Source organism: Megalopta genalis, chromosome 6 (genome assembly GCF_051020955.1).
Source record: "Megalopta genalis isolate 19385.01 chromosome 6, iyMegGena1_principal, whole genome shotgun sequence".
NCBI lineage: Eukaryota > Metazoa > Arthropoda > Insecta > Hymenoptera > Halictidae > Megalopta > Megalopta genalis.
The window spans coordinates 4,571,078-5,070,380 of NC_135018.1; the positions used below are offsets into that span (position 1 = coordinate 4,571,078).

The 499,303-nt window shown below is 38.2% G+C and overlaps 9 protein-coding genes across 24 annotated transcripts; 4 read left to right on the top strand and 5 right to left on the bottom strand.

Moving 5' to 3' along the window:
* The first annotated feature begins 662 nt into the window (after window positions 1-662).
* Window positions 663-17,956, top strand: LOC117223774 (cysteine-rich protein 1). The gene is made up of 3 exons (XM_033476270.2): window positions 663-821; window positions 16,513-16,665; window positions 17,664-17,956. The coding sequence occupies exons 1-3, from the start codon at window positions 782-784 to the stop codon at window positions 17,705-17,707; spliced, it is 237 nt and encodes a 78-aa protein (XP_033332161.1). The 5' UTR covers window positions 663-781; the 3' UTR covers window positions 17,708-17,956.
* A 1,813-nt stretch (window positions 17,957-19,769) lies between these two features.
* Window positions 19,770-268,599, bottom strand: sv (paired box protein shaven). Of its 6 annotated transcripts, none has more exons than XM_033476260.2 (12): window positions 267,271-268,595; window positions 208,091-208,396; window positions 196,674-196,703; window positions 67,190-67,355; window positions 58,360-58,557; window positions 38,102-38,358; window positions 32,894-32,979; window positions 31,672-31,984; window positions 30,139-30,237; window positions 29,191-29,421; window positions 27,837-27,932; window positions 19,770-24,408 (listed from the first exon to the last, which is right to left on the bottom strand). In XM_033476260.2, exons 2-12 carry the CDS (start codon window positions 208,290-208,292, stop codon window positions 24,179-24,181), a joined length of 1,908 nt encoding a protein of 635 aa, XP_033332151.1. In that variant the 5' UTR covers window positions 208,293-208,396; window positions 267,271-268,595; the 3' UTR covers window positions 19,770-24,178. The 6 variants fall into 6 exon arrangements, with proteins under 6 accessions (XP_033332151.1, XP_033332152.1, XP_076378662.1 ...); XM_033476261.2 differs by having other exon boundaries at window positions 208,118-208,396; window positions 267,271-268,594; XM_076522548.1 differs by having other exon boundaries at window positions 24,272-24,408; window positions 27,826-27,932; window positions 267,271-268,596.
* A 42,526-nt stretch (window positions 268,600-311,125) lies between these two features.
* LOC117223773 (uncharacterized) lies at window positions 311,126-312,811 on the top strand. The gene is made up of 2 exons (XM_033476269.2): window positions 311,126-311,264; window positions 311,958-312,811. Exons 1-2 carry the CDS (start codon window positions 311,129-311,131, stop codon window positions 312,272-312,274), a joined length of 453 nt encoding a protein of 150 aa, XP_033332160.1. The 5' UTR covers window positions 311,126-311,128; the 3' UTR covers window positions 312,275-312,811.
* Window positions 312,812-344,524: 31,713 nt separating this feature from the next.
* LOC117223750 (maternal embryonic leucine zipper kinase) lies at window positions 344,525-349,840 on the bottom strand. Of its 2 annotated transcripts, none has more exons than XM_033476238.2 (13): window positions 349,350-349,840; window positions 349,126-349,276; window positions 348,858-348,967; window positions 348,638-348,791; window positions 348,461-348,567; window positions 348,184-348,351; window positions 346,952-347,146; window positions 346,764-346,887; window positions 346,573-346,650; window positions 346,016-346,088; window positions 345,793-345,943; window positions 345,602-345,705; window positions 344,525-345,366 (listed from the first exon to the last, which is right to left on the bottom strand). In XM_033476238.2, the coding sequence occupies exons 1-13, from the start codon at window positions 349,491-349,493 to the stop codon at window positions 345,096-345,098; spliced, it is 1,830 nt and encodes a 609-aa protein (XP_033332129.1). In that variant the 5' UTR covers window positions 349,494-349,840; the 3' UTR covers window positions 344,525-345,095. The 2 variants fall into 2 exon arrangements, with proteins under 2 accessions (XP_033332129.1, XP_033332130.1); XM_033476239.2 differs by having other exon boundaries at window positions 348,184-348,282; window positions 349,350-349,738.
* A 30-nt stretch (window positions 349,841-349,870) lies between these two features.
* Window positions 349,871-355,862, bottom strand: Moca-cyp (nuclear cyclophilin protein Moca-cyp). Of its 4 annotated transcripts, none has more exons than XM_033476241.2 (9): window positions 355,585-355,862; window positions 353,886-354,188; window positions 353,706-353,793; window positions 352,869-352,898; window positions 352,639-352,784; window positions 352,469-352,562; window positions 352,142-352,394; window positions 351,913-352,008; window positions 349,871-351,357 (listed from the first exon to the last, which is right to left on the bottom strand). In XM_033476241.2, exons 2-9 carry the CDS (start codon window positions 354,163-354,165, stop codon window positions 350,671-350,673), a joined length of 1,674 nt encoding a protein of 557 aa, XP_033332132.1. In that variant the 5' UTR covers window positions 354,166-354,188; window positions 355,585-355,862; the 3' UTR covers window positions 349,871-350,670. The 4 variants fall into 4 exon arrangements, with proteins under 4 accessions (XP_033332132.1, XP_033332131.1, XP_033332133.1 ...); XM_033476240.2 differs by lacking the exon at window positions 355,585-355,862 and adding an exon at window positions 354,419-354,721; XM_033476242.2 differs by lacking the exons at window positions 353,886-354,188; window positions 355,585-355,862 and having other exon boundaries at window positions 352,869-353,002; window positions 353,706-353,799.
* On the top strand, window positions 355,091-358,373 carry LOC117223752 (motile sperm domain-containing protein 1). 2 transcript variants are annotated; one of them, XM_076523240.1, is made up of 7 exons: window positions 355,091-355,189; window positions 356,031-356,085; window positions 356,336-356,512; window positions 356,622-356,785; window positions 356,878-357,037; window positions 357,597-357,740; window positions 357,800-358,373. In XM_076523240.1, exons 1-7 carry the CDS (start codon window positions 355,106-355,108, stop codon window positions 357,829-357,831), a joined length of 816 nt encoding a protein of 271 aa, XP_076379355.1. In that variant the 5' UTR covers window positions 355,091-355,105; the 3' UTR covers window positions 357,832-358,373. The 2 variants fall into 2 exon arrangements, with proteins under 2 accessions (XP_076379355.1, XP_076379356.1); XM_076523241.1 differs by lacking the exons at window positions 357,597-357,740; window positions 357,800-358,373 and adding an exon at window positions 357,155-357,284.
* A 99-nt stretch (window positions 358,374-358,472) lies between these two features.
* On the bottom strand, window positions 358,473-360,640 carry LOC117223738 (eukaryotic translation initiation factor 4E homologous protein). Of its 2 annotated transcripts, none has more exons than XM_033476204.2 (6): window positions 360,353-360,640; window positions 359,768-359,852; window positions 359,443-359,685; window positions 358,988-359,140; window positions 358,706-358,909; window positions 358,473-358,620 (listed from the first exon to the last, which is right to left on the bottom strand). In XM_033476204.2, exons 1-5 carry the CDS (start codon window positions 360,370-360,372, stop codon window positions 358,754-358,756), a joined length of 657 nt encoding a protein of 218 aa, XP_033332095.1. In that variant the 5' UTR covers window positions 360,373-360,640; the 3' UTR covers window positions 358,473-358,620; window positions 358,706-358,753. The 2 variants fall into 2 exon arrangements, with proteins under 2 accessions (XP_033332095.1, XP_033332096.1); XM_033476205.2 differs by having other exon boundaries at window positions 359,768-359,843; window positions 360,353-360,639.
* A 640-nt stretch (window positions 360,641-361,280) lies between these two features.
* Window positions 361,281-362,478, bottom strand: LOC117223748 (uncharacterized). Of its 3 annotated transcripts, none has more exons than XM_033476233.2 (4): window positions 362,401-362,478; window positions 361,973-362,256; window positions 361,699-361,892; window positions 361,281-361,608 (listed from the first exon to the last, which is right to left on the bottom strand). In XM_033476233.2, the coding sequence occupies exons 2-4, from the start codon at window positions 362,167-362,169 to the stop codon at window positions 361,424-361,426; spliced, it is 576 nt and encodes a 191-aa protein (XP_033332124.1). In that variant the 5' UTR covers window positions 362,170-362,256; window positions 362,401-362,478; the 3' UTR covers window positions 361,281-361,423. The 3 variants fall into 3 exon arrangements, with proteins under 3 accessions (XP_033332124.1, XP_033332123.1, XP_076379358.1); XM_033476232.2 differs by having other exon boundaries at window positions 362,318-362,477; XM_076523243.1 differs by having other exon boundaries at window positions 362,422-362,453.
* A 466-nt stretch (window positions 362,479-362,944) lies between these two features.
* On the top strand, window positions 362,945-368,414 carry YME1L (ATP-dependent zinc metalloprotease YME1L). Of its 3 annotated transcripts, none has more exons than XM_076523236.1 (12): window positions 362,945-363,451; window positions 363,741-363,869; window positions 364,550-364,969; window positions 365,058-365,283; window positions 365,820-365,902; window positions 365,988-366,231; window positions 366,361-366,493; window positions 366,666-366,903; window positions 366,982-367,224; window positions 367,294-367,440; window positions 367,927-368,091; window positions 368,169-368,414. In XM_076523236.1, exons 1-12 carry the CDS (start codon window positions 363,425-363,427, stop codon window positions 368,358-368,360), a joined length of 2,247 nt encoding a protein of 748 aa, XP_076379351.1. In that variant the 5' UTR covers window positions 362,945-363,424; the 3' UTR covers window positions 368,361-368,414. The 3 variants fall into 3 exon arrangements, with proteins under 3 accessions (XP_076379351.1, XP_076379350.1, XP_076379352.1); XM_076523235.1 differs by having other exon boundaries at window positions 362,946-363,451; window positions 365,808-365,902; XM_076523237.1 differs by having other exon boundaries at window positions 362,946-363,451; window positions 365,079-365,283; window positions 365,808-365,902.
* The last annotated feature ends 130,889 nt before the right edge of the window (window positions 368,415-499,303 follow it).

Consider the following 499,303-nt stretch of genomic DNA (forward strand, 5'->3'; position numbering starts at 1 on the left):
TCAGAATTTCTGAAGACATGTTTCTTCAATGAAAAGACTAATTCAATTCCGCTTCTTTAAATAGCAACTTGTCCTTGAATTGGGAAACGTTAGGAGTCTAGTAATCTAGACTCCCAAACGTCTGAAAAAGAATTCAAGTCTTTTGGTTGAATTAAAAAAGAATAATTTTTATCAATTAAAATTATTCTTAATCATTTTGGATACCACCTGAAACTTCAAAACCGTAATGTTTACATGTTATTGATTAACTTGGCGCTGATGATGTGCAAAATGAAACGAAAATGGTAAGGCGGGGTTCCACAAACCCATCCAAATCTATTATAAAAATCCGCAGCTTTATAATCAATATTAGATTACGCACTGTTTAAACTATTTACTATCAACATTGAGGCACAACTTACTGCCATACCTTGTCAAAAAGTTATAGTCTATTTAAAATCTTTGGGGTCCGTGACATCTCTCGCCTTACTCTCACCGGGTTCAATGCGAAAAAGCTATGACTTAAAGTTGGTGGATCATGCTCTCCCATCGATATTGACTTGAAGTTCAGGTGTGCTCATACACAGGTGACCGATTCGGTATACCAGTTCTCGTACTCGCGGGCGCACACACATGTCCAGCCGGGCTGAACACACGTCCGCATGCTCAATCAACTGGAGAATATCGCGTTACCTTGCAGAACTCGGGCCCAGTACGTGCCTGACCACGCAGCTGAGAGGATCTTCTTCGTAGCTTCGACAATAACCGTTCGAAGGAATCGTCCGTGAATTCCCACTCCAACATGCCCAACTGCCCGAAGTGTGATAAGCCCGTTTATTTCGGTAAGTGAGACTCCGTTTCCGGTCGGCTTATCAGAGAAAGATTCTGTGTGAGAGATTTCATGGTCAAGTATCGTTATTGCAGTATCGGGCCCAGTGGTTTTTTGGTCTTTTGGTTCTCAGAGAGGGTTTTCGCATTGTGCGCAGTGTGATAAACGCGAACGATTAGTAAATGATTGCTCTATGCTACCGGCATTATGTTTTACGGGTGATTCGCTTTTAAAAATTTGTGTTCCGATCTTGTCGCATAAAAGCGTCTTCAGAAAGTATGCGCTTCGTGTTTCGATTTTATGAATTACGTTTAAGAAGATTTCTAGAGTGCGACAATGTACTTTCATATACTGTAAGATAGAAGAACGCATTGATTTTTAATTAGGTTATCATATGACTTTATTGGTGTAATTGCTCATAGGGGTAACTAATGCGGAAAGTTTACCGTTCACAATGTTTCCTGTATTCCATTCGAAATGGCTAAGAATTCGTTTGACAACGCGGTTTTGACCTCTTCCATTTTTTCTAGCTACCTTCTTCATTGCTCGATATGTGTAAACAGCCACGTCATTCATGTATTCATACATTCACGGTGATTTTATGAATTCAACAAGGACTAAACACTTGAGAAACCTGTACAATTCAAGGGAAATGATAAATGAATTGTAAACGAATATATGTATGGATCGTTTACGAAAAAAACAAAAATTTCAAAATCTAGTTGTTGGGCTGTAAATGGTCATTTTTCCGTTTCGTTTCGTACAAATTGGGCAACAGACACAAAAATTCGTCATTGTAAATATTGACGTTTGTCATACTGTTTGTGGGTGAAAGGTATGCTATACACCAGAGTCCATACAATGTACTAGGTATATGCAATCATTCGAGCGAAGATGCAGTAGCATAGACGTTTTATCTTGGATTTAATACTGCTATCATAAGTCTGCGGTAGAAGAAATATTAATTACTCAGAAAAGTATAGAGCAACGCAAGATGACGTGTTAGACTTTCGATATAAAAATCAATAATATATGTTCCATAGCATTAGACTTATATGAAATACATATCTTAGATTTAAAAACATCCTTAATTTTTTGAGAACGACGACTTATATTTTTTTAGTTAAAATTCTACTTATACTATTTTTGCTCTGCTCCGAAAGATCCAGCAACGAAAATTTGAGTGAGCATAAACAGTTTAGTAATTAGATTTCTCAACAAATTTACAAATCGTTAAATTTAGCAACGATGCTTGATCGAGATAACGAATCTCATACTGGATTAAGATAAAAAAAAATGTACGAAGCTAGGCGTCATTTCCGTTTTGGTCTGGGTTAGCCCATCGACGATGATGCACAATTTCGCGTATTCTGTCACAGAAAATCGTGTCACGACAATACCCGTGTACTCTGTCACACTACCGGCGAGATCTCGAATGACGACACTAATGATGTCATTGCGCGTCCTCGTGGTCCACCTTGACAAACATTATATCAGGCTCGGCTCACTGTATACAAGAGGCGATGTGATATAAGTAGTGAGTAATACGAGTTACTAGGAAGGAAATTTTATACATCGCTGGCGTGCATCTGTATGCACACAGTGCACGTGATCTGCATATATTCTAATTGAGATCGTACAGCTACAATTCCGATACTACGGAATATTTGCCAAATCACTATTGACGGTCAAAAACTTGCCAGCTTTGTAAATTACTGGTACTGTTTTAGTATGCACAACAATACTGATTATAATAATAATCAGTCGCGATTGCTGTCACGGTCGAGTAAGTGATATGCAAGAGTCGGTAGAATCGGGACACGATATATGGTAAACTATGGACTATAAAGATTAGTAGACTCGGCGATTCCAATGGTGGACTGTTGAGACACATTTTTCATTATCATATGAATTGTCACAAATACGTTTGCGGTCTTGCTTTGGTCTGCCACGAAGAAGAAATTTTCGTTTTCTTGAAAGTAGGAAAAGCTTCTGGTTAAAGTAATTGGAATAGACTCAATGTAGAATTGAGTTCTTAAAAATCATAATGTGCCTTTTCTTCGTCATTTATCTTGCCTTCGATTTCTTGAATCCATAAAGATCCGCAGCCAATAATCTTAGCCATAATCTGTACGTACACTTGCTTTGCTATAAACTACGCTCACTGTCCACGTGCAAGAATATGTCCACAGAATTTTCTCTAATAGTAAGATATTCGATTATTCACGAATACATTCAGCTGTATGATTTTTTCGTGCTTCATGGTAGTCATAATTATGCAGATATGTACCTAATATGCGTTGTAGATTATCAACTCGAAAGAGAAACTTACAATGTTATTGCGCACCGGTCACTGAATAACACAACGCAAAAATGTAAAACAATGTTAAAACACTTATGAATATTATTATTACTAACTTCAGTCTTCACTATAAAGAAACCTTTAGTAATCTTGATTACCTTTTACGTAATCCGGTGTTACCATGCTGGAAAAGAGCCTCTTTATATTCCAACGTATTTTAACATGCATTTGATTCTACATTCCTTTCTCAAGCTATTCAGAGGTGCCGCGGACACACAAGTACTGTTATTAATCTGAATTACATGTGTGAAATTACATGTATAAAAATACTAGACTGTAAAGAATACCTCTGCAATTGAAGTCGTCAAATGATTTCTAGTGTTCGGTCCCTTTCAATTTCACGCTATTTAGCCTTCAAACTGAAACGATGGAAATTTCGAATTTAGTTAACAAATCCACGATGCGAGTAAGCAACGCAGACATAAACTATACATATAGCAAATTATTAAACTTTTATTATTAACTTTATGCTAATCTATGAAATTAGCAACTGCATGACGTAAGCTTGCGCGATGACGATGCAACTCGATAAACGCGATTTTCGAATTATGTATTAGTATGAGAGTGCTCCATAGACACTCATCGATCAATTATGAAAACTATCTCCGACCGGTAGACACCAATTATATTACTCCTCTTGATTCATGCGACACTATGCTGTGTCTTATAAATACCTCTAATTATGAGTTATGTCTAATCACCTGACTATCTTCGTGAACAAGACTCTTGAATCTGTTCTATTAGCGTTGCTCTTTTTGTCCATAAATTTCGTTAACAAAATAACGTTTAACCACGTTCCAATACATTTTATACAACTGTCGTGATTATGATTATGGTTTATCATAAAGCGAACAATTATTATATATCGTCAGGTTCTGTAAAGATTGTTCAATGAAGAAAGTATATGCAGTGAACATGAACATTTATGTGTATCCTAATAATGCCGATGGTCATGAACTCGAAGAATTTCATCATTTATATAAAAATCTATGAAAACATCTCTTACGATTGAATTTACACAAGTCTTTCGATTCTTCGTCCAAAATATCAGATAAGATTCAAGAAAAGTGCTGTAATTGCCGTGCTAATTAAATTCTTTATCAAGAAATGTTAATCTCGCAATTGATTTAAAACAGATCTTATCTAAAATACATGGCGATTCGTATCTTTCTGATCCTATACAAGAGATGTACTTTATTTGAATCGCCTATAATTTAACATTATTAATTGTTCATTACGTTCTTTCAAACGTCACGTTTCTAAACGGACGTTTTTAACACAGCGCATCGTTTCTGCGCATAAAAAGCGTACATTGCGTTAATGTGCTACTTCTGTGGAGGATATTACATTCAAAAACCGGGCGTAGAAATGTTCTTTCGGTCGGCTGCAGCTCCGCCAACAGTTTCAGTAAGCACGTCTATTCTAAAACAATAGAGTGTATTCCTACTCCTCCCTCTTATCGTCGCTCCGATCGTTTATCGCAGCTCCAACAAATAAACGTACCCTAACGCATGTCCCGCTGCCGGATTAAACGCGCCGCGCTTCCGTAGAGCCGTTTAGAGGTCAGTGACCTTTCTCTTTGAGACTTTTTTCCGCAATACAAGAAAAAGAGTGTCGTCCCTCTAATTCGCCACCCCCTTCCCCCCTTGCCTCCCACCACGACTCGGCATCCATTTCTCGCACGCCTACTTGCGCCGATCTGAAAGCTTCGTATACGCAAGTCGGCTAGTGTCAGCGTGACGAACGCGCGCGCGGGAAGAGCATGAGCATGAGCACGAGCACGAGCACGGGCACTGGCACGGGCATGGGCACGGGCATGGCAGCACATTCAGAAAAATCCGCTTTCAGCACTAATAGTGCTTTAACGGCCGTCTAAAAGGCTGCTCGAAAGAGGAAGCGCGCAATTAAAAGCGAACCTCTCTTAATACGAAGCTTCCACTCGTGCGCCGAAGGGAAACGCGGTATAGTCGATGCTCCCAGGCCTCGTTCATCCGTCTCTACTTTCGACGGGAACCAGCGATGCACAATTCGCAGCTAAGATTATTGCGACAGTTCGCTGGACATGTTCGGTTCGTGCAGTGTCTGCACTCCCAGCCAAAAAAGATGGAAATGTTGCACCAACATTCCACGAGCGATTATAAAGATTTCGTAATTTAACCCTCTATGGGCCCATGTAACTTTCAAGTCACAAGCTAATATATCCAGATTTTACCAAATAGTTTTAGTTTCTTTCACAAGATGATGTATACGTCTTAATTATATAATGCTTCTGAAAAAACCGATAACAATATTGATGACGGTTTGCTGCACCATCAATCTTGACCATCTTGTGCAATTGGGATTATTTGTGCTCTTGTCGGTGTTTACTAAATAAAAGAAAGCGTATATAATAGCTCTGAGTTCGTATATCAATATCAATTTATTTATTTGCTTTTCAATAATCATTTTGTTACTATTTGTATATGATACAGTTTTGTAACTTTCAGGTTACATTGGGATATTGGGATATTGGTAGATTCGAGTGTATTTAGGATAATAGTTGTGCTTTCTCCTATTTTCAAATTTATATATCAAATACCCAAAATATGGATACAAAATCGTATAAAAATAAAAGAGGAATTAGAATTGGACACATCAGCGGTAATAGATCCGAAGATTCTTTATTAGACTCTGAGTCCGATGAAGATTGTCCAGTAGCATTTACCAGACGACGCATAAATATTATTGACAGTGACGATGAATTTAGTACCGAATTATCATCGGATGAGGAAAATTCAAGACCACAAAAAACTATTTGGCAACCAGTTCCAAATGCAACGTACATCTATATTTAACGCCAAATTCAAACTGTTTTATGGAATTTCACGCTTAAGCATTTATGCACAGAAGTGGAAACATTGTAAGCCGTTGTTACTTAAAAGTTACAAATCGAATTAATTATAATAAAGTTATTTAAACTGTTAAATATATTTTTAATTAGCATACATAAGTTTATAATAATAGATTTTCCGTCGCATAAATTTTTTTATATTTAAGAAAAAAATTCGGCCCATAGAGGGTTAAGCGATAGAGAACAATTGACACGCGCGCGCGGAACCTGCTGAACCGATCAAAGTGATGAGTTTTATATTTATTACTTTAAAGTTGTTGAAATTGTAAAGACTCCTTTATTGAAAATACAGTAAATACTCCCCAATTGTCCTTCAGCTTGTAAATAAAAATTGACAATTTGGGAAGAGAAGATACGATTGTTCGAGCCTCGCGGCTCGTTATCTCCGCTTTCCAAATTGTCCATTTTTGTTTACAAGCTGAAGAACAATTGGCGAGAAATTACAGTAATCGAATAATAATAATAAAAATTATGGAACGTCTAAATAAATTCGTAACGCACAATAAATAACGCGCGTCAGTCACATTTAGGTCTCGGATGGTTTAGTGCTAAGATGATCTGTCCAGTGAATGAACGCTTAAGCTGCATGCTTGTTAAAATGATCATTTACAAATTTCCTGATTGATAATTTCCTGATTGATATTATCGTAAGCGAGCTAACTTAGCAAGCTAAATAGATCAATGAACAAATGTCAAACGATCAATGAAGGAACAAAAATTTTTAAGGAACAGACCGTAATATTTCAGTGAATGACATTGTACAAAAAAACATAGTTTCATTGTAAATATTAATTATAGATCTCTAGTAACATTTCTTGAATGTATCAGACATCTTTCAAACAACTGCTAATTAAGCAAGTGAAATTAGTAATAAATTATAAAAGAAAAGAAAATTTTATTTGCAGAGGTCATCTGTAGATGTATACTAAAGCTACTGTATACATTTTAATGTGAAAAGCGTTACTTTTCGTATAATACAGGAAATGTTTATTCACTAAAGGATGTTAATTATAGGGGGTGATCATCCAAGTGTTATTTTTCTCGATTTGAGTAGTGCTCCCTGTTATGCGTTGTAATCCGATTATCATTGAGAACAGGTGTACATGCTTGAACCTGTCTATGAGCATTTAATTTTGTTCACAAAAGTTAAGAAGGTAATGTCTAATAAATAGTTTTTCGTTTCTGCTAGAAAGCGTACTTTGCCGAGTTGTTTCAATTTTTGCTCCAAATGTATGATCTGTGCTATCTTTGATTTCTTTATGGCAGATGTGCAACTTTGTACGTCAAACAAATAAGACCGCAAGATTGCGAGCTCAGAATTTGTAGTCCACTAGAAAGGAGTTACAGTATATTCAGGTTTTATGTGGAATGGAGAGAAACTGTTGCATGCCAAGAGTGCAATGATAACACCCTTATGAATTAATATGTATATTATACATTTATTTAATATGTCATCAGCCGGTATAGCTAGCCGATGTATGAACAGCTTAATTTATTAGTTGGTTGGTTTTTAATTAAAAACTATTATAATTAAAAATAATTTAATTAATTAATCCAGTAATCGGTAAACGATTCTTCATTTTCCATTATTTGAATCATTTTGTAATACGTGGTATAGTTTTGTCAGTTTCTCTTGACTTTTTTATTTCATGCTCGTTTTCATGTTGCTTCCTACGTTTGTAAACCGCTTGATTTTTATTGGTTTCAATAGTTCTCGGTTAGATGAATACGCGACGAACCTGCGTGACGGCATAGGCGTAAACAGTACAGACTCATTTTCAGAGTTTTTCTAATATTCTCTTCCACAATTGTTACTAAAAAAATGTTCATAAATGTATCCTACCGAAGATCTGCAAAAAGTTAGCTGTCTCCAACTCTAACTTTTATTTCTTATCAATTATGTGTCAATGTTTAGCAGAGTTGGATTGTGGAAGATTTCGATGACGAAAATTGAATAAAAGAGTATAATATCGAGATAAGGTAACATAGTAATATCCTGGAATAGTATAAACGTATCGATTATTATAAAAATTACAAAGGTTGTTGTAATTCGCAGAAATACTTGCATAAAATTGTGCAAATGAATTATGACAAATCGAGATATGAATTTAGGTTACCAAACCTACTTCATTGCATACCGTACGTTACGTTACGTCGCGTCGCCACGAATGACGCTTGCAACCCACGCGAAATCGGCGAAGATAACGGAAACGTCGTCGTTGTTCGAGGTTCACGTGTCATTAATGCGATACGATTGGTGCTATTTCTGTACGTTACACGACTCGAGAGCATCGACTGCCTTAGAAACTTGCCTGACTTATTGATTCGTCTGGTGCAGACTTTTTCCTCATTTCTATGCAATTGCTGGTCAGCATAACAATCTCACGAAATCGAAGTGATTTATGCAATGAAGTAGAAATGATTAGATACATTCATCAACCTAATCCTGACCTATTTTACATTTTATAAAACCTTATGAAATTTGATTTCTTTTTGAAGTTTTAGAAACCTTGCACAAGATGGTATAGTTTTCGTGTTTTTTTCTCAAAAACTGTAACACTATCAAACACGTCCTGTATTTGAAGAAATGCATTTTGAGTAATTTCATTATTCAAATTCGATCAATTACAAGAATGCATTTTTGTAATTTGTGAAAATTACAAAATGATAACTGATTTTTCGATAGTCCCGTGAAAAAGATAGTTTACGGTGACCATTGACACTGTCTAGCCACTGCTCCATCTAGAAATAAAAGTTTTGTAAGATTTGGGTATAAAAGTGTTATCACAATTCTACGGAGAAGCATGTTTAAAATGTAACGTAAGACCAAACTTTGAATTACCAAACATACATCATATTCGACTTAGAATTAGAATTTTTATTTTGGAAATGGAGATTCATGTTATTTTGCCCGCTCACTGAAGTTATTTCACGGCTACGCGTGTATCTGACCGGGTTAATCAGAATTCTTTGGCCATCGACGCATGTAATTAATCGTCGACGCGAATCTTTGAGTTTGCCGAGGAACGCGCGGGCAAAGTACTTTTTGTACCTGCATCGGAGAGGACGGGATGCGTGAGTTGAGTCGAGAAAGCGTGTTCACGAAGAAGGAACCAGTTGCTTTCACCTAAGGTTTTCTTTGTTTCCGGCGGAGTACACCGCAGCAACGTGCGCCGCAAAAGCCGGGAGCTTTTTGAGCCGGTCGCAAGAGATCCGCGACCCTTTGAGAAATGAGAACCGAAAGCTTTGAAATAAGCCGCGTTTAAATGATTTCTTAGCATTTGCCGAAGCGAGTAGTAGCTCTAATGGTCATTTTTACGAATGCTTCGCGGAACCTGGCGAAAAGGAATTCTTTCGAGTGATATTCCTTTGATTGCTAATTACCTCGAGTATTAATCCAGATTTTTCTCAAACTTATTAGATTACTACTTAAGATCGATAAAAAAGAACATCGACTTCAAGATCGGTCAGTACAGGAAGATGAAAGATATTAAGCCACAATAATGCCATTAACACATATGAAATTGCACACTCTGAAAGCAGGGTCTTTTTAAAGGGAAAAAATATTTTCAGTTTTATTGCAGTGGCAGAGTTGACCACGGGATTCTCGTGGCTATTTCGCCAGAGGTTTCGTGGTCACAATAAATAGGATCGGAACTTGGTTGCTGAAGGTATGAACCATATGATGTGGTAATATAAATTTTCCGAGACTCTTCTGTTTTTAAGGGAATGTAATTTGCGGATCTGGGGATTACATAATAATGTCACAGTAAACGCGAGAGCTGCTTCTCAATAAGATCATAATGAAACTTAATCTCCCGTGCACCGATACCTGTACATTTTCCATTGAGGTTATCTCCGTAGAAAGCCTTCGTTTTCTAAGAAATAAATGTCATCGAGTTGCACATCGATACGATTTTGAACGAGCAACGAGTTGAATACGGTTCACTGTGCCAATGTTATCGTGTTCCGCCGTATCTACTGACTTATACCCCTCCGGGTTTCAAAGCGGCATTGTCTCAACGGCCATCTGAAAAAATCGTGACGAAAGGACCGAGGAAATTCTTCCGCGTAGGAAACACTGTGCCCCGATAGAAACCGTTTACGCGGTAAATCTGTCATTAATATTTTCCATCGGGCTCCTTCCGAAAGAAAAAAAAGCAGCATCGTAATAAGCTCGCGTAACCAGCTTGGTCCCGTCATCCCTCTGAATGCAGCGGGCTCGTTATGGTTCGTATGGTCGCCCGCGCGAAAAGGAAAATTAAAAAGGGAAGGTAGAGAGAAGGGTCGCCGAGACCGTACCGAGTCACGTTGCATCGAAAGGAACAACAATAAAGTGTCCAGCGTCGGGGGCAGCAACAACGAGCCTTGCGCGGTGGTTGGGTTGGAGCGGAAGATGGTATTAATAATAATAAGAACGGAGAGAGGAAACAGGTTTGCAGAAGAATAGCTGGATCGCGGTGGCGAACGAAGGCGAAGGGGAAGAATAAGGAGGCTCGATAAGAGAAGGAACGGCGAGGCGCATCGTCCGGCTCTCTACTTTCAACCCCTTGGCGTAGGATGCTGCCGGAAGAAAGCTACGATGAAGGGTTTTTTTTCAGAGACTCCGCGTAGCCGGAGGGGGGGGGGTCGGGGTTTGGGTCGGCAGTTTTGAAAGAAGGGAAGAAGAGTGGGCGGCTAGGGTGGAAAACGGTCTACCGATGAAATAAAGAAGAAGAAGAAAAAATACAGAGAAGAACACGGAAAGACCAGGGGATGATGTACCAAGCCTATGCAATCAGCAGCCGCCGATTGTTTGGCGCCCGAGTGCAACGATCCGTGCACAGCACTGTCTGCCTTTTTCGCGCTACCACTGCACAGCAGCAATGCTTGACGATTATGCACTCGCTTCTCTGCCGCCAGATAATTAGGAGTTAATTAACTAATGGCCCTTTATACGTACCCTTCTCTTGCTCCTGCCTGTCTCTTTCTCTCTTCCTCCGTCGGTTCCATTCTTCGAGTTTGTTCCCTCTCGCTTTTTCCACCGTTTCTTTCGCATTTCGTTCCTTTTCTATCCTGTGTCCACCCACACGCCCTCCTCCCCTCCCCTACCCCCGCGTCCCGTGCCGGCTTCTGTCGACCCCTTTAGACCCCTTCTGTCTCTCCGCTTCTCGTCATTTTCCAATTCCCCTCACTGGCACCAGCGTCCTTTGTGCTCCTTCTTAGACGCGGAGGAACGTTTGAATGCCAACCGCCAGCCCGCCACGGTCCGTGGCTTTTTTTGTCTTTCCCGCGAGGTTTGATATGCCGTAATGGCATGACGCACAGGCTACACACCGACGGAAGAAAAGGTACACACGCGCTCCTCTGATTCCGCGGTCTTTTGTAGACTTTCTGGTCGAGCGTGTGCGCCGCGGCGCGACATCCGCCGAATGGCAGAACAACACTCCGAGGAAAATCGGATGGATACACGGTCTTATCCCAGTCAGTGGTTAATCCTGTTACGTCTACGTAAAATCGCTCGTACATTTTCGAAACTACTGCGCTGGAGTCTGGAAAGCGACCTATCATGGCTGGAACTCAATGTGTCATCGGACCTTTCTAAAACATGCTAATTAAGCATTCGAAGCTCTTACGGGGTTTCTATACACACTAAATTCACTCTTTTTATAAATCAGATCCACCATGTTTAAATCTAATTCACCTTAAATCGTACATACGCGTAATTACTCTTTCTCCTCAGTCAAACATTGATGGATCTGAGCAGTCTTGACATCCTCGCATGATTCTTCAATGATGAACCCTATCGAAGAGGACACCTAGGATTAAAAAGTTTAGTTAATAAACTTTTTTCATGTAGCCTACTTTTCAGGTTCATGCCTACTTTGTAGATAGACGCTTAACATCATTTGGTAGACACATTTTCAATCACTCGAAAAATTAAAAAGATTTTATTAGTAACTTTATTCGATCCAGACTCCCATCTCGTTTTCGAAAGGAGAATCACCACTTACACTGTATTATAGAAAATGATTCTGATTATTGTTAACCCCTTGCACTACGATTTCTTTCACAGCTATATTGATTAGTACTTCTTCGTACTTAATAGTATTCCCAAATAGAACGAAACAATGTTTGTTTCTTGTATGTCTCCATTTACAGTAAATTCTCTCTACGTTTTTATAATTATTGACATTCGGTGACTATAAAAACGAGCCAAAATGCTCGATTAACACATTAAAGGCGGGGGATCTTGACGAAAGTATGCTAGGTAACGCGGCGACCGCCCCGCCTCGTTTTTCATCCTGGAGCGGGCGATATTTTGTGTAATCATAAAAAATTTAGACTTAAAAAAGTTTATTTAAACTCTTAAAACTAAAAGAAATATTAAAAAAGAACTAAACACTAATTACAAAAAATGTTTTAAAGTACATATTTATGAGAAGTCGAGATAAATCGTAGTACTACGACTCCCGCCTTTAATGTGTTAATCGTACCTCCTCTTCCCAAATTGTCCATTTTTGTTCCCAAGCTGAGCGTCAATTAGGGAGAATTTAAATCTTCATCACGAATCTGATTCGTTATGTGCAGTGCAAAGGATATAAGCCAGATCCGACATTGGTTTTCGCACTAATAATTATTTCACTGATTTAACACGTTGACTGCCGCGTCACCCGTATTCGGGTGACAGCAAAAGTTCTCATCAGGCCGCGTCACCCGTAATTCGGGTGACGCTGATTTGACTACTTACAAAGGATTTCCGAAAATATTTCGACAAATATTCTACAGGAGGTAATGAAACTATTGAATTCTTATAAAAATGGTTTATTAACAAAATTATTCGCAGTGTATAACATTAAAACATTCTCTGCAAAGTTGAGGTTGATCAGGACAGCTTGGACAAACAGTTGTTTGTTTTTTTCAGATATGCTCGTGCCTCTGATCGGTCCATTTCGTATCTTTTATTTGAACTGTAGCTTCCTCGGTATCATCAACATTTCTTTCTTCTTCCATGATCAATTCTCGTAAAATCTCGTCGATAGTATCTTCATAACATTCATTATCACTACGATTATATTTATCAGTATCCAAATCAGAATCTGACGATGTAATTTTATTTATGCTTCTCCTTCCGGGCAATCCGATCTCTTTTCATTATTGAAAAAAAATAAGGGCAGAGATTTTAAGTTATACCATTCGGTACTCGGCAAAGATTCCAACTGTTCATGCAGGAACAGAAACAGACATGAATTAACGGCGCACGCTTCCTATAGCGGCACGGGTGGCCTGTAGGAGATTTTGTTGTAAATACGCATGGCAGTCAACGTGTTAAATCGTATTCGTGCATAATCCTACGCTTGCATGACAAGTAGAAGCACTTCTAATATCTCTCAACTGTTCCAATAAACAAATTAAACAACGTTATAGCAAATTCTGAAATAAAACGGAGGAAACACTTTGGACCGTATCATTAGATAGTTAATTACTCAGCCGCGAAAATTCTCGTTGAATCGTCGCGCCTGTAGGGTGTTCCTCCTCTGCTAACAGAGATCGAAATGCTTTCGGTTAATCAAGCAAACCTGCGTTTCACTCGCGACCTCGAACAAAAGCGCGCGCGAGTTTCTTGTCTGGATCGCGCGCCACGTTTCCGTCCCTTGCCGCGATTATTCGCGGGCGATACTTTTTCCGTTCCTCGAGAATCCTTCGGCGCGATTCAGCCGCACGTGGGAATTCGTCGGGGCGTCGGGGACAATGCGGTTGCGTCGGAATACGGAATTTTGTAAAGCGGCGACAGTCGTTTTTTCGTGCCGCGTCGCTTCGACTCGCTGGCGAACAGTCCGGAGGGTGTTCCGTGTTCGCGCCTTGGCTGAATGAAATCACCGATCGGATCCTCCGAGGATAACCCATTGAATTCCATAATTACGAAATTGCTAATGGAGGAAACAACGAGGGAGACGTCTGCGACGACGCTGCGTCGAGCGAGTCCCGGATGAGGGATGTTTCTGCATTTTGATCAGTGCTGAGAGAATTTTTAAACGGAACCACCGAGCGTGCTGCATTGTCTGTCGCGATCGATTTGGTCTCGTCGATGATGTCGTCATCCTGAACCCTTTCATATCTGACAAGGGGCATTAGCCGTGTTAATTCGTCGTTAAACGCAGCAGTTTAGCGGACCCTACGGTAATTACTCGGGGCTGTGGCCATCTTGTTATTTTTTGGTGACCTTGAAATACGTCGTCAAGTTGCCGCACTGTGCGGCACTTATATGAGCATCCGAGACAAAAATCATCACTTCTAAGCTAACCAATTTTCGATCAGAATGCCTTAATAACTTGTCAAAGAAGATACAAGGATGCATCGATCTGCATAAAAAAATTAGATGATTTATTTTATTGAATAATTGGAATGGAATAAGAATCCCAGGATATTTTGAACCGTTTTTTTTCCTAAACCTTATTTAAAGCGTACGAAAATAAATCGAACTTAATTATTTTGTTTTAAATATTTTAAATTGCTATATATTAATTACAATTATATATATATATCTAACTCCTGGCCGTCATTTTCTGTAAAGATTACAACGTAAAATAACCTTCTGTTCGTAAGATAATGTAAACAAGCCGTTGACTGGTTATGGTTACATATTTTGTTAAATAACTTTGAAGACCGTAACTTTTCGCTAAAATTGTTTTTATTATATCAATCTGTACTATCTGACGAATATGTTGGAATAAGAATCCCAGGATATTTTGAACCGTTTTTTTTCTTCTAAACCTTATTTAAAGCGTACGAAAATAAATCGGACTTAATTATTTCGTTTTAAATATTTTAAATTGCTATATATTAATTACAATCATATATATATAACTCCTGGCCGTCATTTTCTATAAAGATTACAACGTAAAATGACCTTCTGTTCGTAAGGTAATGTAAACAAGCTGCGGTGTGAACTAACGTGTTATTTGATCCTCCTAAGATTCACTCGGCGAACTTACTTGAAATTAACGACCTGCTTAATTTTTTGAACATTCTGTTGCTAAATATGATCATTTAGATACTTCAACACATCATACACATAGATTTGAATAGATATGAAGCAGTGACTTTTTTGATTTTTGTCCATTAACGGCCGCACTGTGCGCCGTTGTGGACAACTTTTTCCTTTACTTATTGCCGCCACCGTTTAGTTTAGTTCCCGAGACGTTTGAAGAATGTAATGTAATATAAAATAATATAAAAAAAATTCTCTAATGATGCGCGGCGTCGACTGGTTGACTGTTAGTCCATACTTAATAAGACTAGAAGTAGATAGGAACTACCCTATTTTCACAGATATACTACTCGCGACGGAAATTATTTGGAGGGTAGCAATGACAAATATTCTTACAGTGCAATAGATAGATGTTTTGTCCGTACGTTTGGTTAGTCGCCTAACGTACATGCGCGACCGAACTAATGTACGCTCGATTCGCGCTTCCTACGGCAAATTAATGACGTGGAAGGGTCTCTAGTAGTATTAGAGAACTTTATTTTTTAGGTTGTACTCTCTCTGCGAGCGCTGGTGGAAGAATGCTCTTCCAACGCTGGAAATTCGTGGAAGAGCACCCGTGGATGGAGGTACATTGTTTGTTCTTGGTCAAGGCACGAATCACCCCTTGGAGGGGGGTCTCTGCCTTGACCCTTGTTGGGGCCTGAGAGGGTTTTTCCCCAATGGTGGGACCTTTTTATGGGTCTTTGTCTCTGGACGCAACAATAGATATGGGGAATAGATATTAGTAAGAAGATACTAAGGAAATAACAAGTATATACTCTTATTCCACCAGATATAAAGTGTTCTCCATTCATTTTCAAAGCAAAAAATATCTAACGACATTCCTAACTTCGTAAATGCACAAAATTTGCAGTCTAATGCACAAAATAGTATATTTTTAGCATAGAAATATTGTTTAGGTGGCAGTAACATTTTTCTTGATGATTTTTAAGAAATTACCCTTCGATGCTGTAAGTTCTTATACCACTATCAACAAGTAGACACGATTTATATGTTTATATAGCGGCAGCCTAATGAAAATTCTTTTGGGCTTCTTTATCGAGAGCGCGACTACGTAAGGCTTTGTTGAGGGTGAATTCAGGTCGCACGAACAGATCTTACTGAACGCGAGCACTCCAGTTTACACGATAGGTCGCTTCATCTTATTAGAGATATGAAACATTACCAAAGATTTGAAAGTCGTCTTATAATTATGATAATAAAATTTATTGAAAAAATTACTGACTTCATCGCAGCCGTTTATCGGGTAACTTATGAATATCGTCGCGATAGAAATAGTTTTTCGTCTTTTATTCGCATTTGCTTAATGTTTTTCAATTACGTGCTTTCAGTTTTTGAAGTTCGTGACGGATGATTTTCACATCATTACGTCTTTTGCGCTAGATTTATCGATTATCTGGAAATCTGTTCGTTTATTACAGCTGAAAGAAAAACTTCGTTGGGGAAGGACTGGCACGGTTCCTGTTTACGCTGCGAGAAGTGTAACAAAACCTTGACTCCAGGTAGCCATTCTGAACACGAAGGAAAACCTTACTGCAATCATCCGTGTTATTCCGCTCTGTTTGGACCAGGAGGTAAATAAGAAATAAATTTTAAAAACTGTGGAAAGATATTAACCCTTAGCGGACGACGACTTTTTCGGTCGAATCAGGTAGCAGGACAAGACGATTTTTGCAAATATGTCGAGTGTCTTATATGGTACAATAAAATGATCTTACATATAAATTATCTTACAAAAACGTTATGTTTCGTTAGTTTATCTATATTCGCACTTTTATGAATATAATTTTACAAAAATTATGATTTGTAGTTTCGTTCGGTGTGATAGTTTATAAAACATTGACCAAGATGCATTCTTGGTTTGTCTGGACATGTATCACAGAAACAGGTCGTCTCATGTCTTCCCCCTGGTTTATTTCGACTGGAACAAACTTTGCACTCTTTCTTTGTGACAGTAACAATTACATGCAGTTTCCCGTTTAGACGACTTTCGTCAGAGTTGGCCGTCCAACTTGAAGATCTATCTCGTGGTTGACGATAATCTCCTCTCAATTTGTTGATCAAAATTTTGCGAAAGTTCAAATGTGTAACTGGCTGTTCGTTTCTGTCTTTTTACATGTTTGTAGAGAATGTACGAATCGATTAAACAAATTTCCAGTCCACGGAAAAATAATTTGCGCCACCACTTCAGGGTCTTTCTCATAAAACAGTACGTTGAACAATGTTGGAGATAATGAAATCTAACATAAAGAATCTCCGAAATCTCCCGTGGCGACCGGGAGTCGCATCTCGTCCGCTAAGGGTTAAAGATCTATTCGTACCTGGAACTTAGAAAAAGGACACAAATTCTTAATTTTTAAATTATGTTAGTAATTATTTTAGCGATGAAGCGAATGTTTTTCATTACTACAATATTCTTACGCATATAAAAGCTATTCATGAGATTAGAAATAATTCTGGCGTATTTATTTATTTCGATTAAAACTATTAATACTACTGTGCAACTGATATTAAATCTAAAAATTGTATAGGTAGTAACACAATAATAACAAACCGTTTGTTCTCATTTCAGGATTCGGACGAGGAGGTGCAGAAAGCTATGTTTATAAAAAGTAAACAGCAAATAATATCAAATGACAAAATAAGTTATTGCTAAGTGGACCGCGTTACCTGTGCTATAGAATTTATTATTAAAGTAATTATAAACAGATCATCTAGGAACACATTTACGAAGAACAATCTCTTCGTAGACAATATGGAAAATATCCTATGACATGATGCACATATTCAATTTTTTATAAGATTAGATTTTATGTACAATGTTATTATATATTAACCATTGAATAAAAATTTGTAGCTACTTTAGCCTATTGATTGCTTATTACTTGGCAATAAACAAGGAAACAGTATTTTCTTCAGACGGTCGCTTACTTTTAACAGAAACTGAAAGTACCGATCATAGCTCGACTGAATTATTGGTAATATCATAGGAGTGGATCTAGCAACCAATATCTTATCGTCTGCGTTAGAATCCTCCAAACTTGACACAGAAAAGCTCATAAGATACATAGTCTGCATTACCGACACTGCAGAAAATGCTATACCGCAGACGAGGTACATCGTGACTGCCATACCGACGTAGAAATTCAAAACTGATTTCAGCGTCCTCTACACGTGTGTAAATGCGTAGTTATTATGGTACGCATCTGTGGTCCGCTGAGGCGAAGGGGAGCGAGATGCTGCGACGAGAGTGAGAAAGCTTAGCTCTCGTGGCATCGATGCTGCGTGCTGTCTTGTTCCGAGCCTTGGTGTACAATATAACAGTGTCTCTATCAGTATTGAACGATGTTATTACAAAATGAAAGATACATAAAAATAAATATTAAATTTAAAATGTTGTGCTCTGTTATTCGCCAAGGACTAAAAAAATGCTAGCACTGTAAAGCTTATGAATTTATTAACGTTGTAAATATACCCATCTCTCTCTCTCTCTCTCTCTCTCTCTCTCTCCCTCTCTCTCTCTCTCTCTCTCTCTCTCTTTCTCTCTCTGCAAGAAAATATGTCTGAAACTATTGCAATATATATATATATATATATATATATATATATATATATATATATATAGAGAGAGAGAGAGAGATGGGTATATTTACAACGTTAATAAATTCATAAGCTTTATATATATATATATATCACTAATTATATAATTAGTAGAAATGATTGTATCATAAAATGTTTCATAAATACTGTTTCCATCATTGAAATATTAGCGCCGTACACGCTTATTGCCTCCAAATAATATTCAGCAGTCATAGTAGAAATGAAATATGCAGGATATTCGCTGCTTGCTAACGTGCCTAATTCTGTGAACTATCGGTAACGTTGATCGCGACACGAAATGGTAAGGGGTCTCTAAAGTCCTCCAAATCTGAGACAGGAGAGCACATAGGATGCAATGTCTATACGGATCCTAAGTCTGTGAATGTATTTTCAAAAGCTTGCAATGGTGCAAATTTAGCCTCCTCAGATACTCACTTTTCTCTGTTGCAGTCAAATGTAGTTCGCTAGTTTACCGACCGATCTACGTAGGTAGAGTCTGCCATCGTACCACAGCATTTTCTACGGAGTCGGTAATTCAGACCGAAACACAAACGTGTCAGATCCCTGCAATTAATCCCCTCTGCTGTTGAAAAGCAATGAACGGACACGTCTGATCATAGTTTTTTACTGGATCTATTTCTTGTAAATTCTACTGTACGCGAATCTGGCAAATTCTCAAATTCAATTTATTCGAAAACGAAGCGTCGGTCGATAATATTTTACGAGTTCTTTCTACTTACCTATGCACAAATGAAAATCTTTTCTTATCCAATTAATTTTTTTCCTTATGTATATTTGTTTTCTTTACGTATTCGTGGTTTTATTATTAACAAGTTTAACTGAGTTGTGCATTTATTAAACAATATATTTACTGGTATAATATCATATTTAATTCTGCTTTCATAAAATACTTATTATGAATGATCGTACATCAGTTACAATATCAAATACATCAATTTCGGTATTTCATATATTTAGATAGTGACGTTTTATTTAATAACTAGTGTAAAGGCATTCAGAATATCTGTAAAAATGAGACTTCTCACTTGACCCAGGATAAATAATCGACAGCAGCGAGTTTCATATAAACCTCATATTTATTTAAAAAGGATGTACAGAGTTTTGTTTGCAAGTATCAACAGCGAGACTCGGCAAGAGCGGCGCACGGAACAAGAATATCACACGTGTATGAAGTGAAAGAGAAATAATAGGCAGAAACATGTTTGTTATTTCGATTAGAAACTTCGCGGGGCGCAGCATCCAAGCCGAAATCTCAATTTCATATGTGTTTTTGCACCCGTTTGCAGGCTGTGTGCGCATGAGTTTCTGTATGTATCTATGTGTGTGCGCGTGTGTGTGGAGAGGGGGGGGGGGGGTTCTAAAGGGAAGGCGAGTGTGGGAGTGATAAATATTCCCTTCGTTTGAATGCTGCGCGAAAAGTGTTTCAGTTCCATTTGTAGCGATGCATCGATTTCCATTTACGAACGAATTGACATTGCATCGTCGTGCTGTTCCTCATTACGCTTTGTTAAAAAAAAAAAAAAAAGAAAAGAAAAAATACCGCCTCCATCCTATGGAGGCTTGGAAACGTTTTACTGCGATATTGCTCTCTCAATGGATTTCTTTGGCAAAACTTATTACACATAGGTCGTCGTTACAATTAATAAATAATAAAGGCAATTAAATAATAATATAATAATAATAATGATGATAATAATAATAATAATAATAATAATAATATAATAATTAGAATAATAATCGTGTGATAATAATGAAAATAGCGATAATAGCAAATAGAATAATAATAATCATCGTTATGATAATAGGTAATAGAATAACAAAAAGTGAAGTACGCATTAGTCAAAATTACAATCCCGACAATCGTAAATCGCATTGAGAACGTCAGATCTTGTTCTGATTCTGTGGGTAACACCTTACGAACGAGGAGCGACGAAATTACTGTTTTTTCTCGTTGCAAGAAAATGTGCTGCGATTAACGATATATCGGATCTCGAGGGCTCGAAGATCTAACAGGATCGCAATTTTCCATCCATTCTCTATCACGCTCGTTCTCTCCTCCACTCTTCGCTGTACGTGCCATCGTCTTCCCGCTTACGTTTCTTCGCGATACACAACGCTCAAATACGACAACGTGTTTCGCGATTAGCAATTAATCGGTAGCAAGTGATCGCGGCTATCGATCTTTCGTCCTCGCGACAGAAGCGTAATGAACACCTGAAGATCGCAACTGTGAGAATAAAGAGCGAAATTATTATCCATGATCGTTGTGATGATTCCGAGAAATCGGCCGCGAGACAATGATTTCGCGTTGATTCGACGCGCGGATCGAAGAACGATCTGCGAAGTCGTTGCGAGGACGCTTCGGATCGACGCTGTTCGATGGTTGTTCCTTTCGAAATGAAGCGAACGGCGGAGTTGAAAGGATGAAGATTTCACAGCGAATGATCAGCGAATGTTCGAATAAATAATACGCGAATAAAAATAGATTAAAAACCATGATTAGGATAAGTATAACAACAGGGAATGTCGAGTGGCCTGTTATCGTTCACGCGCGGTGCGTTCGAATATAATTCGCTAATTATGAGATAACTGTGATGCGAGCTCGGAAACCCATTTTATGGTGAATTTCTCAAGCGAAACACGATCGACTGATAATCTCCTCGACGCAGGACAACGGTTACATCTAGTTGATTGCGCTGATTATGAAGATCGTTAATTAAAATCGCCGTCGTTCGACAAACTCATTGCACTACTTGCGTTAAGAACTTAAAAATCGGCCGAACCCGCTGACAAGCGAAGAATAAATTAACCCGAGTGTTATGTAATAAATAAATACATGTTTAAAAAAAAAAGAAAAGAAAAACAATATTTTCAGATTGCAAAAAGAGCGTCGCTGTTGCGTCCCCGTACGCGCGTTCATCCGCGAGAATTCGAACGGTCCGGTCGCCTGCGCATAAATTTCCTCATTAAGGTTACAAATTAACATTTCTGCCCGTTAATCATCGAGAAATTGCGAGCACGTAACTTCTCATTAAAGCGAGCCGTTGCCGGACGTTAATTACGGTCTCGCGGCCAGTTCTTTTTTTGCCGTTTTCGAGCGTTCCGCATAACATTAAGCCGGAAGCAATGCGGCTTCCGGAGTGTTCGCGCCGAGGTGTCGGACGAAACGCGAGAAGCGGCGCGATTAAGTCGTTGCTTAATTCTCTGTTAGACGTCGAATCGGTAATCAAAATCTCGTCGCGTGCCCGACGAATGCTCACGGATGATTCGCGATCGAACGCACGCCGGTGTCGGCCGGTGGAAGCCATCTTTTTACGTCCTCCTCGCGCCATTAATCTCTGCGCAAACCGATGGGCTCGGAAGTTATCCCGTTTCACCTTTCACGCTTTTCCGATTGCAAATTCAGATTCGCTGATTGTTCTCGACTCGTCGATCCAGCGCGTCGCTCGCGGAGCGTTTATATTTGGTTTTGAATACACAGGAGCATTTTGCGCGCCGCGCGTCGCGCGTTGCGTTTCCCGGATTACGTGCGCGTGAACTGATCCATAGATTCGCGTGTCGTTTTTAACCCCTTGACATACCGTCTTCTTCGCAGTTACTGTAATTACAAATTTTTCGATTGCGATCATTTCTTAGAAGGGACAGAAAATTGATGCTTATCGTGTGCCTAAATTTACTCGGATGCTCAAATATTGATGACAAGAGATCAGAATTTTATTCCAATTTCAAAGGACAGAATAACACATCTATACTCAATTAATTATTATCAGAAATTTTCATGACGAGTCGGACTCGCCAAAATACGGCAAGGGGTTAAGGTACGTAATGCTTATGTCAAGGTTATTTTAATTACGCGAGCGGAACGTGTGGTCAACACACGCAACGTGTAATCAGTAGCAGGTCATTAACGGAAATTTCGGTCGCATCTTTTGTTCTCTTCAATTTGCAGAACGATCGAACGCGCGGTCAATGAGACGATTCGACTGTCGCGTACCGGGATGCTCGTCGGGAGAAATGTCATGGGATCGAAAGGAAAGCACGTAGAACGTTTCGCACACGGCGTTTAAAATGCTGCACTGTATATCTCCGACCTGTACATTTGTAAACTTGTCGCTCGAAACCGCCGTTAAAAACTGTGCATCCGTCTAAGCTACGCAACGCACGCAACCATCATATCGGCAATCAGTGTCTGTGGTCTTTGGTTTCTACAAAAAATATATATAATATCCTTAACAGTTAATGATCGTTCCGTCGATTCTTGATTTAAAAATCTCAATAAACTTACCGATTAGGTCTACCATATACTCTATGTCGTTTTTGGAGGGGATTCGGGGTTTTAGGGGTTGGTAGGGTCGTGCTTATTTAGGAGAAAGAACGTGCCATCGTCTTCGGCAGTTGACTCTGTCTGTGTTTACGCGAGTATATGTATTATTATTTATATATATATATATATATATATATGTTTTTTTCAATTTTATATATATATATGTACACATTCTAAATACCGTCGACGACAAATGTGCCCAGCTGCATCTGCTTGCCACAATCACCGGTGTTCCGTCTATCAAGGTAAAACCGTCCGAATGCACGGGCATATTTGGAGGGGTGACCGACTCTTAGAATTATTCTAACTGAAGATCGTTAAATTAATCTACCTACGGTTACACGCACTCTACAGAGTACCGACACTGTTGGCGTAGGCCGCGGGGGAAGACGGCGGTCTCGTCCGCGCGGCTCGACACCCTTGTCCTCCTTCGAGCTGACTGGGGGGGCCAGACACTTGTCGATTTGTTGCCGTTCGTCTTCGAATTCTCTCCGTTAGTCATCGACGTTGAGACGGTGTTGTGCGAGTCTCGTGAATCAGACGCCACAGGCAGTTCCGACGATTACCGATTTACTCTCGACAATGTGTGCACGTCCTCGATGCTTTTGTTCCAATAATCTTCTATACACGATCGTTATCATCGTTATCATCGCCATCCTCATTCTCGTAATCATTGTCCTCGACTTTGTCGTCGTCGCCCACCGAGTGTTATTTACTTAGCTGCGTACCACAATCGTTGAATCGTCTAATACCCATTGTCAAGTGAAGCGTCTAAGTCTCTATCTCTCTCGGGATTGTCATGTTCGACAAAATTGAATGTATCGATCCGGCGATCGTGTGTAGTCCGCCGAGAATCGATCGTGTAAAGAGTGTCACACCGGTACGTGTCTGGCCATCGGCCGACTCAACTCAGTCCCCATGGTTTCCATTCGAGTCTACAGCGGTTCGTTTCACCGAGCCCGCTGTCCCGATCGTATTTCCCCAATATCGATGGGCGGTTAGAATCCGTTCCCGAGCCGTTCAAAATAAAGAGATCATTGCTTGTCGTCAGCGTGGTTCCTCGCAATATGGCGTCCATCGTCGCTGCTTGCTGTTTCCACTCCTGGAAAACATTCTGCCCGGAGCTGGTCTCCATCGATCAATCAGGCCAGATAGAGATCCGTCGGCGTGGAAGTGTGATCCGGTTTGGTGCATGCACTTCCGGTCGGCGAAGCTGCGCTCGCGCCGCTGCTCGCCCTGGTTGCTGCCAAAGGCGAGCGACTAGCCACGTCCGTGCTGTTGTCAGGCCCACCGTTGTTACATCCGCCGCCCTGCTGCGGATTGTTGTGGGAAGACGCCAGCGTGTCCCCGTTACAGTAATAGTACGTGGAGTCTGCAATAACACGGTGCGACACTCTTAATCTCCTGTTACAGCACCGCATGCCGGTTCGCGTTTTTAACTAGAAGTGTTCTAACATTGTCTCTAATCGACTCGGAGCATTAACACGTTCCGTGCCGAGCTTTTTTTACTCGAATCTTCACACTTTGATATTTTACTAAAACTTGATGTGTTACGTGCAATTATTAATTCTCGTACACATAACAACGTAACAAAAACTTATCAACGCCCATTCTTGCGGTGGAAATTGATTCTTCGGTTCTAAATTTCTTGTAAACAATTTGTTCAGTTCACTAAGTAAACATGCAAGCGTGTACCATCGATGGTACACGTGGCACGGAACGTGTTAAACGCGGATAATATCCTTCGCGGGGTTCGTTTTGTCCCGGTATGGGTTGAAACGGTTTCGAGAAAAGAACAGTTTTAAACGCTTATATGTATACTGTGCGTTCGGCTGTGTTCGCCGAACTGTGGTGGTTCGACGGTCGGTGGAGAGGGATTCTGCATGGAATATTAACCCTTAGCGGACGACGACTTTTTCGGTCGAGTCAGGTGGCAGGACGAGGCGATTTTTGCAAATATGTCGAGTGTCTTATATGATACAATAAAGTGATCTTACATATAAATTATCTTACAAAAACGTTATGTTTCGTTAGTTTATCTATATTCGCACTTTTATGAATATAATTTTACAAAAATTACGATTTGTAGTTTCGTTCGGTGCGATAGTTTATAAAACATTGACCAAGATGCATTCTTGGTTTGTCTGGACGTGTATCACAGAAACAGGTCGTCTCATGTCTTCCCCCTGGTTTGTTTCGACCGGAACAAGCTTTGCAATCTTTCTTTGTGCCAGTAACAATTACATGCGGCTTCCCGTTTAGACGAATTTCGTCAGAGTTGGACGTCGAACTTGAAGATCTATCACGTGGATGACGAAAATCTCCTCTCAATTTGTTGATCAAAATTTCGCGAAAGTTCAAATGTGTAACTGGCTGTTCGTTTCTTTGTCTTTTTACACGTTTATAGAGAATGTACGAATCGATTAAACAAATTTCCAGTCCCCGGAAAAATAATTTGCGCCACCACTTCAGGGACTTTCACATAAAACAGTAGGTCGGATAATGTTGGAGATAACGAAATCTAACATAAACACCGACTGTCGCCTCTCGCTCGCCATTCGTCCTGCCGCGTTAAACGCCGTGGCGACCGAGAGTCGCCTCTCGTCCGCTAAGGGTTAAGTCGAAAATATCAAATAAAACTTCTTCATCCGAGGCTTTTTGTATACGAGAAGCAGGAGTTTGAAGTTCGGCCCGGTTCACGTGGGCTGGCATTTATTTTAGAAGTAGAATCGGTAGGTTATAGACAGACGCGCCAATGGATAGAACGCGTGCTAGCCTTTTCGAACTCATCTTTTTTCGAGACAGAGAAGGCTAAATGAACAAATTGTGGTCTATATCTCCGACTTATTTATTCTATGTAGAATTTCGGTTTGTACTGCCGGTTCGAAAATATCCTGCATAAGGGTTCCGTTTAAAACAGTTACGAAGAACCTTTACTTTGAATAACTCTCAAGAAGAACCGAAATTCCCAACTCTAGTATCTGTTTTGGTTACAGTGTACATTTTAGTTTTCATGTCGACTCTATAATCGTTATTTCTCAGTTCTATGTCCGTTGCGAAGTGATTCTACAAAATAGTTGCACAAAAAAGGTTATATGTCAAGGTTATGCCTGTATTCAAATAATTCAAATCTCGCGCTGCTCGTTTAGATTGTACAAAAAAATTACATGAAAATATTTGACGAATTTTAATACATTTAGCTTTTTAATTTAGACATTTAAGTTTATTAAAGTAACTTTACAGCGTACTCGAATATGCTGCTTCATCTACATGAACGATTTTTTTTAGAAATTAATAAGTTGAACAAAGGTTTCTTGTTTTTCTCCTGCAGCGACATTGTAAAAAATGTGCACAAATTGGACAGTTTGGTTCTTTATAACGGTTATTTGCAGTCAAGGTTCGAAATAGATGTTACAACTGTTTTCAAGTTCAGATGTACGACAGAACACGCCAGCAACCAATGGGACCATTTATATATTGAGTTCGGAAAAGTGCAAAAAGATTACACATGTTCTGTTTCTAAGGATTCATTGCTATGCGTAATGGCTATCATTTCTTCTTTTTAATTAGATCAGATTTTTATGGATTTTGTACTGTTCCTCTTGCATGTTTTCTTACCCTAACAGCAGACTTTGATGCAACTCTTAAATTTGCATACTGTTTGCACACGATTGTCAGTCTTGAAGGACGATCTGCACTCTTTTCCGTTCCATACCCTCCAACATTTCTGAAGGAATTGTAAATAACTTTACCTACATTGCGAAGTGTTGCTATTGCACAATCGCTCAATCTTTTGCACAGAATCGTGAATACGTATGGTAAATAAATATTTACTCGTGTGAACGGTCCGTCGACTCGGCCCTAACTTGAAACGGAAAAGTTTGAAGATGTTCCGCTATTTTGACGCAGCACAGTAAGCAATGTCTCTATACTTTCAGCTTTACTTTACGAAAAAGAAGCATTTATCTCCGGTTCCAATTGATTACCGACACGAAAATAATATAATACAGTAGCGCTGTCTTTGTTCAACTACATTTGCCAAAGTCAGCAAACTAACAGTGTGCAATCTTTTCGTCACAGAGCATGATCCTGCTAGAAAAAAATGCCAATAATACAGACCGCATCTTTCCCTCGTTCCGCGCTTGGTTGCGATTTGCAGTTCTGTCTTTAATTACTACTTTCAACGTTTACTAACTATTTTTGAAACTATTTTGGAGTGGACGCGGCAACGTATTCGCGGAGTTGCGAAATCCCGCAGTAGAAAGGGGAAAAGTTGAACTCGCGCGGCTGCGAAACTTCGGTTCCACCGGTGTCGAGTGCAACGAGCGCCGTTACGTCACGCACTAGGAACGAGCAGGTAACGTATCGCGTGTCCGATAAAAAAATTGTTTATTATTCCGTTCATTCTTATGCGTCGAATACATTTCACCCGGAGGTATCGCGATCTATGGGAGTACCCGCAATCCTCCGTTATGAAAGACGAGATACATATTGTGGGACCGCATGTAAACCGGCCTGTCCGCGCGATTCCGCGATTTTTTTTTACAGCATCGATCTTATCCTGCTCGTCTCGAAACCTAATGAAATACCGGCGGGTTTCTTCAGTTTTAGAAAGTTCAGTTCGATTTTATCGGCAGTCTTGGTTATCTGACCAGCGCCGCGGCCGTGATCATTCCGAGAATATAATCGGCGCGGGCAGGTTTCGCGGGTTAGACCCGATCCGCGGCGTATCAATGAGTTAACACTTGACATTTCGCTTGACCCTAATCTAATCGGCACTCATACTCACTGTTTACTTACTGAGCAACCCGCTTGTCGCTGCTCCATAACCGTAGCCACTGTATGGCGCGCTCGAGTATTGAGAGTATGCTGCGCTGTACGCGTAGTCACCACCACCTAAACAAATATCGACAATGGACACGTTAGAATAGGATATATGGGACTAGTCGCGAAATTAGAAAGTGTGGTTTGATTCTATCGTACTTCTCTACCATGATATTCATTCAATTATTGTCTACTTTTCAAATTGACTTGCAACGATGTTGATCCTTTCGTAGGGTGTCGAAGGTTATAATGTTTGCAGACGTTTTGTTTATGGACATCGAATGTAACTTATTTAGCTTGTACGTGGACTTCTGACTGTGCTATTATCGACAGTAAAATAAAATGATACCGTATTGTACGAAGAAGTGGTTTGTAATGTAGAGGTTTTCTACGAGAATAGCAACTTGTACAACTTCCTCAAATTGTGAAACATTTTCAAATACTTTTTACCTAGGATGTATCCCTAAAAACATAAGTTAACGCTTTACGAGTAAATGTTCATTCGCATTTTCTTCTTTACTTTGAGAACGGCTCGTGTAGGGCCCTCTATATTACAAACAATTTTCCTGAAACAACAAGGGTCACTTCGCCACAAGTGTTCGTTAGACCTACCTAAGAATTTAGCTGTACTTCGATGGTGGCCATTTTTCCTTCCAAAGAGAAATAAACCCCTTTATCCGAATCGGTTTCCGTAGAAACGTAAATGCTTAATAATCACAAACGACCAAATTTTTATAGCAATTTGGACGTTTCGAAAACACTATTTACACGTGCATTTTGCACTAGCCAGAGGGAAGATATATATATTTATAAGATTTGTTTCAGAACTTTTCCCGTATCGTTCGGCTTTGAAACAATTTTCACACAGACTTATATAGGCCCAGAAATACGTTATAACTTTCATTTCAACTATTTGTTGATAAGTTTTGCCGTTGGCGATTTACAAACATTTACGTGGAAGAACCGGCTCAGATAAAAGACATCCAAATTCTTAGGTTGGTCCGACGAACGATGCGAATTTGTATAAAAATCGGCGTGTAACAGTCACCACCGGAGGTTCCCTGGTGACAGAAACTCGAGAGAAAAAAAGGGATTGTCTGGTCGGGGCAAGCAACAGCTTGCGTTTATCAATACACGGCTCTCGGCTAGCTGCGAAGCTGGTAAGTCAGTTGCCGTTGCGTAGGACTCTGACTTACCCTTTGCGTGAGAACACTGCTCTCGCAGAAGGTCACAAGCTACCGTTACCCCTGGCGAAGGGATGTCTTTGCTCGCAGATCAGAGATATACCGTATATCCCGAGCCTGCGGCAGTGTTTCCATATATTACTCACCGGTGGCGTAATGTCCGAAACTGGGAAGCATCGTGGAGTACGGCGGTATCGCAGATGCTACCTGGGGCTGCGAAACTGGCGGCTGCAAGACCGTCAGTCCGGGATCGCCTCCGGGGGTGTTTGGGGCCGCGGGGGTGGCGTTTGTCTCGTTCTGCAACGAAATCGGGGGACTTTGCTCGCCCCCACCGGCCCCCACCCCCACATACGACACTGCGACGGTACTGCTCTCAGCTATGGCCATGCACAACACAACACGACATTCGAGTCAAGCACTAGCTAACGATCAGCGCCTTACGTCTAAAGCTTAATTAAATTCTCGTCGGGATTAGGCGGGACGAGGACAGGAGAGACGATGATCCTATGGAATTTGTTTGTTGGTGAAACTCAACGACACGCGACGCGGACTTTTTCTTTGGAGAGTTGCTTCACCCGACCGTAATTACCTACATGCGATTCCTCGAACAAGGATAATGGGTGCAATTATACTGTACATTACGAATCTTGACTTTCTCGAACCGTTGCAAGAGGACACGAGGCTTTTCCTTTTGTTCGGGGATTAGTAACACTCTGCGGAACACTGTTCAGAGATGTACCAGTGGTAATTCGCCGCGTTGTATTTTGAAATTTTCATACTATCAGGGCAATGGATCAAGCTATGATATCGTTCGACGTTGACTTTTGTTGGACTCGCAGGGCCAGACCAGGAGTTTGATGGTTCGTCAGTTTGTGTACTTACTCTAGAAGTATTTCATGGGATACGGACACGGATGGGAAGATACCAAACACTTTATTAGTCGGAGGCACGTTCGGATCAATGGTGTACACCGATCAAAAATGATTTAACGAGTTTGGACACACGTTATATCCGAGGTATCGAGTCGCGTTGCTGGCAGCGCGCAGATGTGACCGGATGCTGCCGTAAGAAAACTAAAGAGGTGGCGAACTCACCGCTGGTGTGGTAAGGAGACATGTTAGCCCCGTCCAATGTTTGGCTCAATTTTAGTTCTTGCATCGTCAGTGGAGCGAGCGGCGTCAAAGTACCACCTGCTATTAAGGGATCCCCATTTTTCCGTTATTGCGATTCTGGTATCGTTGGCTGGCGGTCAAGGCGGAACGTTGACCAATTGATACTCGCGGGACTATATTATGTCGGGCTCTGTTTGTCTATTTTATTCGAACGAGTTTCTCCGGCCTGGAAACGCTCTATCGTCGAGTAGATCGCCAATAGAGGGAATACAGGTCGTCGTCGTTGCTGGGCCCTTTAGAGGCTGCCGCACGGGGCGAACAGTTTAGAGACTTCTCGCGAACTCGATCAAGAATCTCGGCATCGAAACGGCAAGCTCGTACGTATTAACGGGGAGCCAGCAAGCCGTGGAATCGACTTGGCCCGGGCCGCGCCGTCCTTCAAAAATTCTTCGATCTCGCCCGAAGATCCCCCGATTGAATTTCATGAGATGAAGCGGCCGTTACACGCCTCGCTTCGTCCATTCCGAGAAGCACCGAACGAAAAGAATTCGCGGAACGGCGCGGCGTGACCGAGTTGCTCGCAACACGTGCCCGCCGGAGAAAGTTTTCTACGTGTGTGTGTGTGTGCACGGTTGCGCGCGTGTGCTCATCGATGCCTATTTTCCGGTGTCTTTTCTCCACGTTCCGCCGTTGATCGTTCGCCATTAAACGACTCAAGGGTAGACGATAGAACGAACAGAGAAACAGAGAAAGAAAGGGATAGAGAGAGAGAGAGAGAGAGAGAGAGAGAGAGAAAGTGAAAGAGAGACAGAGAGGCAGAAAAAGAGAAAAAGAGAGAAAGAGAGACAGAGAGACAGAGAGAGAAAGAGTGAGATAGCGAGAATAGACGGAAATCCTAGATATTGGTAGAGGAAAGAGAAAAAGGCTAGAGAGAGATTAAAGTGAAAAAAAAGAACAAGGTAACAAGAGGATACCCTAACCACCAGACTACGCAAGGATTGCGGGTATCGTAAGCGAAAGTGGTCCGAGTGAGCCGAAAGACGGGCTGTACAGTGGGGATAGACGGTGAGGTAAGAGACGTACGTCCCCGTAGCTGAAAAGTCCGAGAGACCGCCACCGAATGGTGTGTTCCGCCACCTCTTCTGGCGCCGTTGCCGCTGCTCAGCACAGCTCATGCATTATTAAAGCCATGTATTTAGCCGATATGGGTATGCAAAGCCAGACGTAAGCCGCAATAATAAGCGTACAGGGAAGAGGGTCGGGCGAGAGAAGAGGTGGAGAAAACGGCGGAAGAGAGACGGAATTAGAGAATGGCGAGAAAGGGGAGGATGGTCGAGAGGTAGGGAGACGATGGTGGTTTGGTAGGACGACGCGAAAGGAGCTTGGTACACGGGGCATTATATACAAGAGGCTGTGGTGTGCACACACTGTCCGGGGGTTCTGTGCGAAGGAGGGGTTGACAGAAAGGAGGGTGCCGGAGGGTTGAAAAGAGAGAGAGAGAGACCAGCCGCTCACCTATGGTGCCCCCTATGGGCGGGGTGTAGAGATGGGGCGTTTGCGCCTGCGTCATCGTGCTGATGGTGCCCAGGGAGTCGTAGAGCTCGGCGGAGGTGGCAATCGCGTTCCCGGGGAATCCTCCGTGTTCGTAGTAACCTCCACCACCGCCGCCACCTCCGCCACCACCTCCGCCGCCACCGCCTCCACCTCCGCCGCCGCCACCTCCACCGGTTCCAGCGCCGTTCGTACCGCCGGTTGCACCGCCGCCTCCGCCGCCGAGCTCGCTCAAGAGTTTGTGTTCGTCCTTGATGCTCCATTTACTCGACCACAGCTGTAACAGAAGGTGGATGCTTCAGGCAAAGTTCGAGTGCCCGGAGAACAGGCTACTTGTTCACCAGGAGCAGCTTCGATTGACTTAGATGTCGAGCTCCCTTGCTTTTCCAATTTTTCTTTGACTATCCCTTTTCAGAGTGCTCGAGAATTATGCAAGATCCTACCGTTGTGCCACTTAAATAGGTCTTGTCTCAAGGTGCACTCTAACATATCGTACCAACAGAAAGGGCATATCTTCGGCTCGAACGAATGGGATATATAGTACATACAAATGTCAAAATGCAATGCTGTGTAACAGTTTTATGGAGAAGAATAATTATCATCGTTCGTTATAGACAGCGCTTGCTTCGTATCTACAGAACGCGGCAGAATGAGTGGTCAGGTTCGAGGACCCTGGTATATGCAAATGGTTAGGTTCGAGGACCCTAATATATGCAAGTAGAACTGGTAGGTCATGAACAGACGCGCCAGACGATAGTATCGTTCTGACAGTATTGACTATTTTTCTTTGGAAATGGCATTTTGCTGTAATTAATTTTGGAGATGAAATATGAAACGTACTGTCATCATGCAAAAATATAATAATCATGTAAAAATATCTATTCTCTAAATTCCATGATTTTCGGTATAAAATTGATCAACCTCTACAAAATGTGCTAAAATACTTTCGTTTCCGTAGTTTCTCAAGTATCATGAAATTAAATTATATTATAATGAATATATTTTATAAGTACGAAACAATGTAATCCTGGCGACAAATGTAATGCCAATTGGGAAAATGTTGGCGTACAATTGGTGCACAAGTTAACGTCGACATAGGACCAGGAAACGTTAATAGTATGTGCACAGATTTATGATCGTGAACGTTTGAACATCGAAACTATCGTCGACGCGATTAAATACTCACGTTTGAGTAAAGCTGGTCGCCATTGTAGGTGCTCCTTTGTCTTTTCAAGTCGTCCTCGGGGTGATCGTTCAGGTCTCGGTTGTCGTCTGCAATCACATGATTTATCACTGTGCGGTGCGGTCTTTGGTTACCGGCGAATAGGCGAATAGGCGAACGTGCGAACGCGCGGCCACTTATGCCTGGGGCCACATCGCCTAATCAAACCGAACACTCGGGTTCGCGAAATATCGCGTCAGAGAATAATCGTCGACACGGCGGCGGATGCAACGAAACCGAGCGCGGATACCGGGAGCATCTCCCCGCGCGATCTCTGTGTGCTATCTACGCCGGTGGAGCATACGTGGTCGTCTATGGCCGCGCGTTACCCACGAATCAAGACACAAATTAAACGTGGCCGGATGAAGCTAAATTGAATCTGTCGGACGGGTTGAACGCCGGTCCGCGGCGTAGACGGTGTGCATGGCATTGATAGATAGAGAAACAATTTCGATTCCATTATATGTCTTTATTATCTCTCAGCCATCCCAGCGGTTTAATATAGACACAAGCACGTGGGGCGAGTGACGGTATGTCGGACCGGAGAGAGGGCGGGATGCTCACCGCTATACCCTTTTAGTGGCTGTCGCGGGGGTGGCTGGACGGGGAAGGACGAAACTGACCAACGTTTCCAACCGAGAGAAGGGTGGCACGGTCGGCGGCGGCGGCGGGGAGGGATCGGATGAGTTTTCGGGGTGGGGGTAGATGGCCCAACGTTCGGGTATCTCGAATAATTAAATGACCATCCGAGGGTAGATGGGTGGAGTACCTAGCATAGGGCTCGTTAAACCTCCCTGTCCAGTTGTGATTGTCCAGCCGGCCGACGGTCCCGACCATTCGACCGGCAGGGTTTGTTCCTGGACCGCTATAAACCCCCTGTACCACCCTCCTCCGAGCCCCCCGTTTCAAACACGGTACACCGGTACCCGTTGGCTTCCATGAACTTGCTTGAATTTTACGATTCGATCGGCCGAGTTAATCGTGCTCTCTGGTAGCTAACCTCGCCGGGTGCTGGTTTTCGTGTAACGCGGCCGGCGCCGATTTCATTAGAGTTTAGGACACGTTCGGGAGTTCGTTTAATAGGTAAGAATTGGAATTGCAGCCCGAGAGAGGTAGAGTCGATTAATTCCGGCGACCTTATATACCGAAATATTTTACGTCGTTTACCGTGCCCGATTTTATACCCTTTCGAAGAAATATGCCCCGCTGGATCGCGTACAGGCGGCGAACTGTAATTAAAACGCGACAAAAACGAATCGATTCGGTTGGAAATATGGGCGCTGCTCGGAGATGCTATCCGATTCGGAAAAATCGATTATGAGGGAGAGAACTGGCCGAGTGGACGATAAATTCGGCGCGCGTTGACCGCGTTATGCTGTCTAATGCAAATTCTTGTAGTTTCTGCGATATTACAGTCACTGGTCCTTGACAGATTTGACAGAGGTTGAATTATGGCGGAAGGAAGGTCAGCGTTTCTCCCCCTCCGAAAAGAGCAGTAAATCGAATAATTCGATTGATGCCCGAGAGGGCAAAAGCGTACGCGCGCCGGCAGCCGAGCATCCGCGTTATTCGAAAGCAATTGAGTCAATGTTAAGCAATACAATACACGGGTAATAATGGACTCTGGGGTGAATCTGGTCCCGGTGTGTGTCCCCTACCGTCCGCGAATATAGGGTGGGACACGCCGGCCTTTTGGATTCCGCATGGGGCAAAAGCGCGCAGATGTAACGCGACAACAAACAGCCCCGATAGATTGCAATGCTTCCCTCGAGAGGTTGTCCGTAAATTCGTAATAAGCCCTGGGGATTCTTCGATCCCGGCTCGTCTTAGATCCTTTCCAGTAAATCACAAGAATGCTCATTGATTTTCAAGACTTTGCGATGAAATTCATTTCGAGTACGTCTACCTAGTACGTATGTGTAACACTTGGCAAGCAAGTGGAACCTTTTCTTTAGAGTAAGATTTCTTTTTTAATTTACCGTTTAAGGTCTCGTCAACTGTTTTACGTTATTAGAGACCACGTTGGAAGAGGCATGTAATTGAATAAAATTGTTAAGTCTGTGATTATATCAAATGGTGAAGTTCTGTATCTTTTAGAAAGGCTAACACTCTTTTACATGAATCTGCTGTTTATATTAGACACCTACATGTGTGATAATACCATTGCAATCTTTTTTATAGTACAGTCTCTTCCTGGTTTACATTCCTTCACAAATATGTTATCACGATGGTTTTTATAGATTTATTACTAAAATGAGTAGGCGCAATATATAAGGCAGTAGAGAACAATATAAATAAAACATTATAAGTAATACAAAACATTATTTTGTGAACTGACTGAAATTATTCAAGAAAGGAAACATTTTCTATCCGGTTTCTGGCCGATGCAAATGTCGATGATAATTTATATTTTGCATATAGGCCCGCAGTCTTATTGTTGCAGAACAACAAAAGCAAAATTAAGTGATAGATAATGTTGATGAGAGCTACTTCTAAAGCGTTACTATAAACCACTGCTATGAACATAAATATAGAATATAGCAGATTTCTTATAAACAAATCGAATTGTTCAAGTTGCTCATTAATGAATAAATCTGTGTAAACGATGTAAATCATTTCATGAGAAGAACTATGCATATTATGTAGTCTATGACGATTATAATATAACAAAATATGTACACACACTAACACTAATTAATAATATTTTTATTATATTTATACCACAGGAATTCTTTTAGTACGAACGATGTTATAGTTATCATAAAATTAAACATGAAAGTAAGAATTTCCCGAAAGCTATATACAACATGTTGTGGATATTTACTGTCCTAATGCGATTTGCACGAGACAAGAAGCGTCGGAAGTTGCTTTCGGCCGACAACGCAAGAATGCCGCTTAGTGTCGCGATTAAGCTCGGGAAGAAAATAAACGTCGAGCTTTGTACCTGAAGAATTTAGCGCGGTCCAGGTTCCCATGAGTTCGGCAAAAAACGAAGCGCAGCGGGATCGCTCCCTGGATCGTTCGCGTGTCCTCGATCAAAGAGTCCTATGGACGCGTTTCGTGTCGGGAGGTGTATCGATTCGTACGTGGTGAGTGGAGCGGTGCCGATGGTACACGAGTAATTCGATATAATCGGATTATGAGAGCGGCGATATGCGGTCGCAAAAGTGGTCGCGTTCGCGGCGAGAGCATTCAGTGTTTTGCGGCCGCGGAGGGTACGCGTATTAGATTATAAACTTCACAGACCACAGAGGCTTCTATCCCGACCCAACGACACATTAGTCTCCCTGTCCTCCTGGGAGATTATCGATGTATCCGCGAGCACCTTTTAACCGGCTGGAATTTCAACGAGCGAGCCGACGACTCTGTCCTGCGGTGGACGTGTAGTATATTGTACCCGAACAAAAATTCACAGGGAAAAGAACACCCCGTGACGAATCGGGGAGAACCACACGGCGCATACGCCCGATTGGTATTTCGTTCTTTTCCGAGGTAATACGCTTATACCACTGACCACTAATTCGAATCTTTCGCGCGCCGAGGAAAGTGGAATCGATTTGTTTGCGGTCGTTTTCGACTCTTTTGGAAATTGCGATTAAGGAAGATCGCGCACTATGGAACAAAATCGAACGAAGATAACTAAAATATATTTTCTATATACAATTGGACTGCGTACAAAAATGATCGAAACCAGATCATTTGATCTGACACAGCTATAGGCGTTTCTTATATATATAAATTGAAAATTGAATGCAAAATGAAGGAAATGTTTATAGAATCTTGAAATCATGAAACATATTTCTGGCCAGATCTCATCTGTTTTACATTAAAATACGTGTTTGTTTACGTAAACATTCGCTGTCTACCAAAAGTTTAAACACTAAATCGAGAATTCATCCGTATTGTCCGCATTTATATGCAAAAGTTTGGAGAGCACTGGTTAGCTACGGATTGGGGGCCCAGCGTCTAGGACAAAATTAAAGGGAGCGGAGAAATTCGTCTCGGTCGAATCGTGAAAGGAGCCCTTCGTTGCTGACCTATTCGCAAGTCGAAAAATTAATAGCCAATTGCCGCAGGTTCGATGTTGTCGACCTAGGACCGAAGTTTCTCTTCTGGCTTGGAGCAGTTCCAGTCACGTGTACGCGGCACGTGTCGGGAATATTTCGGGCCGCGTTATTCACGCAATGACAGCAGAATGAATCGCAGCACGTGCTGGCCGACATTTGACTGATAACCTTGCCGTGTATGTAGCTAATCTTGGTCGGATCGTGGCGAGAGGAGGACGAGGCGGCTCGATTGCTGGCAAATAAGATGATCTGCCAGATAGGTATCCTTTGAATCAGATTAGAAACTGTTTACCCTTGCGGTAATAGTTCGCGATAAGCTAACCACCGACTGAAATCGTACTCGAATAACACCATTGTTGGGAATTGATCGTCGGTTCTTTACTCGTCGGCAAAGATAATCGTCTGCCGTGCCCTCTTGCGTCGTGCGTTAAATAAGACGAAAATCGCGGAGCCGAGCACAATAAGATCTTAGAAATGCAGCGGGAACGACCGGCCGGAGCATCGTCGCCTCGGTTTCTCGCAAAACAGTTCAACTCCTCCATTGTTCCTGATCCTCTGCCGCCCGGCGAAACTCGTGCCGATTTACTCGGCTGTGACCGGCTCGATCCAACAAGTGATATCTTGTTTCTTGCCTCACTTTATATAACGCCGCTAACTATTGTAAGTGAAATGTAGTCGCGATGCACTGCGATCCGATCCGATCCGATCCGATCCGATTTTCGGCTTACATAAGTGCCGCGAAACAGCTCTTTCTTTTCTCTCCCTTACGTCCCAATCCGAAAATATAAACGAAACAAAGGAATAAAAAGATTTAATATATCTTATTAGATAAATACGAAGGCGCAGCAATTGGCCACCCTGCGGTAACCGGCTCCACCACCCTATGTGATCCCTAAAAATGTATCAGAGGCAGTAGATCGGAATCCTGCACAGGATTCTGCACTGTAGCGTTGCGACGCCGAAGAACCGCGACCATTTCCGCGTGACGAAATCGACCGATAATCCGTCGATCGCGAGAAAGTCATCGTCGGCGATCGGAGTAGCGGAAGAGTTCCGTATCGACGAGGGTCGAGGGATCGTCGACACGAAGTATTCAATGACTCACCGTCGTCGGTACGTTTTCTCTTGATGCTGTTGCCATTCGGATCCTGATGGTGAGCCGGGATTCCCAGGATGCCGCTGATGCTGTAAGCGTTGGGAGCGGTCGCAGCCGGATGACCCGCTGCCGTTGCAGGTGCATGGGCTATCACCGACACGGAACCACCTGATCCTGGCTGACCTTGTTGCTGACCTTGCTGCTGCTGCGCCTGCTGTTGCTGATGCGCGTGTTTCGCCTTCTCCGCCGCTTTGTTCCTCACGATTCTGCGGACAATAGATCCAATCCGGCGTGTACAGTTACCGGTCATTAAAAAACGACGCAGTTGCATCGCTAACAGACGAATGTTTTACGACTACGAAGCCCTTGCCTTACAATTTCATTTTCAGCTTCGTCCTACTTATACGTAACCGTGAAAACTGATTCGGTATCGTTTCAAAATGAATGTTAAATTTAGAGATTGCTATCCCATACGTCGGTCGTCGATGAGTCCAGTTTGATACTTGGAATTTACGAGGAGATATCGTTTTAAGGAAAGGCGTATCGTCGATACTCTGGACTTGATTAATACGAATATCAAAATTAAGCTTACGTACGCGAGTAATTGTGCAAACTTTTGGTATGCAATACGCCAAATAATATCGATGATTCGTTTATAAAAATTGAGAGAAGGTAAATCTTATTCGACTAACCTTAATCGTCTATTCGTATCGTATCGTTCTACGTCAAAGGATAAGAGATTCTTTCATCACGATTTACAGTTCGAAGAAAGGACATGTCCCTTGCAATAATCTGTACAAGAATGCAGCAAGCGTTGTCCACGCTTTTCGGTATCAGAGCCAATTCGGAACCTGTTCGATCGGGACTTTCCCGAGGATGACTAGGGATTGTCAGACGCCGATCCTCGAGCTAGGGGTTACGGGATGATTAATTACGATTACGCGGGTCAGTTCGCGCACAATCATTCCCCGTGGCCAATGCACTTACCGCGTTGGTACCACGGTGGTCGGGGCACGCACTCGAGTACGCATCAGCACTCTTCGGGAGTGTTCGCGTGTAGGTACAGTGTGCGGTGCACAGAGGAACGTGTGTCGTTCGCCATTGTTACGGACAGGCAGGTCGGTGCGCCTCCGCCTTCGATATAGAATAGCTACGTGACTTTGCGGAACGGTCGCGTATCATAATCACATCAAGAAGTCCGCGGACATCAAGCAGCTATAACGAAGTTCCGTGTCCATCTCCCCTCGTCCTTTAAGCCGCCATCCGGCCGTGCACCGACCGCTTATTATCCATGATATATTGTGCGTGTGGTTTCAATGGTCAGCCGGTCCGACGTCGGTATCAATTATCCTGGCGAATATTCACCGTGGCGTTGTTAATCTCGCCGCGTGCGAGTCGCTGCCTACCACACTACAAGGAAGTCCTACAAGATGCTGAGCTCCACCCTGGACCGGAAGTTCTCCAGTACCGCTATCGAGTATAGCCTCGGTAAACCGTCTGGTGAAGCCTTCGCGGTAGGGGCGATCGAGTTCATTATGTACCCATCCAGGTTAAATGCAATACGAAGATTTGTCGGCTGCAGACATTAACTGTTCGAATGCCGTCAAGATTGGGAGACGATTCATTTGCCTAGTTTTAAAAACTAATCTTTTTGATAACGTATTCAGTGTATCAAATTTGTTTGGGGTCTGCAACATGGAAACGACAGCATAAAACTGTGCATTAAATGTAAACGTTATTTGTCGAAGACGTTGTACATGTGCAGAAGTCCTATAAAAATACGATATCAGCCATATTAACACGTTGACTGCCACGCGTATTTACAACAAAATCTCCTACGGGCCACCCGTGCCGCTATAGGAAGCGTGCGCTGTTAATTCATATCTGTTTCTGTTCCTGCATGAACAGTTGGAATCTTTGCCGAGTACCGAATGGTATAACTTAAAATCTCTGCCCTTATTTTTTTGCAATGATGAAAAGAGATCGAATTGCCCGGAAGGAGAAGCATAAATAAAATTACATCGTCAGATTCTGATTTGGATACTGATAAATATAATCGTAGTGATAATGAATGTTATGAAGATACTATCGACGAGATTTTACGAGAATTGATCATGGAAGAAGAAAGAAATGTTGATGATACCGAGGAAGCTACAGTTCAAATAAAAGATACGAAATGGACCGATCAGAGGCACGAGCATATCTGAAAAAACCAACAACTTTTTGTCCAAGCTGTCCTGATCAACCTCAACTTTGCAGAGAATGTTTTAACGTTATACACTGCGAATAATTTTTTTAATAAACCATTTTTATAAGAATTCAATAGTTTCATTACCTCCTGTAGAATATTTGTCGAAATATTTTCGGAAATCCTTTGTAAGTAGTCAAATCAGCGTCACCCGAATTACGGGTGACGTGGCCTGATGAGAACTTTTGCTGTCACCCGAATACGGGTGACGCGGCAGTCAACGTGTTAATAGCAAGCAAATTGATTTATTATATTTTGTATAGAATTGTATTCCACGTGAGAAAGTAACATTATTTTTGGTAAACGAAAGTGTCGGTAGAACTGCAAACTACTGTTACGTTATTAAATTTTTCAGCACATCTGAATTACTTAACTGAGTAACTTTTTGATCTTTAGACAAACTCGATTAATAAATAAACAGCAAAGTGGCGTATAAATGAGAGTCGCAGTTGAAACCGATCGACAAATGCTACGTAGACTGATACATTCGTTTATCCCCGCTCGACAGGCTAATGAAAATCGGGGACCTGTTCGAAATATTTTAGCTGCAACGTATATTTGCCCGTTTTTCCGGATTTAGTGGTCCCAGTGGTAACTCCTCGATTTTGTGTAACCTACGTACAATGGCCGAGTGATTTCTCATCGGGACGAGCCGGCGCGTAACGGATCGACATTAAGTCCTTCGTTTCTGTCGTGGATGTGTTTGCGGGCTAGGTAATCGTGGGGGTGTGAGCTACGGCGATCAATCAGATGACACCTGTTGCCCAATCTCCCTGGTTCGTTCGCCACCTTCACCAATTCGCAACAATTAGCAACGATCCTTATCAGGATTAGGGCTCTAGGGTGGATGGATACCGGGGTTTCTAAATCGTTGTTCTGCCAAGGTATCTTGATAGTCCTATCTTTGGGGTTACGCTACTCCCAGAGCAAATAAAACGAATAATTCGACGTGTCCCTTTAATTAACCAACACTCGTCCCGGTTAGAAATACTTTTACAGATTCATACTGCATTTTATAATGTAATTCTTTATCAAAGCTGTTACTGTAGCAGAGTTATCCAAATTGTTTGCTTCTTCTTTTGAAATACTTCGGAGAACCTGCACAGCTTGAAAATAGGAAATTGTTGAACAAAATGGACACAATTCTTAGTTTGATAGTTGTTCATTTAAATGAAATCTTGTATAACTAATTATGCGAACCTTCTAAAAATTTACAAGAGACTTTTCATTTAACTCAATAAATATTACAAGTTCCAACAGATTCAGATTACTCTTCAATTATGTTTATCTACGAAGCTTTTTTTATCCGGATAAAACTAAAATTCCAATTATACTACTCATTTTCGCCTGTATTATCTATGATCTTAGTTTTACAATCGGAAAGCTGAATGTTTTTTCAAAGACAATAGATTCGATAAAATTTTCGTTATAAATTCTTGTGAATCCTATCAGTCGGTCAAGCATTCACTTACAACTGTTCCAAGTTCGAATTAAAAGATTTTTCAGCGAAGTGTGCAATGATCGTAGGTGAAAAATCGGGCTAAGTCCGTGAATGATGGAATTGAAACGCATGGCTTCCGTGAAACTCGGCAAAACGTAACGGGCTGAGTGGCGGCATAATGAACACGATCGCCGATCTAATAAGTGCAACGACGCCAGAGGATAGTGTCCGTACAACAGGTGCAGATTTTATCGGCGTACAGATGGTGCGAACCGTTGCCACACGGCGCGTTTCGAGAGCCGAACAAACGGGAGCATTTCGCTGAAGACCATCGGCCGAGCCGTGCTTCGTCTTCTAATTAGCATCGCATTGGATGTACTTGTTCGTTATCGATGCATTTATAAGTATTAACGACCGTTAGCCGATTCGGCGCAACACGTTGCATGATTTATGCAACCCCGCCGCCGAGAAATTTATACTGGACATACTCTATTTAATTTCTTCGGGCTCGAGCGGCCAGTTTTGCGAATATCTGTATCGTCCTTGTTGGCGGTACGATATAACCTTGATTATCCGTACCTTCGACATATCGATTCTTTTATTATTTATAATAAATATGTGAATCTAACGCTATCTATACACGGCATTGTTTATTGTACAAATCCGAAAAGATTTAATCTAGTGCTATAACACTATAACGTCTAATGATTGATAACTAACGAATAATGATTATCGTCATATGTTCAAACACAAGAAAATAGACAAGTAGGTATTTTAACATGTAGCAAATCTTCAACACATTATTCGAAACTATACAATCTGATGAACAATCTATCACTATCTATATTATATAACTAACGCTATCTATATATTTGATGAACAACTCGGAGGTTGGTTTTATCTCTTCAATATGCACGATTGCTCTGATAAAGATAGTATATTTCACATACTCTTCTGAGAAATTAGTACTTGCCTGTTTCTCCTGCGAATATTATTGCCAGTCTCGACCATCGAAATCATTCTTTAACATTATCGTTTATAAAATAATATTAAGAGCGTCATTTAAAGTTGTCACCTTGTAACCTTCTCCGCAATATTTTTGATCAAGATTTATGTGGTTTTCACAAGGAGAGTCACGAGACCGAAGCGACTGCAGATTCGATACGTTCATGACGGAAGTAATTAAATTAGAAAATACTGTTATTATCTACAACATGTTAAAACAACGAACGCAGAAGATTAGTATGCAAGTCTAGCAACGACTAATGCTGTAGCTGGTGCCTTAAAAATGTTCCGATTCAGTTTAGGAATTTTTCGGCAGACTGCGTTTTAAGTGTCTTACGTTCCTCGGTCGAATTCCGAGCAACGCTCCCAGACTTTATTGCGGCTTCACGGCTCCTCGTGAAACAGAAAGAGGGTGAAACTGTCGCTGCTGGAAAATCACATGGCGGTTTCCATTCACGAGGGGGATGGGAGGCCAGATCCTCGTCAATCCTTCGCGGGAAAGAAAGAGGAGGATCGTGGCCTCTCGCTCGTCGGGTTTCCACAGGGTTTCTCCGTCGCTCTGACGGTTACGCCTTGTAGAAACCAGAGGTGGCGCCCAGAGGATGGCGGAGCAGAGTTATGAGGGTAGAGCGTGTCGAGGGTGCCACGTGGGAAGAAGCTATGCCTCCCCTGGCGCCATCAGATCGTTCCCCAACGGCCACTCCTGAACTAAACTGCTCGGCTATCTACCTTGAAGTGCTACCAATCCACCCTGCGAAGTCAACTTTCCTTGGCCGTCGTTTCGAACGCGTAAATGTCGTTTGTGTACCACTTAAACCGCCGCCGAATAACAGGATAATTAAATAGCAAGCATAAATGCAACACCGTTGGATCCACTCTTTCTAAATGTATGTTATTCGATCTACGCTCTATAAATTCTCCGGTTTGCCCAGTCAGTCGGCTGCGTTGCAAAATTAATTACTTTGGAATGTAAGTTAAATATATACATATTCAACGATCAGTTTGTCATGCAGCTTTACGGTATGAGAGTGCAGCTTCCCGTGTGCACTGTAATTGTAACGCGGCCCGTGCTTTCATTATACGCTGAAAAACGTAGAATCCAGCGATTATTATGGTCCGAATTTCCATCCGTCATCGGTGTCGTACATCATCTATTCTGTAATTCGATTGAACATTCTCGACGGGAGGATTCTATCACTCGAATCGTAACAGAGTTTATAACGCACGATTTTAGTGTCATATGAAGCATAACGACCGTCTAACGTCTCAGGTCGATACTTTAAGACAGTCCTTCGTCTCGTTGCCGCTCTGGGCCAGCGTAAAGCAGTAGCTACGCAAAGACGTTGCCAGTGTAGGAGTAGAATAGTTGGTACGGCGGTGGCGGGGTGGGTTCAGCCGAGCCACGGCTCTGGAACCACAAACTTTAATGTTGGCATTACTTTTATGCGCGACTTTATGCCAAGTATCCCATCAAATATATGACCCGCGCTCCTGCACTCTTCCCGGGGGTGAGCACCTCCAGTCTCTCTCTTTCTCTCTCTCTCTCTCTCCTCCTTTCTCTCTCTTTCTCTCTCTTACATCCCGCTAACCTCCGTCCCAGCGCGAGGCTAAATTATTGCGAATAAAACTTTATACTCAAATTACCTCTACGCCAACTTTATCGCATTTCGCCGGTAGTCCCGCCACTTCTCCAGGCTTCGGCCACCCTCTGACAGTTCGCCCCCGTCGTCGGGGCATGGTGACTGGGCGAACTTAAATTTTCTCCCGTGGATCCAGGTTAATTTCCACGGATTAATCGGCTGTCTTGTCCCCCCTCCCCCGACTTTTTGCTACGTCTTTTCAGACATTATCCAGTGATCCATTCTGCGTTACGATTCTCATATTTTAGGGTCGGCGAGCATGGTGGCAGCAACTGATTATCAGGTTGCAATCTTACTGACACTGAAATCGAGTTAAAAGTATCGTGCCTACAGATTTAATTGATACGTGGCAACCCACTGTAACTGAAATCAATTTCACTCAAAAATTTGAAAATTTCTTCGAACTTGAAATATTTCCAACTGTGCATGTTATTCGCACGATACTTACGATTTTCGAGATTTATTAAATACAAAAAAAATTAGTTCACCATCGACGTGAAGACATACTTTTAATATAGAGAAATATTAGGCGCAAGAAAGCAGAACTTTGAGATGTCGATAATTTTATATTGAAATTATATCTATTAATAAATCTCTGATTAAATATCTCTTATTATCTCTATTAACAAATTTTGACACAAGCACTTAGTATACATTTCAATTCTATTGTCCATTAAGACGCTAGCAATACGCCCAAGTCCCATTTAGGTATTACTTCCTACAACTGTTTCTATAAATTAAAATTTAAATACAATCATTTGTAGAATAATATAACAAAGCGTCATATATTGCATTATTACGAGAGTACGAAATGAATTAATAAAGCCCATTAACAAATCCAGCCAATTAATAGTCGATTAATAAATTTCAATGGATTTTTAAAGACTTGTTCAATCTAGGTTATATATATACCCTTTATGACCCTTTACGATCGATGTGGAAAATTTGTATTTTCTGTTGGAATTCACAGTCTTGTAATAAGTAGCTTGTGTATATATAATATATATACACACAAGGGAAATCGTTTCCATTTTCAGGATAGAGTAGATGATAATGCTGTAACGTTATTTGCGATGTTTTTGACTATATTATTTGACTATATGTTTTGATTATATTTTACAGTTCGCCAGCTCATCACTCAACAAATGCACAAAATCCACAGTCTACCCACTACTATTTACAACACTTATCCACGATAATTCCAAACTGGATACCTTCGCTGCGTCTTGTATAAAAGTCCTTAAGCTCCAAAACTCCATACAAAGTATCGAAAGTCTTTTGAAAAGAGGAGGAAGTTTCTACAGGATTTTTAATCGACGATGGTCGAACTTCACCCTCAAGTAGCTCCCTATAGGGGCCGATTCCGGATCGGTACGACTCTGCTAGTGAACGTCGCACGCTTGATCGCGGTTCCAGAGTCGCGTTAATCCGGTTCATTCGCGGCGCTAACGCGGACTTTAAAGTTATTACGTCCCATTATATCCCCCGAAGAGGATTGCGGGGACATTTTAGGTGGCTTTCCAGGATTTACCATTCTCGGGGCAGATGCTTCGAGCGTGTACCCTCGACTCCCTTTTCTCTTTAACCCGAAGTCAAGAAAAGAGATGCGGATGGAAGTCAGGCTGCGAGCGCCGCGGAGGAGAGAAAGAGGGTGCGCGAGAGAGACTCGCAGAACTATTCTGTCGAGCTGTAGACACAATACGGGACTCGCTCCACGGCCATTGTACGCCCTTCAGAGCCATACAATGGCTGGAAAAGGTGTATCCTGATATTCCACCACCTCTCGAGAGAAGCTGTAATATACCCCGAGCGTGCTGTACTTGCCGCTTCTCGGTATAGCACGGTGTGATTCTTGAACAAAAGCTGCTCCCGAGGACACGGGCTTCGCCATTTCCATTGCCAGCGTTGTCTTTCGCGCCGGGATTAATTATTGTCGGCAGCTACCTCGCGACGATCCTCGTTCACAATTCGAGGCGACGATTGAAACGCTCTTAGCGACCTGATTCGGAAGAATATACATTTTTGCACGAATATTCTAATAGCAAATGGAACTAAACGGAGGAATGACAGTTTCGTTAGGTTCGTTCGTCGGGGAACAGAAGAGAATTGCGTAAAAGATTTTCCCCGACACGGAGGTTCTGCTTTATACACCGTAGGTAGTCAGGTAGAAGTTGGATTAAAGCAGAGCACCACGGTATAACACCCTAGGACCGCATCCTAGACATTTTGATGAAGTGTCCCCACTCTGCTCCCACTGCGCCGAGTACCAGAGACGAGTACATTATTATATCCGGGGACGTAGTTCGCATTGTCAAACAGCAGCTGCCTGCTTCGTACACACAACTATATTAACTGCGACACCGTACGACCACAACGACATCCTGTCGCTCGTGTGTACCGTCCGACGGCCGGCTACGTGTTTGTGTGTTTGTTTGCGATTCTCAGCGCACCCTACAACAAAAGATGCCTTCCCAACAATGATACCGACGAGTCAACAGTCACGAGGATCTTCTAAGCACAATGTAACGCGCGATTTATAATATATCGCCTTTTGCCGACACCTCTCACCCCTCGGATAGAGAGTCAAGAGGATCTAGTCTATCTGCAAACCATTATATGCGTTTCGAAGCGTCGAGATTTATGCGCGCACCGACCTCTATAGATCGATGTATCGCTCGATCCTTTGAATTTTCCCTGTGGCGTTTCGAGCCTATCATTTACGCCGACATGCGAATTTTCAGGATAGTATTACTTGTTTATTGATTCTAGGATCACCTATTATCGTTTACTGGAGATCTAATCGCAGCATTATTGTCAGGTTGCGGTAGCTTGTGCAAATACCGTTCATAGAAAGGTATCGGAGGGGTAAGATATTCCTTCGCGAATGACTAAGTTTTTAAAAAATGTTATATTTTGTTAATATATATATATAAGATTCAAGGCTGTACTAACACAGTAGTCATTAATCATTGTAATTAACTGGAAAATTTGATATTATGATAGTTAAAAATAATTCTGGATAGTTCTTAAAAAATCTGCATCTATTTCATGCCTCATTGAAAGACATTTTTTATTTGGGCTCCTCTTCCAGATCCAATAGCAACTGATTAGAAAAAATAAATTAATCATTCGTCCGAGGCTACAGATCACTGATTAGTGATTACAGATTATCAAATGCAATCGTGATTACTGATTTAAATTCTAGTGACGATTAATTGTTCAATGATTATGATTATCACGATTACTTTTTGAAATCAATTACGAAAGTAATCACAAAACAATCGGTTGCTGGCCAACTCCGTTTGCTGTGTACTTCTGGGGAGTATATATTTAAGAATATGCTGGTTCAAGATAACTTTGGTTTGGATTGTTGTAACCTATTTTCACTTATTCTTCCATCTTTCATTGAATATGTAGCGAAAGAACATTACCAATGATTTCGTATTTTGAAAATTCTGGCAATTCACGAATGAAAAATCTCACTAATTAATTTCCGCGCAATCAGAATTTACGCGTTTCTATTTCATAAGATCTCGGGGCTTTAGTTTAGCAGGTTTTGCAAAATGTAACGAGGCAGTTCGCGAACAGTAAAATATTTTGATCACTTCAGCCTGTACTAATTAAAATATTCGTCAGGTATTTTAATCATTGGCGGTGCAAGAGTTGGCTGGATTTTTGTGATTCGCGATTGCAACTGCTGCGAGATTATGTATGGCGTAATCTCGACAGCGCGGCGCGGCGGCGCGGCGTATGAGCCGTGGCCGCCGACGTCGCCATTTTGTGCCACGCTCGATTACTAGGCATATCACGTTAGCGATGCACTATACAATAATATTCGATTAAACTTCTCCGTGATTACTTTATTGCAGATCGTCGATTAATCTTCGAATATTCGTCGGTTCATTAACTGTCAATCATCCGGCGTCATCGAGCTATTAAACGCCCATTTCAGCGAGTCATTGCGCTACGCGTAGAAATTCCATCTTTCCCTCGTTAGCGATATCGTTAACTATCGCAGGATAGTTCTTCTTGTTAGTTCCTGGGGTTGTCCGTCGTATCGCGATAAAATCTATCGAGTCTCGTCGATGGGTATTAAATCATGTTTCAGTTGGTTGGTCGTTTTCGCGAAATTATTATGCTTTTATAAAGTTATCTATGAGATCACTTTTTGTTAAACGAAAGTTCGACATGTAACTCGATGTTTCGTGTTCTTAATGTAATTCGTGGATCTTTATGCAAGAAGAAGTTCAGTGCATCAGTTGGAAGAAACGGCAATTAAATAGAAAAATCCTTTAATCCCTACAGTGCTGACTAAAATGAAAAAGTATGGTAGAAGAAATATCTAGTTTTTATATTATTTTTATGACTTTCAATTACATTCGTATTATACGAATACCATATTCATATCATAAATTATATAAAGTATATCAAATTTGTCATCGACACCGTAAATTAAACAATATGGTTGTTGTACAAACCACGAACGGACTAAACACTGAAGGGATTAAAAATACAAATACAATTAAATTCTTTTAATTCTTTCCTTTATCTTAAATTCAACCTATTGATTCTTGTTATAAATCCGCAGTCGTGCATATATGTATAATGAGATATAAAGAAATCGCGCTGTAAGAGACGTTTGCTATTAATTCATTATCACATTATCTCCTTCACAGTTACGATTTGAACATTTTCGATTCTAATAATTTCTCAGAAGGAAAAGAAAATTGATATTTATTGTGTGCCTTCATTTACTTGAATGCTTAAATATTACTGCCAAGAGAATAGAATCTTTTTCCAACTTGAAGGAACGGAGTAACATTTATAGGTTATTGTAGTGCTGTGTCTTTGATTTCTTTTCGGGCATAATTAACTTTATATTTATCGATTAGGATATATTAAATTTTTTTATTCTTTTGTTCTGTTTACGTTTTTTTAAGTTAATTATACACGAAAACGAATCAAAGTCACAGCAATTGGTCACCTCAGAATAACCGGCTCCACTACCTTACATTCATTTATCTCATCACGAGTCGGACTAGTCAAAGTGCGGCAAAATGTAAATATTTTCGAGGCTTAACTTTACGTTCTGAAAATATGTAAAGCATTTTCCATAACAAAATAACTTAAAGTACACATAACCTTGGCCTTTGCAGTCTACCTTCGAAATCTGCTTCAGAGTAGTTCATCTAATCGAAGAAGCTATACAATGCTCGCGTCGACTGTAATCGACTAAGTATGCGAGACTCGTTCCTGTGTTCCAGTTTCTCACAAAAGATCCTTTCTAAATATTCGCGGACAAGAATCTCCGCTGACGGTTGCTCGGTGGGACAATTTTGACGGTATGTTGCCCGGAGTAACTTTGGTATTCTAGCTCTCAGCCAAGAACAAAAGGGAATAGAGTATTATAGGCTGGCAGAGTAGGCGGCCATCCGGTTTCATTGCGGTTCTGTCTGTCCTCTGACGTTTCCACGGCAACCTGGATTGCGTATCTCGGCCGGCGTGGTTGTTCTCATCGTTGTCTTTTCCGTCATTGTTGTGGTTGTCGTCGTCCTGCTTGTCGAATCGACGTTCAACCCCTGAATGTCTTCCCCCTTTCTTTCTCTCTCCCGCTTTCTATCTCTTTTTCTCTCGTTATATCTCTATCTTTCTCCATTTCTCTCACACCCTCTCTCTTTTCTCTCTTGCCTCTTCTGATATCATCCCCTCCGTTTGCCGGCGAACAGGGATACGGAGGACCCGTAATTGTAACTTCATTTGAGGCTAATTTCGGCCGAGGGGTATGATGAAACGCGGTAATAATTGTGTTATCCAGACAAAGGACGGTTATGGATACGCGCCGCCGCCACTGCCACCGCCACCACCAGCACCGTCGCTCCCAACGCGGAGCATCATCACCGGATCCTCCGCCCAACCCCGAGGGTGCTCTCGGATAAGGTAGGAGGGGTCTATCTGCTCTCTCGCTCGCCCGTTCTGCAAATATGGCTGCTTTAACGAAACTTCACCGGCACGGTGCACCATATTGTTTCCCTCCAACCGCGTGTGCACCTTTTAACCACCACTGAAACATCGACACACTTTATTCTCCCTTGCCTCGCGGTGTCCTTTCCTCGACAACTTCATCGCGATAATCCTTCTGAAATGCACTACACGCGGAGTATTCGATGTTCTTATACCTATGCCGATACCTTGATTGTTTACGCAAGTATTATATAGTTTAGATAACGAATCAATAGCAGACTCACTTTTGACACTTTATTTATCGACAGTCGTTTATAGTCAAAAGAGCAACAGTTGAGAAATTTGGAAAAATTTGATCGAAGGAGACAACTTCATCCGTGATCCAACAAATTACTTGAATTAATACAATGTAACAAGTTCTTCGGAAATTATTATTTCTATGAAAATTATGGAACTTCTTTTTCATACAAGTCTAGGTATTTAACACTTTGACTGCGAAAAGCATGTATATACGCTCAACGAATTTTGATCGGTACACAACGTTAACTCTGTTATTAACCCTTTATGCTCAATTTGTGGTATTTAACCCCTTGACCTACAATGACGGGCATAGCCCGCGTACGATGATCGGGCCAGAAGTAAATATTACGGGCATAGCCCGCGTACGGCGAAATATCTTTTAATTTCGGTAGAGTCTACAGGAAACCAAGTGTCGTCAATTTTTCGTGTTGTATGTGGATTTTCTCGTATTTGATTTGCATACTGATTCGTTTCGGTCACAATATTGTTCCAAAATATATCATCAAATATTAGATTAAATGTATCAAATTCTCCTCTACTTCCTCCTAATTGACATAAGGCTGCCTCTCTTATGCCAGGAGTCATCGTATAGTCCCAGATTTTTGGACTATTTCTTCTTTCTTTTCAAAGCCAGGACTCTGGTAGTTGATCGTCATCGAATGTATCATCAATAATTATTCGCCTATACTTTCTTCGAAAATTACATATTTCGTCACTACTGTCACTTTCATTAGCAAAATTGATAGCACAATTCTCACTATCTTCATCACAAAATCTTTTCCTAGAGAACATCTTGTGGGGTTGCTTTTCTAGAATTTATGAACGTAAATTTCGACGTGCGAATGCGAACAAGAACAACTAGAAACTGATCACGATACGAAGAGATAATAGAAATACATCACGAGCCTTTTCTGTGCTATCTACAAACCGCGACCACTCTACCACGGGCGATGCTCGTCATGTTTACAATTGCCCGGATTGGCGTGTTACACAAGTCGTGCGAACGTCCCGAACGCTGCGCGAGCTTGTATACAATTTCGGCCCAACATCTTCGAATCTAAATCGTAGGTTAAGGGGTTAAGAAAAGTTTGATCTACCGTAACGTTTATATAATCTATAACATGAATATAATGTAAGTACAAGTAATACAATCGGAATGTCATCGTATTACAAATATAATATAAAGTCATCAAAATCATGTAAAGAGTAGATACGTCTGCTACATTATCTCGTTTCAGTCGTTACGTAAATGATTGAACTAAAATACCTGTGCTTTAAATATCAAGAAACATTTTCATGTATTCTTGTTCTCGACAAAGCTATTCTTACTTCCGCTATAGCTACAATCTAATTGCGAATTACATCCACGATCGCCGTGCGAATATCTCAAAACTCAGGATAACACCGAATCAATCGAAGCCGTGTCTAAACTAGTCACATCGAGACACGTCTACTCACACTGCTAGAAGAGCTATTTCTACCGGTACATCGTTACTCATAAACCGTCTCCACCGTGAAAAGAGAAAGGGGACGGAGAAGATGGTCCTCCTCATCCCTCGTAGGAGCGACGCAACGAATACCGATTCGTCAGACACCGTGTAGGAGAGGAAGACAGGGTTCCTCCCGCGGAGTCGATGGAATGGTAAATAAGGCAGTCGGTAGGCAGGCGTTATTTATGGGGATGTAATTTAATAACCGAAAGATGAACAGGGAGAGATAGCAGTGACGCCGAGCGGAAAGCCGAAAGTGGCATGAAAGTAGCAGCCATCCTATTGGCTGGGCCCCCTTCTGCCCCGTCTCTGCCGCGCTGGAGAACAGCCGGCCATATGGCTTCGCTGGTCTCGCGCTGCTCGGAGGTTCCGGGGGTGCGAAATGATATGGAAGTAATGGAGAGCGAACCAGACCCCGTTGCGCCTCTACGAGAGATTGACCCGCGCGATACCAGAAGAGGAAAGCGAGCGAACCGTCCGGGTTACTACTGTTCACCGGACAGAGCGATGACAGATTGATACAATTCCAGCGAGAGTCGCTGCGACAGATTTCCTGCCAACTGTTGTTGCTTCGCCGATCATTACGTCGAATTAAATCGACGGGGTGGACGCGACGCGTAGAGTCCACCGATCTCGGATAATAGAGGCCCGTATAGGGCTAATAAGGATCCGCGCGAAGGCGATGGGAGAGTAATCAGAAATCCGTCTTTCGGGGCCGATCGCGGCAGGGCTCACGAGCGAAACGACGCGACGCAGGAACTTGAGGGAGTCTTCCCTTAGTCTATCGACTTTGAAGCCGCAACAAGGGCCGAAGGCTAGGCACACGCGAGACCGTTACGTCGCGTCGGTGGCTGCGTCGAGGAAACGAGAAGAAGGAAGGAGGCTGTGAACCCGGCGTAAAGCCCTCGGGCGAACCTCGCTCCTTATCGATCTGCCCCTGAGACTTGTGCTCGACCAAGAAGGCAAGCACGACGAGGAGAAACCCGCCGGGAGGGAACGAGATCCACGGAGCAGAGAGTAGAGCGAACCCCGAGTTTGTGTACGTGTAAGATAGACCTCGACTGAGAGCCGGCTACTCGAGCGTGACTCCGCAGCCCAAGTCGAGCCTATCAATATTTCCTCCCGAAATCCGCCGCGGTACCATCGGCGATTCCTCTTTTCTTATTTTCCACTTCTTTGGCCTCGTTGGCCTCCATCTTAACGCTCCTGACGAATGGCTGGAATAGTTCCCATTCCCGTTCGGCTTTGCTAATTGACCAATCTTCTACAGGGCAACCACGATTTGTACATTTCGGAAATCATCCCTTGGCGACGGTAGAGTGCAGATTTAGTGAAAATGGCCTGAATCGTATCCTCGATCATTTTTTACTGCGCCAATGGCATATCAGTGTAATAACTAGACTGCAAACTCTATACATTTGTGATAAAAAAGTGAGAAGATGCATTTAAAACACTCGAGAGAACAAAAGATTTTAATAGAGGTTTCCTAAGGATCTATTATGATATTTTATGAGCCATTTAGAAACATTAATGGATAAGTTTTGAACTATACTGTCAATTTGTTCCCACTATTATGATATGACATTGTTATATTTAGATGAATTCCAAATTTCTTTTCTACAATTGTTGAAATTGTACAGATGCCTTTGTGAATAATGACTGGATATACCTATTGATTCTTAAAAATCGTACAATATGGCCATAAATACGGTCATGTTATTTTTAAAAGGCAGTGAAAACTATAGAATAATACGTACACGCGTTCGAGAAGTAGACAATGTTCCTCCTGAGTAAGAACATAGTACATAATATGTAACAATATGTAACAGAATAAGTTCAATAATTACAGCTCGCACCTATTTAAACAAAATTATACGTTGCTTAAAAGTACACGCAATCCTTTGGTTTTATTAAAATTGGTATCGTAGCAAAGGTTTGGACTCTGCATTCGAATAGCGATCCTAAAAGGCGTTATAAGAAAATGCCTTAGCATAATTAGAAAAAACTTTAGTTAATATTTACTTGATTTAATGAAACGCATACAAAGATTTAATGTTATTGGTCTTCGAATGGAAGTTATTCATTAATCCCCGAATGTCAAACTTCGATCATTTTGATCTAAAATTATAAATGCCCCATCCATAATAGATTCTAATTTTATAGCAGCCTGTTCGAATAATTTTGTATTTGTATTGGGATTAATACGAAGATATTAACGTTGGCTTCAAATAAATAGATCCAAGAATATGTGAAAGAAAGTTTATGCGCAAGATAGAATTCGATCTAAGCATTAAAGAGAGGATTAATCAGAAGTCCATTTAGAATTATACAACTGGTTAATTTGTCAGTTCAATCAATAGGTACGTCCCAATAAAATTTCCTGCATATGACGAAACTAGTTATAAAGACTTTATTTAAATTAAGCTGTTTTCGCTGTTAAAATCACGCTGATTTTCAACAGTTAGCGTTAGTTCGAAATACATAGCGATCTCCGCAGGGTTAAGTGTAGTTTCAGGTACAGATTGCCGAGCGAATGAACCGCGACATGAATTTGACGCGTTCGTGTCCATTAGAGAACGGGAAAAAGCGAATGGAAGGGTTGCCTGGCCGACGATGCCCGAAAGCAGAAATAAGCCCCGGCCAGTTAGCGTCCAATCTTATCCCCGTTCTCCGGTTGTTTTTCCGCCATCCTCGATCCCGTCTCATCCTCAGGATATATAACTGTTATTTTTCGCGAAAGCCACTCCATTATTTCGCCCTCCTCGCCGGTCTTTTTTACCGGCACCGTTTCCTTTCTCCGCCGGCTTCTGTCTCTGGCTCGCGGACGGTCCCATTTCGGAGTGCCCCGGCGAAGCGAGACAATACATTATATTATCCGTATCATTATTTCTCCGCACGAAAGCCAGCCCGAACCTAGAAAAACCGAGACACGCTCATAATGGGAGAAATCCCGGCGTGGCCGCTGATATTCCCGGTTCCTGCCGCCGCCGCCGCAAGAGAGAAATCTTGCCCGATATCTCGACGTCGTTTCGCGTCAACCAGCCCGTCTCTTATGGACCAGAGACTTCAAATTGTCTTATTTTCACTCGCTTCTTCGCGAAACCCTCTGCGTTTCACGATTCGCTCGCAACCCGCCGCACCGGGCAGTTACCAGTGAGAGCACGAAAAAAAGGATACGTCTCGAGCGATTATGAAGATTTTGAACGGTGATTTGTTCGAGGATCGTAACCGTGTTATCGATCGACCGGGTCTCGCGATCAATCGGCGTGAACAATCACTTAAGGGGTGAGAGCACGTTTCCCGTGGAGCGCATTTCAGGCGGCGGAGCATCAGCCTTCTCTTCTATCCATTGCTCGCCGACCGGAAATACATTTACGTGCACACAGACGAGCCCAGAGAGGTTGCGGGCACGGTGTACGTGAGTGGGTGCAGCTAGGTTGGTTAGGTGAGCATGTAGATAGCGAGGTGGGTAGGTAAGTATCCGCGGGGTAAGTTTTTCCAGGCGATCTGTTCTCCGGATTCAGATCAATACCCGCCATCTGGGCCTTCGGTCGGGGGATACGGGCAAGGAGGAAAAGGAGAAGGTGGATGGAGAGAACGAGAGAAGACTGGCCTGGGGAAAGCGTGAGAGAATGAGAGAGAGAGAGAGAGAGAAAGAGAGAGACTGTTCGAAGGTGGAGGAGTCACTCGAGCAACAAGCCACCGCCGCACCCTCTACTGCAATCCTAGACACATCGAAAACCTCGGCCAGAAAGCAATTCCTGTAGCTACATACGCCCACGTTTCACGCTACCGTGGCTATGACGACACTGTTCGCGTCTTCGTCTATTCAGAACGCTCGAAATATGTGCTCGATGAATGCTTAAGTGGCCCCTAGTTTACGTTATGGTTATAATGCAATTTTTGGGAAGTTTTCGAAAGAATGGTATCGGGTGTTGTGATTCCAAATTTGGCACGCCTGTGAAATAACATTCTCAGCTCAAATTATTCTAAGTAATAATGATGACTTTCTTCGAAGTTACAGTAGTTAGATGGTTTGAGGAAATGTTATTGATGGTGAACGTGATCGTTGAGGCTGAACCGGGAAACAAGAAAACGCACGAAAATCAGGTCGGTCCGTTTTACAACTACCACAATCACGACTCAAACGTACGGACATGACGTGCGACAAATCTATAAACAAGGATCCTTCATTAATAAATTACAGCGTTAACAATACGGGTCCGTAAGACACGACTTCGCTGACAATTCCCCACTACTGCGATTAAGACGATTTCGGACACATCTATAAACCAATCGGAACATTCGTTAACCGTCGTTCAACTTCGTACATGACCAATCACCGCAAAACTTTTACTTGAAAAAAAGCGCAGAAACATTTTACACTGCAGATGTTTCGTCAACGAAGAATTCTTCTGTTCTCATAACTCTATTCCAATGGCCATTATTAATGTAGAAGATTATGAGTTGACACCTATCATTGTCACCTAATGATCGATGTATTCAAACAAAGATCCACAGGCAAACAATTATGAATTATTTCAGTTGTAAAACTGAAAGCTGATCACGCATGAACCTATGAACCTCTACAGACAAATCGGAAGAATCGCGGCTTCAATTAAGATGCAGCCAGGTGCCTTAAATCGTCGCGTGTAACACTTCCGGTCGTCGTGCTTGGGCCAAACTAATTTGCGTGCGTTTCCATTAACGCCCGTGGCCGACGGAAATCACGTTAGTGGATTTCACTTGCAGGCCAATTCGATCCGCATTACGCTCGATTACATTATCAGGCCTGCGGCCTGTAGGGAGGCTGAGATGGAGCGTTTGGGGAGGACCGGCGAAGTAGGTGCGTACAAGGGAACGTCGGATAAAATGGGAGATAAGGTCTTAAGTAGCGACTGATTAAATCTCGGGACATATGTGTGTCGATCAATGGTTCTCTGCTCTCTCTGTCCGCCTCTCTCTCTCTCTCTCTCTCTCTCTCTCTCTCTCTTTCTCCATCGGCTTCTCTCTGTCCCTCGTTCCTATCCTTTCGAATGCTCTTTCTCTCATCCCGTTGGCTTTTCTGTCGTTCGAAAGAGGGGTTGATCCACTCGTTCAGTTTGTGCGGTGCTGATACGCTGTAATGCCGTCTCATGGGATCGTGCTCCCTGTTTCGTAGAGCATCCCTTTACCGTGGATACTTGTGTTCTAGTCCTGTACTACCCCTCCCCCGCCGGCTCGATCTACCGGGCGACGTAAAAACACTTGAATTAATCGGCCCATTCCCGGAGGAACCTGCGAAAGGTCAATAGGATCGGGGTGTCGAGAGCCGGGTGTGCACTTATCTAGATGCAAACGCAGGGGTGCCGTCGCGTCTCGCGCCCCTCGGAGCCGGTGTTAGATAACTAATCGGTCCCATTGGCAATTGGTTGCAGCATATGCCGCGAGCACTTAATTTCTTCGGCGGTCCTCGACGATAGATCTCGCTGCTCGATTTCGCCGATCAGTGAAACGCGAACAGGCAATGATTGATCGGAATGACTACTTCCAGCATGACGAAGTTGGCTAGTCGAGCTCGTTTCAGACTTCGTGCGAGGACTTTCAATTGAATTTAATACGTAGAAACGTTTTTTAATTCATAATAAGGGAAATTCGATTTGCGAATGTTTCACTTTTACAGCGAATACACTGGTCGATGACTTCAAATTGCTACGTGAAATACTTGAAATGGAGTTACTTCAGGTTGATGTTATTAGGTAACACTCAGTATATTCTACATTGAAAGAAGCAAATGGTAATAATTTTAGAAAAACTATACACTAACATTTACATAATATCACTTTTAATTATTCGAACGTTGTTTTCTCGTTACTTGCACGATTAAACTCACGTTTGTCTTAAGGATAACGCATTAATTTGACAATATATAATATATTCTTTCTTTAAAATCCAACCAATTCCTCTATTTTACATTTTTTTGTTACATAACAATGTTCGCCAATCGTAATAATATTAGAACTGTACAACGTTCTGCTTTGGGCAAATGCAATGGACCAAGAAAATTGACCTATACTGTACAATATGAAACCAAGTAAGTTTTTGTAAGAAGACCTCGAACACTAAATTACTTTCAGGATGTCACATGAGTTGTTCCTTTTGAGACTGGAGTTGTATGTGTTCAACGTAATGGTTTGACTTACCGATTAATGGAGGAAACGGATGGCACGTTGTCTTGTGAACAAATGCCTTCGGCGAGCAGCCTGTCCCGAATCTCCCAAGCAAACATTGTCGGATTGTCCCTCTTGTAGTTCGCGATCGCCTCAACGACCGGTGGTGTTGCTACTTTCGGTTTGGAACCACCTATGACGCCAGCCTTGAAGCTGCCGGTTTCATAATACCTGCGGACAGGAAAGATCAAACTGATAGATCGTTGAAAAGATTCTGTCGCGATTAGGATCATGGAACTGGAGTTCCGCGGCTACGTTGCTGTCATCATTTATCACAACTTCATCTTCTTGCCACATTATCTAGCTAATTTTCGACACCTTAGCTTCTCTATGTTACAAATAATTCGATAATTTTTTCGTGAACACAGTCCAATCCCCTGGCTTATTTCGTCTTTTTATGAATTAATGTAATAAATTCCGACTTCTGTTTAAATTGGAAGTTGTCAGTCTATTTTAATTATGCATACATTTTCATATTAATTAGTAGTGATACCTAGCGGTAATTTTCAGTCGTACAAATATTCTGCTGCAATTTATGCTAAGGTCTAACGCATCTATAGCCAATTGCAAATCAAACAGTAAATCGGATGTTCACGATTCAGTGAGCGAGATCGATTTTGTGCTTTCCTCTAATGATGTCGATTATGATCGCTTTCTGTTTGTGCCATTCCCTGCCTACTAATTATACCTCCTTTTTGTCGATCAACCTGTCAAATTGACGATCCGTAACGAGAAATCTACTTTTACTTCATCAACCACTTGTCACACGAAATAACAGACTCCACTTGTTGGAACAATTTCTTTTACAGCAAGCTCGATGAGATTCGATACATTTCATATAAGTTTTGAATGTGTTAAAAAGAATTTCATATCTTTATCGCTTACAACTGATTATCGGAAATTAGGAATTTGTCACGTTTTACAATCAGTTATTGTGTAACACAGTCATGTTCCAATATATTGATTGAAATCATTTTTATTGAGCACAAGATGTGAAAAATTTAAGATTTGAAGAATATGTTACTAAAATGAGTATGCAAAATATCGAACAGTAGAACAATGAATATTGATACATTCTTTTCAACATATCGAATTTGTTAACGAAAGAACGATATTTTTGTTTCATTATTTTCATGGTCCGAGTATTAAAAAGTATTAAAATGCTTCATCGCGCTGTTGAAATCTTCTTAATATTTGTTTAAAGTAGGTATCAACAATTTACAATTTCCGATCGAATCAGGGAATCGCTTTCTATTATTTTCTCGCTACAAACATGACCAGATTTATTCAGATTCTGCGAAATTCTAATCAGAGATATGCCCAAAGAAACTCTTAGCCATTGTTTGAACGGATCCCTTAGTTCTACCACGACGAGATATTCCAACTGGGAACTGAGTTGACAATGTTGATCGACGAGCCGAAGGATCTAGCATTCCAGAGAACGATGGACGCGGCTTCACGGGTGTCGATCAAACGCGTGGACGTATCCGAAGGCCGGTGGCCACCTAAGTAAGATCAAACTCAAAGGAACGATACCCCCGATCCGTTTCGCTGGATCGTTTTGGGCAAGTGATTTAAAATCCGCTAGCAAAGCGGTCACGGCGTTGAGCGCGTACAAAATTGGCGAGATATCCAGAGCCGACGCCGGCGGCGGCGGCGGTGGCGGCGGACCCACATCCATCAAGGCGGCCCACAAGCGCGCCATTATTGCGGGCTTTCTACCGTAATTGAATTTAAGCACGAGCGAAGATATTATTTAACTAATTAGGTACAAAGGGTGCGTTCACGGCGGGCCAATCGCGATTGGCCATCGCGCGCATAGCACATAACCTGGCCTGGTGGGAGGCTGCCAGAGACGCCACACGTTCGTAGAGAGGCGGTAAGCGGGAGATGGAGAGAGAGAGAGAGAGAGAGAGAGAGAGAGAGAGAGAGAGAGAGAGAGAGAGGAAGAGCGAATGGTAGGGGGAGCGACAGCGGGGAGGCAGAGGCCGTTTGTTTTAAAACAGCCGGTCGTTGACGCGCCGCTGGACGGCGATTCGTTATTCCGACGTTGGCCGCCCACCGCGGGAAAAACGATCGCCCTCGTCTCTCTTACGCCCGTTCCCTTTGATTCCGTTCGACCGATTCACCAACATTCGCACAAGGAACGGTAGATCTCCTTTCGATATCATGTTTTGGTGCGAGTCGCGACCGAGCCCGGAAGCTGGCGTCTGAGAACGATACGCGGGAATCGTATTTCCTCTTGGTTGTATAACTACGACACTCGGTCCAGTCGATGTTTTCCGTCGATCAACATTAAGATTTATTGTTGGACAACACGTAAGAAACTAGGCAATCACGTATACTTAATACCTTGCACTATAACAAAGAGCGAGACTCGTGACGAAGATTTCATATTTATCTGCTAAACATGAATGTTATTAATTTCTTCTAAATTGAAGCAACATTTAATTCGTCGGCTAGCAAACTGTGGGTATGAAAGTAAACTTAGACACACGAATGGTAAAAATTGTATCGTTCTACTAGAGAAATTATTGAAGACGAAAATGTGTTATCACAGAATTGTATCTCAAGAAGTGTATCTCATTGATAAACTGATTTTTATGTAAGGTAAGCAGTTCCTACTTGAACTGCTACGAACTAGTCGTAATCAGTTTTTGGTGCACTTTCTTTTCTTCATTATTTGGAACATTCGTTAGTGATATAACAACAACAGTGTTAAATTTTTCAAGCAATAATCCAGTTAACAAGATCTAAACAGAAACTACGGATTTAGAACTTATTTAAACAATTTTCAGTTGTAAAGACCCCATAGTATTTGCAGAACTATTCATTGTTGTCATCCATGGATATTATATATGGAATTATTTTACTTTAACAAACGATAGAACTACAATAAAACTGATTAATTTGTATTGCCCCGTAGAACTAACAAGGCCGTATTCATTGAAACTGGTCACGATATTTGGTTTAATAGCCGTCCGAAATATTAAATCATTTTTACCGTAAAAGAATCTTCATGAATTTATAAACTGTGAAACAAAAAATTTAAAACCAGTCATTTTAACCGACGACTCAATTTCAGTGCTGAAATCCTCGATGCAATTTCGGGGCCACGGAAATATCTTTCGTAAATCGTCTGAAAACTGTACAGTCAGTTGTGTGTTAACAGAACACGTCATTAAATCATGTTACGACCCGCGAACAATATCACCCCGTGCAACGGTTAGAAAGAAAAAAAAACCGATTGAACCTGCCGCTAAAAGCAGAAGGGTTTCCTTAAACAGGCGTCGCTCGTGTCACCCCGCTCGAAATTATACGATTATATCTGCCGTAAAACCCTATTCCCGGTGCACATGTCAATGCTCACCCGTTGATATTCGGCCCTCATTGTTCCGCCCCCATGCTCCACCATGAAATGGCCATTAAGCCGTGCGATTTTTAAAATTTACCCAGCGCGGCGCTTGCCATCGTTCGCCCTCGGTGCGTTAATCTCGATTTTAAACGGGGTCGGCTAAAACAGAAATCGGCTCGTCAATGGCAAGTGGAATCCGCGCGAATCGTGTTATCCATAATATGGTTTCTGTTTATCATTTTTATTAGACGTAATAATCGTTGTTCATTTTCTGTTCACGAATTATAGTTTAGATTTTCATGAAAAATTGATTTTGATGTAGATGTTAGAGAGAGAGAGAGAGAGAGAGAGAGAGAGAGAGAGAGAGAGAGCTTCAAAATTCGATTTCCGATCAATTGTATCTAACATGCGTTTGTAAATGTTCTCTTTGAAAATACAACAGAGTTAAGATTAAACGCGATCAATAGACTATGAACGTGTGTAATATTTTTCTAAACGAGTGCAGAAATGATAAAACTTGATAATTTCGACAAATTACAGATATATTCACATTATGTTGAATTCTATTATAATTTTCTATTTGTACGATTACGTGCAAATTTGTTTAAATGTACAAACATTCATGATTCGCGTACAACTATAAAAAGTGTGAACTTAAATTTCTTAATTTTAGGTATAATATACAATACATTTCACTCGATAGTAGCTAAGAAAGAATTCAAATAGAGGAAACATTTGCCAAATCCTGTTCCGCTAAATTTGTTAACACACAAAAATACTTTCAATGGATGCACAAACACTGTACATTTAATACTGCATTAAAACCAACAATAAAAAACACAAGTGATATTCAAGATAATCAAATGCCGAAAGATTTAACTAATATAAACCTCAAACATTTACGCAAACATTTTTAAGTCTATTCTTTAAAGACTCGAGACCAAGGACGAAAGACAGAATCCATACGCGCAGAGATTCTGCGTGGAACAGAGGCTCGCACAAAGGGCTATTCTCTGACGTTTCCCCTAAACTCCTCTCAAAAAGGGCACTTTCCTCGGCCTCCGGCGAACGACCGAAAAAGGTTTTTCGTCCAAACGGGACGGTGCGGCGCAGCATGGCGTTCGAAGGGTCGCGGGAAGTTTTCAGCACCGTCTTTCACAAGTTTACGAACTCACTGGAATCGGTCGCATCCGTTGCGTTTAAGAGACCGCGTGTCGGAATCGTTGCAATTCCGCGAAGACGCCGACGCGCTCCGTCGCGACGTGTCAGCGACGCGTGACTGCGTAAAGCAGCGGGTCGGCGTTAACAGCGTCTCGTCGTGGAGGACTCGCACCGTTTTCGACACAGTTTTGCTTTTTCGGGCTGTAAAACTTAACGGTTGTAAAGCTCGAATAGGACAATGTACTCGTTTGTAGCGTTGTCTCGACGATCGAAGCAGTCATCGACTCGGACTACAGAATACGCGGAACTTTCGTCTGTTTAACGCTAACCGCATCGAGCGCTAAAAGTGACTTGTTGATGCGTTGCCTTATAAAAATTACAAGATTGGATTTACATGGATTTTTCGCAATTTTTATATCACTATGTGTCCGAATGAAGAAATTTATTGAATGATTTTCGATGAAAGTGTTTTCACAATTTCAATAATCGTGGAATCAAAATTGTCAAAACGGTAATTTGATATGGTTAATGTTAACCGCTTGTTGTACGATGTTCGTATGGTTTCAGGACAAAGAAACTTTGCAACGTGTAATACATACATAAATTATTTGTTTCCAAAATAATTTGGAACTATGTGTTTTAATGTTAATACTTTGTATGCCTTTATATACCTTATTTGCTGTGTTAATACTTTATTTAAACTAGAAAAAGTATCGTGACAAACTTGAGAATAAATGAAATAATGTGTAGGCAAATTTTAAACATTTTAGAATAAGAATACAATATATGAGAAACGGGCAATATTACTATGGGATACAATCAATAAAATATTTTTCTTTTCTTTGCCTTACAAAGTTCCGATTTCGACCGACATTTTAGCCAGATATGAGAGAAATACTAGGATCACGTAGAAAAAGAATCAGTCGCTCTATTCAGGTTAGTTGAATTTATTCATGCCGATGTTTTTGAATAAGCTATTAGGAAATCGATTGTGAAACTGTACGACCGCGTTTCTTTTTCCTTCGATTTGCACCTCAGTTGGCCGTGCCAATCGCGGAATATCGCGGTTCAGATTATCGATCTGACGCGGCGATAAATCCATTCGGAAATAAATGCGGCAGACATTAATATAACTGTTAATTTCTGTTCATAACACATTGCTGTTAATATCGTGTCGCGATAAATCGCTAGACCGTTGAATTTGAGTAAAACCCTTAAAGCTTCGCGTTTAATTACAGCCATGTGGCAATTTCCCTTTAAACAGAGTTGTTCGTAGATTACAATTTTCGAAACAAAATATCATGGAAATTCGAACTTCAAGTACATACGACAGGATCGAGTCTGGAACGTATAATGGCAACCAAGTCTTTAATTTTCCAAATCACTGTCTTCAAATTTTCCATCTCAATGATACTATTTACAATTACCGCTTTGTTTAATCAAACTAATATTTTAGAAGAAGGCGAACTATATTAAAAATATTATTTAATATCTTACAATACGAACAGAAGGGAGAGAATAACTACGTCAGGACTCAGATTATGACACTGTAAAGTAACTCGTGAGCACCTGCTCAAGAAAATACTGACAACCAAACATCTCCCATTTTGATGCAGGAAATACCAAAACAATAGAATGAAATATAAATTAAACGCCCCACTGGACTTAACTTCGCAAGAACAAATTAAAAACATCCAAGACTTTTTTAAGGGCCAACAAATTACTTAATGAAATACGACAACGACCTAAAGAGTAGCTAATAAGCACCAAGGAAAAAAGAAGAATATTTCATTCAACTCTGATCGAAATCGTTTCGATGCATACGTCCGATAGCTATTGATTTCAATGCTGTATTTCAAGGGTTCTCGCAAAACACACGAGTCGAAATCGTGATCTCACGTTGGACGCGAGGCGGGAAGATAATGGAGCCGGGTCTATTATAGTACATCGGGACCGTACGTGAAAGAGCGTAGTATATGACAATGATATTCGAGCGGCGGGGACGTATGACATTCGGGCCATCAAAACGGCACGAGGCCACCCGTTATGTAACGCGGGGCGGAGGGTGGAAAAAACATGGAAACCGCATATCGTCGCACCCGCTGGCACCCCCTGCCGGGGGAGGAAGAAGGGTGGTTCCTTCCTTCCGGCGTCGCAGTTTCGTCCCCGGGATTCGTTCGCCTCGTGGTCCTAACAGCGTCTTTAATTAAATCACTCCGGGGCCAGGAATAGTCGCCTTTTTTGCACCGAGGACCGGGCTCCTCTCTTTCTGTTTTTCCTCCGCCGTTGCTTTCTTTTCTTCTCTTCTCTTCTTTTCTTGCGACGCTGATCCGACCGGCCTCGACCACTTCGCCGCGCGGAAATTACGGTGTCACGTTTGGCAAGCCGAGCTTGATCTTCCAGTAAATCATTCGCGCTTCCGCGTCACGGATTTTCGTTTCGAATCGGTGATTTAGGTACCCGCCGGGTAGAATCTTTCTTCTTCCACGAATTTAGGGTGGTCGCGGATTGAACGAGGTCGACGTGGCACTGAACTTGGGAACTTCAAACTTGTGCTCGTGTAGAAGAACTATAAATGATCTTCACGTTCGGATCGAAACTTTTCATTGTTCGGTGTTTTCGCAAGATTGACTGTAGTCGTTCGTAGAGATCTGTATACCGATATATTATGTTTAGTAAATGCATTTTTACAAGTGCTCGGTATATTTTCTAACGCTCAAGGCATAAACACTGGAAATTATTTTTTCCGTACCTGGAGGATATGTTTTTGTCTAATTGTTATTATGTTAGGATTTTTATTTTGTAATATCGTCTGCATATGTTGATACAAGACAGAAATGATAGACGCGTTTCTAAGGCAGAAATCTCATTTTTGAAGATGTTTTAAATGTTTAAATATTTATGAACCATGGTGTAATGTAATAAAAAGATAGCTCTATATTCGAACGACTTAGTCGAACCAATAAGGAGCTTATAAAAAATGAAATACCGTTTCAAATCTGCTATATAATCACAGTCGACTAATATTCTGTTACTAAACTACTGTTACTAAACTAAACAGTAACTGTGTTACTAAACTTTTATACTAAATATAAAGCCTACACCTCCCATACTGTTCCAATAAATATAATTGAAATATCGAAGCTGTCTTTTATTTATGCTAAAGTAAAATAAAAATATTAAAAAGATTTAAGAAGAGATTGCATTTCTTTATAATCATTACTACAATGAAAACCGTATTTCAAAACATGGATGTTTTAACGATATAATGAATTGTATAGAGCTTAGACCATATTAGCTGAGAAACATTACATGGAACTTGGACTACTAGACACGGCACATGTATAGTGCGTGTATAGAAAAGTAAAGAGATGAGTGAAGCAAAGATGACTCACTGAAGATAGTTCATTGTGAGCGGAATAGAAAGATGATCATTCAAAATGGCTGGCATGGCATCCGGCTTCAAATTCAAATCTTAGATGCTATCTACTCATATTCACTAAAGACCATCGTGTTGCGTAAACGTAATTTTGAACATTTTTGAAAATAACGGCGCGTGCGTGTTGTTTCAAAGACTGCAAAGAGAATCAAAGTAGTAGTGGGAATACATCTTTCCCACATACGCCCCATGCACATTTCATATTTAATCCATTGTATTTGTTTTCCGAAAATTAAACATTTTCGCATATTCATCAATGTCGAATACTAAAACGTCGTGCGTCACACTCTTTCGAAATGGCAGATATATCATACCAGCACAGCTTATACATCGAGTTCACTGTGACGCCACGTAGATGATTCGTCTTTGCTTCAGGCAAACTATCTGCAGCCGTGTCCACAGATATCTACGGTCTAAGAGTCTGAACTACTACAAAAAACCACATTCCTTTTAATAAAATATCACACAAAATTGTCGCAGCAAGTAGAAAGCATATCTGTCGGGAGATCTTCAAGAAATTGCAACTAAACATTCGTTGCCAATAAGAACAATTTCGCTTTCTCCTGTAGAACACCATGGCATGAATCCGATATCGGAATCAGCATCGGAAGTCGGTCTTCCAGATGATCCTAATCCCGACCATCAACGAATCAATCCTTGGGAACCGGCGACGGGGTAACCTCCGCGGAAAGCGAACAAATCAATCGAGGAAATCGTTCGAGCGCCAAACGAGGAAAAAAGAAGAGGCAAGGCTGCTGCCGTCGGACCACGAGACACCACCGAGCGAGCTGCGGTTGTAACGGATACGGTGGAGACCTGGATGGCGCCGGAACGGTGTCGGTACTCACCTCGACAGTATCTTGGATACACAGCCGTGAGATACCCTGAGTTGTCTGGAAATGTCGCACGGTCGGACGCCACTGTGCGCTAGCTCGACGATCCTTTGCCTGACTACATCCGGTAGGGGCCTTCCGTTCACGAAGACGCCGCCGAGCTGGTTAACTCCACCGTGGCCTGGAAAATGGAAATCGATAGTGCATTAGCCGAGAGGCGAACCTTTCTGCAGACGACGGGGACCGAGCCCTGCAACCGAGCGACGATCTTCCGCCGTGAAATCGGGATTCGGTCGCGTGGATCCCGGACCCCGCGACTTGCACACAATTTTCGCGAAACAACTCCGGACGATTAAATGTACGAGCTCTCTTTCGGAAATTTCTTGATACAGTGCAACCCCGATTATTCGGGGCGACACGAATGTACGATTATAGAGCTGTTATTTCGTTACAGTGCCACAATGTATCTTTCTTAATTTTTACAGAAAATCGTTTGGCGATGTTGCAACTTCGGTTGCCTCGATCGGGCGATCTCTAATTACTCAATCCTTTGTAAACAAGGTTTTTTAAAATATTATAAATAGTTTTAGCAACAAATTGAATTATATGGAACTTAAATGCTGGAAGAAAAAAGAATATGTTCGAATAGTTTCAGATATATGTTTTCAACTTTAAAGGCTAGGTATGTGATGCATGTAGTCAATGCGGCGACGTTCGTTCTTCGATGTTTTTTTGCTAGAAAGTATTCGTCAAGTTAATTACGGTTATCGGGGTTCTAAGGACGAATTTGTAGGAAATTTCGTACGTTGTTGTCAAATGGATGCAATGATAAAATACTTCATACAATGTAGAGATTTAGTAAATTCATTTAGTGAAAATAAAGGATGAAACTTCGCGCGGTTAGATACACAAGCGTCTTCATTTTTTATAAATTATAAAATGATCTACAAGATACACGGCTTTTAAAAATGTTTCGTTATCAAACCGCGAACCGTTACATATTTATGGTATAAGACAAGTGCAAAATCGAAGAGAATAACAAATCTTTGAAATCGTGTTTCTTGCTAAAAGAAATTAACAAACCCGTACGAAGCCGCGGTTTTTCACTGGGAAATCGTAATTTACCAACGATAGTCATAGATAACACTAACAATAGTGTTATATTATAATCGTTAATTACACCGAATAAGTGCATAGGTAATAATAGAAGCGATGTGTTCCGCATCTTTCAATATCACCCTATTATTGCCTTAATTTCTCCAGCAGTTGCGGACCACTCGCAGCTTTATTTTCGCGCATTAAAGCCGCCTAACTCGATAAGTTCGATCTAATATCGTAATGGAGGGTTCTGGACCACGACATATGTCCTCGTGTACGTGCCAGTGCGCCGATGATTCGATGATCGACGCTGTTTCTAACCCCTAACAAAAACGTGGTACGGGGCCACCAGATTCTTCACCCTCGCGTCTGTTTCCTTTTGCCTAGTCAATCAACACCTTCGAACCGGATCGTCCTAATGCAGATCGGAGTGGCCGAGATGCTAGAGCCAGAGGAATAAGAAGTTGCCGATAATAGTGCTCGATTCAGTATGGTTTAGTAACGCAGTCGAGTATGACCGATTGGATGGATATCTCGTTTGTGTCTGGCGATTGGCGAGCCATTCTACTAGATAATGAAATCGTTTATGACTGCAACATACATCGGGATCACTTAATTGGTTTTCCTGCGAGGCATCATAGTTTTGCAAGTCTTTCCTGCGACTTATAATAGGAAGATTAATAAAGCGATAGCAACACGTTGCGTTACAAGTTTGCGTAAATTGTCGTATTTCTGGACAAGATTTGATAGAATCTAAAATAACTTGTCTTCCTTTCTTAAACAGTGGTTAAGCTATACGAGAAACATGAGTGGTATCGTTACTTTTTATGTGTCCGCGTTTGTTTAAAATGCTGCGAAGTCAGATTTATATAAGTCAATAATACAGCAAACATCTTTCCCTTTTAAGATAATTCATTAAAAAATCGGTTTAAATTCATCGATGCTTCTGCATGCTTGCCAAACGCAAAGTTTATGTCCGAAATGTGCAAAATCCGAAAATCAAACCGTATTGTATACATCGAATCCACGACGCGATCGTACAGAAGTCAATTGTAGTATCTAAAATATGTAAAAAAAAAATGGGCGATAATCCGAGAAGAATCGTTTAACGAGGACATATTGTGAAATGGATTGTATTTCGGTGGACAATGGCAGGAAAAGGAAGATTAGATGAAAATCACGATTCGCTCTAGACTCGCCACGCGAAACTTGCTGGGAGAGGAACGGCTCGACAATTCGTAGCACTAGTAGCTCTGGATTCGGAATCGGGGGTGGTCCAACCTGGATTCAGAGCTCTCGTACAGTTGTGGTCAGCATGCGTGACGGCGTGTGTGCGAGCAAGCTAGTCATGGTGCTTTTGCCGTGGCAGGGCCTCCATGATTCCAGCGAGTATCCCCCTGACTACCGGCCGCGCCACGGGGATGCGACCATAAACGCGAGACCGAATTGATTTGCGACCGGAAAGCGAGTATCGTTTCTAGTAATGATCGCGGATCCCTCATTGTCTTGCCGGGACCGACGGAGATCGCAATGCGATACGCAGCCATGTCGGAAGAAAAAAAGTCAGATCGGCGTTCACGCGTCACAGCGCAGCCGGCCATCGACAATGAGACTTCTGATCGGAATGGCCGGATCATTGCGTTAATTAGCCGCGATTGTTTCGATCGACGGGCCCGGGACATCATGAGAATCGTACGCCCGATCAAACTTGCTCGAAACCATTCTTATTTCGTGGTAGAAATTCGGTGTTCGAGCGAAAGTGCATCATTTCTTGCGGTGATTATCAGTCTGAAGATCTTAATGCATTTACGGAGAGAGAGAGAATGCGCGTATTTAAGATGCGAGAAAATGTGTGTTAAACATTTACGTCGATTTTACTGTATTTTTACTTGAAGCAATTTACCCGAGACATTTTTTTTGCATTCAAATTTTTACAAAATAAGATGTGAAAAGATGCACTCAATCTTTAAGATGTGTATAAAGATTAGAAATGAAAATATTTATTATTTATTTGTAGGATCGACAAAGTAACGTCATGGTCATGACACATCGCATTTGAATCAAATTCAAGCAAATAAATGTATGTAAATTAATAACTTATTAATAATTATTTTGTAGATAGTTTTAGTTTCCTTCTTATGAACGTAGCAAAAATATTGTATTTTTCTGTTGAACGAGCCTTACGAACGAGAACAATTTCAGTGTTTTCTTAAATGAGATAGTAACTGTTTATATCTGTGGTTCACAGAAGACTGAGAATGAAGCAGAAGCTCTTTTTAATTCATTCTCGCATTTGTCTGTTTACAAGTACTTCAATTAAGACTTCTCGCGAACTGAAGTATAACTATTAAATCTCACAAACTTTACACGACATAGAAATTCACTTTACGATAACAGGATTCTTTCCTAAATTGTAATGTATATTTTTAGTTATTTTATATAGTGTTTTAATATGAAATCCATAAGTTCAGCTGTTTTACAAATTCTTTTTACAAATTTACAAATTCATCTAAGAACTGAATATTCTTTGAGAAGTCAGACATCAAAAATTGAAAACAGGTACTGCAACAGCGTATACAAGTAGAGAATAATGTTTACACTTACAATACTCTTTGACTGCCGCCGGCCGCGTACCCATATATGGGTGATGGAATTATTTGCTCAGATTTGAAAATTAATTTTCACGTTAATCCATTATATTTTCCTAATTTTATTAGGATCCAGGAGGCAATTAACAGAGACAAAACATAAGACTATTGAAAAAGTAATCGATGTCATACAACTGAATTTTCCAATTTTAAAAAATTTTATTAAATAGAATACTTTAATTTTATGAAATTTTTAAGCTTGTTGGTGAGGCAGTCAATATATTAAAAAGATTATCTGCCTTTTAAGCGATGGAAAATCAAGAATGTTTTTAACGCAAATGTGAGATTTCTAAATTGTCACTTTCTAACAGGAAAACTGATAGATTTCTGCATTTTTCTGCATATTTTCTGCACAACAAGCGCCTCGTCAGAAGGCGCACTCCTTCCCACTCCTTCCCACGACGAATGCGTTCGCGATCTTCCACTGATTAGATCCGTAGTATCGATCTCGTCACTCCTGTTCCCGGATCGAACTCTTTATCGACGGTTCGGCACGGCTTCACGGCAGAGAAAGCCTTACGACACTTTCCTAATTCGTCGCGATTTCAGCCCCGACAAGAACAACGATGTTAAAATAAGGTGACCTGGCTGGCCGGCGGTCTGGCGCGAACTCACTTCCGGGATGCCACGGTTTTCATCGACGTTCGCTGTCGAACCAATATACATAAAAACCCCACGGAATCGAAGCAGCTCGTTCATCGAAACAAAAATTCGATGCGCTGCTTATTAGACTACGTATTTTTACGCGAATTGCTTTCCAAGATAGTTTTATAAAAACCTGAACTTTTTTTTGTTTGTCAGAAGACACTTTGCGACAAAAATAAAATGAAAGTACAGTAAACTCCTATGTAACGCGACAATCCGTTGTGCGTTGTACGAATCCGAAAATGGTGGCCGCAATACCTTTGTAGAAACACGTGTTCTACCTTGCTATTAATTTTTTATTAACTACAGGGTTGCCTATATTTTCCTAATTTATCTACGTGATTCATACGACGATGAACGGTGTAAGAATATACGTCGAAGTTCAACTGATTTCAACTTCATGGAGACGTGTGATAGCAAGAAGTTATTAGATGAAGAAATGAGTTCTTTCTTAACTACATTGTCTGGTATTGGAATCCCTAACACCACTTCATGAATAGATCACAGTATTTATGTATTTGTAAAAAGATACGCAGGTGTGTGGAATCTAAAAATGTCGGCACGTGAATTTATTGAAATTATTGAAGCAAGAAAACTTATGTCTACCTCATGTTTCTTGCAATGCGTGCGAAAACATTTGATCATGCACGAGACATTTTATCAGAGCTTCTTCAATTTCTTTGAGTCACAACAACATCATTTAACAGACATAAGCTTGAATCAGTCGATGATGTCCGAAAGCCATAGGTTAATCGCAACCTGTCACAAAGTTGACACGAAGCCGTAAATACATCTAAAACAACATCTAATAATAACCATTATGATGATCAATTTCTCGTAATTATTTTTCAATAAAATTTTGGTTGTGCATTCGAATCGGAAAGACTATTCATATACTTACTGCATTAGGTCGGAGCGCGAAATGACGTGGAGAATTTATGGTTGAAGACAGCGGCGATTCGCGGCAATTAGAAATCGTCGATTTGTTAATCGCGAGTCATTCAAGCGAAACGCCATAGCGAATGAATTCGACGACGTTCCAGTTTCCGCCGGAAGGGAACCTGCCTCCAGCAATCCCCACCCTCCATAAGAGACTCGCACGGTGTTCCTGATACGAAAAGGAAGGTTCACATACGACTATCAGTGTACGAGCGAACATCACCAGCCAAGAAGTTTGATATAGATTCCCCGAGCAGTCACTCGATATTTCTCCTGCAGCTTTGTTTCTGTATTACATTACGATCTGGCGTTACGTATTGCCGGCATGCCAGGCTTTATTACTTCGCTGGCTTGAAAAATGGAGGAAAAATGCGACTCTGTCCCGCTTGTTTCCACGTATTTGTTGCTACCGACTGTCGTCCGTTGCTAGACCGAGCGGCAGTTACGCTTTACCGGTGGGATTTTCGGGAATTTGAGAAAATTTAAGAGGATCGGTGTTGTTTGATTTCGTTGTTGGAATTTGTCCCAAGAATGGTAATTTTACAGTATACTGACGAATTTGCAACACCGACGGATTTACATCTTGATAGTGTTGCAAGGATTGGTGCAATCAGAAATGTTTCGAAGAATGAATCGGTTATATTTATGTAGTCTAGTTGACTTGTACGTTATATAGATGGTACAGATCTTGGATGGTTAGAGAACAGAAGACTCAATGAATCACTGTTCAGACGATAAATGAGCAGAAGCTTTTTTCTCATGTAGGTCACAGGTTCAATCGAGCGTTTGCACAGTTATCGAAGCGGTGATTCGTTCCATCTTCAAATTGATCAATACCTTTGTTCGTATAACATCTACACTAACCTCCTTGCTAAATTAGAAGACATTTTATTTGATATTGCGGAATGGAGAAAATATCTCCATGAAGCATATTTGAAGTGCGTAACGATGAAGGATTGGTTGGTTTTCGATTCAAGATATTTGTGGCAGAATCATGCAACTTAAGGTAGCGTTAACGTTTCATAGTACAATCAAGTTATAAGAAGATTGTTTCCAATTTAACTCACAAATTTAAATGTACCTAACTGTTTAGGTACATTTAAATTTTAAAACTGTACACCAGTTTGAACACTGTTCTGCAGACTCATACAATAATCAATGTTGTACAGAAAATAAGCGAAATAACGTCAATTATTCTGCTTCGTATTCTCCATTTCAATCAGCCAAAAGAATATAAAAATTCCTCCTATCGTTTTCAGCAATCAAATAACGAGAAAATCAGAGTAATATTGGAAACACAGACCCTCGGTCATAAATCGCGAATATATCCATTGAAAATGTTCGAGCGAGTCTGTACGCGTTCAATTGCGCCAATTTCGCTGGTAATTTCGAGCATTCTGGGAAAGGGATTGACGTACCGGTTGCAAAACGATTCAACTACGTTGCACCCGGTGACCGCGCCATTCTTGTTAATGTATCATAATTATTATCGTCCCATTAGTCCGAGCGGGACCGCGTCGGTGGCCGTAAACGAGCGTGTTGGACGCGTGGCGGTTTCGATCGTAGCTACTTTAAAACGTCAGATCCGCCTAATTAATACAGTCGGATTGCTAATTAGATGGAAAGCCCGTGTATCCAGGAAGCACGAGTTTTTGCCGCGAAATCGTTACCCCGTTACGAACGTTCAGTTTTAACTTTTCTGCATCCGAACTGAACGATCAGCAGTTACGCGCGCATAATCGGATTAGGCTTACGCGCGCAACTTTTACATCCGATCCGCACATTTACTTGAACATTTGCTTACATTTTTCCTCCCGCAGGATTTTAATCTGATTCGCAACTGCAGGAAATTTCACCGCGACAGGAAACTGATCGACGCTTTTTATTCGTCTCGGGGAAAAAAGAAAGTGGAAGAAACCGAAAGTGCGGAGGATACTGCGGCCGTTTTTTCACGGCATCGCGTGGAAAATTTTCGCTACGAGTTTCACTGTGAATTTAGGGGAAAAAGTAGGAGAAAGAGAGTGAGAGAGAGAGAGAGAGAGAGAAAGAGAGAGCTAATCTGTGAACGGTTCCTACGCGATCGAGGTCTGCGACCGTTGCGGTTTCAGTTTTTCCTCGCGTCACGGTACCGCTACCGGATCGAACTGCGAATGAAGGTCGTTGCGTTTCTTGTCGGCGCGGGCTAGTTTGTCGGACAATGCAGATTTGTCTCCGGACGATCAACTTTCCTATCTATTCAACGCTCCGGTTGATTGGCAGAAAAGTGTGAGAGAAATCGATCTTCACGGAGCCCGCTCTCACGATCGGGGAGAAATGAGGGAATTGTTTCGCTTCTCGTTCTTCATCAATGTCCAGTCTCCACTTTAAACCCCATTATCCGACTGTTCGATATCCCCTTTGTAAAAACAATTCTTACAATCGAAAAACTTCCGCGGATTGCCCGTCGGCGGTGAACGCCTCGAATCAACCCTTTCGCCGCGGTACAACCAATCTGAAATGTACGACATTGCTCGTTGTTAATTACGCCTTTTTAGGAAACAAATGTATCCTCGCCGCGGAAATTCAGAACGACAGCCGCGGAAAACCAGTTTCTTTCGGTATTAAGTCGCTAGCGACATTGTTCAACCCTCGCATTGTGTTCGCTTGAAGTAACATCCGAGAGATGAAGGAAAAAAATGACTTTAGAACGAACACAGTGCGAGGGTCAAACAGCGAAGAGATTAAACACGGAGAGATAAGAATATGAGACAACTATGGAAGGGACAAAATACAAAGCATGAAATAGTATGGAAAGAAGGGTTGATCGGCTTACAGGTGTAATATTCCATCATATTCTGATTGTATCTGTAGGCAGTGCTGAGGTCCATCGCGACAACTCCGTAGCCGACGGCCGTCGGCTGTGGGAATCCAGGTGGTTCCTCTCGCCGCGCAGATTGATATATAATATTTGTGATACACGGGAGAGACGGCCGGTCCTATTGACCACCGATAAAGTTCGTTTACACGCTTCCAGAAGTGGCCTAGGTCTCTTTTTAACGAGAGCGTGAAGGGCCAGTCTATGGCGAGGCGGCACAATGCCTGTCATCAGGAGCGTCTTTGTGCCGGACGACGGGTGGCTTCGGCGAGCACCCGGTCGACCGTCTCTTCATCTTCGTGAATCGGGATCTGGATCCGGAGGACTTTATCTATGGGACACCTAGAACCGTCGTCGTCGTCGTCGTCGTCGTCGTCGTCGTCGTCGTCCCTCTCTTTCTCTCTCTCTCTCACAGCACACGCGCCATCACTCGAGTACACATTCGCACGTTGTCCACAATAACCGAGCCGAGGCATCAAAAAGATTTCCAGGATTCTTCATGCTTCCTTTGGCTCCTCGAGTTCGACGATTCTCCACGGTAAAGAAGAAGACAACAAGGCCGCTAGAGTCTCGGATCCGGTGCGACCGAACGTCAGTTCCGAGGTACAGAAAGGATCATGACAACGATTTAATAGTCACTGTTCACTGTTATCACTTCACCGTATCCAAGAGGCAGTCGTGTCGTGTCACTGAACCACGAGAACTACGTTTAAATCCACAACGGGAACACTGTTCAGAATCGGTGCGCCGTTTCGACCGTTCGTATTTCACGTGAAAAAAGGTCCGAAGACGATTCGATACAGTTCACAGATGGAGGTAGGAAGGAACAATCGGTGGATCGTTACGGTGTGTTCGCCAGCGGACGGATACCGAACAGGGCAAAAAGGTAGCAGTCGGTCACGTCCAACTCTCGTTATCGTTATCAGCCGCGGTGACACGGTGGCTGGACCCCAAAAAGCGGCACGGCCGTGCGGGTAACAACGACGTGAAAGCACGAACGAGGCTTCTGACGACGGGCACACGTGACTTCGCGAAGCTTTTCGACCCCCGCCTCGTTCGCCGAGCTTTCATCCCCACGCGGTCCCGCAACCCCGCCTTTTGCATCCCTCGGTCAGCATCTAGCTGGCTGGATCCGCGCCCCCATTGGCCGGGTGCGGATCACGTGGAGCCGAGGTGGGGCGCTCTGCGACGTGGGGTTTCTACGGAAACGGCGGCAGCGTCGCGCGGGATAACGTCGTTATTGGCATCGGGTTTTGGAGGGACCGAGACCGGGACAGGGGAGAGAAAGAGGCGAAATCGGGATGGAAGAGGCAAAGGTTGCGAAATAAACGTTCGCCGGCTGGTCTACCGCCAACAGTCCCACGCGAAATCACGCGGCGCACACCCCCGTGAGCACTGCTTATTCATGAGCCTGTCCCTATCCGGGAGGTTCTACCTTGCTCCTTGGATACGATGTCTCGCCTTATCGATTTTATTTATTTAAGAGTTTCCCTTTGTCGCTCCACTTCGCCCGCTAGCTACTTCTTTTCCCATCGCCCGCTCGGCCACTTTGCCTGCCCCGGTTTTTTTATGCTCGATCCCGCGGTTATCCTCGATCGCTGACCGGGACCTCGGTCTGGATTAGGTGCTTGCTCTGTCCGAACAACCCTCCGAATTGTCTTCAGACCGGGTGCTATCACTCTGTAACCCGCGGCACTTGTTTCCACGAAAATTCGGACGATGATAGTGGAAAGTTGTAATGCCAAGTCGGTGGTAATATCGTCGCCGATGATAGTCGACAGATCCTACGAGTCTTCCAGCACGCAGAAACAGGTGGCCTATCAGGCTGAGACGCGACTAATTACGAGAATGATTACATCGGTGCGAACATCGTGGACACTGCCCACGGTGGAGGGACGGACAAGGTGGACGAGGAAGGAAAGGGCTAGTAATCCGCAAGTTATGCGTGTCACCTGGTGGGGAGGTCAGGAATGGTGGGGACGATATACTGGTTACAAACTGCGGCGCGGTCGGGGCGCTGGATACTTTTCCTTGGGAAACTTATCCCGGGGCATAACATTTACGGGTAATCCATGGATGCTCATTCGCCGGAAGAAACTTATCACTTTTATGCAGGCCACGACTCGAAAGTTAGGCAATGCGCGATGCATTCTAATTGCCCTTCAACGAGCCGGAATTACTCATCTCTACAGCTTTTCCAATTTCTGCGGTATATTCGTCCGGATTATGGCGATGCCGGGCCGGCAATAAAGTTTCGGAAGCTCGTACGACGATTTATGGAAAAGTTTCGCCGCGAACCGCGAGTCGCCGCTCAAAAAATCCCGCGTCGACAAGTTTCGCTCGTAAAACGGGTACTGTGTCAAAAAGATCGCTACTCGATTGCGACGCGTGTATCCTCCGCGTCGCGTGATATGTTGTGGAACTACCGATGCAGTCGGTTTTCCACGAGGAATCGAAGTCGATTTCAAAACGGCTATCGAAACAGAAGCTGCTGTACCGTGATAACCCGTGGCAGTTCCATGACCTGTCGGAGATTCAACAGCATCTCGTTTCAGTTAAATTAATATCAAAACAAGTGTAAAAGTGTTCGCTTATTTTCAAACGAATGAATGATTTCAAGGAAAGTTTCCATATTATTACGACTGGATACATTTGATTCAGGTTCCTTTTCATTCTTTCAAAAGGAGAGGTATGTAAATAAGATAAACTTTGTGAGAGGTATACAAGTAAGATAAACACCACGCGAATAACAATTTCTCTGTTTTAGTACACAGTGGTCTTAAAACTATCGATGCTTAACACGTAAGTAGACAGCGCGTCTTCATGTGCAAACCTCACATTTCTCGAATGAATTATAAGTAGCTAAAATTAGAACTAGCTAAAAGCAGACGACAAAACTTGCTCGTACCGTAAAGGGTTAACCAATTGTACTCGACCGGCAACACCGAGGTGCTAACAATAATTTTGACGGTATTCACAATCTGCTTATGTTTAAAAAATCGTATAAAAGTTCAGAGACCATGTTTTAGATTTCGAGTTAACATCGAAGGTATCGAGCCGTATAGCTGACTAATGCGTGATGCTTTACCAGAACGACAAGACCGAGTTTATTCAGACTTTTCAACATCTTTATTTGATTGGAAGCTTGAACAAAGGAACCTATTCAATCGTTTCTTAAAAAACTTGTTTCACAGTTTCGGGGATAGAGGGTTAAAATTTAGCAAAAAAGTGACGCGCCTTGGCACAAGCAAATGGTGCATGAAATAGATACAATTTGGCGAGGAGTGCGTAAAAGAAGAAGGTGTATTGAGATCCGTGGAAAAAAACGATGCCCCCCTGTAGGTGCGAGAAGTGAGACCACAGTGGGGCCCCCACCTGTCTAAATGTTGCACTGGGAAGGTATGGCTGACACGGCGCGGCGTTCGGAGCTACTTGGATCAGCCGGATTGCCCGGAAGGTGCGGTCAGCCATCGGCGTCGGTGGGACCGTCGCGCGTCGGTGGGACCGTCGCCGGGCCGCGAATCTCACAAGGGTCCGGTTTACATTCGAGTGCGTTCTTTCATGACTCCTTTTTTCGTTTCGTCCCTCTCCTTTTCTTCCGACTGTCCATGCCGGCTCCGGGGACGCGTTCCTCCTCCGCGCTTCGTCCGCCCGTCGCATCCCCCTACACCCCGGACACCGGCTGACATTAGATACATGAGATCGGGAAACAACGACGCGCGTCTTGTCGTCAAACGTAGGGCAGTCGTTGCGCAACCAAGATATACCTGACACTCGCCACCCGTGAGTAGGGGTCCTCGCATAATTTCCTAGCCGGCCGATTCTGTGTTTTCAATTGACGAGAGATCGATTTCCAGCGGACACCGCATCCTGTTACACCGCGGCTGCATTTTAGCCTTCGCAGTCAAGACATTGTGTTGCGACCAACGACGACCATCCTTTTCGATAGTCCACTGCACCGCGTTCTCTGGGAAAGAATTCCCCGATTTCTCGTTCTAGTACGCCGACTGCCGCGTCGCTAGTATTTTAACTATTTCCATGCAAAATTAACCCCTTGTCGTACTTCGATGAGTCTGACTCGTGATGGAAATTTCTGGTAATAATTAGTCCAGCATGAGTGTTATTCCATATTTTCAAGTCAGAATAAAATTCTGCATTCTTTTCATCAACGTATAATCGTTCGAGTAAATGTAGGCACACAATGAATATTAATTTTCTCTTTCTTCTAAGAGATGAGTATAATCTGATTAATCTGATTAATGGAGAAGATAATCTGATTAATGATTAACGATTATAACACGTTAATTATTGTAAGTAATTTATAATAATTTGGCAAAAAGTAATCCAATTAATGACTAACCATTACAACTCTGCTGTGAAATAATAATATAATTTCTTTAACAAATTTATGTGTTCTTCTAGGGGCATCAACAAATTATTCTGGACATCAATTTATAGCGTCAAAATGAAAAACGTGGAGAATCTTGAATAGTAAAGCTTTAAATTTTCGGACTTCTTTGGTTGCCAATAAAGGAGTAATATACCAAACTTTCAAGCAGGAATTCGAAACAGTTATGTTAGACACAGTTCATGAAACCGTGGCGCACCGCGCAGACGATATATCTGCTGAAAATTTGAACCCTATGTCCAGCAATGTTTCAAGACTCGGAACGAAGAGGACTATGTATGTTTAAAATGAAATCTAATCGGCAACCGGAAAACAGATATTTTGACAATCGTTAGACAGAGTAACCGCAGATCAAATTCCATTGAATGGTAAGCTGAAATATGTATAACACAAAGCTGGCGACAAAAGAGACCGGAATAAGAAGCGAACGGAAACTAGTCAAACTAGCAGAAAACTAGCGAATAATTTATCAGCTCCACGTCCTTAAATTTCAGTCAATCGATCAATCTTCCATCGAGTTCCATTAAAGCATTGACATTCGTTTTTTCCTCCCTATTATCGAATCTATCTTAATCTTAACACACGCCACTGAATTTTCCCAGTTCTCCGACATTCGTAGCAGAAAGCCGATAAATATCGTATAAAATCTTCGTTACGTTCGAAGTTAGAATTCACATTTTGTCGAGAAGCTATTATTCAGGAAACGGAACGAGGGTCTTCGTCGAGGTGGATTATATCGATCGATGGATGATTCTTCGCTGCAACCGAGTCAGTCCCTCCCCTAGAAAAGAGTCTTGGTTCACCTGACGCGTGATCCTCGTGAACAAAGACCGGGGCGCCAGATCCATTCGTCATTATCGCGTCGGACGACCTAATCTCTGGAGGATCTCCCAAGATTACACTTTGGCATATCATTTGCCTGAACGAACGACCAGCTCTGCCCGCGTTGACGGGCAATATGTCCTCTACATGACTGCACCGGCGCTAGACGCGAGACACATTTGCAGCCGAATGGGGACGCACTCTCGGGTCGTGGACGCGGTGTCCCGTGGCTTCTACTGGATGGAGGGTCGTGTTCGTGCTCGTGATCGTGCTCATGCTCGTGCTCATGCTCGTGCTCATGCTTGCACTCATGCTTCAGCTCGCTTCAGGAGACGTCTCTGTAGTGGTGGCAGAATCGGCGGGGGCAAATGCAGATGAGCCCGCTTCTCCGGGTGCATCGATCATTGGGCTAATGCGGCTGCATCGTGCTCTTGGCTCCCTAATCAGTAGCCTAGACGACCTCCTATCCTTCCTAATCCGTGGGGCAACCACTGCATTAATCTCGTTTATCGTGGGGTTGCTCGAGGAGCACCGAGCTCAAGCACTCCATTTTCAGAGAATTTCAATCTTTGCTAGGCCGCGTGAATCAAAGGAGCATTAGATTGTTCCATATGAAGCGTCCGATTTTTAACGGCCACATTAAACAAACTTTGTATTTGTTTAAGCTTAAGTTTGTTATTCGAAGCAGGCATCATCGTAATCGATACAGTTCTTCGCAAACTTCATTTATAAGAATGTTATCTCCACTTTCAAGCTTCTTCCATCACCGATGAATGATGGAAGAAGTTATACGAAACAAAGGGTTTAGTTATTGCGATATTATGTTTATATTCTCATGCAGTCAAGAACAGTAGTTGAGATACAGTCTACTTATCAGTTCAATTAGATATATAATACACTTCAGTTGTAAGAGTGTTTCTTGATGAAAATACTTTATAACCCTTTAAAAAATCGGGCATATTGTTTAACAGTCGAATATTTATGATTCGCTCCAAGCTACCTATTCTGAGAAATATATTCAATTTCTATAAATATGTCGTTTTTTGTTCGATGTGAAACAGAGGAATGGATAATTTGTTACATTTGATTCGGTAACGTTTGATTATCATTAAACTGCGAATCTTGATTTGAAACAGAAATTGAATCATCATATTTAAAAGCATAAAATATACAGTTTGTAAATTCTGCATATTGCATATCATTTCCACAGTGTAAATCAGTAAATTCAGAATAAATACAACAGGAATATAATAATTACAAAAGGAATTGTGAAAATAACTAAAAGTATAGGGAAATTGATTCGGTTTTCATTCTTGCGTTTCTTGTCAGTAATTATTCGACTACAAGTAGGTACGAGTATGAAAATTTCTCAATTTCTTAGATATTACCTTATTTCATGACAAAATAATACGATATTTTCTAGTTAAATTACCTTAAAATGAATGACAATTTTTGCACTATGGTCTTATGTTCTTATCCAGTCAATATTAGTTAAATCTTACAATTCTTAACGCTGTTATTACGCATCATAAAATCAGAAAAACTTGAGTAATATACAGGATGTACGAACCGTGCAATTTCGATGAATGCACGAAATATAGAAGTGTGTTAAGGTTTTTATTATTTTGTCCAGCACTGCCCGAATACAATAAACTTTAGCGTGATTAAAACGCTTTCGAAAACAGTTCCGATAAAAAAAGAAGAACAAATGTGCGCACTTCGCTACGGAATACCGACCCAGAAAATCACGTGAAATATCATCGGCCGCAATCCGGTATACCAAAAGAGTATTAATTAGCAGTTTCGCAAACAGGGCGGCCCATTTTTCACGGTGGCAAGAATTATTTTTCTGTTTGCTCTCGCGCGGTCGGGGATAATGGGTCTCTGATGAAAATCTCGTTCGCGGCAAAACACTCGCGGCGAGGAAAAAAACTCCGGACGAATTTATCCCTCCGTTGGCTGCCCCTCTCTGCAAGCACTGGGAACGCTCGCAAAAACCGCGGGTTTCCACGAGTGCCTCGATGGAATTCGGGAACTATTCCGCAAAAGATTACCCTCTAACCGTATTACCGGGAAACGAGTGGTGGGAGGTGAAGGGGTAGGAGCGACGATAACTTACAGGATTTGATATAAATAGCACACTTACTTATGCGCCAATGTCGCACGGCACAAGTTAAAAATACGGAGGCCAAGGTGAAGGATGCTGGGACCAGCAAGAAGCAAAAGAGAAAGAGAGAGAAGTATAACAAGAAGGTAGGAAGGGGTGGAGAAAGAAGGAGACAGAGAGGAAGTGACTTTTTTGCGTAATGAAAGCAATCAATTCAAGTCCCCGTCTCTAGCGTCCTTTGGTAAGGGAGAATCGCGCTCCAAGTTGCTCCTCTCTCTCCCTCTCTCTCTCTCTCTCTCTCTCTCTCACTCTTTCTACCGTCTCCTCCTCTTACCTTGATCCGGCTAAGGGCGGAAAAAACCGGGGTAGGGGTAGTAACTCACTCTCGCCTCGCCGTACCACCCTCTTTCTCGCCACCCTAACAGTGGCCGGACCACTTTTGTAGTCATCATAAAATGCCCTGCTTTCAAGTTCCGACGATTGCTACTCTTTTTTTCTCTTCTTTCTCCGGCTCTCTCCTCTTTCTCTCATTCTCTCTCTTTCCCTCTTTCTCTGTTTCTCTCTTTCTTTCTTTCTCGGGACTCCCACTCTCTGACCTTCCGGTCACCCTCCCATTCGAGGGTAGTGCGGCGGTAGGAAATAACGAAGTGGTGAGTTCAGGAGGAGCTAAGGGTGGGATCCGGGGCGAGAGTCTGCCGAAGGAAGGCAGCGAGAGGTGGAGCAGGTTGATCCTGAGTATTTTCTGCAGGGGGTGCAAGTATCCGAGCGAAAGTCCGGGGACTGAGATAGGGACGGACCTCTTTAAAACAGCACTAAAGTATCGTTAATCTTGGGAGGAGAGGCTCTTACTTTCGCCGGGACAAACTAGTTAGACACATCCACTTGATACAAAAATAAATTGCGAGGCCGCGTGATACATCTCGCCTCCCAGCGAGATGAGCACCCGCTGCCTCTTCGGCTGCCTTCCATTATCGAATGATCATCTGCCTCTGGGAAATACTCTATCGAGAAGTCTTGCAAACTTTCTTATCTTGAGACTTGTGTTATCTTGAGGCTTTTTTATAACATCATAAAAAATTTAATTTTTTTTATCTCGATTGCAACAAATACGTTCGAAATGGAAGTTTAGCTTTGTTGAAGTAGTATTTTGAAGTTGTTCTAATGCTTTGGCTATTTTGTGTTTCACCCACTTACGTTCGACACAAGTGCATAAAAGCAGCAGTTATTAACCATCATTCGATGGATATTGTATTGTTTCTGCGATTAGTTTGTTTCATATTTGTTTCTTTTCAACGAAACGAGCACATTTCGAACATTCCTAGATGTCGTATTGCTTTTAAAGTTTCTTCAAGTTTGAGCAGCTTTTGGTAAACATGAAACTAAAAATATATTAGGTAACTGACCTAGTGAGAATTGTTCAGAATGTCTCAAATTTTCATTTTGTATGAAGTCTTCTATGATAATATTTCAAGTCTCGAAACATGTAGAATTTTCGTTAAAACAAAATTCCGTGACCACATGCCGAAAAGTACATTTGAGATATGTATATGTATGTATGTTCGACAATATGGAACATATAATAGTTTATTCGTTAACAGAAAATAATATAATGACAGATATGCATTCATTTTTATTTCCCTAAGATGACAAATAAAGAGGCTCGTCTTTCTCCATTTTTGTAGTTAATTTGATGATTTAACCCTTAAATGCATGATTTTTTGTTTTCAATTTCTACTTATCAAACTTCATTTAAAAAATGAGTGTGTATTAAGGGAAAAAAGCGAAGAAAAAAATTATATCTTTAGGAAAATAGTTTTTTATTACAAAATTATCGTATATAGCCAATCGGCTACAAAACAAAATATTCTTCTGTATGTTGCCAAATGGCAACACGGTGCATTTAAGGGTTAAACAAGACGTCGCACTTTTCTATAAACTTGGGCACTACATAACCTGCCAACGCGTGCTAAACACGAACTTAAAGTACTTGAACTAAAACACCGTGTTCATCTGCACGATATTTGAGTACGTTTCCACGACGACTAGTGCACGAAGAGCTACGAACGTAGGCCAATTATCATTCCAATTACACAGCAACTTTATACTGCAGGAAATCGTAGCTTGAAAATGTCCCGTAAGACTCGGCTCTCTCTAACGTATCAGGTATATACGAGCAAGGAAATCGAATTGAACCAGCTTGCGGTACGAGTTCTCCTCGCCGGGAAAACGCGCCATATATCTGGCAAATGTTACAAGAGTGGGATCTCTTGATGATAGACGAAGTCGCGGGGAGCCCGCGGGAAATGTTAAATGTCAAGCGCACAGCCCTCCTCGATCCCCAAGAGAGCTAAAGGCCATGCCATCGTAATATGATTACGCTCTGTCCGTCATCCCCTTGTTTAGACGCGATTATTGTGCGTGCACGCTACAATTCGTCGACGAATTTACGAGATGGTAAACAGTTTGGTTTACCTCCCGTTCCATCAGCCACGCAGCTTAACGAGGATCGCCGGGCTCCGGGCTTAATTAAATCGAATGATCCGTCCGGCGATCGCGGTTTAATTAACCCGCGAAAATGTGGGAATCATCGATATCGTCGATATGATCGATATGATCGATATGATCGGGACACGTTTCAACATTCAGAAATTACAGGATAATAATGGCGGATTACACGTTCTGATAGCTTCGATGGGTTTCCATTAATTTCACTAAAGATTATTTAATTCAGAAATTAAAAAAAGGATGGACTTACTGTAAAATATCTGCGACGAGTCAATGCCCCGTGGCCTGCTTCCGCAATTCGAATAATAGTCATTACTCCACACGTCAATTACGTCCACAATCACAGACATGTCGTTACACGTTCAATAGTTCTTCACTATTATGAAATAAAACAATATTCGACCGTGTCGCCGTTCGACGGGACACGAAAAGCGTTCTTCGACGACCGATCTTCACGGCTGGCAAATGTCGATTGATCGTCCGCTGTTCTCAACGGTGATCACTATTCAATCCTTAATCAATGGATCTTGGCCTCAATGGTATTTACTATTTACGTTTTGCGTCTTTCGAGCGACCGGAATCGAACGCTGGCGTGAATTATATTATTCGCATTGAGTTTGAATCATTGATGAGAACCACTGGAAATGTCAAGGATGCTTCCGTGATTGTAGAAAACTTTTGTTTTACTATTATTTGTTTATTTATTAATTGTATCCGCCAGGGAAAAATATTGGACATCTGAATGGACACTGGAATTGGACACTGAATGAATATCTGAAATCGGTAAAACGAATCACATGAGTACTACGATTCAGAAATGTCGGTCCAAACTTTGCTTACTGTTCCAAATAGTAAATGAGAAATTGCGAATGTTCGTATAAAATACAAATTTGTTGCATTAATTGCAAGAAAAGGAAGTTACACTTCATTTCTTCTCTTGATAATTTAGTTATTCCAGAATAATATGAACATATCCTCACATTTTTCCGATGCTTTTACTGTTTTGTATTTCGTCTACTCATTATTGTCACAAATATCTGAAATTTGCTGTCTAGTGGATTAATTGACTAGTGGAGTAAGTTTCTGTTCGTACATTTGTGAAGAAATATGGAAGGTAACCTCATCGAATAAAATTTCTTTTTACAACAAAGTGAAACACTACGTACACAATTAAATGCAGTGGATGTTAACAGCTGTCACATCATATTAGTAAATGATTTCAACTTTATGATGAACGATTTTATTGTTACAGCATCTCATTCGAAGTTCCAACATGCATATTTTCTGTTTCGCCGAATATTCTAATGTTTGGCCGATATTTTCCGGGAAAGTTCGGGGTTTCCTGGAATTTCCATGAGCGGCGGATATTCCGGAGATCCGTTGTATTAAGCATGAATAGCGTCAGGATAATGGCTGGAAGAAGGGTTATGCCACATACGAAACGAGGGGGATCCACTCGAGTGGTTTGTCGTTTGTGGTGGGTGGAAAGCGCATGAAGTTCACCCTAAGTACAGAGGCACGTGGAGGTTGACTGGACAGATAGAGAGAAACAGAGATCGAGAGATAGAGATAGATAGATAGATAGAGAGAGAGAGAGAGAGAGAGAGAGAGAGAGAGAGAGAGAGAGAGAGGGCACGTGCTGTCGCGTGTCAGCGAGCCCTTGTGATCTATGTGCCGTCACTGTACCACCTCCATACGCACATATATATGCATGGAAATTATTGCTACATCGGCCAAATATATCCCTTCTAATGTACCATCGCGATATTCCAGTTTGGTATGAGGGCCGTCGTTTCGATTTGCCAAAACATTTTAAAAGCTATCGACCGCGGGTTCCCCTAATGGCGAGTCATTCAGCTTCAATACAATTTTGACATGTTATGCATCACTGCACGAGATTGTTTATTCTTTCTCTCTTCTACATTTTTTTCCTAAATTGCACACGATGGTAAGAAATTAACATGAACTAAATAAAAAAAAATATAAACATAAATTCGCACTCAGATTGCGCACTTGGGAGGAGGAGATTATTAATAGGGCAGTAATTTAAATCTTTAGCCAAGTATCCGAATGATATTCCCGTAAATCTCTACGTTTAAAAAATCGTAGCTGGACTGTGTGAGAGTTCTTTTAATTTGTTTTCGAATTAGTCAGCAAAATTGTAAATGTTTAAAAACTGTCGCGGTCTTACAATAGGAAACGTCGATTATTAATTTAGATAGTTGAGTACTGAATGTTCAAAGTCTACTAAATAGCAAAAAATATTAGAAGCATGATGAAGAAGCAAAACTGTGCAGTATCAGGAGACACACCACTATTACTCAATTTACAGTTCGATAAATATTAATTTCATGATAAATACAGCAGTCCCCAAACTGTTCGGTCTTTAAAATTACTATCGAATAGATGGAACTATCACCCAATAGGGGTTAATTATATTTGGGATATGACCGTCGTAAGATTGATATGCAAATTTGAGCAGGGGGATACAACGCAGATTATCTCTGGTAAGAAGACGCGAAGTGGATCTCTTTCGGCATCCAAAGGTGGTGATGCGGCGGTGAATAAGGGTGGGTGGTGTGCCTCAAGGGGGTTTAACCCGGGGGTTGGTGCATATTTCACGGTTGGTGGTCCCATCTCGCGGAGACAATCTGAACCAGCGCGGATACATCATCGCGTGACGCCACGTAATAACCTCCTAGACCACAGCGAGCGCCTTTCAAAACCCTCTTATTTATTCATCTCACCTCGTCCTTGCTCCTCCCTTTCCTTTCTCTATCCTTCCCGCTCGCTCCTTCATCCCCTACAGAAAATCTCGACGTTGCTTCCGTCTTTACGGGATTCAAAAAATTTCGAAAGCACGATGGAAGAGGTGATTAATAACTGAAGCCGCGGGGATATTGCTGAAGATGCAACATTTCTGTATCTCGCAGAGATTAAAAGTCTTTCTTCCAGCTGCACAATCTCGTGAAAGTTACAATCTTTCTCGACTTATCTTTTCAGCGATACGATACGATGTGCTTTTATCGAAATAGCATTGTGGAAATTGGCTTTCATGATTCATTGATAATTTTAATTTCTCTGTCATTAATAAATTCCTCTGAACGCAGAGAATAGTCATATTTGTATTACAGTTCAATCGTTACTATTGTCACATGATTTTGTACGTATGTACTCATGAAATTATCCCAATGTTTTAGGGTCGACCCTTACACATTCTTAAAAAATAGTTGCATAAAAGCACTTTTACCTTTTGTATTGTCACATCTTAAAGAAATACGTCTCCCACCACGAACAAGAAACGGTATCCAGAAAGAGATGGTAGATGAATTTTCATTTCGGGGAACATATGGAGATGAACCGAAGTCAACTAATTTTCGCACTTCGCGTTGCGTAAAGCTGTCTATTTTTCTGCTTCACGAAAATCTTCAGTTCAGTGGTAAACAGATGCACCGGTGACTTGTCCGTTGGCACGAATAATTACCAGCAGACCACTCGGAGAAGAAAGCATCGATCAAGCGGATGCCACGGTCGCCGTTCAGGCATTCCTCGAATAGCGTCTAATCCATCAGTGAATCCTCGTATCGCTTACCGCGTCGTTTTTTCTCTCGTGTGACTTTACCACCTCGCTCTGCTCTCTCGCCAGATGTTGTAAGTGCGCCGATGAAGGATCTCGCAGCGAAAACGAACAGCAGAAGAAGGATGAACCTACTTTTCACCCTTACCGTGGCGCGCCACCCTTGCGACGCGATTCTCCGAAGTCGGGCACGAGTTTAGACTTCGCTTATGATTTCTGTGAAATTACTATATAAATACTGGTTACCTATAAATCCTTTTGTAAACATGCAACTAATCAGCTACAGAAACGCAAGATTTTGTAATCATTGAGAGTGTTATCGTTAACAAGCGAACTAAATATCAATGTTTTCTAGTTCTTCTAGTTCTAGAAGAACTTCCGATTAAAATATGCTACCGCAAATATGAAAATGACGAATGACATGTCAGTTACAGCTTCCATATTATCGCAATGCGTCAGTTTTTCTAATTTGTTAGACAGCAACTTACGACAAATTGTTCCAGTTAATTTCTTGAATGATTATTTCCTTAACGAACCATCATCTAAAGAGGACGATGATGATCATCAACTAACAATATAATTCTCAGAGTAACTAATTATTAGAGTGGGTGACCGTTTTGTGCAAAATAAAAATTGTCCTCATTAAATGCAAGATGCAGGAACTGCATAAACATTTATTTCCTTTCTTAATAATGATAATCAGTTGACATTAAATAATAATACTTTCAAATTGTTTAAATGTTTTCACTATTTTGCATTTGTTCTACACGTTTTTCTCATAAACGTGACCAGTCAGCAGTCCACTAATTATGTATTCCGGAATCCTTAGAATTTGTAGTAAGACAGCGACGATTAATCCGATGAGTTTATTAACGACGCCATTCTAAAGTTCATTGGTCTCCGGGGCAAATAATTATGCATTCGTTAGCAGCCGCAGCATTATATTCTGTAAAAGACTTTTATTGAAAATTGTCCAAGTTCTGCAATTGTCTTTTGAATAGTTCCGCCCATGTTACATGGTCATTGTAGCAGGTTGAAGACTCAAGATCGACAGCGAGGTCGCGCATGCCTAGCGAGAATTAATGGGATAGGATGGAAGGTATTTCTGTTGCGGAGAAATATCGTCAGGCCGGGCCGGGCCGGGTCGGGCTCGGCCGTGGCCGTTAAGATAATAATAATCTTACGAGTGCGAATCCTTCCGTACGAGACGGGAGACACGCGTACGGGCGGCGCGCACTCGTGTCGACACACGTACTTGACTCTTCTCGTGTAACGCGGTCGGCAGAAAGGCTATTTGTCGGATGACAAACGAGCGTCGGGCTACGTGGGTGGCTTCGCCAGTCGCGGGAAATGGTGAGCAGCGCTCCGTGTCGCCGCACGCGCTTTCGTGTCGTTCGGTTTTCAGAATCAAGTTCGGATGCGGGCTGAATTCGAACGCGCGGATCTGGGACCCGGGCGTGCTCGCGCGCGCTCGCCACCCCCGCAAAATCGAACGAATGTTCCGCTGGATTGGAGAGGATGCTCGGCCCCGTCGTGGATTTATTTCACAATGTATCCTCGCGCCGAGCTTCCATCCAGGGCTCGAGGACACGCTGGAGGAATTTGGAGAACGGTGATTTGTGTGGTCGTGCTTGATAGCAAACAAGACCATCGATTGCGGTTATGATGATCAGGGGACGGTAGTCGAGCTAGACTGTCGTGAAACGCACTGGCAAATGCAGTTGCAAGATAATTTGTGACTAGGCAGAAAAAGTAAATTTGATCTCGAATGAAAAGATGTTACAGATTGCATACGAGTGAAATCGACGGAATGTATGTTGGGTTTTATTTGCCAGTTTCTTTTTTCGAATTGGATTATGTGGTATATAAATGTATAGTCTGTCGGGATCTAATTTGGTACATTCGTTCGTGAAATTCTAATGGAGCGATTCTAAATGCGAGAATTGTTAAGAGTACAACCTTTGAATGTTGTGAATAGAATCCATGATTTATGCATTTTTATTCTACTAGAGATGTATTATAAAACAAGATAAAAAATGAACAATCTTATTTACAGTAGTTTATGATGAGTTGTATTTACATTACAGTATGGTACACAGAATTTTCCTAAGTTGGTTCATAAGAGCATACATTCCAAGAAATTCTACCAGATCAAAGTAATTCAATCAATGAAATTGGAAAGTTAAGAATCATAGTGATCGCTGCTTTAACACTTTCGTGCCTCAAATATCCTAATAAAATTCAATAGTAAATTTCCAAACCTGGTCGTGAAATGGTGTCACCTACGAACGTCCGGTGTAGCAATGTATGTGATGTGGGATATTGTTCCTAAAGGGTAAGAGGGCTGTATTTGATCGTGCGTTATTAATAACCCTAATCTATTCAGGAATGACGTCCTTAACTTACTAGCCTAGTTAGTAACCTAGTTAGTAAGTTGGTTGCAGATTCTTGAAATTATCTTAAGATTATCTGTCAGTCAAAAATCCTGATAATAGAACAGTTACTTATACATACAGAGTGTTAGTGCAAATCTTTCCTGATTTTTACGATAAACAGCATTCCATACAGATTAATCCATTTGCATTCGCAAGCGAAATAATCCGCGTTCGATGATTGTCAACTGTCACCAACTGCGGAATTGTTCGAATGATGTGCATTAGTTCACGGTATCGCGTGGTAATATAGACCGAGTAGTCTAGTATCTATGTGACGATAGTTAACTAGTCTAGTAATTAACCTCAGAAATAGTTAACTAATTGATGTTAGCTGACAATCATGAAGCGTGGATTATTCCGCTTGGGGATGCAAATGGGTTAATTCGAGTCGTTAGCTGTTCCATTAACGGGAGTAGCAAAACTAACGCGTAAAAAAAGGAACAGCTTCGAACAGCTCGAATATACGTTCGCAAAATTGATCAATAAATTCGTGTCTGTCCCGCAAGCATCGTAAACCGTACAGTCGTCAAAAGCTCCACCATTCGAGGGTTAACATTCGTTTGGCGGGGCCCGGAAACAGACTCCGAGTTTAAATATTGTTATCTGACTATCTAGTTTATATCAATTAATTTCAATTGTCACATGTTTCAATAAGCTCTATAGAAAAGCTTACGTGTCCAGAATGGGTACCTTAACACATTGCGGACGGCTCACGAGATATCTCGTTTTTAGCAAATTGAACGTTGCGGACGGGTCACGAGATATCTCGTTTTCATGTTTTTTTTATTTAATCGGCAACAAGCAACCAGCCGCAAATATTTCTGTTACGTAACCATGGTAACGAAGCCTCCCGCATTCCTAAGTAATTTTAGCGAAACAAATGAATCATTCCAAGCATGTAGAAATGATCAGTCATTATAGCCACTCTAAATCAATATTCAAATTTGTATAATAAATAATAGTTAAAATGTAAAAAATCTTATATAATAAACAGATATATAAACTATGTATATATAGTATTATTTAAGAATACTAAATGCAAATTAGAAATGTGCGTATCCGCTTCCTGTTACTTGCCAAGCATGTTTTTGGAGCGTTCGAAAATGTGCGGTCTTTGAGGGCGTGTTGAACGCGCAGAGCCCCGTCCGCAATGTGTTAAAAAGTATATTGAAAACAATCGATAACTAAAGATACAAGTGATCCCACAAGCATACGCGGTTATATTTTTGTCAAACAAGTACCGATGGTCGAGTGTCGTTAGTTACCAAACCCGGCGAGATAATCAGAAGAAGATAAAGTCAGCACAGATCGTAGAATCTAAAGTAACTGCCGCCCCATCTCCGTGGAGAGCTGGACGCGGATAGCCGGACGCGGATAGCTCTTTGCCGAGCAGCAGATCAAAGAATACCGGTGAAGCAGCCGATCCAGCCGCCGTCAAAGACGGTAGCCGGTGCGAATTCGAATTTGTTGCAGCGCCGCGCCATAGCGGTCAGTACCGTAGATCAGCACTAGTATCATAGCTCAGACCCGGCGTACAGAGTGGATGCATTTCGGTGGCCGGGCACGGTAACGCTTCACGCACGCACACGCGCAAGCACGCAGGCACAGAGGCGCGCACACACGCGTCCCGCGGGGTAGGCGAGCGCGGGCGTAAGTGCGTGTATGTGTGGCTGGGAGGCACATAATGTCTAATGGGGGTGATTGTGCTCGCGCTCCGTGACGGATCAATCTGCCACCCCCTTCAACCCCCTTCTCTGTTACGAAGAGAGAGACCAAGAGGGAGCGAAGGGGGAAGGAGGGGGACCGCGACGCAACGGAGAGAAACAGCGACGGAGCGAGAGGCCAACCCTTGGTCTCACCAAGCCGAAACCGAAGCACGGACTCGCGTGGATAACGCGCCTATTCGTCATACCTCCCGAAGGGCTGGAATTAGACGCTGGAAACATTATTAATCGATGAGCGTCCAGGACCCGCGTGCCTCTCGCCACCGACGGATTTGTTTCGCTAGGACGAGACTCCAACGACCGTAGAAATCTTTTCAGAGAATGATCCTGCGGTAATTAACCCGCGCGTTCGGAATCCCTCGATCCACGATAAGCCGCGAGCTAAACGATATCGTCGTCGCTCCGATTCCCGATGCCGTCTTTCACCGGTAATTCGCGAAACCCACTCCCGCGACCGGCTTTTTCTCGAGATTGACGCAAGCGGCTGCGGAATTGCCCGATATCGTGTTACCTGCGCAACGTTTCTACGCGAGTCTCCGTAGATTCTGCGCAATGCATACTCGGCTGTGTACTTACCGGTGGGACTATAAATAGCATCTCTCTCTCTCTCTCTCTCTCTCTCTCTTTCTCTCTTACTCTCCTTCTCGTTATCAGCGTTTGAAATACGCACCGCCCGCGGGAAAAGCCATTTTAATTACCGGGCCAGACGCGATGGCGATCCGCCGTCGACTTTCCGCGACCGCCGATATCTCGGACACCCAACTAGTTAACCAGGAAAAGCAATATCTCAGAACGTACGCAGAAACATTTATAAGCGTGTATCCGGCTAACCTGTTTCCCCTGGACGGTTTTCAGGCCCTGTTCTGGAAGCGGGTGTATGGTATAAGGTAACGAGGCGATCTCTCATATCGCGCCGCCCACGTGCAAACACGTTGACACAAACACGCCCGTGTCCCGATCGCGATCGCTCTGGAAACAGCGGCCGCGATCGAGAAATGCCGAGCAATCGGGAAGGCTGCTGGATCCTTCGTGTGCTGGTGCTCGTTGGTACCGCGCACCTTTTGCCGCTACTTCGCGAATTGTCTTGCATCATAGCTACGATAAAATAATAATTACGCCAATGCTGCCATTCACGCCCAACGTGTAATCATGGAAGAGTTTAACGATTAACGAACGATTAACTCATAATTAACGAATTAAGAGTTAACGAACAGAGTTTAACGATTATTGAGTATCTGTTATACATATATGTATCAATCCTCTTCACGAGAGAAATAACAAGACTGCTGATAATTATAGTACTTTCCAGATTAGAGACTGTTGTTTCATGTAGTCTGTATCAACACAATGTTATGCCAAATTCTACTCGAATGCAGGAATTATTTTCAACGTTTATCATTTTATATTTAATTTGAAGCGTTAATGACAAAGGATTCATTTTTAATACAAATTTAATGCACGCACACACGCACGCACACTGGTACTCAATAAGTTTGGGACACTTGTTAAAACTTTTCCATAAAATATTGACTAAATAGTTGTTTCGTTCAAAACTTTCTAATGAAACAGTGCAGTTAGTGTTTGTTTTTTTAGTAACAGTCAACATTGGATAATATATCCAATATATTCATATTACACGAATATCATCTTACACGAATAGATGCTCCTATAAGTACAGTCACAGATGAAGATAGTGTTTTGAATGCAGAAGAATTATTTTTACGACTTTTAGAATTCCTTATATTTTAAATACGAACTGATCTAAAATAAGCATTTCTTTAACAGCGATGGCAGATTACGTCGGATTACGAAACAATAAAATAACAAAACAATAATAATGAAGCTCTTAATTAGATTCTTACAAGTGTTCAACTATTTATGGATGATAGTCTACACCCATAAAAAGAAAGTAAATACATTATAAACTATATGTTCAAACGTAAGCTTCATTAACCCGAGAAAGATAACCTACGTCGCAGAGGCGCCTGCGAAGACTGTTGATTTTTGTTAATTTTTCATAGAGGTCTAGTGATTTAAGTTTAAAATTACTTAAAATATAAAAAAATATAATATAAATGCATTTTATTTTTACAATAATGCCAAACCTTTAAAATGACTAGATTAACTTAAATAAATATCCATTGTTAGTATAAAATTGACGCCTTAGAAAAGCATGCGACTCTGAAGCGTATGGTTATCTTTTACGTACGTTGTCATATGGTTATCTTTCTAGGGTTAAAATGGTTATGAATTTCGCCAATAGCTATATTCAATTAAAAGTTATTGCAACAAAGAACGCATTTGTGGGACGCAATGAACATTCTAAAACGCATGAAAAAAACATTTTAATTAACTTCAAGATAAGGGAAGCTAACGTCGAAGCTACGTCCGCAAAAATGCAAAATTGAAAACGACGGAAGACGTTCAAGAATTTCACTGTCAAGTTTTGTTGTTCTGTTTCGAAGCACGTGATAGACCTCGTCCGTTGTGAAACGTTGGTAACTGCGCGCTAAGCCATAGAAAATATTCATAACAACTCACACCCTATATACATCAGTTCGAATTTCGTCACTGCTTCACCTTCGCCGGTGCTCGCCATTACCACAACCATAATGCTGCAGGTTTATCGAATCTCTGCTACAAGCACTGCATCCATGGTATATCTATATACATAATACCACATTCTTTCCCAGTTTACGCATAACTTTCTAAACGATCAGTGAAAGGACAAGATCGGTGCACCATTGAAATCTCGCCGAGTAGAAGGTTAAGCAGCGATTGATAAGTCGAGCACGATCGACGGTGTGTAATCGATCGCATCGCGGAAAGCTTCCTCGTCAATCTGTCGAGGAGGTGTAGCCCGGTTTAATTGGCATTATTAATGGGCGGGCGCGGGAACCGCGGACATCTCGATCCGTTTTTCTGCGTCGCCGCCTTTGAACTTCTCTAAACGAGCATCGTCGGTTATTAATCATCGAGCTTACTCGATGTCCGAGAATGATTTACACATCGATCCTGTATCCGGGAGCCGGTTCACCTTCCGGTACACCTTCGGGTCCCGTACTTACCCACCGAGGCTACCGGCGACGAAACTTGCGACTCTGTTCTCGCCATCGACCCATCGAGGCACAGATGGCAGCAGAAGGTTGTTGCTAAAGTTTTGCGCATACTAGTTCTTGCAAAGTATGTATAACAGCTACGTAGATGTATTTGCAACTTTTATTATTCGGCGTGCTGAATATGCATCTGTAATATTGTTCATGTCTCATGGGCAGTTCTCGAGAAAATTGATTTCTACGGAGACTGTTAATTTTCAACTTTCGAGATGTTTTATACTTGAACAGTAATTGTAATACAGTTTTAATTGGTATGCTGGTATTTTGCGAATTTTTCTGAATTTTTAATCCAATTTTCAACGATCCTTGACTTGTCGTATTCAGTTCGTACAAATCTATTCGAAAGGCTAATTCGAAGTCATAAATTGTAGAACAGTGTAACTGGACTGCGGTTCTTTATGCAATATTAACGTTAATTGTATGGAACAAGTTAAACGAGAAAATGTTACTTCTATTAATGACTGTAACAAGTCAAGATTATAATATCGTTCCACATATTTATGTAACGACAACAACAAAATGATAATGTAATTTAACTATCATAGCTATTACATTAATGTGCTTTAATAATAGCAAGTTGTATATTGATAATTAACTAAACGGTTTAAGCAAATCTGAATCGGAATCAAATAATTGCATTAAAAAAAACACAAGTTCATCGCAAATTTTCATTACAATAAAATGAACAATATTTATACTTTCTATCAAAAATCTTCAGAGATGAGAAATAATAAAAATCTTGTACAACAATAGTTGGTAGTCGCATGTTTTGTTTCAAGCTTTTAAAGAATAACAGATAGTCGTATGTTCTCTCTGAGATTAAATATAGTTCAATTATTCAAAAAATATTTGTTCTATTCTTATTTGAGAATGTAAGATGTTTTGTCATTATACAACTGCCACACGTGATCCCCCGTGTAATTAAAACAGTAAACCAGGTTTTCTCTTGAAAAAAAATGGACGTTTCTTTATTGGAAAGTTTTACAAGTTCTTTATAATCGGAAAAGGACTGCATGAATACTTTAATTAGGTCTCGAAAGTAAGGTGGATGCAAAGAAAACGCGAGGTACCTAGATTTGTTGCTCCATTTTCCATGGTGCACTTTATATAACCGTAGTGTTGATGCAGTAATAGTCGTTTTTGCGAGATTTCTTATCGGAAAATGAAGCTTGATTAGACTCTCCAGACCTCAATGTCTTATTTCGTACAAATGATGGTAGGTACACTAGCGAACGAGCTCGCCGGCCAATGAATTGAACTAATATTAAACGCATGCTCAGTAAATTGTTTCCTGCCCACTTCGGCATTTTTTATTGGCTGAGATTCAATGTACGCGTGCTGTTTCATGCGATGCGGCATGTGGTGTTGCATTACATAGAACCGGGGAATTAATAACGAAGATTAGTTACCAATTACTTGCAAGCTTAATTGATGTTATCTTTCATAGAATATCAATTTTTTACTTTGTAGTAATTTCAAATATTTTTCGTCAGGCATAAGTGTTTGAGAAGGACTCTATTAAGCAACAGGAAAAGTTTACAAGATAAGGATTTAGATGATCTCCCGTGTAACATGTTGAAAGAAAATGTAGGAATATCGAAGTAAACTCTGCTATTCCGTAATTGATCTACAGCGTGCGCGAAACTACCTGTTTTCACTCGCACCGTGCAAGGACAAATGGCGAGGACGAATCGAGAAAAATCGGGACGCAGTTTCATCGATTATCGCAAGGACTTCTTGACGGAAAATCGGCCAATTGTTTATTTTTACACCTTCGGAGATTGAGTTCATTACAGCCGATTCTCGGAAAGGCGGAGCGCACGTACTGATTATTGCCAGTGCTGATTATTCGACTTTTTGCCGTCTGCTCGAGTCATAATTGACCACCGTTTACTCCGACAGTGGCATTGCAATTACATGTATTAGAAACGTACAACCTTCTTGTGGTCGGTACCATTTGAATTTTCATTTGCTGGATGCAATATATAGAATCCAGAGGATTTTGAAAGAGCATGTAACCTGAATCGACTACGGTTTTATACCAATACCGATTTTTTTATTAAAGTTTGCAGCAATTGTCGTACGTCTACAGATGAAAATAATCCCATTTCCGATCTTAGGTATACTGTGAAATCCTTTAATTTTTTGCGACTATGTTGCAGCTATCGAAATATAATGAATCACTGAATTATTGGTCATTTTTAAACATTACTTATAAGAAAAATGTAAGTAATAAACGATTTGATAATTATTGGGAAATGAAATATAATATTGGGTTGGCAACTAAGTAATTGCCGATTTCAGTTATAGATGTCTCTCACTCCCATTTTTATCATATCCGTAAATGTTATATTATAAAATTATTATTATTGTTATGTTATTTTTTATTATCCGTGAATGTTAGCAACTGGACAAATTGAATGCAGCGGTCAAGGAAAAGCGACCAGAATTGGTCAATCGTAAAGGTGTCATTTTCCACCAGGACAATGCTAGGCCGCACACGTCTTTGTCCACTCGGCAAAAATTGATGGATATTGGTTGGGAATTGATGTTATACCCACCATATAGCGCCCTGATCTCGCGCCATCGGATTACCACTTATTTCGATTCCTGGACAACTCCCTTCGTGGTAAAACTTTTAACGATGATGATGCTGTAAAATCTCACTTAACTCAGTTTTTGGCCGAAAAGGATCAGACTTTCTACGAGCGTGGAATTTTCAAGTTGTCAGAGAGATGGCAAAAGGTCATCGAACAAAATGGAAAATACATTACAGATTAAACTTCATTCCAAGTAAACAAAAATTTGTTATTTCATTGAACAAATCGGCAATTACTTAGTTGCCAACCCAATACATCTACTCGAAAAATTTCTGTAAAGGAACACGATTAAATCAATTATCTTACGACATCCGAAAATTACGAACGAGCGAACAGCATTTCAAGAAATGATTAAGAGACTAACGCGTGGTACAAGAACTCTTTATTTTTGACAAAGAAGTCCGCGCTTTATGGGTGAATAAATCAAAAAACCAACATTGGTATATTCTTTTCCAGATATTCGACTCTTTTTCGAGATTCTTCCTTGTCACCCTCATATCTTTAAATGGAATTGACTAAACATAGATAACACTCACTAACCCTAAATTTACCGAGCACTGAAAAGGGCTGTTCTATGTTCGACACGGCTGATTTTATTTAGCCGTTTCGCTATGTTTATTGCAATGTATGGTCGAGCCAAGAATGTTCAACCATTGCTTACGAACGTGTCTTTACAACTGTAACAACTTTCGAACACAAAAGGTGAAGCCGACCAACTTCACCGGTACGGCAGGTTTAGCGTTCAAATTGAAATAAACATTTACTCTTTCGACATCGAAGTTTAGCCATCAGAGAAGAAGAGCAAAAATTTCACCCCGTTGCGGCTAGATTTTCGGACGAAATGGTTCGCCGTGAACCGCCGAGAAGTCAGACATGCACGACCTAGATCCAGTTTCTGCGATCGAGCGAAAGGAAAGAAAGAAAGGAAGAAAGAGAAGATCGGATGTGCTCGTGACGTCCGCAGAAATGCGGCGCGGCGTTGCGTCGGTACACGATACCGGCTCGTAATTACGGCTGGCTAATAGGGATTACAGCTGGGCGAGGAATCGAAGAACGAAGGGGTAGCCGGATGATGATCGATACCATTGGAATCATCGCGGAGTAATTATGGGCGAGGCAGCCGCCGTGGCGCGGCTCGGCTCTGTCGAACGCGGAGGGACGTAGAAGCGGCGCGGCGTGGCCCGGCGCGGCGTGTTGCGAGGGCCGAGAGTAAAGAGCAGAGTAAAGGGCTCCTGCGGTCGGAGGCGCGTTGTTGCGGTTAAAGCCATAACACGTCACGTCGAAGCTGCAGCCACTTCTTAACTACCCACTAGGCCGGGACGGATACCTGCTTGGTAGCCGCGCACGCATTTATAATGTACGCGCCGGGACCGAACGCCGGGGTCAATTATTCGCTGGACACGACCGCAGAACTCCCGACGCTTCCCGATACGCGACGCGTATTGGCATCGACCCGGTTCCAGGGCTCGGTGTCGGGAACTTTCAGTGCCCGGCAAAAAGCAGTGGCACCGCACTCAAGGATTTGGCGAGAACGATTTGACTTTTACGGCCTGGCAAAAAGTCCTCGTCTGGCCGGCCGCGATAGTAACGCACATGCACCGACGATCGAGACGACGGACCGCAGAACACTGCACCGATTTTAGACAATTTCGATGCCACCACCGTCTGGTGTTACCTTTTGATTGGTATCTAGTAGCGCGCTATGGTAAGTATGCACCCTCGAAATAAAAGAAGATAATTAGTTGAATGTTTAACACAATACGTGGTATCATTCTCTTTCTCATTTTTATTAATTATAAATATGGCTATACGACTTAAAAATAAGCAACCTCAAAATGAATGGAATATAAATTTATTATTTACAATGTGTCCCATTGCTCTCTGATGGGGAAAAAGTGTTCCATGGATGTATCTGAATTGTACGAAATTTCATTTTGATAGTATTAATTTTTGTTCATTTATATATAATTTGTTATGCATTTTCATATTCGTTCTTAAATAAAAATTTTACTTAAGCCATCTCTGAGAGTGTCGGAAATTATGTTCTTTCGAATATTCAACGTCGTAGAGACGTATAAATGGCTTGTAACCTACAGAACACTTTGTTCTAGATTAAACTATTTGTGTTATTAAACGAGTGTCAAGCTTAATCACACCTCGCGTAGCTAGCTTTGTTCTATTCATTTGTGAGGGAGAAACACATAAATCATCCAGATCGTCAGTTGCGTCATACCAGGTGTACTGTCTGTCTTACAGTAACATAAGGTACGCCGTGTTTTGCTCCACCGAACTTACCGCCCCATTACTATGCCACAAAGCAGCCGAAAAATCGTGTATACATATATTAAATAATACGATCATACTTGATCACATGTTTATCAAGCTCTTACAATTTAATTTCGAGATTTCAGATTCAAATATTCCATACTTAATATGTGATCTTGATTTTTCAAATTGGTCAAAGGTTTTACGTGTTTCAGATAAAAAAAACCGCACAGTATAAAATTAAAAAAATCGACCATTTCGCGCATTTTCTTTTGTTCCAATGTAATTTACAAACTAAAGTAACGTTAAAGACTATCATCATGATAATAACTCGAAGTTATCTTCCTTTAAAAACGATTACATTAATTTACACCATAAATGCTCTATCTCTACCATCAAACTCAAGCAGAAGAACAGACCAAAAAGATTTTAACATTACGCAATTATTGACACGCAGCAATGTCAAATAAAACCAAGTATGTAAATCCAAAACGTATCTAAAAGAGGAAGAATAAAACTTGTAAAATGTTACAAGACGCGCGTGCATAATAAAATTTTCCCTTCAAATTGAAATTGCGTTTAAAACATCAGCGACAGGACTTATGCATCATGCTGAAACGGCGAAACCCTCAATTTCCTCATGCCGCATAATTCGTATCTATCGATTGCAGTGTACGCGGAAGGAAGCGAAGAAGGGAGGAACGCGAAGCACAAGACGTCTGTAGGAAAAGACGGCAGCTGGCGGCACGGAGCGGTGCAGCGAGGTGCGGTGCGGTGAGGCGCACGTGCCGCATTTTCTTAAATCGAACAAAAAGCCACCTCTGGCATCGTCCGCGAAAGAAACGGTTTTCGCAAAGCGTCGCGTGCACGCGTCCGACGCTAGACGATTGCGCGACGCGTGCACTCGAGCGTGAGATGCGTTGTGCGTCGCTGCACCTATACAGCCGCGAGCTCGCGGATCCGCACGCGTGTGCACGGGACACGCGGATGCGGCCACGCACACGGCCGCGGCCGCGTAAACGCGAAGGCAGATAGATAGGGATACGGCAGGAAATGATTTGTGTTGTATCTCCTCGTCCGGCCGAACAATACCACCATGACTCATCCTCTGCGAGCCGATGCTACGAAATGGACTCGAAAATAAATCCACGCCTCCGGTGCGTGCGTGATTCACAACGGGAACAATGTTGTTTCGCGCGAAATTCCGCGCCGCTGCTTCCTAGAGCTGCTAAGAATTGCGGCGTACAGTGCTACGTTTTTCCAAAATGTTGGTCAAAATGCAATTTCCGAAGCATACATACATTGTATACATTTCGCAGCATCAATTTCAAATATCGTGCAAGGTCACTGAGGTAACATAATGTTAAAGATGGTAACACCCTACAAGCTAAAGAGACATGTAATATTTGTCCGTTTTACCATTAAAATATATCTTATAAAGATATATTATTATTATCTTATAAATATATCTTATAAAGACATATTTTGCGGAAGCAACGCAAGATATTTTTGAATTAAGCCTTGTGCTTTCCTCTTTAATAATGTCCTAAATCGGTGTCTTATTATAGTACGATAGAGAAAAAAAAAGGTTGTAATAGCCAAGGAAATTATTATTCTGTATAGCGATCAGAAAAATTTAAGAATCCTCCTGTATTTTTTTCAATTTACTACAATTATTAACGAAAGAAATATACTTTTTTTTTAAATTTATACTTAATTCAGTTCACTTAGCAATTTTCATTTTGCATAAAGATCCGCCCTCTATCGATTATCCAAATACATTGTATATAAAAATAAATTGATCTAAGACAATCTATATAAAGCATTATTTATTGCATATATCAATGAATATTTAATTTAGCCCTTCGGTAAATACCTATTCCGCGTTATCCGGACAAATAATCAAAGTTCTGCTTTGCTTTTCTGCACTAATAATTCTATCCCGTATATAGACATATCTGTGCATCTTCCGCAGTCAAAGGATTAAAAACTGGAATCACCGGTAGAACTTCGATCTATCATCGCCGCGTAGAGTATCTCATTTCCGCAGAAGCACACGGTATTGTCCAGTGGAGGCTGACGATTGAATGATAAGTAGAAGCAATTTTCGATTCAAGGTTCCGTACCGGCTCGTAGAAAACCAAAGCACGACTAAAACGATTCGTTTAAAGGCATTCTATTATACGAATACCGTTGCCGCGGCGAAATAAATCGTCGATCCTCGAACATTTCCAGCGTAATTTCTTCATCATCCCGTTGCATCGCTTAAGAACATCTCGGCGATGCGAGGCGCGCCACTCCGGCTAATAGATGCCGGCAATCTCTCGAACAGGCCTCGGTCTCGTCGTATAATATTTTCCGAGGGTCGGGTCGAATGTTCGCGCTTCTTCATACGCGATCGACGGACGGGTCCCGCGTATCGGAAGCTGGATCTGTCGGCGTTAATTTGTCGATCGGGCGGCGGCTTTAAACGGCCGCGGTTGGATTCTTGTTGCCGCTGATCCGAGAACAGAGACGCACCTGTGAGCGAGCGAGAAAGGGTTCGAGGGGGGAATAGGGGATCCTCTGATATATCTCGCGACCGCGGCCGTGTCTCGATTCTATTAATTCAATTATATTGAGGAAGCGATGGCGCGCGATAACGGGGCCCCAATAACGAATCGCTTCCTCCGTGGACGATCATCCTTTCGCGGACATTAATTACAAGGTGCGCGTACCTGTCCCCGGTATCGGCCAATTTGTTTGTCCGCAGGAATGCTCGTTTTCCATAACGGACACGCTACGTTTCGTCGGATCACCGGCGATTCTTCGGATTTTATTTTTCCACGGGCGGCTCCGCATTCCAGCGCGAGCCCGCGCGCGCGAGCAATGTATCCGCACCGCAATGATACGTTAAAAGCGTCGCTCGTTCGGTCGCGGAATATCGTCGCGGTCGAAGGAGACGCGGCACGCTTCATTGCTTCTCTTTATGAAGTTATAAAACGCTGCTCTTCCCCAGGCTCGTCGTTCCGAACGCGAACACGCTCGATCCGGCTTCTTGTTCGCTCCTCCTTCGAGATTCGGATCTCGAGCGCGGAGATTAAGCGAATTTATGAAGTCGCTGTTTCGGAATACTGTGAATTGTAACCGCTGGCCTGTGCGTTCCATCTGTTCCCAGTGGAACGTTCGACGATTCCCGGGCGTTCATGCAAATTGACTGAACTGAGCTGCTTCGAGCGAGGATCTTATGAAGGATCTGTTAACAGCGATCCACGACCGAATGGCAGCGGTGATAGAAGCGACGACGATCCTGCTGACAGTTATGCGAACTTGGATACCGAATCGCGCATCCATTTGCAGTAATGGTTTCTTATGGGACATTTATTTGCACGGCGAGGCTCTGGGAACTGTGCAATTCGGAGCATCGTCCGCTTATTAAATTTCATTTACCCGTTGCTTATAATGTTCCGCGTGCGGACGGACATCGGTGGAAGTTGAAGGTGAATGCGGTTCAGTACGGAGACCTTTACAGTCGATAGCGGGGAAATTGTTTCGTAATTTGGTTACTTTCATGTCTCGGTTTCATTTGTAAGGAAAACCGTAAATGTTCCTTTATCAATTCCTAGGGACTGTTCGTTCTTTTTGTTCGCGATCTCGTCGGTCGTTTCGCATATGACGGAGGGAATTTTATTCGAAAATGAGACTCGAGAATTCTCGACGCATTTTCCAGCGCCTAGTAACCTTAGGAATGTTGCCATAGCTTTGTAGGTTCTTTATATGGTAGAAGAGAATGATCTTCTCTTGTGCTGTATCAGTCGTTCAACATTTTCATTGATATTCTCTATTTCGAATGAGACAAAGTAATATCGTAGCAGTAAGAATATATACAGGGTGTCCCCTAAGTATGTTAACACATGGAAAGGGGTGATCCCTAAGGTTATTTGAAGTAACTTTTTCCTTAGCGAAAATGCGATCCGCGGCTTTGTTTACGAGTTATTAACGAAAAACCGTGACCAATAGGAGGCGAGATCAGCTGGCGCGAGGCAGCCGAGCCAATGAGCGGAACTGGGCTTCGACGAGTTGTTGTATGGATCGCTCTATCTGTATAGATTGGAACTTGATGACAATAAATATACGGAATGAGCCATTCCACCAGAATTTACTGGGAAACTGTTTATTGTATAAACAATATTTCAAGAAAAAAGTCATTTGGCACTAATCAGAGTAATGTAATAATTAGTTTCTTGATATTTCGAAATATCGAAAAACTAATTCACACACCAAACAACATTTGTATGAAGAGTCAAAAATAAAGATAAAAGCGACAACATTAAGAAAACATACACGGATGGTGTTGTTAGAAGATTCATCAGTAGTGAGAGTATGCGTCTTTATGCAGAATGACGAAACGCAAAGAAAGAAATAGGTATCAAGTGGATACGGAAACTAGTTGTTTCTTTGCTTAATGATTTTACTAAGTTGATACCGATGTAGCAATATTTTTGAAACTTTCCCATACTTTCCTGTTGCACATTTTTGTAAACAAATTCCTGCCCGCATGAAAATAAATGACTAGCAATTTACGTCACTGGTAAATCATTTTATTTAGAAAAAAGTTGCGCTCAAAGTTACTCAAACCAGTATATGTATGACCCGCTTATCTGCCAAATCGTTTAATTCTGTAGAATAAAAACTAGTGAAAAAAAAGTAATAGAATTATATACTTTTTAAAATTCCCTTTAATATTTGACGTCAAGTAAACGTTATGTAACATACTATTATAGGCGCAGCTTTAATTTAATTATACATATTACAACATACGTGTATAATAATAAATTGATTTTTTAATAACAAATTACCTATTATTCCATGGCTAAAAAATATTTGTTATCGAAGCTTGTTAAGCCCAATATTAAGGAAGTTTATTTCAAATATAAAAAGTTAATAGTTAATCGAGTGCAGTGATACTTCAAACAATGAAGTTAGTCAATTTGACCTCTGTAACTGGTAGAACGTATAACGATAAAAAGAGTAGAAAAAGGAACATTGTCATACTATTATAAATATAATCAAGCGTGACAATGAGTACGAAGTTAATTTTTATGTCTAGCAGTCGATGTAGGCAATTTTAACTTTTAAAGATCCGCAGTCTAACAATTAATCAATCATCATCCCTCAAAAATTCCAATGACTTACAAATAAGAAATTAGAACATCGCTTCGAAAAATCTATCGCGTCAGTTGGCACGAAGGGTTGATACATTGAGTGCCACGTCGTCCACATATAATCGACACTAACTTTCAACTAAGTTTCGAAATTTATTTAGATTGTGATATATTCGAACAAATTGAATATAACTAGAATTTTTAGAATACAAAGGAGTTAAACTAATACAGTTACCATGGTAAATTTTATTTATTTTTCGATCTCACCAATTAAATGACTTGTGGTAGCAATCGTTCCGCGAATCTTTGGTCCCCGTGGCGGAAGTAGCACCGCCCGAACCGAATATTTCCTTTGCAAATGCAGCTACAATCCTTTTGTCCCGCAACCACGGCATTCCCATAGGCTCTCCGCACCCTATTCCATATTCGCCGAGCTACGGTGGACAAGCTCACCAGGAAGGCTCTCGGAGAAGCGTCTCGTGGCGAGTCGGCGCTGGCGGGAAACATCGCCGGAGAATCACGGTGTCCCATATAAATAACTGCCGGTGGTGTCTGCATTGCGACCGCGTCCCTTCCCCTCGGCAGACAGCTCGGTGTAATGACATGATTGCATACCATCCACACACGCTCCCTCTATGTTTTCCTTAGCTTAGGTACGCGCCGTCCTTCTATACGTGTATGGGGCACAGGGTGGAGGAAAAGGAAGAGGAGGAGGTCGTTAGAGGACAACGGGAAGGAGCGAGGGGTATGGTAGGTGAGAGGGATGGGGAAGAAGGGGCCTTTCCCTAATAAGATACTGGCACGTACCGGCGGTTCTTTGTGGCAGCACACGCGAGCATACACGATCGTATTGCAGGAGGTACCGGTCGAGTAGGCATACCGATACAGAAAACTTTTTGCCGGGTATTACCGCGAATAAATCCTCTAATCTAATTGATACGACCGCCGGTATGCAGACTCGCGTAGCTACACGCTAAAACGGTCGTTGTTAAGTAGCCTCGGCCGCGGCGATAACGCTCGCGCTGCGCCGCGCCGGGAGAAAAAATGACTATGTCGAGGCGGTGCATTATAACGGAAGAAACCGTCTCCTGGTGGCACGGGATGAGGAATGTTTTCCTCGCGGCTCTGTCCGAGAGGGAAAGAGAGATCGGGAGGGAGAGAGCGAGAGAGGTGAAGCAAAGCGAGCGGCTGCGACGTCGCGGGACAAGGGGAGGATCGGTTTTTGAACAGCTTCCGGTGGGAGTGGCTCCGACGGCATCTGGATCGTTGATGGGCTCCATTAAATGTCTTCATCGCGGGATCACGCGTGGACGCGTCGAACGATAGAGCGAATTCGCGAACGTTTCCTTTTTCTCCTCGCCGAGCCTAGCCTGTTTCGAGAACGCGATGCGCGCAGGAGCGAGAAAATGCGGAAAACGTCGCAGCCGCACCATCGCCCGGCTTCCCTGGATTATTTAAGGATTCGTTCGGTGCGAGCGTCGCTTCATTTTCCCGGCTTACCGCCGCCGGTACGATAAATTGTACGATCACGGTGGATCGCGGAGGAATATTGAATAGCAGCGGCCGCGAAACCGGTTCGCCTCCCGTAAACGATCGCATTCTGTCCCAGCTGATATCGTTTCGAGCAAGCATCACCAGACGCAATATCTGTAACTGTTGCGTAACATCGCGCGTTATGTATGCAGGTACATACGTATGTACGCGCAAGCGGCAGGTTGTGCCTCATAACTCGCCACATAATGTAGGTATGTACGTACTTTCGTTGTTTCTCCGGATTCGGTGCGTTTTTAACATGTTCAGGTACATCAGTATTTTCGTAAATGGATCAAGTTTTTAAACCGAATACATGCTCGAGTAAAAAGCTACGACAATTTGGATATGTTCCAATCAAGAATGATCTGCTCTAAGAACGGAGTGTCGCCAAAATGTTTCCCTTGCTGTTGGAAGTAAAAGTCGTGCACATCAACGGTAAAATATATTTCAAATGGATCATTCGCGCAATTAAATTATTTAATTGTAATCTGCGATATATGGAAATAAAATATCAGCGGTGCTGAAAATCGTCGAACATGCATTACAAGATATATTGGAGAAGGAGGAATAATATTGTGTTATGCAAAAATAAATTTGAAATTACACGAGTAGACGAGCCATTGAATAGTTGTTGGCTGATGTGTCTGGTTATGGCTGGCCGATTCAATTCGCTGCGAGCACTAGTGCAGCGAGCCAATCGTACGTTCAAATTCGATTTTCCCGAAAATGAACCCCTTGATGACAACATTTTATTTTATATTCGTAATTTATTTCGTTATACTGATCCATCTACTTTCCACTTATACCTCGGATCACGCAAACGGCAAACGAATTAAGGTAAATGAATTTTAAACGTTGAATTTGCTCGGTCTTAGTTTCCCTTGACTATTTTTCATTGGAGGATTAAATTCGGTTTTGTAATTTATATCGATCGAAACAGATTAATTCTACTAGAAACACTGTAAATGGATAATTGTTTTAATTTTCTCTTCCAGCATGTAACTTCCCAAATCGTATTTTTCTACAGAAGCGCACGCACATACCCTCTCGCACACGTTCTGAATGCATTCAAAAATTGTAATATTTTCAACAGAAATGAACTACCTGACGTTCAATTACAATAACTCGATGTTAATCCATATTTGGTAAAAAAACATCTCAACAAGTACGGTCTCGATGTATATCAAGAATTACCTTACTTTTTCATATATTCTTGAACACTGCCATGCAGAGACTAATCCCCAAATTTTTGCACCGAGTAGACGTTGCGATCGAAACGGTTTCAAAAATCCGGCTAATTTATGATACCGTTATGGTTTAACTCCAGATCACGATACATAGTTACAGGTTTGTAGATAAGCTTACAGAATCAAAGAATAAATAAGATAATACCGCTTGTATTATATTAATAGTTCCAGTAGATTGAGGATAATATAATGCTGCATTAAATTCTATGAAATTCTACATTTTATTGATCTTTTTAGGTTTTTGTAGAGCATAAATGCGTGGAGATCCGCAATTTTATTGCGACTCTTTCACTATTTCTTGCCGATTCGTTGGATTATATTCAATATACTGAGTAACGTATTATCTTGTCCCACGGGTTCAGCACGATATTGAAGCTAAAAAACGGCTCTGTTACGAGGATGAAAACTTAGGAAATAATAAAACATGGTAGCGTTGCTCAACCACATTAAGCACACACATTAGAACAAGAACTTTCGGGACAAACTAATTATTTTTGCTCGGTCTCACGTCCTTCGACGAAGCCGTCGAAGAAAATCTCGTCCACGTATCAGAACTGGATCTCCCGGCTGGACGTAAACAGAGACTTTCAATCTTGTTTTCAGTCACTTTTACTGCGCACAAATATGCTCGGAATTTATTAGTAGGTATTACTACTGTTAAGTAACCGTGGTCAGGCTGATTCCTTTTCTTTGACATACATGGACTTCGCCGACGAATGGAATGGTCAGATCTAATGGCAGACCTAATGGAGCGATAGAGATGAAAATAGCGTGGATCGCGAGTAGTCGTCCGCTAATGATCTTCCTGGCCCTGGAGCCACAGCGCTCCATGTCGACCAACGAGATAGAACTGTTTTACGACCCTGTTCGACGTCGATCCGCCTGTCGAAATAGAGAAATCGTAGGGACGAAACCATACCCTTCGGAGTCAAACGAAATCATTCGAAGCTAGTCCAGCAAAATTTAGCAAATGATATCGCTGATCAGGTAGAAAGGGAGAGGAAGAGTGGATATCCTGCCAGAAATTTTTTAGAGAACATTTATGCCCGATGTGGTCGAGTAATTATCCCCGCCGCCGTCGCAAATGTTGCAGTACCTTCGAAAGGAATCCAGTGCGACCTTCGTACAGCATCAGCCCGAGCATCGCTGAACGATCTCCCGTGCAATTTGCAATTATCAAATAGAACTACTACAGCAACTTCCGACTGGCTAATTCATAGACGGCTGGTGCTCATCTTTTAGTCTCCAGGCAGAAAACTATGGTTCAGAGAAGTTCCTTTATTCAATAAGGGAACTGAGTTCTGCGATTTGGCGATGAATTTTCTTTTCAGTCTCAGCAATTTCTGGTCTGATAAAGTTAACTGTAACACGACTCTTGCTCGATACGTGGAAACAAGTTCGAGTCCTTTCCAAATCCATCCAGGTCACTTCATTAAGAGTTTATAAAGCTTTCCATTTTGCTAGGAAAAAGTGGTCATCTAAGTTAGGCAGCTAATAATCAAGTGCAGAGCTACAATTGGGGACCCTAGTTTTCTCACGTGACCTTTGATATGTGGCAGCTGGTAAAGAGATAAACAGAGTGACTGGAGGACCCATTAGAGACATCGCGCTGGTTCCTCCGCGGTTCAGCCGGCGTCCTCGCTATCGTAACCAAGAAAAGTCGCGACCAGGCCAGAAAAGGCGTAAGAGGGAGTAAAGTCTTAGCAACAGAGCTGGAGGAAAGTGGAAGTAAGGGCCCCCCACGAGCCACGAGCAGGCCCGGCTCTCCGTGTGGTCTCCGCTACGCCTCGCGGCGACCTCATCCCTTCTGCTCACCACGACCATCCTCTTTCTCCTCCTTCTCATAGTCTTCTTCTTCTCGCCGGCGCTCTCTCCTCTCCTCGGTGAACATAAATCTCGGTAGGTTGCATTTATACTTAATGTTGCCAATATCCCGCTTGACCCCCCCACTCAGCCCCCTTCTCCCTCTCTCTCTCTCTCTCTCTCTCTCTCTCTCTCTTTCTCTTTCCCTTTCGCTTTGCCTTCTTTATTAGCCGAAAGACCTACCACCCGGCGGAATCGAGGAGAGTACGACACGCTGCTCTTCAGGTTCACCCGGTCAACCCTGGCGAGGGTGAATTTATCGTCTCCTTGGTAATGGATAGCCACGATGCCGTACGTCATCGAAGTCTCATGTAAGATAGTTCAGCTGAGATCCTTTGAAGATCGAGATCCTGTAACTTGGACAGATTCCTCATCCTCCGCCGGTTAGAGCGCGCCGAACTTTAGCGGCGAACTGACCGCGGATCTCCTCGTCCAAGCTATTATGTCACTCGGAATGTAAACATGTTGCAGCAGAAAATTAGTCCTTCGAGTGGATAGAATGATGATGATCGTCAGAGAACATCGCTTCAGTGAGGTTCAACCGTTTGATCAAGCCGCCTCTTACCAACCCTTTCGGTAAACAAATCTTTGGAGGATATTTTTTATCGATATAATTAGCTAGATTTGTCACAGATTCATTGTTTTCATCACCGAATACTGCCGGGATAATTCACAATGACTAGAACAAGACTTTCCTTTCATTATAATTGGAATCTTTAAAATATTTATCAAAACGAACACGCATCATTTGACATTAATTTTTAATTAGGTTTTCATATTCATTTTGATTGCAATGTATTGAACAAACTGAGCGTTACCAGGATTTTTAGAAAACAAAAGTGTTAAACTAGTAGTTACTATGGTAAATTTTAACTTTCTACTTTTGGATTCGTTAAAATTAAATGTCTTAGATATTGTGGGAATTTTTGGGGGTTGATTTTGTGTCGATTTGTTATTGAGGTTACTCGAGAGGTTATTCCAGAGCTTTTTTTTTACCGGATGTCGAGGATTCGGTAGACCCATTTGCCAGAGAAAGAATAGATCGTCTCGATCTTCGGGGCGAGATCCCAGCTCTTAAATTACACGTTGAATCGGCGCAATGATTTAAACTCCGCGGTGGATTTATCGCGCGGTCAAGAGTGTAACGTTCATTCCGAGGTTATACGGTGATAATGCCGGCGCAGAATCCCGCCCGTGCAAGGATCCAGCCCTGAATCGCATTCTAGCCGCGCTGTTAGAGGATCAACCGTGGAGATCACCCAAAGTGGACGAGCACGATCCACATGAAGGATGAAACTACATCACTGCCAGGTCTCGGCACGAATTCTACACGGCACGTCGGCAGTCGGCATGTTCGGCATGTTCGGCTTGCCTGTGACCTTGAACGACCCTACTGCCACGAGGATTTACTTATCGAACTTCCTTGCAGCCGCTGCACGGTTCCTGGTCTAGAAATAGCTGTACACCTGTTCGCGGATCGGTCAATAATTCTGATTGACCCCCTCCAACACTGGACCACGATACTATTCTTGTCCGTATCTTCTTTCTTGCACGAAATGGCAAAATTAAATTTAATATTTATACTTTCATTAATAAATATGTATAGATGTGTTTAGTATATGTGCCGTAAGTGCTAACTCACAATAAGATTCCGAAACGGGAATTTTACATTTTTCTTTTAACCCTTTCAGTGTCGGCCGAAAATGTTCTACCTAAGCGAATAAATACTGAATTAGAAATAATAATTGAAACATAGTAATTAGAAACTTCAGGAAGAAACACAATAAGAAATAAAAGTTTTAGTAGTTAAAAATATGAAGCTATAAACTTTTTTCAAATGTAGCCAGCAACTATAAGGTTTAAAAGGGAATAGTGTTCAAAAACTTGTTGACGAAGAATTGAATGCGCTGTTGTTAAAAGGTCTGGGTTAAGTTCGTCTCTTTTCGAAGTAAACGTATAGAAAGTGAGGGCGATTATCATGAAGACAAGAATATTCTTTGACTGCTAACAAATAATAAAATCAGAGAAGCCAGCTAATACTTTGCGCACCTAATGCTTTTGGTTGTTAGGAATACAGTAATGTCATTTTAATTGACGCTCAGATTGTCCACAAGAATGGACAATTTAGGGAGAGGAGATACGACTATTCGATATTTATTATATATTTATAGTCATGAATTATCAACGACTATAAAAACGAGCTGCAAGCCTCGGAAAATTGTATCTCCTTTCCCCAAATTGTCCATTTTCGTGCACAATCTGAGCGTCAGTTAGGGAGACATTGCTGTATAACGTGCCGTAATTTTTAAATAGAAGAAATAGTTAGGGGGTGGTCGCAACGGGTTCTTCGAGGCTGGGCTGCCTAAAAGCTCGAGGGGTTGTTCTCACGTGTGCTCGGAGTACGGGAGGAAACCGGAACGGGGGTTTATCGTGTGCGCGCTCGCGCACTCGCTATCTACGAGCTCGCCAGAGCCGTTTTTCTGTCAATCTCCGCGTGATCCCTGTAATTTCCTGTCTAGAAAACCACGCCGTGGCTTTAATGCTCCATTGTCTCAGCCACGGCTCCCTCCCCGCTCCACTCTGACTGCGGACCGTACTACTCCCAGTTTACTCCCACTATTTTAACTATGGACAGCGGCTCTCATTCGTGTTCCCGTCAGGTGACTACCTAGGAAAAACGAAAACCGTCTCGCCGGCGCGGCTTTGCTCGACGGTACGCGCCGTTTCGCACCCTAATTGCTGTAGAATATCGACGCCAATTCCGCGGCGCGTTAACTGTCATGCCGCCGCCTGATACGTGTCGTTACGGGCTGAAATCAGCCGTTTCGTTTTGACTTTTTTGCGAACGCCGGCCTCGTTTCTCTGATGATCCTATCTTCATTTACTACGCAGTACGTTCCAGGAAACGCTTTACGACGCGGATACGTCAGTGCTAGATAATAGTTCCTAGGTTGTAAAGAGGGACACTGGGCTCTGGCATGGTCACCGCGGACCGATCTCGACCACTCTGCATCGCTGTTTTATGATTGCAGCTTCGTCAAAGCACGCGACCATCAGAAGTTCCATCGTATGATAAATAGAGACATGAATTCAGCTGATGCTGTACAGCTTGTTTCGTTGTTGGAGTATTTATTCGCATGCTTGCGTTGTTATCTGATCCTTTTATCCTATCATTTTCGATTGGTCTAGTCGTTCGGCGTATTTGTCGTAAAAGAGAATATATATAAAGTACGACATTTTTTAATGTAACGTTAAAAGTAACAGTGAAAGTAACATTAAGTTTTAAATAGAACTGAGAGAGTTTAACGATCGTTGAATAATTTACAGATGTGTTTGTATACGTGCGAGGACAGTTTATGTTCGAATAACTCTGTCAATTATTTAAGCGTTTGTCATCCATATTTCTATCTCAGTAATGGACAATTGCTTTATTTCATTGTAGCGTAAAACACAAGAATCTACATGTTATGTACGTAAATAAAATAAACGCTCAAGTCTCGGGTGGCTCAGCATTATTGCTTTTACATTTCGAATACGATGCATCTGATATGTATCTGATATCATGTGTGCCATTTTTATAGTACCCACACATCCATACTCAATAGGCTCCACGATACAATTCAATAACATTACTTTATAATTATTATCCAAGAGAGTAGAAATCCACAATGTTTCTATTTGTCATCGACGTCATACTAGAAAATTAGAAACGGACTGAAAGTAAGTACTTTTAGGTACCCGGGTATGAAATGCTCGCTAATCGAAGTGGATGTTTGTTTTGCAAAACCGTTCGATGAACACTCGGTTGCAGGTTCGGTTGGCAGAGAGACGATTTGTTCTACGCAGGATCGAAATCGAGCGATCACGTTCTCACTAGGCATCTCCGCAGAACCTCGAACAATGGTTAAGAAAATCGCGTGTAGATCGAAAATCAGCCGCATTGTCTCCGGCACACGGCAGCATCGAGCGTATGCAGGGTTGCGCTCGAACCGAAACGAAGTGGCGTATGCGCGGTGCGGTTAGGGGCCCGGTAGAGGGTCGGCCAAGGTGCTCGGAGAAGGGGGCACGAGGAATGGGGCAGAGTATTGTGATGTGCAGAGATCGGTCACACGATAGACCCGGTCAAGGACGTGCTCTGCGTCGGGTTCCCAAGCGAGCTGGCACGACCGTGTGTACGCGTGTAGTATCTGCACGCCCCCCCTTCTTTTTCACCCCGCTTTTCACGTCTGGCTTCTGCGTGTTCTGTTGTGTGCGCGTCGCAAGGAATCCTAGCGTCGTGGAAAAAGTAAATTAGTTCGTTAGGGTAATGAAAGGTGAGTCGGGTAATTGGAGGATTGTTTTAATAATCACTGGGTTTAGCGTTCACTCTCGTGACCCTGTTCCACTGATTACGCGCGCCGGTTGCTTTTCTTCCAGTAGCACAATGGCACTATTATCCAACGATTGCGCTCGGTTCGATTTTCGTTTCTGTGTACCCCAGAATCGCATTAGCAATCGGGGCTCGTTTCGTTCGGGTCGACTCGGTCTCGGAAAAGCAAGCTGCTCCATTCTATAGGGCAGTTTAAATTTTGCAGAAGATAGGTATTACCGGATGAGAGAGGGTGTTTCAACAGCGAAGAAAGTATATCGGACGCAGAAGAAGTCGCTGATGACGAAATACTCCCAGAAGACGCCCATTTTGTAATAAACGACAAATGGAACTGAGAACAGGTGACTATCCAACATCTTCTGACGCAATCATCTCACGAAATAGAAGAAAGTAGATTTTATTAGCCTGTGCCTATGGGCTCGATATATTAAATTAGTTCACCAATATTTAATCTCTGATTTGGAGTCTTCTGGCGTGGAGGATGCAATTCTGAAATGTCCCTAAAATTACTAAGATAAAAAACGAAAACTATTAAACAATCTTTGAACTGTATTATTTTGAAAAGTAAAACGTGATTTTGATCCCTTTCGAGTCCTTTTTTATGTCAGAAAAATACCCAATAATCTCTAGCCAACGGACATTCCATCGAATGTTTATGAAATTCTGTTGCCCAAATAATTGGAGGGAGCCAAACAGTTGAAGTATTTCGACTCTGCCAGATTAGGTAACAGTGTTGTACGCCGGTTTATTATTATCACCAGGCATTTTAGTCCTTTATTAGGCCAGCCAGCAGAGGCACGATATCGTGATCCGACAAGGTCTGAAAATGGCTCCAGTTTGGATCCAAAGCGGCGCACGGTTTGCGAAACCTGCGAGATCGTATCGACACCGAAGTCTAGTAAATCGGTGTCACTCGTATCGTGGCTGCCATTCGTGCTGGCTAATGCAATTAGATAGCTGGTGGTGGTAGCACGCGCTCCGCAGTTTACAGCGCGGTTAGGGCGGGCATGTTATGTACACTTTCGCTACACAACGCCGCAACCTCATCTGACCTCCCCCACTCGTCCTCGTGCCCCTCCATCCACTGGCCACCGATCCTGCTCTCGATTTGCCTTTGTATCTGACGCATTGCGCGAATCAGACTCGACGTTTATTAAAAGAGAATTGAAGTTCACATGTATACTTGTGTCTGCCTTTTAGCGAAATAATTAACGCGTCGACCGTTGCCCCTGTCTGTCCCTCGAAAAATAATTAGCGAATTTTCTAGTTTTAAATGACATGAAATTTGTTAATTTTCTTTGATTACCCCTTTGAGTACCCCTAATTGGGATATCGACTTATGAATCAAACACAATATCACCCAGATGTGAGTAATACGATATTAACGTGTTAAAGTGAATGTGCAAATGCATGTTGTGAAAACTACAAGCATACAGTGAAGTTGAAATATTTTAGCTTGATTCGTTTGTTAATAATGATTGTTATATGCTTCAAGATTTCGATTACATTTCTTCACACATTTATTCTATAATCCAAGTTTATGGAATGTATCATACATTGGTTTACAAGAAAGATTCAATGAACAACTAAATACAGATTTAAAAATTCAGTTTATATAGAGAATTCCAATAAATGAAAAAAGTGGATATCATCGTGATATCAATAATTGATATTCGATGCAAATATTCAAATACCTCAATAATTTAACAAATTTTCTTACTAATGGTTCTAAGAAGAATAACATCAGTTTAATATCTTCCACGGCATCATTCGGTAAATGGTAGCAGTGTAATTCGCGAATTGTACAACGCGAATTAAATCTGAAAGTAAATTTGGCTCTCACCTGTGGTCCGATATGCCGTCTAGGCTTAGAAGAAATTCTGGTTTGAGATACCAATGATAGACACAATGTTAGTTGACTATTCGAAGCACCATGTTTAAATCGATACTAAAATGTTTCAGCTTAAAATATATTTCATGCGTATAAATACGGACATTATATAAAAAAGAATGCATTCTTGTATACAAAAATAAACAAAATAAAAGAATAAAAAATTGAACACGAGTTATTCGATAAGTATAAAGTTACTCATGCCCGAAACAAACCAAAGGCACAGCAATTCGTCATCGCACAATAACCGGCACCACAGCCCTATTCTTCAGTGATTCGTTAGCTTGCTCATAGTTATTGCATACAATTCGTGCCTTGAATTTTGTCATATTGGTATCTTCTTCAGCAAATTCTAAAATCGAGGGAAGGAGACACTTCTCCAACCACAAAGGGTTAATATCGAGCGAATGAAGTCGTCCCACCCCCAGCAACTATATTCGAGGCGCGTGCAGCGTCTAAGCTCGTTAAAACCGGCGAACGATGTCGTTTGTCACAATTCCGAGTCGGATCGGGGGAACGGGTTGGCCGGACGCCGCTTCGCTCTGCCCCGTTCTGCTCTGCTCTGCTCCGCTCCGCTCCGCGCCGAGCCGAGCTGGCCAGAAAAATAGTCTGCTCACGAACTGCTCCCGGAAGTCTCGCGTTCTTCGACGGCGGACGAGGTCGAGCGGGACGGGTCGGTTGCAGGTGCACAGGTGCATCCTCCCTAGGAGCTGTACGTTCGGCCCGTTCCCCACGGCCTGCGCCGTACCGCCGCCGGGCCGATCTGACCTCTCGCTTCCTGCAATTTGGCGTTCTTGAAAATCAATGTGCGGCGGAGGGCTATCTCGCAGTTCCCATCGCGCCGGTGGCGGCTTCGGCTCGCTCTGGCCCCCTTGAGAAACGTTGTACACCGAGGGAGGGCCCCGAGGGAAGTCGCGGTATTCAAACTCATTTACGCCGCCTCTTATTTAGGAACTTTGTACTGCTGCTGGCCCCAATTTCTTCTCACCACGATCTCGTATTCTTTGCATCAAACTTCCCTCGACCTTGTTTCAGGCTGATATAATGCTGTAGCGGTTTCGTGGCTGCTTTCCTCACGTATTTCCGTAGTCCACAATAGAATTTGCGTGGAGGTTCTGTACAAGTTTGGACGTTGCCCGCAAGCACCAGACTCGTATAGCACGCCGCTTCTGAAAACCCTGGACAAGGGTTTGGACAACATGCTAAGGCAATTCATTGTTCTTTTGTACTAGTTGGCAGCATGATAAGGCAACTTCTTCGATCTTCAGCGAGAACGTAAAACGAAATACTGTTAAATGCCATTATGGTTTGTTGCTCCCTCGAATATTGCAAACTCGCATGTCGAAAGTTTAACGGAGTTAATCAGCATGCTTATTCTTGGGTGATGGAAAATATTCGTAGTCTAATGATATATATTAAACTCCATCTTTGTAAATTATATATAAGTATGATGAAACGAAAACATCTGTGCGAAAGTGACGAGCGAAAGGGATTCAATTCCAGTCATTGGCTGGTAATGAATTAGGCAGAACAGATAGGTATAATTATGCAACAAAAAGGAAGCAGTTGTAAAGTCTAAACTACATGTTCAGTTAGCACTGCTTCTGTCAAGACATAGTTATTGTAGTCATATTATATTATATAGTCATGTTATTGTAGAGTGAATACTCTTATGGAATAAATATACTTATCGAGTGTAAGACAAAGCAAATATGATTGACGTAACAAGTGTTTGTCAACACAATGTAATGTATACTATTTATTACTAGCATAAGACAAAAAAGCGAAAGAATTCTTGGTTAAGGAAGAGAAGAATTGAAAAATTGAAAAATCACTTAAAAGTGAGATAACAGTAAAAAATACCAGCTAAATTAATAATTGACTTGCGGGTTTTATGCATTTATGGCAAGAGTGGGTAGATGAAATTGAAGACAGTGGGAAGATTAAAGGAAACTACGAACGTTACGGTATCAATTTCGACTTAACGAAATTATTTAAAGAAAGAAAGAACACTACAGTTGACTTTTATGCCTTGCAATTGGTGCAGACAATCTTTATTTTGCATAAAGATCCGCAGTCTACTACTAACTAGATCCGAGAATGAATGATAGTGATCCCGGCATTAGAAAATCAAGCAGCATTCTTTAAATCGCGGCTATTTTCATCCGTTTCGTTGGTAGCGTTGTTGAATCATCACATCCTTTTTTCGAACGCGAACCGCAAAACAATTGCGAAAAGCAAGTGTGCAATCGCACCTCTCCTTGGGAACGCCTTGCGAAATCGATGTCGCGCGATAGCGCCCGCGATACACAAGCCGCGTATGATGATCATAATGGCGATTGCACGTGACCGGGTTTTCATTTCGAATACACGTGCGAGGGAAAATCGTATGAGAATCTCTTTGTATGCCGACCCGGGAATTCCTTGTTAATGACAGAGTGCCGCGCGGCACGGTGGCTACCCATTTAACCAAAACGCTCGCACGTAATCACGTGTGCTCGCACTCGCGCCAGCGCGCGTCGTTAGAGACTAGCGCGATGATCGCGCGCGTTCTCGCGAGCATAGCGTTTTCGATCGTAGGACCGATTGCACCAGATATTGATTTCCAGGGGCCATTGTCTCGACGTTGAGCAAGCCGCAGAAGATAAATCGAATCCGATGTTGCATCTCCCCCTGACCAATAAATCCATCTGGCCGGTGGTTGCGCAACAGGTGGATATCCTCTTTGCCGGCAGAATTTCCATTTCTTTCGACAGAGCTCCACCGCGTTGCACAACTAACGCATCGCTAATTAAAAGCCGCGAAATCGCTTTGTCGCTCGATTTAGAGACATTCAGTCTAGTTTACGAGCTGCCCGCAAAAACGTTTTCATAACCTACCGGGAATTAAAACTGACTGATACGGTTGCCTCTTATGACTATAACAAGATTAGATTTTACACAATTTTATTACATTATCATATTTTAAGTCTGCTCCAGCAGTTCTTCTTCTCTGATAAAATTGTGATAAAGGACACAGTGGTAATGTTTTCACTCGGAGATAATATTCACTAAGAAAGATCAAAATCGTCGGTACTTTGTCGGGTACTCTTTATAATCATAATAAACTTAATGAGAGTGCTGAAAATTGAAATCGTTGTAACTAGGCTGCGGATTCTATGCGTTTATAGCAACAATGAATGGCTGAAATATAAAATTGCGAAGATATAGGAAGAATTTAATAATACTGTTACACTCTCTATTTTCACCTTATCATAATGATTAAAAGAAAAATTTGTTATTCTCTAGTTACAAGCATTGCTCCATGTGTTTTAACTTATACGATTTGGCATTTCATAATGCGCTATGGACATAGAGTTTCTCTCAATTTCACGATGCTACCTTATAAACGTCATCTATGGCCAGAGAAATTTGTTTAAGTTTCGAAGCTTCGAAGAAGCAATTGACTTTACGGATATATTGGATTCTGAAGTTGCAGAATTGTATAGTGGCTAGATAGAAACCGCTTTGCAGGCGATCGTGTGTCGAGACGACGAGCGGACGATCCCGGTCGGCAGGCGAGGCGATTAAGCAGTTCCCCGAGAAAAATAAGACACTTTCGATGATCGCGGCGGCCCGCTGCAAGCAAAATGAGTCGACCGAGGGGGGAACAATGGGGGCCGCGGGAGCAAACGCAAGGACGATCCCACGTCGCCGTCATCCCGTGTTTTCCCGACGAGCGACGTCACGATGCCAGGCGAGCGCGTGTTACGTCCGATCTCGTTCCAGCATTTCTCCTCCCCCGACGGACCCGCACGACGATCGGTATCTTTCAGGCTCAATTGCGCACGAGGGAAAAGCGCTGATACCGCGGCCCGATTAGAGCGCGCGTGGAAAAATGCCGGCTGTAACCTGGCCACGATGCTCATTGTTCGATACAATGTTTTTGCGCATTTCTAGAAACCACGGTGACTAAGTGGGAACAGCTAACTGGCACGCGTTTGTGGAGCGTTATCTTTGTGTAATTGTCGCTGCCGCTGGGAAACCGTGTCCGTCGGTTTCAGAAGTGTAATAATTGCTGGCCAGATGCTACGAGCTGGACGGTGTGGAGTCTGGTGTACTTAATTCTGGAAAAGCTCCGAAAGATTCTCATATTTATCACGGCTCCAACGTTTAATTGGTTCCGATGTAACGGTTGTTCTTTGACTTTGAACTTTTCTGTCCTCACAAAACAATTATAAAACCACTGAAGCTATTATTCCACATAGTTACGTATGAACAGAAAATTTTTACTTTTTCGGAAATGGGAAAAAGTTCTAGTTGGACAGTAACAGTTATTTCGAATTGACAAAGTTTGAAATGCTTTCAAACAAAGTCATCGTTCAGTATTAAAAGTAGTCGAGCCACGTAAAGAGATGATTGAGATGTAAAGATACTAGAATATTGGATTGATCGATGATTTAAAAACCCGTTTACACGTCAACTAGTGGTGGTAGTTCACAATGATCTTAGGACTAATGCTAATGAAAATACTTTGGAAAATATGTTACTTCAGTGGAACGATTTTGCCGAATTTTCGAACAGATTAAAAGAATGAAAAAATGTCAATATATTATTTTTAATTTATAAAAATCATTACAAAAAGAAAGAACTTGTTATGTAGTTTCTATTTCTTCTAATCGAGGCAGAGAATTTTTATTTTGCATAAACATCCGCTGTCTAACCATTACAAGCGAACAGGTATCAAATTCAGTTGTTGTTGAAGTAGAATGTGGTCGGACTAAGTCCGACAACCGCAAGGATACACACTCGGTGCAGAAATTTATTAATCTTGCATGACGTTCTCATCCAAAAGTTTTCTAAATCGATACAAGATCAACCAACGAATTCATAAAACATTCTTTATTATCATAAAAAGAATTCAAATCTATCAATATTGTTTTACAGCAAGACAAGAATAAGTGCGTCCAGAGGCAGTTGTCTTCGCGTCTGAAAATCGGGATCTGGATATTCTCGGTTGCATTGGTATTGCCAATTAAATGTGTATCACAGGATACAGAGAGACCGAAGTATTCGTACACGTCGATGTCATTGCCGAGCCTTGAATGAACCCGGTCGAATCGGGTTGCCCTTTCTTCGGTCTGTTTGCACTTTGATCCCATAAACTATTTATGCTAATGGCAATGCTAATCGTGTGAAGTCAGCGCCCAAGACACCATCGTTGTCGGAGCCGGTGCACGACAAGATCTCACCGGGCTACGTTTCACGTAGCCACGCCAGAAAAAGTGACATTCAACGGCCAACCGCTATGCTAATGTTCCCCTCGGCTTTAAATGGCGTGAAATGTGGCTCGAAAAATGGCCCCGTACCTTATCGGCACGGTTTCTCTCGTGTAATGAAAGAAATTACACGATCGTTAGCGTGCCGTAATTCATTTTTCACTTACTGTCTAATCATTGTCTGCTAATCAATCTATTCCTCCCTTAACACGTTGACTGCCGCGTCACCCGTATTCGGGTGACAGCAAAAGTTCTCATCAGGCCACGTCACCAGTAATTCGGGTGACGCTGATTTGACTATTTACAAAGGATTTCCGAAAATATTTCGACAAATATTCTACAGGAGGTAATGAAACTATTGAATTCTTATAAAAATGGTTTATTAAAAAAATTATTCGCAGTGTATAACATTAAAACATTCTCTGCAAAGTTGAGGTTGATCAGGACAGCTTGGACAAAAAGTTGTTTGTTTTTTCAGATATGCTCGTGCCTCTGATCGGTCCATTTCGTATCTTTTATTTGAACTGTAGCTTCCTCAGTATCATCAACATTTCTTTCTTCTTCCATGACCAATTCTCGTAAAATCTCGTCAATAGTATCTTCATAACATTCATTATCACTAAGATTATATTTATCAGTATCCAAATCAGAATCTGACGATGTAATTTTATTTATGCTTCTCCTTCCGGGCAATCCGATCTCTTTTCATTATTGAAAACAAATAAGGGCAGAGATTTTAAGTTATACCATTCGGTACTCGGCAAAGATTCCAATTGTTCATGCGCGTGGCAGTCAACGTGTTAAGAAAGTGAATCGTACGAAGTCATCGAATAGTAATATGAACACTATTCCACCACTTATACAGCTTTATTTCCTGATAAACCGTTGCTATTATAAACGAAATTTCGAATTTTACATGGTTATGCTATCCATTTCTGTGATTTCAGTTTCTGCAAGTGAAACCACAATAATCGTGTGGATGTCTACAGTATCATGTTTGATTTTTCAGTTTATCATGTTCATAATTACCACTTATGCTACGTATATCAAGGTTATTTTAGTCCAGAGGACAAGACCATTTTACTGTGCGATAGAAATCTTAATACACGCCCAAATAATTCTGTTAACAATCGCATTTACGATTTCGATTGAATATTTTTGAACAGAAGTAACGCGCCAATAAGAAACGAATCATGAACGAGCGTCACGTTTTTGTGCGCGTTGCAGGGTGTTGCTGATGATCGACACTCGTGAATATAAATGTGCATCGATTTGCGGGAGCGGTATCATGCGATTAAACGTCTCGAATTTCGGCGGACAGGGGACGCGCGACGCATCGGCGCACGTCCATCCGAAAGCCTTGGGTGGACTGGAGACGATTCACGGCTCGCGAGCAGTAATTTCAGACCTTTTTTGTCGTTCGGCCGATACGATTGGTTGTTGTTTTGCTGCTCACTGAAAGCGGTATCCTTCATCATTAGTCATTCCCTGCACCGTGCCGGCGGATCGAACAAGCTAGTCGGATTCAGGTTCGCTTGGATCGGCCCGCGATCCCGCCCAATCGTCGGCAAAAACCAGATGAATTCACCGCGTAACAACGTAACGACAACGATCCCTACTAATGGCCGTGTCTGTGCTTCACGGGATCACTCGGCTACAGAGACAAGCGGGCGGACGTCATTAAACTTCTCCCACCCGTTTTCATGCGCTAATGACGGAACGGCAACGGTCTTACGCGTAATCAGCGGTTCAAGTGTCTCGGTTTCAGATTTCTTGCCGCTTCACGGCAACCGATTGAATATGTCCATTCTTTTTAATAATGCTGTTGTCACCGTCGCTTCTTTTTATGTGATCGAAAGATTGCTTGTTACGTAGGGCTACTTTCGATGCGGATTTTATTACTGCTTCCGTGTATATTGTCTCAATTCTTATATTTTGTAGATCAATTCTTCAACTTGCTTTCACTCGCTTGTCAACAGAAAATTGACGTTCGATTCTTTCGTGCCAGAAGTTCTTGTGCATTCATAGAAAATTGCAGATATACATAGTTTCGAATTTAATGAAGTTTCTACGGTTTAGAACGGTTTTTTGCTAATGGGCACGACTGTTAATGGATCAATAAACGATTTTAGTTAACGATTATGTATTTATGTTATAGTACTCACGATGCAAAATTTAACCGTCGTTATATGATTGCGTAAAGTGTGATATTTCATATATAATAACTGCAATTGCATTTTTATTCTTACAAGTAGCACAATCGTCTGTCGCGACAAGATATTTTTATTTCATTCGTTCTCACAAATTAGTTTATAAATATTAATACAACAGTTTATAATGCATATCTTCGAGGATATCTGCAAAGTGGTTATATACATATAATGCAGATGGTTTTATACATTTAATTAAATACCACCATATCATAAAATCGAGAAACTGAAATCGATTTAAGGAAATTAAATGTCATTAAATTCTCTTAAATCTAAACACTAACATTCCTGCCTAAAATATCTAAAATTGTTCACTTCGAAGAAACAATTTTTGGTAAACTCGGATCACCCTCTATATTAGCATGTCGAATTCGCAGAAAGTGTTCGCGTACACTTTCATCACCGACTGCACACCAATTAATTGTTCCCCTCGTTACGCTCTCGTCGTTTGCCGAGTGATCGATCGCGGTCGATTCATCTCGTCTCTCGCTCCCCGTTTCTTCCACGTATAATAAAATAATAATCTCGAGCTTGGTTTCCACGGAGCCCTATATATTACACCTTATCAAACTGCGGCCGCGCGAGAGAGCGGGACAGGGAATCGGCATCCAATTTGCCGGGGCCGTCGGCTGTAAATGTTCGGGTTGGCATAGGTGCAGGCTGACTGCCAATTTCAGATAAAGCCGTGACGCTTCCACGAAGAGGACTCGATCGAGCGGAGTCGAACTGCGGCCTTCCGTTTCGTTCGTCGACTAGATAAGCGTTCTCTTCTCATTCAAGAAGGAATCGGTCCACGTGTCGTGGCGGGCCTGCATCCTTGTCCCTCCTCGTCTCTCTCCTTGTCGCTCCACGCGTCTCGTTGCTGATCCGAGAAACGATTTCTCGGTCTGCGGAACCGAGCTGAGCGGAGCGGAGCGGAGAGGAGTGAAACTGAGCGGGCGCCGCGGCGCGCCGCGCCGACCAAGAAAGTCATACGGTCGCCGATCAGGCTGCACGACTTTGCGCCGCTCGCCTTGCATCCCATTCCGAATAAATTATCGTTCATAAGTTGACTGTCGGCGGTGCACGCTCGACCCGCGGACTTGTCGCTGGCGAAGTGCAACGCCGGCCCGCCCAATGAGACGGAAGCTGGCTTCCGTGACGATCGTGACCGGCGCGGCGGACACACGCCGGTGAAAACTTTCTTGCCAGCGATCCGCTTGCACTTGCGTAGCGATCGTTCGTGGGCCACGCGACTAGCAGATGCTGAAATTTACAAGCAAATACCGCGAACGATCGCGTGAAATTATGCTGTTCCAGAAGATACCGGAAACCTTCACGAAAATGCGGCACGAGTACGTTTGTCGAACCGGTCGACGAGGCAGTCGAGGGACAGCGCTGTTTGGGTAACTGTATTGTTCGGATAATAGGCGTCCAGTAACTCTCCTTTCCAATACCGTCTATTCGGTCGCATAATACGTAGGTGTTGGCCGTGTAACCGGATTTTTGTTTCCATTCGTTCTGACGTAAGTTGGAGTGACAACTTATCATCCTTAGTATTTTGATCGCTTTAATCGTACTGTAACAATTTGCTCGTACTCCGTGAAATAATTTTGCATTCTTTCGTTTCATTATACATAATATTCATTTTAATCGCCGATTTTATGCGTTTATGGCAAGAAAAGTAGGATCCATTTAACTCTTATATGGTGTGTGCATTAGGCTCGTACAACTTTTTTAATTACCACCTTATTAGGGACAAAATTATGGAATTGTGCTAATCAATTTATACTTTCTTTCGCGTGTTTTATATTAATCCTTAATACAAACATTCTATTATAGTGCAGTTTCCAAAAACAAGTACGGATCTGTGTGACACGAACGTCATTAGCGTAAATTTTTATGGGGATTAAAATAGCAGACAGATTAAAAGTGTTTAAGAATATCAATGCGTTAGTTTCAGCTTATGAAAATCAATAAGGCAAGAAACAAATGTTTATTTGGCTTCGGTGTTTTCCAATTGATGCAAAGAATTTGTATCCCGCATAAAAAGCACGTAGTCTACTAACAAACAAATTTTTGACGGAATTTTACGGAATATCTTATTTTATTATGTCTTTAAAAGTGTGTTTTACTCTTGTTTCCATGTTTCAAAAAGTTTTGATACATGGATCAAAAAGTGTTACCGGCTTCGGTCAAACTATTTGTTACAGATTGTAGATGTTCATGCAACTTGACAATTTTGGATATTTGTTTGTAAACATAAAAAATTGAGCTTAATTTTATTTCTGGATCTAACGGTTTCATCGTGCTGCATACGAATATGTGATGGGATAGCTGTCTTGAGCCTCGACATGCATGCATATCTTGATGTCAAATTCAGTTTGTTCTCAACTGCAACAATGACTGAAGATTTTCTTCTTTCCGTTGCATCCTGTTTTTTTCTTGGATTTTTACTTGTTCAAGTAGGAACGAACGGAAACAAGCAGAAGCAAATGGAAACAAAATAGGAATACTTGTTGCTGGCAACAAAAGAATCTTGGAGGAAAGCTAAGCCCTAATTGATTTAAGGAACACGATACATGAAAAAGTTGTTCGTTGCTGCTCAGTATGAATGCTAGCATAGCAACCTTCACTCAAGCCTGCCACTTGACAGAATGAAAATAGAATCCAGGCTCGGCTAAAATCCACCCCCTAGTATCATCCACGGAAAATTACGGTATATTACCGTGAAGGAATCGACGTTCACGGTCGTCATTACGTACACTCGCATAATCAGCTTAACAAAGTAGATGAATTTACGAGCCGGCAATTTGCCCTCGCATCGGGAACGATCGGTCGTCTAGCCTATAGGGATCTTGGGCGGAGAAGTATCGCGCGCAATCCTGCGAGCCGGTCAACATTGTTTCCTCGCTCGAATATCGTCTTTTGAGGAAGTTGCGGCGGAGGGAAGGTTGCAACGGAGCCTCGGCGAGATAAGAAGAGGAAGAAGTACAAAGACGAAGGTCCCGGGTCCTTAAGGACAACGGTTCTTAGAAGTGCAAGAGAACTGTAATCGTTCACCCGGCGGCCGTTGCAGTATACGAATCACTGTCGGCAGAAAAGTAGCAGCCCGCGGGCTCCGCAATTTCCGTAAATACACAGTGAAAACACCATCGCCGAGGTTCGCCGAGCTGATTTCTTGGTCCGCGCGCGGACAGCCGCAAGAAGAGGAAGAAGTAGGATCAGGAAGTGGTATCGATTCCTTCCCTTTCTCGAAGGACCTCGATTGTTCGGCTCAACTCTTAACGAGTTTTTGCCGGCTAATAGCGATCAGGTTGATAATGCTTAAGCTCCAGATTTTAGATGGACGCCAAACGGACAAAATTTTCAATTAGTTACGAAGGAACCGTCATTTTATGACCATCCCCTTTTCTATTGCTGGGTAACTGTTCTAAAATGCAGTGCATCGACTGAAACTTTTATCCCATATTTTTCTGTGAAAAACTTTCACTTCATTTTTATTTATAAACAGAAACATTTATTCTACTTTGTAAAAGTCACCACTCTTCGTCCGATTGTTAAAGTACAAGCTACGCCACCATTAGCAAATACGACAGGGCTCGGCCGACGCAACAGGTTCTAAAGTTCGAAATTTTCTTCAATATAGGATCTATGCTGAGATCCGATTTCACAGCGAAAGGCGAAAATTCGCGTTAGCTACCGGTCGCCGGATTAAGTCATAACTTAACCGGCGACAGCTCTCGGGCTCAAAACGGTCCCGTTGATGGCAGGCCTCGCACGGAACGTCGCGGAAACAGAAATAAAACGCGTCGCGTGGAGCACCATAAACGGGCAATCCTTAAATGGTCGGTCGGATATGGGTCGCGAGAAATACTGAATTGTCAACGCAGCTCGTTAGGCGAATCTCGGGGAGCGCGTTAAGTGGTCTGCCGTCCTTTCCTCCGATTTTCACTACGAAAACCAAGGCACGCCGACGCGGTATTTCACTGCTGCCAACCGGATTTTTCTCGGCGTCACATGAGGCCCGCTAATAACCGCTCGAACAGCTTATTTACATGATATATCGGACCGGCCACGATTTCCCATTTGAATGCTCGCTGCCGCGCTGCGTTCAACACGGTAGCTTGTCCCATGATATATTCGAAATGACTTATAACACGTCGGATTACGTGTTTCGACGCTGAGTGAAACGGAAAGAAGTCTCTTTCAGATTATTTCTTCGGCTGCCCATTCTCGGACGAGGAAGATCGAGATCGTTTTAGATAGAGCGCAGATTAGCGCAGAGCTTGTATTTTATAGTGCCACTTTGAAGAAGTTTTATTAGCATCGTTTCTCGCTTTATAAGGTTTTCGCACTCTGTTATACCCTTATCGCTACACTTATTTGATGAGAATGAATCGATCGCCAATGAAACGATCGCAGAACTGTGTCCAGTGTTTTGCACAATCGCGTTATATGAGAATAATGGAATTATTCGAAAGCCAAGAAATATTCTTAGAAGAAGAGAATCTTGCAAATACGGAAAAGGAAATCAGGATTTCTTATATACACGTCGATATTTACTCTAATTCGTATATGTCGATAGTAAAACAACGGAATTTGATTTCGATCCGTATTCGTACGTACGTATAATAAATAGGTCTTAACACAATGTATAACAGTAACGTTAATTCGATGAAACGTGAATGATACCCATCGCCCCTAACTGTCCACATAATCTAGTCCCCGGCCGTACGAGAAGCACAAATATTGTGCATGAAAGCAACATAAAACCAGATCACAACGCATTTAGATCATACCTTGTCCGGCACGGGTATCTTGGATGGCAGAGAAATTGTGGCAGAATGTTCGTCGCAGAAACTAATTAGAAATCGCAGGTAGTAGTGGTGCGACCCGAGTGGATCCCATAAATATTCAGCAAATGTGCGGAGCCCAATAAACATCGACGAGGGATACGCCCACGAGTGACCACGCGAGGATGTTTCATGTTTTCCGTGGTGTGCGTCGCGGGCCGTTCAGAGGATAGTAATTAGCGGTACTGTTAGAGATACCGACGCACTTATCGGGCGTTAGGCGAGTCCGTCACGGCGATTACGAGATAACGAGGTAAGAAGTCGGCATCGTGGAAGGTGGGACGCGGTTATGTATCGGGGCACACGGCATCGTGTAAGTGCAGTCGGGTCGCTTTAGCGTTTATCGAGCCGGGGCAGGGTTCCCCGATCGTCCCAAAGCCGATCGGAGATCCACGGACAAGTAAGATCAGGGATCAGTCGATGGAATTTCAGGTCTGCCGCGCGATAACGCTAGATTGCATATCTCGATCATAGTTCTGCAGCAACTGGACTCTTGAAACGGGAACGAGCCGCATCCGCTACATAAAGGCGCGGCACCGCGCGGAGCAGGCCTTAAAGCCCGGAAGAAGGTACGTCGGGCTTTATACCAGTCTAGGCACTATTCAATACCATCGATAATAAAATCATGCCGCGCCGCGATTCGTGTGCCTCATCGTACACGCGTAACGGAGATCGTAAACCGAGCTGTGCCCGATCTGTTCAACAGCTGCGCGCGTCATCGTCATTAGCCTCTTCGCTGTAATCGCCTGCGGCTAATGGCTGCGCTCGGACTACCAAACTACATTTTCAGATAAAAATATAACGCATTTTTTAACACGTTTAGTGCAGCGTCGTTCACATATCGGTGGCACTAACTTTTCACTAATTTCCAAATTCATTTTTATTGTAATATATTCGAAGAAGTTTAATTTGACTAGGCTGTTCAGAATGTTAACGGATTTAACCATCTACCGAGATCAATCTTAACTTTTTAGTTTTAGGATCATTGATCGAATTAGTTCGATTTTTTTTGGAATTTTTGTGGTTGACTTAGTTCGACACTTTTCGTTACGTTCGCTCGGCGCAGAAGTTCGTGCCCGATTTCACTATTTAATAGTTTTTGTAACGTATAAATATGATCGATCTGAGATTGATTTGAGACTATTTTACTGTTAATTAAGCATGACATCGTAATCTATCGCAGAAAATCGACTAACGGAGCATGGCTCGTAGTCTGGTTGAAAATCACCATGTCTAAAAACAAACCACTCTTTCACTGCACGCAGAGCTGTTGCACAGTCTTGGCAAATGTGCTGAGTGTTTCGTACAACGGCTCTCACCATTACACTTTCCTGTAATTCGTAGATAATAACGTGATAAAAGAGAATGTGTCACTTATTCTGTAGACTTTTGTTTACAATGTAAAAACTGTCAAAACACAGGAATATGTTGCTATGAAGTTTGTACTAGCAATAACAGATATCACTTCAGGATAAATAATTAACTGTTATCCATTGAAATAGAGTTTTTAAGTGATTAGATTGTAACACGTATATATGTGTGTATAAAACGTTGACATTAAGTTGTTTGACCGCAAAGGATATGATTAAAACTGATGCCAACGGTGCATGAATAAAGTATGTATCGATCAATTACTGTGGCAATTGTGCAATATATTATCCTAGAATTCTATAGGTAGAGATGCGATTAATGTTGAGCTCTATGTATAATCAAATACAATTTCATTTCGAAATAAAATTTCGTTATGCTTCCGATCTTTTTATGCTATTGTTTAGTATTAATTATTGTAAATATAACAGTGATGATTGTGAATAAATCGTAAAAATAAAAAAATACTACGGACTTGTGACACAACTCAATACATCATGAATTTATTTACATTTCCAGTCAATACAGATACCTTATACATATTCCAATAAAAATCTCAATATTGCAATCAGATTTTAATTAACTGCCGTTACTTTTTTATTCGAGTATAAATCATTGAAAGCTTCGATATTGGATAATATTGATGAATAAATAATGAAGCTACAAACCACTATTCCACGAACCAGCATGAAGAAGCATGAGTACGGTGTCGTGTAACGAGATGTTGTTGTCAACGTCGCTGCTTGTTCCGCGACACGTTTGTCTCCCAAGTTATAATGAAACACGCCGAGGTCCAGGGCGTTATTAGCCGACTAGTCAGCTATGTAATTTCAATAAATCAGCTCAAAATTCGATCGACATCATGCAAACCGCGGGACTCACTCATGCTAATTAGATCCGATTACGCAATTATCTACTTTCTCCATCGCGTGTCTTGGCAGCTAGACCCACCGGTATCGCAAACCTGCTGCTTTCTGGGAAGAACTTGACGAAGCAGCTCCGCACAAATTATAGCGGACCGAGTTCACCGAAATGAACTATTCTGCCTATCCGAGAGAAACCATGACCTGGGTTCATCGGTAGTATCTCCCGATTTTTTCCTAAGACATTTGTAATTCTGCTGCAAGTCCCGCAATTTTAAGATTCGCATGCTTCATCAACGATGAGAGAACTGGCAGACCTTTCAAAATAACGCTTTTCGAATTCTTCATTTTACAATTATTGTGATCCTGAAGACGCTTTTGTGAACAATTACTATATGTATATATCTATTTGTGCAGTTCGTGGGTTTTGTAATAAAAATTCTGCAATGTTTTGTTATCTTTTAAAAGAAGTACAAACTAGCCGTTTTTAGGGCTCAGTAGTCTAATGTTGAGCTTCAATGAAGAGATGCTGTTGTAATTAGAAATCGGACCGAGTATATTACAATTAGGTGCTAGTCCAGCTGGATAGCTTTGAATATTTCGTGAATATTTCGGAAAAGGAAAGCGATACTTTCGAATTGACTCGAATCCAAACGAGATAGGTTGGAACCCTTTTGTAAGTATTTTTTAGGAGCGTAAATGGTAGGTTCTAGCATCGAACTAATTTTCAAGTTCGTTTTCGAATCTACAAGTACTCATTAAACTAAATAAACTAAAGTTAAAGTACTCAATAAACTAAAGGCACAGTAATTGGTTATCCACCACCCTATTGACTCCACCGCCCTATGTCTATATCACATTATCTCTCGAACACACATTTCGTTTTAAAGATTCTGAAATTATCATCATCGAGAAATAATGAAATAAATACCCTAATATAAGCATAAATTACAATAAAAATAATGGAAGGTCTACATCGATTCAGGCATATGCAAGTCACATCACAGTTGCTTTCAGGGCTCGGTAAATTTAATGTCAACCATCTCTCATAACGTTAACACTTTATCGTCCGGTCGTGGTTGAGGCTGCCACTCAGTAAGGACTGGCTTAGTCGCGCGCGCATTTGCTCCCAGTACCGGCTAAATTTTCGCTATTCATTGTGTTGTGCTTATTCCTTTAAAAATAATAATAAATAATAATAATTATTATAATTATAATTCATAAGGATATGGGGAGGTCAGCATACAGGAGGTCAGCTACTAACAAAACAGTAAAGAAGCGAAAACCGTCGATAGCTAAAAGTCGATTAATAGGCTATCGGTCGATAAGCATTGGCAATCGAAAAGCCGATTAATAGGCTAGCGATCGATAAACATTGGCAATCGAAAAACCGATAAATAGGCTAGCGGTCGATAAAGTGTTAATAATGCATTTATAACGATTCTGAATCCGATATAACGACCCAATATGTTGCTTCAAAAGCCAACGGAAGTTATGTTCGTGGGGTGAAAGATTCGTTATCAGTTGACCCCTTGTTGTGTACCAGAAGCAGAAGTCTTGCCGTGGTTCTCGAGGACGTGGCCCGAGCGAGAAAGTAAAATCGGTCTCTTATCCCGGAAGGATGAGGATGGAACGAGCGTGTTTAAGAGGTCGTACCCTCGGGGTCCTTCGCGTGCCCGTCCCCTGGGGCAAGGACGCCCACAGTTCCCTCACCTCCAACATCTGCCCGCACGTAGCTGGCCTGGCACCGTGCTCCAGCAGCCGGCCGAACTACCTGAACCATCGCCGTCCAGCAGCCTGCTGCTTTCCAAAGAATTCGCGCATTCCGCTATTCGAGCGGCACTACCAGCAACAGGAGCAACCCGATCAACCGACTAATGCTACCTACGCGATCCTCTTGCCCCTCCCGGCACGTTCCCGCATCCTTCCCACCTGACTGAGCTTGCTATTCGTCGCGATACGAGCCTCGTACATGGGTCAATCAATAACTAACAAGTTACACCTAACCTGTTACACTGTGTTTTTAACCCTTTCTACGTGACCGACTATATTTACGTGCGCCGCAATAATTAAGTATTAAGTAGTAGAGAGACAAACGCATTCGGATAACTGATTTTTTGGATTTTGACTGAAGATAAAGCACCTTTTTAATACTACTGTGATCAAAAAGTAAGGTGAAATTGTCATTTAAAACTCCCGGACATTAGGAAGGCAGGCAATTGTTTTTTTCCTAGGTTGGTAGGACTGTCTATAACAATTGCCAAGCGTCTGTTTGTTAAAAGGTTTAATTATCTCCGAGTTACACGTGTTTTAGTAAACGACCAAAAGTGAATTTTTCGATTTTTACAATGGGTGATTTTGTTGTGCAAAGAACTTGCATCAAATTTTGTTTGCGGAACGGATATTCTTGTGCGGACACGTTGAAAATGTTGCGGAAGGCCTTTGGTGATCAAACTATGGCACAAAAAAACATTTATAAGTGGTACAACGAGTTCAAAGCGGGCCGAGAACGCGTTGAAGACGAACCGCGCTCTGGACGACCATCAACGTCTACCGACGAGGGCCACGTCCAAAAAAATCGAAGATTTGGTGCTTGAAAATCGTCGACTGACAATGAGAGACCTCGCTGATAGTGTTGGAATATCATTTGGCTCAGTCCAAACCATTTTGAAGGATGTTTTGTGTCTCAAACGCGTCAAGTCTCGATTGGTGCCATGTCATACTGCATTGGTTCTTCGCGACTTTTTTGCCAAAAACTCGACTCATATCGTTCCGCAACCACCGTATTCGTCTGATTTGGCTCCGTGCGACTTCTGGTTATTCAGCAAACTCAAAAAGCCAATGCGGGGACGCCGTTTTGACACGATTGAGGAGATAAAAACCGAATCGAAGAAGGTCTTGAAGGCTATACCGGAAAAAGACTATTCCGACTGTTTCGAGGACTGGAAAAATCGTCGGAAACAGTGCGTTTTATCGGACGGGGATTACTTTGAAGGGGATGAAATTGATTTGGAAGAATAAATAAAGAATTTACATCTTATAAACAAATTCACCTTACTTTTTGATCACAGTAGTATATTACGCATTTGTACATTATATTTAATATATGCAAAAGTTAACTTAATTTAAAGATAAAATTCTAGGTTAAATATTAAATTCTATATAATTTTAAGATAAACATTCGGGCCGTATTTATTTCTATTGTCCCTTTGGAGCGGAACAGTCGTCTGTATCGTTGTGTTTTTCATTAAGAATGGATAAAATAATTTCAGAATAATTCTTTTCCTTTTCATACTCGTGATTTCTGTAAATGTTATGTGTACTGGTATAACTGGCTAAGCAGGGTATATGAAGCAAGGAGAGACACGTTTCCTAAAATATAAACACTGTTACATAGTATCGCGCGCGCGCGATAGTGTTCCAATAATAATCGGTCTTTCGGATAACCGGTATTAGTACCGGCGAAGTAATAGGTACAACGTAGTAGTATAAAATGACGTAACGTTGTAGATAATTACTGTATGTAATTATTCACTTTATTGATTTACTTAACTTAATTATTATACAGAATTTGATATGAGGTTGTAATGATATGAATCTGTAACGACATGACATTTGAAAGGTTTGAGAATGCCCATACCGTTCTTCTGAACTTGTTCGAATTATTAATAAAAGAAATACATTTCTGTTTAACCTACATTTAATACCATTTACTTCGAAAATTTTTATTTTGCAGAAAAATCCCCAGGCTAATAGTCGCTAGCAGTTTTACTCTATGCTCTGTGAGGATACATCAGAGCAGTGTTCGCAGGAAATCTAGCTACGCAAGGAGTGGTGACTCATGCGGTGACAACGCATTCGTAGTTCTGCTGCGAACACTGCATCAGAGTTCAAGGCATTCACCGAATTAATAAACGTAATTTCAACATTACTATTTCATCGATTCAACCAAAACGAATTGAGTTACTGACAAAAAAAGTTGTTTACCTGTCAAACCTAACTCTAAATTTCTACCTATCCTGTATTTCACAACAACTTGATACACACCAGTTGTTATAGAATAATTGGAACGATAAAGTGGCAGTTATCACGGCGCCATTATAAACGATGACAAGTAGAAACTATGTGGAACCGATACATTAGGCAATCCATTGACAAATACCTGTTCTCAACAAGTTTTCCCGGAAACAGGACTTCTTGGAAAGTAATTATATTTTATCGCTTCAATTTGTGTTTACATCTCTGTTTACCCTCTAACATTCGTCGGTAGAATTGACAAAAACTCTGATTCTCTCCATCGTCGTACGATTCTACATCGAATGTTCAAGATCTGTTTTTTAATCTTCTACATGCCACAAATTACCCCATCCAGAAACAGATCATACGATGAATAAAACGAGCACTGCTTAGAAATTGGCATTGATAGAAGAAAAAGCAGAAGAAAGTTAGATGAAGATGCCAAACAAAAATCATGATCACAAAAGGTTGAAAAATATGAACTATCGTGTGAAAGATCAAACTTTATTTAAGATCTTCAACTTTCAGGTGGTTTCCACGATCTTCGGCGAATATGTATACCGTTTCTTTCATTGTTCCGATTTATCTCGAAAGAGACAAATTTGAATCTCCTATGCAATTCGCGACAGTCGTTTATGCACGTGGCAATTAAAAACCTGCCCTCGTTCCGCCGCGATTCGCGACGCGGCCGGATTAATTGCGCTCGTAAAACACGAATTACGCGTGAAACAATCGTCGTGTCTATCGCGCGTCGAACTATTTCCTTGACCTCTCCTTGTCTCGGGAGTGGATTTCGCTGCGCGTGCAGACCGGACACTCGAGAAATTACGAGTAACGCGATATATCCGCACTTCGCCACGGCTATTGGGAAATAAAGGAACGTGTTCCCTGGGTGCACTGACAAGGTCTTCGCAGCGCATTCATTCTGCGGCGCGCCGATGCCGTTGTGTTCGCATTTTATCCGCTGAAAATGTCAGCTTTGCGCTAGACAGGATAGGCTGGCCATTGGTAACAGACCGTCCGACCTCTCGATAATCGCTCGGTAATTGAATGGCTCTTGCGAGCCAACTATAATTCAAGAATCTGTTCGCACTTGCGTGTAGCTGCGTGTACCGCAGCCGAAGACTTCCCGTCAAGCTATGAATGGGACTGACAGCAGCATTCTGTAGTTACGTAGCGCGTTCAAAAAGTAGACTGCGGATCTTTAGGCAAAATAATATGCTTCCACGTCAACTGTAAGGAACAGTAACTAGATAAAAATGTATGTCTTCGTTTAACAATGTCAACACATCAAAAGTAACATAGCAGTGTATGTACTTATATTCTTGTGAAGTAATTACTGGTTACTGTTTCACCTATTCATCTTTGCCATAAATACATAAAATCTGCGGTCTAGTAATAACGCTAACTGTAGTGTTACTCAGACGTGCCTACTGCATATTCAGTGGGAACATTAAATCTGATTGCAACACTCGATTTGACAGCAAAATACGCGAGGGTGTGTAGTAGTAGCGCATATTGCGAAAAATGGTAGAAGAAATGATCGAACCAATCAAATTGTTTCTTTCGTAGCAACAAATGCGACGTCAGTTTGCCTCGAGTTTGTTTGGTAAGCCCGCGACGAGGATAACGCTATAAACAGTTTACATGGAAATTTGAGCGCGTCACAACTTTCCCACATACATCGAGCTATTTATGTTCTAATATTCTTAAGCTTCCAGCATCAAGACAATTTTCTGCAATTTCTAAGTTATTGCAGTCCGACACGATCGTACGAGGCGCATAAAAATCCAGAAATAAGTACAGACGTTTGAATTAAAGATCACGGTGTCTATTAACCAGACATCAGACAGACACTTTCCTCGCGCGCAATCCGCCAAGGACGGGGCAGAAACAATTAAGGAATTCTCACGGGAAGCAGGTTTCGAAAGCGGGCTCGCGAACAGAGGAACGCGTTCCGTGTGTGTCATGTAAAAATCTTCTCATCTGACTCGGAGCTGCGTAAAATATTATCCGGCGGGTCACGGTGCGAGTATTTCATTGTTCTTAACAATACCTTGCGCAATGGAAATTGAACCTCGGGAGACCTTTCGCCGCGTGTCGAGCCGACGGTCTCGATTTTTCGACGAAGAAGACTTTTGCCGAGTGGGGGACAAGAAAATTCGTTTTCTGAGCGGAACGGAAATCGTGTGTGCGCGCGACAAGAGGAGGCGTTACGAAACGCAGCCACCGTGTCACGGATTGACACGCTCGCCGCGAGATAAGCAGATCTCGCTTACTTATTCATGTATACGCGCGTATATCTGGCCGAACAGGGATTATACAATGTCGTGACATAAGATTTAGCCGGGTGACTCAATGGAGGCGTGTACGGGGTGTTGATTGAGCGGTAAGATCACTCGACCGCGAATCCATCGAGCCTTTCCAGCAGAAGGCAAACGGGGCATTACCGTGTGCCTCGCGAGCGGCCGCCTAAAATAAGCCGTTTATGCTAATACACGGACGCCGGATAAATCGTTTCCACCTTCGTCTTCACGGCCGATCTCGCGAATCGCGGATAATTCACGCGGGATGCAGGCTGTATAGCCGCGCGATCGAGCGTGACGATGCGTGTCAGTGGTCAACTTTGTTACACATGCCCCGCGTTTGCTCAGCCGATTTGTTCGACGACGTTCGTTCTGCGCCTAGTAAACTATTATTCGAGAAATAAATAGTCAACCTTATTCGAAAATCCTATGCGTGGGTATAAGATATCTTATTTATGGGAATAAGTTTTGAAAATAGTTTTTCAAAATAATATTCAATGTACGAGTTGGAATTTTAAATAATTTAACTTACAAGGGAATCCCAGTGACCGATGTACGTCGATTTTGATGAAACTCGGCAGAAGTGTTCATTAGATCTGTCCAAGAATTTAGCCACATTTCGTTCGTGCTCACTTTTTACTTTCAGGGAGATATATGAATCCTTTTTCAACCCCTTACAAATAATTCAAACAAAAGTTATCTATATAACTTTTGTTTGAATTATTTATGAGCTTTATATATAAATACTATTTATAGTATTATTAGAGCTTTATATTATAAATACTATTATTTATGAGCTTCTGAATCGATGAATATTTCTGGACAGCTTTTGTCGTTTGCGATTTATAAACCCTGATGTAGTAAGACAATGTTCGGATAAAAGGGTTGAACTTCTGCGACAAAGTGAAACATAAGCATGCGCGAAATGCGATTAAATACTTGGGTAGGTCTATTAAACACTTGTGCGAAGTTTCATAAAAATCGAAGTCATTAGTCACCGACATTTTCTCGTTAAACGAATTACTCCAAGTGCGTTCGATTATTTGCGAATAGCTCTAATTGAACCAAAAGTCACTTCATTGTTCCAAATTTTGTGGATTCTTGTACATCATGAGAAATATCGTAAGAAATATTTTCTTTAAATCTGCATTAGAACCCCATATATAAAAGAGTTTGCATTTAATCTCTGAAAGAAATTCAAATCGTTTGACATAATTTTCAAAATTACGGACAAACGGGACGAAAATTTCTGCAAAATAATTGACAAGAATGGTATCGCAATTTGTGCGATCATTCGGTGAGTTGAGAATGACTGGCACCGGGATTCTATAAATAATAATAGCTGGTGAGAACGGTCGTGGCGTTGTATTAATAGTGGATCGATCAGTCGAAGTGATATTTTCACGAGCAACCGTAGCCGAGGAAGTGAAAGCGCGATAATGGACGCAACAAGGCGTGAGTTAATTGAAAAATTAAAGCGGAGTGATTGCCGTTGTAATGATAATTGTCCGACTGCGAGGATCTTTGCAATCTGTTCTCTCCTTTGAGAAGTCTTTTCAATTATCAATATGCGTATATTACGATCGGTGTAAAACCGAAGGTATTTGCTTTTTATTAACTTTGTGACTACAGTGGCCTACTTTTGTCCACATTTCCATTATATTTTTTTCGTAGTTGCGTTTTCTTTTGTTTTGAGCATGTACATAGTCTTTAAAACGTCTTGATTGACTTTTATGATCGTTCAAGAATTGAGAGGACATCAATCGTCAGAATGTTATCAATTCTTTTAATATTTCTCTTCAAAAGCAATTCTAAGGACTTGAATGATCGTTCCACGATCATCTTGAGGATTTTGGTGATGCTTTGAGAATCTCGACGGTTCTCTAAAAATCCTACCGAGGATTTTGGACTTCGGATTATAACTACGGATTTTCTGCATTTATGAAAAAAACGGCTAGGTGAAACGATTTTGTTGAAATTACAAGAATTCAAGATTATTCCCACGGTCTTTGAAATTTATTAGAACTATTCAAAGAAGAAATATATTTTTACTTATCTCCTGTTTCGTAAAATTGGCTTAGGAGGTCAGTATTCTGTATAAAGATTCGTAGTGTAATGATCACCCAGGAAACCTTAGAAAACCTTTGAATGGTTCGCAGCGTTTTGAATTTTCTGGCGAATCTCTGAATGCTTTTCAGGTTCTTCAGAGGCTATTCAAAGATCTTAATGCTTTATTGTACAACATAGTCTACTCGAACGGGGCTCTTTGTAAATTTAAATCTCTTCTGAAATCTCACTTTAGATAGCACGACCATCTATTAACAGTTTTGTAAACTGCCATCATTGCGACTGATGGAAACGAATTACTATTCAGCGAACTTATTTGCAACAACATTAAGTTCTTTTGCTCCATTTGGACGACTAGCTGTTCCGGTTGGCACCAGTATTCCCAGATATCGTAATTAATGGATCCGAACAACACGTTCTCTGCTCGCAATTTCCACCTGCCCGGCTTTGCGTTTAGCATAAAAGTCTTCATTTACGGTGTCGTGATCGCAGCCAAGACAACCGCGACACGGTCCACCGTGGCCGGCGCAATAAATTAATCGCGAGAGGGCCGCGGGCGATCGATGGAGAACCTCCACCATCCCTCCTTTTAACTGTACACGCCAATTAATCGAAGTACCAGGAACTTGGTAATAGCGTATCGCTCGTTGCGTTCACCGCCTCGAAGATGGATCAACGAGACTTAACTATTCCTCGTCGCCTTCGACTCTTCTTCCCACTTTGCGTCGCCAGTTTCAGATCAATTCCCACAGTTTCGAATCGAGAGCTTCGAGGAAGTCCTTGCCCAGAACACTTTTTTGTCAGCGGTTCTTCTGTCACCGAGCTTCGCGTGATTCTAGTCCCATTCTAAGATTTTCTGTACTCATTCCTTTGCACTGATTTTCTTTTGATCCTCCATGCAAGCGTTATATTAATTAGTTAGCTGTTTTAGACGGAACACCTTGGAATCATTAACAATTATTTCACCGTCAATGTTATCATCGATACGATTTCAGCGACACGTTGAAATCACCGACGAATGTTTACATCGACTTTCGTATCGAAATACGTTCGTAAAGACAGAGAAAATTATTCAACCGTAACGTCCGAGTAATTCTCCTTTGAAACAGCAAGTGACAGCAAATGACGAGAAAATAAATCTGCTGAACCAAAAAATATTGGACTTAATTTTTCCGGCGAAGTGTTTAATACTTCGAATGGAAAACCTATCATTATCGTTATTAACACTAGATTTACGGAGCACAAAAAACAGCTGTTCCATATTAGTTTATGAAAGTAACAATAAGACATTTATTCTGATTTTGAACAAGTGTTATTGTAACATTTGCCGTAAGTAACATATAAATTGAATAAATAGCTCATAAATGTATCTTTACGATATGAATAATCGTAAATTAAATTCGTCGTATCGGCGGATCCCGTAAATCTAGTGTTAAAAAGGAATATGAATTTATAACAGTTCCTTCCGTTGATAAATCCATTTCTTAAATTTCTTAAATAAGTGTGTACGATACGACGTTCAAACGTATACTTGGTATACTGTCAAAAGTTCTAAGTGGTCGGTGAATTCTAATTTGTTGGTGAAACAGGAGTCGATGTAAACATTTGTTGGTGATTGCAACGTGTCGGTATATCAACAGTAAAATTCATAAACCGTTTTAGACAAGTACACTCGTCGCAACATAAGATATTGCCATCTCATCATAACGAGTATATTCGTCAAAGACAGCTGACTGCTTAAAAAGAATATACATATACTTCGACGTTCTTTATTAAATTATATATTTTATAAAAGTGCTGTATTTAAAAAGTACATGAAGAAAATCAAACATATAGAGTATAATTACAGTAACTTACATACTTTTCAGAGAGATTACAACAGCTAACTGATTAATTAATGGCCTGCGGATTTTATACATTTATGGCAGAAATTAATCGCTGCTAATTGATGCATCAATTTCAATTTATTAAAATTATTATTTACGGAAGAAAAAACATTGCATTGCATTGGCTCATACGTCTTGGAATTGAAGTAGACAATATTTATTTTGCACAAAGATCCGCAGTTTAGCGTGAATGCTTACAAGGTCTCGGAAAGTTTAAGGGTTTTTTTAAAGGGCTTAAAAAGACTACAGGCTAGATAGACAAAGAGCTTTTTACTTTCTGAGTGTTGTAAGATATTTGAATGTTTACTGTATTACACACTGTACTGTGTGCTTTTAATGAAAGTATATTTTTCTTTCTAAATACAACTTCCAGCGTGTACATGCATGGATGTTTCATTGCCCATTTACTTCGAGCTGAAATCATCGACAAATCCGAAATTACGGGGATATCGTAGGATATTCCTACCAGACTTGAAGACTTTATGGAGATTTCACATGCCGTATTTTGCAGAAAATGTACTACGGGCAACGACAGACCAAGTAATATCGAGTGCTTGTTCGACGAAAGTACTGCGGTTGGTTCGATGTTCATCGTGGCTAGCAGAGCTTCTACCGAGAGGGAAATTGACTAAGAACCGCGGGACGTTTTGAGATTCCGAGAAAGTGACAGTGCAAGACCCACCTACCGGTTCTCCAATTGCCGATCCGATTACGTGATCGCAACGGTTGCGTAACCTTCTGCACAGCTTTAAAGCCACCGAAATAGTTGGAACGTCGCGTTTATCGCTAATGGAATCTTCTAAACACCTCCGAGCTAACCGGGATCTCGGTTCCCGCGGATTTCCTCGCGTCTGCGTCTGCGTCTGCTCGTGCACGGTTTTCATCAATTTCGCGGATGTAATCCAGCGATCAGGCCATGCCGCCGGTTCGTATAATAATATAAATGCAGGCTCACCCGCGCGCTCGGCTCATAGAATTTGTAAGCGTAACAGTATCGCCTCTCGGCGTGGCGAGCGTGGATATGCCGTTGTTAAACATGAGATTGCATTGGATCGCGCTTGTAGCCGCTTTGCACAGTGCATCACATTGAAACGACTCTCGAGGCGGTGGCTGTATGCCTCCTCCGCAGCTTTTAGTCCTCGACACCGCGTCTTCAAGCTCGTCCCGTATGCTTCCGCATATCATTTTCGCGCTGGAGCACACGCGTGCTCCTCTTTCAGCTCTATAGAACGAGTTCATAACGATCTTCGGCTCGATCGTGCACAGCCTGTGATCTACCTTTTCTCTAGCTGCTTTTGTGGATTCCTTCTGCGAAGCTCTGGGGATTTTCCTGATTTTCTCGATATTGAGTGCATGCTTGAGTGAGTAGAACTAATTTGTTGATATTTAACCACTTACGCTGGAAGGACGTACCACGCATATCGAGATGACGCATCTGTCAATTCCTTGCCAGTGCAAGTGGTTTTTCTGTTTTTTTTCTAGCTTATTTCGTAAAGAAATTGAATGAATATAGATTGATGAAATAGAATAGAAATTCATTCTGGTAACTGAATCTTTATTTCGGTAGAAGTAGAAGAAATATAATATTAATTTTGGTTAATATGCAGCTTTTCTTATAGTTTATAAATTTGTATTTTCCGTAAATGCATGAAGATCCACAATCTAAGTATTTATAACATACGATATGCTCCTTCTATGATTGTCTAAAGAGTATACGTATGGAATAGTAATTGATTCAAGTAATATTTTCAATTTTCAAGACGCGATGGGTTAATTTCATTCGATCTAGACGATGTACGAGGTAAAAGATTCTAATTAGGAAAACACGTTTGAGATGTGATACTTTGCCAAATTTGATTTTTGGCCCTTCCAATCGCGGGAGTGTGCCGACTTAACCTTTTAGGTACGGCTGAATTCTGCGCGAGGCTATTTCTCTGGACGGCAGAGTCTGATACGTACTGTACAGAGTCTGACACTGTATATTCTGTCTGTATATACAGGGTGTCCCAAAAATGTCTCGCAATCCTAAAGTGGCGGGTTCCTCAGGCCATTTGAAGCAACTTTTTCCTTTACAAAAAATTTCTCCGAGGCACCGTTAACGAGTTATTAACGAAAAACAGTGACCAATGAGAGGCGAGATCAGCTGCCGCAAGGTGGCCGAGCCAGCTCAGCTGGTGTGAGTCGGCCGAGCCAACGGCGCCAGCGGTCGAGCGGTCGAATCCCAGCTCAGCTGGCGCGAGGCGGCCGGGCCAACGGCGCCAGCGGTCGAGGCGGTCGAATCCCAGCTCAGCTGGCGCGAGGCGGCCGGGCCAACGGCGCCAGCGGTCGAGGCGACCGAATCCAGGCTCAGTTGGCGCGAGGCGACCGAGCCAATGAGCGGAACTGGGCTTTGCGCGCTGGTTGACTGGGCCGCCTCGCGTCAGCCGTACTCAATTCTTATTGGTCACTGTTTTTCGTTAATAACTCGTTAACGGTGTCTCGGAGAAAATTTTTGGAAAGGAAGAAGTTGCTTCAAATGATCCGAGAAACCCGCCATTTCCGGATTGCGAGACATTTTTGGGACACCCTGCAGACTGTTGTAAATCGATGTGAAGACAAAAGAAGTGTGAAACAATGGATACTATAGTGGCGCGTCGTCCAGAGAGATGACATTCGCGAAAGCCACTATAGTGGCGTGTCGTTCTGAAAGATGATATCCGCGGAAGCCACTATAGTGGCGCGTCGGGCCTAAAAGTTTAAAGATCAATTCCATCTTTTGGTTAAAGTGGATCGTGTTAATATGACCAATATTGCAAACATGAGTTTGTATGCATTTGTAAGATTTATGACCTCGTAAACCTCGTGAATGGTATTAAGTATCGAAATTAGAAATTGCACAAAAACTCTCCGAATCCAACGCTACGACCTTACTTAAAATGGAAAATTTTGTACGTCATCGAGAAGAGCGACTGGTTTCGAAGTAATCTCGGAAGGGTCGCTATTCGTCCACGTTTCCGGCGCGGCTCGCCGAGGGTGATGGTTGATAAACACGGACAGCTCTCGACTTGTACCTACGTGTCGGCTACTCGGACGTGGTCACGCGAGGAGCTGTAACTTTTTTTTCCATCCCTCCTCTTCTTCGTCGAGTCGATCGGTCGTTGGTCTCTTCCGCGTGCCGATTTAGACATCTTCGGTTATCCGATTCCGGCCTGAACGCGATCGTCCCTAGGATGTATCCTTCAGTTTTCCGCACATCTCTCTCATCAACGTTGCATTCGTCGCTGATAGGCGGGGTTAAATGGTAATGATTAGTCTGCCAATTTTACGCATCTACAACGAGGGTGAGCGGGTGTAATATAAAAACATAGTTAAAAACACTTGTTAACACGTTCCGTGCCGAGCTTTTTTTACTCGAATCTTCACACTTTGATATTTTACTAAAACTTGATGTATTACGTGCAATTATTAATTCTCGTACACATAACAACGTAACAAAAACTTATCAACGCCCATTCTTGCGGTGGAAATTGATTCTTCGGTTCTAAATTTCTTGTAAACAATTTGTTCAGTTCACTAAGTAAACATGCAAGCGTGTACCATCGATGGTACACGTGGCACGGAACGTGTTAAATTTATCGAAGGATGAAAGAAATACTTGTTTGGTTCTCGTTCTTTGTAATTCATACAGAATATTGTTATTTTGCATGAAGACCCACAGTCCAGGTAAATAATTGTAAATCAGATAAGATCGTGTCAAGATATCGATAAAAGTTTGCGAATGTTAGAATTGTAGATAAAAATTAAAATATAGTTTCTATCGCAATAGATTGTTAATATATCAACGCATGGCTATGTCTATATATTAATCTCTTGCATACGTAAGATTTTATGAAATCCGTTTTCAATACATAGGGCGTTCCATAATTATGTTAACACCCGGAAAGGGGTGATTCCTGAGGTCATTTGAAGTAACTTTTTCCTTAGCAAAAATGCAATCCGCGGCTTTGTTTACAAGTTATTCACGGAAAACACTGACCAATCGAAAGCGAAGCCCAGTTCCGTTGATTGGCTCGGCCGCCTAACGCTAGGCGAGCTCGCCTCTCATTGGTCGGCGGTTTTCATTAATAACTCGTAAACAAAGCCGCGGATTGCATTTCTGCTAAGTAAAAAGTTACTTCAAATTACCTCAGAAATCACCCCTTTTCGGGTGTTAACATAATTATGGAACACCCTGCATATATGTATCTTTTGACATTATAACTTCGATTAATTCTGTGTTACTTTGATTTTACCTCTAATTTTCACCAATCTTCTTATAAACTACAAAGTCTCTCAGTCGTCTAATCACGATCGAAGACCACTTGCTGAGAAAATGTTCTCAAATAGATCACGTAAAGCTATATTAGTTCATGGAACACGTAACAGCCTGTCAACTGATAAATATTAATAAATTCGGTTGAGTTTGCTACGACATGTGACATTCTCGCGTTGTCGTGCACTTAAGAGAACTAGATCCTCGCAGTTATAAAAATGGCAATAACTTGCTAGCAAAAGAGGGTAAATATACCGATGATAAGAAAAAGCTTCCGTTTATACGATATCGTTACCACAATTTTAAATAATACTCTAAAACTTCAACCTCCATTTAACCCTCTATGGGCCGAAATTTTTTCTTAAATATAAACAAATTTATGCAACGGGAAATCTATTATTATAAACCTATGTATGCTAATTAAAAATATATTTAACAGTTTAAACAACTTTATTATAATTAATTCGATTTGTAACTTTGAAGTAACAACGGCTTACAATGTTTCCACTTCTGTGCATGAATGCTTAAGCGTGAAATTCCATAAAACAGTTTGAATTTGGGGTTAAACATAGATGTACGTTGCATTTGGAACTGGTTGTCAAATAGTTTTTTCTGGTCTTGAATTTCCCTCATCCGATGATAATTCGGTACTAAATTCATCGTCACTGTCAATAATATTTATGCGTCGTCTGGTAAATGCTACTGGACGATCTTCATCGGACTCAGAATCTAATAAAGAATCTTCGGATTTGTTACCGCTGATGTGTTTAATTCTAATTCCTCTTTTATTTTTATACGATTTTGTATCCATATTTTGGGTATTTGATATATAAATTTGAAAATAGAAGAAAGCACAACTATTATCCTAAATACACTCGAATCTACCACAATATCCCAATGTAACCTGAAAGTTACAAAACTGTATCATATACAAATAGTAACAACATGATTATTGAAATGCAAATAAATAAATTGTTATTGATATACGAACTCAGAGCTATTATATACGCTTTTTTTTATTTAGTAAACACCGACAAAAGCACAAATAATCTCAATTGCACAAGAGATGTTTCCTTTGGTTTCTATTTGCAGACAACTTGCAAGGTATTTACTTTGACATTTCAGGTTGATGGTGCAGCCAACCGTCATCAATATTGTCATCGGTTTTTTCAGAAGCATTATATAATTAAGACGTATACATCATCTTGTTTTTAAAACTATATCTATTTGGTAAAATGTGGATATATTAGCTTGTGACTTGTGAGTTACATGGGCCCATAGAGGGTTAAGCCTAAGAAAATCTGTGGTGCGAGAAACAATTTCTATTTTACTCTCTTCTTCATAGATCGAGAAAAAGTTTCCATGCTTATGGTATCATCACACGCGCGCGCACGCGCACACTAATTTTCAATTTTCAGTTAAATCAAACAAAATCTGCTGTGGGAGGATTAATTTCCATTTTACTCTTCTTCTCATAGACAAAAAAAAGACGAATTCGCATAAACGCCGGTTCAATGGTCGATTACCTCCGTAATATATTCTCAATCGCCTAATCACGGTCAGATATCGCAGAGAATGAATTTCGTAGAACCCGTGACGCGACAAAAACCCGTGGTACCCGTAATGCCTTGTTAATTTGTCGACGAACGAACTCGGTGATTCAGGCCGCGGACTTCTTCTGCTTGCTATAGATCGCTCGAAGGGTTTCAGGGGTTACAGTCTCGGCTCTCAGATTCTCCTCAAAAGGGGATTAAAGCCGGCGATGCCTGGCTAATAAACACGGAAATGATCCCATCGCCGGCGAGAAGTTCCCATGAGAAGCTCGAGCAGTTCCGGTGCTAGGCGCAATAACCAATAACAGTCGACTGTGACCGCAGAAGATGTCCATCTTAGGATTAAGGCAGAACGAAGATCCTCCGGGGCAAAATCCTCCCTTCCATCTTACTGGTTCTTCCACCGACCTTTCCTCTCCCCTCCCCCATTTCGCTTCTTTTCCGCAATTCCTCGATTTCCTAGGATCGATTCTCGCGGGGTCGGTGCAGCGTGAGATCTCTCGACGGTCGGCGTTGTCTGTACGCCGATAATGACCGAGATGATGCTGCCGCCAGATAGACAATGATTATTTCTCGAACAGCGATCGATCAGGACCCACTTGTCCGCGCGAGCCCTGACCCGCGATAATCGAACCTAATTTCCTTTCAAGCTGACACGAACGCAACGGCAGCGTCACTTGTTTGGCTGTCGCTTGTTAGCCTTATTTTTAATCTATTAAAATAATAGAAGAAAGATTGAACATACTATTTATATTTTATTTCTTGCAGTTGATGCAATCAACTTTTATTTTGTACAAAAATCCTTGTGTTCACTATACAAGCATTTTCTTACGATAATGTATTATTTTGTACTTTCTGAATTGCATTGAGAACAATAATTGAAAATAACCTTGACATCTTTAAAAATGCATCGATCATATTGTTGCGAATTATTGCACTTCTCTCGCGTCGCGGCATTTTATTTACAATAGAGTACATAAACTATAATACAACTCAATTCAATTATGTTAGAGATCTTTGAATTAGATGGTGTTGATCGCTCGACGGTCCGATCCCGACTCATCGATTGTCCGTTGATAAAACACCTCCGTGGCAACCCCTCTCTTCTATTTTTCTTTAAGGAGTTGCTCACAACAGGGCAGTTTCACATTACAGCGACTTGATTTGGACAAGTCGCCGTAACAATATTAATTCAGTTTCCCATATCTATTTCGAAGTTAACGTTTATAGGGAACAAAGAGGTTTCCTAATCAGTATTATTACATACGGTTTTCAAGATCTTATAGGCACAAGTGCAAAAATATTCCTAAAATATTCACAGACCTGAAATACTTTTAGGTTTAAATATTTTTCTCAGGTGTTGCTTTGAAAACAAGAAATTATTTTCACTTGTATTTATTTTCTCTTCTAAAATATATATAGATAGAAATATAATTATAGTGTAATGACAGGTGTAAGTTACGATCTAATTCTTAGATCCTAAACCTTGGATTCTAAAATACTAAGGACGGGTTGGTGCATAGATATGCCACGGTAGCTGAAAGCTGCGGATACATGTTTCATGAACAGAATCCGTTTGCGAAACAAATTTCAACCCATGATTTGCAATTAACACGTTGACTGCCACGCGTATTTACAACAAAATCTCCTACAGGCCACCCGTGCCGCTATAGGAAGCGTGCGCTGTTAATTCATGTCTGTTTCTGTTCCTGCACGAACAGTTGGAATCTTTGCCGAGTACCGAATGGTATAACTTAAAATCTCTGCCCTTATTTTTTTTCAATAATGAAAAGAGATCGGATTGCCCGGAAGGAGAAGCATAAATAAAATTACATCGTCAGATTCTGATTCGGATACTGATAAATACAATCGTAGTGATAATGAATGTTATGAAGATACTATTGACGAGATTTTACGAGAATTGGTCATGGAAGAAGAAAGAAATGTTGATGATACTGAGGAAGCTACAGTTCAAATAAAAGATACGAAATGGACCGATCAGAGGCACGAGCATATCTGAAAAAACCAACAACTTTTTGTCCAAGCTGCCCTGATCAACCTCAACTTTGCAGAGAACGTTTTAATGTTATACACTGCGAATAATCTTTTTAATGAACCATTTTTATAAGAATTCAATAGTTTCATTACCTCCTGTAGAATATTTGTCGAAATATTTTCGGAAATCCTTTATAAGTAGTCAAATCAACGTCACCCGAATTACGGGTGACGTGGCCTGATGAGAACTTTTGCTGTCACCCGAATACGGGTGACGCGGCAGTCAACGTGTTAAAGAATAAGCCCGCGATAAGGATGACGATGCTGGCAGTGTCAGTTGCATTAAAAGTAACTAGGGTGTGTTGCTTTATGTATTTAGACCCTCGTCATTTTTATTATAATATACATATTTGTATTAAGAAAGAATCATTTTCAATAGGAGACTCTTTATAATTTCAGCAACTTTAAAACCAAAAATGTGAAACCGGTCATTTTGACCGGTTCATGGAGACGGTAATTCGATCGTCACGGGGTGTAACTGGTATCGAATTTATTAAGCTAGAGCCAGATCACACACCGGATCACGGACGATTCGCGGAAGAAAATCTTTTCTACCTGTTGCGACGCGGAGAATTGTGTTGGCCGATAAATTGTCCACGAATATTTCCTTAGCGGAGGATAAAGCGCCTAGCGCGCGGTGTGGTGCTCAATAAAATAACATTGATATTTCCCTATACAGGCTGAGGCTTACCTACGACGCCTCGTTAGAACGATTGTTTATCGTCGTTCTTATTACGTACTACACGCATTATGCTCCGTACCGGCTGATTACATGCCTACCTACAGGTGGTTGCCAAATGATTGCCCGCTGCCGGGACAATCATGAAAAGATCCGACGCAAGCGATGGTTGGACGCACGCGTCGCATCGATTCGAAGATGCGAGATATTCTTAACGGAAGAAATATGGACGTCTGGTCATTTCATTCGGATCGTTATTCACTTATGTAATCAATAGCGACAACGTTAAATTAATACGATGATACGTACACGAATTATTGAGGGTGGCATGCCGCTGTGTCATAATTAGATACCGTACAACTGATACGATTGATTGCACGCCTGTGTCAATGTGTGACAGACTTTCGATTATTGTTTGCGATCGTAATTGTGGTTAGTTTTTTTTTAGTAATATTATGCGCACACAGCGAAGAAGAAGGAATAAATATCCTCAAGTTCGATCTTCTAATTAGTCGAAGAGAAATGAACTGTAGTTTCTCACTCATTACGGCCGATTTCAACAAATTCTTGTGAGATACCCCGATATCCAGTAGCGATTCAAGTTTCAACATCAGAAACCATCAAAGTAAAGTAAATAATTTTTTAGGATGCATGTAGTAGATAAAAATCGTTGCGATAAGTAAGCAATGAAAGTGCAACACCCTATCGGTTTACGCCTTCTCGGTGTCGCAACTTTTTCCATATCAGCGCAATACTCGGCACAACTGAAATTATCTTACGATCAGATAGCTCATCAATTTCGAAGCCACGGCACCAAACGCTCATCGCTATCATCGGCGTGTTAGGAAAATCAAGGATGATCATCGAGGACTACGAAGATGATTTCGCGCTCGTCGACTCGTTGTACGATATGAATTTCGCGATACCGGTCGTATCGACCCATCGATCTAGCGGACGCGATCGCAACCGACGTTTAGAAGCAGTTTCTGTTTATCTTTTTCTCAGTTCCGTTCTTTTATTTAGGTGGGCGAAGATCGAAGTGTGGGAAGCTGGTGGCGATTGAACGAGCACCTGCGCTACATCCTGTGGCAAGGATCAACCGCGATCGCCTGCTTCGGCGGAAGTCCTTGGTTGTCGACGCAGGTACTTTATCCTTCCACGATCTATCTTCTCCCGCTACATCGATTTTGTCGCGAGAACACAGTTTGATGATCGCCGCGGAAAGGTGACGTGCGATGCGTCGGGGCTTGTCGCCTTGTTTTATTGGACGATTCATTTGCCGAATGATCGAGTTAGACGTTACACGTATCAGATGGATCGCGCAAGATTCGATGGTTCGCAGTTGCAAACAGTATTAAATAAAGCATTCCAATGCTCCGTGGAACGTGTTAAATGCTTTTAAACCTAAATAATAGGTACACGGCTAACGCGAACACAGGAGTAAGTGCACCGCAGATATGCAAGACGTTATTGGTCTAACTGCATAAAATCTTACTTGTATACAATATGTGCAGATAATATAAACGTATAATTACAGTGCATATGAAAAGTATGTAATGCACGTAATATAATAAATTGTATTATAATTGTATGAACACAGACATATACAACTTTGTTAGTGTCAGACTCGTACTCTGTTCTACTCTCTTCCAGTATTACATTTAAATATGAACTCGAAAAATTCATACAATATCAAAGTCATTTAATTAATGAAACCGAAACCAGTGTTGCGTCCAGAGACAAGGGCCATAAAAAGGTCCCACCATTGGGGAAACCCTCTCAGGCCCCAACAAGGGTCAAGGCAGACATCCCTCTCCAAGGGGTGATTCGTGCCTTAACCAATAATAAACAGTCTACCTCCATCCACGGGTGCTCATCCACGACTTTCCAGCGTTGGAAGAGCATTCTTCCACCAGCGCTCGCAGAGAGTACAACACAAAAAATAAAGTTCTCTAAGACTACTAGAGACCCTTCCACGTCATTAATTTGCCGTAGGAAGCGCGAATCGAGCGTACAATAGTTCGGTCGCGCATGTACGTTAGGCGACTAACCGAACGTACGGACAAAACAACCAGAAAGTGAATATTTTCCATAAGAAATATTAGTTCAGCTATTTTGTATTCTACAAATCCTAGTAACATTCAATTTGTTCAATATATTACAATAAAAATGAATATCAAAGATTTAGTTAAAAATTAGTGTCACCCACACGTGACTCACGCGACACTGACCGTATTAAGTACATACTTTCTTACTATAAATTTACATTATATATATAATTGTGGTACATGTATGTATATTCACGTAGAGGGAAATAAACGAGAAAAACTACTTTCTTCAACGAGAATCGCGTTTGATACCACTGTGCGTCACGAACAAGAAGATCTTGGTCTCTCTGAACCACCGCGTTCCTAACAGGCTTAGCGCATCCCGGTAGATAATATTCCACGAAGGTTCACCGCGAAACCAATGTTCATTACCCGACGGCATTAAGCAGGCGTTAGCAGTGGTCTCGTTAATACTGATCTACGAATCGCGTAACTACGGAAGTCGACCTTTTCCCAGCAGTTTTCCACAGGATTCTGCGAGAGGCGGCTGAAATACGCTCACGCACGGAGTCGATTGCAGCCCGCGGCCGCGACGTTATTTACGGGAGTGACCGGGGATGTGGCCGGTAAGATCCTCGTAACTCTTCCGAAGCACGCGGCGGACATCGCTTCGATAATGTTCCCCGTTTACATGTCGTAAAGTCGATAACATCTGTCGCCGTAGACGTTTTCATTAATATCACGCGACCAGCCGATCTAAACCCGAATCTTCATTTTCCATCACGCGGCAACACGATTGTCAACGTTCCCAGTTGAATACCGATTCTCGGTTTTCTGGGTGTATTCCCGGGCATGAAGTTATTACGAGCAATGTATGTTTGCTTTAAAATACGGTTTGCGCCGCAGACTCGCTAGCAGCGGTCCCGCCACAGCGTCGCTTACCCCTTAATGAGCTATAAAGTCCGTGTGCTCGGCTGTTTAACCCTGCGTCGCCGGCGTTCGACACCGAAGACTTTCCCTACCCTTTAACGAAGGCCTTTTAATCAAGAGACTTGCCGCGAACTACCGATATTGCTTTCTTAGCGATCGAACCGCCCCTGGGGCAGTAACTTCCCGGGTTTTACTGCGACCACGGAACGCGTAGAAGTCGATTTTGTGACCTGAAATGAATTCGCGGAATGCCTTCGCGATTTATTCGATTTCAATTTGTGTTTAAGAGCGCTGGAAGACAACACAGCATTGCGAGGGTTCTGAGTACATGTACATAAATAATTTTACGTTGTCGTGGAATAATTTCTAATATCAGGCAGCATACTCATGACAGAAAATTGTACTGTTATTGATCAGCTTACATCGATTTTATCAGCTTACAGCCGATCGTATACAGTGTGACGATCAACTTCGACAAAATCAGCGTCACACTTTTAACGTTTTGCTGTCAGCGTTTGTCTCAATATCATCCTTCATAGTTATAACGTTTTATTGAGAGTGTAATCGATGTTTTCGTAAAACGTGAAAAATAAAATACATTCTTCAGATATACTAAATGTATGTTGCAATTAAAAGTCGACACGCTGTACAGTTTAATTCCATTTCAATTTCGTATAAATGTAAATACTGTTTTCGAACCACTGTTTTATTTGTAGTGCTTACAAGAATTATTTCTTTTACGTCTGCATTACTAAGGTCTGCATTTAATAAATTGCTAAAAATGTAGTTCGTTTACTGATTGTAACACCAGTTATTAACTAAAATTCCAACACCAGCAATTTGAAACAGCTTCCGAAACTTGAACGAAAACTAGTCAATTGCCAATAATATCGATGCAAAATCTTATTAAATGAAACTCGATTTAACGCTTGAATACCATGGATCGAATCAATCGAATCGTTTGCGATGGAAATGATTGCAAGCTGCACGAAGTTTCCGGGCTGCGCGTGTAAAAGGTTCCTAATTGAGGAATATCTCTCTGAAACGCGTTTACCTTCCTCGCATCGTCTCGAAACCGAACAGCTTTCATTGTAATCCGCGATTCACATATAACGAAGTCTGTGTTAGGCGTTCGAATATAACGAGCTTTCTAGTATATTATTACCGGGCGGTTATCACTAGCGTAATGAAGTTAACGCTCGTTAAGGGGATAAGAGACACGCGTGGCTGCTCGGAAAAAGTCGAAGACAAATAGTTGCCGCGTCGTGGATACCAGAACTAACATTACCGATTGTTAAAGAGCAGCGGAGAGCTAGCGCATGCAGTCTCTCGCTATGGCTCGTTGAGTCCACGCGAACGCCGCGCATTCACGGCTCCTTAACAGCCACCAACAATGGTCCACCGATCGTTATTATGGTCCCGCGTTATGATCTGCCGCTTTATGACGGCTTCTGCGACACCTGCGCTCGTGGGTAGCTGTCGGAGAATCGTGCGGCGAGGATTTATGATCCTACTTGGACGAATTCTGAACACCGTAGGCGGAGGGACGAGAGAAACGCGACATCGCTGCAGAAAACAGGAGTTACGGAGAAACGATTATTCTGACTGTCCTTGGAATGATGTACGACGAATTCTCGAACATGTCGCACGAATTAATTGGCTTTACGTAAGCATTTTTTTAATGTCAATAAGTTGTAATATTTTTTTTTTTGAACCTTGTTTTGAAAGAATTCTTACTGCGATTACAATTGGACGATCCTTGTGCAGTTATAGAATATAAAATCTTTAAAATTTTGACTTTGTTCTACATTTAGTGAAAACATCAGTGAAGCATTAACACTAAATTTACCACGGTCAAAAAAATGCTCGGTTTCTTTTCTATTTATAAATTCTACGAACTTTACACCCTTTCATGAAAAATGCTTGAATATATTACACCATTGGAAGCAAGTTTTATAATAAAAACTTCAAAATCTAAATGAATACGTTCTTCTCATTTTTATGAAATAGAGATATCAATCATTGTTACTGTTCGGTAGGTTCAGTGTTAAGGTTCATTTTCATTTCGATGTTGTATTATTTGTATTTCGTTCACTCCAATCCTAACTTTCAATATAAATAGTAGCTTAGATCTTTGTGTAACGTTTATCAAATATTTTGTAGGAATTATTTGCAGAAGAAATTAAAAAAAGAATTTAAATAGCGATTACAAGGATTACAGGATTTTTTTGAAAATGTCCGAAACGTGCACCATTGATCTTAATTTGTTCCAATTTCTAATTACTCAAGTTGCAAAAAGCTGGTGAACAAGTTCCGCGTGGAGGATGCCGAAACAAAGAGAATCGATCTCGATCGCCTTACTTCCAAAGGCCCCGTTCAGGGTCGCGGCAAAGAGCAAGTAACGACCGCAATAAAACACCGAATTGCCGTTTTAAGTATTCCCTCGAACACGGTGTGCGTATATCGATCCATCGACAAAAGGATCCCCCGCGCCCCCTCCGCACCATTAATTTCAGCCCTGAATCATCCCAATCTTCTCAAGGGTACGAAACCGACTCGTAAATCATCGGGACTCGCGCGTTCGCTTTTCGCAACAACGTTGCGCCAATTTTTATTGTCTCGTTCGTAATATCGAGCAATTCGGAGCGGAAAGAGCAATCGAGGGAGAGAGATGGAGAGAGAAAGAGAAAGAGAAGGAAAAAGAGAGAGAGAGAGGTATCTGCAGAGGTCGATGGAGAAGGAGAGAGAAAGGAAGATGGCGGGCAACACCTTGCGTCCGGCCATCCTTCGACTCTGTCGCCCTCTTTCCAGCGGTTATTGTCGCAGCGGCGGCTCGTAAACACAATTACGGCTGGTTTTTATTTTCACGAGGTTTTTTACGTCCGTGTGCGAGCCTCTCGGTGCGCTCCTGTTGTCTTTTACGAGAGCGGCTTGTTCGCCCTGCCAAGGTGCGGAATTATCGGGGAACAACGGCTTGCTCATCACTATTTCCGTGTTCCCCGGTGTTCCTTCTTTCGGAGGACGTGACATTTATGACAGCGAAAACATCACGTTGAAGGATTAACTTCCCTACTGCTGAGTAACTATGTATGTGGCTCGCTGGAACTGGCGCGATCTTCAACAAAAGATTCGTTTCAGAGAACTCGAATTTATTACTTTATAATCGCAGTTATGTTGAAGCAGTTTTTATGACACCACTTTGTGCTAGTTATGCAAAGTTTTTACTTGTTTGTTGCCTGTTGAGTTAACACTGTTTGTTGCTGAATTCTTTTATGACACTTTGATGTACTTCTCTGTTACCCAACAATTTTATACAGAGCATAGATTTTATATGAAGTAGAAAAGTTAAATTTTTCGAACTAAATTTGGTACCGGTACTCTTGGTAGCAGCTTCAATTTGAGGTTTAAATACATTTGACGAAGTGAAGGGAGTAAATTAAAAATGATACAGTGTCCTGATATTAAAGTTGTTCACTAGAATTCACTGAAATTGTTATGACAAATCATTTCGTAGAAATTGAACATAAAACGAAAGGAAAAATGATTTCATTCGATAATCAAGTAATGTGCAGCGAGCCAGCCAAAAACTATTTCAATGTAACAGAAAGCAAAGTGAAATGTGTTATTTAAATATTTTATTCAATGACCACGCATGGAATGTATCAAACAATCTATAACATAGCTTTTATAAATAATGACTGATAAGGAAAATATAGGCGCCATATAGCTTCCAAAGGTGTCACATATTCAGTGTTGTCAGAGGCTTTAGTATTCGATTCATGCTAAATTATAAGGCAAGTTTCAAATGACTCGATAGCTTCCTCGGATATTTTTTTTTTTAGACAGAAACGATGCTACTTGATTTCTAATGCTGCGCAACATCATTATTTCAAGCAGAATGATAATTGACCGATCACGGAGGCTTAACAAGCGCGGTCGGCAGCGACCAATTGTTTCGGGGCACGTGCCCAACGAGACCGTGACGAGCACCGTGACGTTGGTTCATTCACAGCGTGTTTTCTAAATCATTCGAATATGAATACATGCATCCATTCGTGTGCCGATCATTGTCGGGAAAGTGTTATCGCGCGGACATCGTTCCTCGCTGTTGTCAACGCTTACGGTAAAACTCAACAAAGCCAGCAGAATTTTATGATTCACGTTCAAAATAGCAAAATGGTAAATTGATACTATCACAAATTACTTTATAAACATTGGAAGTGTAAAGAAAATACTTTAGTGTATCTAAAGTTCAATTACATTGCAGTTTACACTGCGATAAAAGCTCGTAATGTAATAAGTGTGTCCACACATATAAAAGAGTTCGTTGAAAGTATCAAGTCAATATTAGCCCTTTTCGGTCGTATTAAGTTTATACACAGGCATCAAGATCGGTATGGGTCTTTTGATGTGATGACTGAGAGCAAACATACGGCTGGAACGGTAAAAAATCATTGGTGGCTGAGAGTAGACGTACGTCCACAAAGGGTTAAAATGGATTGCAACAAATTCGCGTCTTGTTAATTGCAAAGTAATATAATATTAAACATTTGCATTCTCTTTAATAATTCTTGTAATCCCTGTTATGATATATCTGGCCAAAAATCAAAACAATTATTGTGCTTTATCCATTTAACTTGCATCGAATTATTATTTATTCCTTACATTTATATGTTTGCATCTGTGTTAATAATAATCTGAGTTAGACCTGACTTTTAGATAGACTCAATTTACTATTATTCTTAAATTTATTTATTACACTTTAAATATATTAAAAGCGCACTTACTGATCAAAGTATAATTGTAATACAGAACATTGAAAAGCTAATAACATTATCGAATGCAGTCTTCTTTTTCGCTGCGATCTTGTTAAATCGAATACGCGAACGAATTATCGGGCTGCGATCGGTGTAAGCGAAAATCTCTCCCGACTTCCTGGGTGGAAGAAGAATGCAGCGGCTTCCACCGAAAATCATTTGCAACGCGGCGTGACAGCCTATCATCCTGAAACCGCAATCCCGGTTATTGTACACCCGCGTACCAGTACGGATGGGTCAGTGGACTCGACTCTGTGGCCACGCCAGCCATTATCCACGTCCGGTCAAGTGTTTCTAAACTACGATCACTAACCCCGTGTCCAATTGGCGCGGAACACCATGAACATTTAAATCTGATACCTTCGTAATTACTCGGCCAGGTTTTTTCGCGTGCCCGGGCACCCCGTGTTCGCCGAACACCATCCTCAATTATTCGAACGATTCGACTTTTGCGTCATTAAATTTTATTCTTCAACGTCGCCGCTACTTCTGCCGGTAAATATTTAATCAAAGTCATGAATATGATTGTCACGTTTTATGTGGGCTTTTCAAGTATCTTGCTTATTATCGATGTTGGAGAAATATGTCAGAAGCAAAACGGAAGAGATAAACGTTATAAGTGTTAATCTTTTCTGAAGCATGTATTTTTCGAGATTTCAAGGTCATCTTACTTTTTGTTTCAATGGGATCCTCATTGCTGCGTTACCTAATGCGTAAGGTCAAGTTGAACCCAATTGAATATTGTGACTTTATTGCGACTGATGTTTGCATATGCAGTGCTAATATTATTTTTACCCTCAAAATCGCATAAAGGTCAAGAGTGTCATCGTATCAAGAAAAACCTGGCCCGTTTCACGACGGGATAAAAAAGTTGTCGCGATGCAATTTCGCGCGAATCCCCGCTGGCAACCGTCGCTGCTTATCATAAAAGCCACGTTCCTTTACTAATTGTCGCGATAAATCGCGGCCAGCCTCCGTAAGGGGATTAATAATTAGGCGATTACCTACACGCGGCCGAGCTACGTGCCGGAAATCGATCGCTCGCCTCGATCATTTTTATCCAACTCGGCTTAACCGTGAATCTGCGCGCGAGACGTTAAATAATACCCGCAATTAGCCGTACACAAAGTGTAACGAGCTGCTCAAAATATTCCCGCCACAATTTCCTCGCGGTGATACTTAACTGACCGGAAAATAATGGCGCATAATAGAATCGTCGTGTGCTTAAGATTATTCATTCGGACATCAAAATTCTACTGCTTGGAATCCTACTAAATATTACAAAGTCGTCCACTCGAGATTGCGAAATTGCCATAGTAAAGAACAAACCGTTTCGGAATTCTTACGTATTTATTTATCATTTTTATGACCAACAATCCAAAGCAAACTATTTGAAAATGGCGCAATCTGTGAACGAGAAGTTCAGTGACCGACGAAACTGATTGCATTCGGTACATCAATCTCGAGCCGTCTAAACAGGTTTTGAATTTTTCTACCAAGTGGTATGACACGGATATATTGTTTTTGCAATATTTTCCGTGCAAGGAATATTAATGTTAACGATTTTCAGCAAGACATGTAATGCAAGATGGTCGTGAATTATTTGTTTGCATCGTTCTCAAATAATATTTATTCAATAATGTAATTTACTCCTGTATATATAATAATAATAATAATAATAATAATAATAATAATAATAATAATAATAATAATAATAATATAATATTAATTTCTGTCGTATAGTAATTTTTCGACGATCGTAAGCATGTCCCGATTCTTCGCTCGAGACAGCCGAATAGAAGACTGATTCGTAAACAACGATAGTTATGAGCACACAAAGCCACATAATGTAAAATACAATTTTATTACAATCTTTCCGATATTACATGTATTTCGTATGTTATAAGGTACTTTGAATGTATCGGTCTCCGCAATTTTCTTATAACGAATTAAGCGAATTATTAATTTCAATCATGATTTCCATTTGATTGCTTATCATGGATCTCGATATGTTCTGAACGCGTGATGTTGGCAGTTTGTCGGTAAAGTATGGCCGAGCGCCTGTAATGCGTCGGAAAGGATTTTTAATGCGTGCGGATTATCGTCGAAGCGATTAGGGAAAAGTATCGCGATAAACTGGCTCGCAGGATCGTCCGTCAGTGCCGTTTAGTTTTCAAGGGACCATAAAATGCCGGTCGCGTAAAAGGTTGTTTAAGAGAAGGAATATCGCAACGATCCCGGTGCAGCCGTAATTACGCGCTGTTTACATCATTCGTAATTTATCTGCGAGCCGATTAACAACGAATCTACATGGAAATTCATCGGGCTGCCCCTATTAACACACGGCCGATCGATAGATCGACCTGCTCGTCGGACTTTCTTCGTTAACGCGCATTAATTAGCCTACAGGCGGCATTAAAAACGAAAGTCGACCGCCGGATTAGAAAACGAGGCTGCACCGACACGTTGAAATGCAATCAAGCAGGAAAAATTTGCTGAAAAGAAACGAGGAGGAAAGCAAAAATATGTGCAACGTGTCACGCGAACACCTGATTGGCGGCCGTCGCATTAGTAACCTGTTCGTTGCCCGATAAGACGGCTATCGCGCAAAGATTTACTGGATTCATAGACCAGTCACAGAGTGGCCCGAGTATATGGCACTTAGTTGATCACAGGGATTTGCGATCTTCCGAGATTCTTCGATCCACCACGCCTTTGAACTAACGATTAGCTGAATAATGGAACCCTAATGAAAGCTCACTAAGAGGAAATGGAACCTGCTATGCAAAACGAAGAACAAAACCTCACGGAGATAGGTTTTAATCAACGCTGTATTAAACGTGGCTAGAACGGAAACATTCCGGAGAAGAATTCGTCAATATTTTCCTATATAGTTGCGGCTTCTAATTTAACATTATCAATATTTCACTCTCAATCATACTTTGCGTAATAAAGTCGTTCGTAATTGTAATGGAAGATGGAGTATTGGAAATTTGAATATTATTATACGTTCTCGCAGACAAAAATATTTTTACGATATCTCAGTATGGAACTAAATATTGCTTTACTATTACTCTTATTACTAATATAACTAGCATCGAACGTGAATTGCGAATCTATTCTACAAGTATATCATACGGGGTGTCATTTAACAGTACCACCTTTGGCGGAGACTTTGACGGATACATGAAAAGGCATGAGCGAAGAAGATAGTCGAATGTGAATTACTGGTTTTGTTCTATTGCTATTTGTGTTGAACGAGCAACGTTATTAGTTTATTAAATTTTTGCTGTTGTCGAATGAGGTGCTATTATTTTCTCTTATCATAAATCGAACGCGTGGGTCGGTACAGGAACTAACCGAAGAGAGCTCTAGTCCTAACTCGAACAGATCCTCGGAAAACTCCGAAGTAAAATCAGGGAACGACCTGACAATCTATTTCCTCTCGGTGCGTGTTCACACGATAAACAACTCGCCACGGTATTACGGATGTTTCGTACAGCCTGCGGCCGTGGCATCTGCGTACACGCATACCTGAGGCCTCGTTCACCCGGCTTAGTAACGCCGTCGTCCCTTTTCATATCCGCGTTAACCTCGGCGCCGTTCGGTTAATTGATCCGGAATACCACTCGAGCCTCTTAACCCTACCCTTTCTCTTTCCCCGTGAACGCCGGCCGTCCTATCGGCAAGAAGAAGCTCTCGTCGCGTCGGTTCGTCCTTTGACTTGAACGAACGGAATTCGCGATGGGCCCCAGGGCTCCCCGGTGATTCCCATAGTTGCTTCCACCAACGAAACGATTTATCGGCATTTCGATCGGCTGGAAACTGGAAAAAAACCGTTTCCAACCGGTCGCGACAGCCTAACCGGTCAAGATACCGCAGAGGGATGCTGGTTCTTCGCCTAGGGGATGATAATCGCGAAGACTGCCTCTTCCGCACTTTACAGCTTTGACGAATTGGCTGGAATGCGAGTCTGATTTGCGTTTAGAATTTCTTTTCTCGGCCATTGCCGAAACATTCAGCGAAATCGAAATAGTTTAGTTAGTGAAACTGAAACTGGAAAGTTCATAGTGATCGCTACTTCAAATCGTTTTGTATCTCATAAATCCTAGCTTCTGAATGTATCAGAATGAAAATTTATCTGGAAACTTGGTCAAACGATAATTACACTCGTTCGTGACTGACGTGGCAATCAATGTGTTAAGTGGTCTCCCTAGTCAGATTTAGTCTTTCCACTCTGGTTGATAAGACACTCTTTGGCAATCGTTTAAAAGACCGGTATTAAATGTTATACTTTTAATTTTGGTACACTTATACCAATTAACTTTTGTAGAATGTTGTCAAATTGTTGTAGACAATGGTAATAATTTCCTTCGAAGTTACTGCGGCAATTATGAGACCATTCGTAGCGTTTCAGCCGTCTGTTAGAAGAATTGCAAAACGTTTCGTTACGATACGGTTTTCTATAAACTTTTCACACACAGTCAGCAGGTTAAACATAGATTTTTTGGAATATTATTCTAACATATCGATTATTAATGTTATGTTCGGATGCACCTGTTCTGTCAAGAAACAACAGGAATTTATGACGACCTGGTGATAGTTGGCAACAATTTACACGACCCCTGTCAACATTGAAACACTTGCGTTTATTGTCGCTAGAGAACACAATACAATTGCAACGCAGCTACATAGAACTTCCTGCGATGAAAACTTATGATCTGCGCGAATCACATGTTTTTATTCCCAGCTAGCCACCTAACTTTCAGACTTTCCTCTACCTTTTTACGCCGAGGCACCGAATGATTTCGATTAATCTTTATACTGCAACACGCAGATGTTGAATCGTTTCAGGACACCGCAGCGACAGTCGATTAATAACATTGTGTGTGGATGTTGCGAAAAACTCCAACCGATCCCTTATCGATGATTTGCTTCACGGCTACCGTTACACCGAGTTGACAGACTGCGAAGAAGAACGGACGCAATCTTATTAATGAACGTGTGCAGACGCAGCCAGAGATTTGAATCTGCTGAATCATAGATGCCGGAAAACTCTGGCGGATCGAGTACGATCGAGACCAGACCGGTTGTTAGTCACTCTCGAAATCCAAAAACGAGACGAACGACGTGGGCGTGATTAATGCGAACTGTCGCGACGATCAACAGGATCATTGATGCTTTCGGAGCAGCTACCAGTGTTCGTTGCTCTGAAACTTGTAGTCCAAGTGTTCTTTTCTCTCTGGCTAGGAAACTTCGACCGTGATAGAGCTTCGCGCGAGGCATGAGAAAGCGGAAAGTAAAAATTTCAGTTTTTAAGTTTCATCATAATTTTATGTTACAAGAAACCGGAGCCATGGACGTCCTTCCTTTCTTTAATAGTTTCAACGGAAACAATACCTATAAGATTTTTGTAACGAATATGTTACAAAGAATGCTATTTTAACACATTAAAGGCGGGGGATCTTGACGAAAGTATGCTAGGTAACGCGGCGACCGCCCCGCCTCGTTTTTCGTCCTAGAGCGGGCGATATTTTGTGTAATCATAAAAAAATTTAGACTTAAAAAAGTTTATTTAAACTCTTAAAACTAAAAGAAATATTAAAAAAGAACTAAACACTAATTACAAAAAATGTTTTAAAGTACATGTTTATGAGAAGTCGAGATAAATCGTAGTACTACGACTCCCGCCTTTAATGTGTTAATAACAAGAAAAATTGTAGCGTAGGACTTGGCAAACACGTTAAACACAGCCAAACAATAATGTTTTTAATTACTGCAATAGATATACGATAACAAACATTATTGTATATTATCGTATAATTTCATTTATCGCGACAATAAAAACATGATTTCTACACATAATCTTTTGATAATTGTCTTTTTTAAAAATAAAATAAGCTACAGATGCTGCTTATTAGTGTTATGGACAGCACTGTAAATCTGTATACTCCTGGTTAGTCTGTGAAGATGAAAATGTATAGACTACCTATGTCTTTAAATCAATGAATTGTCAGTGATCTGTACAATCGGTGCATAGAATGCCCCCTTACATCATTTAGTCAATAACAAACGAAAAGAAATGAACCCGCAGAAGAATCCTGTAAGGGGATATCGGTCGGAACTGACGGTCATCATCGAGATTCAAACGGGCTGACAGGCTTCCGAACGATTTCGCCGTGGTCTCGCATTCCGTCACCCGGTACATATGTAACAGCGTTGTGCGCACACGGATGCATTTGCTAAGCGGATGTATTCACGGCGTTCTCCATACGTGGCCGGCTACCACTTGCCGCCTAGACCACCTATCACCTACCGGGCGAAACACAGTGGTCATTGTTTACGAGATTGTTTGTTAATACGACAGACCGAACGCGGATCTGTTGACCGTAAAACTCGGTGAGCGTTCGAGCTCCACGCTCGCGCACGCTCGTACACGCTCACGAATACGCTCGCGGGCGGCGCATCAAAGCGAGGCAAACCGAGGCAGACCGTTCCACCGAGAACGAAACTGACGATCCATACCGACGCTCATTTTTCCGACCCCGAGAACCAGTTCCGAACTCCGATGTGCACGCCTAACCGATATCGTAAACAACGAAATTAGCACGATGTAATCCGCGAATTATTCGACCCGGCTAATAACCGTACGCGCGAGACTCCGAGGCTATTTGTAACTGATTCGGTTTAATTAACCCGCCGCGTAATTACGTGTCCCGGCCATGCCACCGGTATACGTGCGGTACGAGTTCTTCGAGAAAATTGCGATTACTTTAATCAGACTTTTGCTGGTACTGTATGGGAACGGGCTGTATGGTACACTTTGCGAACTGTATAGCTTTGGTATACAGTAGATAGATATATGCATTCGGTTTATCACTGCACCTGTTAATTTGTCCAGTTTATTTTTGGTGATCAGACTGCATACCTTTAGACAAAAGAAAAATTATTGTGCGTACGTATACAGAAAAATTCGTCTGTCACCTTTTCTATTTCGAGTTTCATCTATTCATTACTGTTACTGATGCATGAAATCCGCAGTCTGTTTATAATCTATTAGCCTCTTAATTTCTTTAACGATTCTAAAGTGAAATTTAATTGACACTAATCTCTAATAATTGCTTAAGTAAAGCAAGAAACTCTTGACATTTATAAGTAAAAGTTATTTATCAAACTTTAAACCAGATCTTTTTTGTTCTACGTTAATTTCGCGCATTAAACCTGCACTATTGGGAACTGATTCACTCAGTATTCAAAATCCAACCGGACCTAGGTTGTATACTACACATATTATCCAATCATTAATGGAAACATTTCAGTTTTGTTACCTATTTTTATTTGATCGAGTAGACACGTGGGGTTTTATTGTTAAACATTGCATCTTTATCCTAAAACGTCCGCCATTTTGTATGGAAACAATATTTTGAAAAGTTCTTACGTAAATTTTATCCTAGCATTAATATTAGATAAACTAGTACAATAATCGAAAGATCATCCACAACTTCATAATTGATCCATATTCTTGATTAAAATAATAACAAGTATCTAAAGTATATTACTTTAACTACGAAAATATTTTGTTGATAAAGTGGTCCATGAGTAAAAATATTTTGAAAATTTGTTTTCTTCAGCCTACTAATCGAACACACTTTAATTCTTTGCACTCGGATACCGTCGATTCTTTTTCAAACACTGCAAGGTAGTAATAAAAACACAAAATCTTTTCTATGAAATTCTAATGAAAACAAAGTTCAAATTAAAATAAAAATGAAATTTGTACAAATCTCTAAAATTTCACAGCAGTATAATGATTTTTATTTCAATTCAACTTTGTATGGCAAAATTACAATTTTTGCAAAATTTGCTCCAAGTTGTTGGTTGTATGATCAAAAAAATCTCTTCCGAATGCTAAGGGTTAATTGCGTTAAGAAGAATTGCCGAGTTTCTAATTACGTGAGTTCAACATGTTGATCAGGATTGAAAATCTCGATTGCTGTGCTTTCAGTGAAACAGACAATTCCGATTCAATCGAACGAAGGTGGACACCTGGCGCAAGAAAGGAACGCGGGGAACTCGGGGGCGCGTGCTGACGCGTGTGCAGGTGACAATCTCGTTTGTGTTCACATGATAAACGCCGCTTCGCCGCTGTTACGAACGTCTGACTTGTTTTACGGCCGTTCACCAGAGATTGTTGCGAGCATACCTCAGACTTCGCTCTTTTTCTTCGAGCAATACATATTTGATTCAACGGTGGACTCGATATCTTGTTTCGCGTCTATGATTTATAATAATACTAAAAATAATATCGTTTTTATAAATGTTGTTTTATTTTTTCGATTGGCTAAGATTTCGCTTGTAAAATAATATTTATAGCCAAACGTTTGTGACTATAATGATCTTTGATTCTGCTGATGTTCTCCAAAAATACTTGAATCACTTACAATTACTGAAAATGTGTATTTTAAATCCTAGATGAATGTATAAATTTTTGGAAATTATATTTCGTGGTCCTAAATTATTCTTATGACAGTAGCCATATTTTTCTCGTCTCATAATTTTCACTATGGTCGATATCTCTTCGTATTGAAAGCCACCCTGATTAAACTGCGGATCTTTACACAAAATAAGAAATAGTAGAAAGTTGAATGAAGATATATTCCTTTCTTCAATAATTATAATGGATTCAAATTAATATAACAATATCTTTAAATTCGTCTAACGTCTTCATAGTGTTGTGTTTCGCACAATGATTTCTATCATAAATGCATAGAGGTGGCTATGGACAATTTATAAGATACGAACGTAACTATGAAATACTCCGTAATTGAATCACTGTTACAGAGATGCGCGTGTACCACGTTTGATCACTTTCCTCGAATAATTGCAAAACCAGAAATCTGAAATGGGTCATTTTGCCTCATCTGGTAGTTCCAGTGTCGACTCGAAGACAGAGAAAATCGAAGACGTTGGCACGGAGTGAATGAAACTGGTCTCTGTCGAATCGTTACGCGAAACAAACTCAGGAATAGCCACGAGCTCGTAGTATTGTGATATATACTTGGTGCATGGTCCCGCGAGCGCGGAAGCCGAGGATTACAAGTGGTCGTCTTTATCGGGCCAACTTATCATAGACTTTTGTAAGTCGGGGCGGTTATGCAAATAGACCTCTTTCTCTCTTTCTCTCTCTCTCTCTCTCTCCTTCTCTCGATGTCTCTCGCTTTCTCTCTCTTTCTCTCCCCTCGATGCCCTAGCTCATTCTCTTCCTCCATCCGCCGCGCCGGTTCGATTTTTTTATAGAGAAAACATTCATGGCGTGGCTGGACCTTACCGTAAGGCCCTTCTGGCGAACGCCTCTGCCAACCAGTCTCGTTTTAACATATGGCCGCGGTGCTCGAGCCTAGCGAAGTCGAATTAGACGGAACGATTGTGGGCATAGAATGTATATGCTCGCCTCCCAGTCGCTTATTTCCTGGATGTCTTAGCGACCCTTTTGTGCGGAAATGAAACAATGAAATCTCTTCAATTTTGCGCGGAAAAATTCAACTTTCCAGCAGCGAAATACTAGAAAGCCGCTGCATAGTCAATCATTGTTGAAGATTACAGGTGTTCAATCTATTTACATTTTTGTCCATATTCTAGAAGAATTTGGAATCTGCGCTTGCCCTAAATATGTCAATTTGGCTTAGCTTCTTCTTAGGTTTTTCTGAGAAGTTACATGTTCTGCGTAACAATTGAAGCTACCTAATATATTCGTTCCTAATTTTAATAAAGAATAATTTGAATACTATCGGAAACATATCAGAAGCAGGTAAATCGGATGTTTCGATTTTCTACATTTCAAGTAAATACGAACTCGCAATTATCAAAAATTCCTTGTAAAACATTATCCGTAATGAAATGAACGGTTCGACTTTTTAATACGTTTATTGTGTAACTGTACTTCCGCTAACAAGAGTATTACAGTTACCATCGCGAAATCAATTTTATTCTTGACCAACGTCTCCAGGGTAATTTCTTAACGGACTCGTGGAACTTTTCTGCAAAGAGACGCCCACAAGAAACTTCTATGCAGATGCACTTCATCGCTCCTGGCATTCGTTGAAATCAGCCGCATCATCCAAGACGAGATTATGATAATTTCCTGTATCTAAGTGAGATAAAGACAGACTTTTTTTCCATTTATATATCAACCCCGAGGAATATATCGGCCTGCTCTGCGAGATCTAGAGAGTTGATAAGACGTATTTATAGACGATGCTGTTCTACTTTCTACAGTTTGAAATTCCAGATTATGGTTATAAAAGATATTTACTGTTCCTAGCATCGTCGGTAGAGGGATAATAAAATTTTTGATTTCGAAATCTCCATTCGCATCGTTAATGTTAGTATTAGACTACTTGCAAACCAAGTCAGGATGGTACCAATTAACTGAGCCGAATCAATCATTATTATTAAAACCAATTGCGGGAGTGCAGTTCTCTCTTTGGTAATTTTAATTTTTCTACTTCCACCAACTTGTTTTTATTATAAGCGCATAAAACCCGCAGTCAAGTGACGATCAAATTATTGGGCTGTCGACTATAAAGAGCAATACCTTTGTTGACTTGAACTGAAACGTCAAATAAAATTTTTTTTAAAAATACGTTAACTGTACGCATCCCCTAAAACAGTACCTCATAGACACCAAAGACGATCGTCTTTTACGATATCCTCCTTCCTGTCTGCTTCCCTCGAACGACCTGAACAACGTTATTAACGACCTCGTAAAAACGTTGCAGAAACTTTCAAACGCCCCGAAACCCAATTAAATTCGATAAGTGACGACGAATCAAGATGCAACGAATAGACTGCGGAATCGCGGAATGCGCGTGCATATGAACCCGATGATTTTATAGGCGTGATAAAAGTAACCGACGCTCGATGATACATAACGTCGCTGGCGGATCATACGATTGGGTGGGTTGCAGTGACAACAATTAACCACGTATTAAACGGATCTTGTAATCGAGAGATTAAAATAATTAATTTCTTGCATTCTCTTAATGTTCACATTCCAGTTTGACATTGTCTCTCGTAGTTTAGAACACGCTCCCGCGCGCGCGCGTTTAAATGCTTTATTTCAACTTTCCATGAAACTTCGTTAAAAAAAACCGTTGTTGACGAATTAACACAGCGGTAAAATATGAATGTGATGGATAGGGCAATAATTATCTTTGTAAATTCTTTTCTTCAAGATGAGATGCGACAAATTTAAAATCGCATTTATTCGCGTGTTTTGCAACCAATAAATCGGTGCTCACAACGTATTTGTAATAAGTGAAAAATGAGGATAGCGGTTATGTTAAACTTTTTAACACGCGCCTCCAACTTATTTGCAAAGCGATGGCTGCTTCAACAAATTCGCCAACGAACAGTACACTCAACTTTCTTAATTTCACTAACAATTCCCCTGGAAGCAGGCGACGAATTCTAATACTCTTCCCTACACAGATCGATACTAGTAATAGTCCCGCGCACGAATTTATATTTATATTATATTATTGTCTCGATCTTTTGATACCGTGGCTTTAAAATATGCTGGCGAATATGCTTTCGCGTGAGCACACACTAACAAGGCAGCGTGCATCGGTGCGGCTACTCCCAATGTTCGCGAACTCCGAGGCACGACCGGCTATAGGATCCCATAAAATCTTTATCGTCCATTAACAGTGAGCTAATAACTGTAATTGAGGATATAACGTGCATATAAATGTCGCTACCTGCTTCGACCACGCGAAAAATCTTCCGACGTAAATCTTTCGCGAGCCACGGGCCGATCACCGGCCGATGAAGTCAAGAATTCATCTGTCGACTACGATCATCGTCTTTGTTAGATTTTTCGTTACGCTTCGGCACGCTCCACGTACGCGGTAGCGTTGTAAAGCGGACATTTTCAGGCCACAGCAACGAAAAGAAGGAAGAAAAAGGCAGGGAAAGAGAGACAATGTTCGCCTTCTTAACCGGGCGACTGCGCCGGATAAAGAGATCGTGCTCCTCTCTTATGGACGCATAATCTGAATATAAAACTCAAGCACGATACCGGTAGCGGCAACCATTACGCCTTCGAGGAATCCCGATTGGCTTGTTCCTTTCACGGAAATTTACGGACACGATTGCGAGCGCAATTAGCGAATTCGGCGGCCGTTTTATGCTCCATTGTCCTATCTCGCTATTTATGATTGGGTCGTAAGGAATATTTTTATGCCAGAATGATGCCGCGGATCTATTCGATGAGAATGTTACTGTAGGTACTGTACACACAACTAGCGCCTTTCTAGATTCTCGATGTTCTAATCCGTTAAGTTTCTGGTTAACCTGTTGGCTTTGCGATTGAGGCATTCAAACCAAAGGATTACCAGTGATGGCTCTCCAATATCGAGAAAATCTAAGTTCAAAATATCCTGGAAAAGTTTTATGTAAAGTCAAAATAATGTCACATTTTATATAGTTGACTCTTTATCTTTTAATAATGATATTAAATTTACATTGTTTTGGGATCGCAATGCATTTTACGAAAAGAACGGAAAAAAAATATGAAACAACATTTATTTTATAGACACACGCCCTAGTCAAAGTTCATCAATAAATTGCATTTAGAGACTGTTATTAAAACAAGCAGTAATTAGCGTTACGAACGTAAACAAAAACCAAATACATTGTTAGTTCTCATCGCTTATATCCTTAGTAGAAATTCATTAACCTTCGTGACCTGCTGGGATCATAAACGGGGTGGTATAACATTTTTTTTATCCGGGGCTCCGTTTTCGAGAAAATCGACTTGAAAGTTCCTTCATCTTTGTAAAAGATTTAGTTGTCGTCTATTCATCTACCGCAGTTACCTCCATCAGAGATAGAATTTACAAACATTAACAATGATGGTAACATTCCGTTTACTACTGGCCGTTGCTCAGAAGAAGTCACTTGTTTCGGCAGAGTGGCAAGGAGGGTATTCTGCTCGCTCCGCTTCACCTGCACACTCGTAGTTCCCACTTTTCTATGACCTCCTGAAACCTACTTCTATCGATAAACGAGAAGGCCCACAAGCTAATTGACGCGAGAAGCAAGGGTTATTGGTCGCTCGCGTGACTTAATCACGTCTCTTGTTGAATGCGTAACTTAGCCAATAATAGACAAAAGTCTGGAACCAAAACAAATTGGAAGACGTAGCCTTAAATTAAACGTAGCCTTAAGATATCATATGATACAACATAAACAACAAAAATATAATAACAATACAACTGCATAATTCAATGAAAAGTTAATCAAGATGCTAATTAATAATTAGTAATTGCAAATAATCGAAGATCATGCTTTAGGGATCGATTGTTCTACGCTTCCTGACTCTCGTCGCGCGTCTCGCTCGCTCGCGGTCGCATAAATAATACACACACACACACACAGACACATCCACAGAAAGCACACGCACACACGTCTGACGTGCTACTAACTGAAAATGGCGACCACGGGGTAGCGAGGCGTGACGGGAGTCAGGAGGCGTTGTTTGTTTTTAATCGGCCGGACTCGCATCCCTCGTTTCGTGGAAATTCAGTGTGTCGGCTAATTTGGAGCTAAGAGGAAGGGCTCATTTCTGCCAATAAGGGAAACGCGTTTACCCTACTTCTGCGAGGGCGTTAGCATGGATGAATTTTCTGAGTAACAGACAGTGCATAGTTCATAACAATTAATGTTTGTAAACATTATCTCGAACGGAGGCAACTGCGGTAGAAAAATAGACGACAACTAAATCCATTACAAAGATGAATAAACTTTAAAGTCGATTTTCTCGAAAACGGAGTGCCGGACAAAATAATATTATGCTAAATTTTTTTCTTCTTTTTTTCACGTGGAATCACCCCCTTCTCGGTTGTACTACGAATTCCGGCCCGCCCATAAAATAACTTTTCATCAACAATTCGTGCAAATGCACGCAAATTGAGATGCATATTTTCTCCAGAATTGAGTGTCGTCCGTAATCGAATTTAATTCTCGAACTACAAATGTCCAAATTTCCTGATCAGAGCGTAGATGTAGCAAACTCCTCTTACAAATTCTACGCGTTGAGGGTAGAAAATATAAAGAAAGGACAGCTTCTTAGCCAGATTAAGTGTCAAATACGTACTCGAACGAATTTATGAATTAGCATGACTGCGAACACACTGAGCACACGTATAAGCTTCTAGCTAGCAGGGGAACAAAAGGAACAGCAAAACAAAGCACGCAACGCACAAAACTGGTACAAAGACAGGGAGAGAGAGAGAGAGGGATAGATTCGGGCGATACGATCTTTAATTGTTCGCGCTGGTTGGCGAAAAATAGTGAACTAAATCAGGGGACCCCACACGAGGCCCGGTTACAGTTTTACGAGTCGATAGAGGGCTCGTGGTGCGCAAGGTGAAAGATCAACGGCGGAGCTACCACTCGTGGAACCGACGCGACGGGCGGGCTTGACTTTGTTTCGCAATAATCGGCGACCGGCTGCTGTAACAACGTTACTATGTTTCAGTTCGTATGCAAACGGGCCCGTGTGGGACCGCGGCTGTGTGCACGCGTAGGGACACGGGCCTGTGACGTTCGCGAGAAACGTGACTGCGGCGAACCGCGAGCCGTGAGCACGCACGGTTGTTACGGGTCTGTCGAACGCCACGATCGATCGATCGATCGCTTTGTCGATCTTTGAATGTCGATTGAAACGTTCTTTCTTGTTGCTGGTAAAAGTGGCGTGGCCTGGTAACGCCGGCTCGGGCCGGTTGCTGGGGACTTCAAGCCCGTTGGTCAAGTTTCGCGGACTTTGTATAAACTGTCTACTGAATTGTAGGGTATAAATAATGCTTTCGCTATAGGGTATAAATAATGTTTTGCTTTTTTGTTGTTGTATCCTTGGGCGAACCGGTCACCAGATGTCGGTAGAGTTACTATTTTGTATTGTAATAATTCCTAGTAAGTTGTGCTGACTCTTCGGATAGAAGGCCTTAAAGTTGAAGATCCGGTTTGCGAAAATATTAGATGATTAGGAAGTTGGTTCCGTTTTACTACTGAGTTAGGATGAGTTAGGAGCTAGCAAAACATGAACGAATGATTTCTTCAAGGTTTGATTTGTTGTATAGAATGTGGTATCGATTGTGGAACGGCATACTAAGGAAAATTAAATTAATGCGGATACTGGTAGAATCTGTTGTGGATACATCTGCTTCGAACAGGGAGAACTGGAATGATTTTCATGCAAATATGAATTGTGGAGACTTAATTTTTAAGAAATGAGGGAAGAAAGTGTTTCTTAAACCTATTAGGGGTTTCACCACATTTCAAAGAAGATGATAATCTTGTGATACTTTTTTTAAAGTATTTTCCTATGTTTAGTTTTAGATGATCGAAAATGCTATAAATGGATGAAATTAAATGAAAGGCATCATGTTCTATTTCATTCTTAATTTGATAAAATTCCTAACAGAAGACACAGGTTTCAATTTTTTCATTCCATTTGACATTATTTGAAATATTATTTGAAATAATGTTTAGATAATTATGAAATTCTTCCTGGAACTACTTTTACATGGTGATCTAATTATCAGTTTTCGTTTATACCGACACCCTCATAAGACATGTTACTTGAGGATGAACTTTCTGAAGGAGTTTTGCTCGAAGCGAAGTGCTGTAATTTCTTAAAACGAAATATGTTCTTTTGCATATTATTTTGAGGATTCTGAGTAATAATTGAAATAAAGATGTACCGAAATAATTAATGTTACTTTTAAATAACAACGTTGAAAATATCGTTTCGCAACGAATTATTCTGAATAGTTACTTCTTATTTTGAATGCAAATAAAATTCGCCTAGGTCTGACACGAAGTATACACTCACAGCACTGCGAGGCTTAAAAAAACTAAACTGAATTCGTATTGCCGGCATTAGTTGATAATGAAATATCAATAAAAAAAATAATCAAATTCCTCTACTTTCGAAATCAAACCTGTTTACCAGCGTTTAACGCTGGCCGCGCGAAAGGGAGATAGCGGGAGTCCTGCCAGCCACCGAACGAAAACAAAGCTAAAACACGGACCACGACATAACCGACTGTACAGTTATCCATCGAATAGGATGTACAGGTTCCCCCATAAGGATGTGCATCTAGGATTCCAGTTTGATGTCGCGGGGAGCTAGTCCAGTCGAATTCCGGGGGGAACTGTTCCGTCAAACTTATCTTCGTATCGTTCACCAATTACCGGCGAGTCCGAGCGGTTCAGGTGCAAAGTAACGTAATTGGGTTTCACCGGAAATTGCGAGGATAGTCAGACCAGACGTGGAAGCAGCGACCTACTTGGTCGCCGCGGGAGGCGCTGCCTCGGCCAAAAAAGAAGCAATACCGCAGAAATTGCGTGGGCTCGCGGAGCTTATCGCGTCCCCCTGATCGCCTCCTGGACAACTTAGAGAAGCCGGTCGGGGCCGACTCGGTTCGGTTCGGTTCGGTTCGGCCATTTGCCGAGGGAAATACCGAGCCGACTTTCTCCGTGCTCTAGCACGTAGAGTCAGCGAGTCGGAGCTATGCGCGGCCACGCTGGAAACCGAGTCCTTTCCGATCGTCCTCGTCGCGACCTCGTCCCGTGGGCGTGCTCGCACCTGCTGCACAATGATCGCGAACCGTGCCGATCTGTTCCACGGAATTCGCGAATACCGCTGCCATGCCGCGCCATTGGAATTCGCTTTTAGTTCGTTGCTGCTCGTACTTACGTGGCAACCGATTCCGCCGCGCCGCGGACCTTTCAAGAACAGATAAATGGAAGGTTGCGAAAACCGGGCAATCTGATGATAGAGGAACACACAAGACGACTGGCGATTCAATTTTTCGAGGGATTAATCACGGCCTACGTACGACTATGAGGTATTGTCGGGGAAATTGCGCGCTTCGAGCAGCTGCGATGAAAGTTTCGTTCCGTCTTCTGGGATCAGCTGTTGAGGAAATTCGACCTTAATTCCCGGCCAGCCATTTAGAATCCTTCGAGCGGTAGTTAGAATAGAGCAGCGTGGAGAATGAGTCATGGTTCGAGCATAGAAGAAATAATAAGGGGAAAATGTTGAGCAGCAGAAGCACCGAGGATGAACAAGTTATTCCGCGTTACAGATCCATTGTTGTGGCCCCGGTGCGATACTATCAACGTAACGCTCCGCCACCTGCAGCTACATTATAGGTACAATGTCTTTCGATAAATAGTATTGTTGCTGGGATGCTCGAGTTGCTGGGCCTTTATTTCTATGCATTTTGCATTGCCGGGATTCGAGTTTGAAACTTGCAGCCTATCGTAACGATGGATACATCGGAAAGTATGTTTTTCTCGATCGATTATCCGCTCGCGCAACTTTCGAGAGTATTTAATAAAATTACCGATTTAAATATTGAAAGGAAACACAAAGTTTCTACACATTTTATGGATATCGATCAATTTGTCGATTAACACTGAACAGTTTCCAGGGAAATGACGTCCCTTACAGTCTTTTTATCTCAAAGCATAAAACACGCAAAGTCGAAATATATTTTCATAATTGTGTTATTTCAGCTGATTGAAGTTATTATAAAGGGAAATACATGTCTTGTATAGCCTGTGCCTGGATCCTGCAATTGATGCAAAGAGTTTTGATTTTGCATAAAGATCTTCTTCAAAATAAAAAAACAATTGTGTACTATACAAGACCTAAATACCTGATCTTACGTTGCACTTTAACACGTTGAGTGCCGCGTCGGTTACATATGAATGACGCTAATTTTTAACGAAGTTCGGAAATCCATTTTTTATTGTAAATACATTCGAACGAACTGAATTTTTACTAGGACGTATAGAACGGAAAAGTGTTAAAATATCATCTACTGTGATAAATTTTAACTTTCTAGTTTCCGCATCGTTAACCCGAGAAAGATAACCTACGTCGCAGAGGCGCCTGCGAAGACTGTTGATTTTTGTTAATTTTTCATAGAGGTCTAGTGATTTAAGTCTAAAATTACTTAAAATATAAAAAAATATAATATAAATGCATTTTATTTTTACAATAATGCCAAACCTTTAAAATGACTAGATTAACTTAAATAAATATCCATTGTTAGTATAAAATTGACGCCTTAGAAAAGCATGCGCCTCTGAAGCGTATGGTTATCTTTTACGTACGTTGTCATATGGTTATCTTTCTAGGGTTAAGTAAATGATATCGTGGGTGAACTTTAGGGCTTGATTTTCAGCACTTAACGCGTGTCAAGAATTCTGACTTACACCCTTTCGTACTGAAGATCTACCGGCAGACCGCAACGATGTTGAGAACCTCGAAATATTGACAGTGCCATTGATCGTCCGAAGGCACCGAGAGGTTAGAATCCTCGTGACAAAAAGTGTACCGTTCTCGATCACCGGAAACGAGAACCCGTGGCGGTCGTCGAATAGGTCAGAGCTGAGGTCGTCCGGTGCGGCGGTAACAAATCAGCGACAGAATCAAAAGTACGTAGGTTGTCTCGCGGTCGAATTACGGTAAATTAGCGGTAGTAAAGAGGCAACGGTGAGCAGCAGGTACCTACATCGAAGAGGAGTCGGACGGATGAACGAACGAACGAACGAATGGACGGACGGACGGACGGACGGGCGGACGGATGGACGGACGAACGGACGGGCGGGGGCAAACATAAATTAAGATGGGGGACTGATTATGAGGCGAGGGCAGGCTATCATTACCCGAGCCATCGTGACCGGTCGACCCTGCAGCCGCGGCTGCTGAACACACCGCTTGCTCTCTCGGTGCATGATGTTCGCAATCCGCCTGCCTCGTGCCTCGATAATGCCGGGGTGGGAACTGCAAATTATTAATCTTTGTTCCTGCATTACATAGTTCAGCGAATATGAAACGAGTATTGTCAGAGTCGCGATACCATCATTCCCGAAGAAGCCAACTAGGCAGAAGGAGATCCGACCGATCTCGGGTTCAGTGACGATTGCTGCTGATTTCTCTTCCTGCTCGCGCGCGGTCTCCGATTATAATGACGTTTTGACACATACGATTGAAACACTGTGATTCATGCGGTCGACGTTGCAACTCCTGTGCCGCTATTGGTTCGCGTAAAGTTCGTTTGAGGGAAGATTGAATTAGATCGTTTGTCTGGACTGTACTCGTTTGAGAGCTACTGGGGGGAGGGGGGAGGGGGGATTATCGAGCATGAGGAGCTTATATGGTATTCATCGTATGCGAAGCAGGGACATTCATTCATGACCAGAACACGCATAAATTAAATGATTAACTCAAGTGGACAAAGTAATAAGTAATTGAAATTAGTGATGAGACCTAACAAAATTGCTAATAATTACGGTAATTTCAAAATCAACAATTTTTGTCTGATAGAGTCTGTATCAATGCATTTTGTTCATACAGTCTGTTTTCAAAATGTATTTTCATGTTATAGTTTCTTAAAAGCGTTACTTACTACTTCGAGAATAAATACGTTCGAATTAATGATAAGTGATCCGAGAAAGTTATCTAGGAGTAAAAACCTTTGATACGTGTAATTGACAAATGTCCCTTTCCACATTGTACCTGTTCGATCTGCAAAACAGATTTAAGCGTACAACAAGTCTAGCTAAGAATGTGAAATTGCACTTTCCCCAAATCATTTTACTATTATTATTCTATTTTACTTAAACCAAAATTCAACACCAATTGTAAAATTCTGTTTACATTAAATACGCTTGCAAGTAACCTACTCGCTCTATCAATATTCCTGTCGACATAGAACCATAAGGGATTAATTTATTTCTTGACCACAACGCGTCATTGGATAGAACAAATAATATTAAACAGAACTACCACTCATCCCACGACAATTGAAATGTAAAAAGCGGATAATATCATTTCGGGTAAACAAATCAATAAGCTGTTGCCTTCAAAAACACCAGCCCGTTGATTCACAAACAGCCTAACACGGTTGTTTGATCGTATTAACGAATTCGATCCGTATTAGTTGCTGAGCGAGTAGAGACCGCAGATTAATAGCTCTCGGTATCCGCCGTTGCGGATTGCGTTCGGATGATAGCTCAGAAATACGTGTAGTTTGTTAACCCAGGCGTGGTTAACTTCGCTGGAACTATTTGCTCGATCAGCTGGACAGTTGCGCGCAGTGAACAGGTTGGCAGGGTCGCCCCGTAAAATCTTAAGGACCTGGTCGATTCTATAGACGATGCTAATCCCACCACAATTCCTTGGGTGTTCGTGTTCATCCGGACTTGTGTTCGCCAGCCTGAATCGGCCGAACACGATATTCCCGTTTCCCACGCACCTGACGATCGAGCCGCTTTGCATACGATCGATTCTTCTTGCTTGATCAGTCGGATCGCTGAATGGCCCAGCACTAGAACTCGATTATGATGTTTGAGCCGCTTATCAGATCGTGCGATCCTCGTTTTACGCATCCCCAACGCATTCGCTAATGACTTCTGTCCGGCTCATAATTTACGCTTTCGTACGCGCGTAAAATAATAAACCCTCTTCCGGCAAGGCGACGATCGGATCAGCAGTCTCTTTGCTGCCCGCTTCATTTAACCGGGAGAAGCGGCGTGGAATCAGACTTGCAAATCTTTTCGTCAATTGATCTGGGAGATCTCAAGATTTCAGAAATCATCCGGTAGCACTTTAACGGTCCTATAAACGAAGAGCTCTTGCGGGAATTCGACTGATGACCGGATCGTCGTCGGTTACTTTTTGCCACGATAGCATCTTATGTTTCGGAACGCGTCGCGATCTCGCATTCTAGCTGCACTGTTAGGGTACTAACTCGTTAAATCTGCACGTTTCTTCGATTATGTTTTAAAAACGTGTTAGCGTTCGGTTCTTAGCGGCGAAGATCAACAGATACAAGGCGGTCGATGCACAGTGCTAAATTTTAATCCGGGATCAAATCAAAGATCTTTTCCACGTTAGCCAGTTTCATGACAAAATTAAATTAATCCTGTTTCCTGTGCAAGACCAAAATAGATCGACTTTCGTTCTTGACGAGCGAATGTCTGGAATCTCCTTCGAAATCGAAGGTAAACTGACAAACGTGTTCCACAAATCTGAAGCAGAATCGTTCAGGCTTTTCACTCGAAAATCTTTATGAAGTTCTTCACGTTTTCCACACCGGGTCTACACCGTTCTTTCATTGAACACACGATTTTAGATGATCTAATTGCTATTGTACGAACAATCTTGATCCTCGTGCAACGCGTCCGCTCGTGGCGGTCGTGTGCGTTAATCTGACAGCGGAACAACCGAACTGCGGAAGAAACGCGTCGGCCATTAATCGAACGGTTCGATGGCCAAGAACCAGTTCGCAATCAGTTCAACCGGAAAACCGGGACCGAGGGTGGGGCGGTGCGTTTCACGTGGCGCATACACGTGCATAGAACGTAAACGTAAACATTCCGCCTAGAAAATGTGGAAAACTGCAACGGACGCTCGCAACTCGTGCGAGTCCATTTCGCTGCCGATATAGCGGCCACAGTCTTCGCGTATTTGCAACAAAAAGTTTTTCGTTGTTCGCCCAACAGTTAAAGATTAGTCAATTTCTTAGTGCCTCGAGTGTACCAAAAGTTAGGGTATAAAGAAGTTAGCATTGGATTGTAGATGTTTATATAATCCACGTTCTTTTACATGAAAGTGAAAGTAATTTTAAATAAAACATTACTTCCTGCAATAATAGTTACACTGCATAATTTGAAAAGAAACTTCAGTGGATTGGGTATAGTAGAACTATTTTAGATTTTTATTAGTTGTAAGCCAAGATTTCTTAGTTGTTGTTTGATTAAAAAGACTAATTTGGATGCTACCTGGCAGTTAATATTTTCAAATATCTTAATATATATGAATGAATATATACATGTATCTTGCTGTAAATACATGTTGTTTGTTGTCAAATTTTTATTGAACTGGTCAACGTTGAAATGTGAATATTAGCTATATATAATGATAATAATACCATAACAGAAACCTTGTAATTCAACGTGGCTCAAATTTTATAATAATCAGATACTGCTCTTCATGAACTTCAATACATAAAACAAATTCGTAATTTTATTTAATTGCTGCAAGCGCGTATATGTCTGCCGATGACTCGCCTTTCTTTCGCTCTTCTATGTTGATATTTAGCAAATAATCGATGAAAATAGAAATTTGCAACAAAGTTTGCGGAATCATTAGACTCCGTTGTCGCGAGACAAAATAAGAATAATTGTCGGCTGTCGTAATGTCGGCACATAAATAAGTAAGCGAAAGGTTCACCTCCGATCAGGGCAAAATTGCGAGACATTGGCTGCGGGATGGAGGTCTAGGTCTAGGAGTCTATTGCGAACACAACTCGGGGCTGATATAGTCCAATGCTCGGGAGGGTGCAACGTGTAGCCTCGTTACGTTAATGGCGTCATGCTCCGGCGCCCCACAGACTACTCTACGGACCAGTCGGCCTGACAAGCAATGCCCGCTTCGAATGAGTCAATGGAACCCTTCAGATTGTGGTAATAGACACCACAAGGGATGAGCTTCCGAATTAAGGGACACTTTTTCGAATGGTATTATCAATTTTCCGGATCGTTCGTACCGAAAAGCTCTATACATTTAAAATACAGATTTTATACATGTGCAAAGTATACATTTATATCATTTATGTGACATAAACATCATGAATCCTTAATTTTTAACTCAGAAATAGATAATTTATATAGTTAAAATTTATTTAAATCTGCTTATAAAAGTTTAAATTATCCTTATATTTATTATTAAATATTAATAATATTATTTATTATTATATATTATCCAATGATCAAAATTCAGTGTACACTTTTATATATATATATATATATATATATATATATATATATATATATATATATATATATATATATATATGCCGCAACTAATATAACATTGCAATATAAATATAAACTGTACAATATAATTATGTTAACAATATAATTATAAAATGTAATTTATAATCTGATACTGGCGGTGTAATCAGACAATAGATAAGGTAAGAAATATGTACAAAACTCCGATTCGAAGGTAAATAAAAAGTAATTCAAAGTATCTGGGAACAGAAACATCTTCGCTGAAATTTACTTCTGTTTTCGTTCTACATCCAAGCACATAACTCACCGTAACATAATAAAGAAGAAGCCCATGAGCGGTTTTGCCCGATCACGTTGCGCGATCCAACTCTATTTTTTCCTATGCACAAGCACCACTGATACAAAAATCCCCGACCGCCCAGGACTGGCTATAAACAAATGATCAATCTATTGGAAATTGAGCAGTCTCTTATCCAGTTCATCGAAACATCTTCATCGCCGATACCCTTTCGTCAGATAATTAAAATAATCGCGGAACTGGCCGGCGACTAGACATCACCGGTTATCGGTCGGATAGCCCATCGTAAAGCCGTAGCGACGCGAGACATTAAATTATACCATAGAATTTTCAACGACATGAAAATGTCGGGCCACGAGCGTCGCCGGCTGAGCCGGACTCCCTGTACAAGGCTAAAGAAACCAAGGAGACATGAATTATTTCCATAGAGCAAACATAAAGTTCGATCCCTAATTGAGGCTTCCCATATCGGCACGGCGCGATCGATACGGGGACGTTCGTCGAGAGGCCCCGCTGATCCCTGGCCGATGATCGTGATCGCTAACGGATAATACGACGTCTTAGGTACTTGCCCCGGCCTAGAGACGACCACCTTCCAGACTCGTCGGCTACTTTCTCCGGCAGCCGGCTGAGATCTGTATTATTAACCAATTCGATATTCGCGATCGATCGACGCGAGCAGCCAGCTCATTGAAAATTCCGGCCGATTCTAACAAACAACGAAGATGCACTTTCGAACTGCAGCAATGTATCGCAACGTCGTCCTCCGATTACGAGGTAGGAATTCATCTTCGGACATTGACAGCCGGTCAAAAGGTGTACCGACTCGGAAAAGCCGTATCTCGTATTATAGCCATCCTCATCATCCGCAATGATGAGGATGGCTATTAATGCGGGAACTATCGATAATTAAGCTATCTCTATTAGAATTGCAAGAGTTCAGAATACAAGTAGGAGCGATAGATCGCCAGTCACTCCGATCAGTTAGAATGTTGCCACTGAAGCCTGTAGAAATTATGCAGATGCTGAGGTAGGTCGATCAGAATGTTGCAACGTTTGATGAAAATGATCCATCTACTATTTACGTACGAAAAAGATTCGTAAAGGTAAATTAAGTGATTAAATTTATTCTATTAGGTTTTAAGTTTAATACATAATATATCGTATAATGCAAATTTATAAAAGATATACACAAAAAATGATGTATGTAACACGACGAAATAAGAAATCAACTATGAAAAATAACTTATGTCGTATGGAACGCCAGAGTAAACGTTAAATGTCATTAAAAAAATAACATAGCCGGAATACATATGTTGCTCAGAACTATAGCATTCATTTTTTTCCCAATCGATAGTGCTGTCAACTAACTATAGAAGCGAGGTCTAGCTAAGCCGGTATTGCACGACTCACTTCTATTTCATAACAGATATTCGTCTTAACCCTTTGTGCTCGAATGGTGACTCGGAGGCATCACTAAAAATTGTCATATCACGTACCAAAATAATGTTCACATTGTCGTATGCTGCTTTACAAGAACGACAAGACTGAATATATTTAATCCTATAGCTATGGACGACGTGTATACACGTCATATTGAAACGGCAATTTCACATCATACAACAAAAATATTTCTCCTATAGGTTTAGATTAAAACGCATCTGAAACATATCCATAAATTTCGCAGATTTTAGAATGATTCTAGAACAACTTGCCGAAAGAAACTGCACCCAGTGCAGTCGATAAAAACGCATGCAAAATTGATCTTAAAAATAGATCGACGCAGCTAAGTGATTAAACTGTTTTTCTATTTTTATCACAATGTACATTTGATTTAATAAATTTGTTCAATTATTTTCTACGGAAGTGTCTCTATAACTTCAACAATTTTAAAATAAAATATGCGATATATACCGGTCATTTTAATGGCATGATAGGTTTAGTGTGAAAATGGCTTCGACCGCATGAGAATAAGGAAACTAATATCAGGATTCGAGAATAATTATAAAGGACGTACGTCCGTAGGTGCAAATCGCCCTTAACTTCTAACCACGCGGAAGCTTTCGGTAAGCCGTGCCGCCAAAGTTTCCGCCCCTCTATCAGTGTGGACGATCCGCAAGGTGCGCAAGAAAGGTGAAACGATCGGACGGTCAGCTTCCGTCGTGGACGTCGCTCGACTTCGGCCGCGAGCTTATTAATAATAATGTGTATCGCCTCGGCGAAAAGAAAAAGAGGGACAGCCGAGCGCGTATGTAATTAGACGTAACTTCGAGACGGGACTAATTGCTCGGCCGACGGTCGCGGTGGGCAACGACACCACCTCTGCCCGCGTGTCATCGATTTGCCTCGAGTTTCTCATATTACTCATACGAGCACGAGACGCGGCTTCTCATCAACGCACTCTCAGCCTTGTAACGGGACACACGATGCGAGTTTCTTCAAGGCGAGCCAGATCCTGCGAAACGATGCTCTCCGATTGAAAATTCACTCGCGCTGTTTTCTGTAATTAACGAGGCTAACGCGGCGTATCTTTGCCTCCAACATGACAGAACGAATCTCCTTTCAATTAAACCGCGATGGGAAACAAGGCGAATCGCCAGCGGTCGCGTCTGCTGCTTGGCCCGCTGCTGTCATTCGATCGATCGTTCTTTCATGGATTGACAATTTTGCCGTGTCGATGGATCCCACGGAATCTAGCGTGGCGAAGTGCGCTTGATTAATTTTATTTCGAGTTTAACGAACTTGAACAGCCCATTAAGTTTTCCGATTCACCGACGAGACTTTCGGTAGAAATTGGGAGCGGCGAATATTGGTTAGATCGTGAGATTCCTGGGTCAATATCCTTGACACTGCATCCCACATTTGTCTATCGCTGAATGTGCCGATGCTTCTTCAACGGAAAAGATTGTTTGAGAGGATTAGATCCAGGTTCAATTTACGTTCTCAAGGCAGATATGTGGGGGAGAAACTTAAAATATCGATACTTAATCCTTAGCGGACGAGAGGCGACTCTCGGTCGCCACGGCGTTTCGCGCGGCAGGACGAATGGCGAGCGAGAGGCGACAGTCGGTGTTTATGTTAAATTTCGTTATCTCGAACATTATCCAACGTACTGTTTTATGAGAATGTCCCTGAAGTGGTGGCGCAAATTATTTTTCCGGAGACTGGAAATTTGTTTAATCAATTCGTACATTCTCTACGAACATGTAAAAAGGCAGAGAAACGAACAGCCAGTTACACATTTGAACTTTCGCAAAATTTTGATCAACAAATTGAGAGGAGATTTTCGTCAACCACGAGATAGATCTTCAAGTTCGATGACCAACTCTGACGAAATTCGTCTAAACGGGAAACTGCATGTAATTGTTACTGACACAAAGAAAGACTGCAAAGTTTGTTCTAGTCGAAACAAACCAGGGGGAAGACATGAGACGACCTATTTCTGTGATACATGTCCAGATAAACCAAGAATGCATCTTGGTCAATGTTTTATAAACTATCACACCGAACGAAACTACAAATCATAATTTTTGTAAAATTATGTTCATAAAAGTGTGAATATAGATAAACTAACGAAATATAACGTTTTTGTAAGATAATTTATATGAAAGATCATTTTATTATATTATCATATAAGACACTTGACATATTTGCAAAAATCGCCTCGTCCTGCTACCTGACTCTGCCGAAAAAGTCGTCGTCCGCTAAGGGTTAAAATGTATCTGTCCATTTTGCTCGATCGTCGATTATTAAACCCGGGTTTGATAAGAATTTATTCGTATAGAAATTCATACGGGAAATAAACAATTCTAATAAAAATGTTATATATAGAATATAAAATTTTTTCATGGTTTATCAATTTGTTCCTTTCACATTACTTTCTACGATTAACTTATCTTTATTCGAACAATTTATTCGTATAAATAGATAGAAAAATGTATGACAAATAATGAATAATTGTTATTCGAACAAAACATTCGACTAAAAAAAATTCATTCGAATAATTCATTAGATAAATATTTATACGAAACAATTAAAATAATGCCCGACTCTGGTTCAAACCATCTTGCAGCAAGAATGAAAATTGGGCGAAAGGTCCTGAAGGAATAAAAATGTCCGCATGAAGCATTGCAAACCTCGTCGTGAACAATGTTGATACGACGTCTAGCTTAATCGTGAAAGAAATTATGGGCCGAAGATCGGTGCCGCCAATGGGTAGGTCAAGAATTGAAGTAACATTGCAGGCGATGCTCAGCAATCTGTAACACCGATCGATCCAGAACAATGACTATCCAGCGAATAAAGTTGCTGCTCGTAAATCCAAGGTTCCCTCGAAATCTAAGATTGCCTTCTACATGTTTGGCACGATCGTGAAACGAGTTCCACTTAATTCGAGGCCCGCGTTATAACAGAGTTCCGCGTTTAACCTGCGTTAGCACCGGGTGCGATCGCGAACGCGCTGGTGCTCGCGCGCGCGCACGGCTAACAAGCTCGGAGGTACCTGTATTTCTGCCAATGTAAACGTCGCCACGTAACGCTCGAATAGTACGCAGAGAGATACTTGCGCAAACAACAGTCAGAGGAAGTGCAGTTGCAGCAACGAGCTAGCCTGATCGCCAGTCTTGGTGCCTCTTGTAATGGCTCGAGCCCATTGCCAGAGTATCAACCTCGAGCATCGTCTGATTACTATTTTTCGAGGCTATTTTAGCAAGTCATTCAAACTTTCGATTTCCGATAATATGTGCAGATACGTGGGATTTAAGGAAAAGAAGAAAATGGTGGATATTTCTATCTATAGACCACAGATTTTATGCATTTGTTATGAAAATAAATCAGTGCGAAACACTTGAACTATCAGACCAGTTAAAATGACTGGCTTCTGGTTACTTTATTTACAATATCCGACGTTATAAAAATGTTTCTATTTAGATCAACTTCACTATTGAAACATTATAATTATAATAGAAATTGTACGAAGTTGAAATAAATCCAATCTTGTTGGATTATTTATAAAACAATCTACATTAATCGGGTTTAGGTAGTTCTAGTGTTAAAATAGTTTTAACCTCTTAAGTGATCCGCAAAATTCAAGAATCTAGACTATAATTGCTTATCTGTTTTTCTGTTATTGAACGGTTTGCTAAGTAACGTAAGAAAATGATCAACATTCCTTTACATGTAGGCCAGTTAATGAAAAGGTTATTAACGCACTTTCGGTAACTAAAGTGTTAAAATTTAAGGAATTTAAGAATATCAACAGGTTATTGTCAAATTTTTGATATTATAAAAGAAAAATTTTCATTCTACTTTGATTTCTGATTTTTTGCAACTTACGGAGAAAATGTTTATTCTACATAAAAGTCTTGAACCTATTTGAGACACTGATTAATACACGACGAAACTTTTTGTTTAATACGTTTCTAATATTCCTTTCTCTTTATTTCACTTTGCGTTATTTCTTATACTACTCTATGTTTATATATTATATTTGTTCTGAGTATTACGCTCTACCTTCTAGTTCACCCTCTTCTTTATTTCTTTACATTCCTCGTACATGATCTGGTATTATAAGTATTCTTTAAATTATATTCGTTGGGTTTCCATGGAAGTTATTTCAATGAAGCTAACAGCCTGCGCTAACGGAAACTTGGTTCATTTATATGTGCTTAGCTTTCAAGCTCGAGATAAAGAATAAAATAGATCGGATGGAGGTTGCCGTCGAATAGAAAACAAGATCTTATCTTATTAACAACAATTTTACTACGAGTAAATATATTTGTACGTGATCTAATAAAATTGCAGTCTAGTCATAGTTCTACAGACAACAACATACAGTGCCGGTAGCAGGAAATTGTACTTCGTAGTGAGCGCTTGTCAGTATACAATGAGCGTAGAAATTCATCACTTTAATCTTTCTGCATTGTTCGTTAAATTCTCCTGACAGTTCGAGGAAGAAGTTTCCCGTGAACAATTCTAGAACAAGGAAAAGGAAAGAGAGACATGCATGATTTAAAAAGGGAAAGAAGATTACGTCCTGTAGTACCGAAGAAAGATGATTAATGATGATCAAACAGTGTTTCAAGTTTAAAAGCTGTCGCGAATTGCGTAGTAAGTAATGAAAAATAATAAATGATGCTTATCTATACACTTGTGTGGAACATACAGAATTATCTTTCAGTAGATCGATGCCTGAATTTATGCAACAAATTCTACTAATTATGACATGATAAATTTTCTACTCAAGAGAAGCCCAAAATGAAAAAAAAAACTTCTTATAGCCAAAATCTAGAACATCAATTGATCAAATAGAACTTCCAAATATAAAACATGGACTGCCCTAATCGATACTGTTCATTATAAATTACATATTCTACGACCAAAAGCAGCGCTGTAGCAAAAAACGCTGTGCTTTTTAAGTTTCTAATAACTGAGCATCGACTTCCTGAAGCTGACAAAAATCTGTGAATCTAATTAACCGTAGCGCTGTACTCGAGGATCTATTGACCGATGACAACGCATAGCTCCGTATCAGCTAAAAATCCTCGTCTCCCGAAATCCTCGTAAAATTGTGTCTCGATGACCAGATATGCACCTACGATGATCCCGTTGCGAACCGCGAGCCACACCCTTGGCCGTACACACGGTCATCCATACACACGCGATGGAACCAGCGGCAGACACACGTGACCAGGTACACACACGGGCCGTTGTACCGATTGTATCTCGGCGTTGGTACTAGAACCGTGGAAAGGGTAAGAAGATCCTTATGGAATTCCGCGCCAATGCACCGGTTCCATCCGCAGAGGATCGAAGTCCGCCTCGGGCATTCGAATTTTCTGTAAGTATTCGTCGAACCACGGCGACTCCTGTCAACGACGTGTGGTATTGGCGGGTCAACGATGCCAAAGTCGAGTTCCGTCGCGGTAATTCGAGGAATCCGTCTGATTCGTCGCAAAAAGAAACTCGCATACGTCAGCGATAGGCCCGGCGTAAAACGATAATGGTCAGCGGCGGCTTGGTTGCCGAGCGTGTTCGATCGTGTCCGTGCGATTTGCATCGGCGAATAATTTACGTTTACGCTCGTGACAGTAGAAAATCGAGGCGAACGGCGTAACAGAAAATTACACGATTATCCCGTCGAAATTGGCACGGCTGCTGAGCCGACTGCTCTGCCTGTGTCGGTCGTGTCCCGGCGCGGGGACGCCTGAACGCGTTTCCAACGCGTCCCCCTACGCGGCCCCGCGTAGTGTCATTAAACCAGTATATCCTAGACAACCGCCGCTGATTATTTAGCAATACAAATCATTCCGCGCGCGGCCACTATCTCCGTGCTCGTCGCCCGTCGTTCCTTCTTTCTCCCTCGCGGCCGAACCGTTTCCAAGCGGGTTCTCTCGCGTGCGCGGGCGTGGTACGTACCACTTACGTGCGAGAGAAGCGAACCAACACGCTCGCGCACGCTCGATGCATAGGTACGCGTACAGACACGCGAGCGACACGCGTGCAGGTACACGACCGGCCATGGTGGTATGCATCAGATAGCCGACCGGGAGAAACAGTTTTGTTGATTAGCGAGCTCGTTGAACCGGCCGTATTACTTTGTCGAATCGCAGAAACGCTCCCTCGCGAGAGTTATGTCGGATCGGCGACTTAAATATTGTCGCCGCTTTATCGCGACGGGGCAGGCCGCGCGCGGCGCTTATATGCCCGAGACAAAAGAGACCGTTCGAGAGGACTACGCCGAGAATTTGTAGCCGGTTTCGCGAACTCCGTCTTACTTCCGACGCAGAAAACTGGAGTACCTATAGAAAAACATCGGCCTGTACACGCGGTGGCTAGTGATTTCCAGGATTTATGGGGTTGCGCGATGATTCACTGGCATGTAAAGTCTCACTTATCGTTGGTGCACGGCCGTGGATTTTTGGATGTTGCGGCGGTGATTGTTTCCCCATAGGGAGGAAGATTATCGCAATAAGAACGCGCTGCACAGCTAACAAAGACGAGCGGAAACCCACCAGAATCCACGAAAAGAATATTTTACAGAGCTTTTTTCAACGAATGCCAAACCACAACGTAACTACGACCGCGATATTTTGTGTACTCGCTGATTAATTAACGGTGCGGCGATGTTTTAGATAGTTTCGGATGCGATTAAGTTTGTCACTCTATCGGTAGAAAAAGACAACTGATTTGTAGAAATGTATCTTATAATGTGTGACGTATGCATGATGTCGTTTGACCGTGTTACAAGTGATCCGAACGGAACAACATTCACCCTTTCATTCTTCTAGATGTACTCTTTCCATTGTCCAATAAATGCTAATGAAATTCCGTTTGCTTAAATATACGGCGACGAAAATGAGTATGAACACCGAAACTACCAAAACAGTCAAAATGACTAGTGATCCGACTGATCTGAAAGATCTACTGATCTTTTCTTTTACGACTCCTGATGTCATGAGAATATTTCTACGAGAAATTTTGAGATAAACTTCTTTATTCAAGCATATACATATTATCGTAGAAATCGTAGGAAGTTTAAACAAATTTAATCTTACCATTGTTACAAGACAATATATTGGGTTGTCCGGAAAGTTCGTGCCGATTTTCGGTAGGTAGCGTGAGAGACCTGACTGAATACATCACAATTATTGAAAACAAATTCTATTCTAAAAGAGATAACTTCAGCCATATTTAGAAAAAAGTTTGGTTACGATTCGTTAATTTTTATCAGTTTTGTACGCCTTAGAATATGGTGGTAAATAAAGTGCATTATAGGCATTTAATGCTTTTCTTTTTCCGAAAGGGCAAAAATGCCACACAAGCGGCAAATAAGATATGCGCTGTTTAGGGCGAGGATGGTGTCGCCGAAAGAACTGTACGGAAGTGGTTTGCTCGGTTTAAAACTGGAAATTTCGACCTTGAAGATCAAGAACGACAAATTTTTTGCCGAAAAACCTGAGAGGAAGGACGGAATTCTCAAGCTGCATAAAAGATGGAGGAAAGGTTGTGGAACAGAATGGTACCTATATAATTTAACAAATGTATACCAATATTTAAATGAGCTGCGTTTTAATTTTCCTAAAAAATCGGCACGAACTTTCCGGACAACCCAATACATTAGTCCCGTTGAGGGCTCTGTAGTTCTAGCGTTAACACGTTCGCTGTCAGCGTCACACGTTGATATGTAAACTCAGAATACAGCAAATTCTCCCTAATCGATGCTCAGGCGTGCACAAAACTGAATAATTTGGGAAGAGGAGATACGATTGTTCAAAAATAATCTTGCGACTCGTTTATATAGTTGTTGACAATCGGTAACCATAAAAGTGAGCCGCAAGGCTCGAATAATCGTACCTCCTCTTCCCAAATTGTTCGTTTTTCCGTACAATCTGAGCGTCAATTATATATATAAAATTATTAATTATTTATATTATATTATTATATATTTTATTATATATAATTATATATTATTATATATAATTATATTATATTATATATAATTATATATAATTGATATATAATAAAATATATAATAATATAATATAAATATACATATATATATATATTTATATTATATTATTATTATATATATATTATAAAATTATTATATATCAATATATATATGATAATCAAGGAGTCCATAACTATTGTTCGCTAAGTTATAGTAATACAAAGAAGATATCAGCTGCATTTAATGAAATATTTGAATAACGAAGATGCGCGGCGATAAAGTGGCAACAGTGGCTGAAAAATCGAATCGTGGAAACCGAGGCATTCGAATTCCTTTGCGTTTGAAACTTGCTGGAATCCCCGGAGGAAACGTAGGAAAGTAAAAGCGCAGCGTTCTGCGTGTTTCGATCAAACCCCGTGCCCTTTCACCGGCGGCGTCGCGGTATCTCGAACGACCCGGTGCTTTTTGTTCGACGAACTCCGGAGGAACCATCGTCCGTTAAGGTTTATCGTTGGTCGTTAATACGAACGCGAATTACACACCGGGCTTATTTGCGTTGCTCGTCGTCGTTGTCGTCGGCGACGGTAGTGGCGGCGTGGTTATGCCAGGCCAGTCCTAATTATAGCGTAACACAAGCGTACTGTATGCCGCGCTTACGTAATCTCACGATAATGCGGCTTCGAGCTCCTGCATGCCTCGCCTGCCGATGCAGGCATTCGCGAGCCACATTATCTACTCGCCTAGGATAATGATATCGGCCACGACGATTCGCGCGCGGTCATAAAAATTGGCCGCTCGATACCACGAGATCCTGCCTCCGATTAGATCAGACCGGCCATGAACGCAGGAACAAGCCCGGAAAATCGATAAGGAAAACAGCGGGAGTCGATGAGACGTGATGCCTACGATCGAGAATTTTTATACATATTAGTCAAACATTCGCGATCTCCTATTACATTTTCCGTTAATTATTTCTCGCTCGGCGGTACGTCTGCATTCTAATATAATGATCACAAAGTTTTCATTGAGGATTATGAACCAATTCCAAATCGACAATCTTACATGTACGATTTAGTTCGCTGGAGGAAGTATTCTACAATGTTCCGCAATTTCATGATGCAGTACGGTTTGATAATATAAAAACTTCACGATTGGATAATGATTCCGATATATATTTACCATAAAAGTGACTAAATTACGTATGCGTCCATGTAACTCCTGCGACTTGTAATTCACGTAATTTTGATCTCACATAAAAATCTACAGTCTAGTCATCCGTAATAAATTCATTTTTTTTATTGACACAACGAGATATTCTCCCATGCGCGCTTAAGAGTGTACCATTTAACGGCTAAGATACACATTTGTATAGTCGTTTCCCACGACTATACTAATCCAGGAAAAACATTAATTGAATAATCCAGGAGGAAGTAGCCGCGCATAATAAACCGAGAGAAGCACACACCAACATCGACTCGTAAATGTGTCGAGCAGTATTTGCATGGAGCCCGAGGAAGACTATTTCCAGTGCACCGGCTCAACACAACAAATTATCCACTCCCTTGTCCTTTGAACCGCGCACAGCGGCAAACAAATAAATAAATGGATAAAATATGTTACGAACCCCGTAAACGGCATATCTGAGAAGATTATATCCAGCCGTAAACCTCGAAACGATCTTTCGGCTACAAAATTTCCGCGTGCATCGGAGACGCGCTCGAACATCACGATACACCCGGTGCTTGTTCGATGACTCATCGCGGCGGAGAGATCCACGGGATAAGGCGTTATCGCATGGGTCGTCGGTCAGATCGATGTTATCAAGGATGCTGCCGCTAATCAGCGTGAGCGAAAGAGAGAAACGGCTCTGGCCGACCTGGCTTCCGGAATCGTGCGGGGCGGTGGCACCGTCTAACAGATACGGTAGGCATCTAGCCTGCAGCTAACAAAATAGTTAATCCCAGTAAAATCAACCATGAATCTTTCCCCCCCCCCTTATTCCCTCTGTACCACACACTGTTTCTCTCACCGTTTCGCTCCCTCTTCCTGTATCTGGAGAAAGAAGAATAAGCATCATCCTCGGTTTTCGTAATTTTGTTGCTCGACCCGGAATGCATGTGAAATAATCGTCGATCATTAGTCTCCTCGCTCGATCATCATTTACCGAGACCGCTATCAGCGACCAACCAAGTCAATGTTTCATCTCCAACGTCTTCCTCGGATGAAGCGATATTTTCCTATCTTGGCACATTTGTATTTATTAGCGAATCGTTGAATAGCTCGTGCCGACTAATTTCGAGGCTTTGCTGGTGCCGTGGATTTACAGTTCGAAATAGGAGTGTAGAATGGGACTTCGATGGAGAACAAGTTGCAGGAAGTAGAATCTTGAACTTTTTCAGGTTCTCACTCGAAACCGATATGATTTTTAGAATTTAAACAAGGATTTAAAAAAAGAAAAAACAGAATTCATCTAGCATTTATTGAAACAAAATGAGAAAAATATAATTACCGAATGCCATACAAAATGTATACCGTGAAAAAAAATGTATTGCATTTAGTAGCCTTTTATAAACATTATTTGTGGTGATTCGAAATTCTTTAGTGTTACATTCGAAAATGGCTGTCTTATTTCCAGGATGAGCATTGCAATGATATATCTGTGGCTGCAAGCAAGGACACCGCAAATCACATGCTTTCACTTCCGAGATATTGTCGCTTAAAGTTCTTATCACTAGTGCTTCATATTTAGCAGTGCTCTAAACTGCACAATTTTTTGTTAAATACATGGAATTTGATTTCACGATGTTCTTTCTGACAAATACATAAATCCTATGTGTTACAATACAATGCATCGACTTAAATTTTTTAACATTGCGACTTGCGGCGTTTTTTCTTGTAGCCACAGATACAATAAACGAAGTATCAAACTTGCCATTGAATATAATGATCATCATGTTATCTACGTTTGTCATTATTATAATTCTGTATTCTTCAATCTAGACTCATTTAGATCCAACAATGGAGGAATTTTGATATCTCATCTGTCCAGTAAATTCTCCCCAATTGACGCTCAACTTGGAAACAAAAATGAACAATTTGGGGAGAGGAGGTACGATTATTGCAGCCTTGCGGTTCGTTTTTATAGTTACCGATTGTCAACAACTATAAAAACGAGCCGCAAGGCTCGAATAATTGTATCTCCTCTTCCCAAATCGTCCATTTTTTTGTACAAGCTGATTTACTGTACTTCCCTTAAAATCAACAGTGCAGTCACAAATAGTATCAAATACTATCAATAATAATAGGTGTAACGAATTTTGATCATGTTATGAACGGTCCTATCGCTCTCAGAAGATTTGTGTGACGGTGTCTCCAGTTAACTGTCACCATACAAGCTGCAGCGTAGAGCGATTGCAGAGCTGTTCAAATTCTCGCGAGTCTGAATTGTCTGGAGACTAAAAGAACCAGAGGCAGAGATAGGCAAGAGAGAAGCTCACGATCGGAGTTCCGCGGGGCTCGTCGATTCACGCTAACCAGACGTCTTCAATAAATTAATAACCGAGCGCGGATCTCGAGGATTACGTGAGACGGGGTTGGCGCGGCCGAGTGGCGAAAATCAAGATCTCGCGATTCTCGTTCCCGACGTACGGTTGATTAATACCCAGATGTAATTACTGGCCGTAAGGAAGGGTGGGCACGAGAGAGAGAGAGAGAGAGAGAGAGAGAGAGAGAGAGAGAGGAATGGGCAGCTCACGCCGCGACGAAGATCGGCGCGTCGTGTCGGGGGAGGATGGAGGAGGACAGACGTTGGGCTGCCGCGGGAAGGTGGAGGCGAAGAAGAAGAAGAAGGCGGAGAAGGTGGAGGCTGTTAAGCTGCCGAGGGAACGAAATCCTGACAGATTTCATCGTGGGCTGACGTAAACAATTTGCGAATGTAAATACCTGTTGAATATTGAGCGAGAGACCTCGAGGGGCCTCACACCTTACGACCGTTTACCCTTTAAACTTGTGATTACATCCACCACCTTCCACCTACCGCGGAGAACCACGTGTACACACACCGAGGCGTATCCTCTACGTCATTGGCATAAATTATGCGAACATTGTGCTGCCACGGTGGATCCCCGACGTGTATCGCAGACCTATCCGTCCAGCTCGCGCGATTCGCAACCACGCGGCCGATCGAGAGCCTCGATAAACTCGTGAGATCCTCCCTCCCTCACCCTACTACATTTAAAATGGCGATGGAACGGACTTGTTCGCCGATGTAATTCCCCCGCGTTGAGCCCGCAATACGCCGCGGTTTGCACGATCGTCCTCTTTTTTTCCTTTTCTCCTTTTCTTCACTTCTTTTTTTCTTTTGCTACGAGAAGGAGGGGCTGATTCTTTATTTTCAGACTTTGCTGGAATGCGATCGGGAAGCACGTTTACTGATTTCTGTTTCGTTGATATGGGGTAGTGTGGGCTTGACCAATTGCTTGGGGTGATCAATTCTTTTACCCTTTTATTTTGTTTATTTCTTAATAAAAAAAAGTTTACTTCGGAAAATATGTAGTTAATTATGCCTGAAAAGAAACCAATGACGCAGCAATTGGCGGTCACCCCACAGTAACCGTCTTCGCTACACTAGGTCGGCCATAGTGCGGTGTTCAATAAAACAATGTGGATATTAGTCGCGTTTAGATTCTGTAGTTTTAGTGCGAATAGAACAAGAGAAACTCTAGAGCGAACAATGGTCCTACTAAAGGGTTGATGTTGATATTCCTAGGACTTATCCGCTGAAACAGAACATCTCGGAAGATCACGATACTATCGCACCCCGTCGACACTGCCGTGTGTCGAGTCTCTCGATTAATTGTTCCACCGTCGAAAGGTAACTTTGTATCGATCTCGATCGGCGATACGTGCCGTGACAGATCCGCGAGAATATATGAACCTGACCGAGCAACAGCGTCGCGATTCTCGGCCACGCCGGAAAAAAGGACTGATCACCGTGACGACGATTAATAACGCCTGCGTTCTTCGAATCGGGGCGCAGCGATAATTTATCGAGACCGTGCCGGCGCGGCGCGGAAGCGATCTGAAAATAAAGTTCACTTGGATGTCGGGCCAATTAGATTGTCGCGGAAGCTCCGCGTCCTAACGCGCAAGCAGCGATAAGAACTGGTGTCGGGATAATTGGTTATTTCTCGCAATCGATCGCCGGCCAGATAAAGCAATCGACGCGTCTGATAAGCTTCTCGATTAGCACCGCGTTTAACTATAACGGGATCAAAGGTAACGGGATTCGCGTTAACGTCCGAAGTTATTCCATGATTTAGCGACGATGCAGCCGGATTTCGTTGAAGAGTATCGCTCAAGGTCACCTTACCCACCTGCGGTTACTATTTTGTTGTAAAGTAGCGCCGATTTCTTAGCTTCTGATGACGGTAACGAGCTTTGAAGTTTCTTTATCTCATTATCGTAGCGGTTCGACGCTAAAATTTTGATCACCGGTTAAATCAGTCCTAAACCTCACATTTCATGATTATTAAAATTATGAAACCTTTCTATGGGAAATGATTCTACAACTGTATTCAAGCAAAATCAAAATGAAATCAATCTTGTCATTTTCATAAGACAACATATGTCAGTGTCTTTTAATTAACAAGGTAGGTTTAATTCTAATGCCTTTTGTTGTTTAAGTTACCGTCTGTACTGTAAGCTCACCGTTACCCCGATTCATCTTTCTTAATTTTTATCATCATTAAGATAAAATCGTTGGCAATGTTTGTTAAGGCACAATTGCCTTAAGCTCGCGGTGAGCTCCATGTCACTAACTTCTAGAGACGTGTAACTGCACCAAAATTGGTGAATCTACTGTATACATGTAATCGTACTACGATAGCTCCACTTACCGTCCTGATTCATTCCGTGACCACCGTCATCTGCACAGAAAAGAGAAGACAAATTTTTAGACGAAAATTGTGACAGAACATCCAAAGTCTGTTCGTTTTAATAACCATATAGTCGCTGCTGTTTACAACGATATCTTGCGATTAATTGTGTATCTATGTTAAGTTCGATGAATTATTAGGGCCACAAAAGCATCAACACAATTCATTCGTGCGAACGAATATTATTTACAATTATTTACAGGAGATTGTAGCAAACATTACAGACGAACGAAGCAGTTCGTATTCGCGCAGGAACATTTTTGAAACGTTGTTCCAAATCATAATTAATACATCAAGTATCAAAATGATCAGATGTCTACATCGTATTTAAAACAAAAAAAAAACAAAATTTCTCACAAGATTTATTCTGCTGACTGCTATTCAGGTGAGGCTGAATAAGGGTAGTACAAAAGGACCTGAAAATACAGATCAGGCTGATCAGCTGAAAAGGAAGAAGAGTACAAATGCTTGATAACCATCTTGACCGAGGCGTCGTAAAACTGTCTGCGGTTGCTGGAGAGTCAAAGTCAGCAGCAATAACACGACGCAACATCTACTTAGTTCTGTCTGATGGGAGAATCGGTGGTGATCGGTATTCTACGATCGATCGAGCATCAATGTGTCTCCATTCGGCGAAGCGTCTCGCGGGTATTCGCGTCTAAGAGGAAAAAAGAGATGGGGCACTAATGTTGCACACGGCGGATCATGACAACTCGCGACTGGAAATGATATCAAGCTGGAACGGCTAGCTAGAACCTATCTGTACTGGTGGCTGGTATCGCTGGATCGCACTGTGTTCCTTTATTTAACCCTATAAATAACCCGCCGCTATCTCACCCCGAACGTTTTTCTGCTAAAGACGAGCACAGACGAGCGCAACGAAATATCATGTGCTGCCAGTCACTCTGGTACGGGGTTGCCGCAATCAGAATCCCCACGAGCCATCCGTGAGGGCATCCAACAGAAAGAATACTTTCGGAATACTCTTTTTTGGGTCTTAATCCCGTTGCACTCGAATGGCCACACTGAGGCGCCACTAAAAATTATCGCGCCGCCCAGTAGTCTGGGAATCCGATTTCTGTATCCGAAATTATATATATAACATTAAACCGTGAAATAACGTTAAAATATATAAACGTTTTATATATATATATAGGGTGTTCCACAATTATTTTAACAGCCGAAAATGAGGGGGAGCTGAGGTCATTTGAAGTAACTTTTTCCTTTGCGAAAATGCAATCTGCGGCTTTGTTTACGAGATAATAACGAAAAACACTAGCCAATGAGAGGTGACGGTGCGATATATATATATATATATATATATATAATATGATATAATATATATATCCTCTTTCCAAATTGTCCATGTTTGTGTGAAACTTGAGCGCGAATTAGGGAGAAATTACTACAGTTCGCAAAAATTAATATATGTAAACACTATCTCAGACGGAGACAACTGCGACAAAAGAATAAACGATAACTAAATCCTTTACAAAGGTGAAGAAACTTTAAAGTCGATTTTCTCGAAAACAGAGTCCCGGATAAAAATATGTTATACCGAACTTTTTTCTTATTTTTTTCACTTAGAATCATCCCCTGCTCGGTTGTACTACGAATTCCGGTCCACCTTGTATACATGCGGGCATCAGCTGATCCGTCATAAAGAAACATAAAAACATACAGGATAACTGTTCTTTGTTTGGGACTTAGTTTTCGAGAAAATCGAGTTTAGAAGTTCGCCGAGCGACGTAAGTGCGTATGTACAAAGCGAATTTTCAAACTCGATTTTCTCGTAAGCTAAGTCCTAAATAAAAACAAGTTATTCTATATTTCCTTCATGTTTTTTTTATGAGGAATTATCTGGTGCCCAGTTGTGCGTACGTTTCACTTACACCCTGAATTTGATAAATGAAGCATGTAAACGATCAAAAGATATTAAACAATTACATGTGCGATTACAACTAGAAATTTTCATGATTGGATGATTTCCTTGATGTGGCCACAGAAAGAAAAGAAACTGAAGAGAGGGTTGCGAACTAGAAAAAGTTGGGTGACTAATGTGTACGTAGATTAGACAGTTTAGGCTCTTTTCACAAAAGTTGCGAACGTGTTCCATGCTTCAAAGGAGGACGTTCTTTCCGATTTCCTTTGACGTATGTCCGCTCGCTAATTTTTCATTCGAGCCGACAAAGTGCGAGTACGTCTTAAGCACGAGTTGTGAAATGAACTTGTTAATTTCAGGGGACGGCGAGTTCCACGGGCAGGTTTTACAACGTTGCATTCATCGTCGCGTTCGTTCACACTAGCGGACAGTTTCGATGCATATGAAATTAATCCGCCAGGATAGGAGTCAATATCTTCTGCCTACCTATGTCAGATTTTCGTGGCGCGGCAGCGCGACGCCTTACGTGAAAAGAAAATCGATTTCATCTTGGATGTGTTATTAAAATCAAAATTTATTATTTAGTTCGCGGAAATTATTTGAAATGATTTTTGAGACGTGAGATCCTAAAGAAATGATCGTTTGAATGCATGTATAGTTATTTATTGTAACTTTATGTTCGATATACTCTTTCCAGAAGCAGTTCATCATTCGGGAAGATCCCTTAATTTCTTTTAGGTTTGCTATTTGCGGGAAAATAATCAGCTTCTTTTAGATATAGCACAGCCATTAAAAATCTATTAAAAATACTCTGTTTGAAAGGTATTGTCTACCAATGTGTACCGATTACATTGAAGAATATTTGATGATGTATAATATATCTACTGCAATATTTAGAAAAGTTAAATTATCGGAGCTACGATGCTTACTAATTCTTAACATACAGTTTATTCTCTACTATGTATAAAAAAGTTTATTTCATTACTATATTTCATCTTAAATAAACATTAATGATAGCTTATCAAATTCCCCATAAAGAATAAATGATATATATGACAATGAATACATACAGTATTACATTTAAAAAATCCTGAAGACCTTGTAATGTTCTCCACGTTATTCATCCTTGCAAACGTTATTTGAATCTTACTAATTTGTAATTAACATATTTATATTATGGCAGTAAAAAAGGATTAAAAGTTTTATTTAGCCCTTGTTTTTCGAACTCGTGTAGAGTTAGTTCACATAAAGAATCGCAACGTAATTATTACAAACAGCTGTACCAAATGAACAAAATTATCGTCCCATTTATCGAACATTATTGTAAAAGTTTCGCTGAACATTGAATATTTTATAGGTTGCAGTACAGTGACCGAGGAACGTTGATCGACCGATCGTGATTACAAAATCGCGGTGAAACCGAACGGCAGCTTCCATCAAGCGAAATGATAGTATCAGACCGTATGTAAAGCATATAATTCTCGATGGCATTACATGAACGGTCGGCGGCGGTCACCGCGTTCAACCAGGTATTAATTACAAATTAATGCAACTAGATAACCACGCGTCCATTAGAGATAATCGAGTCCCTATCGTCGGTCGCCGGTGCAACCGAGTTCGCGATTCGCAATTTAAGCATTGTCGCCGCTGCGCTAAGGCAGTGGTCGACGCGAGAAAATTGAAAGACCGTAAAATTGAACCCAATATGGCAACCTAATTTACCATCCGATCACTTTCATATGTTTCCTTTCCTACGTTCATACTAATTATAAATGTACAATGTACAAACTCTTTTTGCACTTTAGTCGAAACTCTAAATCATTTAAAAATGTTTTTCTAATCCAAGTCATACATAGCTTATTCAATTTTCGATAGCAATCGTTTTTATTAAGTACATGTTAATTTTGATCGTTTCATATTCATGTAAAATAACATAATTCGATAACTAATTAATAAACGTTGCGGATTTTTATGCAACAAATAGAAAATAAATGTCAGGTTAATTATTTCTTTAATCATTTTAATCGGTTAAAAATAATACATTGACATTTTTGAATTCTTCCATTGTTCCAAACTGTAACTACTGAATTTTGTCATAAATACATAGAATTGTTTCCTAACATGTAGACAAATTTTACATAGTCGAAGCATGTCCCGAAATTATTTCAATAATTCATTGCATTTATAAGATTTGTAAGCGGGTTAAATTATTTTTGTTACGATCTTGTAGATATATAACAAATAGACTGGCGCAGAAATAATTGATGTTTTTAATTGTCAATAAGCGGCTATTGTTTCCGCCGACGTATAATTTTGTAGATATTCAATGAAATCATTTTTAAAAGATTGGTTACACCATGGGCGTCTTCTCTGCGAAAAAGAATCGATCGGGGGAAACAACGAAATCGGTGGGTCGTCATCCGCCGATCGACAGTGAATTATGGACTTTGTTCCTCAGTATCGATTCGATCTTCCCTGGCACTCGTCATCGGCCGTAAAACTAACGTTATCGATCTCTGACGATCGAGATATAGGCACAATGCCCTGAGGTGGTCCTGCGCAATCAATTTAATTCGAATAGCCGGACGTCGCTCAGCGTGAGACGACAAATATTTAGAATTGCATTAACAAAGGCTTAGGTTTGATTAACGTTAAAGTCAGCAAATGCAATTACTAGTGACTGTGATACAATTTCCTGATATATTGTGCGGCTAACGGGAACGGAGCGTGGCGATCGGATTGTTATTAAATAAATGATCAATCGATCAACTTACATGGATCCGGGATGATAAAAACACCATAACTAACTAGCTTGAAGAGTCGTAATATGATAATTAATAGTACAGGACTGTACAATTTTACGAGAAGATGGATATTAGTTGCAAAAGGAATAAAGTTAAATTAGGATAAAAAATAAAGTTATAAGAGAGTTAAGAGTTAAAAGGAACAAGGGATAAAGTTATATTTGTTCTAATTTTCATCATCATCATTCCTCAGTTTCACATTTTAGCATAACGTAAAAAAAGAAAGTTACATTTTTCACATATTATTTGGTTGAAAAATGCCTAATTAAAAAGGTAATGGATTTGCAAGCGTTTACATATGTGGCAAATATGAATTAACAAAATACAATAAAATATACAATTTCATAAAATCTAATCCACACTACGAACTCAAAATTAATTTTTTGTAGATCACATTCATCTTTTTGCAAATAAAATTAACTCTCCCACAGATCAAAATTGATCGTTATTTATTATATTTTCAAATTTGTATACTTATATGAAAAACAATACAAATTTAGTTACTAATAATTAATCTTTGCAAATCTTCAATATTTATTTATATAATGTCATTCAATTATTAAATTTAAAATAAATATTATTGCAAAGAATTATAGATAAGCGAATTTTGTTTGCAGAAAGACGGATTTCATTTGGAAAAGATTCAATAAGACCTGCAAAAGTGTTAATTTTATTTGCAGAAAGGTGAATATGATGTACAAAAGTATTAATTTAGAGTTAACGAAAGAGAATATGATCTAGAAAAGGATTAATTTAGAATGCAAAACCTGTATGAGAAATAAACTTTTGTGTGACTAAGTTGCTATAAATTAACTTAATTGTGAATTATTTTAACAATAAATTTGATCAGTAAACAATACACACGTTAGTAAACAATAACAATGATTCTAACCTACTCAATTGGAGCAACGTGTCAATGTAATTAGAAGCATGTCGAGTGACACGCGTGTGGCCCTCAGACAGATTGCGGCTGTTTCTGTCAAATACTTGATATCATTAGATTTAACGACCCCTATTGGATCTTTTGCTCTTCCTCCGCCTTTGCCCCTTTTGCCCCGTTTACCTCGGCCGTGTTAGTGGCTGCTGCTATGGCGGCAGCCTTTCATCTTCCTTAACCAGCACTACTCTCTTCCATGGCTCGAACGACTATGTATATATACAGTGAGTCAAGAAAGTCCCCATACAGTCTTTGAAATAGAATCATTCTTTTTCAATTGAACCAAATGAATCGTTTTCTTAGAAGCGTAAAAACTTCAACTTTTAGAAAGTTACTATTGTCCGAAAATAACTATAAAGGCCGCTCTTCTAAACGAGCACATAATGAAAGTTTATGGAATGCGTTTCGCAGATTTGTATCGGTCATATTCCTCAAAAATAATCTATACAAAACAAAACTTATACCATAAAATTTGTTTACAGATAAAAAGATTGCCAAAAACGACTTCTGCACTATTTTGTTCACAATTTCGACGAATTGAAATTTTCCCAAACATTTTGATCACGTCATCTAGTAAATTAATCATTCAAACTTTTCAAAGAAATTCGAATAGTTTGATTCGATCTTAAAGAAACTATTTTAATATATCTAATGGATGTTAAGAGACTTGCTTGATCCATTTTACCTATATGTATAATACAGAGTGTGTGTTCGTAGAATTGACTTCAATAAGCGTATAAAGTAACGCTTAGACTACTTAGTCTACTTCATAAAATAACGTGTGGATACTTCTGTTCCATTTAATTGGATTTTATGCAATTATAGTATACATACTTTATAAACTTGAACACGTGCTGAAATAAACCGATGGTTACTCGATCTCTGTTTGTGCGCGCTAGTCTATAAAAATCAACGTTTGCTTAAGCTTCCGTAAATTAATTACTAATGCAATTTAATTAAGCACTATAGCACATATCGCATAGCTAATATTCAAGAGTGAGCGTAAAGAAGACGCTATAATTTTCTAATCGAAGATTAGATTTTAGCGGCTAATTTATCGTCTTTTCTAATGATAATAACTTATTCAAGCATATATATTTATGAGATTCTTCTGCATCCGTTGTTTCTTCGATGTTAATCACGACTGTTACCATAAAGTATTCTGCTACGGATGATAGAGAAGAGGAACGTGTTCGTTAGTCGACAGCACCGGTTGTCCATTTATTCAATGATTATGATTCTGGCGAATTTATTGAAGGATGATCATGATACATTCACGGATACATTCGATCAACATTCTGTGATGTTAACTGTAGAGTAATTTGAGGAGTAATGAAATTCGAATCGTAATTGGAATATTGGAATGAATGCTGGGATTATTATCGGACGATTAGATTGATAGTAATCCATGACACGTTAGAGGGATAATGTTTTCATTTCCAACATGTATCATGTATGTATGTTCATTTCCTATGTCTTGCGGATAGATTATCTCGGTATTGCTTTCGACTCATTCAGTTACTTGAAACATCAAGAAATATGTCGATCAGCTAATTAAGCAACGATATTTTTTGTTGACAATAAATTGGAAGATTCAGTCATTCTGTATAAAACACAGTTGCTCTTACTGAAACAAAGTCTTCGATAATGAGTGTACTCGTTTAACTGCTTTTCTTCTTTTAAAAAATGCGGAATATCTTTTCATTTCTGTGCAGTTGAAAATTTCCAAAATTTGAGTTTTATTTCAACCTTATCTTAATATACATAAAAAGTTTTCCGAACTTCCAGTTACTTACAGTTTCTTTATTTCTCAAAGTTCATTAAACTCTCAAAATTTCATCGTAAAACTGTTGATCAATCCTAAAACTAGTTGAGGTCTTATCGGTAGATTAAATCTGTTCAAAGTAGGTGAACTTTGGCAAACAAGAGCACTGTGTAGTTATGTCTATACGTATGCACGAAAAGATCGTCGACGAGAAACTCGGAGCAACTCCAGCTAACTCGATTGTTCCGTACGGAACAAGGCAGCCTTTCACGTGGCTCTCGTTCTGTCTTTGATGAAGGATCAGCACGTATCGCCTGTCTTGATGTCCCGTGAGGATAAGATTCAATTAAGTCGATATTGATGCGACGATAAGCACAGGTAGATAACAGGCTCCTCAATGCGCTGGCGTATCGTTACGGTTTACTGGTGAAATTTTATGTATGAAAATGTTCTTGTCACTGTTACATTATAGCAACTTTTCCATGCTTTCAAGTGAAGAAAATTCACTATTCCAGTCATTAAAAGTTAGTAATTACCGATAATTTAATAACAAAGTTTGCTGCTTTTCCTGTTTTCCTTTTAGCTTTATTAAAGATTACTTGTTCTAATTAATGTGAATACAAAATATGGATTTGCAGATACGTATTTATTTATTGTATATCTGTATTTTCCACCTAATGTACTGCTAAAAAATTTTGAATAGAAATTGGCCAACTTTGACTGACTATAATTCGACGAAAAATCATCGTAGAATGATGCTTTCTTTTAAATTAAAGTTTGAAACCTGTACTTTAAAATATTCTTTCTAGACTTTAAGTTTGATGCACCCTCGCCAACGTAATCCCTTAAATGTGAGGTCACGTTAGTCTTATTGAAAATAACCCTTGCTTAATTGCCGCTCTAATTTCATATCGCTTGGATTTACGCGCGTGTGTGTGACTTTATTACTGTTTATAGCCAGTTCTTTATGTTAATGCATACCGAATTCATGCAAAAAGTGCAAGGTTTACTTTAAAGTGCGATAACTTTGTAAAAAGAAGTTCATTATTACTTCAAATCATTACTTCAAATCATACTTGGCAATTTTCAATACGACAAACGATAAATCACATATAAAGTGTTACAGTAGTGAGGGTGCATCAAACTTAAAATTCGAAAACAATATCTTAAGATAGAGGACTCAAGCTTCAATTTAAGACAAAAATCATCATCCTACGATGATTTTTCGTGCAGTAATAATCAGTCAAAGTTAGCCAACTTTTATCCAAAATTTTTCTATGCTATAATTTTTGTGTGCAGTGTATATTTATGTTTCAAGGTTCTTCATTTTCGAAAGTTGAAAATTTCAAAAGAACTTAAATATGCATATGCTTCAGGAAATCTGTTGATTAGCAGAATACTTAACGTTAATTACGAAGTTACGAGAGAACAGGAAAATTTTTACTTGGGAAAGCCAAAATTCATTGATCTCTTCTGCGAAGCCTATTGGAACAACGAAATAATTGATTAGAAATAAACAATACCAGAGAAGAAGAGATTTCAGAAGAAATTGCGTACAGTGTCTCTATTATTGCGATAAAAGGTAAAATCCTCATAAATCATCTACGTCTAAGTGCCCTAACGGTAGGATATGCATAAGGAATGCGGAGTAAATTTTTTCCAGTGGTAATAAAGCCGCATGAAAAATCGCGCGATCTTTTCTTCCTCGATAAGTGTATCGATACTATCACCGCATCATACAAAATGCGAGTAAAAAGCGTAATAAACTATTTACATTCTTTACAGATAAGCCAGACAAATAGTTCGTTACTCGGAACCAATGCTTCGTTACCGAACGATGAAAGCTTAGAAAACATTAACATGTCTTCGTTTTCTTTTGCACCGACACTTTATCGTTCGTGCGCGAACCGATCATTTTTTCCAACACGTAAAACAAATGAGTTAATAGAGAACGGAGAGCGCGTCGTATAAACGGAAGATTGAAAAATAGAATATTAAGATCGGCTCCTCACGACCGTCGATAATTACTAGCAAGCATGAGAGGCACGGCCGATTTTTCGCTGTCCAGGGACTCGGTGACAGCTAATATCGCTGTCATATTTTTCATGCGATCCGAATAGGAATGTTGCACCTGCAAAAAGCTCGAGGCACGTGCTTCGCGCAAAGCCGCGATAAATCTTCGTCCGCGCTCGCCGATGCTTCCATTACGATCTCGCGCAATGACTGTGCATCATGTTCGCTGAGTCAACTCGGAATTCAGAAATACTTGAAGTCTCTGAGACTTGAAGTTCGATTTTCTCCTGTTGAATCGTTCTCATAGAAAACTACCGCCGGCGCGATCCATCTTCGCGAAGACGAATGAATAGGTCTTCAAACGCGATTTGCAAATTGGCCGGAGGGATTACTGTGATTCATGTCCAGTTGAATCTATGCACAACGACGAAAATCACCATTAAGTAGATCAAAAGTTATATCTCGAAATTAAAGACCGAGAAGACAGGAATGCAATTTTTTCACAGTTAATGCAATTTTTATTTAGTTTGTCGTCTTCATTAAAATTATAGTTTTAAAAATAGTTTCTCAACTACGTTTACACAACATTAACATGCACATATACATACCATTTCCAATCATATTTTATGCGTTACGTTACATTGAGCATTATACATTGCACAAATTTCCTATTAAATTATTCATTATGCATAAATCATCTTTCACTCTCAATGATCAATAAAATAACGATTATTTATTTATCAAAAGGTTTAACTAAAGGACTCTATTGTACATGGTTCAAGTTCTCGTTCCAAAATTCCGTTCTGCTGAATAATAATAAAAAGTCTATTTGTTATAGATAATTACCGGTATAAAATCGTACTTAGAATACATACGGTGCAAACAATATAAATTATTATACTTGTACTAACTATACTCTTGAAGTGAAGAAACAAGTGAGAGGAAATATGTAAATCAAGTTTATTTGGAGAGTAGAATTGGTCTCGAAATTGTATAAACATTATTATGGCACGCGAGTCGACTGCACATGGAAGTGTATTGATCAAACAGCCAAGATCGAACGGGAAGAAAGAAGCTGAAGAATTCGGGGAATGTCCAGAAGCGTGCTGATACACGGCAACCGACGAAGAACAAGTGTCGGCATCGTCAGTGGATCGTTTTTACCTGATGGACATCCGCTCGGTCACGCGGACAAGAAGAAGATCAATTACTGTGACAAAACATCGATAAATACCGAAAGCCGAAACTCGTTTGTTCCGGTAATTGGAATGGAGATACGCGGGCTTTTCGTTGCGTTCATCAATTTTTTATACAGATAACTCGTCCAACATTTGCTGTACTCGACGTACAGCAAATACTGAGTACTTGGATGGTTAGTAAATTGAAAAAATGCTATTACGCTGCTAAAGTATAAACCTCAACATACAATCGTTTACATTAAGTTGTCAGTGCAAATTAGAGTTAATTAAATTTAATCGTGCGCATTAAGCATCGATTGCGGCAGAATACAACAAATTTAATTGAATAGCAACTGTTCCGAACAAATTATGAATTAATTTGAAACTGATTCGATTGTTTCATTATTCCATGTACAGCAACATTATTAAATAAATCGAAGTTATCAATCTTGGAGATAATATAGGTACTTACGTTAAAAAAAAACTAGTAAATTAATTCACGCATGATAGGATAATCGTTACACCAAACTTCAGGCATACTTTCGTCATTTTTAGAAACAATTAGAAGTAAGTTTCGTTGATCACGCTTTAACCGACATTATGTAGAAATTATCGGAGAAATAAAGCTAAGTAAATCTAAAACCGCAGGAAAGTGTCTTCGTTTAAATATCTGAACTGAATTGTTCTATTGTTAGACTTGCATTTCGTCTCGATTTATTATGTAACGACTCTTCCCTGCGAGGATCTTATACTAAGGCGTATGGAGAACGTCAGAATGGATTCGTAAGAAGAAACATACGTTTTTTCTTGGAGTCCTCGTGCATACCTCCGGGAGTTGCAGCTCCGTGATTATGATGGTGGAGTGCCAGGGGGTCCTGAGGATGCGGATGAATGGCGGTCAGGGCACTTCCGGCTGGGTCACCTGGGTTGACCGCGACCCCGACCCCCAGGTGAAGAGCACCATGCTGCGTCGCGTGTGCCGGAAGCTCCATGCTGATCATAGCACGCCACCCTTCTTCCAACCCTCGTCTTCCGCCACCCTCCTCCGCTTCGGACAACACCCCGTCGATCTGGACGAGGCGTCTGCTCAACACCCCGTCTCCTTCTGCAATCAAAATAATTTAACGATCTATTACTGTATTGTATTAATGTAGTATTTACTACAGTACTACTAAATTTACTAATTATGTAGTAACTACTAATATGTGTAGTAATACATATGAGTAAGAAGAACCTCGTCATTGCGATGTGTTGACGCATCTACGTCATTTGTGGTTGATTTTGTTGTAAGTAGAATGTAGAACTTTGATATCTGTGTTCCTTATTACACAAACACGTCTCTTGTGTAAATTGAACAATCTAAGGCGACACACATACAACACTAAAGACTTAATCTACTATTCTAACTGAGTAACTGTTCCATTAGTTGAACGCTCACATTTGTATGAACAATTTGGATAGCCAAGGTTCTACTGTTTAATAAACGAATAAAATTATATTATTATTTTAGTCTTCTTATCATTGTTCATATATATATGGGAACAATATATAAGAACAATATATATAAACCTACAGTGGTTATATTAATTGTTCCTTTGCTATTGCTATGTGTAAATCGACAACTTTATTATCAACTAGCGACATTCATAAAAAGAAACCTGTACTCGAATTAATCTTATTCGATTCCTGGCGAAAATACAGCATACAACACTATTTACAGGATTTTCTTGGTTCAAAACCAGTCTCGTTTTTCCGAATTCGAAAATTGAGAAAAACGTTGTTCAAAACGAATTCAACTTTCGCGTACACCTAATGCAATGCTCCCTCAATCTCCCCGGTTAAACTCAAGATCAAAGATTCCGAATTTCCGGAGAAAACATCCGTGAAGAAAATCCCGATCATGATGTATAGTGTTTCCCTTCTCTCTGTTCGAATAGAAGCACGGCGGGTAGAGAGTTTTCTTCTCGAAAATATTAACTGAGTTTCGATCGGAGATGCTCCGGCGCAGTCGAATGGCGCAAGTATACACGCAGACAACGGTCCTCGGGCGTTTGGTAGCCGGTGACGAAAGCCGACGTATCGGCGTGCAGAGTGGCAGAAAAATAAGTCTCGGTAGTCTGGCCGCGATGGAATCGGCTTTGCCACGCTTTTTACGCCCCCGGTAGATGATTTCTTCGTTCCTTTCTACGTAATGGCCCGGCGGCCCGATCTTTTTTGCTTATTACGGCCGAGAGGAGTCCACCGCGCCGCGAAGAGGTCTCGCTAGCCACGAGCGATTCCCAGATGAATGAAAGGATGAATGGAGCGTCATTTCGGGCTACGATAGTCTGGTTTCTCGACCCAGATGCGAGGACCTGCTCCCCCCTCGGGTTTCGGAGGTTGTTTCTTTTCAACGGTGACGAGACCGGAGAGGAATTGATTCCCAGCGATGATTCGAACATCCGCTGAACCTAAATTGAATTCCTAACTCCTAGCTGTTTACTTCTGCTTGTTTATTTGCTCTTGCTAGCTGGGGGATGGATTCTGGACTACTAGATGCGCTATTGGACAGATTTTCCTGGCGAAACTAGTTCTAGACGTGTTTTATTGTTCTTTATGTAATCTCCATTTCGGGAAAAAATGATACTGAAATAGACGCAGAGATTGTTTTATATCTAGGCCACGGATCTTCGTGCAAGTTTCTATTTTAACCCTTTGCACTCGAAGCTATTTTAAGCGTAAATATAAAATCATTTTTCTAACTTATAGTATTTCTATTTTACACGACAAAATGCATTTTGTGCGTATGAAATTGATTCTTGGGACTCGCACAATAGTTACACTCTTAATAATTTTTTAAATCTAAACTTTATTAATATCAAAATTATCTTAAAAGGTGATATAACAAATTTTAGTGGTGCCTCAGAGTCGTCACTCGAGTGCAAAGGGTTAATAATTTTTTTGAATAGAGGATTCCCTATGGTAAATAAAATTAATACACTTTTGCGTATGGTATAAAAAAATGATGCTCTGTGTCTAATCGTAGCGAAAGAATATTGGCATTTTCTTTGAAATGGAATTTGGCATGCATATTAAAATAAAACACTTATACTAAAATCTCCTATGTGATTCTGTTTATACTATCATTCTAACTTCCTAACATTGTCTTCAAAGAAATTGTCCACCGTTGTTTTACATATTCCATAACGTTGTTTCCTTGAACATCCTTCATCATTTCCAAATCTTATCTTCAAATATTTTCACGATCAAACTCTTATAATTGCTGATTAGATACATTTGTGAGAGAAACGAGTAGATCACAAATATAAAACAGTGAAAATGTTTAAAGAATTTAAAAATACTGTTGAATTATTTTCCCCTTAATAAAATAATTTTAAAAAAAGTAACGACTGTCTACGTAGTTTATTAATGCAGTAAAATTTTAATGTACATAAGGATCTGCTGTATACATATAAGTGTATTTTGATAAGATTGTCATTATTGACATAATGTTAAAATGAATTAATTTCTACAAAAGTACAGTTATTCTTGGGTGATGTAAACGCCCGTCCGCATTATTCAATCTGGCAAGTGTTAATACTACGAGGATGAGAATCTTCTTATAATTAGGCAATGCTGGACATTCAAGGTAGTTGGCATCCATCTCTATCGAGTAAGAGGATTTCAAATTTCGACTTCGGGATTCTTCGCAAATTACCACGGGCGAACTAACGCCGTTGAAGCCGCGTTCACTTAAGTACTCGAATCTCCACGGGAACCCAACGGTTTACCATGTTGTACTAATAAAACTACGGCACAGTCAGGGTCCATAAGCGCCACAAAATCTTCCGTTCCCGCGGCCGGAATTGCGAAAGAGGAACAGCGTAATATCTTCCCGGGGGAGCATCGGCGGATGAGCCAATCGTCATCGGACGTTCGCCGGTCATCCGTGAAATTCGAAGTGGCTCCCGCGTTCCGCGGGAATTTCGCGAGCCTCTTGGCCTGCGTGAGTGAAATAACCGTTCAGAGCCATCTTCCCCGATACGGCTTCCGAGAAAAATGGACAGAGCCGACCACGGTGAAAAGTACTAATTTGATTGTGGACTGCGATTACGCAAAAACTGTTAAATCTGTGACAAAAACTTCGATACGGTAATCTTACATAGCTATGCAACATTTTCGAGTCACAACAGCTTTGCTTTGTGACAGGTGAGGACCATGTTACTAATGAAAAATGGAGATCAAATATATTGGGTTGGCAACTAAGTAATTGCCGATTTCAGTTATAGATGTTTCTCACTCCCATTTTTATGATATCCGTAAATGTTATATTATAAAATTATTATTATTATTATTATGTTATTTTTTATTATCCGTGAATGTTAGCAACTGGACAAATTGAATGCAGCGGTCAAGGAAAAGCGACTAGAATTGGTCGATCGTAAAGGTGTCATTTTCCAGCAGGACAATGCTAGGCCGCACACGTCTTTGTCCACTCGGCAAAAATTGATGGATATTGGTTGGGAATTGATGTTATACCCACCATATAGCGCCCTGATCTCGCGCCATCGGATTACTACTTATTTCGATCCCTGGACAACTCCCTTCGTGGTAAAACTTTTAACGATGATGATGCTGTAAAATCTCACTTAACTCAGTTTTTGGCCGAAAAGGATCAGACTTTCTACGAGCGTGGAATTTTCAAGTTGTCAGAGAGATGGCAAAAGGTCATTGAACAAAATGGAAAATACATTACAGATTAAACTTTGTTCCAAGTAAAAAAAAAATTTTTATTTCATTGAACAAATCGGCAATTACTTAGTTGCCAACCCAATAGTATGACGTAGAGTTAGTAGTCACGCTAGTTATTACACTCAATTGTGGCAGTAATTGAAGAAAAAGTACAGTATTCATAAGAATTAAATGTAAGTTATATCCTTCAAAAAATTACGCTGTTTTTAGTTGATGACAGGTTATTTAGTTTCACAATTATGACAATTGTGATCTCAAACATTATATCCTATACATTGCATTCATTTCTCATTTAGCTCGATGAAACTGTATAAATGGAAGTATGCCAGGCAATCATACTATTTATCTTCTTCATCGTTACATTTTTCATTTCTGTTCTTGCTCTCTCATTTTAACGATTTTCTCTTTTTAAATTACGTGCCTTCGTGTGCGTTCATTTTCCTGTTTCTCTAAAATTGTCGAAAAAAATTTAAGACAAGCAATTGAATCGTTGCAAACGTTCGTTCTTAAATACAGAATATACTTAGCATACAACTAGATCTTGTTGTTTTCAATATCATTTGATTCATGAGTTCACTGCAAAGCAAAGTAACCATATACATATAGACAGAGTAGAAAACGCCACGAAATAATTCGCCTACCTAATAAGCGAAGCGCAATGTTTCACACATGAGAATTGAATTTCGGATTGTAACCGAGTGCTCTATTATCCAAACATTTACGCGTCCTGATAGTTCGTATTGCCGAGGTTCAACTGTACTTGATCCATTCGAAAATCCGCGACCAAGAATCGAAGGAACTTCGCCAAATAACCGTGAATGCTCGAAGCGCAGAACACCAACGATCGTTTTCTATTTTCCCCCATCAGCCGAGAGGAAAAAAAACGCCGTGAGGGAACGACGAAACGACACGGAGAGGGAGCAAGAAAGAAAAGCGAAGCCGATCCCGGAGGTTTAGCAAAAAGCCGAGAACTTATCGGAAATGAGGACGAGGATGATTGTTTAGCTCGTAACCCCCCTCCAGCCCTTCTTCCTGAACTGGTAACCTTCTCTCCGTAGCGCCGTCTCTGTTCATTTCGAGATCGTACGAAGTACCCGGCGTAGTCGAAGGGGGGCTCGTGCTACCAACGCGGGGCCCTCCTAATGGACCCTGGAATGTAGCTAGAACGCCGAGTAAACGTCAGGTAAAAGCCGGACGATCGTTCGGCAGGGGGAGAAAGGAGGCGGCCGGTGCGGTGCAAGACTCGAACGGCCTTAAGTAAAGCAAAGTGGGTGAGTCGTCGACGGGCAAAGTACACGTAAAGACCAGGCTGGCCGGAGTCGTTCGGAAGAGACTCCGGCTACGTCTGTGAACCGTGGGAGTCGGGCCTGTACCCCAGTGGCGCACATTGTGTATACGCACTCGCTAAAACCATTGTTTATGGCAGCACTGAACGTTCGCGTACTTTACTAACTAGCCTCCGCCAGTACCCAATGCTGTTTAGAGACTAGCCGGAGCTAACTGTCAGTGCTGGATGAGGAAACAAGCCGAGACCCGGCACGGGAACACGGTGTTTGCGTAAGCGGCCGGAAGGATTCTCGCGTGTGGTCGGCATGATGGAGAACAAGGTCCGCCAGGTCTCGGGGAACTAGTTTTTCGCGAACGCGCGATTAGCTCTGTCTACAATCCAGGGATTCGAGGGCTTCCTTTATTTGCTTTAACACGTTCTTGGTCGGATTCTCCTATGTAGTATCAGTTTCCGCTGGTTGTTGCACGATTTTCTTTTTCACAGACTTCTTTCATCTGCAAGCGAAAATCCCCCCACTGGCTTTAATTGCTTCTGCAAGGGAAACCAAGAGGCAATTGAAGAACTAGCTTTTTTCTTAAAGGCGAATCTGCTACCTCTTCGATTTAATTGGTACAGGGTTCCCCGGAAAGAATCATCCGATTTCAAAAATGTATATTTTAAAAAATTACACACAGAAAATTATAATTCAAACACGAATATAACGGGAAAATGTGCGAGTTTTACTTTTTACCCCATTGGCACTTGGAGGTTCGGAATTTTCTTAACACGAAACTACCAAACCGTTAGATTGGTCGCAGTTCATCCGATAATATGGATCTACACAGTTGGCCTCCGAGATCACCCGACCTAACCCCATGCGACTTCTTCCTTTGAGGATTTGTGAAGGATCTTGTCTTTGTACCACCTTTACCTACAAGTGTAAATGAACTGAAAAAACGCATTTGCGATGCTGTACAAACAATTACCAGAGATACATTACACCGTGTTTGGCAAGAACTTTCATATCGCAATAATATCATACGTGTAACGAAAGGAAGTCATATTGAACACTTGTAAACAAAAAGTCACATATTTTCCCGTTATATTCGTGTTTGAATTATAATTTTCTGTGTGTAATTTTTTAAAATATAAATTTTTGAAATCGGATGATTCTTTCCGGGGAACCTTGTACTTCAATATACGCAATCCTCTTCTATGTATCGCTCTTCGAGTTGTGCAGAAAATTCCATGCTTATTTTTAAATATACAGAAACATATTACGATGCTTAGGTAAGGTAAAAAGACGTCGGTGACCATCAAATTTTGAAAGACGTGACCTAGAGAAAATGTCTTCTGTATCTTAACCCTCGCGGGACGGCCCAGTTCTTATGTCGACAAAAATTTGTTTCTGCGAGGTCTGTCCTCTGAGGATTAACGTTTACCCTATCCAAGTATATATTTTTGTAGAAAATTCCTTGTATCGTTAAAAACAACGTATATATTTTAGCTTTAAATGTTAGATTACTCACACCGCATATACAGTCAACCCTCTTATGACACGGTGCTTTGGGAGCATAGTCCCGATGCATGTAACACGGTGTGAAAATTGCGACAATCCTTTTACAGCACGGTATCACAGCTCATATTGGCAGAAGAAATGTTTCCATCGCGCCTCACGGTTTTTATTGACATAAGCAGGACGTTCACCTTGTACATGTAGCAATAGTAAACAAAGTCTTGGAAAAAGAAGTGGGAATCGTTCACGGAACACCAACCGACCTTTCGCATCGTAGCCGATCGAATTCCCACCCCCCCTCTAGGTTTCTTTTACAACGATTTCGATACAACACTGAATTAATTAACCGTGATGTAGGAGGGTGGACTAACACAAGTACCCTACATGCCGCAAACTGGCGCAGCCGCAGAAGGTGGTCTCGCGAAGGGGGTTGAGAGAAGTGAAGATTATCTACATATCCTAAGCTAACTCTAAGTGTTATATGAATATGTTGTTATTGTTTTGAAGTACTATCTCTAGTACTAGCTTGCACTAGTTTGCAGTATGTGTGATACTTCGTTATCCCCTCTACCACGAAAAGTACTGAAATCGCGGCAACACTGGATCAGACGAAATACTGGAAAAATGTTTACATTGTGTTTGGAAAATTAGGGGATATGAAATTGTACATCAACTATGTATAAACAATGACGATTGTTTGCAAGAAAGCCATTTTGAAGCCAATAAAAAATAATACTGTATAGTCCTTCATTCGTTCTAAACAATAATTTTTCTAAATTTTTTCTACATATTATCTTGTTGATTTTGATCTTTTGTTCGACTTTCAATAAATTTTATTAAATCAATAACGATTCGATACTTCTGAAACATTTAATATCAGTCTTATGCATAACTATGCATCGCATAAGACGTATGAATGAGAACGCGATGCAGAATTTTCTTATACAGTTTTTCTCCATCTTCAACAAGAACGAAGTTTTGTCCTGGTCCAGTTACTAGAATCAACTGGTACGTTCCCGATGATTCTCGAGAACGAAGAAGAATGATAATTCGTGAACAATTGAACATTTCTATCAATAAATTCCAGGGCTGGGTTTTACCTGATAAAGAATTCCAGAATAGCTCAATCGGCCTTCCCTGCCATGGAAATGGCGAAGACAGTGGCCAGTTTGTAGGATACTCCGATTTCTGCGGGAATGCAACGATCATCGTCCTCTTATGTAAACAGTAATAGTCCGAGGCGATGCTGGCAATTTAACTAGTCAGCCAGTCGGGCCAGAGTCGATGCGGTAGCGATTCGCCCGGTAGCTGGCAGAACGTGCGGCTACCTTGCTTCCTCGTCATCTTTCTCCGCCGCGTTGCATCGCGTTGCAGCTTGCAGCGCGTTGCAACGCGGCGCGGAGCGACGCCGATCCCCGGCCCGGCCCGGCCCGTCCCGTAATGGCGGTGCTCTCGGGGTTTAACAACGCGTGACAATATGCATCAAGAAATTGCTCGAGCGAGGAACAACTCTCGCCCGGCTCCTCGGTCCTCGTCGGTGTGCCCGCACACGTCTCGAAACGCTCGCCTCCACAATGGAATTGGTCCTTGCACGGACGAACCCCGAGGACTGGTGTTCGCGGCGATAACACTCGAAACCGCGTCGAGTCTCACGCGAAAAGCCCCGATACATTATGCAACCGGTCGGCCCATAAAGGAACGCGAGCGAGTTCGGTATTTTCTGATGGGATCCTGGAAAGGATTCGCTCCCCCGATTACCGTCTCCCGTGGGATTTCGATGCACCGAGGAATCCTGGCACCTTGACCGTGCTCCCCCTGTTTGGTCATGTTTATTAATTTATTCGAATCGGCCCGGCGGAATGCCAGGCATCCCGGTGATGATCAATATGGGGAGCGTTGCGAGGATTTTCCAGCTTCCGTGTTGCATTCTTTCTCACGTGGCTAGCTCGATCGTAAAGACGGAAACCGGGAATATGCTTGTTAATGGCGATCGTCGCTCGCGTACCTTTGCTTTTTCCTTTTAAACGTTACGAGCTGTCCTGCTCTTTTTACTCGCGGTCGGGGGATTTTAGCGGTGATACACCTATTGAAACGCGCCTTGACAAAAAGATTATTAGCCAACGGAGGCGTGAGATATTTCGACATATAGACTACACCGCGTATCTATATTTACGAGATAACGAGTAGAATATCTGAATGCACGGTGTTGTTGCTCGTCGCTAGTCCCCTGGACCTTTGGGAAGCTGCGAATCTATCTAGAACTGTGGAATCTTGTTTCTTCAATTGCACTTTAATTTCTTGAACACGTCTTCTGGCCCGCATTCAATAACACTTGCGATAAATAAATTCTAGTTTAAGCTATCTAATGTATTTAATAACCCGAAGATTCTGGAAAACTGAAGAAGCGTCGGTAATAACACCTTCTTCTGCACATTGGTACAATTTACTCTTTCCGCAACATTGTCAGACCTTTATCACAGCCCGAGACATCTAGCCGACTCTACCGTTACGTTAACGATCGTTCATCAACTCCCGGAGCACGGAACGTTGGTTTGGACGTGTCGGGGAGAAACGACCGTGGAGATAAATAATTCATAATAATCCGAAGATTCGCTGCCGGACAGGTCCAGTTTTTCCTGGCAATCGGCCGGCAATTATCGCGAGCGTATCTTACGGGTTTCGCGTGGCCCCGGCCCCGCTCTGCTCGCAAGCACGCGAGCGATTCGCCGAGCCGGCATGAATATTCAGCCGAACCGTAGCCTCTCCGCCTCGTCAACGCAATCGGCTGCCGAGGGATTAGCATCGGCGTCCGATCGAGCTTTCAGCGAACAAAAAGATCACTCCGCTGCTCATTAACCCCGTTACCCGTACTTGGCCACCGCGGGAGCGCACGTGGTACCGGTGCACGAGCAATTCACAAACGCATATATCTACATTAATACGAAACGCTCTGCAACGCGCTGCACCGGCTCAGAGATTTCAACGCGTGGTGGGCGCGTTGTTTCTTCTCTCGTCGGGTTCAGACGACGAACGGTGCGAGCGCAGAACAGTCGTAAACGCAAGACAGAGTCATTCGCGGTGCGTTTAAACGTCTTCAAGTATTTATTAGATACTTATCATATTTATTACGGGCGGGATAAATTAATCTGTTTATCAGTCGAAAGTGAATTATCCTGTTATTGGTGCATCAATAGGTACCATTCGATTGCCATTCGGAATCTTGTCGATCCCGGAATGCAGCCGCATATAAAAGTTCGGTTTTAATACACCAGTTATTAAATGCACATTTACAGAAGGTGAGCAGCGCAATCGGCAAGGTTATAGTCTCCGCTCCTGCATAAAGGAAACGATGCGCTCGAAGAATGTAAACGCACGTTTTTTACTATTCAGTTATGCATATATGCGTTTCGTGTGGATCAATACCAAGAATGTACCAATGTACCAATTTTCGGCGGTGATCGCTTCGGAATGAACCTCATCCAATTGTTTGTTTAAACATGTCACAGAATATAAATAAAGAATACTGAGACTGAGACGATGCAATTTTCTCCGATGGCACTCGTTGCCAGAAAAGCATTGCAATACTTGCAGTTCTTGCTGCGATCAGGACTCGTTGCTTTATTTTTGAAAATGGTTGGCTTCATAGCATTACTTTCAGCTTGTATCTTCAGTGAAAACGATGATGAGAATTTTTTTTGTATTACTACTATTACTACTATTACTTTTTATTTGTATTACTCGCACATATGTGTTGCAGATGTGAAATTTTTCAAACAACAATTTTTACTCTTAACATCCACGATGTTTCCGAATTTTATTTTTTGGAGAATAGATTATGAATAACAATATTATAATAATACTCACAGAAGATAAATTGTTTCGTTGCTCGCTCTACATCATCTGCATTTGTGCAAGATTATCATATGTTCCATTTACTTTTTCATTCTTCGATTCGATACTACGACACTTTATTTATTCGATATTTGATTCGATAATGTATCAAACAAATTAATAAGTGCAATGATCGAAAGAGTACAAAATAATTGTACAGGCAATATATGGAAATTTGGAAGATTGTAATAGATATTAGGAAGAGGAAGAAGGAAGAAACTGTGATTTGTACGAGGATAGATTCGAGAATTCTGGATATTTTACAAGGAATTGCAAATAAACCGATAGGAATATTAAGATAGGAAATGTAAGACAAATGTGGAGCGAAAGGCCGATAGAAGAATTATAGAGCGGCTGGAGATGCAAAAGAAAGGAAAGAAAATGAAGAGACTAGAAGACGAAAGATAATAGTAGGAATAAGTGGAACGGGTAGGAGAGTTAATTGGCAGGCAAAGAATCAAGTGGATGTAAAGAGGAAGGAAACGGAAAGAGTAAGTAACCTGAATGCGTGAGTAGGATAATTTTGTAAAATTAGGTTATTGCAAACCAATCCAAAAGTGTAATATAAGATTTTAGGAAAAATACATCGAACGACCAATGAATGAAGAAACAATTTTAACGAATGAACAATAATATTCCAATGAACGAGATTCGTCATAGTTTCATTGAACGCACCCTAAAAAATACAACTTACAGATTTCAAGTAGTGATACCTACCTTGAAAACAAATGAAACAAATGAAATGTGAAACAAAACGAGAAGCAAAATCAAAACGGCATCTTCAAGACATCCGTGTCTTATATATAACAGATCTACTGTATACATTTTTATGCGACAAGGATGTAGCAAACGTTACTTTTTCGTATAATACAGGATATGTTTATTCGCTGGAAGGTGCTCATTCATTGGACTGATCAGTATACTTCGCAAACAAATACGTTCGAGTTGTTGGTAGATAATCTGAGAAAATTCTCCGCGTACAAAGGGTTAATTCTCGAATCGCCGAAGTTACGAATCCTCCTGGCAATTGAATCGTCCCTACGAAACCCGTCCGGGCAAACCGACGAGCCTCGCTGCCAACGAAAAAGGGACGAGTAGAGTGATCGGGATAGTCTCGGAAGCGGTCGTAAATCACGGCATCCACTTTGCAGCTGGTTTTCCACGAGCGGGGGCCCAATTGACCCCGGCGCCGATATCGTTCGGCAATCTGCCACGTTCGCGGGTTTATCACGGATCGGCTCGTAAATCGTGGGCATCGTTATCGGTCGGTGTACGCGCGTGCACGCGGCTCACTGCTCGACAATCCGAGGCGGCTGCGGCGCGGTGTGTCTTGTTAATGAACAAAAATCCGCGAGCCTACTGGAGCATGGCGAGACCGGCGGCCCACGTACGAGACACGGGGCGCGTTCATGCTGATGACGGTATATCGTGGTGGTACAACGTGGCGGCGAGGATCGAACCGGGCCTGGGTCAAGTAATTCCAGTTCTGGAACCGGCGTGGCCCGAGACAACTTCCTATCGGCCAGCGGACCGAGCAAGTAAAAGCGAAAAGTCGCATCGCATCGCGCGGCGTCGCCCAGCGCCGCTTTGCGTCGGTTTCGCGGGCCGACCGCTTTCGATGAACCACCTGTGCCACGTGCCATTCACGGTCGTTCTTGCGCGACTGTGTCTCCCGACAATTCTATAGTCGCTTCGAGGTTAAACACGGTGTAGAAAGTCGAATAAGAAACGGTGAAAGGATACGCGAGAACGTGTGGGTGCCTCAGGATGTCCCGAGACACCTGATGCTGGCGGATGATTGACGGCGTTCGATTCAGTGCTTGTCACTTGGCTATCAGTAATTTTTGTGTTTGCGTCTTGTGGCTACATATGTCCAGCAGGTGAACGTTTTTATCATCCGTAGAACTGTACAATGGTAGCAGAGTTAAAATCAACTACCGGAGTGACTCGGGACGGTTCGAGGTAGATCGTACTTCGGTCATAGGCAACGCGATACGTATATTGTACAGCGAACGAATCCAAGAAAAATCCTTCGAAATCTGTATAATTTTATTTAACTAATGAATTAACTATAACGTGTTTAAAATCCTTCTTTTTTTTTAAGCGGCACACCATTCATTCAATAAAACGACCAGACAGATCGTATACCAAGTTTTAAGGGATTATTGTAAAGGGAAAACTTCGATGGTTAAATCTATGGTTTCTCAAACATTTCAATTTTTAACACTTTATATTTTTAAAAGTATTCATATTCACTTGAAAATAAGCAATGTAAATGTGAAGCTTGAGATAGTTGTATCATACATGCTACTTTACTCTTACACCGAAATAAACATTGACGCATGAAAGACATTAGAAATAAACCGTTCCCTAATTTTCCTTTCCCAAAATAACCTACAAGGAATTCGCAGAAAAATCAGCGCTCTAGCAATCGAGCACCGGCTTACGATGAGTAGAGTGAACAAATTCTTCGAAATCGGCCGATACTCCAGCATTTCCACGCGTCGGAAATGTCTAATTAAACGGAAAGCGATTAGTCGTTCAATCGGCGCTATGTCTGCGGAATAACACTATTACAGGGAACGGCGAGGGTTACGATCGTTAATTCAGGTTACAAAGTATTCGCCGTGCGAGAGCGATAACCAGGGATAGTTGCACGGGTTTGACGGGAATCCGTGCGATTAATCACCTCGGAATTATTTCACGGCCGAGCAGCGGACTTTGATGCATCCGTGCCGGTCGCTCGAGAAGTCGTTCCCGCGTCTGAAATGAAATCGCGGATGTTTTCGCGGACGCTACGCGTAATAAGCGGCACGCGGTTAGTTTATTACACACAACTGTATCCATCGGCAGGTAAAGGGGTAGGATTCTCCGCGAGTGGGGGAGGGGGCCGGAGCATTCGTCTTATTATTATGCGGAGGAAAACTGGTGTTCAGAGGGTCGATTTCTTTGACCAGCCAATCAACCGATTAACCGCTTCTCGAAGCAATGAGCGACCCCTTCGAGGAGTCGGTATTATTGCACGATGCTTCATTGTGTACCGTTACATCGTTATGTAATCGACAAACTGGCCTACGCGAGAGGAGTCCGATGCGGGGAAATGTACGCGTAAATTTCCTTCAGCCGGCCGGAACGCGTATCAAACTTTACACAGACGGACACGCGTGTCGCCGCTAACTCGAGGAATTTAATGCCGCGCCGCCGCTGTGGCCGCCATTTTCGCAGCGGAGAACACTTCCTACGTTCACCGTATTATCAATAAGCAGCTGTGATATCGTAACACGACCAGTAACCTGTCCCGGTCTCGCGGAGTTAAATATGATGTCGGGTTGCACGAACTGGTTCGCGCGTGGATTTTACCGGAAACATGCTTTGTCCGCGCGGACGCTCGTAGAAGTGCGCGGTCACTCGATTTGTACGTTCTTCCAGAGAAATTATTCAAGTTTAATGAGATCGGAATAGCGCTGCGAAATTCGATTTATCATGGTTTTGTCCCGTTCGAACGCGGTTGCAGGAATGAACCAGTATGAACCAGTGATCCTCAAACTTTGTCGACTTACAGAGTCCTTCATGTTGTCACTTTGACCATCGCATCAACCATATGTCCGGGTGTAACGAAATTATTTGTTCACATGTGAAAAAATAATTTGTACGTTAACGTATGTTATCTTTCTAATTTTATTAGGCTCCGCCTAACGTAAGAACGTTGGAAAAATAAATGATGTGATGAAATTTGACTTTTCAATTTTTAATTGACTATTTAAAATACTATAATTTTATGAAATTTTGCGAGATTTTGACATTACATTCAAAGCATCATCATTTTTGTGTGACATTTAATCAGAATCCAACGATCAGAAATGATTATATATTAACTCAACGAATTCCTATTCTGTCTCACTACATTCTAATTACTCAATCACAATTTTAATCCTCTACCCGAGCAAAGTGAGGTGTACGGAAATCAGCATCAACCCTCCTCACTGTCGAGAGTTTAGTCTCGACTCCAACACTGAATACTGGATCAGATACGTAACGGGCTGTAGAATGTTTCTTTTCTCTCTATTGTTTATTAACACTTTAACTTTCACGATTTTGTAACGTTCTGTTTAATCAAGTTTACGATCACTACTTAGCCGAGGTTGTACAACAAATATTTCAAATACTATTTTAACCCTAGAAAGATAACCATATGACAACGTACGTAAAAGATAACCATACGCTTCAGAGGCGCATGCTTTTCTAAGGCGTCAATTTTATACTAACAATGGATATTTATTTAAGTTAATCTAGTCATTTTAAAGGTTTGGCATTATTGTAAAAATAAAATGCATTTATATTATATTTTTTTATATTTTAAGTAATTTTAAACTTAAATCACTAGACCTCTATGAAAAATTAACAAAAATCAACAGTCTTCGGTTTATGGGAACAAATCCCGTAAAATATCACAAAAAATAGTGTTTTATCCTTACAAACTAGTAGACTATAATATAATCAGTGTAAAAAAACTATAATATTATAAAAAATTTCTTTAGAGACAGTCATGACAAACGTCTTTCTTGTGTTCACCACAAACTGTCTTTTTGCATTTGGCACAGGTCATCTTTGACATTCTTTTCTTTTTAGACGTGCAAAGACTGCAATAACGCCTTTTTTGGCTGAGGGTTCTTCTTCATCATCTGTGGAAGCCTGTACAGCAGATTTTGGAAGAATATTTTCAATGTTGCTTCGCACATGCCTTGGCAAAGTGGGTGCTTCCAGTCTTTGCGTCATCCACGGTGCAGTCAGTTGTTTATTTCGCAGGCGCCTCTGCGACGTAGGTTATCTTTCTCGGGTTAAATAATCGTTATTTTAGACTTTTCTGTGTTTGAAATGATCAAGATTTTAAAAATACTGTTACATTATTTTCAACTTACTAAATTTATTAACAGAGACATTTAGGGGGTATATGAGGTTAGATGAGAGTAGACGAAGTAGAGAATTTTTATTTTGCCTAAAGATCACCTTTATTATTTTTAACGCCAAAATAATAAATTAGTTAAAAAATTTTTAACTACTATGTTTCATTTTGCGAAATGTACTCAATCCTAGATCAGATAAGGGCTTTGCAGTTTCCATTCCTGCACGAAATCAAAAGGAACATCTTCTCTATCAGCTTGTATCCGATATAACTGGTGGCTTTCTAGATGGCGAGAATGGCGGCGAAAAATTTAACCGACCGCGTTCCGTGACCGACACTCGCGATTTCGACTTTAGGTGGTGAGCAAAAAGTCAATACTAATTTCCGGTAGCTCCAACGAATTTGTCATAGTTCCACCACCAGTCACGAACGCCTCGTAAACGTCTTCCCTCTGATCCCGTCCAATAGAAGAGTACCCGAACATCGGTCGAACTGCCTATTACCGAGCAAGATCATCGATTCCGATCGATAGTCGAGTTTGTAATTATCGTTGGGGTGCCGATTAAACCACCATAGTAATCATTCTTCACCTATAAACACGTTAGCTGCCACGTCGGCCATATATGGAGCGCGCAATTTCTGTTCTGCAGTTTGAGAAATTTTTTATTATTGGCGCCTCCAGTCGGTAAAGCAATATTTTATTTGTGCATTGTCTATATGCGTTCTTCTGTAATGAATATGTTTTTTTTATACCTTTATATGGATTCGTATACACTTTTTGTAACGAAGTTCCAAAAGACTTCGTTTAAGGATTCTAAATCGCAAGCTTTTCGGAGCTTGACACGATTTGAACGGGGAAACTGATGATCGAGGCTGCTTTCGTGATCGGCCGACCATCTCGCCGGCTTAATCGACCGTATGGATTGCGTTAATTATTGTTCCATTAGTGAAACTCGTTTCTGGTTATGTTAAGTGACATGCCGGGGCGACGTTGGTTTTACTAATTCGACTTTCCCTCGCACCCGCGTTACGTGCTTACGTAACAAGTTATTAATTCAGGTTAAATTCAGCGCCCTGTCCCGCTAACGTGTTCCTTGTCGAAATATCATCGAATATTTCGCTGTAATCTCGTCCCGAAAAATCTTGACGTCCAGTTTAGCGAAGGAAATAATTGGAAAGTTGAAATATGCCTTATTAACCTCTAGAGGACCAGCAAATTTCCTCATATAACTCAACAATTTTATTCTAAAAAGTATTGTATGTATACGTAAGGTATTTCTTTTACAAGTTTATTGCCATAACTCGAGCCAATATATTGGCTTTCCGGCTCTCTAAAGGTTAAACTTAATAATGCCAAATCAATTTGCTTCACACACTTTCAAGAAACCGTTCCCTCATATGATCAAATATATTTTATTCGAATTGATTACACAATGTTCTGCATGTTAAATATAATGCGGATACAGATTATCATGGATTAATTAACAGAAACTGGAATTAAGCATTTGTATAGGATTAAATCTAGTTTTAAACTTGTTACCACTGTCACGCGTCTTTTATAATCAAAATTTGTGTGTATGAATAGAAAATTCTATGCATCGTTCTATCCATCGAGTTACGATGTTGTAGAAATAGTTGGCGAGGATTAACAATTAAACGTCACATTAAACTCCATCAAGATTTTTAAACATTCAAATCTCAAATGGTACAATAAATGTAAAAATTGTGTGGTGTAATTACTGTGCAGTTCGATGAGAATGGCAATATCCTAAAAGAATTTGTGTTTTAATCTAAAATACTCTGCGACAACAAAACAGAGGAAGAGTGAAGTAATGGAACTTTGAAAGCCGTTCACGTAAATAGTATGTATATAAATAAGTATTTCAATTAATAATATGTTATCCCATAAAATCTCCTAAATAAGAAAATGGCACGTATAATGGAACGTTCAACTGTGGTGTTTCGAATGAATTTTTATTATTAGATTGTCTTTCGTTTCTGCGGAATCTTCAGTTACTCTTCTCAACATTAAATAAAGTGTTTGTAATTTTGTTAAAGTAACATCATATTCGATAACAGTACCATTGTGTGTACGTCCGCCTTTTTTGCATAAATCGTTAGAGAGAGCTTCGCGAGAAAGCTTTTGATAAAAGAAGTTATCACGTATCGCGATAATAGTGATCGATACTTAAGCGCAGTCTCTATATTTATCGAAGTTTCAAATCACTCATTTTCTTCGATTCGCACAATAAATACGAGTTCATTGCCGCATAAAAGTATCATCGTTCCAGCTGGCCAGTTAGCATAATTGAGGTTCTAGTGGTACCAGACAGAAAACTCTCGCAGGAATCTTAAGAGGTTCGAACAGATATCCAACATGCAAAATCCTGAACCAAAGGAATTCGAGTCTCGAATCACGGCCGTGAGATTCCAGACTCGCCAATAAATTCAACGACTCCATCAAAGCATCGTTCATCCCAGCATCGGCTACCGGAGTAGGCGAACGAAAAAGAGGATCGAACAGGTCCGACGAAGATAGAAACGTTCGGGGTCAAGGAATCGGCAGATGGACTAGCAGATAATCACGGAACCGGCATTTATATAGAATGTAGATGTAATCACCGACGAGGACCGAGGAAGACCGGGCCTGGCCTTAGCCAGATGCTGCGGCTGATCTTTGGTGGGATGCACCTTGGTACCTGTTACCTGCAACCGACCGTTGCATGATGGGGACTGGACCGAAGGGAGCAACTTGGGATTAGACCGAGTGTGGCGCGTGCCATGGGTTCCACAGGTGGCTCTTTAAAACTTACTTATCCGCCTCCTTCTTCGGCCGACTTCCTCGCTCGCGCGGTCCCTCCCTCTTTGTGTATGCGCTCTTCCTTTCTTCCTCTCTCTCTCTCTTTCTCTCTCTCTCTCTCTCTCTTTCCCTCTCTGTCCCTTTCACCGACAGAAAACCGGAATCGGAAGCAAGACCCCATCGAAGAACAGGCGGAGGGAATAATCGTCGATCCGTTGGACGATTTCTGGAAGGTCGGGGATCTGAACTGGACCGTGATTCACTTTTCACTTCGGCGGACTGACACGTTATTGTAGTCTCCGCATCACACTACCACTCGCTAGCTATGAAGTAATAGGACAGTAGAGTCGGTTACTGTGGGGTGATCAGTTACTGTGCCTTTGATTCGTTTTCGAGCGTAGTAAACTTTATATTTATCGAATAAGACATTAAATTCTTCTATTTTTTTTATTTTGTTCACTTCTTAACACGTTTCGTGCCGAGCTTTTTTTACTCGAATCTTCACACTTTGATATTTTACTAAAACTTGATGTATTACGTGCAATTATTAATTCTCGTACACATAACAACGTAACAAAAACTTATCAACGCCCATTCTTGCGGTGGAAATTGATTCTTCGGTTCTAAATTTCTTGTAAACAATTTGTTCAGTTCACTAAGTAAACATGCAAGCGTGTACCATCGATGGTACACGTGGCACGGAACGTGTTAATAACAAAAATTTGAGTAACAAACAAACCAAAGGCACAATTACAATTAAAGGCGCATCCCCACAACAACCATCTCCACTACCCTACTTATCACCACAACTGTGCCTCCAGATACCACTAGTGATCAGCTTTCCAATTATACGATTTCTTTCTCAGCTACGTTGATTAGCATCCCTTCGTTCTTAATAACTTCGTTAATAATAAAACATTTTCTTACATGTTTTCGAATACTTTCAGTCCTAGTATTTAATAACAAAAGAATCTCGATTTAGAAAAAATTAATAGATTTTCTATGAAATCTTCATTACAAGTCTGACTCGTAGTTATGATGCAAGAAGTGAAAAGCGCCTGTTTACAATGATCTATTGTTATCTAATCGCGTCTTAGTGATGCGATCAAGCACGTACTAGTTACAATCGACAACATATGAACATCGTTGAAACTTTTTGTAAGTACACATACGTAACTCTCATCGTCGGTAGGTGAACGATATTGATGATTGTTGATGGCATTGTTTACCTCTATTTAGGCTGTTTCTTATCAATTCGTTAAAGATATTTTTCACGACCTTTATTGCATCTAGCCAAACTACATTCAATTGAAATGAATCATCTGCAGCTGACTAACTATGACAAGATCAAGATTACGTGCATTTTTATTTTAAGATGAAAAGTTACTAAGAAAAATTCACATTACAGATAAGATCACCATTATTACAGTAATTATTAACGTAGGAATTTCAAAGAAGTATTATGATTTAGAGTGTCTACAAAATCAGTTGTTAATTTTTTTTAAATTATTATCTGAAAGAAAAGAAGGATTTTAATATAAGATAAGCTACAAAATAGAATTAGCAAAGCATTAATTTCATGTTCCACAAGAATTATAAAGACCAAGAAGACACAACGGAGATATCTTACTCTTTCCAATTCTGTTTAAAATTCGCCATTCAATAGAAGACAATGAGCCCGATCGTAGAATGATTTATGCACTTCGCGAGGCTGCCTTTATTCCGGCATCCTTTCATTCGTAAGAGGCTACCACTTGAGGTGAATTCTAGAGAGCAAAGAAGATTACAGATACCAGCAGTCTTTCTAGGGAGGAAAAAAGATGCAGTGGGATACAGTTACCCGGGAGTATAATCTGCGATTATCCACCTGATTCCGTACGATCGAGCATTGTATTCTCCCGATCGAAATCCTGGTGACTACAATGAATTTGTAGCAGAGTGTTACCGTTAATGTACGCGAAACCCAAAGAAATGTGACAAAAATCGGTGTCACGAAACCTAGATCACCGTGACCGAACACCGGACGGGCGCCATTTTGCGAGCGTTCCCTTTCTTGTCCAGGAGAAAAATGGTTCGCCGAGTTGCTGCATCATGAATCACTTTATTCCATTGTATTTCTTAATTTCACTTTGTTTAAATGTGAATATATCTGCACGCAACCTATGATGTCATACGGATACAACTGGGTTACTGCAGTGTTTGTAGTCATTGATGTATAAACGTTTTGAAGAAGTTTTTTACAGATTTTTTGCGATTGTGTATATAATCTACGTGTTCCTTGTAATATTGTTATATTGCTATGATAATAGTGAATTATGACCGTTTGTATTTGACTTGTTTAAAATTCCTATTATGAACTGAATAGATTATAGTTCACCATGAAAGTATAGTTTTTCAAAAATGAATTACTGATAAGCATTATAGGGGATGTAACGTAGATGAAAAAAAAAATAATTAAAATGAAAAATATGATGTATACATCAGAATGTTTGCAACGCTATTGCATAATTTTACATAATCAAATCATACAGGAATTAACGTTTTCAGCAGCGATGACGATCTTTGGATGGATAAATGAGCAAGAAATATTGATGCAAACTTCGACGAAGCCCCATTGAATTTCCAGACAGCCAACGACACCACGGATGCTAGGGAAATGATTACACAAACATAGTGAACGCATTTGCCGCGAGATATAAGTAAGGCAGAGCCGTTCGATAGAGATTGAAATATTCTAATGCGAGTGCCGCGTTTCTGCACGCAACAAATCGACCCGTTCCGAGACTCTCGACCAGCTTTACAACTTTTCTATCTTCACGCACGATCGTCGCATCTATCCCGTACTCTAGCTCGTAGAGTCGAACTACGTATCTAGCTCGAGAGAAATGAGAGGGCCGGGACTACGCGATTCGTTTCGATACCTGTCGCCCAACCACCTAGTTTTTCGTTCAATAGCAGTTTCTGTTGCAACCCTAACAAGCCTATTCTAGGAATAAATCTTTCTAAGTAAATTACTCGCAACGTGCCCAATCTAGTTTACACGATTTTTCTTGAATAATCATTTGAATGAAAATCCCTTTGGAGCGCGAGAATTCAGCGCTGTAATAAACTACAGAGAAATATAGAGCTGATGCTGGAAAGATGCGTGCAAACCTTTTCGGAAGTCCATTTATTTAATATTATTTTTTTTTTATTAATTTTAATGTTCTTGTATCGGTTCTTTGATTGGCTCTGCTTCGTTTCTCGAAGTGAAAATTCACCCACTTCCGTTTCTTAGAGAAAATGTAAAATGTTTGCTTTCTTCTTTCTTGTGTCGTGAAATGACTGAATTCGTTACAATTATCATTTAATCACAGATTCTCGAATTCAGATATTAAGTTGTAGGTTTTTCCATCTTTTTGTTATTGATATTGTACATTAATTTTAATTGTAGCTTTCTTATCTATTTAGAAATTATGATAGGCAATTTAGAAACTTTGGTACTATTATTTGTGTACGTGATTAGTTCACAGACCTTTCTCACAATCATTTTCCCTAATTCTTATGAAATGAAATTGTTCAATACTACCTACATCTTTGTGTTAATATTTTGGATTCGTGCAAAATCAGGTCACGGATAAAATATTGCGAATATTGCGTAATTGATCCTAAGAGATGCGTAGATAAATAACGATCTTCTGGAAACATGTCTTCATTCGTTCGATGTTGCTCCCCACTGTACATAAAAATCTGCGGTCTGATGATGATCGGTTCGAATTATGCTACAGTAACTTTTTTAAAGTACACTTACAAAGTATCGAGAAACGATTGTGTAGCTGCAAAATTGCACATCAAACACAGCTAAATCGAATAAAATCCGTCGCAATAAAAATTCGAACAAAAACAATGAACTAAAAAAATGCGCATGTATTTTTTACTCAGCCTATTGCGCGCTACGCATAATAGAACACTCCGTGCATTTCCCCCACGTCCGTCAATGTATCTTCCTCGAGAGCACGGTAATGAAGGCAGAGAGGAATCTCAGTTGAGCCTTATACGCAAATCTTTTCCTCCGGAGGTCGTGGATCAGCTGACGATCCTTGTGACAGAGATCTTGGGTCCCTCTTCCGACATTCGCGTTGCGTGGCGCCTGAAAGATCGGGCATCGGGCTGGTGCTGGAACGAGTCGCGGGACACCGTTGCAGCTTGCCAGTCCAGACCAGTTCAGTTCAGTTGCCTTCTACTTGCTAGTCCGCCCACCCTGCCGCGTGGCCGCTTGCACAGTCAGTGAAGGTCCAGGCCGCGTGCCACCTTGCATTTTTATCGATGCCAGCCCGATAACCAGCAGCGCCGGTGAATCTCGCCGCGCAGTTTCTTACACTTTCACGATCTTCGAACCGGGAAACCGGGGGACGGACACTGCGGTCCGCATACGAAACACTTTCGATCGAGACCTCCATCTTCCTGGATCTTGGACGTGCCATGAAATTCGCGGGATATAAATTCTCCTGCCGGCTGGGGGCCGTTCGATCAATGCCAGGGAAAACGGAAACTACTTCATTTCGAACCGTGGCCCAGATCGAACAATTTACCGATGTCTTGTCGAAAGTTAAGATTTCCAAATCGATATTTATTCGAGCTCTATTGCTTCGGTAGATCTGAGCTAATTGCAATTTGACTTAACTATCGTTAACCTTTCGGAGTCAATTTAACCATAGCGGTTTTAAAACGACAGCGTTTTGTTACAAAGTGCACTCGAGCAACATGTTTTCTGTTATTATTAATAAATTGTTTATTTTTAAAACGTCAATGTTTGTTTCGTTGAGGCTTGTCCTTATTACAAAAATGTCGAAATATCACTTTCACATGTATCTTTATTGATATTATATATTCGTAGATGGATAATGTTCAGAGTATAATTAATTCCACACAGATTTTATGCATTTATGACCAAAATGGGGTGCTGGTATTCGAAGTATTATCTATACTATGCATTCTTATAGAATTTTTTTCCTATTATCATAGACTATTCTATAAAAATCCTTGTAATGGAAAAGTTTCAGTTTCTTTATTTTTCTGATATTGAAAACATTGAAAACCTGAAATATTACCGATTAGAAAAATTTAGTCACAAAAACTTCAAAAATTACTTAAAATGTGCAGCTTGCTTGGAAGAGATTAAAAACAATGAATACACCGCAGATTGTATGCATTTATGACAAGAATGAATGGGAAAAAACGAAAAAACATTAGGAGAATAAATAATGGCTTGCAGTTAATATAGAAAATTTGTATTTTTTGTGAAGATCCCCTACCCTCGTCGAAGTTTTTCGTTTGTCGCGAAAATTTTTCGATTGGTTCCAAACAGCGTCGTTCCAACCGTAGAAGCCGAGTGGTGGGGGAAAGAAGAAGGAGACCGGCGTGTACAATTGATTGGTCCTGGCACATCCTGCCCCGCGTCCTCCACCCTGGCTTCATGGGAAAGTCGTCCACCGCAGACCTTTGTCGCTTTTTGTGCTCGTCCACCTCTCCTTTTTCGAAGGTGAGAAAACCTCCGGCCCGAAATACCCCCCTGATCGACAAAACTAATGTCGGCAGAGCGGATACCGTTTCTCCCATTCACGTGAAAATTAATCAATTAAGAACTAGAAAGAAGTCACTGTCCGTTGATAGACAAGAAGCTACTTCACTGCCAACAGGACAAGCATAGCAAACGATTGACGGGTGGCCTCCTTCTCGAAACGAATTCACGAACAACATTTGATTCCGTTTTTTCTTTCTAGGAGAATGTTCGAGCGGATTGTATGGAGCTGTAGCGAGGTGTGCAAACGAAAAGAGCAGAACAAAAGCAAAGTGGATCAGATAAATCACTATACGGAGATCGAAAATTCTTATTTGTTCGCGTGACGGTTCGAGCAAATTACGTTAAAGCGAGGCGAGACCTCTGTTTCGTGATGCCGTAGATTATCGAATGGAATGGAGCGAATTAGAAGGCACTGTGAAATCTAGACCCTAATGGTATCTTATTAGCTCGAATCCATGTGTGGTCCGAAAAATGCGGCTTTTTTCGTTTTCTTTGGGGATACGCCGAACTTGTGAAGCGATGTATCCAGTTAGGAATGTAGTTAGTATTAGGAATCAACTCCCAACAGCGCGATTTATAACTGATACTTACAGATTGATAATTACAATCGATTATTTAAACATCTTCATATTTCATATGAAAAGGCATTTCACACGAAATACATCAATTAATTACCTTAGAAACATCGTAGTATTTTGTATTCCGAACGTTAACCGTATTGTATCACAAGAATCCTAAAACAGCCATCTTGTAGAACATCATTATGATATTCTGAAAAAAAACTTTGCATAACTATATTTGAGCCGTTTATTTTGAAAGTGGCATAAGTCACTTTACCGTAATGAAAAGTGGTGATTTTTTAATGTTTATACGAAATTATTTACACTGAGAAAAATATCAGTATCCTGAGATAACAAATACAAGTAAATCTTCTCGAAAGTTAGCATCCATATTTTTAAACGTGTTAAAACGCAAACCCTTAAATATATCGACTTAAAAACAAAGTGTCTTGTGCCACTTTCAAAATAAACGGCTCATTTGTTAGCCAATTTCTTATTTTGCGTTTCAATAAAGATTTATTTAAATAATATTCCCTTACCTGGTTCAGTGAAGAGATTGCGCTCATATAATTTATATCATCGAACAAATTAAAAGAAGTAAAATATCTCAAATACAACTCCCAAGATTTTTAGTGTCCCCTAAATAGTATACTATTGAGTTGGCAACTAAGTAATTGCCGATTTCAGTTATAGATGTCTCTCACTCCCATTTTTATGATATCCGTAAATGTTATATTATAAAATTATTATTATTATTATTATTATGTTATTTTTTATTATCCGTGAACGTTAGCAACTGGACAAATTGAATGCAGCGGTCAAGGAAAAGCGACCGGAATTGGTCAATCGTAAAGGTGTCATTTTCCACCAGGACAATGCTAGGCCGCACACGTCTTTGTCCACTCGGCAAAAATTGATGGATATTGGTTGGGAATTGATGTTACACCCATCATATAGTCCTGATCTCGCGCCATCGGATTACCACTTATTTCGATCCCTGGACAACTCCCTTCGTGGTAAAACTTTTAACGATGATGACGCTGTAAAATCTCGCTTAACTCAGTTTTCGGCCGAAAAGGATCAGACTTTCTACGAGCGTGGAATTTTCAAGTTGTCAGAGAGATGGCGAAAGGTCATCGAACAAAATGGAAAATACATTACAGATTAAACTTCATTCCAAGTAAAAAAAAATTTTGTATTTCATTGAACAAATCGGCAATTACTTAGTTGCCAACCCAATATTTGAAATCCTCACAAATACATAACTGTTTACTTCTCGAAAGAATACTTTAACCGGATCTGCTTCCAAGTACAGCTTCTCCCGTCTTCGTGTATCAATTTCGCGAGAAATCGGACAAAGAACCAAGCGAGATAAACTCAGACGTCTCGTAAGACGTCTTATTCGCAAATCGGCGGACACCGTCGAGGCGATGCGACAATTACCCGGCTAGGTGTGTACAGGTGAAATCGTCGGACGTGCCTAAACGCAGGAAAGAGCGATATTGGCAGATCGGTTATGCCCGACGGAGACGAATCGATTGGTCGTCAGTGCCGAGCGAGAAGTAACTGGATTCGCCGGCGATGATGACCGACTTCGAGGGCAGCCGACACACCGCGATCGTTTCCTGCGGCACCAGGAAGGATATCGACTCCGTTCTATAGAGCGTTCATACTATTCTGGGATTTATTGGATCGCCGGATATTGCGCCATGGGAACGAGAATCGCGCGACACTCCTGCGTTCCTTCGCATTTTCATACGGTCAACGAGGTACGGTGATCGACCTCGTGAACAACATCCCTCGTTGGGATAGAAATATTGTTTGTACCAATGAGCTGTTGTTTATTCGTCTGTGAACATTTTCTTGAACTTCTTCTCATTTATTTCATTCTTATATCGAGGAAGAGAAAATGTTCAGATTTTCTGTCTTGTGAAAGGTGAAACATCTGGTAATTAGTCAAGGATTAAACTGAAATTTATCAAGGTGTACAAACGCGATTTAATTTAACGGTTTAAAAATGTTAGATCAACAAAAACCGCCGCGTATTCGTTATTTCTGTACACTGAACGCTGTATCGTATAAGAAATATGTAGTCAACACGCAGAGGAAAAGAATGGATGCGCCTAAAATATAATTTTTAATGTTATAGATTTTGAGTTTAGAATACATGTTTTGTTATTACAGTTCTATTATTACGAACTTTTCCAGAGATTCGATCAAACAAAACTTTCGTTAAGATATCGTATTAAACGAAGAAACGACAATAACTAATTGTAAGTCAATAATCTCGGTTATCACTCGTTAACAGCTCGTTAAATCTCATTAATCTCGGTTAACAGCTCGTTAAAACATTCAGAGATTTAGTTGCGAATCTATTTCTAGTGGTAAACAATGAGTAGACAGAAATAGAAAGGAATTCGATTCGCGTAACGATCGTAGAATTAAAAAAGGGAACTGGATCAGATATCACGTGTGATATAAAGCACCTATGTGGAACAATTGTCACCCGGGAGGAAACAGGCGACAGTGGCAGTTCGCCTCTCGCGTGATAAATTTACGCAGGTCGTATAATGGGCTAGAATGGGTTGTCTGGCTATACACGTACTCGGACGTCAAAGACTCCAGTCGTATTTGAAACTCGACACCTTTGTTACCAGATGCTTTATAAAGAGCGGCTGCGGTTCGCACGTTTCCACATCGCGATTATCAACACTCGCGTTACGCGATCTTACATCATTCGTAGTCCGTTTTTCATTTTTACATGAAAAATTGATTATTTGTTCCAGTGTTTTAATAGCCTCGCCGTACGATGTAGTACTTGAAGTTAAAAAGCATATTGAAAATACACCTAACAGACACAAGATTGGTTATATACTGAATCATTCAATGTTTCAAAATAACCACCACAAAGACCAGACTTAACCCGAGAAAGATAACCTACGTCGCAGAGGCGCCTGCGAAGACTGTTGATTTTTGTTAATTTTTCATAGAGGTCTAGTGATTTAAGTTTAAAATTACTTAAAATATAAAAAAATATAATATAAATGCATTTTATTTTTACAATAATGCCAAACCTTTAAAATGACTAGATTAACTTAAATAAATATCCATTGTTAGTATAAAATTGACGCCTTAGAAAAGCATGCGCCTCTGAAGCGTATGGTTATCTTTTACGTACGTTGTCATATGGTTATCTTTCTAGGATTAAACATAGTGATATGAACTTGCTTAAATCTTTAGTAAAGAGATTATCTTCAGGACCATATGAAGGTACAATGGAGAGATCAATGTTTCTGTTAGTACTTCAAACTACTGCAAAACCAACTTAGAAATGAAATATTCTCGGTAAAGTAACTGTAAAAAGCTTGAGACTATCGTTAGCGTTAATTCGATATTAAATCTTACGCACTTGTTACGGAGACATAGAAAAATGATACTAATATAGTTCATTATAAATTGAATTATCATTTTGTAGATAATATAATATATTTAAAGTACGACTTTACTCAAAAATTGGAAACTTGAGATTGTTGCATTCTAAGTTAAAACTCCGATGCCATTCGGAGAATACTCTATATGTAGAAAAGTATGTCCTGCGAATGCACAGGAATGTTGTCAAACGGACACGTTCCTGGATAGGAATATCGTACAAGACAAGACGCGGTCGATTGCGTTAAAGCATAAAAATAATGGATGTTTTGTGATCCGTCTGTCCGTTCACTTCGACGCACGAGAGCACACACCAGCTTCTCTGCTATCTCCACCTTCGCCAATTCTTTCCCTGGCGCTTTGTACTGTGTCTGACAGCTCTAAGCGCGAGTCATAAGTAAAATAAGTGTTTCTATCCGCTGCGAGGGCGTTCTGCCGGTAATTTCTCTCTTTGAGCTACTTTCCCGCGAGAATCCTATAACGAACGAGTTTTCACTGATAATTGACGTTTATAGAACAACTTTGAGGTTGAATCCAAAGATATACACAATGCCAGCATTGCTTTCAAAATTCAGATTTCTTCCCGAAACCGAAGCCTGCGGAAAAGGTTTCGACTGGTTTCGCGATCCAGTGTTTCGAGCATGCGTCATTCGAATGCGCTTTAAATAGTTCCGATTTTTGAAATTGCGTTATCATGAGTCAATTCCTGTTATCCGTAACACGTTTATCGCTGCATCATCGACCAATCACATTTCAATTTTGTGGCCTACAATCTCGGTCGCAATTGAAGGAGCTTCAATACCACTAAATTGACGAAGGTTCGATCATTGAACTCGTCAAGTGTCAATGACGAGTCGCGTCTACAAATATTTTCTGTGCCAAACTCGGATTTGACGGCCGACGTCAGCCGCATATTTAAATGTTTAAAAACCACGTGAATTTCTTCTAACTAATAAAAAACAATATTATTAAAATTACAATACAAATTCTCTTGCCTTTTTTCTACTTAAAATTCGATCATTATATTAAGCCTGCCGGAAAGTTCATTTGAAACGTATATGTACAAATTGCTATCACGCTGCCAAGGTAAAGTCATAGGTAAAGTTGGAAATTATATTCTACAATAAATATTATTAACTATATGAAAAGTTTATTATTTTCTTCCACTTCACAAACGGGCAGAATTTTTCTTTCGACCTGATAGTAATAATGAATTATTAGCAAATAAACAATATCAAAAAGGACTTTAAATAGTTCGTAAATTTTCTTCACAATAATTTCAATTGTATTCATAATTTTTTTCTTAATTTCATTCTAACTTAAAAAGGATATTTTTCAATTGTTATTTAATATTAGCATTACTTTATCGATTTGTTCTATTACAAATGAGATGCAACTACGGTTCTACACTAGTAACGGAACGCTGGAAAGTTACAGCATTCGAACATCTTCGTACCAACGTAGCGATCGCGAGCCTTCCTCGAGGAATCTACCAGGCAAAACGTTTAAAAAAATTACTAATCAACGACCACCGTGTTACGCTGTCGAGAATCAGCTTCACTCATCAATTCACCAATTACAAGGCTTGTTCTCTTCGACGGATATCTTAATTGGCCATCGCACTATCATAAAAGTTTCCGGGCAAACGTAAAAATTCCCATTTTAGCCGTCGATGAAAATTCCACAATCGACATATATATTCGCGGTGGTTCGAACGGTTGGTGAACATGTGTTACAACGCGTAAAAAGAAACCATCGAGAATCTCGATATTATTGTAGCTGATAGTGCTCGCTTTATTTATCAATTTACCAATTACGATGCACAGACAAGAGGCAGAGCCGGGCGCTCGATCGCACGCGCCGGTTATGCACGCGCTGAGAGAAACACGGATGCACAGGGATCGGTAACACACCCGTGTTCGAGTATGAGTCTCCGATCGGTTCACGTACGAATGCGTGAATGCACGTGCCCAGTGCTCAGTGTTCGCCGTCGGCGGTTAACGTCGCCACCAGGAAGTGGTCCTCCCATCGATAGACGAGATCTCGTCCCCGTCCTCTTGACAATACGCTCGCTCGCGATCCATGCGATTACCGTTCATCGGGACAGCAATTACTATTCGATTACACTCGTTGCTTCGTCGCGGCGCAACATGAAACGATGATATCGCGACCAAACCGCCACACGAGCGGCTGGATCGAGGAGCTTAGGAACGTTTTGCTGCAACGTTTGAACTGTAATGAGTAGACCGCGGATCTTTATGCGTTTATGGGAAGATGGGCATGCTAACACATTCGCATCAGATGATTTATGTTCGAAACTTTTTGAGTTTTCTTACTAGCACTCGTAAAACGCTATGTAAGTCTGTAGATTTGATACAGTCACCGTTGTGCTAATTCGATTACATCGTAATTGACATTTTAATGACATTCTATTAACTTGATCGCTTTCATGCTTCAGGAAGATTTCGGAAACATTGACAAAATTTCGCAAATATTGACGTTTTAGTAAACACTATAGTGTCTGAGCCACACACAAAATACTATGCGACGAGACCGCACGGAGAATTCGATGCTTGCATAAGCGATGTTGCCAGCGCGCGGACCTCATATTAATGCTAATAAAACACAAATATACTCGAGTTATTTACATTATTTTTAAAACATTTCTCTTGCACTGGAAATTAATTCGTACATAAATTCGTCACTTAACATTGTTTATACGTACATACGAACTTTACACAAATTGCATACGAAAAGTAACTACAGTCACGCTAAATCAGATGTATCTAGACAAGATCGATAATGTATTGAATATCTCTTTTATTAATCCCGTACGGCGGGAAAATGATAGATACGGAGAAGAAAAAAAGGATATGTGTAATGTGCAATATGATAATATATTTTTAATAACATTTTTATAATATATTTTACTATTTACAAAACAATCTCTGTATCAACATTTAAGGTGTACATATGTATAAGATACTTTAAAATATAAATAGTGAAAAATATCTGCCTTTGTAAACGGTAAAAGTTTATACAGCATCATATAGTTCAAAAGCTCCAAGAAACGCAGGTGTTCAAATACATGATACACGTTTGTGCCATAAGAATTTATCGATAGTTTCTTGCTCCCTTGCCAGCCCCGTTATTGCTAGAACATTTTGTTGTAGCTTTGATTTCAATCGTGGTAATTACTGATCGTATACTTTTCGATCTACGCAACGCAAGTGGCGTGACTCAGCCTGCAAGTATTTTCAACTGAAAAGTTACGTTTAGATATCGGAGCAGCTATCTAATAGAACTTCATTCAAGTTCGTACTAGAAACCGTTCTAGTGCGGGATTAGAAAACGGTTTGACAGAATGCGTTACTGTCGGTTTAAAGCGATACTCGAAGGAGTAGATTTCAGGCAGCCTTGGTCGGTTGATTAGCCCAGAAGATACGAGTATCTAACACGTAATAAGGCGACCTTGGTCGAAGGCGGGTGGCACAGGAAGTCGACAAGGTTTTTATCGTACCCGACAGTCATTGTTATACCGGCTAATAAGCGAACGATAAAATGGGCCGCCACGAATTCCTCGAGAGCTCTAAACATACCTTAAACTTTGCGCCTACAAAAATTACGTGATATTAACAAACTGTAATTTTGTCTAAATATATTATACTGTCCTCTATCGATTCCAGTACTTTGTAGCAAACGCAGCAAAACGACAACATTGGAGACCAAAGTTTGTCGTACTTCGCGTCTGAAACTTGGTCCTAATGACTCAAAATAACCTTAAACTTCCAACTGGGAATGACGATTGCTATCGACTTTCAGAAACTTTTCATTTTCATACGAATTCAATGAATTCTCGTTTCTCGTCATAATATGCAACTTGCTATATTGTATTTATGTTCACTGTGGTAAAATTTATGTTATTCCAATTTTACCTGTCTTTCGTTATGTCTTAGTAAATTGCTATATTGTACTTATGTTCACTGTGGTAAAATTTATGTTATTCCAATTTTACCTGTCTTTCGTTATGTCTTAGTAAATTCTTAAACGAAAAGTCATGCAGCTGAAAGGTTAGTCAGAGAAGAATCTCTTGATCCATAGGTAGAAATCCAATAATGGACGAAAAACAAAAGTTGAATCGCTGGGTTTAGAGGTCGCGGATCCGATGCAGTTTGACCAAAGCGGCCGAGTACTCGATTTTCTCGGAACCATTTCGTGCAAATCGGTTCTACATTGTCGAACCCTCGTCCTGCCTTTCCTTTTCACTCTCGAGCCCGGTTGCGTCAACGGGTTCCCCGTGCCGGATGCGCCGAACGGACGTCAAACTCCTCTTCTTTTTTTTCCACTCGACTTGCATCCGCCCGGCATTCGGGGGCGTAATTGAGGGAAATTCAGGTCGCTTTGACGTTTTTCGTCGGCGTCACGCCGCTGTCCGCTTCGGCCATTGTCGCGGACGAAAGATGATAGACGTCGCGATACGAACGAAGGTCGAGGATAAACGCGACCTTCCTATGGGTATCAGGTTTTATCAGGTTTTCGCAGTGTGGTCAGCAAATGATTAACATTCTTTAAAATAACATCGAAATTTAAATTACTCGGGAACATACACGTTTGCTTTATATTTTACTTGTGAGATTTTTATTCGATATACATTTTTCGTTACTTCTAGAGTCTGATGAGTTTACAACTCCTTAAGTGTCCCATTTAATTTTGAAAGTTTGCTGCCACATGCTAAATTAAAAATTATAAATTACAAATAATAAAGCATATTTGTCGTGAAATTATAACGAGTCCGTTTTGAAGAATTTAACACTAACCGTACCAGCCACTAAAGGTGACTCGTGTTATCTTATACAAATTACAAGATTGAATTTCCTTAGATTTTTTGCAAATTTTTATATTTCCGGTGGAAGCGTCCTCATAATTTCAATGATTGTAGATTAAAAATTGTCGAACCGGTTATTTGGCCGGCGCGATGATGGTACGATTAGTGTTAAACGATTGTGTTTACAAAAGAAAAGTTGAAAATTAAGAGCTTCATTTGTTTTAGGGAATAATATTCAGTTTCGTTCCCATTATTTCTTAATTGTCGCGTTTTGTTCATTAGCACTTACGTTCATTACAGTTTCATAAAAGAACACCAAGCTGTACGTAGATAAAAATGTAACAGTTAAAATCACACGACAGAAGCTAGTAAATTGTACGTATCAATAGTGTGAGGAAAGCTACACCTACTATACAATATAATAATAAAAGATCATTAGTACAATAGCGTCAAATGATGCTTAAATGTGTCAACAATGTTTCGCAATATCTGTGTCAAACAATGTTTTTAGCATTTCGTTTCATTCTACGATTACAAGATGGGGTTTAAAACAGTAGAAACGTTATAGAAGTTTAGGACTATCGATATTGGACCCTGAGCTTATATTAAAAACATTGCAAAAGGAAAGATTTATCTAGTTGCTGTAATTGTTGCAGACAACTTTTCGCATAAAAATTGTAACAATTAATCAGCTGGTCCTTATTACTGATTTCAAGTTCCGAATAGTTTCGTATAAGAATTTCTAGTGGACAGCACAGCCCACGAAAAATATCGTGTTGAAAAGTTCGTTGGCTGGTGGTTTATGTGTTCCGATCTCTCGGACCCATAGCTGTCGTCCGCGAGGAGGAGTCGGAGGGAAGAACACAATACGGTCGAATCGAGCCGCAAAGAGATTCGATCTGATCTGGCCGCGATACCGTCGGATACCTACGGGCTCTCGCAAATAATGATTGTTAAACAAGCGGTGCGTTCTATACGCGGCCGTTTGGCGCAATGGTGCGTGCCACAAGTGCTAAAGTTCCGTCGAACGGGCACCTCGTTAAGACCGCTACAGAATTTCCAGCGAAGATATACAACCCTCGAGAAAGAGGTGGAGGCATCGTCGTTGGCGCTCCCCACTCGCATTACGCTTCCTTGGCAACCGTGTGCAAAATTGTGGAACACTTTTGCCTACTCTTTTACGAGACTGATTGAATAATTGGAGACTCTTTGCAGGGAACACTGCGAGTGCCAAAATTAAACGGGATTTTTAAATCTGTAAACGTTCTACGTGTCAGTCGCGATACCGTAGTATAGAAATTTAATGCCATTTTCTTTCGTATATAATCAACAATAATGGCTCTTTCAAAACAGTTTCTGCAGAAAACAATGTATAAGAATACACATGAGTACATGAACACTAATAAGTATGATTAATTTTATAGTAATCACAAATCACACAAAATTTAAATGTTTACAGAAAGTAACTTGAATCATTGTCGCATAAGCTTCTTGATTCTCGCGGAAAAAATGTTATCATTTATTAATAATAAATGATAAATGAAGCGGGAGAATGAATCATTATTAATAAATAAATCATTACATTTTGCCTTACCTTAATAAATGAATCATTATATTTTGTTCTCGAAAACAAGAATTGTTTGTAAAAGGAATCAATCAGTCACTAGAAGATATAATCGTTAATTGATAGCAAGCTCTAGGAAACCAACTGAATGAATAATTTTGTGTAGCATATACCTGTTCATTATCATTATACAAACTCCTTAAACAGCTAGGATATTTTTCTTCCATGACCGTGAAACACTACAAGTTTTCCAAGCTGCCATGTTTGCTCATTGAATTTCAATGATGCGAACAGATTGGAACTCGAATCAAACGAATACGACGGTTAACCGAACTGCACAAAACTGAGAAACGAAATATTTCAATATATATTTTAATATCATATGCTTCGCTACCACGGCGGATCATATTCTTCGACCTTCGTTTGTTCAAAGTATTGTCGTGTTAGGAAACGATATATAATATTTACGTCGAAAATTTACAGAACACGCAATATCAAGATAAATTGCTGCTTTAATTTTATTCATATAACCTTTGATTAAAGACGCGTGATTAATCTACGCTGTTCATAGATAATCAGTGAGATCGAGTTCGTGCGCGGCATACTGAAATATTGAAATTAACCAATCCCGCTTTATATTTCTATCCTCGTTCAAGCCGCAAGATACTGGGCGAAGGAAATGAAATATTTGATTGCTCATCAATCCAAGCCTAAAGAAATATTCAAGCGACGAGATAGTTAGATGATAAAGTCTATACCTGGATACGTTTTGAGCACAGAAAAAAAAATGAGAACGGAACGGCAGGTTGCAAAACGAGTTATGTTCTAATGATGGCAGTCATGAGGCAGCGTCGGAGGATTCGACGCTGATCGGGACTCGGTACGACATAGTTTGCATGTGCGAGCGTCCCCGTGTGGTGCACTAAATTTTCCTCTCGACCTTGTTAAGAGTATACCTCGTTAAGACTGCTACAAGAAAATCCACCCGGAATACATAATCTTCGAAGGAAACGCTTATCGCCTTCGTCGAGCAAGATCACCCACGCGTGCCTGGAATTGCAAGAATATTAATAAAGCACTAATGAATGCGTACGTCAACGTTCAACGGAATTCCAGCGACAATTTACAGTTAGCAAAAATAATTGATTTCTTTCAGAAAATTTTATTTCGCTATTTCAATCATACTATTTATATGTTAATGTTCCAAAACAAGTTTTAAATGGGGAAATCTATATTTTACATATTTAATAGTCAGAATGTATACGAGAATTTATACTTCCTCTATTAAAGATTTTGATCTAAAAGAGAACTGGGCGATTCTACGTGAAAAAAATTTTTAAAAAAATTCGGCATAACATTATTTATCCGGGTCTCCGTTTTCGAAAAAATCGACTTTAAAGTTTGTTCATCTTTCTAAAGGATTTAGTTGTCGTCTATTCTTTTATCGCAATTGCCTCCGCCCGAGATAGTGTTTACGAACATTAATTGTTGCGATCTACGTACTGTCAATTGCTCAGAAGTCCGCTGAGAAAAATGTAGGACTGATTTCCACCAACCCAGCCATGTTAACGCCCTCGCAAAAGCAGGATAAACGTGTTTCCCCTCTACTGGCAGAAATGATCCCTTCCTATCAGCCCCAAATTATCCGTCATACTGAATTTCCACGAAACGAGGGGCTCGAGTTCGGCCGAATAAGAACAAACAACACCTCCTGACTCCCGTCACGTCTCGTCCCCCCGTGGTTGCTATTGACTTCAGACTCTTCTGATGAACACATAATTATTTGTAATTATTGATTATTAATTAGCATCTTGATTGACTTTTCATTGAATTATACAGCAAACCTACCGTATACTATACATATATTTCTTATATTTATGTTGTATCATATGATCTTACGCCTACGTTAACGTATAACGTTAAGAACCTGAAGGTAATATCGGGAAACAAAAAACTGAAACACTACGCATAAACTAAATGACGCAAGGGACAAGGGGAATCGCTTCACCTAGCCTTTTCCAATTTTCAGACTTTTGAGTATTATTGGCTAAGTTACACGCTGAGCAAGAGAAGTGATTGGGTGGAGCGGACATCCAATCCCCCTTGCTTTTCGCGTCGATTAGCTTGTGGGTCTTCTCGTTTACCAATAGTAGTGGGTTTCGGCAGGTCATAGAAAAGTGGGGACTACGGTTGTGCAGGTGAAGCGGAGCGAGCAGAGTACTCCCCTTGCCCCACCCCCAAAACAACTGACTTCTTCTGAGCAAGGGACAGTAGAAAACGGAATGTTTCCATCATTGTCAATGCTTGTAAACACTGTCTCGGGCGAAGGCAACTGCGGTAGAAGAATAGACAACAACTAAATCCTTTACCAAGATGTACAAACTTTAAAAAAAGTCAACTTTTTCTCAAAATCGGAGCCCCTGATTCTCACGTAGAATCATCCTCTGCTCGGTTGTGCTACGAATTCCGACTCTCACCCTGTATTAATCTGTACATTTGATGATAACAACATTGATTATCTCTACGAAAACATTTCTAATTATTTTACAATTCACCCTCATCATTATCAATCGTGAAATAGTTTATTCAAGGCTTTAGTCACAAATAATTAAAATATAAAGCAAGTAGAATCGGGAATCATTTCTTTATTCTCACCTCCATCTTCACTTTTAAAGCATTAAGATAGCGACTACTTTTAATAGAAAATATAAATCAATTGCGCGAGCCACGACTAAATCTGTACGCCTAACGTTTCACTTCATTTCCGACTGTTCGCTTAAACCACTAGCTCACCAAACGATCATAATTCATCGCTTGCAAGTTTCGCGACCGTCTATTCGCTATCTACGCCGGAACTGAATTCCGTGCACGGAGTGCTCGAGTTCCCGACCGATGAATGCGAATCTTAGAAGGTAAAGAGACAAGGCTGGTAAGCGGCGAACAAAGGATCTTAATTAATATAGCAACGAGAGATAATCTGGCGTTCGGTTCCCTTTCGGTTCGCCGTGACTGTTGCCGGTCACCGAGGGGACATTGCACCAGATCGAATCGTATCGAAGACCCGACTCGGACCCTGAAGTATCGCGAGTCATTATTGGGTCCCCTCGTGGGTCCCCGGTCTTCATCAAAGGGGAGCATTTCTATCGCGGCCATCATATTATCGCGGCTTGCACCTCCAATTAGCCGGTGTTAATCCACCGTGAGAATTTTCCGCGGTGCGTGCTCTGTCGTTTTCGTGATCCAACCGAGAATTCGCGTGGATCACGAGGAAAAGCTGGTTCGATCCGAAGGCGATAATTAAACGCTGTCGCGACCCATTTCAACCGAGAAAATGTTCCCACGGACGTCGCTCCTCAATGATGGGATCACGACGCCGGCCCGTGGGGTTGTTTAATTGCACCGTCCTTACTTGCACTTTCGTCCAAGACGATGCTATAACATGTTTGCGTAGCATCGAGTTATTGCCCGAGTTTACTCGCTGCTCGAGAAAATCGCGGGAAAGTGTCTGAAGCTCGCACCGCTGCCATAGTATGCGGGTTACTTTGAAATCATCAACAATTATTTCACCGACACGATCTCACGAAGTGCGATAATAACATCTGTGCTAGTAAAACGAGAGTCGATGTAAACATTCTTGTCGGTGATTTCTGCGCGTCGATATATAAACAATGTCGGTGAGATGCGGTGTCGCTGAGATCGTGTCGACGTGAACATTGTTGGTGATTTCAAGGAAACCCGCAATGTGCATACTCTCTCCCTCTGTCCGATCGTTTGTTGACATCGTTCATGCGCCTACTTCTGTAATACCGGATCCAGATATTTATTAGATTGTAGACTTTACGCGTTCATGGCAACGACCATATCACACAATTCGGACGAAAGTGATGCAACTTCTAACAATGTTTTCTGGAAGAACACTTATTTTTGAACACAAGCAGATGAACACATGCCGAAGATAGTTGAAATACGTGGGTTGTACTGATTAATCTAAGACCTATGAAAAATAGTACAGTAATTTCTCCCTAATTCGCGCTCAGATTCCGCACAAAAATGGACAATTTGGGAAGAGGAGATACAATTGTTCGACCCTTGCGTCTCATTTTTATAGTTGTTGACAATCGATTACTATAAAAACAAGTCATAAGGCTCTCTATATAATTGTATCTCCTCTTCCCAAATTGTCCATTTTTGTGCGCAATCTGAACGCAAAATAGGGAGAAATTACTGTACTATTATATGAAAGGAAAGATTCTATGAATTGCCATCTCTTATTTCAGAGAACACTGAAAGACTAAATACAATATAAACTATAGCTTCATATCAATAAATATAATATATACTTATTCATAGCTTAACTCGTTAATAGTCATGGCGACATATGTCACAAGCATACTACGATAAGAAAGAACCGTCTCAAACCGTATAATCTTTATCAAATTCAAAACTATGTTTCATTGTCTATTCATATAGAAGAGCTTCTATCGCAAGGGAATCGAAAGGCATCAAATGTGTTTTATGAACATAAAGCAAAAGCGATTTGATTAACGATTAGCAATTATAACTCGTTAGTTATTATAACTAATTTATAACAATTTAGAATTATAGTTATATTAATTATGAAATGCGAGAATTATTTGCTCGACAGCTTTTTCCACCATAAAAATCGCGGAACACACTTGATGTCGACAAATATAAACGCTTGCTGTAAACGCAATGATTGATCGATCGCGATCGAAGTCAGCATCACAAGTGATCACAGTGGTGCCTAATTATATAGAAAAGAATTCTTCCGATGCATGCACCGCGAAACTTTAGAATGAGAATTTCTAGGTGTTCGGCCGACCCGAACCGGCCTAATTGTTTTATTACTTTATTCTTTTCTTGTCCATCATTTGTGCGAGTTACGTACGATAGCCACATCTCTAGCAATCCGTGTCGTAAAATATCTCTCCTTCCGATTATACGACAAGTACTAAACCCAAGAAATCCGAAGACAATACCTTTATGGATATTGCCATTTTCGCCTAGCATGCCAAATTCCAACATTAAGTTCTTTAGTTTCCGTTTACCATTGCCCAGAGTTACGGAACTCGCAGACACAAGGCAACGCGAGGATCAACCATCCCCCACAATGTTACCTTCCTGCAACGGGATCCACGGGGGCGGAATTCGAACCAACTAGACAATCACATCGAAAATAGCATCAACGAATCAGCACATTTTTGAGACAGCACACACCCACACCGACATTATAAAACACACAACATCCAGCACTCACGTGGTCATTCTTGATCAGTCGAACTACACAGCCAATTCAACCGCTTAGCCCTTCGTTCTACCGTCCACAGTTTAACCCTTTCGCGCCGAGCGCCGCATATATGCGGCATCGAAATGAAGTGTACACAGAAGACGCGGATGTGTAATTTGTAGCAAAAATGATAAAAGAACGGATTCGCGGTACGAGTGCAAAGATTGCGACGTTGGCCTTTTTAAATTAGAAATGTAAATATACTTGTCACATCGGAGCAACGATTGTTTTATTCGGCACAGTTATTATTCAAGACTTGAACAACATATATACAGAAACCACGCGCGCCGTGCATATTTCCGGAGCGAGTTTCCGTTCGGTGACGGTGCTTCGGCGGATGGAGCTGCCGTAGCGAAAGGGTTAACCGTGTAGAAAGTGAAATAAAGTTACAAGTGTTACAAACATCGTGTGTTCATTCATCTAATTTAATATCCTTAGAACCCGACCAGGTTGTAGGGAATTCGTTTTGATACGCGTTGTCACAGGAAATCCTGAGTTGAAGATTTACGCCCTTCAACGACGCCGAAATTAGAACGGCATCACAGCGCGATACAACGAACACTAGGTACTATTTTTATATACATAATGTATGTTTGAATCTACGATTATACGATTATTCATAGCAGAATTTTTCTTAGAAGAATTGACCGTTTCACAAGTAGAATGTTGTATGCACTCGCAGGCGATCCCGCTTTTAAAAACGGTTAGTTTCGCAGCACAGGGAAGCCGCTGCAAATGGTCGGGAACTTCTGCTACATATGGTACGTGCGAGCAACAGGAGGTTATTTGCTAGATAAATCTTGACCCGCCTCCTTGCATGCCGCGCGATACCCGATCGACGTTCGGTCCGATCGTGTACACGTTAGAGAGAGTAGACCTCATTCACGTGTGTTGTCGATGCAACGGCCGCGTTCACTTCGCCTTACCCTACCTTGCCTATCCTACGCCCTGCACCTGATACCGACCACGTAGCCGTTGCATTGGTCTGCTCACTCTTCTCTAACGCCGATCATCGTTTCCGCGCTTCAGCCTTATCGGCCCCTTTCGTTCCGAACTGCTAATACTGTTACGTCAATAATTACGAGCGCGATAACAGTCTGGAGGCGGACGCTCCTATATTAAACCCCGGTCACGGCTTTTGAGACCGTTCGGTCAACTATGATGACCGTGGGTTTTACGCGTTTTACAACTTGCAGCGCACGCTGCCGCTAAAATCCATGCGAACATCTTTTAACTGTACATGAGATTTCCCCGTTTTTGTGTCTTTAAACTGAAAAAAAACAGAACGAATTGTGGCACTACCTAACAATTACTGAATATCATGCATTTATGGAAATCAGGATGAACAGTGATAGAACATTTTCATCTTATTAAAATTATTAGAGAGAGAGAGACACGTAATTTCATCCACCCACATTTTTACATAATTGATGCTGATAGTTTTTGCATAACGATCCGCTGTCTAGGTGTTACGTATAATTTGTTATGAAATTGTTTCAACAGATATACTTTAGCGATAATAATAAAGAAGAATTCAGAAATAAAGAAGACATTAACACATCGCTGTTTTTCATTAAAAGTGATTATATAACTTAAGCGATGTATGTTTCTTAACTTATGTCGCGCAGCTTTTGTCTTATTTCTTCGATTCAATTTAATTATGCTATTTTCAGTTCCAACCTATGTATCTTAGAAGATAGAGAATATACCGAAATGTATCAAACAAATACGTTGTTTCTTAACTTTTGTCGGTAAGTGTATTTCTTGAACAATTTACAAGGGTTGAGCACAAATATACTTGAACGTACTTTTTCAAAATCTCCATTAAAAAAGACGACCCTTTCGAAGAATAGTTTACAACATTGGCTAAAAGTAGATCCAATTTCATCATCCGAGTATTAACGCTACCACCAGTGCGAACGGATTTCGAGGAACTCCTGAACCCATTTACATTTCGAAGAGAAATGTACCTTGCAAGTTGATTTCTATTTATTTATTACCGATTGTGTGGTATAGGCGCAACGATCGGGTCGTCGTTATACTACTGTGATCAAAAAGTAAGGTGAATTTGTTTATAAAATGCAAATTCTTTATTTATTCTTCCAAATCAATTTCATCCCCTTCAAAGTAATCCCCGTCCGATAAAACGCACTGTTTCCGACGCTTTTTCCAGTCCTCGAAACAGTCGGAATAGTCTTTTTCCGGTATAGCCTTCAAGACCTTCTTCGATTCGGTTTTTATCTCCTCAATCGTGTCAAAACGGCGTCCCCGCATTGGCTTTTTGAGTTTGCTGAATAACCAGAAGTCGCACGGAGCCAAATCAGGCGAATACGGTGGTTGCGGAACGATATGAGTCGAGTTTTTGGCAAAAAAGTCGCGAAGAACCAATGCAGTATGACATGGCACCAATCGAGACTTGACGCGTTTGAGACACAAAACATCCTTCAAAATGGTTTGGACTGAGCCAAATGATATTCCAACACTATCAGCGAGGTCTCTCATTGTCAGTCGACGATTTTCAAGCACCAAATCTTCGATTTTTTTGGACGTGGCCCTCGTCGGTAGACGTTGATGGTCGTCCAGAGCGCGGTTCGTCTTCAACGCGTTCTCGGCCCGCTTTGAACTCGTTGTACCACTTATAAATGTTTTTTTGTGCCATAGTTTGATCACCAAAGGCCTTCCGCAACATTTTCAACGTGTCCGCACAAGAATATCCGTTCCGCAAACAAAATTTGATGCAAATTCTTTGCTCAACAAAATCACCCATTGTAAAAATCGAAAAATTCACTTTTGGTCGTTTACTAAAACACGTGTAACTCGGAGATAATTAAACCTTTTAACAAACAGACGCTTGGCAATTGTTATAGACAGTCCTACCAACCTAGGAAAAAAACAATTGCCTGCCTTCCTAATGTCCGGGAGTTTTAAATGACAATTTCACCTTACTTTTTGATCACAGTAGTAAATCGCAGGTCATACGCACCATCGAAATCGTGGTGCAGGTGGGTTAAAACAGTGTCCTCGAAGCTTGTGTGTCGGCGACTTGATTGAAACCGTTAGACGAACCGAATCGTTTTCCGATTATCAGCTCCATTTGTCACGTTTCAGACTTGCGGCTCTATCCCTGCCCAGCGAAAAGGAGCATCGCGGTCCGACACGCCTCGAGAAAGTGTTACGGCGCGTCGTGCGAGGCGACCTTGGCACGTCGTGGAGACGCGCGTTGGAACGTTTCGTAAATTGCCGGAAATTTCCGTGGGAAAACTGCGTGTGCACTTCGTTGGAGAGTGTGGTGACGTACCTACCACGCGTAACAAGCGGCGAGTATCGGGTGCGCACCACTGTTCGCCGTATCCTCCTACATGGTCCGCCACTTACCGTGGCTAAATACTTTTCTGTCGATTTCTGGGACGCCGGGGAGATTCGTTCTCACGTTTCGCTGGACAACACTGGCAATTCCTGTCGATCACCTGTGTGCTAATAGTTTTCTTCGAAGTCCTCGCATTCATGCAAAATTGGTTAATTAACATAGGTACTATGAAGCGCTATGATTTCTCACATTATCGCAGCTCATAATGAACATTTCATACATGATCCACTAAATATGAATGTTATTCATTCCTCCTGAAACGAAACGAAATTTGATTCCTTTGTTATGAGACACGCGAGAAATAAATATTCTCATTCTGTGAAGGAAATTATTAATAACGAAGAAGTGCTAATCAAGGTAGCTGTGAAAGAAATCGTAGTATAAGGGGTTAATAATATGTTAATTTAGGTACGATTTGTGGCTCTCGTGCAGAGACCTATTGAACGTAACACTCTAATTTCCGTAAACAACATAGCGAATTAAAGTTGCGTCCACCTCGGATATTCTGAAGGTATCACAAAGATTTGTGATATCACCTGCGTTTCGAGATCGTAGTTTCTGGTCAATAGTTGTTGACAAAAAGAAGATCGGGAGATCGATCCAGAAAGAAATTACGCTTAACATTTAACAATTGACGGTATACTAGAAACTTATTGTTATAATTGTTAATTATTGTTATTGTAAATAAACAGTTGCATTCTGAGTCTTTATAATAAATATGTACATATATTCAGCGGCGAGATGGGAAGCTCAAGCATCCACAAGAATATATTTAGTATTAATTAAAATCAGCTTAACATTTCAACAAAAGTACAACTTAAATGTAGACAGCTCAAACACAGGTACAAGGAATTATTTCACCTGTTGTTCAACATAATACATTTCCTAAACTTATAACAGAAAAGATCAACGAGTTTAGAATATACCTTTTTGTAGGATCACCGTTCTAAGATGTGCATGTTCGAAGAAAGTATTTGAAGATCATAACATAAGCAATTCTAATCACTTTGTAACACCCTTCTAGGCGAAGTGGAAATTTTTCATATTTTAACTACTGTTTGTTCACATTGAAATCTTTATTTCAAAATACACTTTATGAAAATTTGTTGACTGCGTTGAGGTTAAAGCAGCTATTGTTGCGGCAAATTTTAACTTTCCAATTTCAATTTTATTACTTGAATTATGTTAATTTTGTAGGCAACACCACATTCACGTATAGTGAAAGAAAGAAATGACACTAATACTAGAGACTTTTGACTCCATCTTCTATTACACTCCATCCTACTCGCTTATATATATATATATATCTTACTTCTCTGATTATTCTTTAGTTTGAAAATATAATTATAGCATTCTGCAAACATATCGCTCGATCAAATCCACCTGAACTGTCGCAAAAAGTGACGACCAACCCCTCCTCACTCAATTACCCTTGTCAGATTTCTCCGAACGATCCGTTCCTTATTGTCACGAAAAAAAAACGTGCATGCGAGGGGTGCAATTATTCGTCAACCGGAAGTGACAATTTACATTCCTGGTCACGCGTCTCTGTTCGAAACCCCCATTCGTAGTTCCGACGGCAGGTGTAGCGTTCACCCCCATAAATGACCGGATATTTTCTGTGTCGGTACGTGCATTACCGTAGGAAACGGTCACAGTACGAATTAGTGTGGTGGTAATGCCGGGCTGTGCAACAAGTGCGACTCGAAGGTATCAGGTGCATGCACCATTGGAAGAACATGGTACGTTGAGCGCGGCCGTTAAAGATCGACCACGGCACGTGACCGGGACTCGTCTCGATGCACGGGAAAAACGATACCTTCGCTCTTCGCACGGATATGCAAAGCAAACGGGAACCGGATCGGGTCCTCGCGGAAATGTCGCGACAACAAAACTGCCGGGATATTCGATTGCATGCTACTTTCGCGACGTTCGACTCGATCCTTGCAATATTGTTCCTATCAGTAACTTTTCGCGCCTCGTTTCACAGTGCGACTTGAATTTCCTGCTTCACCTGTAACGACTATATATACAGTAAATTCTTTCCAATTGTCCCTCATCTTGTAAACAAAAATGAACAACATAGGAGGCGGCTCGTTTTTATAGTTGTTGACAATCGGCGAGTATAAAAACGAGCCACGAGGCTCGAATAATCGTGTCTCCTCTTCCAAAATTGTCCACATTGGTTTACACGCTGATGGACAATTGGACAGAATTTACTGTACCGTTCAATTTTGGAAAACTCTTTATTGGCCTTTTTTTTAAATCGTTTCGCGAAATATAGATTTCTCCAGAAACAAATGAACAATACCTAGTATAATAGTTTTTCACAATGATATAGTCAGGCGATACAACACCATCTTGATGAAAACAATTAAAACTACGGAATATTTGGAATTGTCTTCTTTTCAATAAATTTGAGAAAAGAAAGATATACTTTAATTGCAAAACTATAATTACACATTTTTCATATATAAGGTATAATAAACGCTATTTAACACTCATCGACAAATAATAACGGATATTGAACAAATGAGCAGATTTTTTGGTAATTAGAGTAATTGTAACTAGTCCTTTATCGATCTTTTTGGGAATTAATGTTATATGTCATTTATTATAAATAATATACATATTATAATAAATCGACAAACATTATAATTGGTACATATGCTTCCACATAGAACTGTCCACAGAAAGAAATTTCGTTAATGAAATCTGCACAATAAATCCACTTATTGAGTATTGTATTCCAAATATTATAGAGGAAAACAATTTTCTGTATTTTACAAACGATGCCTAACTTTTAGTCAGAATACAAAAGCACTCTCATTAATTATTAACTGTTAATCCTTTGCAGTCGAGCGGTGATTCCAAAGCACCGCTAAAAATTGTCATATCACGTTTTAAAATAATTTTAATATTACCAAATTTGTTTTATTTTATAAAACTGTTGAAAGTGTAATTGCAGCACGAGTCACAGAATTCAATTGCCTATGTATAAAATGCACTACGTTATACAGGGTGTCCCAAAATTATGGTACTTCCGGGAAATGAGAGGTTCCTGAGGATATTTAAAGTAACTTTTTCCTCACCGAAAATGCAATCCGTGGCTTTGTTTACAAGTTATTAAAGATAAACACTGATCAATGAGAGGCCAGCTCGTCTGGAACAAGCATCCGAGCCAACGAGCGGACGAAGCCGCTGAACAGTTCCGTTCATTGGCTCGGCCGTCTCACGTCACCTGATCTTGCCTTTCATTGGTCACTGTTTTTTGTTAATAACTCGTAAACAAAACGGTGGGTTGCATTTGTGCTAAGGAAAAAGTTACTGCAAATGGCCTCAGGAATCCTTCATTTCCCGGAAGTACCATATTTTTTAGGACATCTTGCATAATAATGAAAATGCTGCAAGTCAGAAACACTATTTTGAATTTCGAATTAAATATACCACAAAGTTAATATACCATACGTGCATGAAGATGCTTGATCTGAAACCCGCAATTTTCGAATGTTCGCAAAGCCGGAAAAGGTTTTAGTAGTTGCGCGCGAAAGCAAGGCGTATCGGAAACAAAAAGGGAGAAAACAGCAGATTTCAATGAGTGGATAGGAATTAACGTGGTCATTATTGGATAGCGTGGCACGGAATTCGTACAGCGTGGCGCAGGAAGTTGATTTTAATACACGCAAGATGATTGACACGCTTTTATGATTCCTAATGGACTGACCCGATCGACGCGATGCAACATGAAGTGCTTCATGGCGCGCAACAAGGGGGCACCGAGCATGCTATCCCGGCGCGGTAAACAGTTTTAAATCGAAACATCAGGAATATATCACGTTTGACGCGCACGCATTCCATGCTGCACCGCGTGATGCATCGCATGCTGCACCGGCGCGGAGAGAGGCAAGAACGCGCGCGCGTGCGCTTGCAGCTCGAGTTAGAGAGGACATTAATTAAAACCGGCGGCGACTCTAAAATTAGCGCGATTTTCGTGTTTTGACGGTGCACGAATGCAATGCCACGTCGGCTCACGAGACTTCTGACACGCATCGCTGACTTTATGCTGTGATTTTGTCATGCTTAAATAACACGCGCGACGGGAAAGTAAACTCTGTCCGATTATGGCCGTCGTGCGCGGAGGTAATGGTCGATTTCTGACTCAAAAATTCTCTACGCACTTACCATGCTATACGAACTGTCGACTCGTAAAAGTATAGAACGCACACAAGAGCCACGTAATTATTGTTTCTATTCATTTCTATTCATTGTTGTATCCACATGTGTTACATTATAACTAAACAACGGCATCAGTTGCATCAGTTGCAAGACGTAAGTGCCGAGCACAATTTTATTTCCGTTTTGAACAATTTTAATAAGTTCAAATTAATACATCAAAATTTTGTATTTTTTTACACTAACCGAACCGAACCTTTAAAGTGACTCGTACGTGTTACCTTATAAAAATGACAAAACTCAATTTATTTAGATATTTTGCAATTTTTATATTAATATATGTCCGGCTGAATAAATTTTATTAATGGTTTCCGGTAAAAGCGTTTTTATAATTTCAATAATTGTATTATACCTTTTTTTCAATTGAATTGCAGGGTAAGAACACAATGATATTCAAAATTTAATATTTCCTTCGCCAAAATTTTGGAAAATTTTGTAGTTAATATTTGAGTGGGTGATAATCACAGTGACGTACGACAAATTTTACTAACATGTATATTGTTTACCGATCAAATTTATTGTTAAGATAATGTAGAGTCAAGTTAATTTATAGCAACTTCATAATTTATTTAACTTGTCTTTGTAACAAAGTGTCTGAGCTAGACGCCTGAAATTTTATGAAACCTACATTCTTAAGACGAAAAAATTCTACATCCGAAAAAGATATTTGCGTTCCATAGGAATTCATTATCGCAAGTTCTGCGTCCCGTGAACGAACGTTTCGGATCGTTCTCGTGCATCCGTGTTGAAAGATGGCGGAGTGCTTCTATCGCCGTCTCTAAATCCATTGCGGAGCCTCTATACCTCCTCATTACCACTCAATGAGCCGTAACCAATTAAATCCGCGAGAAATTAGTGGTAGATTTATACCCAACGCTTCGTTCTGGTGATCTAGTATCGGCTTGATGATCGTTGCGAAGAAATCGTCGCGACTCGTGCCGCAAGTTAATTAGTTATTACATATTCGATGAAAGATTGGATTTCCGTCACATTAGAGTGTGATTTATAGGAGCTCGAGTTTCAAGTGTATCCCTTCTGCGATTTATTGTACGTTCGCGATATTGAGTGTGCTGCACTGTAATAGCAGGCAATCGGTATCGTTCTTTATGGAAATTAGAATTTACTCCCAAGATAATTCAAAATGTACGCTATCGTAAGTAGAACTCTATACAATTACAGATCTGTTTATATTATGTTGTAAAAATGAGAACTAGCCAAAATTTCAATTCTTGTACCAAGAAACATTAATGCACTAAACCTATCATTATTGCGATATGTTCAATTAAACATAGTCCGATTTCATTTCAATGATCATACTTTTGAAGAGTGTCGGAGAAATTTTGCGCATGTAAATCAACATTTCTTTCATTTCTGTCATAAATCCGTGAAATTGGTGGTCTAATTAGACATACATTCAAATGGTAAAACTAAACTTAATTACTCTAATCAAGATTTTATGAAAGCTGTAATAAAATCTCAAATATTTGTACTCCTAATGATAAACTAATTATAAATAACAATACTAGAACCAATTTTTTAAATATTGTATCAAGTTCTGAAAGTATAGAACGACCATTGAAATCACATGATCTCATACAATAATTTCCGCATAATGAACAAACGTTTCGTTCTATTTCAAAGCGAAATCAAACTACTGTAATTTTCTGCTACCAAAAAAGTTTATTCTCAGCAGAAGCGATTGGAATCGATGAAAGAGCGCACCCACTCTGATATCGACGTCTCGTTCCGGCTCATTTGTTAACAGGGCGATTTTCCTCGATCGGTCAGCGGGAAATTGCGAATCGAAGTGCGCGAAGATATCGAGATCGAGGAGGACGCTTATTTACGGAGCAGATCGTGCATCGTCGTTCCTAATAATTCAATAAGCGACGCGCGGCAACAATTATTCCACTTGTCCGATGCAATCGAGCCTGATTGGAGTTAACTGCGCCGCGCGCGTGTACATATCGAGCCGAGCAAGAAAGTGTATAAGCTCGTACCGACTCCCTGATTGATACAGATGACTACATCCGAGTGATGTGTGGGCCCCGCAGAAGTAGGCGCACGAGAACAGGTTCGAGCATTCCCGCGAATCCTCCCCGAACGACGAAAAAACGGCAGAGCCACTTGTCGCATTACCAATCCGTGACAGCTGTGCGGTGACAGTTTTCGTGTTCTTACTTCGCGCAGTCTTTATCAAAATTATCTTTTTACCACTTTTCATGGGAAAATTCCAAGTTTTCTATGAATAAGCTCTGAATTTGTGATGGAAATTGAACACTAGAACTATCGAGCCCTAAACATGAAGAATGTATACTGTTTGATAACGATAAGATTGGATTTACTCAAACCTCGGACGATTTTTATTATGATCAGGCTCCGGATGTTTATGCAAAATAAAAATTGCCTACGTTAATTCTAAGAAATGTAAGTCAGATGAAGATGTCTTTCCTGTTTTCATAATAGTAACAAGTTGAAGATAATATAATATCTTTAAATTCATCTAACGTTTTCATGGCTTTGTTTTTAACTTAAGAAAATCGAAACATTTCTCATAGAAACGTTTTTATAATTCCAGTAGCTGTGAAAGAAAAAATCAGAGACCATTTTGAGAGATCATTTTGACAGGTTTGGTAGTTTTAGTAGAAAAATATTTTCGCAGTGTTGATTAAATTTGTTTTCCACACGATCTTCCATGTGGAAACTCTAAATTATCAGAACAAGCTCTGTGAATCTGCAATGAAAATTTAAATTAAAAGCTTTGGAGAATTTTATCCATTTATCATTTCTGCGTGAATAATGTTCTTTCAGTTATGTATTACAATGTTCTTTCCAGTTATCTATTGCCATCGCAACACGATCATGGTGTCGTGCACGGTACCATTTCTGTGCTCTTTGTAATTTGAATATTCATCGTTCAGAAAAAATTTAATTCAGGTTACAGTTTTTTTATATATTCAGCTCGAGGTATTATTTAAATATATTACCGGCACCGTGGGAAGTAAACACCATTGTTCCATTGTTTTACATCACTGTAATCAGTGATATATGCCGGCAATATTCAGACAACCCATTAAATTCTTTCATTTATAAATAATGTTTATACTTTTTCTGAGCAGGTATTGCATAACGCTTTCTATTTTGTTGTGCTTATTTATTAGATATATCGTCGCAAACAAACACACTATATCTGACTCTCCTGACTCTACCGAAAGCTTTCTTCACAATACTAAATGTAAGTGTTTCACAGTTCGTTAAAAATGCAACAAACAATTAACGTTATTGGTATTAATAACTTGTATAAAATTTCAAGTTTCCAAATATCAATAAAAAGAAGTTAAGTTAAATAAATAATTTGTATGTATGATTTTATTATTGTTTCACTAAGTTTCACTAAGTTTTCTTAACACATCTTCTTAACCTAACTTCAAACTAGTCTCCTTTATCTTATTGCACATACACGTAAAATAAATAAGTTCAGTTCCGATAAATGGAAAAGTTATTTAAAAATTATTTAAGCACAAAATGATTTCAAGTCTAGTACATTTGACATGTCGCTTCTCTGGCATGTGTCTATAAATCATACGTAAATGATAATCGTCTATCCAATCGTAACGATAGTAAAGGGAAACAGGGATGCAGATTTGTAAAACAATTTCTATTTCGCGTTCTAATATCTAATATCCTACGGAACAGAAATCAAGTATATAACATCCACTTGTATAAATTCGTTCATGAAAACGTAACTAACTGAAAGAAAGCAACGTTGAACAAACCAAACAGAAAGTAAACTTAAAGCATTGTACAGCACAGTAGATTGTTACGAGTGCAAAGTGCAAGGGTATGCCATCGCGCAGCTAATAAGTCTTCCGACCATTTTCCTCGGAGCATCCAATAAATTACCTTCGCATTTAAAAGTAGCCAGCCAGCGTGAGATTACAACAAGGTATCGCCTCCGGGGAAGCGTTATCTCCCGAAGAAGACGGCAAAGGTTGCGCGATTGTACCGTTTTATCTCGGCGAAGGAGGGGAGCGATACACGCTGTTCGCCATCGAATCGGTCGCGAATTAGAAATTAGCTGTCGCGCATTTGCATATTGTGCAGGTGGCCGGTCGTAGCCGGACCGGTCACTGTTTTCAGGGTAAAACGGGTTCCGGCTCGGGGAAAAAAGACTCGCGCCGAGTAACCGATCGGTCGCAGTCGGCAGGAAACCAGTGCAATAAAGCTTCATGATCTATAATATCGTGACATTAGCGAACGTTAACGAAAAGTGTCAATCGAAAAAATTCGCAGTCTAAAAGCCACCTGTCACGCGCGGTCGCGAGCTGTACGCCCGCGGCTGCGATCGTTGCTTCCGCCGCCTGGGAATTATTTCAGTGCAGATAGGGATCGTGGAAACAACCGTGGTTGACACGTTCCCAGATCTCGATAATATTAATTGATTCCACGTCAGAGTCGACGAGTCGTTAAATTCGCGGCTCGAGCGCGATCGTAAATTACTGCTCGATGGAAATCCGCTGGAAACCTACTTTGTTCGGCGATAACGACGCCGTGCAAACTCGTTGAAACGAACCAAGACAAGTAACAAGTTCGATGAGACTATCGAGTCCGCGGAATTACCGGATTCGCTTTGCGTCCGCGAATGAAGCGATCATTGCGCGCTAACAGTGAGACGAAAGCTCGTTCAAAAGAAGCGATCGGTTTTGAAAGGGCGATAGCCACCGGTTCAAAGGTTCGAATGTAACGCGTCCGTTGCGGGAAACGAAGCTGTAGCGGTTTCAGCCCGAGCCAGGAGCAATAACCACTCGGAGAGCCGAATGAGCGGCAGGGTGCCATTAAAACCTCATGATTCGTCCATCAAGCTACATTTATCTCGCTCGGGCCCGTAAGAACAGTAATTCCGGCTGAAAACGCGCGCGCAACCGCGGAAAAAAGTCGGCTGGTCAAACAGCGAGCTAGAAACGCTGTAAGAATCCGGCGGTATCTAACTGAGGAGAACGTGGCAACAAGGCGATCAGAAAACGAAGCGACAGACAGTTTCGTTTTTGGGAACGGCGGACAGATAGCCGGCGTTTTATGGTGAAAAATCCGCGGAAAAATGCCGCGGCTACCGGCGAGGCCATCGCCGCTATCTTTCACCTGTCCCGTTCAAGGGAAGTTAACGACTCGGAAGGGTGATCCGAAAGAGATGGCCGAAGCTGCTCTCCGCGGAGCACCAATAAAACCGATCGTGCTCCGCAGTAAATCCATCTGGTGTACTTTCCGCGTCGCAGATACCGCGAGTAGCCGGCGAGTACGCGACCAGATAGCCTCGGCCAGCTGCCTGAACGAGCGCATAGTTGAGGAGGTTCGCAAGTGGAATAGATATATAGGTGGGACGCAATCGGGGCCAGGTGTGGCTCGGCCTGATGCTGGAAGCGGGAGAGCAGATAAGACCCAAGCGTTTCTAGGTTCTCTTGATTTCGATGGTATTTAAATTGTTCGTTATACGCTCAGACGTGATGGCCGAACCATGTAAAAAAAAATCGGTTTTCTAGATACTCGGACTCGCGAGTCTCTTATTTCCTCGGAATATCAGACGCAAAAAGTTCGGATGTCAGAAAAAGTTGCATTTCTCAGCGGCAACTTCTCGTTTTATGTCTCTAGCTCCAGTTTTTAATTCACCTAGTTTGATTAGACGAACATCGGGTGCCTGCAATGTACTTGAATAAACAGCTCTAACGATTACAAATAGACTGCGGATCATTACGGAAAGTCAGAATTTTCTATGGCAAGTGTAAGAAACAAGAGTTGAGAAGAGAAATGTGACTCTTGTGATAGTAATTTCTATAAATTCATCTAATTTCTTCACAGTCTTATATTTCAACTATTCAGTTTACTCGGCTGTACAATAAATCCGTAGTATAATCGTCAGTGTAGCTCAAATCGCTTTTCTAGAGAAAAAAAAATTAGCTACAATTCGATAGAATACGCCAGCATAACCGTACTTCGGCAATGGTACAAATTACAGATATTTAGTTTTCTTTCGTGCACTTAATTTTCATACGTCGCTTGTTCTATTATTGTCATCGTAGTTCTGATTGATTCACAGTTGGCTTAAGACTGTTGACTGCAGTTGCATGCCAAGACAGGTTACGAACAATATAATTCAATCAGGGACGTAAGTCTCAACTATAAACACTAGCCTAGAGTCTACCAGTATTGGTATTATTACCACTACTATTATTACTATATTGGCACATAGTGAAAATTATTTTACTATGTTATTACGGTACTATGTTATTACGGTACTATCTTATAGTAATTATATTTTCTTATATATTGTATTATCTGTATAACCTTTCCTAATGACAGCCTTTAGAAAAATCAACGGAATCTAACTGCACCGAACGCAGTCCGCCATTTTGGTTCTTCGATGACATCTATTATCCAAACCTCACAAATTACTAGTATTTTCGTTATTGGCTTAAGCGGAACCATTCGTTATCGATGAGTATTAAACAGAACGAGATCGCTACCAATCTTCTCATTTCCGCCTCGTAAGCGCGCAAGCGATGATTGTCACAGACAGATGCAACCCTTCTTAAGACAATGGACACGGAAATGAATGGCCGAGGAAGAAATTGGGCAGCTGAAGAACCGAAAAGCATGATCAAAGCAACTGGCTACGTGCGGCGACCACCGGTGCCGACGACTGACTATAAATAGATTCGAGCTACCTGTAGACGTTCTTGGTCCGGTACAGTTGCAAGCTAGGCGGTGCAGCGTACCACACCACATGCGGAGAGTACACGCGACGAGCTTAAGCCATGGTTAACCGTATAACCGCCGCGACGCCGTGCAAGCAACGCGGCATGGCACACCGCAATTAACCACCGGACAACTCGCCAGTCTCTCGGCCAACTAATAAACGAAAGAAGAAGATCGCAACCGAGCGAAGAGGAGAAGAAACAGGGAGAGAGAAGCAGAGAGAGAGAGAGAGAGAGAGAGAGAGAAAGATAGAGGGAGTCGGGCAGCTATGCACCCGCGCCGCATCCTTGACATGGCCGCGATCGAATCGGCCACCACCTAGACCGCATTCCAATCCGCCGGTGACAACCAAGAGATCCACGGTGACGATTCCCGCGATCGACGCCCTGCGGATCCGATCCTCGTTTCCTGCGGTTCGATCGATCCCTTCGGGTGATCGCGCGCGCGTGAGCAAACCGATGTTTCCGGGGTAAACGAGGGGAATGGAAAACGAGCGGACGCACTGAGCAAAGGATCACATAGCTAGCTAACCGGGCTTAGGTCATTATCTGATGATTAGACTGCGGATTTTATGCATTTATGACGTTCGCAGTAATTGTATTACTGCGAACTTGTTAAAAGGATTGAGAAAGTAAGTAAATGTCTACGTAGTACAGTAAATTCTCCCTAATTGATGCTGAGATTGTGCACAAAAGTGGACAATTTGGGAAGAGGAAATACTGTTATTTCAGCCTTGCGGCTCGTTTTTATAGTTATTGACAATCGATAATTATAAAAACGAGCCGCAAGGCTTCACTAATCGTATCTCTTCTTCCCAAATTGTCAATTTTTCTGCACAATCTGAGCGTCAATTAGGGAGAATTTACTGTAGCTCTTACGTCTAGCAATTGATATTGACAATATTATGACGATATTAATTGCAACAAACACGAGCCAAGTAAAAATTATAACTAGATATATTACAAATAAGAAATATTAACACATTCTTCATTAATCGCATCCATGTTGTAGCGTTGATCAGTTAAATAGTAATTCATAAATCACAATACTGTTGAATACATAATCTAGATTATTTTATATAAGAACATACCCAAATTATCAATGAAAAAAACATCTACATATAACATTGAATCTGCAGATGAATAGAAATCGCAGTTGTTTTTGTCGCTGATACAAAAATCGCAATGAAATAATGCGATTACAATAATGCATATAATGAATAATTTTACTATCATTATATGTACGAGAAGCTTAATTATTGTTATCAAACTCTAGAATAAAACACAGCGGGGAAATATCAGAATAATCAACCACAAAAAAATATAGGTATAAAATCAAGTTGTAGACATTTTTTACGCTTTTCCCTTAAAACGTCTGAATTACAATCAAATTAATTATCATATTGTACGCAGTACACGTACTGTATAATATCGTCGATTAATATTGTATAGTCGCGGTTTGAATGAAACAGTGTTTTGCAAACTATCATCTCTTAATGAGAGAATATCATCGAGGGAAAATGTACAATAGATATATTAATAATGAAAATCAGCGAGTGTTTATGCAAGATATTTTGAGTCAATTTTAAGAAACAAAAACGTTAAATAAAAATAAGTAATTCCAGTGACACGACAAACAATATAACAGCGTTTACGGTTTTTCGGCACATAATTATTACAATACATACACAAAATCCGAAGTTCAATGATTAAAAAGATGTTTGAAACACCTTAATCATCAGAACTTTATTAAATTCGAAACTATGTTTCATTTTCTACGCGTGCACAAGAACTTTTATCACGAGGAAATCGCGCGAACGGGTCGATTTTCTGTTAACAATCAAGTGAGATCAAGTTTAGAAATTGATTTACAGTTCTAGAGCGACAGATATAGATAAAGATATAGGAGATAAGAATTCAAGAAGACGAACTCACGACGAACATCCTCGAGAGCCAAACGTAGCGAGGCAATCATTCACACGATAAAACGTGTCAGTACTCAGAGGGCTTTAATCTCGCTTTAATCTGCGACCGATCGAAGACGCGGGAACAGTAAACCGAGCGCAACGGCCGCCGTTGTTCAGTGTTGATCGCTTCTTTAACCGCATACCCAGCCGCCGGTAATATCATTTTGTTGCCTATGAATGAGCCGTACGAACGGCTGATAGGCGTTAGATTAGATCGGTCGAACTTTTCGAAACGGTTTACCAGCGGGACCGCATTCCTGTTTGCGTGCACGACACGTAATAGGTGCGTAATACCATGGTTCGCCGTTCTGTGTAATTCTCGCCGGCCGGGGATTTCTGGAGGAGGCTGCGAGATCTGTTTCAATCGTTAAGAGAGAAACACAGTCGCGGGAACCGGCACGGCAGAGCCGCGCTGTAAATTTTCTAATAACGATCAGACCGCGTCGCGTCGCATCACGAAAACGAGCTTTCCGGCGGTGCAGTAAATTTTAAGGATTTCGCGTCGCGGTTTTATTGAAGAATTACGCAACCGTTTGAATTTCTTGCAATCTAATGCGACGGTTACTGAGTTTCAAATAAATGTTTCATATCGTTCAGAATTAACGGCCTGAACGATTTTTTTTTTAATGGACTTTAATTCTTCATGATTTCAGAAAGCGATCAATTTTTTCCAACTTTCGAATATATGTAAATAACCATTTAATTAAATGTCAAAAACTGTGTCCAATCATATACCGCTCTTTTCTGTGCCCGTTCGTTGTGAAGATTTATATTCAGTATCGGTTATACGATGCATAAATCGCACTCGGCAAGAAAAAATATATAGTAGAAAACAAAGTACAAACACACAAGAACATGTAACCAAATGTAATTTTTCAAAATACTGTAAAATATTGCATTAAGGTTGAATACCATTTAAAGTGAAATAATCAGACATTACTATTTTTCATAAACAGGTGCGTTACATATATGATACGCTACTTAACACCGGCTTTCGAATTAAGAAAAAATATTTCTTTATAAAAACATCGTTTGTGTTCAATAAAAAAATCACTCTGATCACTGTAAAATTATTAATGTAGAATTAATGTAATCCGGTAGGATAGCAGTCTCAAATAATCTTAGAAATTAGCAATTAATCACCGAAGTTCAGGGAAAAAATTCTTTCCATTTCAAGTTAACGTCTAATGTTGTCGAACCGAAGCCTGCGGAAACATTTGTTTGCTTTCTTTGAAATCTTTTTCAAGCTGTCAGGATGACAATAGCAGGGATTACAGTGGAATCTAATTAGACCCGTCGGGTCAGTGGAAGATAAACACGCGCGACCTTCGATCGATCAATTACGAGCGAGCTTGAATTGTATGGTCCGATGCGAAATGACAGTACAAAATTACTCGGATGTCCAGCTGAGATAATGGTCTTCAAGTCAAGCGAACGTTTGCCGTATGATTGGTTAGAGTTTCCAGCAACTTAAGGCGCACCACAGTGCTGACGGGCATTATTTATTACGAACGTTCAACAGTCACAACGTCGCAAAGAGAATCAAATGAAACGCCCTAAACTCCGAAAATGGATGGCGCGAGTTTGTCATCCTCGAACACAAATATGTATTCCGCCTCGTAAACAGGAATAGAAACCCCGGAGTTTTGAATTCATTCTCTGAATATCTCAATCATTACGTTTAACACTGCTTTGAATTGTCATTTATCTTGAAACATATAAATTAATTCGACGTCTACAGTTTGCGCATACTAAGAGTTAAGATCTAAATTTCGGCTCTGATCTAATCTAAGTCAGTAGTTTTATCCTAAGAAATATTATATGTACATGTACATTTCTTTCACGAACTTACTGTCATAACTCGTGCCATATATTTTACAAAGTTTAAATTCAGCAGAAACTCCCTTATTCGAACATTTATTTTTATAATGTTCTTGAATGAAATTTTGTAGATAATAGAATGTTTTAGTATCAGGATATTACAAGAATGAGCCTTCAGATAAGAGAAGCTCCTACTGTATGCACAAAACTATTGACATCGCGATTTCGATCCGATTACACGATATAACGACGAAGGAAACATCGATCATCCCCCAGCACGCTAATCACCAATACCTAATTCCTGTTATCAACTTTACCGGAACCCGGTGCATCGAAAGTAGCCGAACCCTTCAGTCCTATCGTCTGTCAACCCTTGTTCCCTTAACTGCCGGCGATTTCGGTCCGTTTTCGGCAGCGACCGCCACCTGACGCAACAACTGTCTCGCCCCAAGATGGCAGTTGTCTTTGAAGGCGAGGTTAGAACGGCAGGTAAGGGTGGAAAAATGGGCAGATGCCGGTAGCGCCCGATTAGAAACGAATTTCTCGAAATAATAGGAGCCAAGGCACCGCGGCCCTGCCGATTTTATCTCCGTCGATCGGTCAAGCATTTTCGATCGGCAGATACAGAGATGACGAGCCGTTTGACGCAGGAAACGGGTAGATCTCGCATGTCACGGCGAGGAGGGAGATTACGCGGGATGTTACGCGTAACCCATGAATATTCATTTTACAATGACAATTGAAGCATTTGATGCCTGCAAATCGGAAAAAAAAACTCTCAAGAGGGCGACGGCTTTGTGTCATCGCATGAGAAAATGTTCCGGAGACGAAGAAGATAACCCGATAACTGGTCTACACGAAGAAGAAGAGGATGCAAAGGAAACGGAGCTTCCTGTCTACAATATTAGGTGTTTCAAAGCCTTCCGAGAAAGAAGCACTCTCGCTGCTTTTTACTGCCGACGGATAGGTTTGATACCCGCGTATCATTCTGTATCACGAAATAAAACTCAACAAAACTTCACGAGAATAATGTCAATGGTCCCTCGAACAACGCCCCCGTACCCGTCATCTCGAAAATTATTCCTACCATTTTTTGTGACCCGTCCGCCAGTCATTAACTCCGCCGGTGTATCTATCATTATTACATAGGAGCAGTCGTCTATAATTGGCGAATGTAAACACAGCGTGAGCCGGTCTCTGTGTGCGTGTGAATTGCGTGCGCGTAACCATCGTCGCAGCATTCAGCAGCCGCTTGTGCGCGAATCGCGTTGCAACTCGTGAAGTTCGCATGATTGTACGCTTTTTAGCGGATGACACCTTTTTTTCGTCGGTAAAAATTGATTGAACGTAACGCAATAAATCCAGACCGTGTGCTAAATATTGTCAACGAACGGGACACTGTAATCGAAGATGACTATTAAACTGAATCAACAGCTTTGAATAATGAATTCTTAAGAATCCCAAGCAATTTCGGTGGAAACTTACCCGAATTGGAGCCGCTGCGTCGTTATGGTCGTGTTCGTCGTCTGCCTATATCCCTCGGTTACCGCTTGACCGCGCGTTGAAGTCTCTGAGTATTCACTGAACACGCCGGCAACACTTCACCGTTCGAGCAGCCCGTCGCACCGTTCACAGTGCTTTATCATACCCGCACGATCTTCTTCGTCACAGAATAACCCCTTCGCGATCGATCTCGCCAGTCACCGTGCACCTCAGTTTATCCCTCGAACTCAAAATCCCTGTGGTCTTCGAGCAGCGATAACAATGTAAGGACCCACCGGATTCGTCTCACTTGGAAACTACGAATTTCCTTCCGACCCCGATTCACCCAAGTACAATCGACAGACACGACCGACCACCGTTATCCTTTCAGATCAGATACCCTCGAAGCCGAGCGGATGCACCCTGAACGTCATCCCCGAGATCCCGAACGAGCGACGACGACCCGCGGGCGATACCGGCAACGGTTCGCAGATGCATCCAGACGAGAGATGTTCAGTCACCGTGGATCAGGTGTCCATTAAGACTAACCGGCTCGTTGGTCACCGCTGCGCGAAACCTTCCGGATCGCTGGTCCCGCTGATCGCGTGGCTGGACGCGTGTGATGTCAAGGGTGGGGGCGGTGGTGGTTCGACGGGTGAAAGAGGAAGTGTTTGGCGCCGAGGACGACGGTTGAATTCGCGAGAGGATCGATCGCACAGTTCTCTAATTTCGAAACACGCGGCCGGATGACGAGTGTATCTTCGAAACTGTCTTTGACGGAACGGGCCGGAATAAGAACTTTCCCGCGTTCGGCGAAATTGATGTCGCGTCACAATAGGCGTCCGCGGATGTATCGATACGATCCCGTGATCTCCGATTGTCCATGCGGCGTGTCGAGCGAAGAAGAGAAGACGCTTCACGAGGCTACCGGGATAGACCGGGCACCCTGGTCCCAGCTGGCCTGGTCAGGGATCACGGCGACACCAGCACAACCAGGAACCGTTGAACTGGTCAATCTCGATGAAGGATGACGGTTATCCTTCCGAGGACGAGCAGCCACCGTGGTACCACACGAGCGAGCCTGACCCCGCGCTTACGTCCTGCGTCTTGGTGTCTACGTTCGCCGTTCTACCTCGTGGAGCGTGCAGCAGGAGGCGTGCTGTCCCGGACTGGACTAGCCTGGGCCCCTGGAGTAGAGAGGGCCGGTCGCGCTTCACCTCCGCTTCACCGATCTCCCTCCACTCCGGCAGCGGCACTCCGGCCTCTCTTACTCTCTTTCTCCACCTGGCTGCGTTCCTTCCTAAGCCGCGAACGGAGAGCACCGAGGCTTACCTGTCTCTGCCTCCCCCTTCTACCGCGACCTCTCCTGATATCAGTGGGCCGAGGGGGAGAAACACCGCCAGGGAGAACGTACGCGAGTCAGACAGAGAGGGAATCGTCAAGATAGACGGAGAAGTACGCGACGTCTAGGGTGGAAGGGGACGGGGAGAGTTAAGATGAAAACGGGCCCTCTCTTCTGACTTTCCTCGAGTCCTTTGGTAGTACCAAGACGCCCCCACAATGTCTCGAGGTGTCGAGAGACTGGATCGCGTCAGGTTACCGCTTTGAAGTTGACGAGGCGACGGGGACATCTAGCTCGATTTTAGGAATCTCTGGCGAGAGGATGATACCGTGAACTGCGAGTCTTCGAGATCTAAACCTCGATACACGTGTGACGTCTTTAACAATTTTGGTAACTGTGTCGTGGGCAGTTGCCAGGACGAAATACTGAGTTATCCGGAAAATTTTGCGTTCATGCTATCTTAACTTTGTGATAAAAAAAATAATCGGCACAACGTGTACGTATAGTTGAATATATGATGTGAAAGAGTCCGAATGCTTCAAATGTTTTGTTCTGTTGTTGTTAATATTTCTTGATGTAAAGACCTCCGTTCTTTTCGGTCATCGATTGTTCGTCTATGTTCCTATGTATTATATTGTATTAAACATTATTGATAAAACTCTGCATTTTTCCCAAAAAATGCTTTGATTGTATGCATCATTATACAATACTGCAGCCTATAGTATAAAGATAACCTCGGAGAGGTTTATTAGTTTTTACCTAACTTAATCTTTCCGGGCAACCGAATAGGTCTAATACGTCAAACGGGAAGGCTGAGAACTAATTGGCCATTTATCTTGAAATCGAAACAAGTATAAAGTTTCGGGTTAACGGCGTTTGTCTAAAGACGCTTGGATATGAATTGACTATAAGAGGCAATGGCAATGGAGACGAAGAGATTACTGCAAAATATTGGAAGTTCAAATACCTAAATACAACGTTCATAAATTCGAAACATCCAAGCTTGCAATCAAGGAGAAGTTCTACGTTCTATATAATAATAAGTAATAATAATTCTATATTCTTCTATATAATAATAAGTAATAATAATTCTATATTCTTCTATATAATAATAAGTAATAATAATTCTATATTCTTCTATATAATAATAAATAATAATAATTCTATATTCTTCTATATAATAATAAGTAATAATAATTCTATATTCTTCTATATAATAATAAGTTATTATTCTATAATTTTCTATAATGTTCTATAATATTCTATAATGTTCTATACTGTTTCTATATTTTCTATAATGTTCTATATAATAATAAGTAATAAGTCTAAAAGTAGAATAAGCTTTAGCCCGAGATCGTCTAGCTTCGAATTGTTTCGGCTCAAAATGCCTGAGCTAAGAATCGCCTAGTATTATCCGTCAAGCAATTCAAGATTTTGCTAGCATATGTCTGACCAATAACGGAACGAGGTCCGAAATTCCACGATGATTCCGAGGTCCACGCGGAGTTGTTCACACCGTCACCGTTATGGGCGGAACCAAGCGGAACCACGCTTCCTGCACAGAACAAAACTGGCCTCCCTTCCCTGGTTAAATTGGACTTTGGGCAAAGTCGCTGCTTCTCGTTTATATTCCTGCACTTAGCTATAAATCAACGCGTTCACCCATCGAGCTTAACGAAGCGCGTGGGCGTGTGAAACAGATCGAACGGAAGGCCATTGAATTTTTGTATAAATTTCTCCGTTCCGTCGGACGGATATGACTGGCGGCGCGGCGGTTCGATGGCGGAAGGACAGTATAAGAACGTTTATGTTCCAGCTAGTAATCGAATTACGATAGTAATCCGACGTTTCAAAGATGTTAGACATTCTTCTGGTTGCGAAGTCGCCATTTTGGTATTCTCGTAAAATAAGGTAATATACGTTTGTAAGGAAACAAAATGCTGATGTATAGTATATTGGCGTTAAGTAATTAACGAGTTTAGAGGATGTAACAAAGTTTTATCTCACATAATGAAAAAAAGTTTGCTACTATAATAATAATAATAATATATTGTAAATAGGATAAACCTGCGATACATAAAAATTTATCATATCCAAAGTACGATTGCTTACTTCACTGCGACACGAACAGATTCATTAATGTAGGGGATAACTTCACAAACCAGTTAACTATTAATTAAAGGAAGTTTTCATATTTGCTTGATCGTTTATGGTATATAATATACATAATCAAGTTGATGATTATTTAAACACGATAAAAACATTAGGTCTGTAATAGATTAATTTATACTTGCAACTTGATTTAAAGCGATACCAAAGTCAGATTTTTTACAATAATTAGTCTCGTAACACCAATTACCGATAACAAAATACAAAAACCGTAGGATTCATGAGCCCGTCATTACAGAAAAAGTTAGTTATATGGTACACTTGATTTAAAAAATCTGACAAATATCTGTCATAGCGTCTCTTTTTCATGAAACCTACGCGAAAGGACAAAGGAATCAATAAGCAATTTTCCCTGCATAGTTAAGTTTAACCTTAGAGTGATGACGTACATCAAATTGACTCCTAACATTAGTGATGATGTGATTAGTGGTCAAATTGACTCCGTAACACTAGAATAATAATGACTTGACGACAAACTGACGCTAATGCGATCACTATTGATATGATGTCAGTTTCTCGTCAAGTCACCATTATTACTATGGAGTCAATTTGATGTCAAATTCCCATTATTAGTAAGGAGTCAATTTAGTCACGTTACAACTAGTGATATTAAAACTCTGATCACCACTTGATGATTAATATTCAGAGACGAAGATTTTTGACGAATAGGAAACGATTGCGCATAATATGCTATTGTTTATAGCACTTCTTATTTCACGAAACATGTATACAGGCTCAGAGCACTCGCAACGGCTACTTCATGAAACATGCTCATCGTACCCAAGATTTGAAAAATAGAAGTGCATTAATGTTCTTTAACCGTATATAAACTTATATGTATTTTAAATATAGAAAGAAATTAATTCTTTTCGATCAATTTTATACAATGTTATGCCTACCGTTGCATAACTTCGTCAATTAATGATGCATACAAAATAATGGAAACTGTTACTCAAATAATTCAAATAATGTAGTAGATGTGACTAATAATTACTGACTTAACGTGATTACTAATTATTTAAGTTGCTACAACATCATTTAGCAAATATACATTTTAAATAAGTTAGTCAAAAAACGATGTCAGGTAATTGCTCAACGATGATATGAAGTTCCCACATAGATCATTAATCAAGCTTCTGTAATAAATTTTTAATAAAACCTCTATTATTTATTTCGCAGATTTCACTTAAAAATTAAGAACACTATATTATATTAAATTACATCATAATAAATATAATTATATCGTAATTATAAATTAAACATATTACAACTATTTTCTTAAAAAATATATTACAGATTAATTTTCCATCCGCAAAGGTTTTAATATCTACTGAACATTTGAGGGTGTGAAAAAGTTTCGATTAAACCAATCGTTTAATAACAACAGAATTTGAAGCTTCATTTTGAGTCAGATAGACCCAATTTACGTAGAATGGTTTGTTGCAATTAAGGAAAAAAATATTTATTTTCCATAATGATCCAGAATATGTAAATATTTCTGTAATTCTGCGTGAATAAAGCACACTATTAGAGCTCGGCCTCCTTCGTTTAATACAGGTTGCGTCGATCCATCGGCACACGTGCCAAAGGATCAAAAGATCATTTAGCGGTCCCCGTATCTATCGCTGATCCCCTTATCACGGGTCTGTATCTAGCACAAGCGCCTCAAGAAAGAGAGGAGCTACTGGACTTGGCTCAGACTACCCGACGACGTGATCGTGACGAAAAGGCACGAGAAGGGCCCCGCCTTTGCCGGGGCCCAACTCGTTACAAGGCGTCAGGTGCCCGGGACCGTTGACGCGGCCGTTACTACCATCCCCGTAATAATGTATGCCATTAATAAGAACACGGACGAAGGAGCAACGTGCGTGTCTTCGAGGAGCCCCCGGTCCCTTCTTCGTGCGGGCCATGTGCTCACCTTCGCGAAGGGTGAAGGGCGTTTAACGGTCGAACGTGCACGAGTTCTTGATATTGACGACGGACACCAGCTGATCCGCATTTCTCCCCACGCTCCTTTTGGGCCATGTGTTTCCCGCACTTTTTTCCTGAGACTAGCCTCGCCTAATGGAACCATTTTACTCTTTGTTCTCAACCTGGGTCTTAGTCGCAATCACCTTGAGTTCGTAATTATAATCGTTTGTTTTATCTTCTTCGTATTACGCATTACCTGCCGGGAGTTTTTAACCCCTTGCCATGCGATTTATTTCAGAGTTATAGTAATTAGAAATTCTTTGTCGATAATAGACAGATTATATCTTATTTCGATTTGAAATAGACGCATGACATCCACATGTAATAGATTCTGTTTGAAATCTTTATCATAAGTCTGACACGATAGTGCAAGAGGTTAACTACTTCTCGGAAAGCCGTTTACAGGTAAGAATTCTTTATGAACTTAGTCCAAGTAGTCTAGTAGTAAAAACGATATGTGCTATTTACGAAGACGCTGCTGCTAATGACAATAACCGTATTCTCATTTTAATAAACTATAAAGATCCTTTAGGAAAACAAAACCTACGTTACCTTTTTAGCTGTACGTGACTTATTATGAAAAATTGTAATCTTTTGTGTAATTATCATTTCCCACTGAAACTAAAATTTTCATGAACACTAAAACATATTCATGCATTTTTGATAGCTCGAAACATTTTAAAACAAAAACTAAAAATATATGGATGAAGAAGAACAATATCGGCATAAGACGGATACTTTCGCAATCTAATTTCCCTTAACACTTGGACGGTGCGGTGCAGCGAGGCTCGGTCCATTTAGACTCAGAGTATAAATATCGTTATTTGACTATTTAGTTTCTGACAATGAACACTAAGTCAACTAAGCTGATCAAAATGACCATTTTTTATTCTAAAGTTGCTAAAATTACAAAGACTTTTTCATAGAAAATTAATGCACGAATTTTTTAACGCAAACATACATTATAATAAATAATGACGAAATATCTAATTAAGTAGCCTTTTCGTCGTTATGAATCAATACGCGTTAGTGACATAGGGCTAAGTAGGTTCAATGTTGATTGAAAGTTTGACACGTTCATGGAGGATTAGAAGAAAGCTGACGTACATAAAAGGAGCACCTTGGAAAACGTGTATCCTAAGCATATTTAGTTATATTTTTGTCAAAAAGGCCCGCCATTCGAAGTGTTAAAGAATAATTATGAGCTATCCGGGCCACGTAATAGAAGGAAATAGGGGGTGAGAAATGCGCGGTGACACCATCAACTCCGGATCAGTGACGTATCCTGGTCGAATATTAGAGGATCAGGAAGATGTAAAGGCGACAAAATCGTGCGGGACAGTCAAAGTACGTTGCACCTTACGCCACCAGCCGGGAACAGGTGCCACAGCTGTTGCAGCAAGTGCAACGAACGGATAGACACTGGGGCTCGGCTATTAGAACTGTTGCTGCCAGCCCTGGCCAGGGCAAAAGGGGTGCATAAGCTATGCGAGCGGGGCGAGTACGCGAACGGAGGTGTTGCGAGCATACCTTTTTATGGCACGACCGTTGAACCAGCCGGACAGGATGCGTGCGCTCGACTTTTCATCTGCTATCATTAAATAGCTTCCCTGAGACGCCTTTATATTCCTACACGGTTAAACAGCTCCGCATAACGAACGCGGCCCGAGTTTGGGGCGAAATGAGGCCAGTGTTTCCTTGAATATGTTAAGAGTTAATTATGTTCGAGACTTTCGGAGAGACTTTCAGAGAGCCCGTGAGAGAGTTATGACGGCCGGACATGGAAACAGTGGATCTCGGACGCTTAACGAATTCTTAACAATTTCTTGTACAAAGCTTCCGCTAGAAGAACTTTGTTAATAACCCTTTGCACTCGAGTGGTCACTCTGAGACAACACTAAAAATTGTCATTCCAAAATACTTTTTACATTATCGTTCATATTAAAAAAGAAAACTGTTTTATTAGTCACAAGCTCAATTTCATATATATAAAATGCGACAGTCATATAAAATGGATATACTGTAGTCCAGGAAAGCTATTTTGGATTTAGAATTACAATGGTTTCGAGTTCGAAGAGTTACTCTATCGAAGTTATTGTAATAGTTAACCCTTGTGTTAATAAACAACGTGGTTCATCTGAATCTCTCTTTCAGTTGAAATGATATAAAATATTTTCGTTATGTAATTTATTGGTACGTTACGTAAAAATAAAGACAATAATAATAGCCACAGAAAAATAATTCTTCCATCTAAGAAACGTACAATTAAAATTGTCTCCTTTATTTTCTTCGTTGTTTTTGTACTATTTTTAGACAAAATAAAATCTTCACCATTGTCATTATTTCTGTTACCACGTATCCTCCAAATATTGAACATTTCAATTCGTTTTTACAATATCATTTTACACAAGCAAAACAAACAACGATCGTATAAATAGGAATTTATTTTAATAATTTGTATCTTCATACTTAATTCTGACCTTTCTGTTATGTACATACTTATCACCTAACCTATAATAAGTGATTTTATAAAAACTGATAGCAATTCAAAACAAAATGTTCAAACATTACTGAAAAATTGTTCCGTACTTGCGACTTTAAAAAGTGATCTATGCAACCTATCGCTTTTATTGGAGACTGATCGCTACCAGTACTCTTTCTTAGAAAACGATTAAAATTTGAAGTTGATTGGTCCAGTGCTTTCTTTCCGATCATGTCAACCAGCTGCAAAATCGTTAAGAAATACTGTACCACATGCTTTTCAATATTCAATAACTTCGAAAATATTATGAATTCTAACTTATGATTTCATACAGACACTTGTGAAAACGTAAACTAATGAAGTGAGAAATTCCTTTAACACGTTGACTGCCACGTGTATTTACAACAAAATTTCCTACAGGCCACCGTGCCGCTATAGGAAGCGTGCGCTGTTAATTCATATCTGTTTCTATTCCTGCATCAACAGTTGGAATCTTTGCCGAGTACCGAATGGTATAACTTAAAATCTCTGCCCTTATTTTTTTTCAATAATGAAAAGAGATCGGATTGCCCGGAAGGAGAAGCATAAATAAAATTACATCGTCAGATTCTGATTTGGATACTGATAAATATAATCTCTTAGTGATAATGAATATTATGAAGATACTATTGACGAGATTTTACGAGAATTGGTCATGGAAGAAGAAAGAAATGTTGATGACACTGAGGAAGCTACAGTTCAAATAAAAGATACGAAATGGACCGATCAGAGGCAAGAGCATATCTGAAAAAAACAAACAACTTTTTGTCCAAGCTGTCCTGATCAACCTCAACTTTGCAGAGAATGTTTTAATGTTATACACTGCGAATAATTTTTTTAATAAACCATTTTTATAAGAATTCAATAGTTTCATTACCTCCTGTAGAATATTCGTCGAAATATTTTCGGAAATCCTTTGTAAGTAGACAAATCAGCGTCACCCGAATTACGGGTGACGTGGCCTGATGAGAACTTTTGCTGTCACCCGAATACGGGTGACGCGGCAGTCAACGTGTTAAACATGTATGTTACAGCTGTATCTTTCGAACATTATTTATCGATTTAAGGAAACAAACAAGGAGCAATGTGCGAGCACTTATCACGCAATATAGACTTCCCTGATTCGCATTCAGTCGAACTCCTTATAAAGTGTAAATCTTCTCGACCCGAGTAATGGATCGAAACTGTGTGCGCGCGCGAATACCGAATTAACCAGTTAGGCGTATCCATTAAACGGTACACTGCGTAGATAATACACGGGGAGAAGGTAATTTTCCCTGTTGAACGCAGTAGGATAAGCTGAAGGATATCGATCCGCAGAGGATCGAAATAAACGCTTACGGCGGGTAAGTGTGAAACGGGTAAGTGTGAATTGGCAGCCGGGAGCGAATATTCTACCAGCGCGCATCGGACCGAACAAGAAGAAAACGCACGAGCGAATTGGATGCCGTGAAAAAAACGCGTCATAGAGGTGTGCAACGTGTGGTTTCGGCCCTTGAGCATGGTAATTGACCAGCTGATAACGTAAATAAAGACCTTAGCGGATTTTAAAGAATTCTGGTTGCCCCCTACATGTTCTGATTACTAGCATCGTGCCGATGATAAAGAAAAAGGCGTGATCGCGATTGGGGATGAAAGACGCTTGCGACGAGTCCCGTGAACATGGCTAAGGCCCACGGCGGTGAACGGCTCGAGACGCAAGTCGAGAAATAGAAAATAGAAAATGGAGGACCGAACTGGAGTGAAAGCAAACCGTTTTGTTTGCCAGAAGGTGTACCGCAGTTTTAATGAACGAGTCACGGCCCGCGAATCACTCGCTTTTTCTTGCAGCTGAATTTGCCTTGGACGATGAAGGTTTAGGTTCATCCATGAATGTCTTTCCAGATGCAGAAAATATTATTGAATTATTATATTAGAGACTTGGAAAGTTGAGAGTACTGATAGAACGAGAAAAACAAATTTTTAGATTTGAACTTTCGACGACTTTATGGGTATCATGGTTAGATTCATCTAACCCTTTATGTACTTTTCAGTATAAAGCTCTGGGATTAATGTAGATCCCCTTATTGGATGTCGCATAAATAGTTGCATTACTAAAATGTAAATCACAAAACTGAAAATGTGTTGAATCAAATGCAACCAATATTTTCGTCGTCAATAAAATTTCCCTCAATGAAAAAGATGTTTCGATTCCTTTGAATATTTGACGGGAAAGGAGTACATACGCTAAAAAAAACTACTTGAAGAAAATCATTTTTAACGTCTTCGTTATAGCATTACTTGATAAAATACGATGCATATGAACATGCTTGGAGTATATCTTAAGAACGGAAGTTATAATTTGAAGATGATATAAAACTACCCTTTTCCCATCGATGACTTTAATTACTGTTTGTGACCATCAACATTTTAAACCAAACACTATGGTTCCAGGCTATAAATGCTGAAGATCTTCAGAGGAAGAACAAGACATAGTAAATGAGAAATTTCAAAGATTTGCTGCAGATGCTTGAATCTTTTGATAATCGTGGGTTAGCGACAAGAAACAGAAGTTGTGCAAAGAAGCAAAAACTTCCGACGGAGCAGATCAATATAAAACGGATCAGCCTAGGCTGATAGGTAGGTATCATCCGTTGGAGAAACGATTCCGGAGCAAATGTCGATGTAATCGTAGGTCAGCAAATATAGCACCGCCAGCAGGTGCAGGTTTGCTTCAGCCCCGCCGGACGTAGGGTAGGTAATGTCTTTCAGGTCTCTGCTCTCCTTTTCCAACCCGCTCTTTCCTACCAGTCCCCTCCATTTTTTCTGACTGCGAGACGCGCGTGTTCATTACGTCTGCCGGCGCGCGAGAACCTTATCCCAAGATCTAAGGGGCTCTCCGGGCTGTGTTTATTAATTATACTTGTTTCACGGCATAATTTGGTTAGCCCCAATAATTGGCCGCTGATATGACCGTGAATATAAATTTCAACGGTTTAATTGAGACGTGATCATCGATCTTGCGAGTCGATGATTAGATTCAGATATGCCCCGTCTACTTGTAGCAAACGAGATTACATACTGCGCGAATCTGACTTAGGCTGAAAATTTTTGACTGCTAATGCGCAATGTTACTATTAAAGAAACTTTAGGCAAAATAAGTACTTTCTACATCAATCGCTAGGGACAGAAATTCAATGGAAATGTTTTTCTTCTTTTAATAATTTTGATAGGTCAGATAATATATAACAATATTGACGTATCGATATTAGTTTGAATGCGGTAGGTGATGACAGTACGATAGCATAGTTTCAAGATACTTTTACCCAGAAATTTTTGTTCATTTCTATTACTGAAATTATTATTTCTTGCTATAAAATACTAAAATGTGATACTAACCAAAGATCCAAAGAAAGATTTATGTAATTTAAGTTCATTATATAATATTATATGTACTTACAATCAATAAAAAAAACGGTACTTATAAGATTAATACCAAGATTACCTTATTTTCTTACATATTGTACCAAACAATAAATCTCAAAACATTAGGTAGGTGCTAGAATTAGATAGATCGTTCAGTTTTTTTGTTATCTTGTCCTAAAGAAAAGTACCCCATTAATGGTAGTTCCCCCTAGATGGTTGTAAACCAAGTCCTTTTTTTAGCCATGAGACCGAACAATAAAGATATTATTATGTCAGTGAATGAATTGCAATGAGCTAACTTACTTGTAAAAATAGTCAGATATACTAAACTGAGTTCTAATAGAGAAATAACATGAAAAACCCTGCAATATTCTGTAACTTAACTATTTATTTACCTGTGAAGTTTGCCAAAAATAGTAATGGCGCAATAACGGAATTTCGAATGGTGTATTGATAAGACCCGTTCGAACGAGAAAAGCATACCCTCCGGGCAAGAATTCACCGGAACATATCGGCAACGGGCGCGTACTTCTTTCATGCTTCCATCCGACGGTACACTACTTATCGTTTCAACGCCTTCATTGGTATCTTTCGGCACCGGATTACGCAGCCGCCGGCAACATCCCATCTTCATCGTGCCGTTGAATGTAATGAGAAAATAACACGAAATTACACACTCCGACCGAGCGTGCCCCGACCGGTCTGCCACGTTTGGTCTTCAATTCGAACCGCGCCACAGCGACCAAGAGGAAGTTGAGGAAGGTCAAACGAATCTGCGGTGAATCCTACTTTGAGCGGCATTAGCAGCTGAATCCTGAAATTTCATCGGGAAACATGAACCGGTTATTAATTATGTTTAACTCCTAAATATCGTTACGTTATCAATTCTATATAAATTGCGTCTGTTTAAATTCATAATGTTTCATATTCGTAACATCTCAATCTAGAGATTTGTATGTATTATTCTCACCTAAATGGCAGTTATAGTCAGATGTTTCATTTAAATCAAGCAATTAATGATGAGCATCAAAAATGACGCGTGATCTCTTATTTCATTGATTGTTGCTTGCGGTGTCCGTTAGAAATACTTGAAGAAAATACTGTTATGTATAACAAAATGACTATTACTTATTAGGAATAACGTAAGCAACTTATTGTACCAGTTATTTTCTGATATCTACACTTTCTTGTTTATTGCAAATTTGCACTGTATTTATTTGATTATGAATTATTCTAAGCGGAATAAAAAGAAAGTGACCAAGAAGGAATTAGTTGACGCTTGCAAGAGCTGATCAAGAAGCGAAGACCAGCTTGACTTGTCCGATAATAACATAGGTACATTTTATAACATGTTCTTTTATTTCAATGGAAGGTGATGACATGTAAGGATTTGTTCAAAGATTTTGAGGTTTGTGGGTTGATTTAAACTTTCACCCTGCGTAATCTATGTCCTAACCGTGTATTGAAGTGTTATTAAAAAAACTTCGTCCGCGTAAATTTTTATTAAATTGTATTGATTTTAGAACAGTAGGTCTACAAAGAATTTAATTGAACTGAATAAATTAAAGAAGTGAATTTAAGATGCATTATGCCCGGGGTGTGTTTGCTCTGTGATAAACGGAGTGAACATTTAAAAATGGTGAGGTAACAATGTATACCAGGGACATGCGGTAGGCTATTCACTCTTGAATAATTTATCGGTGATATAACCTTAATAAGACCTTGTTGATTTATTTGTCCCGTCTAAAGTATCAAATACGAAGAAGTTGTTAGCCTCCTCAACCGGTCTACTACTTCACCGCATCGTTGAAACACACGAGAGCTTCTTGCCTACAGCTATATTTATAGTTGACACTGCCAGTGATCTCAGGTGCTCCACAAGATGACACGGCCGACGTAAACGAACACACGTATGTCTTCATAAAGCCGCCTCTAAACAACTTCTTACTCGCGTACATCAAACCTTATTTCCGTTGACAAACTAAACGAACCAGATAAACCACTATAAACTTATATCAAGCAGTTACATACTTTCGGACAATTGCAACATAAGGCAAATTCAATCTTTTTTTTTCTATACGAAATTACATCCAACTAAAAACTCCAAGAATCAGGTTAAGCTACCAGTTATGTTTCAGTTAAAGTTTTGATGTAACATTGTTTTTATATTATTTGTTATGTTGAAGAGAAAAACAAATATTTTGCTAAAAATTATCCGATAGTTAAAACGAATACCCATGTTTGTGCATATATGCAATGTTGACTTTCTTGTTTCTTGAATTCGATGTTGCCCTCTTCTTTAAATCTTTTTCTCTAATATCAAGAACTCTGCTGTAGTCTAACGTACAAAATAATAAGATATTTTATTTATTTCGATTCATATCATAGCTATACTCATATCTACTAACAGCACCGCTGCATCATTCTTTTTCTTTTTTTTTAAATACCTTTCCCATGGAAAATATGTGTGCAAAAGATCAGTACAAAACTCTGATCAGAATACCTCCTTAATCTTAAGTGCCTAATACTAGGGTAACATCCCTAAGTCGCTAAGAAGAAATTATTCATATATTTTCACTCTGCAATAACATTATTCTGTACAACAAACGACATGCTATTTAAATTACATCCTCTCACACAAAGCTAATACTGTATCCAAGTCTGAAATATAACTACTCTCAGGACCGCCACGACATGTGCTATAATTTTGGTTGGGAGTGTACGTTTCCAAGCACAGCGCTCCCACCAGCACATGAAATCCATTGACCCGCCATTAAGATACCCACACTCGTGCCATCCCCCGATAGTTCCAGTCTCACCGAACGGCAGACCAGCCCAGTCAGTGGAATAGATCGTCGGTGGAAGCAGCGGACAGGCTCGCTTGTCGCGTGGCTAGACCGAGATCAGTCGGAGGTAGCCGAAGAACAGATCGGGTTCGCGACCCGGCTGGTGACCGTCGCGGCTCCGTTGGCCTCCTCCGTGCCGGTGGTGGGGTCATCCAAGTCCCCGGATCCAGGACGTAGCTAGCGTAGTTGGAGGGACCCCGAACGTCGACCGAGGGAGAGGGAAGAGGGCCCGGAGGGGCCCGAGAGCTACGGCGGACACGGCCGCGGGTGATTACGTCGCCTGTCGGCGCAGAACTGTCTCCTCCTACCCGCGGCGCCCACCGTGCTCCGATTGGCCAGGCTCCCTGCCGAGGACACGCAGCACTCTCTCTCGCTCTCTCTCCTCTCCTCTCATTTCCTCTCCTCACCACCGGAGGCCCATTCTCCGTCTCGCTTTTTCGAATCGCGCTCCCCACCAGTGATTTTTTTGTCTTTTTTGCCTGGTCGACGCACCGCGTTCGTCGCTCCAACGCGCCGACTCGTCCTGTCCTCTGCTCTCCACCAACGCCGACCGTTTTTCTACTTTCTTTCCGCCGGTGTTTCGTTCACCTTGGCTCTCTTTCGTCGGGGGGGCCCGCCGCTCGTTCGGTTGGACCCCGCTACCATGACCACCCTTCGCTTCCGCTTCGCCGTGATTTGCCCGACGGCTCGAAGGGATCGAATATACTCTTTCGATCTTCAGGATTATATGCTGGTGGACAAGCTTCTAAAAATTACCAGAATTTAGGACATGATATTTCTTTTTTACTGAACATGGTTGAAAGAATGACCTTTACTATGTGAACTAGTTTGGTGCGGAAGGTCCCCGAAATATTAAGCAGAATTTGTAATGTGAATTTTTTTAAAAGACGGATGATCGCCTAAATGTGTGAATTTTATACTTGAAATTCTGCAATTATGGCGGGATTTTTCGTGATGGAGAGTCCAGACGGACTTAGAGAAAATGGAAAATATTATTAGAACATCGATTATCCTGACTAGTTTTGGATAGTTAAATATTTGGATAATGGAACAGTTACTTAGTTAGAAGACTATCTGACATTTTTACTGTGTCGTATAATTAATTTTGTTACTATGTATCGTTTTATACTGAATTGTTTATATGTGGAATAATTAAGAAGTCAGATCGCGGGTAATGGAGGTTCTGCTGTATTATATTTTTATTTTCATGTTTTATAGAAAGTGGAAATTACATTTCAAAAGAGACAACTTACTTACGTACTTCTTCGATAATGTAACCATGATTAGTATAAATACTTTGTAGCATTTGTCATAGACGTCAGAGTGCGAAAATCAAAAAACATTGTGCTATTTTAAAAAGAAAAACACGAGCAATTAGAATAATTCCTGTTCTTAGAAAATCGCTATCATTACATATCTTTTCAGTAAAATCGATGTTAATAAACCTCTTAAGAATTAGACTTAATCGTGAAAAGTACCTACCTACAGCATCTATCGTGATAAACACGTGAATGAGAATATCTAATTATACTAATAATATGCTTGCGCTTCGTTATTAAACGCGTATGATCTTGCCGTGACTAATAACTAGACTACGGAATTATGCATTTAAAACAAATTCAAGTCTCCAACAACAATCTAAAAGAAACTGATGAAAAAGGTCTTTTTAGATCCTTTTGTATCCAAAATTCAATTGAATTGAACCCTCTGTTTTGTATGTATTCGATTTAACAGAAATCCTCTTAGAAACTATGAATTTTCATAACCATTTACAAATTATTAGTCACTAGACTGTGCATTTTTAACAGGTTTGCCAATTTGCTTTATCCACCGAGAAGTACCACTCAATATTGTCCAAACACAACATTTCACTTACAATTGTTCTCGGTGCATTGAAATGACAAAATTCTATTTTTGCTTGTGCAATTAAAAATGAGATTGCAAAGACATTCTCAATATATTTTTCGATCACTACTTCTTTTCTCATCCGAGCCTTAAGATACTCTAAAATATCTATATAGATATATAGATATAACACTGCGATGAACCACTTTCCATTTAAATCGCAAATACTTTTTCTTAAATGTAAAAATTTGCTTTGTCAAAATCATACTCTTTCTTGTAAACTTTTATGATCCAAGTATATATTGAACACATATACTTTATCCTATTGCTTTGAACTTAATGATTTTCGTATCTGACTTTCTTCCAACTGCGATATTATTCAATCAGTGTAAATTGACAACGACAAGAACGAAAATAATAAAATACAACATCGATTGTTATAGAAAGTGAATCGCGCATAAATCCTTTTTTTCCGCAATTGTCTTGCAAAACTCGAACTCGTGTAATAATGGGCCGGCTATTAATCACGTTCATCCAAGCAGAATTCTCTACACCGTATGCAACGACTTAACGAATAAAAATATATTCGATAGGCTGTACGTGAAATTGCGTTCGGTCGGCACTCGCGTGCTCGTGTTACGGCACACGCACGCGTCCCGGCGGATTTATCGGGTCGCATCGCGACTCTTTTGCACGCGATTCCGCGGAATGGTCAGCGCATGCAAACGGAATTTCACTCCCGTAACGAAGTGAAAATTACGCGGTCGCGAGCGCCTCCATTTCTGTATAAGTGATAGCCACGCCGCCGTTAGAACATCACCCTACTTTCGTTTCAGGCGGAAGCGTGCAAACTCGCAGGGAACGGGCACCGGCCGCGAATTTTTTCGCAGCTCGTGGCCGCTTCGCTTCCTGCTCCCTTCACTCCCTGCCCGCCACTGTTGGAAAATATTCGAGCCGAGCGAAATTTTCAGGCATTTCGTAACTAGAAAAAAACGGAGTCTCTTCGGCTGCCGGGTTTGCTACAGTAATCGAATCTTTTAGGTATAGTTTCGCGAATGCACCTCGATTTGCAGAAACAATTAGATTCTCTCGCAAAAACTGCTGACCGAAGCTGTGTACCAGAGTACTCGTAACGATGCCCGAGTTGCTTCCAATTGTTTGACAAAAAATGTTTCGAACGATAATACTTTATAAATTATAAAGTACTTACAGATTTTCACAAATTTTGAACGGTGCCATTTTATTTATAAAGAGATACATAATATTTTTAAACTATATAGAAAAACAAATTCAATATCGTAAGTAAGATGTTTTATTACGATTATCTGATATTACGATGATATGGTTAGTTTCCTGAATCCTCATCTACAACTTTGTTGTACATGCATGATGTTAACGTTTCTGAAGCGGACGAAAATCTAACGATGTGAAATGTCTTTCTCCGTAGATAAAATGATTTAAAATAAATGATTTTCGATGTCGAAATGTAACAATTTCTAGACATTGCAGGATTTAGTAGTCAATAACTTTCGGCCGGAACTTTTCTAATTGCGAAAAATATCTGCCAATCAGTTCTTCCATTAGAAAAACAATCTCTTGCGCGTTACGATTAAGTACCGACTTAAGTACCGGTATACAGAGCCTCGGGGTCTCAGAGTAATACTTCGATAAAGTCGTATCGATCGTGACTGATTAATTTCTCGGAATGACGACAGATTGACTATTCCATTCTTTCCGGCTCGAGGGATGGACAACTTCGGAACACAATCGGCGGTGTTTTCATCGATTTCGTCGAGCGTTAAACGTTTTCTTGGTCAAGTGACCGTGACACAGCTTGCCCGTCCAGCGGGTACTCGCAAAGGATCGCTTCACCTGGAGCGATTTCTCTCGTGGCGATCGGGATCGTGCGATTCTCCCACGGCGGCCGGACTTAGCGAATTGTAATTCTTCTAACGGATGATGACCGCGACAAACCGGTAAACAATGATGCAAAACCGAGTGGTTATGGTTGTACCGAGAAATTGACAGTCCGCGTTATTGCTTATCTGCGTTCAGAGGAAATTACTTTAAGACCGGCCGGAACCGAGCTCGACAACCAAATTGTCCCGCGATGGAATCGCTCGACTAGGAAAATAGTTCATCAGGATTGAACACGAATCATTCCCATGAGCTTGACTCTCTATAAGTTATAATATACTATACTATATTATGTTATAATGTTTATTAATATACTATACTCTATATTATGTTATAATGTTATAATATGCTATAACATTTTTACCCAATGTTATATATAATTACAAACTTTTTGTTTATGTTAAAGATACCAGTTCAAGCATTTGAGCATATTTATTTACATACGGACACAAGGTTCGGCATCAGCAGAAAGGTGTATTGAGGATCTAGACGGTAGATAAGGGCGGAGCTATTGCAACAAAATTGAGATAGCGATCGGACCGATCGCGGCGGTCCTGTTTCGACCGAGATAAAGTTTAGAAACCGGCGTGGCGCATCGTCGGCACGCTTCCGAAAAGCGTTGCACCTGGTCGCACCTGTCCGCCGATACGATCTGAACACGTCAACGATGCTCCCGAAGAAAGCAATTTCACAGAAAGAGATGTATTTGTTTAGCGAGATCAACGATATCGGCGAATTCGGAGATTTCAATACCCGCAAGACAAGGCCTGATAAAGTCCGGTGGAGATACCATTGTGTGGAGATCGAGCAGATGTCGGCCATAGCTATCGCCAATCATCGACACGCGTTCAATTTATACCTATAGGCTAATAACTCCGAAAGCGACATTCTCCGCTAAGATAATGTCGAGTTTTATTGTCAATGCGACTGTTACAGATTCATATCAATCAATCGGTCCAGTCAATGTCTTGTAAATGTTGCCATGGTACATGTTTAACAACTTCTAATTATAGTACTTGGGAGATTCGTATTAACGAATAACTGTTAATATTGCTGTAGCCACTACATTTTACAACAAAGATTATTTGTCGTGATTAATGTACGGTTCTTGATTGATAGTTCGCGTAATCATGAACCTCCGGTTACCACAGGTAATAACAATTCGATGACCATCTAAAATCTTGGATTATATATTACAACCACTGTTCTTGCCATGCTCGAATAATTATTTGTTTGATTTATGTTAAATTATGAACACCTGCTTTCTGATTTGAATATCTTATTTTTTATCATGCATCTGATTACGCGCTTCACATAACCACTATTTTTAACGATAGAAGATTACCGTTATATTGAAAATTGCAGACATCAATACCAGTCGTTATTCTTGTTAGAATTTTAGGCTGAATACACATTATGCATTTTATGCACTTGCTTTGTTGCACTTTATTAAAATAAATCGTGAAATACATGTTTTAATACTCAATTATCAAATACGTATTTTATAACAAGCTTTTGTTGTTGGTCAAAGAAGATTGTTCTGAATAACGAGCGTGATATATCTCGAAGACATTAATGTCTACGAAGAAGGCACATCTCCAAATATTTATTACAACTCATTGTGGACGAGGATTTTTTAAAGTGCTGGCACTATCTTCTTCAAAGAACTAGATAATGTATCAAATTTCTTCGCGAAAGCATAATTGCGACATCTTGTTTAACGTTAGCATGCTTAAGGGATGGTCAAGAAATGTCCATAGAATTGTATTTTCGTTCTAACAATTTTATAAATTTTTCATATTTTATTTTTGCAGGTACCTAAATGTATTGTTTAACAGTATTGTATAAATAAATCTACCTCGAACAGACAAAGTGATATTTATAGCACTTTTAGTTACATGGATACAAAATGACTGTTCCTTAAACAGACCAGAAATCTTCTAATACTTTAATCATCCTGGAGTTAAGACCCAATACCTATATTATGTGATACAACATGTTACAAACAGATTAAGTTGAATGCTCGGCTGACAGAGTTCCACAAATCGATTGTTTTTGCTTTAATCAATATATAGTGACACGATTACATCTCTAAGATTATATCTCTAAATTTTAGGCAGAAATTCAACCCTTTGTGAATCAAGATTTTTTAAAGTGTTAAGACCGTTTTCTGCAGAGAACTAGATCATGTAAATGATGGGGTAATTGTTATGTTCATAATCAAATTAAATGATTGCAACTTCCAGAACAATGTGTATAATGCTGATGTCGTCGATACGTCGACAGCGGTCCTCGAGGGCCAACTTTGATCAACCGAAAGGACAATCGTGCCCAGAAAATCCATGGAGAAACGGATTTATCAGCAGGTGACACCGATATCGGGGTTTCCAGCGGCAGGATGTGTCGGTGGCACGATAAATTCTGAAACGAAAGTGCTGTGCCGCGCACCTGGTCACACCTGTCTTGCGTCGCGCTTCGCTTCAAGTGAGTCTCTTCAGTTTCGTGGGCACAAACGTCAGCGTCGGGGGTTGTGATCTCTGGACCGTGACGAACCGCTCTCCGCGTGGTTTCTAGGTAAACGTCGTCGAGACGTCATGATCCTACCCTGCGAAGGAGAACGATCAATCGCGTGGATTCGATCGTTCTTGACACGGCTTGGTCCGCGAACAATTGCTACGCTTGAAACTATCAGTGCTGTAAAGGGTGTTTTTATCGGAATTCTAAGAAATTTGGTATCGTTCCTGAAGGAACGTGCGGAATAACAAGTGTGCGAAAGCGTGACGATAAATGCTTACTGTTGCACGTCCGAGAATACATCTACCAACACCTTAGCTTTTATTTCAAACATGTACCGAGGTGTGGACCAAAAGTTTGTGGAAAATATTAATCAAAATGTTTAGAAGATCATAGGAAATATTTTGAATTCTCATAAACTGGTACATAACGCCGTTTCAGATCTTCCAATGACGAACCGTCTAGGTTGATATAGTAGATGTTATACCCACGAATTAATCCTTTTGTAGATCATATTCACCTTTTTGTACTCCAAATTCACAGATTTGAAGGCTTCATTCGCTTTTTTGCAAATAAAATTCACTTGTATATAATAAAATTATTTGGAATGAAATTCATATATTTAAAAATTGTATAAAGTTTTATAAATAATAATTACGTGTAATTATGTATAATCAAATCGATTCTTCTTCAATTGAACTCTATTTTCTAGCAGGGCTTTTCTTAATGTTTGTTCGGCACTGTCTCTATTTTACCATGAAATTAGCTTGAAATCTCACAGCACCGTTGTCTGATCATCCAGAAAATCAACTGAAATTTCTTGACAATTGACGATTTCTAGATGAAACTGTCAGTCCAACTATTTCCTGTTTTTTATTTTCTCCATTTTCTACCTATTTGGAAAACTAAGGATGAACTCTGAAGTATCCATAACAATGAAGTGAGAGTACTATTTTTTATTTTCATATATGAAGCATAGGTTAATGATTTCATTCTCTGAAAACAATTAAATACAAAATAGAAAAATCAATCACCTGCACGTTTATAAGATATAAATTATTTTATACTCGATATGGTTTTCATATGCTGTGTGTTTAATATGTCAGGATTCTTAATATAGAAAACGGCATTTAAAAGAAAAAAGCGACAAACAGCAGCACAGTCTATTTCCAGTGGCACCTTGAAAGTAACGCCTTTCACAACAATTAAGCGAATAACATTAGTAACGAGAAATGGCAATAACACATGCCTTTTTACGCGAATAAATCTGATTCAATCTCGCTCGTTCATTCAACGCGTTTCTTCTCTTATGAATGAGCTCGGTGATCTGTCATTAGCATAGTCACGACCCACGGCGACACCGCGCGTCCTCCCGTACCGTTATCCCCGCTGCCTTGCCACCGGCTAAACGGCTTCCCGATGTAAATTGCCCCGCTACAAATTGCATAATCATCTTTAACGGATCGACTTCGATCGTATCGATGTGCGGGACGCGCCTGCTGAATCCGTGCGAGTCACCAGAAAAATCACCTACACAAAATTACAATATTCGTTCCCTCTTACGAGGGAACCCTCCTTTCTCGTTTCTACCATTTTCCATGATCAAACATGATTGAATGTACTAAAGCTGAATTTTCAACTGATACTTCCATCGATATTTAACACGTTCCGTGCCACGTGTACCATCGATGGTACACGCTTGCATGTTTACTTAGTGAACTGAACAAATTGTTTACAAGAAATTTAGAACCGAAGAATCAATTTCCACCGCAAGAATGGGCGTTGATAAGTTTTTGTTACGTTGTTATGTGTACGAGAATTAATAATATTGCACGTAATACATCAAGTTTTAGTAAAATATCAAAGTGTGAAGATTCGAGTAAAAAAAGCTCGGCACGGAACGTGTTAATAAGCAACTTTAGACACGCGTGTAATAGGTACCGTTTTCCCCGGCGACGTGTGGCTATTTTCCTGGCAAAACACCGATGTCCTGTGTGGTAAACAACATCGAGTTTCCATTTACAGTAAATTCTCCCTAACTGACGCTCAGCTTGTACACAAAAATGGACAATTTTAGAAGATGCGATACGATCATTCGAGCCTCGCGGTTCGTTTTTATAGTTACCCTCTTCCCAAATTGTCGATTTTTGTTTCCAAGCTGAGGATCAATTAGGGAGAATTTACTGTATAGAGCTGCAAAATTTAAGCAAGGCACAGTTGCCTTTATGTCTCTGGTCTCCTGATTTCTATGAATGTCGGATAATAGTTTGCCACGATTAATCTACCAAGAAACACTTTACGAATTGGTTTGTTATTTTACTAGGGCAGTGGAACCAGTTAGCGTGGGATGACCAAATGCTGTGTCTCTGGTTGGTTTTCGGGAACAATTAACTTTATATTTATCGAATAAAATATATTAAATTTCTTTATTCAAAAATAAACAAAATAAAGGAATAAATAATGTGTAAAAGATAATAAATAAATCCGCTTCTTTTTGTTAGTAATAAACTTTCAACAAACACGTCGTGATGGGCGTTTACCACGAGATAACTAACTCGTGGATGGCAGTCAACGTGTTAAATACGAAAACAGTGTTTGAACAAAATCTTACAGGTTTTGAGGTTTCCAAAAATCACTTTATCCAATCAATCCGACTTTACCCTGATCCTTTGATGACAGAGATGAAACGTTGCCGGCTCAACAAGTGTTTCGTACGAGGTAATCATTCAGGGTGTCGTTTTACTTCTGTTTTCCTGCCGAGAGTACCTACAAAAAGAGTGTAGTGAATCGTTGGTCGATAATTAAAGCGGCGTTCAAAGGAATCGTATTTTCGGCCGTGAAAACGATGGTTCGCTAAAGTGATTAAACGGTCTTATGTAATGGGGTGGTTCGGGATTATTCGTCGACCTTGTACTTTTCTTCTTAACATATCGGTCATCTCAGCAACAACAAAATCGTGACAATTTATTTAATGGAACAGAAATTGAGAAATTAAGGTCTATCGAGCAGATTTAATACACTTGATCTATCAGCGCGAGAAATTCATTTGTAAGTTTAGATGAATAATTTATATTAGAATTGATGAAAATGTAACTACAATGCAAATGCACAAAGAAAATTCTGTGAAAAATGATGAAATAATGATTAAATTTGCAGATTAACGATGCAAAATCTTATTACTAGCAAATTTTCTTTGTTACATCAGTATTTTCTACGCAATTTCGAAAAAATTGTGATGTTTCCAAAATTTTGTTCACACGTCGCATGGTCGAGTCATTGGTTTCAAAAGTTTCAATTATTATTTGTTTTGATATGAACAAAAATATTTGACATTTAAATAATTCCATATTTACTACAATTTTACGAAATGCACACAGAATAAAAAATTCGCATATTTTATCAGTGTTATGAATATTACATTTTTTATATGTTACATTACTTTAACATATATTTTTGTTTATAATTATTATATTATTATAATTATTATTATTATTATATAAACATTATTATTTTGTTTATATTTATGGGTTCAAATGATTTAGTCTCATTCGTCATCAGAATCGTCTATTTCTGCATTGTCTGTCATGATATACTTCACTGAATTATTCGTAACTTTTTAATGTCATTAATCGTAGAAAACAGGTAACGAAAGAATTACCTTGAAATCATCAACAATGTTTACATCGACACGATTTCAACGACAGCGCATTTCACCAATATTGTTTACATACCGACACGTTGCTATCCCAAATGTTTACATCCATTCTCGTCTCACCTACGAATTGTATTATCGACACTCGTGCATAAGAAATGTAGAATTAGAGACAATAATGATATGTTTAATTAGTACTTTATTAATCAACATTTTTATTAATTGTCATACATTAATCGTCGATTTTAACAAAGGTTAAATATATGTTTCATAACGTTAATTAGTTGTTTATTATAAATTATACATTAATTGTATTTGCGAGAAAGAACTATTAACTATTTCATTTGCTATAAATCAAATTATAAAGATACATTATTTGCTAATGCATTAAGGAAATTCATTTCTGCACAAGTTTCACGATTTTGTAGTATTTTTTGAATTCTTTCTTCCTTTCTTTCATCTTTTCTTCCTTTTCGAGGTGGTTCACCGTTTCATGGCTGTTCTAATATATTGTCGGCAATAACATTTGTCGCTGAAACGAGAGTCGATATAAACATTTGTCGGTAATTTCAACGTGCCGGTATACACATAAAAAATGTCGATGAAATGCGGTGTCGCTGGAATCGTGTCGATGAAAATATCGTCGGTGAAATAATTGTTTGTGATTTCAAGGTAACCCGTAATGAAAAGCATAACATTTAACATAAAGGAAAGTGGGTACGCACTTACCTAAAAGACATGCGCAAAGAAAATAGTTGGCACGATTACTTTGCGACGTATAAAAATCAATAGAGTAAGTTAAGAACGACTTTTCTCCTCACTTCTTAATAAAGCATAATGCAAGATGAACGAATGAAAGAGAAGAAAAGTCATTACAATATTGTTTCCTACAATCAGCTTTCGAGTGGCTGTAAACTAGTACTAATTCTCCTAATTATTCTCCTAAAAGGTTCCCAAAAAGCTATATTCTGTATCGATGGCTACCCAAATACTAAAGCGAATCAAAGCTACATCAAATCCTCCGCCGGTGGATTACTTATCGACGCACCTAATACGTCACGCTCTCCGCCGAAAATTGCAAGCTTCGAACGATCGGCTACACCATTGAAATTCGAAGGGAGAAGATCCCGTAGTAAAAAGTTACCGAAACCAACCGAGAAAAAAGGGTGGGATCCTGATCGAATCTCGAATTACGCGGGCAGGCCGAAAGTGATTTTCAGGTGTGAGATGTTCGTTCAGATCCTCATCGGTATAATTCGGGGCGCTACTATGAGCCGACTGTAATGTCGGTATTAGCATTCCCTTGCAGGTGTATTATTTACACGTGTAGACGCGAGGCCGAGGCTCTGTGGTTGTGGCTCGAATAATCGCCACCACCGAGACTCCGGGATAGATTAAATTGGGACAGGTAGCTGCGAGGTGAAGCGAAGAGTATCGAAGTCACGTGCGGCCCCCGCGCGACCGGAAATACGGCATAAAAGGATCGAAGAGATCCTAAAGGCCGTCCGCAGGCACTTCTCGTGGCTTCTTCGAGGATGTTGCGGCGCAAAGGTGGACGCACGAAACCGACCAATCGATTTTTAATAGCTGCTACGAGTTTTAGAAGTTGGTATGTCTGCGAATCTAGACATATATTTATGCTACACTGGCTCTGGCAATTCGCATTTTTATCATTCAAAATGTTTCTTTATTAACATCCACGTGCTACTCTGAAATGGTAATCGTATAAAAGATCCTTGGATAATAGTTCATTCATTTCTGATTCAATTAATAAAGTTCGATTAATTTGCACAGTAAACATTTTACTTCATTTAACGGCTTTAACCCTTTGCACTCGAATGTCGACTCTACGGCGCCATTAAAAACTGCTATATCGCATTACAAAATAATTTTAACATTATCAAATCGGTTTACATGTAAAATCTGCTAAAAGTGTAACTGTTGCATGAGTCGTAAAATGCAGTTTCATACGTATAAAGTGCATTAAGCTATATAAAATGGAAGTACTATAGATCGAAGAAACTATATTGAATTACGAGTTAAAATGTCTCCGAGTGCAAAGGGTTAAATTTTGAAATATTCTTTTGGGACTATGTTCTTAAGACGCCAAATTAGGAAAGGATGCAACCGTTAAGATTACTCACTTGACGACAAGATGATAAAAGTGTGGTATTTTTCCTCGAAATTGTTTTTCAGGAGTTACAATTCGTATTCCTTTTGCTGGAAATTTCTGTTCCATATATTTGGAAACGAAAATACATAAGAACATCGTGATCATTGACTTTCCTTGCATTTTCCTGCGTTTTCATCAAAATGATAGGCTAAGACTAATTACAATTACTAAGACTGCAAATTTTATGCATTTTTAACACAAATGAAATCGTAGTTCTCTGTCAAATACAACATTGTAAAATCATTAGAAAAATTTAAACATGCTACAGTATTTTCGACACATCGAAATGATTAAAAAAGAGGAAATACATTTTCAGTTTTCTTATAAATTCAATTTTGATATATTTATATATTATTTATATATTATATATTATTATATTATACAAACAATCCGTATTGTGTCTAAAAATTCACAGCCCAGTAATTACGTTCTTGTGTCTTAGCTCTAGAGAAAATTCGCATTACGGGTATTATCCGATACTTCAGATTGAAATTAGATAACCCGTTATGATTTGTTCGTTGCATTTCTGTACGTACCGCTCGTAATATTAATGCTTTTACACGGAGCGGTGTATCAATTTGTAATTGTTTTTCATGCGTAAATTAACGGCACGCGAAATGAAATACCACGAAGAGATTTCATTCCGAACCCGTCAAAGTTGCTACCGTAAAACCTTTTGATCGAACGCATCTGGCACTTCGGTGAACGGCAAAGTGGCTTGCCCATCGCGCGGACGATGGAAATTACAATCTTACGCATTATTAACCGCCGATTAATATGTCGCGATGCCGAACGACGTCTATCTGGCAACGAGATGAAATCTATGTTGCAAAACCTAGGCAGAGATAACGCCGCAGAAAATGCGTTCAAGGAATAGAGCAATTATGACCAAGATGGAAAGTGGTTCTCCCAGCAAAAAAAAAGGATTAAGGATAAAAAGAAGGGCCACTTGATGTTATTTTATATTAGAAATAATATCACGATATCGTTGCTGTCGTAGTGGCTGTCAAAAAAGAACGTTCGAAGGAAAACTGGATCTAATCCAGTTTCGTTGCAAATGACATCCGCGTTGCCACTTGAATGTCTTGTTAATATTCATGGTATGCATTCCATTGGCTAATAAATTGAGAATACCTAGTACTTTAATTGGTACTAATTAGGAGGGACACAGATTCTGCGAGTTCAGCCATTTTGACAATGGGACTTGAAACTTGTACCTTGAAACTCTAGGGAGACTTGAAACTTGTATGGTTTCGACATCTTCGTTAGATCAATAATATAAAACCGTTATACATAGCCCTTTTGAATTTTCAGCTTCTTTCAGCGGAAAGGTATATATTTATATACCCTTAATTATAATAATTATATTTTCATGTAAAGGCACTATAGTTCATTGTTCCTTCCTGTCATTATTTTGAGGTAATTTAGTTTTGAAATGTGTTAAACAAAAATCATGCTACCCAGTGCTGTAGAAGTACAGTGTTGCACATTTCTTATTCGCAATTTTCTTATCGTGTTAGATGATTATGTGTTATGATTCGTTTCAATTTAACGCTAAACCTGCCATGCCCGTCAAAGTAACGATTTTCACATTTTCTATTTTAAAATTGTTGAAATTATAAAGACTCTTTCATAGTAAATGACACAATAAATTTCTTAATTCAAACGTGTATTACAATAAAAATTACGACAAATCTAAGTAAAAGTCTTGTAATTCTCATGCAGCAACGCACTTCAGTTACTTTTGTTGCTCGGTTGGTTTAGTGTTAAATATTATCCTATCTTGAATATTATACAACATGACATCTGCAAGACATCTGTAGGTGTATAAAAAGATATAAAAACAAGCTTGAACATTATTCACGAATGACACATATAGATCAAAGTATTTGTGCGTTAAGAGATTAATATGTAGTATGCCGCGTCGGCCAGATATGGCTGACACTAATTTTTGGCTAATATCCAAACGCCATTTATATTGTAATATATATTCGAACAAACTGGATTTTACTAGGATGTTTAGGATGCAAACGAGTTAAAATACCACACACTACGATAAATTTGAACTGTTTAGTTTCAATTTCATGCATGAAATTACCTTGATCTTGTCGGAGTTTTCGGGGTTGATTTAAATACTTGACTCAATACATTGGTCTTCGAAAGTCGTTCAAGGTCATTTACCGTTGTCCAAATCTTCGTTAAACGCGTCCGAAAAGTTCCATCTTTCTTCAGTATTTCGTCATTTCTTACGGAAACATAACGCGAACTCGTACCAAAAAAACGTGAACTTTAAACAATATTAAATGACCTTGAACGAGTTTCGAAGACCAAAGTATTTAAGTCAATGGATTGACCTTGAAATTCACTATCTGCCTACATAAAAAGAATATACGATGTCATTAAACAAACACAAGATCACCTCGAAATCCCGGAAGCACGTCCAGCCAGCAAAAATTTGCGACAACTATAAGATGTTCCCCTCGAAACGGGTGAAACATTTGAAACATTCTTTTAAACGAACTATGATTTAGCAGAAAATTGAGCGCGTTACTTCAAACAGAATATCCTGTATATTCCTGTGAGTATTAAAATAGTTAAATCATGTCTTCTCATGACACGATCGTTTGGTGATCACGGAGTCGGAAGCACGTCGATCGGAAATGAACCAGAAAAACGCGGTAGTTTTTCTAATTCCGTCGCCGGGTTATTTACATTGGCGTCGTCCGCGCAACTTCCGCAAGAAGCTCCTCCAATAATTTCTTTGGAATCCGGTTAATTTTTCCGGCGCGACGAAGGAATACTCGGATCGTTCCAGCGTCCACGTAATCCCGTGGCCGGGCTTCTTCCTGTAAGCATCGGAATCGGGCGTCCCCGCCTTTCATCTCGCCACTTTCTTGCATGCATTCCGTTCGACGGGAATACGCCGCGACGATCGGCAAAACCGATCTTAGCGAGGCCAGAGCTGGCTCGCGGACGCATACCAGCGTGACTCGTCCCGCGTGGCGTTGTTCAAAAAATATGATTGAAAACCAACATTACGCGCGAACGTGACTAAAATTCGCTGCTCATTACACGGGCTCCTGTAAATCATTAAAATTAATCTATCCGCTTAGCGTTGTATTAACTTTCCCCAACGGTATTAATAAACTGTCGTTCGAAGAGGCGATCTCCCCTATCGGTTTATAGAATGGAGATTCTAGGCCTTCGCTGAATTAGATGGTATTAAGATCGCGTGATAGTGGCATCGACGATTGAAGATTAACGCAACAAAATATGTGCTGCTCTTGTTTACTTCTTTATAGCCTGCTGTAAAATAATGCAATTCAATCATGTCCATTCGATCAAATCGTAAGTAAAAATGCAACAGGAAAAATATCATTTTCACTTCCTTTTAACGTATACAACATTTTCCTCCATTGTCTCCGCAATGTTTACATAAAAATTTACTTTCAATACACTTTGTATGAAATACGATTAAAAGACGATTTCCTGTCGTCCCTGTTATAAGCTTTCAATGAAACTCAATCTTTCGAAGCTGTATCGTGTGCATATTTTTAATGTACAATATAATTGTATTTAAATAAAGCACGACGAGATCATTCAACAACTTTCAACTAAAATATTTCATAATATATTATTCTAATATTGTTCTATAATAAATAAACATTTAGTTTAACTTTGAATTAGCACACGTTATTCATATGTATTCTGCAAGAAGAACAGGGTAGAGGAATTATTTTTATATTTTCTTGCGTTAGAATATAAATATGAAGTTTTTTGACTCTAAAATTGCACAAGAATTCGCGTGGCGCAGACGTCATCTGCAGGGAGTTATCTGTGTCAACTCGAAGCTCTCGAAGCATTGATACAGCCTGATAGTTCAGCTCTGATTCGCAGTGGTTCTCGGTGCACCAGCGGTACGCCGCGCGCCGGCTCTACAGGAGGCTGCAATACACTTTCTCTTAATTTATAATACAAAGACGACTGATAAGAGTACTGGCGCGGCTGGAAGATATCTATACATACTTCGTTTTCAGTCTGCCAGAGCGGTTTACGTATTGAAAATAAGAGTCGGCCGTCTGACCATTGATCTACAATTCGTCTTTCATCCGCATGTCGTTGAGAATTAGTTTTGTGACTTCCGACATCTGATTTGATAATTTATCAATTCGATACTAAAACCGGAATAATATCATTTGTATGCAGTACTACTCGAACGTGACATAATCTCGTCGTTGGCTTGTTTAAACGTAATTCTGAAATGTTTCATTCTAGTATTTTTAATTGATATATTGATTTAGTTCTTTTAAATCGGAATATAAAATTCTGCTCTCCTGTTATCAATATTAAAGCATTCAAAAAAATCTAGGCATATAATGAACATAAATTTCCTTGTTTTTCTAATGAATTATTACAATCGAAAAACTAATCATTGTAATTGCGAAGAAAACACCACAAGGGGTTAAGAATAAGTCAATTTTTATAGAAACAAAACATATATCTGTATGAATTTCTACTTTCAGAAACTACTTCACAAATCCAGAGCAAATGCAAGAGTTAAGATAATAATAAATAGATAGCAGATTTTAGGCATTTATAAGAAAAAGTGGCAGGCGAAATACGGAACAATGAAAATAATCGAAGAATTTCAAAATACTGTTGTATTGTTTTCAATTCGCTAGATTCATTAGTAGAGGGAATACATTCTCATTATTTTTCTGTTATCTTGCGATCGAGGTAGAGAATTTGTATTCTGCATAAAAATAGTAAAATAAATTAAAATTTGAGAAAGCGATGAATTTTAAGTTAAAAATGAAAGCTTGAGGAGTGAAGGGGAAGAAAGATTTAACATATTTCAAGATTATTTTTAATTATTATTTCGTTGATGCAATAAAGCGTGAAAATAATGTGTATAATCATTGTTATCAAAAATTTATGAATTAGTCTCTGGCGGAAACAGTCGGACAATCGTCGACCATTTCTTCTGGGCCCGGTAACAATGTGAAACCGTTCGGTTGAACAACCAGTAAGAGAAACCGTCGCTATAAAGTAGCAACGACAAGCATTAAGGTGTCGTAAAAGCGATAATTCAGGGGCTTTATCAACCGCTGCCGAACACGGTCGCACACTGTCTTTACGACTGATCGATATTAATACCCATTGTTAAAAACAAGCAACGATACCGATCAACGAGTCTGAACACAAGTTGCCAGCACACCGCGTACCCGCGTTTCGACTAGAATTAATATGGCGTCATGGTTGACCGTTCTCTGAATAGTCTCTCGCGGAGATCTCTTGCACTGTTTGTAAATAATCATGGCTATCAACGGTTAACTACGACATTCGACATACATATGTTCGTTTTTCATTTCTCTCGTTTCACGCACTGAAAATTTTACTAGACATGAATTCGACCATCGTTATTTGAAGACGCTCTGGACCATTTGATGATACAACAGTCGGACAAAATTCTAACAGATAATAATATATTTGTATCCAAAGAATTCTGTTACGCGGTATTGATGGGAGTTTCGATTCTAAGTAACACTGAATTTTTGCTAAGTTCGCATCAACCGAAAGTAGTGAAGTTTGAAGACTAATTGAATGTTTGAATCAAAATGTCTTGGTTCTATTGTCCAACTTTTTGGCTAATTCAAGAGCTTTATAAAGTTTTACTGGCTGCGTAAATTCAGATCATGTAAATAGTGTTATAATCTACCGCGTCGAACAAGATGAAATATTTACCGTGTAAATTGACTGGCGAATGTCAGTTAACACGTTCCGTGTCACGTGTACCATCCATGGTACACGCTTGCATGTTTACTTAGTGAACTGAACAAATTGTTTACAAGAAATTTAGAACCGAAGAATCAATTTCCACCGCAAGAATGGGCGTTGATAAGTTTTTGTTATGTTGTTATGTGTACGAGAATTAATAATTGCACGTAATACATCAAGTTTTAGTAAAATATCAAAGTGTGAAGATTCGAGTAAGAAAAGCTCGGCACGGAACGTGTTAAATGGTGAAATCTAAAAGACCCTCAGAAATCGAGCCACGAGAAGCATGCGAAAGATGTTTCCGACACTTCTTGTTTACATCGTTCCGGGGCCGAACCGTCTGATAATAATTCAGTGCCCTATCCCTGGAGAACAAGCAGTGAAAGCTAGATGTAGAATAAGAGGCGTGACAAATCGCAGAATTAGGTCGATCAATGTACGAGCCGCGTAAGTGCGTTGAGCACAGGCGCGAAATCACAGTGTCGCGGAACAGGGACACGGACACGGGCACGAACACGACGTTGTCTGTCCCGTGTCTTGCATCTTGTCTGTCCTCTATCCTCGTGTCGGGGTGTGTACACCAGCATGACCAGCACGCCTGTGTCCGTGCACGGACCAGCACGAGTCGTGCTGTTAGTGATTAATCCCCGTACACACGCCCATAATTCGCCCCTGAATTGCCTCGTAAACGGGCCCGGTTGGCCAGATTAAATAAGAGCTTTTCAATACAGCTTCTGGTCTTATCTAACCGATTCTATGTTATTAGCCCTGACAGAAATTGATGTATACGCGCCCTCCGAGACTAGTTTCCGTGATCCTATCATACTCTTTTTTTCATATCATTGCCTATTTCCTTCCCTTATATGATGCTTCTTTTCTCGCGCCTTCCGCCGTTGCGGTTTATTTGGCCTCGACAAGTTGGAAACCAATGATTTGCGATCGGTACAAAATTTTTACTCCATTATACAGTACCGTTGATCCGATTTCCCATCCTTTCATCAATGTCGTTCTACTTTTTTACTCGAACAGACCTTAAAAATTGCTAAAATTATTAGGTGCAACTTCTTGTATTTATGGGTCGGCCTGTAAGACCAGAAATTAAATAATAAATTATGCACTCTATTAACACTCATTACTTAGATTTGATAAGATAATAGTACACAGTTTTTCTGTGCGAAGATGTAAGTGTTTCTAAGGTAAATTCAATCATATGCGACAAAGATATTCGGTATCAGAAAACATTGCAACTGTTGACCAAACTACATTTATCTACGACATAAATGTAATTTTCTCTGCTGCAACCATCAATTAATTGCTAAAAAGAAACCGGCGCGAAATTTTTCCAATACTAATGCCAACTGTTGCGTCAGTTCTTGCAACAGTGTTTGATGCAACCTACTAAAATATTTTGATGTATCAGATTCTACATACATGCATACGTACATGCATTCATTTCGTTCTTTTAATGTTTTCAAAGTGGAGATACCGAATGAGTTTATGTTATACCCTAATATTTATCGAATCATCTATTTAAAAACGATTATTTATAGCGTAATAACGGTATTATATAATATATGTATTTGTTGAAACACATGAAAAATTAAGACTAAAACACGAATAAATAAAATTTCAATGAAGCGTATACACGATTCGTCTGTACCGTATTAAAACTTAATGTATCGTTGTATCATCGCTCTAAAAGAATATATCAAATGAAAGGGTTACCTTGAAATCACCAATAATTATTTCACCGACAATGTTTTCATCGACACCGCATTTCTCACCGGCATTATTTATGTGTATACCGGCACGTTGAAATCCCCGACAAATGTTTATATCGACTCTCGTTTCAGCGACAAATGTTATTGCCGACAATATATTAGAACAGCCATGAAACGGTGAACCGCCTCGAAAAGGAAGAAGAAAAGATGAAGGAAAGGAAGAAAGAATTCAAAAGATACTATCGTGAAACTTGCACGGAAATGAATTTCCTTAAAGCATTAGCAAATAATGTATCTTTATAATTCGATTTATAGCAAATGAAATAATGAATAGTTCTTTCTCGTAAATACAATTAACGTATAATTTATAATAATCAACTAATTAACGTTAAGAAACATATATTTCACCTTCGTTAAAATCGACGATTAATGTATGACAATTAATAAAAATGTTGATTAATAAAGTACTAATTAAACATATCATTATTGTCTCTAATTCTACATTTCTTATGCACGAGTGTCGATAATACAATTCGTAGGTAAGACGAGAACCGACGTAAACATTTGTGACATCAACGTGTCGGTATGTAAACAATGTCGATGAAATGCGGTGTCGCTGAAATCGTGTCGATGGAAACATTGTTGATGATTTTAACACGTTGACTGCCGCGTCACCCGTATTTGGGTGACAGCAAAAGTTCTCATCAGGCCGCGTCACCCCTAATTCGGGTGACGCTGATTTGACTACTTACAAAGGATTTCCGAAAATATTTGGACAAATATTTTACAGAAGGTAATGAAACTATTGAATTCTTATAAAAATGGTTTATTAAAAAAATTATTCGCAGTGTATAACATTAAAACATTCTCTGCAAAGTTGAGGTTGATCAGGACAGCTTGGACAAAAAGTTGTTTGTTTTTTCAGATATGCTCGTGCCTCTGATCGGTCCATTTCGTATCTTTTATTTGAACTGTAGCTTCCTCAGTATCATCAACATTTCTTTCTTCTTGCATGACCAATTCTCGTAAAATCTCGTCAATAGTATCTTCATAACATTCATTATCACTAAGATTATATTTATCAGTATCCAAATCAGAATCTGACGATGTAATTTTATTTATGCTTCTCCTTCCGGGCAATCCGATCTCTTTTCATTATTGAAAAAAAAATAAGGGCAGAGATTTTAAGTTATACCATTCGGTACTCGGCAAAGATTCCAACTGTTCATGCGGGAACAGAAACAGATATGAATTAACAGCGCACGCTTCCTATAGCGGCACGGGTGGCCTGTAGGAGATTTTGTTGTAAATACGCGTGGCAGTCAACGTGTTAAGGTAGCCCTTTATAAATAACTGTTGGTGATTTCAAGTGTACATAGCACGTATCAGACAAGATCTAAAATACGTACGTTCATTTGTCGAGCAAGGCGGTTTCAGGAACGCGACTTTACCCTAAAAACGCATTTCAACCGCGATCACGCCGTAGCCTGCACGAGTGGCGCATTGTAGTGTACATCATAGACAAAGCCGGATTATTTTTCACGGTTGCAAAGGAAGCGTGCAGTGGCATTGTGCCGGTACCTGGTAACAGGAACTAGTAACAATGGTTGTGCTTTTTGCCTTCGTTCTTCGTGTTACACTGGTTTGACTAGAACTTCTAAGAGAACGGCCTATACTACGCGAGATGAAGGATGGCCGTAGAAGGTGCAGCCGTCAGATTAAGCAAATTTACGTCGCTTCGTCGTTCGTTGGATAAAGTTTGTAAATCATTTAGTCTCCTTCCCGGAATTAGTAGGTACTATCACGTCTTGGAAGAATGGATTGAAAGTTGTATATAAAATGATTAGATGTTCTTTGTTGTGTTGCAATCTTTAAATACAGGCCATAAAGACACTATGCTGATGATTATATAATATTGCTGGGAACATTAACTCTCTTGGCAATTTTATTTGCTTCTCTAGTAATAAAATGCATAGTATTGGAACGAAGAAACAAAATCGTTTGGAGAATTCTGGCAACTGTAAGGGTTCTTATGGAACAGGGGCCAATTCACGGTCCTTCTGATAATTTGAAGTAGCCTTTTTAATCTACCTAATAAATAAAATGTAATTTTATATCTATTTTACATTGCCAGTAAACTTTTAAGACATTATACCTTTTCGAAACGTGAGGAACCAGTTCTGTATAAATAAAATAATAAATCCTATAAAAATAAATCTAGGTATATATAGTTCAAAATAATTGATTTTTGTTCTACGAGACTGCTAGAAACATCTTAACGAGCATCATTTAAAGTCTAAACTGATAAAAACAAGTAAAATGGAAAAAGAAAGTAGAACGGGAACAATTTGTCCGACTGAAACAGTGAAGTTCGCTTCGTGATGGCTTCCTCTTCGCTCTTTTCGCCCTCGAAATTTATCAACCTACCGATTCGTTCGCAGAGCACTGTTTTCGAGTTTTGCCGCAGGTTCTAACAAGAGGGAATTATGACGTCCATAACGAATGCTCGTCGATGTGCATCGACGTACGAGAGAACACACTTCCAGATTGCGCCTGATGCGACATTCTTAATTCACGACGCCGATCGAGACGAACACCATAATCCGTCGTTGGTCAACCACCTCAACGTTATCAAACAACGTTAACAAGCCGAGACTGACAGTGTTCAGCTTTTTCATTTCTTGAAGCTAACGCGCAACGGTAATTGCTAAAACATATTAGCGCAAACTGTGTTTTGTTTTAATATTTATTAGGATTTTCTATCAAGTTATCTTTGTGAAAATCATTTTTAATCAACTTATTGTTAAGAATATTATTTCTGATCGGCAAATGATACTTTTGCTGGTAGAAAACACTTTCAGTGGACCCAACGACATCCACCATTTATATAATTTTTGTATCATCTTGTGAATAATGTTTTCTCTTAATCTAAAAGTTGGGAAATATCTAAATGAATGAAATCTTGTAATTTTTATAAAGCAACACAAACGAGTCACATTTAACGCCCGGTACGGTTAAAGAATAAAACTATACAATCTATTGAAAATGTCAGACATACAAAATTCTATTATTTAGGTACAATTAAAATGAAATATTTCAAAATGTGGAGATACAGAAAGAAAAATGTCAAATAAAAGATTTTTTTAGTATACAATTATAGCAATTGAATTTGTTTTAATGTCCGATATCAACTTTCATAAAATCCAGATTGATCTAGATCAATTGGTTGAGCTATACCTCATGTTCGCAGCAAGTGTTAGTCTGTGTGAATCCATACGATTAATCTCGTTCTGGGGGAGAACAAAGATTTCTACGCCTAGGAAATCGCACCAGCTTTCGATTCACCGTGAAGCAAGCAAAAAACCGAATGACTCAGCTCCGCAAAGAGAAATCAGGCGACAAATCGATCTGTGGACTTAATTCTGTGGTTTCGTACACCTGCTACCTACCACGATCCATTTTCTTTGTTGCGATCTGCTGCACCGACTAACATATTTTACTCATTATGCCGTGGTAATGAATAGCTGATTTAATGTTAGTCTTCTACCATAAGATGCATGAAATGTAGTAACTCCTTAGCGAATGTATGGATGAGGCGAAAATTAAAGTTACAGCAATGATACGCAAAGGTAAGTATAATATTATTAATAATCAGAATTGTTTATTACAGTCAATAGAAAATTCTAGATAACAATATTTGATTCAATAACATATTTTATTCTAAAATAATTTTTTAGTAAAATTTTTTAACGAAAGGATTAGGCTTTCTTATCTATATTTATAAAGTCGAAGGTAATACCTATAGTCGCTACAATATTGTTGAGCAGAAATGAAGAATAAACATTTGATAATGGATCAATACTTTTTCGAGAAAATACTCAAGTGGAATTGTCTACGAGTACGTTTATTTAATATGTGAATCTGTGTTTTTGAAGCTTTTTTTTATTTAACATTGTATTCACAGTTGCATGCGCGGTAGTGATATGCTACTTTCAATGAAGTTGCGGCAACTTAGGTGGGCAGGAGTGAAACAATTTTACGAATTTCACAGCGTGTTTCTTCCCAGCTGTGGACAGATAGTTTTTTGTCAGGATTAGACGCACCAGTTGATACCCATGCCGAATCTCGTCTTCCTGTCCCACTCTTTTGTATTAACTCGGCAAAAGTCCCGTTTCTGGTACCCCTACAGCCGTTGCCCGTTCTAATGCCTCCCTTTCACTTCTAAATCTCTCTACATTGTTACGTAATATATATTGTATAACCGGTTATCCAACATGTACAGAATTATGAATATTAATCTTCGATGGCTCATTTGCGAAAAATTAAATTACGCGCCGGGATGATCGCCCCGTCACTATACGTGCTGCATGACTGGCTAAATTGCGCCTTGTTCTTACAAGATACCGGTCGTTTAGTGCAAAGCCCTCGAAATCCTCTTCCAAATTGAACGTTTCGTTTGAATTTCATTTCAATCGAACGCGAAGTCGCAATTAAGAGCAACAAATTTGTAACAACAACGATATTTGCTTCGAGTTAGATGCCTAAGAGAAAGTTGCCAATATTGCACTACCGAAGAACTTTTGAAGGAACCGAAAGAATTTAGACTGATTTGTAACACCTCCGATAAAATCACTCGAACTTACATGAAAACAAGACGGATTAGTTTTTCTTCGTAGAATGAGAACGAAAATAAACAATGGAACACTATTGAACATTTGGCTGCGTGTTTGATACATTTCCGGCGAAAATTTAAATTAGAAGGAAAATTATTTAATCATTTGATCATTTAAAATAGAAGGAAAATTAAAAGAATTGAAGACTACCGGTACATCACGTTCAACTTAAGATTAAGATTATTAGAGAAAAATATTTCTAAATGATTCCTGTTTTCTGCAATTTCTACTCTCCGTGAAGATAAGAGACCTTATACCTAAGCCATCATAATATCAAAAATCACTTCCGCGAAAAGCAAGAAAAAAGATGTCAAAGAAGACGGAATCACGAAATGGACTCACAATTATTTCATACAGCCAAAGTGCCAATCAGATTAACCACAAGCGCCGTTTAATTTCGCTACAAAGATTCGAAAGTAAAACTCAAAAGTTGAACGACAAGAAGCGGGCGCAATCTTCTATTCTAAAAAGCCAGGAGAAACGATTTGTCTTCGGAGGATCAGAGAAAATTAACGATGGCACGTCTTAATCACGATTTCCGGGACCACTTGCGAAACGAAATGCGAAAGGACGAAAGCTAAGAAGAAAGGAGGTAAAAGAAAGGCGGAATCAGAAAATCGGCTCACGGGTACGCGGCCGGCCGGGGTCAAGCTGGCCGAGGAAAAGAATGGGCAGCATTTAAACGGGGCTTAAAGTCATCGCGGACGTAATCGGCCTTGTCGATCTTCGGTGGCCCTCTCCGGTGCCATAATCCCGAGCGAAGAAACGCGCGTCCCTCGATTCAACGGGTCCTCAACGCGCCGGTTGGCATTGATCATTGTGTCTCACGCGATCGGCTCATAATAGGCCACGTTGTTGCCGTCGTTGCCTGTTGCTGATACCAAAGAATAAAGAGTCGGCTAGGGGGGCCCCGGGCTCGATTCTCGCCTCTTTACTCGGTCGGTCTCGCTTCTGCACACTCATTGTGTCCACCGATCGTGGATCACCTCCAACGTGTGGAACGCTCTCGCATCGGCTCGCCACGGAGCGGAGCGAAGTGTTTCCTCGTCATCCAACGCTTGCAACCCGGGCCTCGGGGTTGGCCCGATAAGATCGTGATCGATGGTACGCAAGATCGATATTTTGTCTGTCTTCGGCCGGCGGATTTGTCGGGCCAGAGACACGGGCAATACGCTTTTTGGGGCAGCGAATGATCTTTGGATACCGCGGCTCCGACGAAATGTTATGCCCTCGTTAACACTCGGACGGCGAGGCTCGAGTCGATTTGGACTGAGTGTACAAATATTAATATTTAATACTATTCAGTATTGGTCAGTTTTGTAAAAAAAGTTGCTGGCTTTTAAACAGTGTACAGAGGCTTTGTCGACAAGTGATACACACTTCTTGCAGCTGTGCTGTTACCTTATTAATTCAAAATCCCATGTTACACATTTACACCTTGAATTTAGATCACAGATAGAGTAACACTAGGACGGCAGGGATCTGGCCCAATTGCAGCCAAAATATAAATATCGTTGTTGTAGGTCGTGTGGAAAGACAAATTGCTCTTTTTTTAAATTAAATCAATATTGTATTAATCAAAATCTGCACCATTTAGTTGAACGTTAATACGTTAAATACCCCCGGAAACCACTCCTCTTTCCCAATTTCCATTCGTATTATGCACGTTTCATTCAGAGCCGAAGCGGCCCCGACTATGCAACGACAGTATTACTTCAGTAGATATTGCACGTTTGCATCAAAATTTACGATGAAACATTGCAAACTCGGCAAGTTAATACGGGATTGCATGAATTTTTAAATAATTACTTCGATGTATATTAATGCATGACTTCTTTGAAGTTGCATTGGGCTACCATAATCCGGACGAGGATTAAACGTCAGCCGGAAGCAAAAGAAGGCAAATCAAAAGAGAAGCCTCAAGTTTGCTCATCAGTGTTTTTCCAGGTATCGCGACCCAAAAGGATTTCACTTCGTGCGATTCCAAAGCATTCGACGCGCCTCGGTTTTTGCGCAACGGCACCGCGTCGGACGATTTCAAGACTGGCTTCGCTGGGAAAAGGCGAAACGCGGGGTGCACACCGTCCGATTAGCTGTCGCAACCAAGTCCGGGCAGTGAATATCTAGGAAAAGCCAGTATGGTGTACGCAAAAGGAGACGGTGCCGCAGGATGTCGGGGATAATACACATTATAGACCGGCCATTATTACGCAGAAGCTCTCTGGCTGTTTCTCCGCGTATGCAACGCGAGCCGGAAGGCCGACTCCCGTGTGTCTGCTTTTCCTGCATGAATGAAATGTAATTTAAGCTTACTCAAGTACCCGTATTTCCATTCATCCCACGAGTGAACGTGCCCGAGACGAGACTCCTACGTCTGTCTGTCTGTCCGATCGTGTCCCCATGGGGGACGCATTGACGGGAACTTCGCGGACGCTGGATGTCCATCCACTTTTCTTTGTTACGTCGATCAGAGATACGAAAGTCAGCCCTCCGTTGAGCATGTACTCCGCTGAAAACGGTAATAATGGGACATGAGATGTTCCAATACCCTTCGTTGTTAGATCATTTGATAATATAATGGCTCTTACGGTCTGAATTCACTTCCCTCCGTAATAAGTGGACTGTTTGTAGACGATAACTATCCCGCTTCTCGTAACTATGAAACCAACCAAAAATGATCAGTTTCTATACGTATTGTAGTTAATACAACAACGAATAAAGTATGCCATATTTGAAATCGCGCTGAAAAACGATACTTGTCTGAAAAGGCATAAATTTATTCAGAAACAAGAAAGAAAAACAGAACAAAACTAATTTACTCTTGTTTCGTAACGATAGAACCAACAGGATAGAATACTTTATTACGCAAAAATTCAACGCAAAATACAATAAAATGAAATTATAACAATAATTTAGTAAAGCGTGGGTCCATCTGTATCTTCAATGAGTTCGAATATTGAATTTTGTATACTACTTTCTTGTACTTTGCTAATGAGGCATACAGATTCGTATAGTAATAAATCGGTCGAACAATAGGTTGTCTCGACACTCCATAGTTTTCGAAAAATCAATCGAATAAACAATCGCACACCAGGGGAAAACCAAAGCTATCGAATGACGTGTGAAACATAACTACATAGGTAATTATTATGCGGGAAATTTAAATTGAAATTAATACCGTATGAACTTATGAACCGACCAAATACATTTAAATAAATTAGAATATAAGAAAACAATTACATTACCAGAAATGTACAACACGTTTTAGTTCAATATTGTTACAATGAACCCCTCGATCAGCGAAAGAAATTGTATTCCGACTACAATTTTAATAAAGTAAGCTTCGAAAATGGGGAATTGTGTAAAGATCCACAGTCAAAATATCAGTGTAATGGAAAAAGTTTTTTTTCGGTGTCATCGCGAAAAAGAGGATCGCATAACAGGACTGTAAAGACAGCGGAGTCGACGCGCCTGCGGTTCGTTCCAAAGTGTATCGTCGGTGAAAGTGGGCGCATCCTTTGCGAAACACGAATTCTGGAAACCTCTGCGGGCTTTAATCGCGAGCCATCGGGTCGGCGTGTTTGAATGAGGGAGCGTGGTGCAGGGGACAGGAAAGGGGTAAAAATCGGTGAAGAGGAATCATGGCTGGATGCACTCCCTCCCTATATTCATGCACTTTTACCGACAGCCAGCATCGGCGTCGCTTCTCCGTTTTTCGAGGGGGAACCGACACGACGACGCGACACAACGACCTGTTGAGCCTGCTGTTCCACCGACAAAAATCGCGTGAATCGTTCGATACACGGCACTACATATTGTGTGTTTACTAACGAAAGTAGGAATCCGCGAGAGACATTTTAACAAATCGATTAGCAACTATAAACGCTGATTTTACGAAGTCAAAATCGCTGAGTTGTTTTGCTTCTTCGCTTGTTCAATTAAGGTTTATACAATACGTGTCATGAATATGCCAAATCTTTGAAATATTAGTAAGTTCAGTTTTTCTAGAATGAAATTACACCATAAAATTGCTTCTGATTTTTGCGATTTTTGTGATGTTATAAGAATTATTAACAATACTAGTAGGATGAAAATGCTGTTTAATCAGAGTTTCATAAATGTACCAACTGCTGATAAAAATTGTTTTATGGTAGTAGTATTTAGAACTATAGAAATAATAGTATTTTTTTACATTTGCTATAGTATATCTCTTTATTATTAATTTAGTAATTAGTGACAACTGATCACCTAGAATCGTTTTTGTTAAAGTAATTGAAGACTACACTAGGAAGGCAGTTCCATTTTTATATAATTTACATAAATAAAAAATCGACCACTGTTTCAAACGTGTTATTTTATGATTAGCTACAATATTAATATTATTAAACTTTAAGATTGAATACGTAGCCTAATACCTTTCTTACGGTTCCTATAAATACAATTTAAATATTGAAACTATTATTATATTACTTAATCATACCTATAACATTATACCTGCACTATAATTATTAATCGTATAATCATAGCTATAATGTATAATGTATAGAATATTCCTTTATTACTGACATTACTGAATTACTGACTTGATTACTTGAAGCTGACGTCTTTTTACACAAAGTGAAAGATCACAGAGAGTTTTCTGTATTGAAATACTATATTGTAACAAAAAATATCTATAAAGTTGAGCTGCCTTTTTATTGCTGAAAACTCTTCAATAATCAGAGCAAAACGAAATACTGTACTAAACATGAAACCATACATGTATATTACCAGAGTTATTGCACTTCAATTCATCTGGGGCAACAAGCCACAGTCTAATCATAATTTCTAAAAGTGCAATCTTCAATGTTTATTTAATAACTGCAATGACTTATAACCAAAGATATTATCAGGAAAATCCATTAGAATAATTTACTTGTAGTGCGTTATAAATTCGCAAGAAGAGTTAAGATATGTCGAAAAATATTATTTATAGTTGAATCGAGCTCACTTTTCGATTTAGTTGAGACAAAACTAGGTATGGAAAACCGGCGCGTTTGCACTTTCACGCGACTGCAATTTTCCTCGGCGGAGAGGCTCCCGTAAACGTCGAAACGTGAAAATCAAAGTGATCCACGAAACAGTATACTTTCCTGCGGTACGTCATGCTGCTCCACTTTCCCTTCTGTCTTTTCATTTTAATGACACGCATCAAGATCATTCGTAATGATCGGTGCGCGGCCGCACGACAAATTACATTTTACATAATGTCCCTGCGCGATCCTCGTCGACCGTCCACGGAGTAGCGGTATAAAAAGAGAAAATCGGCGGGCTCACGACCGACAGTTTCACCCGATGGAACGTCCAAGGATGGCGATACTCAAGACGATCGCGATCGTCCTTCTAGCTGGCGGCGTCCCGCGATCGCTGGGAATCGATCCCGAGAACGATCCATGGGGATCGATCGTAAGGAGGACAGGAACGATGTCAGGTGAACGAAACAATACAGATACAATGACAGATTCACTGTTTTCATAATAACGACCGCTTGCCACCATATCTTTTGGAATAAACTGGACTGCGGCTGAAGCTACCGTTTTTCATACAAACCTATGTAAAAACTAATAACATTTCATTTCATCTAACCACTTCTGGCCATAAATACGTAATATCTGCAGTCTAGTAATAACGATCCGGAGACATACTCTTTCATGTAGTAGAGACTGCTACGTATGTATATTTTATTTTTGTGAAGTTTGTTACTTTTTATTGAGTTATATAAAAAATGTTCATTGACTGAAAATGTTTACCAAACTATACAGGACAAGAGTTTAACGTGACTAAAAAATTGCACGATAATTATGTAAAATAAATGTTTTCTACCGCGGTTACAAGAAGCAGAAACGAAATACAAAATTTCAATAAACTGATGGTAACTTCAGTTACCTGCTGAAATCTTTTAACCCTATAGGTATAACTGTCCAAAGTTTTAATAAATAATGCAATAAGGTTGTATTGTAGTTGATACCATACTTCGACCACCTATAAAATTAATTTTACTCGTGATATAGACTAATAAACTAAACCGAATTAATATAATAAATAATAATAAATTAAATCGAACTCCGTTAAGATGTGTACAATTCGGCACCGACTACAATGTTATGCGTAATTGGTGTTGCAGGTGCTGCGGATGAGGCCATCAAGGAGATTTTTCACGTGATCTCGAGCGGCAAGTCGACCGAGAAAGACGATGATCAGTTGGTGAACCTCGTCAAAGACGAGATCATTCGGACGGCGCAAAGTATCAAAACCCCGACGGGTTCGATCGACGCAGCTGCTAGAAGAGCACAAAGATTGGTAACCGAGCTGACGGCAGCGTACACAACCCTAATTTATAAATCGAAAAACTCCGAAGAAGCCAGAACGAACTTCCTGCGGTTCCAGAACACCGTGCAGAGGATCGTGGAGTTCATAAAGCGCGGGCAGTTCGTAATCTGAACGATCGAGTTGGTCCAGGACGCGACTTTTTAGTCAAGATTTCGATGTTACTGCCATTATTGACGATTATTCAGCCTGCGAATGTTGTTTCACCCTCATGCATACCTCAGACATAAGAAAAGATCCTTCCTTCATTTTGCTTCATTTTCCTCTGCACTCCAATTCAACTAATTGTGATTTATTTATGATTCCATAATTCAGACAGTCGCAATACTATTGACGAGAAATAAAAAGTTTTACTGTAATTATGTAGCGTCCTCAACTTTTTAACCTAATCATGATACTATGTGTGAGATAAATATAAGAAAGTGATTTTCGAATTTTTCCAAAAACACGTAAAATGTAAACCAGAGAAAAAAATATTTGGTATATTTGTTTCAAAAGTTTTCGGTTTAATTATTATAATATGTGAGACTACAATAATATACAAATACATTGAAAGAAACTAAAGCAGCTAAAACATTTGGAAGCTTTTTAAGCTTGAAAAACCCGTTTTCAATTTTTACAAAATCCAAATAAACGTATTAGATATACAAATGTGTTAACGGTCCCTTTTCATGTTAAAAAATACAAATATTTATTCTAACACTTAAATTATGCAAGAAATACTGCAACAAATACTGTTTCGAATATGTACATATATGTATATTACGTTTTAGACCACATTTCCTTACTTTATATAGACATCTGCATATTTTTCGTGTATACCTAAATGTCAAACGTTTTTTGCATATTTATCGTGCATGAACATTCGCACTCTGCTAATGAGAGATGACGAAAAACAACACAAATTGGCTGACGTAAAACGTGCGCTGCTGAGAATAAAATGTCATTAGCTGCCGCTGGAAGGTAAACGTTCAAATTGAGGGTCGTAGCAGGGTTAATAGAACGAGCCTGTAAGAGAAGTAACAAAATGACGAAAGAAAGTTAACTAATGGAACGTGGATATAACTCAACTGTGATCCGGAACCTGTTCTGCGGTAACGTAAATTCGGTCCACAAAAAAATGTTGCTTTAGAACTTGATTTCTGCAATTTAGAAACACAATCTAATCAACGATCTTGGGCTAATCATTTGTGTAGACTATGTTGCACGGAATCATGAAGTAGAAAGCACGGAAAATTAATTGCACTAATTTCTTAACACCTCGCGAGAACAGAAAAATAATCTTTGGTTAATTACGTTCAGTAATTCAGCTACCGTTAAAACAGCCAATCCGGGCAACCGTTGCCATTTAATGGAAACAAACTTTCTTAATAGTAGAACTTCTCGTTGTGTGTGTGTGTGTGTGTGTGTGTGTGTGTGTGTGTGTGTGTGTGTGTTTTACAATTGCTTCGATAGAAATTGATTCATTAGATTAATCTTCGTGTATAATAAATATCAATTGAAGTTTCAATAAGTTTGTAATGTGTATAACAAAATCCTAGTCGAATTTGATCGTCTGGTACACTTGGTATAAAAAATGGCGACACATATCCTAGATTCTGAAACAGTGTTTCCCAACCTTTTTGGGACCATGTTGGGAACTCGAGAAAATAATATCCGCATTAGTGCGATCCTTGAACTTGCTGTGCCCTGAAAGAGTTTTCATTTGAGGTACTAATGTAGTCAATTTTAATCTCAAATCTCCATGGTTTGTGATATCCAGACGACTTCTCCTCTTCAATAACAAATTATTTATATATATATATATATATATATATATATATATATATATATATATATATATATATATATATAATAACGTCAAATCCACATTCAACTAAATATGACGAAGCGAAGGATAACAAAAATCGTCTTGCAAAATCAGTTGAAATTGGTTATTTCGTTTCATTCTCGTCACTTTGTGACGAGAACATCGTTCCATTCATGTTGAACAGTGTTTTAATAAACTCTTCAGTTTGCGTAGTGCACATACTCTCATCTCGTTGGATCGACTATAATATTGTCACCTATTTTCTAGAAACATTAGGATTCTTTTACTTCGAACAATTGTTTTCAAATTGACCTTCGATATAGTCAAAATTGACACACGTTGCGAAACACTGTTCTAGAGTATCCTTTGCCAAAGAAGAAGCTCGTTTAGAGGTTTACTTGCGCATAGGAGTTCAATCGGCCCCAGCAAATCATAAAATGTTAACGACCCACTCTGGCACGTTCTCGGTTTTGCAATTAGTATTAAGCTAATTAAGGAAACTCCAGCTTATAGTCTCACGCATCCTCGGCGCGCACGATCTTCGGCGCGAGATGTAATAGGAAAAAAAGAATCGGGACGGAGTAAAAAGGAATTAGAAAAGCTTGAGAGCCCATTGTCCGAGTAGGTGAAAGCGAGCCGTTTCCAGATTTGATCTCCGATTAGCCTTGGCACGATTCGATGGAAATCAACGGACCTGTACCCCATTCGCCACCTGTCCCCCCTGGTCCCCGCTTGTTCTGGCGCGGTTTTATCCTCGGCATGAAAAAAAAGCCGAGGGGTGCAGACGCAACCCGACGGCGCACCAGTTTTCTTATTTCCATGAAAATCGGCCGGGCCCGATTTCAACGACAATGGCTATCCCAGCGTTTTAAATGCAAATCCGCGAAAGGAAAAACCGTAAGGGCATTATAATTTATATTACTACATGTGGCAGCGGCACTTCCGGCGAGAGAGCATAGGCGCAGTTCCGGTCAGCTCGGCCTGGAGATCCTACATCGCCAGATTATGAGCCCATGCCGCTTTTACAATGGATCGTCTGCCTGACTCATACGTCAGCCGGAATAATTTTGTTGCCGCGCTCGTTGTCGACGAGAGAGCGGAGAGAAAGAGAGGAAAAAAAGATAGCAAGTCGGATTGCTCGGCCGATAGGGGCGGATTTCCTTGCCACGCGCGCGATCCTCGCGATTGGTTCCGATGACATCGATGATTGATACGCCGTTTGGAGGACTTTCGCCGGGGTGAATAATATTTACCTTGGAAGAAAAAATGCACGGAGCACAGTATTTCGCTCGATGGACAAAACTCAGAAATTGGATGTGTCATAGTTTCTACTATTACTCATAACTTTTACCGAATAAATCAATTTCTTGTTAAAATTGGGACGTAATGTTTAATGCAAAAATCAATCCACTTTTTCGCACTCATAAATGCCGAAACATTTGTTTGGGTTTTTTATTTGATTTTCATAAGTTGTCTTTAATACTGTAGTACCTTTAAAACTAGTAAGTAATTTTAATACGATAATAACAAATTAGCCTAAATCTTTGAGAGATATTTATTATCTCCGAAGTGATTTTTAAGATAATTTTTTATTTTTTGCATTTTCCAAAAATTAAAATTGAAAATATATTGAAAGTCTTGAGAATGACATGACCAAAGGTATTTACATATTTCATCATCGCTTTAAATTTTTATTTTACGTGAGCTATGGAAGAATATGAATTTTCCTAAAGAATCATAATGTTCGCGTCTTTCTAAGTAAAACGCGTATGTACATGAAAAAAGATATTCCACGTTATGGCAACCTAGCCTAACGGTCTATTATAAATTATAAATTAGAGCTAATATTCTTTGCTATTTTCGAAAAATTAAAATTTTTTAAATATCGAAGAAGCCAAGCATGTGTATGTGGAAATCTTTTATACATTTTCGTACGATCTAAAATAAATGTCTAGAGAATAATATGGCCAAAGATGTTTATTTCATCATCGCGTTAAACTTTCATTTTACGTAAAAATACAACCTACCCTAATGGCCTGTTATAAATTAGGGCGGATTTCCCGTGAGCCCAGCTCGATCGTACAGACTCCGAGGTACCAAGGACATCCTCGAGGTATCGTCGTGCCTGGTTCGAAGTTACGACGGAACATCGGCGTCCACGGATTTTATATGGGAAACTGATTCGACCACGAAGCGGAGGATAATATAACACCGGAGCATTTTGTTTTGTTGCGCAAGAGGATAATAAACATCGTTCGGGCCTGCTACCGTGCCGACTAGATAGCCTACGACGATGAAACAATGCGGCATTGTCCTGGCAGCCTGAACCGCCAAAGCACAGCCGAACCCAAGCACCGTGTTAAGTCATGAACGGCGTTACACACAGGTTAGAGAAACGTCGGGTTGCGCTGGATAACCGGGATCTGACCCTCGAAACCATGGTCTAGTCGGAAAAACTGCCGATGCTGGATTCGATTTACAAGATACTACGTGCTCCGCGCAGTAATCGTGAAAAAAAGAATGCTGAACGATTTTTAAACTCGCTGTTCGGTGATAATTCTTTGTTAATGGAAGAATTTCTAAAATTCTGCGATGGCGCACTGGTTGCTTAACACGTTGTCTGCCATATCGCCTAGTGGAATTACTTGTGTAAACTAAAAATTAATCTTTGCACTGATAGACTTAGTGTACCTTTGATTACCGTGTAATGTCAGAGAGTTGAGAAATATTACACACTTTTTAACTTATGAGTTTCTGTTCCACTAAATACGTATGTAAATCGATTTAATCGTATCTATATTGTGTTCGAAGGATCTATGTTTGACTTGAACCAATACTAGTACACATGGAGATTATATCTTCAAACTTTCAGGTAAAAATTCGAGATACAGCACAGATAGATAGACCTGTTGTAAACATTGAACCTGTTTTTCTCGAAATAACTTGTTTCCGTAGCTGGTTAACGAGATTACAGAGAAGTGGTCTCATTTCAAGCCAAGACGATAAATTGTACATTTTCTATTTAATTGTGAGGAAAAAGAAACATGAACTCGATCAATTACCATTTTATTCTACCTAGCAAACTAATCTTTCTAACTTCTTAAAAGACATGTAATTGTTTGCCTATATTGCCTATTGTTTGCGCCTATATGATCCTGTTTCATAGGTGGTTCGAATATTTAATTAAGTCACTGCGTGAGATATAATGGATTCTTCGCATCGAATGAAAAATTGATAAGGGAACATGACAACTTAATGAATCGAATCTTCGGGGATTAAGAGACGAAAAAGAAGAGTAGACGCGACTAAGCACGCCGCACGGTGAACTGCGTTTAGCCACGACACCGAAAGAAGCGGGAGCAGCAGCATTCCGCCGGGCATAACTTAAGCGAGCCCCGAGCTCACGAAGAGAAGAGACGGGTCACGACGCCATGTGTGCGGCCTACCAACCACACCCACCACCTATTTATTTATGTCTACCTCACGGCTTTTTGTTCGTACACTATCGAGCTTTCATTGCGCCGTTTCACCGCGAACAATTGAAGAACCGCCTGCTCTAGCGGAAAAATCTCTCTCCGAAGGAGTCGTTCTTCGGGCCTCTACGAATTATGCTAGTGAACGAAAGTCTGAGACACCTCAAAATTGTCAGAGCAAGAGCTTAACGTTTCATCTACCGAGAGGCTATTAACACTCGTACGGCTGGCCCTCGCGACAAAATTATAATCGAGAATGCTTATATGATTTTTGTCAACATATTTAACAATTTAATATAGTTTGAGACATATTGCTTAACACGTTGAGTACCGCATTCATTTTTATTGTAATATACAAGGTGAGCCCGAATTCGTAGTATAACCGAGCAGGACGAGATTCTACGTGAAAAAATAAGACAAAAATTTGTTATAACACTTTTTAAAGTTTGTTCGCTTTGTAAAGGATTTAGTCGTCTATTCCTCTACCGCAGTTATCGCCGTCCGAGATAGTGTTTAATAATGGAATGTAAAAAATTGAATTGAAAATTGATGATAGAAACATTTCTGTTCACTACTATTCGTTGCTCAGAAGAAGTCCGCTGAGAAAAATGTAGGACCGATTCCCACCAGCCCACCCATGTCAACGCCCTCGCAAAAGTAGGGTAAACGCGTTTCCCTTATTGGCAGAAATGATCCTTTCCTATTGGCCCCAAATTAGCTATCATACTAAATTTCCACGAAACGAGGGACTCGAGTTCGGCCGAATAAAAACAAACAACGCCTCCTGATACCCGTCACGTCTCGCTCCCCCGTGGTCGCCATTTTTTACTAGGAGCACATCAAACGCCTGTGCCTGTGCTTTGCATGCGCGCACGCGCGTGTGTGTGTGTGTGTTATTTACGTGACGACGGGCGAGAGAGACGCACGACGGGTATCAGGAAGCGTAGTATAATACAATCGGGACAAAGTGAAACAGACAGCAACTTATCCCTAAAGCATTAACCCTCTATGGGCCCATGTAACTTTCAAGTCACAAGCTAATATGTCCACATTTTACCAAATAGTTTTAGTTTTTTTCACAAGATGATGTATACGTCTTAATTATATAATGCCTCTGTAATAACCGATAACAATATTGATGACGGTTGGCTGCACCATCAACCTGAAATGTCAAAATAAATACCTTGCAAGTTGTCTGTAGATAGAAACCAAAGGGACCATCTTGTGTAATTGAGATTATTTGTGCTTTTGTCGGCGTTTACTAAATAAAAAAATGCGTATATAATAGCTCTGGGTTCGTATATCAATAACAATTTATTTATTTGCTTTTCAATAATCATTTTGTTATTATTTGTATATGATACAGTTTTGTAACTTTCAGGTTACATTGGGAAATTGTGGTAGATTCGAGTGTATTTAGAATAATAGTTGTGCTTTTTTCTATTTTCAAATTTATATATCAAATATCCAAAATATGGATACAAAATCATCTAAAAATAAAAGAGGAGTTAGAATTAGACGCATTAGCGGTAACAGATCCGAAGATTCTTTATTAGATTCTGAGTCCGATGAAGATCATCCAGTAGCATTTTCCAGACGACGCATAAATATTATTGACAGTGACAATGAATTTAGTACCGAATTATCATCGGATGAGGAAAATTCAAGACCACAAAAAACTATTTGGCAACCAGTTCCAAATGCAACGTACATCTATATTTAACGCCAAATTCAAACTGTTTTATGGAATTTCACGCTTAAGCATTTATGCACAGAAGTGGAAACATTGTAAGCCGTTGTTACTTCAAAGTTACAAATCGAATTAGTTGTAATGAAGTTGTTTAAACTGTTAAATATATTTTTAATTAGCATATATAGGTTTATAATAATAGATTTTCCGTTGCATAAATTTGTTTATATTTAAGAAAAAAATTCGGCTCATAAAGGGTTAACTTCAGATTCTTCTGACGAACACATGATTATTTGTAATTACTAATTACTAATTAGCATTTTTATTAACTTTTCATTGCATTATGCAGCAAACGTGCTGTACTATACACATATTTTTTATATTTATGTTGTAAAGTATGATTTTTTTAAACGGTTATCTAGTATGATGGAATTATATAATCCATTTATCATAAATGTTAGACACTACAAAGTAATTAATTGAAAATAATCATGTTTTGGTCGTGCAGTATTACTCTCATGTTCGTAGGCTTCAATGTATTATTCGAATATAGTAATTTTACGGACATCTTACGTCTACGTTAACGTATAACGCTAAGAACCTGAAGGTAATATCGGATAACGAGAATGTGAAACAAAAACGCATAAAATAAATAACGCAAAGGGCAAGGGGCAGGGGGGGTCGGTCGCCCGCTTTACGAAGCCTCTTCCAATTTTTTTTTATTCCAAACTCTTGTTTATTATTGGCTAAGTTACGCGCTGAACTAGAGATGTGATTAGGTGAAGCGGGCGACCGATCCCCCTTGCTCCTCGCGTCGATTAGCTCGTGGGTCTTCTCGTTTATCAATAGAAGTGAATTTCGGGAGGTCGTAGAAAAGTGAGGACAACAGTCGTGCAGGTCAGGCAGTACGATCGGAATGCCCCCTTGCCCCTTTGCTGAAACGACGGACTTCTTCTTAGCAATTATGAGAACTCTCCGATAGGAAATAATTGAATAAACTTCTCAATTGTGAAACACACATTATAAACAAAATGGCGAGAGGTCTCAATATATTCAGTCTTGTCCTGTGAATGTAAACATTCATACAATTTAGTAAAGGAAAATTAGAAACTGCGGCTTTATATATCAACTCTAAATGTGGATCTTCATAAATGCACAAAATCCACTGTCTACTTAACAGCTAGAACCCTTATCATGTAAGGTGCAGTATACAGATGTATATTATTAGAGATTATAGAATCCTTATACAGAAATAAGCAAATGAAATTTCTTAATGAAATTGTTGGAAAAATTGAGTTTGGAGATTTACCAGATACATGTGTTTTGAATAGTAACATGGCTAACTAGCTAGTAACATTGGCTAACATGTCTGAGCGTGATTGACTGTTTCTCCTTGCTTTAAGTATTAACGCACAGAGCACGGCAAACTTTGAAATATGATTTTCTCCAATTACGATCCGCAGATGAAATATTCTATTTTAAATGTTTTTATGTAACGTTTTCAACGTTTTAACCATTTTATTTTGAATAGCCGTCTTTTTAACATCTTTTATCCGAGGGTGTGCGAGTACCCGTGTGCGAGTTCGAGTCGGGTCTCGAAAGTTTATGATAATCGGGTATTCGAAAATTTCGCGTATCCGACATTGAAGTCGGGTCAGGCAGTGCTAATCAATTTTAGGGTTTCCTGACTCGACTTCGATGTCGGGTACCTGAAATTTTGGGGTATCCGTTCACCTCTTCTTTGTACTAATACAATGAAAGGCAAGTTTATTATTGCTTTCATAGAAATAGCTCGTATATTTAGTTTTAATTTTAGTTTTAGTCGATTTTCTAAAGTTTCTATGAGAGTTTCTTTTCTGTTCCGAAATAACCGAGTATTCTTTAAAAATGTATCGCGCATTTCTGTCGAAATCGTGAGAACGATGACATCCGGATAAGCTTTGAACGAAACACAGAACAATCTTACAGGCTGAAACAGATACGTAACACTCAAAAGCATCCGAAACCATTTATTAGCTATCTTAATCCTTTTATCTCCATGAGAACACTTTGCTCTCCATTTCAACGAATTACAATTTCTCACTTGATACTGTAACTTAAAAAAATTATCAGCACCTCTTTGAAAGAATCTATTAAGTAGTAAATACAATATAAAAAAATATCATAAGAGCTATTTTCCAATTACATTAGAGATATTTTTTCTCCAATTACAGAGATATTTTCCAATTAAATAGTTATAAACAAATAGAAGAAAAAGAATGTTTATGAGTTTAAAATACTATAATACACATTACTTCATGATTATAACGCAGAATCAGCACGAATGTTTGCTTTTTCAACCTAACCGTGAGCAAAGCAACAGAAAAGAAGTGTTTCATGTGAACACACACATGTACATACAATCTATTGCTGATTGAAAACTGATGTACACATAACACAAGAACGATTATTATACATTCACCTGCGTATGTATGCGAAAAGTAACAATATTACACATTATATTATTTTCTTGCCACAGAGTGTGGAAGGCTACAAGCGCAAGGAGCTATCTAGCTAACAGGTGTACAGTTTATCATAACGTCAGGAATTAAACTTCCGAAACGTTCTTTATCCCGTGAGAACAGGACACCAGAACTTCGGCGGGGATGCTTCCGATTTTATGGTCCGCTTAAAATTACGGCGTAACAATGTAGCAAATGTTGCGGTTTTAGACAGTTTGCGCAGTATTAACGGTTTCGCGCGAATCACGAGCCGTGCCGTATTTGTGTACACACGGTGCACTGGCTCTAACGGTAAAACAAGCCCGAGCAAAATTCTATACCGAGCGATAATTAAATGCTATCGTTAGGTCAACCGCGCTTTCCCTTCTTTCGTTTCGCCCTCGCCCCTCTCCCATCTATCCCGACCAGAAGATTAACTATCTAGGCAATGCCTCCGGCTACCCCTGTTCCCTTTTAAAATTTATATTTTGCTTAATTGGATTAGTTGCCGCGTTGATTTCCTCGTCGGACGCTTCTCTCGAATCCGCTTCCGGCAGACGATTTACTTCGGCCATACTGTGCCCGACTGGATCACGATAGGTTTCTCACTGTCAACGGCTGGCAAAGGGCGAGCGTTGATGTATGCATTCTTGTAATTGACGTTTAGAACGATATTTGATAGGCTATTGATGCCATCCCCGGAGCGATTTTTCTGGTACCCCGCGTCGAGTAGGTGATCCCGTCAACGCATAAATTATTCGCGCAGTTCTTCAAGCGGATCTTGCATTCGCGTCTCTAATTTATAATATAACGGACAGCTCTGGTACCGTTGCCGTATATTTTGAGCTGACTTTACATCGCCGCGGCGTCTGCAAAAATCACAGAACCGACATTATCGTACCGACGTGAAAACTGAACGGATCAGTTTATTATCCATCGTATATTAGCTGGATAAAAGCTGATATGTAATATAAAAATTGTTATGATCTTTTCTAACGTCAGCACCATTTAGTGGAGCAGGACAGTACACGATTCAACAACCCCAATGGAATCATTTAAATAATTCTTAAAAGCTTCAACAATTAGGTGTATAGGAAGTAATTTTGTATGTCTTTTTAAGAGAAAATGTTATTTCCTCTTGCACTTTAAATTTCCAGATCTGTATAACAAAAAAGCAATTTTTAAAAGCATGCATTTCTATAATTACAACTTGTCCTTTCCAAGTAGTAAAATCTTTTTTAATATAAATCTGTTTGATTTTATACAGTTTCTTGTAGCGTACAATATGTAGTGTACAATACAAACGTGAGATTTAACGTGTTTCTTTAGAGCACGTATCCAATATGCAGGGTGTACTAAACGTACATTTTTCTCTTTTAATTGCGCAAGTCAATTAAGTACATAAATCGTCCTCCCATTTCATGTAAATACGGACATCAAAATTTACAATACTACAGAGGGTTGCTTTCTTCCGATATCAGGATGAATCCTATGTTCCTCATTCCCCTCTTTGGTCTTCGTTCCACGGTATCCAACCGTTGATTTTATAATAACTGAAAACATCGTCTCCCCCAAGCTCGTTATCTCTTCCACCCTAATTTTCATATAGTTAAACTCCGGTCCGTTCGTCTTCGAGTCTCCCTTCTCCAACTATCCGTTCCTCTCGCCCCTTGTTCTTTATGTTCCTCGGCAAGCATCGTACTCGTCCGCCCCGTTCGGTCGCCGTGCTATTCTTTCATCTAGCAGCTCGAGCGACGATCCTCCGTGCCGCAATGTGTAACAACGACTCGTCACACTCTGCTTGCCAGCGCACACGATAATTGCCCTCATTATAATTATTTAAAAAGCGCTGCCGCCTCCTGCGCGTCGATCGAGGCGCGATAGAAGAACGCGAGCGTGTGCATGGTCGCGCGAGCGCGCGTCAGCGCGAATTAATAAGGATGGAGGGGAACGGTCGGTGGAACAAATGGAAAGAAGGAGAGCGAGAATCGAAAAGCGGGAGAAATAATAGCGAAGGATGAAAAAAAATGTGTACGGTCGCGCGAGCGCGCGCCTTCCCTGGCACGATCGTAACTCTCTGTCGTGTTACCATACGCAGTTTCTGTCTTCTCTCTTCTCATTCCCTTCTGCCCCCCTTCCCGCCATCCGGCATGAACTTCTTCTTTCTGTTCCCTTCCGTACCTTTTTTTCATTATCCGGCTGACCATTGTTCCGGTTTAGAGGCTCTGGAGGAACACAACTGGCAATTGTCGGCTCTTCTTGCCTGTCGATCGAATGCCTCGAGATAAGGACGCGATTCCTTTATTAATCTGCAATTTTTTTCCACCTCTTTCTCCTCCTCCTCCACCTCCTCCTCCTCCTTCTCATTCTCCTACTACTATTCGTACTCAGCCCAAGGGGCCACGGAACGGGGATGATTCAACAGCAGCTACATAATAAGGGATTAATGGAGTTTAATTAGCGGCCAGTTCCGTAATTATCATGTGTAATGAAAATTTTCCCGTAATTGGGGAATTAAACGCGCCGTGAGATAAATTGAGGCAGATTATAGGGGTTGGGCATTTTCCGTCGCGGACGCACGAGCCATTTCGTGTTGGATCGCGGGAGATACCCATTATTTTGCTCCTTTTTCCATTCTACACTCGTAATAGCGACGCGAGTCACGAACGACTAATTAGGCCGATGTTTCAGATTCGAGGGATTTAAATATTGCTACTGTAATATATAAAAGTCGCTGGGTCTTTGAAAAATAAATCATTCTGATCGACGAAACTATAGCTCGTCATATGGTTTTCTTCGACAGCAAAGTATTTTACTATGGTCTAACATATTTATTAACGATGAAAAGCATATCGTTCTACAATATTATAGAATGATTGAAAATCTATTAGTAAAAAAGATACTATTAGCTTGTCTAGAAAATTCTTTCTGTAACGTGCAATTTTGATATTGTTAGGCAACATTATTATTTCCTAAGCTTCCATTTATTTAATCATTTGTTTTCTCATAAAATTACATATTCTCATTTTGGATTGTTTACAGTAACCGAGGACGAATCACGTTTCAACTTATAAAAACGATGTTAACATTAAATGTTATGACGAATAATAAATGTTTCACCAAATTTCCGGCTTAATGATCTCGTTCAGTGCTAATGAACGCAGTCATGGAAGAAATCGTAGCGCAAGAGTTTAACCCTTAACTGCTACTGACGATTCTTTGAGACCGCTACTAATATTTCTTATTCATCTCTGGTGATAATATAATTGTAAGAAAAATTGTAAAAAAACGGAAAGTTTTCAATGCACTTGCTTCTATTCAATCAAACTCACCATTACCGATGCACAAACTAGAAACAATTGATTCTGATTTTTTATATCTCAAGAGTTAATAAAACACCAGAAATTACTGCCAATCAGGAGTATTCGCTATCCACCAACAACGACGGAAACAGATATAAAAACCCAGTCTATTTAGAATAAATTTGTACAATTCCACGCAAGAGAACAAAGAAATTGCCAAATATAAACAATCGCAAAGCAAAGAGCCATTTCGATGAATATTCGGCGAAATGTGTGTAAAAAAAACTCGGCCGTCGGCGTATCCAGTATAAAATGGTCGACGTGAAGAGAAAGAAGGACAGGCGGATTGAATAATCAAAGAAGAAAAAATATTAGAAAGAGTGTAGGAGGTGGGAGGAAGTGACGGTGGAGAAGCGGCGAGAGGTGAATCGGAGGGAAGAGGAGAGACAGGCAGCGCGTGGCAGGCCTTTCCCCCATTCGGGCCTCTCCTCCTCTCCTCCTTTCCTCCAGTGACTAATGCCTCCATCCGTGCAACCACCTCCGCCAGCCGAAGTCTTAACTACTTTCTTATTCGCTCGTTTCAGGCCAGCCTTGCGGGGCCCGTGCATAATGCCCCAGCGCTCCTTACGCATGCTGAACGCCAAATACACCCCTTCCTCCGCTTCTCCTCCCGCGCCATCTTCCTCCCCCTCCTCTACCTTCTCCTCCACCTTCTCCTCTGCCTACTCCTCCACCTCCGCTTCCCCGGAAGACTGTACCCCGAGAGGAACTGCGGGTCAGAGACTGCGAGGCATATTCGACGCAGACTTGTGGCTCGTGCCTAGATCCATTGGCGTCCGACACGCAAAATCCGACTGCAATATTCTTTCAAACAATACCTGGCGAACTGTCATGAAAACACGGAAATCTCCAGTGAATCTGCGCTTCAGGAAAGAACTCTGTTGAATTTTTATCATTGATCCTTTCAAATTTGATCGAAGGAGTTCCTAGGATCACCTGGAGAGTTGAAGAAATTTCGGTACTGCTAACGGTTTATTTAGAATTCTTCCTTCTGTTTAGGCCAATCTGTTGACTTCCTGAAACTAGTCTCGTCCTTTACTTGGCTAGATGTGTGACATGTGGATGTAAGTCTCTAACAAGAAGATTTAGTACATGGTTCAACCCTATGACGACCACATTTAAAAAGAGATAATAAAGTAGAATAGTGTTGATTTATTTGGGCTTTCTCTGCGTACGTCATCTGCTTCTAAGAGGGTGAATTTAGTAATTCTCTGAGTAGAATCATTTTCTAGAAAATCATATTGTGTTACACGTACTGTGCAAAAACGCTTTCTTCCAAGGAATTTTGATCCCTGTTAAATCAACAGTCATGCATCATGTTATAACAAAATCCTAAAGAAATCTATGATACAAAGCAATAAAAACACTCGCGAAATTTAAAAATACTGTTGAACTATTTCCAGCTTAGTAAAATGATTAAGAAATAAAATATACGTCCATATACCTTCTATATCCAATAATTAGTACAGACAATTTTTATTTTACATAATATTCCGCACTCTATTACTCTTAAGAACGTATGAGGATTAAAAGTGCTGCTCATACCGTTGAGTGCTGCTCCTACTTTGAAACTACGAGTACTAGCAACTACTGTAGCTATAATAAGGTAATAGTAATTATTATGAAACGCTTTTCAAAGGGTATAAGCCTGCTCCGCAATGGGAACATTGAATATGAAACACGGATGCCAACTGTTCTATAAATGAGAACAATGAACAAATTGAAGTACGCAACATGTGACAGTATGTTCTTGCTTAGAAACATCCGTATTCGAGTAAACATTTTTTACAGCTGATTGTTACATAACAATATCTGTGTGAGTAAATTTATAAAGAAGAATGTTCAAAGATACGGCAGCATTTTTACATGCACTTTCCTGTGCTCTATCTATTTTTGATCGCATCATTGGGGTTCTGCTTCAAGGGATCACAATTGAGCGATGTTTCATGACAGGTACTTTTACCTTAACCATTGTAAAATACGATTTTCTGTGACAGAAAACACGTTAAAGAAGAATTGCCAGGGATTTGCGCAAAATTTGTTTTCCAGGTTTATTCGGGCGACGCCGATGCACTAATATAACAAGAAACGTGGCGGCTGTTGCGCGGAGCGTACGGGAGCGAAGTAGCCTCGCTTATGGTCCGGTGGTGCCCGAGGAGCATAACAGCTCGCGGAGCATAACGCCACGAGCCATCATATCCTCCTTCCAGAAACCCTCCGCGGAGGTGTTCCTCCTCCCCCGTTCTCCATCGTTCAAGCAACAGCTCTTCCCCCGTTGCCGTCGTAGAGCACGAGTCTTTCTGATTGCGAGCGTACTTACACGTTACGCGTGTCCGTGCCGCGATCGTGCTGCGTGGGGGTGTACTCTAGGAAGTGGAAAAACTCGCATGCAAACAGATATCCACATTGAGACAGTACTGGAAAAAGAAAAAAAAATTCAACGAACGGTGAACGGTAAGGCATTCAATGGAGAAGGATTTATCATATGGATGAGCCCTAGCCACACGATGAGATCGTCTTTGGAAATGTTAAACACCAGCGCAACGATTTTTCTTTTCGCGACTACGCTTCCTCGCAACACGCTGAATGAAACGGTGAAGATCCAAGTTATAAGTGGACTAGATCTTTCCGCAAAATTATCATACTCTCCAACAACTGCAGGAAATGGGGATTAAATAGAGATTTATTTTTCCTCTCACCTCTTGCCGTATTCTTATGATCTCCTGATGCTTACGCTTTTTGCGTTTCACCTACACATTTTCCTCATAAATTAGCGAAATCCGCAGTCTAGTTGCTACTGGAAAGAATTTCTACTTCTTGTGATCTACTAACAGTTGAACATGTTAGTGACTGGAAAGGTATAGAATAATTCTTACGAAACGATTGAATAATGCAAATTTATAAGGGTTGCTCAAAACGTACACGCATGATTTTAGCATCACCTAAGCTTTGTATTGTTGTAGACTTTTGAATATGAAGTCATAGAAATTGATCATACGATTTGAAACAATCGGAGAACGAATTAAACAAGAAATGTAAAAATGTGAATCCATTCACTGCCGACTATGAGATATCTCGTAGTAAATTTGACTAAAACTGCCACGAGATCTTAGCGCCCAGGGCAAGACGCTCTAAATTTCCGTAGCAGTAAATGTGTTAACCATTAGTATTAACATCATTTGATTCAAACCATTTCGTCGGTCTTCTGGTGTGAATGGAAACATTATATTGCTAAAGTATCCACTATATTGAATTTTGTTCCCTAAATAGTAACAATAACTTGCTTTCAAAAATGATTGTATATTCTTCTTCATGAATAAACTAAAGCTAACATGCTGCTAATATAGTAGAATGCTCCCTAAATCATTAGACTTCCTTCATCATTTTTTGAAAAATACTGTACATCATCGTCAAAATCTCACCAATGTGAATTCAAACCATCAGATCCATAGAAATGGAACTCTTTTTACCCGGAAGTATTACCTGGATATAAGATAAGAAAATTGAACTTAGCTCAAGTTGAAGAAACATTTCACATGTAAAATAAACGTACAACTTTCCAATCTCGACGTATGTTTGCTCGTACGTGTCAAAGTCCAGCAATTTTATGTTTCGTCAAAAATTTAGATGCAAATTGCAGTTTCCGTCTCGCAATGTCTCGCCAGCCTTTGCAGCCGCAATTGTTCGAGTACACAAAAATTGCCTTACATGTACGAAAGATATGATCAGGATTAGTACGTCAGAAGTTCGCAAATTTCACAGTCACGAAAATATAATGGAAAGCTACGCCGCGATAGGGTGAATCAAAGGGAACAGGAAGAAACGGAGGAGGAGGAGGAGGAGGAGGAGGAGGAGGAGGAGGAGGAGCTGAAGAGAAGAAGCAGCAACTGCTCGCATGCACATGGACGAGATGCTTATGGACGAGGGTTGCATGTGTGTTGGGGAGAACGTTCGAGCGCGTGCACGTACGTTTATGCACAGGTATTGCTGGCTTCCGCGAACTAGATCGGCCGAGTAGATATTAGGAGCGCGTCTGCCCCGTTGCCATTGCAGCAAGTGCTGGTCATTGTCCACCGGCGGACACAGGAAGTCGACGACGACCGACAGTGAGGGGGCAGAAAAACAGAGAAAGAGATTTTTCGGTAGGATAATCGCGGAGGAACTATGAAGTGCCGATTATCGTGCCGGTTGCGATGACAGGATGATGACTCTTGATACCGGTTCGGATCGAGTCCCCGCACCAGTACTCTAGTATCTAAATCAATCTGATGTACCTCTTATCTAGTAGCGATGAGTCATCTCATAGTGAACATTACCAGCTAAAAATAATTATGAACGCCGTTCGTTCCGTGTTAGGGCTCGTGCTCAGTCAGACGAATTTTTTTCCCAAACGCTATCAGACTTTGGTAAAAACATCTGTTCGTATTTTAACAAGTTTATTTTAGAGAGCATCTTATAATCATTTTATTAAAAAATGTTTGCTAATTACATTATGATTCTGGTTCATCCGACATTGCACAAAGACATTTCGGTACAGTAATTTGAGTGAAAATCGCAGACGTTTTAAGGTAAAGTTAGGATGTTTAATAATACTTACATGTAAACAGTGCTTGATTCTTATAATCGATGTGAAAAAACGTATAAAATTTTATTGCTTAAGAAAATAAAATATATCCTGTACGAAAACAATTACATTAAGGGAAAACTAAAATAGCTAGAATTCGTAGAATTTAGAGTTTACGTGTAACATTCATGGAATTAACAAAAAAATGTATAACATAGTAAAATATTCTTTACATAAAACCAAGCAAGAAAAACTAAAATCCGTATAAATAAGAAATTTTATCGAAATCAAATGTAATCTGATTTTTAAAACTCGTCATACCTAATATACAATCATCGATACAGGAAGTACGTTCAAGCTGAGTTTGTTATACAAATTACTACGGCGAAAACGTACCTTTCCTTCAAGTGTTTTTTTCTCTCCAAAGAATTTACGCTGTTGTTGCGACAAGTAATCGCTGTCCATCGCAGGCAGGAAGCTGACGAGGAGGTTGGCCACGAAGAGATTTTCGGTGCGATAATCGTAGGGAAACTCCGGACGCCCATTGTGACAATGGCCTCCTGAGGCAGTGTGATAATTACGTTGGTAATAACACAGCAAAATAGAAAGAAGCGCTGGCTATCTTCTTTCTGGTGCTGCCTATCGAATGCTGCTTCACTGACCGTTGAAATTAAACTCGCCTTCTGTCTTTCATCTTCCAAACGTCTGCTAGAATAATAGAAACTGGAGTTCCAACGTTTTTATAACAAATTCCCGTAATTCCAGCACTTCTTAATGCACATTCAAAATAAAGCGTAAGGATTGTGACAACTAAATATTGTCACGTCATCTCTATCTTATGAATTATATTATGTTTCTTCCAAGCTTCTTCCTCTGGTATGTTCCGCTAAATTTTAAGCCTTTGCGATTTCCTATAATTTTAAATTTATATTTTAGATCGACCTTTATTCGCATAATTTTCTTTTAATATTAAGTTCTGACTATTGATTTTACTTTTCGACTATGTGTAATACCTTGAATTGATACATACGCCAGTAAATATAATATACTACACTTAGACGATGTTGAACTGTGTTGGACATTTGCATTGGAAATGGCAATGAATTAATTGTAGGAAATGGATTTACTAACAAACTTTAAGCACAATTAACATTAAGTATGCTTTTGACAACTTTGTTGCAGCTACGACCACATCCATTCAGATACTTAGGCGACAATTTTTTACATATTTGTGGAGCACCATCTTCGAAACCAACATTAACACGTTCCGTGCCACGTGTACCATCGATGGTACACGCTTGCATGTTTACTTAGTGAACTGAACAAATTGTTTACAAGAAATTTAGAACCGAAGAATCAATTTCCACCGCAAGAATGGGCGTTGATAAGTTTTTGTTACGTTGTTATGTGTACGAGAATTAATAATATTGCACGTAATACATCAAGTTTTAGTAAAATATCAAAGTGTGAAGATTCGAGTAAAAAGAGCTCGGCACGGAACGTGTTAATCTTCAAACGACTTCCTGTGAAATTGACCGAATTTTTCCGCAAGTGTTAGCGTTATATTCTATTCCAGCTCAGCGAGATTCTCACGTGAGTTGAACGACGAGGGTGGAAATTTTCAAGGGCGAAGTGTTCGGAAATTACTAGTCTCGAGTCCCGATCCTCCCTCCTACGAATTTCTTAATATAGAAGGCATTAATTTCCTGTTCTTCTTCTATTTCTTTGCGCACTGACAAAGAGGGCGCGACGCTTCGAAGAGGACGAGGAGGGTAAAAGTCAGTGAATGAGTGAATCGAAATGGAAGTTGGAAAGAGACGAATCATCAGGGCGGCACCTGACCGGAAAGCGTCACAGTCACCGCATTCAGCCTCGTTCTTTCCTTTCCCTTCTCCTCGAGCTTCGCCTCTTTCGCCAACCTTCATCCACCTTCGGCGAAGGGTTGCTCGTCCCTTATGGCTTATGGCTCGATACCCGAAGCTCCTTCAAACCAAAACAATGCTGTTGCCAAGCAATTTGCGTTTTCTTTTTGTTCGTTCGCAGAAGTACCTTTTTGGTGTTTGAAAATCGTTCTTCGTATATCCATTTCTTCTAAGGTGGTCTCACATGATGCAGTGTGTAAGAAACTGGAGACACGTTTATTCTCAAAGATGATACGAATTGAAAGACTTCTAAAAGCATCGAGAAATAAATTTTTCGTGGCGAAATCTATCATAGACCTGAAGATCGAATTGTTACAATAATACTTTAATACTTGATATACAAATTTATTTGGCAGTTTTATTGGGCTATGAATAACCAATGACCAGCCTTGATGCTAAAGATACTCGTCAGATAGGAAGTCCATAGATTTTTCAAAAAGAAGTTCCTAAAAGTCTCGTTTATTTAATCACGCCATTTGTTTTCTCATAAAATTACATATTCTCATTTTGGATTGTTTACAGTAACCGAGGACGAATCACGTTTCAACTTATAAAAACGATGTTAACATTAAATGTTATGACGAATAATAAATGTTTCACCAAATTTCCGGCTTAATGATCTCGTTCAGTGCTAATCAACGCAGTCATGGAAGAAATCGTAGCGCAAGAGTTTAACCCTTAACTGCTACTGACGATTCTTTGAGACCGCTACTAATATTTCTTATTCATCTCTGGTGATAATATAATTGTAAGAAAAATTGTAAAAAAACGGAAAGTTTTCAATGCACTTGCTTCTATTCAATCGAACTCTCCATTACCGATGTACAAACTATAAACTAGATTTTGTTTTTTTATCAAGAGTTAATAAAACACCAGAAATTACTGCCAATCAGGAGTATTCGCTATCCACCAACAACGACGGAAACAGATAAAAACCCAGTCTATTTAGAATAAATTTGTACAATTCCACGCAAGAGAACAAAGAAATTGCCAAATATAAACAATCGCAAAGCAAAGAGCCATTTCGATGAATATTCGGTGAAGTGTGTGTAAAAAAAACTCGGCCGTCGGCGTATCCAGTATAAAATGGTCGAAATCTATCATAGACCTGAAGATCGAATTGTTACAATAATACTTTAATACTTGATATACAAATTTATTTGGCAGTTTTATTGGGCTATGAATAACCAATAACCACAGCCTTGATGCTAAAGATACTCGTCAGATAGGAAGTCCATAGATTTTTCAAAAAAAAGTTCCTAAAAGTCTCGTTTTCCTGATGAGGACGAGAAAGATCTAATCATTGTAGCCGGAAAGAAAACCCAATACTCTATTTCAAGGGTTCGTGCGCAGCGTTAAATCTATTACTAGATTTAATATATTACTGCAAATAATAACTACAAGTACGTTCACAAGTTACATTTCACCAAACCTACCCTCTATCAGATCTACCCTTTACAAAGATCTGAAACATTGGCAGCTGCAGTTTTACCTTCTTTCTTCCGATACAGTAGGAGTCGAGGACGACGGTTACATCTGAATTAATCGCTACTTTTCACTTGAAACTATAATTTCTGTGGAAGAAGAAACGACGAGTCATCGATATAATGATGCAAGCTCAGCCGCGCAGCGAACATCGATCTATAAAAATGTATGACGGTAGCCAAACGGTAGCTCTATGAAAGGAAGAGACAAAGAATGAGAGAGAGAGAGGGGAGCTGCGGGGAGGGAGAGAAATTAGAGAGAGACAAGGATGGAACGAGTAGGTAAGGACACATAATAGCAGGATGTTACAACGCCCGTGTCCGGTACATAAGTATCTGGTTTCATAAATGAAAGTGTCTTCATTCATAGATACATATTTCCATACAATTGCCGCTATTGGTTCGTATCTTATGATATCGCCATTATGTGTGGGCTGCCGCATTACATATGTACATAGCACCATTATATACAAATTCCTAGTAATGCGGCACTACTGCTGCATTAATGATAAAGTTGTCCCGATATTGTGATGTTACGGGGACATCAGCGGTACGGCAAGTCGGAAAAGCGGAAAAACCATCGACGTCGTCTTTCACTGTTACGTTCGCGAGTAGATTGTGAACTTCTTTGCAAGGGAAAAATTGTGGGCACAGATTGCAAGATGCAGAAAACGCATAGACATTTCATTCTTCTATTAATGATCTTAAAAAATGGAAATACGATCTTGGATTCGTTAAATGTTCTTACTAATTTGCATTTGATTTACACCGTTTTATCATGCATAATGCGTTAATTCTACCGTACACGGGAACTCTCAAATATTAATTTTTTGTTAGATTTAATACAAATTTAACAAATTGAACTTTACTAATTGAAATAAAAACCGTTGCAGTAACAGATGATTAAGAAATAAATTAGATTTAAGATGTGATAACAGGGCCTTGATCGCAATGAAAATTATGCACACCTACTTTACTGAAGTATACTTTATTAATGAATAACTTTAATAAACTCGCGGATCATGATACGTCTTGTGCACGGGCAGGGAACGCAAAGCATTAGTAAGAACAAAAAATAGCGCAGTCCATTTACATGCAGCGGAAATAATCGATTTCCAAATCCGCGCATCGTCTATCGGTAACAATATGCAATATAAACAATAAGATTTTAAATCCGAAACGAATTTTAAATCTAAGATTTTTAATCTAAAGAATTGGACCATTATTTTTGCATCAATCCAGCAGTTGCTTAGTAGAATGGCATATATGGTTCAAAATAAATAAGGCACTGTTTAATTTCATTTCAAAGCGTTCTCATTAAAATTCATTACGCTTCGAAACGTATATCACAGTTCATCTTTGTATTTAGAAATACGGTGTATAATGATAAATTGGCGGTTGCAAACATGGTCTCTCGAGAATCCTGTATTGTGTTCAATTTATGACGAGGGTACGATTTAAATTAACTTTCTTTGTTAATTAATACAGGAGAAACTGCGATGCAGTGAATTAAACTGTATTCAATTTCGCACGTGAGCTGTGTAATTAAAAATGAGATATGAATTCAGAGCTGTACAGAAATATAGCAGAAATTTTTAAGTACGATTAAATTGCGGTTATGTCCGTAAAAGGAACAGGAAAAGAAACGCTCGTACTAGGTTACTTCGAGAACTGTAATACTGGATGAAATTACACTAAATAGGAACACAATTTTACAAAAAAGATTTGTGTTCTCAATTACACAGATTTGCTTGCATTGTGCTAGTACTGCTCATACGCATATGTACAATGTATACATATTTACTTACATATTTACTTTTATATTACTATAAAAAGCTATAAAAATGAACATGTAGGTAATGCCTTCAAAAAGAAACATAACAAAAACTGCAGTTATCAAAGGTAAGTTGCTATCATAATTTTGTAAGAAAGAATCGTGCAATAATATACTTGGACTCATTACAAAGCTTGAAGCCTCCATTTTACAATGTCCATGCCATTCATTTTTTCGAAAGTACAGGATAACAGGAAAGAAATTAAAGACATCTTTTCGAAGATCATACAAATTGAAACTTCTTTGAAAACATTAGAAAATATTTTTACAGCTGAATTTACCACAGATTAGAAGATTAAGGCTTCCCCTTTACATTATCCCCTCAAGACTTGAAATACAGTTTTTTGAGTCGCTTTATTAATTGAATGAGAAGATGTACTTTACATTAATGATTAATTTATTTCTTATTTCTGTATCATAAAGTGACTAAAACAAATCATATTTTAGAGTATTTTTATAGACTTTTCAATTTATAGCATTTTCGTAAAAAACGGGTCTTCAATTTCTAATTCATCACATTAAGATTAAAATGAATCAATATTTATCATTGCGCAATTTCGTCTCTACGATACAAAAATTTTTCGAAAATCGTAAACTAATACTCTTTGAGTGGATAACTTAAATTGTACTTTTCTCGAATCAAGGCACTTAGAATTTTATGAAACTGTGTTAGATTATTCTCGTATACATCGACACAATATAAAATAACTGATGAATGAAATCTCTTTTAATTGTTCATTGGAAGCATGTTTCTAGTCCATTAAACGGGCCAGGATAAATTCAAGACGAAGCATTCCGAACGCGTGCTGTTCATAGTGGGGGCGACGCAGGATTCCTGTTGTGCGTTGCCTCGTTATATCGAATAAATCTACCTCGATGACGCCACCGTGCACGATGGACGCGCCCTGTGCACTAGGTAGGAAGTCATCCTTCCTAGCATCCAGAGTCCACACAGGAAATCTCAGACGCACCCACCGAAACAAGCCCGCCCCCTCCGTCGGGACCGATTTAATGTTTCGTTTCCTCTACGACGATAAGGGGCTACAATTTTATAGAACCAACCGTCCTAACACCAAAATAAAAGGATGGCCGCTTGCTCTATTCGCGATTAGACTATCCTCAGCCTTAGGCTGCATACAGATGGCCGAACTAAAATATCAGACGGCTTTCGATTGAGTTCCAATGACCGAGCTGAAATTAACGGGGAAACACTCTTCAACCTGTGCACCGAAAAAGTCAGAGCGGATACAACAGTATTGAAACTTCAAGAAATCGATTTTGGGAACCATCTTCTTTGAGAACATTTTCATAAAAATTTGTGTTCAAATATTCGCATCGTTATGAAAGCTATAGGACTGTGTAACGAAATAAATCATGAATTATTTCATTTAACCCCTTACCCTATAATATTGTGTCAGACTCGTTATAAAGATTTGGAACATGATCTTTCTGAATACGTATGCTAATCACGTTTTTTAAATCGAAATAAATTTCTACCCTTTTATTATATCAACATTTAAACATTGAAGTAAATGTTAACATACAATAAGTATAAATTATCTGCCTCGTGCTAAAATGTAAGATGATTGAATGTGTAGTCATTATTATACGTGTACAATATCCAATCGAATGATATCATGACCTTTCCATTTCTATTTCACGAAATTGTTGAGTTTGCTGGGTTGGCAGTCGGTGTGCCAATAATTTCCTAGTAGAAGAAAAAGCCTCTTCGACCCCTAAGTATCAATTATCATGTGTAAAAGAATGTGTGTCGAATAGTTTCCATGAAAATATATCACTTGTAGATTTCATAAAAATTGACGCGTTACACTCAAACGATGTCCATCGTACGAGGTAAGATTAAAGTGCTCTCCTTCGCAGAGGCACATCTGCCATGGAGTCTCGTTAAGGAGAATGGACGGCGGGAAGGCACATAATGCCCGGCCGCAATAGTAAATTTTATAAAATAATACCCTCTATGGGGCTGCATATTCATTTTTCCGGAGAGTCCTCCCCACGGTTCCCGGTGTCCGCCGAAGTCCGTCTACATATGTATGAGCTTCTGGTGGACTTGGCTCGTCATGGCTCGGCGAATGCGAGCTTTCTGCCCTTTATTTTTGCCGGCCGTGTCTACCCCCTGTTCCACGGAAACAAACAACAGGGTTGACCCCGAAAAAAGGGTGGGCAACCGGATGATTAGCACTCCTCCCTCCTTTCCTTCCTTCCGTGTGCAAGCTGCATAACGATGCTCGATTTCAAATTATTATACTTCAACTGTTCGTAATCGTAACTCCTCGAGAACATCGCCGCCGGAAGAAGTCTTACATAGGGGATAAGCTCACGAGACAAGAAGTTCTCGTGTTGTTGTGACTACAGTTAAATCAATTAATTTCCAGCTTTCGTACGCGTTTAGTGGTCATTTTTCTGTATTTATTGGTTGAAACTCTGTTTTCTGCTGGTAGAAGGTAAGCAACCATTCTTAATCACGTTATGTTTTCAGAATTATCAGTCAAGGATTTATTAAGGTCCTTATTTGTGTATTGATAAATGTTATTCGTGATCAACCCAGGATATTAATATTCAAGTATTCTGGATGCAAGGTTTGAAGCAATATGGCACATTCTTAAAATGTTTAGATAACTGAAAATCAGATCATTGTGCGTGTGTTGAAGAAGAAAACGAAGACAAAGGTGTTCTGCATGAATACAATGTCACTCATCAAATCAGTATACTGTCACCACGTTTATAATCAGATTTTCTACCTTTCATGATTTTAATAAAATAATGTAGCATATTTCGATAAGCAGATGTTGAAACTATGCATAACATGTTTTACAGATTATAGCATCAATAAGTATAGTACTCTAAAAAATTTTTCATAGCGTTTTCATCTCATCTCACCTTCCCTTAATCACATTAGGGTGGAACTGTGGTTGATGGAATTGAAAATTATTGATCATGTAATTATTAAGGTAATTTTTATGCCGAGGATTAACTACCTAGAAAATGTAGAATTTTACATTTAAAATAGTGCCTAACCCCATTTAACCACCCTTCAAACACCCTCATGGCCGGTTGAATAATATTAGAAGGGAAATTTCTGACGCTACCAAAGTTATCGTTCTCACGTTTCAGAGGATTGATGTATTCACGTTTTAATTGACGTGACGGTATTGGGTTCAGTCGTAGGTAGACGGGGGATGGTATGCTAATTGACATCTGCATGTTTTAATTGTGGAAAACTGGAATTTTGACGAAAACTATAATTACTATGTTTTAAGGATTTCGACAGTTGAGTAAGCAAATGCTTTCGTTACAATGTAATTTAGTTTAATGCAACGTTAAACAGGAAATACTGAAAAAAAATCGTGTAAGATAAAGAAACCCTTGGAAAGATTATTCGATTGTTTCTCGTTAGTTTTCATCTTATCCACGTAACGGAATGAACCCCTTCCGGAAAACTCAATATGTATAAGTATACTGCGTACATTTACGCGTTTGTAGCAAATTTTACATAGTAAACTAAAGCAAAAGTTTTAATAAGCTCGAACACCGATCTACTATTCATTTTACCTAACTACAAGATTTATCTACTTAATGAGTTTGAATCTAAATTCTGTTTTTTCCGTAATTAGAAACATGAATTCTCTTGAACATCCGCAATGTGCTTGCATTTACAAGATACAAAAGTGCGTTACTCCTCATATTTCTAGGATTTCCTGATGCTTTATCAATTATCCCTGAAAGTTTCCATAACGTTAGATTACTCTCCAAAACCTGCAATCCTCGATGAATTTACAGAGCATATTTGCTTGTATTATATTGCTATTGTTTAGATATTTGCACATGTATATTACTGTTATAGTTAGTATTTTAACTTTAACAAGCTTCATCTTACATGGTCAATTCATATAATCAAATGAAAAAGATCAATTCTTTTTTTTCGTGATGGTTCGATCGCACATCGATATTCCTGGCCTTTTAATGTTGCCATTGGCAACAAGAAAATTCACAGTCTAATGATTACGTATGTCATATCATTTGAAAAGTATAGACACACCTTGCTAAAATTTTACAATTTCCATCATTCTCTTTTGTCTGCAAAAGGTGTAACAGCTTCTTTGTAGAATTCTTTTCTGGACAGTGACCGCAGTCTCCCGACTGCAAAGCGTTAAAAATAAGACGTTCGTTTGCTGACATAAGGGTTAATTTACCTAGCAAAATGGTAGCTGAACGCGTCGTCAGCTTTCTAGACAATCGAGAATTGAGCGTTGGACAAGAGATGATCGGTCAAAGTAAAACCTCTGATTCCGTTTCTTTTGGCGCGGCGGCGGCGGCGATGGCGGTGTCCAGTTTTCCTCGGCGTCTAAGAGAGGCAACACGCTCGCTCGCTTGCATTAAAGAGCAATTAGCCGCGGTTCGCGAGCACGCTGATGCCCGGAAGCGATAGAAGCAGGCCGCGCGTGCCACCCTTACCTTTTCTTCGTCTACCGCGAGCACGTACGAGTACCTGTTCGTGTTCGCACACATCCGCGCATCCCTGCCGAAGCGTCTTGGCTGCAGGCTTACCTCGCAGGTATCAGGACTTATCCCGCTGCCTTAAAGCCGGCTCGTGAAATTATTCACCAGCGTTGCCGATAACCTACGCGACGAAAGGAGAAACTGTTTTCACAAACTCGCGCCGATTTCAATCCTGTTGGCAGACCTGAAAACACAACGCAAAATTAAGGGGTGCCTTGGTGTGGAGCGCTACGATTCCTCGTTGGTGCTTCCTTTAAACGAATTGCAGGATTATTTTCTACTGCTTTTTGCAGACAGATCTTCTGTTACTTGGGTTATACAGAATATTTTGTTCTAGCTTAAATGCTTAAAACTGCATCAACTGCACTTTATTGAATATGGCCCTCTCTAAAAGCAAATCTTTTACTGACTGACATGATACTGATTATTCTGACAATTCGCAACAAAAAACTTGATAATCCTTTTCTATTATTATAATGAACGAGGCTACAGTGCGAACTAAAATAAATAAAGTATCTTATTAATTAAAAAAATTACAGCACTTTGATGTGTAAGAAAACGTACTTTTAACAAAATACAATACAGTGGAAAGTAGGTTTTTTAAGTAGAAAACAGTACGCCTAGTTAAATGACCATATGGATAGTCAAAATACATAAGATCCGTATTAACTTTGGTAACTAGGCTCCGATACCTGGGTTTCGATTACTATTTAGAATTAATAACACTTGAATGAGTATGCTTGAAACATAATTATTTTAGCTGTTTTCGAACTCTAAACTGGGTATCTACAAATTCGAAAATGTACTGGTATGGATTACAGTTTAGTCTTGTAAACATTCAAATTGTGTGAGTGAGATGTGTCAACAATACCGTTGACAGTTTCTGATCTCCACTCGCAGTTTTTTCTCTAAATGAAGATCGACTTACATATTTATTAAAGATATTTTACTTCATATTTCTATGAATTACAATTAAAGAAGAATTTCTTTCATTAACTGAAAGATTCACCATTGCAAAAATAAGATATAGCTATGCTATTAATTCTTGTGAATCGATATAGTTCTATGCAGCCTACAAGTCTGGACATGCCATAAATGGATAAAGATGCTCAGTCTAGTTATCTACGATACAATGTTATGCGAACAACTATAATAACAGTACTAGTTTATTATCCATGACAATACACATGTTTGATAGATCAGGAGAAAGACCGCAGAATAATGTGAAGCCAACGAAAATACAAAAGATCGTGGCAGCGTCTTCTTTATTCATCCCCACTACTCGCATTGCTTACCAGCGCAACAGCTCGCTCAATTACCGTCGCAGATAATCATTATCGCGGAAACTGCATCGCCGGGCCTCATTGCCCCAATCCTTAATTAACTGGCGGTCAGACGATAATTGGTACGAGCCGGTGCACGACACTCGATCCATTGGCGAGAACGAAGGGCACGTGGTGAATAACGTACACACAGCCTGTGAATACATTTGTTTCTTTGTAGACTTATTTATGCGGACATGCGTAACGACGGAATTTTAAGTAGTTACAGATAAGAAAATTGTTGGCCCCCTTTATATGTAGGCATGTATCGCGCACAATTACAACGTAGCTGAGCCTTGTAATACGCTCGGTTTACACCGAGGGAAGATCTGCGATGCTTTTAATCACTTGATTGATACATAACTATGCCTGATACTCAGGCAGGTGATAAAAACGATGGTTCAGGCAAATTTGATATTGCAAAACAAAAGAATGCCTTATCTTCCAAGTGGTTCTTAGTTTCAAGCGAAGGCCCTCGTTACCCTGATAAATCTAAATTCTCCGAATCGTTTGCAGAAATGACCAGAGAATAATCCGAATAAAATTTCCACTAAAAATAATTACATGATCTGATTCTGATTTCCGTGTTACACTTTAATTTTGTTTCATTCGTAATATTAAAACTTAAAAATTTGAGTCTCTCATAATTGAGTAACCTTTTTAGTTTACGCACGAATCCTTCAACTGTTCCGTGACATAATGCGTTAATCTTCAACCTAAGCGCACTAAAAATATCAGTCTCCCTTTACTTAATAATATCTTACCTCGCACACGAGTTCGTAGCTCTGCAATCGATTTCAATAGCAGAACCGAACAAAGGAGCAAACGAGCAAGCGCAATTACAGTCGTCGTCCATCTAAAGCTCCCTTTACTAATGCTTGAGACCGTTCACCGAAACTGGTTTAATTTTTCGATGGAAAACCGATATCGTATATTGTACATTTCGAAATTTCTTTTCACAGAAATTACACGTTATCGCAAGGAGTGCCCCGCCATATGCAAATACAGTCGTAATAATCGTTAGACAACTTAATTATTGGGCTGGTAAACGTCTCCGATTCGAACAAAGAAAAAAATATTGCACAGTGGAGGCTCGACCAACGTTCGCGAGCGTTGCTAACATGGCGTTCTTCTAACGTCTTCCTACCGATAAAACGTAGGATGAATTTAATACCGTAACATGCACGCGCGTGTTGCACACGCAACAGCCACGCATGCTACGGTTAATTGTAATTTATGCTCGAGCGACTTAGGTCTACATCTCGCGCCGGTTACTTCATCTATATACTCCGCACTTTTTGTCCCCGTTCTTTCCTTCTCTCTCCCTCATCCCTTTCTCACACTGTTTGATTAATTTCGCGAAATAACCTGTTTAATTAATCGGCGGCTAACTCGCGAAACACCGTGCCCGATCGCGACATTATTCACCTAGCGATGCCTAGTTAAAGGATAGGCTTGTGCATCTTCCCCTTTAAGTGCCAACTTCCTCCTTGCTTGTAAAAAATTGATTAGTCAGATTTACTAACGATCAACCAGTGTTACGATTAGATTTTCTCATACAGTGTTCCATCTAGCTGGAGCATCTCAACCCTGATATGGTACTATACTTCTTCAGACTATAAGGTGTCACACTAGGATCTTTCTAAAAATATTAGAAAGATATTTTATCAAAAGCAGAAAATTTATAATACTTCTCGATTGAAACTGCAAAATCCAAACGCTCGAAAGAAGTTAAACGAAACTCTGCAATCGCAATTATCTGGAACTAATTATAGTATGATTTTATTGGGCCATGGAAGACCTTGAGGTACCATTGCGATAATTATTGATAACAGAAAAATATGTCAGAGGAAATCATGACTAAATTAGATAGAAGGTACATTACAATAAGCAATCATTTTTCTCAAGCGAACATTTTTCATGATTTAGGGGTCATTGACATTTTTAGTAAATGAAATATTTGAAAAACAAGAAAACAAAAAATAATCTAGACGAAAATGAGTTCATCGTTCTAGATAAATAATAATATTCAACAATTTGTACATGAGATTAGTTAAGAAAGGGCTGCGATATTGGTATCGCACATACATTTTAAATGTTGGTTAAGAATTTATAATTTCTTCTTAAGTCTTCGAGATATTCTTTATTGTAAAAACATTTTATTTATATCTTGTCCATCAATAAATATATTGCTGTATACCTTAACGTGCACTGATAAATATCGTAAACAAATATTTGCAACAAAATTTTAAAAGACTTGATTATCTTGGTTTTCCCGCTCAAACGCTTAAACTAACTAGCTTCCGAGATACCCGAGTACTTGGGTACCCATGAGAAAAATTGCCCAAGTACTCGGCTATTTCATAAGATATATAAGATACATGAAATTCGTAAGAAAATAAAATCACGTACAACTGCGACTAAAATTCTGATTTAAAGGTATCAAAATTGATCAGTGGAAATAATATGAAAAATTATATTTATTTTAAGATACAGTTTCTCTTTTTATAACTCTTACTTAAATATTTAAGTAAATCGAATTTTACATTTTGATTTTGAAATAAAAATATTAATGAATCAACATTTTCTGGCAGTAAACTATTGCGTTTTGCCTTAGTTATTATACTTCTAGCTGTAGAAAATAAACGTTCTGAAATAACAGATGTAGAGCTGGAATGCTCAAATATACCTTTGCCAAATTTAATAATTTTTTATATTTTTTTTATAGTTGGCTTTGTTACTAACAACTTTAACATTAAATATCTCGAAAACTATAAACCGTCTGCACTCAAAGTCGAGTATCATTATATTCAGTTTTACGAACTCTACCCCTGTGTACAGTCTCATCAAAAAGTGAGCGTCACGTCTGGGGACCTCTCCTTGTTAAAGTTTGTAAAAACAGTAATATGTACTCCAGAAAAACTGTAAAATCATCTTATATAATATTATAGAATATAAAGTTTCCTGAGGAAATATCAGCAAAAAATTATTTTCGATATGACAAATAATTATTGACTAATACCAATTAAAATGTAAATGATTTGTGACTAATATCTAATTTAATTAGATTAATCATATTTTTAGTTATTAATCAAACTTCTCTAAAAGAGAAGAACTCTGTTTGCTCAAGTCTACTCAACTCTGATAATACGCGATTTTATTTCCTCATGTATTTCATGTATCTCATATATCTTATGAAATACCGGATATATACCCAGAAAATGTTTGTCAACCCAGGTATCTCAGAAGTAACTCGGATATCAGAATATCATAAATGAGAACTCTGCTACGAATATCAACTCCGCTTTATTTGCGCGCTATTTCTACTTATCAAGAGTATTTTTGTATAGAATTATCCAGCTCATGAGCATATCTATTATCTATTTCGAGTGGCAGCGGTCGTGCACGAACATTTCAGATGCTAAATGTTCGGATTGATGTCTGAATGTCTTCATTCCGGAGTTTACGTCTTTCAGCGGAACGCCTCGGCTTTCTGCAGATCCGCTTTGTCTCGATCGATGTTCAGAAAAAAGACCGTTCCGATCGAACCCAGCCGGAATAGGCTATTCAAGGATACGAGCAAGGGCCGACGATTATTGAGCGGGTAGAGATAAAAGGTTTGGCTCCCATAAAACAAAGTGCACGCGGCTTCACTTTATGCTGATCGATTTGTGGTGATTTTATAACTTCGCCTGTCCATAGTTGTTCTTGTGAAGATGCCGTGGTTCAAACAAGCCGCGATACTTTATATCCGCGGTGTAAACGCGAAATATAGCTCTACATATTCAGAGGAAAAGGGCTCGGGTACGTCGCAGAGTTTTTCTAAAAACGTTCCTTTGTGTTCGGTACGTGTCCATAACTTGATCAAGTCGCCAATTTAGCAGCTAATAAAATCGTTAATCTTGTCTGCGAAAATATGTTTCTTATATTTATTGCTTTAGATTCATTGTAAATATAATGATACACTCTCTAATAAAATAGAAAATATTTTCATCTTATATTACCATAAGACACACACCACTATATCGGGTATAGGCAACAAGATGTAACATATAATTTATTTCTACTCCTTTCATACTGTATAAATAATATTACACAATGGGCGGTTTGAATTCTCTCGTCAGAACTACACGATTATGCTACTCTTCAAAATTCCAAAAATACTTTTATCAGTACTTGTATTTAATACAATAATTCTCCTGTTAATTATTCCTTCTATGAAGAAATATTTTAATGACAGATGGTGAGTCACTTTTGCGCATGCGTCACTGGTTATACATAAAGCTGCCGCTGAAGATATCTACTGAGACTTTACACTCAGAAAATGAAAAGTACTTTTCACATGTCTACATCGTTTTCATAATCTGTTTAACAGAGATCAAAGAGCAGTAAGATCATCTCTCGAACTTTCAGAGTTGTACAAATTCGAATAAATGTTTGTATCGTTACTATTACAAAAACAATAACAACGTTTCAAATCGGACACTTTGATTCTGTCGAACCTTCAGATTCTGTAGAGAGATCTTTGGCCGCCAGAGCGAGAACTTCTTCACACACACGCTTATAAACCCACGCATCCCCTTTCAATCTCTTCCTTCGGATACCGACTAATAATTTGTCGTTCGACACACCCTCTAATAAGCACACTTCCAACTCAAACGAACAAGCGTTTCTAGAGGAAAATGGTCGCGTTGTATCTTTGTTTTCTTCTGTACAATCTTCTGTTTCTCCCTGAAGAATAAATCTATGGGAACATAGAAAGAGATATTAAAATATTTATGAAAATTTTAATATTCAAAACAAAGTCAAATTCAAATTTTGTAAATGTTACTCAAACATGTTTAAATATTACAAAGATATAAATCACAGTTAAACCGTAAAGAAAATATTGCAGTTGGAAATTTGACTACTTTTTAAAATTAATTATATTAAACAACGTATCGAAATTATTAACGTTCTAATGTAATGTTTTGTATTACCCTTTTTGATGACACATGATCCCTTTGCGTCGAAGTGCTCGACGTAATTGTGAGAGTACATATTTAGGATCGTCGCTGGATGTCGACGATACATTGAAAAGACCCTTTAACGATAACAAAATATGTTATGTAATAAATTAGATAATTTAAAATGTATACTACGCTTTTAATGCGCCTAATCAGATACAAACTTTGCCGGACAGAACATTGGGTTGGTCAGGATCAATATTCTCATTCTTAACGCGCCGCTTAGGCGTAAGGACACACCGTACTCGATTCAAGCCGCGTTCTAGACCCATTATTACTTTCCTTGCACTACCTGGCGTAGACGACTGCGTTCCCCTAAAAGTGATTGCCTTTTTTATATAATAACAGTATAATAATTGGGTCATTTTATACATTACAAAAATTTACCGTGTTTCTAATACTGGCGTATTGGTTGGAGTAGAAACAGTTCTATCCTTTTCTACGGTTCTCTTAGCAGGAACTGTAAACATTTTTATTTGCAATATTATTTAGTAGAAAATGTACGTGAAACTTAATTAACGAAATAAAAACCATTGACAAGTGGAAGATTGAAGAAACTTTAGTAAATTAGATTAAAGGAGAAAACATAAAAGGTATTGTACCTTTTGAAAAGGAACAGGATAAAGAATTCTTACAGGTAGTTATTTGTAACCCCAAATTGTGTTTGTTCACAAGTCGTTGCTCTTCGCTAATTATCTGCTTTTCACACAACTACAGCAATTAATGGCACTTGAAAACTTTCATTAAAGTTTCTAATTAGGTAGCTACCATCACCTAATTAGAAATAAACTTTAGAAAATATATTACATTACCGTGGTCGTAATAGAGCAAAAGTACATCTAACTTTCATGAAAAGCTGTAAGTGCAGATTTATTTAAACCAAGTGTCTTTTTTATATTGTAAAAAGTACAGGAAAACAAAATTTGCTATTTTATTTAACATACCAGGGGAACATATGTCATCTACTTCTTTGCTTCGAAGTCGTTTTCGTCCAGGCAAATGCGGTTCCATGAAATTGTCATCTAGACAAGCATAATGAAACGTAAACTAACGACAGAAGTAAATTAGTAACAGTTACTTAAGTTCATTAAGTAAAAGTAAATTAACGACATGCATAAAAAATATAATAATTTACTGTTAACTGTTTCAGGCGTATTTGGCAAAATGTTATAAGTTGCTTCTAATACTGGTGATTTCCTACTACGTTTGTTTCTTGGAGAATAATCGAGTTTTATGACATTATTCATTCCTTCTCCGCTCTATAAATAATAAAAAAAGAACATATAATATTTTGAAAAATATATGTATCTAGCATTGCTTTACCTCTGGTTTAAAATAAGACTTTGCTGAAGATGATATTCGAAGTGAGAGACCACGAAGTTTTCTATCCAAAAGTAAAAGATATGTGGCAGTCTTATAATCAGTTCGATCACTTTTTAAGAGTTTCTTCCATATATCTGAAGCATTTTCACCACATATTGCAGACATAGTACTTAACACATCATTATCTTTTTCAAACTGTAAGTACAGAACATTTATTAATTTTTTCTATATACAGGGTTGAGGCATTTAAAACAGATCAGCTGAATAACTCGTTCGTCTCCAATAGAAAAAAAATTCCAAAAAAGAAAAAATTGCTATATTTGAAGGGGCATATAATTTAGTGACAACAGTTTTCTATGGATGGAAAGGTAGAGGACACAATATTTTATTCCAGAATCTTACTCTATGTAAAAATTACTCTTTATTTTTCGTCCGAAGCATTTTTTTATACGAGCTTTAGTTTTTAAGATATCGAGGGATACACATACAAAATTTGAAATTTTCATACAGAAATTTCTTCTCTCATACATCTTTAGACATTTTGCCAGAATTTTTAAACGAAATTTCTTTGGGCATTCGACAATCCATGTAGTTTCAGCATGACAGATGCTCTGCTCATTTCAGACAGAATGTTACAGAATTATTAAACAAAAAATTTGGAAATTGCTGGATTGTTCGATTAAGAAGAAACAAATGACCGGCATGATCTCCTGGCCTGACACAGTTAGATTTTTATTTGTGGGGAAAATTAAAAGAGCAAGATACTGATGGCAATAGACGACATGCAAGAATGGATAAAAGAGCCTGTACTCTGATAGATGCAACTAAAATTTGGCATGCAGTGTTATCCATGTCTCAATGTTTTAGATTATGTATCGATGTTCAAGGTCGCTAAAACATTATCAAATATCTATAGTTCTGTATGTGCTTATCTCGATAACTTAAAAACTGAAGCTTCTACGAAAAATTATATAGGACAAAAATTATTTCCTTTTTATGTGCAATAAGATTTTGGAATAATAAATATACCATTCTATTTAAAAAAACAGCTTTGACTTTCATATGTCCTCTACACCTCCTAACCCCCACTCATAAAATTATTGTTACCATGTTATGTGCTCCTTACTTATGTCTGGAACTTTTTTTTCTATCGTTAAAGACAAACGAGTTATTCAGGTGATAGGTTTTAAATTCCCCACTCTGTATATTACTAGACAATAAAAGCACCTTACATTGGTTTTGTGCAAAAATGAAACAGGGTTGAGAAATCCTGTTGTGATCCATGGGTGATTGCACAATTCTTGTATAGTTATCCTCTTCTTTGGATCTATCTGTAACATTGCTCGTATAAGTCTTCTACTGCTATTTGATAAATAACTTGGTTCATCATATTTGCCACTCTAAAAAATTAAACTGTTATAAGTACTTTCCATAAGGAAGTCATATTGAAGCAATTTGTATTTATTTCATTCCATTACAAATCATTTTTATATAAGACAAAATACTTACAAGAATCTTTCTATAAAGACTCTCTATACTGTTATCATCAAAAGGGAGAAAACCACAAAGTAATGCATACAAAAGAACTCCCATACTCCATATATCCACTTCTGAACCTATAAGCACAAAATTAATTTACTACTACTAAAAATATTTAAAAATGTATTTTTAAAAAATAAAAAATACCTAAATATTTTTTTCCTAATATAAGTTCTGGGGCAGCATAATTTGGAGAGCCACATGATGTTTGCAAATGTGATTCTATTCCATTTTTTGGCTTTGCACATAATCCAAAGTCTATAAGCTTTAAATTTTCATCTCTGTCCAATAAAACGTTTTCCTATGTACAAAATAATATAGTTTGACATTTATATGTAATCAAATACAAAAACAGAGATTAGCTTACTGGTTTTAAGTCACGATGTGCATATCCTAAACTATGTAGATATGATACAGCAGAGACAATTTGACGAAAAAATTTCCTTGATTCTGTTTCAGATAGCCTATTTTTTTCCACTAAAAATAAAAATTATATTTTAATTATTTGTTTACCTTCTTAAACTATTTAAACAATAAATAACTACATTAGTAACAATTATTTGTCCATTGCTTGTCAAGTCTATAATTTAATTAATTTGGAAAAAACAGAATAAAACTGAAACTGAAAATGTTACCTATGTGGTCGAATAATTCTCCTCCCGAACAATATTCTATCACCATAAAATAATGACTCTCTGTTTCTATTACTTGATATAATCTACAAATGTGTTGATGTAGTAAAGTTTTGAGTGCTTTAACTTCTAATTTAACTCTTGGCAAGTCGTCCTAGAAATACAGACAATTATTTCAATTGAATTAAACAAAATTGACGTATCTATTCAATTTTAGAGCTACTTACGCCCAGTGCAGTTTTGTCCATTATTTTGATAGCAACTTTTTCGCCGGTCGCAACGTGCGTTGCAAGTTTAACTTTTGCGAAACCTCCACTTCCAATAGTCTTTTCCAAATCGTATAAACCCTTGAGCGCAGCATGTCGCACCATTGCAATAAACTTTCAAATGAATACACAAGTAACTCTATACTTAATTACGCGCTGTCAATCACATAACTTTTGAACTCTCAATCTTTAACGTAAACAATTTTTTGAAGCCAATCAGCACAAAGGATTTCACACGGCAACTTCCGATCATCAATGCTACCACTCTTAAAAAATGAATTTAGTGACCATGTTGCGTCGCCATGTGGTAGGATTGAGGACAATTTTTGAAATTAAAGTTAATTTTGCAATAACTTCTTTTTAACAAATCTCTACTAATTCATAGCAACTTAGAAACTATTGTATCTGAAGAATAGGAACTTTTCCTGTTTAAATCAAATACAGATAGTAAACAGCTTGTAAAAATAATTTTGTAGACATAATTATATCATGAATTTTTTTAATTTTTAATTCTTACATAATGCCTTAATAAAAATGTTTTTAAAATTACAGGGAAATGCATAGTTGACAGAACGAATTAAGTATCTGAAGAATGAGCAGAGTACTCCACTATTCGAATTATTTAAAGTTCCCAAACAATTGAGTACTAATTTAAGTATCAAATATATATATATATATATATATATATATATATATATATATATATATATTCAAACAGTTTTAATGTTCAGTTACACTTCTTAATTTTACGTGAAATTTTGCAAATTTGCAAGAATACAATCGCAAAAGTATAATTAAAACATGTCACAAACTTCAAAAGGTATGAAGAGGTTATCCGTGCGTGAGGTAATCACTTTAAAATAGAATATTGAAATACAACTTATACCTTATTGACTTATAGTAAAAGAATCTTTAATTTACAGTATAATGCTATACAGTTAGAAGACACATTTACTGTTCATTCAATCACTTTAGCCTATATGTATTATAGAATTTTTCTTGACAATCAAAGAATTATATTTTTGAATATAACCTCATGACAAAAATATAAAAAAAACTGTCACATAACTATATATAAATTGTAATTTACATTTAAATATTGATGTTAATATTATTTAATTTATAGCAAATGTAAGGCTAGACCATCTATACAAAAAATCAAGTATTTCAGGACAAGAAATGAATCTGACAAGAAATGAATTTGCAAACATTGTAAATAGATGTAGATTGCTTCATAAATAATATTTCCTGATGTTGCGTAAATAATAAAAGAACAAAAAATTTAGTCTTTGGAGTGTTGACTACTAGAACTAGTTGAACGTGAACGGCGTTTAAATTTCGGTTGATTATTAGAGTCCGACATATTGTCACTCTTTCTTCGATTCTTATCTGCATCGTAATTGGGATTAGAGTTGTGTGTCCTTCTATAATCATTACGTCTATCATAATATCTATAATTTTCTCTGCCTGGTCTATTTATTCTATAAGAATCTCGCCTGCGTGGATAATAGTTTCGTCTATTTCGTCTGTCACGACTATTCCTACGATCATAATCCCTGTCCCGAGATCTTCTGCGATCCCGTGATCTCGAGCGACCACTTCCTCGTCTTCTACTCCTATCGCGCGAATCACGTCGCGAAGATCTATCGCCGTAAGATCGATGTGAGTCACGTTTTACTGACTTTTCATTTTTATGTTTTCCATCTGTTTTATCCTTTATCATCGAATCATTTACATCAGAATTGGTGTTCAAGTTATCAGGATCCTGTTCCATGTTCTTATTGTCGACCGTCTTTTCTTCTAACTGATCGTTTTCTTTGTTCTCAAGCTCTTCAGATACCCGTGCATCAGTATCAAACTTGTCTATTATTTGATTATCTTCGTCCGGATTCTCTGTGAACTTTTTAATTCTATCTGCTTCACGCTTCTTGGTTTCCTCTTCTTTCTTTAAACGTTCCTTTTCTAATTTCTGCGGTACAATTTTATAATTACACAATATTGTAAGTAAAGAAAGAACTGCTAACTATACATTACATGCATATTTAGACTTCTGATTTTCAATAAGTGTGTCTTACAAGTATAAATCTGGAAATCTTTTTTCTCGCCCCCCCCCCCATGTACAATTGCAAAACAATCAATTTAAAAAATTATGCAAATTTTCAATATAAGGGATGATTTATGTTTCTAATAATAATCACTCATGCAGTTACTCTCGTTATTCTACAGACTGAATACGCATTAGCAGAGTATATGAAGAAATTTAATTTCACCACGCAATGGAGGAAATATTTGTTTTACAGAAGACAGTCAAAGAAAATACAAATCATATTTTGTTTTCAATACAGAAATCAGGAGTTTTGCAAAACGTGTGTCGATGATAACGGTAGCCAACGCTGATATAGCGGTCAATTACTTAATTGCATAATATAACAGAACCACCAAATACTAAATACGTTGAGCATTAAACACGAAAGAAAAAGTTAAAATTTCTTAAAAATTGTTATAATTATAAAATGTCTAGTACCTGAAATTCATGTAATTTTATTGTACGATTCTGAGCCTGTTTCCAATGAGGTGGTGTGACGCTTCTCGAACGGCTACGTGAGGGTGTATGATATCGCTGTAAATTTGATTATAGGTATTTACCTTCATTGTTTGATTAAAGAAGTTATCACAATTTACAATCGAAATATTTTTAAATATTTGAAAAATGCATACATACCGTGTACCATAAATTGTACACAAATACTTACAAATATTCCTCTTCCTTTAAATACACGACCAGTTTTTCTATGTGATCGTACCCGATCCCTTCCATAGTGTTGTCTAAATTCTTTTTGATTTGCATTATTAGTAGGCCCTGCTCTGTACAAAAATTTATTCGCTGGAACTTCCGGTATTTCATCTGGATCAATTTTCGTTACTGATACAAGTGGATGAGGTTTTCCAAGATCATCTTCATTTGAATCGTGTATTTCGCCGTCTTCTGACTTCGCCCTTTTTTTACTGCAATATTAACAGAAGCTGTTATTTAACTGATTGCTAACTTTAACTTTTTAGATGAATTCCAGAACATATACTTTTTCTTGGCTTTTTTCTTCTTTTTCGACTTTTCTGCGTAAGAATCTGAGTCTGAGCCTGACGAACTACTCTCTTTTGTTTCGCGTTTCTTTGCTACAAATAATAACAATGAAATAAATTTTAAAGTTAATTATTTTTTCAAATAAATTGTTGTACAAATTCAACGTACCTTTACTTTTGACCTTTAACACAAGCTCTCCACAATTTACAACCTTAGCATCTTGCAGTGGACGGGACATACGGTCTACTGGAAGTCCCTCAATATGTGAAACAATTTCCTGGCCAGATACTACTTCTCCAAAAACCACATGGACACTGAAAACGTTTATATTCAACTATAAGTATAGTAGTCGAAAATAATTGCAGAAAGAGTTCAAGGCAATATTTACTATTACTTACTTGTCGAGGTGAGGCGCTGGTTGTGTTGTACTACAACAACAAAATATGATTAAGGGGATGAGAGATGAACAGAAAGAGCCAGCTTTCATTGGTCATTGTGTTGTAGTAGTGGTGTGCAGACCCTTCCCTCATGACTACACAGAAATATGGCTAAGTTATTCATTCCTCCAAAGATATTCTTATTTCTATGCTTTCTAATATTCTTCAGACGTACGATATGATTTCATACCATAGACATACTTTTGTACTATTATAGACTATCAAATTTAAAATGACCTTACATAGCATCAGTAATTGGAAAATGATAGATCTATTAGAAATATCAAAACACACCCAAATTTCATTTTATTTAATTAATGTATCTCCTGTTATTGATTTAAAGCACATTTAAAAATATACTAAAGCCTAGAAAATGGTTAAAATGTGAGAATAATATATATATATATAATATACATATATATATATATATATATATATATATATATATATATATATTAAACTCCTATTACCTTTACCTTTTGTAGTTGACAAAGAATACATCTGTCAGCAGAGAAAAATAATTTTGAGCCAGTAGGAAGATTAAAAAATAAAATCTATGTACACAAAATTTTTGACTTGCAATTATAAATATTTTAGTAAGCGCATAGCTTCAATTATTAGTAACATGCAAAATAAATTTTTTGGTAGAAAGATATAATGCATTCATTTTATAATATTTTAAACTTATCACGTCATCTTGCACTCTTTTATCTAGTGTGAAATTAATTAACAGATTTACATTCTTCAAAAGATATATACTTATATAAATGTAAATACTTTTTTTGTATAAATACTCACATAAAAAATTGTGAACCGTTTGTATCTCTGCCACGATTCGCCATTGATAGCAGAAATGATTTATTATGTTTTATAATAAAATTTTCATCTGAAAAATATTATTTTAATTAATTTATACATTGTTCTTTATAAGATAATCTCTATCAATGCTTTTAACCGAATCAGTGTTTATAAATTTACCTGCAAATGTTCCACCATAAATTGATTCACCACCTGTTCCATTACCTACTGAAAAATCACCGCCCTGAATCATAAAATCCTTTACTACTCTATGAAAAACAATTCCTTTATAATTCAATGGTTTATTAGTTGTTTTTCCAAGTCCTTTTTCTCCAGTACATAAAGCACGAAAATTTTCACATGTTACAGGACACATATCAGCAAACAATTCAAACACTATTCTACCCATTGGGAGACCGCCCACTTCTATGTCAAAAAATACTCGTGGATTGACATTCATTATGGCTGTACTATTTTATATTCCTGAAAGTACAAAAAATTACAAAAAATTAAAAATTATTCATACACTTAAAAGTTATTCTGTATAAATTAGATGTGCTGTATGAATTCTTATCACATGCATACATTGAATATATATCACTAGATAATATTACAGATAGAAAGAAAAAATTGTACTATTTCTTATGTCTTTGTGAACAATAATATAAAATGCATTAAAAAGTACATTTATTTCCAAAAATAGAAAATGTTACCGATATAAGCAACAGAAACACGCGTGAAATCCAGAGGTGAAATTTCTGGAGTAAGGTTAGGATTGCTCAATCCAACCGCTCCGCTTACTTAATGAACTGTGAACTCATTAATATGTACACTACACATATATCATTTTCTCCTCCCTTAGTGTACGTTTGTTGTATCAATACGTAAATATCAACAACATATAACCGTAGTAATGAAATATATAGTCAATTGCGAAGGTAATCACTCAGTGCCATATTGTTGAATCCATGATAGTATTGTTAATATACAAGGTGTTTCATAAGTCGTTATATGAATTGACTCATCGTAGCCGTAACAGAATCAACGCGAAGCTCAAAGAATTCGTTAACCAATCAGAACGAAGATAAAATAGTTCTTAAGAGTTTATCCTTTTTTCATATATGCAATTATTAGTTGCATTGTATGTACGTATATGTATTTGACAAAATTTATCAATTTTATAATATTTTAGCGTCCTTACTAGAAGTAGCGAAAAAAAGTATATTAATGCAATATTATATAATATTGACACAATCCTCATTTGTTACCGTTACCAATGCACTTTTTTCTTCTACATATAATAATATGTACCTAAGTTCTGGAAGACTCTCTGGCCGCAGCACGCACCGTTAACAAGAATAGGAGTAGAAATTTCTTTGCTCTGATTGGCTAGCGATTCAATGCTAAGACAAGATTCATTCCGGATTAGATACGCAATAAAATGGCGAGGATACAAGCACTTGCTTAGAGAGGAAGAAAAACGTGTAGGTATTGGAGCTTGGAACTAGTCATGTATACGTACATTTTGTTGGACTAGTAGAAATGAATTCAAAATTTATGTACATACACACTCCATATTTATAGCAACCGATCACTTCGTAATATATAAAGAAGCGAAATACAAAACTCTTTTTTAAGAACCAATTTTCAGAAATTTTATATAAATTATCATGTATCGTTTCATTACAAAAAAATAAAAATAATGAATTGTATACGTAATTGGTGGTTACATTTAATAATAAAATCATTTAAGATTACCAAAATATTTAAATCGTTTTGAATACCCTACATTATGATTTTTTTGTATGTAATGTAATTTGTATGTATATGTTATTCAGTATTAAACGAACTAGAAAGTGGTTTTCAATTATGTACTTACATTTTTTAACAAAAACAAGGATACAGAAACAGTTGATTTTGAACAATACAGTAAGGAGTGATAGTGATGTATTGTATGTACATCTGTATGTGACATATGCTTTATGAGATTTGTTCACATAGTCAGTGGTAAATGTTGTTAAATCCGATGCGATACGCATACAAAAGAATGACTCGCTAGTAGAATCAACTACAATTAAACGGACCTAGGATGCCAACAAACTTACAAATGCAAACTCTAACAGAAGCTACTACATAATTAATTATACATTTATCGCAGTTGATTAACACAACGAAGTTATTTGTTAACGTGATTAGACATTTTTTTATGCGAGTTGTAATATTAAAGTGGTTATAAGATTTTGAAGTCTTTATTTACAAAAATATTGTAGTGTTTTATTGATATTATTATTTGTTTTAAACCTTTAGTTTTGTGTTTAAATCTAGTGGCATACGATTTTCATCCCTATTTATATACTTCGTGAAGTACTTACTTTTAAAGGTAAGTTATTACATTGTGTACAACTACATTGTATGTAACTAAAGTTGTTACTTGTAAATTACAAATATGACACTAGAGAACTATTGAAAAAGCGTTGCAACTCTTTTTTTGTAAAGAAATATGAGTTTATTTATTATCTGAAAGAGTATTGAAATTAAGAAAGATGTAGTAGATAAAGTAAATATAGTAATGATCTGATAGAAGTAGGTAAAGATGACGTATACATAATTACATATCTTAAATTTTATAGGTGCATGGACTACAAAAAATACAACAAAAATAATGCAGTTCCAATTAGCAGCAACTCCTCGAAAATTACCAGTATTTGTATTTCCCCAAAGTGTTACTTTCTTCTTGGACGATCAATCTACTCACAAACAAGTTTTAACTTTATATAATCCATATGACTTTCCTGTCAAATTTAAAGGTAAATATTCTATATCTATGAAAACTAATAACAAATAGACATATAGAAATGTGGAAATAGACATATTTCCACAATGAAATTCTTACAGAAATTATTACTATTATTACAGTATTATGCACTGCACCAAACAAGTATAAAGTTGTTGATCCAGAAGGTACAATCAAAGCAAGGTGCTGTGTTGATATCGTTGTCAGACATATAGCACCTTTAGTAAACAATTGCAATGTTATTGATAAATTTAGAATACAAATGCAAGAGCATCCAACTAAGCAGGTAATTTTCAAACAGCAAAAATTTAATAGAAAAGTAACATTTTAATTATATTATTAAAATAATATAATTTAAGACACTGGGAATATTAATAGGCTATAGGAAAACGAGATGTTGAAGCTAAACTTCTTCCTGGGACAACAGATACCACTGGCAGATCTACTCCTGATCCAGAAATGTTTCAACAGCTTCCCATAAATGAAACTATACAGCAACAATCTTATGCACTTCTAGCTCAAAATAAAGCAATTGATAGTAAGTCAATATTTTTAGCTGTTAAAAAAACTTAAAACAATTACCCTTCAAAATGTGATTAACAGAGAATAGAAAAGATTTAGTTTATTTGAAAAATGTTATTGTTTACCATTACAGAATGTAAATCCAACATACCATTAAAATGACCAAAGTTGCAAAATGATTTATTTCAACGAGACATTCAAGATAAATTTACAAACACATTTATGCCATTTGATATGATAAATAAAAATTATATTCTTGTGGATGGAGGTTACTATTTTAGTTTCTGAAACTAGCTTTTGGGTTCATATATGCACATGATTATTATTCTGTATGCTCATAATGTCATTCATCTTTAATAGACTGAAAAACTTAGTGTGAAATACACTAGAATCCAAAGTAGAATAAAAGCATGCTTTTTCTATTATATGTATACAGTATATTATAATTATTATTACTTTTTTGTGTAAGTTTTACTAAGAATGGTATAAAGTAAAATAATATATTGTATAGACACAGATTGAACTAGACGTATCTTGACTTAAAAAAGAAATTACACCTATTATTTAATTTTTAGGAGGAACAAATTATGTTGCATTGCTTGCTGGAATCATATGTATAGCTGGATTACTTCTACCTGCAGAAGGAGATCAGAATAATGTAGTGCCTGATTATCTCCATCTCTCGATAAATTTGAAATTAATATTTTCATTTGTACTAGGTAAGTATATGGATACCTCTTACAGTTAAGGATATTAAATATAATTTTTTCTATTACAGGTATGGTTACAATAATTATTTTAAGGCTATAATTCTGGGATTTATGAAAAGAAACTTTAAACGGTGGTTCAAATCAACTTCATATATAGATTTAGGCATGGGATAAAAAGCACAACTAATGTAAGGTTTTTGATATTAAGTTTCTCTTTTGATACTGGATATACTTGACTCTAGTCTATAAACAATAAGCTGTCATGTTATATTGTGAATAATGCTAATATTTATTGACATGTGTAAAATCCTTTATTCTTTTATGACACATAATTACAAATTCTTATACAAATTCGTGCTTCATTACCCTACGTATATTTTATGTACAGAAAATCTGTACATATGCTAAAGAAATTCTGATAATAGCATCTTTTTCTATAAAAAATGAGATATTTGTATAAAAAATAAACCTCATTTCCGTTGAAATGCTTTTTATATAGAAAAATTATGTATAAAATATATGATTGAGATTTAGTTATGCATTCTATAAAAATATGATCTCATGTACAAATGTATAAATATATTGTGTAAAATGAGTTTTGGAATTTAAGTATTGAATAAAAATTTTTGAAACGAGAAAGAAGTTTTCTATTTTTATAATAAAATGCCAGTTATATTAGTATAAAGATCAAGATGAGCAGATGTGAAAATTATTTATATATATATATATTAGAAATAAGAGTTTTCTTATCAACATGTATTTATTATTTACATAAGTTACAATGGAACATTCGTGAATAAAATGTGTTTCTGCATAAGATGTCCATTCAAATTTTTTAGTCATAAAATATTTTTCTCCTAAGAAATATCTTCTCACAAGTACCAATTGGCTAAATAAAGAATCATACAAACAGTATGTAACACATCACGTAATATACATCAATATGTTTACAGATAATTAATTCACTAATTTACCTCAGGATCCATCATGAAAAACTCAAACGGTGTTAGCATCAGACAATATTAAAGCCGATGAACATTTTTTAAACTTTCATTGTGGGTTTTGTACTCCATAGAGGCATTAGCTGGAAGATGTAATACTCTCCTCAATGTGTCTCTAATACGTGCCGTGGTTGCATAATCAGATGCAGTTCTATTCCATACACATATTATGTCTTCCTGTAAAGAATAATCAAGGATGGTTAACGATTTTCCAAGGATAGAGATCTTTCTTGAATGCACCAAAATTCAACTTACTTGATATCTTATAGATACCACAGCTCCACAAATTTCTTCTCCAACCATAAATTGCTCTCCTAACATAGCTAATATCAAATTTTCCCAACATCTAGATGCTAAACCTTTTTTTAATCTTACTACCCATTTACCTCCTTTCTGATTTGCTTCATCCTGAAACAAGGGGTACATTATCATAAGAAATAGAAATTTTAAAGAAGAGACTTGATGCATGCTATTTTATAATAGCTATTTATCCCATTGTAATTGCTTCAAACTAATAACATTTGAATGCTTAATCATTTCAAAATGATGTGGACAGATATCGTGGCTTGGCAGTGACAAAAGACAAATCAGAATGCCTCAGATTTCTTCTTTTGAAAAAACACTATAAGTATAGTATTCTGAATAGATAGTTTATAGTCATTTTTGATATATGGATATATCATATGTAGTACATATTAGAATATACGTACTTCCCACATTGGTTTTATTCCAACTTTGAAAAGATGAAAATTTGTGGGTGCTGTCAATTCCCATGGCCGGACTAAATGACTATAAAGACTCCAAAATTGTTCCACACTCGCAAACCTGCCAACCAATTTTAAATTTTGGTCGTAACTTTGTATGCTTGACTGTTTACCAGGACTGCGTTGACTATACCATAATGCATACGCATATTGTAATTTGTGCTCATTTGGATTAATGTCTATACGAGGCTACAATAAGTATGCACTTTTTAATGTAAATTTTATTAACATCTAAAGGTATTTAATAAACAAAGAGGTCATTTTTACTTACTAGTGGATCTTTCTCAGATTTTTGATTATCTTTTGACTGTGTTTGATCATCTCCACTTTGTTCATTAGTCTTTAACCTGCAAGTACTACTATCATTTATATAACACGTTTTAATGTACCTGCGGCAATTAATATGGATTTTTCTGAACAACTTTACAAAACAAATTAATTTATTTCTAACAGCTCGTTTATTTGTTTTATACTTTTAGTAAACATTTTTACCAGATTGCGTTTGAGTAATTGCTTTCAGAACGAAAGATGTTATTCTCACACTCATGTGTCAGTCAATTATTTTGAAACAATTAACAAAAATGTAAAAGTAAGAATACGAATTACAATACAAACGTAGAACACTTGATATTTGACAAATACAATTGCATATCCCATGTTTCGTTCTGCAGAATTTTTTTAGAAATACGCTACTAACACTATTAATTAATGTTAAATTGCTAGCTTAAATGAATGTGAAGTGTAATATATGGCAATTATACTGATCAAAGTCATTGTCCATTTAAAACACATCTAACCTCTATCTAGCCCACAGAAAAAGGCACGATGAAATAAGGAGAACGCTAGTTGCACTTACGCCTCGAATTTATTGGACATGTTTCGGGCTGTGATATAATTGTATACAGAATATTAAGTAAATACTATAAACGGTATATATTTCAATAAATACAAATAAAAATATAAACGCTTCTGGTTCTCTGTTCCCTATTCTCACGTTCTCTCATATGAATGTTTTCGATAAATTGTTGATCTCCCCACCACTTTCTTTTTTGTCACTTTGTCATCAGAAATTTTACATTCAAATGTTGGCCATACTAACAACAGGAACTGTAATTATGTATATAGGGTGCCAACATTATCGATACTTATTGAACATAAAACAGTTTTTGGAAATGAGTATGTACCCAGTAAGCAATTTGTCTTGAATTTGACATGAATCTGATTGTACGACGTTATATCAAATATCGAGCCATCCGTTTCCGCATTCACACCGGATTTGGCACCAACGTCTTGTCCATGCCAAATACAGGTCAAATCCAGACCAACTTTCATAGCACTGCCACATCTGCCACATGAGTGCTACCGACCTGCCCTCTTCAAATGGAACGTTTCGCTACAAGATTGCGCCAAAATTGCCATTGAGCGTCTGCTCCCAAATACCGAGTCATTTGTTTATAAATACATATCAAATGCGAACCAAAAGCACCACATTGACATAAATTTTCTTGCCAAAAATATACTACCAAATGTTTTACATATTTGGCCGACTGGGTATGTATATAAACAAAGGAAAATCGGAATAAATTTCATATTTTTCTCTGAAAACTAAAAATAAAACTAGAAATAATAAGAGATTAAAATCGAAAGATTAAATAAGAACTAGATGCAAAATATAACAAGTATATGTTTCTTCCTAGTTACTCTATTTACTTGATGTACTATATGGATATCAATTATGAACACTATATACTTGATAATAAATTTAAAATAATATCTCGTATAAGTACTTGTTAGAATAATATATTTATTATAACATTGTATCACAATAATATACAATATAAAACATATAAATGCATGTATACTAAAATTATATTGGAACCATTAATAATGTGTACATATATATATAAATATAGTTGATAAAATATTATTAATTCTGAATGTCAGCCACGGAAAATTCTGCTTTTAATCTTTTTATAATTTCCTCTCGTTGATACATCACTTCTCTATAACACAGTTCCGAAAATACGATCGGACACTCATATTGCACTGTTTCGATACATTTCGTATCGTTAGCTCCATCTCTATCGAATCTGAATTGCGAGATCGATTCCACTGAAACATGAATCAGAATTTTAAATTTACGATTTAAAAGTCTGATCAATTCGTTGTTATCAAGTTTGAATTCTAAAAAATTGAACTTACAGCATCCCAATTTAGGGAAAAAGCATGTATGATGTTTCGAAGTGATTAAATAACCATGATTATCTTGTCGTACGGCATAATGTCCTTGCGCGACATTTCGAATAATTGGTATGTGACTTAAACGTTCGGTATATTCGACCGAATATTTCCAATGATCGTAATTACCACTTTCTGCGATTACATTAAACTCTTCTCTAAAGTTAAAAATACTTTTGTTAAGTAATGAGAAACAAATGCAAATAATTATCAATAATTATATATTGCCTTCACACACATTGTTGGATTTAATTTCTTCATGTTGCTAAAATCAGCTACATATTCCCAAACATGAATTGGATTTGAGTTCTGTATAATGCCTTCAAAAATTACTTGAGACTTTTTCTTATATATGAATAGTATATAAAAAACAAACAACATCAATGCTGAATACAACACGTTTCTGGTTTTCCATCTCAACGGGTTAAGTCCCATATTTAAAATAAAACTAAACTTCTGTTTTGTAGATACAAACAGGAAACTGAACACGTTATTTATACGATTTGTACATCCGTCCGAAATCTAAAAGAGTGAACTGATCTGTATCATGTTCCCAACGCAAACAAAAATGTGCCACACTTACTTGTGTAAAAAATTTAAAGCAAACTGAAGAAAGTGTACTTAAACTTATGGTCGTTTCTAATTCAGATATAATATCAAACTAACCAGGATTTTTGTTTTAATCACCTCAGAGAAAATTTGTATTTGATACTGGGAACTTCCGCCGATGATAAACTAGAACACAGATACTGTTTTCATTTCAAATATATATACAGTACATAGAGATTAGAGGGTTTCTATTGCAAAAGCGGCGCATGCACCATCTTCAGTCGATCTTCATAAACTAAAGTTCCTAGAAAGTTTTATATATTTTTGGATTAGAAGAAAACACATATATATTCAAAAGAACATGTGTGAATAATTTTCGTTGTTAAATGAAATTAATCTGAGTTGTGTGTAATCTGCTATTGCTTCACATTCTAAAATAAGGATATTCATATAGGTGCTAACTATATAACAGTTCACTACAATACCAGCAAAAGAGTCCTCTATGATTTATGTAGCAACCTAACGAACCTAACACCTTTTTCGGTTCTTACTAGTGTCATTCAAATCAAAGAATCTATGTGCACAAATTTTTCCCATGTTGGTGCTATTATAAAGTACTATAAACGGAATGTACATACATGTATTTTTGTAGTATTAATCGAGTCTGTATGAATCAAGTCGAGTCTGTTGTGATCTATGTTTCAAAATAAGTTCCGCTTTAATATAATTATAACAAACATTACGTAATTACATTTTCTTTTAAAATAAATGAAGTACGCACCGAAGTTATGTATCAGTTGCCTTGAAATGTGATTCTAATTTAAGAATCCTTACTACAACACAAAATATGATTTTACATATCCAATAAAATCTCGAGTTTAAAAAAGAATGTGTTTTCTGAAGATATATTTAACTCAAATTCTATCCAAGTGTCTCAATTGATTTTAAATATTCGGAAGTTTACAGTAGTGGTCACTTCCGTTACCTTACACATCAAAACTATGTTTCTAACAAGTGATATTAGTTTCATGTAATTTAATAATTTTGGATACAATCGAAACAACGCGAGGTTGAATTTCCTATTATTTGAGAAAGTGATCCATATACAATTTGTTTCGTGGGATAAAAGAATTGATATTCAATGTTTTCTTTTCAATCTCATAATCAGGTTTGTATTATCTATTTATTGTAGTATATATTTAATCACATATGTTTTTAATTGTTATTAACGTTTTGCCATGCAATTAGTATTTTCTCCAATGTTCGTTTGAGATATGTCTAATGAATATTTTATATTGAAATTTGTATACAAACTGATACAATATAACCTCATTTTATGTTAGTTGTACGAAACGATGAAATTCGTTATTATTTCATGTTATCAATATGGTGGCAATTAAGTTTTTATGAATTAACGAGTATTTTATAACATCTGATTATACGATTTTATTTTTTAGGTGTTGTATCATCTGACGCAATTAACTTCAACTGTTAATCCAAATCCTAAATTATTTCAAGTGAAAGGTAAAAGAGAAAATGAATTTAAAAAGATTGTGGATGATACTTCATACAATCACTTGGCGAAAGTAAGAAAATTTTACTTATTAATTTATAGTCTATAATAATGTATAATACTGAACATAAATATTAGCATAAAGTACATTCTATATATATACATTCATAACTACTGAAATGATTATCTATATCATCACTTTTTTTATAGTTCACTATAGATAACATGTTACATGTCCACATAAAATCCTAACTAAATGAATAAGATAAACAACAAATAATTAATGAAAACGTGTTTTATGTTTATATTATATGTCAATATAAGTATTAATATAATGAAAATCTTTATTTAAACATTGTGGTTCATAGAAATGTTATGTTACAGTTATTAAATTAAAAAGACGATATGCTTTTTATATAAAAAGGTCGCTACAAAATATTAAATTGTAGTTGTGGATTATTTAACAGGTTATTAATGAAAATATACAATAATTTTTTTCAGATATGAAATACTTCTAATCATACAACATGTTTTAGTTAGCTTATATTCTTTCACTTATTTGTATAGCTTTGATTTTGTATACAGGCATGTTGCAAAGAAAAACGAAAATGCAAAAGATTGTATTAATAATTCCTTCAACAGTTATAAGTGAATGTATATGGAATTGTGCATTGTGATGATAATTTTGTTTATTAATAAATTCAATTTTACTGATTCATTATAAAGCTTTATAACATTTATATTTTATTTTAGACAGAAAAATGTCATACGGAGATATTATTGGATAAGTTAAATTTACAAAATGTAATTACAACACTTAATACAAAAAAAGCTAATGTTCGTGTAATGCTACACAAACTTTCGACAAAAATTTGTAAAGAAAATTTAGGAGAAAATAGGTGGAAAACATCTTATGTATCAGGATCAAATTTTACAGAAAACAAACATAAGTTTCCCTGTACAGAATTTACAAAACCTATCATTATACCAATTGTATATTTATTGTCACAACAGAACTGTAGTACATCATGTACTTTCTGTATTAGAAATCCATCTAATTATCATGTACAAATTCGTAGTTTTAAAACAAGACGTAATGTAAATAGAGACTTGAATACAAGACCATCGTTCACAAGCAGGATTAGAAAATGGCTTCTTCATTCTTCAAACACGGTAAAACAATGTTTATTTAATAAGTATCTATGAAAGTATCATTTGCAAAAATGAGACAGAAGCATTTTGTAATTATATTATAACATAGAGTTCATCTGCCCGAATTCAGACATTGGAATCAGATTTTGAAAAAGTAAAAAATATGTTCAGTTCCACTGAATCTTCAGCAGGGAATCAAGACAAAGTGAAAACTGCTTTTATAGAAGGTTATGAAGCAGGTCTCCAGCGACAGATTCGTGGAAGTTCTATGTGGCCAAAGATGCTGATTAATATTATGTCCCTAATCTTCATCGGGTCGTTAGCTTGGTATTTTGGTATGTAAATTAAAGTTCAAGATTTTATATATGTTAAAAGATTTTAAATATTATTTCTTTTCTACAAATTCTCATCATTAGTTTACTTTTACACACCAATGTAATAAAATAATGGGTAATACTAAACATCCTAGTTTAAAATTCAGATTTGTGTACTTGCAGTTTTAAATTTTGTTTCGAAAATTAATGGAGATATACTTGATAAACTTGATATAAACAGGTTTCAGCATATAAACAATTTACCTCTATTATTTAATGAAACAAAAAACGCGGAATTATGTAACGGTTTGCAGAGCCGTATTTATTGTTGGATCAATTTTCTTTAATTTAAATTGTTGATTTTCTTTTTTTCCGAATTACGCTTGAAATATTCATGAGATCTTAAAACTAATTGAAGAATATTGCAAGTATAGAATACTGTGTAAGTATTTATATATTTAAATATTTTTAAAACCTGCATATAAGAAATTATAAATGCATATTTTAAAAATATCTACATATTCTATATATTTCTTCTGTTACAGTTATCAAATCAGGAGGCGTCTTCCGATTTACAATTGGTCAAAGATCTGAAATTAATCCAGAAGCAATTAGTGTGACTTTCAGTGATGTAAAAGGAGTAAGCACTGCAATTAAGTCTAAGATTGTACTGGTGCACTGCATTACAAAATGTAGTTCATATTTTTGTATTTACATATAATTAGGTTGAAGAAGCCATGGAGGAATTGAGGAATATAGTTGAATTTTTGAAAAATCCAGATAAGTTTTCTGCACTTGGTGGAAAATTACCTAAAGGTGTGTTACTAGTAGGACCACCAGGGACAGGAAAAACATTGTTAGCACGAGCTATAGCTGGTGAAGCTGGAGTGCCATTCTTCCATGCTGCCGGTCCAGAATTTGACGAAATTTTGGTGGGACAAGGTGCACGTAGAGTAAGAGAATTATTCAGTAAGTATAATGTATATTTACATGTTATATGTATACACACGCAAATATCAAGAATTACTGTATTACTCTTTAATAATATTTTAATTCTAAAGAAAAGACCAATAAATGTCATATTAAATCATTTTACAGAAGCAGCAAAAGCAAAAGCTCCATCTGTAATATTTATTGATGAGATTGACTCTGTTGGTGCAAAACGAACAAATTCAGTTCTTCACCCATACGCAAATCAAACAATAAATCAGTTATTAGCAGAAATGGATGGGTAATGTAGACGTCTATATTTTCTCTTTTTATTCAAATTGAAAAGTGAGAAGTGAAAAACAGATCAAAGAAAAATAATCGTTATACTATATTACGATTTTCATTTATATATATATATATTCTAATTCTATCTATTAAATATATGTTAGTTAATTTTGTTTCTCCTCTTACAGATTCCTGCAAAATGAAGGTGTTATAGTACTGGGCGCAACTAATAGACGAGATGATTTAGATAAAGCATTGTTACGACCTGGTCGTTTTGATGTTCAAGTTTTTGTAAATAAACCAAACTTTCTGGGTCGGAAAGAAATTTTAGATTTATATTTGTCAAGAGTATTAACACGAGATATTGATATAGAATATTTAGCAAGGTGTACTGCTGGATTTACTGGCGCGGATATAGAAAATATGGTAATTGCTCTTAAATATTTTCTATACATATTATGTATTCTATATTATTATTATATTAATTTGATTCAATGTTAAAAGGTAAATCAAGGTGCATTGAAAGCAGCTATTGATGACGATAAATATATAAGCATGAAACATTTAGAATATGCTAGGGATAAAGTAATAATGGGTCCTGAAGGAAAACTGAAGGCAATTGATGACGAAGTCAAGCTTATTACAGCATACCACGAAGCGGGTCACGCACTAGTTTCATTTTACACTAAAGATTCTGTGCCAATACATAAAGTTACTATTATACCTCGTGGGCCTTCGTTAGGACATGTAAGCATTGCAAAACAGACAGTAATTTATTTTTTGGTGTCCCTACAAATAGTCTTTATTTTCTTCTAGACGTCATACATGAATGAAAAAGATGTATATCATGTAACAAAATCACAATTACTAGCTAGAATGGATTCAATGATGGGTGGTCGTGCTGCAGAGGAATTAATTTTTGGACCTGATAAAGTGACAACTGGAGCAGCAAACGATTTTGAAGTATTTCTATGTTCCTATGTTTCTCTGTTTAATGCAACACTTCAATTTCCTTTGTGGATCAGACAAGATCATAATATATTCCCACTATTAACCAAAACTATTAACCAAAACTAAGTCTAAAATAATTAACACATAAACATATTATTATTACGAAAAAATATATATTTTCAAACTATTCTACTTTGTAACAATGTAGCTGCACAGTTGTCCTTTTACTGATAAATGTTAAATGATACAATTTCTTTTGAAATTAGAAACTTTTTAAGTTAACTATAAAACAAAATCGATAATGCCCTTAATTACTACTTAGCATTTTGTTTGTTCCTATAAAATATATGACACAATCACTAAATATTTTAGTGCCGGGCGACGCGAAAGCGTTGTTAAATTTGTCATTTTACAAAACTTGATCGCGGCGATCGGCACTTTCATATATGAACTATAATGACCTGCAGTTCTAAAGTCGTTAATAGAATATTTTTTCAGCAAGCAACAGTAGTTGCTGAACAGATGGTGAAAACTTATGGTATGTCTGAAAAAGTTGGATTTCGGGCACATGGAGATTTAAACAAACGAAACTATAGCATAGGTAACGAATATGGTCCTAGTACTAATGAACTCATCGACAATGAAGTGAAACGTCTTCTACAGGTAAATCTTTCCATTTTATAATAACATTTTTATATATACATTATCACATTATTATATTAACCTTTATTTTCATTTAGGAATCTTATGATCGCGCAAAAATAATATTAAAAACTCATTCGAAAGAGCACAAACAGTTAGCAGAGGCTTTACTTAAATATGAAACTTTAGATGCCGAAGATATTAAAGCAATAGCAAATGGGAAAAAAACTCGAATTGAAATATTAAACAATCAACCACCAATTATAGACCCAACAAAACATGTATTATAATTAGCCTACTGAAATCTTTTTAATAGAAACTAAAATAAATCTTTTAGTATACGATTTTGGTTTATAGTTACATTTTATATTTTATTATTACATCAGTTGTTTTACAATGTTGCATGGTTAAAGTATGAATGACTGGAATCCATAACTATTACACTTTCTTTTTTTTGATTACCTGTTTCATTAAAATATACTGTTATTTATTTAAGAAATTTAAGTAAGTTTCTTTTTATCTTTAAATATCAAGCAGATCACTCAATCTCTTTCTATGTTGTTTGTTATGATGTATCTTTTCTTTTAAGTTCTTATCGTATCTTTGGTAATAACATGGTAAATCATTTCTATATTAATTTACTTGACAATTTTAAATGTACATAAATATACATGTTGGAGAATTTTTCGATACTTATTGATCTTATAAACCTCAACGATGATCATTTTCAGACTGTGTAGATAAATCTTACTATACTCTATATATTATTCTTTCTCTTCCTGTATAGACTGTGATTAAATTATAATTAAAGTTACTATCTACCTATCTTCATACAGCTACTCCTATCTATCTTTACTCGGATCAACGAGAGGAATCAGCGAAGAAAAACAAAGTGTTTGCGTGATATATCCGTGGTTGATACTGCGACTACTGTTTACAGGAAAATAAGTTAAGCAAGGAGTAGATAGGTGATGCATACGCCGGGAGTCCTGCACAGCGGTATGGCTCGTAATTGGCTGCCAAATGACATTTACGAGTCACATTTGTTTACGTCTGCTGATTCGCTTGTTGACCCAAATATAGATACAAATAATATTTGTTAGCTTATTTCCAGATTATTTTTTAATATAAGTTCACTACTAACATATAGGTTTCAATACTATGTTTTACTATCAATATCTCGAAACCGAAATTGAAACTGCAATATTTTCAAGAACAAATTCTTAATTGTTATGAAGAATTATTTTTTGATTTTCAAAATTTGTTTTAATAACTTATTGTTTTCCAAATAGTCTCATTCTGTGGTTTCATGTAGGAATTTTACTATATGTTAAACATTTAGAAACAAAAGTGCTAACAATGGGTACAAATTTTTGTTAAGCGATCTATAAATTGTATCGCTGTAAAATAAGTTGGAAGCATGTCTAGTATACTCGATAAATGTTGTCTCACGGCCGTTTGTTCTGCACAAATTTTCAACTCTCACGGATGACTTTTCGGTCATCGTATCGCATTCCGGCCGTATCTCTTATCAATAATTCCGGAACTTCTTTTTTTACCACAATTGGATTTCAGGCGAAATTCGCTGGTACTTGTGCGTTGCAGTTTTCGTCTTGTTAATACTTTATTATACCCGCGAAACAAATTTTCAGTATGGAGTTTTATAATAGTATTTGCATGCCATTTATGAAGCATACTAATAACTAGCCTGCGGATTTTTGTGCGTGTAGAACATATACAATTTTCTAAAGTACAGGAAAACGAGTACATTAATAAAAATGAAGAATATCTTTATTTAATTGTTACCATGAGAAATTTTTTGCTCTATGGCAGAAATATTTCCCTTATTTTGATTTTTAGATATATGAAAATGGTAATTTGCATAAAAATCCGTAGCCTACTAATTACATTTTACATTCATACGAAAGATTATAACAAAGTAGTATCCAAACATCGATTTATTCGAATATTGAATATTTTAAATTTTGATTGATCAAATACTATAAAAGTAATCTGTCGGAAGGATAGACCTTTGAATTTATGCTGTTGGACATTTATTACACCTCTCGTTGAATACTATAAATCGTTAAAGTCTTGAATCACTTTTTTTTTTAACATCCTGCATATTATGAAAATATATTAACGTTACGAACATGTATCGCGATAAGTTTTCTTTTTTAGTGATTTTTTGAAAATCAAGGTCAAATCTTTTTTGCGGTCTCAAGTCAATCCTTTACATAAAAGACGATGTTAAAAAACGACGTAAACAAATGATATGTCACGACCACTACACCCAAAATCGCGGTATAACTGGCCGGGTAGTAATTCTACATCCAATAATAATAAGACGAAGAAAAAGAGTAACATTTTTTCATTTAATGCCTTAAATGATAAAAAGTTTGACTTTGATTTTAAGGTCAAGGTCAATTTTGCACGAAGTTTCTTTAACAGCTCTCTGCCGATCTAGAGGTGTAGAATCTCATTATAGTGGTCATGAGTTATAATTTTGAAAGTATTATAAAGATCAAGGATACGGTTGCGAAATATAAATTTACTTGTTAATAATTCCTATATTTACGCTACGCTGACCGTCGGAAGGATGCCACAGACCATTAGTTTACAATATTTCGTATTCATTTGTTGGGTCTTGTAATGTAACTTCCTTGAAATTTGACAGGTTATAATTTTATAGACATGGGTAGCGATATACATTTAATAATTTAATGTAATATTTAAAATAGAGATTATTACACTATGTTATAACAATATCAAAGTTACTTTCTGGAAAAAGTCATTACATTTTAAACTTCTCACTTTTATGAATATATCCACCTTCATTAGAACTTTTTCTATCATATACGTGTCATTTCAGTCTACAGAAGTTAAGCGCTATAAAAACCGTAAATTTGTATTATTGATAGTGGTAGTTGGAAAGCACAGTATTTTTCTATTATCCGAATGTCTTTTATAATCAGTACAACATATTAATAGAATATTGTTTCCTTTATCTGAAAGTCATGAACGACTTAAGGACATTTTATGCTATGTATGGAAAATACAATTTTTGTTTTAATTTAAAGAATAAGATACATAAGATAACACAGTTCATATTAAATAATTAAATATTATAAAGCAGTCTCGTATTTTACAAAGATCAAGATAATACCATTGTTCCATTGAAACATAAGCACCTAATATCATACTTTTGATAATCTTTGAAGATATTATCATGCCTCCTTTTTGATTTTTTAAATGGTAGGAGAGAAATGGGAGACTGATTAAAAATCTCATGTCACAGGATGTCTAACATGTCCGACAGAAATGATTGACAACCTTTTGCTTGAACTTTTTAGTTGCAAAGCATATCTATGTATTGGTGAAATCACAAACTAAAATTGATAAAAATGAAAAGACCATTGATTTAGGACATATTTTAATTTGTATAAATGTTGGTTGTGAAATAGGTTTTGTTTGACCGCGTAAATAAAATGAAAACCTTAATGCCGAAAATAAGTTCTAAAAATATTATTCAACTTTTGCGTAGCATTACAAAATAATTTTGTGAAAGTAGAATATATGTATATCTTACGAATCTCTTCGTAGTTAAGAAACATCTTACTTTCAAGGTTAGAACGATTACTATTTAGAATGTTAGAATTGCTTTTGGCTGATTAAACACTCTTTATACTACTTACAGCAGAAGTTGGTAATGTCGAACAACTGATTTCAAAAGTTTAGATACATAGGATAATAGTTCATATTAAATAATTAACTTCTTACTTCTATTCTGATAAAATTCCAATAAAAAAGAACATGGCTTGTTACAGTTGCGTGAATCGCTCCCCATTCTATGTATATACAGAATGTAGAAACAAAGAAAGTTAGGTGCAGTTACGTACCCTGGTGAAGACATAGTGGCACAGATGCGTCATTTGACGCAGACTGGGTCCTTTTGGGTAGTATTTTTTTATTCCAGTTTTTCGTATTAGCTAACATTCATCACGTATACAGGATGGTCCATCTAAATATCTCCTCTAATTGTAAGAGTACAAAAAATATTTTGTATGTGATTTGAATGGTCTGAAAAAACGATCGTATTGCAAAAATATATTTTTCTAAGGTAATTTTTTTCAGAGTTTCAAGGTTATTAATTTTTTTTTGCATATAAGTATATAATTTTTTTTTATTTCATTGTGTACCTGATGTAAAAATATGTTCAGATATGTACATTACATGACCTTGAAATGACCTTCGAGTTTGAAAATTGAATGGAAACGGAAAATTTTTGTCTATCGAGAGACGAAGACGAAGACGAAGACGTTGTTCGGGAATCTGCAAGTCTAAATAAACGTGTTCACTATCAAAACCTTCACTATCGAAACCTTCTGTTGATTTACTCTTACAGATTCCCGAACGATGTCTTCGTCTATAAAGTGTCGATAGATATAAAGTCTCGGTATAACAATAAAGAGTAATGTTATTAAATATCATTTTAATGCGAAAGGGGCCTGAGGTTATTATAATTAATACAAATTGTCGTATAAAATTCATTTATTACATAATTTATGTTATACTAATGAAATGGAAAGGAGAAAATTTGAAGTTATAAATATATAAATATCCTACCTTGTATCCAAGAGTTGAATTGTAAATGGTCAACAGCAACATCGGCAATCTATTACGTTTTCCGTTTTGGGATGAAGCTACAAAATTGATAAGAAATTCAGTTTACTGAACGACGTTATTTCCGAAAGCAATTCAATAAACGAAAAATTGATAACATGGAAATGACTAAGGAAACAGCATGGGTGGTCGAGCTGAGGGTGGTAGCCTGAACATAAAGTGTCAGTATCAGCACGATGATTGCCGGCCCATTCTGCACGCCTTGTAAGACAAATTTTAGATACAAAATTTTCAAATTGTTGGATTCAACGTATATATCGTGACCACCGCGGTCACCGGATCTCACACGTCTATGAATTATTTTTTATAGGGACATTTAAAAGAAGTTCTTTATTGTGAACAGTCAACAACGCCAGAAAACATGAAAGACAGAATAATAAGAGCTTGTGCTGCAATTAATGTCATAACAATTGAAAGGGCCACAGAATCTCTTATTCTATGTTTAAAAAAATATCTTGATGTGGAGGGACACTATTTCGAACATTTATTACAATGACAGTTTAAAAAATAGGTTCGCAAAAAAATATTACAAATTTCATAATAGGGTTTTGTGATAGTGAACATGTTTATTTACACTTACAGATTCCTGAACGACGTCTTCGTCTTTAAAGTCTCGATAGACACAAATTTTTCGTTTCCATTTAATTCTTGAACTCAAAGGTCATTTCAAGGTTATGTAATGTACATATCTGAACGTATTTTTGCATCAGATACACGATGCAATGAAAAAAATTATAGAATTATACGAAAAAAACGATAATTTTGAAACTCTGAAAAAAATTACCTTAGAAGAAGATATTTTTGCAATGCGATGGTTTTTTTCAAACCACTCAAATAGTATACAAAATATTTTTTGTCCCCCCACAATTAGAGGAGATATTTAGGTGGCCTTATTTAGGTGGATCACCCTGTATATTATACACAACGAACACTGGACACTCACAAGTGAAAAGAAATTGTAGAGATATCCTCTTTTTATTTTTTTTTTTTGTTATTCCAGCCAATTGCAATTTTCGCGAAATTGTCTGTAAAGTTCCTCTAACATTTCAAAAAAATTCAAGTCATTTGGTCCAATTTTAAAAAAGTTGTTATGTTTTATAAGGTATCCGAAAATCAACGTCACTCACTGTAGGCAAAAGGAATTGTGTCAGTAATAATACATACGTGCGGCATTATCAGAAGATGAAGATGCATGAGTAGCTGCGAAAAATTGTAACATTCTGCTCAAGGATGAGGCTCATTTGTCAGAGGCATTGCTTTCTGTGTTCTCAGTTCTGATTTTTCTGTGTGTATGTATCTACATGTAATCGCGCGCGCGAGCGCTCAGTTGATTGGACTTTAAACAGCGTGCCCTAGAAGCCGAATTTTAAATTCTCTATTGTTAACGTATACCTGCCGACGATCATGTAGTAGTCTTTCAAACATTGTGGCCATCTTCATCAATCTTCGCAGGGCCGGCATTTTTCCATTCAAAGTTTTTAAGTTTCATTCTAGCTATTGCTAAGTAAGTCACTGGTACGGAAAATTTTGAAAATTTTTAAAGGGTGTTTCGTCTAACCTGAGCAGTTAAAATATTTCGAATTGTTTTCTTGACACTTATAATAAAAGATAGATTATTTATTTTTCTTTTCATATTATTTCGCTTTATACATAAACTATTGTAAAGCTTTCTCTTACTTTTCGTAATTGCAAATTCTTTGATTGTATCTTTCAAGCTGATCTTTTATATTATTAATTACAGATTAAATTTATTGTAACAGAATTACAAACATATTAAAGAATACAATACCGAAGAATACAATACGAAAAGTTAATTCCGTTTTCATCGAATGCAGTTTATAGTTTTGAAGCTTTTTAAAATAGATCATTATAACGCTTTACTTAACAACAGTAAAATAAAATAATGGGTGAAATTTCATTTGACAGAAAGTTTAAAATATTTTGAAACTTCCTTGTGAAGAAATAGCATTACACTTTCAAATTATACGAAGAATTTAATCTTTTCTTACTACACTCTACAGTAACCTTTAAAAACATTGCTCAACTGAATCGAATGTATAGCGGTAGAAGTAACAGTCGTAGGAAATTAAACTGTTGGAAAGCGTGTTTTGTATGAAGAAATTGAGAGGAATGAGTAGTAATTATCTTATTAAAGGAATTAGTTGGAGGACTTTGTAAGAATTATGTTATAAAGCAGTCTCGTATTTTACAAAGACCAAGATAATACCATTGTTCCATTGAAACACATAAGCACCTAATATCATACTTTTGATAATCTTTGAAGATATTGTTATGCCTCCTTTTTGATTTTTTAAATGCTAGGAAAGAAATGGGAGACTGATTAAAAATCTCATGTCACAGGATGTTTAACATGTCCGACAGAAATGATTGACAACCTTTTGCTTGAACTTTTTAGTTGCAAAGCATATCTATGTATTGGTGAAATCACAAACTAAAATTGATAAAAATAAAAAGACCATTGATTTAGGACATATTTTAATTTGTATAAATGTTGGTTGCGAAATAGGTTTTGTTTGACCGCGTAAATAAAATAAAAACCTTAATGCCGAAAATAAGTTCTAAAAATATTATTCAATTTTTGCGTAGCATTACAAAATAATTTTGTAAAAGTAGAATATATGTATATCTTGCGAATCTCTTCGTAGTTAAGAAACATCTTACTTTCAAGGTTAGAACGATTACTATTTAGAATGTTAGAATTGCTTTTGGCTGATCAAACACTCTTTATACTACTTACAGCAGAAGTTGGTAATGTCGAACAACTGATTTCAAAAGTTTATCAAAAGTATCGGACGTTGATTAATACATAATTATGCTTGTATAAATAGCATAATTAAATTTTATAGAATACAAATGTTTTGAATCTATAGTGATGCATTATTTATGCAGTGTTATTAAAAATGTTGTGTTATAAAAAATAGAAAGAAATTGTTATCAATTACGGTGTATTATTACTAATATCTGATTATTGTTAGCAAAAATAAATTATGTAAGTTCTTTATTTAAATGTATTGTAAATTACAGACAGCTTAGGTCAATGCAATGGAATTACTTTAATCAACTTTTTCCAAATTATTTTACATAATTATCCTTACATATACAATTTGGAAATTTTACAATGTTCTATATTATGCGTGGTTTCAAATTACCTGTGCTTACTCTAAACATATAATGTTTCTTAAATTATAATAATTGCATTAATTACTTGCTGGATGTATTATCTCTTCCGACAATTTATGCTATTAATGAGGAATTAGAATGTAGATAAAATGATACTTGTCTCCTTTCCGAGACTATTTCGAGTTCAATAATTTTTGTCCTTTATTCTGCTTATCTATTACGTTACTCCGAGAAGGAGGAACCAGACTTTTCAGGTGGAATTCGAAGAGAAGGAGTGAGGAAATTCACCCGGAGAGAGTGGTCGGACCGAAACTATAAATTTCATGAAGGCGTCGCTGGAGGAAAACAGAAAACGTGGCGTAGCTGGGACTTCCAGTCGAACTAAGTCGCTACGTCCTTACTGTGGTCGAGTTTGATGAAATATGACCGTGGCTATAGCCTCATAGACACGTGGATGCTCTTAGATTTGAAGCTCACCAAATTTCGAAAATATTCTTCCAGTAAAATACAATATATTTTGTACGAAACATATTTTACCAATAATAATATAAAATCTCGGAGTTTGATTTAATTTTGTTCTGACAATGCTTTTCTCAAGGACGACACAATGTCAGATAGCTGATTTCAAAATGGAACTCTATAGAATCTGGTTAAAAATGTTGCACACCACATAATGAGTTACTATTAAATTAATAAACCAATAAAAAAAGGAATATTTGTAGTATTTGTCAACTGTTCCGAAATAAAATAAAGGGAACACGTTGAACTGCAAAGGATTAACACGTTGACTGCCACGTCACCCGTATTCGGGTGAAAGCAAAAGTTCTCATCAGGCCACGTCACTCGTAATTCGGGTGACGCCGATTTGACTACTTACAAATAAAATATTTGGACAAATATTCTACAGGAGGTAATGAAACGATTGAATTCTTATAAAAATGGTTTATTAAAAAAATTATTCGCAGTGTATAACATTAAAACATTCTCTGCAAAGTTGAGGTTGATCAGGACAGCTTGGACAAAAAGTTGTTGGTTTTTTCAGATTTGCTCGTGCCTCTGATCGGTCCATTTCGTATCTTTTATTTGAGCTTTTATTTGAACTGTAGCTTCCTCAGTATCATCAACATTTCTTTCTTCTTCCATGACCAATTCTCGTAAAATCTCGTCAATAGTATCTTCATAACATTCATTATCACTAAGATTGTATTTATCAGTATCCGAATCAGAATCTGACGATGTAATTCTATTTATGCTTCTTCTTCCGGACAATCCGATCTCTTTTCATTATTGAAAAAAATAAGGGTAGAGATTTTAAATTATACCATTCGGTACTCGGCAAAGATTCCAACTGTTCATGCAGGAACAGAAACAGACATGAATTAACAGCGCACGCTTCCTATAGCGGCACGGGTGGCCTGTAGGAGATTTTGTTGTAAATACGCGTGGCAGTCAACGTGTTAACAGTCCTGCTTTGTCAATATAAATTCAGCTACCTATAATATATAGCAGCATTGGATCAACTGTCACAGATTTTGTTGCGTTTTATATGTCTTCCCGTATTTGCATAGACAGGGGTGCAGATAGTGTACAATCAGAAGAACGGAAAGCAATCGGGAATGTTCTGAAAATCAAAGTACGCAAACTGAAAAGCTACGCAACGCGACAATAAAGATGGCAGCTGAAGCTAGTGTCCGGTTTACTCAGCTGCAGATATTGGATTCATAAAGCCGTAAGTACGGGGCATGCTGTGTCATGAACGTAGTAAAGGTCACGGAGGACTCGGATAAAGGGATACAGCTCAACTGAAAATCTAAAGTAAAACATTTGGATTTTCATATGCTACAATACAACGGAAACGAATATACGTTATTTTCAGATATTCGACTAGGAAAGTGGAGCCGATGACCGTGAGGTGACCAATTGCTATGCCTTTAGTTTGTTTTCGGTCATAATTAACTTTATAAAAATTTAATATGCTTTACTCGATAAATATAAAGTTAATTATGACCAAAAACAAACCAAAGGCACAGCAATTGGTCACTTCACAATAACCGATCCCACTACCTTATGGATATACATATGTTTAACTTTTACCGTATTGTGATTTTCGAAATATCTCCTTGAAGTTAGGATTCAGAATAGTAGAAAGTATTATGAAACGTGCTCAGAATAAATGTAGACCAGCAATAATTTTATTAGTGATTTTCGAGATAAATATTTGGCTCCATATGCGTAAAAGTTTTTCGATGCAAAGTATTTACTAGAAGTAAATCCAGTATGTTTTTTACTTGTATTTGATACTAATAAACATTTACTTATTTTTATGCAAACAGTGTTATAAATAGTGACAGCTGTTCAAATAGTCTCACACTGTGTTAGCATTGGGTTGGTAAAGTTCTGTCATTTATCTTTCAAGCACACTTTTATTTTGCAAAATATTTTTTAAGGGTATCATAACAATCGATTAATAGTAAGTACGCTTTTATTAAAATTCGATACATGTTATAATAGTAAGACATTATTTTACAGCGTACCGGGAAGTACAACACTGCAAAACAAAAATTATGGAAATACACAAACCAAAATGGATTCTTAATAGGAGACTCTCTGATTGTTTCTGAAATTTAATTGTCTTTTCTCATACACTTGAAGATGTTATGGCTTAGTCGAACTGCTTAAAGAACATTCTGCAATCCATTTCAGATAATATGCTCGTTCCAAAATTTAATTGATTTTAACGTCCGTGTACAGCCAAAACAACTAATATGTGACTAGTTAGGAAACAAAACTTTATCGCTACGTCACTTAAAAGTTCTGTAATGGAGATAAGTTGAACTCTCGTATTAGGGTGCGTTTCGTATTGGGTAACTTTACTTTGCTCTTCCAAACGTACATTGAATTTTCTGGTTTAGATAAAAGCTGCTTTTGTTTTAGGTGAAAAATTATACAATGTCAAATTGGATAAATCGATCGCTTCTGATTTTTTGTTCTAAAATGCTCTTTTCTTTTATTGCGAATAAAGAGATAAACAGCATTTTTTGGCAGACTTTATTGCTTTAGCAATACATAGGTTTTAGTCTAAATAAAAGGAATTTTTAATAATGAAAAATAATAGTGTCTAAGGTATGAAATCGTATTTATATTTTTACTCATCAGGGAAATCATGCTTCTTCATTGAGAAGAAAGTAAATATCAACATTTTCGCGAGGAGGTCGTCTCTAATTTGTCCATAAATTCTCCAATAAACACAGTTTTTGTAAACAACGGCTGGCAGTGTGTGTGATACAGAGGGGGACTTCAGAGTTTCTTGCTGTTTATGCAATGATACGCATTAACATTTTACAATGGTACCAGTATCTAAAACCGTGAAAAGTTGCTAGAAAGTTTAATGTTAGCCACGCACTAGTGTATAAAATACGGAAACGATATTGCAATGATGTTCCTACATCTCTTTTGGAGATCGTCCAAAATTATTATCTTGCCAAGATAAGCAACTGTATAGTTGTTGGAAAGTGATGTTAGAAAGAAGCAAATGGGCGGCTTAAAATATTTTAAAAGAAGTTATTTTTGTATCATTAGAAAGAAAAAAAAATCTGCTACTTCAAAGAAGAATATAAAAGCCGGTTTGAGTTTTTTTTTCAGATGCATGCAAAATTAATCGAATTTTATTGGATGGACATTCCTGGTGCTGGAAAAGGAAAGGTGAACCACTATTGCCACGTCATGTAAAACAAACAGTTTTTGGCGGTGGTTCAGTTATGATGTGGGGTTGTATTGTGGGGTATGATGTAGGTCCAATGTATCGAATTGGAAGTATGGTGAACCAGGACACCAGTACACTTGTCTACACAAGAAAAATTTAGAAAAGAATCTACTAGATACAGTTGACAATATGCCAGTAGCAGAAAGTAATGTCGTTTTCCAACATGACAACGGCCCCAGGCGTTCTACGAAAAGTGTCAAAAATTGGCTCGATGCTCAACGATTTTAAAAGATAGCATGGCTTGCTCAAAGCCCAGACTTAAATTCTATCGAAAATATTTTCATTTCAATTAATTTTCATTTCATTTAAAAATGAAACTAGCACACGAATGTAATGCTCCGCCAACGACAATAAATGTTTTGTGGAAGAGAGTGCAGTATTTTAAGTATGCCCAAACGTATTCGAGATACAATTACATATTAAATCTACAAAATACTGAATTGTTAATGTGAATATATTTAATGCTGCAAAACCGACTTCACGAAAAGAAATTGTATATATCAAAATAATGATGGTATCACAATCCTTAACATTTGTTCGGACATCTAAGACATTGTACTTAACAATACATATTTTGTTTCTTTCCTATTCTACAGGGGGACATTGAATAAAAATTTATTTTTGTTAAAATATCGTATGTATGTGTGTTTTCACTTTTACTCCTCACAGTAGTTACATACATTGGTACATTACCCTTACCTAGAGTACCGCAGGAAGTGTATCGTTCATAAACGTCAGAGAGCGGTTTTTGTTCGTCAGAACTTGTGGTTAGTTTTACGGAGATGGGCATGCGATGTAAATTAATTGAATTCGTTGATCGTGACAAAGCAACTATGAAAGTAATTTGAACGACAATAAAACATGGCTGTCGCGTGGACGAAGCAGAGAAGCGTGCTGTACTCAGCCGAGAAGAAAGGCAAAGCTTCCGGTCGCCCTGGGCTGGATTTGTCACAGAGAATCCGGTTAAAAAAAAGAAGAAAGGGAAACAAAGAGATGGAGACTGGAGAGGTAGAAGGGGAAAGGGAAAGAGGAAAGGTGAAGTCGGGACGAGAGAGGGAGGCTGAGCACGTACCTTGTTACCACTTGTTTATCCACCGGCGTTGCCGGGTTGTTCTCCACCAACCTTAGGAAACCAGGACCAGTTTCCCTTCTTCCGAGCCGCTCCCCCCTTTCCCCGGTTTATGCTGCTACTCTCGAATGCTGGCGACATACTAAACGTACGTTGTACGTGTACTCATTAAACTTTCTTGAAGCCACTCACCTCCTCACTTCATCTTTAGCCCTCGTTGTCCTTTGCCCCCACCTATCTGACTTCACGTATACGCTGATCAATTTGCGTCTCTTGGCTTCTTATCCCTAGCGTTGTTGGCTCTGCTTATCCTCCCGTATGCTCATTTCTTTGCTCCTCGTCAGCCACTCTCTATTCCCTGGCTTCTTTATCTGTTCTCGCCGATTTTTCTGTGACTGGAAATTAATAGAACCGGATGGTGTGCTCTGGTGTGCTCTCGTCGGTGAAAAACTTTGAAAGTTATTCTATTAACTAGGAAACACGAATAACATTCGCTACATTATAATAGGGGTGGCCAAACTTTTGATCACTACGGGCGACCAGTTTTTTTAAATTATAGGCGTCGGTCTACCAATATCATATGTGTTAAGTGATCATAAGAAAAGTGGTAATTTAATTCAAAAAATAAGTTTAAATTTAAAATGAACATAAATAATATCAGACAGGCGGGCGGCTAGGAATAGTTACGCGGTCGACACTTTTTCTTCTGTTACTCGCTGAGAAACTTTGTCTCACTCCTTCTCTTTTTCGGAAAAACGATGACCTGCTACGCATTTATGTATTAATTGGAACGGAGGATACTAGATTTAGGTGTGTATCAGAATTTCGAATTCGCGGCTTAAATTTCTGATCCGCCTCTTATTTTTTGGAATTATCATAAATACCGAATTCGTCAGTGCGCAGTGGCAGTTAAGAGCCATGAAACATTTAGAAATTCGGTTGGTCAAGGCAGAAACATAAAGAGACGTCGTTTAACTAAAATAAAGATACCGTTACCAGTAGAAAAGTAAAACACAAAGGATGTACTAGCTACTATAGGAATAAGTTATAAGAGAAGAAACGGTGGTAGGAGACGGAAAAACGAGCTGACAAAGTTTATAAAGAGAATGGGAACAAACGAAAAAAGTGAAAGAAAGTTCACGAAAAGAAGGAAAGCAAGCTGTCTAGTAATACCCGCTTAATAGAAATCTTTTTATATTATATTTCACGGGGCTTTATTAAAAGGAAGTAGCCGCACGAATGATGTTACTCGCATAGATAATATAATGAAGAAGGTCATGAAATGTAATAATATTTCGAGAGAATTTAACTTGTAACAAATATCTCAATGCTGTCAATTCATTCTTTGATGTTTATAATGCAGGGTTGGTCAAAGCGTCGACCGCGTAACTATTCCTAGTCGCCCGCCTGTCTGATATTATTTATGTTTATTTTAAATTTAAACTTATTTTTGGCTTTAAATATTACTTCTTTTCTTATGATCACTTAACACATATGATATTGGTAGACCGTCGTCTATAATTTAAAAAAACACTCACCAAAAAAACACCCAAAAAACGCCCCAAACTTTTTACTTTATTATAATGTAACGAATGTTATTCATGTTTCTTAGTCGAAACATTTGATTCTTCTGTTACCAAAATCTAGGAATGAAAGTGAATCGAGACATAGAAGAAACAGAAATTGTCACGTTCTATCAGGGAAATTATAAAGAAATGCTAATCAACGCAGTTTTGAAAGAAATCATAGTAAAATCTTGCACATTACAATAAAAACGGCGAAAATTTGAAACGAATTCAGCGTCATGAACGAATTCAATCGCTTCCAATATTCGGTAGTCCTAGTGTTAATATCCGGTCAGTTCTGGGAGCCCTAACAACAAATGTTTCCGAGTTCTCGTAATGGAAAGCCGTTTGAAAATGAAGTTATTTTTCCAATTTTCGACGAAGCGACACGGAATTAATCGAACAGTCGCGGCCGGGCGACGCACATGGCGACATTGGTCACACTCCATGCGGCAAGCAGAACATTTTGCGAGCCATCAATGCCTGTTAGGACGCAGTCACGAACTACCTGGTGGATCGTTAGGGTGATGAATCGGCGCGTGAAGGGTCGGTGCCGCGAATGTAGGTTGGCACGACGGATGACTAAGGGCCCGTGTAAATCACACACGTAACGGTAACGCGAACGATGACTTCCTGGAGCACGGTCAAATGTGGACGGCCGACAATGACAGAACTAGAGTAGAAAAGACGGAAATACAGGCGCGCACATTTTGTACGTGTTACGCCAGACAAAATGAAAAAACCGGACGAGGCAAGAGACAGACAGCCTCGGTCATTCGGAGCGTTAGGATTCAGTGGACTCGTGCTTTGCTCTTTGTTTCGCGAGCGAATCCATCACGGTGGTCGCGGCCAAATCTTTGACACGGATCTTAATTATAATTTTAATCCTTCGTGCCCCGCGAGCTTTCGCGGATCACTCACCAGCGAATGCGTTCACTTGAAAATTGCAGATTTCTTTTTAAATAATTGAATTTGGTAGTAGTTTATTTATTTCTAGTGGTAGTAGTAGCTTATTTCCGCTTACCTTTCGGCTTTATAACGATATACGATATAAATACCGATACAATACAAAAACCATTACAAAATCTATAATATTAACTCATTTATCTGTAGTTTAGGCCTTTAACTTATTACATAGCTGACCTATGTAATATATCATAGGCATCTCAATTAACTGACTTTTTATTTATTTCTATTATCGGACAATTCGTTCCTCAAGGCACACTCCTAGTTTGTATCACTAATTGCAGGTAATACAATATGCTCTCGATAATTAATAATTACCGTATATAATGATATATTGTATATGTATAATTGATATATTTCATATCTTCTATATGTAACTGCTATATAACTTAAATATCCTTCGACATTGTCAAATTTTTATTATTATTTATCGGGTAGTAGCAGAAGGCCAACGCTTTATCTCTATCTTCTAAGATAGATGTATGTATCTTGTTACTTCAATAATCTTGCTTGTAGTAATATAAACCAGATGTGCTCCATTTAAATATTATAGAATAATTGCCAGATTTATGATGTTCCCTCCAAAGATGATAGTTCTTTAAGGCTGACTCAATTTAGTCGAGAGACTCTACTTCTACCAGACATGGCGCATAAATATACGAACTACTCTAATTATTCGCCTTTAGTTTGAGGTCTTCTGAATTGTTTCCTGTAATTTTAGGAGATTGCTGCGAAGCTATGGTGTTGGTACCTTTGAGTGAGAATCGGAATCTGGATGGAGGGAAGACGATGGATTAAGGAGCTGTGCGCCCACATGACTAAGAACTTTTAGTTTCATTACAGTATAATGACTTTTCCTCGTAATAACTTCCAACGTTACTGGAAATGCTTTTAGAAATAACAGGTTTCTTCCAATGCTAGAAACATAATTTAAATATTCTCCTGATCATGTTTTTTTCAGAGTGGATAAAATATTTCTATAAGTTACTGTTTATTGGCACAGTCTTGGAATATGCGACAATAAAAATTTGCTTGCTGTTGCTTTAGAAATATCTTTGTCTAAATTGTACGATTTCCATGTTATTCGTATTTATCTTACAGTTATCTCGAGTTGTGTAGCTGCTTGATAAACATGAGATGAAGCCACCAATTAGGAATGAAAAAGAAACTCAATTTAAATAGAAATGTATTCTCAGGATCGAGAGAGAAATGTAGTGACATTTTCTTATCACTTTTGAATCATTGGAGGCATTGCAATGAAATTTTAACTAAAAATATTTAAAAAGTAATCATTCGTAATTGTAGGTAATTAAATATTTTTTCTATTATAAAAATTATAATTTTTCAGCGGTGCGGATTGAAGAATACAATGCCGTGTTTGTATAACTTTTTAACCATAACAGACATTGACATGTGATTTGGTCACAATAATATACAAATATTACGTGACGAATTCCTTCCTAGCTCATTACTGTCCTGCAATCAGTTTTATTTGCTCTCTTCCACGTTTAATGAAATTTAAAAACAATCAAGCTGTCAGTTCTCCTTTCTAGGCTAGATTAAGACCGACATGTAGAAATTGTTTAATGCCGCCGAGCGATGTCTTGAACAGTTGCTCCTTCCTTGATTCTCCTTCTTCTGTAATTACATTTAATAGTTCCTTTGCAGTTTTTCTAAAATGGGTTTGGTACAGACGGGTCTTAAGACCGACATGTAGAAATTGTTTAATGCCGCCGAGCAATGTCTTGAACAGTTGCTCCTTCCCTGATTCTCCTTCTTCTGTAATTACATTTTAATGGTTCCTTTGCAGTTTTTCTAAGATGGGTTCGGTAAAGACGGGTCTCAGACAGAGTTGAGCATTATTTAGATAAGACATTATTTAAATAATGATTCGAATAAAAGATATTTTATCTTTGCTTGTTATTCAAACGTTCAAATAAAAGAAGTATTTTTATTCGTAGCCTCGATCAAAATTTTCATTGGTGCGTTTCTCTTTATCTTTTATTCGTTACTCGATAGTTTTATGTAGATCGTTTCCAAGGAACACATCTGTAACTAAGACGAAGCGTCGACCGTGACGGACGAGGCTCTGGCATTTTTCAATTATATTGCCTGCACTCGAGTTCGGCCGCACACAGTGTAGTGTCCTTCCGCGTCAGGGAAAGTTTTCTACGACGGGAAATCTTCTCCACGTTAAAAGAGAAGCATTCCAAAACTATTTATAAACTATTTACAAACTATTACAAACAAATATAAAGTGGTATATGCGTCGGCATGAAGTTGTCGCTTTTCTAACATTTATAGACACGTATAAACATGTACATAAACATATTGCGGCGGCCAGCAAGATAATGTAAGGATTGTAAAAAAAATCCTATTGTTCCTTACGTTAATTTAGTTTATTAACAATTAACAAATGCATTTGCAATATATTTACATTGCTACATGTGAAATTCAACAAAATGCCTTGCTTATTCGAAATAAGATTATCCAAGAGAACTTGAAAAGACAACTTTGGAAAAATGACATTACACTGTATGTGTCAATCGTTATAGTGATAATATCAATTTTTCCCGATTGATACCGTGAGGGCTATAATTTCGGATCGGAGATAAATATGGAAAATAAATCTTATAAACAGTCTTTGATTTAATCGTCAAAATTTTATTAAAATATAGAAAAACATGATTTTGCGCGTACGTTTACATGTACTTGGTATATGACTAACATCCACGTGAAAGTGGATTACCGAAGTTTTTCTTTATCTGGAGTTGTGTTAGTTAATTTTGTTTAAACATTAGATAGTAAAACAGACAAGAGAGTACTAGAAGGTTTCGTTAAGAAAAGAAATTCTTATAATTATTATTAAACAGCTAGAAATAATAAATGTATATCGGTAGAATATTTTCGATATCACGATTCTTCGCTAAATTCGTGCTTTAAAAATCGCTTTGTATGTTTGACGTTATTAATTACTTCCGTTACGAAATGATACGACGAAATAGCCACGGGAGTATTTAATAATATCATTGGCAAGAAAAGTTTTCATAAAAATTAAACATCAAAAAGCAATCAATTTATTAACGAAGCTCGTCTGCTGCAACAATTTCTCGAAACATTCATGCTCGAAAAATTATTCCATACATCTGATTCTATTAATTATTTTCATTAACAAATTAAGTGGCAAAGCTCTAACAAACAGAATTGTTGTAAATATTAAGAAGCGAGAAATAATAAATTAATTAACGAAAGCAATTCGATATAAAAATTAAGCGATCGATCTATACAATTAAAAGTCTCTTGTTATTTAAATCTCGTTGATATTTTTTATGAACAATTTAAATGATAAAATTTTCTTGCGAGCACTGGATAGCATCTTTGCAAAGTAAATTATTACGAACATTAAATAATTAGAAATAATCGAAATTATCGATAGTGCGATCAATGTTCGTCGAAGTCAGTAGTAGGAGTATCTTTCGGGTACCTGTTGGGCTCACAGCTATTGTTCAGTCAGTTGCTAGTCGTTCTGACTCCCTTTCGGGTCTCTAAAGTAGCAATCCTTCTCGCGGTGAGGCCCGAGCAATCGGTATCATCATCGATTCAGAAAATGTTGTGAATTGCAATGAGTTTCGTGTTGAGGATGATACCGAGCTAATAGCTGCAAATTTTAAATTATTTTTGATATTGATATTTTCTAATCATAGATTAATTGATAGAGTTTGCTAGCTAGTGCATAATAAATTCTTTTGCAAACCTTTATAGATGGTGCCATCGAAAAGAGACCGGACTGTGCTTGTATCTCGACGTCGGTGTTAAATCATATTTCATAGCTTTGGTCCAGTTTTAAGAAAGTTATTCCGGTTCAAAATGTGTGTCTACATATATTTGACCACGAATGTATATACCGATTGCAAATTATTGATAAATTGTACACTTCATATAAAGTGAAGAAAAAATAATTCCTTCCAATTGATTCTTAAACGAATACTTCTATGACGTTCGAGATGCATCGAATAGAAACATTAAGAACTAAGAGAAAACGATGGGTCCAGGATAGGATTAAAGGAATAGAAAACGATAGGAAATTCTGGAAGGGTCTAGTCGCAGGTTTTCGAACTGTGGCAGCGCGGTAAAATACATCAAGCAATCGATGCACATCGTGCGGTTGGAGACGACGCGACGGTGAAAGAGACTTTCGTCGACGCTCAATGTACAGTGGCCGGATTTTTGGTCGGAAAAAGGATTTTCTGCGTCTCGCGGGACAGGTACACAGGGTCGAAGGAAATTTCGTATACGTGTTTACCGTAGCTGGATTCGCGTACGTGATGTCAAACCCAGAACCGATGCTGCTCCCACACGTACATACATTATCCACCAATACAAACGGATCGTCTCGACGGATTTTCCGAAAACTGCGACCTCCAGTCGAGTTTTTCTAGGATCATCCTTTTACCTACGCGCTGAGTTAGCTTTTCACCATCAGCGGCGCACGATGATCCGTTAACCATTAGGAGATGACATTGAACTTCATTTAAATGTCGAGAATCGGCTCACGAATACGATAAAATATAAAAGTTTGTACTTTTTTTCCAGGCGATCGCAACCGTGACAAGTTGAATAACTTTTGATACAATTTTTGCAAATGAATTGGTGCATTGGTATTTTCTTGGCTCACGTACTAAAATTTTACGCACTCTTCTCCATTATGTATACCGGCTTGATTTTTCAGCTTTTCGTTTAACATATTCGGGCAAATTGATGCAATAATTAATCAAAAATAGAGCATTTGAAAAATGTATTGAAGAATTCGATATGCAAACTTACAAATTTTATGCTATTAAGCAAGCTAGAAGTCACATTTAGCAATTCAGTGTCCCCATTTTCGCTGATTTAAATTAAATAGATATGACGAAGAGTAAATATAGATGAGGAAATGAAATAGTAAACGGCGGCGGCGAATCAGATATAGCAAAGATATTCCAATAGTTAGACGATGAATAAATCTAGGGTTATTGGAAAATTACATTCCAGTAATATAATTAGCAGGTTCAAATCTGAAACAAATAAATGGATAAATTATACTTTGCAACAAATTAAAACATGTGTTTTAATTTTCAATAGAAAATATAGACATTGTGACTGGCCAATTTTGTCCAGACAATGAAATCGATCTTGAAAAATAATAAAATGTAGCTTACAAGAAGTATAATAAATGAGGAACTTAATTGATATGTTACGTTTTCATTTTATTTTTGATTCGTGTTATATCCATCTTATAAACATTCTCGTTTCGTTATCACATTTTTATTGAACTTTTTTTTAAGGAGTCAATATTAAGTTAAGTTCGTTTAATTTATAACAATATTATCATACACAGGATGAACAACATAATGTGATTATTTTAACAACCTCTTTCAGCTTTGACAACAGAAAAGAATTTAACGAAAAAAATCGTTTCGATCGAGTAATTATTGTAATGAATAATAAATTTCTGTTAAGGTGACTGATGTTTTTTCTAAGTAGAAGTGCATATTTTTATCATCATTGCATAACCGTTGAGATCCAGACCAATCAAATGATCCGTACATTATGATCTTCATATAACATTGAATATTGAAAATTGAAGAATGCTTATAGTAATGTATGGTATTTCAATGAAGTATTATGAATGTTGTATAATTATTTCCATATTGATATCTATTTCGACATATTACATATTAAACATAATGAAGCGATTGTAATTCGAAATAAATGTTAAATACTTGACACTACCGAAAGTTAATTAATGACGCTTCCATTACATCTATATGAAATTTGAGAATTTCAAAATTAAACGAGATACATATAAAATATGATCGAATATAATCAATGATTTAAATTTTTGACATTTGAGTGAATGAGCAGATAAGTATGAATCTGTACGATAAAGGACATTGATAAGAATAAATATTCCAGTCTTAAACCTTTGCACACACATATTCGAAAGGTGACTCTCGCTCGCTATTTTTTTGTTTGTTGCGGCAGCTCGAGTTGCGGCTCTCGCTCACCACTTATTTTGTCACGGCAACTCGAGGGGTAACTTTCGCTCACCATTTGATTTGCCGTAATACGGCGAGCGACGGTGATGTTTATTTGCGTTTGATTTCTGGTGGCGGAAACTATTTTTTGGGGGTCTGGAAATACACTTCATCAATTCGTACAAAACAGTAAAAAAGCAAAGTAATGAACGGCTTAGTCATTTGTGATATGTAAAAATTTTAATTGAGCGGAGATTTAACCTGCTTTATGATATCCATTTGAATGGAAAACTGCATGCCATTCTGACAGGAAATAGAAAGGAAATAGGAGGTCTGCTCTCAACAAAATGAGTCTGGTGAAAAGTCGGGGATGCATTTTGGCAATTGCTTTATAAAATATCATACTAAACAACAGTATAGCGACTAAAATTTAAGAAATGTTTTCCTTGCGATGTAAATGTACACGAAATATTAAAATATGAAAGTTTTATACACTAATTTGTATGTGTAATCATTCTAAGTTAGGGGTCACCAAACTTGCCGTGAAACTTCTTGAAGGGTAAGGCTGGTTCGCCTGAGCGAAAAAGGCCTCGAGTGCAGTTTTTTTTATGAGAGTGTAGAGTTTTTATCAATGTAATTGAGCAACACATTATTAGAAAAATATCTGGAGAGGAAAATAAATTCTATATAATCGTGTATAACTACAATTAAAACAATGTTTCGAGTTTTATGAGTAGGCGAAAAATCCTCGCAAAGTGAGAGCGTGATGTATAAGATGATAGAGGCAAGATTTTAGAAAATTGTGCTTCACCTGTAACGTCACGTTTTCCGGTACTCCTGTTCCTTTTTCTCACCAATCATTCGACCGATTGAGTCGAAATTTTCTGTGCTTTGCTGCTACTGGTACCACATATTTCATTGAATGATTTGTTTTTAAATTCGGCCAATTGACAGCATTATCAACATTAAAAGATTATCTACTAAAAATTAATATTTGTTAATTGTAGTATATCCTGGGAAGAAGGAACACGAAGTTTGCTTATTTTCGATATACCATAAAATTGTCCATTCACCTGTAAAGATGTGCAACGGAAAATGAGGAAGAATTATTTAAATATAATTCTCGAAACGATTACTGAAATATTTAAATAGTAGAGCAGTATTATTTTCAGTAGCGTGCAAAAAAATTGCACGTATCAATTAACTCTTTCAGTACTGACTAAAAAAGAATAATTTAATTAATTTATAACTTTACATTATACCCATATTGCACGAATACTATTCAGATCATATTACTTGTACTACATTATATTCATAGTATTAATCGTATAATGATCATAGTAGATCTCTCTCATAACAATGTGTCTCTCGTTTGTACCACGTACAGATTAAATTAATAGGGTTAAAATAAAGTAAATTACTTGCTGTTCGCTAACGGATACAGTATTTTTGTCAATACTATTCCAGAAAAGTCTCGATATCGGTCTGAAGACCGTCATAACATCCGTGTTCAAATTCACTTTGCCTCCAAATCTTCGTTATCATCCGAAAGCTTTCCTATTCGATTCACCGCAACTTCGCCCTATGATTTATGATGCCAGCCGTTTCTCTGGTAAATCACCATCTTCCATCGTGGTAGAACTTGGCTCGTTCTGCCACCGTGAACCATTTTCTGCTCGACGACCTTCTCTGTGTCTTCGACAGCGCCACCAATCCTTCTGCCCCTGCTACATATATCCTGAAATGAGGAATTACGTTCTGAGAGATTCCCCCGCGTTGCCAGTGTGTGGAGTTTCCCTTCAAGGCCACGTTTCTACGACGCGTCGACTTCCCCGAAAGGATCATTTCTACGTATAGTATCTATCAAAATGTTACTCGATAATAACTATCTTTGTCACCTGGTATTAAATATGTTTGATGGTGTGGTGCCACCGGAATTTCATTTTACCGAGAATCTTATATAGGCTGCTTCATTCTAATTACACAAATGTCTCACGTAGGGCTGGGGATTTGAAATAGCCTGAGACGAAATACTAAAAAATGTCTGGAAGCTAATATTACTTAAAAATTCTCCTTTGAAGTATTACTTGAAATAGTATTTCAAAGAAGTATGTTTCTTATTTGCTAAATTCTTTGTAGCACTCAAAGCAATAGAAATATTTATTTCTATTTGTTGGCTTGCAAAATATTTTTTCTCTAGCTCTGATACTTCAAACTATTCGTTGATATGACAGATGTCTCAAATTTGCAATTTGTTTCATTTTTGAATGCCTTATGATGGATACAAAATTTGTCTAGATGAGTGATAAATGAAAGATAAATTTTGTGTCTACCATGAAATAATCTTTCTCCATCTAAAACAGAACAACTTTTATTTGCCACATGTGTTTTTTGAATAGCTAATAATTAATAGTTAACTGGGCGGAGTAATTAAAATGAGACATTCTGTACAATTTCCTCCATTTTATACATGACTAAATATAACATGAAGAAGTTAATACAAAACATAAAAAAGAATATAAACATTATCTATGTTCGCTAATTTTGTAGAGTCACTCAATAAATTATTTTTGGACTTTTATGATAAATATATTCTTCTATATATCCAAATTTATAATGCAATTAGGAAGGTTGGAAATAAACGTATAATTTTTTTAATTCTCTTTCAGAGATATTTTTCTCAATATCAGACTTTTTAGTATTTTAAGGAGATTGTGGTTTTATTAAAATGTGATGACGTACAGTAAGTTCTCCGAAACTTTTCCGTTCACTAGTAGGATTCCATTCATGTAAACAATTAAGCATTATCAATAAAGCAATTTATACAACAATGGACCAAGTGCGTTACGAAGCAAAAAGGCTCAACTGAAAACTAGAATTATCGCAACCGCCATATTTCGATTGCAAACGATTACACGCGTCGTGATGTTATCGCAGCGAACTTGAAATCGGATCCATCGATCCTATCGCGTCTCTTCTTAGCATAGATGCCACGGTAACATACGTTACACGCGCGGATGATTTTAACGTGCGGCCTCTGCATAAATCGAGACCGGGAGTTATCGTGCAGCTCACACCCTTCGAACGTTCGCACGGATGAAGCGAAAAAGGAGGGAGGAAAACGTCTTATCTAGCAAGAGAAACAAGTCAGGTGGGAAGGACTGTTCCGATGGAGGGCTGAACAGGTCCCATGGAATCACACAGCCCGTCGAAACACGGCATAATAATTTATAGTGACATAATAATTCAAAGAACTCCCGCTGAATAGAGCGAAAATTCACTTCCATGCTCATTCCCAATGTTCGGCAGTCTGCGCGTTTCAAGATCCATGTAAAGTTCGGTGCAATACCGCGATTCTTGTTCTTGCATCTCCTCTAACGTAATTTTTTCTTTAGCGTATAAACGTTGCATACCTTGTTACGTATGGAGGACGAATACTTCTTTATTTCGAATAATTCTTTATTCGAGATGTTATTGATTTCCTTTTCATTGCGTGATTTCTTAGATTCTGATTTCAGGTAATTTCAGATCCTGATTAATCTAGGACAAGAATAAGCCGACACATAATTTGCCATTTTCGTAAACACTGATTGTTTACGAAGATATTTCACGTCTAATCTTTATGATTTCATTCTTACAATAGGAACGTATTGCAGCTATACATAAGCTACTAAAGTGCTATGTCAAAATAAATAGAATCTTTGAAACATTCCTTTACATAACAATCTCAAGAAATACTATTTGATTTTATTACTAATAATTATATATATATATATATATAGACTGTGGGTTTTATGCATTTATGACATAAAATCTGCTGTTTATTACTTATCCTCTGTGAATATAAAGCTATCTAAAAAAACATCTAGTAATAGAAGCTATTTCGTGTTAAAATATTAATAATGACCAGTCTTGTAGTGTTCGAAAGACCTCGAACACGAAACTCTGTAAAATCTGGATCCGCCTGCTCATTGCGGCAAACCGTTCACTTCGATACGCATCCGTTGTTGCAACGTACTTGGAAGTCGTTCCGACAAAACTGTGTGGTGGTAAGAGGAACGCAGGCGTATAGTTCGGTGAGCCCTCTTTACGACACGCTATTCGGCAGGCGAAATGCGTTCACGATCGTGTTTCGCGGCTCGGAAATACACGAAAGAACGACGATAAGGGGACGAGACAAGAAGGGAACGGAAACCCGTCCCGTGGATCTATGTAGATAGCGTAAAAGCTCTAAAAGGGTTGCAACCCGCGGCTTAGGCTGCCGGTAGAACTTCAGGAATCTTGCCAATTGCACTGGTGGATCGCAAGCGGAAAGTCTGGAAGCTTTTATTGGCCACGTACACTTACAAATAAGCCAGTGACGAGTTGTAACTTTCGCCCCGGTTGCGAATTCCTTTAGCAGAACAAAGCGAATCTGTGTTTCACAGGAAAGTCATAAAAAAGGGTAGAGGACCGATGGGAACGTAGTATAGTGGTACGAATTCATGGCGTGTGACCATCTTGAGGGCAGTATTAGTATTGTCGTTGCCATTTTGGGAAAACTATTTTCTCCGTATATGTCCCCGTGTCTCCCGGAACTTTATGTTTATTAGACTTTATAGAGTTCCGGGAGTGGAGTGTATGGTATGCGAAGTAACAGAAAACTTTTGATCGAAATACTTGGTCGGGTTGTATCTTATTAGCACCGGGCCGATTTATATGGCGCTAAGAAACTTGTAATGCTGGCGAAATAATACATTTATTTGGTCGTTCCGTAAGTTCGTGTCCCGAATACGTTTGTATCCGTCGTGATTTGTTTAATCAACACGGTTAGATTAGCGACCAAAGTATATGTATAACTGGGTTCCGAAGGGGTAGAATTAGGACAGCATTTTATCTGTTACGCAGTGAAAAATTGTGGGCGAGACGCATATTTATTTTCGGCACAACACATACTTGTGTTTCTCTCACTTTCGTCTCGTCGAGACAACTATGACGCTTAACGCATTTCTGTCGCTGGAGCTGTCTGAGGATTGTCATCCGAATTATCAGATAAGATCCTTGCGCACGGGCTGACTGTCAGCTCGACCTCAAAGCTCAGGCTATATCCTAGCATTATTGTTCAACAGCTTGTCCGTACGGGCAGTGATTTTCAGTCCCGAGCAAACACCGATCGGCGGTCTCTAGGCCCCACTCCCGAGGGTAATGGTGCCACTTCCTTAGCTCGTCGTGGGATACCCCATCAGTAACGACACATTATTTGGCTAAAGATGGACAGAGATTGACTGTGGATTATGTCAAGATTAAGTGCGGATAGAATGAACATCGCACGATCGGTATATAATGGCTATGTATGCGAGTGAGAGAGGAAAGATGGCATGAAAACGTAAACACTTCGCTCTTTCTTTTCTCACATCTCCACTTCACTAAGACGCTTGTCCGTAGCTTTACCCTTAGCCCGCAGCTTTGCCTCGTACCTTTACCCCATAGCTTTGCCCTTTTTCGCTGTGTGGCCTGTTGAACAGCTCCGCTAGCGTGACTCTCAAACTTTTAAAAATTGTTTATCACACCTTCAAGACCAGCGCCCAAGGATTAATGATCCCAGGTTGCCAAATGTTTCATGGATCCATCCCATCAGGGGTCAGTACCTATAGAAGGCAATCACCCAGACTATATTGCCTTTAGTAGCTAATGACACGAGAAGTCCAGGTCCAAATGATACAAATATTTGCATGAACGATACAAAGTGTCTAAACTTGAATTATTTCTAAACCTTGTGTGGGGCTATATATATATATATAATTATACATGTATAATTAGAGAATATGTTAGACCGTATTGAATTTTGATAAATTAAACTTAATTATGCAGTCTTAATAACATTAATACATAGGTTAATACTGACTAAACATGTCGGTTGTGGTAAATGATAATTGGGTAACGAACTGTTTAAATATATGGAGTGCATTCGGAGCACACTGTACACGTATCGATGTTTGCCTTTTTCTATTGTACCTGGAAACCGTATTCGTGAAACGTCACGAAACTAATTATCAATGGTAAACCTTAAGGGGGGATCGATTTACTTCCTCTTCATTCCACATACATGTATATACTTCATTACACAATGTACTGTGGTTATAATTTTCAACGTATTGGCTATATCACTTATCAATCATTTTACTATCAAACTTGTGATCGACGATTGATGCTAAATGTATGTCGAATGTAGCTCTTACTTTTTTAAGAAAGAAAAATACAAGATCAATTGATGATTGACATTTTTATTTTAAACACATTCACAACAATCATTTAAAGTTGCATCAATTAGATCAATCAAAAGTGTATTTAGAATTATTATAAAGGACAATTTACTTAATGTTGTATTATATTGAAAGTATCTGCAATAAAAGCTGGTTTTGTGCTCACAAAATTTGTAGCTGTCAATTACAGTTACCTTCGAATATGGTCAGCTAAAATTATAAGTCTATATAAATATATGTGCGTATTAATGTCTGAATTGAAAGGAATTTCCAGTCGACTTTTTCTCGATGATGATCGAGTAAACATTAGAGAGATATAACATCTATTGCAAGGGCTTTTCATCGTTCCAGCGTTTGTATATGTATGTATGTATGTATAAGGTATACATAACGATGAAATCGGACCTGCTACGCAATTTTCCGCTATGATAAATTGTACGAACATCATCTTCGTTGGCCAAAGATCAATAGAATATGGAAACTGTTTTTACATTTTCTTATATGCCATAGTTAAAGTTTTGACTTTATGACGCAAGATGAGCATTCGCAAAGTTCATTTATAATTAATTGAATAATTTTCTCACGCTCATATTTATTTAACTTTCGGAATCAGATAATGGCTTAAACAACATTCTCGAGAAAGCTTTTGTTATACGGTACAATAGATTTTTATGTTTTTCTGCAATAATAAATGTAACAGTGGGTTATACATTTTCAGGGAAAACTGTGTGTTTTCTTTGTCATCAATGTTATCTTCTATTAATAATCGTTGTTGCTTGCTACATATGCTCTGTAAATTACGCTCTTTATACTATATGTATATACATATACACGAATCTATGCTGGACTATTTCGATGATCAAGTTCTTGTAATTACTCTTCCTACGATATTATTAATTTTACATCTTAATCAGAAATAATTTATTTTCACTCCCAATATATTTTCCCTGACGTTTCATTACTGAAAGAAATGACCACGTACGCTATTATCCACGGTGAAAACTGCAGATGTACTACGGGGAATACGTGGACGTTAAACAACTCTGCCCTTTGACTCGAGTATGAGATCCTGTAATCTGTTCTTCTAGAATAACCGTTGGGCAGAAACGTTCGCCTTTCTAAATTAGGTTGCATAATTTAGGCTCCCTTCTCAGTAACACCAACCACAAAAAAGGTCTTCTTTCTCGATGATCAATTTGATTTTGAACAATGTATTATAATTTGCTGATTGATTTCTTGGCCCATTTCTCTACAGCTAATTCTGGATTTATCTCTCGTTGACCTTTTTTTTTGTAGAACGGCCTACTTTTCTTTAAACATTAGTATATTGTAAATTCAAGCGACATCTGCAACAGAAGAAAAAATTAAAAGTAAACTTAAAAAACTTTTCATACAAGAGGAATTGCTTGGTATGTTTAAGATCATCGAATTCTCGCTGTCCTGAAAGATGACGCACGATTTACATGTATAAAAATAATCATTTGTGTGAACTAATAGATTATTAACTTTTTTGGAAGGTGGATTTGCAAAACTCTCGATACAAACAGTCCAAATCATGACTTAGGAAAGAAAAGACAATAATAACGTTGAACAGTTTTCCAATGATCTGAAATTGTTTATAGAATATATGTATTACAGTAAGAGATGTTTTACTTTGATATGTATTATACAACCAATTTTAATAAAATATAAATAATGATTAAATATAACCAATTTTGATAAAAACATACTGTTGAGGATATATATATATATCTTGATAACGAGTCTTCGTTACTGCAATGTTATTTCAGTGACGGAAAAAAAATATAGTCACAAATTGGGTAGCCACTCGAGAGTTGTGTTTTTCATTGTTGAAAAACAATGTGTCGCAGCGAGGCAACGCGTGGCCGTGTCGATAAAGTTTTGAAATTGGATGAAAAGGGGAAGACGGTAATCCCGATGGAAGATTTAACTGTCGCTAGAAATAGTTGGTCAACCGCCACAGACGCTTCACCTTGTCGTTTGCTTCTCCAAGCCCCAAAGGAAATTATAAATTGGACAGTTTGCTATTGCTGCCTCTTCCCCGAGGGCGAACGAACGTCGGAGAACACGCGGAATTACAACTGCCGATCTTCCTTCAATTAGAACTTCATTTGCGACTCTGTGCTTGTTGTTTCCGCTAAGTTACAGATTTACTTTATTGGCTCGCGCTCTGCCTGTCATCGGAACTGTGTAATCAGCCAAGCATGTGGATTACAGTCTGTGTTTTAATCGCAATCGGATCTTACCTTCATTTGCACCCAGTTCAACGCTGGTTTTACAAACAAACTTTATTATATAGAGTGTCTCAGCTGATGTTAATAATCTCTGCTATATATCTTTACAATTTACGATGACACCACAGTTTCTCTTCTAATATTTCTCCATAATTACCAGCAAGAGTATTCCAAGGTCATTACTGCTTTTTCTAACTAACATACTTGTGTGTATATTTTTTATATTTAAAATATTTTTCGAGAAATGAACTAACCTTTAATATCTTAAATTGAACGGTTTTTAACTTTCTATATTATATGAAAGCGGGTATCAAGCGAATTTATCCATGTGCTCATACAGTGCCATACTAGGGTTATAAGATGGCAAACACAAAAGGAATATTTTAAAGAACACGTGTTTCCAAAAATTTCTTATATCTGAAGCATGTTCATTAATATATACGATTAGTCAAAGGTATGAAAAATGTAGTTCGTAGAGCAGAAATGTGACAGAAAGTATAATTAATATTATATAATCCTAACGTAAGTTAAATTTTCTGTTACTAAATAAATTGATTTTGTTTTATCTAATTTGACTGTAGCCATTAGAAATAAAGAGCTTCTAAATCTTATTGGAAGTTTCTGTATACATATTGAATTAACTGAATGAATCGTCGTTGATACTATTGATCGCTGATCGGAAGCAATTTTCTTAATAACCTACATCTTTTCTGCAACGTGCCGTAGTGACATTTAAAACGGCGCAATTCGACGCTACGGTCAATTATGTATCGGAAGTAAAATTGGCTTTTGGCTGTTTGGGAAACAACTGCGAGCTTCAGTCGTGCGGGAATTAATGGCTTTGTCGTATTCCCGTACGAAATTGCAGGGGACGAAAAAAAACGAAAAAAATGGAGAAATGGGATTACGAAACGGCGAACGCCTCTACCGTACTGTTACCAATTGCTCTTAATCGAGCTTATTATCTATCGATCCGTTCGCGTTGGTTGTGCGCGAAAAAGGTACCGCAGGAGGTTCCGTGATGCCGTACGTGCATTCGTGACGATAATTGCGTACAATTTAGAATGCCATGAATTGAAAATGCTATGCGACTACTATCTTTCGAAAACGCCATAAATTGAGGGGGGTTGATAGGCAATTACGAATTTCCCCCTGATTTATTCGTATCGCATATTTCTTACAAAGTACATAGACCATCGCGTTTTCATAGCTATCGGTAATTACGAAATTAATTGGTGTAATGGATTGAAAGCTCAGATAATAAATATGCAGAATGAAGCGCGGATGAATGAAACAATTTTTCGGTCAATGGCTGCACGCTATTATGTAGGTCACATGAAAATATGTCGTTATTTACTTTCATTTTTATCAAGCTGTGAGGATCCAATTTAATTGGATGTCCATTATTTCCTCAAATTGTAATATGGAGGCTGCGCATATATCATGTATAATAGAATTGTAAATTAGACAAATGTTACGTCTAAATGATTTTTTCACTTCCTTCTTACATTTGAATAACGTTATCCCATTTTTTTCTGCAAGAAAATACATTTTTTGTTTATGGATTAATTGTCTTTTTCTCAAATTTTCGGTTTCATAGGCACTATACGTATATACACGCGTGCACTTCGTGTCGTAGTTAACAAACTGAAAAAAATCACTCTTTTATTTCTCCACTCTTGCTTCCTCTTCGTTATCTGTCCGGCCTGCGAACGCTTTTATTTGAATTGCGACCGCGTTCAACCGCAATTATAATGTTAGTGACTCTCGACAGAAAAACGAATTATTACTGTCATTGTTTTAATACGCGGCATAGACAATTTCGTTAATTTCCGCTTATTAATGGAAGGGGGTCGTAAATGAAATTTATCCGAGCGACAGAAGCGTCGCGTACTATCATGGCCCCCTTTGCCATTCCTTTACACTCTCTTTATTGGACTGTCGCAAAAACTGCCAATATTCCTTTACTGATATTTTTACTCGTTGTCAGTGCAACGACAAATGAAAATTTGTTTAGGCATTTTATTAGTATTGTGCATCAGATTTCAATCTTAAAATGGTTATCATGAAGGCAATTCTGGGGCAAATTGTTATGGTTCTTCATATGTGTAGTGTTCCTCAAAATTTCTTATAAAAACTTTTTTTTATTCCAAATTACTAAAGAAGATTTAGAATAACAGAGAAGATATATTCAAGTCTAATTGATGCACTATGAAGATTCGTACGTTCTAAAATTCACTGGTAAATTTAAATATAAATATATTATTGACAATATTAAATGTATATGTATACATATAACAAATTGTAAAATAACAAAAAGAAATACATCTTTAAAAGTCATTTCATACCAACTAAAGTAGAATGATGATAAAAATATGTTCATATTTTGTTGTGAATTTGTACATGAGCTTGAAAAATCGAAAAAGATGTGTTTGAATGGAAAAACATGAATCATGGTATCGACCATTCAAAACCAAACAATTTTTGAAACAAAACACACTGCATGCATAATTCTTAAGGCTGATGCTCGCTGATTAATATAGACGCTTCAATATCGAACTGTGCAATTCAAGAGTGGAAAATTTAGATTCCCAAAAGACTAAGCTACGCGTGGAAATGTCCACTGCTTGGTTATTTTTGAGATATTTACAATATTCGATCAGCGTAGTGTCAATCTCGTGAGCATGATGTATTTTTAGTCGCGAAATCAATTGACATTGCCAGTTCTGCAAATCCTATTTCTAAACAGCTAAAAGCTTACTGATCTTTCTCGACGTAAATGGACATTGACCGCTCTTAGCACATTCCACAAAACTAGACAGAGAAGGCAAGTAAAGAATCATGGTAAGATCATTTTCAAAATTGTTCCCTCACAGTTTGTGAAACCTGCGCACTAATAACATACGTTTCAGAGAGACAATCATTACTTCGATATACAATGAAAGAAAAAGGTATTTACACAATATCGGTTTTTTTTTAGAAACTTCAACACAGTTTTCGACATAATTCTAGTTATGAACTCAAAATTATTTGCACTAGATTATGCAATGAGAATTTACCTTTTCATGTAAAACATTAGAATTATTTCGTGCAATCCATTAGAAAATAAAAATAATGCAAATTTTGTGATAGTACTAAACATAGTATTGTCAACTGATAGTAAAAATAGTGAAACCAGCAGCATGCAGAAACTGCTAGCAAATTTTCTTGATCACGGCTGATTAAAGATTATTCAAACTCATCAATATCGAATTGGCAGAAGCACATTTTATTATTATCCGCGAAACCAGACACCTGAATAAGATTTTCATTCCCCGTTAAACCCATTTTACGATACAATTTCAACAAAAATTTTATGATCGAGAAACAAATGATATGAAAGCAGAATCGCTACAAACTAGGCTAATTTAATTTTAGATTTAACGTATGGACAAGGAGTCCAACCAGCGCAGCGTGGGGATTTCTCGTGAAAATGCTTTGCAATAATATCTTTATCGGATTGGCACAGAAAACGATTGGTCGTAAAACGAATGAGGTTTTCATATCGACACAGCAATCGTCAATTTTTGTGGGGCAAATCTTTATGGAAAATCGAAAATATATACTTTTACGATTAAGTTTGCCACGAATATCGTAAAATTTCTGAAATTATCGATCTACATTTTTCAAAAGTAATTTACTATGCATCAAGAATTATTATGTTGTAGATCGATATTTAATTTTGAACATTGAATATTTCAAATCTTTTGTTATTTTTATTCTGTTTTAAAAGGCTGTATTCTATGAAAGAAAATGGTACTTTGCATTCGAACCTACCTAGTAATACGTAAAACAAACTAATTAACCAATACTACATAAAACAAATTATACTATGCACTACTATGTGTACATAGTCGAATTATATGTATTTAATTTCATGCATTGAACATTCCAAATCTTCTAATATTTTTATCCCGGGTTAAACAAAAATTTTCCTGTGAAAGGAATTGCTGTCATATAGTAAAATCTTGTATAGTAAAATTTCATAAACATATGCATCCCTTCTGAGCTTTATGTTATCCAAACGAAAAATTGTTTCTACTCCTTTTTTAAAAAAAAAAAAGTAGAGAAACAATAGTCAATGTAAAGTGATGGAATTGCAAAGTAATAAAACGAAGTTATTTACTGTTTTAGTCATTGATGGCAGGTAAAAGCGTATTGGCGACAGGTGTCTGAAACTACGATAAGGCTCTCATGAATGCAGGTGGGCTACAGCTGTGATTTACTATATCTGCATTATACGCGAGTATGCAGATTACTTTTATTGACGGGAAGTTTGAAGGCAGTGGTTTCTTGATGCATTATGGATGGGTGACGAGACATCTCGTGATTTGTATCTAATTCTAGAAGATATGAATTTATACGCGGCACATACAGTAGCTTTAAAGAATATTTGATCACTAAAATTTTAATCTTTAAAAAATTGTTAATAATATATGCTATGTTAACGTGCTATGTCTTTAACTGGAAATACTTTCCGATATATTGTACATGAGGGCTGTGAAGGCTGATGCAAGTGCAGGTTAGTAATTTAGTAGAACGACGGCTAATTAAATGTGAATATTAAATTATTTCTACCTTTAATTAACGAAATGAACTCCGTAATGTATCTAGGTAAAATATCTCTCTGTCGATTCTAAGTACCACTGAGGAATGGCAATATGCATTTGCATTTGTAAGAGACCAAAGGCTTTAAAAGTGTTTATTAACGTTTGTGCATATCATTTTAATAACTTAGCTTGTGTTAGCATAGACGTGGAAACAGAAAATGTGCGCAAAAAAAATCTAAATTAATTTTTATCATTATTAATTATTAATTTTTATTTTATATTATTATTAATTATCTAAATTATCACACGTAAAAAGGGATTTGATCATTTTTATAAATTATACTAATTAAATCATTATTCTTCATGTCAGAACATACTGTAATCACTAAAAATTCTTTTAATTGATTGTAAACATAGTTGAACACAAACTAAAAGAAAAGATGTTAATTCAAGTAGTAAAGGAATAAACAGTACTTGGTGGGGGCGATATAACAATTCAAAGCCACTGTATCTGCGACCAAGATCGTAGGAGCAGCCTATATATTAATTAATGATAGCTTTCGTCTGTTCATTGAGCGAGACGTAACGAAGACGTAATCAGGTGGAAGTTCATCGGAGCAAGAGAACTCGGACTAAGGGAGGCATTACCTTCGCAATGTCCATTTTCGGAAGTCCGGGCCAAGTGAGGAGTTTCTCGGTCGGTGCTGGATCCCAGGGAATTTTTCCAGACACGTTCGTACCTTCGGTTCTTTGAGCTTCCGAACGAAGAAGCAAAGGCGATAAGACCGAATGGAAAGAGACAAAGATAAGAAAGGCGAGAAGGAGAGCCGAATGGGGATGAGATAGATGGGTGGCCGGCCACTCGAGAAACTTTCTCAGGAAGTTGTCTCTCGGTCTCCTGCCAAGTGCAAATCCGTTCTTCTGGCAGCGTCGTCCACGCCTGCGTTCCGCTGCACGCCCCGAATTATTATTCCGTCGGGTCGAAAGTCGTCTGCCCAATCGAAAAGACGCGGACGTCCGGCACCACTAGAGATAAGCCGGTCGATTATTCCCTTGCTATCGGAAGCGCCGTCCCCGCATCGTTCGTAGGCATTTGAAAAGATTACTGTCCACGGTGGAACGCAATCGTCGAATATTTTTTTTAAGATAACTTGAAAATTCATTCTCTAAACGAGAGCAGATCTTACGAGCGGGCGGTCTGGATGACTTATATCGATTTATTTACAAGAAAACTTCTGTTATAAAATGCCCGAAAACAAACCAAAACCACAGCAATCTCCTCCCCCCCACCCCCAAAGTAACCGGCTCTACTATCCTATGCTGAATATAAAGTTTTTCGGTGATTAATGTCCTATTATGATTTTTCATTTGGCATAAAATTTGGATCGAAAGTTGTGGACCCCAAAACGGGCAATTTTTGCGGAGGTACTTTCCGAATCTGCGTGCACATTATCGAAAACGTTTTGATCGTTCTGAAACGAAAGTGTGTTAACGCCGTCGAAAGTAATACCCCAGCATCGAAATACATATACATAAGTCTGAATACTGGCTTGATTATTGCGTCCCTTACCAGGCGCCACATTTCCATACTTCTTGAATGCCTTCTAGGCGGGGCGCAGTAATCTAAAACGGAATAACATCAAAAGGTAGAGAGAAAGGGTGCGAGAATGGAAGACGTTGTTTTCAAGGAATTTCGCACAATAAGCAATTTAAAGATATCACAGTTTCCACGTAAGGCAAAGGAACCGAAAAATATTCTACGAGCGTCGGGCTAATTTCTGTGATATTCTCCTCGGCTTCGAGGCTGAATAAGGTTCGTTTGCAAAGAACTGTAACCGTGTCGTTGCACGAGCTAGATATATATGAGAGTTATGCAAGCCGCGGTGATGATTTCAAAGTTGCAAATAGACGTGAAGGGACTCGTTTGCAGCTGAAAATAGTGTACGATGCGCGGGGCTATGATAAGGAAACTTGGACGAAAATTTCCCCGTTCGTTGTGTGATTAGTTTTGTTCAGATTAATGTAATCTTGTATACTGTATTCGTCTAATGCTTGAAGTAATGTTTTTACTGTGATTAAAGTCGAGAACGCTTTGTACTTTTGCTTACTGACCGACATTATTAAGACACTTTCACGAGAAAGAATCGAATAAGTATTTTCTATAAATAAGGCTGATCCTATTAGTATGATTTCAGTCAATTATTGTTTATTTTGAAGAGTCATAGCGATTGTCGTCCACATGAGAGATGATTGCTTTCATACGTACCCAGACGGAATACGCGCACAGATTAAATCAAAAATAGGCGCGAGTAGAATCAGATCGAGTAAAAGAGGAGATTTTACTTTCATCAAGGTGCTTCAAATATTATACTTTTCGAGTCTTTCATGTTAGAGTTTATTCCGTTTCATCTTTCATTTGCTTAATTTCCTTTTATCGTTTGATCTACCGTTGTAAAATACTACTAGGATTTTCATTTGTTGAATGACGCCCGTTATAACCTTTGAAGAGAATAATAGCAGTACCTAGCAGACATTGATTTTTTAGAATAATTAATAGATATATTGGAAGAAACTTACAGAAATTGTAAAGGGTCAAATTAAAACAGGATCACTAAAATGTCGTCGGGATCTACAAAAAGTTGAGAAACATCATATTTTTATTACTTTTTGTAATTTCAACCAATTGTAATTTTTGCAAAAATTGTTTACTTATTCTGTAGTAAACTAGTCAATCTAACATCTTCAAAAAATTCAAGTTATTTGATCCAATTTATATGAATACCATCGTTACTCACTGTGTATAACTTGGTCCTAAAAAATGATCCACACAGCTAAGAGGTTGAAAAACGACCGAATACTAATGGAGTACTGTGCTCGCATCGAAATACATCGTGTGCACGATGTACGGCAATAGAAGCTCACATCAGCTTACTGCTTATTGCTTTTGATGGGTTTGCCACGAACAGTCGACGATTGATGTTCAGCACGAGCGGTCTTCAGGACCGAACGCGTTCGATTAATTGAACTGTTGCCGCGGACTGTATTTCTAGGGCTTGCCGGTAATTTTATCTCTTCATCTGCAGCTTCACGAAACGGTTACACCCGAAGTAACGTAATACGCAATACACTGGAGGGTGTTCACGGCGCAAGTAAATTTCCGCACGCTCTGCAGGTAATTCCCTGCGGCATACTCATTGGTGCAGGGACAACGATGTATCGATGAACCTTTGTGCCCTGTGAATCCCTGTGATACAGCTGCTTCTCTTCTGGAACCATGGAAGTTTCCCTGAATTCCTACACACTCACGTGAGCAATCAATGCAACAGTGGAGCAACGCTCCCATCCCTTTACTTCTGGTATCTGGGATCTCTTATTCAAGAAGTAAACGTTAAACAAAAATGTATCTTGGTTTACTATGGTTGTTGTGGCCCGGAATCGTGACCGACTCACAGATGTTCCAATTTCCTAGCTCGTGACGTCTGAACTACTCGAAAAAATTGAAATGATTTCAATAAAGGGACTTTGGGGGAAATGTCTTATCTTGTTGTTACTATAAAGTCAAATTATTTAATTTAGGTGAAAATAATCAGCACATTTTTAACAGTTACGTATGATATATATCTTTCACTGCTCATATCGGACTCTGTTAGATATTTAGAAATTCCGAACATGCCTATTAGATCGTTCGTTAACCTTTTAGGTACGGCTGAATTCTGCGCGAGGCTATTTCTCTGGACGGCAGAGTCTGATACTGTATATACAGGGTGCCCCAAAAATGTCTCGCAATCCGAAAGTGGCGGGTTCCTCAGGCCATTTGAAGCAACTTTTTCCTTTACAAAAATTTTCTCCGAGGCACCGTTAACGAGTTATTAACGACAAACAGTGACCAATGAGAGGTGAGATATGCTGGCGCCAGGCGGTTGAGCCAATGAGCGGAACTGGGTTTCGACTGCTCGTTGGCTCGGTCGCCTCGCGCCAGCTAAGCTCGCGTGAGCCAACGGCGCCAGCGGTCGAGCGGTCGAATCCCAGCTCAGCTGGCGCGAGGCGGCCGGGCCAACGGCGCCAGCGGTCGAGCGGTCGAATCCCAGTTCCGCCGATTAGTTCGGCCACCTAGCGCTAGGCGAGCTCGCCTCTCATTGGTCAGTGTTTTTCGTTAATAATTCGTAAACAAAGCCACGGGTTGCATTTTCGCTAAGGAAAAAGTTACTTCAAATGATCCCAGAAACTTCTCATTTCCGGTTTGCGAGACATTTTTGGGACACCCTGTAGACTGTTGTAAATCGATGTGAAGACAAAAGAAGTGTGAAACAGTGCATATGAAGACGATTATTTGATTCAAACGATGAGCGAGTGAGCTACTAGAGCAAGCCACTATAGTGGCGCGTCATCCAAAGAGATGACATCCGCGGAAGCCACTATAGTGGCGCGTCGTGCCTAAAAGGTTAAAGCTGCATGGGCAGATTTAAACTTAGGGAGGAGACCTTTCTGGAATGGATAAACTCAAATCTCTAATGTTAAATGTCACTCAAGCGTGACGTTGCATTTAGTTATATTACATTTGAGTTATTCGCGTCTTCATCTAATTACATGCGTAACACGATGGAAGAAAAACTTGGTATGAATCGAGCATGGTCTATGTATACTACATAACTGCAGGAAAAATATTAAACTATCGGCTCATGCGAAATAGATTTGTTTACAGTACTGAACAAAAGTATTTACATAGTAAAAAAATAGTAATGCACATAAAATTATATAAAGGTAATAACAAGATATGATTATTATGAATATTTCATGGTATTAGTAAATTTGAATAACAATAATAATATATAATAAGAATAACAATGTTGTTGCTACTCCTTTTCTTTAAACAACTTCTGCCAATTGTATTAATATTTAGACTAGAATATATATATATATATATGTATGAAATACATTTATTCTGAGAAGTTTACAATAAGTACTGTACTTTTATCGAGCATTATTGCTTTTATCGAAAACTACCTGCTTACACGAACAAATTCTTTCATGTTTAATTCAGCTCTTCATTCTCTGCAAGTTCATACTTTATCTATGGAAATTAGTTAGTGACAATCTACTTCAACATTTCTTTGTTCACTCTCAATCAGAATTAGTAAAATCTATAAAAATAATAACTAAGCAAATTATGTAAATCGAACTAAGAACAGTAAAATAGTTACGATGGTAACTATTGTTAACATTCGACGTGTTTCTAGATGCAATATGCACACAAGTAAATTAATTCAGTTAATAGCTTTGAGCGAGTCAACTCTGCGATTTCAGTAATTGTACAATAAAGGGCTGGAGTAAATCATTTTCGCACGTCCAATGGGTATAGTGCTATAGAGCGCTGAGCTCAACCTGTCAGCTATGTAGAGGAAGATTTTATTACGAAAGTAATTGCTAATTAAAATATCTAAAGACAAGTTCTTTCGTCTTTACGTATTGAATTGTTATTTTAAATTATATTTTTCAGCAGATTCGATGTATTATTATTTAGTGTTAAATTAACGAAATTATACATTACACATTGAGGTTTTATCGAATAGTACCTTATGCCGTTTAGTACTCACATAATTAAGTATGACATTTTTTCGTGCTTTATCAAAATCGTAATGGGCGTAAATCGGTTCGAAGAAAAATGGTGCCTGGACACGCGACTGGTAAGTAGGCACGATTGTGAATTACAATATATATCTGCAGCTTGTAGAAGAGTTACGTGTTTTTTTCCTTATAGCGTTACTAAATTAATAATGTATTTGCTCCTATCACATGTTCTGGTTTTTATTTTCTCCGTTACATGTATCATTCACTACAATTCAATGGAAACCATTAAATCAACTGTCATTAAGATGAATAATGGATATGTATAATTATATCGCTCACGTTTTTCATTATAATTTTTTAATATATATTTTTCATTATAATTTGCTAGAAAGCATGATTAATAAACAGTTATTAAAGCTAATAGTTGTTATTATTATTCTTCCTTCAATATTACTTAAACGACAATAGAAAAGTTGATTCAACTTATTTACATATAAATTAATATATAGATATATTATGAATGTTAATGTAAAAATTATTAATATAAAAATTTAATTCAAACGAATAGAAATAATTTTGTGGCATTTCCTTTTGATTTATATTTTGTTTAAAATTATTTCATTTAAGTAAGGTACATTTGTAATATCATCGGGTTACTGAGGATAGTTTACAGAATTCTGTAGATTCAACATTTCAATGGTACGAAATTATATTGCATGGATTTCCGTACGGAGTAAAAATTTGAATTTAGTTGGCGTTGTCACAGATCTGGGTCACTGTGCGATGTTTCTATGGCCAGATACATAAAAATGCACAAAATACAACAACATCCGTTTGCCGTCTGTCATTAACGTTCTGCGAACGGTAAATTTAACAGACGCAGCTTGTGTGACTACTCGTCTGTATTATAATGCTACGCTTTGCGTAATGATGACGTTGGAACGTCGTAACTTGCAACACAAAAATGCTCTAGTGTCTGCATTCTAAGCGTACAAATGGCTGAAATTCGTCAAAATCTGATTAAAAAGAAAAATCGTGTACCACAAAAATTCCAATTTTAATAGAACTGTTTTAGCTTTTAGATTATAACACCAATATTTTTCCATTAATGAAATCGTTAATACCGTAAAATAAAGCAGAAGAAAAGAAAGGAAAGTAAAAGAAAAGGATTGAAGTAAAGGAAGGGAAAGGGAAAAAAAGAAAATAATGTACGATACAATACAATATTTAATTTAATAAAATAGAACTATTGTATAGATAGTTTCTTTCCCTATAAAGTAGCCCTTAAATAAAGGTAGCCCTTAAATAAAGGGATGACGATGTACCTATTTCCGGTGGCTAACATGGCGTCGATATATCAAACACGAAGGCATTACATGCTCCGTGGCGCGTAAATGGAAATTCGAGGATTGAACGAGTGCGTCGGCCATTGGGCATAGTGCTAACAGTTCCCACGTGTAAACAAACCAGGACGCGATTGTAACCGCGGCTTTATGTTTCGCCACTCCGCAGATTTTATCTACGCTCTATCGAGAACGTTCAATAGCACAAGAATTTGATCCGCGCTGGCGGGCTCGTCTTTTTTTTTCATTGATGTTATTCGCTGTTTTCGTTTCAAAGAGATCTTGAAAAGGCAGTATGTATTGCTATTCACAGATGTGTGACATACAATTTTTATATAAAGTGCTCTCTCGATGAACGCGGTCTCCGGTAACACGGATAATCTTTTGACATATTCATAATTAAATGAAATAATATTGTAATTAAATTTAATATTATATTTGAATTGTTTAACAATTATTAGTAACCATTAAAAACAGGTTAAAACATACGCGAGAAATGTTTCTGTAATATTCTAATAAGGGCACTCTAAGAACGACAATTTTTGAGAATGTGTCGCTTTCATCACCCCCCCCCCCCACTCACACACACACGCACACACGCGCGCGCAAGCGTAAAATAGATCGAATATTTTTTAGTGCTCTACTTCTGTGTCCGAATTTCCCATAGAACCTGTGTATTGCCGGAATGATTATCTTTACCATAGAGGATTGAATCAATAGTGTCTGCTAATGCACTCATTCGTCCGCGTGCATATTGTTATACTGATGTACTTTTGGTAATTATTTAGGACCTTTATTGTGTGTGTGTTTTTACAGCAACTTTACCTAAAGTAAACTCAGATACAGAATTTTTGCAAATAGTAGAAATTATAAACCGAACGGCGGTAACACATACAAAGTGAGCTGGAGTTCGTGCGTGAAAAAATAAGAAAAGAATTTCTTATTTTTTCGGGGCTCGGTTTTCAAGAAAATCGCGACTTTAACCCGAGAAAGATAACCTACGTCGCAGAGGCGCCTGCGAAGACTGTTGATTTTTGTTAATTTTTCATAGAGGTCTAGTGATTTAAGTTTAAAATTACTTAAAATATAAAAAAATATAATATAAATGCATTTTATTTTTACAATAATGCCAAACCTTTAAAATGACTAGATTAACTTAAATAAATATCCATTGTTAGTATAAAATTGACGCCTTAGAAAAGCATGCGCCTCTGAAGCGTATGGTTATCTTTTACGTACGTTGTCATATGGTTATCTTTCTAGGGTTAAAGTTTGTTCATCTTAATAAAGAATTTAGTTGTCTATTCTTCTACCGCAGTTGCCTCCGTCCTAGATAGTGTTTACAAACCTTGGCAATGATGGAAATATTCCCCGTTTACTACTCTCCTTTGGTCAGAAGATATCCCTCGTTTCGGGCAAAGGGGCAAAGAGGGAATTCCATTCGCTCCGCCTGACCTGCACGTCGGTAGTTCCTACTTGTCTATGACTTCTCGGAACCCACTTCTATTGATAAACGAGACGACCGGCAAGCTAATCGACGTGAGGAGTAAGGGGGATCGGTCGCCCGCTCCTCCTAATCACGTCTCTTGTTCAGCGCGTAACTTAGCCGATAATGAATAATAGTCTGGAATAAAAAAGAATTGCCGCTTACCCCTTGTGCCATTTAGTATATGCGTAACGTATCATTTTCTCCCTTCTCGATAATACAACACGTTAGCTGCATAATCCAATAAAAAGTTAATCACGATGCTAATTAGTAATTAAAAGTAATCATGTGTTCATCAGAAGAATCTGAAGTTAATGTTTTACGGATAAGTCAACGCTCTTGCATCTTGTAATTGATACGTCTGTTATAAAATATGTCTACGCCAGAACACTGATAGCAGTATACGTTCTAAATTGGGCACATATCGCCATCCGACGATATATTGCTATCAATTTTTTATTTGAAACTAAAACTTTATATTTTTACACGTAAATCCGGAAATTAATTTCTTCGGCAGTCTTGACTGACATTGGAGGATATTACGCATCTATGAACGCGTTAATAATTTATCACTCCTGCCGCGCAAAATATCACGATACAGTAGACAGTAATCGTATTTCCATGTGGAAGAATCGGATATAACGTGTTCGCGAGATATCATTTTCAGGCTGGGTGGATGAAAAAGAAGAAAAAAAAGGCATCGTTCGGCAATATGCTGCGACGTGTAGGTAACCGATAAATCAAGACTTATCGAGGTAAACTGATTACAGAGCTCGTAAGCCAAGTATTTGACGCGAGATCTGTTTTCCCTGTGTATTTAGATCTAAAGAGATCACGTTCAATTTGACGCAGAACTGAAGTGACAGCACAGATTTCGATCATCATTTAAGCTGAAAAAACTGCTACAGCTGCAGTTATAAAGAAACGTACAACATGATTTATCCATTATCTTCAAAATTGTTATAATTAGCAAAACATGTAAAATATAATATGTTCGCTTTCGAAAATTATTTACCCTGTCTTATTGTAATATTGATATTTCTCGGAATGGTGCTTTTTTTGAAAAAGATTGCATCCGCATGATAACTAAACTGTGTCACCTTTACGTTGAAACACTCTTTGTAATATCCTTTCGCACGTTAATTTGTAATGTACAGTTTTTTGTACCGAATAACTATTTGAGAACTTAGAATCAAATTTTATTACTTACAATATTGTGAAAGCATGAAACTGTAGTAACTCTAATTTATAGTTTACTGTAACATTTTTAAAAAAGTAGAATAACAGTTGCAACTCATTCTCGAAAACGAAAATGTTTATACAAATAGTTCGCGTTCTTATTTTTATTACTTTTATTTCGTACATAAAATATCTCATAATTTATTAATTTCATGAAATATGAAGATCAAATTTTAAACTCTAAACTGTGTGTTATTATGGACACTCTCTATATATCAGTATCGATATTTACAAGTATAAATTAACCACGCAGTAGAAACAATAAATAATAAAAACAATAAAGGGAAAATATTTTAACGGTTCCTACAATGTACTACCAAAAAATGACCGGACAATCCCGAATTTCATAATGTCCGATCGCATAAAATGCGAACGCATTTCTCTTAATCTACATTTATCAGATTTCTGCCCTTATGTGCCTCGTGGATTTTACAAGCTCATATTTATTCGGAATATTTAAATATGCATCAAATATTTCGCATATATTTTACCGTATTCGAGATGGGAAAAGTGTAATAAACTGTTCTATAACTTTTATTCATACCGGAGGATAATTTGAAAAACATTGATATCGAGATAAAAATTAATTTTGTCAAACTGTATTGTTCAGTTCTACGTATGCGTATTGAAATATTTTTTATTTTTAGTGTACATTAATGACACTATGGGTACAGATATTTTGGTGGAAGCGATTTTTTGTGTATTATTGATTTCAGAGATTCGAAGGACTTTCATTTTTCAACCAAATTTGTTACAGTTTGTAAAATAGTAAGGGTTTAAATAAAGTTGTCTAATTTAGTTTATCACTATTATTTGAATTTTATAATAAATTTGGTTTATCATTCAAATGTGAGCGAAAAGTAATTTATTTATAATATTAATAAAACTGTAAAGAAACTTTCTTGACCTGCTCTGTTATCTTGTTACAAGTAAAACAAATTATTATTAACATTTTTTTGACTAATTGCATCTCCAGTCTATCTACTCCATACTGCAAATCTACCAACTACCTATAGGGCTGGCTGACAACCATATAAGGTGTAAAAGAACCGTTGAAGTACTACAATTCTAATAATCCTAAATACTAATCCTAATCCCAATCCTGATAATTGAATCAGATAGTTGAATGTATTTAGTATAAAACATTATACTGATATTTCGGTCACATAATTTAAATACACAATTATAAACTATACCTACCAAAGATTTTCATTCAGAATTTTCATTTGATTATCACTGAAATACATTTTGGAGAATTTTTCTCATCTTTGAAAATTCTTCTGATTTCGAAGAAAACTCAACCGGTCACTTGATAAGAATCACCCTGTAGAATGTTTTATTTATAAGTATCTCCCGCACCCTAGCGAAGGGAACGACCGTAAAGCCATTCAAAGCGTATTTCGACGACAGAATACAAGACAATAGTGAACAGCCGCTTCTTCGCGAAAGTTGTCTTCGCAGATGACTAACTGCAGACAACAGTGTTTTTCATTGTCCAGAAGTTAGCAGAGTTGCGGCCTTAGAGCCTGCTGAAAACCCTATAAATCAGGGCTTATCGCGAGAAGGACGATTATCGTCAGCACTCGACTTTGGTGACCAACGAAGGGGCGAGTTGCCGCGGTGGTTAGAGGTCTCTTGGATGTAACTATACGGATAATTAGCAGTTCACGAAAAGAAGAAAGAATTTCTCGACTAACGAGCGAACCAAGAGATCGGGCATGCACTTTTTAGCTCTCTCTGTTCGGCAGAAACGAAAGGAATAAAAACCATTGTGTTCATCTTGCGGATATCGGCCTACTTCCTTTCCTTTCCGTTTGCGTGTATAATATTTTCCTTCGCGTTCAATTCATCAATTTGGATCATAGTACATAATTAGAAAGAACAGCGTGGTGTAGAACCGATCACGACATTTTTCTTTCATCGGATGACGTATTGCTGTCCTTCAGAACTAGGAGAATACTGTGCTTGATAAAAAGCAAACATTTCCTTGTTATTCCTTATAAAACTAAAAATTGTGTGTCATATAATTAAACAACTTTTTTTGAAGTCGAAACTGGGACCACTATAAAGCAATAATAATTGTAGTATTCACTCGAACAGATTTCTTAATTAACAATGACCCTTGATCGATGGACTGTGAATCCTTAATCAATATGCAGATTTTCTTAATTTTTCGACGATTTCTAGTTGTAAAAAGTTAATGTGATTTTATCTATAGTTAAAAAGTAAGGGATTTTAGACTGTTAAAATGGCGGTGTCGTCAAATATCAATTAAATTTTAACAACAGGTGTGGAAGCATCGATTGGGTGATGCGCGCGTATGCATTTGTGTTTGTATGAGAGAGATAGAGAGGTAGGGTGAGTATGATAGCACTATTGTGGTCTACATTCTTGGTGGATGCGGTCTGAAGTGAATTCAGTGGTAAACACATGTCACTGCCTCTGTAACTCGATAGGTATATCTGATTCCCTCATTCATTCGAGGAGTCCTGTTGTTTTGGTGTTCTTCAGGAGTTAAACTACTGTAAAATTACCAGAAATTGTTAAACGATAGCTTGGAATCTCTAAAATAAATTGCAGAACATTTTAAATGTAAATGTTGCTTAGTCCAGCCAGTAACAGACTGTTTTTAGCGTTCATTGATCGTTCGCTGAATTGAACGCTTTTAGCCTCTACTTTCGAAAAATGAACCTGAATCGTCGCTGTTCCTCACTCCTCTTTAAAAAATATCGATCACATCTTGATCTTGCATATAATGAATAGTAGAAAATAGGCGTGTAACGAATGACTCGAGCGTGCCAGCGCTGAGGGAGCTCCGATTATGGCGAGTTCTTACACGTGGAAAACGGCACACGTGTGTGCCAGTAATCTGAGCCACGTAGGCCATTTCAGATCAAAAACCACGTTCCCGCTAGGTCCTATACTTACAATGCGCCGTTCGCCAACAATTTGCGAACCTCGCAAAGGGTCGATTTTCATGGTCTGATGCGCGGTTAAGGTATGAATCGGCACACCATGGTCACGAAGCGTAGTTTGAATTGTTTCGTAATGTGAACATTCTTTCATCATGAAACGAAGTTCATAACTCTTATAACAACAACTTAAAATATTCCAATTAGATTGTATGTTTCTTTTTTATACATGAACCGTAAATTCCATTGTTATATCATCAGAATTAATGAAGTTTTAGCATACTTAGTAAGGCTAATATACGTTTTACTACTAGGTAACATATACTTTCTTTTGTTTCATTATTTTCAGATTCGCATTGTTTACCATCTAATGAAAATAAAAGATCACAAAAAGTTGCTGGAAAATTCTCCACATGAAGAAGTTTCTATGGAATTTAATGAAAAGTTTCCACCTAATTTATCGTTCACTTACGAGTAGAAATGGCTGCACATCTGCACCCGCCTACGTCTGACGTTATAACTTCTGTAATTATCGAATTTCTGTATGACAGAACTCTATGACAATCTTAATGTTAACTGTCTGGTTAAACGATTTGATCAGAAAATACATATTTTCTGTGCTATAGTTTGTTTAGATAGTTTGTTTGTAAATCCACAGGATCTACATAATTGCAGAGAAATTTCAAAGTTGTTTCTTTTTAGTTTAAATTACCTAAAAATTAAAGCTGGAGAAATGCACTATACGATCAAATGGAAAACGCACTATGGAATGAGTGTTGTCTAGTTGGAACTTCTTACATATCAGAAGTGAGATCGCACCACGTTCTAGTAAGCACACTAATCTCGTGGTGCGAAATCATATGAGCTTGTCCAGAAGTAAATTGTGATTTTTAGACATGATAAAGTTGTACATCTTTGCATAAAATAAATTTATTTTATCAAAATAAAGTTAATTAAGTCAATATTCTGTGTGTTCTGTTTAAATAAAGATAACGTGCGTTATCTTTGTTTCATTATTCTTTATCGTGTTATTACTGAAATCTAAGGTCTCCGAGTTTATATCGCCCTTGTCACACGAAAGATTATTTCATTCTAGTATAATTACTCTAGCTTCTGAAATGTTAACTATGATGCACATGGCCGAACGTTATCGTATAAGAGAATTAGACCATTTCGTATCACTTGAATTGGTCGTTTATTACGCACTTTTTGTCCGCGTTTCGTCCTGTCGTGGCAATACTTCACTGTCGTAATAGTTTCGTCCCCGTTTAAGGACTTGTGGTGGATAACATCTGTTCACGAGGATCATAAGAAACTGGACTTTTTATCGACGTAACAATTGTGGACATCTGTTCACTTCCGTTTATCTTGTTAGAGATTATACAATTACACAAGATTACACAACATACAATATACAAGATTATACAACAACAGTATGAATTGTTTTTGCAAACATCTATGAACCACTTCATCACTTGCATATAGTATACAAACAAAAAATATGTAAACATAGAAACATCCTCCTATGACGTACTATCATTCAAATCACTAGATTCTAAACAATTGATTTATAATCAATGAAAACAAAATTTTTTTAAAGAGCCAAATTCGCTAAATTTTTCTTTCTTTTCTTTTTCTTTCTTTTATTCTTTTATTTCTTTTCTCTAAACATTTACTTCTTTTCTTAATCACTTCAATGAATTGAAAATAGTATAACAATATCTTTAAATTTCGTAAATGTTCTTATTCTGTTGCATTCGGTGTACGCGTGTGTTTCATAAATGCATACAATTCGCAGTCTAGTTATTAGCAATCGTTCTTCGAGCTACACAATTACGGTTTTACACTAGCAGAGTTTCATGTTCGATACATTAGTGCAGTATTGCGCGGGTAAGTGACTCTCCAGTAAATATGACTGTCGGTAATGAAAATTAGAATGAAACCAAAGAACCATACATCCCTTTCTCTCTCACCTCTCTGTCTGTTTTTCCCTCTCTCTCTCTCTCTCTCTCTCTCTCTCCCTCTCTCTCTCTCTCTCTCTCTATCGTCGTGTGCTACCGCTCCTGTCTCCCAAAGCAATATACGACACATGCATAATTGCATATTACGTGGTTTGATATAATGTAGCATGTATTGGAGTACACTGCAACCACTTATATTTGTACCAAGTCCCCCTAAAGTGTGTCATTTATAACCATATAGTTGTATGCTGCGCCCATTGAATTATGCAATATTACGGGAAATGTAACGTTACATTGCAATAGGAAAGTACAGCACTTATGTCAGACATATAACCACCTGTTTCAAAATTATTTAATTAATAAAATTTTCAATTAGAATCGTTTTTAATGCAATTGTCATACATGTCATCGTTATGTCCATTTACGAGATAATACATACATGGAATCTGGATACATTAATTTTGATAAGATTTATAGGACAGATGGTTCTTAGAAATACATTTGACACATAGCTTTTTCTATCGATGATCTGTTTTACAGGGCTGGAAATGACCTTCAAATTTGGGAATGAAAGTTGTATTTTTATAAATAGACAGTGAAAATCTTGTTCAGAATGTGCGCTTTTAAAATATCGAACATTTTAACATTTTTGGATAAATTCTATTAGATTAAGTATATTTTCATTGGTCGTTTCACGTATTTATCTCACTTCACCTTACATTACACTTTTAGAAAAAGCTATAATTATCAAAAAATGCTAGAATTCTATTGAGCAGCTTATTTACGATACTATCATACGTCGCATTAAATAACTACTATATTAACAAGCATGCAGCTGAAGTCTTCGTTCACTGAACAGTATGAAAGTATGGTTGTCGCATACGATACAATAAATTTGCGCGGAATGGGTCATGTTCAAATAAAAATCAAATTAGCAAAGCTACGAAGCCAAGCAGTGGTGTTTTAGAAGTCACCCGGTTGATGTAGGTGAGAAGAAAACTCGTGGCTTGAGGAGATTCCCAGGAGCACAATATAAAGCATCCGGAATAGCGTTCAATGTAGAGTAAAAAGATCCGTGGGCCACTAAAAGATCGTTTACGGCCCTTCCGAGCCTTTTATTACCTTAGAGGACTGCGGAAAATTATTAATTCCCTTAGAAATTAATATTTCCCGCGACTCGTAAGTTCTACACTTTTTTCTACGAGGTCATTGCACATAATTACGTATTGCAGAATGAATTGGTAGCAGAATAGGTTAGGAAGCGATCATAGTTCTCGAATAAATCGATTGTCATTTGTAGATAAAACATTAATCTAATTAATAATCATTACTAAATATTATTTACCACGTGCCTTTTTAGAAAGTAATAAACCATAGAGTAATACCAAGTAAGAGAGTAAAACCAAGTGATAAACCAAGCTTTAAAGAGTAAATATAGATTTGATAGCGCACTAGAATGTTTTATAAAATTAAAATAGTTTAAATATCGCCAACAATCGAGAATCGGAAATTTAGCGCCCAAGTACTTTTTGATGCCATTGTACGGTCTTCATACCATCGATAATGTTGATAAAAATCTATGTGATTTTCAATAGGTAGGAAAGCTCTGCTGCGCTCATTAGGAATAATGAATGAAACAATAGGTTTGACGGTTCACCGGTTTATTCGTTATGCACGATCTGACGTACTCTATAATGATGTTCAGATGATCCGCTTGCGTGAAGATCATTGATTAATGGAAACGAACATCGCACAATTGTTGATATACTTAACACCATTTGACATCGTTGGATGTCAGTGAAGACAGATCTACCAAAAGGAGGACGGGCATGTATAATTTATGTATGTATTCGTGACAAATTTGTTTCTTGAGGTAACAAATCGATTCAACATTTCATCCAATGGACCGTATCATTTTTAGAACAGTGATAATCGATGTCTGTTTGTTTCTCCCCTTTATTTATACATAAATCCGTTAATCAGTGACTGTATTTATTCGGTAGTTATCGGTTTTAATTAATAAAATTTTTAATCGATGCATTTATTTACCTTATATTTATCGACTTTTACTAATAAAATTTTTAATTAGCGACTTTATTTTCCTGTTATTTATTGGCGTTTACTAAAAATGATAAAAGAATGTAGGATATTTTTTATGGTTTAATCTACCTGTCCTGTACGTACTACTGTGTTTTATGTGAATGTACAGGATAGGACAATAGTCTTCTTTCTTTTGTACACATATAGTTATTTATTTAATGTTATTATTGACTTTAAATAAATTTGTTCTTCATCTTGTCATGTAAGTCTTTTTAACAAAAACTTGTTTTTATTCAAATTGTTAACTGGACATGACTTTTTAATACCTTTGCTTGCAATTTATATTTCAAAATACTGTTCAACATTTGTTAGTTTAAAAGAGAATTCGAAACGCATTTTCTTTATATGTATTGCAAAAAACGTTGGGAACGCGGTTGTTAAAGAAAACACTAAGGAACATCTCTTACAACATACAAAGACAAATCTGTAAGTCGTCTCAACGAAAAATTCGAGTACAAGGGAAGGACTCTGGAATATTGAAACGTGGTTTCACAAGCTGAGCAAGGTGGCTTATAGAAGGGAAAGGTGAAGCACATTGTAAAACGCACGTTTAAAAAATTTATGAAAGCTTGATATTTAAGGATAATTATACTCGCATTACGTGGGTCTTTACTGATGAGCTTTACAAAATATGCGGAGAATTTACGAGCATTAAGCTTGAACGCAAATGTCTAAAGAATTTAATAAATGATGCAAAAACGAGTACAAAAAGTGAAAAAATTTTAGAATTCAATCTTGGATTTCAGGAAGTCTACCTACAGCTGGAAACTTGCCATGAAGTTTTAATTTTGCAGTGTATGAATGTCGATTGAAAAATGTAACACGCAAGAGGAATTGACTGTAAATATTTGATATAAAAAAGAGAAAAACTTGTGAATACAAAATTTGAATTACATATAAAATTTGAAATCTATGTAGAATAGTTAATGAAAAGATTAAACCAAAATTAATGTTACCATACGGATGAGAACGTTTTGCTATATTATTTAGTGGATGTTGAAACTAAATATTTCCAATAGTGGCAATGGCAAATTTATGCGTGCAAACGAAAAAGAAATTAATTATTCAATGTTAGACTTAAATTTAGTTTTTGGGTAACTTAATTTAATTTACTGGTGGTTAATGTCTGTCTTTTTCTAGCTAATGTAATCTGATCTAGAGAAGAAACAAACTTGTTGATGCTCGCGACATCGAGGTATGTAATGGTAAAGTGATTGAAATATTCCTCTATAGCTAAGAGCTTAACATAGATATCGTAAAATTTAACAACTTACATTTCCACTCAGGCTCGAAATTTTGACGCATTCGAAAGATTTGAATATTATTCTGATTCAGTTTGACAAACTTTGCTGGAACTATTGAAACAGACTGTGATATTAATGCCAAGATAAGTAGGGCAAACATGAATATAAACTTTTATCACGGGTTTGGTCAATGAATTGAATCCTGCAATTATATCTACCTTATAGAATTGTGTAATAGTGTAGGGATTATATCAAAAGTGTGGAATTCATGCATTTATAACAAAAGTAAGTACGTAAAATATAAAATACTAGAAGCATTTAGACAATTTAAAAATACAATTATCTTAGTCAATTTATTATAATTATACAAAATAAAAAATTCTGCTTAACTCCTGGGCTTTGTAATTGATACAACAAAGTTTGCATAAAAGTCTGTAGTGTAATTATATAACTACAATGACATATGATTAAAAGTGAGATTTAAATAAAGTATTCAGACATTTTTTAAAATTAAATAATTTTCTTAAACCTGGATTAAATGATTTGAATTTTTTTGGAGATGTTTGTTAGAGGGACTAGTTTAATGGACAATGACTAATGACAAAAGGACAATGACAAAAGAATAAAGAGACTGATGTTTTTCATGTTATCATCACTGAGAACAAGCCTTTAACAAACATTCTCACATTATAAGTTTCCGTGACAATAAAAAATAAAAATTGTTTAAACGTAAACCTTTTTGTATGAAAGGTGTAGATATTTTGTTCATTAATATTTAAAAAGTTTTCAATGTTATTGAAATTTAATTCCACGTTTATTTATTGTATTTATATAGATAGAATCATTTTTAATTAACAATTTCGAATAATTAATTTCCATGAAACGTGAAGATAGTGAAGACCGGGGGCCGGGGGAACAAAAGCAAATGTTTCGAAATTCGATATGTGAAATATCAAAAATAAATATTTTAGGGAAATGTATGAATATTAATCATGAGTCATTTATTGCTAGGGTATGAAGTTTTGATAAAGATAAAAATGGAAATGAACTAGTTTGTGTGGAAATAGATGTTCATTAAAATAATTTGTGTACGTTAGCTGTATAATTGACACGAAATATATGTGCATATATAATGTTATTATATAATAACGTTATCAGTATAAGAATATTTTCATATTTTCCACTCCACTTTTGAAGACCTTTCTAATTATGTCTAAATATGATACAGAAACTCATTATTATGGTAACTTTTGTATAAATAACAGCCGTGTGGATTTTCTCATATTTCATTTAGTTGAGCACGAGGAGAAAGCTTTTTAAAATATGTTGTGAATTGACGTTGCGATGCAGAGAAATTGACGCGCCGCGGATTTATGAACCCTTCTGGGGTTGTAATGCTCGGATTGAATCGATCGCGGACGCGTTTTGATTCCTGTATCGCTGATTAATTGCCCACCAAATTGATCTTAGGCAATGGGATCCGATCGGTGGGCGGTGGTTGCGCATACAATTATTTTATAATTATATGTCTTCGTCTGTTGAGGGAAGGTTGTCCTGAACGATGGACTGTTTTCGAATACGGCTGATGTAAGAGTTTACGAAACGTGTGATGCGACTCTTTACTCAGGTCCATCGCGAGACCGTCGAAAGAAGATTTATGTAATTCAAGATTAGTATACATATAATATATGTACATACAATGATTAAACAAACGGTACTTATAAGATTAATGCCAATATTACTTTATTTTGTTACACTGTCCCATTCATGAATATGTACTCTTGTTCAATTTAATACAATCTAATTGATGAAGAAGACAAAATGCACTTTTGAAAAGATTTAAGAATAAAACAAGTAAACGTATGTAAAACTCACATTGACACTATGCACTCTTATAGTAAAAGAAATGATTTTTCGAATGTTTCATTTTCGATGTTGAGTATCACGATGATGCCAGCCTACATGATGCACTTATCGTCCGGGAGGAGTAGCGTGTTAATGTACTTGTAAAATCGCGTGAAACGGTCGCATAAATTATAGAGGTGAATTTCATAGGTCATTGCGTAACATGTTGGCATGAATAATCCCAAGAAGACGCATAAGACTGCTGCGTGAACTCGGCGAAAACCGAAGTTCCCTTGTTCCCATTTAGTTGACGAGCTATTTTGCGAATAATATGGCTTTCAACGAGGTTTTCGAATTTCAGACGGAGAGAGCTTATTTACCGAACAAGAAAAATGCGCTGAGGAGCATCAAAGCGGATCAAAGCGATCTATAGCTGACATTTTTCTCCAGAACCTAGTCCCCTTGGAAGAATTTTATAACGTTGCGCACCACCGAGTCCGAAGGCACGTTGATCGTCCATGCTCGCCTGTAACTTTGTCCAGCAGTGTATATTTTCCAAACGTGAAAAACTCTGCACAGGCGACATCGACGTGTCGCTGTTTATCGAGCCCTGTTTGTCAACTGTCCTCATTTACTTTTTAAATCAACCGATCGCGCACGCTGTAGCATCGATTTCTGTGCGATATAGGGCTGGCCACGCTTGCAAAAAATTACCATTTACTGGCGATGCGATCAGTTCAAACACCATCAACACTCATACGTGAGTCGATCGTTTTCTGGAATTCCGAATCGAATGTTTCATCTATTTCTTGTCATTTCCAATTGCGGGTCCAAGAGAAAAAATCGGTATACTTTTTTTTATGAAGGTACACAGTAAGATCTGCTATTATCGATAAGGTATTTTTAAAGTACAGCGGCGTATCCCACAACGAATGGCCTTACAATCAACGAATGCTACGGCAAACAGTTTTTCTCATTAAATGAAAGTGCTACAACGAGCGCGGAGAAATACAATCTGCCGTTGCGCCGATTGTCACATTCCGCCTTCGTTGTCATAATAAAGAAACAACTTACGATCGGAATCTGTCAATAACAGTCGTAAATAGCAGTTATTAAAAATAAATTTAAATATAACAAGTTAAGTTTTTACAGTATGTATATTTGTACGATATACAAAACGCAATTTTTAAGTTTTCGTTATAGCCTCACATGAGAAGTTAAAATACTTGAATTTTCTAGTTTTATGTCATTCCAAGTAATAGCAAAATTAAACAAAAGTATTTTAGTCATTGCCTAGCAGGCCAGTTCTTCTACCTAAAAAAAATCAAGACATTTCGACCAATTTTAAAAAAGTTATTGCGTTTTAAAAAGCATCCGAATACTTTCGCGTCTCACTGTACATATGTATCTGAATATCAATGTATCCTATAACGGATTGATGTTACAAAGAACGAGGTTCTATAACGAATTGATTCGTTATGAGATACTAATACTAGCATACTCTAGTTATTTACTAAAATAAAATCGATTTCGGTCCTAATCCTCCGCACTTTACATCTCTATACAGGGTGGGTCGGAATTCGTAGTACACAGAGAACAGAGGGTGATTCTACGTGAAAAAATAAGAAATATATGCATTTGGGAGAAGTAAAGGGAAGAAATAAATTTTCGACAAAATGCACTTTAAAGTTTGTTCATCATTGTAAAGGACGAACATTCACAATGATGGAAACATTCCGTTTACTATTGTCCGTTGCTCAGAAGAAGTCTGCTGAGAAGAGTCTCCATCAACCTACCCATGTTAACGCTCTCGCAGAAGTAGGGTAAACGCGTTTTCCTTATTAGCAGAAATGAGCCCCAAATTAGCCACAACACCGAATTTCCACGAAACAAGGGACACAAGTTCGGCCGAATAAAAACAAACAACACTTCTTGACTCTCGTCGGCTAGGAGAAAATCAGATGCGTGTGCTTGCGCTTTGTGCGTGTACGTGTGTGCGTGTACGGGCGCGCGTGCGCGTGTGTGTACCATTTATGTGGCGTAGAACAATCGGGATAAAGGGAAACAGACGCAACAAAATACAAGATGCAAGAGTGTTGACTTATCCCTAAAGTATTAACTCCAGATTCTTGATTAACACGTTCCGTGCCACGTGTACCATCGATGGTACACGCTTGCATGTTTACTTAGTGAACTGAACAAATTGTTTACAAGAAATTTAGAACCGAAGAATCAATTTCCACCGCAAGAATGGGCGTTGATAAGTTTTTGTTACGTTGGTATGTGTACGAGAATTAATAATTGCACGTAATACATCAAGTTTTAGTAAAATATCGAAGTGTGAAGATTCGAGCAAAAAAAGCTCGACACGGAACGTGTTAATCTTTCATTGAATTATCATCATAATACATAATGATGTATGTGATATCATATCATATGATATCTTACGACTACGTTATTGGTTAAGTTACGAGCTGAGTTAATAATAATGTATGTATCATGTCCACGTTATTTCTCGTTGATATTTCTAACTGTGTTTGAAACTTTCCCTCTAGATATTGTTACAAGGAGTGGTAGCTCTGTTCTAGACTGTTTTCGAGGAAGGATTAGCCCTAAATATGTATATGTATTCCAATATGTGTCATAATGAACAGGTGTTGTAACGCCCATGGTTCTAAAATTAATTACATGTACTCCGTTCAAGCATATTTCACCACGTATTATCAAGTGTTCTCGTATTCTAATCGTAATGTATCTTTTTGTACATAATTGTGTGTTTCTAGAAAGCTGCCATGTAGTTGTCTATCATAGTTGTCTTCGAATTAATAAACGTATTAGCGTTTTATTTATTCGAAGAGATCTTATGCTTACATAATTGATCATAAAGTGGCGCCGTTGAATGTTATTGATGAGAGATTTGTGGAGTCCTGTTACTATCTATGTAGTCTGATTACTAGAATCATGTGACCACTAGAATTATGTGTAACTTTACCTTGCATTAACGCGAGACAAATTTTCGTCGGATATTATTGTATGTGGGTAATAGTAATACACACGGACACAGACAGTGTACACGATACTTCTACATATATGTTCATTATTGAAGAATAATTATGCTTATTAATGACAAATAATTTATTTGTTTGATTTAATACGAAGCAGTTTCAAAATAACTATCTCATTGAAATTAGATTCTTTTCTAATTTTGTATAAAAAAAATTCTCGCGCGGATTAAACCAATTTTCTCTTAATAAATATCGTAAAATCTTTAGTATGTTTCTATTGGTATTGCAGAATGTACTTTCTCGACTTATTATTATTAAAATTATTACCGAAGCACAATATATTGATTTACGGTGTAGCAAAATTTGATGAAGCTTTTTATAATCGCGCAATTATAGCCGGAGAAATAGGTTAGTTAATAGGCTCTTATGATACATTTAGCAAATAATTGAAATTAATGACCACATTTTTTATACACAAATCATATGAATTGTGTATTTCATCATTGTAGAAATTGTTCAATATTTAAACAATATAGAATATGAATTGATTAGGAAAGGACTAAACGTGATGAAATCAGGAAATATCGCGTACCGTATCTACAACTAGGATTACAACTACTTCACTCAATTCTACAACTCGTAACGCTCCTCACTCGACGACTCTTGAACACACTCTGTCCACTCCCAACACGCTCCTTCGACACACTGCCTGCCTTTTCCAAAAACGTGACAATCGCATTCGCCGGCTCTCCGTCGCCAAGGGTTTTTTCCCATCTGACCCCCGGCCTTCGCCAACGTTTCTCTTTTATTGCCTACCTTAAATACAAAGTCTTAAAACTACGGTCTCCTAAGCCTAACACTCCTCCTCGTCCTAAACGTACCCACTAAATTACGATACTTACATCATTATCATCATAAGAATGATGTTCAATAACAACAATTATCATTTCATTATTATAATTATTAATTTCAATTATTCAATAATATTATTCAATATTCAGAAAGTTTAAAAAAGGGAAATATAAAAAATTCGTTTTAACAAGAATAAAAAGAAACTTGTTCACTCGATCTGACATCTCTTGACTTTTGCTGATGTGGTGCATTAAAAAATAATTATGTTTTTTTAATTTTTGTAACGAATTACGGTTTCTCTGAAACTAATATTTGTCTGAAGTATGTATAACTATGTTGCTGTAACAGATCTTGTCTTTTTCACTCTTATATTATTAACCGAATCGCGTTATTTCTCGTGTCTAATAGTGCGGCAGATAATGTGCTAATTTCGTCCCCGACTGACTGTGAGCAACGTACTACCGTTAACGCACTTTATCGTTTCTTCGCTCTTCTTTAACGGTTACATGCGATTGAAAAAAAGTTTACTTTCAGAAAAAAGAACTTTCACGGGGGACAAGTTCCTCCCGTGTACAACTTTTCGATTTCAAACGTGACCAGTATATTACACACCGAAGGTATTCAACAGCACATCTTTCGGGTCCGTTCAGTTTGTGTTTCGAAAAACTTCGGAACTGCTGGAACTTCTAACAGAACACCTTGATTGTCACGCCTCGTCCGCAGGTCGAACGCAGTTTTAAACATTTCATGTCTCTGTTAAACTGAAGCTATGCACGTAAGCCCGGGCGCATCGAAACTATGGACACCGAACTAGAAAAATTTCGTTGCGAATTGTTTGTCCGATGCGAAAGTTGGACGAAGTGAAACGCGGAAATAGAAAATTCAGTCGAATAGAAACTAACTTCTGCACCATAGTTCGATCGTTTTCAATTTTTACACTGTTCCGTTCCCAAAATATTATACATATACTAGTTGACCCACCCAATGGTTTCGTTTAATTAGGCAAGTTTCAAAAATATCGGTTTCGTATAATGAAGAATTAATGTTATTCCGTTATTAAAAGTCGGTAACGCGTGAAATATTTTATGCATCGAACCGAGAAATTTTGGCTGGAAAGTTTGAAATATCTCGCGAGATATTTGGTGTTCTTGATAAATCTTGTGTTTCATGGCTTTCCACATCCATGCAAATTTTATTTGAGTTGTTTTAATAAAACTGCAGCGTATACTTGCATGAATTTAAAATTGCCTGTGTTAAATAATATGAGAGTTGAACGCGATCCGTGTATTGTACATTCCTGTTAGGCAGCGTGCGAGTAATGCATGAGAGCCAGGGGCATTCTTAACGTCTACTTATCGAGCAGCCTCTACGATAATTACACATTTATAGTTTTACTTTCAAAGCATGTTATTTAATCTGTTAATGTAACGTTTCAACAACAGTTTTTTTACGGTAAATTTACGTTATTGAATTTTCTTGATCACATTGCGGTTCAAAATTATGTTCGATAATTTTCTCACCACTATTTTCTCTCCTAACTGCATTCTACAGTGTTTAAAAATGTGCAGAAATTGAAGTATGTGTAGCATTGTAGTAGACCAATTTTGTAGCATTATAATGTATTAGTAACATGATACTATTTTTGTATTTCGATTGAATAATATGTAATTACATTTGTAATATATGTATTTACATTTCTCACTAATAGTAAATTATGCAATCTACGTTCATTCATTTTCTTTCATAGAAAGGATCGGTCTAAAAATTTGTTGGCAGCATTTATACACTTCTCCATATGCTGGTGTAAGGAATAAACATGTACAAATTGCATTATATCAAGTTTAAGCCTGTGTCGTCTGAAATTCAAACAGAAACAGAAACAGAAATACATACATACATTTTTAGTACAACGCGATTTTTCCTCTTGGACACTTTGTTACAATTTTTTCCGAAACTTTTAACATGCTCTCGCATTGTCGTTTGGTAGAATTTTACTCTAACTTCGCCTTTTGTGCGAGTTAACTTTGAGCACTGAGTTCATTAGTATCATGCAACGTTTCCTTACACTGAAAAATTATAGTTGTTGATTACTACAGATTCCGACATAATGATGAATTTCTATGGAAATTTGATTAATTCTTTCGATTGTTTAATGATATTATTGTTGTATTATAAGAATAATCATCACATAGAAAATAAATTTAAAATAAGCTTTAGGTAAAACAAGACGCATTTTAGACTAATAATGAATTAAACATTAATAAACTAAACGCAACAATCAAGAAACTGTTATTAGTATTCTGAAAATGAATACAATTTCTAGTTTTTGATTTTTCTTTTCTTTTTGTACATGCATTAATCAAGTTTTGAATTTTCTAAATAATATTAATGAATCTTTAAACAATAAAAATATAAATTTGTTGAACATCTGTAAAATACGTTTATGCAATTCAAATATTCTATAAATCTATAAGTCTATGACAATACTATGGAAAATTGTTTAAACAATCGCATATATCGATATTTATGTTACTTTATAGCAATGTTACGTTTTAAATAACGTTGTGGAAGGAAATAGTCTCACGTATCATCTTATTTGTCGTTATGACGCTCTCGCTGCTAATGTCACCCATTCAAAGAGTCAGCAAAAACGTGTGTAGAATGCTGATATTATATTTGTATTGTATTGTTATATGTTTGTATGTATGAATATATCTGTATTATTAAAATCTGTATAACTAATATCAACTCGATGGATTTCCTACATACTACAATCGAATTTACTTTGCAAACAAGATAAAGATGCACAGAAATTCGTATTCAAAATTCTATTTTTGACAAAATATTTTTATCATAAAATATGCAAGCACCTAAGAATACCAAGTTCGAATAACGTCAGATATCTATAAACAAGTTATGGTATTTTTTCTTGTGCCTACAAAAAATTGATCTTTACATTGAACACGAGTACATATTGCACAATAATTACAAAGTCGGTGAAACCGTAGGAAAATGATTCCCAATCCAAACATCTGCGCAAAAAAAGTCTTTGGAACAAAGAGTTACCTTTATGGAGACTAGAATTTTAATATTGAACCTACTAGGACCTGATGGAGCTTGGAAAAAGAGAGTGGAAAGGGTTTGTCGATTATTCGTTCTTCATAAAGCGTACTTAGGGTTGGTTCGGCGCTATGTTGATTCCTGTGCTAATCTTACACACACTTTGAAGTATACAAGCAAAAGAATATCGATTCCCGTCGAATCAGTTCTTGCTGTCACCGACAACTTCGTTGAAGAGTGGGCTTCTTTATATTTTGTAACGATCATAATAAAACAACTCAGACTCCGATTCATTAAAACCAAGAATAATAGGCGCCTTCTTTCGACTTCAAAGAAGGAATTAATAATGGCGGAGACCGTTTTTTTGTTTCTCCAGTCTATTCAAAGGCAGCTGGCACAAATAAGAATTTATTTCTTGTTGCAACGGGACGTTTCAGATTTTCTGTAGATAAAAGTACTTGAAAATGTCTTCCGCGCGCGGCTGGATGTGTAAAATATATTCCATACTGGAAGGCAACCATTGTTCGAGGATGTTCAAAATTTGAATAATGACTGTTTACTGGAATATGATAATTATATATAAATTTCATCATTGTTAGAAATGAATGAATGTTTTTTGAAGTCAGTAGATTCAATTTTCAAATTTTCTATTTTGCGTAAAACAGAAAAGTAAAACAGGAAGGATCCACACGTTCTAAAAATTTGTTGATTGAAATTGATGCTAATCGTCGAAATGAAACTACTGTAAAACAAATTAAAATCAATGAATTGTTAGTTAAAACTATACGATACAATTTTATATTGCTTTTGTTCTGTGTGTTATTCTATAGTAGAGGTTTGAGAAGTGTTTTCTATAATGAAAATTAATGTTAGTTTCAGTTTTTACAAATTCTCATAGATATTCAAATTTTGTCTAAAATTGAAAATAATGTAAGCAATACTTTGTTAGAAAAAAAGCCTTAGTTTTTACAAAATAATCATAAAAACTCAATGAAACGCGTGACAAACTTTTGGGTTACCTTAAAATCATCAACTGTTATTATATTTCACCGATAATGTTTTCATCGACACGATTTTAACGACATCGCATTTCACCGACATTGTTTATATATCAACACGTTAAAATCACTGACAAATGTTTACATCGACTCACGTTTCCCTGACCAATGTTATTATTGACACTTCGTGTATAAGAAATACAGAAATAGAGATATGTAATCTGTTCTCTACTGGGTGTGTGAAAAAGGTCGCAAAAGTGGAAACAGTTGTGAGTGCTGAGGAAGAGTAAGTACAGTATTTGCAAATGGAAAACACATTATTCGTTCTCATGATCCCACAAAACATAATCATGCACCAAAAGCAGCACGTCCGCAAATTATTATAGTTCGCAATAAAATAAATCAACTGGCTGTAGCTACTCACGAGAGACTATGCAAGATTGTCAGAAATGTCAAACGTGTCGATAATAAAATTTGTCAGGGAAACAAGAGAGAGTCGATGTAAACATTTGTCGGTGATTTCAACGTGTTGGTATATAAACAATGTCGGTGAAATGCGATGTCGCTGAAATCGCGTCGATGGAAACATTGTTGGTAAAATAATTGTTGGTGATTTCAAGGTATCCACAAATTTTTATATTAGAGTAGAACTTGTATTGATTTGCGCGCAATGCTCTATTTCATTTGCTCGACGAAGTTATAGTTCTACACTGCATATTTTAATTTTTAATTTTTTTTTCGGAATGTAACTAATGATAACAAGCTCGACTATCACGTTTTTGAAAACGAATAACAATAACTCTTGGGCCACTAAGGTTTGACAGAGAGTACTATTTCTGTAGAAATTGTGTAATTAAAGCTGCTATTTGTTTATTTGATATATTACCTAAATTTGTTTCAGACTTCCTACATCGTAACTCTATAAATACAGCATTGACTTCGTGAAACAATTTTTATTTTAGTTATAGGATATTAAATATTTGTTTAGAATTAAATGACTATTATTACAAATAATAATTCAAAATATTTTTTAAAGTTAAGTTACACTTACGAAAATCCTGATGAAGTTGCTTAGAGAAAGATACTACTGGAAATTTTGTCTTTTTTAAAATTTTGTTTTAAGTAAAATTTAATATTAAAGAAGTTATCCCATTGATTGATTTTGTAAGGTAAGTATGGAATTTAATCTTCCGTCTCTCTTATCCTTGAAGTCCAACAAAGAAAATGATTTTGTGTCGTCACTTGTTAAGCTAGTGGGTAAAGTTCGAGGTAAATCGGTTTCAGGTAATCTCGTACAAATTTTGAACCAGGTGCTTTCGATAGCTGAGTGTCAGTTGCATGGGCTGAATTCTTGTCACCCAAGCGCAATTAATACAAGCTCTGGATGCGAAACTTCTGAAATTACCAATGTTTCCGTCTGAGTGCAAATCTGCGGTTTTCTGATTGTCTTGTAACTTCTCCGTGTATATTTATTACCTCCACTAACATGATTAAGCTCATGTCTGTTGTAGCGATAAATTGTTTTTTAAATATGTACGAAAAAAGATTATAATAAAAAGTAAATACACTAAAGTTTCTAGTTTCTAGTTAATGTAACATATTATTTGTTAAGCACTGTGTTATTTACACTTAACATATAAGTCCTTACTAATCAATAACTTCTTGATTCGTCCATATTTTGTTTGCCATATCACTCACTTTATTACTTTAATGTGAGTACGATTTTGGAAACAATTTGCATAAGTCAGGCGATCAGAAGATAATTATTTGGTAGGAAACACCTCAACTATAAAGTTGGAAGATAGTTTGTGAAAGTAGTACTCTACCAATGTAGATCCGAAGACATCTAAATAATTCACGACTTGTAAATTCGAGTTCCTTTTCGAATTTCCTTATGCAAATTCGCGGCGTAAAAATTACAGATACTGATGTTACTTCTCTGCGAGTGTGTTAATAAACTTGAATGTTTAACATGAAATTTGGTAAATGATTAAATTAGTAAACAGCGTTCCAGATTATACGTTGCTCGACAAAATTATATGAAAATGAAAATCCTTCGAGAGAAATATTATCGCTGCTGCTACGGTACAGTCTCATGTTTAAAAATATGGAATTATCGGAAATAAACTTGTAAAATGGGTCGATTAAGTGTAAATATAGAAGAGCAGTCCGTATGATTGTGACAGTAACACATAACGGAAGTTCAATCGATCAATGCGGGTAACAAGTCTGTAAATTATTCAACGAATTTACCTCCCCTCGTCCGCCTGCTCAAACCCTTAATATCAGAATCGCGAGCGATGAAACTGATTTTATCAAATTATCTATGCTGTATTTCTACAACAACATATTGGTTAAATTAAATTCTATGTAGGTGTAAATTTTGCCTGTAATTACTAAAATATGGATTTCAATGCAAAATAACGATCTGGTTTACAAGTGACAGAAGTGTTACTTTGAAACTTTTTGCTTCCTTTAATCATTTTAGTAGAACGAAAATAGTAAATTGAGACTTCCTCATTCTTTTAATCTTTCTAGTGTTTCGAATTGCTACCATTGATTCTTTAAAATACATTAAAAATTATCGAGGAACAAGAAAGTAATTTATTAAAATGAAAGCTAATAGAAATGAAAAAGAAACACATTTATTTAGATTCTGTTAAGAGACCAACACCTATATCTTGTTCTGATAATTCAATATATTCAAAAACTTCTTCTGACTGTGTGTGTTATTTAAGATAAAATTAAAATAAAAGAATAGTGAAGTCCTTTTTTACGATGACTACCTCTCAATAGACCAGTGTAAAGGAAAGAGGGATACTATCTGTTGCCATTAATCTCTTCTTTGCTGTCAGAAAAATATGTCTACTACTCTTCGTTTTAATGAGTCAGCGTTTCAGAGTTTTGTTGGAAACATATATCAATCTTTTATTTGACAATGTATTGTGGCTTTAGGGGCTGATGTCATATTGTACAATTTGAGCAATCTACTTTTGCCGAATTAATACTATCGCAGTTTTTTAGAATTAAGTTCAGTCCCGAATCTAGAAGGTACCAATAGGAGAACTAGTGAACACATTTCATTTTTGAAGAAACAATAATTACATTTCATGTAATATTATATTTAGTAGTAGATGTTCAGGTTTAAAACTTTGTGTATCAAAGGGTAAATTGGAGATTCGAAAAGTATAAAATATTGCTTTACCAATCGAATGTTTCTGTAACAATGAATTTTTCGAATTGCAAAAGAAGATTGAATTTACACTGATTGGGTCCTGAACTTTCGAAATAATTTAATGAATATAATTAGATAATAGTAACGAACAATCACATTTTTATTACGATAAAAGTACCCTTTTTACATATTATTCTATAAAGCCATTCTATCGTGATTACTCTATCGAAGCATTAATCGAAAAGCTTTCTCGTGGTAATGGTCTTTTGAATTATTAAATAAATAAATCAAAGTTTATTTCAAAATTGAATACGATTGCTATTTAATGCAAACATTATTTCTGCGGCTCACAATGAATTAAACAATCTAGTCGAGCTTAACATTCCCATTAATTAATTATTGTTAAACAGAAACAAAATTGGCTAAACAAACGGAAAACTGGAATTTAAATAAAATTTTGAACGAAGCTTATAAAGTATTATATAATCACCTCTTAAATCTTGCAGTACCATTATCTGCTAGTTCATTAATTAAGCTTTCAATGAAAAGTGTACATACTGACAACTTTGCAAATCGCAATTGATTTTCATTTCTGTTTGTTAAATAGTCTTAAAGCATCATATGTCAAGTTTTAGAATGCTGTTGATTGAAAGCATCGATCTTCAGATCTACGGCAAATTCAACCACGAGAAAATTGTTTAATGTTTTTAGAGATGATTCCATTTTCAAAGGAAAACATGTCTTCGATTTACCAGCTGCTATATTATGCTATCAATTTAACGATCAATTGCAGAAGTAGAGATTTCATTGTTGCATAATCCTTCTTAATTCAGTGTTGAATTCGTGGAATCCTCAGTTGGCGATTGTAATTAAAGAGTGAAGAAAACGGAGGGCGAAAATTTTTCGATCAGTCGTGTTGGGTAGTAAAGCATCCGACCGGTATTGTAAGGGAGATCGATTATCTTCGATGAGCGGGGAAACAGAAACATGAGTCGGAAAAAGTGTACAATGAGCGTCGAGGAAAATTATTAATCTTGCCCAGGAAATTTTAATTAAATGCACCGTAACAATGATAGAACAGAAGGAGATCTTGTTTCTTTTTTCTTTACTTTGAATGTCTGTTCGTTCGAGGAACTTTGACATTCCTCGTTAGGAACAATTTATCGAAAACTCGGCGCCCCGAGAAATGAGACAATGGTAGAAAAATCTTGGTATTATTCCGACAAGGCTGATCAGCCAACGAGGTCGTTTGTCCAAGGTATTTAACTTTATGGTTTCAGATTTCGCGCAATAAAAAATTGTATAATTGTATAATTGTATAATTGTAATATTTGTATCTTTCCTTGGGAAAGTAGTATATATTTATTATAACGCACAAAAATGCAACTAATATTTGCTATTAAGTGAAGTTAATTGTTAAATAGACCAAAAGTTCAAGACATTGTGCAATGGGCATTTTAATATTTGTATTCTTTCCTTAGAAAAGTAGAAAACATTTGTTATAACTAACAAGATTGCAACTAATATTTGTTATACAAGGAAGTTAAGCATTACATAAAAAAATGTTATCGCTTTTTATTTGAAAATTTGAAAGAATATATTTAAATCATGTTTTCTTCTAAGCATATAAAATGCATATTTCGAATTGTTTAAATATCTGGTGAATTCTACGTCGATTGTTATTGATATGCAAATTGAATTGATGTTATATAAATTGAGTAATTATCGCGTTCCAACGTATGCAAAATTAACATTGAAATCTTAGAAACAGGGTTAAATTACCATAATTGTATCCAGTATTGTTCATGAATATAATCAGTAATCAGCAAACTTGATTTATGCGATGTAATATCAGATATGCTACAACGAGAATGGTTTCTCTATTTTAAAATATACAACGAGCTGCATATATTTCTCCGATTTTTATAGAATTCACTGCCACACAGTCATTCTAGCGTAAATTCTAATCTACGAGCGGTGATAACAACTGTCGTTTGAATTTTAATTGCAACTCTAGCATGCTTTAGACCACACCTTTTGAATTGGATGATGCAATTAAAATTGAGAATGTCCAGTTACTTTGCATTGTTCAAACATGTTCCTCGAAAGAGCAGAATTTGTTATTGTTGTTCAATAGCATCGTTGAAATTTGTGACACGAGCTCTTAAATTTTTGGCAAATGAATGAAGATATTGATAGACTCGATTTGGTGTATGTATCTATACTCTGCCGATTGTATTCAACTTATTTATGTTTTTATGTGTCACTAAATTTATGTGTCACACATCTTTCGAAAAAATTACAAAAACGCCTGATTTTAACATTCTTATCTGAACCTGGAATAAAAATTTCATCGAGGTCGATTGTCGCAGAGTCTCAAGCTATGGATATTGGAAGATTCAAAAATCTCTAGATTTCGTCAAGCAGTTTCGATGAAATTCCAAACATATAAATCGTTGATACCAACAAAACGCGCTCATTAAATTTTTGTTCTAGGGTGAGTTTTAAAAATATTTTTGTTATTCTAATTGCAACTTTTAGAAAAAATTTGTTAGACGTTCCACGTCCCTTCGTTCAATTTCAATAATGTTATTTTTTAGTCAGAGACATTTAACAACATAAATAAAATGTTCAAAGTTTAATGCAAAAATACGGAACACTCTATTGCACACAATGTGTTTTATTTTTCGTTTTACTCCGTGCTCTTAGAAGTATCACTTGGAAAGCTCGATGAAATTCCAAACATATAAATCGTTGATACCAACAAAACGCGCTCATTAAATTTTTGTTCTAGGGTGAGTTTTAAAAATATTTTTGTTATTCTAATTGCAACTTTTAGAAAAAATTTGTTAGACGTTCCACGTCTCTTCGTTCAATTTCAATAATGTTATTTTTTAGTCAGAGACATTTAACAACATAAATAAAATGTTCAAAGTTTAATGCAAAAATACGGAACACTCTATTGCACACAATGTGTTTTATTTTTCGTTTTACTCCGTGCTCTTAGAGGTATCACTTGGAAAGCCCCATCAATATTGACGTAAATTAGAGCTTTCACAGTCGGGCTTCCTGCTTTTTCATTGATTCGGGGACGTCTAGGCACTGTGTACAGCACCATGACCATGGACCGTTCGAATTCCCGTGGATGTCTACGGGACGTAGAATTAAGTTCCTGGTCGCTTTAAGCACCGTTCGGAGGACCTGATTTTGTGTACCGAACCTGGACATTCTCTTGACATTCTCTCGAGAACACAGCGCGCCGTGTCGTGAACCGATGCCCTCTTGCCTTTGACGTCGAGCACCGGTGGCGCGGCGATCGATTCGCGGTGAGGAGCCTGTTACGTATGTCCTCCCGCGCTTTCCCATCAATTTATTCAGGATGTTGTCGGAGGAGGAGAGCTCGCCGCGCGTGCCTCGAGAAAGTCCTAAGAGGTGGAAGTAGGCGGAATAATCTCGCCGTGCATGTACCCGCATCCACCATTTCTGTTTTGTTTATCCGACGGTTGCGAAAGTTTCTTGGAGGAACACGACGACCCGACCCGGCCTGACTCGTCCTTAAGCTTGTATGCTCCCTTTATTAAGCTATCGAATCCGTTCGCCCCAATTTCACACTTGCTTTTTTAAAAGGTTTGAACACTTTTTTTCCGGCACGTAGGAACTGTTCACAAAATCTGTTACAGCTATCCACGTTTTCTCGAATCATCTGTTGGACTGTTTAAAAAATAATTTCGTTCCGTACGTGAACATTATGAAATATTTTTGACAATAACGCTAAACCTACCGAGCCCTAAAAGTAACTAACGTGTGTCGCTTTGTAACAATGAAATGATTGTATTTATTTGGACCTCTCGCCATTTTTATTACAGTGTAGGGTAATGGAGCAGTGAATTTCATCAATTACTGAAATTCATTGAAAACAACAAATGCGTATACCGAACAGTCGAAGTTTTTCCTACGAGCGAGAATCGACGATTCCTCCAGGAGTTATACGTTGCTTATTTTGCAACTTCGCACGTCGAAGTCAGCGAAAGTAATTTATCTTCTCTTTCAGGTTGCATGGAAGTTAACAATGCCACGATAAGAAGCCGCAACAGCTCTTCTATAAAATACGAAAAGTTATAGGGAACCCACAAACAAAACAGGAATGATCTTTTTGTTAACATTGTTTGCATAGAAATTTCAGATACATGAATGTATGTTAAAATAGACAATATATGTAGACGAAAAATGAAAGTTTTAACAGTCAGTTGACACAAGTTTCCAAACAAATCGATTGGTGGATTAAAATGATTTAGCGTTGATGCAACGAAAAAACCAAATAGAAAGAAAAATATTTATTATTAAAAGAAATAATACGATAACAATGCCTTATCTAATTTTCTTCCATAAAGCTCACTTTGAAATGAACTCGTTTCTTGCAAAATCAATAGTCCAGGATTTTTCAAAATAGTTCGGTACATGTATGGATAACTACTTGCCATGTTTCGCAGTCCCGTGTTGTTCCGCTTCATTTTTTATTATTTTTTATTTTTACGAACGTTACAGCCCCTGGTAGTATCTACGCTGCATTGTGTTGTTAGGCCAATAGTACAGCCTATAATAAACGGTTTTCGGGCTGCATCAATGAACTTCTGATCAGTTTTAGATGTAGAAGCATGGCTATACTATATTTGATACTGACATTTGTTTTTTAGTACATGATGTATCTGGTATATCGTACCACTTAAACAAGTTTTTTTAAACAGGAGTACTTCTGATCATCAGCTCGTGTATGTCTATGCAACTTGGAACATGGACAGAGAATGGAACGAAGTCTCGGGCAAATATTCTAACATATTCGTAGTCAGGGTTGAAAGTAATTGCCGCTCTGCTCTAAATTGTCCGTTCGAGGGAGTTTCGGGGTAGCGGAGAAGGCTTGGTTAAATTGTAAAGGGACCGGCGGGTGTACCGTTTTTGTAGCTGCCATAAAACGACGTACCAAGCTCTAGCTGTACCACCCGCGTGCCCTGAAACGTGAATCTTAAAATGAAAGTCACGGTAGACTTTCATTTTCTGTTACCTTGTCCAAATTTACGGCTGCGAACGTTTCCAAAACGCAGTTCATTCAATTCTCACCATTTTGTGGGACAATTTGAAACACTCGCCTGACCAATCATTTTTCAAAATGGTGCGAAATACAATCATTCACGTTTACTAATAAGCTTCATGAAAGTTGTCGGACGAAAACATAGCACCGTTTCGTTTCGCATATTAAACGAACAGAATCAAAATACTCCTCCTTCAGGGTCAGTAGTCTAGAAATTTGTATTTTGTATTGCTAATTTTTTAATTCTATAATTGTGATCTAGTTCATTTTCATTAACCAGTATGATATAATCTGAACGAAGTTTTTCTATTTTCTTGTTCCAGTTGCTAGCGTCTGCTATCAAAAAAATATTAGCTCATATTACTTTGCTGAACTCGTTTGCATGAATAACAAGGAAATATTCATACAGATGTCACATTTGAAATTTAGATATGCTGAAACTTTTAAACCTATGTTTCTCTTGTATTTAAGCTTACACAAAGATAAGTGAGGTCTTGTATAAAGACGTAGATTATCGTTCATAAGTATTCGAACACCTAAGCATACAAATGAATAGCGTACTAAAAGTTTATAGAAAATATTACAGTATCATTTATTTAATATTATAGATAGGATATTCCAACAAACAAGTGTACAATAATCTTGGCTTCAGATATGACTTATTACAATATAATTAAAAATGTTCCGTTTTTTTCCATAGTTCTCAATTTTACAATAATCAATATATTCTATAGCTATTTCTCAATTCTGCAAAAAGCATCCCCAAAACATTTCGTGGTAAAACAGATGAATGTTATGTGAATTGCTTTTCAATTTGTAAGCGTTCGCACGCCTCCGTAAGCCACTTTATCGTACACATTCTACAGAAGTAAGCGTATTAAAGTTTAAAGCAACTGATCTGAACAATGTTCCTCTGTTAGTAAACTATTCATGCGGATCGTGAGCGATTTCTCGCGCGACGTGAGCCGCCGAAGCGATTTCCATAGGCTGGTTGACACACGTTGAGGGCCGTGAAAATGAATTAGTTATTCATGGTTAGCCGACAGCTTTCGCGACGTTGTCAAGACTGCTCTCGATATTCGAGACGCAAGTGGCCCGGAGAAAACGCCGCCGCGTCGAAAAAAGTTTTTCGCAGCCCCTTTTCTGCTACTTGGGATTCGAATGCACTAAAATCATGAATAATCCAGCAGCCTGTCGAAGATACTCTAAGCTCCTTAATGTTGCGGTTAGAATTGTCGAGTGACTGCCGAATTCCTGAAATTCTGGCCTGAAACTGCTTGAGGTGACAATCTTTACAACGTCACTCACCAAATCACTTATAATGCATCGATAAGAGGTAACTACGAAGTGTTGACTGCTGCGATTAATGCTTTACTGATATTTTATCTTATGAAAAAAGAAGTCGTTAAAATGACAAGAATATTCTGAAATCCTTTTAACTATTTTCTGTGTAATAATCTCGCGATGACATTCTAACAGAATCTGTTAAATATAAGTATTATTATTATTTTTTTTAATCATTAGTTATGATTTATTTTTTTAATCATTTACACTAGTAAATGTAAGTAAACGATAACTTTCTTTTTCTATCGGGAAATTACTAAGGACAAAGAAGTTATGATTACTGCAGCAGAAATTGTACAGCAACGGGTTAAACAGAAGAAATTCTTACAATTATTACTTTAAATAATAAGTAAACCTTTTATAATAACTAAAAACCTTTAAATAATAACTAAACCAAGTAAACCTTTTCCTCGAAATATTATAGTTATATGTTACATCCTAATATAAGAGTTATTGTTTTTGGATAATAGAAGAAGCTAAACACTGTGCTTCTTAAAAAATTATTTTACAGCGTAATGTTACGTCTTGGATCTATACATTTTAAATTAAATAGATAATTTTATCAATTAAATTTGATATCATAGGTTTTATGTAAGTTAGACAAGAATTAAATCAAACGTTCTTGCAGTTTAAAATTGTCTTTACATATACTTTTTAACGGATATATAAACATAAACATTTTTTCTTGCTGGAAAGAAAGAAAATTATTCAAACGACGTACAATGGTCCAGAATTTAACCAATGTGAAAAATGTTCAGGCCTTTTATTGCATTCAATGTCTACCAAAATTGTGGTTGCACATTCTTTCAACTATATCCTAACTCGTGGCGCACCTACAGAATACCATAATTTATTTAGAACTTTTTTCGAGAAACTTTGAACATGGGAAGAACGTCTGTTCCGAAACGACCGCATATTTTACTGGAATTCGTGTACACTGTCTGACTATATTCTTTTACACATGAAATTGACTTAAGTTGAAGATGTTTTAACGATTTAAAAAATACTGATCCGTAAATGTTCTTATTCCTGCAGCATTTTACGTCCACGGAACGAAATTCATGATGAATTACGATGATGTGTTTCTATTTCGTAATTCCTACCTATATTTCGTAACAGAAGTTATAATAACATAACATAATATTATTTGTGTTAAAAGCTCGCTGTATTTAATAGAGTATTAGAACTATAACGGCTATTGTTGAAAGAAACGTTATTAGCGAAAATGTTAAAGCGTTCCCTTGAAATAAATGACCTAAAATTCCAGAACTATGAATATGCCGTAACGAGGCAATACCTATTGACGTTCCGGACGATATGCAACTCATTAAACTGTCCTGTTCCGTGAATAAAAGTTCTTCTAAGAACCATTACTGCTGAACTTTCCGCAAATAAAAGTAATCCGTCCTCTTGTGCACAAGTGGACACCGCAAGCTATATCGCATCCCAATTTATTGTAGTTTTGCCTGCACCTACATCGGTCATCATTACAGATTCTCATGCATTTATGGTATACGAAGTGTCATAGAAACGTTGGTAATAACAACGATTTATAAAATCTTTGTAGTATTTTTATCAAAAGAAGTCTTCCAATTAGAAACGTTTAGCAGATGAGGTTCAGCTTGGAACAGTTTTAATAACACATATTGATTTCTGCTAAGGTTTTGGGGTCGACAACGTTATTAATATCTGCCCTGCAATAGCTATAGAACTGTCATAAAATTGATTCCGTGAACGTTTTTAATTTAGTCTGAGATACGACTTCCAATTTCTCTTAAGTTTACATTTTACAATTTATAATATCTCTCAAACTTTGTTTTCTATCTATGGCAACCTTCATGATCTCGTTTTATGGTGGTCTGACTCCTATTTTTTGCGCGCAGATATTAATTGTTCGAATTTCTTGATTTTTTCAGGTGCACCGTGAACGTAAAAATACGAGGATACTGATTACTGGACTGTGGACTTTTATGCAAAATAAAAATCGTCTGCATAAACATAAATGTACTTCTATTTTAAATGTCTCTTTTAAATGTATTTCACTTACCCTATTCTCCCATAAATGCATAAAATCCGCAATCAACTGATTCAAATTATTTAACAGTGCAATCGGTTGAATATCATTTACTATTACTAAAGAATGCTATCGAGTTTCGTTTAGATCAAGACTAAACATACAATTTGTACTCAATTGAAGTTTTTGAACTGATAAAGATGATTGGAAATTAATATTCTCAATATTTACTGGGCTTTCGACTTAGTATTCCGTTACCTTCACTAAGGCATATTCATTACAAACTTTTGTTAAGCAATCAGAGATCTTTATTACCTTAGGGTCAACAGTAATTCTCCAAGCGCTCGAAACAATTTGCAAGGTATTGTTACACTTGAGTGTACTTCTGATTGCATTTTGGTTAGGTAAAAGTGGCCAGTAGTATTGTGCATATTAATCTATCCTATGCAGAAGTAGAACTCATATGTGGAATCTTCAGGGACACACGTGGAAATAGCATTAATAGAGGAAAGCATAAAGAATACAAATTGTGAATATTTTATCTGATATAAAAAGAGAAAGTGTCGTAGAAATGAGACACCTTTGATTTTTCGTGAATTTGAAAAATATCGCTACGATTTAAATAACAACTCACTGTTATGATAATATATTAGCTTTACTATTATCTTTACTATAGTTATCTGCGAGTTACAGACTGAGTTCACGGGAACAAAATTTTGAGCGGAAAATAGAATTTAAAGTTCTACAGGCATAGACTGAGATAATGATGTGTAAATGTGACTGGGAAAATGACAAAGGCTACAATTACGTCACAGAAACGATGAGGAACAAGGAGCCCTCAAACGTATTCCTTATCAACAGAGAATCGCAAATTTGTTCTGGTCTGTGGGCAGGCAGGGTCTCTTTGTCGCGTAGATTTCGCCCGCGAGGGGAGACACTAAAAGAGCAGAAATTAAAGTATTCCAGCTTAGAGTTCGAACAAAGCCATCGTAAAGAACGCCGCTCGAAGTCAGTTAGATAACGGAGAACGAATGTATCCAAGTTATGAAGATAGCGGACAATTTACTGTCCACGAAAAGAGCTAGAGAAATAAAATCGTTTTCCATTTGTTGAACGAAAATCTTGCTTCTAACAGGAGAAAATAGTGCGAAGTTCATTCACACAGTTCTAAAGTAATTCACTGACTGACTCATTATTAAATGCAGCGATCTAATGTGCGTTTAGTAAATGTTTTTTTCAGGGTACAACTGAAACACTGGCGTTTGATTGTATTTCGGATAAGTAATTCGAAAATAAAGTCGCATTGAATTGCACAAGTTTATTTTGAAAGTTTACTTTGGAATGTTCGACTGTTTGCATTTTCATTGATTGAAACATTTTGACAAGTTCCTAGGGTTATCCTCGTCCTCGTGCATTTTAACAAACAGTTTCAATTAATTTAATTTGGTATCTGTTGTTTCATTTATACATACAAGTTATGTGTATTCGATAGTCAGATATCAATATTTTGAATGAATGAAAATACGGAAGTTATTTTTTTACATTTAAAAAATTCAAGTCATTTAATCCAGTTTTAAAGAAGTTGTTGCGTTTCGAGGGATGTACGAACACTTTTGTGGGTCACTGTATGTGAAATCTGTGATATCTCTAATATAAATAATTACCAATAAAAAATTTGAAGCTGGTCATTCACAAATAGTACTCGTGAAATAAGCGATAATGCTCCCAAAAATAGATTTCGATAAATCTTGCTCAATACTGTTTAGTATCAGCTGAACAGTCAATTTCAATGAAAGCTTTAATATGTTGACTGCAAGAAAGGTATCAATAAATCCGAAAGAAGTTTTAGGTAAAGCTTTCAATTTTGTAAGGGACTAATTGCTTCGGCGACCTTTTCTTTAGAAGCAGACTCCATATCTCGACTGACAACCCTTCTAAATTCCAACCAGGCTACTTCCCTTAGAAAAAGTGCTATGAAAGAGCGCGCATCACGTTCGCAGTTTTAATAAGAAATTAGATACTGTTTGAGAAAGCGAAGGTTCTTGTATCAATACCAAATAGTCGATCCTTAAGATTAAATCACGCAACCGTTAGCGTTGCAATGATAGCGATTCAGTCTACTTGACTCCAACAATTTCAGGTCAATATTCTTAAACAATTGTTACTGCCATGATCGTAGTACGTCTTTATATTATTAATAATTAACATGATAATTACAGTGTGCAATATTTGTTGAGACTCGAATTGTATAATATTTTGTATGTTATTCTTTTCAAGAATAAATTGTACCGAAATAAAACGTAGTTGTACTGCTACTTTATTCTATTTTCCACTGCTATTTTATTTTATGTTGCACTACTATTTTTAAGATCAGAAGGATTTTTAGTGAACAAACTCAAAATCGTGATATGTATTTATTTTATTTTGTCGACACTTTATACAGAAAAGAAATTTTACTTAATAAAATAGTATTTTCAACGTCAATATTTGTAGTTTTCTCAAAAATAGTATGAATTATAATGACTGGATTGTGGATTTTTCAAAATATTATTGCAATTCAAATTTTGCAGACTTAAATAGTTTCACGCAATTAATGAATACAAATTGCTCGTGCAATTAATAAGATACGGCAGATGAGAGTGGACGCCATCAGAGGATGAAATGCACAAATTTCACAAATTATGTGAATAATAAATACTTATTTGCTGAAATGCTAAATATTTGCATATTGAATTTGATGATTGTATTACTGTAGAATACGTTTCCACAATGATTCGTCATTGAATAATGAACGTGCAAGTATTTCGCAATCATTTCATCGATGAGTATCGAACATGTTAGCATTTCATTTTATTCATCAACCCTCGGCGACGCTACATAAAGAAAATTCAGCTTAATCATCAGTTCATAAAATGTTATCTCAAAATTTATACTCAAAGATAGAACTGATAAAAACTTCTCGCTTCTAAAAAGGGTTTCATTAGCAATTTTCGTAGCAATTGCTACGAGTTCACATTTCAGTCAATACAAATTTTTAATTATCGAAACTTTGATGATCGTATATTACCTGTAGAGTTGAACTTTGCTTGTTTCCCGCATTTGGAGGTAAATAAGTATAACGCAGAGTACTCATCAAATATCGTGCTTTGTGGAAAAATGAATGGTGAAGCTAACACAGATAAAACTTGTACATACCAGAAGTTATGCCCAGAGGGCATAATTACCGTATCATTTATTAACGAAATAAAAAGGGAATTTATGAACGTGAACAAGCAAAAAATATTATAAGCCAGTAAATTGGAATTGTTTAAAAATCCATGAATACTGCTTCTACGAAGCGTTATTATTTTGTGAAGCATTACGGAGTTTATTATTAAAATGTATTCTATTCTGGACACAAAAGTAAATTTGTATAATTTGATTAAGAACTATGATTTTGTTCCAATTTAATATACTTTTAATTAAATACGCTTTAAAAAGAGTAGAACTAAATAGGTATGTGAAACAGACTTTTTTTACTTCTCTGAATGGTGCATTGTAGAAACGTTAAACATTCTAAAGTGTCCTGTCGCATTGCTACAGAGCGTGGTTTTATGGTCCTCATAAATTCTATTTTTAATATTTGACACTTAAAATAGATTTTGTCGAAGTATTACGCTTTAAAATATTAAATAGAGGAAAAAAGTGGCCGAATATGGAATAATAAACCATCACATTCAATCATTTTAATACGGCATTTTCAAGTGTTTTTCGTATTTATTATCATTATGGTTATTGATTCTTCACATTGTATCATTTTAACCGTTGAATCTTTCAACTTGTGCGATTCACGCATATTAATTGACTATTTATTGTAATGGGCAATATTATAAGCATTATACTTAATATACTGCATCTATAGTATAATGCTACAGTATATTATATTGTAATATTACTATAATATACTATAATAATTGTAACATACTATAATAATTATTTCACATTGCGCGTGTTCTCCACGATATTACACAACTTCTATTTGAACCATTTCTCCACACATCAAATAGTGTAGAAGTAAAATAATTTAGATGCCACATTTGGTTCAATCACTCTATGACTGAATAACTACAAAAGCTTTTATTTCTTACAATTAATTTGTAACAATGTAATTCGAAAATTATAATAGCATTCCATATTTCCCTACAGACAACGAAGTCGAATGTTAAACGGCATCAGAGAAATAATTAGCACACCATAGTGTTGAGTTCAATGCATCCTTTTCCTTCCAAAGTTACGTTAATAGGGCTGGCTAAGTATGTCGAGCTCCTCGAAGTTCTGTAAAGCTGTACATCAAGATCGAAACTTTTGAAGGTAACAGGACGCGTGATTCGTTATGACGAACATCACTGCTCTGTCGGCCGATCAACTGTCTGACGTGTTAATTTCACACTATCTGCTCCCTGCCGTAACTATTATAATACATCTTTCATGCCTTGCCTTTCATGATTTCAGGCGAGTCATTATTCATATTGTGTCTGGATTTCAATTTAAAACTTAGATGATACCACATCCAGGTCAGAACCGGTCGCTGTTTAAAATAAGTCGCATCAATTATAAATTGTCACTTGCCACAATTATTCATAGCGTGAAGGGATGCAACCGAATATGGAACATAATTTTATTATTCTGATGTAATTCTTGTAAAATTTATCCTAAGAAATAATATTTCTGAGCGATTTGAAAGCATTTTTATAATTTTCAAAATGTGAAAGTATAACGAATATGGAATATTGACTAATATTGCCTAATATTCCATATTATTATATTGATTAATCTACTTTTATCCAAGTTAACATATAGGTACAACAATTTTTCCAAATTTCAAATCAGTAAAATCATGGAATTGGTTACTGAATGTGGTACCTTCCTTTTAAACATAAAAGGATACAACAGCAGCGAACAGGTATTTATTGGGAAATCTAATTCTAAACTAATTGGCAATTATCAGCAATCCAATACCAGTGAAGACATTTGGCGAATAAACTTCCTGCGTTCTTCCAATTAATTAATAGATGTATTCTGCAGTTTCGAACCACTGTACAAACAATTTTCCAGCAGTTATTGAGCGTGCGACATGCCGCACAGGGTACCAAATCGTCCGGTGCACAGTGTATTACAATTTCCGATACTTCTTGCACAGTTCATCTACTTTTCATAAATAGTAATTTTGAATTCTTGCTTACAATTATCTGTTAGGAGGCCATTCCGTAAAGTGTCATTATTTGAGACTAGTCCTTGAATCTATAATATAAATATTAAATATTAATAATAATATAATTTAATAATAATAATAATAATAATATTATTATTATAATTTAGATACATGACAAAAATGTGTAGTTAAACGATGAAAATACTAAACTACGAAATTAAATTAAATATGAACTTGGAAGGAAAAGTCTACTTATTCGAATCTAACAAGCGTGATAAAATATTTTGTTTATCAATAAAAAATTAATATTTAATGTATGTTGTACTAGACACCAATTAATGCAGATAATGTGAACGTACTTTTCGCTCTAATTCTTCAAAGTTAAAGACTTCTTCCTTAACGTAAAATCTAAAATTGCTTAGGTAACTGTAATTTTCATTGTGAATTCATAGAACTTTTTTGTATGTTCAACAATATTCGAAACTCGTTAGGTCTAAGCATTCTGTTTCATTAATACACTATCTGTATCTGTATTTAATGGCTCGTTATCGTGTTCACGAAAATACGTGCGATAACTTTGGATGAAGACAAATGGATCCCATGGCTGGGACAAGACTACTAATTTAGAATTTACTGGTGCGGCTGTCAGTGAGCCAACGGTATTTGAAACCACCGTGTTGTGCATCGGTTTCCTCGATTGTAATCCGTAGTATCGTCATTCTTTTTTTACATTACTTCTGCTTCTGCAAATGCCCGAAAATACTCCACCAAACCAAGTTACGAATAATAGATAAGAAATGTATGCAGTTTCGTATGTACATTATAGGAGAGCATCTATTTCAGTTTACTCTATTCCTAGCTGGCACTGCTGCTAACGTTACTACATTATCTAGTAGCGAAGTAGCACATCTAAAATTGAATCGAATGATTTGAATTATCGTTGAGATGTTAGAAGGACTAATTTACTAGATGGAATCTAACAGTAATTTTTGCCAAAATTGCAATTGGTTGGAACGAAGAAGAAAACAAGAAAATTACACTTTTAGAAATTTGTGTCTGTGTCTATAATGATAATTTAAACAATACGTTTTGTAGATCTTAGTAACCGATATGTATGCTAAAAATTTCATCGAAGTTGTCATTGTTGGATTTATAATAACGTAATTCAAATAACAATAAACTATCAATATTTAACGAATGGGAAATAACATCGCTCAACACTCGACATACATTGCAATTATAATAATCAATAATTCATGCATATTCAACTATCTTCTTTTCTTTCTCATTTCAAGCTACATTCGCTCTAAAGGTTCTTTCACATTTACTAATTGACGTTTATACCAAACTGTACAACAACATTTAGCGGTAAACCTAAAAACGCAGAACCTATCGCTAATGACCTAACAGTCGATGCGGCATTAAACCCAAAGAAAAGAAAAATAATCTCACACAGTCATTCCGTTCCGTGAACCCTTCTGTACATGTATTCATTCTATCCACTGATGCTTTCTTAGAGCTTTGAACATTGCCGTGAAACGGGTAAGAAACCAGTAGAAATTAGCGACAACTGTAAAGAGAATTCGTCAGCAGATCTGGCGCACTCGTGCGGACACCATTAACATTCATGTTGCTTTGCATGTTGCTCAGTGAAACGTGTTGTCGCTTTCCTTGCTTATTCCGCGACGTATATATGTACCTGCGTCTGAAACATTACGGCCGTGTCGATTTTCTGCCACGACTGCTGCCGAAGAAAATGTCATGTAATCTAAATTGATGTGAACTCGCGTTTCCTCTTTTGAAGGGTCTCTTTAAACCGCTCGAATGAACTTCTCTGCAAATAATTTCATATCCAACTCTTCTGGATAGAAGAAAAATGTTTCTATTTTCCCACTGAGCAGAGACCGTTTGTCATTTGAAAGCGGAATACACTATGAATTTATAATGGATACGAAATATTGGGATGAGTTTAGCGCCCATTCAGTTTGAATAAAAATCTAAAATTGATGAATGGATGAAAAAATGGTATTTTAATGGGTGTTATCTGTTTTTTATATTGTTTATATGGTGTCCGAACATATTTTAAGGGATCGTACTGGCAATCTGGAAATGAACTCGACTTTTAGGAATTTCTTCTGAAAGATTAATGAACTCCTTTTTTAAACCAGTATCTTATTGAAAAGTACATAATATTGTGCAGCTTGTAGAAAAACTTTTTCGTTGTAAAATCTTATGAAAAACTTAAATTTCACATTCATTTTGCCTCGACTACTGAAACTAAAAAATCATTTATTAAATACCAAAAGTGTTGTGATTAAATAAAGAATTTTTTTATTATACCAGATATTTCCATTACGTTGTCCAATGCCTGTACAGTTGCTTAATACTTTCCCGATCACTAGCTTTTCATTTTTGGTTCGTTATTTTTTGAACAGAAAATAAAGTACTAGGAAATTTACGTTCTATAAATACATTACTTTTTAAACGCAACACCGAGAATGTGTGTATCGACATTTTTTTAATGCATCGTATTATTTGTGCCGGACGAAAAATATGGTTTACGGAGTGATGCACGGGAAATAGAAAGCTTAAAGAAGAGTGAAACACAGCGTAAGCAGTTAAGCTCGATCGCGGAGAGAAAATCCAGGCCATGTGCAAACTTGATAACCGATCGAATTCGTTCAGCAGGAATTTTTACATTTCCGTTTAATCTGCTTACGTGTTTTCACGCATGCTATTCTGAATCCAGATTATTCGTGTAAGTGTGGTTCATCAGGGATAATTATAATAGTCTCTGAACCTACACACACGCCATCGGTATTGCCAAAGGAATTTGTCGCAATACGGCGCCAGACACTGCAAACTTGCCGCCGCAACATTATACCGGAGGATCAACACAAAAAATTGAACGATTTTAGAGACCGACAGGACTGCAAAGTCTAGGCAGATATCTATTCGCAATTTTATTGTTAAATATATTTGTTTATGTTTAATGCATCATTTAGCGTTGCATTAAACACTAGTATGTGTGGTTGCAGTTTTTTTTAACCATCATTCGTTACTTGTTAATTTAACACACTTTTCATTGTTTCTGAAAAAGTACAAATTTATTATTTAGCACAGTTCTTTATTTTTAAAAAAGAAAGAAACCGTTTGTCTTTTTTTATTATACTGATTTTTATTACTATTACGGGCAAATTAAGTGGTGAAAATTAAAATTGGGTTTTGGGAAGTATCTTTAAAATGTTTTTAAAAACACAATTTTGATAATACAATGCGCATTAAAGTAGTTTATTGATATTTCAATTAGTATTCGCAGATGTATTCACACTCTCCTAATTACTGACTCTACCTAATTTACGTTGCACTGTTCAACAAATACCTCTTATCATTTTTTCAACGAGAAATATTTTTCATGTTTATCTTAATTCACTTTAAAAAAAATTGTAATACAGAAAAACATATTTCTTAGACTCGTGTAAAGAATCTCAACACATTACTCAATTATTTAGAACATATCACATATTTGAACATATCACTAATACAAGAAAGAGTTCATGAAAATGGATTACATTACTAAGTTGAATTAGTTGTTTCATAATAGCACTCTATTAGCGAAGCAGAAAGTAATAATCGAAGTTTTATCTTGAACTTTTGGAGTAGAGTACTCGACAGCAGCGGTTCATTGGTAAGAAGTTAACGATCATGTCGAATGCATAACTAATAAAGAAAAAAGAAAAATAAATGAAACCGCAGCATGCAATCTTTAAATTCCAGAAGAACCGTCACGTACAACTTAATTGGAAGTTCTCCGACATATCTTTACCAGCGATATCGTGATTCACGGTTCTGCAGACAGACGGAAAGGCCGAAGGAATGAGAATAAATGTTCCACGAGAGAAATTACTGGCGTGGAATTTACCTTTCCTTGTTGAATTCGCAAATCATCGATATCTGAAGTTTTCATTACTACTGAAACGAGGAAACTTTCTAATTGGTAAGCACTATTCTACGAAAGCAACGAAAGGAAATTCTTGCCACTGGAATCGTTCTTTCATATTTATTTAATTCCCATTTGGCGTTATTCATTGACTTTGCTCGCATGATTATATAAAAATTTAAACGACGGTATAGCACTATTACGTAGGCTGGTCCGGGATTCGCTAGTTTAAACCGTTTTAAAATTAGTCTTTTATCGGGTTGCCGTGAATTAAATTGCAACTGTTATATTTATTATGCAATATGTTGTTCGAAAGCGTCAATATCGCTTTATTGTACAAAATATTTGAAATAAAAATATTTTTCAAAAGACTTGAGACAAAATTTGATTCTTCCGTTATCAAAGTCTGGGAATGGAAGCTGATGAAAACAAAGAAACCAAATCTATCTTGTTCTGTCAGGGAAATGATTAAGGGCAAAGAAGTACTAATGAACGCAGTTGTGAAAGAAATTTTTGTGTAAGGAGTTAATAAATTCAACAATCAATATTTTTAAAAGCAACGAAGATATTCGAAGTGACATTTATAGTTCCGGGTCATTGCTCCCTGCATAAATTCCATTGAAATGTGTATGTTATACTTAAGTGACGTCCCGCGTAAGTATGAGACACATTCTTCACGTTATTCGCTGACTGTGCAATCATGCGTTCCTATTGCAGATCAGATGGAGCTCGGCTCCATAGGCCAATACTTCATGCACAGGAAAACGCAAGCAAGCTTCAAGAAAGCCGGAGTCATCTGTACCTACTTTACCTTAACTTATCTACGTCAATGTGTACCGTATACTTTGGGGAATCAAATGAAATGGTTTTGGGATGTTACTTCCAGCGAGGTAATCCTAAGATACAAGTTTCTTCGGAGAGCAGCAATAGATGGCAGATACTTACAGAAAAGCCAAAGCTGCCATTAATGCATTCAACCATTTACTCTGAGGAACCTCGGAACTCCATTTCCAATGAAATTACTTATTTATGAAGTTTACATTCGCCCACTCATATTCTATGGCTTTCAACTTTGGGGCTAGAACTCATATATTTATTCTACAACAGTTACAAAATAAGATCGGTTAACTAATACCGAAATTTTGAACTATCTCTACGGCTGCTTGCATCGGGAAGCCAACTTTCACTTGATTAAGAAGAAAATCCTTCCTATTCCACGTAAATGCAACGCGGTTGATCACTTAAATAAATTAATGCAGAGTTCAGACCTTTTTAAGCAGAAGCTCATCCCCGCTAGTGCTGATGTCATCATTAGATTGCGGATTTTATGCATTTGCAATTTTATGCAATGGATAGATGAAACATAAAATGGCGAACAAATTAAAAGAAACTAAGAATGTTGATGTATGAATTTCTACTTGTTAAAATAATTTAAGAGAGAAAAATAGTCGCACTTGGCTCCTAAGTCTTGCAATCATCGCTTACAGTGTTTTCTCGGCGCGTCTGAGGATTTTTGAACATTTACCTACTTTGAGATTATACATTTTCAATTCTTTTATCTTTCTATATGCAATGCATTTGGTTTTTTCACGAGCTTTCCTTGAACCACTCTCACCGTGTGAATGATGAAGTAGATATACTTTTCTAAGACTTCCAAGCGAGAAGAGAGAGAGAGAGAGATAGAAGGTCGATTTCTCCAATAAACTTTCTTTATTTTTAGATCATTTCAGACGTGCTCTGGCCAGTCGATTCTGAGTTGTTGAAGGGTAACTTTTTTCTTAGAGACACTGTAGAACTTTGCTTTTTTCCTATTGTCAGTCACGAGGAATCCGCGTTATTCCTGGTATCATTAATTTGACTAATTTGTAATATAAAAACAGACTTGATTTAATTGTATGTATGTCATTCGGCCTCATGTTCAGGAGATTTTTTTAAAGGAGAGATATTTTAAAGTATGAAAATTTCAAACTTGAAACGCTTATTATCTATAATACAATAAATGGTACAATTCAAACGAAATTGCATTACAGAATTTTTCATTTATTATCATTAAAAATCGCAAAAATTTTTCAAAAGATTTAAAAAGCTACGGAGACACATTGTTTGAAAAATTGTAATTTTAAGCAGCAAGCTTCTGTGAGTAAAACATTCAGACGTTTTAGTGAATTTTTCATTTAGAATCGACAGTTACTTGAATCTATCATGTAAAATAATTTGTCGAAGCAGCTGTCGTTAGTAATATACGAACGTGTAATGCATTACTCGTGACGTAGGAACAGTTTGATGGGTATGCATCGTGAATCGTGATGCAGTAAGGTACAACGTGTCAACACGTTTCCTCCTAGAAACAAGCTGCTGGCTGGAACGATCGTAAATTCAAAATTAATTGCTAGTATGATAGTTGGATTCGTCTGTTCGTGGCATGCAACGAATCCTTATATCATCAATGCGGTGGTAATCAATATTAATTACGCATGGGCGTTAAATGTTAAAATTCATGTACAAACTTATAAGAATGCGTACAATCACATTAATCTCTATATGCACGAGTTCTTAACGCGTTCACCGTCACAAAAATATTTGCAAGAATAGTACAGGATCAGGACAACATATTCACCAATATGCGCGAGTAGAAAATATAAAATTTATTACAGAAATTAGTTTTGTAATCTTCCTAGTTCGTAAAATCCGACAAACATTTATTTTAATAAAAATGGTTTTTTGAATTTAATAAAAAAATGGTGTAAACAAAATATATGTGACGTGACAGTCAAAATGTTAAAAAGAATATTGTATTACAAAATTCCATTCATTTTCTGATATGAATCGATCAAATATAATTGGTTCAATTAATTTTGGATCTACCAATTTTGTTATTAAAAATGACACACCTGGCATAAATTAGATCGCGTAAATAAATAATTTTACATGTATTAACTGTAAAATATGAATAGACCCGTTTTACTCAATTATAGTCAAGCCTAGTCTACGGTTTATATTTTTATATTTTTACTTTTTATATTTTTATATTACGGTTTTTATATTATATTTTTATTCCAAATGTTGAAGCAACGAAAACCGAAATTATTTTCGCACCAATCTGATACATATTAACCCATGGTATCAACCGCTTAAAATTAGGAAGCGACCCGTAAAATAGTAAGTAATGGATTTTCATATTCCATTGTCCTTATCTCGATTCTGGTTTCTACCAGATTACTTGCTTTCACAGTGTACCCGTATCTAAAAGCTGGTGCTTAAAGGATTACATAGCTTTAAACTATTAAATAAAAGGGAATATTACAATCATTTTTGTAGATGCAAAATTGTATTTTATAAACATTTAACATTTACATCTTATTATTTGTCATTTCCTGCTTTTGAAAATTTTAGTTATAATTTATCAATAGAGGAAAATGTCTGCAATCACTATTTTACAAAAGGCTAGTCGTCAGTACTCAACCATGTAAACCTTCAACTACATTTTTAATCTTTCTTCGTTAATAAAAAAAAGAAAAATGTAAATTGATGAATCCGTATTGTGAAGCACTAGATAAATAACAGTGCTTAAAATATTAAAATTTTATTGAAGTTTGTTTAAATATCTTTGTTGCTAATTTCGAAAACAGTTCAAGAAAAAAACACGTTTAACTTTTCAATTATCTATTACCGCTATGCAATACACTTCTAGATATACATATAAATCCAATAGAGTCATGAATCTCCAAATGAAAGAAGAGGGAATTTTAGAAGGATCGTACTAAAAGAATATGCAATTTTTATATTGCTCTAGTATCGAAAAATGTTTGATTATAGATTCTCAATACGATATTTTTATTTCAATGAAAATTGTCGATATTATTTATTTACGCGTTTAATGCTTTAAACCAGGTAGTGTTTATACTACGATATAGTATTATTAAATTTAATTTAGATAATAGTAGAGGTGGGTGGGTACCCAAGATTTTGGGTTAAAATCAAGACGGGTATTTTCTTCGGGTTGAGACCCGAAACTTTTGAGTACCTGTAAAGATCAAATTTGTGCTTATAAATCCAGACATTTTTTGGAAACTATCCTGTTATATATTTCCACACGAGAGTTTTGCTGCGTGTTGGACGTGATAAATTAGCAGTAATATATTCTGCGATGGTATTTCTGACATTTTAATAATGTAATAACGCTTTATTGATTCTCCCGAATTCGCACTTGCACTTACCTCGCATATATGTTCACCGTACAACGACCTTTAATATGCTGAAGACTACAAATATCGTGTTCTATTTCTCCAACGTAGATGTTTGTTGTCATCTCGTATTTTTCTTGGAAGCAAATATACAAAGTTTTTTCAGTTTTCCTCTGAATTGAAAGGACCGCTGTTTCTTGCGACGCATTATGTGAACGCGGCTGAACGCTAATGAAATGTCTAAATATATCTTCCCGATCACATTTTATAATTTCGGGTACCCCAAAGTTTTTGGGACCCGATATAGTTTTGAGTACCCAAAAGTACGGATCCGGACAGGACCCGACCCGATCAATGGCAAATACCCGAGGCTCGGGTATTTCAATGAAATTTAAAAATTTAAAAATTTAAAGATTTCTAAATTTAAAAATTTAAAAATTTAAAAATTTAAAAATTTAAAAATTTAAAAATTTAAAAATTTAAAAATTTCTAAATTTTCATTATAGGTTTAGATAAAAAATTGGAAAACATGAGCTTTGTTTTTTTGTTGTCATATATAAGTAAGAGTAAGATTTAAAACAAGTGTTATAGTCATTGTCTTGTAGACTATTCCCCCTATCATTTAAAAAAAATTCAGATCATTTAATCCAGTCTTAAAAAAGTTATATCGTTTTCTAAATTTCCCTATTTATACGCTCGCCATTGAATATATCTCAGGGTATGGCACTATTGATTTTTTGAAGTTAGTAACAAAGTCTTTGAGTATAAAAAACTTTAGGCAGACCTAATACAAATTCAATCGAGGTCAAACCAATTCGTAAAATCCAGTGCATTGTCTCTATTAAATTCGAACCATCAGGAAACGTTAATATCTCGGTTCGATACGTTATGCTCGCCGTAGACATTTCTGTGATTAGAACGTCATAATTCGCTGCACATGTGCCGCAAGCGCTTCACAGCTGAACGATCAAAATTACACGATATGTATATAACAATAACACAGCTAATTAGAGTAACGAACGACGTCATACATTTTATCACTTAACGCGTTCCGCGATACACAGCATGCGAAAGGAAAGGTATTACCTATGCAAATCTGTTTGGTATTTGATGATAATGTGTTAATCGTGGTGAAATATTTAGCGATCTAATTTACACGATCACTTCCGCGTTTCGAAACGTTCTACGCTACTCAACATTTTATCTACTGAGAATAATTTAATAGTCTTGAAACACTGAACGTATCGAGTTGTTACTATTATTTAATGAATTTGACTAATTATTGCGGTTTCCTCATAAATGGACAACGTATTTGACAAATGGAAATTAGCCAAAAACCAAAATCAGCGCTTTAGACTTCATTATGCAGTGTTTTCATGAGAAGGTCCACAGCAATACATTCAGTTTACTAATTCACTGATTTTGAAATTACTTCATTCTTGTCATTATTATTGCTAACGAAACACCAATCACTCTCTCAATCAATAGCTGTCACAGTACTTCGCGATTACGATAGAAATCTGCATAGTGACCAGATTTTAGAAAAACGATAGTGACAAGTTTTCAACGTTCCTTTACTTTTGTATTTTCAACTATATGAATGCAATCTATATCACTTTATTTTGTATGAGATGTTTATAAAAAGTGGTAGTCGAATTTGTTATGCCTACAATTTGATCATTTTTTCCCAAAATTTTATTTAATGTCGTATTTTAATAAATACGCTGAAAGTTTTAAGTAAAATAATCATACTATATAAAGATGTTAATAAATAAATTAAAGAATCAATGAATAAGAAAAGAACAATTTTTCATACATTCGTCGTTATACTTTTTTGGAGGACATCTATCTTATGTTCAAAAATGTTAATAACATGGAAATTTTGAGTATTATTATAATACTGTATGAAGCTGTTATTAAAAAAATAAAAAGATCAATGAACAGAAAAGACAAATTTTTATACATTCGTTGTTATACTTTTCATAATTTCCATTTATTAATATTTTTGAACATAAGATAGATGTCCTTTAAAAAAGTGTAGAAACGAATGTATGAAAAATTGTTCTTTTTTATTTCTTGATTCTTTTATTTATTTAGTATTATCTTTATGCAGTATTATTATTTTACTTAAACCTTTCAGCACACTTTATTAAAATACGATATTAAATAAAATTTCGAGAAAAAATGATAAAATTGTAGACATAAAAAATTCGACTACCTTGTGCTGTGGTTTCTGCATTTAATAGAACTATAGCAAGTGACCTATTGCCATAACATCTATTGGCTTGCTTAATAATGTTTGTTGTATGAAGTAGTAATTTGTGGTTTGCCCGGGACATACAATGCCAGTTATAATTACTAACGTACACTTTCGCATCTGCGAAAGCATGCCTCTGGAATAATTGCGCACTTATTGGCAATTCTGGGGTATTGTGCTGAAAATGATCGAGGAACAGTATATATGGTTTTTGTTCAATATAAAGCAATTTCCATACTGTGTTATGATATAATATGACTTAAGTCAAATATTGGTTTTGGATATATTTGTATAAAGACTATGTTTAGCGATCTTTTTGGGGAAAGTTAGATTTCTTTGCTTCAATCTTCAATTGCGTTTCTTAACGCTAGAAAGATAACCATATGACAACGTACGTAAAAGATAACCATACGCTTCAGAGGCGCATGCTTTTCTAAGGCGTCAATTTTATACTAACAATGGATATTTATTTAAGTTAATCTAGTCATTTTAAAGGTTTGGCATTATTGTAAAAATAAAATGCATTTATATTATATATTTTTATATTTTAAGTAATTTTAAACTTAAATCACTAGACCTCTATGAAAAATTAACAAAAATCAACAGTCTTCGCAGGCGCCTCTGCGACGTAGGTTATCTTTCTCGGGTTAAATTACTCTTTTGACATAAAAATGTTAATCGTTATAACCACAGTACTAACCTGAGAGGTTATAAAAGTTCAAGAGTAACAATTTATTTAAATTACTTTTCAACTGATTCGACATTTTTTCACTTAAATTCGTAACGAAGATTTCAAACAATATCTATTAAATATGAATACTAATGATTTCATTAAAATTCAAATGAAATTTAATTTTTTTACTAGCAATGTTTAGCATGAAATAAATATAAATCTAAGGCGAGAGGTTAAAGCTTCACAATATAATTACAGTGTTATTTCATTCCAGCAAAAGTTCGTGTCTGGTGATTTATGGACGGAAGTGTACATAGTTTGATAAATACATTAGAATCTTTTATCTCGCATTTTACCTCGCTAAATTGGCGATCCGTCCGACGGTGTGTCAGCCTGACCAAGAATAGTTTCACTCTTGCGGTTTCCATGGAATTTTTCTGCCGCGCGACAATCATGAGCCTCTTTATTCTACGAGCGGTTACTCTATTTCCCCTCACTGTCTTGCATTTTTCACTTGTTTTTCACGCGGTAAAATGAAGCGACCGGTGTAACCGATGTAAAACAAGGTTCGCCGATGTTTATTCATTACCGTGAAATGATGATGACACCACTGTCGCTAGTATTAAATCGCGATTATTGACCGTGTTCATTTTGTAACCGAAACTCGCGATGAATCTAATTCATCAGGACCATTCCTGATTTGAATATTTTAATATGTACACACTCGCCAATTCGATTTAATTTTTGTAACTACGTTTGGACAGTTAAGGTGCAAGAGACAAGCTAGGTTCCTTCGAAAAATCATGAGTGAGTAAATGTAATCTTGATCATTTGTACATAATTTTCGTTTTGTTTTCTAATTAGGAGGTAACTGCGGTAAAAGAATAGACGGAAACTAAATGCTTTACAAAATGAACAAACTTTACAGTCGATTTTCTCGACAACGGAACCCCGGATAAAAAAATGTTATACTAAATTTTTTTCTTATCTCTTTCGGGTAGGATCACTCTCTCTTCGGTTGTACTACGAATTCTGGTCCACCGTGTATACTCTTTGATACAGTTTCACTTTAATTTGCGATATTTGTCGATAAAATTAATTGGCTTTCACATACGGAAATACATGTATTGAAATCACACTCTTATAATTACAGCAACATTTTACGTGAAATACAGTTCATAAAATTATTGTTATTTCCTAAATGATATTTTAGGTAATGTTACTTTAACAAATTGTATATTGGAGTTTCTCTTGGCAACGGTTCCAGGTCCCATTTCAAGCTTAAGCTTATCTATTCTCCTCTATCTAACTCTACTCTTACTTGCTCTCCGGAAATCTATTCTCTTGGCAGCGGCTTGAGTTCTCAAGAGATAGGCTTAGAGTTTTACTTTGGTTTAGCCTTATTATCCTTTCCTCTATATGTTAAACTTACAAAAATGTTTAACCCATACAGTGGTTCACATTTGTCTTCGTACACAATGATATTTGTCCAATTTCATATTATTGATTTTTTAGTAGATATACTTATGCAATTTAGTTAAAAATTCGACAATTACAAATTTTATTGTCATTAGGTCTGAACCTCTTACTAATAAGAATTTAGATGAAAGTTGTAATATTTTTTATTGGGGCTACTAAATTGCATACGACAAATTTGTTGAGAAGTCGACAATTTCGAATTAATTATTTACGAAATTTTTACAATTTATTACAAATATCTATTTAAATTTAAATTTGAAAGTCATAGATTTTTAGAAGAAAACGGTACAATTCTTGTTTTAATTTTGTTTTCGAAATTGAAATATAACACCAATCGAGAATAAAATATTATGCGAGATATGCTATGTTCTCACACATTGTTTGAAAATTAATTATATTTTCAAATCGTCTAACCTTCTCTGTTAAAGGTCAAGGCAGTAAATTTGATCGAAGAGAACGCGCAAAAAATAAAAAGTTCCAAATTTTAATCATCTCTATTATAATTAACCCTCTATGGGCCCATGTAACTTTTAAGTCACAAGCTAATATATCCACATTTTACCAAATAGTTTTAGTTTTTTTCACAAGATAATGTATACGTCTTAATTATATAATGCCCCTGAAATAACTCATAACAATATTGATGACGGTTGGCTGCACCATCAACTTGAAATGTCAAAATAAATACCTTGCAAGTTGTCTGCAGATAGAAACCAAAGGGACCATCTTGTGCAATTGAGATTATTTGTGCTTTTGTCGGCGTTTACTAAATAAAAAAATGCGTATATAATAGCTCTGGGTTCGTACATCAATAACAATTTATTTATTTGCATTTTAATAATCATTTTGTTACTATTTGTATATGATACAGTTTTGTAACCTTCAGGTTACATTGGACTATTGTGGTAGATTTGAGTGTATTTAGGATAATAGTTGTGCTTTCTTCTATTTTCAAATTTATATATCAAATACTTAAAATATGGATACAAAATCATATAAAAATAAAAGAGGGATTAGAATTAGACACATTAGCGGTAACAGATCCGAAGATTCTGTATTAGATTCTAAGTCCGATGAAGATCGTCCAGTAGCATTTACCAGACGACGCATAAATATTATTGACAGTGACAATGAACTTAGTACCGAATTATCATCGGATGAGGAAAATTCAAGACCACAAAAAACTATTTGGCAACCAGTTCCAAATGCAACGTACATCTATATTTAACGCCAAATTCAAACTGTTTTATGGAATTTCACGCTTAAGCATTTATGCACAGAAGTGGAAACATTGTAAGCCGTTGTTACTTTAAAGTTACAAATCCAATTAATTATAATAAAGTTGTTTAAACTGTTAAATATATTTTTAATTAGCATATATAGGTTTATAATAATAGATTTTCCGTTGCATAAATTTGTTTATATTTAAGAAAAAAATTCGGCCCATAGAGGGTTAACAAACTTCTAGATTATGAAACAATTTCGTTAATAGCAGCAAGAGCTCGTAAATGATTCTTTTCTCTGTAAAATACTTGTTTGCGCTACGGTTTCGTTCCGAAACCACCCTGTTCCGAACCGGTTGCAGCAAATTGCGGCATAGAAGGCCTAAACAAATTCTGCATAGCGAAATGATAATCGAGGGGTTGACAATCTGGCCCCCTTTAGCGGGATTACTTTGAACGTTTCGATTGAAAAACGAATCGACTCATCGCTGTGTTTTTTTTCAATCCGGTATCCGACGATGGTTTACAGAGAAAAAAAGAGAACCAGACTTCGCGAACAAAGAAGAAAACGAGAGAAAACGGCAGAATTTTTTCTGAAGCGATCCCCCTCTCGTTTGAAGTTCCACGGATGACAATAACGAACGCTTTAGCGGTGTGGCGCTTTCGAATCGATCCGACAAAGGGATCGGGGCTCGAGAGACGGCAAAGCGGGAAAATCAGGGATGGACGTTCCCGTGGAGTAAAGACAGATATGAAAGAAGAGGTAAATCGAACGACGAAGTGGCTACGTACCCGTTCGTGGAAACGACGGCGGCGGGGGCCGTGAATGAGGAGGGTTAGGGGACGAAGGAAGAGGCGGTGACACGAATAAAAGGTAAATTGTTAGATGAAAGCGGTGAAAAAGGAAATAAAGTATTGGAAGGAAGAGGTAAAAGTACAGGGAGAGACGGGAAAGATTTCAAAGTGTGAAGCTGGAAGGGAGGAGGCGGAAACGACGGAATTTATCTCCTTGTAGAACCGGAAAGAATAAAGGAATGAACAGCGAAATTGAAATAGGATTGAGTTTCTACGGGCGCAAAATAAAATGTGAGGGCAAACAAACATTCTCGATTCTATGAACGGAAGGCTACGAAATGTTATTAGCAAACTCTTTCGAGGACTTTTGATAGTTGAGCAGACAAATGATCTGAACAGAAGTTAATCGACTATCACAATATTAAGAATTTCAAGAAAGCCGTCAATTCGACGAAAACTCGCGAAATCAATGCTAACGTAACTGACGTAAACAACGTTTATATTACCACTTCCTTCAGAGTTACAATGGCTAGAATCATTTCAATTGTAATACGTTCTTAGAACAAAAAATTGATTTATTGTGTGCCAACATTTACTTGAATGTTTAATACTGAACCTATCGTGCGGATCGAAATGCCATGTCTCACATTTTTTGTGTTAAAACTGTTTTAATCATAGAGACGCTTTCGCAGGAAATAATTGTATAAATATCTTAATTCATGCATACATTATGGTATAAGTGGCGAGAGGTCTATACATATACATTCAGCGTTGTTACTTATGACAATAGAACAGAATTTTATTTTGATTCAAAAGAACGGTATGTAACGTGTATCTTCATTATGAGTTCGACTCGTCAAAGTATAACGATTAAATATAAAACTCTTGGTCATTTAACACTTACTTCAAAATTGTTTACATAAAAATTGAGAACGATGAAACAAAACGAATTTGAAATTTGTTAAAATGTTTCGAAGAAAGTTCGAATTCGTTGGCCAGTGTAATTAGAGAACGCGAAGGAACAGAGGAAAATAAAGAAAGCAAGCTAACAGCCGAGCCAAAATTTCAGAACCAGAGAATCGAATGAAAGCTCTCCGACTAATACGCCGATGCGTTGGAAGGTAATTTAATTGAAATCAAGCGCCAACAGCGATTTCCCTAAACGATTGTCGATTGATATCTGCTCGGCGTGATCGAGCCCTGGTAAATCGAAACGGATGTATGTTGTATACGACCGACTTCAAAGACGACCAGATGTTCGTGAAAGCAAGAGAAAGAGGTAGAAGGGTTTTTTGATCGCGGAACTGTCACCCTCAGTACATCGTTACCCATTACTCTCACTCCTAGCGTCAGCTAGACTTTTCGTCGTAATGGACACAAGACTCAATAATTATCCGCAGTGTATAATAGTTGCAAAGTTTATCACAGTAACGACACAATAGTTGCAGTAACATTTATTTCTAACACAGAATCTCTACTTTTTAATGTAACTATTAAGTTTACCATTAAAAAAAAACAAACGATTCCATCATTAGCATCGTAAGAACTGAACTGTAATGATAATTAAAATGTTTTTATTAATATGACAAACCTAAAGACATTCGCCATTTTTCATTGCAGCTCAGATGGAAAAATCTGGTTGCGCATCGAGCACAATAGAATTTCATTTACCTCGGCCGGTTAAATATTTAGACGAGTCCGTAGAATCGGATGTAGCCCTTTTCGAACTGATCGCGTCTGCCTTTCTTCTCTTCCACTTTTTTTCCGGTTTCAATCCGGTTTTTGTCATCCCCGCACTCTTGCTCAATCCCCTTTCAATGGTGCCAACCGTTGGTTCGTCGAATAAGGGAGAAATATGGCTATTCACGCGTGCCAGGTTTTTTTTATTGAACCCATGCGCGTATTCACGACCCAGAATGTCCATTGGAAGCAATTTTGATTGGACTTTAATTGCTTGTTCTTCTCGTTGACTACTTTACCGTTCCATTTTTTAACAATAATCATAGGGACCGAGGATTAGGGGAGTCTTAACCGTGTGTCGTTGCCTGTTAAGACCGATGTTTCCGATTGACAGCGCGAAATGTGCTTTATTTCTGATCTTCGGTTTTGATACTGACACTTTTCTCTTTCATCGAGCATCTGATGTTAGAATCTTGATTTATTTTGGCTACACTAATTGTATGGTCTTGACAATACAAATTGTTAAACAGCAATCTGTAATAGTTGGTTTGGCGACTTTCATTGAAATTAAAAACAAATGCAATGAGAGAGCTTGAGAGAACAAAATATTAATACACAAATAAATATGTCTGATTTTTCTCATGAAGTACAAAATAAGAAAATTTGGCTTTAATTTGTGGAAAGATTCAATCATTTTGTTAGCTACATTAGTCGCCAAATTCATCTATCCAATAAAAAATGTTCTGGCGCTTTGTCGTGTTTATATTTGTTTAATACAATATACGATATTATTTTTCTTTTTTAATATACATCAAAATCATCCCTTCAACAATCGTATTTACCGATTCGATCGCATATTCTCTGTTAGATGTTAGCATGAGCGATATTTTCAATTGTATTTTAATTAATATCGAAGGATCAAAATTGATTTCTACTTTTAAGATACAACTAACTAAATCTTTTACATAAAACCGGTTGTTAAGTGACACAGATTCCATGATCTTTTTTACTACATTTTAGGTACATTTGTTTACATATTGTTTACATATTCATACATATTGTTTCTATCGTAATAGGGGAACAAATTTATGACAACTTCTATATAAAGGAGGTAAAAGCTTCTCCGTATCGATTCGGAACAGTATACAAGAGTAAAGTTTCCTAACTCGTAGACAATATTAATATTCGGTTAAATGAACTCGAATAATCCGTACTTTATCGCCTTATGAAATCATGAATTAAATTTTAAACAGATCGTGCCTCGTGTATGCAACTTGAGGCAATATCGTGCAGCGCATACAGCACTGAGTAATTCTCAACTTTCCAATATACGTAGAGAAAGTTTTAAATTATCGATAAGCGTTCCCCCGTAGGGTCTTGTATACGGCTATAGCGTCTCTCCGATTTCAGGAATAAATTTTTCTGTATTTTTGAATATCCATTGATTAAAGTCAACAATCCAACTAGGTCAACATTTTTATATGTATAGAACTGAAACATGTCGAATATTTAAATGTCACATCAAAATACAGTTCATAGAACATTTCAATCGTCTGCAATATTCTAGGATCAATCTACCTTACCGTTTTTATTAATATGACTTAATAATTCCAAAAGGGTGTTTCATTGGCCCTAAAGTACTGGTTGAAATTTTTCATAAACTATATTTTGATGTGAGTTTCAGTTTTATTTATTACTGAATCTAGAACGATCTATAATTAATACTTAACACGTTGACTGCCGCGTCACCCGTATTCGGGTGACAGCAAAAGTTCTCATCAGGTCACGTCACCCGTAAGTCGGGTGACGCTGATTTGACTACTTACAAAAAGGATTTCCGAAAATATTTCGACAAATATTCTACAAGAGGTAATGAAACTATTGAATTCTTATAAAAATGGTTTATTAAAAAAATTATTCGCAGTGTATAACATTAAAGCATTCTCTGCAAAGTTGAGGTTGATCAGGACAGCTTGGACAAACAGTTGTTTGTTTTTTCAGATATGCTCGTGCCTCTGATCGGTCCATTTCGTATCTTTTATTTGAACTGTAGCTTCCTCAGTATCATCAACATTTCTTTCTTCTTCCATGACCAATTCTCGTAAAATCTCGTCAATAGTATCTTCATAACATTCATTATCACTACGATTATATTTATCAGTATCCAAATCAGAATCTGACGATGTAATTTTATTTATGCTTCTCCTTCCGGGCAATCCGATCTCTTTTCATTATTGAAAAAAAATAAGGGCAGAGATTTTAAGTTATACCATTCGGTACTCGGCAAAGATTCCAACTGTTCATGCAGGAACAGAAACAGATATGAATTAACAGCGCACGCTTCCTATAGCGGCACGGGTGGCCTGTAGGAGATTTTGTTGTAAATACGCATGGCAGTCAACGTGTTAAATGAAAAGAAGAATATTCTTCGGGTATCCGAGCCTCGGGTCGAGTTTGCCATTGATCGGATCGGGACCCAAACTTGTGGATATTGGAAGACGTATTGGGCCCCGAAAACTCTTTCGGATACATGAAATTGTAAAATGTGATCGTAGAGGCGTATTTAGACATTTAATTAGCGTCGCGTTCACATAGTGCGTCGCAAGAAACAGCCGTCCTTTTAATTCAGAGAAAAACTGAAAAAACTTTGTATACTCGCTTCCAAGAAAATTGGTTGTTTCGGATGAAAGCAAATTTAATCTTTACGGATCCGACAGTCAAAAAATGGTGTAGCGTAAAGTACATACAGAATTAAACATTTCAAATTTAAGACCGACAGTGAAACACGGTGGTAGGAGTGTAATAGTGTGGGGTTATATCTCGTCTGTAGGTGTAGGTGTCAAAATCATTTAAATTTTAAACAATTTAATTTTAATTTAAAATAAAATAAATTTTACTTTAAATTATTAATTTAATATTAAACTTAATCAACTTAATTTTACTTTAAATTATTATTTCAACATTAGAATATAAAATCATTTAAATTTTAAACAACTTAATTTTATTTTAAATTATTATTTCAATATTAAAATATAAAATAATTTAAATTTTAAACAAACTAATTTTAATTTAAAATAAAATTAATTTTAATTTAAATTATTATTTCAATATTAAAATATAAAATAATTTAAATTTTAAACAAGTTAATTTTAATTTAAAATAAAATTAATTTTACTTTAAATGATTAATTTAAAGTAAATAATATATTTATTATACAATAATAATATTTATTAAACAATTGTCCAAAAGTACTGCATCCTCCTCCTCAATCAACTGATTTAAATCTAATTAAAAATTCATGGGATCAATTGGACCGCAAAATTCGTACAACACCTACAAAGACAACAACAAAGATAAAACAACGTTTGTTAGACGAATGGAAACGGATTTCGCCGGATTATTTAAATAAAGTCATCTGTAACGTGCCCAAGCGATTACATGAAGTAATAAAACAAAAGGCAAAAATATTAATATTATGATAACATGATTAAAAAGATTCTCATTTTATATAAAATTAATGTAATTCATTCACTGTCCGAATATTTTTGCGACGTAGAATTTTGTCACAATCTTGTTTATCGCTTATTATTATACTATCTTATACTATCTTAAACAATAAAAAGGAGCAATAATTCTTCGAACAATATGGTGTCCGAATATTAATGCGAGTCACTGTATATTAGCTTTAACTGCTCAAATCGTAAGAATCTGTTTTAACACTACAAGACAACGCTTGATTTAAATATATGAATTATAAAAGTGTCCATATTTTGATTTTTATTAATTTGTATTCTATATTGCATAATTTTCAATCAGTATATTAAACAAATTGCCATAGAAGCACTTTTTATTTTTATCTGAGATCTCTAATATTTTATTAAAAATTGTATGAACTATTTTTTAAGTTAATTCTACTTTATCTGGAGAACACGTTTGTCACAGATACCAATGGATCAAAAAAGGGAGGCTCTGTACAGTTCCAATCTAGACGATGTTATTGTTTGCAGCTATGCAATTCACGACGTGGTACACAACAGACACGTAATTCAATTTATAAGTTTCCAGTGAGCTACCGCGAACATTTCGTATATTTTTTCCTAAAGCATTCGGTAAACCATGTGATTCTAGTTTCCAGATTTCTTAATACACGAGTAGAAATGCGCAATTCTATTAAATTTTGTGTAATCAAAATATACACCAGTGATAAGGAAAGAACCCGACGTAACATTTCCAGATGTTAATGATTTGCAATGTTGTATCTACGATGGAAATTATTGCCCTACCGAGTTGTACTGCTAAACAATTGTTCAAATCATCGTGGAATTTTCTTACCTGATGAAATATTTGCACCCAAGGCAATCGTTTTACAGAAAGCGATGAAAAAGTCAAATTCTAATAACACCTCTGTAGTTGTATTTCTTACTTGAACGCGCATTTTTTATACAAATATCCAAACAAATAGATTAACATTTGGATGGAGAAAAATTCACAAGAGAACACATTACTTTTTATTATATTCTTTAAACAAATTAAGATATTTCAATTAGGTAGCGCAACTATAGTTCTTATTACAAAATACAAAGCTCTCTTAGAATAAGGCGTATGAAAGAGCAAAATATCTCTTTTGGTCACGAAGATTGGGTAAATCTAACTTATGCATTATATGTTCTTAACTTATGCAATGCATCAATTTCATCTCAAATCCAACGATTGATTGATATCCTTGCCTAAGTACATGCTACAAGATGCGTTTTCCGATTTATTCTTTGCTACACTTTTGCACTTATACTCGTGGACACGATATGGTACGGTAGTCGGAACAATGGACGTTGATTCGAACTTGATGTGGGTGCAAGATTTCTTTGCAAAATTCTATTGTTCCCGTACGTGATTGCTGATCAAATGTATAACAGTAAACACAATCGAGTAATTTAAAAACATTACTATATCATTTCTAACATACGAAAATTGTTGAGAAAGGAAACGAATGTTTACGTAGCTCCTTCATCTTGCAATTGATACAGGCAATTCTTATTTTGCATAAAAATTCGCACTTCATGGGTCATGACCGATTTAATGATCTTAAAATTTAATACATATCTGCAATTCACTTTGGTACCGTCAGCTCCTGAAAGAGGAAACCCACCGTACTTTTTAAGTTCAATATAATCGTGTCAACAGTATTATTAGAAATGTATACTTTTATAGCAACAACGTTAATTGCTTCTGTGATTCTTAACTCTCTCGACAAGATTTACACTATGAATTTTCTAACTAAATCATTGTTTGGAAAACAAAGTAAATAAACTATTCAACTTGTACTTCAATTTTCGCAGTTTTATTAGATGTCCAGTGCTAGGGTGCAAAGGAAGTGGATCTTATAACTGCCACTGAAACTCGCTTGATCTCTTTTCATTCATTCTGCCATCATCTAATGCGTCGTGGAAATTGGCAATGGAAATCTCTGGGTATAGTATGCTCGTAAAGCCACAGCAGTCGACCCCGAAAATCTGCTGCTCTATGTACTTATTGTAATCCGGAAAAACCCTGTGGCCTCTGGCTCGGGCATCGCGAACTCACCTCTTTTTCTGTTAGCGACCAGTGGCGAGTCACGCGCATGACACTGTACAGGGTGTCCCAAAAATGTCTCGTAATCAGGAAAATGGGGGGTTCCTGAGGTTATTTGAAGTAACTTTTTCCTTTGCGAAAATGCAAACCGCAGCTTTGTTTACGAATGATTAACGAAAAACACTGACCAATAAGAGGCGAGGATTAGCTGGCGCGAGGCGGCCGAGTCAACGAGCGGTCGATTGGTTCAGTCGCCACGTGCCGGCCGAGCTCGTCTCTCATTGGTCAGCGTTTTTTGTTAATAACTCGTAAACGAAGCCTCGGATTGCATTTTCGCTAAGGAAAAAGTTACTGCAAGTGACCTCAGGAACTCCCTATTTTCGGATTGCGAGACATTTTTGGGACACCCTGTAGAGATGTGCATTTAGTGTTTCAGTTTTAGAGCACGTCTGTCCTCCGATCTACGTTCCTCCGGTTTCGATCTTCGTCTACCAGAAGAGAAGCCCGCCAATGGACGGCGAATACTAGTTTCCAGCAGCTCGCGGGAGACCGCGTTTCCTTGTATCAACTTTTAGAAGAAACAATTCCAAGTCGAACAATGCCAGGTTTTCCGTGGCCGTAGATTTACGGGTATGATACAGTTTCCCGATTTCCTCGGTCCTTTCCCGGGGATATTGAAAGCCAATGGAATTAATCAGCATTGTCGGAGCTCGTAAAAGGGAACGAAAACTGTTGTATTGTTCGATACCGGGGCATAGATCAAAAGATGGCACACATGATGTTATCATCAACGCTGGAATTACTGGCCGAAATGATTGCTTTCTAATTTTATTTTGTATTGTTGCTGACATTATAAAAATGTTTCCGTGAACAATTTTTTTGTGAAATTCTTTATCCAAGGATGTGTTGTGATCGAAATTGTACGAGGTTCGAGTGTATCGAAGCTCTTCCCATTCTCGTAGAATATGATATGTTTACACGTTGGTCACGTTTATAGCTCGGTAGTTGAAGTAGTGTGAAGTTACACTTAAGTGCGACACGTCGATTTTAATTTGGACATAATTTGTTGCAGAGTATTTGGCAAGTCATCTTTCCATTTACAAGGATGTAGTTCAATATTATGCTATTAACACGTTAACTGCTGTATCACTGTTCATCACAAAAGTGCAGCAACAAAGTGTAACACGTTGACTATCACGTCGATCATATGAAAGCATTAAAATAATAGTGATGTAAGTCACATATTCTTTATTTTGAGAAACAAGCAGTGTTATTGTTTACTGACCAAATTTATTGCCAAGATAATTTAGAGTTAAGTTAATTTAAAGTAATTTTATCATTTATTTCGCTTGTCTTTCTAACATTTCGGCACGTACAGATTACAATTTAAGACTTAAACGAAATTTTTGAAAACGTGACTTATGCCACTACGATCTAACCATATATGGACAACGCTATTTTTGTCAACACGTTTGGAAAGAAATTCGCGCCGTGACATTTAAGCAGACTAAATTGTTATCGGGATTTGTGTAACAAACAGGAAGATGTAATCTCTTTAATCCACTTTAACTTTTCAGTTTGTCAGTTTCCTTAACACTTAGCCAACCGAATGGGGAGATCTCCCCGTTTTAAATTCAGTCGATTGACGGCCGAATGGATGTTGAATGAAAAATTAAAAATGATTGCTTCATTTTATTAAGATTTGCAAGAGGTGCGAATGATGAAGAAGTAATCGATGCCATATAACTTTGCTTCGTAATTTTTGTTTAATTGGATGAAATATTTTAATTTTATACAAATTTTTGAGGTTTCTAGCGCGGTCGTGAAAGTGTTAAAATGTACGACTGATATGTTTTATTACAATAATTCTGCACGTAACCTTTTTATACTTTGCCGATTCTAACAAAGTTTGGCCGAGTTAATAGATTGTGATCAAAATTTGTTTTCAAGTTTGAGAAAAAATTGGTGTTAATGTGCAATTCTTTTCTCTGACGAAGCTAGCTGCAATGGTCACGTAACGTTGGGGAAATAATTCCACCAGGACACGGCTTATATCCGAAAGCCTCGACAGTAAGAAGTGTATAATGTTGAGCCGTGAAAGCCTCGCATCTCTGGCGTCAGTTGTATATGCCTGATGTGACACTGAAGGTGTTAAAACATAACGTCTATGCATCATTCGTAGAATTTTAAATCTATCTCTGATGATGGCACATGTGTGCCGTCTTTTTCATAGGAACACAGGATGTCCTCACAAAAAATATATCTACAAGGTCGGTACAATTTCAATTAACGATTCGTTTTTATTTAATGAATGAGATGTTGCAATTGATATTTTCAATTTTGTTCATCCTGTCAATGTACCAACTGTGATTCTAACTCTGTGTGACACTATTCAAATCTCTTAGCAATAAACGAAAAATTGCAGATCAAATGACACGTATCTTGCATCGTATGGAGATCCGTGCAAAAAGATAAGATGTTGTAATGGGCTTCGTGTGGGATGATTTTTATGCAAGTTACAAATGTGTCCACTGCCGCGTCAGTCGTGCATTCATGCGCAGCACGTTTTAACTGAATGTAGAAAAGTCTGCTATTTTCAAGTTATTGAACACACAACAAGCTTTTCAAATGAAAAGTGACTGATGTAGAAGTGTATATCTATTTCTGAAAACGAACCAGTTAATACTATTAATGTAAGAGGTATGTCGCTTGATATTTATGACGTTCTTTTTACCGACCTCTTTTGCTTTCTGCTGATTCTTGATATCACTTATAGCCAACGAAAATTGTTCAGAAATCAATATAACATTTCATAATTGTACAAAAAGGATTTAACGTTTATTTAGAGAAAACTGAGAAATATTTCAATCTTTAAATTATTCGCTATTGTCGCTTTGACAGTCAATTCAACAGTCTCAACAACTCCATAAATTCGAAGTTATCATTAATATGTCATACAAACTGATCACAGCGTATAAGTAAATATTATATACAATTATATTTAAATATTGTATTAAAATTACAATTATACAAATATTGTATAAATACAATTATATTTAAATATTGTAATTGTATAATTATATACAATTATATATTTCGAAAAGACATAGATACAATATCTAAAGGTATCTAAAACTATCATAAATATTTAAATGAACAATACAATTTTGGAAGGAAATTGTCTATTACAATACGTATTTTCTCTATCCAATTAATTCGTCTCCAGTAATTTGAAAGATTATCAAAACGAACATCGTTCTTCGAGATAAGAAATTTTTAATTCAATGGAATACTATTATATCGCTTTTCTTCAAATTAATGAGAAATTCAATACGAAGTCACGTTACTTTATCCGTGCAACTTGGTTTACCGTAAACTTCTTAATTCAAACTAATTTCGCACTTCGAACTTCTGATACTCCCGACAACACGATTTCTGATCGTTCTAACGTTTTCCAGCATTCTGTCCAAGAACGTAAATATTCACATTCCATAATGAAACACGAACTCAATAAATTTGTCAGTGGAAATTAGTATGAACGTCCAGCCCTCGACGTTCCGTATTACGCAACGAATTTACCCATAGCATGGAGGGAATTAAATTAATGCATTAAATTTTCTTGTTTGGTTCCGTGCAGCCGTTATTGTCCTGCAACTGCACCATGCTGACAAAGAAATTGCGTCCATGACGCGGAACATTGTAACGAATCCAATATTGCTTTTTTATTAATGAATTTTAATTACGTACTGGCATAAGCCATTGTATCAGTAGCACAATATTGTATTATATGGATTTAAGTAAAAGTGAAATATCACGTGATCATATAATTATTCTAAACCCCTTCTATTAAAAAGTTGATTGATTTATCAAGATATCTAATATCTTTTATCAAAAAACAAAGAATGTACCAAAACGAAATCCTGAACTCGATCCGAGAAAAAATGAGCAATATTTTATAATATCAAAAATCAATTCGTTACCATCCATTATTGATAATATTGAAAGTCGTAAATAAGATTTAAAGAAATTCTCGAGAGTATCTTAAAATTTGAAATCAGTGGTAAAGGTCGTAAATAAAGTACTAGTACCAAGAATAAGGATCATAAAGGTCACAGGTCAAAAGGCACGTAACTTTCGTCGTAAAGCTTGAGGAACCGTCGATTCCATTCGCCATTCTAAATCATTGTTATTGAGGAATCGTTGCATAGCAATGAGAATTATCGCTAGACTGGAAAATTCATGCTGCGCGTTGCGTAGAGTAAACAGTTGTTATAGTATTGTTCGCCTCGACGATTGTGGAGTATTGAATTTTTTATTATTCCTCGGAGAAATTCGTGCAGGGTAAATTGTTGCATTAAAATATGATTCAACATTTTGCAGAAATCCCAACGGAATTTGGTAAATAATTGTTCCTTGGGGAATTGATTGACGTACGCGATGAAAACATTTCCGGCATTGGCGGCTCATTGGCTGCGATAACAAATACGTATTGAGTGTCGCGCAATGTCGCGCAATGTCGCGCAGTGTCAGTTATCGAATCCCTGGAACAGTGGTCCTTTGTTAATCTCTGCACTTCACGCTTCGGTACCGCTGATTTTTGATAGTTCAATAATTTCCTTTATACTCCGTACACCACGGGGAACGGTTGGCAGATAAAATTTACCTATAATCGTCAACGAGGTGAAAATGGTTTCAATGTACTGGTATACTCGGTTTGTTCGTGGTCATCTAAATTGTACAAATTCAACGCTAGTATACAATCTCAGTTTTTTAGTAATGTATTGTACAGGATAGTCCATAAAATTGCATGTAATCTTGAGAATTTGAAGAGAAATTTACTTCGATAAAAATTTCGATTGTCGCTGATCTGAAAAAAACCGATACAAAAACACTTTCATGAGCAATTTTTAAAAATAAAGATCTTTTTCAATTATACAGTACATTTATATGCTGCGACATTTTCTAGAGAGACCATTAATAGTCCAATATAAGACTGTAAGTATATAAATATAAGTACACATAAATACACATATACATGTTTCTCGAAGCTTGAGCTGCGCTATGATTCTATTTGAACTCGTACAAGAAAAGTAGATGTAAATCGCGTTTTGTTTCCATCTGGTTTCGGAGGTTTACAATGAACCTCTCTCAGTCGCAACTAAACACAGACTAAAGAAAAACGCCCGTTTCATAGTTTCCAACCTAACATAATGCTTTTCAATACAAATTGTACACATTGTAATACAATGAACAATTGCAATACATTGTACTCTACATAATATTGTTCAATTTTTCGTAGTATCTGTTATAAAATAAAAATGAAGAATACTAGGTTTCAAGAATATTGTGTACGAAGGTAACGCTCGTTTCATGTGTACGCCATTCTACGCAACTCACGTGTACGCAAGAGAGGAGGTCTCAATGTTAACCCTCGTAGTACTGGCGGGTGGGCATTCACGCGCAGCCCCACGTTCGGGTCCAGATGGACCCACGATCTTATGTATACAAACAGTTTGAACTAAAATTTTGTTAATATATTATTATTATTAGTATTACTATTATCTTACCGTACTTGTTTAAGGTAGTAATTACATCTGCTATCTTTTTGTTTCTGTATTTGTTGTCGTTGCTTTAACATAAACAAACGGCAAACGGCATTAAATATCAAACGGTCAAGACAGGCCTCGGAGCAGTGCTTCCGAGAATATCCGGAGGTGGTACAATGAGGGTTAATTAGCGCGACATTGTCCTATGACTGCGGTATGAAAATGAAAACGATTTCATTTCTTGTTTATACATTCAAGTGAAATTAAAGTGATTCACAATACTCGAATAATAATACTTGGATGACAGAATAATAACGAGTTTCTATTTGGCCACTGCTCCTTTTTGTAAGGCTCTTATCGGAAACAATTGTATCGTAACCAATTGCTTGTGCTTGCTAAATTGTACAATACGTAGCAAAGAAAAAATTGTTTATTCAATTACGCACAGTGTCACTTTCTAATTGATAGCGGGAGCTTGAGCGCAATGAATATTATGTATACACGTATTTTGGTTAATACAAGATTTCTTAATAATTAACTCTAATATGAAGACTAGAAGAAATAATTTTTGTTAGATATGTAAAATATAAGATGTATGTACCTATCAGGAAAAAAAGATCATGAAAACAAATATCATTAAAAAATATTTATATAATATAACATTTTCTAGTCTCGGGCAACAGGGTACCATTTCAAGGTTAAACTTAAATTAAAAGAAAATAAATGTTAATGAAAGAAATACACAAAAGCCAAAAATGATCTAAATAAGTTTAATTACTATTTTATTCTTATTTTATTACTATTTTATTCTTATTTTATTACTATTTTATTCTCGAAGTTTTATAAAGCTGATTTATCATTCGAGAATCATGCATGAAATGTCGCAGAATCATACACGTGTAAATAATTTGTTTCAGATCGTAAATGAAAATTAGTCGACTTTAATTACGTGTCCTTATTCTCACTACTTTATACATAGAGCGTATATGTATATTATTTGAAAATCGTATACTACATATGTGTAATGTGCTACAGTCACACAGATATTAATAATTTGTTTCGGTGAATGGAAATTAATTTTATATTTTAACGACATAGAATAAATTATCTTTGTATGTAGTATAGTGCAGATTCTAACTTGCACGGTAGAAAACGAATGAATGAGGATAAAGGAAGGAAAACAAATGTTAATTGAGAAGTGTGTGGAAGCGAAAACGGAAAATCGAATATGCATACGTTCACGCATTCGTTATTACCGGATGAAGAACATAATGTTCATCAACTTTCGAGACACATTTACACGTAGGACAATGCTAACAACAGGAATGTTAATTTTCTGTTTGCCGGCAGCTCATAATGTGCCAATTCCAGAATGAATTTGCACTCGCAGTAATTACGAGCGTCAGTCGCGGTATTTTTGGGATTTGCGTTATGCATTAAGTCTTCTATAACCGGAAATTTAATTTGTTTCATTGCTCTATCTTGTTCATGGCGCAATTTCGATGTTCTGATATAAAGTGGCTAATGAAATTCAATCAAATATCGTCGGGAGATTGACTGATCACGCTAAATGACAACAGAAATCCTGCACTCATTTGTGCTTTAAAATCTGATATATAAATTGTGCGTTGATATTATACGCTTCGATACTGTCAACTGCTTATAAATGTTAATGTTGGAATGCATAAACTTTGTACGTTCATATTAATATTAATATGTGAAATATTCATTCACATAACGTGTGTTTCTAGTTTGTAAAATATTAATTCATTACGTGCCTCCAGAATAATAGAATAATAGAATAATTTTTATTAACAAAATATACAAATCAGAATAAATTTAAAGAAACGATTTATTTTCTAGTGGGAAATAAACTTACATAGTTGTGACATTTTATACATTGCATAATAGTGACAGTAATAATGAAAATTATTTCAGATAAGTATTTCTGTCTTCAAGCTAAAAAATATATGAAATAGTTGGACACAGTGAAAATAAAATGCTGAACAACAGCTACATTATAATTAAAATATTTGAACTGTTATAATACGATATAGTAATATAATATTTAATGCATCGATTAAGAACTTACTAGATATGCTAATATTTTGGAATTATTGGCACTTCAGTAATTAATAGCAAATTGCTGCAATAATTTACACTTCGACATCCACGCATATTATATAACCTAATAATAATTATAAGCATAATATCGAATATTCGGTTACAATTGATGTAGCACTCAACAAATATCAACCGTTTACCAAGCATTCAGATATAACGAAGTACTGTCTTTATTTTACTCGAAGTATTGTATTAGCAAAAATGTGTATTCAGATTTATAAGTTCTATTTACATTATGATTGTACTGTCCATATATGTAAATTTATATTGTATTATATTAATAAGTGAACAGTGAGAAATGTAAGTCTTCACAAAAGTAAATTGATAAACACACGAAAGAAATAGTTGGATGAAAATTTATTTTTTAGTAAGCCAATGATCCTACTGAAGCTACGAAGATTGTCAAAGAGTACTTTCCTTCCGAAAATATTCCAGTTCTGCAATGGCCGCCTTAATCCTCCGATTTAAATATAATTGAAAACTGCTAAAGGAGAACTCCACAAGTAGAGCATACAAATGGAAAAAAGACTGAAAATTAATTTAAAATATTAAAATAAAATCTATTTTAATAAAATAGCTGTCGACTCAAATTAAAAGCGAAAAGTTAAGTAATTAAATTAAGGTTATGAATAGAGAATATTAACGTTAACTAATAGCAGTAATCATTTACATTAATAGAGTGTTAAGATCATGAAGTCTGCAAAAATAAATTGAAAATGTTAAAAGTTTGAATACCATAATTGATTTTTATTCTTTTCGTAAATAATACTGTGCTTAATAGATTTTTTAACAAATAGATTTGTTGCTTTCTCCTTGCAGTACAAGTACCATTGAAATTTTCAATGTTCAATAGAATAACATATAAACGAAGCATCAAAATGATATAAAAGCCGATTGATACACACTTTACCAGATTAGTTCACCGTGTTATTATATTAAACCTTGCAGGAATCCGTCTAAAAATTTCCGTTTTATACATAACTGGACCGGTGTGGACCGGAATTCGTAATACAACCTATCAGAGGGCGATTCTACTTAAAAAGATGAGAAACAAATTGGTCTAACATTTTTTTTATCTAAGACGGCTCCGTTTTCGGGAAAATCGACTTTAAAGTTTGTACACCTTTGTAAAGGATTTAGTTATCGTCTATTCTTCTGCCGCAGTCGTCTTCGTCCGAGATAGTGTTTACAAACATTGCCAATGATGGAAACATTCCGTTCTCTCACTACTCTCTGTTGCTCAGAAGAATTCCGCTGAGAAAAGTTCTCACCAGCCTACCCATGTTAACGCTCTCGCAAAAGTGGGGTAAACGCATTTCCCTATTGGCAGATTACTGGCCTTTCTTTTCGCCCCAAGGGCACGGAACACGGAATTACCACGAAACGAGGGAGTCGAGTCTGGCCGATTAAAAACAGATAACGCCTGCTGACACCCGTCACGTCTCGCTCTGCGTGGTCGCCATTTTCGGCTAGGAGCACATCAAACGCGTGTGCCTGTGCTTTGTGTGATATGTGTGTATATTATAAACGCGACCACTAACGAGCGAGATGCGCGATAGGGGTCAGGAGGCGTTGAACAATCGAGACAAAGTTAAAACAGACGCAACAATTACAAGATGCAAGAGCGTTAATTTATCTGTAAATTCTTCTTATGAACACATGGTTATTTTTTATTAATAATTATCAATTAATAATTATCAATCTGAGCTCAAGATCATCCGAAGGTCATTGTATGGGGAATCACTGAATTCATTTTTTCATCAGCTATAACAATATGGAGTTAGAAATACATAATGCTATTTAAAAAAAGTCAAAGTGACCTCAGTTTTTTATTGAATAGAAAAAATTTCCGCAATTTTTATCAATGCACTTTATTCCCATCAAGGTACTGAATAATTTCTATTCGAAACATTCTTTTGTCAGATTGGCCTAAATGCCTCAAAAATCGTGGCGACCGTTGCGGCGAACACCCTGTATATACATGCACCATTGCCGAACGAATGTTGTCTGATTTACACGCTGGCTCGTGTAACTGATTTTAATTCGTATTCCGATCCGCGATTGGGCTTTTGTCTATAGTTTCACCCGTTCGGCAACGATTCCAAAACGTCAATCACCGTTGATCGAATCGCCTGTATTTTTCAGCATTATCACTGCGGACCTCGCACTCTGTGTTCATAGGTCCATTCTCACGTGCTATACGAAGAACGATCGATCACCGTTTCAATTTTCTTACTATTGGATAGGCTTCCATCTCTTTCCATCGCATGCCAAATTATTGCATTGACCGCCAAAATAGAAATAAACCGTCCTTTGTTTTGGGAACGATATATCTATTTTTATTACATAGAGCGTTTCATTTATTTTGCCTATGTTAATATTTTCGTTATTTTCGCGAATACGCAGTCGAATTTCGTGATTGATGTTACTTCTTAGTTATCGGCCATTTTCAAATAATAATGTCATATTTTCATCATTGTACTACTGTAGCTGATTAAAAAAGGATTTTAATCATGTACAGACGTCGGTTTTGAAAACAAAATGTATTTCGCGTTTACTTTGTGTTTACAAAATGTATAATGATTTCAAGGCAACTTTGATCATTTTCATATTTTTTGAGCTTAAAATTCTTATCATTTTATATAAGAATGAAATATTTTACAAATATTTAATCGTCAATATTCTTTTTTATGCAGACACATGGAAAGTCAAGCTTATATTGATTACCCTACTACATCAAAAATGTAGAAGGATGACTCGAGCACGCATACAGTGTCATTTTTCCAATTAATGATCGAGCGAGCATCATTCAAATGGAAGAAACAACCCACAGGCATTGTAAAATGTAAAAACCGTTAAACGTATCGCATTGGATTCGTCTTAATCTTAGCTATCGTGATCAGTTCCTATACAACAGATCCAGGTCAACATTATAATCCTGAACTACGATCAGAGGCATTACGTCGCGTCGCGATGGTAGTTCAGAATTATAAATATAATGATAGTAACATGTAATCTCCCATTAAAAAAATCATCGATGACCTTGAAATCTGGAAAAATATGACCTTCAGAGAAAAATTATTTCCGCTACATGTGTCCGTTCAAGTCATGCAATGTGTTACCTTGGCATTTTGTAGTTACCTTTAAGGATAATGGAGATATTGCTCTGAAGCACTTTTAGTGGAACACCCTGTCTATACAGGGTGTTTTATAACTACAGTAACTTACACACTCTTCAAAGAGATTGCGACAATTAACTGGTTAACGTGTTAATACGGCCACTACAAATAGAAACGCATAAGCGGGTTACGCGTCGGATACAGTGACTTCTCAATTAACACACACTATTACACTCCTACCACCGTGTTTCACTGTCGGTCTTAAATTTGAAATGTTTAATTCTGTATTTACTTTACGCTACACCATTTTTTGACTGTCGGATCCGTAAAGATTAAATTTGCTTTCATCCGAAGCAACCAATTTTCTTGGAAGCGAGTATACAAAGTTTTTTCAGTTTTTCTCTGAATTAAAAGGACGGCTGTTTCTTGCGACGCACTATGTGAACGCGACGCTAATTAAATGTCTAAATACGATCACATTTTACAATTTCATGTATCCGAAAGTTTTCGGGGCCCAATACGTCTTCCAATATCCACAAGTTTGGGTCCCGATCCGATCAATGGCAAACTCGACCCGAGGCTCGGATACCCGAAGAATATTCTTCTTTTCATTTAACACGTTGACTGCCACGCGTATTTACAACAAAATCTCCTACAGGCCACCCGTGCCGCTATAGGAAGCGTGCGCTGTTAATTCATATCTGTTTCTGTTCCCGCATGAACAGTTGGAATCTTTGCCGAGTACCGAATGGTATAACTTAAAATCTCTGCCCTTATTTTTTTCAATAATGAAAAGAGATCGGATTGCCCGGAAGGAGAAGCATAAATAAAATTACATCGTCAGATTCTGATTCGGATACTGATAAATACAATCTTAGTGATAATGAATGTTATGAAGATACTATTGACGAGATTTTACGAGAATTGGTCATGGAAGAAGAAAGAAATGTTGATGATACTGAGGAAGCTACAGTTCAAATAAAAGATACGAAATGGACCGATCAGAGGCACGAGCATATCTGAAAAAAACAAACAACTGTTTGTCCAAGCTGTCCTGATCAACCTCAACTTTGCAGAGAATGTTTTAATGTTATACACTGCGAATAATTTTTTTAATAAACCATTTTTATAAGAATTCAATAGTTTCATTACCTCTTGTAGAATATTTGTCGAAATATTTTCGGAAATCCTTTGTAAGTAGTCAAATCGGCGTCACCCGAATTACGGGTGACGTGGCCTGATGAGAACTTTTGCTGTCACCCGAATACGGGTGACGCGGCAGTCAACGTGTTAAACATCGAAACGTAGATTTTAATAACTGGACTGCCCCGCATCGGAAAACTAAAGCTTATAAAGTAACCCGACTCCGCAGCTGAATTTGGAACAGATCGAAAAGTTGCGCGCAGGCTGCAATACGATAGACTCTGCGAGAAATATCATGTGAAAAATTCACGGTGTTCGCTGCATGTGCGTATGCGGCCGAACACTGGTCCCGATCCGAACCACTTTTGCTGGCCTATTTCCATTCGCAAATGAACCGTCCGTGCAACCACATCCCGCGAGCTAAAGCAGACTCCTGCAAAGTTTCCGACCAATCTGGCCCGGATTCGAATTTGAATTTCGCCACAGACCGACCGTTCTGTTCGATTGTACGCTTTGCCGTTGGTCTCTTACGGCAAACATCGGTCGTCTGACGACCGAGTAAACCGGGAACTGCAGCCGACGCGACGGCGGCGTCGAACGTTGTAACGACGCTTTTAACCGCGCTTACATGCCACTTGTCTCAAATCCCGACGATTTCGACTGCTACTCCAGACTGCTTTTTCTCTTAATAAGAGCGATGACTCTGCGAACTGCTCGCGAGACCTCTTCTTTTCCCCGGCAAAACCGCTCGAACGCAACATCAAGGAATTACGATAATGTGAACAAAGCAACAAGGACATCGATCACATTGGATCACGATTGTTAGGTTGTAATAGTCAAACATCTTTCCCTCGTTGAGGAGGTCAAGGTTCAAGAAGATACAGCTACAAATTATGATGTCCAATTAAGCGTTTTGGAAACAATAAGTTTATTTATGTTTACATTCATACGGTGACGTGGGCAATATAGTGAGCAGTGCACAGATAGCTTCGGATGTTAAATTATCGTGACCTAAGGTCCAATTCAGACCAAAAACAATGGATTTTTATTTTTCACCCTTGTCAAGTTTATGGTCTCAAATAACTTTGAGTGGCTTCGAATGGCTATGGTCATTGAAGTTGCATTTGAAAGGGCTACAATCGTAAGTGTTCAAGAGTACATGATTCCATTTAAAAAAATTAGGTCGTCTTAGCTGACTCAACCAGTACAGGATATTTTAATCATTTGTTTTACAAACCCACACCAGAGATATTACACTTATAGGAGCCATTGTACTTGTTCTGCTAGATAGTGAATTTAATTTAGAAAAGTCACAAATTATTAACGAATAGGTTCCACAAAAAGAACAGAAAACAAATTGTCGAACGAAGACTTTAGACATATGGTCGAAGAATTAAAAATCCTTCATAAAGGTCAAAGAATAAATTCACTGAAACAGTCACTAAAAGCGAGAAGGAACCGAGCATCATCCTGGATGAAAAAATGTATACAATGGTCATTATATTTCACTGTTTTAAAACATTTTCTGATCTTATAGTAGTAGTTATTTTAAATAATAAAGAAATATCGATCACATTGACTGTCGAAGAATAAACTTCTAAAAATTCAATAAAGTCCCAGAAACTGAGAAAATAGTATTTAACATAGGCATTACAACCTTAACTTTTTCTACATAATTTCCTAATTTTTTCTACATTTCTACGTTTCTACATTTTTTACATTTCCTAATACAATTTTCTTAATCGTATAGGTCGAAATAGAAATTAATTTGTAAACTAGGTATATGGATAATATCATTCGCTACACCGAGATATATGAGATTAAAATTGGCATGGGATGTCGAAAAGCTCGCATATAGCAAATGTTCATTTAATAACTTCAGAATCAATGTATTCCTCCGTTATCGCTTATCACTTCCGCTTTGAATATCCTTAAGCCAGTTGATACGAGAGGAACGCAGTGGGTCCTGCATAGTCACCGGGGAAGTTTTCGATAGGAAAAGCATCGTCAGAAACTTCAGGGATTTATCAGTAACTGGGACGTTCCAGGATGAGTTATCGTTCTCGCAATACGAAGCCATGCGCGGGGGTAATGCTTGTGTCGGTGTGCCGTGTCACACCACTATGATGAAGTTCGAAGAATTGATCGACGAATAAATGTCTGCCAGATAAGAACGGTAGCTGCACTCGAGAGATGCAGATCTTGATTATACATAATGCGGATACACACGAGACGAACGCTGCAAGCGAACGATCAGAAAATTCTTAGGATTAATGTCAGTTATTTACATGGAGAATCGTTAATATTGTCTCTTTCTTCCTCCTCTGTCCACTCTTCCCCAACGTTTGCCCATTAAGCCGAACAATTTAATCAGCTACGAACTGTTCATTTCACGTTTCTGGACCGAGTTAGATACGATAAAACGTTGGATTAACGACATTTACCTCGTTACCAACACGACGCTTGCCATGAGCCCCCATATTGCTAATACCTTCTACAAATCTACGAAACAAAAGCAAGCAACGTGGATGCCAACAAATACAGAAGAATTTTTCGTTAGGAAATACCATCACACACAACTGAAACACTGATTTATTTAAGATTCTGAAATATCCTAATTTTTTTCCATTGTTCAACGTTTCATACATTGCGAATTTTCTGTGGTTATAAAAAAAGAGCACGAGAAATTTAAAACAGTACATAATAAGTGGAATAGATATTTAAGGATATACTCTTCAACTTCTAAAAATTATTAAAGAAAGGAAGAAATTTCCATTTGGCTCGTATGCTTGTGTGCATAACATAATAGAAAAGCTAATTTAACGTTGTCTTCTAATTGAGTTGAGATTTATATCCTGCATAAAACACTAATTTATATTTCTAATGGAACATATCGGAGGAAATATTTCCTTCAAATTTTGATTTTAATTTTCCTTTTCTATTATTTTCTTAGGATTTTAACAGTAATTCGAACTATGTGTTCGTTTTGTAATTTGTAACATGATATCCAAAATTATTTCACAAAACTTCTGTATGGTTGTTGCTAAAAGTTATTATAGATACATATTGCAAATGATCACCGAAAACCACTACATTTGCAAATATCGTATAATCGAAATGTAAGGTTCTATCATTTTCATTGGTTCTATCTTTTTTCATTGGTAACCAAACAAAAGATACAGTCAGAGTCCCGATCACATGATTTACTTTGTATAAATGCAGCAAACACGGTTGCAAACTGATTGTGCAGATAGACTATATTGATAAATCGTGGGGAAACGGTTAAAACAAACGACCCGAATAAATTCTGACAAACAGAATATCTCGAAAGAACTTTGACAATGAATCATACGATGTAAAACACACAGGGATTATTATAAAAAATTGAGACGAATTGCGTGTCAAGGTTGGCGCACTATGATTCATTTCAACTTTTTCGTATACTGGATCAAAATCGTGAATCCATAGATTCGACTAGAAAATTTTAGCGAAGTTTTACAGTATTGCTGTATGTCTTTTTTATCGGACTAGTTACGAGCTACAATTTTTATTAACACTTTGTTGAGAAGCTAGTCTGAGAATTGTTAACAAACATAGGTGTAAGTTTATGTAACATCTTTAGAACTGGTGTGAATATTATTGTATATCCCTCAGAGCATATTGTTACTTTTAGAAATTTCGATTACAAAAATTTAATCTCTCAATTGTTTACGTAGCGTTAGGCAAACTCCGTGAACGATTACATTATTACAGAAATATTTTCAGTTGCATTATAAAAAACATTGCAAAAAGGGAAACATTTATAGCAATGTGGAAAGTGCAATGTGACGTGTTGAGCAAATTGTAGGATTTTTATTTACGCATCGAGCTATACAAAATTTTATAACAATTGAAATGCATGCGTCCTAAAATGTTTTGCATGGAATAACCTATATCGTATATCACATGGAACATTGATCGAGCATTAACTCCAAAATAGTAGTTAAGTTTCAGTGTGAAGTAAAACATGAAGAAACTTGTCTCATCGATTAAGGAATGAAAATAGAGTTTCGGTTACACACAGCTATGGCTATCTTCGGGAAGTAATTTCTTCCAAAAATATATAACTGTTCGAAGAAGAAGTTTATGAATAATTTCGACTTGTCAAATGTCCTAAAACATGCAATGTGATCGGATCATTCATACGTGAAAACTGGGACATAAAACTGTCTGCGACCTAATTCCCATGTGACTGCTACCCAAGAACTAAAACTAGAACGATGTTTATTGCGGGTATATCCATCCCCACGATCAATGGTAATAAAATAATATTTCAAACAGCGAGTAGATTATTTTACTGCAGGTCGTAAATTGTAATATGTAATATGCCCACCTATTTGTAACAATTTTCTGAAAATATTTGGTGCTGAAATAAATTCGGTACAGAACTGAATTCTCTATTATCTGATCGCTAGACTGCGGATCTTTATGCAAAATAACAATTCTCTGTCTTGATTGCATCAAACAGGAGTTAAATTAAAATTCAGTTTCATTCTTACCATTTCTAGTAAATCGAAAATAAGCTAGCAGCTCTGTTTCATTTATCCCCTACATCTACTCTTTTGTTTCCATCAATTCACTTTTTCCTTCAATTTCCATATCGATTAGCTCGGATATAATCGAGATTTTATTGCATTTACCGAAAAATCGAAAATTTTGCAATTATCATAATAATCGTCGATGTTATTCTGTACTTCCAATAGTTCTTTTCAAAATGCACTATTTTAATACAATCTATCTTTTGTTAGCATTTTATCATTTCCTAACATTTTGTCATTTCCTGACCTTTCATTTTATTGTTCATGCAGAAGCTTTTTAAATGATTAAAATTTCAAACGATTGTAGAAGCGGAAAGTGAAAATACGATTAAAAATAAATTTGCCTTTTCTCATCGCTTTGTTCATAAAACGTTCGTTACGGTAAAATGGATTAAATGCATATTTATAATACAACAGTGTTAAAAGATTTCACTTTGTACGTCAAATCAAACATGCTTGCCGATATTCTGTTTGTTACTTTAAATATTATGTTATATAAGCTTTCATGATACCTGTATATGAAACAATTTTGTTCGAATATTTAGCAAGCTTTGCAAGCCAGGAGGTAACAATGCCGGTAATTGTTGTGAATTGTTACCGTGCAATTTGTGTGTTAACGTGCAACCTGGATTTTCAGAGTTGAATCGACTGACAATTTTACGACCGAATTTCAACAGGAATTTTAAATCATAGGTTTTTTAAAAATAGGACTTACATATATGTACATACAGTGCTTCCCGGTTAATATACATACAAGAGCCAGTTATTTCGAAACAATTAAACGAAATTATATTTAAAGAAATTAATAATTACATTTAAACAAAATTTTACATATATATACATATATATTATTTATTATCAGAATATGAATCTGTATGCAAAATTTAAATCGTAAGAAACAGAAATTCAATGTAAATGTATTTTCCCTTTTAATTATTTCTCAATAACTTGAAAACGATATAAAAATATTCTCAATTCTTTATAGCTTTGCATTTCGTCTATTAATTTTTGTCATAAATCCATAAAATTTGCAGTTTGATTGTTACCTGCAAATACACGTGAAAAGAATCAAAGGTATACATATTAGTTTTATACATATAAAGGTTTTCTAAAAGGAATTGTACATATATTTTGTAGTGACTATTTCCATCATTTTCAAGGTATAAATAAATTGCTACTAATTTATATGCTCTACTAAATTACTAAACTAGATTTATAGTACTAACTATACCATTGTTGTCACTTTTCAACTGAATCTCATTCCCATTTTCTAAACACTGTTAAAATTTTATTTACTGTGATTATGTTGCAGCTTGGTATATAAAATGCGAGATGAATAAGAGGTAAAAACAACTGATCACAAATTAAAGTGTGTAATGGAAAATTAATTAGAATTAAGAGATGATATTATCACTGGGAAGCTTGCATGCATTTTCTTTTGTTCCTATAATGTATCTATAATGTTTCTACGTCTGCAATAGTTTCAGAATAATCTGTCTCGAGGAAGTTACATTAATTGAGATATATCGTACATCTCTTTCTAAATAATGCAATAGAGAACAATCATAAGGAAATAATGGGATATCCTGCAATTGAACGTATCGTCTTGCAAACGTAGCCAACACGAAATGGGTTGTGTGGCAATTACCAGCGCTGAGAGAGGACCACAAAACAGTAGTGGCCAGTCGGAACGGTATTCGCTTTGACTGGTGGTGCACCCCATTGTAGCAAAACTTCTTGGCGTCGAGATGAAAACGCTGCCTTGACCCGATTTCAGCATACTACGTCTTAGCGGAAGGAAATAATAGGATAGGTTACAAGTTGTTGGAAATCGATTGTATCTATTTCAAGGATTTTGAATGACACCCCTTCATAAATTATTAAGGCTCCTCACGCTGGAGAACTTGTACACTTGTCAATTCTCTTTTAAACTCCCATCTCAAACTCCCATGTATTTTTGGTACTGAAGGTTACGCGAAACTCGTGATGATGTAGGTTATCGGATTTGTCTTGACATATAAGACAGATCAAACCGAATCTAATTATAAAACCGATTTGATAAACAGCTACTAAAAATCTTGGAAAGCATAATTTTAGAAACTAATTCTATTTATGCGCCTTTAAAAATTATGTGTTCTCTTGTAAAGGTTTCTTTTACTATCAGTAATAATTGAGGTATTTTTACGTCAAGTGGTCAGTTATGTTCAAGTTAGGTAAAACACTTTATATATTGTACGCAGACACGACATATTTGCAACAACAAAAATATTTATTATTCGCAAGAATACCCTTCGATTGAAAGCTTTACAATTTTGTTAGCTTTTTAATAATTAACCTGTAGATCCGAGAAATTGTGAATCTTTAAATATATGTACATTGTTTTGCAACTCAAATACGTTTTACTCCAGTTTACGAGAAGCTGAAATCATTTATTTCCTAGAAACATATTTTTCAATTTTATGTTGAATTTTACGAATTGTAAGAGATCGTTTTCAGATAAAACTTGTATCTTTTAATGAAGAAACTAGAACTAATACATCCACGTATTGTACATTTCATTTTCAACATGATAAATAATGATTTATAAGAAATTGTTTGTTAATTGAATTATAATTTTTTACATTTTATTAAAAACTGTTCAAAACAATATGCAGAAAATGTTTTGTTATTTATACACTTTTAGGGATATACAGTTTATAGAAGCATTGATAGAATTTATATCGAATCGATCACCCTGTTATACGCTACAAAAAGCAATGAGATCCATACAGTATACGTATATTATCATATTATAATCAAACGGTAAACGATTATCAAAGAGGAACAATCCGATGACTGTTTAGTAATAACCGAATAGCAAAATCTCATTCCCATGGCTCAGCATTAAGCAATCTCGTGTCATCACGCTATGCGATGCCTTCTGATTTCCGAAATACCGCTCAATTCTGATTAATCGGGACATTTTGAATCGATGAATGTTCAAGCAGATTTGCACGAATTTTAAAAGCCGCAATCGTTTTTTACTTTTATTTATCTCGACCAGAAATCGCGTGATTATCTGGAGCATTTAACGGAAAATAATTCGACAATGATTTTCGATAATCTGTAATAAGAGCAAACACTGCAGGAGATTTAACATACACAGTTACAAATGCAAATCCGGTTCGCAATGGTTTACAAATATTCCTATAATGTGTATAATCACTATAAAACATCGAACTGCTACATAGTTATAATTGTACATTTGTAAATATTCTTTTAAATGTGAACAATTAAAAATCAAGAATTAGCCTAAACAGCTGAAACTGGATCAACAACGACGCTACGTCAAACGTAGTATAGACTGTATAAAGATCCACGTTTATATGAAATTATTATAATATTACATAAATTATCAATGTTTCTTCTTTTTAATAATGTTAGTGGCTTGAACGTGATGTAACAATATTCTTTAACTTTTGCGTTAGCTTCACGGTATTGTATTTTATTAGCAACGTTTGAAAACGATGTTAATAAAAATTCAAGTTCTATGTCACTGATAATAAAATTAAATAAATAATATAATATAAAGATAAATAACAAGACTGAAACTTGATGTCTAGATTATGCGTTTGAACAACGCATAATCCTTGTGAAGATAATTCTATACATTAAATCAAAACAATTTAAGGAATAAATTAAAACTTTTCGAAACGCCATCGTTGTTATTTTTTTTTTCATAATTCCAATTACATATATTCTACTAAGTAAGAATTGTTACAGTAATAGCAATAATTCTCCATTTTCTAATTTGTAAATATTATTAAAACCCAAATTGATGGTGTACATATGAATCCGATAATATAGTAACGTTCAAGAATTGATCAAAATTATAACGTTACAGATTAGAATAATTTCTTCATTTGTTTTGTATCATAAATTACTGTTTGAATTTTGTAACAGTATCTTTTGCAGTAATAGCGGCAGCGTCATGATGCAGCCTGGGGCTTATCAAACGTAGAATAAAGTCTAAAGGGACTTTATTTCATTCCTCCATTAAAACTTTATACAATTCTGCCTTGTTTGGGTATAGTTCTTCTCTATCAAGGGACTATGGCTGTGTTCTAAAATGTAAATTAACATGCTAGACGGTGTGACAAATAAAACAGAAGTTTCGTGCAAACAAAGTGTCTATATCTAAATATTGATATAGATATACGTATGCATATAAATATATGCAATAGTATAAAATGACCCAACATTGCTTCGAAACGATACTATTTTCAACAATCTGACTTTTATACAACTAAGCCTTGAATTCAATAGCCTTAAAGATCACTTATTTAAAACAGTGTATATTGGAGACATATTGAAAGAAATTGTTACTTTGCACAGCCAGTTATAGCAAAGATTCTAATTTCGTAATCGCGCAAAGCTAAATATTTGAAAAGGTTAATAGCATTAGAAAAAAACAAAGCAAGAGAAAAAAACGTTATAGTATGCGAAGAACTATAAAATACACTGAAATTTGAAATAATTATGTTGTTTAATATCAATTATGCAGAAGTAAATTATGTTATTTGAAATTATATATAATTTAAGTTAGCGATGTATCAATATATAATTTAACATGCCTTCGAATCTCTACAAAAGTTGAATGGTTTCGAAGATCGAAACTTGATGTAAGCAAATTTTTCTACAAACGAAAATTAATTATGATTTTTTCAATCGAATTATGTATATTTTAATGTATTGAACGCCGTGCATTATTTCGTATAAAAGAGTAACATTGCAAGGGAAAAATTGCTCGACTGAGGACGCATTACTTTCGGTTCCGTTTTTTGGAATGTACAAATTGGGGTACCGCTACTATGTAGAAACATTCCAATATTCTCTACTATACACTACTGAGATGCCGTACATAGGTGTTACTGTAGGAAAGAAAATAGTGAATTTCAAAGAGCGAACCGAACGTTTCAGTGATTTATTTATTCACAAACAGACAGCAAATATTGGTGTGCGAAATAGTGAGCTTTGAGCATCGATGCATCCTCCATCTCGAAAGCGTTTCGGTACGTATCTACAACACAGCATGTCAAACTTCATTTGAATCGATCGCGGCGGAAACTCTTCTTCTTGTTTTACATCTTCCCCGGTAGTTCGTAAGCCGCATTCTATTTTAATTTTACAGAAAGAAAATACTGAGATAGCTGGAATACTCGCGGACTATTTATGATTTCTTCACCAAGAATTCTGACGAGTTCCTGCTAAAATACTTTATAAGAATGTGGGCCAAGTAGAAGATCTACATTGCTCGAGCTGCATAAATATCTTTGTGCGCGTGAAACGAAATGCCTATATTGTGGTGAGCAATGTACTACAAACGAAGAACAAAGACAAAAATTGTAAGGCGTAAATGAATTTTGTCTTAAATTATAATTATTACTTAAATTACTTAGTAATTCCCGAATTTAAACGTCAGATGGTAAGATATAATATTTTTATACAAAAGTTTTCGATACTCAAACTATGTGAACAAATGTTAGGTTCATATTTCTAAAAGAATTAAAGGTGATTCTTTATGATGCCTGAATAAAAAGTAACGACAGTGAAAAAGCGAGTAGCTGCATCGTGTGAGCACTGTTACTCAAATAATTATTGCAGAATCAAAATTACAGTATGCAAACCGTAGAAAATGCAATACACACGTGTCTCATTTGAATCTACAAACGCAATTGTCATCATATACGGTTGTTAATTGAAAAATATTTCAAAAACAATTTATTTTGTTTCGAGAAGACAATCTCCACTAAGTAGGTATTAATTTTCGTATGCCATAAATCCAGCAGTTTGAGACACATTTCAATTTCAATATTGCAATTACGTAAAATGTACAGTTGTACTCGGTGAATTGAAACTAAAATATCTTCTAAATTATTGATTCTACAATATCCACAGATTAATACAGTAAATTATCCCTAATTGACGCTCAGATTGTGCACAAAAATAGACAATTCGAAAAGAGGAGATACGATTATCCGATCCTTGCGGCTCGTTTTTATCGTTGTTGACGATCGGTAACTGTAAAAACGAGCCGCAAGACTCGAATAATCGTATCTCCTCTTCCCAAATTGTCCATTTTTGTGTACAATTTGAGCGTCAATTAGGGAAAATTTACTGTGCCCCGCTCTATAGACTGATGCGAAAAGAATTATACGATTTCACAAGCTTCACGTGTTAACGAAACAAACTTCTTTGTAATGCAATTTAATGCCCCCAAGACATAACAAATCGAAACATTTCACAAATACTGACCAGTTCTAAAGATAATCGTATTTACAAATTAAAATCCAGCAACCTGTGCACACATCAAATGTAAAATTGCAACACGAAGCAGACATGAATTGCTATCGATACTTGTGCCGTTCAAAACACGATTACCATGGAACTTCTGCGCGAAGCGTCCTCCGATGTTGCCAATGATTCCCAAGTAGTAACTCGCCAGAAATACTTCGCGTATCGTAACGGCGAGGAAATTATTTAAACGTAATCATCTGCATATTCGGCCAGCTGATGCTCGAGATGCAAAAATAAATGGGAAATACGGTCGGGTTGCCACTGGGAATCATTCTGCAGTTACCACCCAACTCCCCGCGGCACCCCTCTTATCTCAAACTTCTACCTGGCCGTGGCAATATTTTCCAACGAGAGGTAAAAGAGGAAGCAGTTTCGAAGATCGCCCGGAACATCTCGATGCATCATATCCGATCGAGCACTCGAGCCGGGAACGTGATCCTCCTTCGGAAATCGAGGAAAAGGGGGGACGATGAAATTCCACGGAGGGTGGTAAGGCACGTGCGCCGTATGTACGACGTCGAATATTCATACGTCATCGGGGCCCTTTTATTTACGACGTGCAAGAGCTCCCCGAGAGGCCGGTAAAACTCGGCTGTTGGATCGCACGAAATCATGATCGCGGCTACACCACCCTCTTGTTCGCCCGAATTTCATGTAGCGCGACCAAGCGAACAGTTGACAGGGTGTCGTTAATTTTCATTAGGCTGCGACAAAACTGGGGCCCCTCGCGGTACTGGCTTTTCCTCGATTTTCCGTCCCCGTAAAACCACAATGGTGGAGAATGCGAAATAAGCCCTGACGAGTGCACTGACAATTTGGACATTACACAATTTTTCCTTTGTTGCGGGGGAGACTGGGCTCGAATGTAACAATTTAACTACGATTACGCAACAATTATTAAATTCAAAACAAAATGTTACCCACACAAAGCAGAGGCACACGCGTCCGATGTGTTCCTAGTTGAAAATGACGACAATGGGAAAGCGAGACGGTGGCGGGAGTCAGGGGGCGTTGTTTGTTTTTAATCGGCCAGACTCGAGTTTGTTTAAATCTGTCTGTCTGTCACAAATTTAGCGTTGCGGCTAACTTGGGGTTAACATCATTTCTGCCAATAAGGGAAACGCGTTTATCCTACTTCTGCGAGGCGTTTTTTCTCAGCGAACTTTTTCTGAGCAACGGGCAGTACTTTGAACTAACTATGTCGGAAGCGATAAATAACGTTTTAATAGAATAATTAATTTGTACTATATCTTATGTTAAAGAACATAAAATATTTGCCAGTTATAGCTTAACATTATAGCGTTACACGACACCTTCAGGCAAATGAACATTCATAAAAGTGACATATATATTTTGTTCGCTAGAACAAGGATATCTGCTCCAAGATAACCACTATTATTATATTTACATTTGTGTAATATATATTTTAATTTACAGCTCTTGGAATGGATATGTTATGCCAGATGCCATATATTGCACAGATATGCACTTTTAGTAATAATTTTAATATCATTGCACTACATCACGTGTGTAGCATTCAGCAAAAGCAGTTAGATATTTATTTTCCATTCCAATTAATGCCTGCTTGAGCGGAATGTAATTAACACATTCATAGATATCGGCATGCCATAGAATACCATTCAATTCGGTGAACAATGCTGTCATAAACCGCGATTCCTTTGAGGCATACTTGTCGGTCGACAATTCTCGGAATCGTTCCCCTAATTGTGATCTGCAAGCGATTCTACTTATGTAGGTGTATTGTCGCTTTCCGCCTTTAACATGGGAGGCTAGAGACAAATTGGTTTCCAGAAATTTCCTCCTCTAATTGCCGAATTCGCGGCACGAAAAAATCGATTCATTCATTATCTCCTTGAGATATGGATTAAAACGTTCACTCTGTTATGTCGCTCACAATTACATAGAATTATTCGTCTAAACTTTAAAGGTATTTTTACTTTTGATTTGGAAAATACAAGAGAATCGATAGAGTTATTAATATTACAAATTAACTCCTCTGTCTCCGTCTCTCATTAAATAAATTTCTTTCATTTTATCGAGTTTTTGTATCTATTCACTTTTTAACTTGCCATTTACGTAAGCGTAATAGAGATCTTTTGAAAATATACGATTGTTAATGGCGATCATAAGGGAAATTAGTAAATTCATCGCGGTTGATTTTGGTACACACGATAACTGGGGGAACCTTGCCAAATTCGTACTGGTCACCTAGATCATATCTCGCTAATTCATTATTATTTATTATATGCGACATCTGGCAACAAACATCGCATCTATAATCTGTCGATTCTATAATGCTGACTTTTTCCTACTGCTCTCCAAATCGAGTTTAAAAAATCACATAGAACTGATGTAACTTTCATCAATTATATAATATTTGCAATTTAATTTCGGCTTCATTTGTACTATCTTGTGTAGTAACGTATATTTTACATTGTACAAATGTAAAAATGCATTTCGACATATGTAAGTGTATGAACACAGAGAAAAATGAAGACACACCTGCAAGCTTTCACGTTGTTCAAGAATTTAAAAGACCACTCCTCTAACTTTAAAAAGAGTCGCATAACAAATTGCACAAGCAGCAAAATTTTTAACGACTTAAAAGAGTATGCACCGCGTTTTCCGACAAGCGAGAATTTAAAATGGCAAATAGCAAAGCTGCAACAATGAATGCCTTTAACTGTGAAACATAAAGAAGCGTGTTTACAGCTTGCACGAAACTGTGTTTCCTGAAAGGCTAGTGGAGAACTGAAATATTCAGAGACGTGAAACAATTTAATTTGCAGGTAGCCGGTGGGTTTGAATTATCATTTTCTTTGACGGACAGGTTCCTTTTAAGATGTCGTCAAAGAAGTAGTGGTAGTGTCGCAGTTTGTACCGACATTGACTAATAGAATGCAGATTTCTTTATTCCAGATGAAATCTTTTTCTAATTAAAAAAAAAACGGAATCGAAAAGAGGTTAATTTCTGCTACTGTTCATTTTAATCAGTTGAGGATCAGTTAACAATAATCTTCATCTTTTCCCGAAGTTTTTAAGGCTTCATATTTAACATAGTTTTTGTCATAAATGTTTAAAATTCTGTTTATCAATTATTTCGTCATAATATTTTACTGAAAGAACAGCGGACTCAACGAAATCAAGAACAAATTATAGCTTGTAATTATATTCTTCAGTATAATAATTCTACAAATACATACGTGTGCTAAATTTTTTGAATATTTCAAAATCTACTCAAAAAAGAAATTTTTTAAATACTCGAAGGAACAAATTCTTTCGAGTTATTTGTGCAACAACGAATTAAAATCTCTTCGTTTGTTTCCCTTGTATTCTTTTTTAATTTTTATATATGACCAACAACGTATTTTTTCGCCGTGTCGGTATACAGGGAGCTATATATTTATATGCACGATATCGATGTGACCGTAAACTAAACTCTCGAACGGTTGCAACGATGAATGTCGATACATTTCTTTCTATGTGTCTCTATACTAAACAAAACGCGATTTATTTTTGTTGAGAAATTTGTAAAAATTGTAAAAATTCGTAATACATAGACTGTAAACCTTTATGCATATACGTGCAGATTTTCAAAATACACAAGTAAACGTATAAATTAACAACATCTGATAGCATTTTTATTTTCTTTACACAATGAATAATTCTTTATTTGACGTAGAAAATTTTACTCCAATACTAATTTTCGTAAAACGTTGTATGGAAATGTGAGAATTTGTTTAAATGGTTATAACACACATATTCGTCCGACCATTTAGCGTCTTTGAAGCGCAGAAACGGAACGAATTTATGTTAAAACACAATACATCACGAAATATTGTGTCAATTGAACACATGGAATTTTGGATGACTTTTGCAAAGACCTAATAGAGCATTATAAACCTGCAGCATTATATTATACATCGTACATTATCTGCTCATACTTTCCTCTCCATTTCACTCACACTCAATTTCATTTCCGATGCATTCAAGAGGCAGGCGAACCGTGCGTTGGGAGGTCGGAGTCGTCAATTCCCAGAACAGCTACTACCCGCATAACAGACGTGTCGGTGAGGCTTGCAGCATTTTGGAGGTCATACACAAGTGTCCCCAAGTATCTAGCTAGACTCTTGGCTATTTCAGACACTTAGAAATATCTGACATACAATGTATAGATATTACGATATTATATTTGTTTCTCAATCAAATTCATGTTCATTTAATAGTTTGTTATCGTACGAACAACAAAATTTATTCAATATTAATCGGTTCTCCATCTTGGTTAAACTGATCTTACAACTGTTTCTTGGCATTTGGTTTTGATTTTCTCACTTACTTCAACTCACAATTTGAATCTCTTCGATCACTCTGAAATAATTCACAGTTTTTTAAAACCGCAAATAGCGAACTAAGATTATAAGTAATTATATCAGGTGCACTGCGATGAGGACATACAACAAAATGGAATACTGTGCAAGTTTCTGTCTTCTTTTTGCAATACGAATTCTAACGGCACCATTCATTAGATTAGAGGCATCTGTTGTGCAAGACTAATATAATATCTGCGAAATAAAATAATAAATCGACAAACAAATGTATATTTACAGGATATTTTCTCGATTTCAGAAAATTGTGTTACCATTACGTTACATATCGAATAAACAATAATTATAAATGTTATATACAATGTATGTTTATTTTATGAAACCAGTTATTTTTTGTTGCCATTGTCTGTACTTTACATAGAAAATATATTGATTTCTCATTTTTTTGAATATATGGAACACATAAATGTGAGATGAAAATGCAGCTTGAGAAAATAATTTGGTAATTATTGGGAACACGATCCTCTACACCAATTTCAATGATTTTGAAACATATTGTCAAGGTCATCATTCTGAACAACTTTTTCCTATATAGGTCACCGCCTTTAGCTTCCGACATATTTACGAAAATATGTTTCATATATGATATGTATATGTTTTCTCCGTGGTGTTCTATAGTTCACATAACACAATTTTAGCATTGTTTACATACGGTGTTGGTAAGGTTAGGTATGCGAGAAAGTGGAGGGAGCCGGTCTCACCGTCACAAATGCAAAAAACCATGGACGGTGCGAAACGTTGGATGCTATGTGAATATATGTATGTATACATATATAGCAACGCGAATTTGACGCATCTTTCAATTCAGTTTTCTCGAAAACGAAGCCTTAAATAAAATTATTCCTCTTTCTCGATTTATTTTTGCATGCAGAATCACCCCCTTGCCGGTTGTACCACGATTTTCCGAACACCCTGAATATAGGATAAAGCTGTTCAGAATAATGACCTCGACAACATATTTCAACATCATTGAAATCGGTGTTGAATGATTATTTTTAATTCAAATAAAATGTCAAACTACTTACCCATACTATGCAGCATAAATGAAAACTGCTCTTTGCAGAACTAGCTAAATTGGTTTTGCTCGCACACATACCACACCCATAAACTAACATATACGTAATCTAATGTTCTCCATATTTCAAGAAATCCATAATGCTCGGAACGGTTCGTTCTGCGTAATGTACGTTCGCATAAACGAGAGGAGGATGAAACAAAAAAACACTGAAGCATTGTAATATAGTACCAGCACAGAGAACGGCGAAAAATCTTTTGTGAAACATGATCTACCGTTGTAATAATTCCCTTAACGATTTCACCGAGCGATTTAAATCTTCTCGAAGACATCCTCCAATCGCGGGTATTAAAACGCGATACTATCGGCGAAGAAGGATATTGTTAGGAAGCGGAAACAATCGGAACGCAATCGGAAATTCACTTCCCTGCCTATGAAATGCACATTGAACAAGTTTGAAAACGATCACAGGAATTGATTTACCACGTTATCTAAGAGTGTGTGATCTACTGTAAATGTTATGCACACTATTCTTGCCATTATTCAGGAATTGAGATCTGCGATAATTGTTATTTGTTCGTATTAATTTTTTCAAGTTGACTAGATCCTGAATGTTGACTATATTTTCAAGGGTAATAAAAATAGTGAAAGAAGAATTGCAATTAGAAGAAACATTTAAATACGAACATATTGTGGATACCATTGTGAATACCATTGAAGTTGCTTGCCTTTTTCACGATGTGTTGTCGGGGCTAGCTAATTTAATTTGATAACGTAAACAAGAACGATGCAGGGTTCGTGTCGAATACAGACCCGGGGCATCGAAGAGTTAATCACAGTATAATCGATGAACTTCTGTTATCGAAAGCTACTAAATCGACTTGTCACTGGCTCCGTTCTTTCTCGACATTTTTGGTTCTTGTTTGACAAACTGCTTCCGAATATTCGATTCTGATGTGTCACCGATGATGAATGCTCTCCTGGCGAATGAATTACCACCAAGGGTTGGTAGCTTTAAACTTACCGCGTTTTGGAATTCAAATCCGTGGCTACTTCGATTATACCATAAGTATTGAGCCGTTTGCCATCAATTCTTAATACTGCTCACATATTCTCATATATTTTATATCGGCCACGTTGGAATGTCCTTTTACCAACTATCACCTTCGTGTCTGGATTGAGATTTAAATAAAAACGAACGGGAAACGCGATTATTGTTAGGAAGAGATTAAAGTGTCAGCGTATAATGAAGAAAAAGTCGATCCCCGCAACAAGAAATTGCTCGCTTTTGGAAAAACATTATGAAATATAAGATAAAAAGACCATAGGCTAAGTAGCTTTTTTCCCGTAGTCTCAGGAGCGCATTCGTATCACAAGCTCCATTGTTGATTTTAATTAGACATCCCCTGATTTTATAAAAATCCGGTACGCATGCTCGGCGAAGTCTAATCGACGAGCAGCGGTTTCAAAGAAGAATGAATCTGTGTCTAACGCGTATTATTCTAAATGCGGAGCTGGCTCTTTCATAGGCAGCGCGAGAGTGCATTACGCGTATTAGCCGAAATCACGCGTCACAAAAGCGGCGTGATGTAACGAACGGTGGAATGCGGGGGTGGCGTATTAGAGCAGCGTAGAATTTCCGGCTTTTGAGTCACCGTGAAAGGGAAATTATGTCCGATTTCGCTGCTTCGATCGTCACGGGCGAACACGTGCGTGTACCTATGTGTAACGAAGGCTCGACTGGTAGGGCGCATGGCTTGGCGCGTACAACGATCTTTTATGCGAGCAGGCAGTCGAATACTACTCGACGAATAGTCAATGCCGTTGTCCCGAACTCCAGGATCCGTGAACACCAACGACATCAAACGACCGCTACATACCTGGCAAAAGTCGATCAGCTTGGCCACGATGCAGCTTCACCGCGGATGCGGCTGGTCTCGTTTGATTAAGCGTAATCTCGCGATGCGATCGGAAAAAAACATTGAATTCAATGCGGCGGGAACTCCGAGAAATTAACTCATCTTGTGCAGACTGTACAATTTCGTTTTTAGCAGATGTGAGAGATCGATCTGTTCACTTTCAGCGTTCAATTAAAATACCTCGGGTCGAGACGGAGACGAATGGATCGTGTTTAATCCATTGCACTGCGATTTCTTCCACTGCTAGTTTGATTAGCATTTCTTTTTCGGCACTAAATTCCAACACGAGAAAGACAATTTTATTTAGATTTAAAACAAGCGAATAGCATTCATATTGAATGGTGATTATTTATTTAGTGATTATAGTTGTTGTAGTTATAGTTTAGTGATTATAGTGCAAGAGATTAATCCTAGAACATTGAGGTTTTCATTACGCTTCTAACTCATGCAGGTAATAAACAGGAATCGAACTGTGCAATTATCTTTTCTTAAGGTGTCCAGGAAAGTATGCAAAAATAGTATTTTTTGAAAAGAAT

What these genes read in the sequence shown, in the direction of transcription:
- LOC117223774 (XM_033476270.2), top strand. Translation starts at nt 782, where the DNA reads ATGCCCAACTGCCCGAAGTGTGATAAGCCCGTTTATTTCG. An exon ending in TGATAAGCCCGTTTATTTCG is followed by an intron (nt 822 to 16,512) that starts GTAAGTGAGACT and finishes CGTTTATTACAG; the next exon opens with CTGAAAGAAAAACTTCGTTG. An exon ending in CGCTCTGTTTGGACCAGGAG is followed by an intron (nt 16,666 to 17,663) that starts GTAAATAAGAAA and finishes TTCTCATTTCAG; the next exon opens with GATTCGGACGAGGAGGTGCA.
- sv (XM_033476260.2), bottom strand. Translation starts at nt 208,292, where the DNA reads ATGATCAGCATGGAGCTTCCGGCACACGCGACGCAGCATGGTGCTCTT. An exon ending in GTATCCAAGATACTGTCGAG is followed by an intron (nt 58,558 to 67,189) that starts GTGAGTACCGAC and finishes TCCTGTCCGCAG; the next exon opens with GTATTATGAAACCGGCAGCT. An exon ending in GTCTCCTTACCACACCAGCG is followed by an intron (nt 29,422 to 30,138) that starts GTGAGTTCGCCA and finishes GCATGGCCATAG; the next exon opens with CTGAGAGCAGTACCGTCGCA.
- LOC117223773 (XM_033476269.2), top strand. Translation starts at nt 311,129, where the DNA reads ATGGAACGTCCAAGGATGGCGATACTCAAGACGATCGCGATCGTCCTT. An exon ending in GAGGACAGGAACGATGTCAG is followed by an intron (nt 311,265 to 311,957) that starts GTGAACGAAACA and finishes TTGGTGTTGCAG; the next exon opens with GTGCTGCGGATGAGGCCATC.
- LOC117223750 (XM_033476238.2), bottom strand. Translation starts at nt 349,493, where the DNA reads ATGGTGCGACATGCTGCGCTCAAGGGTTTATACGATTTGGAAAAGACT. An exon ending in AGATGACATATGTTCCCCTG is followed by an intron (nt 346,089 to 346,572) that starts GTATGTTAAATA and finishes AAATGTTTACAG; the next exon opens with TTCCTGCTAAGAGAACCGTA. An exon ending in CCAATGTTCTGTCCGGCAAA is followed by an intron (nt 345,706 to 345,792) that starts GTTTGTATCTGA and finishes TTATCGTTAAAG; the next exon opens with GGTCTTTTCAATGTATCGTC.
- Moca-cyp (XM_033476241.2), bottom strand. Translation starts at nt 354,165, where the DNA reads ATGAATGTCAATCCACGAGTATTTTTTGACATAGAAGTGGGCGGTCTC. An exon ending in TTATGGTGGAACATTTGCAG is followed by an intron (nt 353,794 to 353,885) that starts GTAAATTTATAA and finishes AATATTTTTCAG; the next exon opens with ATGAAAATTTTATTATAAAA. An exon ending in AAGAAAAAAGCCAAGAAAAA is followed by an intron (nt 352,395 to 352,468) that starts GTATATGTTCTG and finishes TTAATATTGCAG; the next exon opens with TAAAAAAAGGGCGAAGTCAG.
- LOC117223752 (XM_076523240.1), top strand. Translation starts at nt 355,106, where the DNA reads ATGCTAAGACAAGATTCATTCCGGATTAGATACGCAATAAAATGGCGA. An exon ending in AAGAGCATCCAACTAAGCAG is followed by an intron (nt 356,786 to 356,877) that starts GTAATTTTCAAA and finishes GAATATTAATAG; the next exon opens with GCTATAGGAAAACGAGATGT. An exon ending in AATATTTTCATTTGTACTAG is followed by an intron (nt 357,741 to 357,799) that starts GTAAGTATATGG and finishes TTTCTATTACAG; the next exon opens with GTATGGTTACAATAATTATT.
- LOC117223738 (XM_033476204.2), bottom strand. Translation starts at nt 360,372, where the DNA reads ATGTCCAATAAATTCGAGGC. An exon ending in GAATAAAACCAATGTGGGAA is followed by an intron (nt 359,141 to 359,442) that starts GTACGTATATTC and finishes CCCTTGTTTCAG; the next exon opens with GATGAAGCAAATCAGAAAGG. An exon ending in TGGTATCTATAAGATATCAA is followed by an intron (nt 358,910 to 358,987) that starts GTAAGTTGAATT and finishes TATTCTTTACAG; the next exon opens with GAAGACATAATATGTGTATG.
- LOC117223748 (XM_033476233.2), bottom strand. Translation starts at nt 362,169, where the DNA reads ATGGGACTTAACCCGTTGAGATGGAAAACCAGAAACGTGTTGTATTCA. An exon ending in AAGAAATTAAATCCAACAAT is followed by an intron (nt 361,893 to 361,972) that starts GTGTGTGAAGGC and finishes TTTTAACTTTAG; the next exon opens with AGAAGAGTTTAATGTAATCG. An exon ending in TTTCCCTAAATTGGGATGCT is followed by an intron (nt 361,609 to 361,698) that starts GTAAGTTCAATT and finishes TTCATGTTTCAG; the next exon opens with TGGAATCGATCTCGCAATTC.
- YME1L (XM_076523235.1), top strand. Translation starts at nt 363,425, where the DNA reads ATGTTTTCTTTTCAATCTCATAATCAG. An exon ending in GTCGTTAGCTTGGTATTTTG is followed by an intron (nt 365,284 to 365,807) that starts GTATGTAAATTA and finishes CTTCTGTTACAG; the next exon opens with TTATCAAATCAGGAGGCGTC. An exon ending in AAGTGAAACGTCTTCTACAG is followed by an intron (nt 368,092 to 368,168) that starts GTAAATCTTTCC and finishes ATTTTCATTTAG; the next exon opens with GAATCTTATGATCGCGCAAA.